Source organism: Mustela lutreola, chromosome 10 (assembly GCF_030435805.1).
Source record: "Mustela lutreola isolate mMusLut2 chromosome 10, mMusLut2.pri, whole genome shotgun sequence".
Lineage (NCBI taxonomy): Eukaryota > Metazoa > Chordata > Mammalia > Carnivora > Mustelidae > Mustela > Mustela lutreola.
In genome coordinates this window covers 1,391,270-1,889,685 of record NC_081299.1, presented here as the reverse complement: position 1 = coordinate 1,889,685, position 498,416 = coordinate 1,391,270, and the positions used below count along the sequence as shown (strand labels likewise).

General features: G+C 61.8%; 3 protein-coding genes and 1 long non-coding RNA gene across 9 annotated transcripts; 1 reads left to right on the top strand and 3 right to left on the bottom strand.

Annotated features, from left to right (window-relative positions):
• Positions 1-11,999: 11,999 nt before the first annotated feature.
• PRDM16 (PR/SET domain 16) lies at positions 12,000-309,725 on the bottom strand. Of its 5 annotated transcripts, none has more exons than XM_059135646.1 (17): positions 309,311-309,725; positions 212,488-212,837; positions 165,070-165,120; positions 58,240-58,374; positions 48,568-48,670; positions 42,404-42,617; positions 40,428-40,575; positions 39,844-39,997; positions 33,637-35,053; positions 31,632-31,719; positions 29,020-29,189; positions 28,373-28,450; positions 23,255-23,424; positions 22,783-22,957; positions 18,452-18,688; positions 17,434-17,608; positions 12,000-16,291 (listed from the first exon to the last, which is right to left on the bottom strand). In XM_059135646.1, the coding sequence occupies exons 1-17, from the start codon at positions 309,345-309,347 to the stop codon at positions 16,157-16,159; spliced, it is 3,837 nt and encodes a 1,278-aa protein (XP_058991629.1). In that variant the 5' UTR covers positions 309,348-309,725; the 3' UTR covers positions 12,000-16,156. The 5 variants fall into 5 exon arrangements, with proteins under 5 accessions (XP_058991629.1, XP_058991628.1, XP_058991627.1 ...); XM_059135645.1 differs by lacking the exon at positions 309,311-309,725 and adding an exon at positions 283,820-283,991 and having other exon boundaries at positions 31,632-31,716; XM_059135644.1 differs by lacking the exon at positions 309,311-309,725 and adding an exon at positions 283,820-283,990.
• LOC131809086 (uncharacterized) lies at positions 102,299-112,051 on the top strand. 2 transcript variants are annotated; one of them, XR_009345053.1, is made up of 4 exons: positions 102,299-102,373; positions 110,661-110,938; positions 111,400-111,556; positions 111,689-112,051. It is a non-coding gene; the product is annotated as an uncharacterized LOC131809086 (long non-coding RNA). The 2 variants fall into 2 exon arrangements; XR_009345054.1 differs by lacking the exon at positions 102,299-102,373 and adding an exon at positions 110,376-110,487.
• A 41,618-nt stretch (positions 309,726-351,343) lies between the features above and the next one.
• ACTRT2 (actin related protein T2) lies at positions 351,344-352,779 on the bottom strand. The gene has a single exon (XM_059136610.1). It carries the CDS (start codon positions 352,558-352,560, stop codon positions 351,427-351,429), a length of 1,134 nt encoding a protein of 377 aa, XP_058992593.1. The 5' UTR covers positions 352,561-352,779; the 3' UTR covers positions 351,344-351,426.
• Positions 352,780-407,183: 54,404 nt separating this feature from the next.
• LOC131809873 (collagen alpha-1(III) chain-like) lies at positions 407,184-428,788 on the bottom strand. The gene is made up of 9 exons (XM_059137306.1): positions 428,749-428,788; positions 427,908-428,050; positions 426,159-426,420; positions 425,080-425,170; positions 424,623-424,916; positions 424,210-424,358; positions 415,014-415,266; positions 414,695-414,911; positions 407,184-407,342 (listed from the first exon to the last, which is right to left on the bottom strand). The coding sequence occupies exons 1-9, from the start codon at positions 428,786-428,788 to the stop codon at positions 407,184-407,186; spliced, it is 1,608 nt and encodes a 535-aa protein (XP_058993289.1).
• Positions 428,789-498,416: the final 69,628 nt, after the last annotated feature.

The following is a 498,416-nucleotide window of genomic DNA, read 5'->3' as shown; positions in this document are numbered from 1 at the left end:
ATAAGCACATTTTTTTAAAAAAGGAAAAGTTCCTTTACTACTGGCTGGTGAACCCTCAGTGGTGAGAGGCTGCAGGTGTGTGCCAGTGGGCCACAGGCCTGGGGATGGTTGCTAACACGGACCTTGGGGAGGAGGGCAGAGAGGAATTTGTACAGGATCCTGGAGGTCAGGCTAATGTCAAGCTAAGGTTACTGTCTGCCTCTCGCAAAGTATCAGCCTCGAGACAGCTAAACTCCCGGAGGAGGGTCACTGTGCCCGTTCCAAGGGTTTGTCAATGGACTGCAAAGGCAATTTAATTTTTTGTAGATTTTTGTAGATGTCTTTTGTCTCCTTTGTTCTGAGCCTCAGCTGTTAGCACCATCTCCTGAGGCTTGGAAAGGAAGGTGCCTGCTGGCCCGTACAAGGTCCAGTGGACTCCAAGCCTGGCCTGTCCAGGTCTTGTCCGTGTGGAGTTTTGCCCTGAGCAGAGGCTGCCACTGCCCCGCCCCCGGGGAGTCCAGGAATCAGGGTCCTTGCGCAGGAGATGCCAGGGGCTGGGACAGGTTGGCTTCTGTCCTGTGTCAACCTGCCCTTCTGCCAGGCAGGGTCCTCCTCGTCATCCTGCCCAGAACTCAGCATCCCCCACTCCTAGCCCCACACCAGCCCCGGTGGCAACAGCAGTGTGCACTCACCGTGTGCCCCTGCTTGGGGACCGTCCATGGCTCCTAGAGGCCTCTTCCGCCAAGGGCAGCGGCCTCAGCTCTGGCATGAAGCTGGCCCCTCCCACTCCCACTCTACCTGTGCGGCCACTGACCTTACCAGGTGGAAGCCCGCAGGATGGCTTCCCAGGATCCTCCTGCACCGGAGAACGCGCCCCACTCGGGAGACCTGAGCCCTCCTGGGAGAGACGCAGCCTCTTGGCCCGCTGAGCTGGGGATGAGCTGCCTGCGGAGGCTCCGAGAGTGTGTTTGCCCCAAGTCACTGGGTCCCGGCCTCCAAGACAGTGACGTGTCCTGGCTCCACTCCTTCAGCCAGAGTCCCAGGACAGGAAGGCTCGGGAGCCTAGCCACCACTGCCCAGAAGCCCCCGGCACAGGGACGTGTTTGTTACATGGGCACGTCCTGGTGAGAGCTGACAATGTCACCTCTCTTCTTCCGGACGTCCAGCCCTTCGTCTGGGGCCAGCCCAGCCTCCTTCTGTAGCAAGGCTTCTCCTCTTTCCTTCCTCCTTTCCCTCACGTGCATCCACTGAGCCCCTACTGTGTGCCGACCCGTGTGCAGGCCTTGGAGATACAGCTCTGAGCAAATCAGACGGTCTCTGTCCTCCGGGCACTCCCTGCTTTCTGGGGTGAGGAGGTGGGGCGCCAGCCCCTCTGTTCTGCCCCTGAGACGGCCAGAAGACCTGAGACCTAGGGGCTGAGCAGGAGTTCGCTTGAGGAAAGGGGGCGTGTCAGGCCGGGTGGCACTGGTGCAGAGGCTCGGGGTGGGAGGGAGTGTGCTCAGAATGACCGCTCAGGGCAGTGGGGCTGCGGTAGAGGGAGCAGAATGGGGGAGACTCGCATGGCTTCGCCATCTGGGGACGGCAAAGAGCGGCAAGGAGCCCCTCGGGGTTGAAGCAAAGAGACAGAATGATCGGGTCTGGCGGAAAGACCCCTCTGGCACCTGAGGAGAGGGCAGGGTGGAGGGCCGACACAGGCGCCCTGAGCCCGACCCACACCAAAGAAGCTAATGTCCTGCCTCTGCTTGAATACTTTCAGGATGGGGAGCTCCCCATCTGCCAGTACAAGTCAACACGTTGTCTGCTTCAATCACATTCTTTGTTAAGATTTTAGTTTTATTTATATGACAGAGAGAGTGAGTGAGCACAAGCAGGGGGAGCCGAGGGGGAGGGAGAAGCTGACGCCCCACGGAGCAGGGAGCCCCATGTGGGACTTGATCCCAGGACCCCGGCATCACAACCCGAGCCAAAGGCAGATGCCCAACCACCCGAGCCACCTAGGCGCCCTTTAATCACATGCTGTAGACCTTCTTGACAGGACATGGAATCCAGATTGTTCATCGTCTTGACATGTTCCCCCAAGAGACTTCAGAATGTGCCAAAATCCTTCTCAAAATGTGGTCTTCCAAACAGAACCCAGTACCATGCCAGGATAAGAAAATGGGGAAACGTTCACCTCCTCTCTTTTGGATATTATGCCTTTGTTGATATAGCCTCTTTTTGCTGCAGCTCTTACATGTGACCATCCCACAGCACAGAGCCCTGGGCCTTGCATGCAGCAGGTGCTCAGCTAGTGCCGGGTGAGTCACTGATGTGATCTGAGATCCCAGGGCTCAGCCCCAGAGATGCTGGGTGATCCGTCTCTGGGCCAGCCAGCTGGATTCTACTGGAACCCACTGATGGGGCTGTGCATTTGAGTGAGCTTTCAGACCACCTTGGTCCCTTTCCTGACCCCAGGGCTTGGTGCAGTGGGCAGGTGCAGGGGTGTGGCAGCCCGCAGGGCACTGTCTAGCCTGGGGCCTGTCTCACCTCCCCTCCTCCCCCCCGCACCTACCTCTCCAGGGCTGGCGGCCGTGTTGGTTTGCAGCTCTGTGCCAGCAAGGAGGGGTCACAGCCTTGCGGGGTCAGCCTGGCATTTTCTTGGGCGTTGTGGTTGGAAGGGGCGGTCCTGCCCAGTACGCCTATGGCCTACCCCATCCTTGCCCAGCGTGGGTGCCCTCAGTCCCCGGCGTCCACCCTGCAACAGGGTGTCAGGTAGCACATGCCCGTGTGCAGTGGCCACCTGGGCAGGGTTCACCTTGGCCACAGGAAGGTGCCCGGTAGGGCGGTCAGTGTAACCTGTGAGTGTGTGTTGTTGGCAGGGGGGTGGGAGGGTGGGGCGGTGGGGGGGTGAGGGGTTGGGGGGGGTGAGGGGGTGGGGGGGCTGGCCCTAATGGCGAAGCTGGTGGGCAGAGGCCTGGGCCCTGGACTCCCCACGTGTAGGAGAGCCTCTGGGCGGCTCCTGCAAAAGGTGGGGAGCTGCTGCCCTCCAGAGGCCATCCTGGGTTCTGCACCCACAAGGCCCAGCCTGGGTTGGGGGTGGGGTGGAGCAGCGGGACAGGACACCCTTGAAGAGAGCAAGCTCGGTTGGTGCCCGACCCCCACTCAGTGCTTTCCTATAAAACCCGCTTTCAGAACTCGGCCTGGTCACTGCAGGGTTGGTCCCCTCCCCACCCCTTCCGGCCCTGGTTGGCTGGCTCCTGTTTGACCCCTCCAGCACCCTGAGACTGACTCTGCCGCCAAACTGGGGGGTTCTGGGGGGGCGTCTCCCTGAGTGGAGCTGGCTCAGCATCTGATCGGAGCTGGGGGACCCAGAGCGAGTGGCTCGGCGTCTCAGACCCTGCTGTCCCAGCTCTCAGTGTTGGGGGGCGTTGATGTTGACCATGGAGCTGGCGCAGAGCTGCCTGGGAGGAAACGGCCCCCCCCCCCGGGTCACAGGCAGTGGCGAGCAGGACCCCAGGGCTGCCGGCAGGGGTGAGTCTCTGAACTCTCTGCACCCTGTGGCTGAGACCCTGAGTGTGTGCGACCAGGTTAGGACAGAGACGGTGGCCCTCCTTCTCTGCTTTGGGCCTCTGGGCTGGCCCTGACCCTGGCGGAGAGAGAGGGCTCCCCTTCAGAGGGTTTGCACGGAGCCCCCCCCCCCCCCCCGCCCCTGCAAATATAATCCTAGCCCCAGCACCTGTGATGTGCTCGTATTTGGAAATAAGGTCTGTGTGGATGTAAGGAAGACAAGGTTCTACTGGGTTGGGCCGGGCCCTAAATCCTGTGGCCAGGGTCCTTATAAAAAGAGGGAAATTTAGAACCAGAAGGCCAAGTGACCACAGAGGCGGAGGCTGGGGTGATGTGGAGTGACCGCCAAGGGACGCAAGGTCGACCAGCAGCACCAGAGGCTGCAAGAGACCAGCCAGGACCCTGCGCTCCAGCCGCTCGTGACCCTGCGGCCACCCTGCTCTCAGACCTCCAGCCTCCGGACACACCACGATCCTGTTCTGTGGGTTGAAGCTGCCCAGGGAGCCTACACAGCGGCCCTGTCCCTTCTCATTGTCCCTCAGACCTCCTCTGCCCTCTGCCGAGTCCGCTGCTTCCTCGGGGACACACGCTCATGAGGGGGCTGGGGGTGACTTGCAGGATGGTGACCGGCATGCCGGGTCTCACGGAGCTCCATGCGGAGGGCCTGGAGGGGCCTGGGGGCCACCAAGAAGACATCCACCTGTGTAGCCGGCCAGGGCTCGTCCTGCGTCCCCCAGAGCCTCCCTCCCAGCCCGAGGAGATTTCTGGCCTTGAGAACCGAAAGGCAGAGGCAGGCAAGAGTGGCTGCTGTGGCCCCTGTTCCCCCGCCCCGGACCTCAAGAACCTTGGGGTGACACCACTATGCTATCCCTGGACCCCAGACCTGGGCCATGGCCAGAGGCTGCAGGCTGGCTTAGCTCCTAGAGCCAGGGTCCCGGGACTGGAGCCTACACAGCCACATTCACCTTACGGGGTAAGATGGGGCCAGCCGCGTGCTTGGCGCATGGGAAATGAGGGTCCCTTCGCATGCAGCGTCCCCAGCAGGGGGAAGCTGTGACCCGCCCACGCCATAGCTGTCTAGCACTTGCTCTGAGAAGCGAGTGCCCGCCATCCGCAGGAGCCCTTTCCCGTGGCTGGAGGGGATCCTGTGCACTGGCTCGGCCTGCGCATAGTCTTCCGGACACTTCTGGAAGACACTTCTGGCTGCTTCTCCGGCCCACTCCTGGACCGCAGCCTGGAGAGAGCGTGCCCTGGGGCCAGCAGTCCTCTAGGACGCCTGCTGGCTGGAACATCCTGGTGTCCAGGGCTGAGGACGAGGCTGCAGGGTGTGTCCCTCTCCCTTTCCAGGGCTGCATGGACAGGGCCCGTTGCCCGCTCCCCTCCTTCCCTGGGGGCCGCAGGGAATGTGCTGGGTGGAGGGAAGGGGCACAACCGCCTCCTTTCTTCTCAGGGTCTGGCACTGGGCTGACCTCTCACTCACTGCAGGGTCCCACGGGTGCCTCATCCAGCCGGCGGGCATCTGGGAAAGGTCTCTTTGGTCTCGGATGATGCTGTGGCTGTGAGTGGGCCTGAGGACAGAGGCTCCTCTGTGCTGGGCAAGTGCAGGCCAGGGCTGGAAGGGGTCCACAGATGGGTGCGGGGGCGGTGCAGGGCCCGGGTTGCCGGGGAGGAGCTTGGCTGCTTCTCTGGCCCACCAGCGTGGCCCTTGCTGAGCAGTTCAGCCCAGGGGACACACGGTCACTCCTTGCACCTTAAAGAGCAGATGGTCATTACTTTCTATTAAGCACCTACTGTGTGCATGATTTTATTGGATTCTTACTGAATTCTTACCGAAATTCCCCAAGGTGTGTGTGTCATCATCCCCGCATGACCGAGAGGTAACGGCTTACCCACTGTCACCTTGCTCGTGAGGAAAGAGCCCAGGCCCGTCTGACTCCAGAGCCCTGGCCCCAGTGTCGTAATCAGGGATTACTTCAGGTTTCCAAAGAAGTCGGGAGCTAAAACAAAATGTGTGTATTTGACTTCAGTTGAGAATTTAAAACATCACAGACATTTTGGCTGTGATGAGGCAGCTCCCACCATCATCAAGGAGAAAACGGAACAGAAAGTGCAAGAAGTGTCTATTTTCAGATGTTGGACAAGGGGAGGGGGGACATTGGCTCTCAGGCAAAAGAGGCAAATCAGGAGAGCCCCATGGCTGCCTGACTTTTTTCCAAGGGGTGAAGCATGGTGGTCTCACTGAGTTGGGAGGGCAGATGTGGGGTTCAGGAAGGCAGGGGGGATGGGGGTCTGTGGGCAGCAGTGCAGAGCTGGAGCTCCAGAGACCCTCGGAAATGCTACTCTGTGCATGTGCAGTGTGAGGTCTCAGGGAGCGAAGCAAAGTGCAGCCACCAGGGTGAACAGCTCCCCGTGTCCATGCAGGCCCAGGGACACTTAAATGCCAGGCACCCAGAATGCAGGGACCTGGCGGTCACCCAGGGTATTTGATGGGGACCAAAGGCAGTGTCTCAGGTGAGGGGCTAAGCTCACCCCAAAGCATAAGGTGAAGGTTGCTCTGTGCCTGCCCGATGAGCTTTGCAGCAAGACTTGCAGAGGCCAGGATGATCTCCACCACCCCTTAACCCCATTGGCACAAAACTCAATGTGCTTAAAAACAAGAATCTATGATCACAACAGGTTAGCATTTATAACCTCCAGCACCCGATAAAATATGACAGGACATGTGAAGAAGCCAGAGCATGTCACCTGTAATGAAGGGAAAAAGCAGTCAATAGACACAGAACCCAAAGTGACATGATGACAGAATGAGCAGGGAAGGCGATTAAAACTGGGACAAACTGTAGCCAAGGAGTTAAAGGAAGCTGTGCGCAAAACCAAAACAGAAATGCATGGTGAATATCATCAAAAGAGAGCGTATGGTACTGAATCAAATGAAAATTCTAAACTTAAATTATATGACATACAAAATGAAAAAAAAAGTATTAGCTGGAATTAGCAGCAGGTTAGACGCTAGAGAAGAGAAGACCCTTGAACTTGAAGGCAGGATGATAGGAGTTATCCAAAACGAAGCACGGAGAGAGCAAAGCCTGGAAAAAGTAAGAACTCTACTGATTTGAGGCTGATACCATACAGTCTAATAAGATGTGGCCCCAAGCGGGTGAAGGGAACATTTGTTTAACAAGGTAATGGCCCAGAATGTTCCCAGTGTGAGAAAACCTACAGCCCCCAGATTGAAGAGCTCAATGACCTCAGAGCGGCGTGAATACAAAGAAAGGCCAGCACGGCATCTCCGGGTCTGACTGCTCGTCGGGAAGTGCGCGAGCCCGCGGAGCCGAAAAGCCCTCTCTCACGGGTTAGATCCGTCCATCAAGATGTCCAGTTCTGGTGAAGAACCAGAAACTTCTGGTGAAAATCATACTGCAAGTGAAATCAAGAAATCTTATGATGAAAGTTGGGAGAATTCATCACCAACAGGTTTGCGGTGTAAGACACGTCAAAGGAAGTGTTTTGGGCCAAGAGGAAATGATAGAGGAAGTAAATTCGGGTCTTCACAAGTCACAGAAGCCCACTGGAGACTGTAAACATGGGAATACACCTGACTTTCTTCTCCTTTGTATTTAAACAAGTTCTTGAGGCTCTTTCAAGCAAGAGGAGCCCCGGCCCGTTATGGAGTCCACGTCACGTGTGGAAGAGCAGCAGGAGAGACGGGAGCACGAACAGAATTACACTTTTGCAAGGGCCAGATCGTTTACACCAAGTGGTATATTGTCACCTAAAGATGGACACTCATAAATTCAAGATAAGACATTGGACCCCACGCAGTACTTGATAAAGGTCTGGGCCCTGCAGGGACAGTAGGAAACGTTGTCATCTGGGTACAGGCACCTGCCGCTGGCATCGCGCCCCGTGGTGAGAAATGGCCGGCGTTCTCCCGGGTTCTGGACCAAGGCAGAGGTGTCTGCCCTTCCTGCTTCTGTTCCCTGTTGGTCCTCGCTGAGGCAGTAGGACAAGGAAAAGCCAGAAAATCATGCCTTTTGGAAAGGAAGAAGAGCTGTTTCCCTCTCCTTATCTCTTTTCTACATGACCTGATGCCCTTAAATGACCCCAAAGTGTCTACGGGTCATTGTAGATGAGATGGGAACCCCTCCCCAGCCTCCCCCCCAACTATCTCCGCTGAGGCTGGCAAGTACCCCCCTCAGGTGCGTTTTTATTCTCTTCCTGCACACGGACACTGTCCTAAGTGGCCTGCAGGGCTGCTCTGGGCATTTTTAAACTCTGCGCGGAGGCTTTCTGCTGGGAGTCTGCGCTTGTAAGCTCTGCACTGGGTGGTCCGGGGAGGGGAGCTTGGGCACCTAAGGGGTGAAGGATGGGCTCACCCTGATGCCTGTGGCTGAGCAAGGCTGCGAACCCCCGAGCTGGCCTTCGCTGAGCCAGGGGCCCCTCTGCTCCAGCTGGGTGCGGTGGGGGGTGCACCCCTCCAGGGTGCACGGAATGGCATGGGACCGGCCCTTGCCAGCCTGAGCAGAAGCACCATGAGGCTGGTCTATGGACTTGGAGCTTCTTGATGGACCCAGGCCTGAAGGCAGGGTGGGCGGGACACATGGTTTTCAAAAGTGAAGTTAATTGACCACCTGTAGCAAGGCGTGCTCCTTCCTGCAGATGTGGCCGGACGCACCCGCCTGTTTCCGGGACTGAACCCCCGGGCCACGCGCAGACCAGACCAGGGAATAGGACTCTGACCTCTGACCCACGGTCTGTGAGAGCCAAACTGGAAAGTCGAGCGACAGCCCGGGATGGTGGGACTTGATCCATCACCGGCCGCTTCTCTATGTTTTGCTCCTGCCCCCAGCTCCGGAGCGGCCTGAGGACGCCACGCAGCCCAGCACCAGTCACGTGGATGCCTGTTCTCCTCACCGCCCCGGGTCCCAGGTGCCCCCCTCCCGGGCTCACCTGGAACCTTCCCTTTTTCCACCACGATGCTCCCCCCTGCCCCGCCTACATGTGAGTCTCCCCAAATCAGGGGCCGGTGGCGGACTCCCTGCTGCCCCGAGCTCGAGGAAGCGGCCTTCACCTGCGCGGGGCTGTGGGCGCGGCCGCCCTTTGTGTCCACGCTCGGTGCTTCCACTGCCCAGTGGCTGGACGGTCCGGTTCTTGCCAGTTTGGGACTGTTGTGGCGAAGCCGCGCGAACGCACACGTCCTTGTGCGGTGGCTGGTCTTCAGCTCACTGTGTTCTAGAAGATGCCGCCTGCTCTCGCCAGCTCAAGGGCTTCCTGGAACCCCCAACCAGGGACGGATGGGACGGCTCCCCCCCTCGGGGTTTTGGGTGGGCCCCAGTCCCCTCGGTGGGGTCTCAGCTGGTGCCCAGGCTTCCCCTTCCTGGGACCTTGGAGATCCAACCTCTTCTGTTGTGGACCCTACAGCAGACTCCGCTTCCCTTTCTCGAATCGGGAAAGACCCGCGCAGAACATGGGGCGCACATGGGAAGCACGCGCTTCCCTTGGCAGAGTTGGCCAACCTGCCTCGGGACAGGCAGTCCCCTCATCCCCCGCTCTGGCTCCTCTGGCCCCATGAAAGCCACCTTAGGTCTGGCCGTTTGACCCCAAATTAGAACATGTCTTGATTTTTGGAAGACATTTGCTGTCACGAGAAATAAGGTTAACCATTCTCAAAATAGCTCCTCTGCAAAAAACCGAGAGGCTCACTTGGCCCAGAATGAATCTGAGGAGGGATTCAAAAGCATCTCTTTTCCCAGAAAACAGATTCCTCATTGACACATTTTTCTCTAGTTGATTTCCACCCCCCCATTTCCAAAACGGAGCCTTTTTCTCAGTCCTTTATGCAGGGAGCTGGGCTCCAGAAAGACAGGGTTCCCTTGTCGGCAGGGTTCTGTTTGTCTCTGTTCTCCCCTTGCTCTGGGGTCCCCCCGACAATAGGGGTATTATCAGACAGCGCCCTGGCGGCAGACTCCCCTCTCCCCTTGGGGCTAAGGAGGAGAAAAGCTGCCCGGCCGAACGAGGGTGGGAGGGAGTGCGGCTCCAGCAACGGAGCCTCTGTTGGGGGGCGACTCCAGGGAGGGCTATGTGTGGGGGGTGGGGGGGCTGGACCCCGTCACTCCTTCATTCGGAATGACCTGGGAGCGAGGCCATTCATCAGATTCGTGATTCACATAATCTGTCCTCTGAGAGCAGAAATGTATTTCCCAGAGAGGAGCCTCTCACGCTGCCTCAGTGCCGGGAGCCCTGGGTGTCCCACCTCTGACCATCAGGGGCGTGATCTCAATGACACATCACCGAAGCTTCGCCAATCACATCTGGGAGAAAAACAACTTGAAGACATTTAAACGCTTCCCCCAACCAACACCTCACTGGGGAAATTGTTTCTTTCCTTTGGTGGCTACAGAACTGCTGCTGCAGGGACCCCCGGGCCCTGCCTCCCCATTACCCCCATGGGAGCGGGTTCAGGCCCCTCAGAGGCACTGGGGTTCCCAGAGTCTGTGTGGAAACTTGCCTGGAGTGAGGGACCTGATAGCAAGCCATCCATCCATCCGTCCATCCACCCACAGTCTGTCTGTCCATCCATCCACCCATCCATCCATCCATCCATCCACCCACAGTCTGTCTATCCATCCATCCACCCATCCGTCCATCCATCCATCCACAGTCCGTCTGTCCATCCATCCACCCATCCATCCATCCGTCCATCCACGCACAGTCCGTCTGTCCATCCATCCACCCATCTGTCCATCCATCTGTCCATCCACAGTCCGTCCATCCGTCCATCCACAGTCCGTCTGTCCATCCATCCACCCATCCATCCATCCGTCCATCCACGCACAGTCCGTCTGTCCATCCATCCACCCATCTGTCCATCCATCCGTCCATCCACAGTCCGTCCATCCGTCCATCCACAGTCCGTCTGTCCATCCATCCACCCACAGTCCGTCTGTCCATCCATCCACCCATCCATCCGTCCATCCATCCATCCATCCATCCACCCACCCATCCATCCGTCCATCCGTCCATCCACAGTCTGTCCATCCGTCCATCCATCCATCCATCTGCTTGCGTAACCCACCTGCTGAGGTGTTTGAGGCCAGGTCTTGGGGACAGAGAGGTAAGACCTGGCACTTTCCATACCTACATTCCTAAATTCAGTGTAGGTGGTGATTTCTGACCAGGAAGCAGAGGCTCAGGGGCCCCTGCATGTTCTGGGGGTCGAAAAGGTGGTCTTCGGAGAGACTCTGGACCAGGCACTATACAGCTTGGGGAGGAAGGCATAGCCACCCAGTTTCTCTGCTGGACACCGTAGTCTATCTTCTTCCTGCCTCACACACCCAGGGGGGGGCCTCGTTCCGTCTTGGTGAGGGTGGGGGTTCTGTCAGAAAGACCCCGCTTGGTGCAAGTCCGCCACCTCGCCTCCGTGCTCTGGTGGAAGGAGTGGGGCCCAGGGAAGACTCTGGGGGGTAAGTCCCCAGGACTCAGGCTCGTCCCCCGCACTCTGTGCATTTGCTCAGGGTCTGTGTGTCTGGCTGCGGCCTGGCAGGCGGCTCAGGTCCTGGCTGGGGACAGTGCATGGACAGCCAGAGTGGAGGGCGGGCGGTGAGGAGGGCTGGCCAGCCGGGGGGTCCGCCCTTACGAAGAGGTGCATTCGGGATCGGCCTTGCAAGGTGGGGTCCTGCACCACAAAGAAGTCCCGGGCAGGAGTTCATGGGGGCCTGCTCTGGGCCCAGGTGCACCTGGAGGCAACATCCTGAAAAAATCCCCACCTGGAGGACACACCTGGAGGCCGACATGCGGGGCGGATGCACTTAGGGGAGCGCGCCTGGGGCTCACACTCACTGCGGAGCCGTCCAGGCTCGTGTGGGCTTTCGCTGAGCTTGTTTAATCTGGACAACGTGGACAGCAAGGGTCCCTGGCCTGGGGAAGTTTTGGGGTGATGGCTAGGCACGTCTCACAGCCTGTCCCTGGGGACCCTCGACCCACGCTGCCGAGCCTTGCCGCTGGCCGCGCTCCGAGCCCAGGCCCTTCCCTCGGCCCTGGGGGGCCTCTGTTCTCCCTCAGTGATGCTCGGAGCGGGGGCGAGACGTAGAAAAGCACACAGATTTATTGCATACCGATCTCATGTATAAACTCACTGTCGCATCGGAAAGGTTACATTTGGTGTACAGTCCACCCTACAGTGCTCGCCTCCAATCAGCTGCCCCAGGCTTTGTCTTACAGAGCTCCTCTGCACAGGCACGTCTGTCTTTATCACGGGATCAAAGCAGTCTGCGGAGTCACGTGGGTGACGTCCTACCCCGGGCAGCTCGCCCTGCTCCTTCCCTTCGGCGATGCCCACGTCGCTCCCGGGCCGCGCTTGTTGCCCTAGCAGCTCCGAGCTCCTTGTCTGGAGGGCATAGACCCTAGTCACATATTTGACAGGTGCCTCTACTGAATTTTCCTTTTCATAAAAATCTCACGAACAGACACGATAATGACCGCTAAACACGAGTCATGCACAGTTTACTTAGAACAGAAGCAATTTACAATTGGGGGGGGGACGTGGGACATACACCGGCCTCCTTCTCAATGGTTTTTTTTTTAAACATTATATGAAAACCTGACATTTACATTTGATTTCTTTTTCAACACTATACAGTTCTAAAACAAAAACAAAAACAAAACCAAAACAAACCCAAACAATGAAAACAAACTGAACCAAGTCTGTCCTGCAACATTGGCAAGAGGGCGACGCGGCCGCACAGGCGCGGGCTCTCACCGGCAGGGGGACGCCTGGCGTGACGCGCGGCGCCACGGGGCTCAGCCTCCCTCGCGGCGGGAGCGTCCACGATATAAGACACACCGATAGAAACCTCCGGAATCACGTTGCTCACAAGTGAATTGCACATTTGGAAAAACTCAAGCTGCCTTTTGTTTTTATTTAGTTTTTTCCAAAAGCGGCGTTCCGTCCGAATCGGCGGGAAGGAAGCACGGAACGGCCCGGACCGCGAGCAGGAGAGGGCGCTCCTGCAGTCACGCAGGAATGTCTCGTCACAGTATCGCTCGCTGCTGCGGGGAAGGTTCATGGCTTCTGAAACCCGGCTGACCTCCACCGACCGGGAGCGGCCGCGGCCTCGCGAACCCAGCCGGAGGGGGACGCAAGGTGCCCGGCTCTCCTGGGTGGTGCCGCGCCCTCGCCCCTCCCCCAGGACAACACAGTGAATACAGCTCAGTAGATCTCAGTCACGTGGGCAGGGGGACGGGGCTGAGGGGCAGGGGATCTGGGAAGGGGGCCTGGGGGCCACAATCCAGTGCTTTGAGGCTGCAAGGCTCCCGACGGTGACATGTGTCCGGGTGGGCGCTCAGTGAAGCAGCAGCTAGGACAGGGGAGGCCGAGGGCCTGCGAGTTTCTGGGGTCAGTCTTGGGCCACGGAGGTGCTGGGCTTCAACAGGAAGGTCACGTGGGCTCAGCCTGTCCACTGATCCACATGCAGGGTCCCAGGCCAGCTGGAGGAACACGCACCCCTCGGTTCAAAACAGGGGATCTCTGGGTCCCACTCACGGAGGGTCTGGCTGGCCAGAGGGTCGGCAGCTCCGTGCGTCCTACCCAGTCGTCCCAGGAAAGAGAGCAGCAGGGGGGATGGTGTCAGTCCGCCGGGGGTCGGGCTCTGAGGGGGAGGGGAGGGGAGAGCTGGGAGCCTTCCATTTGAGTTTCCATTTGGGGAGGTCAAAGGTCCAAAGGAGGAACACCGTTGACGCCGGATGGAAGGACCCTGGCCCAGGGGGGCCCCCAGTTGACAGGTCTGACCCTGGCCACCACCCACGCACACAGGGGTCAGCCAGGCTGTCGCCCTGCTGCAGCCGAGCTCCAGAATTCTCAGAATTCTGGCCGCCCAGCCCCCGGGCCCCCACGGTCCAGGCTGGTGCAGAAGCCCCGGGACAGAGAAGAGTAGGGAGGGCGGCTCACTGTCGTCGGGGGCAGGGCGAGGCACCAGGGTGGGGACGAAGTGCTCCCTTTGTCAGGGGTCCAAGGACAGACCTCCCCAAGTCTGCCGAGTGCTGGAGGGCCCGAGGGGCTGAACTTTTAGGAGAAACGGGGCAGACTCTCATCGCTTCCGGGAGGACAGGATTAAGGGCTGGAGACGAGCAGGTGGGGCTCTGGGAAGCAGGGACAGAGAAGATGCGGCCACGGCTGGCCACCTGTGATGGATGGCCAGAGCCTGCAGAGCAGACCAGAGGGGGTGGCCACGGCCACGTCTCGGATCTGGGACCGCGGAGAACAGACACTCGGGTCTCCACCCGACCAGAGTTCCTATTTCAGGCAGAGACCGTCAAATCGCAAAAAAAAGCACACGCCTTATTCTTTAGCAGAAGAAATATAATTTGGGTTTACAGAAATGGGCATTGGTATCTGAGGTTGACTCTGCAAAGGGGTCCCACCTGGAGGGAGGGGTCGTGGAACTCCCACACCGCGCCTGGCGAGCCAGGCAGAGGTGATGCATGTGGGGGGGGGGGGTGCGGGTGTGTTTTCCAAGCCGCGGCCCCAGGGCTCGTCCGCCCTTCCTCGCGCAGGGCACCCCGCCGGCCTGCGGGCGCGGTCTCGCCGCCTCCCGTGGGCCGGGAGCAGGTGGACCCCTTCCCCGGGGGCCTGCGGCCGTGCGGCGGCCTCAGGGACCACGCCCCCCCCCCAAGGCCCCCCAGCGCGGAAGCACACGACTGTCGCGGGCCTGGGGCGGCCGGGCCGGGCACACAGCGGCTCCGACCCGGCGGCCGCCCCGGGGCCAGCGCCCAGGGCTCGCGCGCCGACCCAGCCTGGCCCCCGCTGCCCCGCGCCCCGCACCCCTACCGCCTGCATCTACATTCTTTTTTAAGGGCAACTTGGACGACCTTTTTCTCCTCCTGTTGGGACACTCCTTGTTTTTCCTTCCAAACAATAAAAGAAATAAATAGAACACTTGTCTTAAATGTGAACGTAACTGAAACTCTAATTCAACAAAAACACGTGATTGTCTGGAAACGGGCAGCAGGATCCGTTGGGGGCGCGGGGGTATTTGGCACAGTAAAAACCTCCCCACTCCCTGGTTCTCGATCACACGACACACGACCTTATACACGGTTTTGGTCCCTCACTAGATACTTATATTAACATCATTTCTTCACAATAAGAATGTCTAATGCCAAAATACTGTTAAGGAAGAAATAAAATAAGAAAAGAAATGAATTAGAAAAAATTACAAGTTATATACAGATTAAGATGAATTCCATCAGGGAAAAAAAAATTATGATTTGAAATTGGCCCCTATGGGAATAATTTAAAGCCCATCCGCACGGAGAGTCAGACCCGGCCCGAGCAGGTGCCGTCCGGCTGGGCCCTGCGGTCTGGAGCTGGTCTGGTCCGCCAAGGAGTGGAGGTGGCCCTCGTGTCCCTGAGCCGGGGTCTCACACAGGCAGACAGCCTGGCAGCCTGGGGCAGGGGAGCCGCAGTGCACACGCCACGGAGGCCACGGGTTGGAGGGGGACACCCGCTTCCTTCCCCTTGTCCGTCTGACGGGGGTGGGTGGTGGGGGCTGGAGACCCAGAGCGGCCGTGGTGGGCCGCAGGGGTGTGGCTGATGTGCGGACCCTGCTGGGAGAAGCATCGGGAGCCCGGGCCATCTCTGCTCGGGGGACCCGAGTCAGCGCTCTCACATCTCCCCCATAAAATTGGGGGGTCTTGGCGGGGGCCACAAGCATGAATCCCATGCCGCACACATGGGACACGGGCGACAGGCCTCTCTCACAGCCTTGGGCCAGCCCAGGACACCGTGTCTAAGAATTCCACCGGACAGTTTGAAACTGCTCACAGGCGGGGGCCCCAGGCCCCACCGTTCTGTGCGGGGACACCCAGGATCCCGTTGGCTTTACAAATATGGTCAGGGATAGAAAACGTCTCCGTTACCTACAGTATAAAGAACACGCCCGGACACAGTACAGTTTCTGGGCAGGTTCAGGTTTGCAAAGAAGCGGAGATTTCAAAGCAATGCAAAATTACTTTTAAAAAACAATTTGCAAGTCATCTTTCGATCTTTTTTTTTTTTTTTTTTTTTTAAAAATACTGTCTATTTTTAAAACCACATGCTTAAATAGACTCTGTCGTCAATAAGATTACCAAAAGGGTTACTCCTGTAATTCTCATTATAAAAAAATCGTCTGGGCGATCTCCCTTTGAAGAGCACATCCGCGTCTGTCTGGTCCTTCCTGAGACACCGCGCGGGTGCCCTCGGGGCCGCTGTCTTCGTTCAGTCTGGGGTTCAAACCCTGCCCTCACCCACGGGGTCGGTCCTGCGAGGCCGCTGCCGGGCTGGCCTTGCGCTGTACCCTTCCGGAACGCTGTTCTTAAGACCAATTCTTGGACGGTGGGCCTCCAGGACGGCTCAGGGACTCCTGGGTTCTGAGTTTTCATTGGAAAAGTTAGAGCTGAGCCATGGTGTGTGTAGGGGGGACGGACACTGAGGACTGGTCGACGCAGGTGACGGGGAGGGGTTCTCTCTGGCCCAGGCCATGCTGCTCCCCGAGGCTCCCTTCTCCATTGTCCACAGCTGGGATGTCTGTGGGGACGATGGGGCCCTGAGGTCGCCCTTCCTGGACTCTGACCCCGGGCCCTCCTGGGCCCGTCAGAGGTGGTTGATGGGGTTAAAGGCTCCAGACTCCGGCGTGGCTCCTGTGATGTTCAACCAAGCATCCAGAGGGCTCTGGGAGGAGGCGTGGAGAGGAGCGTCCTCGGAAAGGGACAGCATCATTGCATACGCCTGGCCGGGGAGAAGACACACACACACACACACACACACACACACACACACACACGACAGACAGGTGAGCTGGGGTTCTGAGATCCTAGGCTGGCCCTTCCTGGCCCTCCACTGCCTCAGGCTGGGCTCAGTCTTGCCCAGATCCAGACTGGGAGGGGAAAGGCCAGAGTCTCCCCTAGGGCCCAGAAGAGGAAGATGTGGTAGGTGCTGGGGCTGGGGACTGTGCGCAGGTCAGCTGGGCTCCCGTGCAGAGGGACGAGGTGCTGTGGTCCTGGCCTCCGTGCACGGGGTCTGCCCTGCTGCTTCCCTTGCATTCACCTCTCTGCCCCTCCCCCACTTTTGCAAGGGCCCCAGGAATCCTGGTCGTCTGTAAGAGGCCGTCCCTGTCTGGTGGGCCTGGGGGCTGCCCGTCTGGACAGCTGTGGGGACAGCACACAGCTACCCGGGGAAGCGGATGCATGGCCCGTCTGAGCTGGGCCCAGAGGAGGGAGCACGGCTTCTCCGTGGAGCCACAGGGCACGAGGCCACGGGACCTGGGGCTCCACTCAGAGCAGAGCGGGGTGCGGGAAAGGCCAACCCTCCTCCCACTCAGGCTTACACTCGGGACAGGGTTAGTAAAAGACAAAGACAGACACGCAGACGGTTTTCGCTGAGACTTGGGGTGGGCTGACCTGAGACCCTGCCCCTCCAAATGGATGGAAGCCGGAAGCAGGGCCATGTGGCCACTTGCTCTAAGGAATGGGGTCGAGGCCCGCCTGTGCTCTCGCTGACCTTGTCACAGCTCCAGGTGGGAATTAGTGACCGCGGGAGGACAGCTGCCTTTAAGAGAAGCCTGGGCCACTGCCAGGCCTGCTCGAATCAGAGAGGGAGGGAGGTCCGCACAGCTTCCAGGCTGGACAGCTGCCCATGGACGCCTGCCACGGGGGACGAGAGCACAGTGACCCACGCCCGTGAGCACCCGGCTCACATTCGCCGACCTGTCTCTCCCTGCCCCACCCCTGCTTGCAGGGGAGTAGCGGTCACTTGGTTGTCTCTCTAGCTGATGCAATGGGCCCGGGGACCGTGGTCCTTCTGTGCCCCAGGCACCAGCCACCACCACCAGCCTGGGGGTGCCGGGGCGGGGGGCTCTGCTGGGTACCTACCTGGTTCTTAGCCTGCCTGTACAGTGTCTGCTTTAGGGCCTCAGAACCTAGTGTGGCATTAAGCACATCTTTAACTTCAAATGCTTCCTCAGCTGCTCTGCGGAGGTCCAGCCCCTTCCCAAAAGTCGGCATCGGCTCCAAAGCCAACAGACCGCCTGGCCGCTCCTGGGCACACCTGCGCCAATGACCAGGGAGAGGGGCCTGGTGTCAGCCGGTCGGGCCTCTGACGCCCCACGGCGGGCTCCGTGCCGGCATGCACGCCCCGGCATCTCCACGAGCCACATGCACAAGGACACGGACACACAGACACATGGACACCTGGACGGAAGCCACACGGATGCAAGAGAGGGACGGACAGAGGGGCGTGGAGGGTGGTGAGTACGTGCACACACGTCGCAAGCAGCAGGCGGGGCGCCCAGGTCTCAGGGAGCGGAGGACGGGTCTGGAGGGGCCGGGACTCCCAGGAACCCGGGGCCAAGGGTGATTGGCCTCCCTGGAGCTCAGGCCTCCTGGATCTGCAGGGCTCTCCCCAGGAGGGTCTGGAACGCGGGGCACCCCTTGGTGCCAGATGTAGGCGGGAGGGGGGGGGCAGTCGGGCCGTGCGGGTAAGGGCCCCAGCTGGCCGCATCCAAGCTGTGCTCAGCCCCTGCTCTGCACAGCCCGGCTTGGGGCCGGACGTCACTGCCCGGGCCCACCACCAGAGACAGTGGGGCGGCCAGACCCGCCCCCTCGCAGCGCCCGCCTCTCCCTCCCACACTCTGCCTCCAGGCCTCGGCTAGTGAGGGAGCCTCTGGGAGGTGGGCAGGGCCCTGACCCCCTTCCTCAGGCCGGGGCTCACCTGGGCCTGCGTGCGGAGGGCCCCCCTCCCGTGGTGGAGATGCCGGCTGGGAATGGGGGTGAGCGCGCGCGGGGGATGGTGGGGTCCTGGGTGGCTTGAGGGTGAGGCCGCCCTCCGGACGCTGGGGCGCCAGCCCGTGAGGCTGCCCAGGCCCCGCCCCCACGGAGGGCCGGTCCCCACCTTCGTGTGTGCTCGAAGCCCACGGCCAGGGAGGTGGGCGGCTCCTCGTCCTCCTCGTCCTCGTAGGCGCCCTGGGGCTCCGGCGTGGGGGACGCGGGGTCACCCTGGGACTTCCCCGCCAGACTGTCATCGTCCTCCGCCTCCTCCTCCTCCTCCTCCTCCTCCTCCGCGTCCTCCGGCTTCCCGCTGGCCAGGCCTGGGCATTGGGAGCCGCCGTCCAGGTCCTGGGCCTCCGGCCTAAGCGACAGGGGAGGGAGTTGGTCTCGGACCCCGAAAGGCCTCGACCGCGCTCCAGCCGGCTCCTCCCGCCCCCTCTGTGAAGAGAGTCTGCGCTCCTGGTCACGGCCTTGGCCGCCGCCCCGTGAAGCGGGCCGAGGAGAGAAGGGTGTCCCTGAGGGCGTGGCAGGGAGGCGCCTCAGCAGCAGGCCTCCTGTGATGCCAGAGGGGACACTGGCCACCAGGGATCCCGGGTGTGTGTGTTGGGGAGGAAGCCAATGCCAGTCAGGTAGGGAGGGGTTCTTAGGAGCTGGAGCTGGGGTTGGGCACTGCACAAGGGGTGTCCTTTGGGGAGGTTTGCTGATTGACCCTTGCTCACTCCTCCTGTCCAGCCAAGAAGATGTAGGGACGCTGGCCACCCAGAGTGACGGGTCCCTTCTCTAGCTGGAAGGTCTGGCACCCTGGGCCGCTGTCAGCTGGGGGAGGGCCTGCCCAGAAGGGTCTGCTTCAGAGACTGGTGGCTTCTGTCCTGTAGGCCAGGCCCCACCTCATTTCCCTCGGGGTCACCCCAGCTGGCCAAGACTTTTCCACTCTGGATCCTTGTTTTTAAAAGGCAAGAGTCCAGGCTGAGCGAGGGCGAGCCTTCTTGTTCCTCCAGGAAATGCCGCTCGCCCGAGGGCCACCTGGCAGGTGTGCAGGAGTGCAGCACGCAGGAGGGGGACAGGGAGGGCGGGCGCACACCTCCTGAGCCCACATCTGGGCACCCGTTCTCCTAACCTCGCACGGCCCACAGACATCTGTCCGCGGCTGTCGGGGGAGACAGGAGTCCTGCTCTCGGCGTCGAGGCAGAGCGGGGAGCCTTTCCGAGTGAGCTCTGGCCTCCAGATCTAGTGGCTGGGCAGACGGGCCACCCACGGACGCCCCTGGGGGCCAGGCCCTCAGCCATCCTGGTCTTCCCTCCTTGCCTTTTGCAGAGCAAATACAAGACATGGACAGGTGACCTGCCGTCCCAGATGGGCAGAGCCCCGCCCGACGCTTCCCTCCTCAGGGGTCCCCTGTGCTGTCGCTGGAGCATGTCTGTCCACCACCAAGGGCCCTGGAGCCCAGTGGCTCGGGCCGGGACCAGGGAGCTGCCCCTCTCTGGCTTTCCTCTGGGTGACTTGCAGGCCAGGGCCCGTGCCCTCATGGTGACATGGGGACACCCCTGTGTCGCAGATGAGATGAACAGCACAGGTGGGTGACTTGGGGGCCAGGACACGGGTTATGTTCCCCAGGCAGCCCCCTGCAGGTTTAATCGAACCCAAGGGCACTGTGCGGATCTACGTACGAGCCCTTCCGGGAGCAGGGAGCACGGCCCCCACAGCCCATCTCCCATAGGCAGGAGGCCTGCATCAAGCAGGGGTGCCGGGGGAGGGGCGGCAGGGCCGGGGTGGGGGTGCTGGGCAGGCTGGCGGCAGCTTCAGGCAGAGAGAGCACTTGCACTGCTGTCCTCCGAACAGCCTCCTACAGCACGTGATGTCCTGGGGTCACTGGGACCCCGCACCGGGCCGGAGTATCAACCCCAGGAACCCGTCTCTTCCTGAATCGGGATCTGGAGGCTGGAGTCCGAGACCCAGGCGCCGGCGGGCCTGCTTCCTCCAGAGGCCGCAGCCGCTGGCCCGGGCTGGTGGTCCTCGGCGCCCCTCAGGACAGGCTTCTCCCATGGCCCCAGCTCTGTGTCACCTTTCCGTGCTTCCCTGCATGTGCTCGGTGTCCTGCTCTCCCCTTAGGACACCGTGTGGGGTTGAGGGCCTCCCCGATGACCTCGTCCTAACCAACTACATCCCTAAAGACCCTTTTTTCAAATAAGGCCCTGTTCTGATGTACTAGGGATTAGGATTTGGTGGGGGACAAAATTCAGCCCAGACATTAAAGGGGTTATAGGACCAGGAAGCCTGCCTGTCCCTAAATTGTCCTTGATGGTCGACAGAAGGAAACTGATTGAGAGGGAAACTGAATAAGGTCGGCATTGGCCCCAAACGTCTCACCGCTTCACGCAGACTGATGGATCTGTGTCACCTGTGACCATGGTTCTCACTCCTGACCGCAGCGTGGGGCATCTCCTGGAGGCTCCCCAGCACCCAGGACAAGGCCTCAGCGGGACAGGCCATCCGAGGGCCTGGGTTTGTGGCCAGCTCTGCCCTGGGGCTTCCGGAGGGATCTGGGACCAGTCTCCTGTCTGAACCACCACCAGGGACTGTGGGGAAAGCCCCAGTGAGATGCTCCGCGGCGAAGGTCAGGTGGGGCCGTCTCCTCTTCCCTCTGTCCTAGCGGGTTTCCTGGAGAGGCCTCCTCTTCCTCACAGCTGAGAGCTGGGCCTGCCATCTGGGTATGAGCGTGAGGGCCTCGCTGGTGCTCCAGGAGGATCGTGCTCCCCGGGGGGGACACCGTTTGCAAATGCTTATAGGTTCTTCACTGGCCTCTATCCTGGATGCAGAGTCTCAGTTCAAAGGATGGTGTTCAACAGCCTGGTTGTGTCTCGTGGCCCGTCTGCAGGGCTCTGATAAGGCCTGGCACCCGGGTCTTCACATCTGTGACTTTCTCTGAACACAGGCTCCATGCCTCCCCTGAGGGGCAGGGATCTAGGTTCCCGTGACACCATCGCATGCATGCCGGCAGCTTCAGACGGACGAGGTGCTCTGTCCACAGCAGAGCAGGCAAGGTGGCACCCGGACTGGAATCCCCACTGCTGAGCGGGGCTCAGGCTCTGGGAAGTAGCCCACAGCCAGCCTCTCCCACCACACCCTCCTTGCAGCCCACCCCAGGCCCTACCTGGCCGGCAGGTAAGATCACCTTCCGGGGTGGGGGGGGCATGACATAGGATGTGACGGTCTCAGACAAAGTCCAAGAGCTACGTTCATTTATAAATTCAACAAGCCTTCCCCGTGCCCCTGCCCTATCCCCTAGGAGTACCGAAGACACGGTCTGTCCTGGAGGGAGCTGGGAGTGCTGAGACCCCTGTTCCCTCGCTGGAGGTGGGTGGGCATGGAGCTGGCCGGGCAGGGCTGGGGGGCGGGGCGCAGTGCACAGACCTGTGTAAGGGCTGGGCTCTGGCTGTTAGGTTCTGGGCCTGGCTTGATGGCTGGAGCCGGGCCCACCACCTTCTCTGGGCTCAGTTTCTGCTGCAGAATTAGGCGATTGCTCCCCAAGGCTTCTTGCTGTTTGGAGAGCCTCTGGTTTTCTGCCGGCCGGCCTGGCACCCGTGCTCGCCCAAGAGAATGTCTTCCTGAGGGGTCTGAGGCACCCTCCCCCACGGGACCCCAGAGGAAATGCCCCTCCCTGGCTGAGCCCTGGGATCCAGGGTTGTGCAGGATACCTTCTACGTCCTGAATGTGAATTCTGCCATTTTCATGTCTCCGTGTGTGTGTCAGTGTGCGTGTGTGTACGTGCGTGTGTGTGCATTGTGAGTGCTCATGCACACACTGTATACGCAGGCGCGGTTTCATGTGTATACGTGTGCGTGCGTGTGCACACGTGTGGATTTGCACACACGCATGCACCAGTGTACACCTGTGTGCACACGTGTGGTTTTGTGCACACACGTGTGTGAGTGCAGGTGCGTGTGCGCACATGTGTGCGTGCCTGTGGCTTCTCGCACACGTGCATGTGTGTACACGTGTGCATGCCTGTGCGGTCTCGTGTGCACCTGTGTGTGTGACACTCCTGTTGGGACACCTTCAGTGCCTCGGGTTAAATGAACATTGTCTGGACTCTCAGACCGCAGCAGGGTTCACAGCGGGAGCCCTCACCCGGTCCACACATTGCCACCCACACCGCTGACGCCCGCGCCAAACCAGGCCAACACACTGGTGCGGCACCGAGCGCACCACACATTTACTCTGCTCACCCGTCCAGACCCAGACTCCAAGGGGGGGTGGGGGGGTCGTCCCCCGGGCCACTTGCAGGTGGCAGAGCAGGGGACAGAATGGATGCCCATCAGTCTCCCCCCTGCCGTGGCCCCGGTCCCGTCTGGGGGCATCCTGGGGGCCGGTGCTGGCAGAGGTGCCCCTCTGGGTGTGGCCACACAGGTGGGCTCTGGATCTAGGCCTTCTCAGGGTCTGGAATCGATTTCTTACCGTTTGTCGGTTCGTGTTGATGCTTGGTTCATCTCACTGTTGGCAATAAAGTTTCTGATTTCAGAGAAATAGGAGTCTTCTTTCTCGTCTAAAAGTGCGTGGTTGTCGGACTCGGAGGTGGGGGAGGAGGCACTGGTCCCTAGGTGGTTCGTGAGGACCCCGGAGTGCTGGCTCACTGTGGGGGGGGGAGGGGAGCATCAGAGCAGAGGCATTCCCCGTTTCCCTCTTCCCCCTCCCCTCCCCTGGGTCCCCCCCCCCCCCCCCCCCCCGTCTCCCCCCTTCCCCCTCACCCCCCCTTCCCCCTCCCCCCTTCCTTCCCCCTTGCCTCCCCTGGCTTCCCCTACAGTCCCCTGTCTCCCCATCCCTGCCCATCTTCCCCCTCCCCGTCTCTGGTCCCCTCTCCTGTGTCTCTTCCCGACTAGCTCCTGGTCTCCCCCCCACCCCCATCGCAGCGTCTGGCTGCCGGCCGCACCTGGGGCGTGCTCGTGCTCGTGCTTCTTGAGGTGCCGGTCGAGGTTGGTCTGCTGCCCGAAGCAGCGGTTGCACAGGTGGCACCGGAAGGGCTTCTCCTTGTTGTGAATGTTGCGCACGTGCCGCTGGAGGTTGGAGGAGATGCTGAAGGAGCGGTCACAGTACTTACACCTAGAGAACACACGCGTCTCAGAGCAGCCCGGACCCTGCCCTGAGGGCTGAGCCCCCACTCGCAGCCTGGCAGAGACCCCGGTGCCTCCCACCCTGTTTTCCCGGGCGCTGCTGTCCCAGGGCGGCAGGCTGAGCCCACCAAGCCCCGCAGCAGCAGGAAGAAGCGCCCTCCGCCCACTGACGTGAAGGAGGCCCGTGGTGCTGCAGGGGACCCTCCCGGGCCTGCAGTCTCCCACCTCTGCGTCTGGGTCCCCCTCCGAGGCCCTGTCCGAAGACACATGCCCCCAGCGGCCTCAAGGGGGCGGCCATGCACCATGGAAAGACCCTCGGGAGCGTCCCCGCGCCCACCGCCCCCAAGGAGGGGACCTGCTCCCGGTCATGTTCCTCCTTGACCCTGCTTGGGGGCAGCTGCCTGGGACCTTTCAGCGGGTCCTCCAGCCGCAGCTGGCCAACTCATGGGGGGGCTCGGGGGCTGCCCAGGCCGGCTTCAGCGCCGGAACTCCCTGGAAGGTGGTGCGGGGCTCCCGCCTGGCCACCCATCAGGCCGCGGCTGTTCCAAGGACGACGGATGACCACAGCCCGCGCGCCTGGAGCCCGTCGTTCCTGCGCTCCGTCTGGAAGGTGACCGCCAGCCCGCGCGCTCGGGGAATTTGAAGACGCTTGTTCCGCCAGCGGCTTGGGTCGTGTCCACGGAACAGCTGCGACGCCAGCCGCGCCGCTGGGGGTGGGCCTCGCGGGGGTGCGGCCCTCACGGCAGCCCCGCGGGACAGGGAGGCCGGCCTCCGTGCGGGGACCCAGCCGCACCAAGAAGCCAGAGCCGGAGAGCGCGGGTCTGCGGCGGGGGGCGGGGAGCCCCAGCCCGGGTCTGCGCAGCCCGGGGCCCGAGGGGCCTCGCCGGGCGCCAGCGCCTCCTGGTGGCGGAACTCGGAGCCCAGGCCCCGCGGCCTCCCGGAGCGGCTCCCGGGGCTCCTGCGGTGGTCTCCGCTGTGCCAGGGGCACACAGGTGTGCTGATGTGCGCATGCGCGCGCGTGTTGTGCGCGTATCTGGGCTTCAGCCCTCGCCCGCGCCTTCACCGGCCGTCAGGGGCCCAAACACGCTCCTGCAACCGGACAGGAGGCTAGAGCAGGTCCCCGCACGGCGCACGCGTCGGGGTGCGGCTTGGAAGGTGCCAGGGACCGGTCCTGACCTGGTGGAGGGGAGTCTCCACCCGAGGCCCCGGCCCGATCACTGCAGTGCAGAACCCAGGCCTCACGCCCTGGGTCCCCAGCCGTGCTGGAGGGCAGAGTCCGGCCGGGCCAGCAGGCCTGTGTGAGGCGGGCCTTCCTGGCGCTGCCCTGTGACCCCTGCGAGGGCAGTCTGGACAGTCACGGTGCACCCCGGGGCCACCGAGGCAGGAAGAGGTAGGTCTCCACAGGCGCGGAGCCTCCAGGGCTGTAAGCGCTGGGCCGGGAGCTGAGCTTTCTCATCCCCCAGAGGCAGCTTTGTGAAACTGTCGGGGGAGGGGGACGTCTGGCCTCATTCCCCCCGGGGGGCTGAGGATGGGCCCACAGAGAACAGAGAGGCCCCTGCTGGAGGGGCCCCGGGTCTCCCACGCTCTCATTCGGTTTCCGGAGCTCCTTGGCTGCAGCCTCGCTGACTCCGGCTTCCTCCCAGGAGCGTCTGGGATCTTGTCAGAAGTGGCCTGGGCCGGCGCCCCCATCCTCCTCCGAGCGACCCTCTGCCTTCTGTGTGCTCAGCCCCTGCACACCTGTGCTCGGCCCCGCTCCGAGTGGGCCTGGTTAAGCTGCTTCCAGCCCCTGGAGCCTGGGGCTTTGGTCACAGCCTCTCTTCCCACGTCTCCTGACGTTCTCAGACCCAGCGAGCACCGCCGTCCAGGAAGCCTCCATGCGGTGGGGTCAGCGGTGTCGGGCTAACCTGGCAGCCGGTGCTCCCCCACACGAGGGGCCAGAAAGAAGGGCTGTCAGGCCCCAGGACGCACCGTCTCGCTCCGTCATGGACGGATCCTTGCCCCCCGTGGTGTCAGGCTCCCAGATGACCGTCCTGCCCCTCACGGCGATCGCTCAGGAAGGACCAAGTGCAAGGCCAAGCCGGTCTGGGTGCTCGCCCCTTGTCCAGGGAATGGGCCTCCCCAGGGCCCGTCCACACGTGGGCTCAGGCCCACCGGCGCACAGCAGCCCCTGCCATGTTTCTTCGGGAAGCCAGCAGGGTTTTGATAGGTTCCCCCTAACAGTGCTGCACGGTCCCTGAACGGTCGGAGGCCCGAGTAGAAGACGGGGTTGCACAGGGTTGTTTCCTGTGACCAGAAACAGGGTTCTCTTTCCAATCTCCGTGGGGCTGGAGGGGGCAGGGGGAGCCGCACGTTCAATTTGCTCCCACAGAGACGGGAGTGTGGCCCTCTCCCGGTTCTGATCTAAATCAATGGTCCAGACCAAGAAGCCCATTTGAGACTTAGGGGAGCAGTGAGCCCGGGCTTCCGGGAGCCGAGTTCTCAGAGCAGCTGGGATTTGCGTCGTAAATACGCTGACAGGCGGCCAGGGAAATTCATGGCCTCGCTGCGAGAAACGGCACAGCACTGCGGTCTCTGCGACGGGGAGTGGCCAGCCGCGCTGGCAGCTGAGGGCCTTGAGAAGACCTTGTAGTGACCGAGGCACCCCCCGCACCCCTAGGAAAGCCAGCAAAGGGGGGGTGGCCAGCACTGGGCGGGGGAGGGCGCAGCGTCCTCCCCGGGACCCAGCCGGGCCACACCAGCTGTCCCAGGGAGTGCGAGGCAAGGGAAGAAAAGACATTTTTGAGATCCAGCCCTGAAAAACAGAGCTAGAAAAGCAGGGGGACAGGTTTGGGCCACCAGAGGAAGGGGAATGGGGCCTCGCTCACGGGGAGGAAACGAGCTGCAGAGGGAGAGTCGTGTGTCCCCAAAGTCAGAACCTCACGTCCCGCAGGAGCACGGATGCCAGCCCACAAAGGCACGTGTCCAGAGCGTGGCCACAGCCCTGCCAAGGAGCGTCCCGGAGGGATCCCGGGCGTGGCCTCCAGGAAGGAGGCGGGAAGCCGCCCCCTCATTGCCGAGGCCAGTCTTCTGTCCGTCCAGCTCACATCGTAACAAGCCCTCCCTGCCCCCGCGTTAGGGACTGAGTGTTCAGCCACACCGTGTCTCTCAGCCTGAGGCCAGGATCTTTAAGCTGGAGAAGCCGATAGCCGAGGACACTGGGCCTGGCAGGAGAGTCGACCTTCTCTCCAGCAAGCAAACCATCGGTCACATGGGTCTTTCTCGCCTGGAATCGGGGCTTTGGAAGACATTTTAAGCGATTTCAGACAATCTCAGGCAAGGAGGAAAAGGAAGAGTGTCCCGGGTTGTCCGGTCTGTCACCCTACAGCCCGCTCGCGAGGGGCCTCAGGTGCACGTGGTGGCGGGCACAGGTGGGGCCGGCCTGGAGCCGAGCTCAGAGGCCGGCAGCAGGTGGCGAATCGGCCTCCCCGGGGCTGGGGGCTTTCCCCTTTGGTGGGGCCTGTCCCTGGGATGGCCCGTTTCTGTGGACGGATGGGCAGATGACGGGCGAACTTTCTTCTTCCAATCTAAATTCTTCCAATGACCCAAGTGAGCCGGATGGCAGAAGTCGCAAGCACCACACTCCCCATCTCAGGGCCGCCCCGAGCCAGATAAAGTCAGGATTTGCAACGCAAACTTTCAAAGCAATTATTGTTACGCAAGCCGAAACTCACAGATTGGAGAGAGCGAAAGAAATCAATGGTAATTAAATTCTTCTATAAACACAGCCCGACCCTCTGGGGGCTCCCACGCGCAACACTGTGCAGAAGGAGGTTCTCATTTCAGGCAGGAGGCCAGACCAAGTCCATCGTTCCTCTGCGAGCCTTTGTGGAGTTATAAGCCACTTTTAGGGGTGGGGGCGGGGGGCCCGCGGGGGGCGTCCAGATCTGTAGAGGATGCGGCCCTGTGGCGGTTGGGGCGCCTGTTACATCTGGGGGGGCATGGGACCGCAGCTCCGGCGGGCTCCCCACGTGGCCGGCCTCCCCAGGGACAGGGACGCACACTGAGTGTGGGGCTAGTGGGGGACTCCATATGGCCTGACCGAAGGAGTCTCCTGCTGCCAACCTAAAGCCTTGGCAAGCTCCTTCTTCCCAGCAATGGCCGCTCACCGGACCGGACACACCCTGGGGTGAGGTCGTGGCATCTAAACCAGCACCTTCCCTGATTTGCCCCCTGGTCACCAACAGCTGGGGCTCTCATTTAAAATGCCAACTCTTGGGCCCCTCCCTGGGTGGGGTCCCTGTCACCCCAGCCTTCTGCCTGGGAAAGGCCCTCAGACCAAGGAGCAGGATCTGCTCCTGACTCTGCACTGACTCTGCTCCAGTCATGGTCTGAGCCTCTGACTCCCCGCTTGGGAACAGGAAAGGCGGACAGCTCCCACGTGGACTTGCGGTCTGGTCTGGCTGTATCTCTGAGGGCAGAAGCCCAGCGTGGAGGGGACAGGAGGGGGCAGACACGCAGCTTCTGTCCAGGGCTGGCAAGTGAGCCTCTCAGGACACCCCACCCTGGGCTGGGACCCGAATTTGCATGCATCTCCTTTTCCACTGCCCGTAGGCACTCGCCCTGGCCCACTGGCCATGATTGGGGCATTGAGCAGGGAGGGGTGGAGTGAGGCTTCCCCAACAGCCCACCCTGGGCCCTGGCTTTGGCCCGTGCTGCTCTGAATGCTGTGTGCCCCAGGCGACAGCGGCAGGTGGGCAGGCGCTCCTGGGAACCCCACTCTGGGAGCAGCCAAGACTCTTCCGGAAGCCCACTTGGGCACCTCTTGCCTAATCTTCAGAAGGCCCCAGGGCCCAGATGGCGGTGGGGTCAGGAGGGGGGCCAGGGAGCCGCATGACACAAGGCTGCCGGCTCCCACCCACCCTCCCTGTCTCACGGGACGCAGGGCTGCCGGCTCCTACCTGTATGGCTGCTCCCCGGTGTGTGTCCTCAGGTGTCTCGTGAGGTTTGCTGATCGGGGGAAGATCTTGCCACAGTACCTGGGGTGGAGGGGCAGGGGGTTCGTGAGGCTGTTGTACTGCTAGACTCCAGCACCCGTATGCTTTCCTGATGTGGTTCCTCTGACTTGGGGTCTAGGCCCGAGGCCCCATACCGGGGGTGGGGGGCAGTTGGGCTCTACCGACTCTGGCCTGCTGGGGCTGTGCCTCTTCCTTGAGTGGCGGGAGGGCGGCTGAGCAGGCTTGCCCCCGCTAGGACAGGCTCGTGCAGCTGGGGATGGACGCGTGCAAGCTTCTCCCCAATACCAGGCTTTCACCTGACTCTGGGGCCTTGGTTAAATGGGGACCAGCCCCCCTCGGCCTCAGGCCCTCCGGGTTCTAACTGGCTAGGCTAAGGCTGCGTGTCCTGGTGCTCACGGGAACACAGCCCGCTGGGACGGGGGATGTCGGGCCCACACACACACGTGGGCCACAAATGACTGCCATTGGTGGACAGACTGGTGACTGCCACCACGCTGTGCTGTGGCTGTCGTGGTTCTCCCAGGAAGCCCGAGTGTGACCCCGGTGACCGCCTGGCCGGGGCCGCCCGCCAGCCCCCACGCCTGCCTCACCTGCAGGTGTAGCGCTCCTTGCCCTTTCGGAGGATGGGGTCCGAGAGCGTGGGGGGCGGGGACCGGAAGTTGAAGGGGTGGTGGGGGAGGGGCTGCAGGGAGCTGCCCGAGTCTGCCTTCATGGCCGCGAAGCTCTCCAGCTTGTCTGTCATGGTCTCGATGGCGGACATCTGCCGGCAGGAGAGTGGGAGAGATGGTGGGTCCTCCTGAGCAGACTGGCCTCACCCCCCAGACCCCCCCACGGGGTACCCTGGGGCCAGGCACGTCCCCTACTGGGCCAGGGCCAGAAGCTCGTGCAGGCTCCGGGCTGGGGGTGCAACCAGCCCTCTCTGGGGCTTCTTGGCCTGCGGGCAGACACTCTCGCTTCCTGTGTCCAGCCCTGCCCTGTCCTTCCGTGGAAGCCCCGTGTCAGCCCAGGGCCCAGGCCGGGGGAGCTGGAACCAGCCTTCGCCAGCTCGCCTCTCTGCCTGTCCCGGGGCATGTGGGGCAGGGGCAGACGGCAGCTTCGCGGTGGCAGTCCCCAGATTTGGAAACCCCCCAGCACCATCCTGCTGGCCTGACACTCCCGGACAGAATCACATTCTGCTCTTGTCTTCTCTGTCTGTCTGTCTGTCTCTCTTGGAATAAGGCAGCTCCCTGCCTCCCGGGTTAAAAGTGTCCGCGGGTCTGGGCTGTGATTGCCAGCAGAGTTCTCCAGAGGTCCCGCAGCCCAGGGCCAGATGCTGCCAGCTGAACTGCCAGAGCAGGAGGCTCACGGGACGCAGCACGGGATGTGGTGACAAGGACCAGAGGAGCCACCTTTCCAGGCCTTGGAGACGCCGAGGGCTTGCTTGGGGAGCACTCGGGGGTGCGGCCCTGGCCATCTCCACCTGGCGGGCAGAGCTGTGATCAGAGCTCCAGATGGCGCCTGTCCCTGAGGGCTCGGGGTTTGGGACCAGGACAGGGCAGGGGCTGCTCTTCCACTCTGTCCCCTCGGGTGTGCCTGTGCCATCCTCAGACACACGCCGCCTGCCTGCGCTGCCCGCCCTGTCCCTGCTGATGGGCTGAAGGCAGCTGTCTTGCACCTTGGCATTGGCTCCTCCACGGCCAGGACGATGGGGACCCCAGGTGTGTCAGCGCCACTGCCCACCTGGCTCTGTCTCAGTCTTAGCCACAGCCTTAGAAGGTTCTGGAACTCTCCACACAGAGACTGCCTGGAGCTCCACAAGTGCTGAGGGGCCAGGCCTGCCCTGTCCCCCGGGGCTGCGCACGCGTGTCAGGCCTCCCAAACCAAAGGCCCCAGCGAAGTCCTGCCTGGCACCTGCTGGCCACCGTGTGCTGACGTCACGAGGAGCGGCCCCGTGCTCCGTAGAGCCCATCGGTCTTTGTGCCCAAGTGACGGCCTGACCTCAGACCACTTAATTGGGTGACCTCCTAGTCTTCCTCCCCTCCCCCCGCCCGTGCTCAGTCTCAGGGGCAGGCAGTAGGGGCAGCAGGGCCAGGGGACTGGGCAGGAGGGACAATGGGCCGCCGGCCCCCTGCCAGGCCTCCCCTCCTTAGGCCTGGGTGGGTCTCCCTGCGGCCGCCCAGGTCCGGCCACCCAGCCCGCTCTGCCCAGCTGATATCCCCAGGACTCCCGGCCCGGCTCCCGCACAAACACAAACACAGGATGTGCCTAGTGGCCTTGTCGGCTTTTTCCAGCCTGACCCGAGGAAAATCGGGGGAAGTTATTAAGCAAAGCCCACGGCCCCAGCGAAACAATGGGAGGCACTAAGTTTAGCTGTGAACCCAGGCAGGGACAGGTTTCACAGCCTGGGGATGCGTGTCCGAGGTGGGAAACACCGAGAACAATGGCCTGGTCCGGAGGCGTCCCACAGGTCGGCTCCCAGGATCCCCGAGTGGGGTGGGGGAGACTGTGGTTTGGGGAGGAGGCGGGGTCCCGAGGAGGGGGCACAGCTGGACCCTCAGGCAGGACCAGGGAGCCTCTGCCCGGCTCTGCGGCCCATCCCCGTGTCTGCGGCATCTCGGTGCCTACGCTCTGTGGGGACAAGGCGGGGGGCTGGACACGGGTGCCTATAGGTGGGGTGTGTGGCCGCGGCCCAGACCTGGGGGTTCTCTTTCCCAGAGCCCCATCTTTAGTCTTAGTGGTCAGCCTCCCTGCCCCGTAGCCGTGGGGGAGGGGGGCCTCCTGCCCGCCACCTCCTGAGACCCTTTGTCCTTGGGGCCAACCATCTGCTTCTGTCCTGTTCCCCACCCCCGTGCCCCCTCCCGTGCCTGCTGCGCTCAGGTCCCTGTGCTCCCGGTCCTTTGTGAGCGCTGTGGTTGGTGAGCACCCCATGGTCTGGGGTCTTGGGCCACCTCCGAGGGACCCCTGGGCCTGCCCCGCAGAGTACTACCCTCCGTCGTCACACCTCCTGGCCCTTCTCACCCTCTTCAGCCTCGAGGTGACCCATAAGGGCTGCGGGGGGAATCCCCGTGGGCCTCTGATGGGCAGGGAGGCTGAGGTCTGCCTGGATGGGCGCTCGGGGCCAGCCGCCCGCAGAGACCTGCCTGCCTGGGCGGCCTGAGTGGACGGACCCAGCACTGGGGTCCCAAGGTGCAGCCTCCCAGCAGGCGTGGCGCCGGGGCCTTACCTGGGGGTGGAAGAGAAGCGGAGACGGCCGCAGGTACTTCTCCTTCAGGACTCCCACGGGGTCCGCCACCTTCCGCTTCTCCACCCTGCTGGACAACACCACCGAGGGTTACGGACCTCACCGAGCCGCCCGGGGCTAAGCAGGGACAGCGGCTCCTGAGCCCCCCGGTCAGGGGGCAGGGGCCCCTGCTTCCGTGGCCCCCGATTCCCGTGTCTCACCTGACACGTCCCACGTGACCGTGATGGAGCCCACCTGCCGGCCCCACGGCCTGCGAGCCTGTCCCTGCCTGATTGTGCTTTCTGCGACCTGCACGTGCTCCCCGTCACCTCACCCGGGCCTGGACCCCCGCGAGCCTCCCCAGACTCCCCCAGCCACCCCAGCTGTCATCCCCAGGGGGTCGCTGGGGCCTCCCTGTGGTGGCTAAGTAGGGTCTCCCTAAACCCTCGCGAGGGCAGCTGGAGAGGATGATTCTAGAATGTTTCCCAAATGCTGGCGACAACTCCGCCCGTCACAGAGCAAGGGGAGAAAGTGGCCGGGGTGGGTCCTGAGATCCCTCCCGGCAACGCCAGCCTCAGTCTCCTCACAGAGGCAGAGAGTCACATAGCACTGTCTGGGGACACCGGCCATGTCCCCGCACACAGACACGGTCCCTCTGAGCACGCCCTACACCAGCCGCTCCCTTTGGGCCGCTCCAGGGCCTCGCTCTAACACGGCCTCCCCCTAGGGCCTGGCTGGACGGAGTGTGAGGGGGATGGAATGGAGCGTGAGCCACAAGAAGACCGCACAGCCCGCGGGGAGGAGCCCTGTAGGACCCCCAGCCTGGCTGGAGGGAGAGGGAGAGGGGAGGTTGGGAGGGGTCCTCTCCTGGGGAGGCAGCGTTGGTTGTGCAGAAGGCTGGCTTGGCGGGCATCTTGCTCTGAAGCCTGGCGGTGTTGGGTTCCCTAAACCGGGGTGATGAGGACGGTGGGTCATGTGTGCGAAGGGAATGGGATCTGGGGGCTGGCCCGTGGGCACGGTGCGGGGCTCCCCGGGAGTCCCCCGGGAGTAGGGAGGGTCCCCAGGCCTAGCTCCAGAGGCCAGCCTGTTTCCAGATAGCTTTGCCTGGGGAGAGCCCTCCAAATGCCACCCATTCTTGTTTATCTTGATGGGCTTGGTGTGCAGGGGGACGATGTGAGGCGACCCTGCCCTCGCACATCTTGCAGGTGTCTACGGGCAAAGCTGGGGCCCAGGCATCGCCTCCTCAGCCCATGGCCCCTAGACCCACTGCTGAGTGCAGTGGGCAGGACCTGGCCTGGCCTCTCCTCCGCCCACCCCACACCCGGCGGCTGTCTTGCTGGTATCGTTCTGTCCCATGTGCATCTTCGTGGATCCGGGCTCCCCACCTGCGCGCCCACCACCAGGCTGCTGCTGGCCCCTTGGGAACGCAGGCCTCGTGCTCCCGCGCTCCCTGAACACGGGGTGTACACGCACATGTGTCTGCATGCAGGCCCCTGTCCCAGCCGGGCACGGTTCCCACCCCACCAGGCCTCCCTCCCAAGGCCCACCACGGGCACAGCCCTCTCTCCTCAAGGCTCAGCCCGAGGCATAGCACCCGTAGGACCTACGTGATGGGGAGGTGAGACCCCTCCCACCTAATACACCCACCTGATCTAAGCCACCCAGAGATGGGGGAGGGGAGGGCTCCCACAGGGCTGGGGCTGATGTCTGCAAACCCTCCAGAGCCCCACCTCCTCCCCCTTGTCCTCCCCCCGGAGACTCTGCTCTCTGCTGGGCCTTCGGAAACCCCCTCCGTGGCTCCAGGGGCCTGTGGGGCCCCCCAGGGTGGCCTTGGGGACGTGCAGGCGCTGGGAACGGAGGAAAGGTTTGTCCGGAGAAGGCGGCGGCAGACAGAGGGGTCCCGGGTGGGGTCGGAGGGGAGGCTGGGAGGCCCAGCAGCTGTCAGCGCTGCCACCGGGCCGGCTCGAGGGCCCTCGGGAGAGCAGGTGAAGGCGGGGCGTGTTAATACCTGTAGATCGGGTCCATGAAGAAAGGCGATGGCTTGGCGTAGTGCAGGGCTGGCTGCTGCGGCAGCTGCGCCGGGCACGCCCTGGGCAGCCCGGCCGCGGCCCCCAGCTTGCGCTCCCCGTAGATATGGTTCTTGCGCGGCTCTCGACCCCCTCCGTCCTGGCCGGCTCGGGCGCGGCCGCCGATGCTCAGGTCCAGCGGCTCCTCCTCCCCGGACGCCGGGGCCGGGGGCGCCTTGGGCACGGGCAGCACGGGCTTGGCTTCTTTGGGTTTGGTGGTGAGGTCGAAGGGGGACTCGGCACTGGGGCCGCCCACCTTGAGGGCGTCCCGGGGTGACCTCGGCTCGGCCTTGACCAGCAAGTTGTGGGCAAGGGAGCGGTCCGTGAAGGGGCAGAGGGCCGGGGGGAAGTTGGGCAGGAACTGGAAGGGGAAGACGGAGTGGTAGGGCAGCGAGCCCAGCTTCTTCTCCTGCATGCCCACGAAGCCGGGGCCGAAGTACTTCTCCGCGATGGAGGCGATGGCCTTGATGGAGTCGCCCGCGGCGCCGGGGGCCGCCAGCAGCTGCTCGTCGGGTGGCGGGAAGAAGGCGTGCTGGGAGTAGAAGACGGGCACCTCGCCCGCGCTGTTCGGCGCCCCCGGGGGCGCCGCGCCGCCCCCGCACTCGGGCTTGCCCTCCGCTGCCTCGCTCTTAGCCTTGGCCTTATCCGGGTCGCTGTCCACGTCGCTGTCCAGGTCCGAGCCCGTGCCTGTGGTTGTGTCCAGGTCGGTCCCTGTCGTGGTGTTGACGTCCTCAAAGTCACTGCCGTCCGACACGTCGCTGCCTCTTGCCTTGAGCTTCTCAGCATAGGAGTCCTCTAGGCGATGCTCGAGCTTGTCCTCGGGTCCCATGGCAGCCGTGGTGCCCTGGCCGCTGTTGCCGACGGCGGAGACGAGGGGCAGCGCCGGGTTCCCCAGGGGGCTGGGGAGCTTGGCGTCCTGGGTGTGGTTCAGCGGGCTCTTGAGCAGTGGCGTGGGAGGTAGCAAGGGTGGCCGGGGATACAGGGACGGGGGGAAGATGCCCGGGAAGCCCGGAGCGAGGGCGGGGAAGGCGGGGGGCGCCGCCGAGAAGGGCAGGCTGCCTGGGTGCGGCCTGGACGGGAAGTACTCGCTGAAGCCCAGGCCGGCGTGGTTGAGGCCGGGAGGGGGCTTCGCCTTGTCCATCATGGGGCTGGGGTTCAAGGGCAGGCCCGGGGCAAAGACGCCGCCCGGTGTGTAGTGGTTCTTGCCCTCACAGAAGCGCCGGTGTTTGTTGAGGGAGGAGGTGGTGCTGAACATCTGTCCGCAGTCTTTGCACCTGATCTGCGTGCGGCAGTCGGCATGCATCCGCTTGTGCCGGCACAGGTTGGAGAACTGGGTGTAGGATTTGTGGCAGACCTCACCTAAAGCATCAGCAGGAAGCAAACACAAACACGGTATGAAATTACCGGGAAACCTCGCAGGGGGAGGGGGGCTGGGCGCTGCGGGCCCGCGATCGAAGGCGTCTGCATATGTGTACATGTGTGTGCATGCGTGGCACAAGGTATTGTGTAAGACGGTGTGCATGTGTGTGCACGGGGGGTATGCGCATGTATGTCTGCATGCACACTTGCACGAGTGTACGTGTACTGTGGGCACACATGTGCACGCACACAAGTGCCTGCACGCATGTTTGCATGCGTGTGCATGTACCTGTGGGCTCATGGGTGTAGGTGTGCACACATATGCATCTGCACAAGTCTTGGGTGTGTGCATGTGCACCTATGGGTGTGGGTGTGCTCACATATGTGTCCATGTGTGTGCTCACACACCTGTGTGTAGTGCACACAAGGCACATGTACATATGCATGTCATGAATGTGCGTGCACATGCATTTCATGTGTGTGCTGTGTGCACATGTGCCTGCATGCGTGTGCACACCCTTCCCTGGGGCTGGCCTCCAGGGGTCAGCAGATTAGTGAAGGTCACCCGTGCCTTCCCACCTGGACCGACCTCAGGCTCCTCAACCTTCCGCACCAGAAGCCGGGGCACATCTGCTCTTTGTGCCGTCCTCCCAGCACTGTTTGTGACGTGGGGGCCCAGGTCTTCTGAGATGGCTCCCCAGGGGGATGGAGCCACAGCGTGCAGCCGTGTGTGCACCTGCTGCAGCTCCCCCGGAGGTCCCTGCCACACCCTGACCCCTCCGTGGCGCTGTCCCAGTGGGGAGAGGAGACACCAACCACCAGAACTGTCCTGCTTTCTGTCCTGGGAGAGGGGCCTCAGGAGTGACCGGCTCGCTCAGGGATTCTTAGTCAGGGCGTCTGGGCCTGGGAGCATGGCTCCCGGTGGTGTGCGCTGCTTATTGTTTGGGCCTGGCTAGAAGCTGGGGGCATGTTTGAGGGAAGTGCAGCCCCGAGATTGGGACACAGAAGTGAGCCGGGCTCAGGCTGATGGGCACCGGCCTCTGCCCTTGACGGGAGGGGCGGGCAGTGCCAGCCAGAGCTGAACACCAGGCCCCAGCGGCCTCGGGGACCCCACCTGGCCGTGTCCCCCATGGCCGGCGAGTTCAAGGTTGTCAGTGAATCACCAGCTTTTCTTTCTTTCTCCTCTTGTTTTTCTAACCAGAAAGGGAGGACCACACGCACACTCACGCTCACACACTTGCACACATCTTTCCGCAGCACAACTAGCTTCCTAAGTGCAGCCCGTGGGAACGGCGGCTCGCTCCCGTCTCTTGTCCATCACCGGTCCCGACTGCCCGCTGTCCCACTCTTTGCGCCGGCGCTCCGGCCCACATCACCCGCTTCTTTCGGCGCAGTATCTACGCATGTTAAGGGCCCTGCCTCTCCATCGTCCAGTGGTGGGACATTCTCAAGGCTGAGGGGGACAAGTGCGGCCTTCTCAGATCAAACCTACCCTCTTCGGGAGGCGGCTGACCCAGGGGAGCTGAGCCCCATGGCTGGTCTAGAAATAGACTCAGGTCGCCCACTGGGTCTCGGGGCAGCCAGGCCCTTCCTCGGCTCAGGCCTCACTGGCCAAACACGTGACCCCTCACTGTACCCCTGGCCCAGCTCACCAGGGCTTGGTTCATGGCTGCGGCCAGCTTGAGCTTGGAAACTGTCCCCGACCAGGGCCCCTGCCTGGGGCAGCTCCCAGAAGGGCCCCTGGGCCAGCACTGCGCCTTGTGGTGGGGAGCCTGGGACCCTCAGGGCCTAGCCCTTTGCTCACAGGATGGAGGGGTCTGGCAGAAGTGCTGGGGCTACAGCAAGATCAGGCAGGTCCTGGACCCGGGACACCAGCAGCTCACAGGCAAAGAGACGTTGGCTGCCCATGGGGGCCTACAAAAGCCTGGGCAGCCAGCCCAGGGCCCTGGACGCAAGGGCAGCACCTGGCAGAGGGGCCCTACCCACAGCCCCCAGCAGTTCCTGTCCTCGTGGGGCCAGCGGCTGGATGCACACACACTCACTCTAGAGGGTGTCCTTCTGTGGAGAGAGCCCACAAGCAGGCTGACCACCCACATGCTTCCCACGCGCCCCGGCGCACACCCGGCCCCCAGTGTGAGAGGCGCTGCTGGGAGAGAGCGCGACCTTGGCTGTGCGCTCGGTGAGGGGCGGGCTCGGGCTTCTAGCTGGGCTGTAGTGCAGATCTGAGGGGGCTGCCGTCTGTGTGCACTAGCGACAGTGTCACCATGGGCCCGCGGCCTCTGAGCCACCCGTTTGTCCTGCAAGGGGCCACGCACGGGTGTGCAGAGCTGCGTTCCCAAGCCCAGCATGGCCTTGACCATGGCCCAAAGCACACTCAGTCGTGGCCTGCAGGACGTGCCCATCACATCTCACAGGCCCACTTTCGGAAATCTGTGCCACCCTATCCGAATGACATGTCCTGCAGGCCACCTGGCCACGCCTGTGGTTCTCTCTGTAGCTTCACCTGTTAGCCAAAAGCTGAGACACTCTGGTGAGTGTGCCACACGGCCGGGGCGGGGCTGTGCCCCCGTGCTCTGCTCGTCCGCGTGCAGTGTCTGCACAGGCCGTGGAAACAGTGGGCTCGGGGCCTGGCAGAGCACCATGGTTCCTGGAACTTCCGTTATTAAACACCCTCCAAGGAGACTTCACTCCAAGGAGACCACAGGACTTTGTGTCTAGGTGCCCGGCGAGGCAGTGACCGTTGAACCTGTTTGTATAATTTCCTGCTCCTGAGCTCACTTCAAAACCTCAGGCTGCCATCTGAGGCCCCATAGTGGGACTTCCGGGGACCCTCAGCACAGAAAGCAGGACACACATCTCTGGTCCCCATCACAGCCCCCAGCTCCCACGCCTCGCTAGGTTGCCGCTTCCTGACCCCCTCCCCGAGGGACCAGGCCCTGTGGCACTACTGCTCACCCTCTCCCTCTAGAACCTGCTGCTGACCAGGGACCGGGCTGGTGACCCAGGAACACTGGGGTCTCGGTCATCTCCAGCAGGGCACTGGAAGCTTGGGCTGGAGACAGGGGTTGGGAGGAGGGCACGCAACAAAGGCCGGACCGGCCGGTCGGCATGTGGTCTCTGCGGCAGGCGTCCTACAGCTGAATGGCAGCGGGAGACCACCCCAAGCCCGGCCCCAAGTGTCCACTGATGCCACAGGCTCCGAGGGCTCCCAGCCCCTCATCCAGGCCCTGGGGCCAGGGTTGGGCTAGAGTCCCTGCTCCGCAGCGTGGCACGAACACCTGGTCACTTCATGCCTGTGACCTCAGTCCCCTCCGTCAGGTGGAGACCGTGCGGCCCCTCCTTGGTCGGATTCTGAAGTCCGCTGTGAGACGGTGTGTGGGACAACCCCCATGACCCAGGTGACCGACCTGCACAAGCTCCTGGGAGGTGATGACTCAGTAGAATTTGTGTGATGGCCCCGTGCGACCTAGGGATGGTGACCCACATGACCTTGTGGGGACGGTGACCCCATGCGACCTCGTGGGGATGGTGACCCATGTTACCTTGCAGGGGTGGTGACCCCATGTGACCGCAAATGGATGGTGACCCTGCATGACCTCATGTGGACAATGACCCCATGTGACCTCATGTGGATGACGACCCTGTGCGACCTTGTGGGCATGGTGACCCTGTGTGACCTCCTGTGGGTGGTGACCCCACGTGACCTTGTAGGGATGATGACCCTGAATGACCTTGAGTGGATGGTGACCCTGAGTGACCTCATGAGGAGGATGACCTTGCGTGACCTCGTGGGGAGGATGACCCTGCAAATCATATGAGATTCTGGCTCAGAGCAGTTTCGTGTGGCTGTCAGCCGCCGGGTAGAAAAGACTTCTGTGGCTTCCAGACCCACCGAGAATAAGGTTCACGCCCCTGCCCTGGCTCCCATGGCCCCCAAGCCTGGGTCCCTGCCGCCTCTGTCCACTCTTCTACTGTCCCCCTCACGTGTTCCCCCAAATATGCCGGCCTCAAGCCCCCTCTGTTCCTGTCCCCACCCGAGCGCCCCCGTCCCGCAGGCGCCCCCTCGGCTCCCATCTGCGCTTCCTCCAGGTCTCCGCGGGACTGCCACTCCTTTGACAAGCCGTCCTGGCTCCTGCCCTGCTCACGGGGCGGGACCCCCCGGCTGACCCGGGTGCTCAGAGAACCTTCGAACCTTGCGGCACCGCCTCCGGGCTGACAGGCAGAGCCCGTGCGCGTGACTGTGCTTGCGGCTTAGCCTGTCTCCTGCGCTGTACGTAGGTGCCGGGGCCACAGGGTGTTTACAGCTGGCACCTGCTGCCCGGGCCGTGCAGGGGGAACACAGGCGCCCTGAAGGCTGCCGTGGAGATGCACAGGGCTCAGCGGTGTCGCCGGGATTCCTATGCCTCGCAGAGCTCAGGCTGGGGTGTGAGTGCAGGGGAGCGGAGACGGAACAGGGCGGGGTGGACTGTGGGCTCCTTCCACAGGACCCAGGAGGCTGAAATGGTCCTTCCCCACCTCCTACCTCTGGCCATTGTGGAGGTAAGCGACGGGGAGGAGACAGGTGAAGCAGGAGGAGAAGAGGAGGCACCAGCAAGAGAGAGATGGGTGACCAGGAGAGCAGGTGCGGCAGAGCAGGGTGGGGAAGAGGCGGTACCGGGGGGCGGTCTGGACGCTGGGCCCTACTTGGCAGAGGTTTTTGAGCAAGGAGGGGTCCAGCAGAGGGGAGACCCCGGGGACTCCCCACGGAGGCTGATGGGTCAGGGAGGCCGGTGGGGGTGGGGACCACTTACATATGAAAGGTTTGACTGTGCTGTGGATGTGTTTGTGCTGCTTGAGGCCCGAAGAGGTGGCGAACGTCTTCCCGCAGTCAGGGCAGGCGTGGGCGCGGGCTCCCACGTGCTGGGAGCGGATGTGGCGCTGCAGGTTGCTGGGGTCGGTAAACACCTGCGGGGACAGACGTCAGGTTCACTCCCCTGTCGGCCCAGTCCCGCTGGGTGGGGCTCTCACTGCTGCTGAGCCTGGCAGGGAAGGGTCTCTGCTGTCAGGGTGACCCCCGCCCCATGACCTCAGGGAAGCTGCCAAGCCTCCCACAGACTCTGTGTCTCCGACAATGACTCCTAGGGGAGCTGCGGCTGTCAAAGCGGGAGCCCAGAACGCATTTTTAGGTGGACGAGCTCGGACACACAGGTCGGGGCAGAGAAGACAATGTCTGGTCTCGCTGACCTCCTCCTGAGCTGTTTGACCTGTGCTGCTTCCTCCTTCCCAGGCAAACCCGAGACCCAAAGGGCTTCCGGCCTCCTACAGGCTCTGCCCACTTCGCCTGCGTGTCCGCGGGGTGAGACCCAGGCCGAGCCGCAGGTGCAGGGCCGGTTACCTTCACGCAGTTCTCACATTCGAAGCGCTTGCCGCTGTCATGGGACATCTGGTGGCGGATGAGGTTGGACTTCCAGTTGAAGGCCTTGGGGCACTGGTCACACTTGTACTCCCGTTCCTCTGTGTGCACAACCATGTGCTGCTCCAAGCTGCGCGTGGGCCGGGACAGGAATCACTGGGCGCCCGCCTGCCTCACTGCCTAGCAGCCCCCCGGCCCCCCGCCTGCTTGGAGAGGAGCGGGAGTCCTGGCAGCGGGTCTGGCCACCTCCTCTCTAGACAGGCCGGCGGGACGGAGGGGCAGAGACAGCCCTCCCACCGCACAGGGGGCGGAAGCTGGGCCCTCCTCCAAGACCACTCCTCCAGGCAGCCAGAAGCCAGGCAGGACCCCAGCTCACAATGCCCGGCTGCTCTTCAAGATGCTCTTAACCTTGAGGCTGACCTTGGGCCTTGGAAAAGGGGCACTGAAGCTGCGGACATTGCCCTGAGCCCCAGAGTGGGGGCAAGGCGCAGGAAACCCAAGGCCAGCCCTGGCCCCCACACCGCATACACACCAGGGAGGTGGGCCGGGGGCGAGCGGGTGGGTCTCCCACTGGGGCCCGATGAGGTGGGGAGAGCCCAGCTGCTGGGCAGGGACGGCTGCACCTGGATGAAGGAGCAGCTCCTGACCCCCTCCTCTTGGGGGACGTCCTGTTCCCCCTCCTGTCCCAGGTGTGACCGTTAATCTCCGGGAGCAAAGCAGCAATACATCATGGCCCGTTAATTACGGGCCCAGCCATCCGTTCCCATCAGAAGCGCTCGGTTCTGGAGCACTGCCGGACTGAATCTTTCTCCCTGTTGCTAATTGTGATTTATGTGTTTATGTAAAGAAAACACGGACCCCTTGAGCTGCGCTTACCGCAGAGGGCCTCAGCCGGGATCCGCCCAAATGCTCATGTTCTCTGTCATCTGTTCGGGGTGCAGGGTTTCCCATCCCCGGGGAGGCCACGGTGGGATTGGCGTCCGGTTCCCGGTGACACCAGAGCCACTTAGTGACCGGATGGGGTTTTACTCTGACCTTGCCAGGCCGTCCGAGAGACATTCTCAGAGGCTGGAGGAGGGGCCCACACGGAAAAGCCTTCAGACTTGCCTGGAGCTGGGACCCCAGTCCTGGCTATCTCCCCACAAAGCCCAGAAGGTTCATCCTTCCTTCGGGTTCCCACGGGTCCTCGGGGTCCTCACTTCCCAGGGGAGAGCCAGCTCATGCCTGTTCTAGGCTGACCATATGCAGCCAACACAGCAGGCCTGGCTCACCGTGCGTGTGTCTGTGAAGCCTCCCCGGGCAGCGGGGGTCCATCTGTGGGGGGCAGAGGCCGGTGCCTGGGGTAGGGGATCAGGGACCCTTGGGAGGCTCTTGCCAGCTCCTGCACACTGTGTGAGAAGGAGTCCTGTGTGTCCAGAGGGTCAGGTCACTCCAAGGGTCCCCAGGCAGCAGGGTGCTGCCACCGCCCCCCCCCCATGCTGGTCTCAGACCCTGCTTCGGGAGTCTCCTTGGGGCTGGACCCCGCACATCCCGGGGTGTGGCCTGCATCTCTCACTCTCTTCCTAGCCTGTCTCCACGGAGACACCCCTGCCTGCAGAATGGCTGGGCCGGCGATATCTCTGCCAGCCCCTGGGGATCTTCTAGGGGTGGGGGCTCGGACCAGGGGCCTGGCCTTCGCAGCCAGAGCCGGGATCCCCTGTGCCCTGCAGCTCCGGGGACTACTGGGTCCCTGATGTCGAATGAGTCATCTAGAGGTTCCTGGCCCTGAGGTGTGCCACACGGGAGGGGACCCTGTCTCCACCTGTCCCTGGAGTTCCTCGCGTGTCAGTGTGGACAGGGCTGAGGGACAGGGACAGACCCCTTTCTTTCCCAGCTTTCCCTCTGCGCCACCAGGGCTGAGTGAGTCTTGGGGGCCGCTCCTGGGGGGACGGGAGGCTGGGGGCGGGGCAGGGCGGCACCTGTACTTGTTGGGGAACATCCGCTCGCAGTCCTTGCACTCGTGGGCCTGCCCGTCCGCCCCACCGCTGAGCCCCTCCGGCTTGAGCTCGTCGGCCAGGCCCTCGTAGAGCGGGGCTCCCACCGAGCCGCACGCGTACTTCTTGTGGCGCCGCAGGTCTGTCTTGGACTGGAGGAGCTCGTCACAGGCGCCACAGCGGAAAGGGGGCTCCTCCGCTAGGAAGAGAGGAGGGGGGGTGGGTGGGGAGCACGAGATGGACCCGGACCCCCCGGCCCGCGGGAGGGGCAGGGAGACTGCGCTGTTCCACTCCTGCTTCCCTCCTGTCCCCGCTTCCCGGACCTTGGCGTGGCTGCCCCGGGTCCCGTGTCTGGGCGGGGTCCCGTGTCTGGGCGGGGTCCCGTGTCTGGGTGGGGTCCCGTGTCTGGGCCCTCAGAATGCGGAGAAGGCCTGGGCCCCACCCTGCATGGCAGGAGGCCACTCCGGGCTTGAGAAGGCCCCGCACCGGGGAGTGGAGAAGGAAGCTGGCGAGCTTTGTTTATGAATTAGGAGAAAACACGCGGCGGAGCCCTAATGTGCCTCATAAATTACTGTCGTCAAGGTCAAACAAATTAAAAGGGGGGGCAGCTATTATTAAGTTTACGAGGCAAGATCCTGACCACTGTGCCAAACCAAACAGTCAGCTCCAAGCCGTAAATTTACCCGGGGAGACGACCTCTGGGCCCATCCCCAGGCCCCACCCCAGGCGACGGCCAGTAGCAGCTCCTCTGCGGAGCGGATGCCCTCTCCCTGCCCCAGACAGGGAGAGAACACGTGTTTAGAAGGTCTTGCACAGATGCATGGAAAGGTGTGCATGTGTGTGCTGGTAGTGAGCGTGGGAATGCACGTGTGCTCGGGCGCAGGTGTGTACCTCGGGGTGTGAGTGTGTGTGTGAGCAGGAGTGTGCAGCTGTGACACAGGGGGTGCGTGAGTGTTTGCATCCGAACATACCTGCGTCCACGTCTGTGCATCTCTGCAAGAGTGTGAGGAATATTTGTGCCTCCATGCTTGTTTGTGAGTGTGTGCGTGTGCATGTGCCTCTGCATGTGGCTGCACATGTGGAAAGTCGTCTTGGCATGTGTTCGTGTGTTCATGCATGTGCAAGTGCGTGCGAGGACGGGTGTGCATTCTGTGTCAGCGCACACACATTGCACATCTGAATTACGCTTCAGTGCACATGTGTGGGCATTTGTGCATCACATGCACATGGGTGCACGTGCTGTGCACACACGTGTGTGAGGCTGATCACACGTCATGTGTGTAGAGTGTGAGCGCATCGGTGCATGTGTGTGTGTGCACGAATGTGCAGGTGTGTGTGCACCTGTGTGCGTGTGTGCGCATATGTGTGTTTTCGTGCGTGTGTGTCTCTGTGAACATGTGAGTACATGTTTGAGAACGTGTCTGAGTGTGAATGTGTGTGTGAGCACATGTGCACGTGCAGAGCTGAGCCTTGGTGACCTTGGGCTGACTGTTCATCGAAATGGCCTAACCCAGAGGGACGTCAAAGCCAAGGAGGCAGGGAGACGGGGGGTGGGCAGAAGGGGGCTGTCCCCGCCTCCTCCCCTGTCAGAGAGACCACCATAACCTTCTGGATGCTGAGGAGGGGGGCGCGGATCTTTGCAGCCCAGGCAGGGGTTGGGGGGAGCTGGGGGGAGTGAGGGTCTCCTGCTCACGACTAGGCTGGGACTAAGGCTGGAGGTGTGGCTCCCGATGTCTGGTCACACCCGGCGTCTCCACCGGACCCCAACCCCCCGCCCCCCGCATCATGAGGCAGACGCTGTGGGAGCTGGAACTGGCCTGCCCCTGGCTGGGGCCCCAGGGCTTGGATGACACCGTTGGAGGCACAGTGTGACTTCTGTTCACATCTGTGTGAGGGAGTAGCTCTCTGGGTCCCAGGGAAGGGCCTCAGGGACAGGCCGGGTGGGCTCCAGGGCAGGTCCAGGCATCCTGGCGGGCTCACAACGGACAGCCTGCTGTCGAGGAAGTGTTTGTTTGGAGGAATTCAACACAAATGTGCAACAGCAGCTCGCGCTGAGTCTGGCAGTCTGGGACTGAGAGCATGGGTTTGAGCCTCTGGGCTTGGAAGTCTCTGCCCCAAACATCTCCTAGCAAGGCTGCCCCTGGCACTTGCCTGGACAGATGCTGAGCTGCAAAACGCACGGAAAGGAGGCAAGGCCTGGCAGTCCACGCAGACCCCAGACCCTGGGCCGGGGGACACAGGGAGGGTATGTTTGCCAACACCGAGGCCAGCGGCACCCACGCACAGCCAGGGCCAGAGGCACAGTAGCCGTGGGGCCTGCACCCACGCACAGCCAGGGCCAGAGGCACGGTAGCCGTGGGGCCTGGGGCTGCCTGGAGCGCAAGGACAGAGACGGTTCTCGAACAAAACCCATCCAAGCAGCAGCCTGTCCCCAGGGAGCAGCCAGCACTGCTGGCCACTAAGCCTGCAGACGACATTCATCACAACACAGCACCCCCCCGCCCCCGCCAAGTCTACACAGCGTTGCCTCCAAAGTCGAATTCACATGCGTGAACTCTTTCGGAGAAACACCTCCTGGGAAAAGAACGTGTCCGGCAGTGGGGACGCCCGAGGCCTGGAGGCCGCCGCACAGCAGGCCCCGCTAGGAGCTTCCTGCTGTTGGCGCACAGACGCCATCCACGCGCCCAGGGGCAGACTCTATGCCCGCCTGGCGAACAGTAAACGGAGGCCGGGACACCCAGAGAGCGGGCGGCAGGGCTGTGTAACCCGAGCCGAGCCGCCGGGCGGGGCCCGGGAAGCGCGGTGGCAGCATCCCAGCTTCCCGCGAGGGGCCCAGCGCAGCGCCAGACGTGGCGTGTGCACTCGGAACGGCCTGGCATTGCCCCCGCGGGCCCTCGTTGTCTTTAGAAATGTGGATTTCCTCCCCATTTGAGGACCGAGAACACCATTTCAGAACGGAGCCGGATGCCTCGACCTCACAGAGCTGCCCCTGTGGGTTTGTTCTGACTTCCTGGGGCCCTCCCACTGCCACCGGTGCCGTGAGTCAGTTCGAAATGCCCGTTGGTAGTTGACTCTTTCTGGACCCAACTGAGAACAGTCACAGAAGTTGAAATTTGAAAACAAAGACAAGAAGAAAGGCCAACCCCACACATCCATGCCACCAACCACCTCCACTTTCTCAGTTTCGATCTGGAATTTGGACTTAAAACGAAAACTGAGCCCGATTGCCACGGTGACAGCATGTGAGGACGTCCTGAGGCCGTTAAACAGGTGGGGTGGGGGGGTTAAAAGGCGCCCTCCTCGCCCTCATCCCGCCACGGACCCCAGTTTGCGAGGGTGAAGGATGGAGCTGGGGGCTGGCGGTGGGTGAGCCTCGCCACCCGCCCCTCACCCCGTGCTATGGTGTGGACAGGGGTCCCAGCTTCCCTCACGCAGGTAAGGCGGGCACAAGCGTCCACACTCAGGGCTTGCTAGATGCCCAAGGAAGGGTGGGCCCTGCCCGTGTGGTCCAACTGCCCGGCATGATAATTCCATGTTAAAAAAAATACTAAGAGCGACCGATCTCCTCTGGCTATATCGTGTTACATTGTATCATAGGCTACTGTAGCCGGCCGTGTTGTCGCGTATGTTATGTTGTGTTATATTGTATTATAATCTGTCTCGTGTGCTTTATAGGCAATTCACTGTATCCTCTTGACTTTCTATGGTGGGGGGAGTTAACAATTTTGAGCCTTTCTCAAAAGAAAAGCATATTTGAATGGAAATGATTTTCTTTATTTTCTCCTAAGAGCAAGAAGCTTTCCCGAAAGAGAAATCTTTCCCTCCTCCACTGAACGTAAAAACAAAATAGGAAGTCGCTGGAACTAATGAATGCGAAAGCGCTTCCCTCTGCTCTGAGTCACTTGCCGGGGACCTGGAGGCGCGCTCCTTTACAAAGCTGTGGCTGGGGAAGAGCCTTCCGGGGCTCAGAGCTGCAGGCCCCATGCGCTCTACCCCTCTCTGCCCGCCGTGGGCCGGGGACCCGGGACGCTGTTTCTTCGGCGTGTACCTGAACCTTGCTCCTCGGCAAAGGCCCCTGCCCCCGACGGCAGCATGCAAAAATCGTAATTCAAAACTGAACTCCTTTCATCTGAACCCGCTGGGAGTCTGTGGGGTCCGCGAGCTGGGGAAGCCCCATGTCCTCCCAACGCGGACTGGACCCGGGTACGCCCGCCCGTCCAGGCATGTGTCAGGTGTGCGCCTGGTGGTCTCTCTGTTCGATCAGCAACTTCTCATGGCTGAGCAGGAATGTAACAGAAAAATAAGTCAGTGCCTAATGGCTTCAGAGAGCCGAGGGGGACACAATTATGTGGCATCTACATGCTAATCTGCCAGACTGAGCCTCAAAAGCGCTGGAGGGCCCACTCCAAGTTCCTGCCGTGATAAGGGGCCTCCGCATTTAGCTGGGGCCGGGATAAAAGATTTTTTATGATAATTATCTTAGTGAGGAACATTTTTGCATTTTCTTTCTGTGCGATTCCGAGTTTAGCTAGGGAGGGGGCGGCAGTTGGGGGGCAAGGGGGTGACCGCCGCAGCAGAGAGTATGAAAAGTCAGACATTTGATTCTGGACTATTGTGTGTGGAAAGCAATTAGCCCGCAAATGTTTGATGAATTATTAGGGAAATGTGGACCCAGCTTATTTGAGATCGGGAGCCGGGGTTGGGGGGAGAGGGGCGGTTGGTGGTGGTGGATAGCAATCAAGGTTTTTTGAAAACCTTTTGGAAGAAAGAAGTTTCATTACACAAACGAGATCTCGCCGGGCGCTCCCCTGAGGTAAGTGGGTTTATCTTTCTACGTCCTCCTGTGCTACCTGAGCTCTACAGGTCTTTCCAACAATTATTTTAAGGAAAATGAGACTATCCCCTCACGACCCAGACCTCGGCCATTTATTTTTCTTTTCTCCATGGCCTAATTGGAACCAAACTTCAGAGGCGCGTACAGACAGGACCCGGCTCCGTGGCCTCTGGAGCGGGAGCTTAGAGACATGGGCTGCGTGGAGCGAGGACCCTCAGTGCTGGGCCACGCTTGGGGATCGAAAGGGTGAATTAAGGCAGAGATCTCTGCATCGGCTCTAGCCCCAGCCAGCGCCACTCCCTCGTGTGGTAGTATTAGAGGAACTTGTGGTCAGTGGCGTTAGTCATTACGCCGCTGTGCCTTCGGACGGGAGGGAAAGAGAGGCAGGAAGGGGAAACCGGCCTCCCCCTGCTCCAGCGTGAACGGAGTCACCAGCCCCCGCCAGGAGCGGAGGCTGCTTCTCTGTTCACTTGTGGGGTCTCGTTCCAAGAAAAGATACCGTGTGCCGGCGGCGGCACACAGGGAGCTGACGGGCAGTGCTCTGCTGCCAACACAGCGTTCCTCGAATGGACTGAGAAGTGGTTCCAGAACCCCAAGGTGAATGGTACATTGCTCCACGATGTGGATGAAGGAAAATAATTTCTGCATTTCAGAAATCCTAGCCTCTTGGCAGCAGGAATTTTTCGAACGTCCTCTGAGATGCACTAGGGCGAGGTTGAGGGAGGAGGCAAGGGCGGCCCCGATGAGCACGGACCGACGAGTCAGGAGCGACGGGCAGGGTCCGTGGGAAGAACTCAGCCGTCACCCCTGCCCCTGTGGGACCCCCGGAGCCCCCCGGGTTGCCTCTCACAAAATCAGTTTTCCCTTAACGTTTCTCTTAGACTTTTTGCTGTTAAGCGCACCCAGGCACAGCTTTCGACACACACGCGCCGTCATCACCCTCTCCTCAGTGAGCCCCAAATGCCTCCCAGGGCTCTGGAGGGTGACGGTTTCCAAGTCCTAAAATGTTGTGTGTTTTTGTTTGTTCTTGTTTTTTTAAGTACTGGGGCTGATAATAATAATAGAGATAAAAAAAAAATCCCCCAGGAGTCTACCACCACAAAGATACGGTGCCACACGACACCCACTCACGCGTGCTGTCCGGAGTGCCGTCTGGAATGCGGCATGTGGCCCGTGTAACCCAAAGACGGGAGAGAACGATGCTTTGGCTGAGCGCTTGGGAGGGGGGCCCGGGGCAGGAGCCCAGGAGGGCGGCCCCCGTCACGCGGTGTGATGCGACGGGAGGCCTCGAGCTCCTGCCGGGCGGGGGGCTTACCATCCAGACTGGAGGGCACCGTCCCCAGGGAGTACGCGCCTTCCTTCACGTGCACGAGCAGCTCCTCCCCAGGCTCAATGTCCTTGATGACTTTATAATAAATCTAGGACGGAAAGGCAGAGAGAAGGGGTAAGCGTGGCTGTCCTTGCCCAGGGAGCCACGCCGGGCACAGGCAGGCCACGCTGCTCCTCGCAGGGCCCGGCCGGCTGGCCCCTTGACCTGCCTACTAACTCCTGCTCCAAGGTTCCCCTCCGGAACTTTGCAGAAATACTCAGAAGGACCACATCCCTTGGAATTTGTTTCATGCGGTTGTTGGGTGTTGGTGAAGGGGTTGAAGCCGGTGAGAAGCCGCCTGGAAGTTCCCAGGCGGGGCACGTCCCAGCGGGAACACCAGGGAGGGCGGCTCTTGCCAACCAGGAGCAGGGCCTGGCGTGGTTCTCAGGTCCTTGTCCCAGTGTGTAGGCCAGACCCGCGTTGCTGCTGGGGGGTCGAGAGTGAATCTGCATGTTTTGAACATGGCCATGTGTGCAGACAGAGGCCCCGCGGGCCAGGGCAGCAGGCTGGGACTCTCCCACGAGTGTGGACACCGTTTCCAAGGGGAGGCAGAGGGGTGCATGTGCCTGCAGCAAGCTCTGTGCCCAGCAGCCATCCCAGGCTAGACGGGCGTGCACTGAAAACTGGGAGGGTGCAGGGGGTCAGGGCAGATGCCGCGGCCTGGAGAAGCAGACTTAGGTCGAGGGGAGGTGAGTCTGGAATATCTAACATCAGTCAACGCTCCAAGGAGCCCTGTGGCTTGCCCACACAAGTCTGGAAAAGGGGCTGTCTGCCCTGGAGCTGTGGTCAAGATCTGGAAAACCCCACGGCTCAGAAGGGCACCAGGGCAGGCCCGTTTGGGACGGCACCCAGGAATCAGGTTCTATTGGCCTGGGCTGTGGGAGAGGACTGGGGTCTTTCCTCTTGGGGACCCCCTACCCTCTCTGGAGAGCAGTGACACAGGTCCTGGGCAGGGGACAGGTCCCAGCTCTTCTCACGAGTGAGGCTGACACCAGGGATCTTGCATCTCAAGTCCAGAAATGTCAAACTGCCTACCACCCGGGTCTCTATCCAGATAACAGGGGTTAAAGTGCTTCCGGGAGCCCGGAGGCTGGCTGCAGGACTGACCCGGAGGCCAGAGAAAGACCAAGGTGATTGCACCTGCCTTGGGAAACACAGGGGTCCCAGCTTCTCCAGACTGATCCCCCGAGAGGCCCTCCAGCACTGTGGCTCTGCGGGCCATACACTGCTCCTGCCTCTCCTCTGACCCCCAGGCCCCGGGAGGCATCTGAGCTTCCTCCTCCCTCACCGGACCCCTTTCCCCCTCCACAGGCCACGTCCGTGTGGGCTCCCGCTCAAACCACTGGTCCTGACTCGCCCCGGGACAACAGCAGGTGCTCCCGAGAGGGCACGCAGAGCCCTCCTGGGTCCCCAGCGCGCCGGGACGCGCTCCGAGAGCACCCAGACAGCGGTAGCGATACGGCGGGCAAACTTCCTCTCCCTGCACTAATTTCCTTCGGCTGCTGCTCTCGGCTGCAACACGGAATCGGTGACGAGACTGTAAAACGGAGACTAGACTCTGGGCCTTACTCACTTTTGTAATTAAGCCCATTGTTGTGACCCCAGTTCTGTGTCCTTTTATCTAAAGAATGACAGTGACCAAATAACTGTTTCAAAAAAATCACACTCAAGCTACTGCATTTCAAAACAGGGTCCAAGGTCTGTGGCACGCGCACTCCAGCAATGCCAGGGCGGCCCCGACAGGGTGGGCCGTTCCGCCGGCACAGCGTGCTCCCATCTGCCGGCCATCGCACCGGCGGGGCACAAAGACAGGGACTGGCTGGGGACAGAGGAGGGTCCACGGACCAGCTTCCCCTGGGGCCCGTTAGAGGGCAGTGTGGGCCTGCCCCCCGCCAGGTCCCTCCCCGAGGCCCCGCTCTGACCTGGTGTCCCGCTCCCGCTCCGTGCGAAGGGCTCCTGGGGCCACGTCCTCCCTTCGACCTCCCTCCGGCCGGCTGCTAGGCTCCTACTCTGGGCTCGAGGGGGCTAAGTGTGGCCCGCCTCCCCTCTCCGCCTCCCTGTCCGACCCCCTCGGAGGGCCACCCTGCCTCCTGAGACCCCCTCCCTCCTCACCCCCCTCTCCCAGTGCCGCTGGCTCTCCTGGGATGCCCCCCCACCTCGGAGCTGGACCTCCTGGAATCCCCTACGTCCTCCAGGCCCCGGCCGAGGTCCCCGCCCCCACACCCTCCCAGCTTCCAGGGCTGCCCCACCTTGCCGGGACCCCTCTGCAGCCCCCAGCCCCCACGCTCCCTCCGCCGGCACAGCCCCAGCAGGAGCCTCAGAGCCCAGGGAGGGTCTAGAGCTCTTGGCCGTGGGGAGCAGTCCCAGGCACAGTCGGCACCTTGTCCCCAGCCCTGGATGGTCCTCTGGGCACCTGGTGGGGCTGGAGAGTAGGACACGAAGGCAGTGGCCCTCAGCCGTGGCTGCCTGGACTTTGAGCAGCAGATGCAATTAGTTGCTATTAGTGCTAATTGCAGGGCTGGGCCGGGTGGGGGGCGGGGGTGTCCCCAACCTGCCTCCACCTGGAAGGGGAGCCGGAGGTGGACAGGAATCGGCGCGAACTTTCCTCAAACTCCGCGGGTGCTGCCTCCGCCGGGGACATGGAGGTATGAGGGTGACTGGGGTGCGCACAAAAGCCGGGGGTTCTCACTGTCGGTTTCCGCAGGCACAAAGGCCTTATCAGCCAGAACCGTGGAGAAAGCCACAGCTCCAGGTCCACGGGCTTTGCCGACTTCCTGGGACAAAGGCCAGCTGCGGTGGGAGAGAGGTCTGGGCGGCTCCCGGCCTCTGGGGTGTTGCAAACAGCGCGTGGACAGAGCCGAGACTATAACATGATTCCTGAGGCCCCTTCAAAGTTCTGGACGTGGGCTGGTAAGGTCCCCTCCACTGTACGCCCGGCAGCGGGTCGGGTTCAGACCTGAGGGCAGGTGGGCGTCACGGAGGGGCCGAGGGCTCCCGTTTCCATGGGGTGGGGTTGAGGGTCGGTTCCTCCAGGAAACAGAGCCCCTCCCCACCCTGATGCCAGGCCGGCAGCCACGGGGATAGGAGCCAGGTCCCTGGAGGTGACAGCACCGAGGAGGACATGTGCCCCCCACCCCCCAGCAGCTGCAGCGCCCAGGCCCCCCCAAACCCTGTCTCCAGGCTCCTGGCATGTGGCGGGGCAGGCCTCGCTGGAGCCTCCCCCCTCCCCACCGGGTTCACGATCTGAGAGCGAGGGAAGCCGCAGCAGCTCACGGACGTTCGCGGGAGCCCATGCACGTCTGCCCGTACAGAGCTTTCAGAGGAACGAAGCCAAGCAGAGGGGTCTGAAGTCAGGCCCTTGTTTCAGCCTCTTGGGCTCTCCACGAGGACCGCGGATCCACACCAAACCCTGGTCCTCTGAGCGACAGCTGTGCTCTCTCCCCCTCTGTCCCTCTCCCTATGCAGGGACTCGGCTCCCAGAGCTCGGGGACAAACGAACGGCTATGTTCTACACCGGGTGGCGAAATGGCCTGAGAAAGGTTGGATTTCACCCAAGCTGTGCTCGGGTACCGGCCCTTCCGTGGAAACCATCACTGGCCCCTGAACAACATTCTCTGAGATAAAATATTTCAAATTTTAAAAAAATGGCTCTCCATTTTGGCCACTTTCTCGAGTTTGTTTTTTAACTATCAAACGAACTCCCAGGGATAGGTGCTGTGAATATGAGGGTTTACGTTCCACAATTTTCATTCCTGGTCCATCTTAGAATCTTACACGTTAAATTGTGAGGAAATCCACCCAAACTGCCCCGGGTGCCACGAGGAGGTGGGGGCCCGGCCACACTCCCCCCCACCCCCCACCGCCCCGGAGCAGACGCGTTTTGTAGGAACACAGAGGTGGTCAAGGGAAACGTTCGGGGAGGGTTTCGGTCACATGTGGGAAATCTTGTGTTTCTCAGTCCGCCCTGGACTTGGGAATGGGGCTGGAGTCGTGGGGGCCTCTGGGGTGCTACTTGAGGGTCTCTTTGTGAGAGACAGGCGCCCAGAGAGGGGAATCAGAGTGGCCTGGCTGCCTGTGGCACGTCCGGAGGGAGGATGCTGGTCTTTGGGCATCTTTGTCTCTCTAGACCTCTGGGGAGCCAGTGGGGGGGCTCCTGTGCTGTCTCATCGCTTCCAGGACCTACAGATGCTACATGTGTCTTCACGACTTGCAGTCCCCAAACTGTGGGCCGTCTGTGCCTGGGAAAGTCTTGGACACCGGGCCCGGGGGCTGCCTGACGGCTCGAGCATTTGGAGTTTACAGAACCACGGAGACCTGAGCAGGGACGTGCAGACAGTCTCTTCCTCTGGGCGACAGAGAAGACACTCGCCACGCTCCTGTCTGCCCCTGCGGGGCTGAAGCAATTGTGTCCACATCCTCACAGTCTCGCTGCTCTGCCCCGTCACCTTCCCAGCCACACACACATGGGGAAAAATCCGGCACATTTCTTTGCGGTGTGTTTGGACCTGGAGAGTGCAACTGTGTCTACACAGACACTCCTGGCTGCAGCTAGAGAGAGACGGTCTTCGACCTCCGGAGGGACATCTCTTGATAACATATCCCCTTCCATGAATCCGGACGCGAGAGGGCCGCTGGGAGCTCCAGGGCGTGCTTGAATCTGCATCTTATTCTTTGCCGAAGAGAGAGGATCGGTTTGCTCTGAATTCAGCAGCTTTCGGACTCCAAGGCATTTGATATATACCTTAAGTCTTCTGTAAACCCGCCAAGAAACGCTACAATGAATCCCCTGCCCTTCCCGTTTCAAAAGGGGAAATTGTATCTAATTGTTTGCGAGCTACAATGTTTAATTTAGAAAATGGTGGGGGTTGAGAGCAGAGGGAGAAGGAACCGGGCGCCGGACGCCATCCTGTGAGTTCCAGCCCCCGCGGATCGTTCACAGGCCGTGCCGGGCGACGGGCGACAGGCCGAGGGGTCCGCGTGGAGGGAGGGTAGCGAAAGCGAAAGAGAAGCAGCCTGGGCCGCGCGCTGGGCCGGGAGCACCGGGTTTTCATTAGAGCTGAGCGAGCGAGCGCGGGAGCGCACGCACACGGCTGCGTGCTTATCGGTCGGCTCATCGGCAACGAAATGCCTTTCTTTAACACGCCCGTCTGCTTCCACTTTGGGGAGCCCCGGCCGGAGGCTGAGCCCGGGTCTCTGCCCGGGGGGGAACGTGCCGGTGGTGTTGGGGATCCCCCGCCACCCAGCCGGACCTGGGGGTGCGGTGGGGGCCTCGCGGCCTCTTCTCAGTGTGCCGGGGGGTCTGGAGCCCCCGAGTCATGCTCCCCGACGTCTGTTTGTGACCCCAGCACCATAGCACGCCGTCCTCAGCCCCGCTGGCCGTGTGAGGTCGGGCGCCGGCATCCTTGCCCCGGAGGGGTGAGGCGGAGCGGGAGAGAGCCACGCGGGGGTCAGGCCTGCGCGCGCCTGACTCCCAAGCTCTTGTTTTCCTTCTGAACATGGACACCGATCCAGGGACAGAGCCTGTCCGTCTCCTGAAACATTTCAAACGAATTTGTTTGCTCATAATTGCGGGAGAAAGAACCACCCAGGGGTGATCTGAGCGTCTCAGATTTTCCAAGAGGAAAAGCAGGAGCTGGTGGGCGGCAGGGGAGAGGGAGGTGAGGTCGCCCGGGGCCGGAGGCGGGCTCACGCCACCCAGAGTGAACTGAGGGGCCCGTGGGCTTTCCTTTGCCTTCCGGTGATGCTGAGTGGGAAAGGCAAATCAAAGCACCCCAGCATCTTCGGCTGTGATCTGACCACTCCCAAAAGTCCCGGAGAAAAGCTCCGTCCGTCCGGCTGTCTGCTGCGGACGCTCTGTTCCCAGTGGCCCGGCCACCTCCCTGTGGGCTCTGTGTGGGTAGCAAGCCACAAGTCCCTGTTGAGTTGATGCGGCCGAGTCCGGGAGGAAGTTCACGGCCTGGCGTGGCCTCTGCTCATGGGGCTCCCCAGCCCGGAGCTGCAGAGAGGACAGAGCAGAGCGACTGGCGGGTCACCCGTCCTGGAGGCCCCTGGGGCTGGGACCTCTCAGAGCCCCGGGGTGCCTGGGGGGGAGTCTCGGGGCATAAATGAGAAGCTGGAGGCAGGGTCAGGCTCACGGCTATGGGTGCCACAGTCCACGGAGGAGATGCATGGCTCCCTCGAGAGGACACGTGTCCGGTCCAGAGCTGCCTCCTCCTCAGCCACCAGATCATTTCTTCTGGGAGCCGCGACTCCAGAGACTTTTTCTTCAGGACCCCGAGACCCACTCCTGACCCGTCTCCTTCATCCTCTCAAAACCAGGGCCGAGGTCATGTGACTTGAGCTTCTGAAGACCGACTGGCAAACCCCACCCTGCGTCGTGGGTCTTCGATTTTCAGTCTGGACGCTGTCCCTTCCGTGTCTGTGCCGTCGGAGCGGGTGTGTGTGTGCGAGATGGAGACAGAGAAAGGAGGATTGTTCGCGTCCGTGTGTTTGCCTGTGTGCGCGGCACGGGTTGTCCGTAAGTGCAGGAAATCCTGGTAGAAACCCTTGGGATTATAGAAATCTGAGAAATCCCATTAATATCGCGTAATGTTTCCTTCTCAAAGAGAAGCCTGTCTCCAAAAAATCTTTGTTTTATTATTAATATTTCAGGGACATTTTTAGTCCGCTTTGTAGCAACCCGTGTTTCCAACAGTCAGGATGGGAACGGAGACACTTTCCGCAGCGGCCACGTGGCCATCCCACCGAGAGAGCTAGTCAGCCTCCGGGAGACTGTTGAAAAACTCGTTCTGTAATTAAAAGCAGTCCATTAGATCCCTTTCAAAGAGACATTTTGAGGAGCACCTGGGTGGCTCAGTCGGTGGAATGTCCGACTCTTGATTTCAGCTCTTGTCACGATCGCCCAGTCGGGGGCTCCAGCCCTGCGTCAGGCTCTGTGCTCAGCCTGGAGCTCACTTGGGATTCTCTCTCTCCCTGTCCCTCTGCCCCTTTCCCTGCTCTCGCGCGCGCTCTCTCTCAACATAAATAAATGATTTTTTTAAAAAAGAGGCATTTCCTAAAATTCGCTTTATTCAAGCAATGATTACCGAGGCCTGTGCGGTTGGATCGAAGTGCGGTTCCTTACACTGTTAGAGTCTGAAATCATTAGGATTATTTTACAAAGGAAAATATGCCCCACAATTTGCTCATTTTCCTCTGATAACTGAAGTGCAAAGGTAAGACTTTGAGATGAAAATCGGGGCAGCTGACAGCCTTCTGAGCACCTCCCGACCTGGTGCCCATCCGGGGTCCTGCCTCCCCCTGCTCTTGCTTCCCTGTGTGACCTGAAGGCCCCTCCCCACGGCTGGTGAAGCGTGCAGGTGCACCTCCTCGGGAGGGACGCTGGCGGGCATCCTGTTGCTCAGTAACACCGGGAGCAACCGCCTGGTCCTCGGAGGCGCTCCAAGGGTGGGGGCTCCACACTCCCTCAGAGGCTGGGGATCTGAGATGTCCCAGGTAGAGCAATGTCGACGCTCTGGGTCATGACAGTGTGGCATATGCTTAAATGGACACCCCAAGTTCCCTCGGAGCTTGCAAGCTGAAATGGGGGTGGTTAATCCCCCAAGGCCATGTCGGAGAGAAACACCCAGCAGGTGGGGAGGGGCCTGAAGGAATTTCGGTGTCATAGTGGGTTGAGTAAAAGAGCCAGGAGTGTTTCGGCCCCTAAGCCTGATCCTTGGGAAAGGTAAGCACGAGGCGGGGCGGGGGGGTACCAAAGTGGGTTTAAGGGAACCAGTAAGAGTTAAGGACCATCACTCCTGCCCAGCAGAAAGGGTTCTGTCCCCTGGTGGAAAGAGAAGGAAAGACGTTGCTGCAAAGCTGTTCATTCTGCCGCGTGGAATGGACGCACACACTCCCCCGAAATATTAATACCAAGACAAAGAAAGATGTTTGAGGACAGGCCCCTCGTTGAGAAGCTCCCACACCTGCTGGCTTTTCCAGAACTTGGTCACAAAAAGGTACCTACTTTGCTACTTAAGTTTGGTTCAAACACTCGAACAAATGTCTTTCGTAAATAAAGAACACAGACTTCCATCACTCTATTCTGCACGTCCCAGAAATGCCCTCCTGGGCCTGGCCCCGCGGGGCTCCTTCTGCTGCCCCCCGGATTCCGGACACACGGCCAAGGACACCGCGGTCCACAAAGGAAGGGGCATTGGAAAGCGCATCTCTCCACGTGCCTACCTCCGATTCTCCGCCACTTACACTGCACCTTCATTTGGAGGAAGGAAAAGTGTTGCTGTTTTTTTTAAGGTCTGGTTTTTTGTGGATCTTCTTTTGCTTTAATTTCCACAATATGCTTTTGTGATTTTCCAAACGCTGGGTTCTACGTACAAACTGCATCATCCTAGGTGCAGGGGCGCGTTCTAACTTCGCCAGCTTGTGAAGCAAGGACCCGCTCGTGCCCAGCAAGGAACGGCTCAATCCAGGCTGAGCCCCGGGGCCGAGAAGGAGCCTGAGCAGAAGAGGGAGAGCTGGGGGGCAGCTCACGGGGGTCCTAGGGACCTCCCTGGTGTTGCTCTCTGTTTCTTCATGCAAAACTGTTTCTCTGAAGTCAAGAGCCTCGAACTGCTTTTAATGGTTTGCACAGGCGATGGGAGAATGTGCCCTTTGTTATGTGGTCTCTGAAAACATCTTTGAAAGCAGCGGAATCCCTTTTGCAGATGAAATCTCATGTGTAACCCCAAGATATTATAGGCAAAAGCCAACGGCTCTGATGGGAGGGGCTGGGCCCCCCAGCGTCGCGAGGAGCCCGGCGCTCTGGGAGATCAGCAGAAATGTGCCTGAGGGGTCTGGCTCTGGAGCGTGGAGGCTCCAGGGGCCACTTTCAGATTTGTAATTAAAGTCATAAACTGAGAGCTCCCAGCACTGGGGATGCGTGGCCTTCCTGGTCAAAAGAAACTCTGCCTGGCATCTTCTGGCCTGTACCGCTCACGGGCCTAGAGGGCCACCACGAGCAGTTGTGGTCCGAGGGCGGCACGGACCATGGCTAGCATGGACCCAGCACGCTGAGCGAGGTCCTAGGCCTCCGGAGGGTTGGTGGCAGAAGTCAGGTGTCCCTTGGTGCTGAAGGGGCCAGGGGCTGAAGTCAGGGCCACTGAGCTCAGGAAGGCTCAGGTGGCTGTGAGCGGGGCCAGGATTTTTTGCCCAAACAAGTCTGGTTCCCTCCGCAGCCTGGCCCGGACGCCATAGGGACGGCTGTCCGCTCCCGGAGGGCAGTGCTGACCCTTTTGGAGGGAGCCTGGCCAGACCGAGCCCTGGAGATGACGGCACGTAAGTGGATGGGCCGGGCTCTGTGCTTCCCTCCTGGGGCAGCACAGCAGGGACGGGGACCCCTGTGGTTTCAGGACCTGCCGCTCCCACGGCTTTCCATCATGGAAACCACCGTCTTTGGGTTCTCGAGCCCCGGCCAGCTGCCTGGCCCTCTGACAAATCGCTACCCCGCCACGGGACAGGACCGGGCAGGAGTCCCGGCAGAGGTGGCGCCAGCCCTTCGCTCGCGGGTCCCTCTCGTCGATCTGGGGGCTGAGCCCCTCACCCAGGGCCACTTCGAGGCCCACACGAACGGCCCGCACCCACCTGCTCATTGATCTGGCACATGGTGAGATTCTGGTCGTCGCAGGAACACGCCACCCGGATGTACTTGAGCCAGCTGCCCGAGCCTGCCTGCCCCGCGTCCGTGCACAGCTTCTCCGTGCTCAGGTCTTCGGAGATCTGCCGGGGAGGGGGGTAGGTAGAGAACCAGGGAGCGTCAGAGGTATCCTGTGCACGAGAGTTTGCACGATGCGCGTTTGCCCAATGAAGGACCAGCTGCTCGGGCCCCGGAGGAAGGGGGTCCAGCCTCTGGGTCTCGGCAGAACCCCCGGCGATGGTGAGGTCCTCATGCCACCCAGCTGCCCGTCCCAGGAGCCTCTGAGAGCCCAGTCGAGGGGCGGGAGGCTGGCCCTTTTGCTCACCGAGCAGCCGGCCGCCCTGGCCCGGCCACGACGAAGGCCCCCGGGGTTGCAGGAAGCCCCAGCCGTCCCACATGTGAGAAAGCAGAGGCCGCCGCATTTGAGAACAGAGCCCTCTGTTGAGGGGCGCTGGGGCGCCCGGCTGCAGGAAAACATTCTAGAAGGTAGAGGTGTTGCTGGGGTGTGTGGCTGCGTCTGAGCCGGTGTGAGTGTGCGTGTGCACGTGTGCATTTCCCCACCAGGACTCACGTCACCCCGAACGTAAGAAAAGCATTCCGTATTCTTAAAGGAAGTTTCCATGTGACACCTGGGACCTGGCCTCTGGCTCACCCTCCGAAGCCGGCGCACCCACAACGGGCTCGGTGACTTTGTCGGTGCCACGGGGCTCTGAACGTGCATCTCAGGGTGCACATCTCTGAGCGCGTCATTTACCATTCCCGGCGGAGGGAGGGGCGCCCCTGGACCTCGGGAGCCTGCGGTGAAACGGCAGCAGAGGCCCCTCCCATCCCCACCCCTGCTCCGTTCCGTCCCTGCTCCAGGATCTGAATCCAGAGCCTGGGGGCCAGCAGCCTCTTGGGCCAACTTCCTGGGAGGTCCAGCCCCAGCTCTTAGAGGGTCAGAGGGAGGGGCTGAAGCCTAAGAGGAACGGGTGTCCGGGTGAGCAGGGCGTCAGAATGACCCGATACATTCAGGAAGGGCAGGTAGTGACCTGTCCCAGCAAAGACCAAGGAGACTGATTCCAGGCACCGTGGCCTCTGGTCCCTGGAGTGCGTCCCGAGCCCCTGCTCTGAATGATAGGGACCCAGGAAGGGCAAGAAGCTGTCCCCCCAAGGCCCGGAGAGGCTGCTTCTGACCAGCAACTCAGGATGCTTTGCAACAGTACAGCTGCTCCCCAAATGTCCACAGGATGGCCAAGGGTTGTGCCTGGCCTCCCAGGGACAAGGAAGCACAGTTTTGGGGGCAAGGGTATTGCTGCCGGAGGCACAGAAACTGCCTGTGCCCCGACTGCGCACACACAGCGCAGGGCTCCTGGAAACCCCTCCTGGAGCCAACGCAGCCCTCTGTGCCCCCCTCCCATGCCCGACAAGTGTCAGGGCTGACAGGCTTGGGCCCAGCTTTGTTGGAGTCCCCGGAGGCTGACTCGGAAGGGATAAACCCGGGAGCCTCGGGTCTGTGATTCTCCTCTCTGGGGGGCTTTTCCCAGATGGGAAAAAGCCCCTCTAATTCTGAGAGAGGGGAGAGGGGCCAGGAGTCCTAGCCAGGGTGGGAGGTGAGAGACGGACAGGCAGGGGTGGAGGGACAGCGAGGCACAGAGAAGCTGTCTGTCCAGCCCCCTGCCCTCTGCTGCCTGTGTCCAGACCCTCGGGGCACCTGGGGGGCACGGGGGGCATCAGGAGGCCACCACAGGCTGGCCAGCAGGGGGAGGAGCGCAGGCCCACATGGGAGAGGCCCCTGTCCGGCACCCACACCTCTCACGCCTCCTCACGCCTCCCGCCCCAACTGCAGGAAACCCGCAGAGGACCCACAAAGCAAAACCTGGGGTTTGCGGCTGTCAGCTGATAGGTCGGCGCCGCTGCTTCCTCTGCCACAGGGAGGACGGGGGGGCGGGTGGCCAGGACCCATGCACCCCTCCCCTCCCCGCGCCGGGGCCTGGCTCTGTGGGGTGCCCACCCCACAACCTCTGTCTCTGTCCAGCCCCGCCCGTGGCACAGGCTGGGGCCGGGGAAGGGGGCGCTGGCTGCCGGGACCGTCACGGCCGCGTCCTGTGCCCGCACCCCTGCTGCCGCAGCTGCTGTCCCTTGGGGCCCCTTTGATGCCTCAGGCGTGTGGCTTCACCCTGACGGGCGTGGGCCCGTCTCCCCACTTGGCCGCTGGCAGAAGAGTTATCCCTAACGGACCAGCCAACCCCCGCTCTGAGCGCTTGGAAGCCCCGTCCTGTTTGCGCACATATGTGCACGCATGTGTACATGTGAGCACGCGTGTGAGGGGCATTCACGTGGGGGTGGGGGCGGTCTGTTGTGTTTCTGGGAAAAGAGAAAGCCGTCCCAGGGAGGACATGGCCGAAGGCAGCCTGCAGGCCCCCCACCCTGAGCAGAGACCCCGGGCTCCCCGCACTTGCCCCTCCCTGGGGGGGGGTGTCTGCCCCTCCAAGTCCTTCTGCGCCCGCTGCCATGCCCCGCTCTCCCGTCTGTCCTCCCCACACTGCCCCGCATGGGAAGGTCCTGGGATGCGGGTCTCAAACACAGATTTGGGGGCCCCAAGCCAGGACCCAACCCCGGGTGGGGACTCGAGGTCCTGCAGGCTAATTCCCCAAGAGGCTTGCCTACCAAGCCCTGCACGGACTGGACTCCTCGCTGCCCCCCATCTCTGTCACCCTGGAGAGGGTGCGTGACCCTTTGGCTGCTCCAGGAACTTGTCCCGGGGGAGATGAGGCAGAGCAGAGGAACCCCAGCTGCCCACGGCGCTTAGGCTCCTTTGGGGTCCTGTCCCGCCCCTGCCCGCCCCTGTCCCCGGCAGCCTGGCCTGCCAACCGTGAGCCAGCGTTCCCCGCTGTGTGCATCCTGCGGGCCCAAGAGCCCACCACACTGCCGTCCGCCTGGTCGGTCCCCCCACCGCCCCCCACCCGGCACCACGGGGAGTGCCTTCTGGGTGGGCAAACCCGGCCTTCCGGTGAGCTTGCCGGTCCTCGTCTGACCAGCCTCTCTCTCTTCTCTAGGTTGGCCCCTGTCCTGACCCTTCCCTGTGCTGGGGCAACCACCCCAGGTCCATCAAGCCTGTGTGAAGGGCTGGTCACTCAGCCACACGGACACCAGTCTGTCTCTGTCCCCATCTGGGGGCAGCTCCCCAGCCAGCACCTTCCCTCCTGGTGACTCCCGGGAAACGCCCTTCCCCTCTGGCCCAGAAGACCTGGTCTCCCAGCCCCTGACAGTTTGGCTGGTCACGGGGTGGGAGTTACCTCCAGGCGGGCGCTGAGGGCTGGAGGGAACCTCCTTCTCCCTGGAACCCTCCCTCTGAGCAGCAGCAGGGGGGCTGTGGGCCTTTCCTCCCGAGAAGGCAGAAGTCCCAGTCTGGGGGCCCCTGAGCCAGTCGGGCACACGGGGGGAGAGGGCCCAGGCCTGTGTCCGCCATCGTGGCTAGGCATCGGGCGTCACCTGGGCGCACTGGGTCCACCTGAATGATGGAGCGGGAGGAGAGCCTGGAGCCTGGGCGCCGCTGCTCCTCTCTGACCGGGAAAGCGCTCCCGGGACGCAGCCCCCGCGCCTCTGGCTCTGCGGAGGGACACCACAGGCCCGTGCCCTCTCGGACTCCAGGAAGGCAGAAATGGGGCACAGACGTTTGAGTTCCCTTCCTCTCCTCTGTCCCTGCTCCCCGGGGACTCTGCAGAGGCTGAGCTGGGCCGCCGGGAGCGCGGTTCTCTCTCTGTGCCTGCGCCAGCCTTCCTTGGTCACCGCAGGCCCCTGAGGCCCGGACGGGTATTGTCCTGTTTCCTGTAAGAGGAGATAGAGGCCCCAGCAGTGGGGTCGGGAGCTGTGGGGGGCCAGAGGGGGGGTCTCTGCACCTACTCCAAGACCTGTGGGGTCCCGGGGTTGGGAACGCAGGCCTGGACACCACACATCCCTCTCTTGCCTCTTCCACAGTGAGACACTCCAGCGCCGGTGGGGCAGGTGAAGACCACCCTTCCTCGCAAACACCGCCCCAGCTTGGCAGCACGGCTGAGATCTGCTCTGGCCCCAGGAAACCAAGACAGTCACGAGCGGATGGGAAGGATGGGTGCCAAGCCCCAAGGCAGCGGGTGCCTGAGGAGGAAGGGGGGCATGGACCAGCCCTTTGGGCACCCCCTCTGGGCCCCTGGCCCCTTTAGCCAGCAGTGGCCTCCAGGGCCTTGGGGCTAAGTCTCTTCCCAGATTTGAAAACTGGCTCCCTGGTCCGATCCCATTCCAAAGCCTTGCTCCGGGTATTTGGGGCTGAGCCTCAGGAATCCCAGAGCCTCCAAAGGAAGCCGCCCTCCTGCCCGTTCTCCCCACTTGGCCTCACAGGCCTCCCCAGCCCTGGTCCCCCTGCCAGGTCCCCCAGCTCATAAATCACCCCCATCAGCAATGCTGAGTTATGAAGCAAAAGGATGGGGGAAAAGTCTCGTAACCTTGACAATGTTTTTGCACATCATTTGAGGTTTCCTGCACTTCTAATCTGTGGGCTGTGTGCTAGGCTAGTGCTCTCACATCTCCTACGCCCAGCCGGCCGCCGGCCCTGCTCAGGGTGTGTGCGCAGGCTGGGCCGCCAGGCGCCCATCGTCCCCTCTCCTAATGGATTCTGAGCACACAGGGAGGCGCGGGCCTGGGAGTGTGGCCTCCTGCCCCCCCGGCCTGGGGCGGTCCGGCCGCTTGCTGGAAGGCTGGGCATGGCGTGTGCCCGCGGCAGCGGCCTCCGTCTCCTACCCCAACCCCTTCTCGAAGGCCCACAAAGCCGCGTGGCTCTCGTTTCCACGCACAGGCACACACACACGCACTCACACCGTGCTTGGGGCCGATGCATCCACGAGCGGCTACAACAGAAAGTCCGTCTTGCGATGGAAGGAGGCGCGGACCAGGCCTTCCGGAAACAGCGCCGTCCGGGTGCAGACCCGGAGCCTGGAGGAGCTCATACATCCCGTCCTGACTCTCACCATGGGGCTTGGTGGGAACGTGACCAGGCACGAAGCGGCAATACGGCGGGCAGCGCGGGGTCACACTGCGGCTGGGCAGGCAGCAGGGGTCCCGGCAGGCAGGTCATGGGGCCTGGCCCCACACCTGCTCTGGCTGTGAATGGGGGGTCGGGGGCACGGGAGGGAAGGGGGCGGCGCAGAAGGAGGCCGCTTCCAGGAAACACGGGGGCTCCTGGAGGCCCTTTCTCGAAGACGAGGCCAGCCCGGCTCCTGAGCTCACGGGGAGAGGGGCTGGAAAGCCTGTGTTTTCTGGGGTTTTGCCTCGAAGAAGCCTGGCGGGGCTCCCAGACGCGGTGGCTCTTGTGCGTCCAGGAGCAGGTGACAAGGGTCAAGGTCTTTGGTCTCAGAGACCCAAGAGCAGGGCCCAGATGAGGCTGGTGCAGGAGGCAGCCGGGGTCCCGCCTGGGGCTCTGACGGTCCGGGGGCCACGCTGTCGTGCCCGTGTGGCACGCAGCCTCTCTGCGTAGAGCCGGAGCCCGGAGCATTGTGGAGCCCTGATGCCTTCAGAGATCTGAGAGAACCCGCAGCCCAGCAGCTCCTCAGGCCGCCAGGCGCCACGCAGGGCTGGCATACTGCCTCCCGCTAGGTGTGCAGACGCGCAGGGCCTGCGGCTCTCCCGGGCTGTGGGGAGTGTGGCCGGTGTCCGAGCTGCTCCCCCTGCCCCTGGGTTTCCTCTCAGCCCTCCCTGCCTCCCGCCTCACCCCTCCCTGCCTCCCGGGAGACTCAGCCCTTCACCCCCCTTCTGCCTGGGCGGGGGCTGCAGCGACGGGGAGACCCCCCAGCAGCGGGGTTCACAGAAAGCTGGAGGTGAAGCAGGGTTTCAGCCCCGCGTGGCGCAGAGCCCGAGCCCTCCCCGGGTGTCCCGGAGCGGGACTCACTCCCCGAGCATCGGTAGCACAGGGGAGAAGGAGAGGGGCCGGGCAGGGCTCTGTGGAGTCATCTGGGGCAGAACCCCGCTCTCCGGCCCTTGGTTTGAGCTGACCACGACCCTGCTCCAAGGGCTCCCCCACGCGCTGCGGGCAGAGGGCATGCCTCGGGCCTGGGCTTCCCCCCGAACGCGTGTCTCATCCGTCAGCCGTGGGCTGTGGCCCTGACCCAAGACAGACACACGGGCAAAACGGTGATCAGACAAGCACGTTCACGCGTCCAAGTAAATAAAGGAACGAAGAACGCCTCAGGAGGGTCAGTGACAGTCGTGGTCTGTGTAGACCTCGGGCCACAAACAGCCTATGAGGTGGGCAGGGAGCCTTGCAGAGGGGCAAGCACCCGTCACTAGGGGAATTCAAGGAGGTCTTGGTGGCCGTCCCTCTAGGGTGCTCAGGGGGGAGGCTGGACTTTCTGAACTCCATGTGCTTTCCCGCCCCGAAATTGCATAATTCTTCACTTGACAACCCCAGGGAAGTTGTCGGGGGTCCTGCCTCCGTTTCTCCTTTGGAACTAGAGAGCCCTCTCCTGATTCCTGGCCTTGGGGAGGCCTGTGTCTCCACGCGGGGCCACACTATTACGAGGAATCGGTTTCTCACTGGGAGCTTGCAGAAGACCCCCAGGACGGAGCCCCGGGCCCACACTGCGCCTGGCACCCAGAGTGTTCTAGGGTGCATGTGCCGTGGGGCCGTATTTCCGGCCCCTGGTGGCTGCAGGGACAGCAAGTGTCCTAGCTGGCGGCACCTGCTCGTGAGCTCTTCAGAGACCGGCTGGTGGGCTCTGCTACCACAGGGTGATGAGGGCAGTGGCCAGAAGCAGGCTCCTTCCCTGGGCTTTCTGGGTTGTCAGGAAGTAGTCAGGGGGCCACCAGGAATCCTGAGGGGGTCCCCAAAGGGGACAAGCCAGCTCTGGCTGAGAGTCGGAGAGGGGCACCCAGCAAAGAGACTCTGTCCTCTCTGTCTCCCCTCAAGACCCTGCCGGCCACCTGTGTGTGGGACTCTCGACAGTTTTCGGCGGTGTTTCCCAAGAGAAAGCCCCTGGTCACTGAGGGGAGCCCTGGGCCCAGCCTCGGCCCCCAGCAGGGGAGGGCCCTTGTCACAGCCCGGGGCCAGTGTCCCAGTGGCCTCCTGAGCAGGAGGCCGAACAGTGGGAGTCCCCAGGACCCTCTCCCCTTGCCCCGCCCCAGGGGTGGCAGGCTGCTCTAGCCACTCCCAGGGGGCCGCTGTGACCATAGGCTGCGTTCTCCGCCGTCGCTGATGGGGACACATGATGACATGAGCTTCTCGCCTATGATGTTGTCTATAAACCGAATTTTGGCAGCGGGGGCCCGTGTACAGGGGCATCCTCCTTAAAGGTGTCCTGCCCTGTGGTCAGACGGAGAGTTCTTCCGGAAGGTGAGCGCCCTGTGTGTGACAGCCTGGTTTCCGCGGGGAGCAGGGCGGAGAGGAGGCAGGAGGGAACATCGAGGCATGCGCAGGGGTGAGGAACTGGCCCAGCCCCTTCCCAGGACCCAGCTGAGGACCAGTGGAGGGGCCCCATGCGGACATTCTCCAGGGAGGCTCCTGTGTCCCCAGGGGCCGCCTCCGTCCACAGTGCGGTCCCTCCCTCCCAGCCAACCCCGGAAGGACACTGGAGTGTGTCAGAGGCTACCGACACTTCCCAGGAAAAGCAACCGGGTTGACTTGTTGATACCAGCCCCTGGGGTGCTCAGGCCGGGGTCCACTCTGTCCTCTGCTTGTGGATGGTCCCGAGCACAGCCCCGTAGGACTGGCCTCATGTCCCCGTGGGGACACACACCTGGCAGTTGGCGCTATAGCCTCTACCACCCCTGTCACTGCTGGATGGAGGGCGATCTCCAGCTGCTCTAACCCCCCGGGTGCCAGCTCCTGCTGCTGAGGAGGGAGTGGGGCCCCCACCATGGGGCTTGAACCTGCCCAAGAAAGCAGGCAACCTCGGACCCCGGGCCTCCCTTCCTTCTGACACCCTGAGGGGACGGCTGGTGTCACAAGGGTGGTGCTTGGCCGAGCGGGACTTGCAGAGGTTTCTGACCTTAGATAATCCAGGTATAATCTGGGTACAAATGCTCTCTGCCTGTGTGCACCCCCACCCCGAGCTGGGACAGCGGGGTGTGTGTGTGTGTGTGTGTGTGTGCCAAGAGCCGTTTTGTGGGTGCTCACGTGCAGAGGCACGGCCCCGCCAGGACCCCCAGCAAGCCCCAGTGCGGAGGGTCCCAGCCCTACTCTGCAGCGGCTCACGGGGTTCCTGCTCCTGGCAGGACAGAAACATCCCCTCGGCTACTGGGGGCTGGGCCTGGAGGCTGATCGGGGGTTTGAGGCCCAGGGCAGTGCAGAGCCGCGAAGAGCCACCAACTTGCCAACACACGGCACGTTTGGGCAGGAGAGGGCTACCAGCACCAACAAGCCCCCCAAATCCTGGCCCGGCTTGTGAAGTCCCCCAGCGGGCAGGTTCCACACAGGCACCCCTCCCGGGCCCCTGCCGGCCCGCCCCGCCCCTCGGGCCCCTGTGGTTAACAGCTACCAGCCCAGATGTTTTTTCCAACCCTAATTTCATTTGAAGCTGGGTCAGGAGCAGAAGCCTCCGAGCCTAGGGCTGCTATGACCACAGACTCAGCTGTGACATTCTAAAGTGAGACACTGTTGTTTTGTTCTTGATCATGAAAAAGATTGGAAAAAAAAAAAACCCAAGCCACCAAACCCAAACGCTTGTGGCAGGGCCTCTGCCCGGGGGCAGGTGGGAGCCCGGGCTCTGCCTGCAGGAAGCGGCCCCGCTGTCAAGCTGATGCGAGGCCCTAAAAGGTGTCACACTCGTGACCGTTCTCTGGCCACAGAGATGGGGACGCACTGCAGAACCTGTGAACGGCCCCGCTCACGCCCGGCAGGTGCAGGAGGAATTCTCACAGCGGCTGAGCTGCTCCAGACGGGGGCTGGAGGCTTCCCAGCACGGCCGCATGCGCCCCGGGACCTTCCTCCTGCTGGATGAAAGCCCCAAGTGTGGAAGCCAGGCTGAGAGGTCGCCAAGGCTCCCCTCGCCCAGCTCTGTTGCCTCAGCGGGGACGTCTGCGTCCTCCAGCCCACGAGCTCGGGGGGTGCTCGCAAGTCCCGGGCCTTGTCCTCACGCCCTCCCGTCCTCCCTGTCTCTGGGGACCACGACTGTGCAGGCTGCACTCAGGGCTGGCTTCCGACGGGCCACTCAGAGAACCAGACGCGGCCGGTGGAGAGAGGTTCGGTGTCCGCACCTCTCCTCTCCGGACCCTGTCCACGGGGCGGCCCACTGGGCTCTTCCCCACACTTGGTCATGAGGAGGCGACGTGTTCCTCCGGCCACCACCCCGTGCGGATGACAGACACTGTCGTCATCACTGCTCTAGCCGCTAGCCACTGCTGAACCTCCCCAGCAAGTCCGGAGAGTCACACCGAGTCACACATCACCCCGCTCCCCAAGGGGCAGCCACTGTTGCAGTCACCTTTGTAGATGATGAAAGTTTACACAGAGGAGCTCGGGAACCAGCCCAACATTGCACAGCAAGAAAGGGGCAGTCAGGCTGGGTGAAGGGAACTGGTGGCCGGGCGCACCCTCCTGTGATGCGTGCAGACAAGAGCTTCACGTCCGGCCGGTCTCGGTCTTCTCACGTCTCTTCCACCTGAGGCTGCTGGCCAAGAACGGCTTCCCCAGAGCCTTGCCAAGGACTAGGGTTCAGCTGGGGCTCACTGAATGTCTCCACAGATGGACGGCCGGACGGTGGGTGCGTGGGTGGATGGACGGATGACTGGGTTATTGGAGGGACAGACGGAGGGACGGATGGATGGACGGATGGATGGCTAAGTGGACGGACGGATGAGTGGGTAGACAGATGGATGGACGGATGGACAGACAGTTGGATGAACGGATGGTTGGTTGGATGGACGGATGGACAGATGGACAGATGGTGGATGGATGGGTGGATGAGGCACAGTTTTCCAGACCTGCCCTGACACTTTTGGCTTCCTACACTTCCCAAATGAGATAGAAGGGAACATCCTTCCAGGAGTTGTAAAGGCGGCAGCACACAAGGACACCTCTCCCGCGTCAGGGTGGGCCCCTCTGCGGGCTCTCACAGTCCCTGCCCCTCACAGGACAGACTGCAGGGGCCGTCTCGTCCCCGTCACTCCTTCTCTGCCCATGGATGACAACGGCGTTCACGGGTTCATCTGGCTGCTTCCCAGATGCCGGCAGACAACGCATGCTCAGTGACTAACAGAGACAAAGGGGTGAGGTGCTTCCGGACACCTGAGGGCCCCCCCCGCCCCGTTCCATAGGCTTCGTGCTCTGCCCAGCGGCTCTTTCCTCCCTCGTCCCCCTTTGTCACACTCTGGACCCCTTCCTTCTCGTTCCCCCGTGGGCTCTGCTCGAGGAAGCACACAGCCTCCTTCCAGCTGCCCTGCCTTGTTGGAGACCAGAGCTGCGATTCCTCTAGGGTCCAGCACGACAGTAGGACTCCTCCCGGGGCCAGGTGACAGCATCTCATTTCCCAGGACAGAGGCCATGCTGGCTTGTCCATCTCAGCATCCTTTGGGACTCGGCACACAGTAGGTGCTCGGCGAGGCTCTGGCGACGGCCAGGATGGAGCTGGCCGGGTATATTTAGTGCCTCTCCTGCCATCAGCCCCGTCTCTCTGAGCCCATCCTTCTTCCTCCTTGGGGACGCGTCGGTCTAGAGAAGCTTTGACGCATTGCCTTCCATACCGGGCCTCGTGTTTTGAGATCAGCTCCTGCAAATAGCTCAGAGCCGAAGCTGAGCAAACACCTGCCCATCCCCAGAAGGAGGGCCCGCCGCTCCCTGACATACAAAAATGGTCATTGGCAGAGGGCTTCCGGGGCCGACGCTGTTGTCTCTGGATGCCCTGCAAATGGGCAGTGCTGGTTCCTTCCCCAGAAGGCCCAGGTCTGTGCACATTAACATGTGGGCCTGGGGCTGCCTGCGCCTGCCCCTTCGTTCTGGTTCCAGAGAGATCGGAGGTGCGCTTTTCCTCCAAACAGCTTGTAATGACCCTGCTTCCTGGGTTTTTCTCCCCAGGACGTGCAGAGCTTCCTGCTGTCTACTTGGTTAAGTGAGGTGAGGCTCAGGTCCTGTAACTATGATCCAGTGGGCCCTTCCTTCCTCCCATACCCCACCCTCCCCAAGGACCAGACGTGGAAGACCGATGGGGAGGAGCGGGGCCCTCTTTCTGGAAGTCATGGGCTTCTCGCGAGCTGTCACCCCGGCCAGAGGCCACCTGGGTTCTCAGGCATGGACCCCGGGACGCTCCCCAGGCCTGCCCTTGGATGTGAGCTCAGCGTGAGGTGTCCCCCATGGAGCCCGAAACCGGCTTCCTTCCCAAGCTGGGGGCGCCCTCGGTCCAATCAGCAGGTCTGAAAACTATTCATGGACAGAAGTGGGCAGAGTCAGTCTGGGATGACAGATGGGACCAGTCAAGTTCAGCGGCCCTCCTCCTCCCCACGGTTCCAGTCCTGCTCCTACAGCCGGTCACCTCCGACGAGACACGCCACAGGAATCGGAAGTGTGTCCCCCACGATGATGGTACCTGGATCCCTTTCAGGTCCACACCAGCCAATTCCAAACATCTATTCAGACCCGGGAAACAGAATCGAAACGGTTTATTAAAAACCTAATCACGAGCCTTTATACGACACAAATGGTTCTGAACGGCACCCACCACCCCACGGCCCCTCCTGGGGGCAGCACAATACAGCCGATTACCCAGAATTTAAATGGGGGTGTTTGAGAGCCTGGGAACATTTTAATGGGGATCTTTCTTTGTGGATTCTGCTATTGTATTTTTTTTTTTTTTCCCACTTGAAAAAGGCAAAGGATGGGAGGGCACATTCACTTTCCTCCCTTGAGTGATAGGAGAATATATGACTTGCTCGGGCGGCTCTGCTTCTATTGATGCTGTCAGGGTGTGAATACCAGCCCATGAGAAGAGGCAGCACCCTGCCTGCTTGGTGGGAGTGTACGGCGTGGCTTAGGGCGACTCCCTCTCAGCTGTCCGGAGCCAGGCCGCCGGCAGGTGAGGGGACTGGAGGTCTCTCGGGAGGGGAACACGCGAGGGCAGACGGCTCCATCCCTCCTCCGGGCCCCGGCTCTGGGGGCAGCGCTGGGTGGCGGCCACCGTTCTGCCTTGGCTTCCTGGACCGTGGGCTCCCCACGGACAGTGAGAACAGCTCTGGGCGGGAGGGTTTCCTTTGAGGTCTTCCCAGCTGGTGGTGGCCGCCAGGGCTTGCTCACGAGGCCCCACTCCGGGGGCCGGGACCCCCACAGATGTCCTCCAGATGGAGGTGCTGGAGACCTGGTCTCTGGGGTAGCTCCTGGGTTCCCAGCCCCACGCCAGACAAGCAGGTCCCCAGCGATCCCTCGAAGGTCGGGAGCGGGTGGTTCCCCCTCCTTTCTCTTTTCTAGAAGGTTCTCTGTCTCTTGAAACAACGTAGCGCTTTACTTGTATTTTCAATTATTTTTGTTCAGTCCTCATCTCGAGATGATCATTTTGAGATTATTTCTTCAGTGAAAATAGTCTCCAGGTTGATTCTTTCCCAAGTGCCTTGTGTTGAAGACGAGGAGTCCTGGTTTTACCACCCAATCTAGTGTTTTAACAACGTAATGACAAACACAGCAGAATCGAAATATTTAAAATTAAGTACACGCCCCGTCCCGGTGATTCATTTGTGTATCAACTACAGATCGTGAAAGCCGGCTTCGGAAGTGTAATTACTTGAAAATACACGACTACCTCACTCCGGTCAATATTTCCCATTTATGCGAATATTCTACAGTGAAGCAGAAAGGCTCTCCGGAAACATCATGTCCCTAAAATCCTGGGGCGCGTGTCACGGCTACGGGCGCTCGGTGTCTGGCACTCTGCCAGGATGAGGCCCCAACCCCGCGTTGGACCGTGAGTCCCCGGCTGTGTGTGTGGCCTCCCCCAATGCTGTCCGGCCACTCCTTTAGATGAAAACCGGACGCCTGGTGCAGGTGGGGGCCAGTCCTAGACAGGGCCTGCTGTGGCTCCCTGTGGTCAAGAGTATTTCTGCCAAGTCTCAGAGCCTGGGGGTGACGGAGGACCCCAGGCTGGGTTGTGCCAGGGCCCCGCGGAAGGCTGCTGTCTGGGGACTCGGTCAAGGCCCCCAGGGACACCGCATGTTGGCACGTAGCATTATCCCTGGGGAAGGAGCCCCGTCCTAGGTCCTGGCCTCAGGCTCTTCGTGCCCTGGGGAGGGGAGGGGCAGGGACCTCGGCAGGGGGAGATGACCCAGAGGATGACCGCTGGCTGGCCAGGCTGTGACCGAGTAGGGTGTCACCGAGTAGGCTGTGACCGCACCGCGGCGGATGCCCGAGACCGCGTGCTCCACAGACACACCAGGGGTCCTTGCGCCGTAACCACCCAGGAGAAGATCCTCCGTCCTCGGCTCTGCGCGGCTGGTGGGGACACGGCCGGACTGGCAGGGACTTCAGATCCCGGGATGTTCCCGTGAGCAGCTCACAGGCAGACGGCGGCTGGAGTCGTTTGCGGGGAGAGGGGAGTGGAACGTGAGTGAGAACCCCCTCCCGCTCAGCCAGGACACCTCCTTCCCGATGTGGGCTCGTCGTCCCCCCAGCGACCCGCCTCCGAGGGGCTCTTTGTCTTCTCACATTTGGGTGGAAGAGGATTCAAATTTAGGATTGAGATTTTTGTCATGTTGTGGCTTCTGGAGGGATGTCCTTTCACGGGGACCTTCGGGGAGCTGGTAAGTCCAGGCACAGCCACGAAACTGGAGAACCGTAGCACTGCACGCACATTTTGGACAACAGACAGACACTTGGGCCGAGCGTTTCCGGAGAGCTCCGGGCCCTCCTGTGTCCTAGCGACTCTCGACAAGCCATCTGGCTGTCTGTGTGCTGGACGTGAAGGTCACCTGGAAGGTGGCTCCTCTCCGGTCCCCACCTCACCAGCAAAGCTTGCCTTTAACCTTTCTCCGGGCTGGAGGAGACCCCCCAAGCCTCAGGCCACACCTGCCGTGCCGTCCACACGCACGACCTCCTGTCAGTGGACATGGGGGAGGGGGTGACCCCTGTCCTGGGCCGACCTGATCCCTCTCCCCCCACCCCCGCCACAAACACCCCTTTTGCTTGTCGGAGCATAAACGCTGCGAGCCACGCGGTCAACATCCTGAATGCAAAGCAGAGCAAAAGAAAATGGCGGAGCGGCCCCCGACAGCCCCCCACGGCCCCCCACGGCCCCCCACGGCCCCCCATGGCGCAGAGTTCCCTCTGTGCGCACCAGCCGGGGTGGACCAGGCTCAGGGTCCGAGGACGCGGTGACGGCCCCGTGTGATGCGGTAGGATGTCAACCGCACGTTCTAGTAATGAACTAAAGTAAATACTAATAAACACTCGGCCTCGCGCAAAGATCCTTCACGAGACACCCTGGTCGTTCTGCCCCCGCTTCAGTTTTCTCTGGAAGGGCTCCAGCGAGCCCAGGGTGGCGCAGCGGCCTTTTTCTCGGAGGGAACAAAAGGTCTTTCTTAGTTGTAAGGGCCGTCAAGTTTATCCAAATATTCTCAGCTTACTACTAGCCCCTTTCTGAATTGATATTTCCAATAAAAGGACACTTTGTATCTTTAAGCCACACGGGCTCCCCCCTCCCCCCCCAGCGAGCATGCGGAGGGCAGGGAAGCCCGCTGGGCGGCGCGGTTGCCTCTTCCTCGGGGACGGGAGGGGGCAGCCGCGGGCTGAGCAGCGCGGTCGAGGCTGAATGCAGAGCGAAGGGGTCGGAACCCACGGGGGGTGCCCACCCCGCACCACACCACCGACCACGTAGCATCGGCTCTCATTTTGTGCAAAGCCCGTCCAGGCCCGCCAGGCCCGTTAGGAGCCGAGCGCACCCAGAGGCGGGCAGAGAATTCCTTCCAGCCGGGCTGTGAGGCCTGTGTTCTCGCCTGGAGGAAGCCTGCCTCTCCTCTCCGGACGCGGCATCCGTTCCTCGCCCTCTGCCCAGACCCCCTCCCGCCAGCCCGCCCCTGCGCCCAGACCCGTGTGTGCACGTGCGTGCCCCTGCCCGGCAGAGCGGCCCCCACGCCCCACAAAGGGATTTCCTTCCCCCCAGCCCTCCTCCAAACGGCTCTGATTAGCGTTAATGATAATTCTCATTAATCACCGTCAGCGGCTACAGAATGGAAGTCAGGCGTCAGCGAGGTGACAGGAACCACTTAGACGGTATTTATGACTTGTGCGCGCCGTGGTGGCTCTGGGCCCTGACCCCTCTGGCCTGTGGCTGACATCGCGGCCAACATCTGGGCTGTGGCTGCAGCACGGAGCCCTTGGTGTTTCTCCTCCTCGCCTGACCTCGGGGATGCCACCAGCCCCGGGGATCCTCCTTGTGCTCGGCTGAGCAGAGCGAGGCGAGGGGGCCTTGGGTCGTGGGACGAGGAAGACGCAAGACGGGCTCTTGTGTTGCCAGCAACACCTTCCTTCCCAGAAGCCCCCAACGCCCCTTCCTCATCCTTACCTCCGGGGAGGGTCGTCTGTCCTTGTGGAGCCCAGCACAGACCGACCCAGCTCAGAGGGGGGACCGTGTTTGATCTCCCCGCGACCCGGTTGCCACGCGCACAGTAGGGGCTCAGGGGAGGCCCGTGGCTCAGCACAGGCTGTGCGTGGGGCCCAGGGGAGCTGCAGGCCAGCGGAGCCCGTGGGAGTCCAGCGGGAGCCCCCAGTGGCCAGACAAGGTCTTGGGGTCATCGCTGACTCTGCCGCCCGACTCACACGTCCATGCCGCACGGACCGCACGGGACCCACAGCGGCCCGCTCTGGGCTGCTTCGGGGGCCCCTCCTCCCGCAGGCCTGGCCCACTGGCCTAGCGGCTCCCTGGCCGGTCACCCCCTGCTCGTCTCCTCCCTTTGGCTCCCACATGCAGCCACGCGCCGGGGCCGGCCCACGCGGTCCAGAGCGGCGTGCTCGGCTGTGGGAAGAACAAGTCACCTGAAAACACGGTGTCTCGACAAGCAATCATAGAAGCCTTGGGCTGGGGTGGGCCCCTACGTCGGGCTTCCATCCGCCCGGTTGGACCATGATACTAAAGGCCGTGCTCTGGTCCTGGTCTCCAGGAGGCCCCTGTCCCCCTAGGGCAGCGGGGTGGGGAAGGGGGTCGCTGCTCTGGCGGCGAGGAACTGTGTGGCCGTCAGCCTGGTTTCATTTTACCCTCACGCCGGGGGCCGCGTGCAGGGGTGCAAGGTCATTACAAGGCTGTTGCCAGGGCGAGGGGGGTCGGCGGGGGTGGCTCGGGCAGTGGCTGGTCTGGATGTAGAGGCTCCAGTAACCTGGGCTGAACTGGAAAGGCCCACGGGACGTGGGCTGCCAGCCTCACCCAGAGGCGCCCTGGCCGGGGAGCTGCGTCCCTGTGTGATCACCGCTGGGGCATGGCCCGGCCCCTCTGCGCTCCCGGGCGGCGGTGTCGGGGTGAGCGCTCCGGTGGCTGCTCTCGGGGACCCACATGATGGCAAACCAGGAACCCCGAAGAACCCCATGAAACCGCCTGCAGTACAGACCTGCGCCCCAGACCTCACCCCGGGAGGAGAAACATCTTAAGCAGTGGAAGCCCCGTGCCACGGCGGAGCGGGACGGGGGTCTGGGCTTAGGCTGGTCTGAGCACGGTGCCCTTCCGGAAGCCCCCTGTGGCCCTGGCGGTGGGAGCCCCTGTGGCCGCCACGAGGGAGCAGCCCTTGGACTCCTTCTACGAGTTCCCGTGTTCGACCCCCCGGAGCCTCAGTCGCGGCCCAGCCCCAGCAAAGACGCAGCTGCCCAGGCTTCCCAGGAGCCCCAGCTACTCAAGGGGGGCTGCCAGCATGGATGCCCCTGGTCCGGGATCTGGAGGCATGTGTTCCCCGTGTATCTCACAGGAATAGGGCCTGCAAGGGTCTGGGTTTGGCTTGTCCGGGTCCTCCTCCTACTCCTGCCTTCCTTCTTCAAAAGGACTTTCGTCCTGACAGGCAGCTTCGGGCGCATTCCCGTGGGGCAGCAGGCATTCCTCTGGACACGACCATGAGGTGGCAGCAGGGCCGGCGTTGGGCCTTTTTGTGGAGTCGCGGGGAGCTTACACAGGACGTTCTGCCTCTGTGAGTGTAGACTCTGGCCCCCGCTCCCCCAGACGCAGATGTCCGTGAGTGTAGACGCTGCCCCCCGCTCCCCCAGAGGCAGACGTCCGTGAGTGTAGACGCTGCCCCCCCCCCCCAGAGGCAGACGTCTGAGAGTGGTGCGCAGGCGCAGCTGGACGTCTCGGCTCGCCCGTGCTCACCTGGACTCCTCCCCGAGACAGACCCCCGGCCTGTCCGCCGGCGACTCCCTCCACAGGGGGTGGAATCCCCCAGAAATAACTATCTTCCTGTGGAACGTTTCATTAGGGATGGTGGCGTCCATTTCCCCCCGATGGTTAGTCCAGTTGTCGAAGGACAATGACAGCCGCGGACAGCAATCTCGGAGACATCGGCCGCGGGGCATGTGGGGCATGTGGGCCCTCCAACACAGCCTTTGTCGGGGGAGGATGGCGGCCGCTGGCTCCTGGCCCGCTGAGATGCAGGTGTCCCCTGGGGTCCGCTCTGCGCACGCCTGGATCTGCCAGGTGGGACGGCCCGTGGGCTGCACCCAGCCTCTAGGTTCTGGTCTCTACCTCTCCTCCTGGGGGAGACATCCCGGGGGGGGGGGTCCTTCACCACCTTTTATGTAGTGAGGCTGCCTGTGGCAGTGCCTTCAGATCCCTGCCCTTTGGAGAGTTCTGGAGAGACACGCTCGTTCTTCTGAAGGAGATGGAGCCCTTAAATCAAGCCCCCAGTAGAGCCCCGTGACCACCAACCACCTCTGAGCTGGTCATCTCATGCCCGTCCAGCCTCCACCCTGCTGGCCCCACCTGCCCTCACGCCCGCAGCTCCTCCCCTCCCGGGAACCTCCTGCTTCCGTGGGTCTCCTGCTGGATCCCTTCTTCTCGCAGGAACCGTGGTGTGTGGCTGCCCACCTGTGCTTCTCGACATCCCCTTGGTTCTCAGCGGAGGACCTCCTGGCCATCCTGTGCAGAGCGGCCGAGCCCCATGTCACCATGTCCCCTCTGTCATAGAGTTTTCCGTGGGATTTGAGATTCGTACTATAAATGCCGAGAGGGGAATGGGCATCTGTGGGTGCAGGGTCGTGGTCCCCAGATGGGTGTCTGCCCCGGGCTCCTGGCAGAGGAGTCTTGCTGGGAGCTGGGGCCGAGCCAGGAGGGGGTGCTTTCCCTCACCTTCCGCATGGACATCCCGGGGCTGGTTGGCCACCAGCAGATGCCCGCACAGGCCTGTGGTCTTTCGGGCTGTGTCATTTCCTGCCTGCCCAAACTCCTTCCAGTTCATTCTTCTCCCTGGCCTGTTTGGGGCCTTTCTGCAAAGTCTGAGACACCTTCCATCGTATTCTGCAACTGCTCCTTCCCCAGAGGAAGTCAGCGTTGGCCGGTTGTTGTGCCCTAAATGGACCTTGGGTTCCAGCTGGGTGACGATTCCTATACCACGGACAGATCCCGTGGCTGCGTCGGACAAACTGCTGTCTGTGAGCTTTTCTCCCCCTGAACCAAACAGTGATCATCCTGGACTCCACACGGGCTTGAGGGGGTTCCCAAGTGCCGGGAGCATTGGAGAAGGTTCTAGATAATCCCTGCTGCCGTGTTGGCTCTGGATCCTGCGTGGCTTCCTCTCCGCTGGGACCCTATCTCCATCTGGGCTGCGCAGGGCCACGGGGAAGGGGTCCCAGGAAGGCCCCCCCCCCATAGGCACTTGCTGTGCAGACGTGGCTGTGGCTGTTGAGCCGGTGTCTTCACTCAGTCTTGCTGAGGCAGGTCCGCTACAGAAAAGGAGACGTGCGGAACCGCGGGCCACGGCCCATTCCCCGCCTCCTGTGGCGGGACAGGGTCTGCCGTCGCTGCTGTGACTTCCCAGGGTTGTTCCACGTGCGGCGTGGGGCAGGACAGCCCGGTGGCTCCTGCCATCCCTACCGTTAGCCAGGACAGGCTCGGCTACCACCGTGGTCCTGGTGGCCCTCCTGGGCACAGCACTCGGCCTGCCAAGGTCTCCCCTCTTCCCAAGGACCGCAGCGTCCGGCTCTGGAAACTGGCGCTTCATCCTCATCAGAGACAAGGCCAGCAACCCTGCAGCCACACTGCGCCGGGTGTCCTCGCCCCCCCAGAGCTCGACACGCTCCACCGCTGCGGCCAGGGGCTCGTCCCCAGGAGAGAAGCCAGGCCATCCAGGGCACATTTGGCCCACCCCCGACGGGAGAGGCACACCCCTCACACAGCTTCTCGACCTCCAGGCCAGCAGACAGGACCTTCTGTCCGAAAACAGCAGTGCGGTTCTGGAAGAATCTGGCTGCGCGCAGCAGGAGACCGGCCCCTGGCCGGAAGTCTCTGGCCTAACACGCGGGTTCTGCACATACGGTCAGCATTAACGCGCCGTGTCCCCGGTGACGGGATGAAAGAAGCATTGGATTCGTTTCCAGAGCTTCCAAGTAGGTGACAATTGGGGACAAGGGACTGCGGCCGGCTGAGGGGACACGTGGAGTGTATTAGTTTGCCTGGTGCTTCTAGCCAGAGCTGAGCGGCTGCAGCGGCCCTCCGACGGCGGTGTCTATGTTTGGGGGTGTCTGTCTGCACATGGGGGCCAGTGGCGCCCTTACAAAGCTGACGTCCCGGCCTCCGTCTCCGTGTGAGCTTGGCGGCCGCTGCCCTACTGTCCTACAGACGACACACAGCTTTGTTTCTTCCACGGGGAAGGAAGGTGCGATGGCCCATGGTCTTCTAGAGACTCTAAAGGCCCGTAGGATGGGGTGTGGAGGGCTGTGAGGATAAACTGGGGTGACCAGGGCCAGGAAGGGAAGCCCGAGCCCAAGTCCCTGGAGAGCCACGTCCTGCAGACGGCAGGCGGCCGTTGGTCCTGCTCTGGGCCCTGTTCCCAGAACCCTGGCCTCGAGCCCCGGACGGCGGACACTTCCTCGCGGCCTCAAGTATAAGGCTCAGGAAGGGCTGCCGTAATGTCCTTTCGTGCCCGGCGGGGGGTTCCACTGAGAGCCTGGCAAGATTCCCCCAGGGCACTGTTTTGCCCCAGTGTGGACACAGGTCCACCGTCCGGCTCTTCTGAGATGGCTGCCTTGGCTTGGGTTCCTCCGTCTCCCCACTGCGGACCGTGCTCCGCCGCTGGGGGCCGTCTGGGTGCCACCGGGTGGCACGCGGTGTCACTGGGCTCCAGTCCGCGGTGCCTGTCACACGTGTCTGCGGGCCTTGCCCGTGAGTCCTGGAGGGCGGTGTGGCCCATGTTGAGAACCACTGGTCTCTCTCCTGTGTCACCAGCAGGCCCTGGGAGCACACGAGCCGCTCTGCAGGAAAGTGGGGTAACGGTCTGAGCAGGATCCAGACAAAGGCCTTGGCCTCTCTCCTGGGGTGCTTGTCAGGGGCCGGTGGGGAAAACTGTGCTTTCTGCGTCCAGGGGAGGGAGGAAGAGAACCAGGCAGGGGCCGAGGCTCTTGGAAACGCTGACGCGGAGGGCTTCTGCCCAGGTGGCTTGATGGGGCTTCTCAGCTCCAGGACCGGATGGCACCGCGGGCCCCCGGCCGAGGCTGCACGGCCAGGGATGGGCAGAGGCTGTGGGAGCCTCTCCAGCCCGGCCAGGGCGGGCTTCTCCAGGCGAGACAAGCCCCTGCCGGGCGCACACAGCCGCACGGGCGCTGAGAGGAAGGTGTCCTGCTCGCTTAGAAAGGGCGTCGTGAATGGAGTGGCGCTCCAGGGTGGAGAGAACACAGGTCCCCGGGGAGGCGGGTGTCTTCTCTCTCCAGGGTGGCTCCCAGCAGGCTTGACCATGAGCCCTCCCTTCACAGCTTCTGTGGGGACACGAGGGCTTTGGGGAGGGACAGGATCCATGTCCTGGGCATCGGGTCCTCTGTCCGGGGTTGGGGACCGTTGGCCGCGCAGAAGCTGCGTGTCTGCACCCGGCTGTGGACCACTGCGGCTCCCGCCGGGCTGGGGAGAGGACCTGGGGACCCCCCCTGCGTCTGTGTGGGCCCGGCATCTGGGCAGGGCACTGGCCGGCATGTTTACTCTGAGCAAAGCCGCCCTGTCTGTTTGCAGACCCGGCATACCAGCCACTGGACGGCAGGTGATTTGGTTCCCTGACGGTTATGTAGTTTGGGATGTTCTCACGGTGGGGGGGGGGGGGTGGCCAGGTTCCAGGACCCGCTGCTGACTTTGTCCACCCCCAGCACCTTGCCCAGCTGCTTGCTCCCCAACTCTAGCTGCTGGACCTCGACCTGCCCCCGACATCACTTCCCTAGCCTTGCCCTTGCTCATCTGTGAAATGGAGGCAGTGCCTGCGTGGTGGGGCTTAAGCAGGACCTGGGACGTCTGCAGCCACAGGGGCTCCGTGGCCACAGGGGCTCCGCGGCACGGGCTCTGTTCCCCGGTGCTCTGCAAACAGGCGACGGGTCCGAGGACGGCAGTGATGCTGTTCGTCTGGAGGACGAGGCTCTTGGCCACTGGCCTCCCCTGCCGCGGAGATCGGGCGTGCACACTCACGCCGAGCTCGGCTCTGCAGGTGAGGCTGGGGTTGGCACAGGGCTGCCGTGGTCATCCGTCCGCCCATCGGGCGCTGGTGGAGGTGGGGGTTATTTGCTTCAGATTCAGGAAGTTCTGCTCACACTGGCATGAAAGTCATGGGCAGGCAAGCGGCACCGTCTCGGCAAGAACCCGGAGGAACGTGGAGCCTTCAAGCTGCACCCGATTCAAGGCGTGGGTGGCCGCTCTCACCTCATCACCGAAGGGCCACTTGTTTGTCAGGAAGTGTGCCGGGGGCTGGTGCCGAGCGTCTTCGCCTACGGTCCTCCCTGATCTCATGACGGGGGGGTTGGGGCGGAGAGTGCGGGATCAGAGGGCACCCCGATTTCTGCCTGGCGGCACGAGTGGTGAGCAGCCACACCCGGCTCCCCCGTCTGGCTGCTTCCCTGGGGCCGCGGCTCGGCTTCCTCCGCTCTACCTCTCATCCACGTGACCCCAGAGTGCTGAGTGTCCCCCCAGAGGCGGGTCGTGAGGGTCGTAGGAGCAAACATGTGGGCCACACTCAGCCCCGCGCTCACGGGGAGTGGCTGTGTCCTTGTTCTCACTGTCACTGACGCACAAACCAGGGCTTCTCCAAACCACACTCCTCACAGCAAGAGTCAGGAAAGCCTCTGACACCACCTCCTGGGGACATCGGTGAGCGACGGGGCCACAGCCTCTCTCCCAGGACCCTGCCTCATCCTGGCTGCGGAGACGTAGTCCGTGTGTCCTTGGGCACAGGGCCCGGCACACAGACGTCGCCCATGCTGTCAGAGAGCTCAGCTAACTGTTGGCCTCAACCCTTGTCGGCTCACGGGGAAACTGAGGCCACGCTGCTCCCCCAGCACTGACAAAATGGACAGCAAATTGTGGGTGGGGGGGCCCGGCCATGGGGACCCAACTGGAAGGCAAGGGGATGAGACGAGGGGCAGAAGCGACCGAGGAGAGGAAGGGACTCAGCCCCATGGCTTTGTGACCAGCTCCCGGTGGCCTCCCCTGACCCTCCAGCCTCGGCCCCTCCCCTGCCACGGCACCAGGGCCCACGGCACCAGGGCCCACGGCACCGGGGCGCACATGCAACACCCAGAGTCCATGCGCCCCTCGCACACCCCCGGGTCGGGGCTCCCGGGCCCGTCACTCCCACCGCCCCCCAGCTGGCCTCCGAGGCTGCCGCTACTGTCATGGTTTGCTTTCTGTGACAGTCCCGGCACACTGCCTCCCTTCCGGCCCGCCCACGGTGACGCTGGGCCTGCGAGTCGTGCCCCTGCCTGCCCTCGGTGCCCTTCTGCCACCAGCCCTGCCTCCTGTGGAATGCCTGGCCAGGCACACACGGCGCTCCCCTCCCTGAGCCCTGCCCAAGCTCTGCATGCACGACCTTCCGCATCCGGACACCCCGCCTGTGCCCACGTGGTTGCATATCAGACACACGGCCTCTTGGCTTCTCTGACCTGCCAAGACTTGCTGGAAGCTAGGCTAGGATTTCACGTGTCTGCGTCCCAGGTCGCACGGCCCCGGGCCTTGGAGCTGCCCTCTCCGGGAGGAGGCCGCTCTGCTGCCCAGTGAGAATGGGCTTCTGCAAACAGCCCACCCCACCCCCCCCCAGCCAGAGCTCTCCTCCAGGGGCCTCTGGGCCCCTGCCTTCCTGTGCATTGCTGTGGTCGGCACCTCCGAAGTGTCTGTCCTTGAGGGCACCCCAGACAAGGAGCGTCGTGGAGAATCACGTGCCAAGGCCAGGCCACATCCCCCATCTGCCCCGTATTGCCCTGCCAATGCCCAGATTTCGGGATCCCTGGCCACCGTACCTGGAATGCTATTTCACTCGCTAATGGTGATCCGCTCAGGCTCCCCCCGGACCAGTGTCTCGAGCAAGGACAGGCATGTCCTTCCACAGGCGTGGAGAACCTCCAAGAGCCTGGAAGTCCATCATTCCCCTTCTCTTGGGTCCTGTGGCCGGGCCTGTGTGCTCCAGGCAGCTCAGGGCTCAGCTGTGTGCACATCCCTAGGCCTGGGTTGGCCTCTGGAGAGACCCCTGCAGGTTTGCAGAGCAGCTCCTGGCCCAGCTGGGAACCAGTACGATCTCTGGGGAGGGGGGCTCTGCAGCTCCAGGCAGCCCAGGAGGACAGGGGCCGGCCTGAGCCTTCTTGGGGTCCATCTGCCGATCTCACGGGAGGCAGTACGAATGAAATGTGGGCGGACGGTGCGTGTCACTGGCCTGTGGCCAACACGGCACGAACGTGGGTTACAGGTGGATGACAGTGGGGACCAGCCTCCAGAGCAGCGTCCCGGGATGACCCGCGACAGCACGGGGGGGGCGGCCACTGGATGGAGCCAGGTCTGCCTCTACCGGGCAAGCAGAGGTGCCCTGGGCCTCCCCCTACCCCAGCGAGCCGTGGGGACCTGGGAAGCCGCGCCAGGTGAGCGGCGGAGCCCCTGCTCCACGCAGGTTGGGGCGGATTATCCTCCGTCATAAACTTTTACCACATTTCACACCCGGTTAACTTTTATGACAGCCTCTGGGAGGAAGTGGCGGCAGCTGGGGAGCCCGGGGAAGCAGGCCAGTCCCGGCCATGGGGGCGACCCCCAGGGGCACAGGGGCCTGGCTGGGGTCCAGCGTGGGAACTCCCCCCGCCTCGCCCCTGCAGCGGGGCCCGGGGGGCTCAGCACGGCACCGGGAGCCAGCTCGGGGTGCTGCCCAAAAATGGCCTCCGCCTGGCCCCCCGCCCACTCTGCACGGTAGCCCCAGCCCCTCTTGGGGACAAGCCCACAGGGCAAGCACCCCCAAGCGCCCCTTCTCTCTTGCACCGAGCCCCCCCGCCCCGGACGAAGCCGCAGCTCCCGCTTCTGTGTCACTTCTGCACACGACACGGAACTTTGACGAGGACCACATGTGGCCTGGCCCACGCCCCGAGCCCCCTATTGTTCATGAGACAGGCCGAGGCCGGTGGGGACCCTGAGACCGGTGGGGGGGGCGAGGCCGGGGCGGGGGCTAATGTCTGTTTTCAATATGTGGCCAATCGCGGCCTCTTTCCCCTGTTTCGTATAATTTTATACTGGGTGGATGTATTTAGGGCCTGAATGGCCTGACAGTCGTGATTGATACCGTGCATTAGGAGGCCTCCAGCGCCGGCCCTGGGACGAGCTGCGCCAGTCCGCCCTCATCAGATGGCCGGGCCGCAGGCCTATTAAAAGCCGCGGGAGACCTTGAGGCTTAATCACAGAGGCTGGGCTGCGCGGAGGGAGAAGAAAGGCCGGGGCCGGAGAACAAACGCGCTGATAGAGCGCAGAGGCGGAAACGCTCCTGGGATCCCCCCACGCGCAGTCAGCCCCGGGGGCGGCGCAGCCGAGGGGAACAGGACGGGGAGGCCTTCAGGGAGGAAACAATCAGGAACCCGCAGCCCCGGCCGGAGGCCACAGCGCCACCGGGCGGTCTGCAAGGGGCAGGGGCTCGGGGCCGGGGGCCGAGCTCAGCCAGCCCCCCCGACGATGCACCGTGGGGTGAGGCAGGGTCCCCCGCCCTGACTCGCCGGGCACCCCCAGAGGACGGCCGCTGGCACCTGGTCTCCCAAGAGTGTCCTCTTCGGACGTCCAGGGTGTGGCCGTCCTGCTCTCTGGGGGTCTGGGGGTGGGTCCCCAGGCGAGGTGGACAGAGACAGACAGAGAAGCAGAGAAAGAGATAGAGACAGAGACAAAAAGGGAGACAGAGACAGAGAGAGACAGAGAGACAGACAGAGATAGAGCAAGAGAGAGAGGCAGAGACAGAGGGAGAGAGAAAGCCATCAAACTTGTGGCTACAATGCCAAGTGAGACGCTCTGTGGCCCGGGCACAGGAAGGGGGGGCGGTCCAGGAAAGAGAGGGACGGTCCCCGTGGCCCTCCCCGGCCCGGGCACCTGGGCGCTGCTGAGGCCCTGGCGTGGTTTGGACCTGTGTGCGTCCTCCGGGAGGAAGGTGTTCCTGATGGTAAAAGGAGCGGTTGTGGGGAGGGAGGCTTGGTTTCGTCTGAAAACGAGGCTGAAAATTTCTCAGAGCCCCTCTGTTTGGGGGGAAGGGGGAAAAACAGGTTTGGAGCCAGCAGAGCTCTGGCTCCAGGGGCCTCGCTGTGCACCCCCGGCTTCCTTCTCCCACAGGCGGGCGCAGACCTCCCAGAGCCGCTGTGGCCATCATTATGCCGGAAGGGTGGAAATGAATGAAAGGCAAAAACTCCCTCGAATTTTTACATAGAAAATATAAAAACCACCCGGAGGTCCAGGTGCTCCTCGTTCCTGCGAGGACCCAGCTGTCACCGTCGCCGGGGAGGGCCAGGCAGTGGCTCTGGACCTGGTTGAGGCCTTTGGGCCTGCAGGGTCGCAGGCACCCAGCTGCAGGACCGGGCAGGGCGGGTGGCCTCGTGGGGAGAAGAGCCCCTGCTCTGGAGAGCCCTGGCACCTGTTGCCTGGCGTCCCTCCCCCTCACGTCCTGGTGGCGACGGCTCTGCGGGGCTCCTGGGTCCCAGCACAGAGTTATCTTCTAAACACAGCCAGGGGAACATGGGTTCCCACGTCTGAAATCTCTCAGTGGCTTCAGAACACCTGCGCTGAACAGGGCCTTTTCTACCTGAAAGGTTGGAGGGGGACCCACCTTGTGCGAATCCCGCGGGGTTCCCGCTGTCTGCCCCAGTGCCCAGTGGGTGAGGGTGTGGCAGGATGCAGCAGGTACTGGGCATGGCCTGGGTGTACCCTGGGGGGCTCAGCTCTGCTCAGACAACCCCAAGCCAGCGGCCACACCCTCTGCAATGCCGCGTCCGCCCCGGCCAACCGACAGCCTCTCCTGGGAGGCAGGGCCCGCTGGGGGCTGCGCAGGAGCCTGGTCTTCCTGAGTCTGGGGGACTGCTTGTGCCAGCCCCGCCGTCCCCAGCAGGCCAGCAGGCAGTGGGCAAAGACCCAGATGGTCCCCTCTCTCTGCTGGCTATTTTTGGAAATGGTTTGCTGATTTTTTTTTTTTTTTTCCCCGCAAGGTCCAGAATAAAAAGATCCGAAGTGTAGGTGGGACACCTCCTTCAGGGTGGGCTCGGGAAGGGCAGGGCCATGCGGCCCGGGACAGCTAGGACTGGCCAGGTGCCACCACTCTGAGCACGAAAATGAAGCCTGGAAACAGGAAAGCACTGGCCATTGCCTCGGGGAGCGGGGGCTGCCTCACAGACTCAGAGCTCTGGCCTGCGGAGGGAGCTGCTTGCTGGGACACATGGCTCTGCTTCTGAGCTGAAGGAGGCCCCTGGGACCCGCGATCTGGGTGCCGCCTGGGAAGCCACCTGTGCCGTGGGTCCTACTTGCCAGGCACTCCCAGGCCGAGCCACGCCGAGCCCTTCAGTGAGGCCAAGCTGCACCCCAGATCGACCAGCGAGGAGCTGGCCCCTGCCTCCTCAGCCTTCCCTCCGCCTGGCAGACACTCCGTCCACAGCCCTGGCGCGAGGGGCCCCAAACCGCAGGGGCTGCCAGCATCGTGTGGGCCGCGCCGCACATCTCAGGTGGGGGGCGCTTCCCGCCTGCCCGCTTACCTACCCAGTCCCCGAGCGCAGCCCCAGGCCACCCAGGGGTGGAGATGGGGACAGGGGGTCCTCTCCAAGGGCGCTCAGCTCTTACGGGAACAGGCTTCCCAGGGACGGGTGCGCCTCTGACTCCCGCTTCCCCCAGCTTGTGCTCGGTGCTGGGGCTGGGGCTGGGGTTGGAGGCGAAGGAACAGAGCGATCGCGATGGGGGGGCCCTGAGCGATCCTAGAGCCCTGCCAGCCGGGCCCCTGATTCCCCACGCCTGGCAAGGGGTCAGACCAGGCCTTGGCGCCGTATGCAGCCTGCCCCAGCGATCCCGCAGGGACCTCCAGCCGTGCAGACGTCCAGGCCCCCAGAGCTGACCCTCGACCTGGCCGGCAGGAGAAGGCGTGGCGTGAGATGGCTTTGACGCCCCCCCGCCCCCGAGCCCCTGGCTGACCGCTGCCCTGGGCTTGCTGCTCTTTGCCCCAGCGCCCTAGCCAGGGTCCTCTGGGCCGTCCTGGGACAGGGGTGCCCGCTGCGTTTCGGAGGACCGCTTGAAACAAGTGGACGCTGGGCTTGGACGGCGGCGGCTCTTCCTGCCCTGCCACTTGGTGGGCGCCTGACCCCCGGGTTATCGGGGCGGCCGCTTGCACGGTGACCTCATTAAATGCGGTGGCCACGTCAGCACCTTTCTGAAGCCCCTTTTATCACTCACAGCGTGCCGGTGCGCCCCGTCGGCACCTCCTCCCCGACACGGCTCTATCTTATCTCCCTCGGGGTGGGGACCCTCACTGGGAGCCAGAGACCAGGTCTGGGAATGCCTCCTCCAGACAGCCCTGCCGTTAGCTGCTGACACGGCCGGGGTGGGGGCAGGGCGAGCGGACCGCGGATTCTTGCTGACAAAACCGTGCAGACACGAGTCGCCTTCTGGCTCCTGAATTTAATAATGCTCGGCGACTGCGCGGGAAGCCTGTCCGGCCACCGCTGCGCGCACGTCCCCGGCCCCGCCAGCCTGAGCTCACCGGGCCCCAGCCCCTGTGGGGGGAGGACGCCTGTCCTCTGCAGAACCCAGTGGCTGGTGTCGGGAGCCCTGCGTGTGGCTGGGGGGCACCTAGCATTCAAGGTCACCCAGCAAGAGGAGCTGGAAGAGAGGCCCGGAGACGCCTGCCTGCACCGCTGCGCCCTGGCCGCCGGCTCAGTCCCCTTCGTGAATGGCAGGCTGTGCCTGCCGCTCCTATGAAGACGGCTCTTTGTCCCCTGCCCTTGGCCCATGATTTTGGGAATGGTGCTGAACAGCTGCCCTCCTGCTCTGCTTCTCCCAGGCCTGCACACGAATACTAACAAGGGTGCTGCCCAACCAGGCACTGAATGTCTGCTCCAGAGAGCTCGGGGCCCAGGCCCAGGGTCGGGGGACAGTGGGGTCGCGACAGTTCCCGGAGCCCCTGCAGAGCCGCAGGCCTCAGGCTCACAGTCAGACCTGCAGAGAAACACCCAGGGCCCGAGGTCGAGGCCAGTGGGCTGGAGCCTGAGGCCGGCCACTCCTGCCCTGTCTGAGTGCCGTCCCGAGCTCCCCGTGCCCCTCTCCTGGCCCTTCTCTGCTGCTCTCCCGTCCTCTCCCTGCTGCGAGCAAAGCCCTGCTTCTGGCGCCAAACGCATTCTCCGTGTCCAGTGGCCTGACTGGCAGCTTCTGGCCGAGGCGGGACGAGCCCCTGAGACACACAGCTGGGGTCCAAGTCCTCAGGAGGACCCAGGGCCCAGCACCCGTCGTGGGGATGTCAGGAGGGGCCTGTGGCCACATGGGAAAGGCCAGGAGGGACATAGGTGTTGCCCCGCCTCCGCCAGGGCCCCCATGGCCAGGGCTTGTCTAGGGAAAGAGCCAGGGGGCTGGAGGTGGGGACCAGGGCAGTCTGCAGCTTGCTCTCACTGCAGCCCCGAGCTCCAGCCTCCTCCTCCCTCAGGGCCTGGCTGTCCACGGTGCCGGCGCCGCAGCTCTGAAGTCAGAGAGGTGCCCGTGGCGGGCGCAAGATCCATCGGCCACCCTTCCCCATGACTCTGGCTCGGCTGCCCCGAACAGGAGTTGACCCTGCGCTGCTGGGGCCGGGATGCTCTGCCTCTCCCTGCCGCTCTGCCCTCCGCTGGCCCCTGGCTGCTCCCTGAGCGCCCACTGGGTGCGGAGCTCTGTCTCGGGTGCAGAAAGGATGGGGGCGGGCCTGGCAGAGGCGGACAGACAGCATTTACCCACGGGACTTAAGTCACCCCCTTGGGAGGTCGAAGTGACCCCAGACCCCTTCTGGGATGGAAGCTAGGGGCCAGAGGACTCACCCTCCCTCGGCCGGATCCCTACCCAGAACCGAGCCTCAGTCCTGCTCAGCGTCGCGGCCTGCTCTAGGCCGCCGAGCTGCCTCTCAGCTCGTCTGCCTCACACAGAACCTCCCATGAAATTGAGCCTGGCATGAGGGGCCTGGGAGGGGCCGTCCCAACCCCTCCTGCATTCCCAGGGCCATGCACCATTCAGGACTCTTCCTACCCTCTTGGGGCAAGACTCTACAGCTGGGTCTTCTGAGGTCCTCTAGGAGCTCGCAGGGAGGCTGTGAGATGTCTTCTGGGCTTCCCTGAGCCTGGCTGGCCCCCATGCCAGCAGTGAATGCTCCTGGTTGCAGTTTGAGCCCCCTGAGATGGAGGAGGTCATGGGCTGTCTTGGAGGAGAACACGGACACTGGGGGAGAGGGAAGGCAGAGCCTCGGGGACACGGTCGGCAGGCCCTGTCCCGAGCCAGTTCAAGGGACTGGTCAGACGTCCAGTCTGTTCAGCCCCTCCATGGACACCGGCCACGCACTGGTCAGACTCCAGGGATAGGTGTGCAGCTGCAGCAGGTCCTTCCCCCGTGCAGCTCCTGGCCCGTTCAAAGTGGAGTGTGTGAATCCAAAGGGAATGGACGCTGAATTAAGGGTACTTGGAGCCCAAAGGCCCGGGGCCTGGGTCACCATCAGGACACGTCTCGCGGGGAGGCAGATTTTGCGAGGCCGCTGGGAGACTGGGGCAAGTGGAGCTGAGGGAAAGGGGCCCCCGGGACAGAATGGAGGGAGGCAGGACGAAGCCTTGCTTGTCCTGGGGGGACCACAGGGCATCCAAAGAGGAATGATGGGGACTCAAGCTGGGGGCATGGTAGGGACAGGCGGGTCAGACTCAGCCACTCAGATGGACGCGACCTCCGGTCAGGCGGCCTCCCCCCCAACTAAGCCACAACAGCCACATCAGCAGCCGGAGATTCAGCTTCTGGGAAACCACCGACTGCTTTGTACGGACCGCACGGCGCAGACACGTCTGCCGACCTGCCGGGGGAGGGCACTGCCGCTCGCCACCATGGGGCAAAGCCAACGGGAGAAACAAAAAAGGAAACCTGATAAACAGTTTCCATATCCAACATTTTCCACATTCAATTATTTTTAAATTAAATAATCTCTCCCTAGAAGAAAAAGGAAAGTTCCCGCTCAGCTCAGCCCAGCCTCACAAAGCCCACATTGTGGGGCCCTGATGGAGAGCGAGTCTCCTTGGAGCCCGCCCCTCAATGTCCCCTTTTATGCTCGTGCTCCCAGGCAGCTCCTCAACCGCTCCCACGTGGTGGAGGCCCTGGCCCACGGCCACACGGCCTCTGTGGGGCTCTGTCGGTCCCCGGGAACCCGGGCGGGGGCATCAGGCAGCCTGGGCAGGGCGAGAAGACCGCCAAGAAAAACTGAGCTACGGAAGGCAGCATGGAGGGTCTGAGGGGTGACCGGGATGGCGGTCCACGGAGACCGGGTGACACATTCAGAACCACCAGCTGGGAAGGTGTGAGGCTCGTATCTGCCCCCCGGGGTCCGACACCCAAGTCCTCGTCCTACTAGTTCGGTGTTCTCCAGTGAGGGGCTGAGCCAGTTCGAACCCCGCCATCGCTTGCAGCGTGGTGACAACACTGCCCGTGCCAGCCACCTCCCTCCTGCAGCAGGGGTGACAGGGCGAGCACGCAGACGTGTCCACGGAACCCTAAAGGCTGGTAGCACCAGGGGCTCGGATCCCAGAGTTACCCCAGCAGAGTGGTTGACGCTGGACTCCTCCTTCCGCAGAGGACGACTCTATACTACAGACAAAATACACACATGAAACATGGTCGGCGTTAGGGAGTGAATAAAAGCAGGTGGAAACATCAGGGAACCAACCCTTGAAAGAAAGAGCTGTACTGGTGAGGGTCCCCCATTGTCTGGCTTTCTGGAAGAGGCCACTGCCCTCTCTACCTGCGGTGGGGCCGCTGGAACTCTGGGAGAAAGCCCCAGTCTTAACAGACAGACGGGCCAGACAGTGGGGTTGGAGGCTGCCAGGGTAGCTATAAGTGGAAGGAGGAAATCCTGGAGGGGAGAGGGCCACACACAGGGGATCCCCGGTCTGCACTGAACACCTCCCACCCCGGCTGACCCCTGCACTGGGAGAGCACGAGGGACCCAGCCACAGGCAACAGCGGGAAGGTTCTGAGAGCGGAGCAGCTCTTCCAGCTGTTGTCCATCACAGCTGGTGCGAGACCATCTAGAATTAGAGTCCTGTCAACTCAGAGGGGCTTGGAGAACGCCTTTGACGTTCCAATAAAGCCTAGAGGGGCCAAGCCTTAAGAGCAAGCCTGATTCCCGAGAGTGAGCGCAAGGCCGAGACAGGCACACGCTGGCTGAGAATCAGCTCAGCTTCTGCAGGTGAGCTCCTGGCCAACAGCTGGGGACCCAAAGATCTGCTTTAGGACAAAAACCAGCACTCTACAGAGGAAAGCTGAGACTCTAGGGTTTCTAAAATGTGTTGCGTCCAAAGCAATAAAATAAAAAGCAAGTGCCAAGTGTATAAGGAAATAGGAAAATGTGACCCATAGTCAGAGGAAAACTCAGTCAAGACACGCCAACTCTGATATGACCCCGATGTCGGGATTAGCAACAAAAACGTTAAAGCAGCTACTGCAAATGCATCCAAAGATATAAATAAAAAGGTCATCATGGGGAGTGAACAGATAGGAAATGCCAGCAGAGAAATGGAAAACGTCGTGACGAACCAGACAGGATTTCTAGGACTGAAAAGGACCTGGTGGGAAATGGACGTGTCCTCGGATGGGCCTGGAAACCAGCTGAAGGTTGTGGGAGGGAGCGCACATGAACCTGGGGATGGAGTCATGGAAATTGTCCAGCGAAAATAATAAAAAAATATTGAACCAAAAATGAACAGAGCCATAGTGACCTAGGGGCACTATTTGGTGTATGTGTAACCAAAGTCCCAGAAGAAAAGAAGAGAGAGAAAATGGAACAGAAGAAGTTTAGAAGAAAAAGAAAAAAGGCTAAAAAAGAGCACTTATTGCAAAGCATTCAAAAGTACCCTCTAATCAAAGGACTCAGTTAAGGACGTGAAGAGGCAAGGGTGCCCTGGGAGGAGCTATTTGCCGTACGTACGGATGACGGGCGGTGTCTTCAGATCTCCTAAAAATCAACCGACACAGGGACGGACAATCCACTAAAAAAAAGTGAACACAAGTTTCACAAAAGCAGTTACGCGCAAGACTACTAAGCACACGACGTGAAAGTGGGCTTGCGTCACGAGTCATCGGGGGACGCAGCCTGAAAGCACGCGGAGACGCCGATCCACGCCCGCTGGAGCAGCTAGAATGTGAGGACGGATGCCAGTAACTGTCACGGGGGAAGGAGCTGCTGGGACAGTCGTCCACGACCGGCAAGGATGCGGAACGACTCCTTCCTTTGGAAAGCAACGGGGTGGTGTCTTAGCAACCCGGACAGACCCGCACCAGAGGACTCGGTGACTTTACTCCTAGAGGACTTACTCAAGAGAAGTGAAAACTTCGGTCCACAAAGGCCTGTCTATGACTGTTGGTAGTCTGCCCCGAGCCAGAAATAACCCCACACACTGCGCCCCCAGGACAACAGACCAACAACCCACGGTCTGCCGACGCCCTGGGTGCCGCTCGGTGACAACAGAGAGGGCGCTGCCGGCAGATGCAGCGGCGTGGCCGCGTTACAAACGTCGCTAGGTTGGGCAGAAGCAGGTGCACAGGGGTGCAGACCGCATGGGCCTCCTGGTATGAATCTCAGAGGCGAGGCCCGGGAGACAAACCGGCAAAGAGCCAGGAATCAGAGCGGGGCTGCCCGTCTGCCCTGGGGAGCGCCGGCTGGCCAGCCTGGGGGCCACACAAAGGCTCTGAGGTCGGTTCAGGTGGTGTTACCTCCGTCCTGAGCCATCTGGGTGCACGCTCACGGTCTGCCCCGTGTACCATCTCTGTGACGTATCGTGCACAGGAGACTCCGAGGCCATGCACCCCCGGCTCGATCTTGGCTGCACACCCCTGGCTGGATGGGAGGCTGCGTGACTCTCCCACGGTTTCAGGGCCTCAGGTCTCTGATCCTTGTGGATCGCGGTGACGGCTGAGTGAGAGGACGCCCGTAAGCCCGCAGACCAGAGCTGGAGCAGAACCAAAGCCTCGGCCCTTGTAAGCTCTTGCTGCGTTTCCTGGAAGTGGGCTAGAGGCCCGCTGGGCACAGTCCCACACTGTGACCACTTTGTCCAGCAGCCACCTTCCCAGCAGGCAGAGGGTATGTGAGCCGGCGCCTGACGCTGAGTCCCCGGTGGCCCTGTGGCCCCGTGGCTGCCCCGGACACGTGGGCGTTCATTTCTGTCTCCTGGAACATCTCACAAGCACCTGGAGGTCCTGCAGGAGGGGGGAGGGGTTTCTCTCTGGAAACACCCCTGAACTCCCACAAGGACCCCGTGTGGACTGTGGGCTTGGCGGTTCCTTCTAGGGTTTGGAGGGAAGAGCTGCCCTCAGAAGCCTGTGCACGTGGCTCTCCGGCGGCCCCTTCAGCCGAGCGAACCGGGCCTGGGGAGATTACTTGACCCTTCGGCCGGAATCAGGCCTCACTCCAGTTTTGAATTTTATTTCTCATCTCGGAACTAAGAAGGGGACTGTGAGCCCCGGTTTCCCGGCTTCCCCGTTTCTGTCGGCTCCTCACGGCGGGCCACACCGGCCGGCCCGACACAGATGGAGCCTGGGGGACGTCCCCGGTTCCTCACGTCAGGAGATGGTTACAAGGCACGCCGCTCGTTTGCACCGGAGGCTTCCCTCCACAGACTGGAAGCTTCCAGAGGGAATGGCGATCCGCACACGCTCCACCCCAACCCCTGGCACATGGCCCGGCCCCTGCTGGGAGTGAAGGAGGCTGGCGGAGCTCCGGTCACGGCCTCTATGACCTCCCCATGAGAGCTGGGGCGGGAGCCTGGCTGGGGCGGGGCGGGTGTCCCGTGCGCCCCGCCGGTGTCGGTCCCTGTCTGAGGGCTTTGCTCCGGGAGCTCAGGCCATCCTTCCCGCTTCCTCCTGGCCCAGGGGGGCTCTTCCCATCACAGCCAGCCACTGGACTAACCGGAGCGTGGGGTGTCCTCCCCGGCCCGGACCTCTGGCCCCACACTGCCCAGCGTGAGGGTGCCCTGGGCTGAGTCTTGCCGGACCTGTGCTCTGCCTCCTCCAGGAGGCTCCCAGCTGCTCTGTCATCCGGAAGCACCCCCTGGCCAAGCGCCCCTCTCTGCGCCTCTCTCCTCCCCGTGCGGAGGGGTCCGGGGGCACCTTCCTTCGGTCACTCTGCGACGCCTGCTCCCCGTGGTCGCCGGTCCCTTTGCCTGCTAATTTCATAAAGAGGCCATTGTTCATCTAGATGGTCTTTACAGAAGCCTGTCCCCAGCGAGTGGAAACATTTAGTTAATAATTTAACACTGTGCTGTCTGCTGAGTTTTCAGGCCCCCAAATAAGATCGATGGGGCTAACAATTGGCTTATTGAGTTTCCTGGCTCCATTTCCTGAAGACACAGACGAGCAGAGCACGGGCGGCCGTGGGGTGGGGGAGGGGAACGCTGCGCAGGGAAGAAAAATGTAGATGGTATTGATGCAAGTTGTCAAAAATAATTGTTTTATTTTCGCTGGGAATGTTCCAGACACCCCCGGACGCACTGATCCGTGACGCCGGTTCTCCAGAAGCAGGAGTTCGGCATTTATGGCAATTCTGCGGCCTCTCCCGAGACGTCCCTCTGGTGAACGCTTCTGCCCATGGCGCTCATGGCGTGACCGCCTAACCTGGAACCGTCTCAGGAGGGAGGGGGTGGGAAGGGGAGGGGGGGACCTGCGGGGTTAGAGAGGTCCGCGTCTGTGCGGGCTGTCGGGGATGTGCCGGGGTCCGGGCCGTCCGCAGCCTGGAGAATCAAGGGAGGGTAGGGCCCAGCAGCCGGGCGAGACCCCAGCACGACCTTGGCCGGTGCTGCCGAGGACCCAGGGAGAACCCCAGACCTGGAGCCCCCACGTGCAGACCCTTTACAGGAAGTGAACAGTGATCCAGCTCCGTTGTGAGGCCCCTGATGGTGATCCCAGGTGGGGGCAGTGCGTGACCATCCATCCTGGGGCTCGTGTCAGAAATTCTGCCGCAGCTCCGCAGAGCGGCAGGGGTCGGGTGGGGCACGCCGTCCCCAGGCCCCGTGCCGGCCTGTCTGAGGGTTTTCCCAGACTCACCTGCTGCCAGGAAGAGGAGCGGGAGGTCACCTGCTCGAGGTCCGCGGCCCCTGGCGGGCGGGTTCGCTCTTCCCCCTGAGTAGGTGACTCTCTGCTGAGTAGCCAGTTGGGGAATGTACGGGACAGGGGAGGGGGTCACCTCCAGTGTCGCTGCTGGCGTTGGGGTCTTGTGAGACCACGGTGCACGTCTGTCCAAAGCCCTTCCACGCCTGGCCAGGCTCCCTGCCTGTGTCCCTCTGCGAGAGGAAGCCTCGAGGCCACCGAGTTCCGGACCAGGCAGCGCCTTCTCCAGGGAGGTAGGTGCCCTTCCCACTGTGCTCTGAGCACCTGCCAGGGCTGCCTGCTCAGGATTGTCATCACTCTCCGTCCGTCTGTCCATCCGTCCGTACACAATTCCACACACTGGTGCACGGAGGCCTGCCTGTGCCCCACTCCGGCAACCACCAGGGCTGTAGAGATGCCTTCTAACCCTGGAGGGCTGTTTCCACTGGGGCTGTGTCCCACGTGACACAGTCCAGCTATTGGGGTTTGGAGGACAGTGTGTCCCAGAAACTGCTTCAGGAGGTGAGTGATCAGGGGGCGCCTGAGGACCAGGAAGGCGGGGCTGGGGGAGGACAGAGCAGAATGAAGGTTTCCAAAGTTCCCAATTCATGGCCTGAAGAGGAAACTGCCGCGAGAGGTCCCAGGGCTGCTGGCCACCCTGAGAACTGGATCCTTCCTGCCGGCCGAGGCTTGGGGATTTCAGCACAGTCCCGCCGGAGGGCTGCTCACGGTCTGGTGGCCACTGTCACACAGGGGTCCCTCAGCGGCCCATTCACAAGGGTTCTGTCAGCATCAACTCCAAATGCACCCCTGCTCCCAGCTTGGCACCGGGAAGACGGGGCCGGTATGCTGCCCAGAGAGGCCCCTGCCTCGTCCACACAGAGAGACCTTCTATTCTGCTCACATCTGGAGCCCCCAGAGGGCACGGTGGCCAGGACACTCTGGGTTCCAGGCGTCTCCCTAGCGAGCCGAGGGCCTGGCCTGGCATCAGACCTGGGGGACCAGCTCTGGATCCAAGCCCTGGAGATACTCATCACCCCCCACCCTGTCGGCACACGGGGCAGGACAAGCAGCACCCCCAGTTTGGAAGGAGCCTCTGAAGTCAGCGAGTTGCGTTCTCGTTTCTTGGTTGGTTGCTCAGATAATGAGGAGTAGATGGTCCATCCAGGTCCAACAGTACATTTCTGGAAAGCCCACGACCAAGCGTTCAGGGGGCCTCTCCCGCCCTGCCCAGAGGAGGGAGAGGCCCCTGGCTCCTGAGGGGACGTTGTATCTGAGGATGGTGGAGGGTTTCTGGAGGCGCCGGGAAGCCTTCGCATCACCGCGGGGGGCTTGTTCCGTTCCCCCCTCACTGTCAGATCCGCTTCCTCCCTGGCGGAGTCTCCCTCGGAGATGCCAAGGAAGCCTGCCTGCAGCCCCCAGAGCGGTTCGCCTTGTTTCCCTAGAACTGGACAAATGACTCCTGACGTGTGTGTGCGTGCGTGTGTGTGAGTGTGTGTGTGCGTGATTGTGCGTGTGTGCATGCAGGGTGTGTGCGCGTGTGTGCATGCGTGAGTGTGAGTGTATGTGTGCATGTGTGAGTGTGTGCATGCGTGAGTGTGCGTGTGTGCGTGAGTGTGGGTGTGGGCATGCGTGTGTGTGCGTGTGTGCATGCCTGGTACGTGTGGACACGTGTGTGCATGTGCGTGCGTGTGTCTGTGTGCGCGTTTGTGCGTGTGTCTGTGTGCGTGTGTGCATGCGTGAGTGTGCGTGTGTGCATGCATGTGTGTGTGCGTGTGTGCATGCATGTGTGTGTGCGTGCGTGAGTGTGCGTGTGTGCATGCATGAGTGTGGGTGTGTGCATGTGTGTATGTGCGTGTGTGCATGCCTGGTACGGTGGACATGTGTGTGCATATGTGTGTGTCTATGTGCGCGTGTGTCTGTGTGCGTGTACGCATGCGTGAGTGTGCGTGTGTGCGCCTGAGTGTGCGTGTGTGCATGCGTGTGTGAGTGTGCACGTGTGTGCATGCGTGAGTGTGTGTCTGTGCGTGCGTGAGTGTGCGTGTGTGCATGCCTGTTACGTGTGGACACGTGTGTGCATGTGCGTGCGTGTGTCTGTGTGCGTGCGCACGCGTGCATGTGTCTGCACGTATGTGCGTGTGTCTCTGTGTGCACGTGTGTGCGTGTGTCTGTGAGTGTGTGCATGCGTGAGTGTGCGTGTGTACATGCCTGGTACGTGTGAACACGTGTGTGCATGTGCGTGTGTCTGTGTGCGCGTGTGTGCGTGTGTGCATGCATGTGTGCGCGTGTGTGTGCATGCCTGAGTGTGCGTGTGTGCATGCGTGAGTGTGCGTGTGTGAGTGTGCGTGTACGCATGCGTGAGTGTGCGTGTGTGCATGCCTGTTACGTGTGGACACGTGTGTGCATGTGCGTGCGTGTGTCTGTGCGCGCACACGCGTGCATGTGTCTTCACGTATGTGCGTGTGTCTCTGTGTGCACGTGTGTGCGTGTGTCTGTGCGTGTGTGCATGCGTGAGTGTGCGTGTGTACATGCTGGTACGTGTGGACACGTGTGTGCATGTGCGTGCGTGTGTCTGTGCGCGCGCTCACGTGTGCAGGTGTCTGCACGTGTGTGCGTGTGTCTCTGTGTGCATGTGTCTGCGCGTGGGCGCGTGCGTGTGTCTGCGCGTGGGCCTGGTGTGTGGGTGTGTCTCTCCCCCACCGTCTCTCTTTCCAGCACCAAAGCTCAGGGGCTTTGGCTCCGGATCACCAGGTGAGGGGGGGGCTGAGAAAGTGAATCAGGAAGAAATCTTTCCTCCTGTGCCACTTGGGTGCCCCAAGGAGAGAGAACAAATCGAAAACTGTCCCAAATCCTGCAGGGGGAAGGCGGCCAGCTCGGAGCTGTGGCGGCTGTATGGCGGGCACCCCAGCAGCCCCTCGCTGGCCCGGCAGTGCCCAGGCCGAAGTCCAGGAGCAGAGCCGGGGTGTAGCACCGTGGGCTGCCCTCAGGGCACAGCCCTCCTCCCGCAGCTCCACGGGCAGGTCTTGAGCAGAGAGGTCCCTGCAGGCAGCAACCACAACTCGGCCGGTGACGCTCTGGGAACCCAGCCGGGTCCTGGGTGCTGCCCCCCACGCCCCCACTGCAGCTTATCCCAACTCACACAAGGGCTATTCTCTCCGACAGGAGGGAGGTGCCGGCTTGGAGAGGCAGCTGCTGGACGCTTCTAGTGCAGGAAATGTCCGGGAGGCTCAGATCGGGAGAAAAACCCGTCCACCCTCGCGCCGCTCCCCGCTCCCTCCCTCCCGGTTTACCTTTCCGCGGTGGCGAGCAAGCGCGTAGACGCGCACCGACACACACGCTCACACGCCGAGGGGACCGACACACGCTCACACGCCCAGGGGTCCGTCTCCATGCACGCATGCACACACCCCGTGATCTGGGGGTCTGAGAGGCACACACATTGCATCGGCCCAGCAGGCCCTACGCTCTCCCTTCGGCTCCACAGTCCTCCGGAGACAGCTTCTGGGGCGGGGGTGGCACATCCTGGGGGCGGTGTCTGTCCAGGGCCCGTCACGGCTTCCTCTCTCTGCGGCGCGCTGGGCGCGAGTCTGGAATTCCGCGAGGGAGATCTGCAGGAATGCCGGCTTCCGACACCCGGAGAGTGAGAGGCCCGGGGCCCAGGCCGGGGGGGGGCCCCCGTGGCCCCTGTGACCCTGGCTGGGGCTGCCGGGGTGCGCCCGAGGGAGCGGGCCGCCAGGGGCTCCGACCCGCCCGACCGCGGCTGCCTCCTCCAGGGCCAGGTGGCGCTTTCTCCCAGGACTTGGGACTGGTCGCAGAAGAAGGGTGGGTTCTGAAAGAAGTAGATGTTTTCCTTTGGAAAGTTTATTTGCAGATTTATGTCCGAGGCTGTGTTTTTTTTAAGCCTCAGCCTCTGGGGTTAGATCTCAGATGTTCTTCTCCCCACTCAGCTTCTTTGAAGTCCTGTGTATCTGTTTGGGCTGGCCGGTCAAGAGTCAAAACACACCAGCTCGGCTCCGCAAGCCACACTCGCGGATGCACGCCATGTGGTCGGGTCGGACGAGAGCGCGCTCTCTGTGGGTGCCCGCGGCAGGGGCCTCCTGGTGTCCTCCGAGGTTTTCACACTGTCCCTCGCTCTAAGTCAATAATATTCTTTCATTCACTTTCCAGAGCGGAAAGGCCGAGGAAGGGCTGCCTGCGAGGCCAGCTTCCTTGTGCCGGGGCCTGGCCGGGGCAGCCGCCCGACCTCAGCCCGCCTTCACGCAGGAGGCCCGGATCCCAGAACACAGACTCCGCGAAGCCTTCTGTCCAGAGCACCGGGGACGGTGCGCACGGTGACAGATTCTGGGTCGGGCCAGAGCCTTGCCGTGAGTCCGCGGTCCTCTCTGGGAGACCAGGTGTGTCCCGTTTCCCCCCGTGCCCGTGTCGAGGCGGGGCCGGGGCCTCTGGCTCTGAGCACAAAGGGGGCTGTTTTGTGGGCGGGGGTGGCGGATGGCAGTCAGTCCAGGGCAGGTCCCCGATGCTCTTGGAAGCCACCTTCCTTCGTTACCTGGGTTTGGTTGCCGGAGCTAAATCTGCTGAGACAGGCGCCGTCCGGCCCCTTCCCCATGGGCTCCAGACGGCTGCTGAGGGCAGTATGCAGACCAAGCCAGGACTCCGGTGCGGCTGGTGGTGACCAGGGTGGCAGTGGAGACATCCGGGGAACCGTGTCCAGGTGGTTTCTGGGTGGGTGCCCCAGGGCCAGCTCCCACTATCTTTTCTGTGGCCTCGGCACCTGGATGCCATGTCCTGCTTTCTTGTCCAGTGATAGGACTTGCTGGGCAGCTCCAGCAAGTAGGAGGAGTGAGGCTGGTGGTCTTGTGTCTGGCCATGAACCCGGGAAACTCCGAGACACCACAGTGACCGCCTGTGGAGGATCGACTACGAGAATGACCTGAGCGCCACGGAAGACGCCCGTCGGAGGGTGGGGGCTTGGGGCTCCTTTGCGACCACAGCATCTCTCTCGACTTCACGGCCTGGCTGATGGCAACTCCTGGACCCTGGGCTGGGGTCCGGGTCTCTGGCTCTTCCCGTGGAAGCTTCCGGGCTGCACCATGGTCTGTGTCTGCTATCCTCACTGTTTTCTGAAGATGACGTTGTGCCGGGTGTGGGGTCAAGCAGACTCTCGTCCCCAGGTGCGGGGCAGCTCTGTGAACCCGTCTTTGTTTGACAAAGACCACAGAGCAACCGCGATCACGCAGCTTCTGAGTAAGATGGGCACCAGGCGAGATGGACCCCGCATCCACAGCGGGACCACGATGGCTTCCGACAGAGAGAGGATTCCGGAGGAGTCTGGAGGAAGGCACCTTAGCCTAAGAGGAGAGGCCTCCCTGGCACATTCTGGGGACGCCTGTCTCTGCTTTTATGCTGCGCTCTAGTCTGGGGATCATGGAGGGTTTCTGGAGGCTCACGGAAGCCCACGACGCTGAAGCGAGATGCGGAAGTGAGGAAATGCTCCGGCACAGGCGCAGCCCGGGACCCCACGTTCCTCACCCAGACCGTCGGCCCCGGCCCTGTGGGCCCTCCTCCTGCGGTCACCAGCGCCCCTGCTGTGCCCACCGAGCACAGAAGGGCTTGTATTTCCCTGGCCAGACCCCTTCCCTGACACCATGGCCACACCTGCTCTAGCCCCCAGTTCGGGGCTCTCCCAGTGTCCCCAGAAGGACGGACACCCACCTCCTCAGGGCACCTTAGTCCCTCTTCCCCTCACCTCTGCTGCCCAAATGCAGATGCTCTGTCCCTATCGGATTGGCAGGTAGACCAGACGACCCAGCAGTGCCTCGCCCAGACCCCTCTGCCCCAGGTCCCCGAAATCCAAGCAGAACCTGGGACACAAGTGTTCGCGGCACCACTCACAATAACCAGCTTCTGGAAAGGCCCAGATGTCCATCAGCAGAGGACCAGTCCTCTCCCTACAACGGACTGCTGCTCAGCCCTGAATAAGGAATCCAGGGCGGAGCCCGGCTGCTTCGTGGTGAGCCACCGAACAGTCCGGGGAGGGCGGCCCAACGCAGGGCTGTTCACAGCGGGATCCTTTCCACGATGAGTCCAGAACAGGGCGAAACAGAGCGGCAGAGAGCAGACGGGTGGTTCCCGGGGCCGCATGCGCTCGGGGACGACGGAGTTCTGGGACAGCAGGGACACAAGAGCCATGACGGTGGCACCAACCGTGCATGTCCCAGAGGCTGCGGAACTGCACTTTAAAAAGCTAAACCGGTAATTTATGTATTTTACCACAATAAAATAAAATTAATCCTTGATACTTCAGACAGATTTGGGGAAAGAAACCCCCGAAAGCCAAAAGAAAGCAAACCGGGCCTCACGACCGCTTCGGGACCTGACCCTCCCCACCCGGCGATTCCCGGTTCCCTGAGGACATTTCCAGCGGCGGCACCGCAAGCGGGGCCTGTTTTCCTGGGGGCTGAAACCGCCGTCCCCCTAGGACGGAAGGCGCGTGAGGCCCCGGCTGCTCCCTTGCATGCGCCGGAGGCCCCAAAGCCCCTTAAAGACAAGACAGGGCTCCGCGCTCCGCAGAGCCGCGGGAGCCGAGGGCCGGCCTTGGCCGAGTGCAGGGCCGTCGCCCCTCGGCAGAGCTCCTCCGGCAGCCCCTGCCATCAGAGGCGTGACGGCTGCTTGTCTAACGGGAGCTCCCGCCGGGAACAACGGGGCCGCCTAATTGAAATGTATGAGAAACAATTAAGAGTAATTGGAATCAATTAATAGATGATTTTCTTGGGAACTAGTACACAACGTGAGGCAGGATCTAATTACAATTTCCAAGCGCACACACGTCCCCACTCAGGAGTGAGCGTGAGCCGCCGGCGCGGCCTCCTGAGCTCCAGGATGGGCTGTGGCGACGGGGAGAGGCCGAGCGGTGGTGGCACAGGGGCAGCGCGGGCTGGCACACCACGGTGGGCGGCTCTGCCTGGGACACGGCCCTCGGGCTCCCCCAGTCCTTGTGCCTGGCCCACGGGCTACCCTTCCAGCCCCAGGGCCAGGCTTTCTTTAGTTTTTAAAAGATCTTATCTGCTTGTTTATTAGAGAGAGACTGAGTGAGCACAGAGCAGGGGGGAGCAGAGGGAGGGGCCGGGAGGGCGAGGGTCTCGCGCAGGCTCCCTGCTGGCCGCAGAGCCGCACCTGGGACTCGATCCCGAGACCCTGAGAGCGTGGCCTGAGCTGCCGTGAAATCGACGTCTAAGGGACTGAGCCCCCTAAGTGCCCCGGGCTTTGCTCCTCAACGTGGTTGAGCCACGGACACGCAGGTCACCCCCCCTCATCCTTAGAGACTTGGGGACATCTGTGTCCAGTGGAAAAAGACCCCACGCTGCAGCCCCCGAGCCCCTCGGGCTGTGCACAGAGCGGGTGGAAGGGGGGTCCGGGCGACCGCGCGCGGCCGTTCTCCCCGAGGAGAGGAGCCTGCTAACGAGGCCCGTTAGCCCAGGACAGAGCCGCCAAGAGCCCAGGACAGGGGACCCAGGGGTGACGGCGGCGCAGCCTCTTGCCAAAGCCTCGGCCGGGTGCCGGGCAACAGAGAGGAAGGCCGCCTCCGCCTGTTCCCACTGGAGGGGCTGTCGGTGTCCCAGGCACCAGGAACCTGCTCAGCTGCTAATTAGAGGTTTTGGACAAACATGTTTTTCCTCCAGGATTTGGCTTAATTTTGAAAGAACAGGCCGAGCGAGGCCCCGCCCTGCGCTGCCCCCACCCCCACGCCCGCCAAGTTTCTGCCACCATCTCAGCGGCTGCTTCTCCTGGAAACAGAGCCCGGGACATCTGCTCCTCCGTCCGTCCCTCCGTCCCCTTCCTGCGCTCCTGCGGCGAGGGTGTTCTGAGCGCCCTCCGTGGGGGGGTCTCCATGAGTCCTAATCGAGGGACCCCGGGATAAAGAGGGGCCCTGCAAAGCCTGGAGGGTGGGGGGAGAGGTGGGAAGCAGCCCCCAGACTCAGAATTCTGGTCGTTCTCCAAGGAACGTGCCCATCAGGTGTGCGAGGGGTAGGGGACCAGGAGAAGCTGCCGTCGGCCAGGGCCAAGCCCGCAAGGTAAGGGGCCCGGAGGCCAAGGCCCCCCCGGCCCCCACGGAAGGCTCTGCAGGTGGCCGTTCCGGGCTGGCGGGCAGGAGCCCCCTGGGGCTGCAAGGGGCTGCGGTGGGCAGGGGCCTGTCATTGTGGCTTTAGTGTCCTTCCTTATCAGATGGAATCCGGCTGCTGTGTGACTGTCCCCCTGAGCACGGCTCTCTGGCATTCAGGCCCACTTCCTGTGCACTGAAAGCCAAGCTCTCCGCACAAAGGGCCGGCTCTTATCTCCGCCCCCTCTGACCCGGGGCCTGCACAGGAGGCCGGCTCTGATTTCTGCCCCTGAGCAGCAGGTGAGAAAGTCTCGGGCTGGGGAGCATGGGGCAGGGAGAGCGGGGGCTCCCCTGGGGCTGGGGGCTCCCCGAGGAGGGGGCTGCAGGCTCAGCCGCTTCCTCTTCAGCTGGAGTAAGCCAAGGCGGGCTCCCTCCTTCTGCCCGAAGATCCCGGGGTCCTGCAGGGTCCGGGCTTCCTCAGGAGCGTCTCTAAACACCCAGCCTCGCCCCCCTCCCTGGGCTTGTTTTCTCCCGTGGGACCGTGGGGTGGCTGCCGACAGAAAGGGCTGCGCAGCTTGCTGGCAAGGAGCCGGGGCCGGGTGGGCTGGTGGGGCAGGAGGCAGGGGACGCAGCGGGACGCAGCGGGCGCGGAGTACAGGAGAGCAGGGGTTCTCTGCAGCCCTGCAGCTGGGCCCGGGGCTCAAGGTCAGGCAGCGGCGGGCAGCTCCAGCCAGGCAAGGGTTAAACGTGCCGTGTGACTTGACAAGTCCAAGGTGAAGTGGGTGGCCAGAAGTCTCAGAGGCGTCCTTAACCCCTCTTGGCTGAGAATTCCAGCTGTTGTTCTCCAGATAGCCCCGTCATCACTTGTCACGGAATCGGAGACGCGGCAAGACGGGCTGGAGCTCTTAAAGGGGCCGAGAGTCCGAAACCTTCCTCCCCTGGGGACAGGCTGCTTTCCCCAGCTGGCACCTGGGTGCGTCTCTTCCCAGCTGGAAGAGCTCAGCTCAGCCCCACACAAACCGGCTCTGCAGGCCAGCAAGGACTCAGGGTCAAGGCAATGACAAGGCCTGCATTACCCGCGGGAACCTGGGGCCCTCCTTAAGGACGTGCCTTCTGGAGCCTTCAGACTAGAAGTGCCCCTCTTCCCACGACCCACTCCTGACCCGCTGGGCTTGGCCGCTGGGAGGGGAAGGCTGGCGTCCCTGGGAGCTCAGCCACAGGGAGTCCTGCTCTGCCTCCTGTGCCAGCACGTGGGGCTCCTAGAAGGGCCACTTCCCGCTGGGCTTAAGGCTCCTTCCTCACTCTGGGTTGCTTTTACGCTGCGGTCAGAAAGGTTCTAAATGGTGAGTCGAGTGCCTCGGCCGCGCGAAGTCCTCCAACGTCCGTGGTCACCCCGCTCTGCTCTCTGCCAGGCCCCGCGGGGAGGTGTGGCCCCAGTGAGCTGGCAGCAGCCCCAAAGAGCCGGCCGCGGTCCCAGCTCCGGGCTCCCCGAACTCTGTTCTTGCAAACCTGGACGCCCAGATCCAGACCATGGGGTGCTGGGGGTGGTGAGTGGGAAGGGCCCCATGCCAATGCTTAACCTTTTAGATAAAGAAACCAGAGGAGAGCACTCCCTACCCAGACTCACAACACAACCCCCGCCCACCCTAGAGCTCTGAGCCCAGGGTGCCTCCCCAACTTCCCCTTGCACAGGGTAGTTAGAGCCCCCCGGTCCCGGTGGCTGCAGCCCTGCCCCCAGCACAGACCCTGAGATGCCACATTGTCCAGTATAGGGCCCCTGGGTGGGAGGAACAGGTGTGCACTGTCCTAAGCTGTGTGCTACAAGCTTCACAGAGCCGAGGTCAAGGCCTTGCTCCGGGGGTGTGTCCTGTCCCCTTCAGGGCACAGTTCCTGCGTCCAGTCTGGGCTCCCCCCACCGTGTTGGCTCCCCCCAAGACTGTGCCCACACCCGGCTTTAACAGAACACGTCGGATGGCTTTGGGGACAGCCTGGGGACATGCTGAGCTCCACTGCTTCACGCGCACCGGAGGAGAAGCCGGCTCTGTGCTTCTTGCCTGTTTATGACAGGGAAACTGAGGCATTCAGGACCCTAGCCGGCTGCAGAGATGCAGCACCAGCTCTCGGTGGCCCCAAGTCCTTGCCACTCGAGACACCTGAGCCCGGTTCTGTAGGAGGGAGGGAGGGTTGTCCCAGGGTCTCAAAGAACTCACTCCCAGGACAAAAACGTGTCTGCATGGGACCCCGTCTGTCCCGGAGGAGGGACAGCATCCTGGTGACATGGGGGTCCATGGCGTCCCGTCGGCCCCAAGCAGGATGTGCAGCCACTGCCCTTAGACGAGGAAGGTCTCTGCACGTTTCCTACTGCCTTTGCGAGAACCCCCATGGCCCTCGAGTGAGAAACCCGCCCCCACCCCAGGACGCTGGACTGACACAGCGGGTGGCCATCTTGGCCAGGAGGTGCCCCCTCCACCAACCGCGACGCCGGCAGCGGTCCCCATCATCTAGTCAGTGGAGGCCGGATGCTGCAAACAGCCCACCGTGCCCAGGACAGCCCCCACAGCAGGCCGAGCTGAACCCAAACAGCAGCAGTTCGGAGGTCAGGAAACTCTGATAACAGAACACTCAGGACCCCGTAGCCACAGCAGCTGGAAGTCAGAACCCCTCCTGGCCCCGCCGCCGGCACACCACACGGCCCAGGAGAGGCCTTGCTCTCTGGGACTCTGTGCCCAGATGCACAGTGCTTGGAGGCCAGAGATGTGGACCCAAAGACGCGTCTGACAGCTTGTGCACCAAGAGAGCCCTCCAGGGTCACCGTGCAGTCCCCAGAGACCCTGCTCCTGAACCCTGGGTGCCTGGGGCCCCCCACGCTCCACCAGAGCACCGGCCCTCCAGGGCGCTGTCCGGGCCCCATGTTGGGAGTGGCCACCCAGGAAGGAAGTGAGCTTCACCTCTGAAGCTCTGAGACACCTCCCCCCCGACGTGAGGCTTCCCCGACCCTCCTGCTGTCCCTCCCTCCTGGACAAGTGAACCGGATGTCCGGGGAGGGTACGTCGGGGGACTGTGGTGCCACCCTCGGCCCTTTGCATGTCCCCCTGCCACCGTGACACGGCCTCCCAAGGGAGGCCCAGCTCGTCGCCTCCGACGCCGCGAGAAGCGGCTGTGAGCGGCAGGAAGCCCCCGGCCGGCGGAGGCCGGTTATCCCAGTAGCCAGAGCAGCGTCGGGCCACACAACTTACTGCTGGGGTAAGCAGAATTCTGGCCCGGGCCCCGCCGTGTTTGCTGTTCCCGACTGTGCGGACGGGGGTATCGAGAGAGCCTCCGGGTGTGTCATCGGGGAGGGTGGGGTGAGGGGACCGGGGGCCCGTGTCTGTGGAGATGGGGAGACAGGCGGGTGGCAGAGGGGTCCCAGCCAGAGGCCGTGGGCTGAGCTGTGGTCCCGCAGGTGGACCCAGCGCCTCAGAACCCACCCCTGTGGCGGCCCGAGGTGCTGCTTCCCCCTGAAGCAGGCATCTCAAGTGCGGAGTCTGGCGGGGAGAGGGACGCTGGAGTTCTCACGAGGGTGCGGCTGGGGGCTCTGAGGGGACTCGATGCTGAGGGACAATTCAGGAAAAGAAGGGAGGTGTTGAAACAAAAGATTTGAACCACTGAATATTAGATTCAGGCACCTGCCTGTCCGCCTTCAGGATGGGGTCTTCCTGCTGGCCCCAGAGACTTTGGGGTCCCTGGCCCACCCACGGTGTGCGCGGCCCTTTTGTCCCAGGAGGGTGGTCTGTGGTGGTCCGCGGTGGCCTGGAGGCTCTGAGAGCTCTTGTCTCTCTCAGACGGGGAGACTCGGTGCCAGTGAGGCAGCAGGAGACCCTCTCCTGTGCCCCAGCCCTAGCCCCAGCCCCGCTGTGGCCTCCTCTCCTGTCAGGGCTGGGGCAGCTTGTGGCGGCACAGAGCCAGAGGGCCAGGAGCCTGAGAGCTTCTGCGGGTCGGCGCCGGTGGGGACAGATGGCCGCGTCCCGGCCCCATCCTGCGCCCTGGGCTCTGGCTCCCATGCAGGGCAGGGCCCCTTCCTTCTGCTCTTAGGATTAGCCCTTGGCGGGAGCTGCCGACACATGCAGGGGTGAGGCTCAGCGTGGGAGGGAAGTCATCACCTGGGCCATGGCCCTTGCCCGACCGGCCTCCAACCCCTTTTAGACCGCTCCATGGTCCCTACAGTGGGTTTCGCAGGGCTCCCCTAAGGTGTACGTCCGCCCAGAACCTCGGGACTCTCCTTCTTTGGAAGAAGGGTCTTTGTAGACACACGGGGAGAAGCCATGTGACCCCAGAGGCAGAGGTCGGAGTGTGGGGTCCACACCAGGACAGAGTCCCCTCAGGGTCCCCAGAAGGAACCGGCCCCGTGACACCTTGATTTCAGCTTTCCGACTGCAGCCCCAAGAGGAGACAAGAGCTCTGATCTAGGCCTCTCTGTGCGTCGTTACAGCGGCCCTGGGACGCTAAGCCCGTCCCAGAGTGCTGTCCCAGGCTCAGGTGCCCCTGCGGGAAAGTCCCCGAGGCCAGTGGTCAGGGTCACAGAAGGGACTGCCCCGCTGTGTGTCCTACACGCACGTCAGCCGAGGTGAATCCCCACCCCATGGGGACTTAAACTGCTTTGGGTTCCCAAAGGAGTGCTGACCACCAGGACAGTGCCCGCCCTGACACTATGTCTCCCTGGGGAGGGGGGCGCCTGACGTCACGCTGAGAGCCCTCTCGCTCTGCTCTGTGGGGCTGGTCACCCCACGGGGGGCTTTGGGCTTTGCGCCTTGCAGGCAGCCAGAGCGCTCCTGGGAGCTACTCTCTGTGTCCCTCAGAGAGGGTCTGGGGGTTTGGGGTAGCCACCTTAAGAAAGCGTTTTCCTGAAGTCAGAACACAGAGAGCAGGGCCCCAGAAGGGGTGGGCTGGTGGGGCGCCCCGTCCGAGGGGCTGTGGCTCCCTCTGTGTGTGGCCCCCCCAGAGTGAGACGTGGACCCCTCCCCGGTAGCTGGGGACTGCGCCCAGACCCTGGGGGCATCCTTCCACAGAGCCAGTGGCACTCCCCTGGTGCGGGCCCCGGGCCTAGGGCCCAGGCTGTCCGGCTCCCAGCCCAGGCGATGAGGACCGTGGAGCCGTTCCTCAGGGAAGGGAGGAGTGAAGGGGTCTGTCGCATCTGTGTCTTAGGATGGCCTCCCAGCCCGGCAGCAGTGTGGCGCCTGCACGGCGAGGCTGCCTGGAGGCTGCTGGGGGCTTCTGACAGAACAGGGAAGGGCAGCGCCCAGGACAGCCAGGACGAGCTCCGGGGAGGAGTGCGGCAGGTCCGGAGGGGCCCGCCCCGCAAAGCCCCTTCCCTGGAGCACCCAGTGCCCCCCACCCGGCTGGGAGACTCCTGCCCTGGACCACCCCACCCCCCTGCAACCATGGCGTGGCCGGGGAGGGGGGACAGGTCGCCAGAGACACGGTGCTCTGTCCAGGCTGCGCCAAGCCAGCTCCAGGCTGTTTCTCTGGCCGGAAGGTGAATGTCCAGGAGCGGCCAGCCACCCTGCCTGCGAGGCCTGCCCCCCGGGGCTCCCAGGCCAGAGTCCTTCAGCCTAGGCCTCCCTTCCATCCCGAGACTAGGCAGAGCGTGAGCGCCCCCTCGCCCCCTTTCCCAGGACGCTGTCCCGGCTTCCCGGCCTGCCTGCGGCCCCAGAGCCACAGGGAGGTTCTGCACACGCTGAGCTGGGTCCGTCCACAGCTCTTGAAGCTGGAAAGGCCTATTGATGTCATTACCTAAGCTGTCGCGTTGTACCTGCCTTGCCAGAAGCTGCAAATACTCAGGGAAAACGTGCTCTTTGCTGACGAGGTTCAGGATGGGGTCTCCCAGCTTTACTGCCCCGGACGAAGGGCCGTCAGACCTGCTGGGAAGCCTGCGCCCCGGGGCCCCTGCACGCCCTCCAAGGGGCTCTCCCTGGTTCTGCACCTTTGGTCCCCAGCCCCTGGGTCGGGGGCAGGCATTCCCTGGCTGGGGCTGGTGGGGTGCCCCCTGGTCCTCACGAACTGCCCCCCAGGGGTCCCAGGGCAGAAGCCCCTCCTGAGAGCAGGAAGGAGATGTTCTCCCATGTCGGTGAGCCAGAGACGGCCCGTCAGCCTGCAGAGCGGGATATGGGCTCGGGCTGTGCAGTGGCACGAAGGTCAGACTCAGACCCTGCCCGCTGCAGCCTGAGCCTTCTACCTTCCTTCCAACCTGTCCTGAGCCCCGGTGGCCGGACTCACAAAGATCCCTTGGGGGTGGCGGGTATCTTGTCACTTTCGGGCTCACGGTGGCCCCAACCGACACCATGAAGGAACAGGGCGCTTGTGCCGGGGCTCCCCAGGGCTCCTGGGTGCTAAGTGCCAAGAGAGACCCCTGGCCCAGGGATCCCAGACCAAGAAGGTGACAGCAGCACCTCATTTCTGCACCCAACGCACACAATGTGCACCAGCAGGAGGCCCACAGATACCCCCGGACCACTCCCTGTGGGATGCTGGGTTGCCCCAGGCCTGTGGGCCAGCTCCACCCCGCTGCTCCCCACAGCCATACGGGACCCAGAACCCAGTCGGGGGGCATTTCCTGGGAGCCAGTGGCTGCCTGGAATGCTGCCCCACAGCCCCCCGCCCCCTGCCCACACCGGCCAGCACCTTGCTCTTAGCACCCAGGGGCCCGGACACCCGACAGCCTGGAAGCTGAGCCCCATCTCGGCAGAGTCTGAGCTGTGGGAGTGCCACCAAAGTGAGCCACACGCCAGAAGTCCAGAGCACCGTAAGCCCCCACTCTCAGAAATAAGGCGGAATTTTCTTTCATTTCTGTCCCGGGATCGGCAGGGATGGCGGGTCCCCAGCAGCGAGGAGGTCTGTGTGGAAGAAGGTCTGTGTGCACGGGGTGAAAGAGGCCGGGTTCCGGGGGACAGGTTGCTCTGCCGGGTCCTGGGCGGCGTCTGGGGAGAGGCTAGGACCTCAAGGGTGGGGGTTCCTACGTGCATGGCCTGCCTGAGACGTCTGGCCGCCCCGGGTCTCTGAGGACAGAGGGGCTCACAGACCATCAGGACGCCCCAACCGCTAGCCTCAGAGTGCGTCCAGGGCCAGGACTGGCCAGCAAGAGCTCACTGCCCTGTCCACAGGCCGCAGGGGCTGGGCTTGGCCAGGAGTCTCGACTGTTTTTAAATTCTGCTTTTACAAGGAGCGGGAGCTTTACAGGCTCTTGAGGGGAAGAGAATGAGGCAACTTGAGTCCGTCGTCGATGGCTGATCCCAGGCCCCCACTTCCTCTCTCTCTGGGCCCCAGGGGCAGCCTGGTGAGCACCCGGCCTTCACAGACAAGCACTCACCCGCATGCACACACACACGCCCTACCCCATGCGGCACACGCGTGTGCACCCTCGGAGGGCGCCCCGCTCCGGTCGGCCCCGCTCTGGCTTCACAGAGGGATGCGGTGCTCCCACACGCCTCCAGCCTCATGCCCGTCCCGCTTCTGGCCTCCCTGCATTCTGGTCCCTTGGTGAAGAGCCCGTGGGGTTGTACACATGGTCTGGGGCCACCCCCCACCGTGCTGTGTGACAGACCCCCGCATCCGGCCTCTGTCCCTCTGAGACTGTGACAAAGTGTGTCTGGGGACTGGGGCCGTGCTTCCTAGCTGTGGTCGCAGACGAAGCTGACGGGGAGACGTGCGGGCAATGTCCCCTCTCGACGGTGCCCCCCGCACACCCCCGCCCTGGGCCTGGCCTCCCCCGGCTCCTCGAGGGCCCGACTGGACCCGGCGGAGCAGGTGTAGCTCGGAAGCTCTTGCTGTCACGGCGGTGGCGGGGTGTGGAGGGCGGGTTTCTGAGTCACCTGGGCTGGGGGAGAAGCCTGTAGAGGGATGGATGGCGATCAAAGAACTTCGTCTTATCTCGGGAGGACCTTTGTGCGGTGCTGGGAAGGTGGCTTCCGCACGAGGTGCTGCTTTAGGAAGGCACGTCTGCGTTATCGAACCTGCCTGCCTGCTCGCGGTCAAGGTGGACAGAGGCAGACTTTGCGCCCTGGGCTGGTGATAACGATGGCCCCGGGGCCCTACGCCGCACCTCCTGTCGGGCGCCCTGTGGGCAGCCCTGCCTCAGCCTCTCCAGGCCACCCCGCACAGATTCTCAGACGCGGGCACACGCGGGACGCTCACAGACACGCGGGCACACTCAGGGCACCGCCCCGCATTCAAATTCCCGGGGACCTGTAGGATCAGGTCCTTAACACACAGCAATTTACTCTCCTGTCTTGGCCGGATTTACGTGTTGCCTTAAATTCTGTGTGCCACGGCCCCGCAGTACCGCCTACCGACCGTAGAGGGCGCGGCGCACACCCGCGCAGCTCAGCCTGCAGGAAAGAGGAAGCAGGTCTCTGCTGAGACCGTACCTGGCCACTGCGCGTGTGAGTCCTGAGCACCTTCCCCGCACGGGCAGCCTCTACTCTCCCCCTTCCTGGCCCCCTGCCACGTGTAGGCAGGGTCGCGCTGAGTAGGACGGTGGCGGCCCTGAGTCACTCAGCTGTGCCTGCCAGAGGGGGGAAGCCCCGCTTGTCTGACCCCGCGGCGCCTGTCTCAGCTTCCCTCCAGTGCGGGCGGAGGAGGCCAGAGCTCTGGGGAGAGTCGTCTGAAAGCCGCGGGACGAGCGCAGGCCTGCACGCGGACAACGGCTCCTGGGGACGTCAGACGGGTGCTCAGCCGTGCCCCCACCCGCCGCCCACTCTATCCCTGGAGCCGGGGACCGGCCAGCAAGACGCCCACGCTGGGAGGCTTCTCTCCCCGTCTGTCTGGCTCCCACGCTCTCTGCACCTGCGTCGATGGCCTCGGACTTGTGCCTCGGCTCTGCTGGAGCAGGAGGTGAGCCACTGCCCACATCATTCCCCACTGTTCCCCCCTGTCCCCAAGGCCAAGGCTCCGGAGCCAGAGAAGGCAGGACTCTTTGGAATAAGTGTCCAAGCACTGGGCTCCGGGGCGGCTCGGTTGGTGAAGGGTCTGTCCACACTGGGCTCCTGGCTCAGCGGGGAGCCTGCTTCTCCTCCGTCTCTACCCCTCCCCCCCACTGCCCCTGCCCCCTCTGTCTGTCTGTCTGTCTCTCTCCCAAGCAGACAGACTCACCCTTCAAATATCGAGTCTTATTGCCAGCTTCTAATCTCGCCTTTGACCTTCAGAGGGAGCAGGAGGACCCCATGCAGAGCCACGTGTCCACGACCTCCTCCCAGCGGACCTGCTTGTTCCTCTACCCCTGCTGGGCTGCAGGGGGGACAGGGAGGTGGCCTTTGGAGCTGCCGGACCCCTGACCACAACATCCTCGTTCGCAGATCCTGCAGAAATGCTCCTGGAGGAACGTTCTCCCAGCTTCTCCGGCAGACGGCGGAAGCGGGGCACGCCTGGGTCGGGATTGCTGGGTGTCACGGCAGACGCGACGCCACGTTAGCAGCCACTCGTGGCCTTAAAATTGTGCATGAATTTTAAAATGTAAGTGAATTAATTATGGAGCTCAGGGGCTGCCCTTTCTCATCCCCAGCTGTGTTTTTCCAGGGGGAGTGGGCAGCGTGCTGGCCGCAGGCACAAACCCCTCGGCGTTTCGATTACTTTTTATTATCACAGATCTTTCAAGGAGCAGGCAGGAAAGACACCCTCTATCGCTCCCCGGCGTGTTTTCAGCATCCGGACGGTACGCAGAGCTTACCCATCTGCTCTGGGTACTGGCGCTTTGGAAATGTGGTTTTTGGGATTCCCCACCCTACAAGGACGTTCCAGGCCACGTGGGATTGCTGGCAAGGATGGAGGGAAGAACCCCAGGTTGGGAAGGAAGCGATCTGCCTGGGAGTGCGTGTGGACGCGGGAGCGTGTGTGTGAGTGTGTGTGCGCGTGTGTGCGCGCGACGGGCCGAGGCTTCCTCTCCCACACTGTCCGGTGGACATTGGAGAAGCAGCAGCAGCAGCAGCACGGCACGAGGAAAGAGGAAACCGTGACGATGAAAAAAATCTGAAGGAGATAATTTTCTCCAAAACCACGCACAAGCTCGCACAACACCCCGCAGCCTCGAGACCCGGAACAAGTCTGAGAAAGCGGTAGGTTCGCAACCTGACGAGAGGGAGCAGAAGGGAGCTCGCGAGATGCTCTCCATACAGTTATTAAAAGTCCTATACGTGTCTTCCCTTGTAATTGAATTTCACCGCATAATTGAAGAAAAGCCACACAAAAAAAACTTGCAGTAAAAAACCGGGGTATAATTTTCTTCAATCAACTTCGGTTCATGACTGCAATTACCCCGAACCCTTTGCGAGTCTCGCTGCGGCGCTCGGGGCCGGGCTGGGGCCGCCGTGGGTGGCGCCTTTCATGTGCTTCTCAAACCTTTCTTTATTGTAAGGTTTCAAATTAGCGCTAGCAGCAATGAGCAAATTTGATAATTCGATCTCAAATTAGTTAATGTAACGTGCCAGTAACCACTAACTAGTGCATTACAAAGAGGAAAATGTATCTTTTTGGGGTTGGGATATAAAGTTAACCAGCCTGTCATTTTGCCTTTGGAAACTTTTTTGGTCTTTATTAAAAGGAAATAATCCTATCAGGAGCGAGCATCCCTCGCGGACCGGTGGGGCTGGGGTGAGGAGGCCGGGCTGCGTGGCAGGCTGGGCGCCCGGGACGCTGGCCCCGCCAGGCCTGCCCTCCGAGAGCGTCCCTGAGCCGCCGGCCCGGAGGCCAGGCCCGGTGAGGAGCCGGGAGGCCCGGGGGACCCGCCCCTGGGGCGGCTGTGCAGGGGGAAGCTGGTTCCTGACGGAGAAGTCGGATCTGGGCAGAAGTGAGAGGCTGCGGGAGCCCCCGACACCCTCCCTGGGGACGTCTGTGGTCTGTGCCTTCACCCGAGGACCCTGGCCCCGAGGGCCTGCACCCAGCTTAGTGGCGGAGCCCGTGGCAAGAGACCGGCGCCCAGAGAGACGGCGCACCTGGCTGTCCCCTGCCCCACCCCATCGGTGGGGATCCTCGGCAGGGTCAGGGCCGGCCCGGAACGTCCTCCTCAGCTCATCACTGTTGCTCCCCCGCAAGTGCCAGCGGGTCCCCAGGGATGCTGTCATAGGAGCAGAGCCACGGCGGCAAACATCCCCGCGTCCCGCCGCACGGCACCCCTGCACCTGGCCACTCTGCGTCCCGCCACACAGCACCCCTGCTTCCCACCTCACTGCACCTCTGCATCCGGCTGCACTACACCCCCTGCGTCTCGCCACACTGCACCCCTGCATCCCGCCACACAGCTCCCCTGCATCACACCGCATGGCACCCCTGAGTCCTGCCTCACTGCCCACCGCGTCCCGCCGTACTGCACCCTGCATCCTGCCGCGCCGCACCCCTGCATCCTGCCGTGCCGCACCCCTCCTCTCCGCCACACTGCACCCCTGCCTCCAGCCCTGCGCTCTTCACTCCCTTTCTCTTCCCCGCCCCTCACCTTTCTGGTTTCCTCCCCACGTTTGGTGGACACTGTGGTTGTGTATCGGGCACCCATTCTTCCTGGCAGCTGGACGCTGGGACCTGGGAAACCTGGAGCTCTTTCCGGATGGACCTGACCTGCGTGTCTTGGAAAAGGACGGTTTCCTCCGGAACGCAAGCCCGGCGGCCCTGTCCCCCGTGGCGTGGGGCAAACGCCCCCCGTAAAGCTGTGAAGAGGGCTGGAAAGACTTTCGATAGCTTCCCCGTGGCCCTGAACTTGCTCCTCTAATCAGAGCTGAAAGGTCCCTCCCCGCCCCCACCCAGCCTCCGTCAGTGACAGACGACCCTGCCTGAAACGGTTTAGAAGGAACAGGAGAAGCTCTTTATCTGTGTGGCCCGGACCCATTCGCTCCGGCAGAAAGCCCCGGCCCCTGTCCGGCTGAAAGCCGTGGCTTGTTCTCTCATCTGATGGATGAAAGGAATTTGGAAGCCTGATACCGTCCCCTGAGATGTCATTCCAGCCCTCAGATACCTTCTCCAGGCCGGGCCACCGCCGCTGGCAGCATCCTCTCTGCCCCCGTCGCCGCGGGCCCTCACCTCGGAGCCGTGCTCTAATCAATAGAAACCAGAGTGACCCGGGGGGGTCTCCAATTGGTCGACCAGGAAAGTAAAAACATGATTAGAAATGAAGTCGCTGGGGATGCTCTAAATTGGAAGCCTTTGAAACCGGCCCAGGCAGATCGGCTTTCCTTCATGGGGGGGGGTTCTTGTCAGTTTTCATGTAAATGAAAAAGATGAAAAATATAAAAGACAAAGCCTGTGACCCCTCCTCTCTGGGCTGTGCGGAGACAGGGCAATGTTCTCTTGGCTCATTAAAAAAGTACAACAAAGAACAACAAATTGTTAAGTGTTTCCTCTTAAAAAGAACAAAGAGAAAGCCGCAGGTCTTAGTGCTTCTTATTGATGGCTCCTAGATGTGCCCATGTCCTTCAGCTAGACGCGCCTCCTTGGCCAGTCCTCTTGGTTTTATTCCAAACCCCCTTCCACCAGGCACCAGCCCACCCCCCCCATAATAACTCAAACAAACTTTAAAATCTATAGATGCGTTCCAGGGTGATGGATTTGCCCCTCTTCCTGAAACTCAAATATAAATCCCCAGCCTTCTGCAAAGTAACCACGGCAGCTTGATTTATCTGGACGGCTGCGCCATTGCCCTGCAGACTCGCAGAAACTTGGAAAGCCAAAGAATGCAGGGGGGGGGGAGGGAGGGAGAGGGCTAGAGCGAGCATCTCCCAGGCCCTGTTGGGGTTCCCGCCAGCACCCCAGGGGCTTTCCCCAGAGCGGGGAGGGAGGGGCCGCTCAGGGCAGGCTCAGGAGCTCAGTCAATCCGTCGCTGCCCGGATGTCACTAATCTGCACGTTCCTCTTCTCGTGTGATGTTACCATCGCTTTATCATAAATGGGCTATGAAGACATTTGGAGCTGCTACTGTTGTAATCGATCCAAGATGAATAGGGGCGCAGCCTGAAAGAAACTCCCCGCTTCCTGTCCCATCTGTCTGCCAGACCGCGGCCGAGGGTCAGGGACACCCTCCCTCCAGGCTGGTAAGTGCAGAAAACGAAGCAGCTGAACCCGAACCAGAAGATCAAAGCCCAGGAGAGGAGGAGGAGGGTCGAGTCTTCTGAGAACAAACGGCCCGGGGGCCACGGCGGTCAGGGGGAACACCACAAAGCCCCAACCGTCCTCCATCCACAGAGAGAGAGAAGAGCCGGCAGGTGACGTCGGCTCCAGCGCTGTGTGGACACAAGGAGGTCGGGGGCTTCGCCAGGTGGGGGCTCAGATGCTGGAGGTCCTTGTCCTTGTGGCTCTGTGACCGGCGGGCTCTGGGTCATGGGCTCAGGCTCTGGAGACAGACACGCTCCCGCCCCGCCCCCCCCCCCCCCGCCCCCCGCTCTCCTCTCCAAGGCCAATTTAAAAACAGTCTTGGCCATGACAGAGTCGAGAAGCACCAGGAGGAGTGGTGCTGAGCGGCTGAACTCACACTCTCGGCAGCCTCGGCCCGCGGCGCCCGGCTCCCAGGCATCTTCCTCTCCCACTGCGTAAAGTGTCCTGTCACCCTCCTGAGAACCCCCGCGCCCAAAGCTTCCCGGGCCACCCCAAGACTCAGGCTTTCCTTTCCTAGATTGGAGGGACGGTGAGGTGGCTGGTCTGTCTCTCGACGCCCATCCCCTGCGGGGAGGAGGGAGTGTTCCCGGGAGCCGGGTCCACGCCTCCGAAAACCAAGTAGGTGGACCCGTTTCCCGGTGCCCCACACTCGATGACTCATTGATTACATTTTATATTCAAATGGACGAAACCAGCACCCCGGCCGCGTCTCGCCGGGAAGGCAATAAATCGCAGCCAGGAGCGCTAACAGTGCTCACATTTACTCCTGTTAATTCTTCCTGTTTCTGGAGGCTGGGCCGGGTCCAGCCTCGCGGCGTTACAAGCTTTCCTGCTGGAGAGCGAGGCCCCAGGCTGCGCTCCAGTTCCAGCTGGCAGCTAATACCTTCACACATTCACAGATCCCAGGCCCGGGCAGCGGGGAGCCCAAGGTTTGCTGGGGTCAGCCCGTGGCAGGGCCCGGGCCCCGGGAAGCCCTGCCATCCCGGGGGGCGCCCAGGGTGGGAGCCTTAGCGGCCGCACCAGCCCACTCTTTCTCCTTCGGGGAAAAAGTTTCCGTCCACGTTTGATTCGTCTTTCCGCTTGGTTTTTGTGCTCCGGACACTGGTGGGCAGGGCCGCGAGCATTTTCTTGGGCTGACCTTGACCTCCTGGAGCGGTGGCCAGGTTTGCAAGCACGGAGCTCCTTCCTCTCTAAGGCTTCTGGTAAATTCCGTTGGTGGTGGCTGGCTGCTGTGCTCTCCCTTTCTGACTCACAGCTTCGGGGCTGACTAATCCTGAAGGCCAGCGTGGGTCCGGCTTCAGGGGTCCCCAGGGCAGAGCGGAGTGGTGAGTGTCCCAGGAACAGCGCAGGGGACATTCCTTTCCGAGGACTGCTCTGGCCTCACTGTGCAACCCCTTGTGGGCAGGAGGCCGCGGATGAGGCCACGGAAACCCCATCCCCTTCAGCATCACCGCGTGGGGAAGGGCACTGACCACGGCAGGACGGGGTGGCCCAGGTCCCCCCGCTGGCTTGGGAGACTCCATGTGGAACGTGGCCCCGGCTCGGTCCTGGGCCGCCATGGGGGAACACGGCTCCTTCCGCGGGGCCGCTCAGCCCTCCAAGAGTCCTTCTGTGCACACGCGCATGCTGCACTTTCCACGGTGTCCGCCCGAGCCACACGCGGCGTGTGTGTGAGTGTACACGGCTGTGTGTGTGTGACTTGAAAGCCTCTCTCCCTGCATGTCAGGATCACACGTGTTCAAAATCCAGGCACACTTTTCAGAAGTTATTTCTGGAAAAATGTTGAATCTCATAACAGCAATAAAAGGAAAACACTGGCTCAGCCAACATAAATGTCTCTTTGGAACCCGTTTGAAAAGCCCTGGAATATTTGTGTGGGGTTGAAATTCCAGCCTTCGGAGCAGAGCAGGGCGGCCGTCGGCGGGCTTCGTGGCAAGGACGGACAGTCTCTCTCTGAAGGGCCCTCACTGAGGTTATCCGTTGGGGGGAACCTGCTGGCCTCGGGCTCCTGGATGGGCTCAGGATGCCTTCCACCAAGGGAAAGATGCGGACGTCAGACACAGCTCGGGGTGGGGGTTGTTGGGACCCAGTGGGCAAGGGCGGGTGGCCAGCCTCCAGGACCAGCCATGGCAGAGGGTTGGGGGCGGCCTCCTGCCTCACAGGGTCCTACGACCCCACACCCCAGGGCCCGTGCTGCCGAGCATCTCACGGCCTCGTCAGCAGCTCACCTGCTCCCAGCGTGGCCAGAGTGTGGACTCTGGGGCTCAGCTCGCTCATGGGACCCTGCAGCCACCCTAGGTGCTGGTGCAGGGGGAGCCTGGTCATCGCAGAGAAGAACCCGGTGGGGGGGAGCGGGCACAGGGCATCGCCACTGCCTGCGAGGGCCTGACGTGGCCGGCCAGGCTGAGCCCGGGCCTTTCCCTGCAGTGCCTCTTCTGATCCCCCAGCACCAAGAGTCCTGACTGCCAGGCTGACTCACATGGGGGTGAGGTGGGAGACAGAAAGTCCGGGTCCGAGCCTGGGGTGTCTGTCCCTCCAGGGACAGGCAAGCGGGGGTTTGAACCTGCCGTCAGCCCGCCAGGCCTGGGCACTGCTGGCCAGGAGATGACCCGGGACTTCCGGCGGGACTGAGCAGACCATGCTGGCTTGGCAGTCCCTCAGGACCCCGGGGCAAGGGGGCGACGGGGTGTGTGGGCGCTCTGACTGTAGTGGCTTGTTAGGAAGATGGTGACTCTAGGCTTCCTGGGCAGGAGGTGGGGTGGCCCCGGCTCGTTCTCTTGGGATGAGAGACAAGGGGCTCTCTTTGGGGCCAGGAAGACCGGGCCTCCTACTCCTGCCCTTCCTGGCTGGGCCACCTGGGAGAGCTTCCAGACCTCTCTGTGCCTCTGTTTCCCCTCAGCTGGACCATCGCGGGAGGCTTCCATGAAGACACATCTGTGCTGTGTTCGGCCTGGTCCCTGGGCGCCGCGACCCTGGACAGTGTCTTCTTTTTAGTGCCCTGCATCTCCGACCTCTCCGAGACCTGCCCGCCGGGCCCGGACCTGTCTGACCAGGACGGTTCCCTGGAGCCAGGATTTGCCTCCGGCTGGTGGGCACAGGACGGAGGGAGGCACGCACCGTGCAGGGCAGGTTTCTAGGCGATTTGGGGAAGAAATAAAGAATCTCTCTCTCTCCCTTTCTCTGGACTTGGCTTCTCCTGTTTGTTTCCAAAAGCAAAAGAAAGCAACGCAGCAAGCGCAGATGCACCGAGCCCCCTTTCTGGGACTAAGAACAAAGATGTGGCCTGGGAGCAGCGGTTAACACTGTAGGGATTGCTGCGGGAGGGTCTGGTTTCCATTAGCAGGAAGGGACCCCGCGCCCGCCCAGGCCAGTTAACCCTCTCCCCGCCTCGCTGCCGTCACCCACACACGACGGGAGCCCGAGCTGGGCGGTCCCGACCCAGGCCCAGGCCAGGACCGTCGGTACCTGCCACCAAGGACAAGTCGTGCCGGGGCTCGCACACGCGTGTGTACGCGGGCACACGCACGCACACACACACACACGCACAGGGATAGACCTCCCTGGGGCGATGTCACCTGAGATCACCAGAGAGTCACCGAAATAACGAACAGGCAGGAGTGTGGCAGGGAAGGGCAGCAGTCGGGGGGAGCCTGGGCCTAGGGCCCCACAACCGGGTCCCCTCAGGGGATGAGGTCTTGCTGGCTGAGCCTGGGGGCGTGGGGCGGCCGTGGCAGGGGAAGGGCCCAGCTGGTTCACGGCTCTGACTCTGGAGAGCCTGACTTTACCCCGGGCCGAGGCCTTCCTGGGGCAGGAAGCCAGAAAGGGGCAGAGCTGGGGGCGCGCAGGCTGGGCCTGACGCCCCAACAGCTGATGTGCCCTACTTAGCAGAGGAGAGGGTGAGCGGCCGTGGCAGGGCCCTAGTGGCAGCCCCCTAGGGGCTCAGGGGCAGGGGACACTGAAGCTGGGGGCTGAGGGAATAAGCGGGCTCTCGCTCACGGCGGGCTTGGGCTCACCCCTGAGGAGTGCTGCCTGCGTCTCCTCTATGAGCCTCGGGACGTGTCTGGATCGCCCACGTTCACCGAGGGGCAATGAGTCATCCCGGGAGTGGGGGTGACCTGTCCTGGGCCCAGGCAAGGGCAGAGCCTGCGTGTCCGGGCTCCCCACGTGGCCGTGTCGATGTGCCCGGATCCCGGCTCTGTGTTTAAAATGCACTTTCCACGCGGACAGCGATTAACGCCAAGTGCCATCCACGGGACGCACATACGTGTGAGCACACCAGCGGGGGCGGGGGTCAGGCCCGGGGCCCCTCTCTCTGGGGGCCGGACTTGCTCCGACCCCTGCCAGGACCCCGGGGCCAGCGGGGCAAGGGTGGTTTTGGGCTTTCCTCGGGTCTGGGGTCTGAATGTGGCCCCCGCAGCTTCGCTCCGACCTCCACCTTTTTGTTCCCCCCAGGCCCTCTGCCCACCCTGTCCCTGAGAGCCGGGGTCACCAAGGAGAAGCGTGGGCTTCCGGAAGGCTCTCCTGCTCCAGCCCAGGATGGCCTCAGCCTCCAGCGTCGCAGCAAACATGCCCCAGGCATGCCCCAGGCGCGCAGGCTCGGGAGGGCTACGGGAAGAGGCATGATCGTTGTCCCACAGCCTCGGCCTGCACCCCGAGCCGCTGCCAGGCCGGCTACAGCCATCGTCCTTTTTCTCCCGGTCCCCGTTATTTGCTGCGATATTTCGCAGATAAGAAACGCAGCACAGAGAGGCCCAGAACGTTGCCGAAGACTGTGGAGCTGGGGGGGGGGTCTACGAAGTCAGGTAAGTGCTCCCTACACTGAGTACTCGGGGCCCGGACCCCCCTGCACCCCAGTTCTGGGGACGTGCCAGGCTCGGATCGAGAGCCCTGAGTGCAACGACACACCCAAGTTGCCGTGAATGATCCGCTGTGACCCTCCTGCCATCATTGTTCTGAGGACGCAGACGGCACAGGCGCCGCGGACAGAGGAAGCCGGGCCTGGGGGCCACCGAAAGGGGAGCTGGAAGGCCCTCCGGAATGGGAACCAGGTACTGGGGAGGGGGAGAGAGAGGGAGGGAAGAAGCGCCGAAGCCTGGGGTGTGCGGGTTCTCCCCGTGCCGAGGAGAGATCCCAGGAGATGGCACAGACCGGTTTGGGGAAGCGCGTTTGGTGTTTCTCAGGCAGGAGCCAGGGACAACCAAAGCCCTCGAGATCGTTCCGCTTTGCCAGGGACCAGCCCGTTTTTGGACCCCACTGCCACCCTCATCAGTAACGTACGTGTCCCAGCAGCATGTCCCCCGGACGCTGCCAGCGCCATCTCCGACAGGGGAAACTGAGGCACGGAGATGTGGTGTCACCTACCAGGGCTACCCAGCCAGGAGGTGACAAAGGCACAGCATGTGCCTGTGGTCTGGCTGGACCTCCGCTCTGCGGTGACCCCTCACTGGGCAGCATCTGGGCCCGAGTTCAATTCCTTCCCAGAGCAGCAGGAGATTTGGAAAGCGGCATCTGAACTGGGGCTTTGGGGTTACAGGTGCCCTGCTCTGCAAGGAACCCAGGCACAGGGACACACGTCCCAAAGCCAAACGGCCGCGGTGATGAGTACAACACACCGAGTCCCTCCCCAGCTGAACGGGCCGGGGGGCAAACTGCTCCCCATCGCAACATGCACTTATCTTCCCAGTTGCTGATCTCCTGGGTGTGGGGGGAGCATGGCACCCCCAGCCATGGTCAGAGTCTGGTCTATAAATCCTACCCATCCTGGTTTGCGGGAGCCCGAGAGGTGTCCTGGGACGTGGGCATTCAGTGCTGAAACTGGGAAAGTCACGGGCGAACCAGGACGGTTGGCCACCCCAGCCCAGGCCGCTCACAGTGGCGTGTGGTCTGCCCATCACTCAGTGGGAAGGCACACGCGACACTCGATGTGGCTCCAGGACCCCAGGTGAGTGGGGCTCAGGTAGGGGAGGTCGGAGCCCTGAGAGAGGCTGGGGATGGTGCGGAAGCCCCGCAGGGCTGAGCTCCCTGCCCAGGGAGGCCGTCGCCGGTGACCCTGTCCTTGGAGAAGACCGGCGCACAGAAACTGTTGTCCGCAGCCGAGAGACAGCGACAGCAGACGCAGAGTGTGCGTGTCGATTGGGTGAGTTGTCTGGGTGTGAATTACATCTCACAAGGCACCTTAAAAGCACACTTTTTAGCATTCATATTTTCCCGTGGAATACTTACAACTTCTCCCATACATCGGCCCCTGTGAGCACAAGAGACCAGTGCGGCAAACTCTCCGGAGCGATGTCTGTCCGCACAGCCCTCACTTGTCGCCACGCCGCTACAACTGGGGGTGAAGGAAGTTCGGCCTTCCAGAACCCTCCGCGCCCGCCTTGTTCTGACCACGAGGTTCTCCAAGGCAGCGAGGATATGACCCTGGCAACCGCTCGGCCCTCTTCTAGGGAAGATCACTACGGTCTCTGAAGCGCGGGCCCTGGTCCCTGGCCTTCCCTGTGGATCTCTGCCTCGATGAGGCACAGTGTAGTGGGATCCACGAAGCCTACGGGAGCCACGGGGACAGGCCCAAGGATCCCGCCCACTCTGCACCCTCCTTACGAACCCTGGGGTGGCGCCATCTCCCTGATGTGGCTCTCGGACCCGTGGTCTCGCCGCGTTGCGGCCGTGACAGTCAGCCACACCGACGGGTTGTACCGACCAATGAACTTCAGCCAAAATCGTGAGCGACACGGACAGGGCACGAGTAGGAACGCAAAGAGACAGAAGAGAAGGAGAATCCAGTTCTACCCACTCTGGGGCTGGGTGGCCCTGCGGGTGGGCTGGCGGGCGGATCCGGCCGGTGTTGAAGGACAGCCGGCAGCCGGAGCAGTGCGGACAGCCGGCAGGACCGCTCCGAGAGCCCGCGCCACTGGAGGCTCAAGTCCCGGCCCCCCGGCTGCCTTCTCGCCACCCAGCATGCGGCCCGTGCCCTGAGCGATGCACACGGGTCAGCAGCCCCTCTGCCCCTCGGCCCAGGTCTCCCTCCCTCGGAGCGTCCGTGGCAACCCCGTGCGGAGTTCATCCTTTGTGAGCGTGAGTGGAAAAGTTCTCGCCCAAAATCACCACAATACGGGTCTGCGACTTGAAGGCAGGCGGCCGTCCTGAGTCGCGCTCTTTCTGTCCACAGGGCCTCTCGGGGACACGGGGGTGGACAGCCCTTCGTCCACACCATCCATCTGGGGGAGCGGAGGACAGAGGTGGGCCTGCCCTGTGCCGGCCAGGCCATGAGGCCTGCGTGGTCTCCTAGGTTCCCCGACAGCGGCCGTGGTGCCGCGGCTGGGGACAAGGGACCTGGGAGGTGACCCTGCACTCTGGGCCACCCCGTGGCCTCTGTGGAGGGTCTGGGGGCAGTAGGACCCCTGGAGGTCGGAGGGGGCAGCGAGCGTGAGTGGGATGCCTTCCGACGGCTCCCCAGGTCCCCGTCTGTTCCTGCCATCGTGACAGCACATGGCCCATCCCCCTCCCCGGAGCTGCCGCACGTAACGGGCCCCATCCTGTGCCCGCTCCGAGGGCCGGTCGAGGCCAGCGGCTCGGCAGAGCTGAGGCCGGAGTACAGACTGTCTTTGTTGCACACTGTGGGGCGGGCATTTGTCTTGGGCTACAAATCTGGTTTCAGGGGACTAAGACCTGTCAAGAGAAAGTTCCCCAGAAAATGGCTTCTTTTCTCCCTCCTGTTTCAGAGACGGCACTGTTCCCAGATGGGACTAACCCCCGTAAACCCGTGGCTGGACTCCGGCCTCCCTGGCCCCGGCTCTTGGGCTCCCTGGAGCTTCCTCTACAAAACCGGCATGCGCAGGGGAGGCACGTCACAGCGGCCCGGATGCCGCCATCGGACAAGACCGACGGTGCCGAGCGTGGGGAAGGATGTGGGGGTCAGACTCTAGGACGCTGCGGGGGCAGGAAGCGGCGGACGGACTCGTCGTACAACCCGGCAAGCCCCCTCCTCAGCCCGTGCCCAGGAGACGTGAACACACACCCACGCAAAGATGCGGACACGAACCTTCACGGCAGCACATTCATAGTAGCCCAACTGTGGGGACAGCCCACGTGTCCCCCTCCACAGTGGACCGCTATCCGGTCCGAACGAGGAGCAGGGCAGCGACGTGCTCCACAGCCTGGGGGGCCTCGGGCATGTCACGCTCAGCGGAGAGAGCCGGGTGCGAAAGGACACGTGTCCACAGTCCTGTGGGTAGGAACGTCCACAACAGCCAATCCACGGACACAGAGAGCGGGTTCGTGTTTTCTGGGGGCCGGGTGGGGACAGCCGAGGTCTTCCTCTCTGGGGTGAGGAGAAGCTCTGAGACCAGGGAACGGTGACGGCCCCAGCACCGTGGGAACATACAGAAACCCCCAGACTGTCCCTCTGCGGGGGTCCCACGGACGGGGCACGAGTCGTGTCTCCACAGCTGAGGCACGTTCTGCCGTGTTCGACGCAGCAGACCCTCATCTGCAGATCCCATGCTTGTGAGCTCACCTACTTGCTCCGACGTGTTTGTGATCCCCAGACCAGCGGCCGTACCTCTGCTGTGGCTCGTGGACGCGCATGCTGCCCGCAGAGGCTGGCGGGGCCACACCCTCTCCTCACCGCAGCCCAGGCTGCCATCAAGCATCCTTTTTGCCGGACACCTAATGCTCGTATTTTGCATATTTTTTGTTTTGTGTGTGTGTGTGTGTGTGTGTGTGTGTGTGTGATTTCATTATCTGAAATGGCTGAAGGGCTGTCCAGCGTCCGAAGCACAAGAAGCTGCGGCGTGGCTCTGGGAGGTGCTTTGTGCAGCTGTGACTCACGGCACTGCTGTCCGGGAGCTCGACGCGCGTGAACCAGCCGTGCCCACGAGCGCGGCTGTAGGCAGAAGCACGTGCGAAACAGGGCTGTGTCCTGGCCGGCTGATAAAAGTGTGATCGGAGCCTGGCAGGGACCTTGCCTTCTGCATCCTAGGAACAGTGTGCAAAGTTCAGGGTCCCGGGAACTTGATAGAGCTTAACTTCCACAAAGAGGACAGGTCCTGTGTCTGTAGATAAAGGGGAAGGACCCGGGTTCTCATTTAGGTTAGGGGGTCTCCAAATCTGGCCCGAGCTAAGCGCGGGCAAGGGGTGGGTGGCTCAGTGCCTGCTGGCCAGCCCTGTGGCTCTGAGGGTACCGGGCGCTGTGGCTGATCTGGGAACGGCTCCGGGACAAGGTCTCAGGGCTGCTCAGGAGTCTGGCTAAGAAGGTAGCCCTGGGAACGGAGTGTGGCTCGGGCATGAGCACAGAGGTCGGGGAGCACTCTGGATACCAGGCCCCCTTGGGTCCATGGCTTGGCTCAGCGAAATAATAACCCACCAGACAAAGAGCAAAACTTGTTCTCTGGCCTGACCGCCTGTGCATCCCGGCGGGTCGGCAAGCGTGCCCATCCTGACCAGCTTCAGGTCCTGGGAGCCTTGGTCGCAGTCTGTGGCTGGGACTTAGAAAACACTCGTCACGTGACGGAGACCCGACGTCCCCCTGTGTCTGACACAGGGGCCCCCGTCTGCAAAAGCACCGGCTCCTTTCCCGTGGGTGCATTCGCGGGCAGCTATCTCGTCCCTGAGACGCTCGCTCGGGGGAGCGGAGGAGGGCCAGAGGCCGCGGCGGGTGTGCGCGATGAGCACGGAAAGCCAACAGCCGGCACATGAAGCGGCTCTGGGGAAGACGGCCGTCTGGGTAGACAGAGGTGTCTGCTCACACGTGCTCATCGCTCGCTCGATGGAGACAGACACATGTCACACACGTCTGTGGAGGGGACGGCAGAAGATGAAAACCAATATTAACCAGAAAAGAAACTGGAGGACGGGCTAGACGGCACACAGACCTGGGCAGGGCCAGACTGGACGTGGGTTCCCAAGATCGTGTGCCACGATCCACGCACCCCAACCATGACCATTCCGGACACCTGGGCGTCAGGCGACCGAACATGTCCCCAAAACGGAGAAGACGGGAGACGTGGAATCTGGAGCAGACACTCCCGGCATCTCCCAGTGGCAGAGGCCACGGCTCGGCGGAGGCGGGCTCCAGAGCAGGACGGTCGGAAGGACGGCACGCAGCCCTGGCTGGACTGGCCACTGACACACGTGGCTCGTCGTGGTGGTCAGGGCGCGCTGCTGGGGACACACACCCTGAAGCCAAAGGAAAGGCCCGTAGCAAAGCAGACGTCCAACTGGAAAGAATGACCCTTTGCCCAAAAGTAACCTGAGCAGCATGACACTGCCCTCCTCCGAGGCTGGAACCCCGGCTTCCAGGCAGGGGCCCAGACCTCCACCGACAGGACAGCAGGATCATAAAAACACGAGAAGCCCCGTGGGCTGATCTCACCCAGAGGGCCCTCGGGACAGGGCTTCCGGCCGCCTCTCGAGACACCAGACAGGAAGGGTCCAGGCCGTGGCCACTGTCACTCACACCCTTGGGGACCCTCAGGGCACTCCTGGAAGCAGAGACCCATGATCTAAGAGAATGAGACTTAGGGAAATGAAGCCTTTGGTGCCTCTCGTGTCCTGACCTCATCTCCGGACTCAGTGGTCACGTCAGCTTGTGGCTCCCGCACCAGCCAGAGTGGCTCTGTGCCGTGTCCTTCATCCTGGCTGTGCCCTCAGGGAGGCGGGATTGGGGCGCCAGGGTCTGCGGCAGGAACTGGCTCCGGCACTCAGGGTCTGAGCAACACCTGATTGGAACCCACTTTAGGGGACGGCAGAGTCAGCCGCTCTACGCCCATCCGGCCCCCAAGGTTTGGCTCTCAGGGACCTTCTCTACCGGCTCTGCCCCTGTCTTCCAGCTCCTGGGGCCTCCCTCCCGTGGGGGACTCAGGGGGCACTCTCGGGGAGGCTGTGAAAACCCACCCAGTGTCGGCCGCTGCGTTCCCTGCCTCCTCTGAACGCCTGGGCCCCCTTCTCCTGCCTCCTTCCTGCCCTGGGGGACCTTTCTCTGACTCCCTTCAGATCCCTGCCATTCCCCAGAGCCCAGCACGAGGGCAGGGGTCCACCGCGTGCGGCTCCGTTTGACGTGAGAGCCTGGCTCCTCTTCTCCATCCTTCCCGCCTCGCTGCTCTCCCACCACCTCCAGTCAGCCGCTTCTCACCCATGTGCCCCCGGGTCCCCGAGCCCAGGAGCCACAAAGAGGGGCCAGACACCCCGCAGACCCCAGCAGCCACAGCAGGGCGGTCCTGATGGGTGACGAGGCTCGCGAGCACGGACCAGAGACGCTGCCCCCGCAGACCCGCCGTCCAGATCGTGGCCAGGACAGGGCCGGGGTGCGGGACGGGAAGCCGCGGTCATTAGTCCGAGTCCCCAGCGCTTCCTTCCTTTCCTGTCCTTAAACGCGGTGCACAAGCCCACATCTCCCAGCGGCCTGAGCAGCTCCCCGCCAGCTGCTGGAACAAGCCCCCGGCCTGGGCAGGGCCTGAGCTGGACGCCTCTCCTGGCCGGCCCCCTGGGCACAGAGAAGGAGAAGGCGAGGCAGGAAGTCAGCTTTCCTGCGTCTCTCCCGATTCTCTTCGATTCCTCGAAGGCAGGGCTGTTCCGTAAGCAGATTCCCACCTCTGCCTCCCTGAGCCCAGAACTCTGCGTGGGGCGGGGACCCAGTCTACGGCAGGTGACGGGGTGGGTTCACCCCTTCAGGGGGCGCTGAGCCTGGAGACGGACGCCACCTCCACGACCGCAGCGGCTTGGAGCATGTCCTTTCCGGGAGGAAAGTGGGGATCCCGGGTCCCTGCGAGGGGTGGGGCTGGTGTCACCCCCACGGGGGATCCGGGCAAGAATCTTCATGCCCCTAACGCCGGTCAGTTGAGCCAAGAATGGTCCCTCTGGCGGTCCCCCGCCGCCCCCACACGGGTGCTGCTCTGAGCTGGGATCCAGGGCAGTGAGGCCACTGCGCTGGGATTTGAGCCGACGGACGGGTTTGGAGGTCCTGGGGGCAGTCCCGAGTTTAGGATGGCAGAGCAGCTGCCTGAGCCCTTCCCCCTGCTCCGGGCTTGGGAACCCCGTCCCCCGCACGCGAGGCCTTCCGCTGGGGTGTGGGGGTGTCGCGCTTCAGCCGCCCCGTGCCCCGGCAAGCGCGCGCCCTCAGGAGAGACCGGAACTGCCACACGGAGGATGGTCGTTGACTCTTTCCCGGGGCTGCTTGAGTGGTGTCTTCAGCCCACAGAATTTGGGAAGAATTTGGAGGAAAAAAGAGCCCGACGCTCAGAAACCCAGACTAAACAAAGCGTGTAGTGGGCGAGCTGCGGCGTGCGGCCCCGGGAGCCGGACGGCGCGGCGGGAGGGGGCCAGCGTGTGGCTGCTGGCTCACGGGGGGGCCGGCCCCTGGGGAGGTGACCGTGAAGGGGCCTTTTGTTCCGCCGGCACACGTGCAGGCCTCCCCAACAGGGGGGCGCGCGCACCTGTATCTGAGGCTGCGTCTTCCCGTCCCCCACGGCGCTGACACTCCCGGGGGCCGGAGCTGGGGGCATGAGGGCCAGTGAGGGGCCTGGACACGGTGTCGCCTGCAAGAACTCATCGCAGGCCGTCCAGAGGCACGGGTGGCACCGGGAGCCTGAGGGACACCTCCTGCCCTACGTTCAGACCAGCCCACCCTCCTGCAGAGGGGAAACTGAGACCAGAGGGGTAAGCCCCCGAGCCAGCCCTCTGCCCGTAGCAGCCTGGTCTTTCCTGCATCAGCAGCTCCCATAAATGTGGGCAGTCGGACTTAGGACCACTGAGGGGGTCGGCCAGAGCTCGGGTCCTTGGGGGAACAGCTTTTTAAGGGCCAGTCCAGACCCCACAGACGGGAGAGCACCTCAAATGCATGCTGGTGGGCCGAGAGCCCTCCACACGCCCCTCCCAGCACGTCCCTAGTCTGATGTTCTTAAAACAGGTGGGCGGGCCCTGTTTGAGGGTGCACGTTGGCCTGCCCTCGGCGGGGACGCCCGGCAGGTTGTGTGGGCCGTCCTTGGAGGACGGTCACCAACTCCGTTCATTCAGAACTCAACATGGCCCAACAAGGAGCAGCCGGGGGCCTCCAGTCTGCCAAGGGGCTTCGGGGGGAGATGTCTCTGCCCTCCAGGTTCCCCGGGGTCTGGTAGGCTGTGAGGTACTGCTCCCGGGGGAGAAGGTGCATGAGGGGGAGACGGGGGCACATGGGTGCCCCAGGTGGGAGGGGCTGTGCCTACAGATATCAGGGCAGGGGGCCTGGGTGCTGATGTCACAGGCTTCAAGGACTCTGGGGATGGCCCAGAGGCCCCTATTCGGGGGAGGCTGTGGCCAAGCTGGGAGGGAAAAGCTCCGTTATAGGCTGGAAGGTCTGGAAATGCTCCCGAAGCAAGAAGGCTGAGCACAGACGGGGACGGAGAGAGGCTCGACCTGTCAGCTGCTCCTCACACAGAAGAGCCCCGTGGGGAGGCTTCAGAGAGCTGGCCCAGGGGACACGCAGCCCTCTCCGCCCTGGGTCCACCCCCACCACGGGGCCGCTGAGCTGGGAAGCTCTTTGCACCTGACAGCACCTCACACTCTCCTAGGTCTTGCTCTTCCTGTCCTGCTGCCTCCCTCGGCAGGGCACAGAGGGGGGCGCCCCCGGTCCCGAATGAAATGGGGAGAAACGGCCCCGCCGAGGCTCTGGTACCCAAATCCCATCACCGTGCACGCCCACACCCGCCGCTGGAGCTCCTGCAAGGAGCGGGGCTAGAGCTCTGGCTGCGCCCTTCAGAGATCCCAGCCCCTGCGGGGCCGGAGGGGAGCCAGCCCGTTCCCGAGGGGGGCCGCTCACCAGGAGGCGGTAGGAAACCCACTAGGGACGGAGCCACGTCAGGGCCGACTCCCCATCTCCCGGGAACCGCCGGGCATCGGCACAAACAGCCGTGCGGGGTTCTTCCATAAATCCCGCTCAACAAGCTCTTAACGATGAAATACCCTACTATTAGCCGAGACAACCACTTACTCAAAACAAATACTAGTTTCGAGCCCAGCAAAGGCACCGTCCCCTGTGATCGTCGGTTCCTGGCCTGGGCACTTCAATCTCTCTATTTATGAAACAATAATGGAATTCTATTTAACGGCGCAGCGCCCGAGTTCGCCGCCTCTGATGAGCTCGCGCTGCAGCTTCGCCCCGGGCGGTCGGCTCCGTCCTATTTACCGCCTGGTCCTGCTTCACAGACGGATGAGCCACCGTGCAGAGAGCAGCACAACCTTTACCGCGCACTATTATCAAAACCAGTGTCCGTGGCGATTTTCAAAGGTTTCGTTCCGACACAGCGAACGGGGCTGGGATGGAGATGCAGATGCGGGTCCCGGTCACCATAATTCCATCCCTGCGGTCCCGCCAGCGCGACACCGTGTTTCTCGGGTTGGGAGGGACGGGTCCGGGCCGCCTGACCTTCTGGAGGGCTCTGCTGCGGCCCCTCGCTCCCTCCCAGACAAGACCCTTGCCTTCTCCTCCGGGGGCTGTTCAAGAGCGTAGGGTGTTTGTTCAAACGCCTGGGAGCCCGAGCCCCATGTCCGGCCCTGCGTGGGGGGGGGGGGGGTCACGGGGTCAGTAGGGTCCCGCCCCGTCCTCGTGGGTCATATGGTTCTTGTGCAATGCTCCATGCGGGCACGTCCCCTGGCCTGGGAGTTAGCTGTGGACAGACAGTAGAACCGCGGCTGAGCCCAAGTCCAAGTTCACGGGACAGACGCCCCCGTTAGCGGCAATTCCAGCAAGATGAGCAGGAGAGCCTCTCTGTCTCCCCTGCAGAGCTCGCCACACCCCTCAGCCGCTGGGGACCCACAGAAGCCATTCCGAAGGCCCTCCGGGGGTCGGTTTTTCCGTTGGACCCCCCACCCCTCCAGCCAAGTTTCGGGTCAAGGATGTTTAGGCTGAGCTCCGTCTCTGCCTCTGGAGCACTCCCCTGAGTCCCGCGCCCCGAGGGAGCCCGCGGCCTGCCCCTGCCCTCCGTTTCATCCTCCCTCTGGGGAGGCGGGCGTACTGTCTCTCCTTTCCTTCCCCGTCCTGACACCCCCAAGCTCTTATCTGCCGCCAGACAGTGCGGTCAAGGGCGAAGGTTACGTGTGTGCTACTCGCCAAGAGAGCGCTTGTCAACACGCAGGGCGGCAGGGAGAGGCGCCCCGGGGCCCCTGCGGCTCTCGGGGGCTGTTTATCTCTCCACGCTCTCGGTCAGCCCCGAGGTGGGGCCGTGGCGGGCTGCGGCGGAGGATCAAAGTCTCCCTGGACAGAGCCGGACGCTACTGTGATTCACAGCAGCTAAAAACGCACAGGCCTGGGGAGGCCGCGCCCCCTCCCCCCCGCGTTATGGCTCCCCGCTCCCTCTCCTCGAACTCAGCCATAATAATGCAAGTGTTGAGTAATGGGCTTGAGGCCTGCCCAGGTGATGCCATTGGACTAAACAACTCAACGTGTTTTCCCCTCAATAAATTCATCCTGTCCAGAAGGTCGTCGGCACGACCTTGAAAGGCAAGCATCTTGCCAAGGCCTTTCAGAACAGATCCCGTGTCTTCCCGCGGGGCTTTCTCTCCCAGGAGTGGCTCTGGCAGGCCCCGAGGGAGCCTGTGGAGGAAGCCCTGGGGGAATTTGCCCAGACAGGCCCAGGACAAGTGCCCAGACCTTCCCAGGGGACGTGCCCAGCCGTGGAGGGCCCTCTGTTTCCTCCGCGTGGAGAACAGCAGCGGGGCCCACGCGTGTCCCCGTGTTCTCAGCAGTCGCTTCCACCTGGAATCAGCTCTGGTGGCTCTAGGACTCGACGTGAATGGGCCGGACCACTCACCACAGCCTGGAAGCCCGTCGCAGAAGGGCTGGGCCGGGCCCTGAGAATCTGCATTCCTCATGAGTTCCCAGGCGATGCTGAGAGCGGCTACCGTTGTCTCTCACAGGCAGGACGCTTCTCTCGCACCTGTGGCTTTTAGAACTTCTATAAAATGGGTGCTGCTTCCATCAGCCGGCCACAGGCTGGGGAGGCCTGGCCCACGGTGGCCGGCAGCAGTCCACGTGACACACGGCACCATGGAGGCTTGTAGACCCCGGGGCCGGCCCTCCACACTTCCGGTGCCGGGATAAGCACGAAGATGTTTCCTGAGCGTCTTACAGGTCAGCTGCCTTCTGGGCTAGGTCCTTGCTCCTAACTCTGGGGCAGTCGCGTTGCTGTCTGTCCGCAGCGCCCGCACCCCGCGGCTCCCCGGCCCCGGGGTTTTTCTCCCTCGCATCTCCCTGGTGTGGAGGACGAGACGGTCGCTCCCAGGCCCTTCCGTCAGGCGGCCGGCTGCCCTCTCACGCCACAGGACAGTTAATAAGGCCCCGATGAATGATGGGGATGGATTTCTGCACCACTAATTTCCGTAACTATCGCTCTTTGAAAGATAGCTCGGGTCCCCCGTGCTCCCGGACCTTCCCAGACAGAGCTGTATTATGTGCCCAAGTTCAGGGCGCGTATCCTGTTTCACGGATCGAATAGGGCCTGCCTCGGAAAATCTTGCAATATTTTGCGATCCGCAGCCCCCCGCCCCCGTCTTGAGTTTCTTCCCCTGCGAGGCCCCCTGGAGCCCCCTCGTCCCCGGAGAAGGGGCAGCAGCTCTTCACACGGCACCCCGAAGGCTCAGGCCCGGCGGCCTGTCAGCGGCAGGGACGGTACTCCGGGAAAAGGTGTGGGAGCCCCACGCCTGCTTGGCCCTCGTGGCCCTGGCCGTGTCCTGAGCTTGTCCCTCTGTCCCCATCTGAGCTGGACTCAGCTGGGCCTGGGCTCAGAGGAGTACGGAGAGCAGGAGGCAGAGCTCCCCTGAGCTCCTTTGGGAATGCTGGCCTCCTGGCCATCTGTGACTCACCCCCTCCATGGGGCTGGAGGAGGCTCCGTCCCGTGTGCCCCGGTCTCCACGTCGGGCCGTGGGGATGCTGAGACCCTCTCCGCTGCCAGGTCAGGGGAAGGTGGAAGGAGCCGACACTTTAGGAAGCTCAGAGCCACGCCGGGCAGGTGGACATGAGCTGTGATGTGCTCCCATTCTCCACTCCCAGAGGCCAGGACCTGCCCTCTCAGGGAGCCCCGCACAGGAGACCAGAGCCCTGGTCAGCACTATCGGGATGCAGACAAGGGCCGGGCTGCGGAGGCCGGGAGAGGCTTCCGGGGCTCCAGCCCCCACCCCGGCGCGGTGTGGGCCCCGGCGAGTGGCAGGAAGGCGGGTCGAGTTCAGGAAGCAGCTGGCAGAGGGACAGCACCGCGTGTGGAGGGATGCGCTGTCGACAAACAGCTGTGAACTTGGCCGTCAGCCCCTGCACGGTGCCCGCGTGGCTGGGAACACAGGCATCAGCCCTGCCGCGAGGTAGGTGCCCCGTCTCGCAGGGGGCTCCCACGAGGCCCCAGAGCCGCACGACTAAGCCAGGTCTCCTGCGGGTCCGTTGTCATGGCCGGGCCCGTTGTCACGGCCGGGCCCTCAGACTGTGGCGGCATCAGGACCCCCTGGGCCCTGCACCGGCCGCTCGCCCACCCCACCCCCACACAAGCATGCGCGGCATGTACTGCGGGGTCTGCGGCGAGGGGCCTGGGACCACACTCCTATGGTCCTGACTCTCTCCATCTTGTGGTCCCCCCATTCGTGTGCCTGTCCTGGGACCACACAGACAACCACCCTACCCCGGGGGCTGTTCCCCCCAAGGCCAGTAGCATCTGCTCAGACCCTGAGGCAGAAGGCAGGGTCCCAGAGATAGACCCGCTGCACGGCGGGGGACCCCAGCCAGAGACAGATGGTGTCCAGGCCGGGGGCTGGCTGAACCCCTGCCCCAAGGCCCCGTAAGGACGGGGCTCCAGGGATCACAGACCAATCTCCCCCAGCAGGTGCTCCCCACTCTGGAAATTTTGAAGCCTCCAAAACCCTGAAGGCCTTCGCCAAATGCAGGGAGAGGACCCCTGCCTTTCCTCAGATGGCATCGGCAGGGGAGGGGTGTCCTGGAACCGCCCCCCCTAGGACGCGTGCTGGGAGCAGGAGGGAGGCGGAAGGGCAGACCGTACTTCTCCAGTCCTAGTGCCTGCACCAGGCTGGGGTCTCTCACTGCACCGCGAAGGCTCCGGGTTCAAGTCCCTGGAGCAGGAGCCTCTGCCAGACGCAGGGGAGGAGGTGGCGGGTGGGACCATCCTGCCAGCTCCCCCCGCTGGGCACTGGCTCCTGCTCCAGCCAGGGCTGAACGGGGGACCTGTGCTCTCACCCTTGACTTTCCCAGTGACGATCCCGGGGACCCCCACGGGGGTGGGCTTTCCCGGCCAACGGGGGTTGAAGAGCCTGGAACATGCTTTCTTCTGGAGGCCAGCAAGGTGAAGAAAGGGGGTCCCGGCTGTGCCCTGGCCTGACCCAGGGCCTTGTTCCGCAGAGGATGTCGGGGGTCTGCCCGGAGCTGACCCCTGTCCAAGCAAGGGGTTGGGCATGAGGGTCATAGGTCAGCACTTGGCAGCCGAGGCCTGAAACGCTGGGAAGTTGGTCTCAGTGTCCTTGAGGCGGGGAAGGGCTGGTGTCTCGGGGACGCAGGCTGTCGGGCCCCCAGACAGGACACCGAGGTCTCTGGGGCAGCCCCTTCTGGCAGAGAAGCTTGGCCTCCTCACTCTGTGGCTTGCATGGCCCTGAGCAGACCAGCCTTGAGTTCCAGCTCCTTCCCACTGAAGCATGTGAGCAGGGGGGGCCCCTTGCCCTCCGTGCCTCTGTTTCCCTCTTTGGAGATAGGCCCTGAAGGAGTGACGTGTGCAGCACATGGACGCCTGTGGGTACGGGAGCAGGTTGGGCAGCTGGCCCGGCGCTGCTGGCGTGGGAAGTAGACGCGTGCTCCTGAGACGCCCAGCCCCTTGGGGGGGAGGTCAATGCTCAGAACCCTCCGCCCGGTGCCCGACGCCCTGCCCCTTGGGATGGTCCAGCAGCCCCACACTGTCCCCCCCCCCCCCCAGCCTCAGGGGAGCCCACTGTCCTCCTCGGGAACCCGGAGGGCGCGGCTGGACCGTGTGGGCGGGGAGGCCTGCCGAGAGGAGGGAGGGGGCGTGGCCGGGGCTGACATTCAGGGAGGCCTGGGAGCTCCCCCAGCCCCGTTCTGCCTCTGTCGGGGAACCCGTGGGGCCCATGGGTCGGGCCGGCCGCCCCCTTTATCAGCTTGTGCTTTCCACCGCTCACAAGACATGGACATTTTGGGGTCTGTGCGGGCTTGATTTGATGCCTGGGACCACTTGGAGGGGGCGTTCCCTGCAGGGACCCCGGCAAGCGCTCCGGTGCCCACAGACGCCGGGGAGGGGTGGCTGGTGGGAAGAGAGCCCGGAGAATGCTGACTTCATTGCTTCAAAACACCCGTAATTGACTTTTTAAAAAATGACATTAGCATTTAAATAGTCCCGTCGTTATGAGGGTGAAGGTTCACTGGGATATGATCAATTTATTGAGCTCCTCAAACGTTCTTTTGATATTTAGTTTTGTTGTCTCCCGCCGCAGGGCCTCTCAGCCCTGCTCTCTGATTAGGCTCCACGGTCACAGAGAGAGACGCCTGCCGGCCGCCCATCAAGGGGCCTCAGCCTCCCCCACCCCGAGGAAGCACGTCTGCCTGTGGGTGCCACGGGGAAGACCCCCTCCCCCTCCCCTGCATGGTTCCCCACCTCCCCGGAGCAGGTGTCCGAGGCCCCGGGGAGCCCCGGGCTGGGCAGGCCATGACCACAGCCGACGCGGACCCAGGGCTGCGGTGGAGGACAGGGAGCTGGGACGCACGTCAGTCCTATCCTGGGGGCCGCAGACCTGCCCGTGCCCAGGACCAGCGCCAGAATGGAGAGAAACTTCGAGCTGAGCTCGGCAAGCAGGCGTGAGACGCCAGCTGCCATGGGGTCGCCTTGTGGCCTGGGAACGTTTTCCAGAATTACAGGGATCAGGTGAAAATGTAAAATGACCTAAAAGAGAGCCCGTGGAACAATGAGGCGCAGGCAGGAGGCTCCTTTCCCAGCGACACCTGGAGAGGTAATGAGAACGTCCAGGTGGCCCATGGGAGGGGAGAGGCGCTCGCCCACTGCGGGGCTGGGGCAGAGGCACAGAGTGTCCCCAGCCAGACTTGGCTTGATGGCTGGGGTTCACACGTCCCACATCTGCCTGGACGCCCCCCGTGTGCCCAGTGGGCCCTGAAAACCTCAGCAAGGGTTGGTGGGAGAGGCTCCCGCTGGAGCTGGGACCACACAGGGCCAGGCTGCCTCCCTCCTAGGCTGATCCCCGCAGCCTCGAACACCCCAGGCCTCCAGCTCTGCGCTCAAGGACTCTGCTGGCTGGCAGGACTGGCCGGCATCTTCCTCCCACAGCTCCCCAGCTACCCCTGAGCACATCACCCTGGGGCTCACAGTGGGGGAAGGGGCCAGGGTGGCAAGGTTCACGTGCCCCCGGGTGACAGAGCCTGACGCGTCCATCACCCATGACCGCAGAGCACCGGTCTGCACGTGCTGGGCTCCGCTCTGGTCCCTCCTCGCTCTGCTCGGGGCCTGGCCAGGTCACTGCGCATTTCTGTGGCTCTGGTGTGCCGGCTCGGCCGTGCTCTCTGAAGTTCCCTAGATGAAAGGCCTTTTTGAGAAGCCAAACAGACCCGACTGCTCAGGGCTGCAACGCTCTCTTCCTGGTCCAGGGTGAGATTTCCCACCCTGAGGTTACACGTTCTGTCTGCAGACATGTGTGTGCACGGAGCCCACATCGCAGGGTGGGGCGTTAGGGCGCGGGGCTCTCCGTGGGACCCACACGGTGCACGGAACAAGCCGCTCGTCCCGACCGCCTGACACCAGATGGGGAGAGGAACCTAGTCACCCACCAAGTGTGGGACCACACGCACTACTTTCAGGAGCCCCAGCAGACCCTCCTGGGCGCACAAGGGGACGTTCTCTCTGACGGGGTTACGCCCTCCCCCAGCAGCACAGCTGCTGGGTCTCCATCAGTTAGTCCTGAGCGCGGGGCTCCCGAAATCTCAGCCAGCAGCGCTGAGCCCTCGAGCCTTGGAAGCGTCGCTAGTGCTGTCAGCGACCCATGCAGTGCGTTGTGTGCGGCCAGGGTTTCCGGAGCCCAGGCCTCGTTCTGGTCTGGCCTAGAGGTCAGCATGGTCCTGGATTTAAAAGGAGGTCCCGGGCTGCTCAGAGGGGACCCACAACTGTGGAGCTTGACTAATAACATCCTTAGGTGCTGGAAGGTCTCGGCTCCTCTCTCCAGAGCCCAGTGGAGAACTTCAGGGAAGGCTCAGGTTACAGGGATGCCAGGTGGGGTTATGAAGGTGACCCCTCCTCCCTGTCCCTCCTGCTCTGTCCTGCCGGTGAAGGATCTCTGTGCCCCCCCACCCCTCGGGAATGGGGTCTCTTCTCCGGGAGCCCCGGGGATCCCAGGGATGCCCACAGAGCTCGTCCCGGTGAGACCCATGTGGAGGGCTGGCATCCACGTGTTGGGTCTGGAAAGCCAGACGGACACGCGAGAGCGTAAGTGTTCCCACAGCAAGTCACTAGGAGGATACACAAATCACCGGAGAGGAAGGAAAAAACATCATTCATCTGCCCCCGGGTAGAAAACCGACATTTTTAGACACCGAAGAGATACACACAAACACCTCCCCAAACAACCCCCCCCCCATAAAACATTTAAAGATGCTTATTAAAACCAATGTTGAATACGCGTGGAGGATTTGGAGCCTGCGGAGGAAGAGCTTTCTCCTGAAGCTGAGACACGCGGAGGAAAACCGTGAAGACAGAGCCTGGCACCGCCGCCCACCAGACGCCCAGTAGCTCCGCGGCCCGTCCCATCTGCTCCCGCCAGCTCCCGGTGGCCCTGAGGACCCCAGCCTGGCTCTCAACGCCTCACTGGACGGCACAAGGGAGAGGCAGCACGGGGAAGGTGTGCCCCACTCTGATTCCGGAGCCTTCTGGAATGCTTTTGCTCGGCACAGAATGCTGGGCCACCGGGAAACGAGTTCAGCATTTTGGCTGTATCTTCGATTGCTTTTCTACGAACACGGACTTAACAGGAGAATGTCCGTCCCCCACACCCCCCCACCCCCGGCCGCCCTGTCCCCTCCCAAGATACGCACCGCCACTTAAATGCTTTAAAACTTCTCACGCTTCAAGAAGCACGCTGTTTATATTGTCAGACGGGAGCTGGAAAGGCTTGACTCTGTTTTAAAGGTTCCCAAAAGGCAGATAATGTCTGGGGAAGCTGGGGCGTTTGATGTCGGTCTGCAAAGGCGTCCAGGCTCCCGGGGTGCTCTGGAGGAAAGGCGCGTCCCCCAAGCAGGCGACAGAGGGCGCCTTCGCCCCAGCCTCCGGGCAGCCTGGTGGCAGCCCCTGCCCGGGCCGGACCGCAGGACGCAAACTCACTGGCCGCTCGGGGCCCTGCAGGCTGCCGGCCGCCTGGCACACGGGAGCACCGGCTGGGCCCGTGAGCTCTGCATCTCCAGATGCTTCTGCATCTCCAGATGCTCCTGCATCTCCCGGGTGGGAGCCAGGGCCCTCCCCCCCAACCCCCAGAGCTTGAGGCACACGTCTCCCACTGCCCTGGCGGCTCTCCTGCAGATCACTGAGCAGTGGCCTTCACATTCAGGATTTTGCTGGGAGGTTCAGGAGGAAATAGGTGGGCGACATGCTCCTGCTTCTCCCTCAGAACAGGGAGGCCGCCCGGCCTCAGGGCATCCCACCAGGACCCTCTGCCACCTCACCCTCTGTCCGCAGGTGTCTGCCCTGGACTTCAGGGCCCCTTGCTTGAAGAGCAGGGCCCCACCACCGCGCCAGATTCCTCCAAAATACAGCGTCGGCAGAAACAGTAAAACCAAACCCACCCGCGCTGACGAGCGTTCTCCCGGAGCTCCCCAGTTCTCTGCTGAGAAGCGCTCCGGGGCCCTGGGCCGAGCCGGCGAGGAGGAAATGATATGGAGGGAAATACAGGAGAGAAAGAGATGTCAGAGCTGCTCTGGCGGCCACCCCCTCCTGGGCCTTCAGGGGAGGGCTCCCTTGGTCCCGCAGCACGCGGCCCTGTGGCCTCTGCCCCGACATGCTACAGGGGAGAACGTGAGCCCCCCCTAGGAAGGGACTGAGGCCAGGTTTCCCGAGGATGACGCACCGCGATGGAACAGGGTGGGCCAATGCCAGGTGACCAAGTGCACTGGCCAGCTCCAGACACACGCTGGGCTGCTTGCTTTCTCTGCACCTATTTTCCAAGATCGGGGTCCAGGGGGACCTGGGTGGCTTTGGTCATTACGATGCTTCTGAGCTACTCAGTCCTAAGCCCTCCTCTGTCTTAGCGGAAGGTGGCCTTCCTCGCCGTGGGCTGATGCTCAAGACCCTCAGCCTGGAGTTCAGCACGGACGAGGCAGGTGGGGGAAGGCCTTCTCAAACCAGAGGCCCCAGCAGAGCTGGACTCTGCTCCCAAGGTGTCCCAGGGCCAAGACTACCAGAGGAGGCAGGCAGTGGCCCCCGGGCCGGAGGAGGGGCACGGTCTCTGAGTCAAGGGCGAGTGTCGGCTCAGCAAGAGCCCAGAGCCTCCGCCCGGCTCCCGGACAGCTCCTGGGCTGACCCAGCCAGCCTGCGTCTCCAGGGCGAGTGCCAGAGCCTGGCACTTACCGACCTCTCCATGGAGATGTGTGCGTGCCAAGGCCAGCCCCAAGCACATTCCTCTTCTAGAACATTCTGAGAACTCACGAATTGGGCCTGTTCATAGGTGGGCGGGTGGAGCCATGTTGGATGCCAGATTCAGATGCTTTTCATTTGCAAGTCCAAGGGGGTTTCGTTGGCAAAGCTGCGGGCTGGCGGCTGCACCCTGGGGGCGGACCGGGACGGGTCAGAATGCGGGGTTGGTGGAGTGCACGAGAGGACCCCTCAGCTTCAGCAGGGCACCTGGGTGGCCTCTGAGGGGCTGTGGCCTCACAGAAGGCGTAGCCCCGTGGGAAGCCCAGACCTGCATCCCGTGGGGCCTTCGGAACCTCTGGGGAACGTTCTGCCACAGAACTTGCTCCAGGACTATCTTCCCTCGGCGCCCGCCCCCCACCCCCTGCCTCCCGCCTCTGTTCAGAAAACACTGCGGCACGCCCACTACGTGCTGAGTCTGGGGGCCAAGAATCCGCGCGAGAGACAGGTCCTGCCATCGGGGGGCTCATGTCAGGATCCCTAGGCCCTGGGGGTCCCCGCACTTGCCCCTCTACCCCAGGGCGCACGGCCGGTGCCCAGAGCCTGAGATCCCACTGTCTACACCAGCCAGTCCTTTTCGCTGGGCAACCGTGTGCACAGGCCCCTCTGCCGGCCCAGGCAGCGGGAACAAGACGCAGGGCGATGGACATCTGGGCACCTTGCAGCGTTGTGGGCGAGGGCATCTGGGCACCTTGCGGCGTTGCCTTGGACGCCTAGACAAGGCTCCAGGACCCCAACCTCCGCCCCCCAGCCAGGGCCCTGGGCATGCCCACGGCATCTCACTCCGCCTGCTCCGCAGCCACGGGGCAGACAGTATCGAAGCCCCTCGCAGATGGGGTCGGGGACCTGCCCGGACAAGGCTGCCCAGGGCGGAGGGATGTCCTGGCTGATTCTGAGCGGCCTCCCCAGCAGAATCACCCTCGCTCCCTGTTGCCGAGGGGACCTGATCCTGACTTCCTGTGGCCTCGTGTCCAACCTTCCCAGGAATGGGTCTTGCCCAGTGGTTCCTCTTATTGGTATGTTTTCCCCAAAGCTGAATACATCTTTTCAGACGGAGGATTTCAGTGGGTGCCGATGTGTTTCTGAAGCCACAGCCCTTGGTGGAGGCCAGGGTGACTGTGGGGATACCCCAGGGACCTGCAGCCTGGACATGCACAGGGATGATGGGAGCCCGAGGTCCGAAGGTGGATACTCCCTGATGTGGGGGTGACGACCTCTGAAAACCTCGGCCTCTGAAAACCACGACCTCTGACCTCTGCGGGCAGGAGACGGGCCTGGAACAGGGAACTTCCCACCCGGGCAGACCCCTGCCCAGGGGCTGGGGACAGGGAGCCTCAGGGTGCCGAATGACCGCTTGCCCCTGGTCCGGCCGCCGACGCTACACCATTGTCACGCCCACCACGCAGAAGCCACAGGCTGCGACCCTGGGGAGACGTCCCCCGTGAGGGGCATCCGTGCCGTGGTGGCTGGTGTGATCATGCTGGACTCACACATGTGCGTGTGCACCACCCGCAAACACACGTGTGCACAGGCGGCCCAGCCAGACGTGCCCTCGCAAGGTCCGCGTCCCTGGAACGTGGACCTCACGCAGCCGCCGAGGAAACACGCGATGGGGATTTTCTCATTTCAGGAGCACACACTGCTGCCACGAGTGGGTGGTCATCGGAGACTCGGGGCTCCAGGGGCTCCAGGGGCTTCTGTCCTTACCCGCTCAGGCTCTTTGGAGACAGGAAGGAAAGCGGCCGCAGCCACAGCGGAGGCGCTGGGCTTCTGGGGGACGTCGCTGCTCCGGGCTGCAGGGGGGCCTCTGGGTCGGCTCCCCGCCGTGGGGGCCCGGGCAGAAGCCCTTGGTTCTGTCCACCCCTCCTGTCTCAGCCTTCTTCCCTCTGTGGCCCCTGTCTCTGCTCTGGACGCCCCAGGGGGACCCCTCCAAGCCCCCAGAGTGTGGGGCTCCTGGGGCAGCGGCTCCCCCACCGTCGGTCTCCCTGGGAGGGAAGCGCTCAGCCTCTGTCTCAGAAGTTCTCACTGTGTCCCTCTCCCTCCAGCCGGCTGGAGCAGGACAGAGCCCCGAACCAGAGGTCAGGCCGGTGTCACAGGAGGCCAGCCCAGTGGGCGGTCTCATGAGGCTACAGGTAGGGCAGCTCCGGCCGGCGAGGCCCTCTGAGGCACCCCCCCCGCCCGTCTTTAAGGATCTGAAATGAGCTCGTTCATCCCCAGGTCCAGCTGTGTCCTGGGCCGCAAGAGGCCTCTCCTGGCTCCCCTCGCCCGGCGCCTGGCAGGGTCTTCCCCCTGTGGAGATGCTCCCAGGCCTCTGGGTGGACGGCGGGGCTGCGGGGCCCTGGCCATCCTCTGCCGTCTGGTAGAGGAGGTTCCCAGGGCACGCCCCGCGCTCTGGGGACCCAGGTCTGCTCTGGTGGCCGCGTGATGAGGCTTCCGCTCCTGCTCTCTTTGCGAAGGCCGCACAGAGAGAACATGGAGCCGGCCGGGTTCCGGGGGCCTGACTGTAGGACGGTGTGGCATAGCTCGGCCCTCCGGAGAGCCAACGCACACGCAGCGTCCCTCCGACACCGTGGGGGCTGCACACGCTGGGGGAGCTGCATCAGGAGACGCCTCAGAAGTCCCAGCCGGTGCCGGGGGAGCTGCCCAGGGTCCACACCACCGTCCCCGCCAACGGGTCTGTTGGCCTCCGCGGCTGCCTGCCAAGGCGCGTCTGCGCACGCGTCGGGAGAGGGTCACTGTGGCGCTTGGGGCGCCCCGGGTGCACGCTGCCCGGGGCCGGCGCTCCGTCCCCACCTTCGAGCGGGCCGGCGCGTGCAGACATACCCACTTGCCCCAGACGCCCCAGCGGCCCCTCCAGCCGCCCGGCCCCAGCCCGGTTCCTGTCTGTCTGCCGGTCATCGTGCGCAGTGACCACAGGGCAGGTGACGAATGGCTGGCGTCAAGACCTGTCATGCCAGTGGGGTCCTGAGGGACACGGGAGAGGCTCTCAGAATGGTTCTATTACCAACCTGTGGCCACAGAGATGATCAATCAAACGGATTGGCAAAGGCAAACCCCGGGAGACGAGAGGCAGACGCCAGCCCGAGGGGCCGAGGGTCAGGGTGGGGGCGGGGGCGTTAAATTCTGAACTTGACTGCGGTCCAGGCCCCGTTCATGTGCCGTTCTCCTGCCGTGGCCACGGGTGGGAGGCCCCCTGGGGACGGGAAGTGCCAGATTGGCCGGACGGGGTCCGTCCGTGGGGGAAGGGGCCGCGTCCTTCGCCAGGCAGAAATGAGGACCGGGGTCTTTCAGGAAACGGGGGCCTCATCTGCCGCGGCCTTGTCTGCAGACCGGAGCGGGCGGGGCCGAAGGGGGCCGGCCCGGCGGACATGGCCTGCGGCTTCTCTGGGACTGAGCCCCGACCTTCCCGGAGGCCAGGGCCCGGGGACGGCTCCCTGCTCATGCTGCCCAGGGCAGGATGAATCAGACCTTTCTTGGGGAAGTGCCTCCCGCACAAGGACGTTTTAGTCAGACATAATTGCAAGGAAAAATAAACCTGCCTTAACAGAAAACAGCGTTCCAGTTGTTTTTTCCCAGCCTTGAAGCCCCTTCAACTCCAGGCTTCGGCAAGTCGGGCCTGTGGGTAATTGTCAACATGGTGCTGTGTCCAGAGACCAAAGCCAGCGGCACGGAAGTGGCACCCGCAGCGGAGAGGGGCCGGGACAGGGCCCTGCAGGCACGCGTCGCCGCTCCTGCGCACACACCCTCGCGGGCGTGGTGACCACAGGCAGGGGGGACTTTGTCTTGGCCACGGTGCAGATGGCTCAGCCGCCCCGCGGAGGCTCGGGGCCCGAGCACGGGGAAGGCGGGCCTTGCGGGGAGCGGCCGGAAACCAGGCACCGCCGCGGGGATCTCCTGGTTTGGGGCAACCCCCTGGCGCCTCCTGGGCTCCGCCTCCTGATTCTCCGGTCGCCCCTGGAGAAAGGTCACCCAGAGTGCTAGGGAGGCCCATGGGGCCCCCCAGCGCGGACTTCGCCTCCCTTGGGGTTCCCAGCCCTCCGAGTGCCGGTTTCCAGCCCAGGCCACGAGGGGCAGACCCACGGCGTCCCGACCGTGGGCCCGGCGGCCGGCTTCCCGAGGCCCGGGGACCCAGGCCGCGATGTGCCTTTTCGCTCCCGGCCCTCCCCGCCCCCCAGGCCCCTAAAAACACAAAGGAGAAGCACGTAACGGGAAAGCCGGGGCTGCGGCAGCAAAACGAGGCCTTCGTAATGGCCCCGAACTTGCCGGGTGTCAGTCTCGCTATTGGTGCAGACTCTGTAATAATCACGCAGCTCGGAGACAAGGCCTCTCTCCGGCAGGAGCCACTGTGACAGGGCCTGCGAGGCAGGTGTGACTGTAATTAGCTATTGTTTGACTATCAAAAGTCAGGGCTGATTAAAGCCACTAAGCACAAGTGCACTATTTTATTTCAAAGAATATTATGAACTGCACGCTGCGTCCTTTCAGAGGAGAGCCTTCCTTCCGCAGCGGCTAAGAGCCCATGCCAGCAGTAATCAAACGCGAAATCTGCATAAAGCTTCAGGGTTTAATTCAAGCAGAGACCTTTCATTAGAAATATGTTACTTTATGAAATCTGGTCGCCAGCAAGGGGAGAAAAATGTGACTTCTTAAGAAAAGTGAATGGCACCTCTTTAGTGATTAACCCGGGATTAATGGAGGTCCCCACTGCTCGGTGTAAGTCCGTTTTATTGCTAATTCATTTAGGTACCATTTCAGATGTGCCTGATGAAAGTTACCTGCCAGGGAGCCAGGTTTTGGCAAGCGAGGATAGCCATTACGCTCAAATCCCCGGCACACTTTTTATTAGAGAAGCTTTGAAAAGTGTCTCGTGTGAGTCTTTCTTTCCTTTTCTTTTTCAGGGACTTTTTATTTAATGTGCTCAATTAGTTAAAGGTTCGGATCCCGAGTCATTATTCGGAGGCCGCAGTGGTGGGCTCACCTTCGGGGGCTCTCTCCTCGCTCCTCACGCCCCACCACGGGCCGGCGCTCGGGCACCGTGTACAGACCTGGCACCTTCACTCGCCACGGCGCCATGGCCTTGGTCCTTCCAGGCTCTGGGGCCCCGGGACGCAGCCCTCTGGCCCCCAGGGGGCCCCACACATGTTCTGAGAAATTGGGGTTTGGGTGGGAGGGAGGTGGGTTGGGACGGGTGGAGCCGTCTCACCCCACCCCTGTCCAGCTCTGGGACCTCTTTCTGCGTCTGGGAGGGGCTTGCCTCACCTTCCCGTTCTAAAGGCGTCCCCTCCCTCGCAGGCCCTGGTCGTGCTCCTGGCAGCCCCGGCCCCACGCAGTTCGGGTGCCAGGCGGCTCCTTCCTTCACATCCGGGCTGGGGGGGGGCGTCCCTGCCCTACTCCCCGGGGCTGCAGAGGGGGAGCTGTAGCCCAAAGGAAGGGGGTGGGCCAGTGTCCACAGCTTCTCAGTCCCTCATCTTTTCCCAAAATTGTATCGGAGTCTTCGTTTGTCTTGGGGGATTCGAACAAAGCGGCAAAGCACATGCGATAATGCGAAACATGACTGTTGACAATTCGGGACATTCTATCCCGTTTGCTGTGAGCTGTTCCTTTCTCATGGAAGGAACAGATCCCCAGTTAGGGGAGTCCTGCTTTGGCTGGACTCTGCCAGTCTATGTGGTCCCACGCGGCCAGAACAGCGAGGGTCCCCAGCGTTCCCAGACGGGTGCCCTCTCCACCCCTGTGGCCGGCTCGCCACCCAGGCTCTGGCGGAGAGTCCTTCACGGACACTCGGATGGCCTGATGCGCCCCGGAAACTCTGGCCAGGTCCTGGCCACGCCCCAGCCACGCGAAGGACCCACCGGTAACGAACTGACCAGCTTCCTTCCTTCCTCTCTTCCTCTCTCTTTCAGATTCATTTATCCATTTTAGAAAGAGAGGGCGGGGGAGGGACGGGAGAGAGAATCCCAAGCAGACTCGGTGCTGAGTACAGAGCCCAACGCAGGGCTCAGTCCCACGATCCTGAAACCACCCGCAACCTGAGCCGAAACTAAGAGTCAGAGGCTCAAACGACAGAGCCACCCGGGTGCCCCACGACCCACAGCTTTGTCAATGCTGTTCCCCATGTTATTCCGTGCCCCTGGGCCTTTGCACATTCTGTTTCAGTTTAGGAATGTCCTCTCTGGGACAATCACTGATCGCTTACTGCTCTGCCTCTTAGGTCCTGCCCACTGGGCAAAGCTTCTGCACCCCTGCCACCTCCCCCGCAGACGGCCTGGGGGTTCTTTCTTTGCCCTCCAGGACCTGTGAGCCCCACGTCAACTGAGTTCGTATGAACCCCTAGATGGGAAGGGCAGGGCCACGTGGGCCATGCAGGCCTCGTGGCAGGCATGGTCAAGGAACAGTGGATGAAGTTGTGGGTACGGGAAGACCCTGCCCTGCGGGGGACTCGGTCTAGACGGCGGGGGTGCAAGGCTCTTCCCAGGAAGGCCCACAGTCAGCAAGAGACCGCAGTCCTCTCAGAGGAACACAGGCGTCGGCCCCCCGCCACGTCTGTGGGCCATGACTGGTCTGTGGGCCCTGACCCTGTCCGGCTCAGTCCTCGGCACAAGCCCACAAGGATGACGCAGCCCCAGGACCACAGTTGCTTCTGTGCAGCAGGCGAGAGACCCCTCTCGTGGCGGAGCCCTGAGGCTTTGAGGGTGACAAGCCAAGGTCAGAGGGCCTGGGGGTGATGGAGCTGGAGACCCGCATCTCTCCCACGACCACTGCCATTCCTCGCCCTCGGGGGTCGGCGCAGGGCAGGGAACCTTGGCCTTGTTCCAGACCCGGAACGCCAGCCCTCACCCCGCACTGAGGCAGCAGCCGAGGGGTCCCACTTGGGGCCTCCCAAAGATCCAGGCCTCACAACAGGAGCGCTGGGTCTCCCTCAACACGTGCCCAACAGAGAACTTGGCGCCAGCGTGTCTGTAGTCGTAAACCCACTCTGTTGCAGGGTGAACCGTGAGTGTTGCCGGCCACAGGGAGCTGAGCCCCAGGACGTGGGGTGTCCTGAGAACTGGCCACAAGCCCAGTGCCCTGCCAGATCGAGGGCCAGATCGGGACGTGCGGAGCAGCGGGAGACCAGCAGCCTGCGCCAGAGGAACCGGCCTCGCCACTCGCTCCACTCGCCCTGGCGTCCATTCCTCTGTGTCCTGACAACTGCGAGCGAGAACACATCCAGGCCCGCCCAGTGGAGCCCCCACCTCTGCAGGAGGGACCTCTTGCTCCTGCCTCCAGCCTGGCTGCCCGAGCACAGCACACACAGGGTGACAACAGCATCTGGGGACTCAAGCTCTCAGGCCTGGTAGGACTCACCCTGAATGAAGGTGACGGCCAGAGCCCCTTGGGTTTAAGCACTTCCTGGGCTCTGGCCATCTGCAGAAGCTTCTGGGAGCTTCCAGAATGTGCCAGCCTCCTGCAAACCATAGGGGTACTGTGGCCCAGCGTGGGTAGCCCCTGGTCAGACAGCTGTTCCCCTGAAAAAGCAAACCCACAAGCAGAGGTGCTGGTGGCACTGGGAGGGTTTGTCTTGTTGTGCAGGGGTGGGGCCAGGCGCCGGAAGAGGATCCTCGACTGTCCATCTGCAGCACGGGCAGCTGAAGGTGGCTTGGCTTTGGAGAGGTCTGAGAGAGCGGGGGTCTGGGTGGATCCAGGGAAGCAGAGGAGAGAAGGGGACACTGGTGCCCTGGGGCTCCCGAGGGATGGTGGCCATGGTGGCCTCTTGTGCCCGAGGGGCAGAGATGGGCTGACCCTGGCCAAGGTGAAGCCAGAGTTGTCCTTGGCCTGTCCTGCCTTATGGGTCTACCTCCAGCTGACCTTGGGGTGCAGCCTGGCCTTGGCCCAGAACCAGAGTTGAGAGGCAAAGCCCAGCTCTGTGCAGGCCGAGACAGGTGTCCCCTGTAATCTGCCGGCTTGGTCACCAGGCCCTGGGGCAGTTCTGAGCTGAGCCTTCAGTATCCCCTGGGACCGGGCCTGGAGCTGGTCAGCAGCAACTCTGGAGTGAATTCTTTACCCCAAACTTCCCTTTGTCACTTTTCTCTGCAACGAGAGACCCCTGGGGGCTCCGCCAGGAAGGGAAGGGCCTTCCCTGAGTAGCCAGGCAGCCACCAGGGACTCTGCTGGCCACAAGCGACCCCAGAGACCTGGCTGGGGTCGGCGGATTCAGGAAGGCCCCCGGCCCTGACCCCGGGGCTCTGTTTCGCTGTTGTGGGGTGGGCAACCTCTGCGACTTACTGTTCCTTCCGCGGGAACCCGATGTAAAGGGATAGGCCTTATTAATTCTGACTCCAGACCTGCAGGTCCCCACGTGGCCCTGGGGGCCCTGCCAGGGCCTGAGAAACTAGGACTGCTTCCCCTGCCCTCCCCGACCTCCGCCCTAGCTCCCTGCTCCCTGGGGGCCGGCACTAAGGCCACCATAGCCTCCCCAGGCCTGACCATCCGGGCCTGCTGCTGCCTTACCTGCTCCACAGTCTGAAGGTCAGCCTTGACCTTCTCGAGTCCTAGGAGAAGCTTCTCCCTTCCCTTTTGCTTATCCCAAACCCCACCTGAAACCTGTACTGGGGTCTTCTGTTCTCTGCCTTGAAATCGAGAGGTCAACAGAGCAGCGGGTTTGGCCGGTGTGGACGGCAGAGCCTGTGCCCCATCTCCCGTCCGCTAGAGGCAGGTTGGAGGGGCAGGTCCAGGTCATCGGTAATGGCCCTGCCCCTCTAACATTCTAGGGATATTAGGCTATCCCAGCAACCCCAGTGGACTCGGGTGGGGGTGAGGGGCCCAGCTCGGCCGCTGGTGTCCCAGTTGTCACCAGCCAGGTAAGTGCCCCGGAGGCATGGTTTCTGTGGACGACCATGGAGATTTCTGTGCCCTGAGCTGACCTGTGCTTTCTGGGACCTGCCCAGGGAGGGGGGGCCACAGTGCCTGCCCACCGCACAGCACCAGCCTTGTGCCGCACGTGTCTCCGGCAGGGCCCCCTCAGCTCCACGGCCTGCCCCGCACAGCCCGGACCCCTGTCCCCATAGCCCGTCTGACAGTCGCTTGTGAACGTGTGTGTTCATTATCTCGCCACTGCTGTAGCGTCTCCCTGTAGCCCACTAATTAAGGGGGTCACAGTCGAGAGCATGTTTACCCAATATGCTTTATTTTTAATTATCTTAATTGCTCGGAGACTGACAAAGGCTCTGCTCTTCTCCTTCCCTCTGTGGTGAGTGGACGACACACACACTTGCACACGCCCCACCCGGTGCTCCCTGAGGGGCTGGGTCTATGTCCATAGCAGGGTCGCGTGGCCCGTGCTGGGGGTCGGGTGCTTATGGGGGCAGCTGGGTGTACACCCAGGGTCTGGTCCCTGTGTGTTCACACACGTGTGCAAACGGGAGCCACAGTCTGTCAGTCTGAGGGCCACGGGCCCAGGCGGGAAGGAGGGTGGACACCTGCTTGCCGAATCCTGAGGTCAGTGTGAGTCACCTCGCGGACACTCGTGTCATCTGTAAAGGGCGGGCAATCCCAGCCCTAGCCTAAACGGGACCTAAGACCAGTCTGGTCTCCTTATAGGGACGTTCACTTCTGGCTTAGCCAAGAACCAATGTCAAGGTCCTTCATGCTGGGTCTCTGCCTCCATGCCCACTCCCCACTGATGGATGGGTGGTGACCTGCTCTATCCCCGTTTGTAGGAGGAACAGAAGCTCAGGTCCCCCAGGGGCCAGTGGGGGCCAACCCTTTGGCCAGTCTCTGAAGCCCACTCTTGTTTTTGAGCAATTCTGAGTCAAAAGAGCACAGACACTTGGGGAGGCGACACTGGGCAGTTGTCGGGGGGAGCAGTCTGCTGGGGAGAACAGGCCGCCGGGGGAGGGGATGGTCTGACGGTGGGGGAACAGCCCGCCGGGGGAACAGTCTGACGGCCTCTCAGAAAGTTAGAGTCAGTGTCCCCTTAGGACCCAGCAGGGCCGCAGCTGGGGGTCTGTCCTGGAGAGCTGCAAGCAGGGGCTTCCGCTGACCCATGAACACGTTCGGGGCAGAGCTGCTCGCCAATCAGAAGGTGGCAAGGGTTCCAGTGGGCACCGGCGGACGACCGGGGGAAGGCATGGGGGCAGGTCCCCACGGCGGGCTGGGGAGAGGCCCTGACAGGTGCCGCGGGATGCAAGAGCCTGGACGGCAGCCCGGACGCCCAGACCCCAGAGGCCACGTGCCAGGGGTCCACCTGTGGAGCTGCCCGGGGAGGCGAAGCCGCAGAGAGAACGCGCGGGACGGCAGCTGCCTGGGGCTGGCACGGAGCGGCCGCGGGCGGTCAGGGGCCCCGTGGGGCCGGGCGGAGGGGCGTCTGCCCAGCAGCCCAGAGGCACGAACGGCTCCGAGCTGTTCCCGTGAACTCGGTTAATTGTACGTTTGTGCATCTCACCTCCGTGAGAAAGGAGACCCGAGGAGAAGACGCGTCCCCAGGGCCTGCGGCCCCCACCGCCCCCGCCGCACGTGCCCGCAGCTTCTCGCCGGCTCCGGGAGGGACCAGGAGCGCGTCCGCTGAGGTGAGCCGGCCGGGAGGCCCCCCGTGCATTGTTCTGCGGGGATTAGGGCCGCGGCGTCCCCCGGCCTCTTCCCGCTGGCTCCCCCGGCATCCGGCTGTGTCGGGCAGGCCTGCCCGTTCCGTGCAAGTTTCTGTCTCTTTAATAAAGATTAAGATGTCAGAGGGCCAGCGTTGCACAAAATCCCACTTTTATTAACTTCTCATTACCAGCTGAAGGGCAAAGCCCATTCCCGAGCTTCTGGAGCGGCGCGGGGAAAGCGCTTATTAAATACGCGTTTCTGACGACTGGGGCCTCGGGCAGCACGCTGACTCAGCACCCGGGCCGCAGGCCTCCCCGGTGGACGCAAGACAACGGGGACCTTGAGCCAAGAGTGACCGCGCAGCCGGGCCCAGGCCGGAGGGGACGGCCCAGAGCACACTGCGGAGGGAAGGAAGGGTCTCAGCTGCCTGGGCGGTGGGCGCAGTGGGAGGGTGGGGGTCCCCACTGTGGTGAGGGCGTCAGGGCGAGGGAGGGTCCCAGGCCCACACTGGGGACTGACCGCCACGTGGACTGTGCTGGCCCGATGGCGCTCCATATCCTCCCACAGCCCCCAGCCTCGGCCTCCCAGGATGGACCCCACCGTCGACATGCTCTGGGCCTCGGGAAGGGCCTCTGGTCAGCGTCACCCCTCCCCCCTTCCCGGAAGCCCCAGATGGGTCCCCTGAACCCCAGGTCATCATGTGCCCCTCACAGAGAGGCCTGCCGTCCCCGCTGCCCGGCCGCCTCCTTCCACGCCCGCCCACGCCACGGTCCCACCGCCCCACCCGAGGGCTGCGGGGGATGTCCTCCCGCCTCTCCACCCGAGCGGTCTCAGTCCCTGGAGCTGCTCGGGCTTGGGCCTGGCGCCAGGGGCTCCCGAGCTTGTGAATCCACATCCATCCCTTACCCGATGCCCTTCTGGGACATCTAAGGGGCATGTCACTAGTAAGATGTACCGAGCTGACGCGGCCGTTTCTGCCTGTCCCACTGCCCACTCCCTCCTCCGGGCTCCCCCTGCAGAGACCGATGGCTCCCCCCGGTCCCCAGAGCTGTCCTCTGGCCCCTCGTCTTCCATCGCCTGAAGCCTCTCTCTCCGGAGTACCCCTGATACAGCCCTCTCCCCGCCCCAGCCCTGGACTTCCCACACCCCCGCTCCCCACGGGGCACCCAGTGACTGGCCGGTACACAGGACCCACAAGCCCCTCCACGGTGCCCCTCCCCACCCACTCCTGCACTCGGGGCCTCAGCCGCATGCCCTCTGCCTGTGATGCTCTGGGCCTGGTCCCACTAGGTCTCGCTCCCCTAGGCCTTGGGGAGCTCCTCCAATGCCCCCAGAGATGCCCTGGGGACACCTGCCTGTGTCCTTGTCCTGCAGCCCAGGTCTGCCCGCCTGCTGGTTGCTTGCAGCCGCTCCCGCGCCGACGGCTCTGTATTTGAGCTTTAATCGCCTCTTTGGTGAGTTACAGAATGAATGTTTCTGTCTGCCGTCCAGGTCGTGGGTTGAGACCCTAACCCCCAGGGTGACGGTGTTTGGAGGTGGGGCCTCTGGGAGCGGATGAGGTTTAGACGAGGTCTGGGAGGGGGCCCATGACGGGAACAGAACCCTCGTAAGACAAGACGCTAGAGGGATTCCTCCTCTGCCCGTCTCTCCTTCCCACCGCGAGGAGACCACCGTCTGTAAACCGGGCAGAGGGTCCTCTCCAGACACGGAATCTTCTGGGGTCTTGCTCTTGAACGTGTAGCCCCCAGAACCACACGAGAGAAAGTTCTGGGTTTAGGCAGCCCCTTCCGTGGCCGGGCCCACCATGGGCCCTCTGTTCCCAGCCGCGGCTTGGAGCCCGTCACCCCCGACCTACAGTACGCAGTGGGTCAGTGCAGGTGCGCACGGGTGCCTCCAGCCCGCGGCAACGCTGGGCGGCAGCGTGGCCGAGTTCTCCCTGAGCGCCCCATCTCGGCCACTGTTGTCGCCCCGGCATCACTCGTGGGGGCCTCACAGGACACCCTGTGAGGGGGTCCCTGGCAGTGCTGAGCCAGACTCCCCCATGCTAACAGAACGGCGCTGAGCATCTATGAGGAAGAGGGGAGCCCTGGGCCTCCTCGGAGCAAACACACATTCATTGAGCAAAAGGACACTTGTCGAGGGCATCACGTCCTACTCCTCGGGATACAGAACCAGATGACCCGGCTCCAGGCCCTGGCTCTACCTCTCCCAGCTGTGTGACTCTGGTAGGTTACTTAACCTCTCTGTGCCAGTCTTTCGCAGCAAGGGTAAGCGCCCAAGGCAACATCAGCCACTTGCACAGGCAGACCCCACGCTCAGTCTGACCCCCAGAAAACACCCTGTAGTGCGGGGCCTTCGATTCAGCTGTGGGGCAGGGGGTAGACGGCTCGGAAAGGAAAGGGAAGGAGACAGCGGGCTCTCTTGCACTGGCCCTTCCCGACCGGCTGCCTCCTGGCCCAGGATGGCAGCAGGACAGGCCCCCTTTGGCCAAGGACGCCAAACAGGCTGCAGCCCAGCCCCCCGGGGGACATTTCTGGACCGGGTCCTGGGAGGGTGACACTGGCTTTGAAGGAAACGCCCCGTCCACGGGGCTGGCCGTGCTGTCGCAGGCCTGAGTCCCCGGCTGTCGGTGGAGGGGCGCCCAGGCAGGCCTGCCCGGGAGCCCGGCTGGTGCGGAGTGCGGGCCTCACCCGGCCCGGGGCTCAGCCGCCTGTGCTCGGCCTGTTTACCCAGGGAGTGAAAAGGCTCCTGTGTAAATAGACTTCGCAAAGGCCTGTGCTTTCTCACCACTACGGCTTTCTGAACGCACATTATGAACTGGCGGGCTTATCGGGAGGGCCGTCTGGCAGTTAAAAGATGTTTCCCCGCATTGTGAGGCTGCGTGGAAACCGAGTCATGTCAGCCCCAAGGACAAAGGAACTCAAGTGTTTGAAATGCAAAAATATTTTGACCCGACTACATCATTTTTCAAAGGAAAAAAGTAATTCACGGCTCACAATTCACCTGCTATCTTGCAGGAAGTCCTGTATTTCTTATTAACTCCCCAAGGCCCGCTTCTCTGTGCGAGAGGTCATCTCGGAGGGCCAGTGTGTGAGGGACGCTTATGACTTTCCTTTCCGTCTCTTCCTGTTGTTTTTTCTTCTAGCGCTGGCTCGTGTTTGTGAGTGCCCGCCAGTGCCCGGCTCCGGGCCTTATCTCTGGGCTCCTCCCAGACCAGAAGCTCAAGTGGGGTACAGAGTGTCTGCCCTGGGTGGCCGGGCCGGAAACCAAGGTCCTGAGAGGTTAAGTGACCCTCCCCGGGTCACACCGATTGATGGTAAAACTGGAGTGTCTGGGGTCTTCTGACCCCTCGTGGGTGTCCTCTCCTGGCCTCTCCCCCATGTAATAACTGTGTCTGAGTGGGACCTCAGAGGCTCACCATCATTGTCAGCACCACCACCACCATCAGCATCACTACCACCACCACCACCATCAGCATCACCACCTCCCCACCTTGCTTTCTCCTCTGGGCCATAAGCACGCACCAGACACTATTTCAGGTGGGCTTTGGGCTCAGCATCTCAGGTCCTCGCTCGCCACAACTCTGAGGCAAGAGCTGTGATCACCTCCACTGCACAGATGAGGAAAGCGGAAAAAGCAAGCCTTGGACAACCTTTTGCCTGCTCGGAAGATCTTCCACCCCCAAGCCCTTAGAAAGTACCAAGGACACTTCATGGTGGCTGCTTAGCAGTTCCGTGGCAGCTGAACAAAAAGAACCTGTGGGGTTAGCTGAGCAAACCCCAAATGTCCCTGAAGCTGAGTCTGAGGGTCTGGCCCCCAAAGCCGCAGGAACCAGAACAGCTCTGGAGGTGCTCCCCGTGGGGCGGCAGGGCAGGGGCCCTCGCCGGGTGCGCATGCCTGAGGCCATGTTGTCCGTCCTGCCGGCAGGGCAGAGAGGTTCCCCCGAGAGCGAGGTGGCAGCCATGGGGCCAGGCGGGAGGCGCGGGGAGGCAAGAGCTCTCCTTGTGTGGCATTGTTGGTGGGGGGGTCTCCGACGGGGAGGAGGCTGGGAAACCCGAGCGGGGAGGGCTTTGAGGGATATCACAGTGACACTTCAGGGGCCAAACGGTGATTATGAAGAATCCTGGGTGTTTAATAGGGTGGCCGGGGTGCTGGGCGTTTGTTACACTAGTGGGAGGAGGGATGGGGAACAGCGTGCGGCGCTGACACCGGCCAGGAGAGGAAACGGGCAGCAGCCCGGGGGACGTCCCCGAATTAGCACCTGCTTCTGGGGAACACGCACTTCCCACTCAGACAGCGGGGAAGTGGACGATCCCAGGGGTGAAAACGCCTGGCTGCACCCTCCCCCCCCCCCCCCCGGGGCAGAGCCTCGTTTCAGGGTCTGGGTTTGGGAGCACTTCTGCAGGGGCCAAGGTTGCCGCTGCCTACGCGACCTCGGGTGGGCGAGTACAGCCGTCTGAACCCCAGGGAAAGAGAACCTGTTCCCCGGGGCTGTCCGGAGTCAGCCAGTGCGCTCCAGATGTGGCCCACACCCCTCGCCTCGGCCGGCGCGGGAGCCCAGCGGAGGTGGCGTCTGCTTTGCCGTGTCCTGGCCACAGCACAACCTGACGCCACACACAGAAAGACGCCACGGTAGCGCCCCGGGCCCGGGAGCTGTCCTACAAACTCGACACTGTCCCGTCTCTGAGGGCCTTGCCTCTCCTCCTGGGTGGGCGCGCGGGGACAGACACAGACACAGGCCTCCCCGCCGGCTGGTTCTCCCTCCCGGAGGACGGCACATGGGCAGACACGGGACAAAGGAGCCCCTCGCCCCCCCAGCTCTCCGTCCTTCCCGACCCAGGACAGCCCCCGCCAAGCCAGACCTTCCTGGAGGCTAATTCCATGTTTTTCTGTACCTCACAGGTTCCCCTTCTCTCCTGCCTCTGCGTTTCTCGTCCGAAACAGAAATACAAAGGGAGGAAATCTATTCAAAATTCCTCCTCCTCACTTTATTCCTGCTTCTCTCGGGGGTGCCCACGCTTCAGAATCTCTTCTGATAATTATCTGCCCTTTCGGGGCCTTGGTAAGCCAGAGCCTCGGGCCAGGGAGGCTCCGGAAGGGCCCGCCTGCCCGCGGCGGGCAGGACACCCTCAAGTCCCCTCTGAACGGGCACCCGCTTGCCCGTCCCCGTCCCGCCGGTGCGGGGGCTGGGGAAGACCGCTTTTATGATTATTTTTGTTTGTTTGTGAGTCGCTCCTTCCTCTCAGCTGATCCGTGATGAATACCACATCAGACCCTCTTTATGTGATAATTTTCCATCCCCGGCAATGCAAACATTTCTGCGGCTAATGCTCTGAGTCTTGGCCATTGCTCAGGAATAACAGAGGCAAGGTTCCAATAGAAAATAATAAGTCTTGCCTTTTATTACTTAATTTATCAACAGAGTAGTGGAGAAACATCTTGTTATCTGGGTAAGAAGAAACCGTTCGCCCACACGGCCTTGGCTGATGGAAGGGGGTGTCAGGCGGAATGATGAATCCCGTTAGCATACAGAGAGGCCGGGGCTGAAGCAGGGTGTTATTCAAAGAAGGAAATATTATTAAGTAAGAAAACGGTGCACTCACCCTGAATCTGTTAAATTAAGAATCCCACTCTTCCCGGCCAAAGCCAATTTGTTATCCTCACGACCTCCCCCGTATATAACAGGGGATAAAAAGGAAAAATGGCCCAGAGAAATGAGTGCTTCGAATCACCCACCTGCCGAGACACGGCCCAGCCAGCACGGCAAGGTGGGGTCACTTCCGCCCGATGTGGGCAGAGCAAACCGCACGAGAGGCTCCTGGAAGCGTGCCCCACCACGAAGAGCCGTGTCTGATTTGGAACTGTGCAGGGGGGTGGCCCCCAGGGGCCAGGACCCCAAGAACATGGGCTGCTGAGGCCCCTCGCCACAGGTGACTGGGGTCTCAGGAGGACGGGGACACGGGTCGAACAGAGACCTCGAGGAATCCAGTTTGTGTCTCCAGCACCGGAGCAGACGTGGTGTCCGTCACTGCTGGCACATGTGTACGTGACAAGGTCAGACTAAAACCCAGAAGCCCAAAGAAACAGCTCACGGCTGAGTTTCTCCCGCACGCCTCACGTGACCCGCAAGACGGCTCTGCCTATGGTAATTGCTGGATCTCCCGAACGTTCTGGCCACAGTGTTGGAGGGCAGAGAGAGCTGGGGGCTGTCGCGCTGGCCAGTGGCTGCGGGTCCAGAGAGGCCCATGGGCCGGGCGGTTCATCCAATGACACGCGGTCCCAGAAGGCAGAGGCTCAGATGGGGAACGGCCCACACATGCGCAGGACGGGGGATCCTGACCACGGGGGCTTATGGACCAGCAGACCGGAACGGTGCCCACATCTGGCCGTCACCAACCACCACGACCTTCGCCATCTGGTGTTGCCATGGGCCAGGCCCGGGGTAAGCTCCCGGATGCCAGCGAATTTCACAAGCAAAACACCCCGTGCGGGGTTCACTTGATGAAACGTGAGACGTCATGTCACAGCGAAGCGTGACGTTCCCGCTTCCGCTGACTCCCAGGCAGCTTCCTCCCCCGCGCCCGCCCTTAGGCACATGTGACGCTTCACAGAAGACGTGTATGCGTGCGACTCGCCACTTTTCCGAAACCTGTTCTTGAAAAACTAAGCGTTTCAGTTTCCTAGGAAAGTGGACATCAAGTCCGGCGTGCCCATCTCCACGTCCCCCGCGTCCCCGTGATGGACGTCGTACGGTCGCGCGGTCATTTCTTACAACGGATGGGCCAGTTGTGACCGTCAGCAAGTAGCACCCGTGAGGAACGTCAGGCTTTGTGGTGGGGCCCGGCTGTGTTTCTGTGGGTCCGGATAAATGTGAGGGTCGTGCGGACGCTGCTGGGGTCGTGTGGACGCTGCCGTGGGACCTCACAGAACAGCTCTCCTGACCCCCGATCTACCTGCCCCACAGGCTTGCCCCCTCTCCCCACCCCCGGGAACCCGAATCTCTTCACCATCTCTGGGCTTTGTCTTCTCCGGAACGTGGTGGAGCTGGGGTCACACAGAACGCGGCCTTCTCAGATCTGCTCCTGTCCCTTGATCCACCGACTTATGGCTCTTCACAAGGCCGGACAGCGAAGCCCTCCATTCAGCAGGAGGTTGTCCAAATGCCTCTTTTGGGGCCCAGGGCTGGTTTGTGGTGGTTTACCCTCCGTCATCCTATGGGGTCTCCTGAGTCCCTCCCAGCAAAGGGACCTGGGACAACCCTGAAGGCGGCCAGACACCGCTTTCCCCTGGTGGCCCCGGATCATGGATCAGAGCCCTTCCGGGGAAAGGGGGTCGCCCCTCAGTGCCGTGTGTGTCCAAGAGGCCGCAGAAGCCGGGGAGGCAGGGGCCTGTGCCAGCGAGGCGTGCCCATCTTTTCCTGTGTGTCCACCTCATTCTCTATCTGCACCCCTGAAGGGACTCTGCCCATGTTAGCTGGCACCAGGGAACTGGTCATGGGTCAGCTCCGGTGCCACCTCCTCCAGGAAGCCCACCATAGCAGAATGCACTGGGGTCCCTCCTCCGTGCCCTCTGCCGTGGGCCCACACCCCCGCCAGGACGGGCTCCTCCCCCCGCCCCGTGCTGTGGGCTGTGGCGGTGCCCCCTCTCCTTCGGCCGTCACCGTGACAGCCGCATGCCCCGCGCAGCCCACGGTCTAAGAACGCCGACCGACGTGAGCAAACCACGCCGGCCACGCCCAGCCTGCGCCGGCCACCGTCACGCGTGTACGTGAGAACCGGCGAGGACTGCCTTGAGCCCCCGAGTTTGGGGACAGTTTGTCACATCATGGCGGCAAGAGCCCCGTGACCCGCCTCCTTACAGGGTGCACCGCCCGCTCTGCGTCTGCTCTCCCTGGGCTCGGCCGCGGCCGCAGCCTCGCGCCGCCTGGACTCCGACGGGCGCGGACTCTGGGAGCAGAGCAGAGGACTGCTCAGGGCACAGGCTAGACACGGTCCCCGGGGACGCTCGCTCCAGGGTCTCGTGGGCGGACACTGGAAACTGGCCTCTGCGTTGACTCGAGCGGCCGGTCAAGTGACTTACGCTCCTGTGCCTTCGATTCCTACTCAGTAAAGTGGGGACCAGAACCCGTCTGGGGTGACGGCGGGCAAGCGAGCCGACGGGCATCGGGCAGCTGGTTAACGGTGACTGACGGCGACAGAGGACCCCTAGCTGGACAAGGTCAGCCCTGCCCTGCCCGCCTGTCACTCGGAGAGGACGGTGAACCAGCTAGCCAGGACGCTGGGGGCCCGTCCCCTCTACACGGCCGGTGCAGACGCCCACGTGCTTGGATGGCAGGTGGCCTCGCCGGTGGGGTGCCTGGGACACAACCTCCCCCGGCTTCCACCCCTGGGCAGGACACAGAGGCTCCCCCCAACTCATGGGCCCTGTCGTCCTATATCAGGTCGAGAGGCTTCCCCAAGGCCTCCCACAGGCCTGTGCCTGGAAGGGAGGGGGACTTCCGGGCTCTGCGAAGGACACCCACGTCGCCTGGCCCCGCGGCCTCCCCAGCAAATGCATCTGAGGGGACTCGGGAGCCAGGCCTCCCTCAGGCCTGGGGTGTTCGGCGCGAGAGAGAAGGGGCCGGACGGAGAGGGGTCGCAAGTGCTCACGGCATCTCTCGCCGCTTTTGCCCCGGGAGGGACGGCCACCCGGGTATCTCTGTGGAAAACCAGAAGTCTGCCTTGCACCCAGAGTGGTCCCACGAAGGGACAGGGCAGGGCTTCTCCTCGACGGCAGCCGCCCCAGGCCAGTGACTCTGACTTCGCGGAGGGTGTGTCTGTGCGTTTAGAGCAGAAGACGCCACGCAGGCCTTCGAGCGGATACATTTTTCTCTCCCAACAGTGAGGCACAATTTAATTAACTCACTTCTGCACCCACCTGAAGATTACGGAGTTTATCGACACCGCCATCTGCCTCCCATAAAGCCGTAATGTAGATAATAAATCCGATTCATTACCCGGTGCGAGAGCGTCCTGCTCCAGACAGTCGGCCCAGCACCCCTCCCCTGAGCACCGCCTCAGACGCCCCGAGCTTCCGCGCGGTCTCCTGGAGGACCCTGCCACGGACACCCCCAGGCCTCTGCGCTCTGACCCGCTGCAGCTGTCCCCGGAGGCCCCCGACACTCTCTGTCCATGGCCAGCGTCCTTCAAGGCTTCCCCTGCCCCCCGTCCCCACTCAGACCGCAGAAGCCGCACCCCCAGCCTCCACGGAGCAGGACCCGGTGCCCAGAGCTGTGCCCAGAGCTGTGCCCGACCGCCGTCTTGTTATCCAGCTGGACGCCTCGGGCCAGGTCGGGCGCTGGAGACGGACTGTCTCTCCAGCTTGCAGACAAGAAGCCGGAAACGCAGGAGGCCAAGCTCAAGGACAAGAGCCAGGTTTAGAGGGTTGGGGCGGGTTGGGAGTGGCCCCGGACCTGCCCAGCCTCCCTGGGTCTCCCGCCAAAAGGAGAGATTCCTTTGTTGACCTTCGGGGGAAGGCGTCTTTCCCGTTTCTGAGTCTGTCCTGTGACACTGATGATCTTTTCTCTGCCTTCGAGATTTAAGTTTGGGCACAAAGCGTCAGCTGGGTGGCTGGGGGGGAGGGCCTGGCCCCAGAGAAGGTCACCTGCTCTCTCAGCCCTGCCCACGGCTGCTGGTGGACCCCGAGGGGGCTTCTGCTGTCCCTCCTCGGGGACCCCAAGCCACAGCCCAGCAGCCTTTCGGAGGCTGATTCTCGGGTGTTCGGAGAGAGAAAAGCTTGCTCTTTGCTTTCTCAGGTGCAAAAGAGAGACGAAACTAAAGTGTCTGCCCGGCCCCCGGGTGCGGCTCTCGGGCTCGGGCCGTTCTGGGAGAGCAGCGTGCCCTCCACGGCCCTCTGGGGGCCACTGCTCCCCCCGCCCCTGGGCCCAGGCCTTCCCGACCGCCCCCCCCCCAGGGCCGGCAGGTGACAAACCCCGCACCTCACCTGGGGAATCTGAGCCTTTCAGCTGGTTTTGGGGACCCTCGGATGAGGCAGGGAAAATGGGATCAAGAGTCTAAGGGCCTGAAACTGCAGAAAGGTGAGGTTTCTGACGTCCTTCCCCTGGCTGCAGCTGCCCCAACCTCACCACAGCCGCCACTGTGGACCCATTAATCACCCTTATCAGAGCGGGAAGGGGCCCCTGCCCGCCACCCCCCCTCCCCAGGGACAAGTTCAGGTGCTTCAAGGTGGCCAGAGGTCAGAGTCCACCCTCGAGCGCGCAGAGCTTTTCTGTCCGTGGGGAACTGAGCCACCGAAATCACACCTAAGCCGCCTCCTCAGATAAGCGTGGCGGTTGTGCAATCAGAGGCCTCCGGGAGGGGCAGGAAGTGGCCTCGAGACCCGGGCTGAGGCTTGCACCTCCTCGGGAAGGGGAGCTCGGAGGCGGCGCTCTCTGGCATTCTGGTCGCGGCCCCTACACCTCTCCGCTTTGCAGCCTTTGATTCAGCAAAATCAGGGATGCAAACTTCTTAGGAGTACTTAGTTTCCATGGCAACCGAAGCTGACCTCAACATTATTGTTCTCAAGAGGCACTGACTTTACTATATGTTCATTCACTGAATTAATGGACTCCTGGCTCTTTTATCAGCAGCCCCCGAACAAAGGAGAGGGAGACGAGCCGTCAGAGGGCTTTCAGCCAGTGCCCAGCCTTTTGTCCGGGCTGACTGCGTCCGAGCAAGTCTATTCAGCCCCAGATTATCAAAACCAACTCAGGGCTGTCTCCGTGGCAGCTAAACACACTTTGATTTCATAAAGACATAACCGATCCCACATGCAAATTATTAATTGTGGTTGCAGGATTCTGAGTGCTGGGGTCTCCCATGTGATTGAGGGGTAAGACGGCGTCTTTGCAGGTAAAATGCGGGTGAGTTATGGGGTGCTGGTGGCTCCCGAGGGTCGCTGGCTGGGAGCGGAAGAGGAAAGGAAAGGACTGCTAAGGCCATCCTCGCTGGCTCAGGCAAAGCGTGAGAAGGACCCAGCAAGGCTTCCCGCCGACAGAGACCAGGGGCACCCCACGTGCGCCCACCAGCACTTTTTGCAGGGGGGGGGGGCTTCTACATTTTCAGACCTCCCCTTCTTAAGAGGTGCAGAGCCACATCCCTTGTCTCTCCACCACCCTCCCCGGGGACCCCAGACACCTCCAGAGCATGCCAGAGCCCCAGACCCCAGGACGTAGCAGCACACGTATGGTGGGACCTGGCTCTGGGTCTCTGGGCAGAGTTTCCACAGCCCAGCAGCAGCACGCTTACACCTTGGGGCGTGCGAGCACAAAACACACTTAGCAGCTGCCTGTGGTCTCCACTCCGGCCTTCTTGTCACTTGAAGAGCCGTCTTCCTGGACTCCCTGGCCGGAGCCCAGCCCCCAGCCTCCCCACCTCCCAGGAGGGATCCCGGAGAGCAGAGGCATCTCCCGGAGCGGGTGAGGGGTGGGCAGGCCGCGGAGCACATGCGCACAACAGCCAGCGGTGCAGACCGCGGTCCTAACATCCAAATAATCATTTCACAAATTATAATAATTATCAATCAATCACCCTGTGTGGACAGTGCCAGCCTGGGCTATCAGATGGCTTTTATGACCTGTAGCATTTTGCACGTAATGATGGGAGGGAGATTTATGGAGCCATCGGGCTCCCTCTTCCAGCACCGGACTCCATTAGCTTTCTTTCCTTTGGACCCCGACTCCCCAGGCACCCCTCGTGCACTCCGCGCCGCCCGGCCCCCGGCCCCCAGAGCGCCGGCCAGGTGGCACCTTTCTTCTTCTGGTCCTGGTTCCACCGATGCAAATTCCCGATTTTTGGCCGGCTGGGGGCAGACAGAGGAGGGGAGGAGAAGGAAAAATAAAAGTAAAAAAAGGAAAAGGTCACTTCCTTTTGTTTGCTTTTCCCCCCAGTTGTACCGTATCAACGCGTCCTTCCTTCTCGAGATGGTCAAAGAAAACAAGATAAAGTGGGACAAAGGGAAGGCGGCCGGGGCTAGCCTGTCCCCTTTTCATATCGCCAGAGATTAAATCAAAATTCTTTTAGCTGATACCATCTCCCCGGGTGGACTACACTCTTGTTAACGGATAAATTCAAGCCCTCCAGAAAGTCAAAGAATAAATTTAAGCCTTTTGCCAAATGTCTATCCTATCGGATTTTGATAAGACGGCCATTGAGCCTTAATAATGTCTTCCATCCATTTTCAGCGGGCCCTTAACACGGCTCTTTATTCGTCCCCAAAGCCTCTTCGCTGGGTCTTTTTATTACAGGCCCCCGCGGGCTCTCCAGGGAGCCGGGCGACCCGAGTGATGGATGGACAACTCGCTAGATTATCTCCCGCAGATGTTTGCTCTGCGGGAGCCCCGGGCTTTCCCTCTAAGTAAACAGGCGAAATAGAGTCCACGGGAGGGAACAGTCCCAGAGGTCCAGGCGCCCGGGGCCGGGAGAGGCGACGCAGCACGACCGGGAGGCCGCAGTCCCAGCGACTTCGTGGGCAGCGCGGGCTCCGCGCCCAGGGCGCACCCCGGGGCGGGCGCAGGAGGGGAGGCGGCGGCGAGCGCGGGCCCCGAGGCCCCTCAGCACCAAAGCGGGGCTGCGGCCTGGCCTGGCGCGCGGTGGGAGAAGGCGGGCGCAGGGGATGGAGAGGCTGCGGGGCCGCGGGAGGTGAGGGCCTGCGCGATGCGGGATGGGGATGCGGGCGAGCCCTGCGAGGGGCACCGCTGCGGCAGCGGCGGCGGCGGCGGCGGCGGCGGGTCCCGGGGCCCGAGGGGCGGGGCCGAGCCTGGCTCAGCTCACAGACCGCGGCGGCCGCTGTCACTCACACGGGAGCCCCGCCCCGCCCGCCGCTCGGTAACCCCAGGTACGAATCCCGCCTCCGCGGGAGCATGGGCGCGCCCAGCCTCCCTGGGCCTGAGCTTCTGTGCAGAGCCGGACAGGGATTCCACGGCGGGCCCAGCAGCCTCGCTCTCTAATGCTCAGAATTACCGCCGGGGTGTCCCACAAAGTATCTGTTTTTCTGTCCCTGCGTCCAGCCACTGGCTGCGTCAGTCACCATCCGTGAGGAAGCACCATCACCCTGGGAAGGGGATACTGGAGCTGGAGATGTTCGCGGACCTACCCGAGTCCCCCCCACCTCGGGCCCACCGTGTTTTAAGGCCCCCAAACGTGTGGGGGCGGAGAGGCCACGTCCAACCAGATGTAAAACTCCCAAACCACAAAACTCATAAATGGGGTCTAGCTCCTCCTGCCGAGGAATGGACTCCACGTGTCCTTAAAACAGTGCCGAGGCACGTGTGGTCCTCGACGGAAGCAGCGCGTGTGCCCGTAGATGTGCGCGGCTCTGAGGACCGCCGTGATCCGTGAGGCGAGACCCACTTCGGAGGGAAGCTAAAGGCGCTCACTTCCCAGCCTCCGTGCTTGAACCCGATCGGCGTTTCCATTCCCGTCTCCCCCCCTCCCCTCCCTCCCGGATGGTCTGGGCGTGGAACCCACCCAGGTGCGTCCAGAGCTAAGCCCCAGGGTCAGGTTTTGACCCTCCCACCAGCCTGACCCTGGGCACCCACCCCGTCACACTCGAATGGCCCAAATGCTGAGAGTGTCCAAGTTCAGCACGTGCCGGAAAAATCCCCGATTTCAGAGGACAACGGATGTTGTGAGGCGGCTCCTTCATGTGGGGAAGGGTGTGTGGGGGTAGCTGGGCAGAGCCCCCTTCCTGGCAGCAGCCAACCCCCACCACCGCCCCCCGCAGCAGGGACCTGCGGAGTGATAGGAGGCAGAGGGGCTGGGCAGGGAGTCAGGAGGCCTCGTTCCAAACGGACAGCCACCGGGATCCCCTTTGCTCCGGTGCCCGGGCCCCCTGCTTGTCCGGCTGCTGTGAGCGTCAGGTCAGTTGGGATTCTGGGCACAGAGGGCACCTCAGAGCCCTCCACCGGGCCTTCCAAGGCCCTGTGTTCGAGCGGGTGCCTGGGCCAGGCAGTGTGACCGGCGCTGTGTGCGTGGCACCTTCCACCCGTCCCTTTCTCAGGAAAGCCCTCCAACCAGGTCAGCCCGGGCCCGATGGGCTGATGCTTTAGGAAAGGAAAAGCCGTGGTGCTCCAGGAGCAGAGGGGCCGTGCCGGCGGGGGTTCTCCCGGGGAAAATCGGGTCCTGGCTCAGAAGCATCCAGCCCTGGCCTGCTCACCATCTTCACATTTAGACTTGACCTTTTGGCCTACTGCCTCGACCCTGGTGCGCACACCGGACAGGCTACGCCCATCCCTCCTGAAGGCGTCCCCTCTAAGCTCCCGCCAGTCCACCCCACTGCCGGGGCAAGCCCGCTGTGCCACCTGCTGCTTGCTGGTGGTGAGAGAAGAGGATTTCGTGTTCTCTCTGGAGGTCAAGACCCTGGACCCAACTGCAGGGCTTTTTTCGGGGGACAGGAAAGACTTCAGTTCTTTGAAACACAGGAAAGCTCTTTACAATCTTTTGCTACCTTTCACCTTTTAGGGAAATCCGACCTTGTTCCCAGAGGCAGAAAAAGAGGGAAAGGGGGCTGTTGGGAGGGATGTCGTGTTTCAAGGAAGACAGACCTCAGGCCACCCTCTGGACGGACACAGACCCTGGGTTATTAGGCGAGAATTGGCTACAAGATCACCCCTGCCAGAGCTCCTTCGGGAAGTCACTGCAGGGTCAGAAAATGCTTCCCTTCACAGGGTTTTCTGCAAAATCAGTATTTGTGGGGTTGGACCTGGTGAGAAGGGTCAGGTCTCCCCCACCCCCTTATGGAAGCTGAGCCCAGAGTCCTCAGCTCAGACCATCAAGCCGGGCACGGGGACACCTGGGACATTGGACGTCCCTTTGCGGCGCACCTCGGGCTCCCCCCAGCAGAGGCCGACCGTCCCTGTAAACACACATCCCGCAACGCAGACGGTGGGACAACCCCAGGCCTGGGCACCCTCGGCGGGCCCACTCCCCTCCTCTCCTGGGTGGTGTTTTGAGGGCAGCGTGACGAGAGAGACCGCCGTCCTCATTCTACTGGAACACGCAGAAGTGTGGGTTGGCTACCGCGCTGGGTGTGAGTGCGTGTGTCCTGTGTTTGTGTGTGTGCGGGGGTGACCCAGACTGGGTGGGCCCTGAGCCCTGTCTGATGAATGGCTTCTGGGTTTCTTGGTGTTTTTCTGGGCCAGTTTACTCTCTGCATCTTGCCGAGCTAACATCTGCCACCCGGGGAACCGCCATCAGCCCCCGAGAGCGCAGGAGACGCTCCCCCCGTGGATGCCTTTCCTTTTTCACCTGATCGGCTGCTTTCCGACGCCCCGCCCGGGCACAGGCTTTGTGCGATTCGCGGCCGACTGTGGTCTTTCCCCGTCTGTTTTCTTCTCACTGAGCATCCAGTGGAGGTGGTCACACCAACGTGACCCGTGTTTATTTACTTCTGCGTCTGAGCAGCCTGAGCATTCCCACGGGGGCGGCTCTCCTGGTTGTCAGGAGCCAGGGCCCCACTGCCTGCCCACACCGCGCAGACCACAACCGTCCTACCGTCCCCGGAACCCCTGTCCCGCGCTTGCCTTCCGACACACGACGCATCGCCCACAAGCGGCAGGTGGCCCCACGGACCCGGCTGCGCGCACACGAGCTGGGGGTCGCACGCGGGCCACGGCGAGGGAGAGGCGTGGAACCAGCTCTCCTACCTTTTGGATGCAGCCCTCCTGGGACGACACCTCCGCATCCACCAGCATGTGCTGAAAAACAAGTTAGAGACAGACGTTAGTGTCTGGGGACCGGGATGCTGTCCTCAAGCTGCCGCCAGCGGCAGGCCGTGGGGATAGATCCTAAGTTCTCAGAAATGACAAGGCAATACCTCGTCGCTTCCCTGTAATATGGAAGACGGTGCTTGTTGGGAAGTCATGTCCTTTACACCAACGGTGTTTCCTTGTTTGCTGAGAACACCAAGGACACCCCACTCCTCGGACATCGGCTCCCGGGGAAGGCAGCTGGCTCCTTGTAGGGAAGGAGCCTCTCTGGGCAGCTCCCCCTGGTCCTTAAGGGATGACACACATGCTACCAACCACCGTTGAAGGGGTCAGGAAAGCATTCCGAGACGCACCACGGTCTGTCCCTGTGCCCTCTGACCCCGCCTGCGAGCAGCGCCAACGCACAGGGTCAGCGGGAGGGCGTGGGGCACCGTATGGCCCTCGTGGGGCTTGCAGGCCACCCGGGGAGGCAGAGCCTGGCTGAGTGGCCCGATCCGCCCCCCAGGGGGCCAGGGTGGAGGAGGCGACAGGGCAGGTGGCGGAGGCGGGCTGGCGGGGCTGCGATCGGACGCCATCTCCCTGCCACTGTCCTGCCCGCAGGTGGGGGGTCAGGCAGCGCATTCATGGGCCCTTTATCCCAGACCCCTGGGAAGTGGATGTGGTTTTTGGAGGAAGCTTCTCAGCGGAGATCAGGCAAAGGCAGGACACAGCAGCACCCACAGCAGGGCTCGGAAGCCCCCTCCAGGGGCGGTGAGCGGCTCCTCCAGCATGGGCCGCGGGCAGCGCCGGGAGCTCTGGCCTTCCCTGTGCCGCTGCCGCAGGCTCAGGTCAGTTGGCAGAGAAAGTACAGCCGTTCTGGGTCTCTCTTCCACCGACAGTTCTGACGTGGAGCTTTTCTTGGCTCGGCGTGGAGAGCCGTATACCTGCCTGAAACCCCCGTGCTCCACTCCAGGGGACAGCGTTTCAGGAACGGGTCCCAGAGAACTTTCGAAGCTGGGCAAACCGACAAATTAGCTGTATAAACGCGCTTTTCCCTCTTCTGGATCACAAACGCGGGCACGGATGCGTCTATAAATCGTAACATCCTTTCCATAAGAACAGAAACCGAGACTGAGACTAATATTTGAAAACCAACACAAGAAACGGTGTCAAACCCAGAGGTTTTATTTACCATCCCCTTAAAATTACACCACACTCTCCCCCATGACAAGCCGGGAGCGCAGCGCGCCCACCGGTGCCCACGCAGGCCGGGTGAGGGGCTCAGCTGTAATAACAGTAAGTCATATTTTTAAATGCTGAGAATTCTAAGCAGCTGGGGATTTTATGTTTCTTTTAATAGACTCTGAAATTGTGGTTTGGAAGGTTACAGGCGCACAGGGAGCGAGTTGGAGAAGGTGAGCACCACGGAGGCTGGCGAGGCCCCCGGGGCGTCCGCAAGGGGCCAGGTCGCTAGGTGCCGGCCCGGGGGCTGTGGTAGATGGGCTTGTGGGAGGTTGGCCCTGGATACTGGGGGCCGAGTCCGGCCAACAAGCGGGCCCTGTGTTTCTACTCTTTAGGGCATCTGTTCTTTATTCAAATCGTGACCCAGGAAGGCTGGTTGGTGGCTCGGTCACCTGGGAAAGGGGAAGACAGAGGAAGCGACTGCCCGAAACTCAGTAGAGCTGTGGCTTCCAGAAAGGGGTCGTGCTCACCGACGCTCAAAGGCCAGGGACGGGGTCCACACACCTGTGAGGTGCCGCCTAGGCCGGCACCCTAACACGGCCACCAGCAGGATGAAAGCCTCTGTCTGCGTCACACGGCATGGGGGGCTCCATGGGGGTTACGGGGTCTCTGGAACAGGGTGGACCTGCCTCCTGCAGAGGGGGGCACTCGATCCAGGAGGAGAACACCCTGCTTTAATCTCCTGGGGAGTGTAGTCCCTGGGGCATCGCACAGGCCATGGGAAGCAATCGTGGGAGGAGAGTGCCCCACTCCTGGGAACTCCTGAGGCCTGAGTCATGGCCCCTCGGGACACCACGCAGTCACCCCACAATGCCCAGAAGAGTGTGCTCCCCAGGTCAAGGCCAGCACGTGATCGCTGAGTGCCCATCTGTGAGCGGAGCCCCTGCACGCTTCCAACCTGTTGTGCGAGAGCTGACCCCAGCCGTCCAGAGCTGCCATGAACGGAGGGGGACAGAGGCTTGAAGGGCTGTGGCCTGCCCAGGGTACGGCCCCGGGCCTGGTGAGAGGATGCCCGCACCCCATGGTGGCCCTGGGGCTCCCCAGAGTACGAAAGGAAGTTGGGTGCTTCCCGTGGCTCATGCGGCAGCCGAGCCTCAAGCAAAGTCCGTCTCTGAGATAAAGGCTGAGCTGAAACCAGGCCTGGCCCTCCTGTGCAGCCTGCCTCTCGGGGCGCCTCTGAGCGGAGAGGTCCCTGCCACCGGCACGGCCCCGTCTGCCACGCAGTGCTCCTAGGCCGACACCTGCTCACAGGGCACCCCTCCGCGGCCCGTCCTGGGCCCAGAGGCACCGGGTTGGGCTGCAGGCGGGGGTCTGCTGCCCTCTGCTCCGACGTCAGCACAAGACACCGTCCGCTTCCTGGTAGGAAAGAGGGCGTATAGCGGGGAGCACTAGCCTGACCCCAGCTCTCTTCTCCCAGCGGCCGGGTCACGGAGAGCTCTGGAGAGGACAAGGGCACGTCTCCCTCAGGGCACAGGAGGACCATCCGGGTCCTGTCAGCCCCCTGGCCGCACACGGACCCCTCTGGGCTCAAACCCGCTCCGTCCTGGGCTCAGGGTGGGAACAACCCTCCGCCTGCCCGTCGGGCCCTCTGTCGGCCTGGGCGCCCACCCTGCCAAGTTTCACTTGGATTTTTGGTGGCCCTGACTGACCTTCCTTCCTACCCACTCCCCAGCACAGAGAGTTTGGGGCGGGAGCCCCAGCCTGCAGCTCTGCAGGGCAGCCTCTATCTTTGAAGGTGGCACCTGCCGTGTCCCCGCAGTGCAGGCGCCTTGGTCCCATGGGCTCGCTGACTGGCCTCTGGGGCACCCGCAGGGGCCATTCCCGGTTCAAGCAGAAACACTTGGTCGGGCACCAGCAGGAGAGACTTTCGGAGGAGCGCCAGCCCCCTCCCCATCACCCCGAGCAGACAGGGCAGAGCACGGTGCAGCCTTGCTCCCAGGGCTCTGCTGTCCCTTACACAGCCGGCCTCTGTCCAGACCCACCCGGGGCCCACAAGCCTTGGGCTGAGGGTGGCCAGAGGCCCTGCCTTTCATCTGAGGCCAAGGGCAGCCAAGCAGAATGGAACCTCCCCGGAAATCACCCATCACGAGGCCTCGAGGCTCTTTTCTGCCCCTCAGGTCTGCGCACCAGCTCAGGGACAGTGGCCCCCCATCCGGGAGTCCATGGTCAGATGGGGACATGCGATAGGCATTCAGACCACCCTGTCCCTAGCTGGGCAGGTGGTAGCACCACCCACGGAGTGAGGGCCCGGACGGACGGGAGTGCAGCCGTGCCGAGCCGCGTCCGACAGGGCTGGGCTGTCACCCGCTGCTGAGGTGGGCCTCGAGCCCTTCCCGGTGCGGTGTGGCTGCTGGGAGCCCAGAGGTAGGACTGCGGGTGACCCGGAGGAGGCCGCCCCCGTGGCGTGACACAGAAGGGAGAGGCCCCGACTCTGAAGACAGGACGCCCCTCCCAGAGCCGGGTCTGTCTGGTTTGGGAAGGCCTGTTCCGGCAGCTGCTCCCGGCCTGTGACGCTCAGCCTCGCAGGGTCGCTCCTCATCCTCCGTCGCGGCTTTCACCCGCCGCCGACCTCGGGCGAGAACCACCGGACGCGCCCCTCCTGGAGCCTCGCAGGCCGGCCTCCTCGCCAAGGCTGCTGCTTTGCTGAAAAACCTCTTTATTTTGCTAGCTGAGCCTCCGCACGCGTGCCGCTGGCCGCTCCCAACCCCACCTCCACAGCCGGCAGAAGTATTAGGTGTGTTTTGATTAAGCATTTTAGCCAAAAAAGGGAGGTTTGACCTCCAGCATTTCTCTTCTCTCCTGGGTCTCGGTGCCAGGATTGAGCTAAGTGGGGTTGGTCAAAACATCTTTTTTGACTCTTAAAATAAATACCCTCTGTTCTCCAGAAAGTCAGCCCAGAGCAGACACACACACACAGACATCTCATACGCTCACAGCTCTGGAGTTCTGGCGGGTCCCCCGAGGGGGGCTAAGCTTTCTGGTCGGTGTCACAAACGGATCCCAGAAGGCTTCTTTCTCTTTAAAATACTCCGTTATTAAAGCATCTGAAACCATGCCCATAGGAGGGACCCCAGACGGAGCCCCGGCCTCCAAAACCAGAAGGAACTCGGGGAAGCCCCGCCCCCCCGTCTGGCCTGGGGCCCGAGACGACCCCCAACGCTCCCGTTTCCTGGCCTCCCACTCCCGGCCTTCAAGCCATTCGCCCTCCAACCTGTTTCTCCCTCGTTGGTGATGGCCTTCTCCCCCCAAGGGTGTGGGCTGGAAGCGGGTTCCCAGGCCCCTCCCCGGAAGGAGCTGCCGTGGGTGGGGACTCAGGATGGTCCCGAGAGGGTGGCCCCGGGCCGGGTGGTTGGTGGAGGCCATCCCTCTGATGGCCTCTTGGGGACCAGGGGTCAGGCTCCTGCTAGAGACACAGACTGGGCAGACAAGTCAAGACGCAGGCTGGTGACCCCTTCGTGGCCAGCGGCCGTGGACTCTGTGTGGCCTGCCCTCTCGGGAGGGTTTCTGCCCCAAGCAACAGAGCCCTCGGACGGGCCTGAGAAGCCGAGGGTCCGAGCTCACAGGACCGCCGTGTTTCACGCTCATCCCTTTCTTGGCCTGGGAGGCCCACGGCCTCACCTGTGCGGCCGCCCCTCCTGGTGTGACCGGCGTTTTAAAGGACAGCGCTCATCCTTGGGTTTCTGTCCTCGTCGAAGTCCTACCGCGAACACCGCTCTCTGGGCATACACACGACACGGAGTCCGGGTCCCAGAGGCCACCTTGGCGGGGACGCAGAGATGAGACCACAGGTGTGGCAGCCCGACCCCCCCCAACTCTCTACAGCCCCATAGGGTGAACATGGCCGGTGCCCGGCCGCACGGGGGGCACCCTGCAGCTCAGGCTGGGGGAGGCGCTACGTCCACGTCCCTGGTCCCGACCCCAGCTTCTGCGCAGGCCTATGGGAGGCTCTGCAGGCGTCCCCGCCAACCAGAACCCCCGCCTCCGTCCCCTGCCGCCATGGGCAAGGGCGCCACCCACAGGGGTCAGCGGGACGGGCTTGCGCCGAGGGCGGGGAAGGGCCCCGCGTCCCCAGCCACCGGCCTGGCTCCCAGCACGGAGGCTCCGGTGGTGTTGACACAAACTCTTGAGCTCTCGACCGGGAGTGGGGTAATATTTATTTATTTTTTGCATTAAAAAAAAAAATCGGCTTGGCTGTGGTTGAGCTACAAAAATGATTCTTTTTGAAAGGCGCCTTGGACACTGTTTTCAGCTTTTATGCCTAAACAGATACTTCTCAGTTCTTTCGAGCGAGGCCCAACCCATGAGTGCGGGCTCTCTCTTCACTCCTAAGAAAAATATTTACACAGTCAAGTGCGGCACGAGAAAGGACGCAGGCTCCTTCAGAAGACCCAGCCCCGGAGGCGCACGGGTCCCACACGGCTGTGGACACTGCCGGCCCCCGGCTCGGCCCCGGGGGCTCCTCCCCAGCCTCCGTGGGGACCCCGGCGCAGGGGCCGGCCCACGACGCCCCCAGAGCCCACCCCGACATCCGGCAAGAGGAAGCAGTGTGCGGACAATGGCAGGGTCCTACCTTCCAAGCCCTTCTGGGGGCTAAGGGAACCTGGCTCCTCTGCCCCCGGAGCCCCAGGCGAGGAGCCCTCATCTGGACCCAACCCGCCTGCTTTTCCCGCGGGCCCCGCCCGGAGCTCGGCTCGGGGCACAAGGCCTTCTCTCCTGACCCCCCTGGAGTGTGGCTGGGCCCGCAGCCTGCTCTGTCCCCGGAGCGAGCGGTGGGCGGACCCCTGCTCCTGGCCAGCGCGGCCTCGCGCAGACCCAGAACCTCCGGGCACGGCTTGCCTGCTGTCAGCCATGCCGGGAACACTCTGTTCGCTGGCGGCTCCCCGCCGGGGGCACGTGCCCTCTGCCTGCGCCCCCCACCTGCCTGCACCTTCCTTCCTGCAGGGTGGAGGCATTCCCACTCTGGAGTTCCTCCTCGTCATGTTCGGGGCCCTTGTCCAGCCCCCTGAGGTCCCCTGAGGACAGGACTTCATGGCCTCATGTCATGACGAACACCTATTGTCTTCACCACCCACAAAAGACGCCTTGGAGACAAAATCTTGAAAGGCACCAGGTCCAGGATCAGCTACTTTGGGGCAACGGACAAAAGTGACCCCAGCCTCAACCTGAGCCCTGGTGTTCGGAAAACGGGAGCCCCCCAGCCTCCTGCTGAGAAGCCCCTGTGGTGAGGGGCACACGGGCCCTTCTGGGAGCAGGGACTCCTGAAGCAGGAGGTGGTGTGTGGGGCTGGCAGAGGGCAGGGAAGAACCCCGCGGGCTCCATCCTGGGTGTCCTGGAGGGCAGGCAGCCTTCTGATTTGCATCTGAAGGCAGAGGCGAATCTGGATGCAGGTGGTGGCCAGGGCGGATGGATGGGCTGTGCTGAGCAGCAGGTGCCCATGAACTCAGGCACACTTAGAACAGGCCTCCTGAAGGGCCGTGGGCTCTCTGTGGGAGTCAGAAGAAGCCCAGAGAGGCCGAGCGGCCCTCCTGCACGTGCACAGAGGGATCTGAGCCCCGGCTGCACGGCCTGCGAGGGTGGACTGGGGCCTGTGGGACGGGGGCACAGTGGGAGGGCAGGGCTGGGCCAGGAGAGACAGAGGTTCCACGCGGGGTGGGGGTGGGGCTCCCTGGCCTCTGATCCCAGGTCACCCAGACCTCGACAGGGCAGGGCTCCCATCACAACCATGTGTCTTCCAGGTAAAAGGCCCAGAGATAAAGGTGATGTCACCCACCGAGGGGCTCCCCGCTCCCTCCCAGAGTCACCCTGTTACCAGCCCAGCTCCCCAGCTGGCCTCAGTGCAAATGCTCCCTGTGTGCACAGTCGGTCCGTGACCCAGAATCAGAGGCCACTCGGAGGCTGTGGCTGCCTGGAGGCCCCGGGGTGACAGGCCCTGCCTCTCACTCCTGCCGGCCTCTGGTCTGGGCAGAGGCCCGCTCTGCCCTCCCCAGGGCCTCCTCCTCAGGGCGGCATTGCAGGACACAGGCACGCACAGCAGCGGCCCACTCGGCCTGCCCCGGCCGGGACTTTGCCTCTCCCCTGCATCTGACACCATGGCAACGTGCACAGAGTGGAGGACAGGCCCTGGACTGACCACCTTCCCCGGGGCTGTGATTGCAAGGATTCCCTCTCTCTCTGGACTGCCCCCCAGAGCTCCCTTTCCAGAGAGGGGAGAGTGCAGGTTACCCCCAGCTTAGCACATGCAATCTCTGGGGGGCTTGGGCTGTTCCTACCGAGGCTCTGAATTCTCCACACGGCCAGACACAGGGCTCCTTCCAGGGGTACACTGGGTGGCTCCTGATCTCAGGACCCCCCCATGCCACCCCACAGAGGCTGCTCAGCTTGGAGTAGGACAGGTCTCCAGGGTCCTAGACCATGGGGACCCCTGCCCTTCTTCCTTGGCTGTAGCTCCATGCCAGGCTGAGTTCCAGGGCTGGTGGTCCAGACCAGCAAGGGAGCCCGGGCAGGGGTCCCGACTGGGCAGAGCTGCCCAGAGAAGGCTGCTGGTTCCACGCGGACATCAGCAGCCAAGGCCCGGGTTCTGAGCCGCTGCTCTGCCAGGCTAGGACAAGAGGGCAGGGCCCAGGATGGCCTCCACAGGCCCTGGTCTTAAGGAGAGGCCTGCCCAGGGCTGCACCTGGCCCTTGCTGGACAGCTTCCTCCTCCTGCTTCCGGAAGATTGATGTCTGCAGAGGAAGAGCGTGTAAATCATGAGGGCTGGGTGACGTGTGGCACTTCCAATCAATGACTCACGACAAGCCATAACTTTCAGCACTAGAAAGGGAAGCTCGGGTGCGTCCAGGAGCCCTGTAGAAGCCAGCTCCGGGAGCAGGACACACGCGCCCCCGAAACGGGGAGAAAGTTCTGCAGGGCTGTCGTTTCCTAGGTCTGTGGCTGGGGCTTCCTTCTGACGGCCTGGGCTCCAGAGGAGAAGAGCCAGGAGCTGAGGGGCTCTGTGGATTCGGGGGGAATCCCAGGCCCTGTGGGGGCAGGGTGCGGGGCTGATGGGGGAGACCTAGTACAGAACGTGGGTGGTTCTGGTGAGACCCTGTGACCTTAGCCGCCATCCTGTTGCTTCTGTCCTGTATCGCTCTGAATGTTTCCGGGGCCTGCTGTGCACGCCTGGGAGGGAATGTGTTGTCTCAATGTTCTCCTCACCCTGCTGGCCAGTGGGCCTGCTCCCACCGGGTCAGGTGCCTCCTCGGGCAAGAGCAGGGGTGAGGCCCCACCATGGTTGTCTGGGAGCAGGAACAGCCGTATGCTGCAGACGACCCTGACCCAATAACTAGGGTCAGTGGATACGGGAGCCCTCTGTGCACGGATCACCGAGATGCTGTCCTGGGCAGCCCCACCCCCGGCAGCCCCACAGTGGGGAGGGGACGGCAGAGGTCAGAGTGGGGTGGATCAGCCTGGCCAGACCCTGTGCCCAGAGCAGCTCTGTGCAATCGTGGGGGCTGGAGTATCCACTGCTGCTCCCCTCGAGCCTGGGCTTGGAGCTCCTGCCCGGGCCCCACGGGATGAGGCATCTCTCCTTGCTCGGCTGGGCACCTAGGCAGGGTGGGGATCGGACACCAAGGTCTGGGGTTACAAAGTCCAGCACCTTCTGTGTCCTGTGGCCTAGGGGAGGACAGACTGGGACCCCCAGGAGGATCGGAACCATTGCGGGGTGAAGGCGGGGCTCCCAACCCCGACACCAGGAGGCCAGGCTCAGTGTATGTCAGCCCAGGCTGCAGGGGGACAGGCACCCTGCCCCCGGCTGGAGCGCCGGCAGCCGGCTGTCGTAGGAGCCCTTCAGCTGGGTCACTGCAGGAGGCCGCCGTGCCAGGAGGCGGCTCTGTGTTAGGGGTAAGACCCCTGACGAGGACGCGACGCAACAGTCACACACAGCCTAGTGTCTATGTCTCCCGGTCACATGCCTCCGGGACAGTGGGACCAAGTAATGCCAATGCCAGGCCCGGCAGCCCGATGGGGCTTTTGTGAGCGCTTCAAAGAGCCGAGGGCACCAGGCTCTGCCAGGACAAATGAAGGGGGCCCTGACGGCTACCTGTCTCCATTCTCTAGCAGTCACCCAGAGGCTGGAGAGAGCACAGTCTTCACAGAGCCTGGCCAGATGTTCTAGAACCTTCTTTCACATTCCGAGGCCCCGGTGTCTCCAGGCAGACCCGGGACATTGTTTGTCCCTCCTGAGTGTTAGCCGCACACAAGGCACACCTCGGCTTTGGCGCCCATCCCCCCACTTCCTGGCATCAACAGGGCACTGCGGGTGGCACGGCGGAGGAGGGGGCTCTCCCGACATGGGTCTGAACACCACGTCCCCCGCCCCTGGGCACGGGCTGGCCGCCCCTCGCTTTGCTCCTGCAGCACGTCTGGAGAGCATGCTGGGTGCCGTCAGCCCGGGGAGGAGGCACGGCTGCCCCATGGACGCTCGGTGACAGCCCATCCAGGGAAGCCACCTCGGAGACCCCAGGGGCACTGTGCACCTTGGTGTCCCCCAAGAGGGAGCATAAATCACGGGTCAGTTATTGGTTCTATGTGCACATTTGTCCTATGCTCAACCCTTTTCAGTTATGGAAACAACCCGGGTATCGACAGAATCATATTAATGCGCTTCAACTTGACCCTGCCTATTGATAACGTGTTTGTTAAGATTATCCTTAATAATCATAAGTGGATAAGAAGGGGTCATAGATCTCCAGCCCATGGGTACCCTGACACTCCAGCTGCAAACCCCCGAGACCCGAGGTCGGGGATGCCAGAGTTCCCCTCAGCTGCCGCGTGTCCCCCAGGTTTTGGGTTGTGGGTTCCCACCCGTCTCACGGGGGTTCGCAGTGACCTGGAATCGTTGGGAGAGTCCGTTGGAGAGTGAGGACCACCACTCCGCGTCTCAGAGGAGGATTGAATTTTAGTTCCCTTAAAAACGTCGGGCAGCACTTTCCGGGTTTGAGGCGGGGAGGGACGTGAAATTGTAGCCCCCCGCGTGTTACCCTCCCCGCGGGGCAATGACCCGGAGGACGGAAGCCCCCCCCCCCCCCGCTCCCATCAAATTCTGGCCGCACCAGCTTGGTCTTTGATCCCATTTATTCATTCAGCAAACATCTGTGGACTCTCTCTCACGGGGTTCGGCGCACGCGTGAGTCAGAGAAACCTAAAAGACAGCCGTTTCCACGCCCGGTTGCAGGGACACTCCCTGGGGCTCCTCAGAGGGCCGTGTTGATGGCCTCGTCCCTGGGAATGCTGAGCTCCGAGAGCCCGAGTGCCCTGCGCAGCGTCACAGAGCGTCCTGGGCCTACAGGCTCCGAGCCATCGGCTGGCCGGGCCTGCACGGCTCTGGTACCATCCAGAGACCTGGTGGGGGCAGCGGCGGGGAGGGCGGGCCATGAGGGGAAGGACCCCGGCTTCCTCGCCCACAATGTTTCCCATCTGTGGGGAGGAGACAGCACGGCCGCCCGAGTGCCCGGGGCTTCAGTTACAGTTGCTGCGCTAACCCGAGACCGGGCAGGGGAGGCAGTGAGCCGCCGACCACGACCGCACACTGTCTTAATGGGACCCGATTACAGCACCAGCTGTGGCGGGAATTCCGAGCTGATCCGCCATGAAAAACAGGGAGCCCTCGGAATCCGGCAGCATCACCCCACCACCGCCGAGCTGGGCACCCCGAGGCCGGCCTCGCCCCTGGAGGGCAGCCGCACCAGCCGGGTTTGGCCGCACCCCCCACACTACACCCCTGATGTGCCCAGCTCAGGAGGGGGGTCGGGTGCCTCAAGCTGTGCTTGGGGACTTCCAGAAGACTTCCCGGACTGGGCCAGACCCAGGGCTCCGGCCGCCTGCCCTTCTGGAGGCTTTCAGGGGCTTCCAGGCTCACAGCAGCACGAGCCCCACCCTCGCCCCTCTGGTGCCTTCCCAGAGCGCGGAGCAGCCGTGGGCACACACAGGGAACCCAGGCTCAGCGCCAGCCCTTGCTCCGAGCCCCGCAGCCCATCTCAGGACCCGGAGCTCTTGCTAACCCAACGGTTCCAACTTCCCCATCTCTAAAATGGGTTCAAATGCCCCAGCCAGTGTCATCTGTGCCGTCCATGGCCACCCCAGCGATGAGAACCGCGCACGGCGACGGGGCCAGCCCGTCTTCCTTTACTTTCCGACAAGCACGCAGGTGAAGGTTCTGCTTACGGCGGAATGGCTCTGCCTCCCGGCGGTCACCCGCCACAGGCCATCGAGGAGCCGCCCAGGCTAAGTTGCATCATGAGAGGGTTGTAAAAATAAACTAAGAAGAGTATAAGACAGAGACCCATGGGGCCCCAACAGCCTGATGAGTTTACTCTCCGGCCCTTCACAGAAGCAGTGTGTCGACTGCGGCCCACGGCAGACGCGGCTGGCCAGCGGACGGGGCGGGAGCGGGTCTCCATGTCCTGGAGCCTCTGGTCCAGCCGCGGGCTTCCTGAGAGTTCCGTGGGAACAGGGGCCTCGGGTGGACAGAGACGGCTCTGCGGCCCCCGGGCGGCTTGGCCCGCTCTCTCTCTGCCAGCGTCCAGCCGCTGAGGCAGGACCCGGAAGAGATGCCGGTGGTTTGTCACCAGGGACGCCCGAGGCCTGCGGCCGCCGTGGGATGACCGTTCAGGCAGGTGGGAGAGTGGGGCCGGCGCGCTGCGCGGGCAGCGTTCCCAAGGTCACCGGATCCTGCCAACAGCTGCAGCCGAGGCCCGCGGGGGGCACGTTCCCAGCTGCAGCCTCCCGCCGGGGAAGGAGGCTGTGAAATCGGACGCAGTTGGAAACCTCCCTGCTCGGGTTCCTTTCCTCCACGGTGCCCCTGTCTGCTTTCCAGCAAGGACAGGGCTCGGAATGGGCCCCGAGGACGTCCCCACCCGCCGTCGGGAACGTCTACCTCCAACCACCAGGCTTCCCTGGGATGGGGCGGGGTCTCTTCCCCGGGCGGGGCTGGTGGCCTGGACCTTGGGGTGGGGACGTATCCTCACTATGAATTCCTCCACGGGGCACACATGTGTCTCGGGGGTCTGGACCGCCATACTCGTTGGGCCCTGGCAGGCCCTCCGGGGAGCCGCCTGGAGCGCCAGAACGGGGATGCAGACCCCCGGCTGCAGAGCTCCGTGCCCGGAGTGGTCCTCCAGCGATTTGACTTAATGGTGGGGGTGGGGCCCCTGGGAACCAGACAGCCCCACGTCCCACCGCGGCCACGGGGACACCTCGAAGCACGTGCCACGTACCCAAGCGCCTGTGTGTGCCTCTCGCTCCCTCCTCGCCTCACCCCACCCTGCAGAGGTGGCTGGTGCACGCGCGGGTCCTGGGGTCTTGTCGCTGCTCTAGGGAAGAGAACAGCGTCCTCCCCCACCCCGAGATCTGAGAATGGGGTCTGAACCCCACCGCCGACCGGGGGCCCGCATCTAGCCGCAGTCAAAAGCCTCAGGAAAAGTGTGCACCGGGACACCTCCTCCCTCCTCTGTCCTGGTAGCCCTGCTTTTCTTGCCACTGGAAAGAACCACTGAGCTCACAGACCCTGGCGGCGTCTGGATGGGAAAGCGCTCGGATTAGCCTCGAGACCACAGCAAGGGCGGCCTGTGGCTTGGACAAGATTCCCTGGGGTGGGAGCCCTGCGGGGGGGGGGGGGGCGGTGAGGAGCTCCTTGGCTGTGTGCGTGCCTGTCCGTGGCATGTGACAAGGTCACTGTCTGTCCGGGGGGGTGCACTCAGGAAGATGACTCCCACTAGCTCAGGAGGGACACACAGAGGCACAGAGAGGAGGGGCTCCCCTGGGCCGTTGGGGGTGTGGGAAGACCGCCAGGGAGCCCGAGGGTCACATGCGTCTCCCCAAGGACCCCGTGAGCTGGTCGGTGGGGAAGCCCCTTCCAAGGAGCTTGTCTGCACGTGGGCTCTAGCCCCAAGCATGGGTAACAAGAGGCTCGGGAAAACATCGACCACATTTTCAGGAATTTTCTTGGACACATTTGGATTTTTAAAACTCTATTCTTAGAGCTGGGGGATTGGGGTCGGCTGCGTAATTTATTGGTTCTTTCCAGACTGACAAGAGAGCTGTGGTCTGCCAGGTGGGTGTGGGGGGCCCAGCTTGTGCCCCACTCCAGAGAGAGAGAGCAGGGACAGGGGAGCGGGAGGGGTGTGCGCCTGAGTCCCCTGCCTGGGGAGGACCCTGGACGGCTGGGGTAGACGCGGCGGGACTGTGTCCTGGGGGCTTGGCTGGGCTCCTGGTCAAGGACACCGCTCTCCTTGGACACCTGGCCGGCCTCTACGTGGCCTGCCTTCCCTCTGCAGGCCAGCTTCTGTTTCCGAGCCCTCGGGATGGGGAGCACGGTGAAAGCCCCGGTCCAGTCAGTCTTTGGCCCGTTCTAGACTCTGGTCTCAGCTGGGCCATGAGCTCTCTTCGGGGCGGGGGGGGGGGGCACAGGCTCCTTGCTGGGCACCGAAACGGGCAGCAGTCCCGGGAGATGCGAAGCGCTTTGTCCGTACGGCCTCCAGGTGGGTTATCTGTTCGGCTAATGGTCCTCATGGACGCACATTCGTGTACTTAACACAGTTCAGCCCTGAAAAACACGGCAGTTGGGAGTACCGACCCCCTGAAACTCTGAGTGTCACTGTTGTCTCCCCCCGAACGTGACTACTCGCGGCGTGTGCTGGCGGGAAGCCTCACCGGGAGCACGAGCCGGCGGCTCACACCGTGTTCTGCGTGTCGCAGGCCTTACAGTCTGAAATCGCACCGTACAGTCAGCGAGAGGAAAGACCGCGCTCTGGAGAAAAGCAGAAGGAACAATAAATAGGTTTACGGTGCGGTGCCGTATTTACGGAGAACAACCCACGTCTGCGTGGACACGCGCAGCTCAAGCCCCCTTGGTCAAGGGTCAGCGTGGGCCGCATGAGTGGGGCGTGCAGGCGGAGGCAGGGACCTCGGTGTCCTTCGTCCTCTCCTCACTCCACGCTGGAGACGCTTCCCTTCCCAAAGCAGACGAATTGGGCGGCCTTCATCCGTCCGCCTCCCTCCCCCGGAAACCGCATGCTCCTGTGCCCCGGGGGGCGCCAGCCGATGGGGACGGAGCCTCCCTCTGGCTCTCCTTGGAGGACATCCCGCAGGCCGAACCAGCCTTGCCGGGATGGGGGCAGCCTCCTGGCCAGTGATTCTCTTTTCTCTCATTTCCCGAAAGGAGGGTTTTCTTGAATCAAACTGTAAAACTTGAATGTAGCAAAGAGGCCGCATCTCGAACCCCAGAGCTGGATGGGGAATGAACGGGGCCGCCTGGGTGCGAGTTCCTGCAGGCCGGCCCCCGTGGGTGCGGAGCGCCACCGGCGAGCGGGTTGTGCCGCGGTCCACAGCCGGCGAGGGCGCTTGGCCTCCGGCCGCCACCAAGCTGCTCCCAGAGTCGGGGCCGAGTCCAGGTGCCAGGGTCCGATTGTGGGCGCCCAGGTCCTGCTTTCCTTGCCTCGGCGAGAGCGGGCGGCGGATGCTGGTCACGCTCCCGTCCCTGAGCTCCGGGCTGTCTCAGTTGTGCCGCTCCGAGCACCTCTGCTCAGCGGCGCACGCCTGAACGACACCACAATCTTTTTACCCAATTTTCCAGCTGAGTTGACTGGGGCCTGCGAAGGTCAAGGAGCTTGCCCGGGGTCACTGAGTAAAACAGCCAAGCCTCTGGCCTCGGGACCAGGACGCGGGACTCTGGTTCCTGCTCCCGGCTGCCTAACCAGAGGCTCCTTCATAAATAATGGAAATAACAGGCTTCACTTTCTCCTTCCAGGGCTGACTCCCGCGGCAGTCAGCGGGCACCGGAGGCGCAGGCTGCGGGGCCTCTCGGGCGGCTCTGTCGGCTCCGGCAAAGGGACTTGTAACAGTCGGCGGAGGACCTGGAGAGCGCGTCCGCTGGCCGGCCGGTCGCTGGCGGTCATTAGCCTATTATTACAGTATGAATTGCCTCTTTCATACCCCATCCCTACCCTTAAAGTGCCTTATTAACTAACATTAACCAATCCAATTAGCAAAAGACACTGTATTTGAGTAATTAGTCATCTGAGGCTTTGTCCTGTCTTGGTCTTGGAGAGAAAGGCGTCGGCCTGTGATCGGCCGCACAATTGGGTGAAGGACCCGCCTGTCAGCAGGGAACGTTCTGGATCGCGGGGGTCCCGTGCAGGGACGGACGGCTGTGCGAGGCCGCGCCGGGGTTCACGGTGCGGGCGCCTTCGTGCGTCCGAGCTCCTGGCTGCGGTCGGCACGGCCTTCTGCATCAGGAAGGGGAAATATTTATTTTTATTATAAATTTGGAGGCCGAGCAGTAAGGAGCCTTGTTATTAAATGCTCGGAGCCCAATTCTGCAGAAAATCAAAAAATCCAACTTCGAGTATGGATTGCAAGTTTTTTTTTCTCATCGGATGCCAAGAGGAACATTGTGGGGAAGGATGGCTCAGGGCGGCCCTTCAGCAGGCAGCGTCTCTGTTTATGTCTCCGACGGAGCAGTTTGGTCTCGGAGACACGAAGACGGCCTTCCCGGGCCAGATGCTGCAGATAAGAGCTCCGGGCCGCAGGCCGCGTGTGCGCACGGCCCGCTCACCCCAAGAACCGGGCTGGCGTCCACCTGAGCGACCGGGCCGCGGAGGTTCAGCACGAGCGCCCCGTGTTGGGAGCGGCGGCAGGGCGATGTGCCTGGGGCCCTTCCGGGTCTCCCGTGGACGCCCCGCGTCTCGGCAGCTCATGAAAGTGCGGAGTAGCCTCTGGGAATCCGAGTGACCTCCCGGAACTTCCTGGGTCTGCGGAACGGAAGGGCTCTTCTTTTATTTGTATGTATTTTAGGTAGTAGGAGGCTCAGCAAACTTGTTCCCAGGGGTTCCTTGGAGGACCCCACACTAGCCAGCTGTCCCCTGGTTCTGGACCAGAAGGAAGTCCTAAGTCCCGGCTCCTGAGCTGCTGCCACATGTCCTTGGACCTGGCCGACTGCGCAGACCAAGCCCCGTCCCGGAAGTGGCCACCCGGAGGGTCCCGGCTGGCTGCCACTATACCCCGCGGCACGGACACAGGAAAACCATCCCCACCGAATCCGCTCGGTTCCTATGGAGGGAAAGAAGACCACGATGAGTGCCAGGCCAGCGGCGGAGGGCGGATGTCCACGACGGTGCGGGGCCACACGTCTGGCTGTCCCCGAGGGCTTGTCTGTCCTCCAGGAGCTTGTCCTTCGGCTCGGACCTTCCGGGGACGGAGCTGGACCTCCCACCGTCGATCCAGATGTTCCAGCAGCGAGTGGACAGTGCGGAGTTCCTGCCAGGGCCCATTTTAGATGGAGCCTTTTCTTGTCTCCTTCAAGTAGAATTCTCATTGGGGTTTTTTGTTTTTTTTTTTTTAATTTTTTTCCATTCCATGTCAAGACCAAGTTAAAAATCTGTAAGTCCAAAAGCACGCCTCTTTCCCCATCTCCCTTGCTTCTGTCTCCCTGGGTGCGCACGTGCACACACACACACACACACACACGCACACGCACGCACACCCGCCCGGCCGCCGGGGGCCGACGGGGGCCGACGGGGAGGAGCCCACCCGGGGCTCACGGAAGGCAGGACGGGCGAGCAGACCTGGCTGCAAACATTTCAGAAACCTCTTCAAAATATTTGGGTTTGTCAGATTCCCAAACCGCGTTCGCCAGGCGCTTTTCCCGCTAGTGTTTGAGCCCGCGGGTATTTTAAAGGAAATGAAATCCGTGTGTTTCTGATTTATTTATACTTAACTCATCAAAATGCTGTTTTAAAGAGCTATTTTGTGTCCAAAATGCCCTTTATGCCTCTTTCTCTTCCAAACTAAAAGCCGCATTTTGCCAAGTGTATGTGACCTTAAACGCTAACATTTTCAAGGCTCTTTGGAAAATCAGGTTCCCGAAGCCCACGCAGACCTTTGCTGGAACGAATGGGCCCCCCCCACCCCCCACTACGGTGACCGGCTGGAGAGGCGACGCCCCTTGGCCCTACAGGCTTTTTGCTCTGAGACGAGCGTGGTGTCTGCCCAGCGCAGCCCGCGGCCAGAGGCCCTGAGATGCTCTTCCAACGGGAAGGAGCAAATTTTCCAGGGTCAAGAATCCCCAGATGCTGATTTTCAAGCCTCTTCCAGAACCCATGCTGGACCAGCTCAGGGTCACCTTGCGGGCAGGGACCCCGATGGCCCTGCGGTGAGGGCCTCTCTCCCCAGGGCGTGTGGCGGGGCTCACTGTCTGGTCCTGCGGAGCCCACGGAGCCTCACAGGCCACCGGTTGGTCAGCGGAACTCCTCTGCTTTCTGGTCCCTCAAGCAGGAGCCGGGGGAAGCGCGCACGGCAGGGGGGAGCACACTCGGCAGAGGCCAGGGCAAGCCAGCTTGGACAGGGAAAGCGCCTTCTCTCCGGCGAGCCTGGGCAGGTTGGGAGGGAGACTGTGGGCCACTCGCAGGCTGGGGCGCCCGGGGAAGGGGCAGGCGAAGGCCTCCAGGGGGATAAGGAAATGAAGTGTCGGCAACACCACTGCCTGACCTCTCACACGGGGCTCAAGTGATACGCTTTGGGGGGGCTGTATTTATTTCTGCCCGATTTCATGCAATGGAGTTCAATTATGAATTTGATTGCTTTTTGGTGCACGATATAAAATCCTTTACCTTCCGGCATTTAATTGCGTCCCCTGGCAGATTTGGTATTCATCACGGCCCGGCTGTCCCCAGCCCCAAAGATAAACCATCCGAGGGGCAATAAATGTCCACTCTGATTATTGATGCTTTCAGGGAAATTGATTATCTATTTGAGGGGCCGGGCCGGGTGATGTATGGTTGCCTTTCTCCCTGACACGAGAGCTTCCCCAAAAGACGAGTCTCTTGACGGGCGGACTGGTGAAATGGATTTTCTATTATATTTTAAATTTTCGAAAGTGATTCCCGTTTATCTTAATATTGGAGACGGGGGACGGAGCTGGAAAGCCAGCATCCTGCTTCATCCATGCGCACTGTCGAGAAAAGACGCGGGACGGAAAGCCAGAGCCGGGCGGCCGGGCGGCTCCTCCTTCTGGGCGCACGTCTGCGCCCAGGGCCGCGTGTCTGTGAGAGAAATTCGCTGCGGAGGTTGCGGTTATTAGTATGTGGTCCAGACAGCCGAACCGACTGGTATTTCCCTGCGACCCGTGAGACGAAAAGCAGGCTGTGCGTGAGTTTAATTTGATCTAAAGAAGAAAATAAACAAAAAAACAAGCACTTTTACCCAGGTTTAGTACCGCCAAGTCTGATGCCAGAAAGACCTTCCCCTTCCTCTTTCGAGCAGAAGGAGTGAGGTGTTGGCCCAGCGGTGGGGGGACGTGCCACGCCGGGGCTGGGGACGGCGCGGAGACAAAGGGTGGACTTCGGCTCACCAGTGGCTCTGGTCTCAGGCGGGAGGCAATGGGAGCTCCCGCTCGGGAAGTGTTTGCTCACCGCCAGGATCGATAGGACTCTGTAAGCCGCGCCCTGATTAGCTGTCCCCCGGCTGTGCCCGGGTGGGGACTCCCTAACTGTAGAAAGAGGCCTTCGGTCTGGCAGAGGCAGAGACGGGAAGGGTCATCCAGGCTTCATCCGGTCACTCAGGGGACACGGCGCACTCCTGGCTTCATCCGGTCACTCAGGGGACACGGCGCACTCCTGGGCTGGGGACCGAGGCAGCCGTCCGGCACACGCCTGCTCTTGGGAGCCCCTGGGGTAGTATCTTCGATGGCCCGTCCGAATGTCCCCCATGCTGAGAGCGGTCGTCCCTGGGCGGCCGGGGCAGGGCGAGCTGGCTGCACACTTTTTCCAGGCCCCTTTGGAGACAGAATGCCCCCAATTCCAGATGTGGAAACTGTCCGCCAAGCGGTTGCTGGCCGGTGCAGAAAAGGCAGAGGACAGAGTGTGGCCACGGTGCTGGGGCTGGGGGACTCCGGGTCCCGACCCCTGCTCTGGCTACAGACAGGAAACACCCAGGGGCCGTGTAAAATGTCCATATCCAGGCCCACCACCCATCGTGGATTTGGGCCAGGGCCCCAGCTTCAATGTTGGTGACGTCTCCCAGTGACTCTGGAGGTCAGCCGGGGCAGAGAGCGGACTCTGCCCCGCATAGTAGCCAGGGAGCAAGGCCTACTTGCCGAGGAACCTGAGGTCCCAGGACTAACTCTAAGCAGATAGCCCACGCCCCCTGAAGCCCTCCCACCAAGGACAGAGGGACTGCTGACACGGGGCTGAGAACCTCAACCCTCATGCGGGCGGGGGGTAGGGAGATGCTTTCTGCAGGGAAAAGAGGGACCTGAGAACCCGGGCTTGCCTGGAGCTGGGGACACGCCCTCAGGCCCGAGAGTGGGGGCAGCGGGCCTCCCTCCGGCAGACGGTCTCTTCCTCTGGGCTGCTTGTTCTGTGGGGGGATGGGCCCAACGGGACCTGAGCTCAAGGTCCCAGGACCTGCCCCTGAAGCCCAGCCCCGGGGGTTACCGGTGACAACCCAGGGCCAGCGCCGTGTCCGCAGGCTTCCGTCGGGGAGCAGCGGGTGTCCTGAAGTCCTGGGAACAGAAGTGTGGCAAGCCACCTTCCAGAGAGTTCCTGTGTCGCTTTCTGTCCTGTCAGGCACGTCCTGCCCGCGCTTCTCCACACCTGGCCGACTCCGGGAGGGGCTCCCAGGTCCTGGGACTCGGAATGAGAGGAGAGGGAATTTGCACATCACACCTGCTCAGGCCCGCCTGTGTGTGTGGGAGCAAATGTGCACGCTCGCCTGCGTCCGTGCCGGTGCCCGTGCGTGTGCGTGTGCGTGCCTGTGCGTGGGCCCCACGGTGCTCGGGCTCTACCAGCTCAGAGCTGAGCAGGAAGGGGACTGACGCCAAGCACCTGTCTTGCCCCCGAGCCTCGGGAGCAGCGCGGGGAGCACCGTGCGTCTGAGGCCAGACTTTTCCGTGAGTGATGGCCTGGCAGTGACTCTTCATTGTTACTGAGGAAAATACAGTGTTCTTAGACCGGGTCCACTCGGGACAAAGGGTTCCCCATGATGCAGACTCTGCATTCTTCCCTTATTTTCACAAAGACAACGCGTCCAGACAGCACTTCGCATCGTGCACGGAAGTCGCACATCCATCATCCGGGTGGGTCATCTCCCTCGCGCTCGGAGGCCGGCACTCAGAGGGGCTGAGGGACTTACTGAGGCCGTGTGCGCCGGGGCCTGGAGGGTCTGCGTCCACGCCTCCGCGTCCTGAGTGTCGACACTGTCCGCCTACAGCTCCGAGCATGACCGAGGCCGCGGGCCTGGAGTTTTCTCTGATGTCTCCTTCACTCTAGAGTTGTGGGTCTAACGCAGACATTGGCTGTGGCCCGCGGGCACTCCAGGGCTGGACCTGCCCGCTGACCACTGGCCCCACTACGGTGGGAAGTGCGGTCTGCTCCCCAGATGGGCTCTGCCTGACTTGACTCTGCCCGTCGAGCGTCCTGGCACTGAGCGCTGGCCGCTGCTGGCTTTGCTGGGAGCCGGTGTTCCCCCCAAGCCAGCCGCCCTTTCCTGCCCAGCAGCCTGTCTCTCAGAGATGACAGCAAGGCTCTGGCCCACAGAGGTGGGGGTGTTGGCCTCTGTGCCTCCATGTCACATCTGTCCCAGCATCGCTGTCTGCCCGGCCTCCCAGGAGCTCTATCCACCACTGGGACAGCAGAGCTGCCCTGGTCCTGGACACCCTGGGAGCCCCCAGGGGACTGAGCAACCTCCTTGCCCAGCACCAACAGGAAATGCTTCTGAGGCTGGGCCCTTCCAGACCATTCCAGAGGTCACCCTTGCCTCTCAGGCGGCCAAGAGCCAGCCCGGGTGGGCAGCAGGACCCAAGCGTGGTGAGGTCGGGTGTTCCTAAGGCCTGGGCCCCGGCACCTGCCGCCGGCCCCAGCTCTCTCAACCCCTCTGCCACTCCCTGCGCTGGTCCAGGCCATGCACGAGCTAGTCTAATGCCCACTGAGCTGACCGGGCGCAGAGCGCACAGAGGACGGGAGCAGAGACCTTCGGAGGTGGCCCGTGTGCCGCTGAGCTCGGCAGACGCCAACGACGGTTCTGGTGCCCACGCGGTGGAGACACATCTCAGGAGGGGCCCGGTCTGAACCAGCTGGGAGGGCTGGCAGGACCCGGCACCACGGAGACCCATGGAGGGAGGCCCTGCAGACGGAAAGCCGCGTGGGCCGCGCTTGGAGAACGGCACACTTGCAGGCCAGTTCCCGTGGGCTCGAGTGAGGCTGCGTCCGGAGAAGCAGGCGAGCCTGTCTTCCAAGAGCGACCCGGGGGCTTTCATTGTCTGAGGTTACGTGGTCAGTGGTTTTCAGGAGAGGCTCATTATTACCTCTGCGCCAAACATCTGTGGCCAGCACAACCGCCCCCTTATTCCCCCAAGGAGCCCCCAACAGCGGGATCCGCATTCTACCCTGACCCTGTGTGTCCTGGGGTTCTTAAGCCCAGAGGACAGCTGGCTTTCCTGGGGGACTACGGAAGGCTCACGCATGGTGGGGAGGTGATGCCCGCCAACACGCAGACGAGACGCGCACACGCGTGCACACGTGTGCACACGCGCACACACGCTCACACATGCACATCGCCTGCCTGGGGGCACCGTCCTGGAACGGGTGACGGCGGTTGGGGATGGTTGCCTTGAAAAGCTGTGTCAGAGCCGGCCCCTCTCCCGGGCCTGTTCAGTTATTAACTCTGGTAGGACATTATCTCGCCCGAATCTGCTGGGTGCAAAGCCACGGCCGGGCTCTGGGAGAATTTTATCATCCTGTTCCTGAACTCCGCAGACAGCCCTGGCTAATAATTAACTGGGCTCCTGCCTCTCTCGGTTCCCGAAGATGATCCTTCCCCTTTGCAAAGGCACGCCAGCCCCTGCCTTCTCCTCCCACGCTCGGACCCCTTCCCCCGCCCCCCGCTCGGAGTGGAAAGAAAGAGAAAGCAGGTCCTCCGGGAGCTGGCACGGCAGACAATGTGTGTCTTGTGTGAGTAATTTAGCGCTGTGGCCAGTCAATCTGGTTTCTGGGCCCGCTGCCCTGACCCTCTTTAGAGAGGCTCGCTCTCGCCGGCACAGTGTGAAACGCTCTCTTTCACTGCCTGACACTCCGCAGATTGAGACGTCGGCCTAGCCCAACTGCAGCAAATTAGCAATTTTTCTTTTGCTAATTGGAAATAAAAATGTTTGCCGAGGGAGCCGTTTGTCGGCATGCGGTTTTCGGTTTCTGTGCGCCTGGAGGCTGCGTGGAAAATGTGTCCGGAGGCGCTGCCCACCCTGGGGTGCCCCTCGCCACAGATTCGAAGGGGCTTCCTGGTGGCTTGTGCCGGGCACACCCCTCCCCTGCGGCTCACCCTCCGGTCCCGGGACCCCGGAGCCACCGCGCACCTTTCGAAGACCCTGAGGAGGGGGCGGTACCAAGCCGTCTGGGGGAGCCGGTGAGACGGCCATTTGCCAGGAGGAGGGAGGCAGAAGGTCGGGGGTTAATGGCGGGGGTCAGCCCACACCTCCCCTGAGCACAAAGCGCTGTCGGAACAGGCCAGCTGGGTTATCTGGTTCCTGGAGCTGCGTGCTGAGGACGGCCCAGCCTCGTCCCTGTGCGTGTGTCCGGGGAGGGGTGAGGCGGCTTCTGGTTTCAGGGGACCCTCTGCTCCAAGGGTGTGAGAGACCCCTGCGCCCGGGGAGCGGGGGGAATGTTAGAGACCCTGCCGGGGCGGGGAAGGGAATGGGCATCTTCTGCTGATTGGAACAAAGAAAGAACCACGTGGAGGGCCCAGAGCGTCCCTCCCTGAGGAAGGTGGGCCAGGACCTTCAGACGCAGCGCAGCGATTTGGAAATCTGCTGGTAAACAGAGCCGTGCACGCCCACCTGTGCATGCACGTGCACACGCCTGCTTGCGCCCACGTGTGTGTGTGCAAGTCCCGGGGCGGGCGTGGGCACGCGAGCGTGCTGCTGACCGGCTGCTCCGCGGTGGCCTCGGCTCCCCCATGGGACGCCCGGGGTCTCTCAGGAGCCAGGCCCGTCGGGCCAGCGCGGAAAGGGTTACCCTGCTCCCCCTCCCTGTTCTCCTGATAAAGCATTTGACAGCCCTGCCTAATAATTCTTTCTGCTGGGGTTTTTTCTTGATGTCTTTATGTGAATATGAAGCCGGAATGAAAGGCTTTGGGGGACCCCCACGAGAGAGGAAAAGTATGAACCAGGGAGGAAGAAAGAGTGTGCTGTAGGCTCCCTGCCGGGATCCAGGCGTCTCCTCCGGCGTCCACAACTTGGCTTCCGAGGCCCTTTGTAAGTGGGAACGAGTCTTCTTCACTCCCCACGACAATAGGTGTTTTGTCAGAGGGGGCCCGGGGGTGGGGGGACCGGCCGCGGCCAGGGGCGAGCCCCGGGCCCTGCAGATGTTGGCCCAGGGATGATTTATTGCTGCAGTGTCCTCGCTGGCATTTGGCCACCTTCCCAGACCCAAACGTCGGTGGCAGAGGAGGGCGGGAAATGGGGGGGGTGGGCAGGGCTGCGTCGCTGAGGGGCCCTGACACCTTGTTCGGGGTGGGGGGGTGGCGGTGGGGGCAGGGCAGCGAACAGGCAGCGCCCCTGACGGGCTTGGGCAGAAGACGGGGCCTGGCAGCCAGTCGGAGCTGGGACGCATGGGGAACTTGAGGGACGGGGCCGAGCCCCTCGAGACCGCCCCCCAGGTTTGAAATCCAACCACAAAGGAAGAAGCAGGATGGGCTGCACGGGGTGGGGGTGCCAGTGACGACGGTTGGATTTTGGAAGTCATGGTCCGGCCGCAGCGCCCGGAGACCCGTGTCGTCTCCTGCCCTGCCTCGCAGTGCGTGCTGGCTGTCCACGTCCATGCCAAGCTCCCCGGAGGCTCACTCTGCTCCTGGCCAGTCCAGGGACGCCTTGTCCTCCCGAGTCAGGCGCAGACAGGGGCGGTGCTCCTCCAGGTCCCTGACCTGGCCCAGACCCAGAGAGGCCGTAACCCCACGCAGGGGGCCTGTTCCCCGACGGCCCACCCCAGCCCCCCAGACCCACTTAGGAGCCGCACATGGGTGCAGGGAGCCTGATGCCCGGCCCAGCTGTCGGAAGCGGAGGCCTCGCCATCACCACGCACACCAAATCACCGATTTGGGGGCCTTGCCGACAGTCTGGCCCACCTGCCACCGCACCGAGGTGATTCCGGGTCCTTTCCAGGGAAAAGAAGTCATGGCCGGACGACCCACACGCTCGGACAACCACAGCTTCCTGGTGAATCCCACACGGGAGCAGGTTCCACTTTGGGCCTCTTCAGCCCATCTCGGAACGAGCTTTGAAAACACCAAAACTTGGACTGGGAGGCGCGGGAGGGAGGGTGTTACATAAAGGCACCGTCTCCGCCTTGGGTCGGCGCCCCCTCGCCCCTCCATTCTGGAAACCGTGCAGCCGGGAGCAGAGCTGGACACCGAGTGGGAGCCCCGGGGGTGCTGGGAAGGACCCCGGCAGCTGCTTGGAGCTGGGGCGTGGGGAGGGCGGCGGGCCCGCGGGTGGAAGTGCACACGCCCCGGGACTGACTGCGAGCCCTCCCCCGGCTCCAGCGGGCAGCCCACAGCGGCTGGCCACGGTCCGGCCCTCGGTGATATCTGGGGTGACTTACAGGTCTCTGACCCCAGGTTTGGGCCTGGACCTTCGCTTCACGGGGCTGGACACGGCCTGAGGACAGAACGGCGGAGGCTCCTCCTCCGGGCTTGGAGGTCTGCCCGTCCCGCCAGGGTCCGGGGGCCGACAGCCACCCAGGAACCCCGGTGCAGGGGGTGGGGGTCGGAGCGCAGCCGCGCGTGGCCCTCCCTCCCCGGCGGACCGTCACGTGGATGGCAGAGGGGCTGGGTCCGCACGGGCCGCACGCATGCTCCCTGCGGCCCTGGGCGCCCCGGCCCCCCGTCCTGACGTGTCGCCGCGCTGACACAGACGTGAGAACCACTGTGTGCTTTTTGTTCATCGGACACTATTTGGACACAGCCTGTCCAGCGTCTTGAGGGCCCAGCAACTGCCACATCAGCACAAACCCCACCCCCCCGACTTCTCACTGGGATATGCGGAAACATTTTTCCCATGGAAAGAGAGTGTGGCCTTTGTGAGGGGGGCACGGCCGGCCCGGATTACAGTAAAGATTAATCCCAAACAACAGACAAGAAAAATAGACAAAGAGCATCATACACTTCACTTTTCAATGGCTGTTTTCATAAATGTATGAATAATTTAAATTATCATTGCCGAGTATTTATTCGAGTGTTTCAGGGGGAAAAATGCCTCCTCTTTTTTCTCCGCGATTCTTTTCATTTTTGTCTCATCTCTTTTATGTGCTGTATGGGCTGTTTTCTTGCCGTCTGAATCGGCCCGGAACAATGGGATGTATGAGGCCGAGCGGCCGCGGAAGAATGCGGCCCTTGTTGCCGATGCCATGCTTGACATTGATTAATGAGGGAGCAGACACGGGCAGAATCTGTGAGAGCCGAGGGGAAATCAGAGGGCCCGAGGGCACCCCGAGGCGGAGGGCAGGGGACGGCAGGAGCAGGCCACCGCCAGCTCTCCACGCCCAGTGGGAAAGGGCAGGGGGGAAGCGCAGCGCGGCCGCCACGGGCGCGGAGGGACAGGCCGCCGACGGGTCCTCCGAGAACAGGGCACCGGGAGGGGGTCCGCGTCCCCCGTTGGCTCGGTGTAGAGACAGTGAGCGCCCGCCACGCTGCTGGGGGCCCCGCAGGGCAGCCCACCTGCCCGCTCCTACCCTGCCACACACGCGCGCGCGGTGGCCGGGGGCTGGCCCAGGACGGCCACCGGAAGGCGGCACGGCGGACCCTGCCGATGGCTCCGCTCCACGCCGTCGGCCTCACGTGGCCCGATGTTACTGGCCAGGCCAGGGCAGGGTCCGGTTCCCCCCCCCACCCCCCCGTCCATCCTGTCCCCCTCGGCTTACACCCCTCCTCACTTCTTGTTGGGAGCAGGAGAGAGCACCGTCGCACGTTCCTGTGGCTGCGCGGGGACTCTCCCCCAGGGCTCAGGCCTGACCATCAGGGTGGATCAGGGAAGGTGAGCACGCGGGTTGGCGTCTCCCATGGTCCCGGGAGGACAGCCCGGCCGAGGAGAACGGAAGCAGCCCTGCACAGCCAGTGGCTTCCCCTACACAGTCCCCCTCCGTGTCAGGCCCGCTGCTGCAGACTCCAAGCTCAGAGGCCCCCGAGAGAGAGCTGGGAGGCGTGGAGGCCTGGTGCACCCGTGAGGGGTGCGTCCGCCAGCAGAGCACACTCTGGCCATGGGCTCCTTGGCCGAGGCCGAGGATGTTGCCGTAGAGGGTGTATCTTGTCTGAGGTGGACGCTGCCAGTCCCGGGGGAGTGGGGGTGTGCTCCTGCCCCAGGCCTAGGGCGCCCGGACCAGCGCCACTTTGGAAGCCAGCGACTCGAAGCTGTCCTCGCGCGAGGCTCCCAGGGCCATGTGGATGGAAAAGGGCCCGTTTTTCTCAGAAGGAGAGGTGGGGTTGGAGGCTGGCAGGTTTGTCAGGAACCGGCAGTTTCTGGTTTGTGTCCAACGGGAGAAGGCGGAGGCACGAATCTGAGCAGGGGCCGTGGTCTCTCCCTTATTTCTGCCCCTTTTGCAGTAAACTGTGGAGAAACATTTTCGCCCCGCAGGGCTGAACGCCTTCTCCCAGCTCTGTGCCCCGCAGTGGGAGGGTGATGCGGCAGGAGCCAGGGGTTCGAGACCAGTCGGACCGAGAGGCCCCACGAGGTGTGGGCACGTGCCCAGGCCGCTCGCCGGCCACTCCCTTGGCCCCGCGTGCTTCTGGAGTAATGTCCCCAGCTCTGCAGCCTCGGTAAGGATCTGTAGGGGCAGGATTCATGGGGGCAGGAAGGCCTCGTGGAGCGCACCCTGTGGCCTTGCCCATCGCCGGTTCTAGCCCTAGCCTGTGACCTTGTCTGTGGGTGACCCCGGGGGGACGTGGGGTCCCGGAAAGCCTGCTTCCTCACCTGGAGGGGGCGGGACCTCCGAGGCGCTGCCCGGCCCCCTGGCACCCGGAGGACACGGGGCTCTGCCAGGTCATGCTCCGACGGCACAGGCCCTCCTCAGAGGACTGGTGCCCTCCACGACCACGCTTGGGCCGCTGTGCCCCGAGGGAGGGAAAGTCAGACCACCCCACGCCACCCTTGTGACATCCGGGCCAGTGACAAGCCTGAGGGACAGCTGACGATCTTATAATGACAATGGCTGAGCAGGAACACCTGGGGTCGCGTCATCCTGCCCAGGACCACCCTCTCCCCGACAAAACAGGTGGGGCTATTCAGCGGGTGGAAACGGTTGTCACCTCCGACCCCACCCCGACCTCCCGTCTGTAGCTCGACAAGGTTTGGGAAGGGGAGCCCCCTTCTGCCTCCCTCCCACGGGGCAAGCCGTGCTCGTCGGCTCACTTGGGGACCCGGGGTCTGTGTGCTGTGCTACTGGGGACGGAGACTCCTTTCCGGCACACGAAGGGGCTGCCCGTGCCCAGGACGGGATGTGCAGCCCCGCCGAACACGGAGGCCTTCCGGGGAAGCAGGTGGCTGGCCAAGGAGGGGGGTGTCCTTCTTCCCCAGGTGACGCGCGTCCTGTTGCCGGGACGCTCCCTGCACCGGCCCTGATGGGAGGGGGCCTTTTACAATAGGCCTTGGGGTGGGGGCTCCCCAAGAAGCGAAATAGGGGAAAATGAGGACCCTCGACTCAGGAATGAGGACGAGGAGGGACAGGCCCTACCAGGCGGGGGACTCAAAACCCGAGCTCCTCTGATACTGGGCTCCGGGAGAGGCCAGATTGCGGGGGGTGGGTGGGGGGAACACAGCCCGCAAATGTTGGGTGGGAGCCAAAGGGACACTGCCTCGTTAATTTTAATTTGTGGCGCCCATATATCGTGGCCAGTAAGGCAGCAGCGAGGTGCGGAAGCAGGGGACAGGCCGGGGCGGACGCGGCCGCCTTCAAGACCCCGGAAGCACGGGGATCTCCAGCTGGGACCTCCGCGAGGCCCGAGCCCCGGGGCGGACGCAGGGATGAGCCTCAGGCCGCCTCTGGTGCCCCCAGGCAGGCGCGGGACGCCGCGAGTGCCCATGGGGCCCCCGCCTCGGGCCGCCCTGCGCCCCCTCCCCCAGCCGGCCCAGGGAGCACCGAGATCACCTGAAAGGCAGCCCTGAGGGTGACCTGAGCCCCGAGCCCCTGGCGGGGACAAATGAGGAGCTTAACTAGTGCAGGACCACATAAAAGGGGAAGGGAAAAAGGAGGAACAAAGCTTCCGCCAATTTGCTCTTTTGGGCATTGTGGAAACTGGCCCCTTTCCCACCAAATCGCGCCCCCATTGAATGAGGCCGGGCGCTGCGCAGGCCCGCGCAGCTCTGACGGGTTTTCACGGGAGGGTGAATGGAGAGCAAATTAGCGGGGCCCTCGGGAGGCTCGTTACTGTCACTCCCAAACTGGCGTGCAAAGGCCGCGTGAGGACTGATCAATGTAAAGAGTGCGGCCGTGATCAGAGCAAGGTAGGAAGCCATTCATTGTCGCCGCTTTCATGTCCGTCCTGCTGCCCGCGGCCGTGAGGCTCTCCCGGCGGCAGCGCGCCGTGTGCACACAGGGCCCCGGCGCCAGACGTGCGCGCACACACGCACGCGCTCCCCTGGGCCGTGCGCCCCAGATGAGCCCCAGGTTCTTTCCTGCACGTCTGCTGCTCTCTGGGACCCAACATCGGAGGCCACGGGTGGCGGGGCGGGCCGCGGCCGGTGGCCTCACGGGGCTCCCCGGAGACCGCGCAGAGTGCCACAGCCGCGGAGCGGGAGGAGGCGGCCCCACTGGCCACAAGTACACACGCAGCCGGTTCAAGAATGCGCCGCCCCGGCCGCGCGCAGCAGGCCGCTAGCTGTCTTCAAGTCTGACCCCTTCGCCGTAGACCACGGGTCCGGCTCTGGAGAGGATGTCCCGGAAAGTGCTCCGTGGGCCCGGGCATGTGGCCTGAGCCGTGGGAGCCGGAGCTGGAGCGGGAGGTTCATGGGCGCGGCTCAGAGTCCCCTCCGCCGCCGTGACCGTGAGCCCGCCCGGGGCCCTTCCAGAGACTGCGGGACGCATCGGTCTTCCCACGTCCGTCGCTGGAAGAACAGGCCTCGCCACGACAGCTCGGGCCTGCATGGGCCGCGCGGAGGATGCCGAGGCCTCGAGGAGCCGCCCGGAAGCCAGTGCAGCCTCACCAAGGGCCGGACGCCCCATGACCGCATGATGGTGAAGTGTCACTGTGGGAGCGTGTCCAGCCTCTGGGAAACTCTTTCCCACAGAGAGATTTCGAGCGCAGGCGATCTCTTCGGTTTGTCCGCAGTTTAGACCTCGTACCTGGGCTATTTCTCAAAATCAGGACAGACAGTCACTGGTTTTCTGCAGCTGAGACATGGCCCACGGGGTCACGTGTCTTCTTAGAGGGTCTCTAGAAGGTACCGCGGGGCCTTCCACGTGGAGAGGATCCCGTGTATGGACGTACCTGAGAAGAGATGGAAGTGAGCCTTCCGGAAAGCCCCCCTTCAACTGTGGAGGCCAGAGTGCGGCCGTTCACGGAGTGTTCCAGAATGTCAGCCTCGGCAGGTGCTCTCATTCCACTGGCTTGGAAAGTTCTGGAGACAGTCGTTGGCAGCCGTGCCAGGAGGCCGCAAGACACAGCCCAGAACTCAGGGAGGCCCCTGGGCGGTGACGCTCTGCTGCTGAAGCTCAGGCACCCGTCGCCAGGACAACGCCCCAGAGCAGGGCCACGGCTGTACTAGGGGTCTCCAAAGGCCCCCACCTTGGGGTTCCACGACATTCTGCTTGGATGCCTCCCCACGTGCACCTGCATTGCTCCCCCCAGAGAGGGCAGGAGGTGAGCGGGGGCCCCCAGCTCGGGCCGTCCTAAGGGGAGCACGTGCGCACCGGTGACCTTCACGCACCTTGGCAGGAAACGGGCCCGGCGGCTCCAGTGGGTCTGAGGTCACGTCAGGGCAGGCGCAGAGCTCGGGATGGCCCTCTTGGGGCCAGGGCGCCTGCAGAGCGGGCATCCTCTGCTCCCTAACTCGGGACATTTTCTGGACTCCCCTGAGTTTCAAGCGTGACCGTGTTTGGGAAGTTCCGGTGTGAGACTGATTTCACGTCCTTATCTTGCGGCTTCCTGCTCAGGCGGGAAACTTCAGGGGATCAATGATGAATTTTTCTTCTCACTGGAACCAGAATTTTCCCATATTTCTGACAAAGACATTCAAAGGCTGCCTGGCATCGCCTACCCCACTCGCAGGCATGGCACAGAGGGCTCCCTTCCGAGTTCATCGAGAATTGGCAAGACGGCCTCGTCGGCGTGAGCTCCCGGACAGGCCCATCCACTGCCACGGCCCCCCCGCCCCCCGAAACCCGGGCAGACGGTGGCTGGAATACATTTCCACACCAGCCGCGGAGATGATGACCTTCGCGTTAAATAGCCGACGAATACCAGGAACCAGGACGTCAGGTGGGCAGTGTCCCATCGCCCCTCTGCTCACTGAGACTTGCCGCCTCTGTGCGGGGGCCGGCGGCGAGCCACAGGGGGCTCGGCTGACCCTGGCCTGTCGTGCCCACTGCGACCTAGTCCTCGGCTCCGCTGGCCTCATGGCACCCCCCGGCTCATCACGAGGGCCTGCCGGCTGCTGCCATCCAGAGGCTGGGTGGCGGGTTCGTCCCTGCTCAGGGCTGCGCAGGATGTCCGTCTGCTATCTCCGGTCCCCCTGGGTCTCGTACACACCCGCATGGCAACTGGAGGCACGAGGAGGAAGAACCCACCTTCTCTAGACCTGGGGGAGCCCCACTCAGGGACTAGGTCACATCCCTTGAAAAGGAGCAAGTGGTGCCCGGGCCAGAGGCCGTGTGCAGAGACGGGCGGCCTGGTGCCAAGCCCAGCGGTAGCAAGCGGCACGGGCAGCAGAGCAGCCACGAGCCAGGCACAGAACACAGTCAGGGGAGAACCGGGCTCTGCTGACCCCTCGGTGCATGGGTGCCTGTGGGTGCCCTGTGGGTACCCAGTTCTGGCCAACAGCAAAGGCACCTGCAGAGCGGAGCAGAAGCTGCTCCAAGGGAGGAAGCTGGAAAAGGCCAGGATGGACGCCTCCCTAGCTTCCCCGGGTGTTGGCGGAGGGCAGGTCTGCTGCCCAGAGGACATCTGGAATGTCTGCAGAGTTTGGTCGTTAGGACTTTGTGGGGCAGGGGGGCTGCTGGCACGCAGGGTGCTGAGCGCCGGAGCCGAGATGCCCGGGCCTGGGCGCTGGCAGAGGCAGCGAGAGGAACCAGCTTTGAACAGAGTGTGAGACGCCACTATACGGGACACCCCACCTGCCCTCCTGTCATTCCCCCTAGAACCACCCCGAGCTCCCCTCACAGGCCCGGCACGTTCTCAGGCTACCCAGGGACCCACGGTCTGAACGTAGAATACACTGGGCCGTCCCCACTGTCTCCACGGCTGGGGAGCCTGGGACCACTTCACAGGCGGGTGCACGGAGGCCCCACGGGGAGGGCCACCACCGTGACAGGCTGCAGAGCTGCAATCCGAATCTGGGCGGTCGCAGTGGGTCTTGGGGCCGCAAAACCAGGCAAAGGGACTTTAGCTGCTGCCACCCACAAGCACGACTTCAAAATATCCCTTAAAGCAAAGCCATCTCCTGCACCAGCGACTCCACGTCCCAGATGCACCGGCAGCTTCGAAACCCACATGCTGGTCTCCCCGGGAAGCCGGACCTCACGCATCTTCGCCACACGCGGAGGGGTTCTGAGGCCGTAAAGTCTGCTGTTAGGAAGGGACCCGGTCGACCACACGGCTGGGGAGCCCGCAGCCTGGGGCGCCACGAGACGTGGAGTTAAATGACCTTGTGAATTTCTCTCCAAATCACAGAAAAGGGAGAAACAGTGCTAAGCTAGAACTCTTCCTTGGGTGTTCGTTTGGAGACAGAGGATGCCCAGAGGGCAAGCTGCTCCCTTGGGGACATGTCCGCCTGCCTGGCAGCCCCCACCCCAGGACTGTCCTGCAAGGTCTGGCTCTGGTCTCTGGCAGGGTCCTTTCCTCTGCTGCCTTCTTCCTCTTCCCCGTGACCAGGGTGCGCATGCGAGACCAGTGTGTGTCTCGGACTCCCTCACGGGCGGCAGTCCCCAGAGACCTTCGCCAAGGCATGCCCCTCTGACCAGCCCAGGACCTCGCCCCTGATGCCCATCACTTCAGTTCCCTGGGAGTGATTCGATTCCTTCACTGCTGCTCAGGAGAGAGATGTGGTCTGCACAAAGAGGAGAACATTCTCCTGCCATTTCAAAAAACATCCGCCCCCCCCACGGGCTCCTGAAGCCCCCACCATCTGCCACGCCATCCCAGGGACCCCCAGGTGCTCGAAAGGGACTCCTTGTTGCAAATCAACGTGGATTTGATCAACCCCAAAGATGTGGACCCATGCCCCCCCCCAGCCTGGGGCACACACAGCACTCCTCTCCCTCCAACACCTGAATAAACCTCTCCGGGAAAATCAGACACCATCAAAGACCCTGGGAGCGGGGCCGTCCCATGCTGCTGAGGAGTTCACGAAGGGCTCTGAGTTCGGACAGTGACTCTCAGCTCCTGGACATCTCTCTACGACCGAGGAGTTGCCACTATGCAGGCTGTGCTCCCGCCTGGGCCCTGGCCCGTGTGGGTAAGGGGGACATGAAGCCCAGGCACGGGCAAAGCCAGGCTCCCCGGTGAGTCCCAGAAGCGGAGCCACAGCGCCAGTAAAGCCCTCAGAGGCTTTGACACCAGCCCCCAGACAGGCTCACAACTGTCCTATGGAGTCGCTGGCAGGAGAGGGAAGACTGGGCCTAGGTCTGGGTGGGTCAGCGGGGCCCGAGAAGTTCTGCCACCCAAACCAGGTCTGTGGCCCTGGACAAGGGCCTTGCTAAGCAAAACAGGACAAGGGTGCCCCTTGGGGCCGCTGGCAAAGGGGAACGGCGTGCAGAGGTCGACGGGTCCACGGCTCTGATGAACCAACAAGGAAACCACTGGTCAGGGCGAGCGGGACCCGCTGGGGTTCGGAGGGGTCATGGCTGCTCTGGAGTGGGGCCTCTGGATTGCCGTGACGTCCAGATTCACATGAGACGGCGGCAGGGGTGCAGACATGCCCACGATTCAGGCTGGCACACGCCGCACGCGGTCAGAGGCACGGGTGAGCCAAGAGGCGCCGACCCCCGCCGTGGGGGCTTCTGGCAGCAAATCAGTGTCTGGAGGGCGCGCCCGCACCCCCGAGCCCCAGGCCAGCCTCGTGGCCAGCCTCGTGCTTAATCCTTACTTTCTTTAAAAATGGATTAGGAAAATCTCACGTGGAAAATTAATTAATGTGCGAATTCAACAAATATTTACAGAGCAGAGCACTTTGTCAGGAATCCCGCGAGTGCGGGGCCTGCGCACCCCACCCCCACTCTGCCCGTGCGTTGGGGGACGACGTCCCGAAGCATCCGTGTGAGTCAGCTCGCGAGACACAAACCCGCCACGTGAGCGCGCCGTGAACCTGCATGCCGGGTGCGGACGGAGGGCGGGGGTCCGTGGCCTCCGCCAACGGGCTCCGCGGACGCCGCCACCCGGCCCACGGCCTCCCGGGACACGTGCGGGAGAGGAGGCGAGGCGGGAGCTCGTCGGAAGGTCCCCGATGGGGCCTGCGATTGTGTCCGCCGTCACGCCTCCGCGGGCGCTGGGGATTACTCTCAGTGCCCCTTTCCCGCGCGCGGCCTGTCACTGGCTGTAGGTAAGTATATCCTCCAGGAGCGGCCCCTGCCCCCAGCCAGACAAAAGTGAGCTCGCCGCCCCTTTCCCCAAGAAAAGAAGCCAGAGCCTTTTCATGGGCAGTGAATGGGGCCCCTCATTTAGGCCGCATTCTACCGGGCGCTTCATTTCCCCTTTCCTGCTTTGCCTCATTCAGGGGGGCTCTGACTTCAACTAATTCGATAACAATCCCGCCGGGCCTTCCCAGCCCCCGGCTCGGGAGGACATTGTCTGTGTGCGCGGCCTTCCCCCCGCGCCGGTCCCGCTCTCCAATTAGCCAACCGCTGGGCCTCTGTCCGTCTCCACGGCTTTCCTGCCACCCGCCCACTTTTAACCATTTCTCATTGAACGGGACTCCCGAGGGCCTTCGGGGCCGCACGCCCCCGGTGCCTGGGTCAGCGGACCTGGGGTCGGGCAGAGCGAAGACACGCGCCCGCATGGCCTCTCGGAGGCTGGTGTGCACCCCCTCCCGGGGCCTGCGCGGCCTTCGCGGGAGACCTGAGACACGACACAAACAGCTGTGCCTTGGCCCCCAGCCTTGCCTGGCGCCGGTTCGGGAGCAGCCCAGAGAGTCCCCGGGACGGGGGGTGCCGGGGGATCCAGGTGACCTCGCCGGCTGGCCCTGGGGGGGGTCTGTCTCCTCACGGTCAGTTTCCAGGGTGGGGTCTCGCGTGGCTCTCGTCCGGACGAGCGCGTCCCTCTCAGGTGCTGACGTCCCATCACTTTGTCCCGAAAATCGGCTTCTCCGGCTTGAGGAAGATGTTCCAGAGCCCGCAGGGAGCACTGCCGGCCGGTGGGGGCGTGCGCGTGCAGACCGGTGTGGGGGTGTGTCTGCAGGTGCCCACGTAGGTCCCCCCTGCTACCCCCACAGGGAGAATGTGGAGATTGGCTACAAACGTGAGTCCTTAAAAAGCACTTTACCGTCCTGATCTGTGCTGATTCCCCAAACCCGTCCTGGGTCTCTGGGCACCACGGTCTGTGATGGCCCGTCAGGCACGGTCCCCCCCAACCCCCGCCGGGGGCCCCAGGCACGACATTTATGGGTGGGGCCCCCAGCACCACCTCGCGTCCCCGTGCTACCTGGAAACGACCCGGCCCTGGTGTTCAATATCCTAGGGGTCTGTACGGGGTGAATTCTGTCCCCCCAAATTCACACGTCCCAATCCTAACCCCAGGACCTCAGAACACGGCCTGATGTGGAAACAGGTTCATTGCAGAAGTAACGAGTGGAGATGAGGTCCCACGGGGGTGGGGTGGGTCCGAGTCCAACGTGACAGGCGCCCCCAGAGAAGGGACACCGTGCACACCCCCGATGGCACGCACGAATGAAGCCGGAGATCGTGCGGCGGTGACTCTACACACCAAGAGGTCCTAGGCAGCCACCGCGCTCTGGGGGGTGTGGGGCAGGTCCCACAGAGAAGGGCCCGGGAACAGGGCAGACCCCTCACTGGGGGCGGGAGCCACTCTCCTCGCTGTCTGTCCGCTGTACCGTGTTCCAGAACCTTCCGTCACAGGCTCCTTTCCCCTCAGGTGTTCCGTTCAGAAAGCACCGCAGTAGGGAGGCTCACCAAGACCGTTTGGGCAGCGAAGTCATTTTCACGGACTCAGTCCGGCGCCGGGCCGGGGGCTTGGAACCGTCTGAGGGTCCGCGGCAGGTGTCCTTCTACACAGAGGTCCGGAGAAATGCAGGAAGCAGCCAGGCGCTCGGCTCCAGGGAGGCCGGAGGAGGCTCATGGGAACCTCGGGGTCAGTTGGCCCATCTGGGACAGGATGCGCGCACGGAGAGAGACCACAGCCCCGAGTTCAGCAGTGCACACCCGCGTGGCCTCCGTCCGTCAGAGAAAACTCTCCCCAGATCTTCCGTCCCTGCCTCGCCTCCAAAAGGTTGGCCCATTCAGATGACGGGCCGTGGACGCTTTCGGGGTGACTGGTGTTCAGCCTCTTGCTTTACACACGGGGGACTAAGCCGAATGGGGAACAGCTCGGGTCTCGGCAGCAATCGGAGTCCCAGCCACCGGCCTCTCTCTCCCACGCCGTCTCGGAAAACCCCACAAACTCTCTGATGCTGATGAGGCACAAAGTAGGTTGGTCCCTCGCCTGCTGGGCAGGGTGGCAGCCACAGGGAAGCGCTGTCCTCCTCGACCTCAGCCCCGGAGAGCACCCGGCACGGCTGGACGTGTGGCGTCTGCGTTTATGAACAGGGGCCGCCCGAGCAAGGAGGCTGGAGGGCCTGGGGGTGCCCGTGAGAAGCGAGGACGCAGAGCTGCCGCCTCGGGTTGGGGAGCCAGAGCCCGGTGCCATGGAGGCCACGGGGTCTGAAGGGCCTCCTGCTTCGGGGATCCCAGTCCTTCGTGTATGTTCAGTCCTGAGTAGGAGTCAACAAAGACAAGACAATCCAAGACAGACAGGCAGGGGGTCAGTCCGGACAGACGGACCCTAAGGGGCCGGGAGTTCTGGGTTCCTTTCTGAGGCTGTGCGCGCCTCGCTCCTGCAGCCGGCGATGGCTCTGGGCTTCAGCTGGTGGCCTGGCCGGAGGGCTCCTGGAGTGACACACATTTGGCCGACGCGAGGGGCCTGGGGCCTGTGACGGGGCTGGAGGGATAAGAGCAGAGACCACTACCCTCGGGTCTTGCAAGGCACCCAGAGCCTCTGCGCCCCATGGCCAGCCAGCCCACGCTGCCACAGTTGGTGTGGATGCCCTGGGCCTGAGCGGTGGAGTGCAGACCTCGTTGGGGACTGTCCCACGGGCCACATGACTCCTGGGAGAGCAGGAGATGCCCTTGGGGCCATGGGCAGGCTGGTGCCTAGACCGGCGGAGGTTGGTCTGCACAGACCGGAGATGCCCCCTTGGCTGCCGAGCGGCACGTCACTGTCCCTGGATGGCCTTCTGGGTCGGCTCGGTGACAGTCACCCCGTACCCCACAACAGTGGCGACCGCGCAGACGAGGGAAACCGTGCCTCCTTCCACGGGGCAGCTCCAGTGATGATGACAATGGAGCCGGATGCCGTTGTCAAGTGCAGAACACATCTCTCTTCCACCCCCTCCGGCCCGCGTGAGGGCACAGCGCCCCAGGGCCCCCCTCCACAGAGGGACACGAGTCACCGAGGGCGGCTGCCTTCCCAGGGGTCGTCACCCAGGCTGGGATGTGACCCTGCATCTTCTTGCAGGCCCGACCCCACGCTTCTCTCCCCGACGCCGCTGTCTCTCCCCGCACAGGTCTCCTGGCACGGGGCTTGAGGTCGGTGCCACGTGCGGTGGTGGCCCTTCCTGGGAGGATAGTCAGAGAAACGGAGGTTCAGCGGGTCCTGCAGGATTTCCCGCCCGGACCTCCTGACCAGGCTGGCAGGGCCAACGCACGGCCCCTCAGCTCCCCTGCATGTTTAGGAGCCCTAAGCTCCTGCTTCAGTTCTGAGGTCTCATACTGTCCTTGAGTCTAAAGGGCCACATCCATAGCTGTGTCCCACCACAGGCCAGACCTCGGTGCCGTAAAGAGCTGACCGAGGCTCCCCTTCCCTGAAGCCAGCCCTCACCAGGGACGTCGGTTGTGCGGCTGCGCGACAGAGGGTCCCTGGAAGCCTGGGCCGTCGCCACCGCGAGCTCTCCCTGCTGGAAGGACGAAGACAGAGGTCCCTCGTCAGCTCGGCGGGCAGTCTGACATCACCGCCTACTGCGGGCGCCCCAGAGACGGAGGCCGGAGACTTGCAGCTTCCCCGGGGACAGAAAAAGAGGCGGACAGACGGTGGGGCCGCAGCCCTGAGCCCGCCGGGGGGCCCGAGCTACCTTGGAAAGCTCAGATTGGAGAAGGGGTCACCCAGGGCTCCCCAGGACTGTATGGGGGGGCAGCCTGGGCAGCAGTCGGGGTCCCCAAGGGTGTGACCTCTGGCCTCTCTCCCAGGCGTGAGCCGGGCATGCCACCTCTGGAGCTCTGGGGCTCGGCCCGCTCACGGGACCAAGCGAAACGCCCAGCCAGGCCGGGGAGCGCCCTCTGGGGTTCTTTACACACACGAGGCTTCTTACAAGCTCATCTGGTGGGGTGCTTTTGTGGGAACCAAGTAGCAGGGGCCGGAGCAGCCAGAACCTTCTAGAAAGGGGAAGCACACAGCTCAAAGCGCTGTCTGCGCGTGCTGTCCGCCTGGCCCGACAGGAGGCAGGACGGAGCAGTTGCCGTCCTCCTGGACCTCAGGGGCTAATCCTGGGGGTGCCAGGCCTGGAAGCCGTCCACGCCTTTACTGCTGCTTGCAGTCCGGGTCCCCTCTGGCCCAGAGTGGTGAGGGGAGGCGGCGGAGCCACCCACGGGCCCCGCCCTCTTCCGCAAACACCTGGCCTCGTCTCCCAGGCCAGTCCCTGTGCTCCCCACGGCCATTTCCTGCTTTGGCCCGGACCCGAAGGTGCCCTCAGAAGATGAGGACCGCCAGGCATCCTCCCCCACCCCCCCACCCCCGTCCCCCTCCTGGCAGCCGCCTCCGGGGCCTCCGCCGAGGGCCTGGCTGAAAGGCAGGCTGATGAATTAGTCTAGAGGGAAACAAGGCCGCTCCTACTTGTAAAAGGTCACGGCGACTTTGTTCTGGGTGAGGGTTTATCTCGGCTGCTGCAGGGACAGACAATGCCGCGGGGCTAAACGGCAGAAATCTTAGCTCCTCGTGAAATGACGGTGCTGATAAGCCCGGGGCCGTAGAAAGATCTAAATGGGCAAGGAGTGATGTGGTATCTGGAACACGACCGAGCAGAGATGGCATGTGCAATTAAACTGGGCATCGGCCCAGACGGGGGACGCGCTGTCCGTGAGCCAGACCCAGGTGGCTCCCGCAGAGGGAGGACACGCGGGCTGGACTGCAAAGGCGCCAGGGCACGGCCGCTGGAGCGCTTCCCTGGGACATGGTGACACGCGTGGTGGCTGTCGGGGCCCTGGCAACCCGGAGGACACCCCTGGACACCCGACTCTCCACACCTTTCTTCTGGAGGAGGAGACGCCCCCAGAAACACCGGCGTGAATCCTGAGGACCCACGTTAAAAATCCCTTTTAGGCTGTTTTATTCGCCGTGTTCTGCAGGGTGTGAAAGGCCCAGTGGGCACCGCGTGCAGCACGGCCCCGTGGCTTGCAGATCTGACGCCCGCCCCCACCAAGCTGCGCCCACACTGACCGCCCCCCCAGCCGAGAGCCCATCCTGGGCTGACCGGACCCTTGACTAGGCGAACACAGCCGTGTCGTCATGCGCGGCACCCGGAGGGACGGATGACGCCCGCGCCGCCCTGCGCCAGCCCGAGCGGAGCAGAGTGGGTGCCTACGGGGTCCCTCGGTGGTGTGAGCCTCTGTGCTGACCGCGGTTTGGGCTGAGGCCGAGGTGGCCAGTGACGTGCTGAGAACACATTCCTAACCCAGGGGTGACCGGTCACAGAAATTCTCAACTGGAGAGAAGCTCTGATAAGCAGAGGCCAGGCCTGGCTGGGAGGTTCACGCCCTGGTCCCATGACCCAGGGAGACCTTTTATGGCCTGCGGCGCCTGGGACTGTCGTCCGACCCAGAGGGAGGGAGGCCCCCCGAGGGGCTGGACCCCGGACGGCCAAGGCCACGCTGGGGTTTCCAGGGAGCCCCCCATCCGGCGGCTGTGCACACTGCTCCCTGGGGCCCTGCTGCTGGGGACTGTCTACTGTCTACATATCACTGCTGCCGGTGGCTCCCTGGCAGGTGCATCTCCACCACGGCCTCCTACCCAGGGGTCAGCCCACAGGGGACCACCAGCACCACCTGCGGGCCTGAGTTCTGCCATGGGGGGGCAGGCGAAGGAACTCAACCTCACTGCACATCCCCCTTGGATGGGGGAGCCGTGGCCAGGCCGCCACCCGCTGGGCATGGAGTGTCCACGCGGGCCAGGGGCACAGGGAGGACTTGGCTGAGCCCCCGCTCCTGGGAGGAGCTGGCTACGTGATCTGCGGGGGCACTCGGCAGGGTCCTGAGTCTGACTGCTGACCCCCGTGCCCCGCTACTGTGTGACCCTGTGTGACCTGCCCTGCCAGGGCTTCGGGCTCCCGGCTCCCGTCCATACCGTGAGAGCAAGCACAGTGTTGTCCCCCGTGCTTTCCACACATGGAGCGGTGACTACTGCAGCCACGGGAGGGGTCACGGCCACAGGAGGGGCCCACATGCAGGTGTGAGAGTCCCCGGGAGCCCCTTGCTCATGCTGGTGATGCTGGGCTGGCCAGGTCCCCTGTCTGTCCCCTGCCCCCTTGGTTACCCCACCCCCACTCGGGCCTGACAAGCTCTGTGATTCAGACAGCTTCGGTGCCCCGCTGGCCTCAGGCCTGCAGGAAAGTGTCTGACTGGGGTCCTGGGGGTGAGGAGAGGGAGGCACCTGGAGGCGGGGGCAGGAAATTCAAGGTAAGCCCCCCTTGCCCCAGGACTCGGGTCCAGAAGGGACTTGCCTGAGTGTCTGGGCTGCCATGGTTAGGGTTAGGTTAGGTTAGGTTAACGACCCCATAGGTAGTTAGGGACGCGCTCCTGGGGACTCCCACCAGAATGCTAGCAGATTCACCCCAAATCTGCATTTTGAAAGCTCTGGAGGCTGTTCAGCCCAACACTTTGGGACCCAAGCCCGAGGTGAGCAGGCGAAGCTTGTGCCCCTCTCTGGCCTCTTCCAAACGAGGCCTGGTGTGCAGAGAGGTCCAGGCTGTGCCCCAGAGGCCGACCGGCCGGGCAGGCCCTGCCTTGCAGCTCTGGCCCGGACATGCCTCAGCCCCAGCCGGGCCCCGGGCGCTCGGGGGCCACGGCCGAATCCTGACTCCAAGGTTTCCTCTGGGCTCTGGAGAATGCCCCGTCGTCGGCAGCAGGGCCCTGAGGGGGCCGGCTAACACCGCGCCAGGCCCCCGGCCGCCCACGGAGCTGGGACATGGGATCCCTTTACGAGCGGCAGAATGAGGACGGATGCGTGGACCGCGTGGGCACAGCGCGGGTGCCAGGGACTGTGAGCCGCCCCTGCGCGGTAAGCCTGGGCTGGCCTCCCCGTCCTGCCCAGCACAGAGGCACTGGGGGCTTTGTCACCTTCTCTCCACATACCGTCCCCTATTTTCCTGGAGGAGAGACAGACAGGAGGGGGTGACCACGCTCAGCTCTCCGGTCGGGGCCTTCCGAGCCGGCGGGAAAGGGCTGAGCCAGGGCCCCCTGGGAACGGGCTGCTGAGCAGAGCAGAGGGGAAGCTGGCCTGTCCCCCGCACCGTCTTCCGACGGTGCATCAGGCTTTTCCACGGCGCTGCCTCCCAAGCGGGCCTGTCCAGAGCAGGGATGGGGCTGGTTGTCGCTGTGTGTGAGCGAGAGAGATGCACAGGGTAAAATACCATTTAAGAAGTTGGTATTCGGGACGTCTCTCAAATATGAAAAGAAAATATTTATTTCCTTTTTCGCTTGTGAATCAGAATGCTCTATTTAAAGAAAGTACCCTCTGCGGGTCCTGTGGCTGAGTTATTACCCCTTAAGGAAGTAAGGAGAGCGCTATCAGGGAGGTATTCTGAGTCACTCTCTCCCCTTTCTTCTGAGATTCCTTCTATACCCGCGCCGCGGAGCTGGGCCTAAGATAGTGCAGGATCCCATGGCATTCTTGGGCTGGAAACGTCTGGACCCGATGTTACGGTGCTCGGGTGACGGCAGGGGGTGTGGGCTGAGCGGCTCCCAGAGAGCAGGGAGTCCGTGAGTGGGGTTCTGGGCGCACACCAAGGCCAGCCCCGTTCCCACGGGGTGTGGTCCCTCGGATCCAGACACCCATTGGCCCAGGGACGTGCACCGAAGGCATGGCTGTCTGGGTGCTGTTTGCGAGCGTCGACAGAGCCACAGGCTTATGACTTCCAGGGCATACGGTGTGTCTCCTAAGCACATTCAGAAAGTCATCAGGGGGAACGTCACCCCGCATGTAACCCTGCCCAAAATAAAACTCCAGGCCGCCCAGACGTCGAGTAGAAAGCAGCAGGGGTGAGTCGGTGCCCAACAGAGGACAGCACAGCAGGGAGTTTCTGACACTCCTGGGACCGGGGGCGGGGTGCTGTGCCCAGCGGTCCCCAGTGCGCTGAGAGAAAGGACGGCCAAGACTCGGGGCCGAGAATACCAGGATCAAATACTTAACCCGTGAGCTGTCAGAGCGGCAGGAAGCCACAGAGCAGAGCCCGCACCATGTGGGCAGCCACCCCCCTTCCGGGGCCCACGCGGCCATGGCTCTTACCCCATGGCCCGGATGACAAGAGAAACACGCAGTGGGACGGTCTGCAAGCCATCCCAGCACAGCACGAGAGCCGCTCAGCGGAGGTTCAGGCACGGGGGCCCGTGTGGGCCGCAGGGAGCCTGGATGCCTCCCCTGGTGGGTGGGGGTGGCCCCGAAGGAGAGCCTATCTCGGGGCAGCAGCGGGCGGCGTCCGCTCAGTACCTACGCGCCCTCAACGGCCCGTGCTCAGTGTCACGTCCCACACCTTTCCAGACCCCCACAGACTGAGCACGCTGGGTGACGGGGAGGCGGTTTCTGGAGACCCTCTGTCTGCCAGAGCCGCCAGCTCCAGGCGGGGTGGACCGCATACCTCCTGCCCGCGGAGGCCGGAAGCCCAGTCCAGGGTTTTCAGCAAAATCCAAAGGTGTGTGTGCGTGCGCATGTGGGTGTGGATGTGTGTGCGTGAGTGTGTACATGTGTGTCTGTGTGCGTGTGTGTCTGTGTGCATTTGTGTCTGTCTGAAGGTGCACATGCTCAGGCACTTGTGTGCGTGTGCAAGTATGCATGTGTGTGCATACGTACACGTGTGTGCGTGTGTATCTGCAGCCGCATACGCGTGTCTATGTGCATGTGTCTGTGCGTGTGTGTCTGTGTGTGTGTGCATATGCAGTGGGGGTGCACATGCACACCCACACGTGACCACGCGGACGCAGGTCTGCGTTGGTAGCTGAGCGTGCAGCGGTGAGGCAAAGGTGTCTGAGACGAAGGGGTGCCCGGGAAGGAGAAGGAAGAGAGGTTCCCGCTGAGACCCTGGATCAGAGGAGGAAGAGGAGGCCACAGGTCGGGGCCAGATGGCTGTAGCCCTGGAGGGTCTGTGTGACATCCCAGCATGCCTGGCTGGATGAGTGAGAAGCCAGGGCGTGGAGGTCGGGTACCCCAGGACTCCTAGCCCCCAGCCTGGGCGGCCGGGGGAGCTTCCCGAGTCCTGGGAGAAACTAGTTCTCTGCTCTAGTGTGTGCCCCTAGCGCCTTGGAGAGACTCCATCCTGGCAATGTGAGAGGCTGGACGGTCACCACCGTGGACAGCCCGGCGCACCAGGCTTCATCGCCAGCCTGCACCCTGAACCACAGTCAGCCTCCAAACTTCTCATCTGAAGGATGCTCAGCGGCTACCTCGGAAAAGAAAGCGTTGCTTTTCTAAAATGCATGTCGGTGGACAAGCATGGATAGACAGAGAGGCAGCTTCCTCAGAGCCCCAGTCCTGTCTCCAAGGGTGCGTGTTCTGGACCATAACATACCCTTAAATGTACAGAAGTTTCTCAGCATCCAAGAGTGCAGAGCTGGGCCATAGGTAGCCTGGCATCTCTGGGTGTCCCGGCAGCCCTTCGTCCGCGGGGCCTGGGGGTTCTTGGAGGAAGGGTCTCGCTCTGCGATGGAACAGCAGCAGTCACGGCAGCCTGAGGCTTTGGGGCTGATCCCGCCTGTGACCCCAGACCTTCCTCTATGGCCTGGCCCAGAAACAGCCCGTTTGTTGATTGAACAAACGAACACACACATTATTATTCAGACATGAAAGCCAAGGAATGAGGTCATCTACTTGAGTGAACTCTGCAGATAAATGAAACCCCATCGAGTCACGTGAGCCTCTCAAACAGGGGCAGACCATTCACTCAGCAGCCGATATCAGAAGACCCGGTCCAGGCCAGGCCACGTTCTGGGCGCCGGAGAAGCTGCCCTCAGCCGTCTCTCCGGGGCAGACGCACCCTCGAGGAGGAGGCACACCGAGTGCGGGCACTGTTGGCGCGAAAAGGCTCCTCCCCGCCTGGTCCCGCACGATGTTGCCCACCTGCCGCGGCACGGAGCCCGGTCTGGTGGCGTGACGGAGGAGCCCGCTCTTAATTAGCAAAATAAGCAGCACGATGAAAAATGTCATGATTTATTCAACAAATGATCAAAATCATTGTTTTTTCAGACCCTGAGGCAATCAAACGCAATCACGGGGTGATTTATTCTGGGCAGAGCGAGCGGTGGCCGCGTCAGCCAGCAGCTGCATCTGAGCAGAGAGAGGCCGGGAGCTCGGGTACCTCCCCAGGCGGGGCTCAGACCGCCACGCTCTGAGATGGGTCCTGGGGGGCCGTGGCTCACAGCCCACTCTCCCCCACCGGCTGCAGGGCTGGCCAGTCTGGGGCGCAGGGGACCCGCCCGATGTGGGAGTCACCTCCTGGCATGCCGCGAAGCCCGGAGGAGAAGGGAGGTTCAGAGTCACACGCTGTCTGACGCACACGTGGGAGGGAGAAGCCGCGTGCGGACGGTGGGAAAGACACACGACGAGCAAACAACACTACGAAACGAGAAGAGAAAACTGGACAGTTTTCCGGACGGGTCCAGAACAAGAATTTTGCTCCCAGGGTAGAAAGAAAATTGTGTCCAGGGTGTCCCCCAGTGACGGTGAGAATAGTCCATTAGACTTTGATTTTAAGCCAGCGTCTGGCTTCTCCCTCCCACGCTGCGCCCCCAGACCCAGCCCTCCCCGCCGCACACCTGCCCTCCCGGCCACGGCCCCGCCGCCGCCCGCCCTCGGGGTGCAGACCGTCCCCGGCTCTCCGCGGTCTCCTCTGCCATCCTTGTTAAGTGTCATCACCATCAATCTTTCTCAGCAAATGAATACTCCGTCAACTGCGGTGAAATCAAATAGCCCTGATTTATACTTAATTAGCAGTGTGAGTGTGACCAGTTAGACATCCGACGCGCGGTGGGTCCCAAGATGACGTGTGCTCCCGCGCTGACCCTGGGCCCCGCCTCCGACGGTCCGGGGCCCGTCCCCTGCTGATGCGACGCTTCAGCACCAAGGTTCTCCACCTCCCAGTGCCTTGCGAGTGCACCATGAGCCCAAGGGGGCATCTCCACGGGACGGCAGCCCCGGCGTCTGCCGCAGTCCGAGCGCCTTGTTAGCATTCATGACTCGAGGCTCCCCGGAGGCCTCTTTCCTGTCTAGAGTCACAGAAAGACCCAGGATTCCCCGCCCCAGGCTCAGACCCTGTTTGCAAAGGCAAGGACAGAGCCTTACTGAAGGGGCAGCTGAGCCACCGGTCCGACGGAGGAAGGCACAAAACAACGGGAAATCACAGTCACATGGGGACACATGGGAAATCCATCAGGATGCTCCCTTATGAGGGACAAACAGTTGGTTTTCCCGCCCCAAAGACCCAAACTGAGGTCCGAGGGATCCAGAAGAAACCGCCTGGACGTATTTATTTCAGGCACGAGTGGGTCTGCTCTGAGTTTTCAGGGTGCGCGCCTCCTCCCCTCTCTCCTGCATCTGGGGAGGCAGAGGGTTCCCGAAAATTCCGCCATCCGTCCTAGGTCGCCAGGACAACCCACACGGCTGCTGGGACCCCGCGTGACGGAAGGCCACAAAGCCCCAGGCGGGTCCCAGAGGCAGGTCACCGGCGCCCGAGCTTGCACGGAAAACAAGGTCAGCCGAGATAGCTTCGGGGTGTGTCAGGAACACTGTTTGAGGACGTGGGGTTGTGGGCAAATAGTCCTAAGTGCCAGCATGAAAGGCGGCTGTCGGGGCACAGGCACGGAACAAAGCCGGCTGCGGACCGGGCAGCAGGAGAAGGCTCCCTCCCGCAGAGAACGAAGCGGAAGTCAACAGGCAGACCCTCACGGCAGCGGTACCAGGCCACGCACGGAGCGAGCAGAAGCGATACGGGCCGTTTCTTTAGCAAAAGAGCAAACAGAAACGTGTACCAGAGCAGACAAGGGCGAAATGGCTTCACGGTCACCCGGAGCGCCCCCTGCGGGGTTCAGGTGCCCTGTGCCCTCCACAGGCCGCCTGCCAGTTAAGCCGGGCACGTCTCTCCAAGCCGCTCCGACAAACCCCGAAGCCCGGCTCCCAAGCAGCCAGGTGGGGAGGACAGAGCAGGCCGAGTCTGCAAATGTCTCCTTGTACCCTGGGGGGTGACCCCGGGAGCGGCGAAAGAGCCACGTGCCCACAGAGACATGGGATCTCCAACTCCCTCGCTACCTACCACACCCTGCTCCCAGGCCCCTGGCTGGTCTGCTCTGAAGGGGAGCCCGACCTTGAGCGGCACACCCCTATGTGCTGCCTCCAGACAGCAGGGGCGCCCTGGCCTTCACCCCTGGGGTGTGGGGTGTCCCATCCCTTCATCCATATGGTCAAGCCACTTCTCATTTAAACCTTCAAAACCCTGGACTTTCGGCGGGTGCCCCCTGTCGCCGGCGTCCACACCCTGTGTGCCACCAGGGCCACACCCGCCCGCCACACCGGGCCCTCTTCCCTCCGTGGACTCTTCCTAGTGCTTTCCTAGAGCAGAACTCCGGCAAGTGCTTTTGGAAGCTGTGAAACCCCCAGGAGGAATCGGGGTTTCTGCCTTTTCCGCCCGGGCAGGGCACCTGCCAGAAACACCACGGAGCACGGGCTGTGCAAGGCCGGCAGAGCAGCCCGGGCTGGCGGGGAGAACACTTCATGGGGCCTGTGGTCCCCATGACGATGGCTCGCAAGACCCCCAAGCCCTCGAGGGATGCTTCTGGGGATGGCGGCACCCCTCACCTAATAGGCCCCTCTCCTGACCGCACACGGGCTCCAGAGCCGTCCCCAGGCCAGGCTGGCAGGGAGCTCTCAGCCACAGGAGGCCTGCCTGGGCAGCAGGAGACTCGTTCTCCTACTTCTGGGAAGGGGCTTCCTCTTAGAGAGCTGGCTGACCGGGGTCCGGGGGGGCAGGGGCCACCGGGCATGTTCTACGAGCCCCCCCCCCCCCATCTGCAGGAGCGTTCCCTAGAGTAGAGACTCTGGTTCGGGGACATTCCATTAATCTGCGCGGTTCTGCAGACTACAGTCTGAGCACCTAAGACCCAGACGGGGAGCACGGGTGTTTCAAGACATGAGCTCATTAAAGACACATTTCCGGAAGGAGAGCAGACCGAGCCTATGGGAGCTGCCGGGCGCCCACGAGGACCGCCGATGTCTGCCGAGTCGCGTCATACAAGCTGCAGGACCAAATAAGCCTGGGAAATGTGACATTCGAGCGCTCTCTCCGAGCGAGCCTCCTGCCTCGGGCGGCCCTGCTCAGCCCGGCTTTATAAATAGACGGACCACAAGACAAATGGCCGTGATCAATCACGTCCACACGGGAATGCTCACCTCCCATCCAAAGTCCGCTTCCTTCCACGTGGCCCGGGGTGCCCCCATGTAAGGGCCAAACCTCGCCCCGATCTCCATCCTCTTCTTGGCCCAGATCCCCAGGCCGGCCCCTGGGATGGAGGACTCGCGGAGCTCCACGTCTGGCGGGATGGGGATGTCCTCGGGAATGTAGACGGGGGCTTCGTACGGTGAGCCCTCCTTGGGGGTGAAGTCCTCGCTGGTGGGGAAGGGAGACGGCGGCCCCATGGGGATGGGGGACACCACGCTGTCCTCCGTCTCGTACTCCGCGCTCTCGCCGGCCAGCAGGTCCGGGTCGGGCTCATGCATGTTATTTACAATGTCGCCGTCACCTGAAGGAGACAAGGCAGCGTCAAGCTCTGCGGCTCGCCCTCCCCCGTGCGTGACCCGCAGGGACCATCTGGGACACGGGTCAGGATGGGGACTGAGGGTGCCGACCGCCACCCCCCACCCAGGAGACATCCCTTTGCTCCGTGCTCCAGGGACCTGGGGAAGCGGGTTCAGAAAGCCCACAGAGTTGTGCCGCTCTGCGAGCCTCACGCAGCCCCCGAGGACCCGTCCGCCCCGTCTGCCGTGCGTCCGGGAACAGTGGGGAAGGCCACTGCCGAGGGCGCCCAACCTAGAGCTGCTAGTGAACACGTCTTTCCAGAACATTCCAGTTTGTGTCTGGCCCTGAACATGAGGGGTCGGGGACCTGTCTCGGGTTCTTGGGAGGACTCAGAATTTGGATCCGCATGAAATCTGCTCCAACACCTGGGCAGCTCGGGGTGTCTTGGTGGGGCCAGGGGCCCTGGGGATGGGTTCCTGGGCTCCTGATGACCTAAAGCCAGTCAAGGCAGAGGTCAGCTGGGGTCACAAATGTGGGGCTCATGGGGATGCAGTTCCCTAGGTCTGACGTCTGGTGCGGGCCTCTCTTTGGGGTCTGTCCTAGGAGACAGTTGGTGCTGAGATGCTGCTCCCCGGACGTGCACCAGGCCTGCGGCACCGAGACCGCGAGCTGTGGGCCGAGGAAGGAATAGGGACAGCGAGGAGTGGCCGGTTCGCCGGGAAAGCAGCTCTGCCCGAGGGAGGGGGAGCAGGGCTCCGACGGCTGAGGGTCTGTAGCAGTATGTCTGGAGGCCCCAAGCGCACGATGAGCCCGTGTCCATCCGCAAACAGATAAACGGACATGTCTGTCCACACGGTCGATGGCTACTCGCCACAGAAGGGACAGAGTGCCGACACCCCCTTTCCCTCGCTGTGGCATGGAAGCACTTGGAAAACATGACGTTCCATGAAGGGCCCCAGCACGGAGGCCCACGCGGCACACTCCGTTCACAGGAAGTGTCCAGAGAGGGCACATGCATGAGATGGACCTCATGGCAGTGGCTGCCGGGGCCTGGGAGGCAGGGGCCCTGGGAGCGACTGAGTATCGGGCACGGGGTCTCCTTTGGGGAAGGAAAAGTTCCAGATGGAGAGGGAGGTGCTGCTCGCCCACGCGGGTGACCGCGCGATGAGCGGTCTGTTCAAAAGCCGAACTTGAATATCACAGGAACGTGGATTGTCCCTCACAGATGTGGGGAGGTCTGCAGAGGGTGCGCACCGACCGGCCTGGACCTTTCTGCCCAAGTCCCTTGTGCGCTGGCCTGAGACCCTGGGAGTCCCAGGCTCCCTGCCTGGAGCCCCTCACCAACCCCCCCAAGCACGGCTGCGGAACAGAAGTCCCCTGGGACCGGGCACACTCGAGCACAGGACAAGTGACTTCAGAGTCCTCACGCCTGTGGCAAACAGATCCGCTAAGAAGTAAAATGTTTTCTTTCAAAAGATACCAAAGTCTTAAAAACAAACAAACAAACAAAAAAAACAATCCTGGGGCTAAGACTCTTGAATGCAGCCGCTTTCACAGAAGCGGTGACTATGTTTCAAGAGGCCAACGGTTCCCTTCTCGTGGACTCGCAAGTCCCTTTCAAAAATGCAGCAACCGAAGGGCTGCTACGGCTCCCTCTGCCAGGAAGACCCAACTCGTGAGGTTTGAAAGGGGCCCCCATGTACCTCCCCGGCGACTGTGCGGAGCATGGAGGCCAACTGGGGGGTCGTTAACGTGCCGCCTCCTGACCTGGGAGCAGTGAGTGCACGAGGCTCACACCCAGAATCCGGCGCGGAGCCCCCCTTCCCGTGCACCTGGCAGGGGGATGCCTTGGCCTCCCAGGACAAGGAGGGTCCGCCAGGGCAGAAAATGCGGAGCGGCCCCTCCTCTGCGTATTCCTCTCAGGGCTCTTCGGGCTCCTTCCCCCGCCCCCGCGTTTGAATTTTACTTCCCAAAACTCCTCACCTACTGGAGGAAAACCAAGGCTTTAAGGGCATGTTTAATTTACTGGCCGAGCAAACAGTATAGGAGAGAAAGGTGGTGTTTCCTGCCGATTAAAGGCAGGCCGCGCACGGCTGGCCTCCCACCCCCGGCGGGCACGGGGGTTAAGTGATTGCCCGAAGCCTCCCGGAGAAGCCAGGTCTCCATTCACGGCCCCTACCGTTGGGGGGGTTTCTTCCTTCACAGGTGGGGCTCGGAGACCTCATCAGTGTGCGGCAGGCACTGGAGAAAATGAGGTACAGCCAACAGCCCCAGGCCTGGGGAAAGCCCCAAGCTGCTCGGGGCTGCCCGAGCCTTCCCGGCGGACCCGCACACATCCCCGGCTCCCACGGCCCCTGAGCCACTGCAGAGGTGGGACCGAAAGCGCTGAGCTCCAGCCGGGAGCCCCTGTGCCCTGGCGAGGTGGGTGTGGACAGGAAGTGGACACCAGCTCCCCCAGGCCCGCAGGGCCGCCGGCACGCTCTCGGAAGTCGGGGTGCAGAGCCAAAAACGGGAGCTTTTATGACTTTGGAAACAGATGCTGTGCAGTCGCGTTGTTTACGTGTTGGAGAGCTGAAGTCCTTTGTTTGGGTTTTGCAGTAATTTCAGGCTAAGAGTTCATGACTGAGTCCATCTTCCCAAAAAATTCTCTTGGGAGACTTACTAAAAAAATCATAAAAGCAGGGAGGCGAGGGGAGGGAGCCTGGAGCCGGTTAGCCCGCAGAGCCTTCCCAAGCCGTGGCCACGGGGCACCTGCTGCAGGTCAGGGTCCCCACCAGGTCGCTGAGCTCCTGGGAACGTCATGCTGAAACCCCGTCCGGAAGCCGATCACGAGCCAGACATTCTGTCTCGGGAAATGGGTCAGAGAAGTGAAGAAACCCAGCCGCTCCCTGGGTCTGGACCACACCAGCCGGGAGCTAGCCTACCCTCCATCCCAACCTGTCCTTGGTCCCACCCCGAACCCTGAGTTTGCGACTTGGTGTCTTCCAGCCCCACAGTGGGAGCTGTGTCCCCCTCCTGTCCGAATGGTAGCGAAGAACCCCGGCTCGGAAGCACCTCCCCATCTAAACATCAAAGCAGCAGCTGGCTGTTGGTTTCTGGAGAGAGAGACGACCCCATCAGGACCGTACGCAGCCGGCCAGTCCCTCCCAGGCTGTCCCTGGCCTTGGCAGCAGAAGCAGCACCTGGGGGTGGGCAGCGATCAGCCGTATGAAGACCACCGGCCCCGGAAGCCGCGGCTCCTCCTGCTCTTACACGGGGTGGGTGTGACGAGGAGGACCCTGGAGCCCTGCCCTGGGCTGGCGGGGGCGGAGGCACTTCCTCTGGGTCTGTATGTGGTTGGCTCCAGTCCCCCCTGTCCTGTGTCCCCAGGAGAAGGCCTGAAACCTGCGGGAACCTCGGGCAGAGGCACTGCGCCGGATGGGGGTCAGCGGGGCCGAGGTCTGGTGGGGGAGTGCGGTGGGCGGCTCTGTCAGGGAGCACGTCTGGCCTCTGCGTGGACACCCCTGAGAGGTGAAAGCCTCCGTGCACGGCTTGGGAGCCAAGGAACCAGGGCTGCTTGGCCCTTCCTCCCTTGACCAGAGCGGTGGTGCTCAGGCCCTGTGCTGCCCCAAAAGAACCTCGTTTTGGCATCCTGATGCCGGCCTGTGACGTCACTGTCACCTTGGGAATGGTGACACTGCCCATCTGCCCGGTGAGGGGCAATGGAGAGCCCTGCTTGCCCCCTGTCCAGGACTAGCTCTGCCCCAGGGCCTTGGGTCACTCTCCTTGGGCTCGCTGCCCTCCAGAAGGCCCCCTCTTTGCCTCTGGACCTGACGTGGGCTGCCCAGCCCACGGGCTGTGCTTTCACACTGCCGCCTGTCCCCTATGCCCGGGGTCCCAAGCCTCCAAGCTCCGGTTCCTCTGCCTAGAGAGCCACCGGCCCAGCCTCTACAGGCCCATCCCACCGGGCTCGCTGGCTCCTCGGACATGGGGAGGCGCACCGAGGGAGGGGGCTGCCGGCCGCACCTCAGCCACATCCAAGTGGGCTCCAGTGGCTTCTGGCCACTTCTCTGAGCTCCTAGAAACCGTGGGGCCAATGGAGCCCCGCGTCCCCACAGAGCCCTGCCCAGGGCGGCTCCGGGAGGAGGAAGTTGAGGGAGGACTCCTGACAGGCACACTGAGGGGGCCCCGGGGCCCGGCAGAGACCGGAGCTCATGGGCGGGGGCTGTGGGGAGGCATCTCTGGGTCCGGGGCCCCCGCGACCCTGCCTCGTGGCCGTGGGGTGGGCCGCACAGGCCTCCCCAGTTTGTAGAGCTACATACACAGGTCCACACCTGGGGGGTCGCCGTGTCAGTACCCCAACCTGTGTCCCTGTCAGGGTATCGGCGGCCGTGCCCGGGGCCACAGGGTGCAGGGCTCCCTGCCCCTCTCTGCGTTGGTTCTTACGAGTGCGGTGAGTCTACACGAAGGGGCACCTCCTTAGAAAACACCTGTTCTTTATCCCGCCTGAGTGCGCAGTGACAGAGCCTTTGGCTCCGGCGTTTTCCGCAAGAACACGTTTAATTTCTCTCTTCTGTCTCCCCGGGGTGGGGGGCTTTACAATCACAGAACCAGCCTCTGAGGCTAACAACCGGTGTCCCCAGTAAACTCGGGAAATACCAGGAACCTCACGCTTACGAGGGCACAAACAGTGGAGCCTGGTGGCAGCTCGTGTCCCAAACCACGGGGAGGGTCCCCGAGAGCAGGGAGGTGGTGTGGACGGCGCAGCAGCCTGGGCCCGGGTCTCCCGCTTGCCTTGAACTCTCTGGGCTCCGGAAGAACGCAGAAAATGTAGTGTGATCGCCCGGGACCCGAGAGCCCCATTACTCACACTTGGTGCGGACGGCGGTGCCATGCGGGGCTGGGATGGGGAGGCCCACGAGGTGCCCAGCACCCGGCCCTACGCGTGAGACCCGGAAAGCTGCCCCTTCTCCCCTGTGGTCCAGCACCCTTTGCACTAATGCCCCCAACAAACTCTCGGGGGCAGACCCTCCTGGAAGCCCATGCCCGACGGGACGTCCGTCCCCCTGCTCCCTGGGGTAGAGATAGACGCGGTTCCACGTGTGTCTCAGAAGACGGGGCCTTATCAGAACGCGGAGCCACGGTGATTTGGAAATGTTAATTCTTACAAACCCGCGTGAACCCACCGTTCCCGACCAGGTCAGGGGTATGGACCCCACTTCAGGAGGTACCCGGGGGGTGGCAGCTGGGTGGTGAGTGGGGGCTGAAGGCGGTTCCCGGAGCCACCCCCAATCTGAGCGCTCCTGGGAGGCATCCAGTCAGACCCCTTGGACCCCGAGATTCCAATGGAAGTGCCCCATGGCCTCTCTGGAGGGCCCCAAGGGTGGACCCACACCCAGTGGCCTGGATGGAGGCGTGGGCAGAGCTTGGGGGACGTAAAAGGAACCACTGCCCGACCCTGAAGTCAGTGCCCTGAGGGTGGGCCTGCTCGGCGACCCCGCGGGCCCCGTCAGCAGGGGACGAGGGGCAACCGCCCATGGGTACCACTTTCTTGACCTGGAGCGGCCTGCTTTACAGATGGGGACAGGCACACGAAGGTGAGGCCAGGCAGAGCTCACGCCTGAACTGCTTGGGGTCGAACGGAAGCTCATCCCTGTCTGGTTTTCTTTTCTGCTTCATGGCTTCTCACCCCATCGTCCAGGGTCAGAGACGGAACTGGACGTCCTGTCCTTTGAAGAGGGTAAAATGCCCCAAGGAGGGCCTGACGGGACAACAGGCCGGCTGGGGGCCTGGGTGGGTCCAGCCTTGGGACCGGCGGCTCGACCCACAGACCCCCGCCCAGGGAGAGCCCATCCGGCCATCACCTGGGGGTCTGTAGGTCAAAAGCAAAGTGTCCTCCACGACTTGATGATGACCCTCTGGTGGGCACCCCTGCCCCAGTCGGGGAGGAGAGATCACAGGGAGAGAGGGGAGAGGTTGCCCCGACCCCCAGGAGCCGAGCGCCTGAGGACCGCGCTTCATGTGCTGACCTCCTCTGACGGCCTGGGTGGCCTTCAGCGAACCCCATCCAGGCCTGCAGAGTCAGCCTGTCGTCTGCCTGGCAGATCTGTGGTAGATGGAACCACCCAGCCTCACACAGGGCCCACCACTTCCTGGCTGCTGCCCGGGGCCTACCCCACACTCTGCAGCCGCCCCACGGAGCCCACGGAGCCCACGGAGCCCACGAAGGGAAGTATCCCGGTCACCCCACAGAGGCCCCGTCACGTGCTTGGCCCTCGGAGCCAGTGGGACAGCCTCCTGTGCTCATCCTCAGGGGAGGGCCCCCTCGGCCTGGCTGGGGCAGCCCCTCGCTCCTAAGCAGGCCCCCAGGCCGAGGTACACGATGGGACAAACACGGCCCCCCCGCCCCAGCAAGAGACCACGACACTCGAGGTGAGACGTGGCCTGGACCCGGCCTGCTCCCCGCAGCCCCAGGCCACCCAGTTGTCTCCTCCAGAACCCATCTGGGGCTGCACGTGGGGACAGACGTCCGTCCCGGCTGGACGCACCAACTGGATCTGGGCACTCTGGAACACTCGCGAGCCCCGCGGGGTACGGCCGAGGGCCCTGGGCCGGGAGCCCCGCCCCAGCAAGTCTGGACCCAGACATTTGTGGCTGTCCGCTCAGAGGGGCAGTGGCCTCTCATGGCCGGAGGGACCGGGCCTCCCGGCAAAGCCACGCGCGACTCTGGGTCTGACGGTGCCAGACACGAGGACACGGCAGGGCCAGGGCTGAGGGGACCCGTGACTGACACGAACCAGATCAACACTGAACTGCAGGGAACTGAAACCGGCCGGAGCCCTCGGGCCTGGTCTGAAGAAGCCCTTGTTGGGGACAGGCCTGGAGTGAGGAGCGAGGGCGCCTACGGCTCGGGCGAGGGGGGCCGAGCCCAGAAGGCCTGACACGAGAGGGCACACGTGGGCAAAGGGGGCGTCACAGCTCCTTAAAACCTCCAGAAAGTTTCTGGAGATCCGGACCAGCGTCGGTCCACGTGGCCCTGACCACTCACCCCTGACCCGCTTCCACAAGCCCACAAACTCGCCACATGGGTTCGGGAGGTCCTGGCACATCTGGTAACCTGAGGGATACGGTGCCCTTGGAGACACGCAGGGGAGAAGCGACCGCTGACGGAGCCCCCGCGTCCCCACACAGCCCCGCCCGGGGAGGCTCCGAGGCACCGGCCGCCACAGGTGGGCTCCTCACAGCGCTGTCCTCTGGGCTCTGCGGCCTGCGGGCAGCGGCGGGCTCCGGAGGCGGCCTGCCCTGCGGGGTCGCGCCGCAGCTCAGTGACGGGGCCCGGGGAGTGCGCAGCCAGCACGGCCCCGACTTAGGGACGGCGGAATCGGAACATCGCCCGCTTTGTACCTCAGGACAGGGAAATTCAGGAAGCGGGAACTTGCTCCAGCCACACTGGCAACCGGGGTCCCATGGGGGCCGCCCCGGGACACCAGACTCCCCGGCCCCAAGGTGCCAACTGCCGTGAGGACACATCCGAGAGTGTCCCGGCACTCGGTGATGACCTTCCCCGTGTGCCGTGGAAGATACACCAGAAACGCGCGGATGAACGGCTGGAGGGCGGCGTGAGCCGGTGGGCGCACGGGTAGATGGTTGGACGAACCATGTATGGGTGGACGGTGGGTGGGTTTGTGGGTGGGTTTGTGGGTGGACGGACGGGTGGACGGATGGACCATGGATGCATGTCTCAAGGACGTCTCAAGGACGATGCTTAGCAGGGAAGGGAGAAGGCGGGAATGCCCGCTGCTCCTGTCCCCGAGGACGGACCCCATTCACATGACTCCAGCTCTGCTGTCCCCGCCTTGACCGATCCGGTAACCCGGGGCCAGTACCTGGTTCGCCCCACCCAGCCCCCACCTTGGGAAGGGGGTCGGTTCTCTCTTGTCCTTCAGGGCTGCCCCCCTCGCCCCACACGAAGCAGCCTGCCTTGTCCGGCATTCCAGGGCCGGGACGACCGTCCCGTGGCTCTGGGGCGCTCTGGGCCTGGCCCTCCCACCGAGCTGCGCGGCCCACCCGAGACTTTCCGGAGGACTAAGCTGAGGCCTCAGTTCTCATCTTCTCTGACGGAGCGGGGAGGAGTACTACGCCCCGGGCCCTTCAGAGACCCCAGAAACTCCCCCGGGTCTGGTCGCCCGCCTTCCCGCCCGCTGCTCGGGGAGGTGGAGTGGGGGAGAGATGCGCCCTGGGTCAGGCTGGTTCACGGGAGCTTGAGGCGAAAGGGGATGATGGGGTGACTTCCTGCTGGCAGGTTTGTCTCTGGGGACGGCAGCCGCCTGGGGAGATGCCCCTCCTCCACGGAAGGGCATGGGCCGGGACACCCACTTCCAGAAAGGGAGCGGGACCCGGGGGCCTGTCTGGCCAGCGTTGCGGGCTGTCCCTGCAGCTCTGGCCGCGGCGTTAGGAGGACAGCAAAGCCGCCTCCAGGAAGCCTCCTGCCTCCAGCGGCCTCCGCCCTGGGCCGCCTCCCGTCCAGGCCTCCGGCCGCCACCGCTTCGGGCCTGCGGCTCATTGGCATTCTGCTCCCCGCACGGCCGAGCCCGAGCAGGAGCGCGGCGGCTGTTGCCGCGGCAGATTAATAGCAGGGAGAAAACACGTTTCTGCAAACACGCTAAATATTAATAATCATCAATTGTCATTTATTTTCTCAAACCCACACCCGGGACCTCGCCCACAGGGAGCGGAGGGCGGCGAGCCCAGCTGCAGGACGGACGGCGGAATCGTCACGAGGCGCCCCCGAAAGCCGGGACGGCGCCAGGCTCACCGCTGCCCAGGAACCTCCTCACGAAGCTGGGGCTTCCTCCCCCATCTCCCCATCCAGAGGCATGGAGACCTCCTGACCAGACCCCCTTCTCCCAGGCTCCGCTTCCATCTCAAACGCTGAGCGAGCCGGGGAAGGCCCACGGGGCTGCCCCCTCTTAGCACGGAGGTGGGAACCGCCCAGCGGCTGGTCCAGCGCCCACGGTGGCCGGCCCAGGCCGGCTGACTCTGGCTGGAGCAGTCCGCACTGCCTCCCACCTCTCACCCAGGACGGCCAAACAGGACGTCACAAGACTGGGGCAGCTCCTGACTGTGTGGCTTGACATGGGCCTCCCCGAAGATATGTTTGGTCCTGACCCGGGCCCGTGAAAGGGGCCTCCTCTGGAGATGGGGTCTGTGACATCAGGGGGGCTCTCATCCAATGTGACTGGTGTCCTTAAAGAAGAGACACGGTGACACGGGGGGAGGCGGCCGTGGGCCCCCAGAGGCCCCCGGGATATGGTACTCTTTACAACTGTCCCGGAGAGTGGCCTGGGGGCCACCGTCCTCCCTCTCAGGTCCCCTGCGTCCTGCCTCTGCCACCACTCTGTGAAAAGGCTGTAGCCTGCCCGTACCGCAGGTGAAGACATGGACGCTCCGGGGGCCACAGGGCCCAGTGGAGCCCCTTTGCCAGGGGCGGGGCTTGAGCCACAGCCCAGGACATCCCGCGAGCGGGTCTCCGAGCTGCGGCCCAGCTCAGACCCTCTTCCCCAGGGGCTGGCCTGTGGCTTCCAGAGGGCCTCGTGGATCCAGAAGGGGAGCAAAAGGGGTCCTCCTGCCTCGCCGCCCCACCACGCAGGTGAACAGATGGACACACGTGAACAGACGGACGCACATGAACAGACGTGCCCTGCACCCGCATCGCCCACCGCCCCACCTGCCACCTCCCGGGCCCTGGTCACCAGGCCTGGGCGCCCAGGGCCCGTCCGCCCTTCGGAACACCGGGAGCCCGCCTCCCACCACGCCCCTCCCTGGCCCCCAAGCCCCGGGTCCATCCGGTGGAGCTGACACCGGGCCACGGGGGGCTCCGCCCGCAGCCCAGACCACCTGGCCCCGGCTGGAGGCGAGTGCGTTTTCCTAAGACGATTATGAATCCGTGCAATGCTCCGGGGACCGCGCTGCGCCCGGTTCGCGCCCCCACCCCTATTTCCTCCCTGCCTCCGTCGCCCCGGGCAGCCGCTGAATGGCTCGCAACACGACTGTAATTTCTATCAAGGCTCGTTGCTGGTACGAAGCCTCTTTGTTTCAGAGAGATGTGATTTGGCCTTTTTTCTTCCTCTCCTTTATTCTTTGGTTAATACACCACTTCCCCGAGCCCTGGGGGCAGCGAGGTAGCCCACGGATTGCTCAAATCTGTCTGTTTTTCTTCTAAATCACAGCCAGCTCTGCCCGGCCCCCCGCGCTAAGCACCGTGTGAGCCGGCGGCCGAGCAAGGCCGTTCCCCAAACCCTCACGTCCGCACTGCTTATGCCCCTGGGGGGACCGCGGCCCAAAGACCCCCTCAGATACCAAGGGAGGCTGACCCCAGATGCGGGCTCCCTGGGTCACCCGACCTCTGGCCGTGGCAGAGCGCGCTTTCTAAAAATCGTGGTAAAAGACGCAGAACATCGGAACCATTTTAAGTGCACAGTTCAGGGGCGTAAATACGTCCGCGTCATCATGCAACCATCTCTCCTGTCTGTTTCTAGAAATTTTCCGTCTTCCCAACCCAGCCGAGACTCTGTCCCCGCAAAACACTCGCTGCCCCCCACCCAGCCGTCCACTTTCTCCTTTCTGTCCCCGAATGTGACTTCTGTAGGGCCCTCCAGTAAGAAGAGTCCTGTAGGGTTTTCCCTCTGTTTCTGGCGTGTTTCACTGAACGTTGTCGGGTCCCTGCACTGGAGCAGGCGCCAGCGTCCCCCCCTTCAGGAGGCTGAGGACGGACCACGTGTGGACCTCGTGCCGTGTGCTGCCGGACACCTGGGCTGCGCCCCATCAGCTCCCGGGGGTAGCACTGCTGCGAATGTGGGTGCTCCAGCCTCTGAGACCGCAGGCCACCTTCGGCACCAGCAAAACACCTACGGCCTCTTCCACCAAAGGGACCGTGGTCCCACCGACAGCCCCCCAGCCCGGGGCCGGCGCGCTCTCCCTCCTCGGCCCCGCTGGTTCTCCAGCCCCGGACACATGGCAGGCCCGTCTGTGTGCCCACGGAGGCCGTCTGGACTTGGTCCCTCTCTGAGCAACAGGGGTGCACCCACCCTGTCGGGGTTCCCAGACAACAACGTGGCTACGCAGCAAACAAGGCAGCACCGGCCACTGGCAGGACGCACGGCACCCTGCGGCTCCCTCCTCAGCGAGCACCCTGCTGGACTGGGCTCTGGGTGGCCAGGCTGGAGGCAGGACCCCGAGGCTCAGCCGAGGCGAGGCCCAGACTGAGGGCACTGCGGAGTCCTGGACCCCCAGACGGAGGAAGCAGAGGAACCCAGGCCCAGGTCAGCCCGGGGCTCCCAGTGCTCCCAAACACTTGGGATCTTGCAGGCCCACAAGTCGTAGCAGGGTGCCGAGGGGACAGGCCAAGCTGGGGACGGCTACACCTGCTGGCGGGAGGCAGCCCCGTGTGGAGGGTTTGGGGGTGCGCAGCTGAGCTCCCCGTGGGGGCTTCTGAGGGCCGGGCTCTGCAGGGGATGCCCACGGACACGCCGCAGGCAGAGCACAAGTCCTGCCCCTTCTGGTCTCTGCTCTGCTCTCCCTCCCCGCGCGGGCACCGCTGAGGAGGAAGAACGGGTTAACGCGGAGCAAACAGCCCGGCAACCACCACCGAACTATTTATAGACGCATTTGTCTCTCCAGGTCCTACCAACTGGGCCTGTAGCTGCCAGTCACAGGCCAAAGCGAGTCACGCCACAAGTCAACAAATGCTGCCCAGGAAGAAAAATCACAAGAGGAAGAAAACGCTCCAGGCGTCTGCCCTGCACCCGGGAGGCCGCAGAGGCACGGGCGCTGGTGGGCCTGCTTGCGGGCACCGACAGCCACAGCTTTGGGAGGCCGAGCGCCGCCTTCCGGGCCTCCAGGCCAGCAGCGCGGGTCCATACCCCAGCCATGGCTGCTCGGAATGACAAGTGCTGTCTGCACGCGGCGGCAGGGGCTCCGCCCCGGCCCCTCAGCCCCAGTCCTCAAGACGGGTGGTCAGTGGCGTCATACTGCCAGCGGCAGGCGTGGGTCTGCCCGGCTCCTTCCCCTCCCTTGAGGGTCCCTCGGCTCCCTGGGCCGCCCTGGTCACCAGCAAAAGCTGGGGTGAGGGAGGCACAGCCTGGGACCCTCAGAGGCAGGTCCCCCAATTTGGGAAGACAGAGCCACCTGCTGCCTCACGGGGCAGGGCTGCCTTCTGGAGCCTCAGCTGTCACGGGGCCAGGGCACCCCACACTCCACGCCAGAAATCCAGGGGCGGCCTCACCCCCGCAGACGCGGGGGAGCCTCTCACCAGCCCCCGCCCCAGAGCAGCCCCCAGTGTCGACCACTGGTGGCCGACACCCAGCCTGGCCCTCGGGCTGCATTTTGCCCTAATAAAGACGTTTCTAGCTTTAACCGTCAAATAAAGTGCCGTGTTCCGCCGAGCCAGCCCGGCTCACCCGCTCTGCAGCTTCATTTGGCAGTCCAGTGGCGAGGAAAAAAAAGAAAGAAAGAAAAAAAATTCATTAATTTTTATTAACAGGGAGAGCCATTTGCTCCCTGTGACAATATTTGACTTGTCGAAATGATTTTCACCTCTGCCACGAGGTGGGCGCTCCCCACATACATCACCCGATTACTCGGAGCGCGCGGGCCGCAGTCATTAGGCAGTGAATTAACGACAGCCCCCAGACTATTAATCACCCTGACAAAGGCGTTAGCTCGCTGCTGACCCGAGCGCGGCCAGCCTGGGACCGGGAGCCAGAGGAGAGGCCCGCTGCTCCGAGAGGCGCCGGCGGCTGGAGCCGACGCCGGTCCCTGCCCTTCCTTCCCCCCAAGACCTGAAGCCAGCCAGAGGGCGCCAAGAGCTGGCGCAGTTGCACGGGGGCTGCCGGGGCTGGGCACGGTGGGCACAGTGCGCCCTGAGGCTCGCTTTCCAGCTTGTCTGGTTCGTTGTCCCTCCTCCGGCCCAGGTGGTGACCAGCATCCACGGGCCGGCCAGGAAGGAGCCGCCAACGACCTTACCAATGACCCCAGGAGCAAGGCCCAATGTCACCCCTGCAGCACGGATCAGGAAACTGAGGCACAGACAGGCCCCGGCCTGCCTGGAATCCGGTCTACAGGCCCCTACTCTGGGCTCTGAGCCCCCTGGAAACGTCTCCCGGGCCCGACATCCCCTAGAGAGCCGCTGGTGCATCAGCTCCGGTGAAGTAAACGGGGCGCTTGCTTCCTGACCGGCTTCGTGGGAGTGTTTTCTAGCCGCACGTACACGGAACGCAAGGCCTGAGTGGGCAGATGTGAGAGTCTGAAGTCACGAAGCTCCGCTTCTCTCGAGGTCCCAGATCTGTGGGTTTTGTTGAGAGGGCGAGTGGAAAATCCACACACGGAGCCGGAGACGGGCCCGCCGCGTAGCATGGGGATGCCCGAGGACGCGGTGGTCGCACCCACTGTGGGGGCCTGGGCGCTGCCGGCCATCGGGGTCTCCGTGTCTCCGGAACAGCTCATGGGTTTAGGCTGGGGAGCCCCGGGCAGCCCCCTCACGGTCCCGCAGGCTGTTTCATCGCTGGTCCTGGAACCCGGGGGCTCCGTCCCCAGGAGGGCTTCCCGGCGCAGCTTCTCCATGGAGAGGAGCCATGGGGCCCCCACCAGGTCCTTGTGGAGACCAGTGACGGGACGTCCACAGAGGGGCAGGGCCAGCGGCAGGTGCCCTCCGGGGTCCCCTCCGTGCCTGGACACCACCATCAGCACGTCAGCATATTAATCCAATTAATTGTCTCTACATTTTCAACCAATTTCATCCCATTAACCCAGCCTTGGGATCTGCATCTCAGTCGGTCTAAACGCAGCCTGGACGTGTGGGGCGGGGGCTCCACGCCTGCTCGTCTCCCCCCGCGTCTGGTCGTCTAGGCCTCAGCACATCTCCTTGCTTCCTCGTTAGCAACTAATTTATAAGTCTCCCCGGTCCGCACACCTGTTCCTGCTCCGCGGCCGTGGGGGGACTGGAAATGGCCACTTGTGAGGCTGGTGCCGTGGCCCGTGGCGGGTGGGCAGGGGTGCGGGGGGAGGGCAGAGGCAGGTCCCCCTCCCTGCCTCCATCACAGTGGGGAGCCTGTCCTTCCGGCCGTGAGCGTTCACATGTCCCTGGTGACATGAAGGGAGCCCACCTCCTCCTGCCTGCAGCCGGGGCCTGTCCCGAGCCCTGCTTCCTCACACGGGCCTCCGGCCCGGACCCGCGGCCCCGGCACTTGGCGCCCAGAGACCCGGGAGAACTCGTGTTCTACCGACTCCCCGTCGGCGGGCCGGCGTCGGATGGGGTCAGTTTTAGAACTCCCTCTCGCATCGCAGCTTCTCGCGCGGAATGCAGCCCAAGGACAGAGCCTCACCTGGCTCTCAAGAGACGGCTTCATCTCTTCCTTCCTTTCTCCCATGACGCCCATGAGCACCACCGCGCTGGTACCGCCGCGCTGACAGGCCCTCGCTGGCTGCCAGCCGCTCGCGCCGAGTCTCTAGGTTCCGACGGGGGAGGCAGGAGAGGGGCAGGACTGAGCGGTGGTTTGCAGGACAGCTTTCAACCTGGCTTGACGATGTCCAGCTGTGTGTTCCCAGGCAAGCACCTGAGGTCTCTGGGCCTCTTGGAGGCCTCCCCACAGCAGGGGGACAAAGGCACCTGCTTTGTAGGGCTGCGAGGAGCTAACACAGACATGGGCTTCTAAGCACCCTGGGTTCATAGTTAGCACCCAAAGTGTGTGGCCTGGTAACCGTCCCACGTCACAGCTGAGACCCGAGCTCTCACACAGAGGCCAAGCACACGGCCCCTCACGGGCACCCCCTCCGGCCGACCGCCAGGAGGCTCTGCTCAGGGCCCGGTATGAGCAGAGCCACTAGGTCCTCGCCACGCACAAGGGGCTTCACTCCCAAGGCACTTCCTCACTTCGGGAGGCCGTGGCCATCCGTGAAACGCTGTTGGAGGGCTGTACCCCACAAAGTCCCCCATTTACCAAGAGCTCCGAGTCACGAGAAGCTTACGAGGGAAGTCAGGTGCCTGGCAACCCACCGGGCCTGCCAGGGGCCTGGGGGAGCACAGCCTCCTTTTCAGAGGCGTCCAGGGTGTTCCTGCACAAGGCGGGCGTGCGCGCACCGCAGTCAGACACCGTGGCAGCCGGCGTGGCTTTGCACGGTGTCGGCCACGGGCCACGGTGGGAGAGCCAGCCGCCCGGCTTCCGAGTGGAGTGCTCTGGGAGCTGTTTCTCGTTACTTACTTGCATCAATTTGATTTTCTCTGCTTAAATGGAAGGCTATGGGAAAGCTAGGCTTGGAAATCCATGATTTCCGGCAGTTAATGAATTTCAGCCAAACGGAAAGCAAGGTGAGGTTCTACTGTAGCCCTCAGACCAGACGCAGGAAGGGCCAGGGGCTACGGGGCTCTGCCCTGCCGTCCCGACACCCCCCGCCGTGCCCACAAAAGCCCCTCTCTGAGGCCCTTCTCGACTTGCGTGTTGCTAAGCATTCAGTAATGTGGACGGTGCAGCCGCGGGGAAGGAGGCTGTATCCCCGCCCCTGAGTTCCGGTGAACCCCTACTCCTGTGTCCAGGTGGGCCCCCATCCCTGAGCCTAGGGACACCCCATCCCTGAACCCGGGTGGGAGCTCACACTGGGAGACTGTGACCTGTGACAGCAGTCCCCTCGGGGAGAGTCCAGCTAGGGGACAGCCCTGGAGCTCCTGCCGTCAGCTGCACAGGCCTGGAGCCCCGTCTGAGCGATTCCTCCTGCACCGGCCACCAGGCACAGAGGCACGAGCCCTCCCCATGATATCCCAGACACAAGGGCCAACCCAGCGATCAAAGACACCTGAACTGGGGGTGGGGGAAGGTTCCGGGAGGCAGGAGCCCTGCCCTGAATGGCTGGGGCCCAGGCAAGGGCTCCAAAGCACTAGGGGGTGGGGGACGGGGTGCACCGGGCTCCCGACATGGCGGCGAACCAGGCGTTCATCAGGGGCAGCCCCTCCCCACACAGCCTGTTTCCCGGGGGCCCCAAACAGCCCCACCCTGCAGCCCCCTCCCCAGTGTCTCGTCCCATCAGTGCGGCAAGGCCTGTCGGCACCCGCGACCCCGCTGAGATCTCATTCTGGAGCAGGTGACCTCGATCACCCATGTCCCCTGAGGCCACCGGCTGCCGTGGGCACTTAGGTACTAATTCCTCACGCTTCTGCCCTGGCCCTCCCAGACACGCACAGCCCAGGACACGGCCAAGTTTCCCGTCCAGTCAGCAGATTGCTGACGGGACCACGCGGCGGCTTGCGGGGGGCACGGGGGCCTCCGCACAAGGCCCCGGGCCGGCTGCGTGTGAGCAAACGGCTGCGGGAGGCTGTCATCCGAGCTTGCCGCTGACACTGATCATGTTTCTAGAAATTAGAAACAAGGAAGCAAAATGCTTCCATTCAAGAACTTTGTCTTCTCAAATTGCCTATCACACCGTCTGCCAACCCGGGACAACCTAAAATTATTGCAAATCACTTCTCAAACCTTAGAAAACCACGGGAAGAGCGTGATCTCCTGTGCACGCCACACGGTCCCCTCAAGCTGGGGGCCGACCGTCTGAGCGGCAAGGAACTCACGGGGCAGAGGCCCCTGGGGTCAGCGGCAGACACGGGTCTTGGGGTGGGGGGACCAGTATCACAAGCACAGATGACCTGCGTCCCACGACTGTTTTGAGGGCATGCCCAGGCCTGCCAGACAGAGAGGGAGCCTGTCCCTGCACCCTGGGTTAGCCAGAGCCAGGACGGGGCAGCCAGAAGCCCTCCCAGAGGCCCCTTGGAAAGACGGTGTCGTGTGGGATGAAATGAGCAAATATTCGTTGTTGTGGGTTGAACTGCGTTTCCTTAAATTCCCGTGTTGGGCCCCAGGACCCCAGAATGTGGCCTTACTTGGAAATAGGCCATTGTGGAGGTGACCAGGTGATATGAGGTCTTTAAGGTGGGTCTCGATTCCACGTGACCCGCGTCCTCGTGATGGGGGAGACCCGGGCACAGACACACACAGGTGGAGGCGGCGTGCGGACGAGGCGGCGTGCCAGCAGACCTGCAGGGGCTGTGGGCCGGGTCTGGGGTGGCGCTGCCCTGGCCTCCGCAGGAAGCAACCCACCCACGGCCACGCTGACCTCAGACCACTGGCCTCCGGCACAGAGAGAGAGCGCACCCCTGCTGCGGAAGCCCCGGCCTCCGGGAGCACGTTGTGTCAGTGCTGGCAGGCCACGTCGGCTGGTAATGCCATCGACAGACTTTGCAGTTTCCATGGAGCACCAACAACACATAGACAGTCCAAGGAGCTCATTCCCACCCTCGGTCGGACGCTCGGTTTGGACGTGGGCAGAACATCACTGGGGTCTTCCCCCGCACCCCGCTCCTAAAGCCTTCTGGAAGCTGGGGTCTTGAACTGCAGCCACACTGACCCTTGACCTCGGACCTCCTGCTGCTGGGGCATCAGAGGCCATAAAATAGGGACCATCTAGTCCCTATGTCGTCCAAGACTCTTAAGGTTCAAAACAAGATAGCTCAGGCCTGCGCCAGACACCCCCGGCCCATCCCGTGGCCCTGCCTTCCTCCCCAGCCCGCGGTCTGGTCTTCCCCGCCCATCAGGGAGCAGTGTCTCCACGGCAGGCCCACGTCTCCCCACCGTCAGCCCCCGATTATTCACTTGCAGGGCAGGGTCATTTCTGTCCCAACAAAACCAGGGTAAACGGGTGATTAATGAAGGTGTGCGGAGGACGACCCGGCGAGGGAGACCCGGGCACGCGGATCCGGGAGGAGCTTAGGTGATCTCTGCTTCCCCGGGATAAGCTGTTCCATGTTAAAAAGATAAACCCGCAAATCCAGAAAGACAGAAGCGCTGAGGTTGACGGGGGCGGGCGGGAGGGCGCCGGGCTCGGGGCTGAATGGAGACGGAGATTTTGTTGGAGAGGATGGACAAGTCTGGGGTAGAGGCTGGCGACGGCCATGCCCTGCGCGAGCTGATCTCTGATTCTGCGCTGTCTCAGCTCCGACTGGGTAACGATCACTGGCTCTACCGCAGACGGGGCGGGCGGGCGCTCTCGGACAGACGGCTCTCCTGGCCACCTCTGCCGCACTGCTCACCGGCATCTCCTTCGGAAGAAACCCCGTTTCTACTCGGACACGTGTGGCCCCTCTTCCAGACCCAGCTACCCTCGTGGGTGGCCACGACGCCAGCACTGCGTGGGTCTGTGCGGGCCGGGGCCGGGCTGCCATGTGGGAGTGCGGGGACTGGGGGTCCCGGCCGGTGGGGGGAGTGCGGAGCGGCTCCAACAGCCCCCGAGGAAATCTGCCCTGCGGAGACGCTTGGGGACAAGGTACTGTGTCACTGTGTCCCCCGCGAGCGCGGGGACCGGGCCGTGTCACGCGGAACACAGAGGGCATGGCCCAGGAAGTGATGTTCAAGCTAATTGTTCCAATTTCTTTTGTCCGCCATCTTCGGGGGAGCCTGGGAGACCTGCCCGCGCTGCCTCCGGTACGAAACCACAGGGACGGCGGAGCGCGGGGTTTTGCCCCTGGAGCCGCCTCCCGACGGCCCTCGCCTCGCCCTTCCGCAGGGCGAGCTGGTGGCGTTCCTGCGCCAGTGAAATCCCCGCACAGATGTCTGCCGCCTCAAGAACACAGCAGATTTGACAGTCCCTCTGTGCGGGCGGGCTGGGGTTGGGGCCATCTTTCCTGACCGGCTCCTCTGGCAGCCGGGCGAGCAGGGGACACTTAATTGTGGAGCCCGTTTGCTGGCAGAAAGCCCTGCCTCGTCCAGCGGGCAGCCAGCATGATAATGAGACAGTTTCTATGGAAATGAGCTTACAACTATTCATTTTCTCCCCATTCCCGACCCATCCACAAAGAGGTTTTCCAAAATGACCCCCGTTTTCCTTCCCCCAACATGTCCTCACGCCACTGCCCGACCCGCTAATCAGCCCGCGGAGACAGGAGGGAGGAAATGCGGTCCTTTGACAAGATGTGGGAAAGCACCTCCTTGCGCTTGGTGTGGCTGTGACCGGCAAACAAAGAACCCTCCCCGGCTCCAGGGGCCAAGTTTCCAACAAACTTCTCCCTGACCGCTTTCCGGAGCCGCGCCGCGTGTTTCCCGGGGAGGTCTGAGGCCGTCCTCGGCCATCTTTCGAGAAACTTGGAAAACCATCTTTTTCTCCTGGGACGTTGCTGGCAGGCCTCCCGCGCGGGCCCCCCCTCACCTGTTGGCGGCTCCCTGGGACCTCCTGTCTTTCGTGGGACAGAGAAGCACCGGGAGGCAGGAGGGTGTCCCCTCCCGCTCGTCCGCGATGGGGAGAAGCGTCCGCAAGCCAGTTTCACTGCATTTTTTTGGTCTCCCGTTAGCATCTCGGGACGCTAGAGGGACAACATCATCGTGGGGACAGGGAGAAAGGGGACATCTGGCTGAGAGGCGGCACAGGGGCTTGGACCTGGGCTGGGCCTCCACGGGGGCATCGGGCCGAGAGGCGGCACAGGGGCTTGGACCTGGGCTGGGCCTCCACGGGGGCATCGGGCCGAGAGGCGGCACAGGGGCTTGGACCTGGGCTGGGCCTCCACGGGGGCATCGGGCCGAGAGGCGGCACAGGGGCTTGGACCTGGGCTGGGCCTCCTTGCAGCTGTGTGGCCTCAGGCAGGGCACTTGACGTCTCTGCGCCTCCACTACCCCACCCAGAGGTGCTGTGAGGGAAATGACTGGGACTGTTCCTGCCGGCCTCCCAGCGAGGCGTCTGCAGCGACTGTCTTGTTGTTCTCAGCACGGGCACGGCTCTGGGACCCTGGCTCGGGGGCAGCCTGACCCAGGGGACGCATGGGAGGGGGGGACCCTGTTTGCCCTATGGGCCTGGGGAGGCTCTGTATCCCGGGGACCCCTCCTTCCCCCAGGGTCCTGCCCCTTCCTGCCCTCTGTGACGCCAAGCAGGCCCTATGAGCAGGTCATTTGGAGGTGGGCCGCACCAGGGGGCCCAGACCTCAAATCCCCTCGGTCGCTCTGCACCTTCCCAGCCCACCCGGCCAGCCAAGGGCAGGGCCTGCCATCTCCTCACGGCGTCCCCAGGGTGGGTCCCTATCGGACCCCCAGCTCCGTGGGCTGTGCTGAGACCCCTGGCCGCAGAGCTCCCGATGCCCGACGCTCGGCTGCCGCGACCAGCGCCCTCCGAGCGTCCCACGCGGGGCCGAGAGTGTGAACGCTCCAGGCCGGGGCGGGCTGAGCCAGGACGCCGGACCAGTCTGCACTGTCGGAGACACGGACGGTGAACTTGGAGTCTAAGTCTGTGCCACACCTGAAAGCCTCTCACCTGCCTGCTTGTTGTGGGCTGGGACCCGTTCCTGTAGACCCACATCTAACATCCCACACTTTATAAAGAAAAATATTTAACAAACCCTTAAGCTCAGACGCCCCCCCCCCCCAACAAAGGCATCTCATGCCCGTTACAATCAGACTGTGACGTCCGAGCTTCCCCAGGCCTCAGGAGAGGGGAAGGCGCCTTCTTAGCGTGTAAAGAAAACACCGGTTTTAAATTTTAACCGACTCAGCAAAACCCCCAAAACATCAGCTTAGGTACAGGTTTTAAAAAAATGTTTTTTCAATGAACGCCTCCCACTTCAATAATCATAGTACGTTGTTGACAGAAAACAAGTTTTAAAGCCCAGTTCCCGGGTCTAGAAAGGAAGCCCCATGAGGACAAGCCCCGCGCGGTCCTCCTGCGCCCTCGGGGCGCCTCCTGGGATGTGGCAGAGCTCGCGGGACGCAGGACACAGGAGTTCACTCGGCCGGGATCTGGGACCCTGCCTGGCGTGCGGCACGCACTGACTGGCAGCTCGCTCACGCCAACCGCCGAGCGCCGGCGTCATCTCCCATCACGCGCCGCGCACAGGAGGCAATGGACGGGCAGAATGACGGAGTCTCCGGCTCACGTAATTACAGACACGCGTCAGTGCACGGACGGTAAACACGGGGGACCGAAAACATACCAGGCGTTATCTCTGGATGATGGGGCATGAGATTTTAATGTAAAAACGGGGTTTCCGTACTTTCTACACTTAGCCAGCGTTGTCCGTGTGACCGGATACTTCTTATAAAATGTGCTGTCATTTACGTGGGGAGTTTAGGTGGGAAAGGCATCCCGGACGTGGAGGCCAGGACGGGCGGGCCCAGAGGGAGGGCGTTGCACCCCCGGGGACCCTGGGGCATCCGGCGGCATCACCGTCTCCGTGGACGCCTCGTCCAGCGGCCAGATCGGAGCCACGTGCGCTCGGCCCGACCTAACACAGGAGCCGACGCCCCCACCCCCATCCCCAGCGCAGTCCGGTCGCCCCACTTCTCCGGAGACGTGCGTTCAGGCCATGGTCCCTGTCCACAAGCCACTCCTTCCCTGCAGTCCACCATCTTCCCCCACAGTGCAGGGTCTTTCCTGACAGGTGACCCCTCCCCGCGAGCCACCGGCTCCAGCAGACTCTGGTTCTGACGCGGCGCGGGGCTGCCGGCTGAGATACACTGAAGGTGGCAGAGCAACGCCAGTGCGGTACCTGGATGAGACCCACCGTTCAGGGAGGACCTGCCACTGGAGGAGGACGTGGCAGCTATCAGAATTCTGGTTGAACGGGGTGTCCTGGCTCCCACCTGCAGCCTCCCCGGGGCTCTGAACCTTCGCTGGGTCTCCAAGTGCCAGAGCCCAGGGACCCCCCTTTTGCCCTTCAGGCCTTGTGAGCCAAGCAGGTGGCCAGGTAGGTGCTGAGCCCCCGTCCTGGGACCTCAGCCCGGGAGACCGGGTGGCCATGGCCGTGCCGCGCCGATGTGGGCTGCTGCCGTGCTCACCCAGCCACTGCCCACAGACCTGCCAACCTACGACCTCATGCAAACTGCCCAGTGCCACAGACCCAGTCTCCTGGGTCCCCCTCTGGACACTCCGGGAAGTGGCAGCCCACACCGAGGCAGCTGATGGCCACCCTCGGAGCTGACCCCCAGCCCCGGGTGTACAGAGGACACACTTGGCACCTCTGCTTTCCACCCTGGGAGGGAACTGCCTTGACACCGAGGAGGGAGCGGGCCTGGGGTTCTGACATGTAGTTCCTGCCTGCTCCCCCTGGACTGGGAGGAGCCCCGGTGGGGGGGATCCTGCCAACGCGACAGTGGGGAGCACAGAGGTGCCTCCAAATGGATCCAACCCTGCCTGGAGCGGACTGACATCTCCCAAAGCAGATTTCTTCCCGATGTCCCAATTCCTGTCCATTAAGACCCCTCCCCAGAAAAAGCCTCCAAGCGTGTGACTCGTGTCCTCCTGGAGGAGGGAGACATCGGCAAACGAAATCCTTCCAAACCAGGGAAACATTCTGTGCCCCTTTCGGGGGGCACTGGCTTGAGTTCGGGCCGATTCTTCCTTTAAATTCTGGTCACCGACCTCATGAAGCCCAGCCGCCGACACCGGACCCGCGGCCCGTTCCTGTCCTTCCGCTGCTTCCCTCCGAGAAGAGCCCCCGAAAGCCTCCCCAAATCCGGCCGATCCCAAGGAAGCCCGCCCTAGCCCTGCGCAGGGCGTCTGGGGCTCCGAGCAGCCGCGGCCCCGTCTGTGGCCGGGGCTGCCCACCGCCTCATTCTATCACGGCACAAGTAGGTCATCTGAGCACACGGGCAGGGACCCCACGAGATATATTAGTGCTGCCGGGTGTTTGTCATCCCTCTGTCTCCCTTCTCCCGGAATATCGGTGATGAATTTGCAAACGGCCCCGGATTATGACAGAGCGTTTCTCCCCGCACTATTTATCCCTTCCCTGGGCTCCTCGATTAGAGGCCACAGTGACAAACGCATGAATAAAGGCAGAGACAATATTTTAGCGACGTGTTGTAAATCTCCTCCTGCGCATTATTAATTTAAGGAAGCCTATTACACAGAGCAGCTCTGGAGAGGAAGACGGGGTGGGGGCGGAAGGGCAGGCCCCAGCACGGGAGGGTCAGACGGAGGGAAACGCCAGCTCGGCCCTGAGTGGAGGTCGGGCTGCGCGCTCGCCAAACGCTGCCCTTCCCGCCCCCGACGTTCCCTTAAAATAAAAGGCGACACCTTGGCTTCTTCCAAACGCTTCACAGAGGGGACAGATGGGGCCCGCAGAGATGTCCGGCCTCAGGGGCGGCGCAGGTGAGAGGCCCGAGCGGTCCCAGACGCTGGGCCCGAAGTCAAGGGCAGCGACCTGCCGCGGTGCTGAAGCCGGTGCGAGCGTGGCGCGGCCCGAGGCCAGCCCCGCGGCCTCGTCGACTTTCCGTTTTCATTTTCTTTTGAAATGCTCCAAGAAAGGAGCCCCAGATCCAGGGGCTGCCCGGTGACCCGCCTCCTCCGTGGAGGAGCCCGCATGGGGTCCTGGCAGGGGCAACAGCAGCCCCTGGATCTGGGGGGCCCTGGGGAAGGGGCGGGGGGCCAGGACCCCACCGGACCCAGAGGGGTCCCGACAAGGGGAAGGAGCCTAGTTTATCCCCACGAGGGGTGAGGGGCCTGCCACGTAGACCCGCCGTTCACCCGCACCGGCTTGTTTGCAGCGTCTGTCTCTAACTACGCAATCCAGGTTCTTTTTTTTTTTTTTGCTTAGGCTCCTTCCAGTCATTTTCCCACGTGCTGCTCACTCCCCGGGCCTGTGCTGCTGGCCTCGCCTACGCTGGACACCGGGGGCTCGGACGTGGGGGCTGGTGCTGGCCTGTGGGGTCAGTAGGGGAGGCGGGGTCCTAGCCAGAGCTCCGTGCCTTCCTCAGCCACAACAGAAGCCGAGATCTTCCCATGCGGGGAGGAGACGAGCCCCAGGGGTCAGCACAAGTCTGCAGCTGGTGTGGCCTTGCTGGGGACACAGAGAAACGGGGAGCCAGCGGGGCCGTGGGGGAGACAGAGGTGGCCAGGGGGGCAGGGCCTCTGCAAGCCACGTGAAGCTGGGCCCCGAGGTCTGGGGTACGGGAGGCTCAGGCCCGTCCTGACAACGCCCCGGGCGGCATCCTTCTCCCCGAAGCTTTTAGCCGTCCTCATACAATGCAAAGGCCTCGGTGGTGGCACAGACAGCTCTGTCCCCTCCTGCAACTGCCCTCCCGGCTGGGGCGAGAGCCCCCGCTGCAAAGTGCCCCCCGCCCAGGAGAGTGCTCTGGCCTGCGGTGACAGCCCTCATCAGCCCATTTAGGGAGCCCGTGGTGGACCCCGCGGCAGACCCTAATGACTCATCACAGGCGAGGGCCTGGCGGGTCCCCGTGACAGAGGCAGCGGCTCGCGGGGGAGGCGGCAGCAGAGCCCAGTGGGGCATGGAGGCTCTAAAATCAGGAACTCCCAGAGGAGCGCGCGGAACAGGAGACCAGCGGCGGGGGCGGGGGCGGGGTTGGACTTTCTGTTGTGTTCATCAGCCTAATGGCTGCGGAAGCTGCAACTGTGTCTCAAGGCAATCTCCCCCCCGGCCACGCATCCCATCGGGTCTCCGAGCGGGGCCGTGTGTGCGGGTGTGCACCGGCGCGACTGTTCGGGCGGTGGAGGTTGTTAATGCAATTGCCGGCCACGGAGACGGTGCGTTCACGGAGGGCTCCAGAGAGCCGCGCGCTCCCTGCCCCTCCGCCGTGCGAGTTTGATATTCAGCTGGTGTTTACTTAGCATATGACTGTTAATCAGCGTAAATTAAATGTGTACTTGAAACCCCTACTTAAAGCCCTGCTAATTACTTTTTGATCCAAACAGGCCTGCCTTTTCCGGAAGGGTGAACCGGGGCTCTCCGGGACCCGGTATCAGGGAGGGAAACTGTTGCCAGACTCCAGGCTCGACCTCCAGAGACACGCCACCGTACTTCCTACGACGGACCGCGGGCCGTGTCCACGGGAGCCACACTCTGCTCCAGCCCGCGGACCGTCCCTCCAGGAGCCAGCCGGTGGTCAAGGGCCCTGCCGTGCGTCCGGGAGAGCCAGCTGCCCCCGGGGTGGGTGTCAGCTGTGCGCGCTTGTCCGCCGAACGCGGGCCACGTTCCTCGGGCCACAAACGGGGGGAGCCTCCACACGTGCACACGTGCGCACACACAGTCCAGAACCCCCAAATCGCTGTGGGCCTCACGTGGGTCCCTACCCTATCTCTGGCCCCACTCCCGACCCACACTCCGCACTCCCTTCTCTAGGCCCCGCACCCCCCACCCGCAGCATCTGCCCTCCTCGTGCTACCCGCCCGCCCCCTGAAGTTGCCCAGGAGCACAGAGAGGGGCAGGCAGGCAGGGAGGCTGCAGAGCAGATCTGGAGAGGGGAAGAGAAGGTGGCAGGGCAGGCCCCGCAGGGAAGACCGTCTCCCACTCGGAGCAGAGGGAGCAGACAAGAGTGTGAGGAACCAGGTCTGGCCTGGCCTGGCCGTCAGCCTCACGCCATCTGGTTAACTCCTCTGGCCGGGCACTTTCTGGACGCCTCCTGACCACGGGCCCCTTGGAAGCGGCCAGTGTTCCGGGGTCCTTCCGGGGGCACTTCCTAGTTGCTATATTTTAGCCCAGCGCTCAGTCAAGGAGAGAAAGAACACACAGGAAGAGGGACCTGGAGGAGGCCAGGCCTGAGCCTCTGGGCAAAGCCTGTGCAGCCGGAGATGGCCCATCCTGCTGAGAACGTGAGCAAGGCAGAGTCCAAAGAGGGCCTGGCAGGGGAGGGCACCCAGGACCTCGCGGCAGATAAACGGATGGACGGACAGATGAACGTGGGTATGGAGGGTGGATGTTTGTGGGGACGGACAGACGGAAGGACCAGTAGGTGGGTGGACGGACGGACGGACGGACGAGTGGACGGACAGCTGAGGGGTGGAGGCAGATGGGTGAGTGGGTGGGTAGGTGGGTGTGGGATGGACCGATGGGTGAGTCATTGGAGGGATGGGTGGACGGATGGACGGGTGGACGGATGTTCGGGTGGTGGGTGGATAAACTGCCTGTAATTCGGGCTCCATGTGCTAAGTTTCGAGTGGGGCCTGAGGCGGCCTTGCCCTCCCCCCGCCGTTCCGAGTCAAGGGTCGTCCGAGACCCTTCACCTTGCCCGCACATGCCAGCACAAGAACAGCCGGGTACAGGGCAACGGCAGCCGTGCTGCTGGACGGTGGCTCAGAGCACGAGGCTGGAGGTGGCGGCGCACCGGGGGCAGCGCAGCTGAGACCTCTGCCCTTGGTCTCCCACATCCCCACACACCCCAGGGGTTAAAGGGCAAGTTCCAGCCTCAGCTAAAATGTCACAGTTGTGAACTGGCCTCCCCCAGAAGCCTTTTCTTTCTCCTGTTCGTTTGAAGGTCAGGTACAGAGATGGGGTGACACCCGATTCCTTGGGGCAGAGGGCGAGGGTGCAGACGTGCTCTTCTGAGGGGGAGGGCATGCTTGCGGTGCTGGAAGGTGAGCCGTGCAGGGCCAGGGGGTATAAGCCTCCCCTCACAGACTGCCTGGGGCCATGTGCCCACATCCACAGCCTCACCTTACAGGCTTGGAGAGGTTTTATGGCCCAAAGCCCCTTCCCTGATGAGCGGACCTCTGGGACCCTGTGCTTGTGCTTAGAGCCTGGATGGTGCAGATCTGGGGTGGGGGGGGGGGTGTCTATACTCAGTCTGGTGGTCCGAGCTGTTTTCTTCTTTTAGGAGCTGCCCAGCCCTTGAGAGGGACCAGGTTGGGGGCTCCCCAGCACTGAGCCTCAAGAGTTGGCCCATCCCAGCCATGGCGGTCACTCAGCTGGGTCTCGCGTCCATCGGTGGCAGAGCCGAGAAAGCCCCTGGGCTCTGGCTCCCTACACGGCTGGATGCCGACATCTAGGATTGCCGCCAGCCGGTCCCCACGGGGGAGCCCGACCCTGGCCCAGGGGCGACTGGAACTGGCTTCTGGGATGGCTGCAGGCCTGAGCCCATCTTAGAAAACTCAACTCCCCACCCAGACCTAGATGGTCAGCCCTGCTGTCCGGGCCAGGCCCTCCCTCTTGAGCAACTAAGTTGAATGCAGAAGTTAATAGAAACGTGCCAGTGTCTCTCTTTCTGGTGAAACAAGATCCACGGTCTCCTGGGGGGCTCAGTCTGTCGAGCATCTGACCCTTGATTTCAGCTCAGGTCACCATCTCAGGGTCATGAGATCGAGCTCCGTATCAGTCTCTGTGCTCAGGGGGGAATCTGCTGGATCCCCCTCACCTCCTACTGTCTCTAAGTAAATAAAATCAGAAGGAAGGAAAGAGAGGACGGAGGGAGGGAGGAGGAGACTGGCGTCGGTGTAACTGGTCCTGCGCCAGTGGGCAGGGGCCTCTTGAGGCCCCACAACCACCAGCTTGGCCGGCGGAGCAAACCCCAGACCTCACGGCCTCACCCTCCCGGCTCCCCACTGCCCCCGCAACACAGAATCACAGCCGCAGACAAGGGGTCCCTGTCCAGCCAAGCCCCAGGCTGGACAGGACTTCATAGGTTATGGGGTTTGATGCCCAAGGGCCTGGAGGAACCCCGGAGGCGATGTTCACGGGACCCTCCGGGACCCACAGAGCTCCTCCCATCACTGTCCTTCCTTACCGGCCTGAGCCGACACGGTCCCTGTACTGATTAAGAGGCAGTAACGAGGAGCTTCTGATCCCTTGAATGAGGAGAGGTAAAGGGAATGGATTTGAAGGTGTCCCCAAGGGCCAGCTGGTGTCTCAGGGAAGCAGGGCAGGGGCGAGGGGCCACGGAGTCCTGGGAGCGGCCGGCCCCCAGACCTAGACGCCCCTGTGTGCCAGCGCAGGACGAGGCCAGCTGGACAGACAGTTGCTGCCGGGCTCAGGGGGTACAGGTGCTCGGTCCTGGCTGTGGCCCCCAGCACACCTGGGCCCTGCAGACTCTGCTCTGCCGCTGCGCAGCGGTGCTGGACAACCTGCTGTCGAGGTGTTTTCCACTCTGGTGCTCAAGTTGGGTCGAGGGGAGCTGACCACACACAGACAGGAACCGAGGCCACTGGGGCCACTGGAGCCTGGCCCCGGAGAACACCCCCCACCGCGCCTGGAGGAGAACCTGCCAATAACACTCAGGTGCCCCCACCGGTGTGCCCACCGGCATGTCCCGGGGCCCATCCCTAACTAGCTTTCACTCCTCATCTCTGTGGCCACACGTCTGGGGAATGGTGTGGAGACCCCCTTCCTACCCTGATCTTCTATTAGGGGACCACCTCTTCCTGCTGCAAAAGTCAGAACCTCTCACGGATGCACCTAGGCATGGCCACATGAGAGCCGGACGGTCCAATGCCCTGTTCCAGGTTCATCTTACAGACACTGCATTAAGTACAATCTCCTCAAAGTGCCCCAATCCCACAGGAAACAGGACTCCGCAGACTCAGGACTAGGTTTGGAGGCAGGAGGAACCTAGAGCAATGGGTAGCTAAGGTCAGGAAGCCGCGGTGTGCAGCCCGGGGCAGGGCCAAGCTTGACCGAGTAGGGAACAGGCACGCCTGGGTGCCCTCCAGACCCTCGGCACTGTGTTCTGGAAGCCCGCTCCGCTGCCCGTGAAGGACGCCCTCAACATTCTCTGGGCAAATTCCATCTCACGAGTGATGTCTTCGACCTAGATAGAATGACCGTCCCACTGAAGCCCAGCCCTTTCAAGGTCATTCAAAGTCATGGCCCTCAGCGGCCCCACCACAAGCCAGACCTGCTGTCCTGCGGGAAAGAGTCTGCTGTCCCTTCCGGCTCTCAACCGCCCCGGACACCTCGGGAAGCCGGATTCTGGGACCACCTCTGAACAGAGGAGTCCCTGGATGTGACCCCGATGCTTAAACCATGAACTTGGCACGATTCTGGCTAGAGCAGGTCACCCCCACTGCCTGGGCGACTCCGAAGCCCACTGTCCAGGCCCCCGGCTTGTGCATGAGAAGCATGGATGTTGCTTACTCGGGACAATGCCCCAGAGAGCCCACAAGGTCCTCAGCACTGCAGACGCCACACTGGTGCTGGGCTGGGCTCAGCCGCGCAGGGACATGGTCCTTCCCCCGGACCTCATTTTTCAAGGAAAAGAACGAGAAATTGTGTCAAGTGTTGCAGTGGTTGCGTCTTTAAGAAGAAAAGCAGCAAGAGAGAGAAACAGGAAGACGGGGCTCACACAGGCTCAGCACGAGGGCAGCCCGCGGGGTCCTGCTGCCCCGTGGCCACACGCCTCGCTGGAACGGCGGAAAACCCCAGCTCAGGGCCTGGGGCGGGGGGCAGGGAACGGAGCTGGAGACCAGACACTGCCCGGTGAGGCTCCCGTTTCGAAGTAGGCTCTGCCTTCTTGTTTTTATTAGAAATGACGGAGACCGGGGAGACAGAGTGCAGGCTTCTGTGTGTGCGGGCACGCGTGTGCACCGGCCCTGCGTGATCTAAGGAGAAACACGACAGTGGCCTGCGTCCAAGGAAGCGCTGAGGACGCCATCACAGAAAGTAGCTACTGACCGGGCCATGTCCCGCCTCGGGGCGCTGCCCGGGGAGACGGGAGCTGGGGTCCCCGCAGCCACCGTGACCCACACCCTGGGCGAACCTTCCCGGCAGATGCCTGGACCCAGGTGTGGCGACAGCTTCTCTCACTGCCCGGGCGGCAGACGGTCCCGGAAGCGGCCCGTCCTCCTGCTCCTCGGGGCGAACGTCCGGTCTGCAGACAGCGGGAGGCTCCCGAGCCCCAGGCGGGCGCACACCCCACCCTGGGAGGCCACGTCCTGACGCCTGCAGCTACCTGGTGCCCCACAGGGACCCACGTGCAGCCTTCAGCCCCGGCGTCTGCACCCGCTGGGCATGGTCCCAGCTTCTGCGCGTCCCCGACGGAGACACCTGCCCGGGGGACCTGCAGCAGCTTTGAAAGCGAGATGAAGGCTTCCCCGGGGCGGCATGAGGACGTGGGCGGCAGGGGCACACGCAGGACCCTGGCCGGAGCCAGGAAGGCCACCCCGTCCCCCCCACCGGCACCCGGGGCGGGGCTCCCTCCTCTCAGCCAGGCAGCGCGTCGGCAGCGCGTTCACAGATGTTTCCACTCGACCTTGCAAATGTGCTCCAGGCCGAAGACATCACTGTTTGTTCTAGAAATCAAAAGGTCTTGCCTGGCTGTGAAAGATGCCTGACCACCACCGCCCTGAGTCCCCCCCACCCCCAGCCCCGCCTGCAGGACCGGACCCCGGTGGACGTGCCTGGGGGAGGGGCCGCTCGGGCTGCTTTCGGTTTCTTAGGAGCTGAGTCTCAGAGGCCGCTCCCCACTCCCGCGGCCAAAGCTTCCGTGCGGCTGCACCGCCGCATCTGCTCGGGGGGGGCGGGGGCAGCCCGCGTGGGGACGTTGAATGTCGACGAAGCATCGTGCGTGGGGCTCGCTGCCGGGCCAGGGGAGCTGGAGCATGGTGGGCTCCCGAGGATCTGGAGAAAACGCCCCCATCTGCCGTGTACACGCTCCTGTCTCAGGACACGCGGGCCCACCCTGCACCGTGGCTCCACGTCCGCGCCTGGTTTCCAAGGGCTGCCGGCACTCCCCAAGCGCCGAGGGCACGAAGGGACCCCCAGTGACAGGAAAGTTCTGATTCCGTTCCTCGTCTCTGTCTCCCTGCCTATTTCTCTCTGGTCCCCTGTAGTTCTCGAAAATCAGGACTAGCAAAGCACGACCAAATAAGGGCCATTGATTTCCACAAAATTTATCAGCCTCTTAACGGGCTGCCGGTACCAGCATATTATTTACACAACGGTGGGCCCCCTCTGCCACCCGGACTCCCATTCTCAGCCGCTGGGGTGGCTGGGAGGGTCCCGGCAGAGGCCAGGCTCAGCTTTGATACCTCACTGATAACGTATTGTACAATTAGATCAATTTGACAATTTCCATTATGGCTGATAAAATATTTATCGAGCCTTGGAGATGATGTCTGATCTCTGCATCATTTGTTCTGCTAATGGGGGGGGAGGGCTGCCGAGGCCACAGACGGCGCAGACAGAGCCGAGAGCCCACACCTCACCCCCTGCTCCCCATTAGGGTTGCAAATTGCCGGCCCCAGTCATAAATTACCGCCCAGCCCGGTGAGATTGATGCCGAGCTGACAGGGCAGGTAGGTGACTTGTGATGACATTGTTCCGTGGGAGCATTAATCACGGCAGAAAGAGAAAATACCCTCAGATCGCCCCATAAGTCTAAATATTAAGGAACGAGAAGCAGGCAGCTAGAGGACGGTTTGAGCAAGAGCTGGACATTGGGAAATGAAAACCATTTTCTACTATTTAACAAATCATCTTAATAATTTCCAGTGTTTCTGCTCACAGTTCTGGGGAGCCCAGACTGCCGTGCCCTCCTGCCGCCTGGGATGTTCTGTGGGGCCAGGCCGGAGACACGGAGGCTGCCTCCATCCGGGGCTGGGAGCCGCGGGCTCGGCCTCCCCGTCGGGCCGTAGCAGGCGCGGCCGCTGTCCTCTGACGCGGGGACAGAGGTCCCTGTGCAGACTGGCTCGGGCCGAAGCCCGCGGCGCAGCCACACACACGCTCTGAAACCGAGGTGGGGACCCGGGGGGGGGGGGGCTGCAGGGGTCTCTGGGGTGCGGGGAGGGGCCGCTCAGCTGCCCCCCCCACGGCCCGGCACACGGGGGCAGCGCACGTGCCCAGGCCCTGTCTCAGAGCCCCCGAGCATCCGCAGCCCCTGAGCTGGGCTGTGCGGGGGAAACATCGCCGCAAAAGACAAATGGCCCTTAATGAATCACCCCTGAGTTAGAGAAGCCCACGTGCTTTTAATGGCAAATGGAGAATGAGCGCCCGGCGAGTGAGTGGGCGCCGCGGTCTGGGGCCTGCTTCTCGGCAGAGATGCGCGTCGGCAGGGGAGGGCGGCGACCTGAGCTCGGCCCCGTGGCCTGGGCCCTCCCGAGGCTGCTGGGCTTATCCCGAACGGGGGCCTGGGGGGGCCCCGGTAGCCGCGTTTCTCCTCGGAAGGCTGCAGTGCAGAGTAATTAAATTAAATTGATGCTGTCCCTGCTTTGAGGCCACCCTTGATTTAAGGCCAGAAAAGGAAGCAATTAAATTTAATAAAAACCAGGTTCCTAAACAAAGATATACGGCCGGCGCGGCCATCCGGAGACGGCATCGCCCCGTGAGAGACCCCACTCTGGGTGCTGCCGACGTCAGGTTTAAAATAAAAGAAATAATCACCTCCCAGAGCCCTCTCTTCTGACGCGCCGCTCGGAGACGCTGTCTCGCTAATGACTCTGTCAAGAAGCAGAGGCCGACAGTCCCCCTCAGAGGGAGAGCCGTGGCCACCGCTGACCGGGGGACGGACGCGGAGCCGGCGTGCTCGTCTGGCAGGGCCGATCAAAGGTGGGCTGCCGGGGCTCGAGGTCAGGGTGCAGGGTGACGGCTCATGAGGAATGGGAGGTGGCCGGCGTCCCAGCGCGCTTCCTGCCGAGGCCACGGCGGAGTCCCTGCGCCCACCCCTGCCCCCAGGTCACTCTCAGCCCTGAGCTCTTCCGCCCGTGACAGGAGCGGCCCCTCTCTCGTTAACAGGACGGTGCGCGGCTTCCAAGGCGGGCCCCTCGCATCCTGAGACCCGTCTCTGCTCTTGGCGGGGAGGAGATGTGAGGCAGCCCAGGCACGGAGACCGCCGGGCACGGCAGGACGCAGCCAGGGACGCTGCCGGTTCCTCCCGCTGTGGCTGACGACAGCGAGCCGGACGTCCCTGGCCTGCGCCTGAGGCACGGTGCTGCGGGAGCCCCCGCGGCATCCCCATCCGCCCCGCTACCGGCTGGGTCCCCTCGCTCTCATGGCGGGGTGACCGGCCTCCTGGAAACAAGTTATCTGCGACCGATCTGCTCCCGCTTCGGGCAAAAGGGCACGTGATTCATTATTTAAACACCAGCCCCTGCCCCCACCAGGTCACCAAAGGCAGCTGGGCCCTGCTTCTCCCGGGGTCCTCCTCCTGCGAATGCTGGCTGTGCCGGATGGGGGCGGGGAGTGTGCCCTGGGGAAGGGGGGTCCGGGCAGCCATGGTGCCAGGCAGGGCAGGAGTGCGGGCCAGCCAGCCGCCCCTCCGAGGCAAGAGAACAGAAAATGCAAACGTGTCGGTGCTCCGATTTGCTGGGAGAAGTCCCGGAGACCACGGGAGCTCTGAGCACCAGGGCCAGAGCCTGTCCGAGAACAGAAACCTCATTCTCTCCTCCCAAAGGTCAGGGTTGACCGCCCACAGCACCCAGCAAAACCAGCTGGGGGGTGGTAAGAGGGCAGCGTAGGGAACGGTCTTCATTCCTCCTCCTTCCTACCAAAGGATCATGAAAACAGCAACCAAGCTAGCGAGATCTCGAATCCACCAACCAGCCCCAAACCTGGGGACGAGGCTCATTCCCCGAGATCCTCGGAGACTGTGCGGTGACCGTGAGGCCACGCCCTTCCCCAACATGGCAGGGAGGCCCGTGCCCTGACAGGGGTTAGGCCAGAGCAGGGAAGCCTTCTGGACCGTTCTGGAGCTTTCCAGAACTTTCTGGGCCACAGGTCCCAAACCTCCTCATGTGCCGGCCCCTGCGCAGAAAGGAAGGGTCTGTGAGACGCGGTCGGGCCTCGCGCTCGCCTTCCAGGCAGACTTTGTCCACCACTCCCGGGGCTGGCCGCAGAGCAGGAGGGAGATCCGGCCCCGGGTGGTCTGTCGGCTGGTTGGGATCCAGGCACTTCCAGGGACAGCAAAGGATGCTGCACCCACCGGACGCCCACACGGGGACATGGGAAGGCGGTGCTCCAGGACACGGACACAGGCATGGGGCCACAGGACACGGGGGAGACACGGGCCCTGGACAGCACCGAGCACAGCCTGTACCCACAAGCACCCCGCTGCGTGGCCTGAGACCCAGCCCCCGGCAGTGGGTCCCACCCAGCACCCCGGGTCCTGCCACTGGGTTTTGCTCTCAGCTCCCCAGGAGGCAGACACAGCTCCCATGTCAGCGGTGGCAGAACCTAGAACAGACCCTTCAGGGTCTGTCCAGAGCTTTGCTGAGTTATCGGGTCAGGATGGAGGTGACCCACACCCCTTCCCCTCCAGCTGCTAACATTACGCAAGGTTGGGGGCCGGGATGTGGTTATTGGAAGACGGGTCTGGGGTCCCGTTCCTGAGAATGTGAACCCACGGTGAGCGGCATCCCAGACGAGGTCAGTGCGGCTCTGGCCCTCCTGTCCCCCGCCGCTGCAGCCCATGCCCTGGCCCCCAAGGCCCTGGGGGGGGGGGCACTGACCCCGGAGGAGAGGGGCAGGCCGGGCAGTCCTGGGCATGTGGAGTCCAAGCAGCCGGTGCTGTGGTGCCGAGGGCAGGCGGCTGGCTCTGCTCCTTGGCAGGAGCACTGGAGAGGCACCCCCAGGGAGCACGGTTTTCCTCTGCTGTCAGGAGTGCTGCCCACGAGCCCAGTTTGTAGGAAACCTGACTCCCAGCTGCTGAGTGGGGGCGAGAAGCCACCTCGGGCTTTATGCACCCGAGAAGGAAGCCTCCTCAAGCCTTTCTTTGTTTATCTCGGGGAAATCTTCACCCTCCTCCGTCCACACAAAAGACACCTCCTCCAGAGAGCCCTCCAGGATGGCCCCTCCAGACCCAGGCACATCTGGTCTGACCTGCAGGACCGGGTCTCTCTAGGGAGGGGTGCTGCGGCCACAGCATTCTGGGATCTTGGAGAGAAGTGTCCTACAGACATTGCCTGGGTGGCTTGGGACAGCCCTGGTGGCGTCCTCCTGGCAGCTACCCTGTCCCCAGAACTTTTATCTCTCACACATGATGGGGCTTTGCAGGAAGGAGGAGGCAGCTCTGCATTCCTTCTCCCTGTGCGACAGGCACACATCTTAATCTGCGCCGCGTGACCGGCCTCACATGCCGGCTCTCGACGGACGGCTGTGAGGTCAGAGAGAGGGGAGAGGGGCCAGGGGGCCGCCCGAGGGTGCCGCTGAAGAAGTCGCCGGGGCTCGGTCCCCGGGACACCCGGGCCCGGAGCAGGCCGTCAGGGAGAGGGTTGAGAGCTGGGGCGGTGTCCAGGGCTGGCCCAGACGCCCACCTGCCGCTGCGGCCTTGCTCTGACTCAGTTTCCTCATCTGTAAAATGGGGTGAGACTCCTGTCCACCCCATTTGTCTGATGACTCAGCCCTGGGGATGAGCCCCCCGCGCTGAGACCACCCTACAGGGCAGCCCCTCCGCAGCCCAAAGCCAGGGGGTGGGGGAGCCAGTGTGTCCCGCCCCCGCGGCAGCCCACTATTCATGCCTTTGAGCGCTATAACCCAGTCCCCGACGTGCCCGGCCCTGGGCCTACACCCAGCATGGGGCAAGATGGGGCTGCCCCACGGAGGGGGCTCGCGTGCTGAGAGTGGGGGCCTCTGATCACCTACAAGCTACGTGCTCTCCAGAGCCCAGAGGCGGGGCGCTGGGGGCCCATCCCAGGAGCCCACTCCTCTGGTCATCCCCGTGTCCTGCGCCGGAAGCTGCCAGCCAGAGAAACTGGTCTCTGTCCCCCAGAAAACTCAGGGGTCCTCAGAGCTGGCCCACTGGGGCTTGGGGACGCAGGTGTGGGAGGGTCACTGTGCCCCAAACCAGGGACTGGCTTCTCCGTGCCCTGTCACTCAGCAAGACCAGGATAACAGAACAGTGGGGCCAGGTCCACCAGACACGGCCGGGGCTGGGTTCAAATTCTGGCCTCACTACATCCGAGACCACCAACCTAGGAGAAGCGACCCTGCTTCCCCCACGGGTCACACCAGAGCCAGCCTCTCTGGCACATGGTGCGGACTCAGCGGCGGGGCCAGGGCACCCTCTCCTCAAAGCCTCACCGTTCCCTCCACCGGCAGCCCCTTGCCTGGGGCGACGGCGGCTCCAGCTTTCAGGGTTCCCACCCCCGTCCCTGTGCCCCCAACCCAACAGCAGCACCAGGGCGACACCCGTGGGCCCCGGGATCAGCACGCGGGCACTGTGCTGGAACCCTCGGTCCCGCCCTGGCCCCCGCCCGCAGTCCTGTGGTTTGGGACAAAGCTGAGCACGACACTGGCTGCACCTGGATGTTCAGTTTCCAACTCCTGGATAAAGAAAAGGAGGCGCCCCACGCTCAGTCTCTCCGCTCACCACCCGGCCCCTCCCCAGCCTCACTCTCCCCGGGCGGGCAAAGGACACAGAGGAGGGGTCCCGGAGGACGGCGCTGTGGGGGGGGGGACCGGTCCAGAGACCAGAGGCTGGACGAGCGGGGGAGCCGGGGTCCAGCACTGGACTAAACAATGCCGGTACCTGTTTCTCGGGGTAACCCGACCCTATAATTATGCCTAAGCCCTGGGGGGGTGCCCGGGGCCACAATGCCAGTGCTCAGAAGGAAGCCGGTGAAGAGACCCTTCCATTGTCATTGCCGTGCATTGCGTCAGGCGGGCTCCGGTTACGGGGCTCACAGCTGGCGCGTCACCTGCCGTCTCCAAGGGGGAGGGCACGCACCGCGGTGGCGCGCAGAGCCCGCCGGGCTGGCCTGCTGCCTTGGCAGGGGCTGCCTGGGGCCCCCGTCCACTGGACTCGCTGAGAAAGCCCCTTCCTGGGCCGGCAGCAATCTCATTGTTTGCCCTCAGATAAGAAACGTGGGCTCATGTGTTTTCTTTTCTTGAGAAAATGTCGGGCCTAAGGACGGTGTCTGCAGGACAGGAAGAGCCGGGCACAGGGGAAAGGGCTCCCTGGGCCCACCCTTCCTGCCCACGCCCATGTCCACATCCACGCGGGGGACCACAGGCACCCCCGGACCCCCCTTGCCCTGACACCGGGCTCCCGGGCTGACCCTGGCTCTGGGGCAGCTCCCTGGTGGCCGGGGTGCTCTGCGGCCCCTCACGTGGAAGGCGGACCCAGCTCTGCCAGGAAGACACCTGCCCTGGATGCCCCCTGACCTGGCAGGCGGCCCGAATATGAACACGGGAGCCCAGGCCCTGGCCCGTGGGTGGCCGACAGCTCCCCTGCCCCCCGGCAGCCCGGCCGGCTAATCCCGGCTAATGCGCGCCCGTTCCCGCCGCTGGTGTGCGGGGAGGTGGGCTCCCGGGTGCCCCACGCAAGCTCCGCGGGCAGCCCCTCCGCCAAACAAAAGGCGGCCTGTTCGCTGCCTCTGCCTCAACGCGGCTTAAGGACATTTTTGTCATTTTTGACCAGCTAATGTCTTGAAAAAGAAAATAAGTTGTCTAATCGCTTTAAGATTAATCTTCACTGTTTTTGAACACTCTGGGTGCTGACGCTGACCTTCCTGGACCAAGAAGGTCACGGCCCCTGCTGTTCCCAGGGCTTTTCCGACCCCCGCCCTCCCTGCGGGCAGGTGGCCAGTGGCACGGGCTCCAGACGGCCTTGTGGGCGGTCACAGCCGCGGGCTCTGATGCCCCCGAGGCTGCGTGGAGGGGGTGGCCGGCCGCATACAGTACAGTCCCTCTAGGCCCTGACGGGAACGCATCTTCGGCCCCCCAGCTGCCTCCCGGGCCGCGTCCTCTGCCTGGCGGTCCCTCCACCGCCATCAGCCCCATCAGCCCCTCGGCCAGCCGACTCCTTGTCTCTAAGGGTCCAGACGCGTGCCGTGTTCCAGGGACATTTGGGGACGCCCACACTCCTCTACCCTCCACAGCCTCCCTGGCCCTTTCCATACAATCCCCATTATCTGGGGTTTCTCTCCCACCGGCCGCCAGCTCTGAGGGGCCCGGCCTGGGACACGCTCATCTCCAGTCCCCAGCACAGACCCAGCCCAACATGAGCCCAAGGTTCTGGCTTCCCGGATGCTGGATCACTGAGCGAGCCGTTCGCTTCTCTGCGGACAGGCCAACGGCCCCGTGCTGTGGGCTTCCAACGAAGTCAGATGAGATGCCCAGCCGTGGCTGGGGGGCCGGCCGGCTGCATCCTGCTAAGGGCAGCCAGTGACAGGCCGGGGGAAGAGCAGCTCCGAGCGTCCTGCCCTGCGTGACCACGTCCAAATTGAGCGAAGCCTTCCTCTGGGGAAGACCCAGCTGCCCCTCCCCAAGGCCAGGTTGCCGCAGCTGCTGAAAGTCGGCCCTGTGAAGAACTCCAGTGGTCTCCTCTCCGTCGCCCAGCCAAGGCCGTCCCTCTGGTCTGTGGCCATCCTGCTGGATGCACGGAGGCCTCGGAAGGCCAGTGTAGACGCCCAATGTTGAAGCTTCCCGGAGGCTTGCTGTGGTGTCTTCTGTAAACACCGCTCGGGCCTTGTATGGGGCTTGGTGTTAATGACAAGCCTGTTTTTCCATAATTGGGGGCAGAAGCCAAGTACTTGAGTTTGTAAGGGGCATGTGGACGTGGCCGGGCATCCCTGGGACCTTTGTCTCCGAGCCCCCACGGCAGGGTCCCTCCAGGAAGGAGAGAATGCCTATCCAGATGTGCCCGTAGCTCCTCTGGCGACTCCTCAGGACACACTGGTCCGAAGTCAGGGTCGCTTTGCTTCAAAGATAAGCTCTGTGTAAAGTGAGTCATGCTCTCGTAGGAAGCAGAGGTGTTGATTCATCGAGGCAAGAGAATGGACAGGACAGTTCTAGAACATTCCAGGCCCACGTTGGAGGAGGGAGAGCACGACGGAGGCCGATGGAGAAGCTTCCTCCACGTGTACCCAGCACCAGGTCTGAGGTGTGAACTTTGCGTGCTGCAGACTATCTGCCTTCTGGGGCACGCGTGCACCTCTGGAAGGTTCTGGAAAGTTCTAGACGGTTCTATGTGGATGGGACGCTCAGGGGCCCAAGGCACAGCTCTGACTGGGCCAGGGTCTGCTGTCCAGACTCCGGGCCGCCCCTTCTCCTTTGCCTGCTGGGCAGAGAGTGATCGGGCAGAGAGCAGGGCATGTGTCCAGGTTCTAACACTTCGGAAACGTTGTCGACATAACAAGACGGTCTAACGGCCACTCGGTTTTCTGCCGCTCGGCCACACTGCCCTTCATCCTGGCCCCGATCCGCCCTCCCGGCACCGCCATCGCTGCACAGACCCAACCCCAAACTCAGATAAATAAGTTCAAACCTTTAAAAAGTGCCCTTAATGCCCCATTGTGCTCTTGATTACCCATTTCCCAGCTATGTAATTAGCACATAAAGAACGCTCTCCTCCGAATTAAACGGCAGTAATTGGGTTTTTAAAAAACTAATTTAAATCCTAAACCCTTTGGAAAAAAAAATTGTCATTGTTTACATATTAAACGGACTAGCATTTTAAGTATTATGGGGCTAATTTAACAGGCTTATCTAGGATGTGGGCCACAGGGGCAGGGCGGGGAGGGAGGGGCCTTCTCCAGAGCGGCTGGAGGAAAGGGCCTGGCGCCCGCGGCCCGCTCACGGGGGAGGGAAGCGGGACCCCCTGGCAGCCCAGAGCTCTGGGACGGAGCTCAGGGCCACAGCCACCTTGCGTCCCTTGCTGACCGGGGACCCTGACCGGGGCTCACATCGGGGGCAGCGTCCCGTCCTCGCGGAGAGGAAGACCACCGCCTTTCCGACCGCGCACTGAGGTTCGCCTGTGGTTTCAGGGCCGTCTCTCTCCTGCCGTGTTCCGCCGTGGGTGCAGGAAAGGGTCTGAGAGTCCGAGTTCCTTCCAACTTGACATTTCTTTCACGCCAAAAGAACCCTCACACGTAAAGCAAACATGCGGGGCCGTCTGGGAGCCGAGCTGTGGAAGTTGGGCGGAAACCATTTTGGTGAAACCTTGGCTGATCGGAGGTGCCGCGCCCCTTCCTACCGGGAAGCCTGGAACCCCGGGAGCCTCCCGGACCCTGGCCCCCACCTCGGGACGGAACACGGTTGCAGAATAAACCTTTTTTTTTTTTTTTTTTTAAACGTGAGAAATGACTCAGACCTTTCCTCGAATGGGAGACGGCCGGTGGACGCTGACGAGGACTAGGACCGCTGGAGACCGGGGCGGCCCTTGCGTCTCCGTGGCTGACATGCCTGCAGCCGGGCGCCCCAGCAGACAGGGCGCCCTCACGGCCCCCAGCAGGGCCACGGAACACACTCCCCTCTCCGCACGGGCTCCCGGGAGTGGGTCCCCAACATCCAAGAAGCCCAGAAAATGGCTGGAAAGAAGCAGACACGTATTTCCATCATCCCTGGGAATACAACAGCCGACAGCTCGGGGCAGGACCAAGGGGGACCGGCCCCTGACACGCGGCACAGGTGCGGACAGTGCGCGGAGCGATCTCCCCTCCTGAGGACCGGGGTGTGCCAGCCCGCGGTGACCCGGCCTGGGGGGAGCGGCGATGGGGGCTCTGCTGCGGGCTGGCAACCGATACAGTTTTAGAAGGCCATAGGCAAGGTTTCCAAGCCCCAGGAAGCGGGGCCCCAGGGGCCCTGCCGCCTCAGTACTGCCCAGGACGGAGCGGTGGGCGGGGCCATCACCCAGGCTCTGGCGCCCTGGGGGCTGCGCACACTACCGGCACTGCCCGCACTAGCCCTCACATCTCAGGGCTCTCGGTGCCTTAAATCTTCCTTCGACTCCTTCTGTAAGAACATCTGGGCCAGAGCGGGTCTCTTGCACCCCGCTCCCCCTGCAAGGCTCTGCAGCGACGGCTACCTCCACAGATAGAACGGGTGTGAACTCCCGGGGCCGGGCCAGGGGCTCCTAGCAGCTCCCGGGGCCTCGGGCTTCCTGCTCGCCCCTCCAGCTTTCCTCTTGGCCTCGCTGACTGCCTTCGCGAGGGGGATCTGTCTCCCCACGAAGAGAGAATGACCGGAAACGACCACGGACGTCAGCTTCTGTTACGTAAGTGCTACATAGGCTGGAACAAGTGACACGCACGCACACCTGCTGCAGGGTACCCGCGTGTGCGCGGAACACGCGTGTGCATGGAACAGAGCGGGGACAGGGCGAGAACCAGACTGGTCAAGCGGAGCGGGAGGACGTCCACACCGAGCCCTGCTTCGTCCTCCGGGAGCGTCTGCTCTCCTCTCCGTGGTCTCCCTGCCCCTGGGGCTGTCGCGCGGCGCCTGGAAGAGCCTGGAGAAGCCGCCGCCGGCCTGGCCTGCCTGAGCTCTGGGATGGTTCTACTCACGGCTCCAGCGCGCAGGCCCCCCCGGCCGCCCACGCGGCCCCTCCCTCACACGTGGGCTACGAGCAGCTGCACGTACTCGCACACACGAGCTCCCCCCGGTTCCCTCGAGGCTGTGGTGCCCAGACGGCCCTCCTGTTGCGGCAGCCGCAGCGTGGAGAAGGAAGTACGAAGGGGCGCGGACACCCCACCCGGGCCCGGGGTCACCCGTCCTCGGCCAGGCCAGGGGACAACGGTCACTCTGGGAACCAGAGCACGAGGCTGTCCCTCCGTCTTGGGCCCTCGGCTTCAGAATCAGATAGCGACGCTGCCCACGTCCGCTCCTGGGGTGCAGACCACTCTGGACGCCTGGGCTGGCACAGGCCGGCGGTGAGGGACTCAGGACGGAACCCCACTAGCGAGAAGTCAGCCGTGCTCAGGAGACAGGCCGAGCCGGGGAGAGGGGCCAGGCGGGGTGAGCCACTGCCGTGGGCAAGCGAGATACTGGGGTTCAGCCTATACGTCTGAGCCCACGCGGGCCTGCGTCGCACACACACTCGTGCACCCGGGCACACACCACGCCTGGTGTCATATCCGCCCTGGGGTTTAACCCACGTGTTGCTAAACATAAGCACGTCCCCCGCCCCAGGACACCTTCTCTCTCGGCTGCCGGCCCACTCTGCGCGCTGGGTTACACGTTCGAGGCCTGCGTGTCCCGGCTGGACGGCGCGGGCCTGCAGGCCACTGCTGCGCAAGAGGAAGCCCCCGGGCCGGCTGCCCACACCCAGGCCCAGGGGCATCGGCTCTGATTTCTGGACAGGCTTCTATCTCCCCGAGCTGTGCATGTGACATCACGATCACCGCGGGACACTCGGACGTCCGCTTTACCTGGGATTAAAGAGAAGTCCAGGTGGGCTGGAGCCCCCCGAGATCTCCGAGACCAGGGCAGGCGCAGTCACGTGATTCATATCACTGCCTGTCGCCCCTGCCGCAGCTGGCTTCCCTCTTTCTGAAGATGTTGCACCCACCAGGACGACGAACACGGACGGAACACAGAGCCGGAGCTGCCTCTCCGTTTTAGAGACCGGGGAAGGGCTCCTTGTCCGCGGCAACAAGCAGCGGCTGAGCCGGGAGACAGGGGTTTCCATTCAAGCATGGTCTGCAGGGGAAGCGTGCTGACCCTTTTCTCAGGAATTAGCAATTTAGGCAGGAAGTGTCCTGGATGCCGGGAGCCTTCCAGGGAGGCTGTGCAAAGCTCAGCCCAGAGCCCCTCCCCGCGACCGCCCCAGGCAGCTGGGCTCCTGGGTAAGCAGCCGGCCGGCCTCCTTCCCCGCTGCTGCCCTGCGCCAAGCGTGTCCTGCTTCCACTCCCAGAGGCACCAGGCCTCGGCCCCGTGGGCCCCAAGCTGGGCCCTACCGTCCCCAGGGTCTCAGGGGCAGCGGGAGCGCGGCAGCCCAGAGCGTCAGCCTCGTCTTACAGGGCAGGAAGGATCTGTTTAGCAGCAAGTCTTCCAAAATGAAACCAGAAACCAGGTCTAATCATTTGAGCTCGATAAAGACTTCCCGAGTGCCCGGGAACACCGGGCATAACCAGAGTTGGTCCTCCGCAGGCACGGAGGCGGGGGAGTGTCACGACGGGCAGCGGGCTGCACCCCGATGTTGAGGGGTGGGGCTCTATCTCGCGAGGGCTCGTCTGGGTAAGATGATATCTGATGTAGCAAACAAGAAAAGCAAAGTTCAAGAAACCAGCGCGGACCAGCTTTTGGCAAGGTCCGTGCACCGCTGTTGTGCATTTTAAATCGCTCGGTGCCAAATCGTCACAGGCTCCCGTTGCCAGAAACCAGGAGAGGTCAAGCCAGGATCGCAGTGGAGAGCAGAGACTCGTCTTTAAAAAGCACGGCGCTGAAATCTATTTTGAGTTTTGCAAAACAAGAGGCCGTCTGGGCCTCGCTCTCTCTCCCTTTCGATCTTCCCTCTCTGACCTCTCCCTTTCGTCTGAAAACCAGCCTCCCAGCCTCGTTCCCACCGCCCCTGGCCTCCAGCTCCAGGCCCTGGTGGGACTGAGCCCAGGAGACCTCAGCACACGCGGGAACTCCCTGACCCGCCAGCTCCGGGGATGAGGTGCACCCAGCTGTGCTGTCTCCCGGCTCTCCCGTGAAGGCACCTCCTAGCCCTCCACGGTTTTTCCAGAATGCACGGCGAGGGCATCTGGGGTCCCCGAGCAAGCACGGGGCCTAACATCAGGGATCCCAGGCCCCACAGGACCCTGTGCATCAGTCACGCCAAATTAGGAGGCTTTCTCCATCTCTAGGTGTACCCTCGTGTCCCTGCCTGGCTGGGACCTGTGCCCCCTTCCCTCCCTCCAGAAGCACTGGCCCTGCAGAGTCCTGCACAGGGGTCCCCGGTCCAGCCCCACCAGCCCCCCTCTCCCTGCAGGCTCACAAACTGGAGGAGGCTGTTGCCTGGCAGTGTCCAGCGCCCCGAAGGCTTCCAGAGCCCACCTGGCAGTTTCCAGGTGCCGGTTCTGCTTGTTCCTGAAGGGGCCGGGCACACGGTCAGAACGTCCCCTGGACAAGTGTGAGAGAACCCAGACGCTGCCCACAGGCAGCCAAGCTGGAACATGCTGCGCAGCCGCCCCAGGGCCCTCCAGCCTCTCAGTATCTGTCTGTACAATGGGTGTGCCCGCCAACAGCCTCGTCGCGCAGGGAGGGACCCGGCCCCCCGGGAGCTGGGGGAGCCTGCGGAGGAGGAGGCCCACGGGCAGCTGGGGCCCGGCCCCACGGACATTGTTCCCAGGCACAGCCGGGCTGGCCGGGCGAGGGCCTGGGGGACCAGCTGCCGCCCCCGCCCGGCCAGAGGAGCCGGGCCGGGGACGGGAGGCCGGCGGCACCCGTGCCCACAATGGGCCCCTTTCTCCCCTTGCTGATTGAGACAGTTGAGTTCGGAATATTTAAACAGTTGTATATTCACAGACCTCGGGGAGGGGAGGGATGACCTAAGGGGGCGAGGCCCGCGATCAATGCTTAATCAGATAACTGCCCGCTCTCGACAAGGCTTCACGGAAGATCAGCCACTCAAACGCTAATTCCTCTTGCTAATTAAGCAGCCTGTTAATTGCTCCCGGGCTCTAATGCCCGTCATTATGCCTGTAACAGCCCGCCTGACAGCGCTGGGCCCAGGGCTCGGGGCCCACAAAGGAGCGGCCGTAATGAATCGGCCAGCGCCGGGACCCCCGACGCCATCAGCCAGCTCCGCGACCGCGCCGCTCCAGGGTCCAGGCACGCCGGGGTCAGCGCCCCTCACGCCAACCAAATGCGTCACAAACGCCGGAACTCGCCAGGACCCACCAACAGCAAAGGAGAGGTGCCAGGAGACGCTGTTCTTTCTTCCTTTCAGAAAAACCCTGCCTGGCCCAGGGACTGCACGGTCGCTCCCTAGGACTCTCCGCCTCCCCAAGCCCTTGTCCAGCGCCAGCCGCCAGCCGCACTCAGGGCTGTGCCCGAGTTCCCCGGTGTGCACCTGCTGAGCCGGGCACAGCGCCCTTCAGAGCCACTGGGCAGCAGCTCCATGGCCTGGAGCAGAGTGCCTGGGCTCTGGGGCCTCAGTTTACCTGTGTGGCTGGTGCCAACAGTGCCTACATCAGGGTGTCACAGCAGACATGAGGGGTGAAGTGGACCCAGCCAGGCACGAGGAAGATTGTGGCCCTCCCGGGAACTGTCCTGTCCTCCTGTCCTCGCGGTGGGCACAGGCCCAGCACCCTGGTCCACGCAGGGGCCTCTCAGGCCCGGGCTGTGCAGTCAGAGCCTGGCCTCCTGGGAGCGAGGTGCGGGGCCCGATGCCTGCTGGTTAGCAGGCCTGAGTGAGGCAGAGCCGTCGGGTTCCAGACACCCAAAAAGAGCCGCAGGGAACACCTGCAGGCCAGGGGTCCAGGGGAGGCAGTGCCGGCCAGAACCTTCGCACGGACAGGGCAGGCACCGCATAGGCGGCCAGACTGCCCTGCCTCCTCCTCGCGCCCCCAGACCCTGCCAGGTCCTACCGATTCCTGACATGGCTGGGCCAGCCACGGAGGTCAGCATACTGCCACCAGCTCCCCTGAGGCTGATACGTCGGTGCCACGGGCTGAGCGGGGTCGCCGGCCTGGGTCACAAGCCTGGGTCTGTCCGAGCCTCAGGCCTTCCCGCCCGGGGGCCTGGTGGGACGGCGTAGGGGCCGGGCTGGGCCTGGGCTAAGGCTGGAGGCTGCAGAGACCGCAGGCGGCTCGTCCCCAGATCCGGGGGTCGGCCTCTGCCCACAGGCGGCCACTTCCATCTCTCCAGGTCCACTGCCCGTCCCTGGACAGCTGGTGATGTTGGCGACAGGGCGCAGCAGCCCTCAATAAAGGCTGCAGCCATCCCAGCCAGGCCAGCCGCAGCGCAGAGAAGCCCGCAGGGCCCAGAGAAATGGGACCTCCCCTGGGTCCCCCAGCCAGCCCCCAGCCCTGGCCCAAGCACCCAGCCATCCCTAGGGAGACAGAAGTGCTGCCCTGCGGGGAGGGGTCTCCACACGTGCTCCCCCCTCCTGCTTCAGGACGGAAACAACCCCTGCCATATCCGCCGTGGCTCTGACCCACACCTGCCCTCCGGGGACCACACACCTCGTCCTTCTCCATGAGGACACAGGTTTCCTTCCCAGAGGAGGAGGGACAGACCGACCACCCAGGTAGGATGTCTGACTACCTGAGAAGCAGGCAGAATGAGCCTGCTTCCGGCTTCACGTCCCAGATCCCTGTGGGACGGGAACCGCGGTTCCAAACCCCCCACAAGAAGGCACAGAAGGGGCTGAGCTGGGCTGCCCCAGGTCCAGCCGCACCCACATCACCTGGGAACACTCTGGGCTTCCTTCACCTGCGAACAGGCTTCTACTCTCTGGCCCGAGAGCCAGTACGAGGATGGGAGCGCTCGCGTCACCGTGTGGTGCCTCCTCCGGGAAGCCCCTATGGGTTCCCAGCGCTCTCCAGCCGCACCTGGGGAAAGCATTTTTATCTCGGCCTCCCACACCTCGCTGTGGGTTTGCAGGGTTGACAGACACCTCGAGATACGCCGTTCCCACTCCGTCGGCGATGGTGCCTGCGGCCGGTCACATCTGCCTGCCAGCTCCCCAGCAGGGGCGGACAGATGCATTCCCCGGCGGCCAGCAGAGCCCGGTCCCACCCGCAGCAGGCGCCCCGGGGTCTGGGGTGGGCCATCGGAAAGTGGGGTTCTGGTCACAGGGGAGGCCCCGAGAAGCAGGGGAACCCCGACTCTGCCGGTTACCACCACACGGGCGCACACGAGGCCTGCATGTCCATCAACACCCTGCACAGGGCGCCCAGGCACACGGTGGCCAGGAGGACTGAGTTCTCCTTCCCGAGACCTTGCTGAAACCTGGGGTCTTGGCCTCCGGCACCTCACTGCCCAGAGTGCCAGCCCCCACCGCGCACTGCCCGCAATGCCACCCTCCGGCCCGGCTCGGCGGGGGCTCGCGTCCCCCGCCTCCGTCCTGCGGGCCCCATGGTCCCCCCTGGCCTGGGACGCGGCCGTGCTGGTTTGAATTTGTGGGGCCGGGGCTGGTTTCCATTCCCAGCCGCCGCCAGCCCAGGGCGCTGCAGGAAGACGCAGCCTGCTGGAGACAGACGTGAAGGCCAGGACGACGGCGTCGCCAACCCGGCCGGTAAGGGAAACCCCTAAATTTGATTTCTTTTCCTGGGCTGGCTTTGGAGGCAGGGGCTGGTTCCTCGGGTAGGAGCCGGACTGTGGTCTTGTGGGGTCCAGAAACGTCATTTCTCCCCCTCTTACAAGGATCCTTTCTTCCCCCACAGGCACCCGAGCCCCGTCTGTCCTGCCCAACCTGTACCCCACTGCAGGGTGGCTCGGAACCGCTAGGGGGCTGGGGTGGGGGGGCCCTGGCCTTGGTGGCAGAGCCTGGAGAAGACGAGGATTCGGATCTGTGACAAACGGAAGAGAGTGGCGAGCCGGGACGGCTCCCCGATCGAGAGCTGAGACTTCCGAAGAAACCCGCGGACGCTGGGTTTTGGGGGGTCGGTCCGTGTGGGGCTTGCCCAGCCCAGTGGCCGCACTCGACTGCCCACACGCGACTGGGCCACGGGGCCGCACGACCAGACAAAGGATTGTCTGCAAAGAGAGTGTCGGGGCCAAGCTGTCTCTGGAATCGGACGCAGGAGATGGCGGGTTTCACAGGCCCCATAGCGAATAGGAGGGTGCGGCCAGGCCCCGTCGCCCGCTGCCGTGTGGCTGCGCTGCGTCCCCCGACCCCCTGAGACACCGTGTGCAGGGAAGGGGCTTGCGGTGAGCGCGGCCCACTAATAGGACCCATATTCTACCGGGTGCACATTTAATACAAAAGATCTGGCGAGATACCCGCCGCCCGCCCTGCTCTAGCCCGACTGAAAGGCCTTTGTTCGGGGAGATTAGAGCAGGATTTGCTTTCATTTTTCACGACGTTTCACTCACTACATCACCGAGGTTATTGACGTGGCCGCGGCGCCTCCTCCCCACCGCGGCCCCCCAGCCCCCACACCCCAGGGTCGCCGGCCGCCGCAGGGCGGGCTTCGGGGACGCCTGCCCGGGCTGGCTGTCTAGGCCATCTAGGCCCCAGGCCCTGTCCCCGTGGCCGGTGGGTGCCCGTTGGTCCGGCCGCAGGTCCCCTCATGGGCCCCGTCCTTCCTGCGCCGTCCCAGACCCACATCGGTTTCTCTGGGCTTGGAGGCCTCGGTTATTTCTCGAGGCCGCCCTCTGTCCCGCACCTCCCGGTCCTGGCTGGGGCCCGTGGCCACGATGGCGGTCACGACGGCAGGCTGGTGGGCCTGAGGCCACCCGTCTCCTGCTACCCTCGACAGAAACGGTTTTGTTCTGGTCGGGGCCTCTGGGCTAGGACCTGATCTCACTGTGTTTTGTTTTAATTAAGAGCTGATCTTTTTTGAGCCATTCCTGAAAATAGCTCCATGTTGCTTTCCTCCAGGACGTAAGGCTTTTAAAATAAAAGCCCTTTTGAGAAACAAGTAATGTTTTGCACCCCCCCGCCCCGCCGGACCCCCAGCCAGGGGTCGTGTTCGTGGGCCGATGATGCCCTTGCTGGAGCTAACGTGGCCCCAGGCGTGGCCCGGAGGAAGGGCTCCTGGGACGCCTGGGCCAGGCCCGCGGCCACGGGCTTCCAGGGAAGCGGGGCCGGGCGGCCTTCTGCGCACAGCCTCTACCGCCTCCCCCGGCCCGGCCTCAACAGCCAGGCACTAATTGCGGCGTTTTCCTGCACAACAGAAAGAAAAGAGGAGAAAACACCCACTTATGTTGTCCCAACACAAGATTCTGACATGTTAACAAGTTTATTATATCCTGTTTCTAATCTAAACACAGAACGAGTTCTCTGCAGAAGTGGGAAGTCAGCCTCCAACGGTCCTCTCTGGGGCCAGCGGCTTCCCTTTACCCCTGGCCTGGGCTCAGCTGCCGCCCCTGGTCCCCTGGTCCCACCTACCCGCGGCCCCTCCCAGCGGCCCGTCGTCCCCAGACATCCCCCGCCCCCAGGGTCTACCCTGGCTTTTACCCCTGAACGCTGCAGAAGCCCCAGCCTGGTGCCGGAGGGAGGCCCCCTCACCCCCATGACCTCCCCTCCCCCGGGGTCTCAGAGCACCAGGAACAGGGGCTGTTGGTCGAGGCTTCCTGAGTCCACGCCGGGCTGCCGGCACGCCACGGCCAGGGGACAGCCCGCGGGGCTTTGACGTTTGGGGCAGATTCTTTGGGGCCATTAAAAATAAAAGGCTGAGTGTGCCATTGGGTTGACCTTGAACAAAGCCACCCTTCAGCTCCTGTCCGTCCCCGTCCGTCCTCCGGCCACGCCCGGAGCAGCGTGGGCGCCTTTTGTGGCCGTGGGGCTTTGCACCACTCCTCTGCCGCCTGGAAGCCTCGACCTTTTCCTGGCAATCAGGGTGGATGGGCACAGCGGGGCCCAGGTGGAGAGGCAGCCCCGGACCTTCCCGTGCCTGGGGAGGGGCAGCCGCCAGACTGGGAGGGATACATGATCTTTGTGGAACAACATGATACGGGGCCAGGAGGAGACATCCTACAGATTTAATCCGTCCCCTTAATTACTTGGATTTCAAGCTGTGGACTGAGAACTCTGCCGGGCGGCAGCGGCTCAAGGAGCCACCTGTGGGCTCGGGCCAAGGACGCACAGTGGACAGCCAGGACCCTCCCCGCGCAGGGGGCCGCGTCCTGGTCTCTCCCTGGATCCCTCAGCCAGGGAGGGACGGACAGCACCCACGGCCTGGCGGGGCTCAAGCAGAGCAGGTGGGCAGGTCAGGAAGGTGGGCTCCCCCACTCCTTCCCCCAAGATGATACGGGAGTTGCAGCCTGCCAGCAGGGGCAGGGGCTCCTGCCTTCCCGCAGGTCTGGGGCCCCAGGATCGGATTGGGGTGTTGCCCTGCCCCTAGCCCCAGCCCTCCCCCGCGCTCTGCAGATGGGCCTGTCAGCTGCTAAGTAAGAGACAATCCAGCGTGACCAGAAGGGCAGGCCTTTCTCAGCTCCTGGAACCATTTTCAAACCCTTAACTCCATGGCTTACATTAAGAAAAAGGATCAGTCATCAGATCTCACTGTGCGGCACAAAGACGCGGCACCCCCCACTCTCCCACGTTCCCCAGCCCCAGCCTCGGTTTCCTGCCGGCCTGGCGACACCGCCCCGGGCTTCCAGAACCCTCTTCCCAACACGCTTCCCAGCCCCGACCCTCAGGCCGACTCAGAGAACACGCAGCCTCCCCCTTCCTGGGAAGCCCGAGGAAACCAGCCCCCACCCCCCACCCCCCACCCCCGCCACCGAAGCCGAGGCCTTGGGGCCACCAGGGGGCACCAAGAAGACTCGCCCACGTCCCCAGCCTGGCAAGGCCATGGGGGACGCTGAGGCCGGCCTGAGAGCCTCCTCACCGTGCCCTTTCAGGAAAATGACTTTCCACGCCGGGGTCCAGAGGAAGGTAATTAACCGGACCCCGGAGGCCACCCCTGCGTCGACTCACCCGCCTGGTCGCACAAAGAGCCGCCGCCGAGCCGGCCTGGCCCCCGTGCTCCCTCGAGGACGAGAGGTGGGTCTCGCTCTCCCCCACCCGTGCCTCGGGAGGAAGCCCCCTACAGCCCTGAGAGGCGCCTGGCCACTCAGGAGAGGGAAGAGCCGGGCAGGGGGCATCCCCGCGAGCCCCGTGGATCGAAGGGCGTCTGGGAAGAAGTCACAGGCTGGCGAGCTTGCCCGCAGGGCCCTCGGTCTGAGTGGAGGGAGCAGTGCACCGGGAGCAGTGTGGAGGTGGGCCAGGGCGGAGGCGGATTGTCCCGGGCCCAAGCTCTCCCCACCTTGCTGGACCCTCCAAGGCATGCAGCCGAGCCCTGGTCCCACGGACGGGCTGCCCACATCCCAGCACCTGAGATGGCTGGGCGGGCGCCTCTCTGGGGCTTTCTTCTGCGGCCACCCTGAGTTCTCACCCCCCCCCCACCCCCTGACCACAGACACATTGCACATTGCTGGAGCCCCGTGTGCACATGCATTCACACACACGCACGCACACACACACGTGTGTGCACCCCTCCTAGAGCCCTGCCCTGTGTGCCTGGTTCTCCCCATGCCCCGTTCCCTCCTCAAAGTCCACCCTGGGCTGAGCTCATGTGGACCCTGGGGGGCCCCAGGACCCCGTTTCCTGCCCCACCATTGGCCTTGGCCAACATCACCCATGGGCCAAAAGCCACGCTGGGGCAAGAGCCCAGTCAAACCGGAGGCCACCTCCCTGACCGCCCCACCGTCAGCACGAGGCCCACTGAGGCCGGGCCCCAAATGGCACATGTGGTCAGGAGCCCCCAGACCCCAGCCCCGCTCCTGACGCCGGAGACAGACCGCACCAACCCGAAGGGTCCTTCTCCGATCTGGACGGCTCCACGCCCACGGAGGGGAGGCGGGGTCATCCAAGAGCGCAGAGCCCACCGCGAGCACGGCGGCACGTGCCCGCTGGCACTGAGGGCCCCGCACCCGACCGCGCCTCCAGGCTCCTCCCCAGACCCGAAGCTCCCGCTCCTGTCCCGGGAGGACCGGCCACACTGGAGCGAGGGGGCGCGTGTGCAGCCCCGCCCCGCCGGCGGGCTTCCGGCCGACCCCGCACACGCTCTCTGAACCCCTGGTTTCAATCGGCAGAACTCCACACGGTCTAATCCGATTTCCTGCCTCTGAAGAAGGCCGAGCCCATATTTGTATTTGAAATGCCCTTGAACTTGGGCTGGCCTAGGGCAGCGCTCGCAGAGGTGGGCATGGAGATGGGAAAGCCAGGAATGAATTATTCTAAATGGATGTGAGCAGAGGAAACAGCGGCTGGAAACCGCGGGGCAGGAGAGTATGTGGGGGTGCGAGGGGTTGCCTCACAGAGGACGGAGCTTGCCCGGCTGAGCCACTGGCCGGCACGGGGCCCAGACCCCCGGGAGAGCTCTGCGGGACAGCGGCCCCTCACCTGCAGACTCGCAGGCCATCAGGACCCCACGCATCGGCTGGGGCAACCCCGTGAAGGGCTGCTGGCCACACTGTACCACTCCTGGGCAAGTCTCTTCCAAGCGTGGGGGCCGACAGCCGGGCGCTGCGGTGTAAGACCCATCAGAAGCCACAGCGGCCTCTCCAGAGGCTGAGGAGCACAGGCCCTGGAAGGCCCTCAGCCCCGACGGAGTCGCCCACGAGGGCTGGGTCCACCGGGCAGAACTGACCTGGGTCCCCCAGCCCAGATGCCCAGGCCAGCAGGGAGCAATCTCCCCTGCCTCTCGCCCCACCTCAGGTCAGCCTCATGGCCATAGAGGCCCTCTCCATGCCTGGCCTCGGCCAGGCAGACTCAGGGCAAGCGGGTCCCATGGTGTCTGTGACTGGACCTGGGGTCCTCTGGGCAGAGGCCTGATGCATCCGCACAGCCGGAGAAACAGGAAGGTCCGCATCCCCGAGTGACCAAGCGCAGACCAGGGCTCCGCCCTCCTGGGAGACAGTCAGTGCCAATCAGGCCCAGACACCTCGAAATTCCGAAGGAAACAGGGAAATGGACCAGAACCAGCCCCAGCGCCACCTCCCTGCACCGTTTCAGCACACTCTGCTTTTCTAAGCAGTGGGCATTCGCATGGGACGGAGTGACCACAGCAGGGAACGGGCGCGGGGGCTTGCCTCTCGTCGGCACCGCGCTGGAAGACAGGGCGTCCTGGGGTCTGGGACGGTCCCTTAGGGCCCAAGAAGGACGTGGCCACACACAAGAAGGACGTGGACACAGTGCCTGCCCCCAAATCAGCCTCTGCGGGGACAGAGCGGAAAGGCCGCGGTGCCGGCCCCACGATGCCCAAGACTGCAGCACGGCCGCTGGGGAGGCCAGAGAAGAGCCAGGTGGAGTCCCACTCCCTGAAACTGGGCACCACACGAGCGCCCCCTCCATGCCCACCCGTGACTGTGGGCGACGCCACCTTGCTCCCGCAGGGGAGGCCCTGCCCCCACTAGCCTGTACACAGCTCACAGTGAAGGCAGCACCGTGGGCAGGGCGTATGCAAGACGGTCGCCGGGTCCCCCTTTGTCCTCGGGAGCCCGGCTCCCAGGCCTGCCTGATGGAATATTGATCCTGGGAGTGCAAAGTCCAGCGAGCCATTAGTCCAACCTGCTCTCGAGCTGGCGGGGTCCCATCATTTGTCACCCGCCCTGTCCCGCTGGGTTTGTTTAGGAGTGGGGGTATGTGCTCTATCGGCCACTTTCCAAGCCTCCCCACCGCACTCCTTCCCTGTCAGGCATTTATGGAGCCGCCGAGTTCCCACAGGCCCCCGCCCCCACCGCCAGGACAGCCGTCTGCGCTCGGACACCTGTGCGCCAAGTCTCATGAGTGCTGACCCGGCACGGCCCACGTCCTTCCACGGCAAGCATCTCCCCGGCCACGCCGAGAGGCCAGTGCCATCATGCCCCTCGACCACCCGACCATGGGGAGGGGCAGCCCCTGGTTCAGGGTCACATGGCCAGTAAGGACCCAGCTGAGGTTCAGAACAGATTTCTGTGGATGCCAAAGGCCACATCCTCGGTCACAGGAGACGGCGTCACCAAGCAGGGGCGGGTGTGGGTTGGGTGTGACCAGGGAGTCGGGACGGGGCCAGCTCTGGAGAAAGGGGCTCCGCCCTCACCCCATCTTCCGGTGGGCATCTTGGCATCTGTAGAAGCCTCTGCTCTCCCCGCCCCCGACATCTGGAATTCTGCCGGTCACCCCCCAGGGCCACCCACCGGGTTCATTCAGCAGCAGGAGTGGCACCTAGTTGGGGAAGCTCCGGGAATGGACAAAAAGGATACAACTGCCACGGTCCTTGTCGGCTGCCGGCTGCCACCTGGCAGCAGAGGTGCTTCCCAAGCACGCGTATGTGAACACATGTGAGCGGCGTGAGCGCTGATGGGTGCGAGTGTGTTAGAAAGCCTGGTAGCGTGAGTGTGCACGAGTGTGAGCGTGTGTGTTTGTGTGCGTGCACGAGTGTGCATCATGAGCACAAGTGAGTGTGTGATGAACGTGGGTGTTGGCGTGTGTGCAAACGTGTGAGCACATGAGAGTACTGGCATTACATGCAAGTGTGCAATCACATGTGCACGTGTTAGCATCGTGTGTGAGTGTGAGCACACGGGAGTGTTCGTATCTATGTGCAAGTGTGTAGTGATGTGTGCTATGTGTGTACATGCAAGTGTATGGTGCCATGAGCATGAGTGAGTAAAGATGTGATCATACGTGTGTGCTACCGTGGGCATGGGAATGTTAGCATGTGCACAAACGTGTGTGAGCATGTTTGACTGTTACACACATATAAGTGTGTGATCGTTATGGGTGTGTCCGCATGTACATAAAAGTGTGGTCACGTATGTGCATGTTACATGTGAGCACATGTGAGTGTGCCAGCATATATGTGCGAGCGTGTGACCATCTGTCGGTGTGTCAGCACGTACATACAGATGTGGGCACGTGTGTCACTGTGAGCCACGTGAGTGTCTTAGCATGAATGTGCAAGCATGTGATCACACGTGTGCATGTTAAGTGTGAGCACAAGCAAGTATGTCTGCATGGACGTGCGAGGGTGTGCTGGCGTGCACACACAGCGTGGGCAAGTGTGGGTGTATGTGAGCTTGTGTGAGCAAGTGCAAGCGCGCGTGTGTGCTGGAGGGAGCCGTGAGAAAGGGTGAGTGCGTGTGAACATGCATGAGTGTGTGCAGGGGAAATGCCGCTGTCTCACGACCCGTGACGGCGTTGCAAACGAACGTCCCAGCCAGTCCACAGCCCAGAGCTGGCACCTTCACCGTGGACACTCCTCCTCGCGATACCCGTCGGTGTAAAAACAAAACAAAACAAAACGGTGGCAGGAGACAGAAATGTCTCCAGCGTTTGTCCCTTCACATCCCGAGTGTTCAGAATGAAAGTGAGAAACAGGCTCTGTTCTCAAGTCCAAGTCCGGCTCCTGCGTTCCAGGGTGGGGGCTCGGGGCTGCGGCACCTCTGGCAGACCCCGCCCCTCGCAAGCCGGCAGCAATGCCAGGGGACATCACGTAGTGCCAACGCCGTGGGTGCTCTTGGGGGCAGAGGCCAGGAGCGCGGCCCCCAGACTAGGAGGGCCCGGTGCAGTCTCCCGGCCCCTCCCCAACAGGCTCCCTGCCTTGTCCGTGAGGCGTCCGCGCAGACCCTCCTCACTCCCTGCTGCTTTCCTTCTGCCCTGCACACCTTCGCTGAGCCCCAGCCGTAAGCTGGGGACTGGGTATCTCTCTGGCTGGGACCTGGCTGGAGGCTGGCGGAGCGCACAGGGACGCCAGCCCCCAGCCCTGCCCCCAGCCCTGCACTCAGCTCTCCTGCGCCTCCTCTCCCTCCTCCTCCTGCCACGTGAGGGCCACGAAGGACAGAGCTCAGAAGAGCTCCCTTGGCTTCTACCTCCTGTGGAGCTCAGACACCCGGACCCTCTCCTGGGAGGTTCCTGGCCTTGGGTAGGAGTGGGTCCAAGCGGCCCTGAGTCAGTTCTGGGATGGGCCCCGGGTCCCAGTGACCGGGTGGGTGCTGTCCTGTTTGGAAAGGCCCTCCTGGCACTGGGGGCGCGTGCTGAGCCTCCTAACGGTTTACAGCGTCTGGAGCGGGCTGGGTCCTGGACTCAGCTCCTTATACGTTTGACCTTCTTCCCCCCAGGAGACCCCGCCGGCCACCCTGGTCAGCGTGCGTGAGCCGGCAGTCAGGGTGTCGCAGACCTCAGATCCATCTGTCAGTAACATGTGACCTCTTCAGCCCGCAGGAGCCCCGCCTCAACCAGGGCCAAGGCCCAGACGCAGGGGCAGGGGTCAGCAGCACAGGCAGACCCTGCCCCGGGGATGTGGCTGTGGGGGCTGCCGGAGGACAGTCCTGGTCCAGGCTGCACGGCCCGGGGTTTGAGCCGTGGGTTACCCCAGTCGCCAGGAGCCCACATAAACCCCCAAAGGTACGGCGGCCTGCGGGCTGGTAACGGGGTCCCCTGCGCCCCCCGAGCCCCACGCACCCTCGGGCAGACCCTGCCAGCGCCCGTCTGCACGCGTGGGTTTGGTGTTGCTTGGTGAGAGGAAAGTGCGTCCTGCAGCAAGGTGACCCTGGCGACCGAGGGCAGCGCCAGGAGGCCGGAGGGCTGACCCCGGGACAGCACTGGCGCTCACCTCCGGAAAGCTCAGCGTCTGCCGAGCAGGGAGTTTGGAGACAACGCGGCTCCTGGTTCTGCTTCCTCTGCCTTCGTCCCCAGCGAGAAACGCCTGGGCTTCTCCAAGGCCTGTCACCTCCCTCCAAGTGATGCCCCGGGCCCAACTTTTCCCTTCACTGAGACCGTTCGGCAGGGGGTGCGTCCCCCCCAAAACGCAGGGAGGACTTGGGGAGAACACGAGCGTCCTGAGTCGGAGGCCGGGCCGGGCCGGAGTTTGATTAAAGTCGCTTCTATTTAGTTCTCACCTAGATAAGATCTTAATCACAGCCCCCAAATTATCAGCCCTGACATTTATCAACGCCGTCCGCCGCCCCCGCCCGCGCCGGCCATCAGCCTTTCTTCCCGCCCTGCCTTTCAATGGAGGTTAATTTCGAGTACATGATTTATCTTGCTGGGCGAGCAGCTCCGAGGCGCCCACCTTTTCAAAGGGCGGGCTGGGGAGTGAATTATAGCGGCGCTGCCCAGTGATTGGGTTCCGGGGGGAAGGAGAATAGGCGGCCGTGTGATGCCTGATGTGACGCTGGGCCTTTTCAGCCCGCGAAGAAGAAAAGATTAGGCCTCTGACAGCGGGGCTGACAGGCGAGCTCAGGGCAGCAGACAAAAGGCCGGTACCTGAAAGCCGGACCCGCGCCCCGTCCCCCGAGGGGGTGTGTGCGCCCCGACCCGCCTCCTTTGCATGTGCTCAGGCGATGCGGTGCCCACACCCCACCTGGCCCCCGCCCTCCCCTCCCCCGTCCTGCTCTCTCCCCTGCCCGTCCCCAGCGGAAACCCGTCGGGTCCCGGGTCCTGCACTGGGGTCGCTGTCTGGCTCCCAGCCCTTTGACAAGAATCCCGTCTCCGCATGCGGATGCCTCCGGCCAGCAGCCCCTCTGAGAGGGGGAGGCCTGTCCATCACACCCCCCCAGCTCAGAGAACACACAGAGGCCTGTGCAGATCCGCCCGACGCCAGGGGTCTGGCAGGGCGGGCCAAGGCCGTGGGCGCAGGGCTTCAGCTGGGCCAGCCCGGACGGGGTGCGGCGGCCCGTGTCCCAGTCGCTTGGATGGTAGAACTCCTTCCCCCATCCCGCGAGCCCCAGGAGGCAAGGACACCCCCTCCCCAGCCCGGGGGCCCAGACCTCCCAGCCATAGTGACGCTGCAGCATTTTTGTGTTCAGAAGCTTCTCTCCAGGACGGCAGGGAGCCCACAGCTCGACCACGCCACACGGGGAAAGGGACCCCACACCAAAGTGAGCCACCCGTGTGGACGTCGCAGCAGGATGGGAAAATCACTCACATGTAATGCTCATTCGGATGTTAGGGAGTTGGGACAGGTCCCCAGGTAGGACACACAGAGGAGCTCCTGGCAGAAGACCCCAGGCCCCAGCTGCCCTCAGTACAGAGGTGGCCGAGCAGGTGGGCCTGGGGCCTTGAAGAGGCCGCCTCCCAGGCCCCCGGCAAAGACCATCCCCCGAGAGGCTGGGGGGCTGCCTGGGGAAGCCGCCAAGAAGCAGGACCAGGGAGGTGGTCCCCTCTCTGCCCAGCACGGACAGACAGAGGGACAACACCAGATTTAAATGGAAATGGGTCCTGCCCCACAAGGCTGCCAGACCCCACCCAGGCCTTCCAGGGGGCCATCCCCGCACCGTGAGGGGCAGGCACGGAGCTGGGCTCACCTCCCGGCTCCCAGAGCCCGTTGCAGCCGCCGATTTGGGGGTGTGGGCCCCTCCCTCCCCTGTTCTGGCCCCTTTCACCAGGCCGCCTGGCCTGCAGGGCAGCCCGAGGGAGAGCGTGGAGGAGACCCGACAGAAGCAGGTGTCCACGGGAGCGTCTGCGGGCCCAGGCGTGACCCCAGCGTCAACCTGGGACAGACGGAGTTCACCACGGCCTCGGCGCCACCCGAGGTGTGTACACACCCTCCGCCAGCTCTCCCTGCACCGTCCCGTGGGCTGGGTGGAGGGTGAGTAGACACGTCCGGGGAGCATCCTGGCGTGACCCCCTTCCTGCCCTCTACATGGAGAGCAAGGAGCACGGACAGCAGTCGCCGGCCCTGCAGGCCTCACCACTGCCCCCTGCCCCAGGAAACACCAGCCCGGCACGTCGCCAGCCTCCCAAAGCCATGATGCCTCCCTGAGCTGGGGATTCCCCAGCCTCCCCCCAAATCACACAGATCACACAGCCCTGGTTGCCCCTCGGGGGTTTGGGGGAAATCTGGCTTCTGACCCCCCAGATAACCTCAGAGCTCTGGGACATCACCTTTGCCCGGATACACAGATACACGGACCAGCCCCAAGAAAACTGTGGGTGCTCACAGATGACCCTCCCTCCCGGCCCGGCTGCGGAGCCCTTCGGTCGCGCACGGGGAGCCCTTGAATGAAACGCTGGTCTGACGGCTGCCGAGGCTTTACCAGGCCCCGGAGCATTAGCTGCCAGACAGCTACGGAAAGATCGTTGACTTCTGGCAGCCGAGGGCCCTGGGGTCCCCTGAGCACCAGTCCCGAGAGCGCCAGAGCACACTCTGTGTCCCTGGGGCTGTGGGTGCGGCTGCCCCCCGGACAGGGCCATCTCTTGGCTAATGGTAATAATGATAATAATAGCAACAATAATAATAATAATAATGGTTGGTGTCCATCCGGCTCAGACCCAGTAGCACCCGCGCAGCCCCATCCCCACCGCCCCGCAGCAGCTGACCAGCTGAGCCGCAGGACTGGGAACGCCCACAGCACGCAGAGAAAACCAACCTCACGCACAGCCTTCCGAGGCCATGCACAGCGCGCTTGTATCTTTCACACAGGTGACTTCGTTATCTCTTTTTCCAGTTGACAACACCTTTTGGAACAATCCACAGCCATCTGGGAGTTCCCGGTGGTGGGGGTCACAGACACCACCACCCCCCGAGGCCCCAGGGCTTCCAGATCTGTGCTCAGCCAGGTGCAGGTTCGAGCCCGGCCTCCCTGCCCTCAGGGCGGCATGGCACCTGCCACCATGCAGACTCCTGCCAGCGACGTGCCCGCCAGTCCTTCCCCATGGTTGTGACAGTTCCATAGGACGCCAAGCACCAGCCCAGGCCTGCAGCGACCGACCCCTGGGGACAGACCCTCCCACGTGTGGAGTTCTGACCCCCCACAGGGCGAGGTTGCCGCTTATCTGGGGGCATCCAGGGCCACAGAGACCAACATGGCCCCTCTGCCTGCCAGGCTGGGACAGCGGCTCCCGGGGGGGCCCATGACTAACCTTACATCCCTACCTCACACCATAGACAACTCCCACCAGGAGGATGGAGGGACTTAAATACGGAAAAGCAAAACTCCAAAACGTCAAGAAGGAAGTAGAGGAGAATCCGACCTGGGGACAGGGAAGGAGTCATTAACAGAGACACACAAGGCAACGCTGATGGCACCAAGCTGCCCGCACTCCCTCCCTCAGCCCACAGACGGAGGAGTGCAACCCCTGTGTGCCGTGGACATGTTCCCAAGCTGGGAAATTGGTTGGTCCTGAGCGAGGAGAGAGCTTGGCAGGGCCCAGTGTGCGGCAGGGCTCCATAGGACGAGACCACGGAGGGGCAGCTGCCAGGGCAGCCTCTTCCCCTTGGTGATCCCAACCACCCACCTCCCCCCGGGGGTCTGACACCTGGCTGATGGTGGAGGCAGGAGGTGAGCGAGGACCTTTGGGGGCCATGCCTTGGGGAGCTGTCTGGGATTGGCCCACCGAGCCGGGATCATGTGTGCCCTCGACCAGAGAAGGTGGCTCTGAGGTGTGTCCGCCCAGCGGGGCGGACAATGGGAGTGCAAATCCGCTGGGGCCGATTCCCATAATTACTGTGATACTCTAGCAGGGATTAGCCCATCGGGGAAATGGGCTGGGAGCACAGAAGCTACCTGGCAGGTATTTTGAGCAGGCTGGTGTTAAGAAGATCTGTGGGCTCCCCGTTGAGCATTAAATGGTGTATACTTAAAGGATTGGTCTATTTACATTAGAATTAGTGGAGCAGCCGGACAGCAAGGAGCTGCCGCTTCCAAGTCCGTAATCCATCCGGGAGCCCACAGCACCTGGGTGCAGAACCGTGCTCCCCTGCCAGCCGCCAGCTCCCGGCCGGCCTCCGCCCTGCTGGGGGGCAGGGCAGGGATGAAGTCTGCAATCTCCCCCAGACCTGCGGAGCAAGGACTCTCCCAAGGGTGGGGCTCAGGAGCCCCGCAGGAGCCCCTGCTCCCAGAACAGCTTTGTTCTTGGACATGAGGCATGGGCTCCAGGCTCTGCCCACAGCCCAGCTCCCTGGGCCCTTCCTGCACAGCAGGGCTCTGTGGCTACTACCATCCTGCTCTGAGGAGACCTGAGCTGCCCACCCAAAGCCACACCACCAGTCTTGACCCCAAGCAACCCGACCCCAGGTCCCACCACCAATGGCCACTGATCCTCCTGTGCTTCTGGCCAGGCCGGAGCCCGGGGTGGGAGGTCTCGCAGCAGCAGCTGGGGAGGGCAGGGCTCCCCTGGGGCTGGGAACCCGTTCCCAGCAGACATGTGAAGCCAGTGGAGCCAGAGGCTAGCCCCCACTTCCGATGCGGCTGCACCTGCTGCCCCGGCCCCGCCCCTCACCCCACCCAAGCAGGTTCCCCTCGAGGCCACACTCTGTTCCGGAGCTCAGTGACCTTGGACGAAGGGGACGGGGCTCAGGTTCCTGTCCTGCCAAAAGCCATTCGGTGGCAAAGCCCACTGGCCTTGTGCGGGCCACAGGCAGGCCTCCGGGTGCGCTCCCCTCTCTGGCCTCTTTCGCACCCCCGTGGCCAGCTGAGCCTCGCGGCTGAGCGTTCCTTGTCCCCTCTGCTGGGCAGTTTTCCGCCCTCTCTGGGCCTTCTGGACCATACTCTGCGTCCTGTTTCACGAAAAGGTAGCAGTTCTCTGCACAGGCTGCATCCCTGTCCACGGTCGGCGGCTCTGAGGCTGCCTGCCCCAGGAGAGCTCCGTCCACGGGTGCTGCGGTCCTATCCCAGCCCCGCCCTGTAGGAAACTGGGGACAGCGGCTCCCGGGGACTGGGGCTGAGCCAGTCTTGCAGGACACACACCCCACAGGGGGACAGAGGTGGACCCCAGGGGCCACGTAGGATGGCCCAGGCAAGGGAGAGGACTTTGGAGCCCATTTTCTGTCCTCCCTCTCCTCCCGGACCTTTGGTGGCCGGCTTGGCTGCCCGGGCACCTCACCAGTTTCTGTCCCATCTGAGGAAGAGGAGGGGAAGGGGCAGGCCGTCAACAGAAGCCTCCTCCAGCCCGTTTCTCAGGAACCAGAGCCCCCTCTCCGGGCTAATTAGCATGCTGTCTGTGGGCCCAGCTAGGAATGTAATTACCGAGGGGGCCAGCCTGCCCCAGGAATGCATTGGGAAGGTTACCATAGGAATCGGCTAGTCTATTCATCCTGCAGTACGGTGCTAATCACGGTCATGAGGAAGGGATTGGGGGCTCTGCAGGTTAGCTGGGGAGCCGCCGGAACAAAGCCCCCGCACTCACTCCTTAACCCTTTGGGGTCCAGACTGGGGGCTGCGGGAGGGCCCGCTCCCTCCGAGCCAGGGTTAAGCATCCTGTGCTTGGACGTGGCCCCTGATGGCCGCTGGCCTGGAGGGTACCCTGTGTTCCAGGATGCACCACCCCAAAGAAGTCCTACCCCCCGCCGAACGGGGAGTTTAGACTGGAGGTGAGCAGACAGGCCCCGGCTCTGGGCCTGGCCGTGGGGGAGCCTGGACAGGCAGGAGAGCGCGGACAGGTGGATGGGACAGGGCGGACATGGGCCCTCAGCACACAGAGGCACGTGGACCTGGTTGACGCCCCGGGGTGGGGCAGGCAGGCCTGGAGGCTGCGCTGGGGAGGCCGGCAGGCAGGAGGGTGGCCTTCTCCAGGGAGGAACCTCCAGGACACTGGCCACGAGAGCCCCCACAATGGCCTTCCCGGCTGTGCAGGGGGGCGGGGGGCGGGGGGAGGCAGCCTTGCCTGTGTCCCCCCAACACCCGGGCCACTCCTGAACCACAGCGCGAGTTCCCGCCCCTTCAGAGCAACCCAGAGCCTCTGCCCCCACATAATCGGTGCCTTCCCTTCCACGGACCCCCCCCCCCCATTGCTCATCCACACTTTCTGTGTACGTTCATCCAGTGCTTACTGGGTCCCAGGCCTGTCCGGGAGCTGGCAGGAACAGAAAGACTGTGTGCCCTGGGGTCAGGGCCTTCGGAGAGCATGGCCACGCCTGGAAAGACACTGCCCGGTCGCAGCGATGCCACCCCAGGGCAGCCGTGTGAGCTCTGGGGCAGGCTCACGTGGGAGCAGGGGCCGTGAGAACTGGCAGGGGAGAGCCCCGACCGCAAGCTCAGGGACAGAGGCAAGAGCGGAGTCTGGGCCGAGGCCGGAGGGCTCTGTGTGCAAGAAGCGACTGCAGGGCCAGCTCCAGGGACCCTGAAGGCCACACGGGGCAGCTGTCACCTGCCTGGCTCAGTGCCTCTTCCCCTTCTGGACCCCTGAGTGGTGCACGTAGCCGGGGACAGGTGACTCCGCACAGGAGAGAAGGGGGCTCTCCCGGGCTGTGCGCAGTGCCGCGTCCCCGGACCCCACCTCAGGGCTCCCGCCTGCCCCAGCCCCTCCGGAGCTGCCCATCGGACCCCCTCCCGGTCCTGGGGTGGGTTTCGTTCACTGGCAGCTCACGTGCTTCCAGAACAGCAAAGTCCTGAAGCACGGAGGACCGCACTTTCCAGCACTTTCCAGAAAGCACAGGCCTTCCGGGGGCCGCCTCCTGGGTCCCCAGGCCACCGCTTGTTAGCTGGTATTCTGAAAAGCCTGGAAGGGGAGAGCCTGCGCTGCGGTCCCCAAGCCATGCTGTTCTCAGCAGACCCTGGGGGACCTTGTCTCCGTGGGATCGGCCATTCAGCAGTGACCCAAGGAGCTGTGTGTTGTCAACACGCCTTCCCCCAGCCCAGGAGCAGACCTGACGGGAGGAAGCAATTTGTTTGTGAATTTTGCCCTTTGTTATGGAAAGCTGCTGGGTTTTACAAAATTGTAAAGGTTTGAACCGTTAACTCCCAGGGTAGTCCGCCCTGTGGATGGGGAACTTTTGAGGAGGTGTTTATTCCTTCTTTAAAAAAAAAAAAACAACACAGAATTGATGTTAAGTAGCCGTATGCAAATTTCCTGGGGCCTGTTGATTTTACTCTCTTGAAATCTTATTGAAAAGGCTCAACCCCACAAAAATGAGAAAAATTGTCCTCTCCAGTCAAGCCTTGATTTTCACGGACGTTTCTCAGGTTCAAGGCCCCTCTTTCAAGCTCATTTGGCTTTTCAGAAAAGAGCTTGTCCTAATTGCAGATTTCCTGCCCCTCCCGGTGCATCTGGGGTGGGGGGGTCGGGACCCCACCAGCCTCCGGCACCCTGCTCAGGATGCCCCCACATGAGGTGTTTCTGCTCGCCCCCCAAAGGCCTGGGTGTTCCCGCCCCCCCCCCCGTGGTCTGGTTTCCGGCGGGCGTGGGAATATCGTCGCGGTCATTGTGCAGCTCCAGGTGGACACAGATGGTGGCAAAGGCTTCGTCTGGGGGAGAATCGTGTCCTCAAAATGTACACGTTGGAATTCTGACCCCCAGGTCCTCAGAATGGGACTGCATTTGGAAGCGGGACATTTACAGAAGTGACTGAGCTCAAATGAGGTCCCTGAGGTGGGCCCTCATGCCATGGGACTGGGGACCTTCTAAGAAGTGGAGATGAGGACACACGCGCACCAAGGGACGAGCTCGCGAGGACGCCGGGAGAGGACAGCCGTCCACACTCCAGGGAGAGAGGCCTTGCGAGGAACTGGCCTGGAGCCCCCAGATCTTGGACCTACAGCCTCTAGGACGGAGGGTCCCTGCCGCGGTGGCGCCGGGCACCTGCTGAGCCTCACAGTGACCGTCCCCAAGCCACAAACCAGCGCCAGCCGCCCCACTGCCATCCTGAGGTGGCGGGGTCAGGAGCATGTGTTGAGCCTGCTCGGGCCCTGATGGGGATGAGCCTGACTTCGTGTCCCCACCACACGGACACGATGGCCGGCGTCTGGTCTGAGCCCAAGAAGGTCCAAAGGAAGTCACGGGTTCCGCACACACACCCTTTACAGCCCCATGATGTTCAGAATCACAGTTTGTTTCTCACGTCCAAGACCGCGCCGTCGCCCCGGCTCCTCTGAATAAGGGGAAGGGGAGGAGCCGGGCCGGAAGCTGCAGGCTCTAGACCCGTCCGTGTCCGCGTGGGCCCCGGGCCTCACCTGCCCGCAGCTTCTCTGCTCATGCTCAGCTCATGAACGTCACGGCGGGGCCAAGCCTGCTCGCTCAGCAGTGGCCAGGGTCTTCCTTCCAAGGGAGAGAGGGGCGGGGGGCACAGCCAGGAACTTCGACAAAGGAGCCTCAGCACCCATGAACCAGGGAAACTTGGCACGAAGCACAGAAAGCCCCGGGCGGCATTTCCTAAAGACAGAGATGCAGGTGCACGGGGAGAGGTGCCTGCGGTTCCTTGGCCCGCGGCTCAGAGCTGGGGACGGAGCCCTGAGGACTGAATGCCAACACCGCACCCGGTGTCCCAACCCCGCGGCACCCCAGCAGCCCCGCCAGGGACAGCTTCAGTCCACCTGCCTGTCGCGCCCGCGTTCCTTCCCCAGACACATCCGTGTGTGCCGGCCTGGGCCCACACTCCCAGCGAGGTGGAGGGCAGGGGCAGCTCGGGGCCTCCGCCGGCAAGCTCTCACTCCGGGACCCCCGCCCTGCCCCGAGGGAAGACGGCCAGCTGGCCCGGATGTTCCGCTCCCCTTCTCTGCACGTGGGCTCGCCCTAGGATGGGGGCTGTAGCAAGCAGCGAGGCATTGCTGCGGCCTGGGGGAGCCCGAGAGCTCTGGGGTCCCAAGGAAGGTCTCCCACGTCTCCCCAAACTGCCTGGTTTATCGATTACAGTCCTGCATGGGGTCTAGGAGAACTGTGCCCGGAGCCTGCCTCCTGCCTGAGGGGGTGCTGCTGGCCAAGGGGCGGTGGCCACGGGAGGCTGTGCTTCACAGGGGGCACCCAGCCAGGTAGGACCCCAGTCCGGCCCAGGCCTCGCCCAGTGCGTCTGTCCAGACTGTGGGAGCTTACAAGGGACAGGCAGTGGGTGGTTTCTCTGGACGGTTCCGGATCAGTTGGGCCACTGCCTTCTCAGGCTCCAGTGGCTCCGAGGAACCCCCCCACCCCGCTCCCTCCTCTCCTGGCACCGGCTCACCCTCAGACCGGGTGGCTCAGGTGGCTCTTCCGGGGACCCCCACGGGCTCGCTGCTCCCTCGGCAGAGCCCGGGCTCCCGGCCACGACAGGTGCCACCCCTCACATTCAGCGTCCCCTCCCCAGATGGCTCAGGCTACAGAGGTGCCCAGGACGGTGGCTCGCAAACACGTCTGCCCACGCTGCCGTGCGGCCGCCCATTCAGCACAGATAAGCCCCTTCAGAAACGAGGAGGGATTTAATTCAGCGTCTGAGTGACAGCACCGAGATTTATCCCCGGCCCAGACAATGCCGCGCTGGGCTTTAATCTCCCCCAGACAATGAGCTGCCTCTCGGCCCTCATCTTGGGCCGTTCCCACGATGGCTGGTGATTAGCGGGGAAGCACTGGATGGGAGCCACTATCTCCCAAGGAAGAGTGCACGTCTGCCGGGGTCTGGGAGGGGGAAGGAAGTGGAGCCCATCTCCTCGGCCCCGCAAAGGGGCACCGCCAGGAGGCGTCCCGCGATGGCCCTCCAGGTGCCTGTGCCAGGTGGGCACGCACCATGCGTTCCCATCCCCCGCGGACGGCGCAGCCCCTTCCTCAGAAGGACACCTGCCCGGGTCTCAGCCCTGTCGAGGGACCCCTTGGCCGATGCTTCTCCCTCCTCCTCCTGGAGGCTCAGAGCCAGAATGTCAGCACGTGACCAAGTGACAGAGGTCACCTTGAGGAACTCCTCCCTTTCCGGTGGCCCAGTCTGGCTCTCTCCCTCTTGGAGGGGCCCCAGCCCAATGCCTGGCGCACTTGTCACATCTCCTCTTTCCCTCTGAGAACACATTTATCGATGACTTCCACCCCCCAGAAAGCCTGAGCCCAGGCAGGACGACCCTCAGACGCACAGAACCAGCCAAGATCCCCTCCCTGCCCACTCACGGGCCCGAGACAGCCCAGGGACCCTCATGTCGACCCCAACCAGCCTTCTCTCTCCCTTGAAGGACGGAAGCACACAGAGTGAACAGGGCTCCGGGAGAGCTGGCCCGACTCGCTCCTGCACACCTTGAGAAGCCAGCCAGAGGCGCCGGTGAAGGGCGTGGTCCATCCAAAGAGGGTGGGGCTCTGTGTCATCGTGTTTGGACCCTCGGAAGGGTCGCCTGCCCATCACCCTCGTCACAAAGCTGAGGCAGGGTGCAGAGCGAGCCTCTCCTGACGGCGCATTGTTGCAGGGCCTGCTGTGTGCCAAGTGGGACTCTGGCTCCCTTGGCCACCACCACCTCTGCCCACCCCCCTCAGGCAGGAGACCCCAGGCCTGGGCCCCAGGAACCAGTCTAACCCACACACCCCACAAAGCCTGGGATCTCTGAGAACCAGAACCCCGAGGTTCACACAGAGCCTTCTCCCTGTCCCTCCTAACCTCTTTCTTCTCCCAAAGGAGAGGGCTTTTCTAGACTGCCTTTGCCGAGCCGGGCCTCAGGCCCGTGGCTCGCTGTCACCCCACCCCCGCTACCACTTCTGCCCCTTGGCCCACCCAGCACGCGCACTAGGCTCCCACGGTCTGACACCGCACTTGGCCTGTTTCTACCACCTGGACACGGACACACGGCCCTCCCTGCCTACGACCCAGGACCACGGACGGGGTGGGGGGTGCTCCAGCCCAGGGTCCTGCAAGACGGCCTCCGGACACAGCATTCCAGGCAGTAACAGAAGCAGCCGACTGCTTGCTCTCAGGCAGCACCCCGTGTGTTGGGCGACCCCAAGCACGGTTAGGGACCCAGGGCCCTTCTCGCAGACGCTGCTGGTGGAGGACGTCCCCCGCAACCATGGCAGCCCCTGGAGCTCACTTGATACGCACGCAGCTCCAGCCCGGCCCGCGTCCCCTTCTTTCCAACCCTCGCTGCACGTGGACTGAGCGCCACCCCGTAGGGCGCTCCAGCTCAGGGTGTCTGACGAGGGCTGAGCCGGGCTCCCACCTACCCCACTGCCCCGGGACATGGAGGGGAAGTCAGCGCGGGTCACCCGGTGGGAGCTGGGGAGAGCCACACGGCGTCCCTGCTGTCCCGCCCGGCACCTGCGCGTGGGGGTCTCAAGCAAACATGGAAAACGGAGATCAGCAGGAGTGCGGGGTAGTAGCTCTGTCTGGGGAGCGTAGATTTTAGAGAAACGGGAGCTTCTTCTTTGGTGAGGTTACATGTTTTAAAGGGACAGAATCAAGAAAGCACTGATGGTGACCGGTGGGGACCTGGCTAGGACTAGTTTTCTGTGCGGGAGGGACGGCAGTGAATGTGGCCAAGGCAGGGCCAGGATCACGGGCTCGCCAGCTGCCCAGCTGCACCCCAACACCCTCCTGTCCCTGGCCCCGCGAGTGGACATCTGGGCCTCGTCTGTCCCCACCACGTGTCCACTGCCCAGGCCGGGGACGCCCTAGCTCATGCCCAGCCACGTGAGCCCACAAAAGCCAGCGGGGGGCTGACCTTCAGTTCATCCAGGCAGGAGGAAGGGGGGGCGAAGCCAGCCATCCCGAGCAAGGCCAGCTGTTCCTGCAGAGCCAGCCCTGCCCAGCCCTGGGCCCCGGACTGGAGGGTCCTCCGGTCGTTTGGGAGGTGAGAGCCACGCAGGAAGAGACAGAGGCCGGCTCCCACCGTCACCCAAGCCTGAGCCAGTTCTTGGAATTTCCCTGAGAAGGTGGTCAGACCGAAAAGCCTGCTGAGCAGATCCGCAGGCCCCTTCCTCCCAGAGCAAGTGCGGGGACCACGTTACAGAGCAGTAGAGGTCCCTCTGCACCGCGAAGCCCCCACGATGCCAGGCCTTCCTCCACATGCCCTAAACAAAGGTGACCCAGCCCCAGGGTAGGGCATGGCCACGGAGCCGTGGTACTTCCCAGACGGGGTAGCCGGGGGCAGGGCGTGGGGTGGCAATGGCGCCGGCCAGAGACGGAGATGTCTGGGGTCCATGCAGGGGTGGTTCATGGGGGGGGGCGTTGATGCCCCACAGGCTGGATCCCCTCCCCAAACAGCAGGGTCTCGAAAAGAAGGAAGAAAAGTTACCCTGTGGCCCTCCTCCTGCCCACTGACATCAGGGGAAGATGCTTGGCCAACGTGGGAGACGAGACGGGACAGAACTTAAGAGACCAGCACCCTAAGCCTCCCCGGGGACTCCTGTGGCCTCCATGGCCTCTGAGCCTCATGGGCCTCCACCGGTGGTCTCCGCCCGATCTGCCTCCAGGACAGGACACACTCTGCGCCCCCAGTGCCCCCACGCTGAGCCATGTTCCCACTGGATTTCAGGGGAACTTCGGGCTCCTTGACTTCTGACTTGGAAGGAGATGGATGAGGCCAGCTCCCCTTTGGCCGTTCCCTCCTTACCCGCTGTCTTACCTCCCGTTCGGAGGGCAGTGGCACTGCTCCCTTCTAAACAGTCTCCGACGCCCATCTTCCGACGCGCCTGCTGCACGCAGTGGCCCCAGGGCTCACTCCAGAATGCGGAACCAAACGTGCCCCCAAGTTCTGGAGGGATTCTGGTGATGACCTCTGCGCCTCAGCTACACGCATGGGGCTCTAGCTGAGCCAGGGCTTGGGGAGCACCTCTCTCTGTGCTGCTCGGGGAATACCTCCCAGCAGCCCCAAGACCCCACGGGAAGAGGGACAAGCAGAAGGGCAGCAAAGGCGCCCACATGGGCCACAGTGCCCAGACCCACGTGCCGCCCCTCGGCCCCCCTGTGGCTAGCGCCCACCTGCGATCCCGATGGCCCGGTGCCAGGCAGACGGGGCTCCAGGGGCCTGCATCTGCACCGAGGACACCAGGGACCACCCCAGCCCTGCCGAGATGGGGTTCTGATGTCCCTGAAGTTCCATGCCTTCTCCCAGGCAGCGGGGGCTCCTCCATGTCCCCAGTGCCCACGGCCAGTCTGGGAACTCGGCAGCTGCCCTCTGCGGCCCTCACTGGTCAGGTCCTGGTTACTCAAGCATGTGCTGAGCGCCACTCGACAGGCCCCAATGGGAAGCCGGCAGGTGGGCACTGGTGGGCACGGCCCCGTCTAGGGCCGCAGGGCCAGTGGGGCAGGTTTTCCGGACAGGGAGGCTCTGCCGGGCCAGGGGCTTTGGGAGCAGCCCCGGTGCACCCCAGGGACAGAGAACCCCGGACTCCCAGCCTGCCTGTCCCTTTGGCAGCTCCCGGGGCCCCTCCCTCACTGGCGCGGAGACCCCTCTCTTCGGTGGAGGCTGTCACCTTTCCCGCAGGAGTCCCCGTGGGGCCCTGCTCTACCCCGCCGCTTTCCCGGGAGGCTCCTCATCCTTCTAGGACAGCGGCACCCGCCTGTAGACATGGCTGCTGGTCTCTGTTGGGGACAGAGCTCTCCCGCGGGCTCAGCCCATGCCCCGCAGCCAGGGGCGAGCCAGAGCAGGACCTGGTATTTGATCCTGGGTGAAGTTGTGGCTGATGGAGAGCTTGTGGGTGCTCTCGGCTCCCGGGAAACCTCTCGGCTCCCGGGAAACCTCTCTCCCACGATCTGACTCCTCTCCTGCTCCTGGCAAATCCCTTCTTTCCTGCCACAAGGGGGTTTGGTGGGGGCTCAGGGGCTGCACCTTCCATGGTCAGGGGAAGTAGGCCTGACTCAGGGCGGAATAACCCTCCCCCCCCCCCCCGCCGTGACCACACCCTGGGCTCATGGAGGGGGGTTGACGCCTAGCGTCTATCTCTTCCTGCGTGGCCCTCACCTCCCGAGAACGAGCAGAGGACCCTCCCGTGCAGGGCCCAGGGCTGGGCAGGGCTGGCCTGTGAAGGACCCCGAGTTTCGGGAAGACCCTTCCTTCCCATCAGACGGGCGTGGGCTGTGAAGGAGGCAGGGGTGGGGTCATCACCCAGAGCCTGCCCCTGTGAAGACCAGATCGACCCCCTGCCTGGAGCTCCTGGGTCGTGGGTGGTGCTGCCTGGACCCCAGGCAGGGCTGGGGGTTGGGGGAGGCAGGGACACGGAGGCGGGCCGGGACGCTCGCACTGTGCAGGTCACCTGCGTGTCACAGGGACAGCCACCCGGCCGCGGTGGCTGAACCGCTCCCCATCCCATTCACCCCCCACGCCGGTCTGCTCACACCGCGGACTGTGGCTATGGCAGTCCCCCGGAGTGGCCTCCCCTCCCGGTGTCTGCACTGCCCCCACCCCCGTCTCCAGCCTCCTGCCCCGCACAGGCCGCGTCAGGCCGCCCCAGGCATCTTGGCTCGGGCACGAGCTCGGGGTGGCGAACCCCACCAGCTCCCCGGCTCCATGCGATGGGTCTTCTCCAACCCTCCCAGCAGGGCCTGCGGCCGCTCCCTAACCCCCCCCCCCCCCGGCCCCCGGGAGCCCCGGAAGTTCTTCTAGCCAGAGCCGGGACAGCGGCCCCAGGAGGCGGGCCGGGAGCTGAGTGCCGGGGGGGGGGGGGGGGGGGCGCGGGCGGGCGGGCTGGGACGCTCGCACTGTGCACTCGGGGAGACGCCGGGACACGGGCCGGCGGGCTGGCCGCTCTGGTCGCTACTCACCGGCCGCAGACGGGGCATGCCGGGCTGCAGGAAGCACACGGGAGGGGCCGGCCGAGGCCTCCCTGCGGGGTGAGCGCCTCACACACACCCTGTCCAGAGGACACCGGCCCGAGAGGGAATCGGCCCCCAGCCCCACAGTGAAGCACCCGGCGGAATCGAGATTTTCCAGCAGAGCCAGAACTTGTCTTTTGTCAAGAGGCTCCGTACTCTGCCCTTGACCTTCTCATGACCCCAGCGGCCACAACACAGGCAGCTTCTCTGAAGGGCCAGGTTGTCGCCTGGGGAGGGGCACGGCGGCTCTGACCCCAGCCCCAGCCTCGTGGGCCCCCGGGACACGCACAGCGCAGGAGTCCAGGGCAGGCCCGCTGCACAGGGGCTGAGACGCACCCGGAGGTGGCAGTGGGGAAGGGGGGCGGGGGGCAGGGGTGTGGCGGGGAGAACGACGCGTCGGAGGAGCACCAAGCCGTCAGCAAATGGCCCCACCGGTCCTGCCGAGGGTGGTGGCGGCCTCGTGGGCCGGCTGGGTGGGCGACCCTACTGGCTGCGCCAAGGCCAGGCCGGCGCGGGGGACCGAGGCAGACCAAGGCCTGAGCCCCACACTGTCCACTCCCCCGGCAGGGGTTACAGCTTACTCACCCTTGCTCAGAGGCCAAACTGCCTTCTCTAGGAGCCTCCTACGCATGCCAGTCCTGGGCCCACGCCGCCCTCCTCGCTCGTCCAGGAGCAGGAGAGGGAGGCCCTGACGCCCGGCTCCCACGACGAGGCAGCCCCGGGACGGAGGGCGGCCTCGGGCCCGCAGGGACGTGCTGGCAAAAGAGGAAGAGTGAGCCAGCAGGGGAAGCGTGGGCTCAGCGTGGCTTCTGGGCTCGGCTGTGAGGTGTGGGCTCTAAAAACAGACCCTCTCCTTCCTAAGCACGTGACCCCTCCCCACCCATGACCTCAATCCTTGGCCACTGGAGGCCCAAGCTGGGCAGGGAGGGGGTCGGGGCTTCGAGCAGGAGAAAGGACAGGAGCCCTGGGGGCCTGGGGCCGGACCCGCGGGAGGGAACACCCGACCCGTGTGGGTCCAGAGGAAGAGCGGCCGGGAGCCGGGAGGCTGGGGAGGAGAGGGGTCAAAGGGCCTTCCCTCTGAGGCCTGCCCTGCATCGGGGGTGCCGTGAGCCTGGGGCCAGCCACGACCCTGCCCAGGGCACGGCTTGCAGCCCGCGCTAGCCCAGGCTGAGCGGGACCCCAGGACAGAGATGGCTGGGCTGTCTGGAGGAAGCAAGGGCGACTGTTCCCCCGATCTGGGTTCCACTCTGACAGCTAGTGCCAGTCATTAAGCCCACTCTGCGGCGTGAAATGGACCTTCGAGGTTAGATCAGGGACCAGCTGCACAGGCGAGAAATGGTATGAGGCGGTCTCCACCCCACGGGCACCCTAAGGCCAGCCCTGAGCACCCCTACACGGCACCCCTGTCCCCCCGGGGATGCCCCACGCTGACCCCTCCGCACCTCAGCCCCTGCCCTCCCAGCCCCAGCCCAGGGCTGCCCACAGACCCACAGGGCCAGCCACGTCTCCAATGGGCACACTGTCTCCCAAAGCTGGGTGGACAAGGAGGCTGAAGCCGGGCGCTGTCCACACTCCAATCCCCCTGCTGACCTAGAATCCCAACAGTCAACCCCACCGGCCTGTGACTAGGGCAGTGGCTGCTCCCAGGCGGCCCCCGGCAGGACGGGAACCCTGGCCTCGCTGCCCACGGCTCGCTGCCTAGCCTCGGGGCCTCAGTCCATTTTCCAGAGCTATCCTTCGCGACCCCTCCCCTCCCCAGCAGTGGGGGGCCGTGCCCACTCGTACGCATCCTGCTGGCTCAGGGTCCTCCGGCTGAGAAAGGCCAACCCCCTCCAGCCCTGGGAGGTGGACAGCATTATTGTTACGGTAATGGTGGGGAAACCGAGGCACGGAGACTGGTCTGGCCTCAGCTGCACCCACTGACACACCCCAAACTGCTACAAACACGTAGCTCGTTCTGCTTTCCTCCCAAACCCCAGAAGGTGAGCCGAGGCCTCTTCCAGGAGGGACGCACCTTCCCCCGCAATCATGCTTCTCCTCTTGCAGGCAGCCAGGGCAGCGGGAGACCCTGCCCGCCCACCAGCCCCACTCCCACACCCCATTCACCATGCCTCCTCCCCAGAGCTGCCGGTGGTAGGGTGGGAACGTTGAGGGGACCTAGGGCAGCGCAGGGGTCCCAGTGGCCATGGCCCCCAGCCCCACGCCCACCTGGCGCTCCCTGCTGGACACCAACAATCCCCCATAAAGGAGGTCAGTGCCGGGCTGCCCAGGCCCCGGCTTCCGCAGCAGCAGCAGCCGCGGAAGGGAACAGCGGGAGGGAAGCCCCCAGCCCCTTCCAGGCCCTCAGGATTCTCCCAGGGGCAGGAGCATTACGTGGTGACTCCATTAGGGCAGGGCCCCCAGGTCCCTGATCACATCAGCAAGACAGCGGGAACCCCCGGCTGGCCATGTCCATGCTCGGCGGATGCCCGCGTTCTCCACAAAACCGAGAAGTACCACCTGCTTGGAAGTCGGCTCGCCGTCACTGCTCCCCAGAGCCCAGTGGAAGTGGCAGCCGCGCTCTGCAGGGTCCCCTGCCTGACACAGAGCCTCGAAGGGGCTCAGAAGCTCTGCTGTCCTGGCCAGGACTGCTCCCACCTGCCCAAAGTGCCCTTTGACCCATGGTTCTAATCCCGGAGTGGGGGGCACCATCGACGGGATGCGAGTGTATGTCCCTGACTTCTGAGAAGCCCCCGCCTCCCTGCAGATGCTCAGAAGCCACGCGGAGAGGAGAGGCAGGCTGGGGGCCTCGGCTGTCCTCTGCCTCCTGCCCCCCTCCCAGGGTCCTGAGCCCCAGCAGTCCCCGCCCTGGTGCCCCGAGTCCCCCTTCCCTCCCCGTGTTACTGCCGTGGCTGCCTGGTCCCTGCCCTGAGCATATAGGCATGGGTTTCTAGGTCACCAGCAGCCACAGACCACACAGACAGCAACCACTGCTTTCCCCAGACCGAGGTGACTGGACAGAGTCACCACTTCTGTTTCGTACTTCCTGGAACAGGGCAGACCGACCGCAAAGTCACAGAAGTCCAGATGCCCCGGCGGCTCCGAAAAATTCTCCGTGACTGGGGGAATGTGCCAGAACTCCTTCCTTGTCCACCCACTGTCTGTTTAGGCATGTTAGGGGTGCACAGGCCTGATCCCATAACAGCACACATACCCCCCCAAACATTTTCCATGTACAGGGCCCATCTGGAGCCCATGGAGCCATGGAGCCCATCTACACGGCCACTGCTAGGCTGTGGCTCAGGTGGGAGCTGAGAGTTGCCTACAACAGACATATAATGTTGTCTGCCTGTGACACTGGGCTAGCCTGGGCCCTGCCAGTGTCACTGGGCTAGTGTGGGCCCTGCCAGTGAAATGGGGCTCACCTGACCCTTCCTCTGACACTGGGCTAGCCTGGGCCCTGGGAGGGGGTTTTGGCGAGGAAGAATTGGGAGTCTCTGTGGACTCAGAGAAGTCACCATGAGGTCACCAGTGACCGACGCTTCTTGTCGATCGCAGAGCTGGGCAGGGGTTTCCAGAAGTGAGAACATCGCTCCTACAGTCCGCAGAGACCCAACCAGCCAGTTCTTCCCGCAGGAGCCCTCGTCCTGCTCACCTGCTGCAAAGACGTGGGCAAGCGCCGGCCACGAGCTTTCCTGTCTTCCCGATTTTACAGCTTTTTTCTTGAGATGTCACAGCCCCTTGAGACAAGAGGAGACGCATCCCCAGCGCCGGTCCCCAGCCCTGGAGCAGCCCTCCTGCACGCCCGCCTCTCGGGACGGACTGTCCAGCAAAGGAAGGAGGACCCCGAGGTCGGCGCCACCAGCGCAGGGTGGCAGGGAACCACCCCGACACCCCCGACCTGCATGCACCCTCCGTCTCCAGCTCACTGACCGCAGGTGGGGAGTGTCGGCCTTTTGTGAGTAAACGGCGGCTTTATCACAGAATGGAAAGGTCACCCTGCCCGGCACGCCCATTCCCACCGTCCTCCGACGGGCCCTGGACCCAAAACTGCAAGGCCCTCTCCCTGGACCCCATCGGGGTCACCTCAAGGGCACGTAGGGTGTGAGGAAGCAAGATGAGAAACAGGCGAGATGGACGCCCTGAATCCTGGCGGCTGAAGGCCTCCGTCGCTGCAGGAGTCACTGCGGAGAACTCGGGCCCCCTCACTGCAGAGCCACCTCCCCTGACCCCTTGGGGAGTGGGCCCAGCTGCAGAGCCACAGTTCAGAGGCCTGGACCTGCGGTGGCTGTGGGCTGTGCCCTCTGGGCCTGCATCCCCTCTGGGCCCCGTGTGGTCCCCACTCATCGACCTGCGGGGCTCGGCCTGGTCCGCTCACTGAAAGCCGCTCTGCCCACCCTTCCTCCCGTGACTGTCCCGGCCGTCCTCACATCGGAGTCATCCTATCCTCACCACGTGTCTGCACCACCTTGGAAGGGAGGCCCCGAGCTCAGGCCTCACCCTGTTCATGGCCTTGACTCTGGGGCTCACTTGGCGGTGGCACCTCGTGGCCTCTCCATAAACCCATGTCCACTGAAAGCAAGTGGCCTGCCCCAGGCCTGGCCCTCTGTGTCCACGGGGACATGAGACTGGCCCCCTTCTCCTGGGACTGTGGGACGACAGCAGGGGAACCCAGCAGGACTCCAGGGACTCTGCCTGCTCAAGGAGGGTCCACGGCAGGCGCGGCCCCTGGGCCCTCCTGGGGCTGCCTCTGTCGGGGGCGTGGGGCTGTGCTCCCTACCCCCCGGCCGGGACAGCCCGCTCCGTGCTGCAGGATGGAATGTCGGGAGGGCTGGGCCATCACCCGGGGTGTGGGGGGGGACAAACAGGGGCACGAATGGCCTTAGCCCTAACTGCAGCTTCCTCACCAACACCCCCCGCAGGGACCTGAGCGTTTCTGGCAGGTCCGGGTTCTCCGGCTCCTGGAGGAGAGAGAGGAGAGAGGAGGCAGAGAAGCTGCCATCTTGGTTGGGCTCCTTCATGCGGGGTTCTGGTCCCGCAGCATCCCCGGGTGACCTCTGCTTCCTACCATCGTCCCCGGCTCTCAGTTTCCCCACGCAAACAGCACGGGCTTTGGAGAGTGCAACCGCCCTTTGCCCCTGGGTTCCGGCTGCTCTAAAGTCCCGGGCAGGCGTTGTAACCTTCTGCAGCAGCCATTTCTCTCTGCTCCTCGAACTTCCTCTTCCTCGTGGCATCTGGGCTTTTGAAGAGAAAAAGCCCCATCCTGACCCCAAGTTCATGACTGTGGTGCAGGCTTTGGGCGGGGAGCCAAGACCCTCTTGCCCATGGCCAGACTCTGCTCCACTCTCCGGCACCTGCAGACAAGAAGGGGCTGCCTGGTGCCAGCGTGGACATTGGTCAGCCAGGAGATCCCCTGGGGACATCTCAGGAGCCAGGGAGGCTGACCTTCAGGTCCTCGGGGCCCAGCACGGACCACATGCAGGACACGGAAACAGAGAGACGGGCACCCCCAACCCCGCGACGCTTGGAGTCCATCCTGATGATTCTGCCGTCCCACGGTCCCCGGGTCCAGCAAGAACACGGCCACCGCTCCAGGGAACCGGAGTCAGATACCGTGCGTGCTCTCCGGGGCACACAGCTGCAGAGGGAGATGCTCTCATCTGAAATCAGGGTGCCTCGGCCAGAGGCCAAAGGTGGGGAGGCACTGGGGTTCCAATGGGAGCAGGCCATGGCCAGGCTGTGTCTAGCGTGTCCCTCTGGAACCAGAGTCACCAAAAGCCATTCTCTGGCACAGCCCGGGAGGAGGGTCATGGGTGCAGGAAGCCCACCGGCGAGGAGGCGCACACAGCCGGCCTCTGGAGGGGACACATGCTCGGAAGGGGCACCGGGGCCACACAGCTGGTCTCTGGAGGGGACACATGCCCAGAAGGGGCACCGGGGCCAGCCCAGCTGCTTTGGGCAAGAACAGCCCCTTGGTTGCTGGCGAGTCTACACCGGATTCAGCTGCCTCACGGAAAGCAGGGACCCCCGCCCGGGGCAGGTGAGCAGGCCGGCCCACGAAGCGCTGCTCTGCGGCAGGCACCGCCCTCCTCCCTCAGGACCGGGCAGGTGCACCGCAGCGTCTCCTGGCAGGGAGAGACGGCAGCTCCTGGGGAGGCAGAGTCACCCCTCCCTGCCTGGCACTCCCTGCAGTCTAGAGCCCCGAGCTTCCTTTGTGACAGTGACCTCTCTAGGCTGCTTCCTAGACCCTGCCCTCCAGCCCACAGGAGTCCCGCAGGATGGGACTTACGATCCACACTTGAGCCCGGGGCCAGGTGGTGTGAGGTCCGGGTCCTAACCGCCCACCACGCGCGCGGGAGCCAGTCCTCACATCCGCCGATTCCGGGCCTCACTGGGGGTTGTTGAGACCATGAACCCCGGGTGGGGCCCAGGCAGAGCTCCTCAGGGGTCTGGGAGAGGGGAGGGGGCAACCCACCCGCTAGAGCCGCTGAACCCAGAGTGGGTGTGTGGATGCGAGTGAATGAAGGGCTTCAGAGGAGACCGGCCTCCTGTGCACGCAGGACAGGTCGACCTGTGCGGGGCCCCGCTTCCGTGGAACCAGAAGACACAGCCACGCGGAGGAGACTGGGGCCTGGGATCCGCGTCCCGGCAGTAGGCTGGGCCCGGGGGAGACGCAGTAAAAGGGGAACCTGCAAGCCAGACACGCGGCCCCTTGAATTTTCCCAGGAAGGACTCGGGGAGCAAATGCGCCCCGAGAAAGCCGTGTTTGGCCCCATGCCTGGCAGGGGCACGGCTGTTTCAGTGAGTAAACTCTGTCCCATAAAAAGGCCAGTTGAACAATGTGCGTTTTACGGCCTGGGGATGTTTTATTTTTCCTGTGCAGGAACATGAGCAGGCTGCTGGGCGCAGAGCCCTCCGTCCCCTCCAGCGGCCTGAGATGAGTTCACAGACCCCCTTGAGCTCCAAGTAGGTGAACGGGCTACTCTCTGTCCGGTTCCGTGGGGAATGCAGGCCCAGGCGGAGACGGCTTTCGGGGGCAGGAACTGAGGGCTGGATGGGGGAGGCCCAGGGCCCCACACCTTTCAGAAGGCAATGCCCGGCTCAACTCTGAGCGGGTCCCGCTGTGCGGGCAGGTGGGGTGTGGAGACCTGGGGGAGACCCCACATCTTCTCCAGGCAGGGGCGGTGCTGATGCAGGTCGCCCCAACATCACCGTGGCCGGGCCACGCCTACGGAATTCCCTCGGGTCACGGCATCCCCCAGGGGAAGACGGATGGGGTGTAAGTGGCCGGGTACCAGTCAGCCCTAGAAACACCTCCATCTTCCGAGCACACAAGGGGAGGGGCTCCTAGTCCCTCCAAAGCAGGAGTGGGTTCTGAACTGAAAACTGATCCCACACCAATGGGAAAAGGCAGAGACAACTGCCCAGCTGGGGGGGGGGGGGCAGCCAGGGCTTCCAAACAAACCCCTCATGGTGAGTCACGTGGGAAACGGCACTGGGACAACCACCTCCGTGTCCCACAGACGACGCTGCCCCGTGTCCGCTCCGACCCAGAGCAGAGGCACCCCAGGAAGCGTGGGGCGTGAGGTGTGCAGGTGAGGCGTGGGGGACGTTCTGGGCATGCATCGCTCCCACCGCAGCCGGGGGCCGGCCTGACGTTCCCTGCAGCCCATCAGAACACACACGGGGAAAAGGCTGGAGAGGTGGGGGGGGGGGGGGGGACTGGTTTCCAGACTGTTCCAGGGGCGCGGCCCCCTCGCTCCCTGATTGAGCGCAGCCAGCGCCCCAGGGCCTGGCACCTCCCCCCGGCCGCACGGAAGCCCAGCGCGCATCTCACATGGGCAGCGGCGGCCAAGGTCACACGGCTGGGGTGCCGCGGAGATTATAGGAAAGAGACAATCCTGTTGGAGGTTCAGGACTCGTAAATCCCGGCCGCACTGCCCGAGGCTCGGAAGGTGAGAGAAACAACATTACAAAGCGAAATGAGGAGAGGAAGATTGTAGCAGGAGCCGGAGAGCAGGGGGGGCGCAGGGGAGGGGAGACGCCGCTCGCCAGGAAATGCAGCGCGAGCTTTGCTCAACCGCGCGGCAGGCCGACCCGGTGCCACCGAGAGAAACGCTCTCCCTCCCTGGAAAATTGATTTGTCAACAACCAGAGACTCGTCCAAAGGCATCTGAAGGTTGCTGTTGTTTTTTTAAGGAAAGACAAAACACTCCAGAAACACTTTTGGAGAACAGGGGTCTTGAAATTTCGAGGGCTGCCGGGCAGGCCCTCTGGGCTCACAGTCTGGAAACGTGGGATTGCAACGTCCAAGGGAACGGTGCACTGTGGGCATTTTTGGCGAAGAATTCATTTGGGGAAAAAAAAAAATCAAAGTTGATTTAAATCTCTGATGAGCTAAAAACTCCCTCCCACAAACCCAAGAAATGTGAATTTCCTCATTTGGGGTTGGGTTGCCTGCCAAGCACAAGGAAGGGCCCTTGACCTGACCCCGATGTGGACAGTGGTTCCCTGGAGGGGCCCCAGGCTGGGGGTGGCGGGTTGGCTGCGTCCTGGGCGAGGTGAGCGCCGCCAGGAGCTACAACCCAACGGGCCCCTTCTGCTCTAACTGGACGCGCAGGCGCGAAGCCCCCATCCCCTCCGGCCGCCGCCGGCCTCCCCTGCCCCACTCTCGCAGGTGGGATGTGTGACGTCCCCTTCCAGAAGCAAGCCCAGCCTCACCTTTCACCTCCAGAGGGACTGGCACTTCCAGGGGAGGCTCAGGCTCACAGAGGGTCTGGTGGCCATGGCCGTGGCTGTGGCCACGGCGGGCCCCACGGCCACTACAGACACGAGGCCTGGGCTGAGAGCGGCCGTCACTTATACGTCAGTGTCTCTCCTTCCTTTTTGCTTTTTTTAGACTCTCGCTGGAGGTGAACGATACTGTGTGTCAACTGCCAAATTCCAACACTTAATTGCTTCGCTTCTGGAAATTTCATGGTGGGGGGGGGGCGTGGGTTCTCATTTTTCACAGAAAACTCCAGGCACAGGCTCATTTCTACAGATCTTTGGCCTAATAGCGTAGCCCGTAGAAACAAATAAATAAATAGGGCAGGCACGGGCAGGTGAGGCCAGATATCCTTCCTCAGCTCGGAAAGGAAGCCTCCGCAGCAGCAGGAGAGAGGTCACAGTCAGGGAGCTCCGGGGAGGAGGGTGTGCTCTGCCCAGGCGCCAGGTGGCATGGCCGCGGCTCGGCCAGAGAAGCCCCCCAGGGCTCTGTCTTGGCTCTGCTGCTCCCAGACGGGACCAGGATCCAGACGGAAGTGCACCCTGGGTAGGAGGTCAGGCTGGGGGCTGCCGGAAGGAAACTCAGGCCAGGCTCCAGCTCGAGGCATCTCTGCGCTTGGGGTGTGCAGGGCAGGGGGCATGGGGATTCGTGTCATCAGAGCAGACGGAGGCCTGACCGTGGAGAGCCGGAGCCCGTCGTGCTGGACAGCAAGTACAGAGCTCACCGAGCCAGGTGGTCAGAACCCGTGACCGGGGGTGCAAGTCGCCTGGCCTAGGGGGAACCTGCACGTGGGCCTTGCCAGGCAAACACCATCAGTTTATAAAGACCTTCTCGTTCACCTATGTGCCCCGAGCCTGCCTCAGTTTCCCATTCTCTCCTCCTCCCTGAAAGGGAGGATCTGAGATGCAGAAATAGAGATACCCAGTGGGAGGCGACTGTGCAGCCACCCAGACCACGATGGCCTTCAGTGGCGCCCCGGGACACACAGGAAGGTTCCAGGCCCATGCCCAGCCAGCCGGTGCGTGCTCAGGAGCAGACAGCCTCAGAGCTCCAGAGAACCTACCCTATCAGCCGGCCCACATAGACCGAGCGCCAGCCCTCCAGACGGGACACAGTCCTGGGCTTCAAGAAGCTCGTGGCGGGCAAAGCCCTCCAGTAGCCCCTGAAGACCTGGGCAGGAGAGCCTAACTGGGGACCTCCTGCCTGCCCTAGGAACCAGGAAGTTCAGCCCAGGCCCCCAGAGAGGACCAGCCATGGCTTCCTTCCACAGTTCCGGGAAGCCAGTTGGCCTGGGAGTAGGCTGCTGGTTTCCAGGAGGGCAGGTGAGTCCCTTCTGGGTTCAGTCACAAGCCTGCAAGGTACAGATCCCCTGTTTCTCAAAAGCACTGACAGCAGCCGGTTACAGAACTCGCCCGCGGTGGGTGCAGGGTCCCAAGGGGGTCTGTCTGAGCACAAAGCCTATCCCACCAACCACTACCAGCCAGGCTGTGAGCACAGATATCACCCCTGCCTGGAGGGAGCATCAGAACACCTCCGCTTCCCTGGGAGGACTGTCCGGCTCTCGCCCTGGGGCAGCGTCCCCTTCGTCCCCCATCCCAGAGCAAAGCAGTTCGGAACCGTGTTCAGGGAGCTGAGCCTGATGCATCACCGTCTCCCCCAGACTCAGATGGGTAGTAAGAGGAAGCTTCGTCCTTGGGCTGCAGGATGGTTCTGACCCCGTGGGGCAGCCCACCCCATCTCCGCGGCTCTTGAAGGCCCTCAGGCCCCCGAAGCACCGCAGAGACGGCACGTGGCCCGATACCGTCCATGTGTCCTCAAGGCTGCGATGCCACCCACACATGCATGTTCTACCGGGACCGCAAGAGGGTCAAGGGTGGGTCCTGGGCACCAGCCCCAGCCCCTAGAGCACTTAGATATGCCTGCGTCCACTGGCAAAAATGAGAAGGAATTGGGACAGAGGGGGCAGGACAGAAACAAACCATATGCTCCGAAGCCCGGGGCAGCTGCAGCCCACGGGCCTGGGCGCACCTGGGCTCCCCGCCTGCAGCTCACAGACGGCCTCCGGGGCCGTCAGCCTCCCCGCCTGACCTCTGCACTGCCACTGCAACCCACCAGGACACCCCCCTCCCCAAACAGCCCGGTCTGCTCAGTATCTCCAGACTCTGTGTTCTCCAAGCAGGAGCCCTGGGGCTCCGCACGGGCAGACGCAAGCTGGACTCAAATTCTCCAGGGCGCAGGCAGAGCGGACGGTGCCTCCGGGGCTCAAATGTCCCGGGCCAGCGGCCTCCGCTCTGGGCCCGCACCTCAAATTTCGGCGACAGAGCGGCCGCAGAAAGCATCTCTCTTTATCGGTGGCCTGCGTGAGCTCCATATCGCCGTGGCCTCTTACCCCCAGCATTCCACGCCTCCCAGGGGGGGCAGATAATCCCACAGAGGGCCTCATGCCAGAGTCCCCGCGCTTTCTCCAGGGCTGAGAGCTTTGACTCCGTCAGTGCTGGTTCGCTGGAACCTCCGTACTGGGCCCCAGGGTTCAGATCGAATGTCCCTTTGAAAGGGCCAGAGGGGACCCTGTGCCCTTTCTCCTGCGTCTGCGTGACACCAGATCCCGCCCGTCCTGCCGTGCTCTTGGAGGCAGTCCCCTGCCCCACCCTAGAGGGACGGGCCCCTGACACCCCCGGGCCCCAAGGACTGCCGCTCCCAACAAGAGAGGAGGGGAAGGCCTGTCCTCCAGCCCTGCAGGTGCCACGATCCTTTCTCCTGCTGGGCCCATGGGCTAGTGCTTGGACTTGGCCTCCCAGCCTTCCTCTCCTTGTTTCGGGGCCAGGGAACCCCGAGTCAGCTCCCAGCAGGAGCCCCTTCACCACCAAACTTGCTCTGCTCTGATCTCTGCCCGTGGCTCCCCCGAACCGTCCAGGACAACGCCCAGGTCTGGCTTATGTAGTCACGTGTGTGCGTGCGTGTGCACGCACAGAGCCGTCTGCACACAGGCACACATGTGTGTGATGTGTGTTCACACTGTATTGAGTAAGTTGTCCTAGTGTATGCCTGCACATGGGTTGCTGTGTGTGCCGTGTGGGCGTGCCTACATACGCATACATGTAAGCACGTGTGAGCTCATGTAGGCTCATGCGAGCCTACACATGCATGTGTGTGTGCGCTGTGGGCGTGTCCCCATGTGTACATGTGTGAGCTTACACACTGGTGGGGGCCCTCCTGTGTGCACATGTGCTTGTATGTGCACGGCAGTGCATACGAGAATGGATTACAGGAAAATCCCACTGTCCCACGGATCTCAGAGCAAGTCCTAAACTCGACCCTCCGGATGTGTCGATGCGCTCTCAGAAGCCAGAATGTCCCCGGACAGCAGCAGAGAGAGGGCAAGAGCTTCCCCTCTTCCAGGTTTGGGACCTGCCACCCAGTATCCCCAAATCCTCTGGCACAAAGTTAAGCAAAAGACCCCAGAAGACAGGGTTCACCACGGACTCTAAGTCCCTACCCAGCTGCGGGTCCCAGGTCTGGCAGGACAGCTTTGCCACGGTCCCAGGCGCTTCTTCTCCGGGAAGCCTGGGGAACAGAGTCCAAACCCAGTGCAGACACGGACGGCACGGCGGCCCAAGGCCCCCCAGACCATCACCAGCTGTCTGCACGATGGTGGGCGCCGCCTCTTGGTTCGGGATGGCTCACACCCGCACGGCCGCCTGACCCCATGTCCCTGCTTCATTCACACGCCATGTCACATCCTTTCAGGGGAGATTTTCGATCTGTGGGCCACAGGGCACAGATGCAGAGGCAGCCCTGGCCAGACTCCTTCACCCCAAACACTTGCACACGAACCTGCCTTCCCCAGGGGCAAGAAAGTTCCAGAAACCCAAAATAGCTGCTGACAAGACAGCCTGGACCCTGCAGGCATCACAGCAATGATAAAACCACATTCACGTGCCGTCGGCCTCGCGTCCATCCGAGCAGGGGAGAGACGTCAGGCGAGGGGCCGCCGGGAGCAGCTGCCCCGGAGAGGAGGAAGGAGGTGTGGGGCTCACCCGCATGGGACACACGGATGGAGTCTCACCTTTCCAAGCCGGCCAGCCCTTCTCGGCTGGGAAGGGACAGAGGCAGAACTGGACGCCCGCGTCTGCCTCGCAGGATCTAGAGAAACGCCCCCAGCACTGCGTGGCAGGCTGAAGGTACCGGGGAAGGAAGGCACAGGACACCGGCCCCCGGCCCCTGTTCTGTCCTAACCCAGCAGGGATGGGATAGGTCAGCGAGCCCAGGAGCTGACCTGTGCTGACAAGGGCACCATGAGTGTGGCCCGCGTGTGTGTCCCCCATGGTAAGGACAAAGGTAAGGGCCCCACCTCTGCTTCTCTGAAACTAAACTCACCCTCAGCTGGGGTTTCCTTGGGGGAATGTCCTTGGAGCTGGCAGGTTGGGGTCCCTCAGCCTGAGCCAAGGGTGACTCCAGATGGAGGCATAGGCCGGCCTGGAGGTGCTCGTGCTGGACCTACAGGGGTCCTGCTTGCCCCTGAAGATCACAAGCGGCAGGAGGTCTCCTCTGGGGCACGGCCTGAGACCACCCCGCCTGCCTTCCCTTCGCTGGGGGCGAGCCTCCCCCCGGGGCAGCAGGTGGACCATTGCTGTTCTCTGCTGCATCGGAGATGAGCTAAGATGATGGAGCGGCTTCTCCCCTCTGGAATTCGGGAAGTGAAGACCACACGCCAACTCCGAGGCCTGGAGCTGGCCGCCCTCTGACCTGAGGGGCCTCAGGAACTAGGGGGACAGTCATCCGCCCCTGCCGATGGCCCACGGGTGACGCTCACGGCGGCGCTCACCATCATCACCCCTGGCCTGCCTGCCGGCCCAGGGTCTGGGGGCCTCTGCCTCTGGGCCGGCCAGGGAGGGGAGGGCTCGGCTTGGTTTTGCCTTTACAGATTCAGGGTGTGTCAGTGGCTTGGAGGGGAGATGTCACCATGGCCTCTAGGTGCCCCTCCTGGGCGCCCTGTGGCCAGAATGTGCCCCTTTGCCAGCGACCACCACCCCGTGACGGGGACCAGCACCACGAGCACGGCTTCTCAGGAGGTTCGCCTCCAGCCTGGGGGTCCGATGTCCTGCAGAGCCTGCTGCCGGCCTCCCGGAGCTGTCGTGGCCCACTTCCCAGCACCCCCCACCTCCCCACCAGCCACAGGCCCTGCACAGGAGGCCAAGGATTACTCCAGGGCCCAGTGAATAAAGAGTCAGGGCTCTTTGTCAGAAAAGACACGGCTGCTTTCCTCCCCAGCCCCTCCCTCACAGTGCCGGGGGGGGTCTGTGGGTCAGGGAGGGGTCCCCAGGGGCTTACGGGACCCTGCCGAGGCGCTGGGCTTCTCCCCCTCATGGCCGCGGCCTCTCCGGAATGAGGGCAGTCCGTCAGCATCATCGGGAGGCAACCTAAAACCCCGGCCGGGGAGCACTGGGGTTACAGCAAAGAAGGACCCCTGTGTGGGCCGCCGGCCGTGGGGGCCAGCCGTGGGGGCCAGGCGGGGTGGCCAGGCTGGGCCTCGGACCAAGTCCACAGCCATAATTAGCAGATGAGATTCAATAACAAACAGCTTTGAGCGGCTTTATCTAACCCTTGGAAGGGAAGATTAACACCTTCGATGGAGAGAGAGTTAAGACTCAGGGGCCCCTCTGCTCTGCAGCTCCGGCTTCGGCCGAGAAACAAGAGCCCCTCTTGGGCCTGCGCTCGGCTCCCCCCGGGGTTCCAGGGACTTGCTTTCCAGCGGCCTATGCAGTCCTTTTGTTCGGCTGCGAATGTGCAGCCCGTCACACGCGCAAACGCGCACACACCCTGGCTCCCTGACCACAGCCGGAGCGCCCCGAGTCGAGGCGGGAGGGCCCCATCTCACCGGCTCATTATCGGAGGCGCGGGGGACATACGCAGCGTCTCCCCTTGTCCCCGAATGACTTGTTGCTGCTCGGATCCCATCGGCCCGGAAGAAGAGATGACACTGAGCACCCTCTTCCGAACAGGAGCCCGAGGGGAGTCCTCCTGGTGGGAAAGCGCGCTGGCCTCGCCGAGGCTCACGGTCCACGCCGGCCGCCGGCCCGTGTGTGAAAGCCCGGGCTGTCGGCACAGTGGCGGAACGAACTTCGGGAGGTCTGAGGCCAGCACCCGGCCCAGCTCGGCGGCCCTATTGCTAGTAACGTCAAATCACTTCCGGGGAAAAATCGATCTGTCCCTGACAGGTTTTCCTCCCGCTAACGTGATAAATAAATAATTAGCCATGTCGTCGGGCTGTTTCGTGAAAGCCAAGGACGGCTGGACTGGACCGCGACGGAGGAGCCGATCGCTGAGCCGCAGTCCGGCCGCAGCCGCACGTTTCCCGGTACCATTTGTGTCCTGTCAGTCACGAGCTGTGTGCCCAGCCCGAGCTGGGAGCTGAATGCCGTATTCAGAGAGGTGCTCACAGGCGTGTTACTGCAATTTAATATTTTCACACACAGACACATCATTATCTTGCAACCTGACACTGCAGCATAATTCTGTAATTTTTCAAGAGGCCCTAATTTTTCTCAGTGTGAGCACGAGGGCCCAGGATTCTCCGAACAGCTCCGTCTCCTCTTTGTCTCTCCGGGGGCACAAACGTGCAGGGAGGTCCACACGGGTCGCCCGCTCTCTACCTGTGAGCTTCCCTGCCGCCTTCTCCCTCGACCACCCGCCGCAGACGGCTCTGGGCCCCACAGCCACGGTTCCAGACACCACAGAGAACCGAGCTGCGTGGGGGGCTCGGGGCAGAGCCCGAGGGGGCAGGGTTGGGGCAGCAAGGAGTCCGGCCTGAGGGTGAATCTCGGGCAGACGCAGCCCCACGCTTGCCCACGGCGCACGGCTGCAGCCGCGTGGACGGGTCTGCGCCCCGACACCATCTCTGCACACAGACCGGAGGCAGGGGCTGTGCCAGGGGCCGCGTCTCCCTCCAGCAGCGGCGGCTCTGGCCCACAGAAAGGCCCCCCAGCTTTCAGGCGGCTCAAGAATGCACTGGCTTTGGCAGGAGTGAGAGGAGGAAGTTTGCAAGGGAGGCCAGACCCCCAGGAAAGCCTCCTGGGATGAGCAAATGACAGCCTCGAGGACGCTGGCCCGGCCCGTGCGCACGCCGCACCCCGCACCCCGCACTCCCCGCCACGGCCCACGCAGCTCCGTAGAAACTGACACTGTAGACGTCGTCACAAGCTCCCCTCCCAAAGGGACTTGGGGCCTTCCGGCCGTACGGTGCCCTCCTCCGCACCGAAGCCCCAGAACCAGTGCCCAGGACCACTCGGGATCTGACCCCTTCGCTGCTCGGGGAGCTGGGCCAGCGGGGGATCAACAGCCACTGCTGAACGGGGTGGTGGTGGGGGTGGGGGGGGCAACACAAGCCAGAGACACTGATTCCCAACACAGTCAGGACCTGAGCATGTCACTTCCCTGGGACTGGGGGGGCGGGGGGGCGGGGAAGCCGGGCTGCCCGGCCATCACAGGAATGCTGGGAAACAGCCCGAGTCCGGACCTTCACCTGACCTGCCGCAGGAGTGCCGTCGGCGGGCCCTCTGCGCCAGGGGTGGCAGAGGTTCTACAGCGGGACGGAGGAGGTGTGGGGACCTGCCAGGGTGGACACCGCACGCTTGCCCGGGGCCAGCAGGGCTCTCCCGCGGTCACCATTTGGGTTCCTCCGGTGAGCGTAATTTCTAGTCTTTGTTTAAGTGTTTTATGGACTGATGCGGCCCGGCCTCTCTGAAGACGCTGTCACAGCCCATTGAGCAGATACAAATGTCTGAATGCTTTTCCATGCGCGCCCCTTTCCCTCGGAGACGCAACCAGAAGGAGCAATGGAAGTCTATTATGGAAATCCATATTGCAGCATAATATTGACTACCGGCTTCTGAATGCAGATACGGGGATTAAACCGCGTCTCGGGAAAGAGCTCCAGCCACAGCGAGTCCCTGTTCAGCGCGCGTCGACCCAGGCATCTCGTCCCAGTGCCGAAGTGCTGGAGATGCCCGGCCTACGCCAGGTGCCAGAGACGCGCACATGTTTCAAGGGAGCCACTGAATTTAAAACACGGAGACGCACAGAAGCAGACAAATGGGCCAAGCTCCCGTCCGAGCATCCCTCCCTCTCGGCCCCTCCTTCTGGCCTTCCTGATTTGAAACAGACCCACTCGCTGGGGGTCCAGCCACCCCCCCAGCAGAGACGCCCAAGAGGGAGCTGCCCCCAGAAGCAATGAGGTTGGGGGTGGCCCGCTGGTCTCATCTGGCTTTCTCCTCAATCAAACAGCTTGGACACAGAAGTCCAGATCCCAGGGCAAGGACCTGTGGCCCCAGACTTGTCATGCTGCCCAGAGTGTGGTGGCGTGACCAGGCCTGTCCCTGGGGGTCCGACCCACAGCCAGGCGGCCTTCGGGGGCCTCAGGCACGCCTCAGAGCCCTGCACACAGTAGGCCCAAGGACGGCGTGCTCTGCTCCAGGGGCAGGAAGGAACAGACAGACGGCACAGAGCCCCCAGAACAAACAGAAGACCCTGACACCCCCAGGAGCTGGAGGGGGGCTCTGGGAGGGGAGAAGAGTGAACACGTGCCACGGGCTGTTGAACCCCCGGAGGTGGACGGACGGAGAAGGGAGGTGGATGGCGAGGCGGCAGGGGCGCGGCTGGGTGCATGCGGGCGAGCACACGGGCTGCCCATCAGAGGGACCGAGTCAGACATGGGCACCCGTCCTCCTCGGTTTGAAAATAAAACCGCGCACCGAGGCTGTGGTGTGCGTGGTTTCCTCCGAGGATGAGCTGCACAGCCAGAACCAACGCAGGGCAGAGCGGCTGAGCCGGAGGGCTTCACGGCGGGCGCGGCTGGGATGCACAGAGCAGGGCCACGTGTCGGGGGCCGCACCCCACACCCTCGGGCGGGCAGGTGCACACCGGCAGCCTGGCACACCCTCCCTATGGCCACCCCTTGCCGGGAGAGCCCAGGATGGTTCAGGAGGCTGAGGGCCCGCACAGCATCTCCCCAGGCAGACCAAGGGAATAAACTGCAAACTCACTGCCTGTCTGGCGTGGGAACTCGGTCCCACCCTGACCCAGGCCCAGGACCCCAGCCAGCAGCACACCAGACCCTTCTAGGACATTCCGTGCCGTCTCACCTGCTGGAGGCTGGGGGCAAGCAAGATGCAGACGCACGTGGGTATCTGGGGTGCTGGTGGGAGGGCGCGCTGGCAGCAGGGGTGGGACGTGGGACCCAGGGCTGCGGGGCACACAGTAGGGAGCCAGAGTGAAGCGGGTGCTGGGGCTCTGGAGCAGGACCAGGCCTGTCTCGCAGGAGGTCTGGAGAGGGGCGCCCAGGTCCGGGGCTCCCCATCCACACCCGGCCTTTGGCTTTCTTCTCTCAGACGTGAGGAAGCAGACAAAGGCCTCACGTCTGGACTCTTGACTCAGAATCAGGTTGACTGGAAAGCAAACCACAGGCCTGAGGGCCCAGCCTGGACCCGTGAGTCAGGGGTCTGGGTCCCCGACTCAGCACCACGGGTCACAGTCCTGGTGAGCAGGCCTTCAGAGCTAAGGACACGGAGCCCACGTCCCCCCGATGCCCCCACCTTGCCCCGCACTGGAATCCATTAGAGACTACCAAGTCCACCTGAATGCATGGGCGGGGGGGCGGGGGTCGGGGAGGCCGAGGGCAAGGCTAGGGGTCAGCCCTCAGTCCGGCCAGAAGTGCCTGAACATGTCTCCCCCAGCCCCAGGAATCCCCTGCTGGGACCCGGGAAGCCCTTGCAGAGGCCCCAGCCCCATCCCCGGCTAAAACCAGGCTGACCGAGGTCTCTTCTTCCTCCTAACCCCCGGGGAGCTACCTGGGGTGGGAGGGACGAAACCCTGGAGGAAGCCCAAGGCCAGGCTGAGCCCCAGTGCCTCTGCCCCTTGGCAGCAGCCCCCTCCCGGTCCACCCCCGCACTAGGAAGAGCCAGCACTCAGCACTCAGCTGCGGGCTTCAAGTCACCTCCAAGTGCCCCCAAGAGCCCAGAGCCCTCCCCCAGCTCCCTGCTCCTCCATGGATGGAACCCTCCCATCCCGATGCGGATCCAGATCCCTTGTGAGCCCCTCTAGGCGCTGGACCTCTGGAGGGAGGGAGGGGCGGGCGGGCACCGGCAGTCCCCTGCGTCACCTGCAGGGTCCGCCCAGGCTGGGTGCGAACTCCCGCCGAGATTGCTGGCCGCCCCTGCCCCGCCTTCCCCAAGGGGTGAGGGGTGCGGACTGAAGGCTCACGCCCTTCCCGGAAGTGTGCTGTCACCGAACAGCAGCCTGAGTCTGGGGAGTTTTGCAGAGAATGATCCCGCCAGCTTCAGAAAGCCAGTGCCTAAGGGTCTCCGCTTCTCTCCCTTCCTGAGCAGGGTTTTGGGAGTGAGCAGAGCTAACGCTGTTCCTAACTTCCCCAAGTGTGAGCGGGGAACACGGGCCCTGGGATGTTTCTGCCCCGACGCCAATGAAGCCCTAAATCCCGCTTCCGGATCCCTCAGGCCACCACGGTCGGGGCGGGGCAGGTGGAGGTTCGGTGGCGGCGGTGGCGGCGACTGCACAGCATCCCGGCTCCCCTCCGGTCCCTCTAGCTCCAGGCACATTTTAGACCGGGATCGGGTCAGACCAGAACGAAAAGGTGACCCACCTTATCACGTCTGCTTAAGGACAGGGTCCACCGTCTCCACCCTGAAACACGCATGTTTGGGGCTGGGCGTGGCGCAGACATCCGTATGTAAAGTGGGCAGGGGGGGGGGACGCAGAGCCGACTTAGAGGAGGTAAAATATTCACCAGGACCCAGCCATGTTTTAAAATGATTATAAATTATTTTAACAGTGCATTTGCAAAGGGTTATAAAAACAGCCATAATATATTTTTTTCCTTAGATTCTAGAATTACCAGTGTGACAGCTAATGCAATAATGATTTGTTTCAAATGCCAGTGTTTAAGCTGTATAAAGCTGATTTTATACATTTTTCCAGTAGGCCGCATTGTAGTTAATGAAATTAAACACACCAATCGCATTTGTCCCCAGGGGACGAGGAACTGAACACACCACTGGTTTATTTTTTTATTAAAATAAATTGCAGCCAGCAAGATGGACTAATTGCATACAGAATTGAAAAAGAAACATTCCATTGATATAATTAAGCCAATTTTCATGGACAGAAATAGTTATAGTGGATATAAAATAAGCAAAGCCTTCACCAGATTCTGACTTCCCTCCTTTTTTGCACAGAATGTTAACTATTAAACAAACATGTATCTCAGGGCCGAGGCACGGCTCTCTGCGAGCTCCAGGGCATTGTTCCTGAGTCTCAGGAGAGGCTGGCCGGGCGGGCCAGCCAAGGATTTGATGGCAGAAGCCCCGAGAGAGAGTGGTAGGGCAGGAAGAAGCCCTCCCCATCGCCCTGGCCACCCCCCTTGCCCCCGCCGTGAGCTCAGGGGTACTGGCCAGCCCGGACGGAGAAGCACAGCCCCGTGGTCGGGAGTCCGAGGTCCCGGGAGCAGCAGCGGTTCAGGGCTGGACCTGGAACTACAGCCTTGAGCTCCTTCCTCCCGGTGGCTCAGGTCCGCACAGCAGCGGCTCCACCTCTCCCTCACTGCCTGGGGGGGGAGGGGCGGTGATTATTTCCCTCCAGATTTGGGGTGTGGGTGGGCAGGCAGGCCGGCCCTCCACCTCCTGCCTTTGCTCGGGCGAAAGGCAGTGCATGGTGGGGGTATGCTGATGAGGCTGCCCCTGGTCTGCACCTGCCCTTGGGAGGGGACACCCAGAGCCAGGGATCGGGGCATGGAAAACCCCGGCAAAGCTTCCTGCCCGGCCTGGGGAGTCCGGACCCTGGCAAAGAACAGCCAGTCTGGGGGAGGCTGAGGACACAGTTCGCGGGTTGTGTGCACAACCTGTAGGGACACGGACATCTCATTTGCTTTTAAAAACCAGACCGGTTTCAAGCTAAGCACTGTCCTTGGGAAAATGCTTAAACCTTGACACATAAAAAGAGAAAATCCGCTGGCATTAAGTACAGCGTAGAGCACCCTGAGGAAGGGGGCAGAGGAGGGTGTTCGAATAAGAAAGCTTGGGAGCTTTACCTATGTGGCATTCCGGTTCATCCTTAACTTGCTGTGTGACCTCGAAGAGCTACTTGACCTCTCTGTGTTTGGGACTTTTTTTTACCCCTAAAAGTGGTGCCCCCAAGGCCAAATCCCCTCCTCAAGGTCAGTGAAAAGGAGTGGGGTCGTGTCTAGTAAGTGGACCAAGTGTGCCTCTGCGGGTCCCAGACCCCCTCCTGCCTCCCGGAGGAGGATCGGGCACTGACAGGGACAGGGGCAGCCGCTAGGGCTGCAGCCCATTCCGGCCTCTCAGTGGGCAGGTGCATGGGGTGAGTGCTCGGGGCCAGTGCACCCCCTTGGGCGAAGCTGGGCCAGGAAGAAGGCAGAGTTGCTCTCGAGAAGCCCGACCTCCACCCTGCGCTTCGGTTCCCCTCACCATCTCCCTCCTCCCCACAGCACCCTGACTTTGATCCAGGAGCTGGGCGAGCTCTCTCCACTCTCTGTGCCCAGATCCCCAAAGCAACAGCAATGGGACACAGGCTGCGGCCCCAGAGTCTGGGTCAGGGTCAGGAGTCGGGGAGTGGAGAGCTGGGAGCCCGCCCTTCTCCGACCTGGAAGCCAAAAGGCGGAGACCCTTGGGGCCCCATCACCGGCCCCTGAGGAGGAGGGGGAGGGGGAGGGAGAGGGGGAGGAGGGCGCCGACCGCTGGCTGAGCTGGGGTGAAGGGAGCCCGGGGCGGCAGGCACTGCTTCGCTTAAACGGCCTGCAGAGCCGTTCCTGTGGCGCGGTAGTTACGGGACTTTGTGCGTGCGGAGAACAGGGGGCTGCAGCAACGCTGGCTCAGCCCCGGGTCCCCGAGCCCCTTCACCGGGCCGGCCTGCGCTGTCTACAGCCCTGGGCAGCCCGCGTCTGTGCGCGACCGCCACCGTACCGCGCAGCAAGGCCCGGCTGCTCTGTCCCCTCGCCAAGTTTCCTTCCCGCAGGGGGACAGTGCTCAGGCTGTCCTTGTCCTCCCGGGCCCGCTACGCGAGCTGTCGCGTCCAAGACTTGTTACACGGGTTTGATTCAAAACCTGATAAATTGTCTTTAACGCTATTTGAAATTTTTAAACGAAATTATTCAAAAGATTTTTAATCCTGGATAATTTTTGTTGAGACTCTAATTATACGTCACCTTAATTACCAGCCCCAGCCCCCCAAGGATCCCTAATTGCCTCCTAATTGAATAAAACAGGGGGCTAATCGAGCCTACAGCGGCCCTGTGAGCTGGCGGCCTCCCCCTAGGGGCCCGGGGAAGGGGGGAGACTCCGGCTGGTCCCACCGCCAGCACCGGGCCTCCCAACAGAAACGGCAGGACCAGGTCCCCTGCCCCGTGCTGTGCCCAGAAGTGGAACTCGGGGTTCTGGGGAGCCATGGGGGCCCGCAGGGTCCAGCGGTCCAGCTCGCACCTGCTCCCTGCCAGGGCCAACAGGAGGTGCAGAGTGACCTGGTGGGTGTCCAGTGGTAGAGACCTGAGGACACAACTGGTGCCCTTCCCCTGGGAGCCCGCTCTGAGGTCACCCGACGGACACGACTTGGCATCCGCCCCCGCCCACAGACCTGGGCGCCCAGGCACACCCGCAGGACCAATGGCGGGGCCAGAGCCCTCAGGCACTCAGTGCACGGCCGCGGGGCACCTGGCCTTGGCCGCCAGCCCTGCACCCCGTCCCTCCCCCGCAGCCTCGGTGTTTTCGCCCGAAGCGGGGTGAGACGCTCGACTCCTGCCGGACATTTCCTGGCACTGCTGCCCTCCCAGGCGTCCAGAAAGGAGGCTGCCATCCCGGCTGTGGGGAGCCGGGGCAAACGTCCCCTGGTGGGCGGCACAAGGGCAGGGCCCCGCAGAGCCAGAGCCCGGCTGGTTTCGGCCCGGGAGAAGGAGCCGCCTGAAAGCTCAGCCTCCAGCCGGGTTCCCAGCCTGTCCCACACAGCCCTCCTCACCCACATCACGCTCCATCGCACACACCAGACGCCCAAGTCCTGCCTGGACCAGAGATAGCAGCCACCCACCTCCACCCCAGAGGCAAGGTGGCAGCTGTCCTGGGGACACTGTCCCCAGGCCTGGAATATATCCTGTCTGGTTGTCAACCACGTCCATGGTGAGCAGGTCTCAGGGGCGGCTCGAATGGGGGCCAGGACTGGACTCTGTCTCTGGGAACACACCCTCCCCTACACAGCCCCCCCCCCCACAGCCGTGGGACGAGCAGGTCAGGAGGCTGCCTTGGCTGAGCTGAACCCCCCACCTGGCTCTCGATGGTGACGGACACACAAAGCTTTTGTTAGGCACTTTGCTGGGAAGTGTAGGGGAGGGCTGGCCCCAATTCCCCACAGGCCAGCAGCCCCCTGGCCAGTGTGAAGGACCCCGGGCCCACCTGTCTTCATCCTGCCCCCCCAGCTCCTAGGTTCCCATTGAGGAGGTGCTCAGCACGGCAGCAGCCTCTGCCCTCGGGAAACTGAACTCAGAGCCCCCCGTGTGGGCCCAAAGGTGATGCTAGCTCGGCCAGCATGCAGGCCCAGCCCCAGAGACCCCCGGGGGCGGGGTCCTAGGGAAATACATACGATATTCCAGCCCCAGATGCGCCCTCTGGGGCAACCCTCGAGCTCTGACACAGGGGGTGACCCTCACGGACTAGGCTGTCCTTCCGGGTGGGCCTGACACATGGCATTAGGTACAGCCCAGCCCCACATTCTGGCTTATAACCGTGACCTCTCCTTCCTCCCCCAGCCCCCCGGACCCTGGCCGTGAGGTTCTCTGGGTGGCCCTGGGGCTGCCCGGCTGCCTCAGCTCCAGGTAATGGAGTCAGGTCCCCAGGGACATCCACATCTGCTTAAAATATTGTCCAGTGAAATGAAATTCCCCGCCGGATCCTGGGCTCTGTCAGGCAGCGTGGCCGGTGGCTGCCTGGGCCACCTTCCTGGGGAGGGCTGGGGGGTGCCAGCCGGGCTCTGAGGGCTTTCCAGGGCGTGCTCAGTGCAGGCTCCGCAGTGTCTACCCCGACACACTTGCTCTCTGCTTTGGCATTTTCTCCCCAAGGACTCCTAGGAAGGGGAGACCTGTGCTCCGCCCCACCTCGGGTCTGGTTCTCTGGCTTCAGGGCAAGGCTGTGGGATGCCGCCAGCTGGCTTCTAGGTCCAGAGAAGAGCCCCGGGGGGCCACCTTCCCCACCTGTCAGGACGGAGCAGACAGGGAGGGAGCCGAGGGCCACACGGAGGGCCCACTGGGCGCGGGCCGCTCCCCGGTATCCTGGGCTGTTTCCCGGGCTGCGCTGGGGGCACTGAGCCGGCCTCTCGCTTGCAGCGAAGGCCCAGCGGCAGGAGCGCGGCACTTTCCACCTTCTCCCAGCTCTGGGCCCTTCCCTGGCCACAGCCTGACCCTGCAGCTTGCGGCCCACGGGCAAGACTCAGAGGAACTGCTGTGCTCACACAGACAGAACATGCACAGGAACCCCCACATGCCGCCGCCATGGGCGCACAGGTAGCGGGCCCACAGCCCTGGCGCACCAGCCACAAGACACTAGGGCTTTGTTCGCACCAAGAGGGGCTAGAGGTCACGGGAGACGGAGGAGGCCGAGGCCCTGACGACGGGGCAGAGGACACAGGCTGGAAAGGGGTGTCTCAGGGAGGAGCCCAACACAGCGGCGGGGAACTCCAGCGGGGACCCGCAGAAGCGGGGAGCTGCTTTTCCCCGGTGCTCCGCGGCGGCTGCAACCCCTACCACCGAGGGGCCGCTGTCGACGGAGCCGGCCCACCCAGCCAAGGGAGCAGAACTTCTTCGGAAAAGTGTCGGGAGTTTCTGCCCACCAGGCTCATGCTTAGGGGCTCAGCCCTGGCGCGGTGGGGCTCGGCCGGGCCGCGTCAGGCCGAAGAGGAGCGAGCTGCACGGCCCGGTGGTCGGGCAGGGATCCCAGGGGGAGCGGGCGCCGGCGCCCCTGCCGCGGGTGGGCAGGCGGCCGGCGGAGGAGGGGGCGGCGAGAGCGGGCGGCTCGGGTTCCTTCCCGCGCGGCGCTCGGCGCTTCGCTGCAGCCGGGCCTCGGCGGGGCTTCGGGAGCCGCGCTCGCCCGGCCGCGGCGCCGCCGCTCCCACCTGCCCTCTCCCCGGGCCGCGCTCCCGGGCCCGCGGGCCTCTCGGCCGATGGCGCCGGCGGTCGGAGCGCGGAGGGCGCGCGGGTGGCCCCGAGGCGCGGCGGCGGGCGGCAGGGCGGGCGGCGGGCGCTCCGGGGCCGGCGGCGAGGACCCGGCCGGCGGCGGGCTGGGCGCGCGGAGCGTGGGGCTCGGCCCGAGACGGAGCGAAAGAGAAAGTAAGACCGGGGACCGGGCAGCCTCGCCGGGGACAGCTGTGTCCCCGCCGGGCCTCGAGTCTGTGCGGGCGACCAGGGGCAGGAGGGTCCGAGCGGGGTCCGAGCGGGGCCGAGGGCGGCGGCGGCGGCGGCGGGCGGCGGGCGGCGGGCGTCCGGGCGGGGACCCTCCCGCGGGAGGCGCCGCGCGGGGCTGCCCGAGTCGCCGGAGCCGCGGAGGAGCGCCCGCCGCCGCGCAGGGCACCAGTCAGGAATGAACTTCCCCGCCGCGGTCCCGAGCCTGGGGAAACGTCTCCATTTTGCTGCCCGAGCGGCCGAGGCCGTCCTGCCGCCGCCACCCTTGCCCCTGCGCCCGCGGAGCGGGGTGGACGCCGGCCCGCGCCCCCTCCTCCGCCCCCTCCCCGGCTCGGGGTCTCCCTCCTCTGCGCCCAGCTGGCGGACGCCAAAGGCGGTGCTCTAGCGCCCACTATTTCAAAAGCCCGGAATATGATTTGACCAGGACTGAGAGCCACTGCGAGAGAGAGAGGGAGAGAGCGAGCGAGGAGGAAAAAGTTGCTCTCCCCTTTCGTCAACTTTTCGCTAACTTTCGCTTTTCGCTCCCCTCCACCCCCAGCCCTCCCCCTCCGCCCCCCTCCCCGGCCCCCACCGCGCGCCTCGGGTTCCCGGGCCCGAGCGCCTGACACTGGGGGTGGGGGGGGAGGGGGTTCGCGAGGAGGGGGCCGGCGCCTTCGGGGAGCGCGCGGCCCGGGCGCCCCGAGCCTCTGCGCCGAGCCCGGCCGCCCCGGAGCGCGGGAGGCGGAGCAGCCCCCGGGCCGCGCGGCCGATCCGAGGGCCGGGAGCCCGAGGCGCGCCGGCCGCGCCCCGACGCGCACCCCTGGCCCGGGCGCCCCGGCCCCGCGGCCCCGACCCGGCGGCGCGGCGCGGCCGAGCGCGGGAGACTTACTTTTGGCTAGCTTCCGCGCCCTCGCCTTGGATCGCATGGTGTCGGCTCGCGGAATCTCTCTCCTCCTCCTCGAGTCCAGAAGCAGCCACACACTATCTTCATCTCCCCAGCATTGTCAGTTTGGACACCTTCGCACATGCGCACAGAGCACTCAATCTGACACCCCTCGCCGGGGCCAAAAAAACTTTGCAATGTATTCATCATCCTCATCGTCGCGCCGCCGTCGCCGCCGCCGCCTCGGCGCGGGATTGGGGGGCTCTCCTCGGCCTTCCCGGTCTCCGTCGCACTTAGCGCGGCCCCCCCCCCGCCCCCGCGCCCCCCCTCCCCTTTCCAGCGCAGCTCGGAACTGGCCCTTTAAGAAAACATTCCGTGCTCGGCGCGCCCGCCCGGGGCCCGCACCCCGGACACTTTAAAAGGACCCAGGTGGCCCCGGAGGCGAGGTGACTATCCCCCCGCCCTTCCCCCGCGCCGCGCCGCGCCGCTGCTCCCGCCCCGGCCCCGGCCGCAGGCGGAGCGGCGGCGGCGCGGGTCCCCGCGACTTCCTAGCCCGGGGGGGACGCGCCGACAGTTCGGACGCGGGTCTGGCCGGGTTGGCTTCGTTCTGCCGCATTTATGACTCATTAAAAAGCTTTGCGTTCGCCGTCGCCCAGCCTGCTTCTCTCCGCGTCTCCCCCGCGGCCCCCAGCCCCGGCCCGCCACCGCGCGAGGGGGTGTCCCGGCCCGCGCGCCGAACCCGGCTCCTCCGAAGCCCCCTCCGGCCCCGCCGCCCCCCTCGGGCCTACCCGGCTCCCGCCCCTCCCCTTCGCCCCCACCCCAGCGCCGCTGCTCCGGGCTTCGCCGCTCGAAGACAACAGCCCCGGCGCCGCCAGCTCCGCCACAGCCCCGGCGGGCGGGTGAAGCTCGGACCCGCCGCCCTCGGTCCGCGCCGAGCCGCGGAGAGCCGCGCGCCGGGCACCGGGGAGGCAGCGCGGGGAGCGCCGTCCGAACCCCGGGCGCCGGGAACCTCGCCGGCCTCGGGGCAGGCCCGCGCACTCCTGCCTCCGTGGGCCCCAGGTGAGTACGCGGCGGCGCGAGCGCCGGAGCTGGGCCACCTTCGGGGAAGGGGCCTCCCGCGGCCCAGGTGAGTCGGCGGGCGGGGAAGGCCGGCGGAGCAGGTGGCAGAGCGCGCGGGCGGGAGCCCATAGGCTGCTTCTGCCGCGCAGCCCTCCGACGCAGAGCGGTAGGCAGGATGTCCGGGCAGGGGCCTGGTGTGGGCAGCGAGAATTCCTCCTTCGACTGTGTCTGGGATTCGAGAATGAAATGTGCAGAAGCAGGCGCTGACCCAGGCCCTTCCTGGTACCAGGATTCAGACAGGCTCCGGGGACCTGGAGCTGCCCCAGAGTCAGCCTGAGCAGGGCAGAGGTCGAGCCTTTGGTGCGGGTCTCTGGTGCCCCCGGTGGGCTCTTGGCTGTGCCCCTCCCCATCTGTATGCCCTGAGACCGGTGGTGCCGGCACCCAGACCTGCATTCGCCAACCCCCAGCCTTTGAGCGGAGGAGGTGGACCGGGAAGGGCGGAAGGCTAAGGCGGAGACCCGGGGTCCTAGTAGAGGCGTCCTGGATGGGGAGGGGCGCCTGCCATGCGGGACCGATGCTACCCCAGAGGAAAGGCTCCACAGAGCAGGGCTTCGCAGGCGCAGAGGCCCGGCGTGCTGGGCCTTCCCTCCGCAGTTCACAGCTGCTTCCCTGAGTTCCAGCGCCCGAGGAGCTCCCACGGCTTCGGGGCTGCCCAGCCTTGCTCTGCTCGCAGCCCTGGACGGAGAAGGTACTCTCTGCCCTGCTCTGTTTCTCAGTGAGCTGGACGCAGCCTCCAGCTTTTAGGGCCCTAGGTGAGTGTTGACGTTGACCAACAGGGGCAGGGGCAGATCCGGGACAGCTAAGTCGCACTGCCTGCAGCCCTTCGGAGGGCCTGTCCCCCAGCCCCACACTCGGTCCCCATGGGCTTGGTGGAGAACTGTGGGGTCCAGAGGGGCCTTGAGCCTTGCTGTCAGGCTCTGGGTGTTCGGGTGGGTGGTCCTCAAGGGGGTCTAGGGACTGACTGCAGGTTCAGAACCCACGTGGTCCCCAGGTGGGGGGTCGCTGGGAGAGGAAGGAAGGGACGGGGAGCTCAGAGCTGGGAGCCATTCCGGTCACCCAGCCAGAGCAGGCTCCAGGCCAGGGAACTAACCTGGTCGGCACCATGGCCAGAGAGAATACAAGGTCACTGTCATACACCAGCATCCAGGACCCTCTTGCCTGGAGCCTCCTAGCAAGGGTAGGAGGCCTGGGGAGAATATAGTGGTAGATGCAAAACCCTCCCACCTGCACAGAAGGTCCTTCCCCAGCCCCCAGCCCCCACCTACCCCGCCCCAACCAGCTCAGGCTTCCTTTTCCCCTGCACTGGAGGCAGCTGGTAGGCTCCAAGGTTACTAAGGCCCAGTCTTCTTCCAGGGGTGCCCCAGCTCGCTCTGGCCCCCTCCCTCAGCCGAGAAGGTGATTAAAATCTTCTGAATCCCGGCCAAGCTGGGCCAGGACACTCTCTGGACTCTGGGACTGTACCCTTGCCAGGGCTTGGGGGAAGATGGCAGGAGGCTGCACTGTCTCTTCCCTGCCCTCTGCTCGGGCTCTGGGGTGGGCCTGGGGGGCTGCCACTCAGGGCCACCTGGGGCGAAAGAACCTGGGGTCAGGAATGACCAGGAGACAGCCTCCGTGCTGACATTCCCAGGCAAAGCGCTCGTTCCCATCAGCCCCAGTCAGTTCCAGGAGCCTGGGCGGACTGTCCCCAAGGCCATGGCCCTGGCCTGGCCTGGCTGGGCCCTGCCCCCGCGTGGCCGGATTTAGAATGGAGATCAGGTCAGGCTTTGCAGAGCAGAGGGAAAGTCGAAGAAGGGGGAATCAAAGCGGGTCCGACCCTGGCCCAGACGTGCAACATCTGGGGACGGGGAGATGGGGGAACAGTTTTGGGTGGGTGGGAGCCAAACAGGAGGAGAGGGGCAGTTTTCATGTTCTTGACAATGAAATGTTGAAGGGCAGTTTTCAAACCAAGCCAAGCTTCCGGGAGTCTTGTGGCCCGATGCTGGGCTTCGGGACCGGCTGTGGAACGCAGAAGTGCTGCGGCCAACCTTGGCTTCCTACCGGCGGCTGAATGGGCCATGGTGTGGTGTGGGCTCCTCGGGCACATCGTTCAGGCCACTGGGTTTTGGAACAGTCTTTGTTGCTGGAGTCCAGGGTACAGGATAGAGGACTTTTCCTGTCAACTGTGGCCACAGCCTGGAGTCCCACTTCAGCCAGGAGCTCTGCATGCCCCAGTCCCCCAGCCTTTCCAGCAGGCTGGGAGGTGCCCCTGGAGACAGCATCACTTGAACTCTTTTGGGAAAGGGCTCTGTTTGGGAGGGTGAGCAAGGGGTCCTTGGTGCTCCAGGAAGCCTCGTAGTGGGCAGGCAGGAAGGGGGACTCCAACTCCGGATGCCCTGAGAACCTCATAAATGACAAAACCACTTAGAGCTCACTGTGCACCCCAGAGTTTACTGTCTTGGACCAGAGGGTCCTTTGGTTTGGCTAGGACGCGTGCCCCATGCCATCTCGCAAGGCCTGGCCCCAGGAGAGGTCTGCGCCTTGGCCTGTGTGTGCTCAGAGATGCAGGGTCCTAGCCAGTCCAGCCACCTGCACAGGCCTCTGGCCCCAGGGAGCCCCACTTAGGCCCGTGCAGTGGGAGGTAAGAACGGGCAGGCCTTTGCCAGTTCTCATGGCTCCCCTTCCCCCTCCCCCCCATTCTTATCTGTGCCCCTGAAACTTGGCCATGGGCTGAAAGGCACTCTGTCTCTGGCTCAATATGAGTCCAGGTTAGGTTTTGCTCAGCCCCCACCCCCCCTGCGCCTGTGCCTGCTCAGAGAAACTGCTCAGAGTAGCTAAAAGAATAAAAGTGCATCTCCCTTAGTTTACATATGGGCTCTCCTCGGAGATCTGAAACTGCCCCAAGGGTCCAGACCACAAATCCTTGCACCACCCCCATCACAGGAGCATTGATTCCCACTGAGGTGGAAGTGGGGGGGTGGGGCTGTCTGTCTCCCTCTCTGGGCACTATATTAGGTGGAAATGTCTCCCAGATTTGAGCAACAGAAAGGCTTGGAGACCATCAGGGATGGTTGGGGACAATCTGGTTTGGTTCCCACTACACAGAGAAAACAGAGGTGGTCTTGGCACCCAGAAGGGGACTCTGTGGGGGTTGAATGTGAAGGCCTTTCAACCCTGGGGCCAAAAGCTAGCTTGAGTGTTCCTTCTAGAATGGGGGTGGGGTGGGGCACGACAGCCTTCAAGGCATTCGGCTTCCCCAGGAGGGTTCCATGCTCTTCCAGCGTGGGCTCTTCCTCTGGGGCGTCCTCCAAGACTCTGTGGGTAATATTCCAGGCCCCCTTTGGCCCTTTTTCCTACCTGGAGCCCAGGGAAACTGGCCGTGACCCAGCTAACTTCAGAGGACAGAGCACAGAGGTCCTGATTTCTGGCCCAGCAAGTTCACCAAGCCAGTGGCAAAGCTGTTTGTCCCCTGTGCTGCTCACAACCAAGGTCTCTGAGGGCCCGCAAGCAGTCCCTGCTCTGGACTGGGCCCTGGGAGTGCTGGGGACCTCTCAACCAAGACTTCCAGGAATGTGAACCATGTTGTCGATTTCGGAACAAACCCCAGATGTTTGGAAACCTACTTCCTTCACAAGCGGGAGGACTTGGTGCCTAGCAGATGGGCAGCCTCTTGGGAGGGTCCCCAAGAGACTTCTTTGCCCTAATCTGCATCGCGGGGTCCTGGCACCGGGCAGCTACCTCTCAGGAGCGCAGATGCGCGGTGCAGGGGCACCTGGGGTCCGCCACATGCATTTGGGGAGCGTAATCAGGGATATTTTGTTTGGTTTGTTTTTAAATTAAGAGATGGAAGCTGTGGGCCTGAGCTCCCCATCTGAATTCCCTAGGAGGGAGTTGGCTTCAGGATCCCGGGCCCAAACCGGCTCTCCAGGAAGCGCAGGAAGCCCCCAGGATCCTGCTTCCCCCTGGCGCGCAAGGTGGGCCCGGCCGGTGCGGCAGCTCCGCGGCGGGGCTCCCGCAGCTGCGCGCAGGCTCTGGCTACTGCTGCGAGAGTAACGAACGGCGTCGCCCCCACACGTTTGCTCTCTACCTCCGACCTTTAAAAATCTGCCAACAAACGCCGTTGCTGGTTCGCGCCGATCCCGAGCCCTGCGCTTGTCGGGCACCTCCGGGAGCGGGGACTGGGCGCCGCGCTCAGCCTCGGGGCTTCCGCCTGCGCGCCGGGACCGACTTCGTCCCCGCCCCGAGCGCCCCGGCCCAGCAGCGCCGCAGAACTTCGCTCGCCGAGGTGGCACCGTGGCCCCGCCGGACGCTGCCCGCGTGGACGCTTTGGCTCCTGCTCCCGGTTCCGGCTGCGCTCCGGCAGGGACCTGGTGGCAACGAAAACGGGAGGCCGAGTCGCTTTCCCGGGGCCCGAGTCCCGGGGGCCGCTGAATGGGAGTCCGCCCTCCGCTTCCCCAAACGCCCGCAGCCAGGCCGGTGTAACTTAGACTCCCCAAGTCAGCTTGCGCCCCGGGTCACATCCCGCGGTTGCAAAGCCCCTTCCTTTCTCCTCTCTCGGCCGTGGTCCCTGACCCCATACCTAAGACCTTCTTCGTTTGGAAACGGAATTTCGCCTCCGGTCCTGCGGACTCGACACCCCGCAGACGTAATCCTGGGAACGCGGGAGGGACTGCTTCCCGCCTCAGCAGCCCCATCTCGGCTGCGGCGCCCAGCCTCCCTGGGCCTCTCTCACAGGTGTAGGTGGGAAGGTGGGAGACCGCACGGACTGACGGACAACCCCAGAGGTGGGAGCGCAGCGCACCTCCTGGGGCCACGTTCATGCGGGGAGGCCCAGAGGTGGTGCCGAGCCTGGGAGAGGCCCGCGGCTGCTCCGCAGCAACCTGGCCTGCGCCGCCGTTTGTGCCCCGCGTCCACAGCGCGGTGCTGTCCTCTGCCGGCTCCGTGGAGGGGGTGTTGGTGTGAGGGTCCGGCTCCGCGGCCACACGCCTCCTCTCCGCCCCTGCACAGTGCTCTGCTGGCTCGCGGAGTGACTCCCGGTTCCTATCGAGGCCAAAAAGCAAGGAGGCTTAACACCCCAGCCTCCCACTCGCAGGGCGGTACCACCCCAAACCCCACAGACGGCAGGTCCTGGGCTGCGGGATCGGGGACCCAGGGTGATATGGGGGGGCGGGGGGGGGCGGGGGGCCTGAGGTTGGGGGAGAACAGCGGGGGCAGGGCCTGACCTCACACCACTCTGGGTAGTTCCGGCTGATGAGGGAGGGGGAGGGAATGGGTTGGCCCAGGAGATGCCCAGCTGAGGGCTCTCCCCTGCCCCCTTTGCTGCTTCTGAACTGGTAATGGTGGGGGTGGGGGATAGGTGGCTGCCGAGGACCAGGATAGCTTCTGGGGAAGGGAAACATTTACCCCTCCTGCTGAGTCCCTGGAAGGTAACAGAATCAGTCAGAGGCCTCCGTGCCAGGCCTGGGCCTCTGCTTCTGCCCCGGGGGCCAGTTCCCATGACCTGGGGCTCCGGGAAGGGAGCAGGGCCCGTGCCTCTCCTGTTCTGGTGCCTGATGCCCGGGGCTTCAACACCTGGGGGGCCCCTGAGTGTCCAGCTCCATCTCCCCCTCACCTCCTGCCCCTGATAAATCTCCAACGAAGGGCCCCGGCCCCAGTGGCAGGAACACCCCTGCACGCAGCCCCAGGACCCCTGCAGCCCAGGCCTGTCAAGAGGCCTCACGGAGGACCCACTGTGTGCCAGCCTGGGCTGGGCTGAAGATGGCAGGGTCCTGGCCTTGAGCAGCTCTTCCTTCGGGGGACACGCCCCTGCAGCAGAATTAGGATGGGAGAGCAGGGTGGGGAGCTGCAGAGGGATAAGGTCCCGGCCTTCCCTGTTCCCCTCCCTGCCCAGGTCAGGAGACAGTGGGGCTGGGGGCAAGACAGAACTTCTGAGTCAGACCCAGCTTCTTCCTGGCTCCCTCCCTAGTAGCCTTCCCTCCTCTCAGCCCCCAGCTTCCTGGGCACCCCAGTCTCCCGTGTCCTATGGGGGAAACGAGCCAGGGGCCCTTGGCGACAGCTGCTTGCGGGTCAGGGCTGGCACTTCTTGGGGGCTCTGGGTTGGAGCTGTCCTTAGTAGGGATCCCAGTGCTCTTGGACCCCTCCTCATCCAGAACCCAGGTCTGCCTCTAGGAGCTCTGAGCTGGAGCCCTGGAGAGCAGCTTCTCACTCCCTGGCTGGACATGGAGGGCAATCAGACTGGGAAGGACAGGGCTCCTGGGGGCTTCGGGTCCCGCTCACCCATAAGGATCTTAATGGGCTCCCAGAGCCAGTCCCCACCCTGTCGACCTTGGCCTGCCCTAGACTTGCTGGTCTCTTGGCCCTTGGGATCAGTGTTTCCACCACGTTTGCTCCTGCTTCAGGGAGGCTGAGGCTCTGGGGTCATTCCTGCATTCGCTGACCTAGGGCCAGAGGTCCCTGCAAGGTGGCTGCTTCTGGAATGCTCTGTCCCACAGTGCGGCCTCGTATAAGGGCTGTCTGCCTCCACACACCTGCAGCTTCCAGGGCATCTAGTGTCCTACAAAGCCCGGGGCTGGCCCTAGTCTGGGAGTGAAGGAAAGAAGGAGTCACTCACGAATGAAGGGCACTGAGTGAGAAGAAAGCGATCCGCGTCTGATTTCAGCTGGGAAGACCGAAGGCGGCGGGGGCGGGGGGCAGCCTTCCCAGACATGGCTGTGGAGACAGCAGCCCTGCACTGAGCGCCCGAGGCTGACTGGCCCATCCTTCACCTGTCCCACCTCGTGAAGGGCTGCCCTATGCTCAGCAGCCCGTGCCCGTCCCCCGTGACGGGGACACAGCAGTGACCAAGCACCCAGGTCCCCTGCTGATGGCACATGATTTGAAAAAGGAAGCCCGGAGGCTCAGGGGGGCCTCGGTGGGGTGATGGGGTCCGCGGGAGGCGGCAGAAGGAGGGAAACTTGGTCTATCTGTGGGGTTCCCCGCAGTAACTTGGGGGGTGCTGCGGCTCCGGAGCCAAGCAGGGGGCTGGCCTCTGCCCCTGGGCTGCATCACGACTCCCTGTGACCCTCACAACAGTCCCACGCAATCGGAAGTGCGGCTGCTCGCACCCTGCACCCGGGAAACTGGAACTTGGAGGTACAAGGCCTTGTCCTAGAGGCGGGAGAGTGGGACGTGTCCGCCAGCCCCAAAGCCCTCCCCCTGGTGACGGGTGCAGCTGAGGGATGGTGTCCAGGCTGCAGGCAGGACCCAGGCTGCAGAGGGCTCTGTGTCTGGACCCCCTTCCTGGGGTGCTTGCGGTGCCCAGCCTGGGCGCCCCCAAGGGTGTGGGGGCCTTGCACGCACCGCTCGCTCCCACAAGGACCAGGACATTCGTCTGCGGATGTCCAGCACGACAGAGCCATTCATGATACGTATCTCCTCCAGGTACGGCTCTCACTGGGGAGCCGGGGTCCCCTTTCCTCTCTGACACCCCAGCCTGTGGCTTTGTGGGCTCAGTTTGGGGCTAACATGCCGAGCAAGTGACACGCAGCATCTGGGCTTCTGCGAAGGGATTTGCGATCATTAAAAAGAAAAAAAAAAAAAAAAGTGTGTCAGTGAAGTGTGCATTGAGCCTGGACCACACGGGACAGAGTTGTTCTAATAAACACGAGTAAGCCCGTTTTCACATTAGAGAAATAACAGTTTCTACCTGAAATGTGGTGCTTTAAGAGGGGTTAATAAACAGCAGGCAATGGTTCGTGGCACACTGTGGCAGAGAGCAATTTCCATTCCAGAGGAAGGAAGGCCCAGTAGCCCTCCCCGCGCGGCAGTTCCGTGTGATAACCGCCGTGGCTTCACCTCTGCCTTTAATTTTACATCTGGAGCTGGAGACCGTCTTCCAACTTCCACTAACACGGAAAACCATCCCAACAAAGCCATGGAGGACTCTGCATCGCATGTGGATTTCTTAACAGAAATAAATCATACGAACCAAGATTTACGTTCTCCAAATGATGTCATTCGTTCAGGGCCGCCTTCCCAATCCAGTCAGGCTTTGGTGATGTCCTCGCGTGCGCGTGCATGGTTTCCGGGCGTGCCGTGCACTCCCTGCGCTGCAAGGGAAGCGGGTCTGCCCCCCTTTCTCTGCTCCGCCCAGGACATCAGCGACGCCCCTGAGAACCTGTCCCAGTGCGGACAGCACTTTCAACCCCACAGGCTGCCTTAAAGCTTTGCTCTTGAACCATAAGTCCTGAGGTTGAGAGACTGTCGCGGCTTCCCGAGGGATTTGCGTGGACCCGGCGGACGCTGGAAGTCCTTTGGGTCTTTCGGAGCCTCCAGTGATGCTGGCTGCAGCATAATCACTTTGAGATGAGTGAGGAACAGAAAAATCGCTGTTAATGGGTAAATGAGATGTGCCTTACCCAGACGGTGGAGGAGCATTTGGTCACAAAAGGAACCGAGTACGGACACACGCGACATGAATGAACTCCCATTATGCTTGGTGACAGAAGCTGGTCACAAAAGGCCATGTGTTGTACGAGTCCATTTACACAAAGTGTCCAGGATGGGCAAATCCCTAGAGATGGAAGTTAGGTGAGTGTTTGCCCGAGGCTGGGGGGTCGTGACGGCTGATAGGGCTCTCCTTCCGCAGTGTGCTGGTTTTCTGGAACGAGCTGGCTGGAGGGTTGCACAGCATCGCGAATGTCTAAATGCTACTGAACTGTTCCCTTTAAAATGGTCGGTGTTATGATACGTGAATTGTATCTCAATACATCTGTCATTAAAAAATCGCCCCCGAGCGTACAGGTTTAGAAGCTTCATGCACATCTTTAAACCCTTATTAAATCTGGAACTGAGCATAGAGCAGGAGGGGTGCGGGAGGGGTGCACACAGACCCCGGGAAGGGGGTCACGTGAGCGCTAGCCCAGCCCCTTGGGGAGCCCCAACACGTGACTGTTTTCGCAGCCGTCCTCCCGCACGGCTTCCCCTTCCCACCAGTGCAGGGTGACTCTCCGTGGCTCCTTGTGTTGACCTTCTCCTTGACTTGGTTGAAGTTTCATCATCGGACACAGATCCCCGAAAACGTGAGTCTGGCTACAGAGTTTAATCGGCCTAAAATGAGCGAGAAGCACCAAGAGCACGACAGAGGGAAGGGGCGATGGGTCCGTCCCCACCACAGGTGACCATTGCCCACTGGAAGGAATGACACGTCTACAAACATGAGGCCCAGCGAGAGAAGCCAGTGAAGAGGCCACGTATTTGACGACGCTATCAGCAAATCCGGAGAAAGGGCAAGCAGGTTGCTGGTTGCCTCGCTGTGCACAGAGAGGCGGTGGTGTCCTGGGCAGGTGAAGGTTTCTAAGGGACGAGCCAGACCAGAGTCTGGGTGCAGCCCCTGGACATTACCAGAAGACCCTCGGGGAATGTAGGGCTGACCCATTATAGCCTGGACCTTTTTTTTTTTTTAACATCATAATTTTATTTTATTTTTTCAGTGTCCCAAGATTTATTGTTTATGCACCACACCTAGTGCTCCGTGCAACCGTGCCCTCCATAATACCCACCACCAGGCTCACCAACCTCCTGAGTTTGTTTCTCAGAGTCCAAAGTCTCTCATGGTTCATCTCCCCCTCCGATTTCCCTCAACTCCCTCTTCCTCTTCATCTCCCAGTGTCCTCTGTGTTATTCCTTATGCTCCACAAGTAAGTGGAACCATATGATAAATGAGTCTCTCTTTTGTTGATACAAAAGTTGGGTATTCGTCCTTTCTGATGGAGGCATAATACTCCATAGTGTATATGAACCACATCTTCCTTCTCCATTCGTCCGTTGAAAGGCATCTTGGTTCTTTCCACAGTTTGGCGACCGTGGCCATTGCTGCTATGAACACTGGGGTGCACGTGGCCCTTCTTTTTCACATCTGTATCTTTGGGGTAAATACCCAGTAGTGCAATTGCAGAGTCCTAGGGTAGCTCTATTTTTAATTTTTTGAGGAATCTCCACAGTGTTCTCCGAAGTCATAGCCTGGAGCTTTTGTTAAGTCAAGCAGCACACATTCCCTGCACACCTTGTTTGGGCCAGCATGGCCAGAGGCCCCATGGATGTGGCTGTGACCGAAACAGACAAAGGCATCTTCCCCTGCAGAAGTCAAGTTCTCGTGAGGAAGGCAGCAGTAAGCCGGAGGTACGCAGGATCCTTAAGAACCTTGTAGGGCAGGTTCAAAGTCTCTGTGTGCTGTAGGAGTCGCTCAGCAGGGAAAGAGGTGAGGGGCACGACAAGTGAGTCCTCCCTGGGGTGGAGGCCTTTGAGCAGAGACGGGACAGAGTGAGAAGGAGTGTTGTGCATGTCTAGGGAGCAGCATTTGGGCGGAGGTCGGGAGGTTGTGCTGCACCGTGCTGGTGGGCTCAGGGTAGTCACAAGGGACATTAAATATTAGAGGGAGGCAGGAAGATTCAACTGCCTCTGAATTTGGACGTCAGTCCTGAGCCAAGGAATGCAGGTGGCCTTCTGAAGCTGGAAAAGACAAGACAATGTGTTCTGGACCCTCCACAAAGGGAGCCGGCCCTGCCAATACCTCAGCTCTTGCCCGGTGTGACCCGTTTCAGACTTCCCACCTGCAGAATTTCCAAATGATAAAGGGGGGCTGTTCTAGGCCACTGGGTTCGTGGGAATTTGTCACAGCGGCCACAAGAAACTCACACGGGGCGGGAGGGGAAGCAGGAGGTTCATCTAAGCATGGTCAGGACACACCGAGGGACACTCACTGTAGGGATGTTGGCAGTGACTATCCTCAGGTCTTGCTCCTTAGTCACTCTGCTCCCATGTGGACTGGCTGTCTTCCGCCTCCCGCCTGTGGCCATCCCTCCAGGAGCCACAGGGGCCACCCCTCGGCTCCCTCACTCTCCAGCCCCCGCACTGTCATGGCTTGCTCTCTCATCTCTGTGGAGCGCATCCTCTAGTAACTTCCGATAGCCTGGGAGATACATTTTCTAGGATCAGGTATGTCTGAAATGCATTTGTCCTTCCAACACACCAGAATGATAGTTTGGCTGGGTGTGGAATTCATGACTGGAGATGTTTTCATCTAGAATCTTTAGAACACTGCCCCTTGTCTTCTTGCTTCCAGAGCGGCTGTTGGAAAGTGAGGGGAACCTGTTTCCTTGTGCCACCTGCATCCTCATCTTGGGCACTGCCTGGAATCCTCTCAGTCCCACATGCTCCACTGTGTCACGGTGACGCACTCGGGAGTGTGTCTGATTTCCTCTGCTGTGCGTTCCTTCGGTCTGGGCGCTCATGTCGCTCAGTTCTGGGAGTTCTGAAGTTCTCATTCAGAAATACTTTGTTACAGATTTCCTGCCCTGTTTCCTCTGCTCTTTGTTGTTGGAAACTGATGGTTACTATGACGTTTTCTTCTGCCCACATCGTCTGTCTATCTTCCGAATGGCTTTTTTCTGCTCCTTTTACTCTCCGGTGTTGATCCTCCGTGACCCAATCATGATCTGAGGTGGGGAGGGCAGAGCTGGTTGGAAGACCTGAGGTAAGGGAGGGCTTGTTGACTCTGACATCTGTCAGAGGGTGATCCTGACAGTGCTTGATGTCAGCATCTTTTAGATGACATCAGCATCATCTGACACCCAGGCAGGTTCCCCAGGGACGAGGGTGCACCTGACTGCCAGTACCCTGGGATCCAAGTTGGGGTGTCCATATGATAAATGAGTCTCTTTTTTGTTGATACAAAAGTTGGGTATTCGTCCTTTCTGATGGAGGCATAATACTCCATAGTGTATATAGTGTATATGGACCACATCTTCCTTCTCCATTCGTCCGTTGAAAGGCATCTTAGTTCTTTCCACAGTTTGGTCACGGCTGCCTGCATTCCTGGGAATAGGCCTTTGGACATTCCATGAGCTGGAGAGGGGTGGGGGGTGGGGGCTGGGGGAGCATCTAGGAATCTGTCTCCCTCATGATCACCTTTCATGGTCATGAGGGAGACATGGCCTCTCTGATGGCAGCCAACCCTGCACCCCTCATCTCGGGCTTGTTTTTACGGCCAGTCCTGAGTTTGGGATGCTCTTTGTATTATTATTATTATTATTATTATTATTATCATCATCATTTTATTTATTTGACAGAGAGAGAGAGTGAGAGAGGGGACACAAGCAGGGGCAGAGGGAGAGGGAGAAGCAGGCTTCCCACCGAGCGGGGAGCCCGATGCGGGGCTCGATCCCAGGACCCTGGCACCATGACCTGAGCCTAAGGCAGAGCCTTAATGACTGAGCCAGCCAGGCGCCCCTGCTCTTTGAATTCCAGTAAAAGCTCACCTCCTGCAGAACTGTCTCTCTTTCTGGTCTGTGGGCCAGTCACTGTGGGTCTCTTTGCAAGTGAGCTTTCCGAAATTTGCAGCTTCCCTGCCCTTCCCTGTGCTCTCCACCCTCATGGGCAGATGTCTCTTAAGATCTCTTTTCTGTGGTTGAAGTGGGTTTTGGAGACGGGTTTATTCAGTGTCTTTTTAATCCGCCGTCTGAACCCGGCAACGTTTGGGGTCACTGTATCATTCCAACTCCTTTCATTAGTTCCTGTGCAGCCACTTTAGAAGGCTGTGTCCACGCGCTGTGCAGGGTCCAGGGGCTCGGAGGGGACTTTTCTGGGTCCTGGCCAGCGGATTCCCTGGAGCTCCCCCCACCGTGGCACATTCCAGCCATAAAGAGCTGAGCCGTGTCTGTTGGGTCCGTGCACGGACTGCTGTGTGGACAATGACATGATGGTGTAGACGCAAGAGTGTTCCCTGTACTGGTATGTCCTTGAAGCACGGGATGGGGACGACCCTTAGGAATACAAGTAGAAATACATGCACAGTGGTCTAAACCGAGTGATGAGATTTCAGGGTATTATAATTTTTTTCTTTGTGATGCCATGCCTGCCAGTTTTTCTTCAGTGACTATACATTAGTCATGAAATTGTTACCATGTTTGAAATGAAGAACAAAGTGCTACCTGTCCTTCAAGAGCTGGCTCAGATGTCATTATCTCCCAGAAGCTTCTCCTGAACTCTTGTTGGCAATGCCAACACCACACATTGGGATTTGGGATGGGCTTTAAATAAAACTTAATTTTCCAAATATTGATTTAAGTTCTGAGTTGAAGCCTCTTTTCGCCCAGGGTTTGGGAGACTGGGGGCCTGCTCCGAGCTTCGGACTCAGTTTCCCAACTTGTTCTGATGAGGGAGGGGCATCTGGCCCTGGACTTCAACCCGAGGTAGAAGGGTGCATGGGAATGCGGGCCCTGGAAAGAGCCGCCTACCATGGCCGGTCCTCCGAAGCCTCCCTGTGCCCTGGAGCAGGTCACACCTGTTTGGGCCCTTGTCGCCCCACTGCAGTTGTGAGAAACGCACATGCCTCTGGGCTGCTCTGCCCGAAGGTCCTGATGCTCAGGGAAGATGGGAGCTGGGTGCAGGGGACTGAGCCCAGCCACTGCCAGGCTGGGCTTTTTGTCAGTTGCATTTGCAATTATGGTACAATACACGTAGAAGTGACCTTCTGACCCTCTTTACACGTCCGGTTCGGGGCCATTAGGCACACTCAACTGCCGTGCAGCCACCATCACCGTCCATCCACAGAACTTCTCATCTTCCCAGACCACAGCTCTAAACACTAAGTTGCCTGCCCCCTCCCCAGTCCCTGGTTTCCACCTTTCCACTTCTTGTCTCTATGGATCTGACTCCCCTGGGGACCTCCAGGGACTGGGATCACACGGTGTTTGTCCTTCTGTGTCTGGCTCTTTCTCTCAGCACACTGTCCCTGAGGTCTTCCCACAGGGTGGTCTTCTTCCTTCCTTCTTCAGGCTGACTGCTATGCCAGTGTGTGAACAGACCCCGCTCTGTGCGTCCATCCATCCACAGATGGGTACCCGGTTGTTTCCGCCTTGCCAGGTTGTCCCAGTGGTGTTGCCAGTGGTGCTTCCCATGCCTCGCTGGGGACATAGGATTGCGTTCGCTCCTCTGCAGAGGGCTGTGGACTTCTTCAGAGGGGGGCCTCCTTGGAGATCTTCTTTGGGGGGACAGGTTCTCCCTCTCATACCTCTGCCTCCTCCCTCCTGGCTCTGACCTCCCTGAAGCCACATGGGTCTGATCGGATCCCCTCCACACACCCCGTGGCAAGGGCATGGGTATCTCCTCAGAAGACCCTGCTCATCACGTGAACAAATTGCTTTATATTTGAGTTTTGCTCACTTTTCCCAGCGGCTTCAGCCTGAGGGGTCCTGAGGGCTCCTGTTCTTCCCAGGTCCTTGACTTCCCTGTGTCCCCAATCCCAGGAGTGCACAGGGAATGTTGCAGAACCCTATCCAAGTGGGAAAACTGGGGGCCCTTTGTTGAAGGCTTGAAGGCAGAGACTAGCTTCCCCCCACACCCTTAGAATTGGGTCTGCTCCCCCGAAGATGGCCAGGCTGGGACACCCAAGCATTCCCAGCAGTTCCTCCCAGGGAGACCCTGAGGCAGCAGGAACCCCACACCTGCCCCGGCCCTCAACCCTAGACCAACCTCGGACAGGTTCCAGGGAAGGAACCCAGCCCTCCCTAGAAAGAAAACCTCCTTGAAGAAGGCGCCCTCCTGACCCCGGGATCACACTGCTTAGAAGCGACAGGATGAGCTCCGGGAGCCTGTGCTCTGCTCTCAGGGGATGTAGCTGCCGGACATTGCTGGTGCAGGCTTCACACACAAACCGCAGGAGTGCATGCCCACTGGGATAAAGGGGGGCTTGTGGATACAGGCAGGAGAGCACCTAGAGAGGGGCCCTTCCTGTAGAAGCGGCCCAGGCTTCAAAGGCATCACTTAGCCATTGGGTACCCACAAATCCACCACTCGGGGCTCTACACAAACCCAACCAACGGTCCAGATTTTCTGTTCCACCAGCGGAACCCACCCTGCACACAGACACAGAGGGTGCAGCCCTGTGAGCTCTAAAGAAACGGAGTTTACCAGAGCTGCAAGGCCGTCTCCTCCAGGAAGCCCTCCGATCCAGGAGGATCGTCTCTCATTCCCTGTGTCTCCCAGAACCTGCAAGGACTGTGGCTATATGCCCAGGCACAACTGGGTTCCCACCAGAGGAAACCACAGGCTGACAGCCACCCTCCATTGGCGCAGAGCAGGGTGTGGGGCTCTGGGTTTAGGAGGCATCTGTAGAGAGAAGTCCTGGGTTGGGAGGCATCTGTGGACAGAAGGACCTGAAGGCAGACTGCCTCCTGCCCAGCCCCCTCTGGAAGTGGGGTTGGGGCACAATGGCCTGAGAGGCTGAATGAGTTTTCTACACCTTTCCCCTCCCTGCGGCAGGGCTAAGGTCATCCCGGCTCTTCCTTGCAAGCACAGCCTGGGATGAACCTCATCTTCCTTCCTGCCCCCACATGCAGGTTCTCCAGGGCAGGGGTCCAGGGGCTCCCTAGGGCCCAACTACTCCCTGGTTCCCTCCAGGTCTGGGGCAGCCGTGGTAGCCATCGCTTCCTCCTCCTGAGCCACCTGCGTGGGGCTTCTTTTGCCCCCATGCCCCTGCTTATGAGTCTTTGAGGACCTTGGGGTCTGCCCAGAAGTAGCCAGGCAAGAGAGGGTTATGGCCAGGACACAAGGGGTGGTCTGGTGGGGCCCCAGCCTGGCCCAGAACACAGATTGACTCCCCACCAATGAGGGCAGCTGTTTTCTACTGCTGGGCCCTGGCTGCTCCCGGGGCCCTCTGCCACCAGCCTCTTCAGGCCACCTCCATCTCTTGCACTCTTACTGCAGAGGCTTCCTAGCTAGTCCCCGGCCCATGGTCTATCCCCCCATGCAACCCTCAGGGCCAAGAGGGTGAACTTCTTGCCCATTTTGTTTCCTTTTATTCTCCGGGGTCTAGCAGAGCATGGCACACGGGAGATGAACAACGGTTTTGGGTGGATGGATGGATGGACGGACGGATGGACGGACGGATGGACGGATGGACGAATGGATGGACGGACGGACGGACGGATGGACGGACGGATGGACGAATGGGTGGACGGACGGACGGACGGATGGAAGGACGGATGGACGGATGGACAGATGGATGGAGGGATGGATGGACGGATGATTAGACAGGGAGGTGGATGGACAGGTAGATAAATGAACTCCCTGCCCAGTGAACCAAGGAAACTGAGTTTCACGACGAAACTGGAAATGAACTGGGAAACTGAGACCTACAAGAGAGCAGGGGTAGAATTTCCTCAAGATCAGAGCCCACATTAGCAACAGGGATGACTCAACCCAGGCCCCTGTTCTTCCCCTCTAGCTGTCCGAAGTGTAAGTTCTACCGTGACATCAGTCAGGACACACGCCCTGTATCGGTTACTGGTTCCAAGCTCTCGGGGCTCCGATCTGCTCCCCCTCACCTCTGCTCAGGTGCACCTGTAGGGAACACAGTACCTGTGTCTGTCCTTCAGAGCTGTGAGACCCTGGGCTCAGGACCCAGGAAAGGAAACCTGATAAGATGAGCCCACCTCTCAGGGCTGCTTCTCAGAACAAATAAAATGATAAGTTTGAAGGGACAAGGTGAGTGGCAGTCATGGGACCTCCGTAACCTGCTCCTGCCAGTCTGTTTTTATCCCTCCTTCTGCTGAAGTTACTCGCAAGTTCCTCAGAGATATCTGAATGGACTTTGCCCCGTCTTTGTCTTTCTTGTGTCCCTGCAGCATTGCACATGCCCCTCCAACTAATTCCTAAAAATTCCTAAAAACCCACCTCCTCCCATGACCATGCTCAGACTCCTCCCTGGGAAAGGGTCTTACCAGACTCCTGTGTCAGGATAAACCTCAAATCCAGGATGTTTCAAGGAAAGCCCAGGGGAGGTTCCCTGGAGCATAGGATTCTTCCATCTTCAGCTTTCCTGTACACCCTCTCCTGCCCCAACCTGCGCACTGCCTCATTTTATATGACTGAGGGCATGCCAGATCCCAGCTCTTCCCAGCCCCAAGGGGGCATATTCTGCCTTGGGTGGGTCCCTGAAGCTGACCCAGCAGGGTCGGGCTGAGCCTCTAACCTCACCCTGAAGAGCAAGTAGTGTAGGTCCTTCCTGGACCACCCCTGGCTTAGGGTCTTGGAACCATTCTTGAGAGACAACCATGTAGGGTCCTTACTGGATCACCTTTGGGTTCTGGTCTTGGGACCACACTTGAGGGACAACCAGGTAGGGTCCTTCCTGGACCATTCCTGGGGTAGGGTCTTAGGACCACCCTTGAGGAACAACCCATAGACTAGCATTCCAGTTGGGTGTAAACAGACACCTTGGTGTGGGCTGGAGCTGCCCTTACCTGTGATCTGCTGAGCATAGCACTGCCTCCCTCAGGGTCTTAGACCTTATGTAGGGGACCCTGTGACCCATCAAGCTCCCCTGTGGGGCAGCTCTGAGCTCTATGTAAATGAGGCACTACAGGAACAGCTGCCCTGAGCTCCAGGGTTTTTATGGGTTTGCCTTAAAGATTTTATTTCCAGAAAAAACCAAAAGCAATTAATCCAAATTACAGAGTAGTCATTTGCAATAATATTTGCTTTAAATATATGTATTTTTTTAAAACCCCTAAGCTGTGAGCCTCCAGTGAGTTCGAGGTGAAGGACACCTTGAAGTAATTACATTGTTTTGCTCATTTTATGTTGTGAAAACGGCTCGGTCGATTTGGGGGAAAATTGTAAAATAGTCAGCTGACTCCCTTATAAAGGCTACATTATTTTTTTTTCCTCCAAATTCTGCCAGAATAACTACATCATGATCATTTACCCTCATGCCTTGAAGGTGGATTTCTTCCAAAGGTGCCTCAGGCGCTTGTCCAGCTGCCCCTCACCCCAGCCTGGGCCAGCAAGGGGAACAATACGTCTCCCAGAGACACAAATGATGGGTGACATTTTGCAACGTTCAGCCAAGAGGACAAGTGTCCAGAATGATAGGGGACCACAGGCTGACAGACAATCTGACCACGCAACTTGGGTGGGTGGGAGGGAGGGGACTCAGGTTCACCTGCCCTCTTTGTCTCAGTGATGATTAGGGACTTTGCCAACCATGATGAGTGTAGCACAAAGAGAGGGCAGCCTAGCCCAGGTAGGACTCCCTTCGCCCTTGTGAGTGCCTGAGGAGAGGCTTGGCTGCTTGGAAAATGAAAATTCACTGGAAGATTCAACGGCACTGAGTATAACATCAAAATACTCAACCGTGCTGGGTCAGGACCCCTGGTTGTGGTGCCAGGGTGCCAGATGCTGGGTCCTTCCCTACCGTTCCCCAGACATTTTATCATCCAATGTCTTCTCCCCAGATCTAAGATTGGTAGATATGTTCTCCCAGTATTTGACTTTTCTTTGCATTTTCTTGAGTGTCTTTTGAAGAAGAAACTTTAAAATTTTAGTAATACACTGGGTTTTCTTCCAGTTTATTTATAGTGAAAGTTTGGTTTACTTATACAGTTTATTTATAATTAGTGCTTTTGTTTCTGTCCTCTTTAGCCTAACCCAAGGTCACCAAGATTTTCTACCATATTTTCTCTTAAAGTTTTATGGTTTTAGTTCTTATATTTGGATTTAGGATCTATTTTGAGTTTGTTGCTTTTGTCATGTGAAGTAAGTGTTGAAATTTATTTTTTAGCATGTGAATGTCCAATTTTTCCTGCATCATTTGTTGAAAAGTCGATGATTCCCCCCCTTGAATTGTCTTGGCAACCGTGTCAAAAATTAATTGACCAAATATGTGTGGATCTATTTGTGGATTCTGTTCTGTTGATCTATGTATGTATTATTTCACCAATACTACAGTCTTGATTATTCTAGCTTTATGATAAACTTTGAGGTACAGTATGCCTCCCAAACTTTTTCTTCATTTTCAAAATCGGTTAGGGCTTTTATTTTTCCACATAAACATTAAGACTAACTTGTCAATTTCTATAAGAAGGCATTCTGGGATTTTTGTGCTGTTAATTGCATTGGATCTATAGATTAATTTCGAAGAGTTTTCATTCTAACACTACTGAAACTTCCATGAACATGGTATATATTTTTACTCATTTATTCATTTATTTATCTATTTAAGCAGGAAGGGGGGCAGAGGGAGAGAGAGAATCTCAAGCAGACTCCCACCTGAGCACAGGGCCTGACTCGGGCTTGGTCTCACAACTTTGAGATCACAACTGAGCCGAAACCAAGAGTTCCAGGCTTAACGGACTGAGCCACCCAGGTGCCCTACCTCCATTTAGTTAGGTCTTTAATTTGTTTCAGCAATATTTGGATGTTTTCAGTTTATGAGCACTACACCATTTTGATTAAATTGATTTCTAAGTATATCATAAATTTATTCTATTGTTAATTTCTTAAAATTTCAATGTTCAATTATTCAGTATTAGCATGTAAAATCCATGCTTGACCTTGACCTTTTGTATGTTGCGCTCTTGCTAAACTCATATATGAGCTCTTACAGCTTTTTTGCAGTTTCCCTTGTATTTTCCACATAGACAAACATGTTATCTGTACCTATTTCTTCCCAAAGTGAATGTTGATATTTTGTGGTTTTCAAGAAACTGATACCTTTCATCTCAGTTTTCAAATGATTAGCATTAAGCTGTTTGTAGCATTCCCTTATTACCCCTTTATTGTCTATAGGCTTGGTAGTGATGGTCTTTCATTTCTTACTTTGATAATTTTGTGTCTTCTGTCTTCCTGATCAATCTGGCTAGAGGTTTATCAATAAATCTGTTCAAGAACAGGTTTTGGTTTTATTGATTCTTCTCTATTATTTTTCTTCTTTCTATTTCACTTATTTTTTTCTCATTATTATTTCTTTCTTCTGACTTTGGGTTTCACCTTTTCTTCATTTTATAGTTATTTCAAAAGGGAGCACAGGTTTTCTAATCTGAAATATTTCATCTTTTCTAACATAAGAATTTAATGTCGAAGGTTTTCCTCTAAGCAATGCCTCACTGCACCCCTCAAATTTCAAAGTATTGTGTCTTTTTATTTTTATTCAGTTCAAAATCTTTCCTAACTTCTTTGTGATTTATTTTTTGGCCCATGAATTATTCAGAAATGTGTTAGTTTCCAAATATTTGGGGATTTCTGGCTGCTCTCTGTTATTGATTTCTAGTTTAATTCTATTGTCACCAGAAAATGTACTCTGTATGATTTTGGTCCTTTTAAATATGCTGGAACTTGTTTTATGGCCATATTGCAATCTCTCTTGGTGACTCTTGTGTGCACATGGAAAGGAAGTGTATTTCATTATTGTCAAGTGCATACATATTTAGGGCCACTGTGTCCTCTTAAAGAATTGACTCCTTTATCATTGAAATTTTTTCCTCATCCATAGTGATATTTCTTATTCTTTATTGATATTAATATCACAGCTCCTGCTTTCTTTTGACTGGTGTTTATGTGGTGTGTCTTTTCTATTCTTTTATTTTTGATTTATCTATGCTATTTGCATTTAAACCAGGTTTCTTGTGAATACCATATATTTGGGTCTTGATTTTTTTTAATTCAATCTGAAATTTTCTGCTTTTAAATTGGAATGTTTAGACCATTTATATTTAATGTGATTATATAAATGTTTGGGGTTAAATATAGCATCTTACATTTTATTTCCCTTTTGTCTCATTTGTTTGCTGTTCTTGTTTTTCTGTCCTCTTGAATTAAATGAATGTTATCAAATATCCATTTTTACCTCCACTGTGGGTTTATTAGCTGTCTCATTCCACATTAGTGATTGTTCTAGTTTACAATAAACATCTTTAATTTATCAAAGTACTTTCAAATAATGCCATTTCCCTTCACATATAATTCAAAAACTTACAGTAATGTGCTTCCATTTCTCTCCTCTTCTGTCTTCTTGTCATAGATTTTGCATCTTCACCTTATAAACCTTGGCTCAATATACTCAATATATTGTTATTTTCAAAAACTCAATATATTGTTATTTTCCTTTGAGAAGTTAATTATGTGTTAAATTTAAACATTACTTTAAATGTTGTTATATTTACCCACATATCTAACTCTTCCAGTATTCTTCATTTCCCTGTGTAAGTCTATATTTCCATCTGATGTAATTTTCCTTCTGTGTGAAAAATGTTATGTAATACTTATTATAGTGTTAGTCTGCTGACCATAAAGTCTCTCAGGTTTGATTTTGACTTAAAAGTTATCTATTTTGCCTTCATTTTGAAACATATTTTTGCCGAGTATAGAATTCTAGGTTGACTATTTTCTTCCTTCAGTACCTTAAAGCAGCCTCTCCATTGTCTTCTGCCTTGTGTGGTTTCTTCTTTCTTTTTTAAGAGATTTTATTTATTTATTTGACAGAGAGAGATCACAAGCAGGCAGAGAGGCAGGCAGAGAGAGAGGGGGAAGCAGACTCCCTGCTGAGCAGAGTGCCCCATGTGGGGCTCAATCCCAGGACCCTGAGATCATGACCTGAGTCAAAGGCAGAGGCTTAACCCACTGAGCCACCCAGGAGCCCCACCTCATGTGGTTTCTGATGAGAATTTTATTCATATACTTTCTTCCTTCATCTGTACATAATATGTCTTATATTCTCTGGCCACTTGTCCGATTTTTCCCTTTATCACCTTATCAATTTGAATATGATGTACTTTGTGATGAATTTCTTCTTGTCTTTTTTTCTATTTGGAGTTCATTGACATAGTGGACCTTTGAGCTTATAGCATTTTTTTAATGGAATTTTGAATATTTTCAGCAACTATGTCTTCAGATACTTCTCTGTCCTTCATCTCTTGCCCCCATCAGAGATCTCAGCAATAGGTCTGTTAGGTTGCTTCCTGATCACTGTTGCTCTGTTGATTTTTTTCAGTCATTTTTCTTTGCACATCATTTTGGAAACTGTCTACTGCTCTCTTAAAATATCCCACTGATCATTGAAAAATGGTTCTGCTGTATCTAATCCACTGTTGATCCCATTCTGTGTGCTTTCCCACCTCCGATTATGCATTTTCTCATCTCTGGTTCATTTTGGCTCTTTTCTGTATCTTCTGTTTTCTCCCCCATCCTATTTATGTTTTCTTCTACCTTTTTGATAATACACGTTTGACTTGTAAGAGTTCTTCCAACATTCATTTCTTGTGTTTTAATTATTTCATTTCTGGGTCTATTTCTTTTCTTTTCTAAGATTTATTTATTTGCTTGAGACAGTGAGTGAGCAGCAGGGAGGAGCCGAGGGAGAGGCCGAGGAAGTCTTAAGTGGACTCCACCATGGTGTGGAGCCTGGTGCAGGGCTCGATCTCAAGCCCCTTATATCATAACCTGAGCCGAAACCAGGAGTCGGAGACTTAAGCCACCCAGGCGCACCAGGTCTATTTCTAATTACTGGTTAGTTGTGGTCATGGGACATATATTCCCGGTTTCCCACGCCTAGTCATTAAAACAGCTATTTGTGTTATGATTTTACTCTTGGAACAGCTGCAGAGGAGCACACAGAGGTCTGATATACCTTCTGCTCGACTTGTCCTGAGGCCAGCATCTTACATAATCCAGTACGATTATGGAAGCCCCAAGATTCACCCTGATATAAGACTATCAACGTATCACAGGTCTCATTTGAATCTCACCAACGGCAAACATCTGGGAGGCTCTGAATTCATCTCTCTTCATCTCGCCAAGAACCTCAGCTTAGGTTTCTGACCCTGCACATGGCCTGGAAACTTGGATAGCAAGCTGGGACCCATTGTGGGCAGGAGGGGGTCATGCACTGATGGCATGCTCTGAGGGACACATGGCTTCACACTTGCCTGGGGCAGGTGGCACACTGGTGTGGTTTTGAAGAGCACCAAGAAGCTTCCAGGGACCTCTGGCTCAGGATCTCATGGCCTCAAATTCAGAGACTTTAAAAAGAAGAAAGCAAGCCTTCAGAACCTTACTCCTGTGGTATTTCCTGAGAGGAAGACAGGAAACAAATGTGAGGAAATACACATGTGCCGTGGGTTGTTTTTCACCTACTTCCCAATGAATTGACCCGGTCCTAGTATATACCTGAGGCAGACACCACAGTCCCCCTGTCTCCTGTGCAGGCCTGGGGCAGGTGTCCCAATCCACGTGATCCTCTGCACACACCTGAGGCAGGTGTCACTGCACCCATTCCCCAGGGGAGGCCCCTGAGGAGTCTTCAGAAGTTCCTACAGACTTGAGCGATTCCAAGTGCATCTTTCTGGTCCCCTTTATATATCATCAGGTCCTCTAGGGTTGGGAGGAGGGGGATGTCTGGAAGGTCTGGAGCTCAGAGCCCACCCCAGGACTCACCTCCTCCTGGAAGCCTCCATCTGTCACTGCACCACTCTGGCCTCAGGGACCAGCTCCTTCCCAGCTCCTGGCCCCTGCAGGTTCCCAGATCTCTCCTTACGCTCAGCTAAGATGGAGGCAAAGATATTGAAGGAAGACGCTGAGATCAAATGAATGTATTTTCTGGGAAAAGATGAGGTGCCAAGCCTGGCCCACGAAGAAACAAAAAAACTTAGATTTAAAGTGGGAATCAAAGTGTTCACCTCTCTCAGAAAAAGCAACTTATGCCAAAACAGCTAACAGCCTCTTTCCAGGGACAGATAATTCTTATCTTATGTAAACTTTTCCAGAAAACCGTAATAGAGTTAAAAAAACCAGCATGTTTCATTTTAAGAGGCTGGCAACCATCTTGTCCCAAATCTGGATAAGGGCAATACGGGATCCGCTGTCCTGATACACACGGGTATGAAAGTCTTGAATTAAATATTAGCTAACTGGATCCCACAGCACGTTTTAAAATACACTCGCAGGAACGGCTGTAGTTGAAAAGATGGGGAAGTCCAAATGTTGCCAGAGTGTGGGGCTGCTGGAGCTCCCACAGGGCGCCGATGGGGCGTTTGGGGGAAAGTTTGGCAGTTCCTTATACATCGAAGCGCGCAGCTGCCCCACGACCTGGCAGTCCTGCCCTGAGACCTTTACCAAGAGAAATGAAAGCGTATGTCTACAAAATGACCGGTACAAGGACACTCACAGCAATTTTATTCATCATATCTGAGAAACAGAAACACCCGCGGGTCCATCTGCGGGAGGATGGGTCAGCAAGCTGGTGTGTGGGGGGACGGAGCACTCTTCAGCCGTGGCACCGGAGGGACCGCAGATCTCACAACCTGTGTTCGTTTCTTTGTGTGTTTTACGATCTATTTATTTATTTCAGGGAGAGAGAGAGAGGAGGAGCAGGGAGGGAGAGAGAATCTGAAGCCGATTCCATACTCAGCACGGAGCCCCAGGCAGGGCTCGATCCCATGACCCCAAGATCACGACCTGAGCCAGAACCAGGACTTGGATACTTAACCGACTGAGCCACCCAGGTTCCCTCTTTTGAAAGAAGCCAGACACAAAGGGTACATACCATGTCATCCAGTTTATATGAGGTTCTAGAACAGGCAAAACCAGTATATGGTGGGGAAAATCAGAGCTACTTTTGTCTCTGGGTGGGGGTGGGGGCTGGGAGAAACAGGGGGAGGCTTTCTGGGGCGATTGTCCTGGATCTCCATTGGGGTTTGGGTCACACAAGGGTGTGCATTTGGCAAAGTTGTTGTAAATAGTGAACTCTAGTGAATGACGCTTGTGCCAAGCACTTCAGGGAAAACGAGCCTACCTTGATGTGCATCAGGAAGAAATAAAATGTGCACAAAACAATGATTGTGCACAACAATCCTCATCACATAACTCAGGGTCACTAAGAGATGAGGTACTCATTGCTGTCACCACAAACATCAAACAATAGTTGGGTGAGACGCCGGCCAGTCCCGCCACAGCACACACCGTCAAGCCGACGTGTGGTACTGACCTCAGACGCAGTGTTGTGTGGCTTGGGACCAATAAGTTAATTACCTTTAACAAATTAAACTTTATCGTAATAAAATGTTGGAAAAGATACAGTGTGATCAAAAATGGTTTATCCCGGGGCATCTGGGGGGCTCAGTGGGTGAAGCCTCTGCCTTGGGCTCAGGTCATGATCTCAGGGTCCTGGGATCGAGCCCCGCATCGGGCTCTCTGCTCAGTGGGGAGCCTGCTTCCCACTCTCTCTGCCTGCCTCTCTGCCTGCTTGTGATCTCTCTCTGTCAAATAAATAAATAAAATCTTTAAAAAAGTGGTTTACCCCAGGAATGCAAAGGTGGTTTCCATTCAGAAATGGTCGTTATGTTAGTGGACTACGGGAAAAATGACCGTGCCAAGTGCGTGTTTGCCAGAGGTCAGCGTGTCCTGGCTCTCTAAAGACTCTCAGAGAACTAAAGGCACAAGCTTTGTTGACTTGATAAAGTTGGTCTTCAAAACAGCAAGAGCGGGTTTCTCATTCAGTGGGAGGGTTTGGACGCATTCTCTCCGTGATCGGGGACACAGCAAGGACACCTGCCCTCCCCACCGGTCAGTGGGGCTGGACGGTCCTGCCTCCTCAGTCAGACACAGACAGGACGTAAGACATCTAAGAGCTGGAGGGAAAGGATGGACCCATCCCTACTCATAGGAATAAAAATACAGAAGGAATAAAGTGGGAATGAAGACGAAAACAAGAATGCCGTCTCTCTAGCGGTCAACTCTGCAGAAATGCTAAGTGACTAACAGACGAACAGCATCAACAGCCACACAATAAGAAAGTCCAGCGAGCTTCTGCATTGAAGAGAGGTCAGCCCCACACTGACCAGCAGCGACGCAGAGAGACGCGGCAGGAAGGGCGGTGCTTCTCCCGCTCGCCGCGGGGAGGACATGGGGGCGCCCGGGGCAGAGCGGCGCCGCGGCCACTGGGCTCAGAGGTCCGGCTCACGCCGTTTCGTCCTGCAGAGAAGATGGGGAGTCCCGTGGACGTGTGCGGAAAACAACGCGCGGGGGAGGAAATCAGTTCTTCCCCAGGCGCCCGCGCGGCAGGACGACTCCAGGTGTGAGAGAGGCAAGTAGGGCTTCGGCCACGCGAGAAAATGACGGGATCATTGTCCCCTTGGGGCGGTAAATGCTTCGTCCATTAGCCCTGACGTCTTCGCGTGCGGCTGGGAGTCGAGGGGTTTGGCTGTGTCCGAATTAAAAGCAGGAACAGGCATAAGAGCACTGGAGGAGATAACGGTGCCCGTGGCGTGAGGGACACCGCGGCCGGTGAACAGCGCGGAGACAGCGCGAGCCAGACGCCCGGGCACCGGGAGGTGGTGTCCGATCAGGGCCACGGAGCAGCTGCACGCCCGGGGGGGACCGCGTCACCGGCCCACGCGCACAGAGACTGCTACCTCGACGGCGGTCAGAGCGATGGCAGGGAGAAGGAGATGACCTTCCACCGCGCGCCCCGCGAGTACGCAGGAGTGAGGAAGGAGCCCGAGCTGGGTGAGTGCGTGGGGACAGGAGCCTCGTCCTGGAGGGGACGGGGACGTGTCCACAGTTCCGGCACCGGCGTGGAATCTGGCCGCGGTGAGTTTCGTTCTGCGGACGCCTGCTTCCCGCTCCCCGTCGGCTTCCTCGAGCAGGTGGACGGTGTGCCCTCCTGCGGGGGTGGGGGACAGGGGGGAGCGTGCTGGGAAAACCGCACAACCACAAGAGGCAGTGGCCCGGGTGTCCACGCTGTGGTCTGGACAGAACCTTAAAAACAGTCACGCGGGAAACACCCGAAGCCTGAGAAGCCAAGTGCAACAGGCGTGTACGCGTGACACACATACACACGACATGCAGTCCAGAGCCCTGAGGGCAGCTGCAGCCTCCAGCCCCAAAGCTGCCAGGACTGGGGCCAGGGGCCAAGGCCCGGGAGCTGCGGACAGGGTTGCCTCTCAGGGGCCCCGGAGTTTAGCAGCCAGTACGAGACCAGAAGGACAAGCTGAGCCCCAGGGTGTGGCCACCGGTGCCCCCTGGGGTCACAGGCCCTGGGCTTTCCCTTGGCTCTCCTGTCCCCATGGCAGCCCTGACTCCCCAAGAGCCCCCAGGTCCTGGCTGCTGACGTGCCACAGGCTCCAGGCAGGAGGAGACCGGGCTGCTGCGCGGCATGGACGCGGCCACGCTGTGGCGGCAGACAGTCTGGGCAGCGGAAGGCAGGCGAGCCCGTCGCGCTCCCTGGCCATCGGCTCTCGCTTTCATCCCCACCAGCCTGACCCCTTCCTCGGGCTCTCAGCTGCTTTCCTACACTTCCTAGGTTTTTCACATTTTCTACAGCTTTCACATGAGGAAACTGAGTCACAGAGTGACCGGATGACACTCCCGTGGTCACAAAGCGGTGAGTGCTGAACCACATTTCAAAGCAGGCCGGCAGCTACCCCAGACCCACGGCCACCTGGGACAGGCGAAGACAGAGAGGTCGTCGGAGAACATGGGGGCAGGCCCGCCCGCGTAGCTGTCGTGTCCCCCCACGAGCCTATCGCGTGACCGAGACCCCGCTGACCGCTGGCGCCCCACCAGACTGCCCCAGCGAGCGCCGCCCCCAGGTCCAACATCTCTGGGACATGCTCTGGGAAAAATCCTGGCCGGACCGAGCACAGCCAGCCCAGCCCCCACCGGCCCTTCCACTTCCACCTGCCGGGCGTTGCCGAAGGGGCCCACGGCACGCGGTGCCGCTTGGAATCCGTTCTCCGCAGGGGACACACGTCCTGCCGTTCACCTGCAGGCAGATAGCCCACTCCCTTACCATGACCCCGCTCTGCTCACGGAGACACACTGTCCCCTGCCTCCCAGCGCCCCGTGCCCAGAGGGGAGGCCCGACTCGGGAGATCGGCCCGTGAAGGGACCAGGTCCTCATCAGCCCCCTCGGCCTCGTCCGGGAAAAGAGCCCCTGTCCTCTGGCCAAAGGTTTGGAGCAGAAAGTTTCACAGCCCATCACCAGGACAGAGAAGGAAATGCACAAAAGAAAGGTGACTGTGTCATCCTACGGAAAGAGTGATCCTGGTTTCGTGTAACCCGGGCAGAGGTGCAGGGGTCGTTGCCGACCGAGCCGCACGCCCGTGTCCGTCAGGGAAGGCAGGAGAGGGCTCCTCGTGACACAGTCAGGCCTCAGGACCCTCCCCTCCATTCCCTCCTGGGGGCCCACCCTGTGGGGTCCTGCTGCCTGGACGTCCCTGGCCCGTTGCCCCTCAGGACCCACTCGGCTCCAGATTGGGGGGGCACACACGTGCACTGGGCGGGGGACATGACGGGCTGCTGTGATGAAACAGGGCTCGCGGCCCCCGCCGGCCTGGGCTTGTCCAGGAGACCCAGCCTCTGCAGGACCATCGGGCCAAGGAGGCCATGTCACATACTAGTCTCTGGCACTTCCTCCGCAGAGCCGGGAATGGCTGTCACAGGGCTGGCATGGAACTGGGGCCAACTTGGACACGGAGCTGGTTGTTGCTGTGGCGTCTCTCTCTGTTCATGCATGTGTGTGTGTGTGTCTCTGTGCATCTGTACGTGTGTGTCCTCACAGCCTACGGGGCTCACCCGCCCCTCTGGGGTTCCCTGAGGTGCAGGAGGCTGACGCAGGTGGGGCCGGGAGCCTGCTTCGTCTTCAAGTCGTGCCTCGGGGGCGGGGGGCACAGCCCAGCGACTGGAGCACGGAAGACGCGCCGGTGGACGGTCTCTCAGCAACTCTATGCACGGCTCTCGGGCTCACCGCCACGGCGTCTTGTGCGCTGGTTGCAACATTACACTGATTTTCCCCCTAAATCTGGGCTTTGCTGTGGTTTTGTTTCAGAAATTGTAGGTTTGTATTTATCCGGGAAGCTTGGCCCCTCCGGTTTATTCACCTGTTCTCAGAGAAGGGAGCTGGTTTTCTAACACCCCACGGGGGGACTGAGCCACGGCGTGTGGCACCTGCCGCCAGCGTCACCGGGAGCTCAGTGTGTCGGGGCGTGGAGACGGACGTGTGTTGCCATCGGTCTCGCCTGCGGTCCAGGCTCTTGGCTCCTCTGCTCTGCACGTTTGGGTCCAGGTGTCTCTGGAGCCCGCACAGATCGGTGTGCAAATGGGCAGAATGTGGCCGGTGCAGGGAACCAGGCCAGATGCCCGAAAGGCCCCCAGCAAAGATGTGACCCCAGAGGGCCGAGGGAAACCGAGCCCCAGGGCGAGGCGTCTGTCTGGCAGGGGGCAGCGTGCGGGGAGTGGCTTTGAGCAAAGGGACCCCAGCTGATGATGGCCTTCCACCTCCCAGCCCGGCTCTACCCAGCTCGCGCCTCACGGCTCCCCGAGCTTGTCCCTGGCCTCCTGCACGCGGGAAGTGCTGGACGGCAAGGGCTACTTGCAGTGGAGAGCATCCCGTGTGGTGAACACTGTCCCTCGCGATCTGGCCAGGGCCCTTCGGAGGAGCACGAGCAGTAGGATGTTGTGTTGGATGCATGCGTGAGCGTGCACATGTGTGTGTGTGAGAGCGTGTACACGTGTGCGCACATGTATGTGCACGCGGCGGTGTGTGCACGTGTGCGTGTGTGGGTGCGTGGGCATGTGTGTGCGCACGCGTGCATGTAAGCACACACGGGGGCACCCAGCGAACGGAAGCAGTGGGAGCCGGAAGTCTGTGGGCCACGGAGCTCCGCCCCCTCGGCTGGGACCCAGTCTGTTCCGGTCAGGCCTTCACCGGATCGGATGGGGCCACCGCCGCACGCAGGTGGCTTCCCTCGAAATCTACAGACCCAAACACTCACCTCGTCTAAAAACGCCTTCACAGCCACGGTGAGACCGGGCTTGGACCCAGCATCTGGTCCTGTGTCCTGGGCAAGCTGGCCCCGAGCCTGGCCGTCACACGCCCCTTGCTGACTTGCCCGATGGTGCCAGGGAGCCCGGCCCTGACCCCACGGCGAGGGACTGGTGGTTCTGGCCGCGGCTGAGGCTGAGGAAGGGAAGGTGTCCCTTGCAGGCTGGCCGGCCCGCCATTTCCGTGAGGGTGACGTCAGCACGGAGTTATCAGGGCGAGCGCGGGCAGGACTTGAACGCAGGAGGTGAGGGCTCATTCCCACGCGCTGCCCGGGCCTCGGAAGCCCAGCGAGCTGCCTGGACGTGAGGGCGCGAGCGTGACCCAGCGGGGAGCGGACGGGAGGACCCCGACGCCTGCTCCTGGGCTCCCCTGTGTCCCCTCCTCCCGGGAGTCCCCCCGGAGTTACCCGCAACGGTTTGAGTCCCACAGGGAGGTTCGTGCCCCGAGTCGGAGGCCACAGAAATGGCGGGCACGTTTATCACCCTCGCGTGATAGCTCAGCTTTCTGCTGACGGCCGAGCAGCCCGGCCCTGCCCCCGCGGCCTCCACCTCACGGTACTTCCCGCTCCAGGCTCCTGCCACGGGAAGCAGAGACTCCTGGTTGGCTGCCCAGGGACAGAGGGGTTGGGAGCCGGGCCTGGGAGGGACGTCCCCCTGCTCCCAGTTCACAGGTGGCCCCGGCACTCAAAGGGGTCCTCCCGGCATGGCTGAAGCCCTAGGGATAGCCGAGGTGTCGCCCGTTGCCTTGCAGGGAGAGGGGCAAGTCCCTGGACCGAGGCATGTGGGCAGCCTTTGTGATGGGAGCTGGACCCGGGGGCGGGCCTCTCCATCAGAGGACATGCCTGGACCGAAAGAGGACCGCTGGCCTAGCCTGGTCAGGTCCATGCTCCCCCCCAGTGGCGGGCCCACCCTCCCAACCCAGGAGCCAGTCCCCGCTGCGGGAAGCTTCTGGGCTGGGCTCTGGGTGCCCGGACGTGGGGTGTGGGGTACCCGTGTCCCCACTGCCCCCAGTCTGCCCTGCAGAAGAGAAAGGAAGGGGAAGTGTTGGCACGAGCACCGCGGAGGGAGACGGCTGGCTGTGGCCATTCCTCGGTGGTCAAGCCGGCTGCAGAGACGCCCGCCCAGGCGGGGGCCCTGCCAGGAGGGCCGATGTGAGGGCGCTGCCCCCTGGTTGCTGGGGGCTCTGACGGGCGCGGCTGCTGCTCCGCCCAGGTCTCCCTCCAAAGCCCGTCCCTCCCGCCGCGTGTCCGACCTCAGGGTGCGGAGCCCCAGGGCCCCCTCATGGGCCGGCGTGGGCCGGACAGCCGGCGCTGAGGGTGTCTGCAGGGGACGCTGCTCCCGCTTCGCACGGAGCTCTGGAAACGTGCCTTTCCGGCACCCACAGGTTTTTCTGGTTACGAGCTTTACCTCCCACGTGCATCGGCGGAAGCCAATATTTTCAGGCCTTTGCAGAGTCTGACGTCCACATCTGATTGATGGTCCTGCGGATGAGTTTCATGTGAAACATGTTCTGAGCTCCCGTGAGATAAAAGCCGCCCCCCCCCCCCACGCCGGGGACAGGGCCCCTTCTCCCTCAGCTCGTACGTCTTCCTCACGCTGCCCTCCTGGCCCTGCCGGCCTCCTGCGTGGGTGCGGGGTGGGCTCTGCTCACTGCCGGGGCCTCCCCGTCCTGCTCTGCCAGGCCTCCAACCCCGGGGCAGAGAAAAGAGGCCACAGAGCTCCCCCTCTGCCCGCTGACTGGCAGGGGTGCAGCCACCCACCGCGGGCAACACCTGCCCTAGACGTGTGGTCCTTGCTGCATTATTGTTGGGTCCAGAGACCTGTCAGCGGGGCAGGGTGGGGGGCACTGCCTCTGCACTAGTGGGGTCCCCGCACAAACTGACCTATCTGTCCCTCTTCCCTGGGTCAGGCACCCCCCGCCCTGTGCACCTGCTGTGCCCCCACCTGAGCCCTCCATTTGGTCCACTTTGGGGGCATCCCTGAGCTCCAGGCTCTTTCCAGACTCCATAGCACCCTGGTGCAGGGGTTGGCAGGACTGGGGTGTTTTCTGAGCTTTGGGAGCACCCGGCATGGCGCACGGCAGATTTCCGGTGTCCGCCAGGCCACGAGCCGGCTCCTGCCAGACGGCCCCAGGTCCGCCGGCCGGACACAGAGCTACTGCGCGACGAGCACGGGTCTGTGGGCAGACTGGCCCTCAGGGGCTGGGTCGGCTGCCCCCGTCCAGACCCAGACGCGGGGTTGGGGCACGAGACGCGCAGGTCTAGCTGGGGGAAAGGGGAGCAGAGGCTGGAAGCACCCCCCGCTCCCCTGGGGTCAGGAGCCGGCCGAGCCCACAGCCCGCGCCCCCTTCCCTCAGCCGCACGGCTTCTCCCTCCGGAGCCACGGTGCTTGCTTTGGCTGCGGGCAGCGGCCATCCCCGCGGCCCCGGCTTGCGTAACCGCGAGGAATCCGCTTTCTCCGCTGACGCCTTTCGGCGAGGCCTGGGATGGCTCTGGGCGGGCCTCCAGTGCTCCCTCGCCCGGACTCAGGGTGGGCCTCTCGCCGTGGCTCCGGACCACAGGCGGGCTGGCCGTGGCAGGAGGAGCCCCCGGCCTCTAGGAGCCAGGAGCAGCCGCCTCTGACCAAGCCGGCCAGCACGGGCCAGAGCTGCCTCCACCCTCTGACTGCATCTGTCCTGGAGTCATGGCAGCCCTGCCAGCACTCTGGGCCTCGGGTCAAGAGACAACTGTCGGGGGCAGTGCTCTGCTGGACGTCCTTGTCGCTGGCCAGGCCCCCTCGAGGGCAGCGTCCAGCGCCCTGGCCATGGCCCGTGGGCCCTTGATGTGGCCGGATGCCCGTGAGTGAAGACGCCCGTGGCCCTGTGCCTTTACGGCCTACGCCTCCCCCTCTTCAGCTGGTGCCGCCAGAAGGTGGGGCGAGGGAAACAGGCGATCCGAATCATGGGTGAGAATTACTACGTGTTCGTGTGAGCTGGAGCCCAGCCCCGTTCCCTGCGGGTACGGGGGGCTCAGCGGCTCCCATTTCCGCGCTCCGAGCCCGGGCGGCTGTGACAATGAGCACGTTGTTCCCAGGGCCGGGCGTCGCCCCCGGGCCACGGAACCCAGACACACGGACTGGCTCGCACCAGGAGCCCGGGACGGCGAGGCCCTGGACGTTCACCGGGGAGGGGCAAGGGACTCACCACCGGCTGCGGGCACCGCGCACACGCGACCGAGGGACAGGCCCACCCACCGCGGGGGCAGGCTCCCGTGGGCGGGGTCACGGGCACCCTCATGAGGGGCAGAGGCTTTGTTAAAGCAGAACTGGGAGGCTGGAAACTGCGCTGGCTTCCTTGTCTGGGAGCGGGTGAGGGTCCAGGAGCTTTGGACACGCCATAGGAAGTCACCTCTCGGGAAAGGAGCCAGCACACTCGAGGTCCTGCACCAAGGAACCAAGAATAACACTGTCGCAGGAACTCAGGGTTTTACCTTCCCCCGGGGCTGGGCGGGGATCAGGGGGCGCCTCCAGGAACCTTCCAGGAACAGTGGAAAGTGGTCAGGACAAACCCAAGTCTCCCCCACCCTTGCCCTGCCTCCCTCTGTTCCCTGTTTCAGGTCTGGTGGGCAAAGGGGAGGCGGCATGGGAGCCCGTGTCTCTCTCCTTGCCAGGCCCACCCTGAGCCCTGGCGCTGAGACACACCCACTCATCCAGGGACAGGGGCCTACTCTGCCCAGGGGCATGCCCTGCAGAGGGGTGGGCCACCCCCGAGACCACCGCTCCTCGGGGCACAGTGCCTCCGGGCTGCACTCGACATTTGAGAGAAGAAACAGGCCTGACCCCTGATGCGGGTCCAAGCCAGGCTGGACCCAACCTCCTGGTCCGCGGCCCACCTCTGACCCTAGACCTCAGGCTCTGATGTCACCTTGCTAACGTACCAGGTTTGTGCAGTCTCTGTCCTGTGCCCCAGGAGACACATCGACTCCGCGATCGCCCCCGCTGCACCCCTCCACACGCTGTCTCCTTGGGCCTGGGTAGCTGAGGTCAGGTGCACGGGCCTACGCTGCCAGGCAGTGGCCCGCAGACAGGGGCACGGGTGTCCAGAAGCTGGGGCAGCCCCCGGTCCTTCTCCATGGGACCATCAGGGGACCCAAGAGTCAGATGCCTCCCTTTTGGGGGTCGAGGCCTTCCGTCTGCTTTGCTGACAGGTGCCTGACCCACCCCTCTCTGCGCTCAGGGGAGCCAGGCCCTCCAGAGAACAGCCCAGCTCGCATGTCTTCGGAGGGGACGGCAGCCCCTCTGAGTCAGCGTGGAGGGGGCAGCCAGGCCGGGCTCCCCACCCCAGGGAGGGTGTTGGCCCCAGGGCCCCTCCCCGGGGGCCGCCGGCTCCACCAGCCGCTCCTGGTGCTCAGGTCATCTGCGTGGGTTCCTGGAGTCCAAGCCCTTACAGGTCCCTAACGCCCTGTCACATGGTCCCGAGCCTTGTAATACCGGAACCGTCCACAGTCGTGCCTCATCCGTTTCCACGTTCTCCGCGCCGGCCCCAGGGCCTCGGATGCCTAAGTCAGGTTTCCCCGCAGCCCCCTAAGCCCCAGCCCTGGGGGCAGAGGAGCCCCAGCCTCACTCGCCCGGAGGGCCTAGACGGCAGGCTCATGGGGGAGGCGGGTTTAGGGTCTGGGGCGTCTCCTGCCCACCGACTCCAAGGTGGGGGGAGGCAGGCAGACCCGCACGGGGCCCTTGGCTCTGTCTGCGGAAGGACAGTGCGGCCGCTCGGCTGGTCCGGTGCTCGTGTTCACCTCTGTCCTGGGCAGGGAGTCGGCTCCCCTCGCACGCAGCCCCGTATGCCAGAGACCCTGTGGCACGTGGGTGCGGCGGGAGGGCCGTGCCAGGCCCGGGGCCTCCTGCCGAGCTGCTGTGTGCGGACTGCTGCAGGCGCAGTGGCTCGCAGCTCTGGTGTCACCCCTGTGTCACAGTGTCCACGTGCAGAGCCTGCGCGGGTGCATGCTGGGAGTTCCCGCCCTGTCCTTTCTGGGGTCCCCTGCTGTCCCCCGGGGAGTGCGTGGGCGCTCACCACACGCAGTGGGGCTGTCACTTCCATCCACAGCATGCCTCTTGGCTCACTGTCCCTTCCCTTTGCCGGACAACCCCATGGGCCCATGGGGGGACGGAGCAGCACCTTGTGCTCCCTGCACGGAGTGGCCCCTGGAGTCGAGAGGGCTCCCACGAGCACCTGTGGCAGGAATGAATGAGTGAGGGAGTGAGGGTGCACGGTCACAGCCACGTCGGGCTGCAGCTGCTCTCGGGGGACGGCGGCTCCCCCGTGGGTCTGCGTGACGGCGGCTCCCCTGCATCCTGCCTGACGTTGTGGCGGGGGGGCCCACCCCCGGAACCTGGGGCTGCGATGACGGGGTCTCAGGAGGCCATGGGGATGGCAGACATGGGTGGAACCAGACATGGAGCCACGTGGAAACCAAGGGCCCTGTCAGGCCTCCCTCTCCCCCAGGGGCAGGGCGACCCTGCCTCTGGAAGCAGGACCTCCCACGCCACCCCTGCTAGGACCGGCCGCACCCTGGGACCCCTCCCATGGCCCCCACCTTCCCCATGTTAAGGCCAACCCAGGAGGACAGCTGGGACTGCCAGGAGAAGGTCCTCACCCCATTACGGACGGGCGCCCTGAGGCTCTGAGCAGCCCCGTGGCTCTCTCGGGGCCACACAAAGTCAGCTCGCCCGTGGCAGCCAGGCGAGAGGCAGGAGGTGAGAGGTGGGAGGCGGGACGTGCTGTGGCCCCGAGCTACGCTCCGGCCTCCCGGGCCCCGGACATTGATTGAGGGTCAGCACTGTGCCTGGACACTGACGTGGGGAGGGCTGGCGTCCAGACCACACCTTTAGAAGGCTACAGAACGTCTCTAGGTGAGCCCATGACTGGCTGACAGCCTGTGGTCCCCATGGGGGTGTCCGGACCTTGGAGACCCCACCACAGAGATCAGGGTCCAGGAGACGTGTGGATGGCAGGAGCACAAAGGTTTTTGCTGTGACTGTTCAGTCGCCCTGCCCGAGGTCCACCTCCCCCTGGTACAGACTCTCTGTGTCTAGATCCCATCACGAGACATGGCTTTGGGGGTACCTCATGATCACGGCCAGGGTCTCTCGTGGGACTCTGCCAAAACCTGCACTGTGACCTGGAGGGCAGCTGAGATGTAGGGACAGTGGAGCGAGCATCGTGGCAGGGACACTGCTGTGCACTGTCCACCCTCAGAACAGGAAGGAGCCTGGACCCCGAAGTCACCTGGGCTGAGCTTCTGAACATGAGCCACGAGTATGGTGGGGCCGTCAGAGGCCCTTAGCCGGGAGTGGGGGGAGCGGACATCGTCTGGGCTCTGCCAAGGGCACGGCAGGCCAGAATAAGGGCCACGCTTGGGCACGCGTGGCCTCTGTGTTCCACGGCCTCCCCTCCAGCAGAGCTGGCTCGTCTGCCACATTTCCATTTCATCTTGCACCCAAATATTGCTTCAAAGAAGGGTTTTGTTTGAGGCCAAAGGCTGGGGATGGGTGGGGATGGGAGGGAAGGGGAGGGAAGAGTCCTCTGTCAAGATGTAGGGAGCGGGAGCTGCATCTCTGAAATAGGAAAGCTGGCTCAGAGCTGCTCCTTGGTCTCCTGGCAGGCAGGGGCTGAGGAGCTCCGAGTCTGGGAAGGTTTCTCTCCCCTCTTCCAGGATCTAGGCCGCCCCCAGCCGCAAGCCCTGATCTTTTGCCCTGGACAACTACAGGCTGACACAAGGGTCAAACTGCAAATGGGAAGGCTGAACCCACAGCTGGTCCCACTCCACTTCCCTTACCAGCAGCCAAGCCTGCCTGACGCTCCCCTGCGGCCTCGCCCCCTCAGGGAAGCAAGAGTTAGAAGGCAGACCTGGTACAGAGCGCCTGCTGTGCATCGTCGCCATCCCCAACACCGTCATCATCACGGTCTCCTTCCTCACCATCACCACGGAATCACCACCACCTCCACCATCACCATCAAACCATCTTCACCAGCATCACCACAGTCGCCATCACCATCACCACCACCTCCACCATCACCATCAAACCATCTTCACCAGCATCACCACAGTCGCCATCACCACCACCACCACCACCACCATCATACCATCTTCACCAGCATCACCACCGTCACCATCACCACCACCACCACCATCAAACCATCTTCACCAGCATCACCACAGTCACCACCACCATCACCACCATCAAACCATCTTCACCAGCATCACCACAGTCACCACCACCATCACCACCACCACCATCATACCATCTTCACCAGCATCACCACAGTCACCACCACCATCACCACCACCACCATCATACCATCTTCACCAGCATCACCACAGTCGCCATCACCGTCACCACCACCACCATCAAACCATCTTCACCAGCATCACCACAGTCACCACCACTGTCACCGTCACCATCGTCATCATGATACCACCATGGCCTCCACCGTCACCATCTCCACCACAGTCGCCATCCCCCCCAGCAGCAGCAGCAGCACATCATCACCATCATGGCCGTCACTATCACCACCGTCACCACCACCATCACCAACTTAGCAGCAGCAGCAGCAGTAGAGGCCACCATAAGAGAAGCAAAACATCTTGAATAGAAGAAAGGGGGCTTTGTTTCAGTTCTTTTAGATGCGGTTTGGTAACAGGAGGACAGTCTCGGGCAGAGCAGGGCGGGGAAGAGACCTGGAGTCTGGGCTGATGGGCTGAGCCTTACTGTCAACTTCTTACGTGGCTTTGGAAAGTCACAGCTTCCGCGCCTGCATTCTCACTGACAGAGCAGTGACCCTGACGACAGCAAGGAACAGTGACGCTCTTTAAGTTCTCCTGTGACTTGTAGGTGTGATGGGAAGACATAAAAACACTGACTTTCTCCCAGACTCTCCCACCCACCACGAAAAGCCCGGCTGTAAGGCAATAAGCAGATATCGGGGTGTCTGGAAGGCGGGAAGAAGACGGCTTGCGAAACGCCCCTCGGCTTCCTCGTGGCCTCCCATACGGTCCCCAGCAGCTGCTGCGAAGCCTCCGACACAAACCCTTAGAGGGCACAGACTAAGAAATCTCCGGGGTAAGTCTGTTCCCAGGGAGAAAGGAATGACCTAAAGACAAAGGAACTTTTGGAGAGTGTCCTCGGTCCTCCAGCCAGACACCACCGGCAAGCCACGTGGCCACGTCCGTGGTTCCACCCGGCAGAGCAGGAGCTGATCAGGGATCCCATCGCGCGCCGGCCCCACCCCACCCCTCCCGACTCCTCACCTCCCGGCTCTCCACCCCCGCCAGGGCCGTATTGGCTTCCGGAGGTGAGCCGAGCCCCCAGCCCCACTGGCATTAACAAGAGGGTGGAAGGAAGTGTGGGGCGCAGGCTAGCTGACTCTCTGGTCCCCCTTCCCTGCTGTCTGTGGCACTCGGCGGGGAGCTAAGCCGCCCCCCCCCCCCCCAGCGATGAAGATGAAGCAGTGTTGGTCAGTCAGCGCCTGCTTCCCCGGAAGGTGTGGGCGGCTGGGGAGGGAGCCGAACCTGCGCCCCACCTGCCTGCCCCGAGGCCGTGTGAGTCAGGGCCCCCATTTCCGGGGTGCTCAGAAGCTCAACACGCGCCTGTCAGCCCTCACGCTACACCCCCCGGGGCTGCCTACTGCCAAAACAGATGAGCTGGTGTCCAGAGTCTCCGGACATTCAAAACACCCAGAGCGCCGTAGAAAATCACTCGCCACGCCAAGAGCCAGGAAGCCATCGGCCGAACGAGAGAGGACAAGGCCCAGGGCCGAGCGCCGCCGCGGCCGAATCAGGTGCTGGAGTTCTCTGCCGGCGGTGCGTGAGCAGCCGTTACCGAAATGGCTCAGGAGGCCATTGTGAATTCCCTTGAAACAAGTGCAAAAATGGAAAATCCCAGCAAAGTATGAGGATTTACGAAGCAAAGAACAAATGATCACACGGAAAAATAGATCTGAAATAAAAAATGTGCTGGAGGGCCCCGCGGGCGGAAACCGGTGGATTTCAGGAGAGGCGCGTGGAATGTGCCCGACCTGAGCAACAGAGAAAGCCGAGCAACTAATGAGCGGAGTCCCAGGGGGCTGGGACAGGGATAGGGCCGCTGACTTGTGCGTCCTCAGAGATGCGGACGGAGGGAAGAGTGGGACTTGGAAAAGTGTTACAAGGCGGCAGCTGGCTGGCTCAGAAGATTACGCGTCCGACTCTGGATTCCGGCTCGGGTCATGACGTCAGGGTCCCGGGATCGAGCCCCGCATCGGGCTCCTGCCCAGTGGGAGTCTGCTTCTCCCTCTGCCTCTGCCCCTGCCCACACTCTCTCTCTTCTTCTCTCTCTGAAATCAATAGATCTTTTCTTTTTAAGTTCTACCAGAAATAATAGCACAAATTCCCAAATTTGGCAAAAAAACATAAATCTACAAGATTCAAGAGATGCCTAAATCCCAAAGGATCAACCTGTAAAAACCCACAGCAAGACACACCATAATGGGGACTGCAGACCACGAAAACCCCCAAGGGCGGCCAGAGAGAAATGGTGCGTGACCGACAGGGGCCGTGATCAAATAATTGGGGGTCTCTGGTCTGCAGCCACAGGCCACGGAGAAGGGCCACGGAGAAGGCGCTCATACCACGTTGCCCAGGTGCGGGAAGGGAACAGTTAGCCGCGGACTCCATGTCCGGAGGAAACGTCCTTCAGGGACGGAGCAGAAAGACGGCGTCCTCAGATGACAGAAAAGGGAGAGACTTGGTCACTAGAAGCACCTCTTAAGGGAAGACCACAGGAAGTTCTCTAAAAGGAAATGATCGTGGGAACGTGGAACCTCAGAAGCACAAAAGAACATCAGGTTGGGTTAAAATGTGGGTAACCGTATTGTAGGGTGCTCTAACGAACTCCTAAATCATTTGAGGGCAGGAGGAAAAATCGTCTTACATCGGAGGTTGTTCTCAGACGTGTGTAGCAGCAGCAGGACATCCTCTTGTAAAATCTGGGAGGCTACAGGGGCCTACACAGAAGTAAGCTTTCGGCGTCTCGCTCTGAGTGGGACAATGTCCCAACGGGTAGATTGTGGTGTTCCCCTGGCGCAGTCACCAAGAAATCAATACGGCACAATTTGCTGAAAATCCTTATCAATAAATGAAGACGGAATCCCCAAAAACCTCCAGTCAGCCGTGCGAGGGGACGAGAAGGGGACCAGGAGACAAAAGAACGCGGCAGCGGGCTGAGGGCGAAGGTGTGGCTTCGCGCGCGAAACCTCCACACGCGCCCGCTGAAAGGCGGAGACTGGCCCCACGGACTGAGCAGTGACCCGGCCACCTGCTGCCTGACGGGCACTCTGCGCTCGCGTCAAAGACGACCCTGGCGGCCTGACAGCGGGGGACGAGCAGCACACACGCATCCGTAGAGGGGTGTGTCCCACACATGCTGACCCCCCCAGCCCCGCAGCCCTCCCCATGCCCTCGGCCCCACCAACCGGCCCCACCAACCCAAGGTGTCTGTCCTGTCCTTTTTCTGTGTGCTCATAATCCCATTAAAAGCCGCATGTTCGCTTCCACGAAGCGTGCAGAGACGTGCGTGGGGAGTGCCACTGTCTTCTTTACCAGACGGGAAGGGGACACCCTTCTGGAAAGACTTCTCGGTACTTTCGTTCTGTCCCAGGATTATTTTGGGAGAACTCCACCCAATCTATGTGGGAAACTCCCTTTCTTCAATTACTCAACCATGACGCTTTGATGGCCGTTAACTTGGTCTCCGGGATTTTACTCCAGAACCAGGCTTTCAGCATCTTTGCAAGAATCACAGTAATCTGGCAGGGGGTGTCGACGCTCCGTGACCCTCCGAGCGGCGGGGGCGGGGCTGCTGGCGGGTCTCGAACAGAGGACAGCTGCACCCCTGCCCGGCTCCGTCGGCTCAGGCTGCGGGCTCCGGCCTGCTTCGGGCTCCGGCCTCGTAAAAGCCACAAAAGCCGGACCATACTGAAGACCCACCGCCAGCTCTCTTGGCCCCCAGAGCAGGGAGCGCTCCTGTCGGTTCCTGTCCCTGACCAGGGCTGACTGTCCCAGACCACCCCAGACCCACGTTTTTTTAAACGGAGAGCCCAGGGCCCTGCGGGATCAAACTCAGGCCCCTGCTTTTGGGACCAACTCTGCAGATGGAAACAGCCTCGACTCCTAACCCAGGGCTTTCTAGGGACCAGGGGGTGGGGAAGCCCCTTAAAGGGGGTTCATGACCACGGTGGGAAATTCCTCCGGGGCCACCTAGAATAAAGAGCCCGACGTCATGACCAGAGGCTAAACACGATTTTGTCCTTTATTGAACACCCTGTCGGCACCGAGGGGCAAGCTCGCTGCCCACACCCACCCCTCGCCCTCAGCCCCTCAGAAGCACCTTCTCTGAACCACGGATGCCCCGAACTCTTTGAAATCGGCGGAGGTGACCCACATCTGCTTGAAGCTGCTCAGGGAGGTGACGATGGAGGCCCCGATCCACGTGGAGAACCACCTGTCCGGGGGGGCCGTGATCTTGATGGGGGTCCCTTTGGAAGCGAGCTGCTCCAGCTCCCTCAGAAGACGGTCGTCGAGGCCCTGGAACAGAGTGGTGCCCCCGGACAACACGATTTCCCCAAAAAGGGTCTTCTGGATGTCCGCATCACACTTGGTGATGCTGCAGGAGACCATCTTCGAGAGGCCCGGGTTCTGGACGCCCAGCTGCTCGGGCGCGAACAGGGCCTCGGGGGCCTGGTGCAGCTGGTCCCCGACGTAGATGACGTTCCCGTCCGGCAGCTTGTACTCTCTGAGGACCTCCTCCGGCCTCCGCGACATCTCCTTCTCGGGCTCCAGGGCCACGTAGCACAGCTTCTCCTTGATGTCGTCCACCAGGGCCTTGTCCAGCACGCACGGGAAGGGCCGCCCGCTCGCCAGCAGCAGCCGCGTGAGGTGCTCTGTGATGTCCCTTCCCGCCACGTAGAGCTTGGTGACGGCGTGAGGCAGGGAGTAGCCTTCGAAGATGGGGACGGTGCAAGTGACCCCGTCCCCGCTGTCCACCACCAGGCCCGTGACGCAGGCGGAGGCGTAGAGGGCCAGCACGGCCTGGTCCGACAGGTAGAAGGCGGGCACGTTGAAGTTCTCAAACATCATCGTGGCCATCTTCTCCCGGGCCTCCCTGGGGTTCAGGGAGGGCTCCGTCATGAGCACGGGCCGGTCGCCGGCCTTCACCCCTAGCTCCCACTCGAACAGGTGTTTGCAGAGCCTCTCCACGTCCTCCCAACGGGTGATCAGGCCCCGCTCGATGGGGTAGCGCAGCTGCAGGACCTCCCGCTTGTGCACGGCCTCTTCCCCCACGAAGTACTTCTTCTGGCTGGCCCCAGCCGAGGACATCTTGAACTTGGGGTACCCCACCACGGAGCTGATGACGTGGCGGGGCCCGATCTCTCCAGAGAGGCCCGCTTTGCAGAGCCCGGAGCCGTTGTCAAAAATCACAGCGGGAGACTCCAGCGCGTGCGGATTAAACATGCCTGCAGCGCCCTCGTCCTCTTCGGGCTTCCCCCAAACGCAGGCAGAACGCCGTCGGCCCACTTTGTGACGCAAGAGGCCTCTCTGGAAGCCCGGAGGGCGCAGGGTTCCGCTGCTCTGCGGCGACTCCCCGGCAGGCTAGCAGGCGGCCGGTCCGCGGGGGCCCTCCATCCTCGCCGCAGGTCTGCCCTGCTCTCAGGCAGCCCGGGGGGGGGGGGCGGCCACGGCCCTTTCAGGGGTGATGGTCCCACATGTAACAATCCAGCCAAGCAACAATTGTCCTCAGCCAGTGGCAGAGGGCCTTTGGGGCAGGGGGGCTCTGGGGCCCCGTCCTCCTTCCCAGGGGAGACTCCAAACGGCCCAGGGCAAACCAGGCCCACGGGCACTCTTGCGGGGCCTGGGGACTGAGGAGGGGCTTGGAACCCGGGGAAGCAGCCCGGCCCAGGCCCGCACGGAGGACTGGAGTCTGCTGAGTGTGGCGTCCCTTTGCTAAGAAGAGGGCCCGAGCCAGACACGGGTGCGGGTTGGAGGAACGTGTCCGCGAGCCACCACGGCAGGCGTCAGGATGTGTGGCCTCCCCCAGGTAGCCCTTGGGGATTTGTCTTCCCTGCACCCCACGAGCCCAGGCTCCCGTCCCACAGGACAGACGCAAAGCAGCATGCTCTCGGCCCGCAGGCTTCCCTCCAGGAAGGCCTGGCCCTGCTCTGGCTTGAGGTCAGAGCCCCTCGCTGCTCTCCCCAGCCTGGACGCGTTGGCACAGAGCGACAGGCAGTGATGCGTGGGGTGGAGGGCATGACCTCCGACGACGGGATCTGAGGTTCCCAGAGCGGGTCACCCCGTGTCTGTGGACCGTCACACGGTCAGCCACACGTACTGACACGGACTCAGAAATGACCAGGTCAAGGCGGAGCCCAGCAGCAAGGCGGCTCAGGCGCAAGGCTGCGGGTCAAGCCCAAGGAGCCAGGCAGAGGGCCACGCGGTGGGGCTCCCAGAGGCCCGGGCCAGCAGCCCTGAGCCCTGGAGGGAGGGGGTGGGCCTGGGGAACCCACGTTTACCTGATGACCCTCCCCTCCCGGCACATCCAGAATCCCCCTCGGGTCCAGCTCTGTCCCATCCCGAGAACCCAGAGAACCCCCACCTCCAGAACCCCCAGCCTCGTCCGCCGGGGTGTGTCCTGCTGACCGGTCTAAACCCAGCGGATAAAACAGCAGTGTTAGTAGTGTGGTGTGGACCCCCGGTGTAGGTGTGATCTGTACGTGCACTGTAGACAAGTGGCGGGTATGTGAGTTCATGGGCACATTCAGGGCTAAGCCCTGGGTAAGAATCAATAAAAACTTGGCCTTGGGGCGCCTGGGTGGCTCAGTGGGTTAAAGCCTCTGCCTTCAGCTCAGGTCATGATCCCAGGGTCTTGGGGTCGAGCCCCACATAGGGCTCTCTGCTCGGCAAGGGAGCCTGCTTCCTCCTCTCTCTCTGCCTGCCTCTCTGCCTGCTCGTGATCTCTGTCTGTCAAATAAATAAAATCTTTAAAAAATAAAAACTTGGCCTCGTTGGACATTTTCCTTGAAAGGACACCTCCAGGTGGATACTGAGTCCTGTGTGGGGCGGGATGAACCCCTGACGGAGTTGGCGCCGCCCCCAACGGTCGTCAGTGGGCCCCGTAGGGGATCCAGGATCTGGGGGCCCCGACATCCAGGGGATTGTGTCCCTGGCAGGCTGCTGACCAGGCGCTCAGTGGAAGGCGGTGTCTCGGGGTTCCAGCCTGCTGACATCACAAAAGGCCTGTGAATCTGGGGTCTCGGGAATTGCTAGAATTTTCTGATTGTCGCCAGACACTCCAGGCGGAACCAGGAGGAACACGCTCTCGGGATTTCTCAATGTTGGCCCCAACAGGGCCCACACGTCAGCTTCAGACCCCGGGTCACCACACATCAGTGGCACGTGGGTGTGTCCCCGTGGGCCGGGGCCGGCTGGGGGCATTGGGCGTTTTCAGGAGGGGCAGGGGAGGAGAAAAGGACCGAGGGTGAGGCACAGCTTAGATGGACCCGTGGGCGCGGGCGCCTTCTGTGGCCGCCGGGCTCCCTGTCGCTCTGACAACACACAATCGCCGCATCCTCCAAACCAGCAGCCTCTGACCCACTCACGCGCAGGTCACACAAGCACACGCCCACCCCCCGGCCCCTCCCTGAGCTCCCCAGACCACCTCCCCGGTCAGCCCCCCCGTTAGGTCCGGGACAGGTCTACCTGTGGCCAAACCTGGGTGGCTCTCCGTTCTGTGACCCCCGCCGGCCCCACACAAGCTGAGACCCTCAAGGACACAGCTGGGCCGGTGTCAGGCCAGTGGTTCCAGTAAAGCCACCTGAGCGTTTCCGGGACCACTTTCCCAAATGGGTTCCCTGTCCTCGCTGAGTCTGAGAGATGTGCTGCCCCTTGTCCAGGGCCTGGCACCGCCCAGCCCTGCCCACGACCCCGGGCGCTTATGGCTGTTGGGTGCTGTGTGCCGGTGGGGGCGGTGGTGGCCGGGGAGCCGCCCTCACTCTGCTCTTCTCTGCGCACTTCGAGACCCCCAGCCCGGAAGCGCCTTCCGCACCGCCTACGTGAGGTGGTGCTGGTTTCCAGCTCCCAGCCGGGGGCAGAGATTCCAGCCCGTGCTGCTCCGGCGCCTGGGAACCTCCTCTCTAGGCTGGTCTCCTCCTCACGTCTGAGGCCATCGTGGAAACAACCCCCCTCCCCGCCCGCCGTCCCTCCCACCGCCTGGGTCTGCAGGTCTGAGAGGCACAGCACGCCTCCTGCGCAGGTGTCCGCGGTGGGGCCCACAGCACCCTGGCCACGTCAGTCGAGGCGCTGCTCCACGTGGCTGAGCGTTGGCTGCAAGGTCGCGTTTGCTGTTAGCACAAGGACATCACCCCTCCTCAGGCTCCGGCTAGAAGCCCGTCAGAGGCTGCCCTGCCCCCACCCGGGGTCAGCCATGCCTCATAAATCGCTTGAATGAGTTTATGGGCGAACTAGCTGTAACTCCATCTCCCTCCGCAGGGCAAGCCTCGCCACCGCGGTGGTTCTGGAGGGCACTCGTTTCCGTCTGACACAGGAAGGCTCGCTCTTATTTCTGGTCCAGCAGTCATGCCCAACGGCAGCCCTCCCCAGCCCCCGCACGACCCCCGCCTGCCGTGCCCTTGGAGGAGCCCCAGCCCTTGGTGGGAGGTGCACAGCCCCTGGGCAGTCTCGGAAAGCTGCCAGGCATTTAGACGGGAGTAGGCAGCCGCGGACCTGCCGGGGACCCCTGCTGCCTACTGCCTGGGTGCAGCGTGACTGGGCCACCCAAGCCCTGGGCTGGGGCCGCCCTGGCTGTCCCGTCGGCCCTGGTTCCATCTGCCCCTGGCGCCCAGAGCCTCAGCCAATTAGTGACCTACAGACTGGGCTCATTAGTTGGGGCTGACATCTGGCGCCCAGACTCTTTTGTGAGGATCTGGTCTGGTGTCGGCCGGCAGCCTGAAGGAGCAGGCCAGCTCTGCAGGTGACAGCACGGGCACCGCTCCTGCACGAGAGAGCGAGGGTCTGTGGGAGTCCGGGGGCCACAGGGGCTTGTAGTGTGCCCCCAAGTATCTTCCCTTTCACCTCTTTGTCCCAGTCATCCTCAGGGACCTCAAAGCTCTGAGGGCTCTTCCTGGTGCCCTGGCCCTTTCGAAGCTCTGGGATGGAGCTTGTGTCACATACCCACTCATCCATTTTTCCATCCACCATCCAGACATCCAGACATCCGCCCACCTGCCATCCATCCACAGTCCAACCGGCCAGCCGTCTGTCTGTCCGTCCATCCGCCTGTCTGTCTGTCCGTCCATCCGTCCGTCTGTCCGTCCGTCCATCCGTCCGTCTGTCCGTCCATCCGCCTGTCTGTCCGTCCGTCCATCCGTCCGTCTGTCCGTCCATCCGCCTGTCTGTCCGTCCGTCCATCCGTCCGTCTGTCCGTCCATCCGCCTGTCTGTCTGTCCGTCCATCCGTCTGTCTGTCCGTCCATCCGCCTGTCTGTCTGTCCGTCCATCCGTCCGTCTGTCCGTCCATCCGCCTGTCTGTCCGTCTGTCCGCCATCCAGCCATCCCTCCACCCACCGTCCACCATCCATCCAGATACCCAGACCTCCGCCCACCACCATCCATCTGTCCGCCCGTCTGCCCCGCCCACCCCTCCCCCGCTCACCTACCCCCGCCCTCCTGTCCACTGACCCTACCTCCCTTCCATCCCCCTTCTCTTCGTGGCTGAAGTGAACATCCTCACTTGTCTTTGTCCACCTCCTTCCCCGGTGACCTTCAGGCTTCACCTAGCCGAGGGGTCTCCACAGCCGACGGCATGGCCCCCGCGAGGTGCCCCCTTCTGGCCAGCTGGGTCAGAACGCCCCCCCCCCTCCGGTGGCTCCTCTCTCCGCCCCCCATGAGTGTGACACACTAAACTGGGCTGCATGGGCAGAACTGGCTCACCGCAGCCAGCACGACCTCCACAAGCCAGAGTCCACGGGGCAGGAGGAAAGAATTGGTGCTGAGCTGACAGGCTCTGGGGAGCGCCCGGCAGAGCCTTCCGTGGTTCAGTGCGGAGACACTGCGGGGTGGGAAGGCGAGGCAGACCAGGTCGGGGGAGAGGCAGTCTGGCGGGGGACACAGACAGTCAGCCCACACCGTGGCTGTCCTGTCCATCCCCTGGCAGCAGGAACCCACAGGCAAGGTCGCCGAGGGCCAGGCGAGCAGTGGCTCGGCAATCACTGTCCGTGGGCTGGTCTCAGAGCCTCCCCCGCCCCCGCAGCGGCTGGGCAGGTGGAGGATGCGTCCAACCCAGGCCACGGAGGAAGGGGAGAGAGCCCGGACTTGAGCTGCCAGGAGGCAGGAGAGCGGATGGGGGTATAGGCAGAGGACAGGACAATCGGCGCTGGCCCAGGCTCCACCCACCCCCAAGGAACAAGGGACAGGCTTGTGAACAGCAGCATCCTCCAACCCTAGAATGATAAATCTCCGGGTCCCACGCTTCTCCCTTCACAGGACAGTGCCTGCGTGTGTTGGGGGGTGTGGGGTCGGGTCCGTCCTGTACCCGACGGAGGTCGGAGAGGCTTCAGCCCCCGCGGGACTGAGTGGAGGTGAACGGAGACAAGAGACAGCTCTGGACGTGGCACCTGGGGTCCTCTGGGTCAGAGCAAGCGAGCCCGAGATGCCCCGCCCTCCCCCACAGGACAGCGGCAGCCCCGGGCAGCTGGGACCCCCTCTAGCGTCCCCGGCTTTGCTCTTCTCGCTTCCGGAGGCGGCCAGCTTCAGATCTGAAGAGTTATGGCAGCGAACACAGTAGACAAAGTACCTGAGAAGTCCCTCCCCGTCGCCTGAGGCTCATCCATGCAGCCCCTGTGAACACTCCGTCTGAACCTTCCAGATGCTTCCAGCCACAAGTACATACAGAAACACCAGAACTAGGCTTTCCTCTGCACACAGCCCTGCCCACGGTTCTGCCCTTCCCGCCTGCATGCACGGCGCGCTCCTGTGCTGGGGGCAGCAGGCGCAGACCTGGCCTCCAAAGCGCCCGCCCGGGGACCGGCTTGTGCTTTACCAGACTCACTGACCTTCTATCTCTCTCCAGGTCTTGCACTGAACACTGTTCCCAGGGCTTTGGGTGTTTTAGACGCTCACACACAAGGCCCGAGTTGGTATCCGGGCTTGTCCACATCTGCGTGCTTGGTGTGTCCCTCCGGGGCTAGATTCTGACTCAGAGACCCCCTACGGCCGAAGGCAGGCACGTTCACGGTGAGGACTGAAGCTGCCAGGGTCGGAGTCTCCACTTTTGAAGGATGAGGGTCCCATCCATTCTGGGTTTCATAAAGCCTCCGCATGGGAAGGCAGAGTAGGGCTGGTTGACATTGAGCTGCCCACTGTACGCATGACCGGAGCCCACAGGCCAGGCGGCTTGACCCATAGATGTGCATCAGCCCAGCCCTGGAGGCCGCACTCCCTCTGAGGGCTCCAGGGAGGGACACCCCAGGCCTCCATCCAGGCTCCTGACAGCAGCAGAGATCCAACCCCTTCTGGCACTGACCCTGCCTGCATGTGTCTATGGCCAAACATCACCGTCTTACAAAAAGCTCTAATAGTGGATTAGGGCCCCCCCAACGGCCTTGTGTTAATTCTGTCATCTGCAAAGACCTTCCTTCCCAGAGAGGCCACATTCAGAGCTCTGGGGTTAGGGCTTCAGGCTCAGAACTTGCACCTGCCCGCTGAGGACTGCACGAGCCGGTGAGGAGGCGGGGCCCAGCAGGCATTGGGCCAGGGCGGGGAGGCTGCGCCCTGGTACAGACAGGGACCAGAGTAGTCACCTGTTGCCGCACAGCAAGTTAACATGAAACACAGCAGCTGAAAACAGCCAGTGGCTCCTACCCTGAGGCCTGCGGGTCTGGAATCTGGGCCCCACTCAGCGCGGTGCCAGAGGCTGGGGTCCTCTCGAGGCTTGGCGGGGAGGACCAGGTGGGGGTCAGCTTCCAAGCTCCCACGCGAGGCTGCGGGCAGGCCTCCGTCCCTCACCATGCGGGGCCTCTCGATAGAGCCGCTAGCTTCCCTTAGAGAGAGAGCGCGTGTGAGCGAGCACGTCCTGGCCGGCCGCCTCAGCCCTTTTATACCGAATCCTATTCCCACTGCTGTTCTCTGTGGTTCGGGAGCCCGGGATTGGGCGGCATGCAGGGGCGTGGGCCAGGGGGCAGAAGTATCGGGGGCTACGTTGGAGGCTTCCCACACGGGGGCCATGGACCAGAGCGCTGGGACATCACCAAGCACGGCCTGTCCGGCCTCAGTTTCCTGAGCCGTCCGCAGGCACGCTGTGTTCTGGGGCTGCGGGAGTCCACGGAGAAGGGGGAAGCATGGCTGGGGCCAGCTGGCTGGCTGGGCACCACCTCTCTTGGGTCCCCGAGGCATTGGCCGGGGCTTCCGACGGCCACGGCTGCTTGTGCTCCATGCTTCGAAATGTCACATCCGGACCTGAGACGTCGTCCCCCACACACCCCGATGAGCCATCTTGGGCCCCTTGCCACCGAGCATCTGTGTGGACACTCACCCCACCTGCCCAGACCCGCGGCCTGGCCAGCGGTAGCTCCCGCGGTGTGGCCCTCAAAACAAGAGGGTCTCCTGCCCCCTGCTGGCGCCCAGCAGAAGTGTCAGAAGACCCGGGTGTCTGGGGGGTGTCCCTGGAACAAAAGGAGGCTTGTTAGCTTCGGACCAGGCAGGACACTAGGGGAGGAAAAAAAAATCAATGTTTGCTAAATAGGGAAAAAAAATCACCCTGCCTCAGTGGGGAAAAGGCTTATTTTCAAGTGTATTAAAGTGATTACCCAGAGGACAAGCCGAAGCAAATGAACAGGCGTGTGCAGTGGACAGCCATCGGTTTGCCCAGAGAGCTTCCGAGGGGCAGGGCGCGCGCCCGCCCTCCAGCCGGACACGGCCCGGCTCTCGGCTTTAAATAGTTGATCACATTTTGGGGCAGCGTCTCGGTGAGGGCCGTCCCTGGAGACGCTCGGCCGACGTGTACATTTAGTCGGTGATAAATAACCGGGGAAAGCACGAGGCCCGGAAGGTCCCAGATTTAATTCAAATAATTTAAAATCTAACGTTGAAAGAGCTCTTTGCATTCATGCGCCGTCCGTGTTTCCAGCGGGAGAGAGAAAAGGCTTTGTGCTCCGGCTGGGGGCAGGGTGACGGCGGGAGCCCGCGGGCGGGGACTAACCTCTTTACCATGTGCTGCGCGGCCGCCGGGAGGGGCGGGCGGCCTTTCGGGAAGCCGGACATGGGGGGAGGAAGATCACGCTTGTCTGTGGACTCCCCTCCGGGTGAAAGGAGTTTTGTCCACGGCGGGGCCGCCAGGGGGGCAGAGGGGGCCGCCCCTCTCCACGGAGGCCCAGGCTCCCCCCAGCCCAGGGGACACCCGCTCGCCTCGGGATGAGGGTCTCCGTGTGGCGTGCCGGGCGCCCCCACGGGGTGGGCGGGGCAGGAGGGCAGGTCCCACGGTGCTCCCCGCACAGCCACGGCCCTTCCAGGGAGGGAGCCCCCCAGGCAGCCACAGAGGAGGAAAGTGGCTGGGGGCCACCCGGAGCCGGTCCCCGCAGACTGGGGTTGTGGGCAGTGCGGGCCTGAGGGTCTGTGTTTGGTTTTAAGGGATTTGCAGAGCTGTGTGCCCGGGGATGATGGGGTGTCCCCCAAAGACGCAAGGCCCCCTGGAACCTCAGATCTGGGCCTTACTTGGGAATGCACGTGATATGAGCCGGTCATCTTGCCTTCGGATGGGCCCAATCCAGTGACCGGAGGACTCAGAAGGACAAGCGGATGAGAGGGTAAGGCCGCCAGATGGCACGGGCCCAGGTCACCGTGGGGCCTCTGTCGCGAGGACCGCTGGCCATGATGGGAGCGTGCGACGCGTGACGGGGGTCTCCCTCGGAGCCCCCAAAGGAGCCAGCCCCCACATCATAGACCACCTTGCTGGGTCTGGAAGCCCCACACTCGTGATGTCCAGCGGGACGGCCCAGGAGGGCTCACGGAGCCACGGTCCGCCATGCGAGTCGGGCGGGCCGGGACATGCATTCACCTGTACCACGACAGAGAGCGACGTCTTCCCTCGGCGCAGCTTTGCGGGGGCCCCGGCGCTCTGAGTCCCCAGACACACCCCTGCGGCAGCTTTCCCGGCAGCCTCTGACCATCCCAACTCACCTGTCAAAAACGACCCACTTTCCCTTTTCCTAGACGGTCACCTTTTCTGTTTAAGAGACCCCACGGGACCTTTGCGGGACGGCAGCCATAAGGCTACATCTGGCTGTGGAGTTTGTTCCTGGCTTGGACGGCGGAGGCCTTGGAGTGTCCTCGGCGAGGAGCGGAGGCCAGAGAAGCGCTTGGCAGAGGGAGGCTGCTCCCGCCCCCACCCTGGGTCTGGGCTCCAGGCCGCCTGTCCGTGACCCCTGGGCATCTCAGGCCGCCCCTGTGCATGCCTCGCCTGAGTCAGACGCGCCATCCGGTTCTGGGCAGCTGGACACAGATCCGGGCTGTGAGGGGTGGGCAAGGCCTCGCTAGAAACAAGTGGTGTCCACCCTTAACCTCAAGAGCGGCGGCGTGACGCGCTCGTGGCGTTCTGGGTGGGGCGGGGATGGTGGGTCTGGGGTCTGGGTGGTGCATGTGGACGGGTCGGTGCACCTGAGCCCAGACCCCAGCTCCTGGAGCCCCCACGGGGGTTTCCTGACCCGGCGAGGAAAAAACCACAGCGGGGGCCTTGGTCCCTCGTCCTGTCCCCTGAGCGGCTTGGCGCAGCTCCCTGGGGTTGACAGCCGTCATCTGGCTCGGCACAGGTGCCCGGTGTCCACCTGCTGCCCCAGGGAGGAGGAGCCCGAACGGTCTAGAAGGCCTGCGAGTCTCCTGGCGTCACCAGCCAGGTGCCACCGCTCCCATCCTGCGGGCTGAATGAGCTGCGTCCAGCCTGCCCAGGGGCCCGAGGCGAGCTGTCCAGTCCCAACGCCCTCCTCTCTGCCCTAGCCACTCTGCTCCCCGATACTGGCTTCTCCCCAGTTCCTCAGGATTCAGAGGCTCGTCCCTCTGCACAGAGAGATTTTCCCCCAAATCTCCAGATGTCAGCGCCTTCCCCACAGCTGGTGCCCAGCATGGTGACCGTGGACGTCGGAGTGTGTGAGAAGGAGCTCGGGCCCCGGGGGCACCGGACAGCAGCCGCGTGTGGCTGGCAGCTCCCACACCGGCCATGCAGGGGCAGGTCACCCCCAGCCCTGCCGGGGCCCAGTGCTCAGGGACATACTGGGCCCCCCACGGAATCACCATCACCTCCCCCCCCCCATCCTGGCAAATCGGGCTCACGTCCAGCTGTGATCCCCACCCGTGACCGGGCCTGTCTGTCCCATCAGAGCTCATGCTCCCCAGGGGCCGGGGCTCTGTTCTGGGGGGAGCACCATGTCCCTGAGCCACCCAGCCTAGCACCTGACCAGACAGCAACGTTGGGAAGAATGAGTGAGTGAGTGAGCAGGAAGCCCCTGACCCTGACCCCGACCCTGACCCGACCCTGACCCTTCCCAGAGCCCAGCTTCCAGCCCCTGAGGGGGAGGTGGGTCCCCAGGCCTGGGAGCAGGGATCTCATGGCAAGAGTGCCCGCAGGGGGAGGGGTGCCGTGGTGGGAGGGGTGCTGCCCCGAGGAAGGACCCCCAGCTGAACCAGTCCTTCCCTGGGTCCCACTGGCTCAGCCCCCCGGGCCTCCCGTGAGAGCAGTGACTTCCTTTCTTTGTTCGTTTCTTCTCGGGGTGGGGGGCCTTTGGCCAAGGACAAGGGTCGAGCGGCCGGCCGGGACTCCCATCACCCACTCAAAGTGGCATGGGGAGGCTGGGCCCAGCTCTGGGCAGTGGCAGCCCGGGGACACTCCTCAGCACCCGAGGCTGCAGGCTCAGCTCCACATAGACCCCTGGGACCCAGGGCGGCCGGGAGCCTCCACGCTGTCCATGTGTCATCTGTCCACGTGATGAGAGAAAGGCCAGGGCCACGCGTGGGTGGCTCAGAGCCTCTGCCTGGCAGGACGCCTGTCACCTCCGCTCACGTCCCACATGTTTCATGGCCCCGCCCCCCCGCAGGGGCCCCCGACATGGCCAGGCAGTCAGGCGGGGTGCGTGCGTTCTTCGAGGGTCTCCACGGCTCTGCATGTGCGGGGTTGCCAACTCCCGGAGCACAGGCCCTTCCTAAACTTTCGTCCGGTTTATCTGAAAGTCGGACATGGCTGGCTGTCCTGTGCTTGTGGTTGCAAAGCCTCCCTACCACTGCGGGCCAGGCTCACAGCCACGGGATTCGTGTCTGAAGCCCCGTGGCGGGGGAGGCATGCGTGGTGGGGGTTTCCACGTGGGAACCTTAAACGCGGAGAAAGACTTGCCCTGAGGCACCAGAGCGCAGCCCTGTTCCTAGGGCCCCAGAGGAAGGAGATCCGCCAGGAAGGGAACGTGAGCCAGAGCGCTCTGCCCTCGGGCATCTGTGCCAAAGACATGCCTGGAGCTTTCCAAAAGGAATTCAGCCTAAGAATAGAAGCTGCCCCCTTCTCCCCGCGCCCCCGCCGGTCTGCCCAGACTCCCAAGAGAGGGGCGCCGGGACTCGGCCAGCAGAAACCTGGAACACCCACCCTGCTCCTGGACGAGTCTCACGAGATCCAGGAGGTAACTGTGACCCGCTCGGGTCTTACCACCAGCTTCCCAAGATAACCGCGAGATCCGTTAGCCAGAAGCGGCCAAACCCAAGAGGAATGGGAGCTTGACTGATGCCGGCAACTGAAGCCGGGGGTCTGCCGCGCTGGCAGGGAGAGCTCCCCGTGCCCACAGCATGGGGCGGACAAAGGCCTTGGAGCGTTTGTTCGGCACCAAAGGAGCAAAGTGCAGAAGGGCCTTCCCTGTCCATCCCCCTCCAGTGACCCTCTGGGGACATCATGGATGTAGTTCAGTGTGGATGAGGCCGAGGCTCTGCCTTGTACCAAGCACCCCTGCACCCTGCCCCCCGCCGCCCGCCCTCTGTGGGAGCTGCCATCCCCCGCTCCCCCATGCACCTGCTTCGGACCCTCCGAGGGGCTGGGCGTGCTGGGACGGCCCTGCCTCCCGGAGCTGCAGTCTGGAGGCGGGGGGGTGGGGCAGAGTGAGTTAACAAACACGCTCCAGATGGTGTCAGAGGGGGATGTACGCTGGGAAGAAAACAACACGAAACGGGGTCCGGGACAGGCTGGGCTGAGGGACAAGTTAAACCAGGTGGTCAGGAGTGTCCACACCGAGCTGAGACCCCAAAGCCAGGGCCAAGAGTGCATGGGAGACCTGGGAAGAGACCATTACAGCATGGCCAGGGAACAGCATGGGGTGGGCAAAGGCCCTGGGGCAGCAATCACGTCGCCCTCCCTGGTTCTTCACTCATCCCAAGTTTAGAGTTCTTCCCGACCACCCCTGACCTGGCATATTAAAGAGGTCCCTGCTAGGGACCGGCTCCTACCCAGCCAGGCTTGGTGTCCAGGCTCTGCGGGCAGGACTGGGCTGGGTTTGACATAGCCAGGGCTCAGGTGCCCTGGTTGTCAACCCCTTTCTGTGCTCCCTGTAAATGCAGCCACAGTCCGGTCCTCCCCCAGGACATAGTCACATGGCTTCTGGGGACAGACACTCCCAGGGAAAGCCATAATCCCCACCTGTGCTAGTTGACCACCTGCAATCAAATGGTCCACCACCCTGGCTCGGGCTGCCCACACCCCTGCGCAGGGAGCAGGGCTTGCGGACCTGCCAGAGCTCCTCTCCCAGACCGGGGTCCGTCGCTGCTGGTGGGGAGCAGGGGGCCGCCCCACGTGGACTCTCGCCTGATCCACTGCGGAACCCCCGGGAGCCCTCGGCTTCGCTACAGAAGGACGGGCAGCCGTGCGGGGTTCCGCGTCGTCCTGGCTTGTCAGAGCAGGTGTCCTGCCACAGTGACGAGCAGAGCGGTGGCGGACACCCTCGTGCGTGCTCCTGGACTGGGGCATCTTTGGCTCCCTTGGGTCAAATCCTAGAGGTGGGATTTGGGGGGCCGCTCGGGCTGCTGAAACGGAACACCCCAGACGGGGGTCTGGAAGTGCGTTCACTTCTCACCGCTCCGGAGGCTGGAAGCCCACGGTCAAGCCTCCAGCACGTTCCATTTCTGGGCTGAGCTCTTACTTGGTGGCCAGTGGTCGCCTGAGACCGTTTCTGGGCTGGAATGAGCAAGGGTTCGTCCTGCTGGGCTGGTTTTTCCTGCACGGGGATCCTCCCGCAGCACCACCCATGGAACTTAGAGTCCAAGTCACTAAGAAAGGGCGCCCGGCCGTGGAGCAGCAGCAGCTGACCCGGGAGGAGGCCAGGCCAGGCTCCTGCAGACGCAGCGTGGAAAGGCTGTTTCTCCGGGGCCACTCCTCCGGCGGAGCCACGCTCCTGAGCCAGCAACGGGGACAGGGCGTGCTCGCCACAACTCGTGGAATCCAGGGACCGGGGCACAGAGCGGGGAAGCAGGTGGTCCCATTCTGCACTGTCTGGAGAGACTCACGTCAGGAATGGGGGCTTCCTGTTCTTACAGCATCGGCCATGTGAGCTTAGAGGGTCTGGTTCCCGGAGGACGCGTTTCCCCCAGGCTCACGGTGGGAAGAGTCCCGGTGAACCGCCGACCGTTCCAGCCGTGGACCGTACCCACAGACCAGCAGGCACCAAAGGAGCCATGGCTCTGGCAGGACGAGGGATCCCGAGGAGGGGCCTGGGGAGGTGAGCCTGCCCTCACGCTAGCCACCCCGGCGGCCCCGGCTGGCCCTCCAGGGCCCGGTTTTGACTGGAAATGGGCGAGCTCTGGATTTGCAGCCTAAAAAGGCCCAGCAGCCAGAACTCAGACTGTCAGGTCAGCTAGACCAGGAGGTGTCCCGGCCCACGGTGTGGTGTGGGGGCCTGGAGGAAGGGCCATGCTGAGTGCTTGTCATGGCCCCAAGACCTGCCGTGGCTACGGGGCTGGCATCTGTCCCACTAGCCCCCTTTCTGTAGGAGTCCCCAGAACCGAGATCGCAGATGCGCCAGGACCCACGGCCAGGAAGGTGAGACAAGCCCGTGGCCGAGCCTGCAATGTTGAGGTCACTGGGCCCCCCCACCTGGATCTGCGGCTCCGTCTCCCCCTTGCTTGAGCGTGGGACTTGCTGTCAATGGGCGTGGCTTGCCTTACCCTGGGAAGGCACATGGCCATGACCGATGGTGACAGACCCCATCTCTGTGATGCGGCTCATGCTGGCTGGGAGGGACGGTCTCTGAGGCCAGGGGGCCAGGGGACACCGGGCTTGAGGAAGGGCCAGTGGCGGAGTCTCGCGGAGTGACCGGCGCGCCCCCTTCAAAGGAGAAGTGCTCCAGGAGACACTATGATAATGACCACACACCCTCCAGAGCGAGAAAACCCTGGTGCTAATGCCAGGTCTTCAACCCAGAGGCTCTGGGGTCCTGAGCAGGCAGCTCCCCTGCCCTCCCTGCCCTTCACCCCTGCAGAGGGCTGAGAGGGCTACGTGACATGGGGCCGTGCGTGCTCGGGGAGCAGTGGCCCCTGCGGGCAGCAGTGCTGAGGAGGACGGTGTGAGCCCCCCGGCTCGGGCCTCAACCCTCACGCGTCTTCTGACAATCGCCGAAGCAGAAACAAGGCCCCGGTCACCTCGGAGCCTGTAGCTCGATCCCAGACACGCTGTTGCTTTCTAAATTTAGAGCTTATAAAATCACTAAATGGTTGGAAAGCAGGGAAAAGAGAAGTGGAATTGTGTGACCATATTTGTACGTACATCCAAGGGCTGGGGTGAGGGAGATGTGGTATTTATATCCCAGTGACTGGGATCTCCCCAAACACTTCTGAGAAAACATCAGCCGTCTGAGCGACTCCACCACCTGCTCTGTCCTTGGTCTGTGCGGCTCTCCGGGCTGGATCTGAACCCCATAAAACAGACGCATTCTTCTCACGTCGCTGGGAGTCCTCGGCCACCCCTCCCGTCATCCCCGTCCCCCGCTCGGAAAGTTTCCTTCTACAAATGGGGCGACTTGAGGAGCTCCCACTGCATCCAGCTCCTCCCAGGACGTGCCCTGTGTCGGCGGGGGCTGCCCAGCCAAGCACCACAGATGGGGGCTTATAGGCAACAGACATTTGTCCCTCAAGGTCCAGAGGCTGGAAGTCCAGGGTGAAGGCAGGGGAAGAGTCAAGTTCCAGTGAAGACCCTCCTCCTGGTTCGTGGAGAACATCTTCTCTCCGTGTCCTCCCACAGAGGAAGGGCCAAGGGAGTTCTCTGCGGTCTCCCACGAGGTCACTAACCCCATCGTGGGGCCCCACCCTTCACACCCAATCCCCTCCAAAGGCCCTGTCTCCTAACACCATCACCTTGGGGGTTAGGATTTCCACATATGAATTGGGGAGAAGGGGTACACAACATTCAGTCCATAACCTTTCCCTTCTAATACCTCCTGGCACCTGCCGGGGTGGGCTGACACACTCTCCATTGAACTTGGGGTCAGTGGATCTTTCACTAACTCTGAATGCTGGCAGGGAGGCCCCAACTCTAGTCCCGGGGCCTCCAGGCTGCTGCTTCAGGGGAGGTGGGTGGAAGCCCTGGGTCTCCAGGAACCCTGGCTGTCTACACGCCCTAGAAACCCCATTCCCCTCACATTAAACACCCCTGGCAAAAGCCAGGGAGTACTGAAGACCCCTGGACCCTGGTCCAGACTCTCTTACCTGTCTGCATGCGGGAGAATCACATGGCTTGGTGTTTCTGGCTTCTGCTTGTGGCGTTTTGGTAGTTGTGTATATGTACGTTGGTGTGAGTGTTCAAAGAGAGAGACAGAGCTCTCCTTTCCAGGAATATTCCCATCAAGATAACCCAAGAACACTCATGCTTACAAAATAGCTTAGACTTGCCAGGTAAAACAGGATACATGTCCCTTCAAAGGAGAGCTGAGCTTGCAAAAGAGTAATGGAATTTTCCAGGGGCCCAAAAATGAATAACATGACCCAAAATAGGGATTGAGGTGAGCTAATGCTGTGGCTGCCTGGGGCCTGGCTCCCAGATGCTGATTGTGATAGGAAGGGGCTTGAGATGTGCTCCTCAGACGGGGCACAAGGCCATTCGACACCAAGGGGCAAGCAAAGGAAGCAGCTTCTGCACAAAGCCACAGTCCCTGCTCCAGCCTCAGTGGGAGGAACGCTGTTAGCAAAACCCACCCACCGGCACATGCATACCTCAAGGAAGGTGGTCAATCTTTACCTGGACTGAGAGAGGAAGTTTAAAAGCAAAGCCAGAACAATGCTCCTGCATAAAAGCAAAGGGAACACACAAAAATGATCAAAATCAACTTTTTAAAGCTCAAGAAATTCCTCCAAGACCTCCAACAATTAGGAGAGTTTCTAGACCTCCAACAATTAGAAGAGCTTCTGTCCATAAAATGGTTGAATCCAAGTGAGAACAGGGAGTTTTGCGGCATTTCACTCACCCTCTCCTCAAGAGTGTCGCGGTCTGAAGACCAGCATCATGCTGGCCACCATGGCCATGAGCAAGAGTAGCCTACAGACTGGAGGGCGGGGGTGTCTCAGCCCGTTCCTGAGAAGCTAGAAAGTCACGTGGATGTGCAGGGACATGCCCATGCCTGGAAGGACTCAAGAGGGCCCAAATCTCTCACCCCCGGCTGACCTTGAGACACTGCACCGGGAGGAATCGGAGTTGAAGGCCGAGCCGTATCCTGCCTGCTGGGGCCTTGACATCCTCAAGCCAAGTCTGCAGCCCTCATTGGCTCAAGGTGTTGGAGGAAATCCATTTCCACACATAAGACGACTGCTAAGCAAACCGAGCAGAAATCTCTGTGGCCACCATGACAAAGACAATGAAGTCTGACTTACAGACTTGGTTGAGGAAAGTAACTACATAAATAGCAGTAACAGAGCTCAGAGAGGGGGGTCTGATTTCCAGAGTCACCGTGCTATACTCCCTAAAATGTCCATTTCTCAACAAAAAGGATCACACACACACACAAAACAGGACAATATGGCTCATACCATGAAACAAAGCAGGTCAATAGGAACTGCCCCCAAGGCAGCCCAAGTGTTACACTACTAGACAAAGATTTAGATCAGCTGTTATATTGTGTCAACAATGCTCAAATTTTAAAAAATTAATAAATAAATCAGCTATTCTAAATATATTCAAAGAACTAAAGAAAGTCATATCTAAAGAACTAAAGGATAGCATGAGAATGTTGTCTCACCAAATAGAGAGTGTCAATAGAGAGACAAAAATTATTTTTAAAAAAATCAAATAGAGGGACTCCTGGGTGGTACAATGGGCTAAGCATCTGAGTCTTGGTTTTGGCTCAGCTCATGATCCCAGGGCCATGAGACTGAGTCCCACGTTGGACTCCCACACTGGGTGTGGAGCCTGCTCGATAGTCTCTCTCTCCCTCTGCCCCCTCACTCATGCTCTCTCCCTCACTTTCTTTTTCTAAAATAAGCTTAAAAAATAATCAAATAGAAATTCTGGGGTTGAAAATTACAATAACTGAAATGAAAATAACTCACCAGATGGGTTTAATAGCAGATTTAAGCTGGATGAAGAAAGAATCAGTGAACTTGAAGCTAGGCAAATTGAGATCATCTATTCTGAGAAACAGAAAGAAATGAGAATGAAAAGAATGAATAAGGCCTCAGAAATCTGTAGGACAGCACACATACAATGGGAATCTGAGAATGATAGGGATAAAAAGGCAGAAATAAGTGATGACCAAAACCTTCCAAATTTGATGAAAACCATCAATCTCCTCATCAAAGAGGATCAATGGACTCCAAGTAGAATAAACCCTAAGAGATCCGTAGCTAGACAAACCATCAAAAGATAAACACAAAGGGATAGTATTAAAGTGGCAACAGAAAAACAACTCACCCTGTAAATGAGATTACACCTGAGTTTTCATCATAAATCTCATCAGTCCAAAGTCAGCAAAGAAATGAAAAGCACCTATAGAAAGAACTACAAAGGTAAATATACAAGATGGTATAAGTGTGTTTATTTGTTTGTAACTCTTTCCTGTCTTATTTGATATGAAATACAATTGTACACAACAATATTTATAAAACTGTCGCTAGGCTTAGAATGTGTAAAGATATAATTTGTATGACCACATAGCACAAAGGTGGGGAGAATGGAGCTATATGGAGAGCAAATTTTGTGTATATTATTGAAATTAAGTGGGTATTAATCCTAACTGGTTTGTAATCATTTAACATGTCAACTGTAGTCCCCAGAGCAACCACAAAGAAAATAGAGGGAAAGAAACAATAGAATTTAATTGGCACCCTAGGAAATAACTATTTTACACAAAATAGTGGAAATGGAGGAACATAAGAACAAAAAAAAGACACAAGATATGTAGGGAAAAAAAACATCAAAATTGCAGTCATAAATCTTTCCTTATCAATGATTACATTAAATGTAAATGAATTAACCCCTCCTATCAAAAAGCAGAGATTGGTAGAGTAAATTTTTAAAATCATGCTCTGCACAGAAGACACATTTTATTCTATTTTTTAAATATTTTATTTATTTATTTGACAGAGAGAGACAGAGAGTACAAGCACGGAGAGCACAAGCAGAGGGAAAGGGAGAGGCAGGCTCCCTGCAAGCAGGGAGCCCAACATGGGACTCAATCCCAGGACCCCAGGATCATGACCTGAGCTGAAGGCAAGTTTAACCGATGGAGCCACCCAGGCACCCTGCAGACACAGTTTAGATTCAAACACAAATAGTTTGAAAGTAAAAGGATGGAAAAATGTACCATAAAACAGAGACCAGAAGTTGAATTGGCTATATTAATATCAGATAAAATAAATTTTAAGACAAAAATTGTATGAGAAACAAAGAACATTTTCTTTTTTTTTTTTTAAGATTTTATTTATTTATTTGACAGAGAGCACAAGTAGGCAGAGAGGCAGGCAGAGAGAGAGAGAGAAGCAGGCTCCCGGGATCATGACCTGAGCTGAAGGCAGAGGCTTTAACCCACTGAGCCACCCAGGTGCCCCCAAAGAACATTTTCTAATGATAAAAGTGTCAATCCATCAAGAAGACATAACAATTATAAATAGGTAAGTATCTAACAGTAGAGCCCCAAACTACATGAAGCAAAAACTGATTGAGTTTAAAAAAGAAATAGGCAATTTATAATAGTTGGAGTCTCCAATATCCCATATTCTCATATTCTCATAATGAATAGAACAACTGGGAAGAAGATCATAAAGGGAATGGAAGATTTTGAAAGTAGAGTGAGCCAACTACACCTGACAGACAGCTGGAGAACGCTCCCCCACCAACAACAGCAGGGTCCATGCTGTGTCAGCAGACACACAGAACATTCTCCCACACAGATCAGATGTTAGACCGTAACAAAAACCTCGAAAAACAAAAGGACAGAAGTTATACAAACTGTGTTCTCTGACCACAATGGGATAAAAGTAAAGAAAGAAAATTTGGGAAATCCATAAATGTGTGGAAATTAAATAGCCCATCATCAATAACTGATGGACCGATGAAGAAATCTCAAGGGAAATTAGAAGGTACTTTGAGATGAGTGAAAATGGAAGCACAACATGCTAAGACTGAACAGGAGGCAGCTAATACAGTGCTCAGCAAGAACGCTATAGCAGCAAATAACCACATGATTAAAGAACAAAGGTCTCAAATCAATACCATAATCTTCCATCTTAAAACACTGGGAAGAAGAGGAGCAAACTAACCTTAATATAAACAGAAGGAAGGTGTGATGGTTACCTTTACATTAGCCTGACTGGGCTGTAGGGTGCTAAGAGATTCTGTGAAACATTATTTGGGTGTGTCAATGAGAGTGTTTCTGGATGGCATCGACACTGTAATCAGTAGACTCAGTGAAGGACTGCCCTCCCTAATGTAGGTGGGCCTCATTCCATCAGTTGAAGGCCTGCCTGGCTAGAACAAAAAGGTTAACCCTCCCTTGAGTAAGTAAGAACTCCTCCTGCCTGACTGCCCAAGCTGGGGCATAGGTATTCTCCTACCTTTAGGCTTGAATTGAAACAATCAGCTCTTCCTGGGTCTTGAGTCTGTCAGTTTGGGACTGAAACTATTCTTCTGGTTCTCCTGGTTCTCCAGTTTCTACTGAACATTTCAAAAATAAAATTCAGGTGCTTGGATGGCTCAGTCAGTTAGTGTCCAACCCTTGATATTGGGTCAGGTGGTGATCTCAGGGTCACGAGATTGAGCACCACATTGGGTTCTGTGCTGGGCGTGGAGTTTGCTTGAGATTCTCTTCCTCTCCCTCTGCCTCTCTCTCTCTCTTTCTCTCAAAATAAATAAATAAATAAATAAACCCAATCTTCCACAAGAGCTTACAAAAAAAATTGAAAAAAGGAGTATTTTCCTCTTTTTGTTTTTAAAGATTTTTTATTTACTTACTCGACAGACAAAGATCACAAGTAGGCAGACAGGCAGGCAGAGTGAGAGGAGGAAGCAGGCTCCCCACTGAGTAGAGAGCCCGACACAGGGCTCAATCCCAGGACCCCGAGATCAGGACCTGAGCCAAAGGGAGAGGCTTTAACCCACTGAGCCACCCAGGTGTCCCCCAAAAAAGGAATATTTTCTAATTCATTCTGTGAAGTCAGTGATGTCCTGATAATAAAGCCAGACAAAGACATCTGAAGAAAAGAAAAACTACCATCTAGAAAGATGATCAGAATCCCTCATGAATATTGATGTAAAAATCATTTTTTTAAAACCCTAGGAATTTGAATCTAAGGACATTTAAAAAGCTTATATACCATGATCAAGTGGAATTTATGCCAAGAAAGCAAAGCTGGTTTAACATATGAAAATCAGTTAATCTAATTTACCAAATTATAATTGAATAAGGACATAAGGCAACATGATCATTTTAATAAATGCATAAAAAAGCATTTGACAATCACCAAAGGCAAAGGAAACAAGGTCAAAATGAACTACTGGGGCTTCATCAACATCAAAAGCTTTTGCACAGCAAAGAAAACAGTCAACAAAACCAAAAGACAACCAAGAGAATGGGAGAAGATGTTTGCAAACGACATATCAGATAAAGGGCCAGTATCCAAAATCTATAAATAACTGGTCAAACTCAACAGCCAGAGAACAAATAATCCAATCAAGAAATGGGCAGAGGACATGAACAGGCATTTCTGCAAAGAAGACATCCAGATGGCCAACAGACACATGGAAAAGTGCTCAACATCACTCGGCATCAGGGAAATACACATCAAAACCACAGTGAGATACTACTCCACACCAGTCAGAATGGCTAAAATTAACAAGTCAGGAAATGGCAGGTGCTGGCGAGGGTGCGGAGAAAGGGGAGCCTCCTACACTGTCGGTGGGAATGCAAGCTGGTGCAGCCACTCTGGAAAACAGCATGGAGGCTCCTCAAAAAGTTGAAAATAGAGCTACCCTATAACCCAGCAATCGCACTACTGGGTATTTACCAAAAAACCCTAAAGACACAAATGTAATGATCCGAAGGGGCACGTGCACCCGAATGTTTATAGCAGCAATGTCCACAATAGCCACGCTGTGGAAAGAACCTAGATGTCCATTGACAGATGACTGGATAAAGAAGATGCGTTACACATATATACAATGGAATACTATGCAGCCATCAAAAAACCAAAATCTTACCATTTGCAATGACGTGGATAGAACTACAGGGTATTATGCTGAATGAAATAAGTCAATCAGAGAAAGACAATTATCACATGATCTCCCTGATATGAGGAATTTGAGAGGCATGGTGAGGGGTTGTAGGGGGTAGGGAGGGAAAAAATGAAACAAGATGGGATCAGGAGGGAGACAAACCAAACCACTAAAAAAACCGAGGGTTGCTGAATGGTAGGGGTAGGTATAGGGTGACTAGGTTATGGACATTGGGAAGGGTATGTGCTAAGGTGAGTTCTGTGAATTGTGTAGGAATTGATGATTCACAGACCCATACCCCTGGGGCTAATGATACATTATATGTTAATTTAGAAAAGTATTTGACAAAATCCAATACTCTTTTATGGTGAAAACACTCAGCATATTAGGAATACAAGGGAAATTCCCCACCGGATTTGACATCTGTGAATAATCCAGAGGTAGTGTCATATGTAATGGAAAGCACTGAACATGTTCCCTTTAGCATTAAGAATAAGACAAGGATGTTCACTCTCATCATTTCTATTCAACATTGTACTGGATGGTCTAGGCAGGGAAAATAAACAAGAAAAAGAAATAAAAGGCTCAGGTTGGAGGAGAAACAAAACTACATTTGTTCACAGGTAACATAACCTTGTATATAAACTATCCTAAGAAAGAGAAACCTATAATCTAGGAACACTGTCAACATACAAAAAATGATTCTATTTCTGTATACCATAAGTGAACTATCTGAAAATGAAATTAAGAAAACCATTTGTTTATAATGGCTTCAAAAAGAATGAAATCCTCAGGAATAAATGCAACAAAAGATGTTTATTACTTACACACTGAGAATTATAAAACACCAGGATGAAATGGAAAAAATTAAGGACATAAATAAATGGAAAGACACCCATGCTCATGGGTCAGAAGACTTAGTCCTGCAAACAGCACTATTCCCTAATTGATCTGCAGATCCCATGAAATCCCCACCAAATCCTCAGTTGCCTTTTTTTAAAAAAGGAACTGATCATTGATGCTGAAAGTTATATGGAAATGGAAAGGGCCCAGAATAGTCTAAACGATCTTGGGGGGAAAAAAAAAGAACAAATCTGAGGAAGGCATATCTCAAAGACACAAGAACCCATCAAAAACAGCTCTCAATGGCCAAAGCTGAAACAATCTGAGTAATATAATAAATAATAATAGTGTTAGACTAAAACCCAGAGGGAAAAATATCTACAAGTCCATAAACAAACAATGAATACATAAATACATAAATGTGGGGAACAGACAACTCTTCCTCATCATAACAATTCAATTAATACATGCAAAATGGTCGGGTGGATGGAAATTTTAAAATCACCTTTATAAAACCATATTAATAATGACTGCAGCCAAGATCTACCCATGGAAGCTAAAATTAGTGACTAAAATTTAAGAAGAAAGGGGATATTTTAATGTACAACATTAAAATATTTCCCCTCAAATATGAATGGAGAGTAGTAATTCTGCAGTGTAAACCCTGACAAAGAGAACATTACCCAAAAGATCAAGGTGAACCTCATCATTCTAAGACATAGTGAGTGACGTCTCATGCTTCCTGACATAAGGCACTAGGGGCATATCATCCTTTCCCTCAAATCCACAACCTCCATGTAATCGTGAGAAAACAAAACAAACCTGTTTATGGATATTTTTCAAATTATCTGACCTGAGGTCTTCACGGGTGTCAAGGTCCACAAGTAGTAGGAAACACAGCAGTCCAGGCTGGAAGAGACCAGAATATGGGAAAGCTAAACGCAATGTGGGATCTGAGACTGGGCCCTGGCTCACAAAAAGGACCTTAGTGGGAAAACTGGTGAAAACCAAGTGAAGTCCATAATTTAGTTTAAAAAAAAAAAAAAAAGAAGAAGAAGAAGACAAAAAAGAAACACAAATGTCTGGAAGAAGATCTTTGCCCATTAAAAATAATTCAAAATATCTACCTAAAATATACCATCAGAATCCAAGCACTTTTGAGGGTAGTCTCCAAAATGTTTGATAATGATAAAATTGCAATTGTAAATTAACTGTTTCAGAAAAATAGAAACAAGAAATACCCTTCCCAAATTATTTAGGGAAGCTAAAATCACTTTGATATCCAGGATCAAGAAAGGACACTATAAGAAGGGGGCGGTTATATGCTAAATTCAATCATGAACATAGTTTTTTTTTTTTTTTGAAACCCATAAATAAAAATCTAAACATTAAGTCCAGCATGCAAAATATGCAAACAAACGAACGGAAAACCAAGTATTATGACCACAGTAGATTTGAGAGGGGAATGCAAGGCTGGTTTAACATGAGAAAGTCTGATTCAGGTCAGTTGCAATGAGTATTCACTAGGCTCAGGTCTGAAAGCATTTGAGAGGATAAAAGTTCAGTACACACATAAAGTTTCATTCTCCCTCACTTGGAAAGCTGGAGAGAGGCCATCCGCAGGCTGCACAGCAACTTCCTTCCAGGAGGTTATCTTTCTACTTGATCTTCATTGCCTCTAGGGTGTGATACTCAGCTGTCTGGGCCAAAAAGATTCAGATCAGAACCACCTGTCTACATAGAGCAAAGGTTGCAAGAAAGATCAAGTGTTCTTAAGCGTACAACCCTGAAACGTGTCCTTACGTTCTTACTAGTGACATTGTTAGCATGGCCATGACTTCCGACAAGAGAGGTTGGGTTGTAGGGCTTATCCCCGGCCATTGTGCTGAGTCGTGATGAGCACACAACCAGCAATCCCACTGCTGTGAGAGCAAATGCGTTCCCATATCTTTATACCTCACCTCCGGTCTCCAGCTCTCTTGGCCAAGTGTGTTCTTCTCCCCCACATCTGGCTGTGGCTCCCCACAGAGCACTAAAAGACACACCATGTGCCCCCAACACATCCACCTACAACACAGTGGTGGGAGCAGAAATTTAATCTGCAGATGTGATTAAGTGCAAAATCAGCTGATAGGGGGATGTTCCTTGGTGGGCTTCACCTAATCAGATGATCCCTTAAAGGGAGCAGAGCTATTCCAGCAGAAGAGTTTTGAAGCATGAGAGGGATAGTCTTTGCTGCTGGCTTTGAGGATAAAGGGAGCTGCATGGGAGAACTCGAGAGTGGCAACTAGGAGGTGAGAACAGACCAGCAGCGAGAAAACAAGGACTCTGAACTGATTTCTGCCCACAACCACACGAGCTTGAAAGAGAATCCCTAATAGAAGGGAACACAGTCCGACTGACACCTTGGTGCAGTCCTGTGAGTTGTTGAGCAGGAGATCAGCCATGCTATACCCTGACTCCTGACCCACAGATTCCAGAGTTAGGCACTTTCCCTAACTCTGAGATTATGAATAGGGGTGCTGTAAGCCACTAAGTGTGTGGTATTGTGCAGCACAGACTATTCATACACTTGCTGTCTCTACAACTGCCTGACTCTGCTCAGATTTTGTCCACATCCTTACACTCACAGGGCAGGAGAGTCTGGAAGCAGAGGCGATCTGCGGACACTCGCTTCTGACGAAGGTAGCAGCACAAATGAGCAGGGAGAGGGAGACATTTTTAATCAGTTGTACTGAGTCAATCATATAGTCACACGGGAAAAAAAAAAAAAAAAAGAAGTGGTCCCTACCTCACACCATGCAAAAACTATATATTCTAGGTGGGGTGTGGCTCTAAATGCAAAAGGAAAAATTACGAAGCTTCCAGAGGATGTCATGGAATGTGTTCATGACCGTGGGCAGGCCGGAACTGGAAGTAGCACTCAGAGTATGAGCCACAAGGAAAAGAGTCATACATGGAGTATGTCGAACTGAGGAACTGCGTTCATCACAACACACTGCTCTGAGAGCAAATAGCAAGCCAGCGCACCTTTGTCAGTACGACTGGAATACACAGAGTACACACACACACACACACACACACACGCACACATCCAGTGAGCAACCTTACACAAAAGTGGGCAAAAGTCTTGAACAGGCCCTTCATGAGGGAGGGACACCACAGGTCGGTCAACATGAAATAGCTCCCAGCCTTCTTGGTCATCAGTAAAATGCAAGTGAAGGCCACGGTGAGCAGGCAAGTGACGGCGGGACAGGGGAATGACAGGCACTCTCGCCCAGGGCCAGAGGGCCGTGGTAGAGTGAACACTGCAAAAGTCTGGAAGTACCGCTAAAGCCAGAACATCGCCCCCACCCAGGGGCTCATGCCCAGCAGAAATGGTGCACGGGCGTGTCCAAAGGCATTTACAAGATTGATGAGACGTCAATCAAAGTGTCATAAGACTGGAAACAACTCCATCAACATCAGAACAGATCAACCAATCACGCAATTAAACAAGGGGGCGCTAGGAAGGAACAGGAAGGCACCAGTGATTACTCTCAGCCACAAACCCGTGTACCCCCCACACAACATGGTGAGAAGAAGCCGGGCACGACGGAGCAGGGCTGCGTGATTCCACTCACACAGAATTCAGAATTAGCAACCCGGGTCCCCAGCAGCACAAGTCGGGGCAGTCACTACCTTTGGTGTGAAGGTGGGTCGTGACAGGAAAAACTCGGAGGGCTTCTGGGGTTCTGGAATGTTCTGTTTCTCAATCTGGGTGCCGAGTGCATGCGCGTGCCCACTTGGTAAATCCATTCCATCACACACTTACGACTTCTGCATTTTTCTGTATGATGCTGTCTTTTAATAAAATGTTCATTTAAAAAATCAAGAATAGACAGAAGAGATAAAACATTCGGTGAAGGCTCTGAGGGCAGTTTTACAGAAGCAAAAACAAATGTCTGAACAACGGGGCAGCAATGCTCCGAGTCCGCCGTCAGGAGGGAGATGCCAACCAACGCAGTAACGAGGGGTCACCCCCAGAAGCCAGAGGGGCACCAACTTGGGGTCGGAGGCACCGGACGTGGGTAACCTCACCTACACTGCTGGAGCCAGAGACCCCCAAGTTGGTGCAACCACCTCCCGTGTCATTTGGCAAGTTTTGTCGGCAAAAGGCACACAGTCTGCCAGCAATTCCACAATTAGGCACCTTCCCTAAACAAAGCTCACTGGTGTGCACACAGGAAGAGTGTGCGAGAATGCCCGTTTCAGCATGGGCCCCAGATGTCATCACCAGGAAAGCGGGTGAGCACTGCGGGGCGGGCGCTCATGACTCCAACAGAGGCCCCGTCGGGCAGGGCATCATGCAGAAAACTGCTGCCATCCCGTTCAGACCACATGCAAAGCGTGTACTGCCAACGGAGGGGTACAAACTGGGCCTGGCAATGATAAACACCAAGTCTGAGAGCTTCCGGGTGGGAACAGAACAGAATCAAGGGCTGTCCAATGAGACAAATCTGACAAAGGTGGGTGTGAGTGTGAGTGGGGCGCTCGCCCATTATTCTCTGTACTTTTCTCTACGCTCGAAAGATTCCGTGACTGAAAAATCCTGCAAAGAAGCCAACAGAAATGGGAACTAAGCCTGACTCCCTTCTCCTGAGAGCGGCCCCCTGCCCGCCCGTCCTTCTCAGTCTGTCAGAGGTTGGCTCTCGTTTCCCCCGGGGGGCATGGGGCAGTGTGTCTTCCTAAGGGTCCTGAGAACAGGCCTGGGTGTTGGCCTCAGCTCCCTGGCCCCAATGATGTCCCCACTCCCTCTCACTGTCCCCACCCGGAGGACACCATGAAGGAAGCGTACAGAACGCATGCTGGCGCAGGGAAGCTATCCCCGGGCTGCTGATTCCCTCAGCTGGCCACCCCACCAGAGGGGTGACAGTCTGAAGGGCTAAGATCTCACTCAACCAGACCGAGGGTCAGGCCGCCTGGGCCATGGTCATGGCTGATGCTGACCATCCCCATTGTGACCAGAGGCAAGTGCTCTGCTGCCATTCAAAGGAGGCTCTGGCAGCAGGATCGGAAGCTTGTGGGACACTGGGCCCAGGTTTCCACACAAGACCACTGGCGGGGGTCACAGGAGGGCCATTACCCCACTTGGCCTGCATTTCTCTGGCCTGGGCACTGTAAAGGGCAGGAGAGGAAGGCTGTGGAAACTGGGTCACCCCTGGTTAATGGCCCCTGACTCTCACTTCCCCGGTGTTAAGCCCCACTCCTCTCTGCCTACTAATTATCTGGAGGTTTTCCAGAGCCTGGGTCCAAAAAGGGATTTTGGGGGGGATTTGGGCTGGACAGGGAGAGCCTTTCCTGTAGGAAGGGCCTCCAGGTGCCAGGCCCCAGACCAAGACAGAGGACTCATTCTTCATCTTGCCTCTGCACACAAGTGAAGTTTATTCACTGACTTCCTAGTTCTAATGGCCTCCACTGAACCACCAGCCACTGGTGCACCCCCAGCCTACCCCATAGCATAGAAAGAGTGGGCCATCGCATGCACACTAGGAGGGAGGGAATACATGCATCAGCTGGACACTTAGTAGAGCCCAAGTAAGTACCTCTTGGATGGATGGATGGTTGGATGGATGGTTGGATGGATGGTTGGATGGTTGGGTGAGTGGATGGTTGGATGGTTGGATGGTTGGTTGGATGGATGGTTGGATGGATGGTTGGATGGTTGGGTGAGTGGATGGTGGGTGGATGGTGGATGGACGAATTAGTGGGTGTGTGGGCAGTAGACAGTTGAGTGAATGTGTGGATGGATGGTGGGCAGATGAGCGCATGAATGGATGAGTGAGTGGGTGGAGTGGATAGGCGGGCAGGTGGACACATGGTGGGTGGGTGGATGGAGGGATAGAAGGATAGATGGCTGAATGAATGAGTAAAGGGTGAATATATGAATCAAGTGATGGTAGCCTCTGCAGCTTTGGGCTCTACCTGAAGCCGAGATTCCCTCCTGGGGCATTTGTTCAGAAAAATCCCTCTAACAGCTCCCTTGGGGGTCTCAGGAGTAACAACCCTCACTAGCCAGGAATCCACACTCATTTCAGCTTCGACCACAGAAACCATGTTGTAAGGAATCTAATGCAGTTTCTAGACCTTGCTAAGAGGCTCAGGAGGTGGTGGCTTCAGTTGTCTGAGTGGAAGCATGCTTTGGATTGGGCTTCTAAGACCCCAAGCTCAGGCTCACTTGCAGGAAGATTCTGAGTCCACCATGGACAGAATGGGGCAGGCAAGGAGAGGCCCCTTTCAGAACACAAGAAGACAGGCTCTTCCTAAGTCCCAAGGAGAATCTGGAGCTTTAGGATTTGCATCTTCTTCTGAAAAAAGTGGGAGTCATGAAAACTGAAGCCCATTCTGCTCAGCAAGGTCTGGGAAGCTGTGTATAAACTGTAAGCAGCCCCTGGCTTCAGGGACTGTCCTTAGAGATGTCCTTAGAGACTGGGCTAACATACACTAAAAACAGGAGCACTCTGTCCAAGAGCTACAGCTTTAGGGTAAATCTGGATGTTGGCAGGTCAAGGGTGTATCAATAGGAAAGAGCTTGGTGGATGTCAGGAGGGCAGGAGGCTCCCTAGCAAAGGGGAAGCCACATCTGCGAGGACCTCTGAGGTCTTTGGGAAGGTCTGATGGATGCACCAGGAGAGGGAGGTTAGTCCTGAGGACAAATGTCCTAGGGGCTGCAGTGGTCTAGAAAGACCCAAAATCTTGGCCCAGGGAAGACAAGAAGCCAGGGTCCACAGATCATAGCTGGCCAAATGGTACGGGGTCTTTACTGTAACCCACACAATGGCAACCAAGGTCTGAGGGGACCTTACCTGGGGAGATTTTCTAAGAGACTGTTGCTAGTCTGTTGTGCAAAGTATTAGTGAGTTTTGCATATGCCAATAAAAAAAATAAAAGCCACTATTAAAATGAACCCCTGGCACATACCTGGTTTAGATCACATAGGAGCTGGCCTTTGGCACTGGAATTTGCAGCATCTGTTCCAATTAAGCCTTGCTTTTTAGCTTAAAGATATTAGCCCGATCACTAGTGTTCTGTTTGGACATGAATAGCGCATTGTTCTGCCCTGAGCAGCCCTGCAGCCTCGCAGACACCATTAAACAGCTTTGCGGCCCAATTAGAAGTGGAGGTGGGCTGGCGGTGGGGGCGGGGACTGACCACCAGGGCCAGGCGCTACATGGACACAAGTCAGGGGAGGCAGCTAACATGGACCATGTGTGGGAGAGCGGGCCCCAGCACGCACACCAGGCTCCATGACAAGCAAGAACGTGTACCAGGCCTGATAGCTGGAGCAGGGAGCGGGCAGCTCCCTGGGGCCTGAGGACTGGACGTCTGGGCTGACGGTAGGGCTGATGGAGCTGTCGTGGGAGAGCCAAGCAGAATCCACACCATACCCACCAGCCACATCCTCCGAGGCCCCTTCCTCCCTGTGCGGGCATACGCACACACCTGCATACACTGCAACACACACACTTGTGTTCACATCCTCACACACACACTCATGCACTCACACGTACAGTCACACATACACACCCTCCTACTCATACGAACAAAACAAGGTATCACACCATCACCACTCCTACCCCCACACCTCCTATGACCAACACATTGTTTTAGGACTTGTTTTTTTCTCCATAAATGCTGAATCTAGGAAATAAGTCTGGTAAATTGAGGGGGTGTGTCAAAAAGAAAGGAAGTTTGAAAAGATGAAGGATGGATGGATGGATGGATGGTTGGATGTGTGGGTGGGTGGATGGTGGATGGATGAATTAGTGGGTGTGTGGGTGGTAGATGGTTGAGTGAATGTGTGGATGGATAGATGGATGGATGGTTGGGTGGGTGGTTGGGTGGGTGGGTGGTTGGGTGGGTGGGTGGTTGGGTGGATGGATTGTTGGGTGGATGGATGGATGGATGGGTGGATGGTTGGGTGGGTGGTTGGGTGGGTGGGTGGATGGGTGGATGGGTTGGTGGGTGGATGGATGGATGGGTGGGTAGATGTGTGCGTGAGTGAATGCTTAGATGGGTGATTAGTAGTAGGTCAGTAAGAAGTAAAGCCATACGATGGAAAACGGTAGAAGGCAGTGTAATGGAGTGACATTCTAAATACTATCTATTTCTTCCTCTTGCTTCTTAGATCGCCCAAGTCCTCTGCAGTGACCAGCCGTTGCTTCCATGACCTGAAAAGAAGATTACAGAGCTAGCCCTCCCCTTCTTGAAGCCATGCGGGGAAGGATCATGAGGCATTGGAAAGCTAGCCTGTCCTGGCCCTTAGTTTGAAGAAGAGGGGCCTCTTTCTTCTCTGGCTTCGGCTGGCAGCCGCTATGACATCATCCCTGCGGCGTGTAACTCGAGAAGCATGTTGGGAAGCGTTGGGGCTGATTGATCACGCGCGCTGGTGTCCTCTCCCGGGGGCCCTGGGGCCAGGCTTGGCGGGCAGCTTGTTGTGTCTCTCACCAGCGATCGGGGCTGGAAGCTGCATCTTCATTCCACAGGGCATACACGCAGGCTCCCCTGCCAGATGCCCACACCTCTCTCCTTTCAAGCTCCCACTGCCCGCCCTGCTGCATCGGCTCCCTGGGTGGGCTGTGGGCGGTGCCCCTTCCCCGGGCAAGGGAAGACAGAGACAGAGAGGCCTGGGGGAGGCTGCCTGGGCATCTGAGGGAGCTGCGGCTGGGCAGCTGGTTCAGGAGGGCGTGGACAGGGTCCAGGCAGCTGACCAGTACCTTAGAACAGGGGTAGCAGTTCTGTCAGAGGCTTATGTCAGAGGCTGTACCCCACGCAGGTGCACAGGAGAGGCCCAGGGAACCGTGGGCTCTGGCTTTGAATCTCCTTGAAGCCTCCAGGCTGAGGCATAAAATGGGGAGATGGAGTCCACCCCAAATCGTAGCAGAGACGCCACAGGCCTTCGGCTCGATAGCTGGACCCACCGAGTCACTGGCCAGTGGTTCTACGTGGGCGCCTCTGGTGGGTTTTGAGGATCCTGAGGATGGGCCACCCTGGCCACCGGCCCCCAGCAGGACGTCTGCACTGGGACAACCTGCCCTCCTACCTCCCATGTCCTCTCTGGCTCCCCATGGGGGAGGGTTGGTGTCTGGCTCACGCCCAGGAAAGGGGCATCTTGTGATGTGGGAAGGGTCGCTCCTGAGGTCCCCTTTTATTTCTTATTAGGTGAACACTCGGGACAGGGGTCGCTGGACACACGGCAGAGACCCCACACCCAGGAGCGCTCGAGATGGCACTCGGCAAACATGTGGCGTGGAATCATCCTGAGGCTGACCCCTGGGCCGGACCCCGACTTTATCCTCCTCGGGGTCCCCCAGGTGACAGGCTGGCTGAGTCCGGGAGGCAGCCCCTGCTTTCACGGGGAGGATGGAGGGTCTGCCACGGAGCCCTGGGCACACCTTCTGGAGACTCAGAGCCAAGCCCCACAACCAACCCCAAGTCTGTCTGACCGCCCAGCAGAAGGGCCCGAGGGCACTAGACTCGGTTTCTAACCCTTACAGCAACACCTCGGGCCAGCGATGGTCCTTGTTTCTGTCCCTGCTTTTCCTGTTGGGGCCTGGGGCTCAGGGAGGTGGCAGAGAGCAGGCCTGGCTCCGCGCGCAGGCCCAGCTTCTTCCCAGAACACAGCGTTTCCGACGTCAGGCCGGGAGCCTGGGACCAGGGCGCCCGCGGCCCCTGCACCCCCAGGGGCCGGCCTGTCTCACCACATTAGCTGACACAGAGCACAAAGGGACGTTAAAGAAAAGAATCAATTTATAGTAAAACCGGCCATCTATTTTGGGGCAAAAACAATTACCTTTATGTTCGAGAGAAGCAGGGAGAAAGCACTTATTTAAATTGCTGTCATAGAACAGCGTAAGGAGCTATTTTCAGAAACCATTCAAGTGTTTTTTTCTTCTTTTCCTGGAGAAATCCACCTTCCTTCTGCCCCAAGCGTGGCAGGCTCGGACCGGGACGGTGCGTGTCTGCAGAGCTCGGCGGACCCGCGCCCCGCGCCGTTGGTTCCGTCCGGGCTCCCTCCCGGGGCCGGGGCGAGCAGGGATTGGGGGTCCCGGGCTCCTTCCCGAAGCCGTTAGAAAGGGGACCTCTGGAGGCTGCAGAGCGCACATTGCATCTTCTCCACGGTGGGGGGACCCGGGTCAGGCCCCCTCGCTGAGGCAGTTAAAAAGTAAACAGCCCCCAAATCGCATTAAATATGTTAAGCAAACACACACGGGCGGGTGGATATTAGGTCATTTCTCATAAATATTAATACCGGAGTTTTCCAACGGGCAAAATTAATGAAACAAAGATGCCTCTTCACTCCTGTGTGTGCAGCTCTGGAAAGGGCCCAGCAGAGAGGGGGAAACCTAGGCAATTCGGCCCAAAAAAAGATTTGTGGGGCGCTCGCACGGAGGCTGCCAGTGGAGGGTGGCAAGGGCCAGACTCTCTCTGGACCCTGGAGCCTGCCTGCCGAGGTCAGCGATCCGTGGGCAACAGAGGGCCAGAGGACGCCAGGGCTCCCCCAGCCCCGGGCTTGCACCTTGTCCTGACCTCTGAGCTGCAGGGTCTCCTTTGGAGCTCAGCTGCCAGGCTCCTCGGAACACCCCTCTGGGCTCAGACCCCGTGTGTCCCCCAGACTGGGGCTGACTGGCCCAAAGCCCCTGGTGGGGGCCTTCACAGCTCCCCCGTCATCCCAGCAGTACCGAGGGTCCGCTCGCTGCCGCCCGTCCACAGGAGCACGGGGGTGCCTGAGAGGTGAGCGCTCAGCCGGGGGTGCAGGCCGGAGGGTAGAGCTGGGCACGCTGCACCCATGGGCTCCCCGGAACCCCCACACCCTCCTCTCCCGGGAGCATGGTGGTCAGCTCACTCTTCAGCCCACAGGAGGCTGGGAAGGGGCCCAGGAGGGAGCCTGGGTCTGGGGGCCTTGCTGCCCGGAGACGGGATGAACCTTGAGGCTCTGAAAGCTCGCACGCCATGCCAGCGGCTGGGGCTTGGGCGCTGGAATCAGGAGGATGTGACCCAGACTCCGTGCTGCCCAGGCGCCGGCCGGACGACCCGGGAAGGGTCACCTCACTTCCTCCCCGTGTGGATGTATTTTGCACCTGGAAGGATGGTTGCAAAGTTCAGTAATTTTGCACACGTAGAGAGGCTATGTGCACAGTCAGCCTCTCAGACCAGCAGCACGGAGACATGGTAGAAGCAGCCATGTGGCACACGGGAACCCCACAGAAATCGGGCGATAGCAGAGCTCTCCCTGGGAGCAAGGCAGGCAGGAAGGGTCAGGTCCCGCAAGAAAGAAGACGTGAACATTTTTAAAGCCCTGTGGACTCAGAATTCCACACCCAGTGAAAACGTCTTCTCGAGGACAAAGTGAAACTTGGACTTTTCCAGACGCGGAAAAGCTGAAAGAATCTGGCCCCCGCCAGCAGCATAACGGGGACACGGCTATTGACGGACGGACGCGGCAGCAGGTGACTCTCGGGAGGGCCTGTCCTGTGGGACTGTGTGCGTGCAACGCCCTGGGACCCGCCCACCGCCGCCCCTGTCGGGACAGGAAGCAGGTCCACCACGGTGCCCGGCGCCAGGGCTGGAAGGGGCACGGGGCGTCTTTGGGGGACGGTGGACATGCTCACCATTTCCAATACGGTGACGGCTTCACAGGCGTATCCCTGTGGGCCGACACGGTTCAAACTGCAGGACGTACGCAGAGAAGTTTCTGGTGTCCAACTAGCCCCCAAGAAAGTTGCCTGGGATGGTGCCTGCCGTCCAGTCGCACGCGGCCAGGAAACACCACCGTTGTCCAAACAGACAAATGAGCCACCTGTCCTCCGGTGGATGTCCTGCTGCCCATTGTGCAGATGAAGCCCGGGCAAGCTGAGGCACTCACCCTCTGCAGGGCCCAGGGCACTGGCTGGAGCCCAGCCCACCCCCGAGGCCCGCCCCACCCCCGCCCGCCACACTCCATTACAGGTGCGCCCCCCATCCAAGCTCCACTGCCCGCAGGAGCCCCCTGGGAAGCTCACTCTTGCCGGGTTATTTTGGGAAGCTGTTAATGATTCTGTTTGCCTTTCCAATGACCTCAAACGTTCCACTGCCACGGACCCTGCCACCATATGCCCAGCTGCCCCCCTCCGTCCCTCTCCAGGTGGAGGGGGCTCCCCTGCACACCCACCCCAGTGATGCCTCCAATAACAGGAACGGGCCCGCAGCCCAGCGGTGAGGACGGCCCCGCGGCTCCCGGCTCCGCCAGCCTGGTCAGCTCCCGCCTTGGTTTCCTGTCCTGGGCGGCAGGAATGGTCACAGCACCCGTGCCCGTGGCCGTGGGTCTGCTGCCCGGGGGGCTAGAAGTTGGGGCCAGAGCTCGCTGACCTCACATGCACAGCCTGGGGGCACTGGGCTCCGAGGACCTGTCAGCCAACGTCCCCCAACACTTGCGGGGAAAACGCACAAGGCATTTCATTAGCCCAGAGCTGCGTCTCCCTTGATTTTCAGACCCACGTGTATTTATAAAGGAAATTTAACCGGGTTGTTTTTAATTCTCTCACACTTAACTCATCAAAATGCTATTGGTAAGAGCAAGACCAGGCCGACGGTGCCCTTGTGGAGCCCACGCTCGGAGGGGCTGCTTGGGGCTCACCAAACACAGCCAGCCGCCCTGCGAGGACACTTGCTCCACTCAGCTCCTCCTCCCCTGCGTCCTGGGCGCATTCCCAAGGGGCTGGCATCGACCTTGCCCAGCAAGCACGAGTTCCCCTCCTGGCGAGTCCCGCACCCCAGGTGCAGTCCAGGGCCATCCCGGCCCCCAGCTCGGAGCCAGACGACCCAGGGACACAGAGTGGATGTGGCGGGGGCCGTGCAGTGTGTCCAACAGCCCCCACAGCCATCCCTTAGACAGGAGACATCCCCAGGAAGGAGGGGAGGTGGTGTCCCCAGGAGTCCAATGTGGCCCTGGCCTCTGGATCCAGTAGCCTGAGGCCAGCAGGCAGACATCTGTGCTGTGTACAGAGCCATCATTACTAGGGCAACCCGCCTCCCCAGCCGTGCGCCCAGGACACAGCATCCCTCCATGGACGTGCTCTCCACGTGAGAATCCTGCCCAGCCTGACCTTGCCTCTGCAGAGAGAGGTCCAGCTGCTCTTGCTGGGATGGGGAGGAGACAGCAGGGGACCCTGTGAATGGCCGAGAAGCAGCAGCCCAAGCCAGCAGGCAGCAACACGCCCCCACCCGAAGAGGCTGCAAAGCTGCTAGCAATGGGGCATGACGCACTGGCCCACCGGCCGGGCAGCCAGGGTGGGACTGGGTGGCTCCCGGGACGCTGTGTGGCTTCGGGGGCTCAGAGCCGGACCCCAGCCAAGCGGCTGTGGGGAGGCAGAAGCAGCACCATCTCTCCTCCCGCTGGCCTGGCCGGACACCCAGACCCCGTGGGGACCAGGCCCAAGCAGAAGTGGACACCGCCGGGCTGTAAACAGCCGCTCACAGACTTCACACTCCAACAGTCAACACGCTCCCCCACCGCGTGCGGCCGGGATGTCCTGGCACCGGCCTCCCTCCCCACGGCCAGCTTGGACAGGTACACAATGCGGGGGAGGGGCGGTGGGTCCATCTCCCAAAGCTCTCAGCCCCTTCGCCACCCCCTGCCCATTCCCAGGCCATCGTCCCTGCCGTCCTTGTGCAGCACAAGGGGACTCAAGTGCACGCGGGAGGAAGCATGTCTTCACCACCCAGCCCACTGACCCCTCGGGCTCCCGGAGCTCTTCTCCACCACCATGGGCTGAACCCCAACTCAGGGGCTCTCCCGAGTAGGGTCCAGGGCCCAAGGGCATCTTGACTTGGTCCTGCCTGGAGATGGGGTCTCAGTCCTGCAGGGGGGTGACCGGTGGCCCATGCTGGGATAGGGACAGACCCAGACGGCCTGGGAGGAAGAGGCATCCCCACCTGCACCAGGATAGGGTCTGGCAGAGGAAAAAGGAGCCAGGAGGGGTGAGTGGCCTGGCCGCCCCTGCACTGTGTGCCATCCAGCCAGGAGACCGACACGAACAGAGCCGGAGGGGACAGGAGTGTCCCAGGTGAGGAGGCCTTGCCTGGGGCCAAGCAGAAGGGCCTGCATGACAGCCGCCACCTGAAAGCAGTGGCGGCCTTTGAGCTGGAGGTGGGGTCTAAGAGGGGCGGTGAGAGCCCAGGGGGCCCTGAAGCCCCTCGGAACCCCAGGGCCTCAGAGCAGAGGGCTAGCCCGTCCAGTGGCCCTTGGCAGGCCAGCCTCCGGGTGTCTTACCATGTAATCATCTGGCTCAAGGGAGGCCCTTTGGGAGGAAGGCCAGCGCCCCAGGGATAATCCAGAAGGGCTGTGCTCTGGGGACAGCAGAGGCTCCATGGGACCGCGCGGTGCTGGCAGGGAGGACAGGGAAGCCGTAGCAGACCCTCTCGGCTGCCCACCCTAGACCCCACACAGCTGCAGGTGGACAGCCAAGCCCCAGGGGCCTTGCTGCCCGGAGACCCAGAGGCTCCTCCTCACGGAGACAAGTGTCCCAGGTCACCCCCAGGAGCTGTTCCACCTTGGCCACCGCACAGCTGACCTTGGTCCAGCCTCCAGGTCGAGTCTGGCCCTCGGAGAGGGACCATGGACCGCTCTGGCCAGGGCACCTGGCAGCCAGGGCCCAGTGGGCTGCAGTCCGTGGCTGGCCGGCCATGGCTAGCCTGTCCCGAGGGGAGAGGGCGGGAGGTGCCCGAGGACCCCACAGTCAATGGCCTTTTCATTCCGTCTGATTTCACCTCCTCCAAGTGCCGGCCCCTCCCTCCGTAATAGAATTACTCTTATCTGCAAGTGATTTAAACTCTAAGGTTTACTGAAGATTTAAAGAGTGTGAACACAGTTGGAATGTTTTAAACTAACAGTACAAGTTGCATTTTAAGAAAATAATTAACTCCCAGGGGAGGTGTGGGTTTTGGAGCAGTGACAGACTTCCAAGGCTGCCTTCCCTATATGGGGTCTCCAAATAATAAAATATCTTTGATTCCCTGCTGATGTCAGATGAGAACCTGCTAGTGTGCAAGCAAACTGTCATTTTTTTTTTTAAGAGGGCCCATTAGCGTCTTAAAGACGCAGGCTGGGCCCTTCCAGGAGGGCAAAGGGTGGGTCTGCTCCCAGCCAGGCTCACCTGCGGCCTGTCCCACAGGACTGCCGGCCCCTCTGCGGGGCATACAGAGGGCTGTGCCCCCGCCCGGGAGCCCAGGCCTCATCTGCTGGATCTGGATGTCCTGTCGGCGGCAGCACCCACGCCTCCAGGCACCGCGGCAGTGCCCACCGTCCAGGCCCCGAGGGGCTTCCCCGGAGGGCCGGCCCTGGGGGACTCAGCTGTGGCTCTGGGACCCAAAGGCTGGAGTTGCCCTCGGGGATTCGCGCCGGGCTCAGCCCATGCCCTGTTAGGACGCCAGGGGAGGCAGTTCATTCCGTCTCATTTCTGCTCACAAAACCTCAAGGTGGGCGTCTTCCCACTTCCCGGACAGGACAAGGCTTAGTGCCAGCTGAGGGCCTGAAGCCGGGTCTGCGGAGCCCAGCCTGTGTTCCCTCTGTGGCCGCCCCGTCCCGTGCCCACGGTGACCTCCTGCCCCAAGTCGGTCACCGCTATTTCCCATCTCAGGGCATGGAAGTCAGAACTCACCACGGAGCCCAGGCAGGAAACCTAACGCTGGGGTTTCTGGACAGCTGGGTTCTCCAATGGTAGGGGCGGGTGGATGACAGGGAGGGGCTCCCTGTGACCGTGTGTGCTGGCCTGGGGCTGGTGACCATTTCCAGACTGCATTCCGGGGCAGCTCACCCGGCTGGCCACCAGCCACGCCCAGGGCCACGGTGTGGGGAGGTTCAGTGGACGGGGTTTGCTGTGCCGGCCTTGCGCTGGGCTCCGTGCCCCACCAAGAGCCTCTGCATGGGGTCCTGCTTAGATCACGGCTGAAAGGCCCCACCCCCGCTGAGTCGTCCCCTCTACCTGGGGGCAAAGCTTTGTCCAGCACCTCCAAGGATAGGATGGCCTGGGAGACGCAGCCCTTTGCCCCGCGGCCGGAGGTGGGGGACACCCCTGTTCTCCTTTATACAAGGAGACGCTAAGATGTAGTCAGAGCACAAACCGTGGGCAGGTGGAAGGCCAGTCCCCCCACCCCCACCCCTGCGCCCTGACTGTGCCTGGACCACAGGCACAGCGCCCAGAGGACAGAGGCCCCCCGATGCTCGCTGCAGTCCCTCCCTCGGCAGGAATGGCCCCGGGGGCGTCGGTCTGGAGGGGTTCACGGTCTTCACACCCCCGCCTCCCACCAAGCCTCCGAAGCAGGCCCGCCTGGCCCTCTGCCTGGAAGGAGTGGCCCTTTGTCTAGTGTCCTGACCCCTTCCTACAAGCCTCGGCCCCCCTCAGGAATAGCTCTTTCTGGTGATTTACTTGCAAAACATTTGGCCGTTAACACCGAGGCAAGGGTGGACGGCAGGTCGCAGACCATTAAACTTCCCGCACCTGGGTCCTCCGTCCGCCTGTACTGCTGCCCCGTGGGGGGGCCGGCAAAGGCGGTATGAGCTCCGTCAGCTGGGCCCGGGGAAGGCGGGGGTCCCCACCTGAGCTGCCCCCCGCTCACCCTCATGCCGCCCTCCTCCCGGCCAGCGACGCGGCCTCGTCCTACGAGGGGTGGGCGTGGCGACCCCTCCCTCCCTTTGTGGGGGACTCGGGGGTCCGGTGGTGAGGCATGGCACAGGCTGGTCCTTCTGGAAGGATGGTGGTCGTGGACGCGGGGAGCGTCTGGGAACGGCTTCCCGTGAGCTCCTCCGTGATGAGACACGACACGGCAGCGCCCCCGCCCAGCACCTGTGAGCCCTCCTGCTCACGGGGTCGCCAGCGAGCGTCCGTCACGGGTCTTTGGGGACTTGTGGGGTCCTTCATGTCCAGGCGTCTGAGGGCTGAGAATGTGCGGACGCGCAGGCGAGTGTGTGTCCCATGCGGGGCGCGGCCCCACCTCGGCGAACATGGCTTCATACAGAGAGATGACTAGATCCCGTTGGCGACGGGGGGGCGGGGGGGAGGCCCGGGAGCCCTAGGGGTGGGGCGTGCCCTGATGGACAGAGGGGCTGAGGCGCACCCCAGCCCCCCACCCCGTGCCAGCCCGGCACCAGGACCCTGGGGGAACATTGGGCACTGAGCACCCAGTGGGGCCCCTTCCTGTTCCCATGAACCCTGAACACAGAGCCATGGAGTGACCCGCTCACAGTCACACAGCTGCGGGCAGGACCGGAGTGAGCCCACGTGTCCTACGCTGCGGCCACATGGCCTCCTGCTAAGGCCAAGGCCGGGCCCCACACAGTCACCACCAGGGGACACAGGGACTCCAAGGGCTGCTCTGGGTGAGGCTGTTGGTGCAACCCCGGCCCTGTCCTCAGGGAGCTCGGGGTCAGCAGGGCAGGAGTCTCGCCCCCAGAAAGGCTTGACCTGGCCAGGCCAGCCCTCTGGTGCTGTCTCTGCTTGGGAAGATGGGGGAACGGAGGCTCAGAGAGCCTTAACGGAGGCCCTTGGGGTTGACCGCACGCGACAGAGACTCCGGCCCCAGCTGGCCTTCCAGAGCAGGCTGAGGCGGCCGGCCCCGTTCCTGGGCTCGGGCGAGGGCAGCTGGGGGCAGTGGGACGGCGGCCTTCCCGTGCCCTGCCTCCGCCCAGGTGTCAGGCCTGAAGGGAGGCCGGAGGCCGGTGGGCGTCCCTGCAGACCTGGGAAGACGGGGGTGGCTCAGGTCACGGCGGTGCCCGGGGGCAGGGCGGCTGCGGCGGGGACTCCTCGTCATCCTCCCTTTTCTCCTCCTCCCCCTCCTCCCCTTCCGCCTCCAGAGCTCCTGGGGCCTGTCACCAGATGGGGAAGGACGCCAGGGGAGGCCAAGGGCGCGCCCTGAGCCCCCAAGCCTTCCAGCGCCCAGGCCAGGAGCCTAGCCCAGAGCCCTCCCACGGCCCGGCCGCCTGCACACCCAAACAGCCCTAGAGCCAGGACGGCCGGACAGCGGAGGAGCGATGGCGGGCTCTCTGCGTGCCCAGCCCAAGGACGTCTGCTGAGGAGGCCGCGAGAGACGGGCCCACGACCGAAGCCGGCCCACCACATGAGCTGGCGAGGAACACCGCCGCCGACAGAGGCAGCCTGGCAGGGACCCCGGAGAAGGGGCAGGAGGTGGTGGGGACGGGTCAGGGTCCCAGGCCTCGGCCTCCAGAAGAGGCCCTGCCCCCCTACCCCGCCGTCCCCCCAACCCCCCGCCTCGCCAAAGGGGTTTATAAAGACCTGTGCCGTGCACCAGAGAAACTACCGCTATCATTAAGGGATTTAACGACAGCTTTGCCCAATATTGGGGATTTGTTATGTCTCTCATTACACGTTTTAACAAGCGCATTTCTCCGCGACACAGCCCCACGTGAGGGCTGTCCTCTGCTTCTGCCGTGTGTGACTTTCATTAGCAGGCGCTTTATGAAGCCGCGGACCGCAGATGCGTGCCCAGCCCGGGCTGGCGGGGCCCGGTGTCCTGTGCTGGGTGGCCGGGCTGTGCCTGCGGATCTGCCCGCCGCCCCCCTGCAGGCAGCCCCACACGCCCTGGCCCTCTCGGCGCGGCTGTGGCTCAGGGACAGACCCCTCGCTGGAGCTGGGGTTCCCGGATCCCAGATGAGCCTCCGTGTCCCCACATGTGGCTCAGGCATCTGAGCAGAGGAATGACTCTCAGCCACGTTAGCGGTGCCATTCTGCCCGCCCGCGAACCTCCAAATAGTGTAAAGAAACAAATGAAAAAGGCAGAAACAAAGCTGATTCTGAAGAAGCAGAACTGTCTGCTTTGTGACTGAGCCCCAGGAGGCCCCCGGATGGCCCCCGAGGTCCTGCTGTCCGTGAGCTGGACGTCATGGGGCGGCCGTGGCCTATGATGCCCCCGGGCCCAGGACCCAAGCCCCGAGCCCCGAGCAGTGCGGTGACCATGCCTGCGGGACGGCAGCCCCACCCTGAGAGCCAGAGAGCAGGACCAGCCAGCTCGGCTCGCTGGGGCCCACTCCCCAGGTAGGTCGTGCGGTGGGGTTGGGGGTGCCCAGGAAAAGTAGCTAATTCCAGAGCCCAGCCCCCATTTCCGAGACGCACATCCTTCCCCGCCCTGAAATGTCTGCCCAGCTCTGCTCCAAGCTGCCCTCCGCCATCGCAGCAGCCTGGGAAGCTGCCTGGGGAGCTCGAGTTCACAAACGGGCAAGGACCGGCCTCCCGGGGGCCTCCAGCTGGAGGTGAAGCACACATGTAGCCGGGACGAATTCCTGCCAAGAAGCTTCTGGACAAGCACGATTTGCAGTCCAAGGGCGTCAGGTGAAGGGGCCACTGGTGGACAGGGAGACCCCCACCCTCTGCTTCCATGCCCAGACCCCCCTTGGACACAGACGGCGGCTTGTCAGTTGTGCAGACTGGCCACCCAAGCCCAGGATGGCAGCGGCCTCCGGGACCCAGAGGCCTCCACAACCTCCACAGGCCACACCACAACTGAGGGGCTGGAGCAGGGTCCGCGGGTCTCTGACTCCCTGTGCCTAGCGCAGGGCTGGTTCTGTTCGTAAACAGTTGTTTCTACAGAAGCGCCCAGAAGTCCGTGGCGGGGCCCAGGCAAGGGCTAAAGCTGGTGTGGGTGCAGAGGCGCCCTGACCTCCCGAGACCGGGGGCGTGCGGGGTAGAGAGCACACGGCTTGGACCCTTATTCTGGAAGGATCCCTGGGTATGCAAACCTTCCCCGAGGTCAGCAGGGTCCTCCCTCCCTCGCCCAGACAAATGCCTCAGAGACAGGAGCCCGCAGAGGCCGGGACAGAGGGGGGACACAGCCCCCGCTGCCACAAGCTCCCCCCACCCCCAGAAGTGCGCGACGGAATGAATAAATAATGAGCCGGCCGACCCGGCGGCCTCCCCGATAGGGCTGGGCACGGCCGGCGATTCCGTCCACAATACCTCGCATTCATCATGCTCCTGGAAAGCGGGGTGCGGTGTCTGGAAAACAGGAAGTGGCCGTAAGTCTCCCGTGTAAAAGCCATCTGAAGCCCGTGGACCAGGCATGTTCTCAATCAGGAAGCAGGCAGTAAATAAACACGGGCCTCCCGCGGCCGTGCGCACCCGCCTGCCCCCGGGCTACAGAGGGGCACGGAGAGCGGAAATTTGTTTAGTCCTATAAAAGCACAGGCCGTATATCAATAGATGATTAAAAATGGAAACGTGGCCGGCTAATGGACGGTATTGATTTTAATAAGCGTTAAGTACACGGAGCTCGCAGATAAGGGCCGCCGGGCCATCTCTCCGTGCGCTGGGAAAGTGACTCATGCAGAGAGAAAAAAAAAACCTCTTTTCCAAATTGAAACTTTCACCCGGCAGATGAGGGTCTGGGGGAGTGGTTTCCAAGCCAGCCTCCGTTCTGGAACGTCGAGTGTGACGCGGGTGACATCGTGAAGCATTACGGCCGTGAGGTCAAGCACATCACCCTCCGCCAGGAGCAGCGCATACTCGGGGCATCCCAGCAGCCGGGGGCTGGGCTGGGCCCCGCGGGGAGACTGCGCCTGCTCTGGGGCTGCAGGGATGCCCCAGCGAGCCCCGTGTTGCCCCGTGTGTTAGGAAACCCCCTGGTTCCAGGGATGAAGGCCCGTTGGGGCAGCCCAGGCCTAACACCGCACTGACCTCAATCCCACCCAAGAGCGGTCTGGACCCCCGAGGCTCTACAGGTTGCACTGATTCTTGTACAGAGGGCAGTTGTGACTGGGCTGCGGTCAGGCGGCGGAGGCAGCGGAGGAAAGCCCCAGAGGAGGGCCGCTGCTCCCTGCTGTGGTCACAACACTGCTTCGCGTTGGCGGACCCTGTGCCCTCCAGCAGCCTCGGCTGCACGGCCGGTCAGCGAGTACAGGCGAGCCTGGGGCCGGGGTCAGGACACAGCCTGCACGGGAGGGGCCCGCTCCCCTGGCCACGCAGTGCCTGAGGGCCTGGCCGAGGACTGCACGGAGGTCAACCCACTGCCCTGCTCCTGATGTCGCCAGGACTTGCCCCAAACTCCAGGCTTCCCTGCCAGGCCTTGAGGAAGGGGGCTTGCTTCACCCATAAGCCTGTTTTTCACCGGGTCACGCTGGGCTCCCCACCTCCCAGGCACCCCCAGTCCACGGACCCTGAGAGACGGGACCATGGAGCCAGATGTCCAGCCGGGACATCAGATGTCGGCTTGGGAACAATGCTCCCACTGGAGAGGGAGTCACGGCTCCGTGACAGTGACCAGACCGTCCTTCACCAAAGCGGGAGCTGGTAGCAGCCTGGTGGGGTCAGGCAGGAGGGTCAGGTTGCAGGAGCAGGGTCAGTGCCATTCCCGGCCTGGGAAGGGCTAGGCCGCGTGGCCGAAGGCCCTCACAGATAGCCACCTGGAATGTTCTGGTGAATGATTTTGTTCATCATCTGCTTTCCTGGGGACGAGTTTGGCCTCCAAGCCTCTTACAAAGCCTTTCTCCTGAAGCAGAAAACCTGATTCTACCCCCATCTCAGCTCCCAAGTGGGGGAGTTTCTTTGTTGAAGAATGTCTCCGCTTTACAGACACTGAGGGACAACCTACGTCAGACTCCACCACTTGGTCCGATGAAGCCACGAAGGCAGAGCTCAAGGTTTAGGATGGGGACAGGCTCAGGGGGCTGTGGCCCCTTGGAGCAGGTTTTCTTAGACAATCAGAACTTGGGAGCGTAGGCATCGTGACAGGAAATGAGGTAACAAGGTGTGGACATGTGGCTCGCCACAGCACAGGTGAGAGGGCGGGGAGATGGGGACAGGCCTGTCAGCAATGGCCGGCGCGGCTGCCGTGCCCTGAGCAAGGAACGCAAAACACAGTTGTGAGAAAGACCTGAAGCTCGAAAGGGGAGTGCCTAGTTTGGATGGGGGCTCCCGGCCCACCCTAACAAACACCACAAACTAGAAATCTCTTCTCTTGTTATTCTGGAGGCCAGAAGTCCAAAATCAAGTGTCCGAGAGGACCCATTCCCTCCAAAGATGCCAGGGGAAAATCCCTCTGCCTTTACGTGTGGTCCTATACATGTCTCCTCTGTGGGTATGAATCTCCCTCTATACAAACACCAGTCACTGGATTAAGCCACCTGTCCTAAGCTAGTGTGGCCTCATCGCAAGTAGGTTACACATGCAAAGACCCTATTTCCAAGTAAGGAAGCATTCTTGGCTTCCAGTGGACATGACTTTGGGGGGACACCAGTCAACCCGTTACAGGGGATTGACACAGTCTCCTTTGGGAATGACTCTTTCCACCTTTCATTCCCCAGACGGGCAGGTCCCTGACCGCCACCCCCCCCGCCCCCCGGGCTCCTCCACTCACTTTGGCCCTCCCCACGCCCCTAGGAGCATCTTAGCCTAGCCTCAGGCCTCCTATCCTTGAAATACCCTCTTTCTCCTCAACCACAAGCCTTAGCTTAATGTCACCTCTCAGAAGAGGCCTCCTCCAGTGCCCCCTCCAGAACCTCCTGCTGATTGTCTCTATTTCTCTCATCACAATTTGTTGTGATAAATTAGGTTTTTCCTCTTCCTGCAACACATGAGCTCCACAAAGGTGTGGGCTTATCTCTCTGTTCACCACCATATCCCTGAGTCAACATGGCAGTCAGTAAATAGTCAGTTGGGAAATAATCACCAGATGAATGTGTGAATGTGTGGTGGACGGATAGTTGGATGGATGGATGGATGGATGGTTGGATGGACGGATGGATGGTTGGATGGATGGACAGATGGACGGATGGATGGACGGATGGACAGACGGATGGATGGACAGATGGATGGACGGATGGTGGGATGGACAGATAGTTGAGTAGATGGATGGTGGGATGCATGAGTGGATGGTTGAATGGGTAGATGAATGGATGGACGGCTGGATGGTGGGATGGACAGACGGATGAGTGCATGGACGGAGAGATAGGTATATGAGTGAACAAATACCTTATTCAATGTTCTATCTCCCGGTCCAGCACAGGTCACTGCACAAGGAAGGTGTTCGGGGGTAACAGATAGAAAGAAGGAAGAAACAAAAGAAAGTAGGAAAGGTTTGCACCCTCAAGTCAAAGTTACAGAAGTAAGCACGCGGTACCATGCCCCCACACCTGCTTCCTCACTCTGGTGCGGGCCTGCTGTCGCAGACCTGGGTACATCACAGGCCTCGAGCACTGGCTGCCCGAGCAAGTTTGTGGAAGATGCCCGTAGGCCTGTTTTCACTCTGCTCCAGGGTCACAGTGCGGCTGTGCTCCCCAGTATGTAAGCTGACACTTTTTGGGTTTTGCCCTAAGACTTCCTCTTCTCCAGGAGTCAGTGCAGTTTTCCTGTGAAAGGGAACAGTGTGGGCTTCCTGGGCCCGAACCACTCACCCTGCAGCTGGAACTTGAAAACAGCTGTGGATAGCACATAATGAGTGAGTGTGGCTCTATTCCAATAAAGCTTTATTTATGGACACTGAAGCATGGATTTCAGGTAAAGTGCTCACATCATGAAATATTACTCTTTGATTTTTCATTTCCAGCCGTTTAAAACTGTGAAAACCATTCTCAGATCACATCCCCTCTGAAGCAGATGGCCAGCCAGAGCCGTGCCGAGGGTAGAGCTGGCCGACCCCTGTCCCGAAGGGAGGTCTCTGGCTTTCCCCCAGCGTTCTGCCGTCTGCTGAATAAGTGTGTACTCGCGCCGCTGCTCCTGTCTGCACTGGCAACGGTCTATGTGTGGGGTTCAGCCAGTAGACACCCCATGTCACCGTGCCCCCCCAGAGCCGGGCTCTCCCAGCAGCAGGCCCTCGCCCTCCCGGCCGCAGTCAGGGGGCCAGTGTGGGCCGGCTGCCTGGGGCGCCTCTGCTGAGCTTGCTCCCGGGCCTGGCGCAAGGCAGCGTGGCCTCTGGGCGAGTCCTCGTCTGGGCGTGTGACACCGTATCACCCCCCCTCCGCCACCGAAGTCACCGGGACCCCCCCAAAGTTCACAGCGGGCCGCCACCCCACCCGCCCCGAACGGGGGTGTTTGCTGTGTCCAAACTATCACATATGTTCTTGTTAGTCTCTCTAAGTGACTATTAATTCCATTAATAGCTTGTGGGCTCTGCTGTTGGCCTCCAGAAAGCACTGAGCAAATATTTGTTTGACAAGAGAGTGACACCCAGATGTCTGTGATCCCGTTTACATGATATTATTGCAGCGCCCCGTTTCTCCCTGGGTCCCCCCAGCAGCTGTGCTGGAGGACTGACCACCGTCCCATCCGGCCAACCGTGGCCACCTGTGCCAGAGCACTGGGCCCGGGGGACTCAACGGAGTCATTCACTGTCTCCCAGTCCCTGAGACTGCATGTCCGGGGTGAAGCCGTGGCCGGGGTGGGCTCCCCCAGAGGCCTCTCAGCCTGGTGTGCGGACAGCCTCCTCTCCTCGTGTCCTGGCCCGCTCGTCCCTCTGTGTGTGTCCCCATCTCTGCTTCGGGGGGCACCGGTCCCATCAGATGAGGGCCACCCTGTGGTCTCACGTCACCTCAATCACCTCTCTAAGGATCCCGTATCCAAATAGAGTCACCTTCAGAGGTCCTGGGGGTTAGGACTCCAACGGATGAATTTGCCCAGCCAACGGCAGGGCGGCTTGCTCAAGAGCTGAGCTCCGTCCTCAGGATGGAGCTAGGGGAGGTCTGCAGGATCCCATGGCCACACGAGGGTCTGCCAGGCCCTCTCAGCCCCGGGAAGAAAGTGTTCTCGCCGTCCGGTGAGACTCGGGGACGAGCTGGGGACCGAACGGGCTGCGTTCTGCCCGCCGCTGTAATGTCGCGCGATCTTCAAAATGCCCCCCACCCCCACCCCGTGCCCCTGGTATTGATTATTTGCATTTCTGGGCCAGCACGTTGCTTGGAAGAAACAAACACACACCAGCGTCCGCAAGCCCAGTCATCCTTCCGAGTTCAGAGGCAGGTGGAAATGTCCTTAAAGACCCGCCGGGTCCAGGAGGGCACCCGCGGCCCCGCCCTCCACGGGGAGTGTTGCCCAGAAACAGGGATCAGGAAGAGCACACGGGTCCCAGATCGGACCCTCCGGACGCCCTGTGGCAGGAAAGCTCCTGGCACAAAGGCTCCGCTGGGGCCTTCCGCCCTGAGCTGATGGGGCCTTGGTTCATGCTCAGTCCAGGAAGGAAGATTCGAGGCTTTACATTTGTAGGTCTAAAATTCAATCGCGTTCCTTGATGTTTCTAGCTGAATACTTTGGTTAACTGAATATATTTTGGCTCGATGTTATGTAATAAAATGTCCCATCTGGTGTCTGTAGCTTAGACCAAAATCCAAAGGAATGAAAATGTCCACGTATGAGGTCCACGCCTCCCCGTGTGGGTGGTCAGAGCTCATCCGTGCCAGCCATGCTGAAGGCTGGTGTCGCCGCGCCGCCGCACAGCTGCGTCCGTGCCAGTCGGCATCCTCGTGGCCCTTCCTCTTCATCCAGGGTGGGGCCGTGACACACGGGCCATCCAGGACTCTCCAGTCACTGCTTCCTGCCCCTCACTGTGTGTCCCCAAGACCCCTCTCAACCCAACATCCCTCACAAAAACCACCGTAGGGCGGAAGGTGGCCAGTGACCCTGCTTAGCTATTTCTTCTGAATGTCCTGCCCTCCCAGGGTGAGACGATCCTTCCCCTGCCCTCCTAGCTGGGGGAAAACTCTTGGGGGCACCACACACATCCTGGTCATCAGACCTGGTGCTCATGGCAGGGCTCTGGTCAGCAGCGGTCATGAGCTCAGCATGAAGCACCTGTGTGTGTCCAGCCCCGTCTCCTCCCACCGTCTCTAAATGCTGCCTTGGGGAACATGGGCTCTGTCCCCATCCAGTGTGATAGACCAGAGTCTCTCTCCTGAGCAGGGCCCAGGCACAAGGGCTGCACGCTGCACGAATGTCCTTATGTTGGTGGCCGTGTGTCTTCCCTGACATGTCTCCGCCCCACACCCATAGCACACTGTTCGTGCAGCTTTGTAAGACTTACCTGTGGAGCAAGAACACCCTCTTTTCTTCGAGAATGATTTGGCTCTTGCAAACTCATTGGTTTTACATAAACACGTTTAAAAATTAGCCTGTAATTTTCTAGGATTTTGATTAGGCTTGAGTTAAATCTACAGATCGCTCTGCAGAAACCGACATCTTAACCTAACTGGGTTTTCCAATCAACAGACACGGTGTGCCCCTAATTTATTCATGTTTTCTCTCATTTTCCTGAAGGCTCACAGTCTTCTGTGATGAGGTTTGCATACCTTTCACTAGATTCGTTACTCTGCATTTGATAGTATTGATGCTATTAGATCAATTTCAATTTTCTAATTTTCTGTTCGTTGCCTATATACAGAGAAATATCTGCTAAAATTGGATTTTCTATTGACATGATCCTATCACCTGCAAATTATGACGACAGTGTGTCTTGTTTTCTAATAGTTACGATTTTTATTACTTTTACTTTAAAAGTTACAATTTTTACTACTTTTTCATGCATTATTGCACTGGCTAGGATCTCTAGTCCAAGGTTTAATAGAACTTATGGTAACAGGCATTCTTTTTTTTTTTTTTTTTTTTAAGATTTTATTTATTTATTTGACAGAGAGAAATCACAAGTAGATGGAGAGGCAGGCAGAGAGAGAGCGAGAGAGGGAAGCAGGCTCTCTGCTGAGCAGAGAGCCCGATGCGGGACTCGATCCTAGGACCCTAAGATCATGACCTGAGCCGAAGGCAGCGGCTTAACCCACTGAGCCACCCAGGCGCCCCGGTAACAGGCATTCTTATCGTGTTCATAATCTTGGAGAGATTTTGATAATTCACTGTCACGAAAGATATCTGCTGTAGGTTTTTTTATATTTACTTTTTCATATTAAGAAATCTGCTTTCTATTCTTAGTTTGCTAAATTTTGTAAAAATTATGAATTAATATTAGATTTTATCAAATGTTTGTGCTGAATCTATTGAGATTATCATATAATTTTCTATTCTATTCCATTTACATACTTAATTACATTGATTAATTTTAAGACTATTAACCCAAACTTCCATTCCTAGAATGAACCTAATGTAGGTTTATATATCGGTGACTTTGAGTTTATTAAAACCTGTTTAGGGTCTTTGCCTGTAAGCTCAGAAGTGGTGGACCGATTGGTCTGCATGGCGTTTCCTGGGATGCCTACATCAGGTTTTGGCATCCGGACTATGTTGGTTTTGCAAACAAGCTGAGGAGAGTGGCCTTTTTTCTAATTTCTGGAAGGGTTTGTGTAAGATTGATATAACTTCTTAACTGTTGATAGAATCAAACAGGGACGTTACCCTGGAGCTAGAGTTTTCTTCACGGGAAGAATTTTAATTCCAGAGCCGATTTCCTTAACAGTTGTGCAATCGTTTAGATTTTTTTTTTTCTGTTTGCCCTTGCCATGGTGTTAACTTACATTTGTCAAGAAATAGGTCCATTTTGTCCTCATTTCCTAAGTAATCAGTACAGTCATCGTTCAGGGCCTTCAGGATCCAGGAGCTCCTCCCTGCCTCGGCCATGTGCATTCTCTGTGCGCTTTCTCCCGTTTTCTTCTTTTTATCATCTTTAGAGTTTCTTAAATGATGTCTTAAAATGGCTTATGCAGTGGATTTTTCCATTTTTCTTCTGTCCTTCTTTAATATATTTAACAATATAAATGCAGCTTCAAAGAAGATTTTCACTTCGCACCACACATTTTGATGTATTTTTGTCATTGTTAAATTTTAAATATTTTTATTTCCAAAGTGATTATCTGCTTTTACTTATATGTTATCTTAAAATACCTCTCTTAATTCCCATACTGGCAAGATTTTCATTGTTGGTATTTGTTTTTATTTCTTATTTAATTCTAAATGATTTTGATCCCCTGAAGTTTTTTGAAACTTGATTTATGGCACTGTATGAATTTAATTTTTAAATGTTCTACATGTAATTTATAAAATATTAATAAAATAGTAAAACAATGTTTTGCCATGGGGGGGCGAGGAGGTACATGTTTATCTCTGTCCATCAGGTTAACTTGTCAGTCATGTTGTTTAAATCTTCTATACCCTTAATGATATTTTGTCTGTCTCATCAGTTACTGAAAAATCTGTGTTAAAATCTCCCACTCTGTTATAGGATCTGTCAACTTTTCCTTTATATTCTGCTTTTTTTTTTTCAAGACTGCGTATTTGGTGGAAATGCACTTTATCTTCACGGGAATTGAATACTTCATCAGCATGAAGTGTCCGTCTTTCTCTCCTGGTGATGCTTTCTGCCTTGAACTTTATTTGCCATAAGTTTATTTATAAGAAGATCTCAATATTTATCTGATATCCACTTTCTAATTTTAATCTTTCTTTCCACACCTTTTTCCTGTGTCCTTATATTCAGACTGCAGTTCTTATAAACCACATGTGCTTGGATTTTGTGTACATTTTATAAACAAAATGTATTCGGATTTTGCTTTTAGTGAGCTAGTCAATCTCTGTCTTTTCACTAGAGCATTTAACTCATTCGCACTTAATAAAATTAACGATACACTTGAACTTACATATGTCTTCCCATTTACTCTCTATCTGGCCTGTGTACTCTACACTCCTCTGCTTCTCCTTTCTTGCTACGTTTGAATCGGTTCGGTTTTTTCTTATTACACCATCCCCGTCCTCAGGTACACAGATATTTCTATGTATCCAATGATTACTCTAGAGATGACGGCATCCATCATTGACGTACCAACGTGTAAAGGCCCATGGTACTGTTGTGGCCTTCTAGGACAATGCAAGGACTTTAATTCCACTTTATGCCCTATAATATGACTCATTATTAGGTATCATATATATATGTGTGTGTGTATATATATGTATGTTTAGACACAAATAATCCCATGGCAAGGAACAGTAGAGGAAGGAAACACTCACGTCTGTCCCTCCACAGCTGACACTCCAACTACCCTTCCTAGCCTGCTACCACCCCAGCTCAGCTGGCTGGGCACGGCCACCTGCTCATGGTCCCTGGCCACCTACCCTACCTACCCTGGACACCCTCAGACCAAACCTCATGGCAAATGGGAGAGACATCAGGAAGGGGCCGGTGGAGGGAGAGGGAGAGAGTCAGGGAAGACAGAGGAAACACACGAAGACACCGGAGCGAAGGGAGGGGAGGAGGCAGGCGGGCGAGGCGGGCGGCAGGCTGGGCAGACTAGGAGAGGTGTGGCCAGAGGCAGGAGGGCCGGAGCGGGGAAGGGCTGAGGGATGGAGAAAGGCCACATGTGCCCGCTGCGCTGGGGCTGGGCTCACGGCCCCCTGCCCACTTCCCCACGTCCACTCGTGTCTCCTGTCTTCCTGCTCCTGTCGCCGGCCTCACAGCCTGGGAGCTCCTCCCCTCAGCCCGGGTCTCCGCCCAGGTGCCGCGGGGGCTCCTGCCAGGCCTCTCCTTCCCCGCAGCGCCCTTCCCGGCTCCCTTCCCCGCTGCCTCCCACACCCTCGGCCCCACAGCCTGTCACCTTGGACACTCGAGTCCCAAACGAGCCTCCTTGGAGCCAGCAACGATCCCCAAGAGGCGTTTGACCAGCTGCCGTCCTTACTGCAAACTGCCCCCACTCCTCAGCTACTTTTGACACTCTGACCATGGAGAACATTCCAGATGCTTGGGACTGGGTGGGGGAGCGGGAGGATCCTGGGAGCTCTGGGAGGGGCCCAGAAGCTCTTCCTCCTGGTCGGTGGGTGCAGCTCAGGGCTACAAGCAGCCCCGGCCAGACACCAGCTCCTTGCACTTCCACGGCCCGGTGTCTGGTGAAGGCCCGGCTCCGGCCCCTCCCATGCCCTCGGGTTCGATCTTGGCAGAAGCAGGCAGCAGGCAGCCTCGAGGAGCAAAAACCAGCCAAGCACACTTGTTCCCGGCTGCCGGTGACTTCCTGGGCAAGTCGCTAACCCTGGGTGACACTTTGGAACCGTGGGCTTCCTACAGGCAGGAATTCCAGCCCACAGAGCTGCTCAAGCAGTCTTCCTCCCCCCAGCGGAGGTCCGTGATCACACCAACCCAGCACCTGCGCCCGCCTCGTCCTGGGCCAGGGGTCCTGTTTCTGCCCCAAGGCCGCCTTTGAAGGGAGCGTTCCACGTGTCGCCAAGAGGCTTGTTCCGTCCCACAGGTAGCTGTCCCCGGCCCTCGGTCCCGCCTTCCCTCCCCATCCCTGCACGACTGAGCTCTGCCCCCGGACAAGCTCACACCGCCCTCCTGCTGACTAGTCCGACCCGGATGGAGCCTGTCCCCCAAACCCCAAGCCCTGTGCGTTACATGAGGCAGTGGAAGCTCTTCTACCCCACGGGCACCCCACGGACACCCTTCCCAACTCGGTCGCTTGTGGGCATCTTGCATTTCTCCACCGCACCCCCCCACACGTCCAGTGAGAGGACAGGGGCTAGCCACGCGGGGTTTGGGGCCAAGGCTCTCTGGGCCCCCACAATGTGCCAAGCCCCACCTCAAGTGTCCTCGTATCCAGTGTTCCCAGCAGCCTGGGGAGTGGTCCCTCAGCTGAGATCTAGGGGGACAGCAGGCTGTGTCTGAGGCAGAAGCTATAGCTAGGGTTTGAGCCCAGCCAGGCCAGCAGAGGAGAACCAACTGGTCACGAATGTCCCACAGCCCAGGCAGCACCGACCACACGGCAAGAGGCGAGAGCACCGAGGAATCACAGAACAGAGATGGCGGCCCCTCCCCCTGGAGGCCCAGGACACCGCCCACTTCTCTTCCACCATAAAACAGATTTATGAGGGCGCGACCCAGGAACGGAAGCTACCGGCAGAGCCTGTTGGGGGCCGTGGTTGTGTCCTGTTGCTGCTAGAAAAACGGGCCACAAACTGAGTGACGGGAAACAGCAGAAATTTGTCCTCCCACGGTCTGCTAGCAAGAAGCCCCAAATCAAAGAACCTGTGGGGCCGGGCTCCCTCGGAGGCTCGGGGGGCTCCCCCACATGCCCGCCCCACGCCGCCCCCATGGCTGCGGCGAGCCGGTGCAGTCCCTGGCTTGCAGCCATGAGACTCCAGACCCTGTCTCGTTGCCACAGCGTCGTCTCTCCCTTGGGTCTCTCTGTGACCTCTCTTCTCATTAGGAGGACATGGACTCCCCAAGCCAACACCATGTCATCTTAACTAATTACACATGCACACACTTGCTTTCCAAGTAAAATAAGGTCGCATTCTAATGTCGCGGGTGGACATGAATTCTGGGAGGGAGACCCTGTTCACCCCGAGACAGGCGCTCTCTGCTCTGACCCAGGCTCGGCCCCCTCCACGGGCGGCACTCCCTCGCTGCTCCTGTGCCACTAGGAGGTCGGGGGGTCCTTGATACCACTGGGCTCCTGCCCAGAGTAGAGACAGCCTAACTGCGGGCCCAATCGGGAGGGGGCTTCCCGGCTCGCAGGTGACTGGGTCACTGGCCCAGGGTGCCTGGAGGGGACACGGAACCGGGGCACCCCTCTTTCCTCGGGGCCTCCGGGCTCCTAGCTGGCCAGGACAGGAATATGGCACCGGAAGACGGCCTCTGCCTGGACGGAGCTCTGGGAGAGCCCCGCTGGCGCCGGGGGGCCCTCTCCTGTGCCCGCCAGTGCCAGCCCCTGCAGCGATTCCGCCTCGTCCTGCCGCCGCTGCAGAGCCCGGCGCACGGCCACGGCCGCACAAAGATGGCCTCGTTGCTGCAGATTAAATGCGCAGATGTCACCCCGGCTGAGCTGAGAGGGTCTGGACAGAGCCCAGCGAAACCCTGCAGAGAGACTCGAGCCCCAGAGGTCACTCTGCTCCGGCTCCTGAGAGCCCCGCCCACCGGTTCACGCTCTGCGCGGCGGGCTGGTGGGCACACGGCTGGGAAGGGGGGCTCCTTGGAAACCTTGATGGCTGGAGACTATGAGGACGATTGCCTCCATAACGGCCGGCTCTCGGCTGGGGGGAGCGGAGGCCCCGGGCTGGCCCCATCGCCCAGGGACCCTGAAGAGTGAGCAGATGCTCTCCGGAGCAGCCTATCCGCTAACGTGGTCGTCCACCTGGCATGAGGTCCCGGTGGGCCCTGTGCCACCTGCCCTGGAGACTCTCCTGCTGCCCCAGGAGGGGACCGGGCCATCAGCCCAAAGGGAGATCCTGACCGGCTCCCCCGGCCACCGCCACTCGTCGCGCACCTGCCTCCTGGCCAGCTCTTCACACGCACCTGCCCGCAGCCTGGACGCCTCCTGCCCGGGCCAGCCATGGGGTCCCAGCAGAAATGCTCCTTCACCGGAGGCACCCGGCCCCTCTGGGCCAGGGCCCCCCACAGCCCCCCACCGCTGCCCTGTTGGTTTCCTTCCTCCCGATTAACCACAGGCTGTGCTCGGCCACCCCACAAGGGAGGGTCCCCGGCCGATCAAGCTGGTGCAGGACTAGGCTGGTGCAGGATGGCTTCCAGGAGAGCCGAGGCACAGGTGGGCAGCCTGCGGTTTTCCCCTCCCAGGGCAGCCGCCGGGGCCCTGGGTTCGGCTCTCAACCTTCCTGCAGCCCCTCCCAGACACACCGGGACCCATACAGGCCAATGGCGCGGTGCGACAGACGGGCCGGGAGGGACCCAGGCCCAGAAGGGCCACAACCCAACAGGGCCCCACAGTCGCGGCTCGACGCTCCCGCGATGCGGTCTTTGCGCTCCTGGGGAACAGCGCCCGAAGCGGTAGCGGATCCCTGGAGCCCCGCCGTGATCCCCAAGGGGGCTCGGCCTCGCCCCCTCCCTGTGTCCCAGGCTGGATTTCCCCAAGCTCCAGTCTCCTGAGCAGGCGCGTCGTGGGGCCTGCATACCTGCGGGGCAGCCGCTCCAAGAAAAGAACACGTGTCCCAGAGGAACAGGGGACACACAGTGGCCCACAGCAGAGCAGACGGGACGGAACCCGCGTTCCTGGCCCCAGGGGGAGGTGGGCTGAGGAGTCAGTCCCACGTAGGGACCTTGGGGGGTCGCGGGACTGCGGGCCAATGCAGAAGCCTCCGGGGGCCAGTGGGAGCCGGGAAGGCACAGGGCTGCGGCGGGCACAGGTCACCCTTTGGTTTCCATAAAGTCACTTAAGCGGCAACTGGCCTTGAAATGGATCCCTGATCGGAGTCGCGTTGGGAGCCACGTTGAATCAGCGACGCAGCTGTGGGCCACGGCTCCCCGAGTGGGGTCACCGGGGCCGCAGGCCGCAGGGCCGGCTCCAAATAAAAGAGCCTCTCATCCCTGTTACATTTCTCTAATATTTGAATTTTACCTAAGATTACTTTTTCCCCTCTATTTAATATATTGTTTTAAATAAAAATTCCTAATAAATCTTGAGACAAATATGTCATAGAAGAGCTTAAAAACCATGGTGCAATATCTAACAGTCCATAAAATACTCTCCCCAAACAGCCAGAACTGTGGGGCGTTTGGACCAGAAGCAGTTAACTCCAGGAACGGCATGTTATTAGCTCCTAAAATTAAGAAAGGGCAGTGCTGTTTCACGGCCAGATAATTAAGTACCGTTTTCTCTTTTTTAATTCTATAAAATTAAACTTCCTGTTTTAAAGGTCTGGAGGGGCCTTGGGCAAAGGGTCCGCGGATGAGCCCTGAGGGCAAAGCCAGGCAAACAACAAAGGCCTTATGTGCCCAAACCTTAAAACGCAGGGCTTGGAAAAAACACGCCGCAGTCAGCAAAAAATTGCAGGTCATAAATCAGAGATCCATTTTTTCACATCATTTTAACTAATCCATTAAATCGTGGTGCCCAGGGCTCTATCAGAAACAGAAGCCGTGGCTGCCCCACACCTCCACCTCCCGGTGTCATTCAAACACCCAGAGCCGTGACCCAGGTCGGTTCCAGCCTGTCCAGGGCGGGTGGCCCCCCTGCTCCTCCTGCTCCCTCGGCCACGCTCATCCCCGTGCGGGGGGCCCAGGAGCTGGGCCCTGAGGCTGAGCCCTCGGCCGGGACCACTGGCTCCCAGCTCCGGCGGATTCTTCCGCGCCGCGCCGAGGAAAGAGGGGGCCCCAGGCACCTGAAGGAGGCAGACCCCGTCCGCGGGGTGGGCCCAGGGCGGGCGGGCCGGTGCTGAACGCAGCCAGGGGAGCCGGTAAGGAAGGAGGGAACCGGCTGAGTTCCCAAAGCGTTGCAACCAACACCCACGACGCTGCCGGGGTGGCCGCGCAAACTCACCCAGGCGGGCTCCCCCGGGTCACCGTTTTCTGTTGTTTAATTTTATTTCACTTTGGTTGTCGGGGTCCTGCTGCTTGTGTGTGTAGACGGATTCTTAATGAATTCAAGGCTTTCTGGCAACACAGCCGGCGGGGCCGCCTTATGGCAGACAAGACGAAGAGGCTGCTGGGGGCATTGTCGCTCCCTCCTGCGGTGTCGGCCCTGCTGACAGGGGCGCCCACCGCCAGCCCGACCGCAGGGCCCCCGAGGCGGCTGAGGCCAGCACCATGACTCCTGCCTGCCACCCTGAGGGGCAGCAGACCCGCCTGTGCTTCTCCCTCTCCGCAGAGAACGGGCTCCGAAGTTCCGGGCATGGGCTACAATTCTCCCTGTGCTTCTGGGGGTGACTCCTCTGGGATGACCCGCCTCCTCCACGAGAGCCCCGAATCCCAACCTGGAGCCAGGCTGGGTGGGGCCGAGGGGCTGAAAGTCACCGTGAAGTCCGACGCTGCCGCACCGCAAAGAGGTCTGGGCTGGGGGCTCTTGGGGCCACAGTGGAGCTGGGCTCTGGGGCGTCTCCCACTTCGACGCTAGAGGAGCGCCAGCCAGAGCTCCCAGATGCCCAGAGGAGGCCACCACGCCCGGCCGGCCAGTCCCAGAGGCCCCTCGCCGGCCTTGCCCACGGCTCCCGGGCACCGCAGGCTCCCGCCTCCCAGTGCGTTTGTGGAAATGAGGGAGCACATTTTCATAACAAAATACTAGCTCAGTCTTAGGAGAAAATTAAGAAGTGTTTTGTGGCTATTGAGATTTGAGCCGAGTCATCAGATGGGAGACACCTGTCAGCAAGGACTCTTACCCCAGATGGCCTCAGAGGTGAACCTCGGCTCCTCTGTCCCCGCAGAGCGCCCTTGGTGACGCCCATCCGGCCGGACTGCACCAGGAGGGGGCCCCGGGAAGCCAAGTGCTCCCCCTCACACACATGCACACGCACGTGTTCACTCGCACCCATACCTGCACGCTGACGTCTGTGCACACCGACACAGGCTCACACATGCTCACACATGGGCTGACGTGGGTGCACACGCTCACATACGCTCACACATGCTCAGATGTACAAAACTGACACCCACATCCGTGCTCATGCACACTAACACACACACACTTGTTGTCTTCACGTGGAGACGTGTGTCATCCCGTCCTGCAGACCAAGGGCCACACGGAGCTCTGACTCAGCACCCCCGCGCTCCCAGCCCTCAGCCGCCTGGTGGGTGGGCAGCCCTGCCGACGGCACACTCACACTCTGGCACAACCCTCGGGGCTGCTGCTCAGGCGAGGGGCAGAGGGAACAGCATGGGGTCTGCTCCCCTCCAGGGGCTAATAGAGGATGAACCACCAGAGCAGGAGTCCCCGAGGGACAAAGGACTGCATGGAAACCTGCCGTTTCCATGACACTGGACAGCAAGAAAAGGGCCAGAGAGAGGTGAGCGGGCGGGACCCTGGGTCCTTTGCACTCTGCAGGAGGGACCCCTCTCCCGAAGGAGTGGAGTGATGTGGCAACGGACAAGCCCTGGGGCCTCTGCCCTGGACACCGGTCCCACACTGTGGGCCTCTCCGAAGGGGCCGACCATCAGCCGGAGGGGACACACCCCTGATGGGCGGTTCCCCATAGGCAGGTTTATTAACATGAAACGTCGCATAGATTTTCTTTTCTTTTTTTTTTTTTTTTGCATAGATTTTCTCATAGCAAGCTTCTGTGTATTTCACGGGTCACTTAGTTTTAAAGGCACGTTTGTGGGTGCATCAGACGGCGTGGGAGGTCTGCGGTGTGTCTGTGGCCGCCGGCGCTGGCCGGGAGGGGCTGCGTGGCACCTGCCGCGGGGTGCTGAGGGCTCCGGTGTGTGGGGACCGTGGCCACAGGCCCAGCCACGGCTTGGAGTCAGCGTGGCTGCGCAGAGACGCTGTGTGCCCTGCCCCCCACATCCGTGATCGCATTTTCTCTCCAGACTTGGAACTGTGCCACCAAATCAAACTCAGTGCCTCCCGCCAGTGGTGCCTGGAGGGCCGTGGAAGTGGGTATCCAGAGAGAGGAGGGCCCTCCGGGACTCCGCCCAGGCCCATGAGCCCCTGTTGGCGGCACAGGTCAGCTGCAGACCACTGGGGCTCCCTTATAGGGTCTGGGTCAGCCCATGACCACAGCCCCCTGCAGTGGGTGGTCCCACCGAGGGGCCCTGGGGCTCAACGTCCCCCAGGGATCCCTGCAGGGGCCACCCAGTGCCCGTGGCAGAACCGGTCCCAGACCATAGGGAGGGAGACCAGTCCGGCAAGCAGGCCAGTGCCCTCCAGCACTTTATCTGTCAACAGCCAGCAGACGTTGCCACATCTGTGGGTCGTTTCAAAGACGATCAATCAGGAACCTTCCAGACTGGCGCCCTGCCAAGGCGGAGAGAGAGGCTGAGGACCACAGGAGCCGCGGCGGCCCCATGTCCAAGGTGGCCTGGGAACCGGTGGAGGTGGGGCAAGGGGAGAAATAGATTAGATTTGTCTCCAACGAGAATTTGTGGTCAGCTCGGAGCGGGAAGTCTGTGGTGTAGGAATGTGCCGTTGGTGACGGGCGTGTCTACGTTAAGGTCAGCTGGGTTGGAGGGTCCCTTGGCTGCGAACGCAGCTCAGAGGGGACCCGATCCAGAGGGCCGAGTGAGAGGAGCCGAAGGGGTCAGCAGGTCTGGGCCTTTCTGGTTACGCACGGGGGAAACCGAGGCCAATCAGGAGGTGACACGAATGTGACGGGGCAGCCCCAGGACTGGGACTCACATGTCCCCACCAGGGATCCTGGACAGAGGCCTACCCAGGCATAGGACGCAGACAGACGCCGCCACCCAGCATGACCACGAGGTCGCAGGTCACGGCCACGTGGCTGGGGTGTACCCCTGGGGATGGGACGAGACTGAACAACCCTGCCAGTCTGGCACCACACGCTCTGTGAGGCCCAGTGGCCTGCTGGGACAGTGACACAGAAGCTCCGAGCCCACCCGTCTTCCCAGAGCATCTCTCTCCCTTGCAGTCTTAAATTCTGAAGCCCCCGATGTGTCTGCTTTAAAGGAGCTGAACTTCCATTATCATCACCGCCATGAACCAGCCCCATGTAAGCCCCAAGCACTCTGTGAAGGAAGACCACTGGCTGAGCCCATTTTTTACAGATAAGGAAACTGAGGCAGAGAAACTTGTCAAACACCACACAGTTCAGTCAGCGGCAGGACTCACATCACACCTGGGAGCCCACCTCTCCCCGGGGCTGCTGCTCAGCCTTCTCTGAGAGAAGGGACATGGGGCTACAATCAGAAGAGGGACCAGGAAGAGGAACAAAGAGAAGCAAGAACCCAGGAGTGAGAATTTACCCCCCAGATGTAGGATCAGCAGCCCCACCCCTGGGAGACAAGCAGTTCACACACAAAGGACGAGGGATCAAATGGCATCAAACCTCATGGCACCTGGAGATGAGAGGGCAGACAGGGGAGCAGCCCTTTCTGAATTCTGCAGGGAGGTGGTTGGCACTTGGAGCTGGTGTGCAGGCAAACCCACAATCAAGGGTGTTGGGAGAATACAGATAATTTCAAAAATCAGAAGAGTTTACTTCCACCAACCCTTTCTAGAAAGCTGTGTAAGGATGTGCTCCAGGAAACCAAGGGCATAAACAAACAAACAAACAAAAATTTTTTTAATTAAAGTAAATGAGGTGGGGGGGCACGTGGGTGGCTCAGTCGGTTAAGTCTCTGCCTTCAGCTCAGGTCATGATGCCAGTGTCCTAGGATGGAGCCCCGCATCGGGCTCTCTGCTCAGCAGGGAGCCTGCTTCTTCCTTTCCCTCTGCTGCTCCCCCTGCTTGTGTGCACGCTCTCTCTCTCTCTCTCTCTGTTAAATAAAGAAATAAAATCGTTCATAAATAAATAAATAAATAAGGTGAGCCATCCAGGAAACAAGGAATGCAAAACAGAAGAGAAGCAGAGCCGTTCCCAAGACAGCCGCTGCACGGGGGGCCGAAAGTCAGGAGAGGTTACTCGCTGGGAATCCGGACCGCCCTGCTTTGCATCACTCCCACTGGAATTATGACTAACACTCGCCTTCTCTCCCAAATGTGTCCTTAGTAGGAAAACACCTAATGAGCAGCCAAAACAGTGTGGAGCGGAACAAGGAGGGATCGAACAGGACAGCCCCAAGGAAACTAAGGAAATGAACAGAAGGCAGACGCATTTGGCCCTTTTTAGAGAAATGTTAGCTCTTCAGGATACTGAAGGCTCAATTAGCGACAGCTGCGTGGAAACTGAGGCAAATGAAAACAGGAGGCAGCTGTCAGTGCTGGTGAAATCAGGAGTTGTTTCAGGAAAGAAATGGAATCCTGGTTCTTCCATGGCCTGGCTGCCAACATTACCCACACGTCCGCAAGAAAGCAAACCTGAGAACAGACACGCTAACAAGTGACTGAGCTGACAGGTGAGCATCTAGAGGGTTCAGACTCCCCCTCCAGCAGCGCCGAGTGGAGAGGAACGCTTTAAAACCGGAGAGCTCTCTTCGCAATGAATGCTATAAAGCTGCTGTGAGCTACGAAGACGACGGACACGGAGAAAACTGAAAGAGGCAGAGGAGCTGTTTCTGGGGAGTCGATGGGAAGTGGGGGGTGTTGCCTGTCGTCCGCATTAGCCTCCTACTCTATGCCTGCGTCTCTTCAATAGAACATTTCCCGTGTAAGTCTGAGGCAGCACGAACAGTCCCCGCCCGCCTGGGATCCCACCCTTGGACGCGCAGAGACGTCCCCACGCTCTGCGGCCCACAGAGGCCCCCAGGCGGGAAGCTGAAGAGGTGGAAAACCAAGCCAGGTCGCTGGGAGGTCGGACGGAGCATCTGAACAGCACCCCAGCAGCCGGCCTCGCAGGAACACGGCGGAGGTGAGGCTGCCTCTCCCGGGCCTGTCGTCTGCTGCACTGAGCGGGGCACACGGGCCCATCTCAGACCATAGACCTCCGCCACCTGCCCCGCACCCTGCTTGTCCTGCTGCACCCTCTCCCCCTGGACCAAGGAGCCGTGGTCCGTCGCTGCGCTTGTCCTGCTGTGGATTCCAGCTCTGGAAAAAGGAGGGGTGGTGATGCTCTTCCTGGGACGCCGGAGGCCAGGCCAGCCGGCCAGTCAGGGCCAGCCTCCGTTTAACCCGTTCCTGGAAGCCACTGAGCTCCGCCGGCGACAGGCGACAGCTGCTCTGTGCGTGCAGGTGTGCGCTTCTCCACATCCAGTGGCCGTCCTGGGTTCTGTGGGAACCGACGGGACCGTGGGTCCCTGCCCAGTCTGTAGGGTCCAGCACAGACCCTTCCCCTCCAGTAGCCCAGTGCTCCCTCCAGCCCTGTGTGTGAAGGGGCCACACAGCCACGGCCTGCAATGGGGCCTGGGCTTCCTGAGCGGGGCCCAGGGCCAAGACACAAATGTCAGAGCCCCACACAATCGCAGCCCCGCACCGTCCTCACTTGGGGCAGGGCTTGCGGTGAGGACAGGTCTGTGCGGACCGCAGGTGGCCTCAGAGCTGAGCCTTTGGTCCTGGTGTCCACAAAGACCCTCTAGTAGCTCATGGCGACCAGACCACCAGCTCCCACTCCTGAGATTGCCACTGGTTTCGCACCCTCCTTAGCAATGCGGTTCTCTCCAGGAAAGGCCAGGGCTCTTGCTGACGTGTGTTTGTGTGTGTGTGCACAGGTGCGTGTGTGTGGCTGCGCGTGCCTCCCAATGTGTGCTTGTGCGTGTGCCTGCAGGCCCGCGTGCTCAGCGAGGTGTCAGGAAGCAGTGCGCAGTGAGGGGCAGACAGGACTGGTTCACTCGTCACCTTCTGATCAGGCTCCATCACAGAGCGCTCAAGTCCGTGAGAGCCGACGGTGAGCCGGGAACCCTCCTGCGTCCACGAGCCTCCCTCATAGGGGGTTCCCCCCGGACGTCCTGCCTCTCCCCAGAGGCCAGGGTCCTCCGCCGCCTCCAGAAGCGGGCATCCTGCAGGGTGGGCCACTTCTTCATGCACATCTGATGACAGTGGGGAATTCTGACTTCTTAAACCAAAACAATGGACACACTCAAGCGGAGGAGACACCCCATCGCCAGGCCGCCGTGGTGTGACCGGCACCGGCCAGGAGGACAGCGACGTCACTCACCTGGAAACTCTCGCCTGTGGGTCTTGGCCCTGAGACCTGGGAATCTGACGGGGGCTCTCGGAGGCCCCTCCTCCCTGGCGCCACCTTGTCCTCCGCAAGCCAGGCTCCCCCACGACGGGTGGGCTCGGAGGGGACCCACACTGCAGCCCAGCCCTGGGGGAAGGGCAGCCGCGCGTCTGCCTTGCTCTCCCCATCCCGGCTCGCTGCAGGAACGCTCTGGGCAGGCCCACATGCCAGCACTGCTCGCCGCGGCCTGGCGTTGAAAGATGGCACAAATGATAAGTTAAATGAGAGGAAACGGCTGAGGGCCCCATTCATAACCCAGAGGCCAGGGCGCCGGGCCCAGAAATCTCCCCGGCGAGTGCTACAACGCTCATAAAGGTCCAATTCACACCACGTGCCGAGCCTCCCACCGGCCCGCTCGGGAGGCGCCCCACAGCTGGGGGTGGGCCGCTGAGAGAGGCTGGGGTTGGGGCTGGGGGCTGGGGGCTGGGGCTGGGGCTGGGGGACAGGCTGGGGGACAAGGCTGGGGCCGCATATGGACTTGCCTTCGCCCTAATGCCCCACAGGGGCGCTTCTGTCGTTCTCCCCACGTCCTTATCCAACCAGGAGGTGCATGGTCGCCCCGCGGGACCCCCACCTCTGTCCTGGTCTCCTGGCCTCTCTGGAACCCCGGCCCAGGTGCGCACTGAAGGGCTGATTAAAGCATGTGACGGGGGCAGGCCGCTCCTCAGTGGCACATTTCGGCGAGAATGGCGTCAGGCACACAGGAGATGCCGGCACCGCGCCGGGGCGGGGGGAGCGGAGGGCTCCGTGCCCCTCCCGGACACACTCTGGGCCTCTTTATCGTCTTCCTGGGTCCACGGCCCAGGACACGGCTCTGCTCAGACTCAGAGATCACAGCTGTGCCCCTGCTCTCCCCCACCAGAAAACACAGCTAGGCCGTGGGGTGCGAGACCCTGAGGCCACCAAACGCCGCATGGGTGGCCAGCAGGCCAGACGGGGCTGAGCGCGGGCAGGGCGGGGACAGAGACGGTGAGCCAGACGGCGTGGGCAGAGCGTGGGCCGAGCCCTGCCTGAGCCTCTCGGTCACACCATGTGTGTTTTCCTCTGTCCCTTCTGAACGATAGTGTCGGGGTCGGGGTAGGTCTGTCAGGGCCCCCCTCCCTGCCATGCCCAGGTGACGTCTGGATCCCAGGATGTCCCAGAACCACAGAGGAGAGGGGGCAGGGGACAGCTCTGGCCTCAGGTGGGTGCCTGCGGACGCCTGGGTTCCTGCTTTGAGGTCCACTCACGGGCGACCCCCCGGCCCGTCGGCCAGCTCCCCACTCTGAGCAGTGGCCGAGCCACCCCCACCCCATCGCTTCAGGCTTCTGGCATTCGGGGGATGGCCTCGGGCATGCTCCACCCCACCTCCCTCTGCCCTCTGTCCCGCCTGCCCCACAGCGGGCCGGATGACATGGGGCAGACTGACCAGGGAGGGTCCAGCTCCGTCAGACTCCCTGCACCCACGACTCCTCGACCCCACAAGCACCTCACCAGCCGTGTCCAGGGCAGCAGAGGTGGGTCGGCAGCCCCCACACCATCGGCCCCAACACAGAGGCGAGACCCCCCACCTCGAGCATCCTTGGTTCTCCAGGCTCACCCTGGTCCATCTCCTCGGCTGTGGGCTGCTCACATCCTACCAGCCAGTTCTCAGGCTGAGAACATCCCTGCTCCCTGGGCTGGGCAATCCCATCACCCCAACTGTAGGCACAGTTCCCCCGGATGGGGCCCCCACAAGCCCAAATGTCTGCCGGGCTTGAGCAACCGGGCGGGGCCGTGGGCACCAGCCTTGACGGTGCACTGAGCTCTGAGCTGCACCGGCTGCCGCGTGATATCCCAGGACCACTGGGACCCCGCACCGGGCTGGAGCGTCAACCCCAGGAACTTGTCTCTTTCTGAATCAGGATCTGGAGGCTGGAGTCCGAGACCCAGGTGCCGGCGGGCCTGCTTCCTCCAGAGGCCGCAGCCGCTGGCCCGGGCTGGTGGTCCTCGGCGCCCCTCAGGACAGGCTTCTCCCATGGCCCCAGCTCTGTGTCACCTTCCCGTACTTCCCTGCATGTGCCCGGTGTCCTGCTCTCCCCTTAGGACACCGTGTGGGGTTGAGGGCCTCCCCGATGACCTCGTCCTAACCAACTACATCCCTAAAGACCCTCTTCCCAACAGATGCTGGGGCTCCTCGGGCTCAGAGGGCCGTTGGGGGTGCGGCCTTCTAGGTAGCAGCGAGCCAGACAAGCTGCCGGCCAAGCTCCCCGTCGAAGGGTCTCAGCGCGGAGGCAGCCCCCCACCCCCACGCCGTCACAAGGCTCCTGCCATGAGGATAGCAGGAGAGCTTCTGCGCGCACGGGGCCCTGGCCACTGGGCCCGCCAAGGGTCCACGCCACGGCTCTTCCCGTCAAGGCCAACGTGGGCCCAGCGGCTCCGTGCGATAACGACCCAGTCATCTGGACTTCCCATTTCCCGACCAGGGGCGTTGGGTTACAGTCGCAAACTCAGACTTCAAGAGCAGCCATAAAACAGAGCCGCTGAGCATGGTTCCTGCTTGTTTTCCAACATTAGCAGCTCATCCGATACGTGCTCTAGGGTTCCGGTTTCCCAGCCGTCAGGGGCACGCGGAGCCCCAGCCGGCCGGCCCCCGTGTGATCGCGTGTGCGGCTCCGGCCCCGGAGATCACAGACGCAGATGTGTGCGCGCTCGCGGCTTTCATTATCCGCCGTATTGGGTTTATCCGCCTTTTCTGCCCGAAAATCCTCCCGCATGAAAGATGAAGAGTGGGTTCCCGGCGGGCTTGCCGTGGCTTAACCTCGCGGCGGAGGGTCAAAGGCACAGCAGACCCTGCTGCACACTGGGGCCCATCCGCGGGGACCAGCCCCGGCGCGGCCCAGGACGGAGGTGCTGTGCCCGCTCCGACTCCGCGTCATTCATCGCGTCCCACGGGCCCCGCCTCGGCACCATCGGCAGCTCCTGCAGCGTCCCCGGCCTCGCGTTGCCTGCTGCCCCTCACCCCGGGTTCCCGGCGGGCGCGGACAGGCGTGTGCCACAGCAGAGCCGGCACGGCGGGTCCCCAGTGCTCCCCTCCAGGTCACAGGGCCACCATTCCAAGCCTGGGGACTCGACTCTGCGCCAGGCTCTCCGGGGTGGCAGCGGGGGCTGCTGGAGCCCCTGCGTTTAGGGGCTGAGACGGTGCTGCCCGATGCCGTGGTGCCAGTACATGGACGGACGTTGGTCCAGACCCACTGCCTGCAACGGCGGAGTGGCCGGCACATAACTGGCTCAGGTGACCGAGAGGCATGGGCTGTCCACCTGGGGTGGGGACCGCAGCCCACTGTGCAGGGCATTTCCCACAACATGCAAACCTGCCTGCTCAGCCCCTGTCCGCAGGCTCAGGGCCGGGGTCCACATGCCTGAGTCTCCCGCGCCCGCAGAGCTGTCCTGGGCCACCACCCTGCCCTTGAGGAGCCCACGCCAGGCCCCGCATGCCGCCTCTCAAGGGCACCAGCCCCTCTATCCCGCACTGTCTCTAGAGCACACGACATGTCTGGGGTCCCCTTTGTCCCCAGCCTGGGACGCTGTCCCCAACCACCCTGGCAGGGGCCGCCTCACACCTGCCTGGGCCTCCTTCTCATGGCACAGGTCACCCCTCCTGTTACCTTGCGCCCCAGCCTCAACTCAGCCCTGCCTGAAACACAGCCCCTGCCAGACTTCTCTCGTCCCCCAGTCCCTGCCCTGTGTCCCCAACCCTTGTCCCATGGCCTCAACCCCTGTCTGGGTCCTGGGTTCCTGTCCCGTGTCCCCCAGTCCCTGTCCTAGGATGACACTCACAGCCTCTGGCCACATCAAACATAGTGAGGTCTGGGCCTTCCCTACAGACCAGCAGGGACACACAGAGGACAGGCCTGTGAAGACCAGGAGACATCTCGTGCGTGCCAGAGGGAGACCTCGGGGGCACCAAGCCTGCTAACACCCTGACATTGGGCTCCTGGCCTCCAGAACTTTCAGCCCCGCTTCCCAGTGGACGGTCTTGAATTTTGGTTCAGAAAACCTAGTGCGCCCAGCTCTGGAAAGGAGGCACTGGGAAGCAGGGAGGAGCCGCAGAGGCCAGGCCTGCGTGTGCCGGCGGGAGGAGCGCAGCAGAGCCTGCCGTGCGCCCCGGGCCCTGCATCCACGCAGGGACGTGGAGAGAGGAAGCTGTGCTCGCTGGGGTAGAGGTCTCTAGCCCCACGGGGTTGGCCGTTTTAGAAACCGGGGGCTTGAACGCCGCTAGCCCAGCACACTGTTGATCACAGACGATCCCAGCACCCCACGGCCTGTGTGAGCCCCTGCACGCATTCACGTCGACCCGCTGGCCCGGGGAGGGTTTTCTCCGACACAGAAGGGTTAATGACCAATTTGTTCCTCTTTTCCTCCTGTACATAATCAATATTTCTTTTTGAATATATTTGCCCCCATCAGCAGGTATGATCGCTAAGCACTAGGGATGCTGGGTAAAAACTGTATCCCTTGGGGCGCCTGGGGGGCTCCGTGGGTTAAAGCCTCTGCCTTCAGCTCAGGTCATGATCCCAGGGTCCTGGGATCGAGCCCTACATCGGGCTCTCTGCTCTCGCTCTGCCTGCCGCTCGGCCTTCTTGTGATCTCTCTCTGTCAAATAAATAAATAAAATCTTTCAAAACAAAACAAAAACGCATCCCTGTTCTCTGGGAAGGTGAGTGTGGCAATAAAGACGGCCGTCCCCTGAGAAATGACACGGGGACCAGCCCCAAGAGCCCAGAGCCACTGCTTGCCAGCCCACACCGCAGCCTGCTGACTCCTCGGTCACAGACGTCCCAGAATAAAGTGGCTTCAGCGTCCCCTCTCCAAACAACCCAGAAGGGACCTGCCTGCTCGCCTTCTTGCCTCCTCGCCCGGACAGTCGGGCCTCAGCGGGGCCCTGAGCTTCCGGTCCCTCCCACACCCCCATGCTGGGCATCTCGGGACAATGTCTACCTGCTCTTCTGATCCCAGCCTGCTGGGCACTCCCCACACTGGTCTGGAGTCCCGGAGGGCCGGGCAGCCTGTGCTCAGCATCCCCCGGAGGAAGGCAGGAGCAGGTGTGGCTGCCCCGCCGGCCTGGCCCTACTTCTAGTGAAGGTCTCCCTCCGGCCAGAGCCGAGGGTTGTGTGAGTGACGGACTTCCCAGCCGCACGCTGGCAGCAGGCAGAGGGAGGGACCCACCTCTGCCCCCACAAAAGCCTGCCGTGGACCCTGCAAGGAAGCCGTCAGGCCACACGAGCGTGGGGCATCCCTCCTGCACGGGGACCACCAGCTGCGGGGTCCGTGTCCTGGCCGTCCGGCTCACGGCCGTCGTGGGCTCCTGCGCTCCGCGGCCGCCCCACGCCTGCAGCCAGAGCCCCCCCCACAGCTGTCCTTCGGAAGCCGCATCTGCGAGCCGCATGTGGGCCGCCGATGAGCAGGAGCAGGCCCAGGGGAGGGAAGGCCCGGTGGGCGGCAGTAAAGACCCTCCCCCCTGGACACGTTCACAAGAGAATCCTTATTGGGTATCATAAAAATATCACGCCTGCCCTCCAGAGATTTATAATGTCATAAAATGTAAACTTTAGATCAAAGTTGCATGAATAACAGACGCGTGAGCTTCTGAACCAAGTTAATAGATCGGAGGTTCCTCGGCTGAAACTGTTCCGGCATCGGCCCTTCCCAACCTCCGGGCTGAGACCGGGGAGCGGCTCCCCAGGCTGCGGCTAGGGGTGCAGCCTGGCCTTCGGGAACCCCGGGGGCCACCCGGCCCCCACCCAGCCACGGGGCCATGCTGAGGGGCCCGCGTCTTAATTGCCCCCAAGTCTACGCCGGGCTGGCGGCCCCGGGAGGAGCATCCGGACACGGAGCCAAACTGTGAACCACCTTCGTTGTCCTGCCTTTTGACCTGGAGACTCGCCCTGTGTTTTTCCTAAACTGTAACCAGAGGCCGTCCGGGCCCTCGCTCCCCTTCATCAACCATCCAAAATCCAATCTCCTTAGGGCTGCAGAGCAGCTCATCAGCGCCCAGGGAACCTCCTGTGCGTCCCCAGGGCTGTGTCCACCCAGCGAGAAGGGCAGGGTGCGCACGTGCTCTTGGGCACTCAGGGACGGGACTACAGAACCCACGGCTCTCGCCGTCCACCTACAGCTCCTCCCGGACGCGGGGCGCACACACCCCCTGAGGAACGCCAGTGTCGGCCCGGCGGGCCGCAGGGGTTTCCGGGTCCGAGCCCTCCGTCCCCTCGGGACCTGATCTGCGTCTGGGGGTGGTTGCTGACGGCAGTGAGGGCCGTGGCCAGACTTCGCAGAGCAGAACAGAGTGCACAATTGTGCTTACAGTTTAGACAAGCAACAAACAACTTTTTAGCTTGAGATGCCCAAAATGTCGCACAGGACGCATTGTAACAGATTGAATTATTCCCCCCAAAAAGCTAGCAGGAGATCGAGCCACCAGGACCCCAGAGTGTGACTAACTGGGAAGTAGGGTCCCTACGGGGTCCCCGAGTGAAAGTGAGGTTGTTGGAACGGGCTCTGAGCCCGTCTGACCCGAGTCCTATGAGAAAGGGGAATGGGGCCATGCACAGAGGGACGCCCACGTGAGGACACGGCGCAAGGACCACTGTCCACGGCCAGGGAAAGAGGCCTCCGAGGGAACCAGCCCTGTGCGTGCCGGACCTCGGACCCCAGAGTCCAGGACGGAGAGAACATGGACTGGTGGTTAAGCTGCGCGTCTGTGGGGTCTGTGAGGCCCCCAGCAAACTAACCCGCGTGGTTATGTGACACGGTTCATGGCTCACACTTCACCAGCACGCACAGCCTACCCGTCCCTCTCCCTCACTAGAGAGTAGCATCAAGAGTCACGCTGCAGCTCTGGTGAGAGACCCGCCCCCGGGGCCAGCTCAAGCCTCGGGCCCTTCCTGGGCCACTGCTTGGCTCTGGGGACAGCGGCTCCCACACGGTCTGTCCCTCCGCCGGCCGTGGCCCACCCCAGCCACCTTATCAGGATATGAGGCCGAGCCCAGCACTTTGCCTTGGGCTCTCGGTGATATTCTAGGCTTCCCTGAGCCGGGGAAACAGATGCTGGCTGGCCGTGGGCTCCCGGGCTGGGAGCATCTCGAGTCTGGACAAGAGACACCTGCTCTGAACCACAGCCCAGCCCACAAAGACGCTGCAGCTGCTGTTCTCCCGCACAGCGTGAGGACAGACAGCCGTGTGAGGGGTGCTGGGGAGCCCACAGAGAACTCGGAACAGCACCTCCTCCCCAGCACCCCCACGCGGAGTAGCGCAGGCCCCCGACCTCCACTATGGGGCTCCAGTGAGCCCCCGGCAGTGCAGACAGCTGCGGTTCTGGGAACACACCTCCGGGATCTGCATTTCTGCCCTCACGCTGATCTGCATCTCACGTTTGTTCCGAGGAATAGAAATGCCGCCTGTCTCCCCCCGGGGGTCTGCAAGCCTGGGCCCCCACCCCAACCCAGCCTGAGCAAGAGGGCGGTCCCGAGTCAGGAGGCCTGGCCACGCACCGCATGGATGCAGACGGGCCCCCCGTGCACCCCCAGACTCTGTGTGCAGACACGCAGCCCGGCTCCCGACTCGGCACACAGGCAGCACGTGCATGGCAGCCGCACACACCGGGAAGCCTGTCTCCCAAACCCTGCGGCCGGGGAGGTCACTGCGTCCACACGGGAGTGGACCAGCTACGGGCGCACCTTCCCGCACGTCCGGGCTCAGAGCCCCGGGGAGTGGCGTGGCTGCGTCTTCCACGGGGGCCGCCATGGGTGACCATATTCCCAACGTGCTCGTCTAAAAATACCCGCTTTCCGAGGATTTCGAATCCCTGCCTGAGAACACAAACGCGTTTCCTTAGGGCGGGGACATGAAACCCAGAAACATGTTGGAGTGATCTGGGGGATTCCTCCGCGGGACATTCTCCGGCCCTAGCACGACGGCGTTCCTCTGGAATTTCAAACAGCGGCTGGGCGGACGCAAGCAGGGTCTTTGGTCTCCCAGACCGTGAAGACCGGAGACCATAAACTGTTGTTTCTTAAATGTTTCAAAGCAGAACACTGACACCGACCTTAGCTGTAAAACAATCTGGGAAACGTCGCGGTGTTTAGAGCGTTTATGCGGCGTGGCGAATCGCGGCTGACACCGGGCGCAGGGGCCCTCCGTGCCGCGCCGCCAAGGGTCCCAGCCCTCGCCGGGAAGGCCCGCTGGGCTGTGGGTGCTCCGGGCCCCCAGATGGCGTGTGGCGTCTCCCTGGGAGTCCACGTTCCTAAATCCGGTGGCTGATCCGTGCTGGTTTGGCACAGACGGGGCGGCGGTTACGGAACCGTGGACACCCGTGTCCCGAGGACCGCGCGGTACCTTGTGGCGTGTGGGAATGTGCTCTGCGCCCGCGGGCTCGTCTCTGTCTCCCGTTTGCCACCAACGGAGACGCTTCCCTCACTTCCCGCTCTTGCCTAGACGAGCTGTCATCCTAATACAGTAAGAGAGACCCGCGACTTTCCTCCCCACGGCAAGCACCACCTGTCCCCAGGACGTGCACCTGCCCCCGGGAGGAAGGGGCTGCTCTGAGCCCCGCTTCTGCCTAATTCTTCCCAGCAGAGAAAATGCCCAAAAGACACGCCCGCCCACTGTCTGAGACCCACCCTGGTGAGCGCATCTCGGACATCCAAGAGGCTCCAGCTCCAGGGAAGTGGCTGTGGAAAATCTTAGGACAGACTCTCCTGCCTCAGACCCCAGCCCCTCCCCCGCCCTGGCCGCCAAGAGGGGGCTCGGTCTCCGTTTCCCGCACCCAAGAGAGATGCGTCCAGCCCCCCTTCCTGCAGCCGCATGGGGTCCCCCGGGAGCGGCAGTCGGACGGTGGCACGAAGTCCCTCCCTCAGTGATGGGGGTGTGCGTCTGCCCGGGGGTGGCGGGTCCAGGGCAAGGACACGCAGCTCCTCATGCCTGCCCCGTTAACGGGGAACACGTGGGAGATGTAGTTCCACAGGAGCGGTTCAAAGTGGAGACGACCCAGACTGCCGTTTGCTCCATGTCCAGCCGCTCTTCCAGAGCAAAGAAGCAAATGAACGATCCTGTAAAAGGTACGACCCGCGCGGACGCAGCACGTACAGACGCCCCGGGGAACTTCTCTTACCTGACCCACGCGGGCTCCTGGCTGCAGCGAAGGACCCGGGGCCTCGGACGTCTTGTCCCTCTTCCGCTGAGGTGGGGACAACAGCCACCTTGTTTGCAGGTGTGGCACGAAGCCCAGAGGAGAGAATCGTGGGGCCTGGGGCCGTGTCACTGTGGGAAGGTGGGCCAGGACTCACCTGATGCCGAGGCCCCTCAACTGGGCCAGGGGCTGGTTCCCGCGGTGGGACCTCCTGAGCTCCTTCCAGAGGCTCTGAGGGAACACGTGGCTTTGCCGTCCCCAGGGTCCAGAGGTGCCTGCGCTCCCTGGCTTGTGCCCTCATCCCTCTGACCCCTGCTCCCATGGCCCCACCACCCCTGACCCGCAGCTCCCTCTTCAGGGATGATAACGGGCCCACCTGGGTCCCCAGGACCCACCACGCATCTAGCACAGCCCCATCGGCGGAGTCCCTTCTGCCGTGAAGCTCCGTGCTCACACCGCTGAGTGACGGGTCACTCTCCTCAGACCACGGTCCTCTTGCCACAGGTTCAGGGCCTCTGCCCCTGGGTCCCCTCCATGGGCACCCAGGTGGGGTGGGGTTTGAGCTTCGAACCTTGGAAGGGACACGTTTCCTTCTGGTCGGCTGTGTGTGTTGGGGGATGGTGTCCAGGAACGCTGCCCAGCAGGGACACGCCTCAGCCAGGCATGGTGGACACGTGCGGTGTGAGGGGCTGGGGCAGGGGTCACAGGGAAGGTCAGTCCTGAGTGGTGCTGGCCCCTGGGTAGGGGGTGCGAAGGCTCCCCACATGCACACCTTTGGGTCCCCGTGGCCCCCACCACCCTCGTCCAGCTGCTGAGCCGCCGGCAGATAGAGGAGAGAAAAGGAGCCGGTACCTGAGGACAGTGCTGAGCCCCGGGAGCCTCACATTCGGCCACCGCCGACGAGGGGCCTGACTGGAGTCCTCCAAGCCCGGCTCACGGGGGCCTGCGGCAGAGAGGACAATATGGGACCAACTCTGTCATTCCCCCCACGGACGGTCCCGTCGTCCCCCGTGTTCAGGTGAGCCCAGCGCCCCAGCCCTGGACCGCGTGCTGCTGACCGCTGCCGGCGGTCCCACTCAGCACCGCGTTCCAGAGACTCAGCGGCGGCCCTGATCGCCAGCCACCGCAGGGACACGGGACGCCATGGCCCTCGGACCCCAGAGCCAGGACCGGCGACGCACCTCAGAGAAGCCTCGGCCGGGCAGCCATCCCGGGGGTTGGGCAAGGCGTGGGGGGATGAGGGGGACTCCCCGGGAGACCACAGCCAACACCCCCACAGCCCCGTGACCAGGCTGGAGACGGGACCTGAGGGGAAGTCGATGGTGTTCCGGGGAGCCCCCGGGGGTCCGGCTCCCCACAGACGCGGGGGCGGCGCCCATCAGGACGACAGAGCGGCTCGGGTCTGTCCCTCTGGAGGCACAGCTGCACGCATGCCGCACCCCTGCCCGGAGAACCCCGACCGGCGCCCCCGCGGGCGCACACCTGCTCCGCGGCAGACGGCCGGCTCCCTGCCCCAGCCCGGGCCTCCATCCGGAGGATGGCTCTGGGTCGGGCCAGGGTCTCCGGCGCCGTCCCGGACTCTGCGTCTGTTCTCTCTGCACACCCTCCGCGCCGCGGTCAGCCGCCGCCCAGGACGGCCTGTCACTGGGGCCCCCGCCAGCCGCGCCGCGTTCCTGTGTCCGTCCCCGCACGGCCTGGGACGACTCAGCCTGACCCGCTATTCCTCGTCCGGCGGTCACACGTCGCCGGTTTCCCAGGTTCGTTTCCTGACTCCGACCCTCCTGCCCGGAGCCTCGTGGGCCACAGGCTCGGGTCCGCAGACATCAGAGAGGCCGACCCCAGAGGTCAGAGGCGGGGGGGGGGGGGGGGGGGGGGGGGACCCGGGCCTGGGGTCCCGCCCAGCACCACCCGCTGCAGTGGCGGCCACTCACCACCAGGGGGCTCCGGGCATGAGGCTTCCTGGGCGCGGGATCCAGCCGGGTGCGGGGCTGGGCGCAGAGCTGGCTCTTCTCCCGCGTTTGCCCCCGGGCCGGCAGCTGGGAGGTCCGCTCCACTCTCCCGGAGGCCCAGGAGCAGGGCTGTGCAGGGGCGTCCCCGGGCCGCCTCCTGCCCTGTTCCTGTCTTCCACCTGACCTCTCTTCCTAGGGGGTCTCCGCTGTTGCTGCCCCCAGGAACGCAGGGACGGCGGCACGCCTACGGGCGTCCTGCAGAACTGTCCCTCGGAGCCTCCGTCTCTCAGGACACAGCTCTGCTCCCCTCACCCCTGCCTGGATGCCACACTAGCCTGCTCCCGGCTCAGCTCAGCAGAAAAACCCGTTGTCCTCCACTCTCCAGGCCGTGTTGGGGCCCAGGGGGCGGGGGTCCAGCTGCCTTGCGGCCACCTCCCCCTTGTCACCTTGGAGAGACCTCACCTTGCCCACAGTGAGCTCGAAAGCATGGCCTCCAGGGACCTACAAAAAAATGTCCTGGAACTCTGGACCGACAGGAGGGGGACCAGGGACAGGGACACAGGAGTCTTCACGTGTTGGGGTCTCTGGCTGCAGCTCTGGCAGGGAAGACACAAGGGGAGGGCTGTGGTCCTATGGGGGTGGGGTCTCCGAGGCTGTGCCCAGGGCATCCACGGCCAGGAGGCGGGTGCGCGGGGCCGATGGGAGGGGAGCCTGGAGCCCCGGACGAGGCTGTGGGTGTGGGGGGCTCTGCCCAGGCAGCCATGTGGCTGGTCCCCCCTGGCCGAGGAATGAGCAGAGCCGGGGACAGAGATGGGCATCATGGGCTCCGAAGCATCCAGCTGGCAGGAGACCAGGGCACCACACTTGCAGCTGCGCCCCCCACCCTAGCCGAGACCCCTGCAGGAGCCGTAGTCGTGAAGCCTGGCGTGGTCCTGAAGCAGGGGTGGCCAGAGAGGAGGGACCTAGGGGTCCGGAGCCAGGCGTCCCCCACTTCCCGGCTGTGTGAACCTAGGCAGGTTGCCTAACATCTCTGTGCCCACTTCCCAAGTGGGGCAGCTGTGGCGCGGGGATGAGTTAGCTAATGTGCACACAGGTGCCGTGAGAGGGACAGACCGTCCTGCTCTGAGCAGGGCCCACTGGGGAACACCCACCCTGCCCGGCGGGTCCAGCTTGAAGGGGGCTTGGCTGGGAAGGGCTCGCCAGGAGGAGTATGTGGTTGGGGTCAAGTAGGGGCAGCTAGGAGGGGAGGCTGGGCGGGACGACCCCCAGGTGTGGGTCCAGAGAGGGGCAGCCCCTAGGAGGGCGGACACAGCCTGGAGGCAGAGCTGAGGCCAGCGGGGTGGGCGTGGCAGGTGCTCAGCGTGGGGGAGGGGAAGGGGCACCGCTCTGCCTCCCAGGCCCCCTGGAAAGTCCCGGCCGCAGCGGCTCCCACTGAGCAGGCTGCCACATGGCTTTGCTGCGGGTTCCCCCTCCCAACCTCTGATATCCAGGGGCCCACTTTTCTATTTTAATGCATGTTTTTATGGAAATATTTATGGTGCACATGTAGCACGTAAAACACCATTGTAAAGCCATTCTGCCACGATGCTGCTGAAAGAAATGATGTTGTTAGTGTTAGAATTTCACGGGCTTCTATCCGGCCGTAATGAGAACGGGCCGCGGCCGCCGTCCCAGAAGCCTTCCGTCTGTCTGCACGCAGAGCCGCGGAGGAGCGGCAGACTCGTGGCCCACCAGCGAGGACGGGGGCCTCCGCAGACGCCCCTCCTGACCCCCGGGCACTTGTGAAAGGAAGCCACACCTCAGCACCTCAGCTTCCCCACGGGTGACCTGGCCCCTGCCGGCTCGTGGGCTCTCCGCACCGAGCTCCGGGGGTACTAGGAACAAACGCGATACGCTCCGGCCTGTGGGGCGCTCCCCCTCTAGCTGGCCGGTGTGCTTACGGCTCTGGAACCTTCTTCCCCCGGGAGCCCAGAGGCCAGCTCTGTCCCAGGGACCTCCGGGACCGTCCTCTCTCAAAGACTCAAGAGCACACAGTCCCTCGGGCTTGACCTTCCCGATACCTGAAAGGGGAGTTTAAAATTTAATGTACCGACGCCAGAAAGCCCTCGGCAGCCGGGGGGCCGTCCGGCCGCCTCTCTGTCCCGGGGGGGAGAGGCGATGAATAATTGACCGGTGACTCTGAGCGCTCCCAGGTGGGTGAGCAGAAGGAATTATCATTAAAGCACTAGTGGGTTTCCGAGATTGCGGGGTAATGGAGCAGAGCGGATTGCCAGGTAACTGGGCCCTGCTGAGCCCGGGCACAGACCTGGGCCCGGCCGGCTCTCCGTCCTGGCTCTGCCCTCCTGCCCGGTCTCACGGGGCCACTTCCTGTTCTGCGGGACGGGCACGTGCCAGGGAATCACAGAAGCCCGAAACGCCGGCGTCCACAGGGAAGCTGCTTATCGGGCAACGAGATTCTCACTCTCCTCAGGGCCCCCAAACACACCACTTCCTTCTTAAACCTTTAGGAACTTCTGCAGAGGACCTGACAAAGCACACGTGGGTTCCGTCTGCCCGCCCGCTCTCCCTTTACCCAAGGACGTGGCCGCTGGCGTGCTGGGGCGTGGGGCCATGGCCACGGGATGAGGAAAGGGCAGGTGGCTGGCGCGGGGACCCAGCGGGCCAAGCCCTCCCAGAAGGGCTTCCAGCCCGGCCCGCGGTCCCTCCCGGCACCCACGCCTGTCCTGGGCGCCACGAAGAGCAGGTGTGGAGAGGAGCCACCACGGTCCCCGTGCTCTGAAGTGCTCGCAGCCGGTGGCAGGGCCCTCACGTCCCACCCGCTGAACGTGGCCGACGCACTCCAGGGCCCAACAGCGTTTTGAGAACTGGGTCCCGAGTGTCCTCAGATTCGGAGCTGCGGAACGCCCGGTGTCCGAGGGACGGCGAATGCCAGTTGATTCCAGAGGCTCTGCAGCTGATGAGGGCAGGGAGGTGGAGGCCCGGGCATCCCCAGCAGAACCCCACGGAGGGCGTCAGCCCAGGCACAGGCAGAGGGACCCGGCCCAGAAAAGGTCCTGGGAAGCTCCACGGTGCACCAGAGCTGTGGGTCCTCAGCCCAGGTACCTGGGACCGGGGCCTCATGTGGGGATAGAGTCTTTGGGACGGTGGCATCCGAGCACGAGGTGGGCCTTCATCCAGCCGCCGGGGTCCTGGAGGAGGAGGAGACACGGGAAGCAGACAGCTGTGTGACCACAGAGCAGAGGTCGGGGGTCACCTGGACACCCTGGGAGCCGGCAGAGGCGGGAGGGGCCTCCCTGAGTCCCCGGAGGGACTGGCACCGGGGTTTCGGACTTCCGGCCTGCAGACCAAGAGGGGCCCACTTCGGCTGTAGGAGGCCCCTGGTTGGTGGGACTTTGTCCTTTTGTCCCTGTTTTGGCGTCCCGGGAACGATGTGGCCTCGGGGCCCAGCGGCCACCCAACCAGGGGTGAGGTCTTCACGGAACGAGGGACGTCCCAAGAGAGGCAGGATGGGCACGTGTCCGGGGCAGCGGCCCAGCAGACCGTGCACAGGGGACACGGAGACCGGGGTTCAGGGAGCGGCCGGCGGGCACAGCACGGACGCCGGGGCCAGTGCGTGCCAGGAGGCCCGTCCCCAGAGCCGCGCCCGCCGTCCGCACCGAAGATGCTGCGCTCTGCGTTCCCGCCTCAGCCCACCGTCCTTCACTTACGTGTTTGGGGAGTTAAATAAGTGTTTCCCTCCACTCCCAGCAAATGCGTCTTCCAGAGTTTTGCATGTTTTAAATATTCACGCATGTAAACGAGTGGGAATGCGTAGTTTATTTATTATTTAAGGCACTTTTTCTCCGATAAAACAGAAACCCCACACTTGAAGGCGAGTTTTACATTTTATTTCCATTATGGCCACTCGTTAAAGTTTAAAGGCAGCTTTGTCCCGGTACCTGGGGTCTGATATTTCCGTCTGTCAGGGAACACGGCTGCGCTTGTCGACCCGTCAGGGAGAAGAAAGAGCACACAGGAAGGGAAATGCCAGCCTGTCAGTTGAGACGGGCCTGCGGGGGCGGCGCGGCCCTCGGGTCAGGACCCGCCGTGGGGCCAGGCCCCCGACCCCCCCATTCTGGGGCAGCCAGAGCAGAGCCAGGGGGTGGCCGGGGAGGCCGCCCACATCCTGGGTGGCTCTGAACTGGGGCGGGTGGGGGGAGCTCACGGAGGGCCCCAGGCAGCTGTCCCCCAGCCGTGAGTGGCCCCTGGCCTTGGCCCCACACCCGGGCACCTGAGCACAAGTCCCAATGAGGCCGTGTGTAAGTGACCCAGCAGGAGCGAGCACGCCCCTAGCGGCAGTGCGATACAGACACACGCGGGTGTGGCTCTCCCTGCGCCTGCATTCACACACACGTGTGCACCGGCACACACACCCATGCACACACACGGCTGGCCCCGGGCAGCGTCTTCCCGCTGTGCGACTGTGGCACCTGGCGCCCGGAGAGCCCCATGCCCACACTCTGTCGGACGCTGGAGGGGCTGGATGGGCCCTGGGTCCCAGGTGAGGACTTCACGAGTGTGCGTGTGTGCACATGTGGTCACGTGTGTATCTTTGGCCTGTGCAAGCACACATCTCCATGTTGTGTGTTTAAGTGCACGTGTGCATGGACACGTCCATGTGTGTGTGCACTCTCACATCTGAGTGTGTGCTTGCACACGTGCGGGCACGTGAATCTGCGGGCACCAGCCTCCGAGCCACTGCCCCTTAGGCCCCGGGGCTATGACTGAGCGGGAGGGCATCCCAGGTTGCCAGCAGCGCTGAGCCAGTGGTGGGGCCCGGCTGGCCCACAGGACCTCTCAGGCCAGAGGGCTCGGGTCATTTGAATATGACGCACACGATGTCGAGATTGCCTTGGGGGCGTGGGGTCAGAACTCCTTAGGAGGCCAGAGCAAAATCAGGTTTTTCTTTAAGAAGAACAAACCGGTACTCGGAGCCCGACTCCCGCCCGCGCCCCCACCCCGAGTGGCCGGAACATCGCCTTCGTCGCTCACGTGCTCCTGAGCATTGCCGAACTCCGCACCAGGCCTGGGCCCAGAGACCGAGCTGTCCGAGGAGCCAGCGTGACCGTGAGTGCTGCCGGCATCCGTGACCCTCGTCGTCGCCTGAAGAAAGAGCTGGGGTGCCCCTTCCAGCGCTTCCGGAACCGCGACCCTGGCGGCGGAGGCATCCCAGGACAGACCCGGCACTTGCCACCCCCCCGTGCGTGCAGCTGCCCTCTCGGGAGCTTGGGGACCAGAAAGTAATCGAGGACGACGGCGCGTTCTGTTTCTGCCACACGGTCCCCACCTACCCCGCTGGCTCCAGGCTGCCCCAGGCCCTCATGTGGTCTGGCGTGGCTGCAGGCCCTCCTGGAAAGGCTGCTCACCTGGGACCTGCCACGGCCACACCCAGGACGCCACAGGCCCCACAGCACCCCCCCCCAGTACCGACAGCAGCAGTGCCTTGCTGTCCCGAGGGGCCGGGCCGGCCCCGGGGCCTTCATGGAGGAGTGGGGTGCTGCGCCTGAGCCTTGGTCTTTCTGCTCCCAGCAGAGCTCTCTGGAGGGTCGTGCCAGCGGGCTGCTCTCTGCCCGGCCGTGGGCAGGGCAGGAGGGGGCCAGGTCTCATCGGGAATCACTGCCCGTGGCCCAGCCTCTCCATCCGGCTCAGAGCCAGGCCCAGGTCCTCCCCTGGAATGAATCTCAGGCCAGATCAAGGGCGTGGCCGCATCCCACTGCCCAGTCCGGCCACTCCAGGGACCACTCAGGGGCTCAGCAGAAGTGGGCGTCCGTGGACAAGAGCAGGACAGGAGGCTTTGCTGACCCAGGAGGACAGTTTCCTGGGCAGGGGTCCAGAAGGAGATCATCCTGGGGGCAGAAGGAGGCCCACAGTCCCTCAGGAGCAGCTGGGCCGGACTCCAGGGGTCACCCCCACCGTGGACCACATCTGCCCTCTGCCCCTCAGACCTGGGCTCTGGCAGCCCCTGCTCCCTGCCTTGGTGTGGACAGCAGCAATGGCACCTGCATCCTTTGGCTTCTGGAGGATTCCATCCAGTGGGAGCCCTTGAAGGTGACAGGAGGGCCCAGGAGAGTTGTACCTCCCCCAGCTGGAGGTACCCCTCGTCCGGGTCAACTGATGGCTCAGGCACACCCTGTAGCCCCACCCTCAGGGCAGGGCCAGCCAGGTCGTATTAATCATCGTATTAAATCCTGTTCCTGGGAACCCTGCAGCCACGTCCGTCCTGCAGCCCCGTCCGTCCTGCAGCCTGGCTTGAGGAGGGTGGTGGGGTCCCAGGAGCTGGGGAGTCAGGGGTCCCCAAGAGCTGGCTCTGGAGCCAGAGAACCAGGGGTCAGGCAGCCCGGCGCTTCTCACCCCGGCAAGCCTGGAGAAGCTGCCCTGCCCTGGGGTCCTCCAAGTGGATCCCGACTACCGCGCACCCCATTCCCACTGGTGGCGGAGAATGAGCCTGGAGCCGCTCTGAAAACAGGCTGCTGAGAGCCGCTGACACAGGACGTCGGAGACAGAAGTCGGTGTCCATGCAGGGGTGACCGGCGACGCCTGCCCACCCTCCAGGATCTCAGAGGAGGAGGAGGTCAGAAAGGCTATCACCGGGTCCCTTGTCACTGGGCCTCAGCACACAGTCACCAGCGCAAGCCATGTGACCCGAGCAAGGCCCGCCGTGGGGGAAGAGGTCACATCTCCAGGGGTGGGGCCCATGGGGGTCCAGCAAGACGTGGCACCGCCATAAGCCAGGAAGCGAGCCGTGTGGGCATTCTGGGGGTTGCACAGCAAGGTTTGGGTCTGATAGTGCGGCACGCCTGCCCAGGGGAGACCCAGGGCCTGGGCGGGCAGAGGCGGCAGAGCTGGGCACGAAGCCTGGGCTTCTGCAGGAGTCTGGGCCGCCCCAGCGTCAGGACAGCAAGCACAGTCCCTGGCAGGGAGCCGCCCCAGAGAAACTTCATCCTGGAGCAGCGACCCAAGTGGCTCTTGCGAGAGAACACGCCGCTGCATTTCATTTGTGACGTCTGCCTGGGCCACAAGAAGGCACGGGCACGTTCTGAGCTCCACCTCCTGGTCTCTCCTGCCCTGGCTGAGAAGTCCTGCGTGGGACGGTTTGCTGGGAGGTCACTTTTGCTGGGTCCTCTCCCTGCGGGGCCGTGAGCGCAGCGGGGACCCTGACCTGGTCGGAGACATCAGCTCCCTGGTCTGCCGCACGAATGGGGGAAACTTCCTGTCCGTGGTATGTGGGGCGGCAGCAGAGCACCCCAGCAGCCCCGTCCCCCTTCCCCGTTGGCTCGGCCAGTGGAGGTCCAGCCAGTGCTGGGGGTGCAGGCAGAGTGACCTGGGGAACAAGGGGTCGGATACCCCCCGGCTCTCGGCCCTGAGAAACTGGACAAGCTGGGGCAGGAGGAGCAGAGCTGTGAGGACGCCCCTGCCCACGCTGGTCTTCCCGTGCAGGCGGAAGGCGGAGCTCTCCCCCAGGAAGACCAGGGAGGGTCCAAGCACGGACTCGGGGCTGTTCCAGCGCGAAGGACAGAGGCGTGCCGCCCAGAGACACAGGTGCGCCTCCTGTCTGCCTGCAGCCTGGGCCAGAGGCCGGCACCGGCGTCTCACACTTGAGCTCGCTGGGGGGCACCGGAAGCCGGGCTCCGACGACTGCGTCTCACAATCAGTCATTTTGGGTCTCTGTACAGAACTGATGGTGGCAAGGATCCAAAGGGGGATCCCTGAGTCCCCCCCGAAGGCTCTACTGGACTCAGGCCTGGGCCCGAGCACCCCGCCCTGCCCACCGCCCAGCAGAGGCAGCAGGCGTCAGGACTCGGGTGCTGGGGAGAGTCAGAGGCCCCGCCTGCCCCCAGACACTCCAGGAACCAGGTCCAGACGCAAAGCCCAGTGGGGCACAGCCTTGGGGACGGGCATCTGGAAGAAGGGCAGACAGCAGGCTGCGTGTGCCCAGGGCCACCCTGAGCAGGGTCGGTGGGAGGGGCTACACCATCCACATGGTCTCCTTTGGAGGCGCAGTCTGGAAGCTGCTGCTGCAAGAGCCTCCCAGGAGCACCGCGAACCCCGGGAACGCCCGCAGGGTCTGTCGTCGAGCAGCAGGGTCTGTCGGACAGCAGCCACCACCCGAGGCTCCTCTTGGAGCAGGTGGGCTGAGGGTTGTCGTCCACACGGTCACGGAAAACAGGAACGGGAGGTGACAGCCTGGGGAAGATGGCTGGAGAGCCACACAAAACCTGAGATGGCTCAGCCCTCACGCGTGCGCACCCACACACGCAAACACCACTCGCACACGCAAACACCACTCGCACCCTCACACGCACGCGGACCCCCAGGTAAGGCACACTCACCGTGCCCACTCGGGTGTACGCGTGCACACAGCCCCCCTGCCCAGGCCTCTGACGTACGCGGCCCCACAACCCCCCACAGAAGAGTCCGGCGAGGACGGCAGACACGGCGTGCCCCCGGCTCCACCACGGGCCCTAAATGCCACCGGCCTGCGGAGCCTCTGTCCGTCGCCAGCAGCCGGCGCCTGACAGGTGGGTAAGGAACGCCTTGGTGGCAAGATTTATTGAAGGGCGAGGCGGGCGGACGGTGGCGGGTCCTCCCGTGCTGAATTATCTCCAGCAGAAATAAAAATCAGCTGAGCGCTGGGCTCCGCGAGGCTACAATCTGTTAGCAGAAAATTGGACTGTCAGCAGCGCGCCGCGCTCATTCTGGCTGATTAAAGAGACAGGGATCTACTGTCAGTGCCGCGACGCTGGCGGCTGGGCTAACAGGCCAGGAGGCAGGGCCGCGCGGGAACAGCGGCACGCGGAGGGGACGCGGCGTCTCAGCTGTGGCGCCTTGGCTGCTCCAAGGCCACCCGTGCAGGGCTGTCGCCCACCTTCCTGGGCCTGAGGGCACAGAGTGAGCTCTGCGGATCCCGGGCCCATCGGCCTGTCTCCGTGGGGGGAGCCCGTCCCCGCCGGCTGCCACGCCCACCCCCACCCCCTTCCCTCATCCCCACACACAGAGCCGCAGACCCGTGTCCACACTGGCCACCGTGACCGGGGCAGAGCCAACCTCAGGGCCGTCTGGCAGGAGTGGATTTGTGGGCGCTTGGGGCTCAGACCGCCTCAGAGACCCTCACACGCAGCGCCCCCACGCCTGCGAGCCTCAGGACGGGCCCTCCAAGACCCAAGTCAAAGGCTGCCACACGCGGCCGCCGCCTGAACACTTCCGCACTGACTGCCCCGGGTCCAGAACACTCTGGAGAGGCCCACCCGGACCCCGGGGAGGGCCGCCTGAGGTCAAGCATCCCCAGGCCCAGGGGACATGTCCCTCTCGGGTTTTCCAGGGGGTGAGGTCGGGCAGCGAAGGGGTGCATAGGCAGAACTGACGGGCCCCGCAAGTGGTTTGGGAGTCTGGGGCCAGCTGTCCCTCCCTGACCGGATCAGTGCTTCTCCAGCCCATGTCCCACAGCAAGGGGCAGGGTCTCGCTTGCCCACATCAACAGCCCAAGCCCGGTAGGAGCTGCGGACAGGCCTGGGGAGCTGCGGACACCACCTGGGGCTACCCTGGAACAACGTGCGGGGCCAGGGTCTGCTCTGCCCACCAGAGGCCCTCGGGCATCCCTCCTTTCCCACCCCCAAGCAGCCAGAGTCCGCTCAGAGGGGCCCACTAGTCAGGGGGTGCCCTGCCCCTGAGCTGGGAGCTCTTCAGCCCCACGCCAGCCACGTGGGCAAAGAACTCACGAAGACCTGCTGCCGGAAAGGCTGACTACACAAAGAACACAATGTCTGGCACGACCCCCACCCACGGGCCTGCACCGCCGGCACCGACCTCTGAGCTGACATGTGGCCCGCGGTGCCGACCACGTTTGGGTGCTACCCAGGGCCTCTGAGCTTGGTGGGGACTCCAGCAGTGAGCGTATGAGCAAACCGCTCATGGCCAGGGGACCTGTGTGCACCGCAGTGTGGGGCCTGACCTCGGGCCCAGGTCCTAGGACCTTCTAGAAAATCACCAAGCTCAACTGACTACACTGCAATCTCCCAGTCCCTGGGCTCCGGGTCCACGGCACGGCAGCCTCCACGGACCATAGCGGGACCCTCCTCAGGGCAAAGCCCAGGTCCACGGGGCCAGGTTGGCAGCTGGTCCTACACAGGGGCCGGATCAAGGCAGACTCACACGCCAGGCCCCAGAGAGGCCCTAGACAGGCATATCCAGGCCCTACCCCTCCCGGCCAGACCCACTCCCAGACCACGGACCAAGCTGAAGATGCCCAGAGCAACCACCCCAGCAGAAGCACACTTGCTGCACCAGGCCCAGTGCTGCATGTGGTGAGGGTGACGAGGAGCCCAAGGTTCCCAGTGGACCCAAGCCACACAAGTGGGAGCAGGGATGGAGGGGGTCATGGTTCAGAACAGACATGCCTGACATGAGCTCTGGTTTTCTACCTTCCTGGGGCCACACGTTGTCCCCAGACACCTGGGAACCATGCTGGGGAGAGACCGGAACGGAAACCCTGGGTCTCTCCACCGATCCCCAGGGGCAAACCTCCCCGGCACCATGGGCCACCGTGGTGGCAGCAAGCTCCCCCGTGCTGGGCCAGGGCCTGGTCTCCTGGTCAGCCTGGTCTCCAGGAGGGAGGGACAGAGACCACACCCGGCTCAGCCATCACAGACAGTGCACGGTCAGGGCAGGGGCATGCCCCGCCGCTTCCTGTGTCCGTGTGCGGGGCCGGCCACAGCACTGCAGACCCCTCGGCTCCCACGTCACATGTTCACACTGTCCTGGAGCCCGAGAGTCTAAGATGCGGGAGAGGGCAGGGTCAGGTCTCCTGAGGGCTCCGTGCTGCCCCGGGGTCCTCACGCTGCCGTGCCTCGGAGTGCGTCTGTGCCCTGAACTCCGCGCCCAGTCGGAAGGAACCAGAGCCCCCCGCAACGTGTGCCTTAATCACCTCCTAACGAACAGATACCACATCCGGGGGTCCTGGCCGTCAGGGCTTCCACATCTAGATCTCGGGGCACAAACCCCCAAATACCTCATTTTCATCAAACCTCCGTCTCCCCTCCAAGCAGCGGTGGTTTACAGAGGTGACGCCCACGCCTCCAGAGGGTCATCTCCTGGGCGCCACGCAGATGCCAGCGGGGTCCCAGGTACGTGGAGGGGACACGCGCCCGCCCCCCACCGCGACCGCAGCTGCTAGTGGGGGTTTGGGGGATGTTTGCCTCGAGTCCGTCTGCCGCAGCTGTTCCATCAACATCCAGGCCAAGCTCCGTGGTGCGCGGGCAGCATGAAATATTCAAGAGAGTTCTATTATTGAATTAACTATTTATCGATTTATAATTTAAAAGATGTATGTCCAAGCCGCTAACAAAGATTCCACACCGGCTCCCGGTTCCGAGAGCTGCCAAGTGCCGTGGCCCCTGGGGACTGCATTCTGCAGCCTGTCACCCTGGCGCAGAGCATGGCGGGGAGGGGACGAGCCTCGCGGGGGACTGTGCACCCCTCCCCGCCCCCACCCTCCCCACCACGGGGTCCCGGCATCCCCACTGGCCCTGAGACTGGCCTCTTGCTCAGTGGCACGCGTCTCCGTCTTGAAGATGTTTGGATGTTGCCATCCCACAGCCTGGGGCCAGAAAAGCAGCCCAGCGATGGTGACCCATGGGGCCCGGACGCAGCCATCACGGACCCCCGCATTGATGCCCTGCCGCCCATGGCCTTGGGGGGAAGCCGGCACACAGCCGCCCTGGCCAGCCGGACACAGCTCTGCCTCAGGCAGCTGGGCTCAGGCTGCTTGGACCCGGCCTCTCCCAGCCGAGGCCCAACCCCCTGCTTCCCGGCCACTCCTCGGAGCTCCAACAGACCCGAAATCCGCCGCGGGCCCCACGCGCACGCCCAGACCCAGCGCGACTGAAGTCAGGCTTGCTCAAGGTACAACGGCGCGCGCTATAAATAATCACTATTTTAAGACTCTCACGTTGAGCCCCTAATGGCATTATTAGGGCACAGGATGATGCCTAGGAAGATAATTGCCAGAATATCAGACTCCAAACCATAATAACATCTATTAAAAACGGCACACCAGGAAAATCCCCGATTACGGCCCTGGGGGCTGTACCCTAGAAGAGCCCTCCACGGGGACAGACACTCCCACACGCCACGGCCTGCCCTCCCCAAAGATGGCGAGCGTGCAGGGGGCGTTGGCTCTGACAGCGGGGAGTACACCGTGCACACGGGCCCACCGTCTGCAGAGAGAGAGGTGTCCCCAAGCAGGCTGCTGGGCTGCAGGTGGGGGCCACTGCCCCACGCCCACCCACGGGGGTCCTCACAGAGCCCGGGGCAGCCCCCCCGCTGCCTCGCCTTTGAGCGGCCGTGGAGAGAAGAGAGTGCCCCCCCCCCCCAGGCCTTGAAGGGTCATCCACGGCCCCGGTGCGATCGTGAAACCATCCTGATGAGTCAGGGTCCTGGCAAGAAAGAGAAGGTCCAGGCATGCGGGAGGCGCAGGGGTGAGCGTCCCTCGCAGAGGCAGGGCAAGGTTGGGGAATGAGGACCCGGCGAGCGTGGCACCCCCCCAACCCGGGCCTCTGACCTGCTTCTGACCGCCTGCTGGGGCCTCTCCCTGGCCAGTCCCCGTGGGACACTGGGGCAGGACAGCCAAGAGTGTCCCTCCAAGGCCGCCTCCTCAGGACAGGGCCAGGCAGGAGGAGGAGAGCCAGGGCGAGGCCAGAGGCCGTCTGTCCGCGGGCCGTCTGTCCGCAGCGGCTGGGGCCCTGCTGCCGGCCCTCCACGGGGCTCTGGGAAGTGGAAGTGGCGGCTGCTCCCGGCACCCCTGCCCCGCCCAGCACAGCAGGTTCCCGTCGGAGCAGTCGCTGGCACCCAGGAAGGTTCTGCGTTTCCTGGCTGGACGCTGGCGGCTACCTCAGCACCGGGGGCTCTCCGAGGATCCAAACCATCAGAGCGGGGACCCCGGATCTCTTGCACACGTCCTTGCCTGGGAAACATGGGCTGTTCGCCTCCTGTGCCACGCGGTGGCCTTGCAGGGACAGAGTCGTCTCCCGTGCTTGAGGGTCACGAAGCTCCCCGTGAAGGACGTGGCTCAGGGACTGCGTGGCGGCCACACCTGCCGGTGGCGTGGGAGTGGGGACTGCGGGAAGTGTCCCTGAGGACTCTACACACCCCGGGTTCTCCGGGGACCTGGGGACTTGCATCAGCACCAAAGTCCTCTCGTTTCCTTCAGCCGGGGACGGCCTTCCTGAGCGCCACAGCGTCAAGATCGGGCGCTGCTGAGGGCGTGTAGGGGCGTCGGAGTGACGCGGGGACAGCTATGGCCACAGGCAGAGACGAACGTGCTGGGGCGCCACACGTCTGGACCTCTGACCGGGAAGGGAAGCCACCGCCTTCCCCCATGGGGGACCCCAAGGCAACCTCATCTGGGGAGCGGCTTCAGGGCACAATTCCCAGACACCCCAAGGTCGGCCACAAGCCATCTTGCCTCTGGCTCCCATCTCAGCAAGCACGAGGGACGGGGACATCTGACCAGGAGGACGCAGCTGACGCGCCCGAAGAAGCGTACGGCTTTGCTACAGAGACTTAGGGGAAATCTTGGGGAGCTGGTTTCAGAGCACTTCTGCCAGGATGGGGTGGGGTGTGGACGCCCCACAGGCCCCCAGACGGGGTTTACCTACCAGATGGGGGTTCCGGCGGGAGGGCCACAGCAGCCGCGCGGGCTGTCCGGCTGTTCGACGGGTCTGCACCCAGCGGCCGCCCGCAGCTGAGGGAGACGTCAGAACCTCCCTGCCCGGCAGGAAGACGGATGGAGGAGGAACGCCTGCACTCACCACGCATCCCGCACCCCAAGTCCGCGGGAGGGCCCGGAGCCATGCCCTTGGGCATGAGAGAGACACACATCCATGAGGGAGCCCCGCACAGCTGCTGACCCCTGCAGGCCAGGACACAGGGACCGGCCACCCTGAGTTGGTCTCCAGGGGCCACTGTAATGTGGGATCCCTCCCTGGCTGCCTAGAGCAACAGACGTCTCCTCTCTCCCAGTTCTGGAGGCCAGGAGTCCGAAATCGGGGCCACTGGGCCACAGCCAAGACATCGATGGGGCCACCGTCCCTCCAAAGGCCCGAGAGGAGAGTCCCTTCCGTGCCCCAGCCCCCGGGAGCTGTGGGCATCCCCATGGCTTGTGGCCACGTCACCCAGCCTTGAAACCAGCATCTTCCCATATCTACTCTGCGTCCCCCTCTTACAAGACACGTGGTGGCCGTTGGGGCTCCCCTGGGGAATCCAGCCTATCCCCATCTCACACTCCTGCATTTAATCCTTCCATAAAGACCGAGCCACAGAAGGTCCCATCGCGGCGGCACGGGGCTTGGGAGTCTGGGGGAGGGGCCACTCAGTCACACGCTCTGCTGCGGCAGTGGTTCCCGATCCAGTGAAGGAGCCGTGACCGGGCCACGGACCAGCAGAGGAGCTGCCCGGGCCGCAGATGGAGGGACAGCTGACCAGTGAGTGCCCTCGTCAGGGCCGGTCGATGACCGTGTCTCTGGGCATAAAAGGATGGCAAGCAGGACGTGACCCACAGTGGACACCACAGGGTCCCTATCTGCTGGCCATCACCATCGGCAGCCCCACCCGTCTCTTGGGTCCCTGGGGCCGTTCACAGTCTGAGCCCCAGCCTCAGGGGAGGAGGGCGCCCTGCGGAAGGGCCCTGAGACATGGTCCCCAGTCACCCTCCAAAGGGCGCCCGGCCCCTGCCCAGAGACGAAAGACCACAGGCTCTGGGACTTCCCGCAGCCGCCAGTGTGGACTGGGAGCAACCTCACAGGCAGGGAGCAAAGACCGTGGGGCAGACCGGTCTGCTAGAGAGGGGTCCCTGCGGCCGGGCGTGCAGAAGGACAGGCGTCCCCATGCACATGCGGGGCTGTTTTCTGTGGCAGGGGCTGGGCCGTGTACTGTGGGGACTTCAGCCGCATCCGGGCCCCAACCCCCCTCAGTGTCAATGTCACCCCCTCCCCCGACAACAGAAAATGTGTCCAGACGCCACCAGCTCTGCGCTTGCAGGGGCGTCATTCCCAGTCGGGGGCCACGGCCCCGGATTATCGACCCCAGGCCAGGGACTTTCCCCATGCCCGGAGCTCGACAGGGAAAACCCACGAAACCCCAGTGGATGGCCCAGGACCTGGACGCGGCCAGGGTGCTCTCGTCTGTCTGTGCGGAGACCACGCTCTCGCCCAGGGGACGCGCCGCCCGCCTCGCCGTCCTGCCCGGACCCACGTGAACACCCACCGGCTGCTGTGAGCTCAGCGGCAGACGTCTGCCGCCCGAGGCCCCTGTGGCGTGGCCAGCTTAGCCAACCATGACAAGCGGAGGGCCGCTGATGGCTGGGATCCCACCGATGTCTTGGAGGGCTTAGTAAGACCCACGTGCACCAGAGGCGGCGGTAAACCCACAAAAGCCCAGACTCACAAGTGAGGTTCCTCGAGGCCCAGGGTCTGGCGCACAGACCCTCCGACGTGGGAGAGGGATCGGGGCTCTGTGCTCGGCCAGAGCCCCAAGAGAGGAGACGCGCCGCACTCTGGGGTTGGCCCCCCACACGCCCAGGCCCACCGCTTGGAGGCTGCTGGTCCAGGGGCTGTCGCTGGGGGACACATCCCTGCTCCCCTGAATCAAGACAGACCACTGGCCTCTGGTGGCTCTGTGTGCCACGAAGCCAGCATGTCCCAGCAGGAGCGACCGATGCCACATCCCAAAGGGGACAGCAGGCTGCGGCTGCAGGGGAGGTGAGGCTGGAGCCCGGAACTCGCCGTGGGCTGGCAGGGGCTGTGTGGCAGGGAGACCACAGCAGCCAACAGGAGACAAAGGAGGCCCGCTGAGGACCCAGACCCGTCAGCATGCTAGTTCGGAGCGTCCCACCACGAGAGGACGGGGCATGGCGGAGGGAGCGAGTGAGTAGTGAGACCACAGGGGACGGCCGGTGTCGGGAGGAGGACATTTGTGTGCTGGTCCTGTTACCTTTGCGTAGGCAGAGGGTCTGTCCTGGAGGCTGTAGTTGATTCCGGGCCCTAGTTTCACTGGTGCTCCCAGAACCCGGCCCAGGTGCCCTCTTGGAGGGAGCAGCACTCCTGCTCAGGAGAGAGGTGCCCCTGGGGTCCATCATGACTTCCTGAGCGCCCTGCACCTGCCACCCCAGGCTGCCTGGCCCCCAGGGCCCTTCCGGCCCTCCAGCACTCCTGAAGCTCCCCCCTCACCTGGAGGGCCGGTGACCCCCAGCTCCTGGCAGGACCCCATCCCAAGTGCTGAGGAACCAGGTCCTTGCCCAGACCAGCTGCATCCGTCACCCTCTGGGGGAGGACTGTCTCCCCGGACACAGCCGTCCGGAGCCATGCTAACGCCGAGGGCTGGACCGCTCACAGCCAAGCCTGCCACGCCCCTGCCCTGTCTGGGCAGCGGCTCTGTTCACCCCCAGACACACGCCAGTTCACTTCACCCCCCACAGCCCATGGGAACCTCATCGGAGGCGGAGTCGCGTCGCTGAGCCCACACGATCAAGTCCCGACCTCCAGGTCAGGAATAGGGTCCTGGCTGATGTCATTACCTAAGATAAGGTCACCCTGGGGTTGGGGGCGCCTCACCCCTTATCGCCGGTGTCCTTCTCAAAAGAGGACATGTGGACAGACAGACGCGTGGGGAGAGCACCGAGTGGTGAGGCCGAGGTGAGAGACCCGTCTCCAGCCGAGAACCGCCGCGGACGGCAGGGGACCACCGCCGTCTCCTTCCGAGCCTCCAGGGAGAACCGGATCTGCCCATGCCTGACCCTCGCACCACGGCCTCCAGGATGGGAGAGAGATGCTGGGTGGCCCCAGGAAGCCACGCAGGAAGCAGGCCTCAGGTCTGGGCATCCTGGGAGGCTGGCGGCTGCCCCGTGCCCTGGAGTGCGCCACCCACCTGCCAGTCACCCGCGTGCCGCACCTCCCGGGGTCCCTGCTTATGACACCCCCACGCCTGACGGACAGACACTCCCAGCAGCAGCCCCTGGGGACACACAGACAGGGCAGCCCCCCACCCCCGAGGCCATGACACATGCAGTGGGAGCAACACAGGGGCCCAGGATGCAGACTCTGAACCGATGTCCTCTGGTCACCCACTGGGTCTTGACACTTGAAAACTTGAAAAGACAGTTATTAACAGGCCTGTGAACGGTCGCTCGAGAGGGACACTGCTGAGCCGCCACTATGGCTCGAGAACAAGGGAGCCGCGGTCGGAGACTCACGTCTGCGTCCGCGGGCAGTGAGCAGGGACAGCTCTGCTGGGCGCCCGGAGCTGAAGCCGGGCGAGCAGACCCGGCCGTGGGCCAGGCTGGGCTGGGACCCCCTCCCCAAAGCCGGGTTGCCCGGGCGGCCAGCAGGAGTCTGGGATGAGCGAGAAGAGAAGTTTTCAACCTCCTTCCCCGCCTCCTCCCCCACCCCATGGACCTGCCTCCCCACCTGTGGCCCACCGGGCTCCAGGCAGGCCTGGGGCTCTCCAACAGAGCGGAGCATCATCCCTACAGGTCCCTTGCAAACCTCGGGGTGTCCAGGAGCCCAGAACTCGACACGTGTTGGGTGGAACGGGCTGTCTCCTCTCTCCTCTTGGATCTGCCCCTCGGCCTGTGCTCCGAATCACCCCACAAGCCTCCGCAGAGATCCACAGTCAGCCGGGCCCAGCACCCAAGGCCAGGCAAAACCACAGCTCTGGGACACACACTGGTGCTGGCAGAGAGGGACAGAGGGGTGGTCCCGTGTGACCTGGGGGAACTCGGGCGCTTGCTTGTGCCTCAGCTCCCCCATCTCTTACTGAGGAGCGGGCTGGGTCGTCACGGCCCTCCCAGGGCAAGGGTCCAGTGGCAGCGTCCCCCCGAAGCCAGTGGGCAGAGAGCTGGGTCCCGTGCGGTGGGGCACAGAGTGGATGTCCTGAAGGCCTGGCCGTGGGCAGCCCCCCACTCCGGCCCACCCCCTCCCGAGCTCCCGCCGCCGGGGTCTCCCCACCCCCTCCTGGTGCCTTCTCCCACTTTCTTTGGCTGTAGCTCTCAGCCTAATTATCTCTAACCTTCTGTTCGAAGACCGCTGTCCTTGCCTGATAAAAACCAGTAACTTTGGAAGCAAACTAGGTCTTAATTTTCCCTGACAGCCTTGCTTGAAGCATGCCGGCCGGGCTGGGCTTTAATTAAATACACATTCGTATTCCAAACAAATTAAGTACAATTAAGGACCCTGAGTTATGGGTATCTATCACTCCGTGATGTTTTTGTAAAAATTACCCCATCGAGATCAAAGTCGGAGGATCCTTGCCTTAATTGCTTCATTAGGGCGCCGTGGACCAGGCCTCGAAAGGACCGGCCCTGGTGTCTCTCTGGGAATTACTCAAACAACGGCTCTCAGAGTAATCGCTTCCACATTGCTCTCCCGGAGACGGTCCGGCCTCCACCCATCAGCGGCCGAGGCTCAGGAACCAGCTCGGTGCGGGGCCTGGGCGGCAGGCGAGGCGTTTGCCTGGCGCCTGCAAGGAGGCCCTGCCTGGCCGGCCGCGGGGGGCTGCCCTGTCCTGCCCACGCGGGGCTCTGGGCCGGGACAGCGGGGCCCAGGCGAGCCCACGGGTCCACCGGACAAGCAGGCAGGCATCAGCCCAACCTTGACGGGTTCGGTCCGCTCGGCCCAGCTGTGGCCCCGGAGCTCTGGCTCGGAGCCTTGGGAGGGGAGAAGCAGCCCCACCTGAAGCCCCGGGCCTGTGGGAGCCAGAGGAGGGGCGGAGCGGGGTCAGGAGCCCATCCGAGCCCCTGTGTAAGGCAGAAGGTCCGAAGCCACCAGAGGAAAGACAGACATCGGCGCACGCAACTGTCACAGAAACCCTGATGCGGAGCGTGAGTGTCCCGTGCGACGCTGGGTGTCCTTACGCTAAGGAAATCCATGCGCACCTGGGCCGCCTGCACTGTCGTTCCCAGGACCACCCCCTCGGCCCACGTGTCTGGAAGGCGGTGAGCACAGGAGCCCCAGATGCTGCTGGAGAGCTGGTTCTCCTCTGCCGTCCGGGACCCGGGCAGACAAGGGCAGGTCAGGCTGTCTCCACCTGCAGAAAAGAGTCAGGGCTGTGCCTATTTCCACAGACGCCCCGAGGCTGGGAGTCCTGGGCACCCCTCCTGCTGTCCAGTCTCCTCCAGTGCTCCCTCAGGGACACTCTGCCCCCAAATGGCCCCCATTTCTTCCCCCTCCTTCAGGGGACCCCTTCCCTGGGGCCCCTCGTGGAGCGGGTGGTCGGGGGCTCAGCAAACACCCCACTGTGGGTTGAATTGTGCCTCCTGGAAGGACACACAGAGGCCCTCCCTCCAGTACCTGTGGACGTGGCCTGCTGGGGAAACAGTCGGTGTGGTCACGTGCAGGGGGCCTCCCTGCGTCAGGGCCCTCCCTGGCCCAATGCTCACGAAAGGGGACGCACAGACACGGGGAGACAGAGGCAGAGCCTGGGGCCCTGCGGTGCAAGCCCAGGAGCACCTGGGACCCTCAGAAGCCGGGAGACCCTGCCCCAGAGCCTCAAGTCATGGGGGGCTGCCCACACCCCGATGTCAGGCTGCTGACCTCCCGGCCGTGAGCCAATAAATGTGTAACTGTCTAAGCCACAGGTTGGCGGCACTGGGTTAGGGCAGCCCTGAGACGGGCTGGGAGCAGGGCAGGGGAGGGGCCGTCCGGGGAGGTCTGGGGGGCAGCAGCCTCACTGGGCTGACGTCACTCCCTGTTCGGGGTAGGTTCAGATGGCCCCCAGCCCCAGGACCCACAGGCAGGAAGCCTGGACCCCAGGGCAAAGCTCTGAGCCATCAGCGTCAGACCCTCCCCAGCTCCCCACCACCACAGCAGCAGGGAGCCGTCACAGGTCATCTCAGGCCATCCCAGCGTGGGGGTCACTGTGCCCAGAGTCCACAGGAGAGGGGAACAGAGAGGAATGGGAAGAGCGTGGGGCTCCTGAACCCCCTTGGCAGCACCTGGTGCCTGCCCAGCACCCGCCCCTCCGCCCTGGGCTCTGGGGAGCCTGCAGCTCCTGGGGCCCCGGCACCGCCATCCCCGGTCAGCAGACGTCCTCTGCGGCGGCTCGTGGCTCGCTGCATGACCCGGGCAGGGCCGGGCCAGCCTCCCTCTGCAGGCCCAGTTCCTCCCTGTGCAGGAAGAGCCTGGACCAGGTGGCCCGGGGCTCTCCCTGGATCCCAAACTGTAAGGTTCCTGGGCTAAAAGAAGACAGAGAAAGCCCCCCCATCCCAGGACCTGCTGGATCCCGTCCCTCAGACTCACCCTTGCACCCACCCCTCGAGCACTGGCCAGGTGCGGTGGGGGCAAGAGGGCAGCTGCAGGGCACGGCCCTGGGCTCAGGTGCCGGCCGGGAGGAGCCCAGAGCCGCGTGGCCACTGCTGGACCCAGACCCTATTGGGGACAGACACCTGGCCACAAACCATCCCCGCTCAGGGCCCCCCTAACCCTGGCCCCCCCCGTGCGGCCAGCCCTAGTGATCCTAGTGCACTAATCCGACCCACAGCACCTCCTCGCACGAGGACCCTGGACACGGAGGGCAAGGTGTTTGCTGGGAATAGAAATGGGGGGTCCTGGGGGGGTGGACGCGGGCAGACCCTGAGGACTTCACTCTAAAACCACAGGACCCTCTGCTGGGGCCGGAAGGGCAGACGCTGCTCGGTGGAGGCAGGGCAGACCCCAAGGGGACTCGCTGCCCTTGGCTGAAGACCATGGGGCTCCCGAGTACCGACCAGAGCAGCACTGATGGCCCCAGGACAGCCTGGACGGAGGCTCAGCCAGACCCAGCGCAGGACCCTTCCCACCGAACAGCCCCTCAGCCAGGGCCCCTGCTGCCCCTACTCTGGCCCGTGGCACTCTTGGGCGCAGGATAGACCTGACCCTCCTCTGAGAAGACGCTCCCAGACTGTCCGGGGAGACCGTCCACGCCGCAGGGAAGGGCCGGCCAGAACCTGCTTCCGCCGGGAGCCTTTGGGAGCTCCCCAGGTGCACAGAGGCCAGTCCTGCCAGGGTCCACAGACACTGCTGGCCACACGCGCCTGCGGCTCCAGGCCCACTGACCAGGGAGGCCGTTTCTTCTCTGCTTTGCAGGGAATCATGTATTTGGACAGTGCTTCTCAAACCGTGTTCCATGGTACACTAGGGGGTTCTGCATGTGGTAAAAACAGCACCTTTCGCCCTCCACTGGGTGTTAGGGCTGCACTAAGGCTGGATGCAGAGTCTCTGGTTTTCTCCTCACCATGAGGCCAGAAGACAGGTGCGATTCAAGGTCCTGTAGCAGAGCTCAGGGCGGGGAGGCTCAGAGAGGTGGAGTGGTTGTACCAGAGTCACACAGCCTTGGAGGGCTGCGTTGGGAGCCGAATCAGGTGGGCTTCCAGGACCAAGGCCCTTCCCAGCAGCCATCCGGGGGGCTGAGCCCTCTCCCTTCTGGGAGCCAGTGCACCTACAGGCCTCCTCCGGGGGGGTGCCTCTGAACTCCGGGGGGCCGCAGCATCCCGGCCAAGCTGGACAGTGACGGAGCAGGGCAGCCTAGGACCCCCGTGGGGCTCACTGCCGCCCGCCAGCCAGCCAGGGAACCACCTCCAGCCTCACGCTGACATGCTCATGGGACATGTGTAGCTCTATGAGCGTGGAGGGGGTGGCCCCCCAGAGACTCTACACCAGCAAACTTTAAGCAGAAATCAAAGCCTGTTCTGAGAGTGACCCACAGGGACAGGGTTGGGCTGGACTGGCTGCTGGGGGCTCAACCAAGAGCCAGAAGTCCCTGCCGAGGGCTGCCCTGCTGTTGCCCTGAAGTCCCCGTGGAGGGCACGGTCCAGGAGAGTAGGCTGGGGTCCTGGATAGGCCCCTCCATCTCCCTGTGCCTGGGACTTTGTGGGCCCCTGGGCCCCATGAGGTCTTGTTATCAGGCACCCCACCACCCCCAGAAGATACCACGAGGCACTCCTGGTCTTTGGGGACCCAGGCCCTTGGCCCCTAAGTCCTGCTGGGTCAGCGGGGGCCTCCACACACCAATCCAGGGTCCATTTCTCCTTGGCCACCTCACGGTGACATCTGACCCGGGCCATGGCCTCCCTCAGCTTACCCCCGCCGCCCCCCGGGCCTGCGTTCTCATTTCCCTGACCCCTTCCTGTGGGGTCCCCAGGACCCAGAGTCATGCCATCTCTGTCCCCACGGACTCACCCAGGCCCAGCTCCAGAGCCCGTCCACAGGCATGATTCTCAGTTTTGGGGGCTAAGCCACTCCCCTGAGCCCTGATAGCCAGTGTAGCTTCAGCGCTGGGTACCTGATAGGCTGGTGTCAGGCTCCCGCCTCCGTCACTCACACTAGCCAGGGTTCACCCAACGCAGTCTTCAGGGCAGGGACAGGGGTGGAGGAGCTCCTCCACTGTCTGCCTGGCTTTGGGCTCCCAGAGGAGTCTGCCCACCATGCCTTCCTCTCTACCTGTGCTCCCAAAGGACCCTCTGGACCTGAGCCCTCAGCCCTCGGAGCCCCCATGGGGCCTAACCCCACCTATTCCGGGTCTGTAGCCCCAGGAAGTGGCTGGGACCAGAGAGAGAAGCTGAGGTGAGAACAGGGAGTCCCCCCCGATGCGGGGCACAGCCGGGCCCCCGAACACTTCCCATCCTGCCTCGGAGTGTGGAGGCCAAGAGAACATTCTAGCTGTATTCTAGAATATTCTGTCTGCAGAATCCAGGCCTTGACACGCTGCTGGCCACATCGGGGACTGTGCCTCAGGGCGCCATGGCTGTTCCACCTGGAAAATCTGCACGTGGGGATGACGTCCTGCTCTGCCCTTGGGCACTGGCCCGCCTCAGAGGAGGTGGCATCTGGGGGGAGGCAGGAGTGTGGGAGCAGCTCCCCTGTCTCTGTCCCCTAAGTCACTGCTCTTTCCAGGCCTCCCTCTGTCTAGACCCTCACCCAAACCCCCACACCCAGCTCTGGGGCCGGCAGTGCTTCCCCAAGTCTGGGTATGGGGGTGCTTCTGCGTGTGGCTGACGTAGCTAAGGGGACCCCCTCCACGAGTGATGGCCTTAAGGGCTCCCTCTTGAATGCAAGCACAGCGAGTGCCTCGTGTCGGGACGACTGAGCACGGCCCAGCTGACAGCACGGCCACCGGCTCAGTCAGGTTCCGTCCAGTGAGGAAGACTCACGCGAGCCTGAGAGACGGACAGTCTCTGGTGGGCCTGGAGGAGGGAAGGAGGCACTGCGCTGGGAGAGGCCCACGGGGCAGGGGGCTTCAGGGGGCCTCCACGAGCTGACAGTGACCCCTGGTTTACAGCCAGCCAGAAAATGAGGACCTTTGTCCTATAACCACAAAGCAAGGAGTGCTGCCAGCGCCTCAGTGAGCTTGGAAGTAGAATCCTCCCCAGCCGAGTCCCAGATGAGAGCACAGCCCGGGGAGACAGTCACTGCAGCCCCTGGTGAGACAGTCACCACAGCCCAGTGAGGCCACTGCAGCCTGGTGAGACGATCACCGCAGCCTGTGAGGTCACCGCAGCCCGGTGAGACCATCACCGTGGCCCAGTGAGACGGTCGCCACAGCCCGGTGAGGCCCCTGCAGCCTGGTGAGACCGTCACTGTGGCCCGGTGAGAGCGCGGGAGCACAGGCCCCAGCTAAGCTACCCTGGAGCACCGACCTCTGGAAACCGTGAGAGACTGAATGCGCCCTGTGTCCGAGCCCAGCCCAGCTCACGTGCTCCGCAGAGCACCGCTGGGAAACCGCCCCGGAGGCCGAGGCCCGCCCGTTGCCTGCCTGCTGCCGGCCAGGCTGCCGCCCCCCACACCCCCGTCCCGTCGTCTGTCCCGTCCTCGTGTGGGCTGGCAGCCTCTGGCTTTGCTCCTTTTGTTCCTTCCTTGGGGACATCTGTCCTCCCACTGCCCCCAGCCAAGGGCCTCCCATCTTCCAAGAGCCCCTGTAGAGGCTGCCTCATCTCTAGAGCCTTCTCTGGCTGCCCAGGGAGACTGGGGGATCCCTGGGCCTGGGCCCCGGGGCCTCCCTCACGTACCCACGGCCGTGGCGGCTGGTGTACTCAGCACAGGACACGCAGCACCGACAGCCCGTGTGCACGGGGCTTGGCGTGTGCTTGCCAGTAGGTTAGTGCGAGGGTCAGAGCAGAGGGTGAACAGGCCGGTCCCACCCTTGGGGGAGGAGACCTGCTCCCACGTGGGCAGCAGGGGGGGGGCTGGGGGTTCGGGGCAACGTGGAATGAGACGGCAAGGCCAGACCGCTGGCTGAGCCCAGAGGGAGGACACGGGGGGCCACAGAGCCCTTTGGCAGGCGGGGCCCGCAGGCCTGGGAGACTACCATGAGGCTACAAGAGGACGTGGGCCACCCCCAGAGGCCCTGGTGGCCGGCCGACACCCGAGGTGTGTCCCTGGGTGCTGCCAGGGTCTGAGGACAGCTGAGTGGTCCGGCCGGGGCCGACAGCGCAGGGCTGACACGGGGAAGCCGGCTGGTCTGAGGGCGGCCGTGAGCTGGTCGGGGGAGCCACACGTGGCCTGCGGCAGGGACAGCAGGACGGGGGACCAGCAGCAGGGTGACATCACGACTCAGTCGCCAACCTGATGTGATGCAATGGGAGAGGAGCCATGACCACCGCCCACTCCGGGCTCCGGGAGGCTGGCGCGGGGAGGGGGGGCGGGCAGGAGGTCAGGGAGCTCAGGAGGGGCCTCCGGGGCAGCGATAAGTTCAGCGTGAGCAGTTGGGGGGGGCATTGGGAACACGGGAAGCTTGGGGGTGGCCCACAGGTCTCGGGCAGGGTCATGGTCAGGTGCTGGCACTTCTGGCAGAGAAATGTCACGGTCAGAGGCGGAAGGAGAGGCCAGGGAAGGCGAGCCCGGCTTCCCAGGGGTCATTCTCCTGCCCCCTCCATGGTCACCTCGTCCCCCAAGCAGAGGCGGTGTGCTGCCCTTCTCCCCGGGGCCCACAGTGCACCGGGGCGGTGCAGGAGGGTTCCCCATGGGCTGCCGCCATACCGCTTCCGTGGAAGGGACGGGCGGCACTTTTCAGACAGGACCTGAGCACCCTTGGGATGAGGCTGAGGCCCGGCCGTCCAGCTGGGAGAGGAAGGGCCCTCCCCAAGCGTCGCTCCTCAGACACGGTCCCCGCCTGCCCCCCCCCCCCGCCCTGGGCTGGCCCCGGCACGGGCAAGAGCGGGGCGGTGTGTCTGCGGACTTGCCAAAGCCCTGCGGGGACACGGGCAGAAGCTCTCCTGGACGGTGAGTCCTTCGGGGACTGAGGCCTGCGCTGGTCTCGGGACCACAGAGGTGGACTCCAGAGGGAAGCCAGGCCCCCGTCCGCCCAGGGCAGAGCGCCCTCGCCCCGGCACCCCTCCCTCCCCCGAGCTGGCCCTGGGGCCCTGCGAGTGACGTCGGAGCGGGAGCCTGGGGGACCGGGCTGCGGGGACCAGGCTGCGGGGAGCAGGCGTGGGTGGCGCAGGGCGGGGGCCGGGCTGTAGAGGTCACATCCGGGAAAGAGCAGACCGGGCGGACGTGAAGAGACCGGCCTTTTCCCCGCCCTTCCCCTCCCCCCCCTGCCCCCCCCCCCCGCAGCCCTACCCCAGGGCGAGGCCGACCAGGAAGGGCGGGGGGCTGGGGACACAGTGAGGTTCTGTGGGGCTGGAGACACGTCACACCCCGCACCCGGGCATGGGGAGAACACAGCGCTTGGGGGCATCTGAGGGGCAGGGGCCTCGGGGGGGCTCCAAGCCGCCAGCCCCAGCCTGAAGGCGAGAAGACAGCACGGGCGGACGGGCGACGGCTCAGCCGGCACTGGGCAGGGTCAGCAGGTGGCCGCACAGAAAATGAGTCCCCGGGGCGGCAGCAATTGTAAGTGTCAGGGAAAAGCCAAGGTCTCGCAGCCCTGGTCTGTGACAACTTCTGACCACAAACAAATATATATGGAAACGATCGCCCCGGGCGGCAGCCAGCACTGGTGCGTGAGGAGGCTTAACCCCCGAGTGTCCGGGCGGCCCGGGCAGCGGGGCCCAGAGCACCGGCCTTCCATGAGACAGCCACAGAGGCCGCCCCTTCCCGGGGCACACAAGCGCAGCCTCCCAAGTGCCCCCATGCCTATCTGGAGAGACCCCCGCCCTGCCAGGGCAGTGCCCGGCTCCCGGCCACAGTAGTCCTCTAGCCTCAGCTCCCAGGAGGGGCCAGGCCGGGCCAGCAGCTGGGGGTGTCGCTCGGGAGTCGCAAGTATGGGGCAGGCTCCCCGCGTGTGGAAACGCAGACCCCTACACCCAGTGAGACGCCCCGACGCGGCGAACAGACTCGGCTTCCCTGGAAAAATGCAGTCTCCGTGGGCGCTCACAGAGGTCACCTACCCGCGGCCTCACAGAGGTCACCTATCCACGGGCTCCGAGCCGCTGCCAGAGGAATGAGATCAAGGAGCCCCGGGCCGGCTGCCCCAGGATGGAAGACGGTGGCCGCCGTGCGTGCGCGCGTCTCGGTCATAGACGCGCAGACGCGAACCGCTGTGGAGGCCTGCGGCGTCCGGGGCGTCGCCCTTCTGCCCACCCGTGCTGCCCGCTTTTCTCTGGGGAAACCGTGGCGTCCCCATCCGTCACCCAGACGGCCTTCCTCGGCCGGCTTCTTGGGAAAACCAGGAAAGTACTTCGCACAGAGCAGCTTGACTGGGGTGACCCAAACTCGTGTCCACCCCAAACCCCAGAATGAGATCTTACTTGGGAACGGGGTCTTAGAGGGGTGATTCGTTAAGGATCTCAAGAAGAAATCATGCTCGATTTCAGGCAGGTCACACCCAGCCACCGCGGTCCTGGAGGAGGAGACACGGGAAGCAAGCAGCCACGTGACCACGGAGCAGAGGCTGGAGGGACGCCTGGCTGCCCAGAGCTGGCAGAGGCCGGAGGGGGCCTCCCTGAGCCTCCGGGGGGACCGACACCCGGGTTTCAGGCTTCCAGCCCATGAACTGGGAGGGGTCCACTTCTGCTGTTTGAAGCCGTGGTGTGTGGGACTCGGTACCCACGGTCATACCCATGGTTGCTCAGGACACCGTCCCAGGCCTCCCTGAGCACTGCTGCATGGCCAAGCCAGGCCCGTCCCTACCTGTGAATTCCCATGGGCATCGGGGTCCCCAAAAGCCCCCCACCACAGCCACAGAGCAGCCCCACCCTGCCCCCTCACCCAGAAGTCAGCAAAGACCCGTGGAATCATTTTCACTAAAAGCTGCCCACCGATGCAGAAAACAGATCCACATCCCTCCTGTTCCTGGAGCCCAGGACCTGCTCCCCAGGAAACAAGGCCCCCAAAGCCCGGTTTGTTGTCACTGCGTCCTGGGGGACCCCTCATGTGTCGGTGGCCGGGCAGACATGGCCTTCGGTGACAGAGGCCAAGACTGGGACATCCGCTGTCACAAGAGATGCACACAGGGGTGCCAGCAGCCCACAACGGGGCAGGAATCAGAGTCAGTCCCAAGTCCTAGAAGGGGACAGCGGCGTCTGCGCCTGAACCCACGAGTGCACGGCGTGCCCTAGCACAAAGACAGAAGCGTGTGGTTTCGCAGAGGGGCCCCAGTGCCCGCAGCGCAGCCGCCCTTCACGTCTCGGCAGCCGCCGACCATCACGCGTTCCTTAAGTCGCTTCTCCCGCAGGTGGACCTGAAGCTGCGGCCCCGCTCTGCCCCCCACAAGCGCGGTACCATCCAGGTCCTGTCTCTCGCTGGGGGACACTGATCGCAAGCGAAACCTGTGAGTCCGCGCTGAGCCCTGCTTGTTTTCTAGAACAGCCTCTTCTCAACCTTGAAACCACTTTCTGTTTTGAAAATTATCTGACATCTCAAAATAAGCCGTGTTTGAGGACGAACGCTGGCCAGTGCACCCAAGACTGAGGGACCGTGAGCAAGTAAGTGAGTTTTGGGTCTGCTGCCCCAGCTGTTGGGGAAGCTGGACTGATACGCCTGTCCAGGTGTGTTTGTGCACCAAGTCCCTGCTCAAACGCCCGCCATGGCTCCCACTGCCCCCACTTTGGCCGTGTGGACCAAGAAGTTATGTCTGGACCACTGACCTCCGGAAGCAAAGACGGACTCCCATAGACGGATGGCCCCAGATCCAGGAATCGGGCAGCAGGGGCTTCCTGAAGGCTGATATAAGTTGCCTGTGGTATGCACACATATGCACACCCAGACAGCTTGTGTCTAGGACACACAGGGCACATGCGCGTGCGTGCAGGTGTGGTCTCACACAAGTGCACACACGGGACACACAGACACGCATGTGGCTCCCACCTGAGTGGGTACACGAGGCATTGAATGCACAGACATGAACACACGTGCACATGTGCGCACACAGAGCTCCAAGATCAGCTCAAAGCTGCCTGATGAGCAGCCCCCACCACGGACCAGAATGCAAAGAGGGCAGCTAAAGCCTTCCGGACTCAGGGCTCACCGCGGAAGGGAGCAGCCTGAGCCTTAAAGATGCGGGACAGCAAAGCTGAGAGTTCACGGGTCTGTCCCGCCTCGACTCGGGCATCAGCCACACGGCTGGCCAAGGGGGCCTGTCCTGTCCTGTCTCACAAGGAGGGGCTCGGCTACCTGGGGCAGCCTGGTCCCTGCCTGAGAGGGCCCCTCAGGGATTCTGCTGATGGGTGAGGTCCTGACGACGATCAGACAGCACAGCCGGACACAGGGCTGACACCAGCACTACCATCGGCCCCAAGCTGGGAGCCCAGTACTGCCCACAACCCGGAACAGCCCAGGCAGTGCCCCGGCTCGGGAATGCAGGGACAGAGAGGCGCAAGAGTCCCCGCAGTGGCCAAGCCGAGCCGTGTCCCAGCTCCAGCCCTCCTGGGGCTGCCCCAGACCACGGGAGTAGCCCCGGGACAGCACAGAGAAGGGGAGGACCCCAGCGCCCGGGTTGGCGTTCCGACGGGGTCCCGACAGCACCATGCACGGGGCTGTGCTGGCAGCGGCCTGTGTCCGGCTGGCCGCGCAGACTGGGCAGCCCACTGGCTATTTGGAGGTGAGGGGCGCTGTGGCCGAGGCCCTCCGTGTCTCCAGGAGACGGGCGGGGGGAACAGGGCAGAACCTTCAGAACTAACGTCAATTTTCTGCATCAAATATTTTGATAATTAAACAAAGCTGATCAAGGGAGGCGAGCGGCACAGCTCCGGAGCTCAGGAAGCAGCCCATTAAACAGAGGCCCCGAGCGCCCGCGGCGGCAGCCCCAGATTAATGACTCGGCCGTAATAGATTTTCCCAGCTCCGCCGCACGGGGCAACTCCGGCCGGGGAGGGGCGCGCAGCCCGCGCCCAGAGGAGGCCGTTAAAGGGGCAGGGACAGTAAATCAAGGTGCCCACGGTGGACGACGGGTTGGACGGCCACAGGCTGTGACCCACCGCCCGGGACGGACCCGAGGTGTCCCTCTCTTCTGGTGTGACAGGGGTCTGCGACCCAGGCTCTCCGGGCAGCCCCCTCAGACCAGCGGGAGATGTAGTTGCAGCTCATGGACACAGAGCCAGAGAGATAGGCTCAAGGAACACAGCAGGGGGTGCCCTGGGCTGCCCCCCCGTCCCCCACGGCTGCCCTCTGCGGTGGCCGGAGGAGGGTCCGGCTGGACGGTGCTGCCTGCTTCTGTGTCCGGACCTCGTCCACCTGACTCCCCGGCGTCCACACAGCTGTGCGGTTTGGAAACCAGATGAAGGAAGCACGTGTTCAGCCCAGTACGGTCATACTGCAAGGAGGGGTTACATTTGGGATAGTTTCCGGGACTGGGGGACTCAGGAGTAATGAAACCCAGGGCTGCTGACCGGGGAGGACAGGATGTACGTTGGGGGCAGGCGCCCATGCCGCCCCGGTCCTCCACAGGGGGGCCCGCCCTCACCCCTGCAGGATGGAGCAGAGCTGGCGGGTCCCACGCAGCCCGCACAGGCTCTCAGGGCCCCTCGGGGAGATGGGGACCCACAGAGGCCGTCCCGTGCCCCCGGCACAGCTCTTGGGCACTGGCATGTCGAGGGAGCTCTGTGCTGTGGGACGTCCTGTCCCTGGAGACCCACAGCGTTCGCTCTGCTCTCCAGGACTTGGTGGGCTGTTCCTCACACAAGGGATGAAGATACGTTGTTCTCGGTGCTTTTGTTCAACAAACATTTCCTGGGCCACTGCGGTGGGCCAGGCTGGGAAGACAGTGGGGAGTTGGGGGGACCCTCTTCGGAGGCTTGTCCACTCCGGCTGGCCAAGAGAAGTCTGCCGCTGGTCAGCCCACCCGGTCCTGGGTACACCGTTGCAGCAGCAAGAAGGACTGGGGGGTGCCCCCCCGGCTCCTCACAGCCCCCCAGCGATGCGGTTTCAACACAGATCTCCCTTGAGGCTGGGTCCTCGCTGGGTGTCCTGGAGCCCCGGGGTCGCTGGGCTCATGCTCGGCCTCCCCAGGAATGTCCAATGAGCCCTCAGTCCCTGCCCAGCTGTGGCACCCAGGGTCTCTGCCCGAGGCTCTGCCTTCTTAGCTCAGGCGGTGGGACTGGCAGGGGTCCCTGGGCCTCTCCAGGTGGCCCGGCTACCCAGCCACCACCCCCCGCGGACCCCCTGCTCTCTCCCTCACCTACTTGCCCACCCTGCTCCCAGACGCAGGAGGGGAGGCCTGAGAGGGTGGTTGTCCTTGCTTCCTGCCAGGCCAGGCCCCTGCCCGCGTGACCCACACTCCGTCCTGGACACAAGGGCCGACCAAGTCATCAGGGTGGCGTTCCCACAGCCGCACCCCACGCAGGCTGTGGCCACCGGAGTAGCCTGATCTCTGTTTTCCACCCTCGAGGAGCAGAACTGCCCGGTTGCCCTCTGGAGGCGGTGTCTCCCCTTACAGACGCATGTCACTCCGTGATCTCTCCCGAATGTGCTCTCGGGCTTAGGCCGGCCACACCTGCTGGAGCCACGACAGGTGGCGGGCACCGCAAGACAGACACACCGGTGGGGGAGGGTACAAGGCTGCACGCGCCGAGGCCTCCTTGCGTTTGCACAGTGTGCGTGCACAGCTGTGTGCACTTCTAGATTGGGTGTGGGCACACACGTGGGGGGGCGTGCATGTGTGCAAGGGGGCACACACGATCATGTGTGCTGCGAGAGTGTGTGCACACACGGGAGCACGCATGTGTGCGAGCGGTGTGCGCATATGTGTGCTGCCTGAGCGTGCGTCCACGCACGTGTGCACGAGTGTACATGTGTGCGAGGGGCGTACATGGTCATATGTGCTGCCTGAGTGTGCGTGCACATGTGTGTATTGTGTACGCGTGTGAGGGGCGTGCGTGATGCGTGTTCACACGTGTTCATGTGCCTGTGCGTGTGTGCGTGTGTGCTCTCACAGCTGTATGTGCGTGTTCGTGTGCTCTCACAGCCGTATGAGTGTGCGTGCCCTCAGAAGTACTGCACACGCAGGCACAGTGACACGTGTGCCATGTGCACAGTTGTGTGTTCGTGAGAGCTCTGCTCACAGGCGTGTGAGCGTTCCCTGGTGTCTGTGCGTGAGTGTGTGTGCTCACGCGAGGGTATATGAGTGTGTGTGCCCTCATGGTCACGTGCAACAGAGGCATGAGGGTGCTATGTGCCCGGTGTGCGTGCGTCCGTGTTCACGTCCGCTGAGCCGGGACTGGGGCTTGGCACCCAGCGAGGTGCGGCTTCAGGAGCCTGCCCGGGACGCTGAGGAGGTCGCGCGGCCGCCAGGACAGCTGCCTCATCTCATCTCATTTGTGCCTCCGGAACAAGGCCTGCGGCACAAACTGTAGCCCCAGGATAACCCTGGTGAACACACACACCCCATCACTGCCTCTCTGCCCCCTCCCACCGGAGAGGGTCTCAGAGGCAAGAGGGGACCAGGTCAGAGCCACTAATCACGTGGCCGGTGTGAGCGTCGAGCCTCAAGGTCGACACCCTGCGCCCCTCCCCCAGCTCCCAGCTCCCAGCTCCGGGCGGCCCCCCAGCGGGCCGCCCCCAACCTCAGCCTGGCATCATGAGGCTGTGCGAGGAGGCCACTGTGTCTTTGCAGAGGTTGTCCCGTCTGCCCTGGACACCCTTCCCTGCCTGCTCCCCCCACCCAAGGCAGGTCCCGTTCGCCCTCAGAGCCTGGGAGGCGGCAGCTCTGCCGTGGGGTGCCTGGGCCCTGCGAGCTGCCCTGTGGCTCAGTCATCCTTCTGTGCCTGTGTCTCCCTGGACCTCAAGGCCATAGCAGGGGTCATTCCCCATCCCCCTGGAGCCATGGCAGGGGAGGAACGAGGGAGGCACGGCCTGGGCTCTCCCCCGTGAGTGTCAGGCCCCTCATTGCCCATGCTGCTCTGCGGACGAGGGGTCACTACATGTCCCCTGGCCACGCACCACTCCTGCTACCCACCCCCCGGCAGAGCTCAGGTGCCAGCCCCACAGCTCCCCTGGCAGGGCTCCCACCGGGGCCTGGACCCAACTCCGTAGTGTCGGCTTCCCCGCCTCTTCCCTCCCCAGCAGCCAGTGGGGACTCCGGAGCCTCTGTTTCCCTATCTGCCGCCAGGGAGGGGCTCCTGCTCCAGGCCACAGCTGGGTTAGCTCCCCCTAAGCCCCATGGGGGCACAGAAGGCACGGAGGAGCCTGCTGGGCGACGTGGGTCTTCTCCCGCACCCCTGAGTGCCCAGCCGAGCGCTCAGCCCAGCCCCCCGCGAGCTCAAACAACCTCGTTCCGGTGGCCTCCAGGGTCCCCAGGGTGGCCAGCTTCACTCAGGGTTTAGTCTGCAAATCGGGGCAGTTCCCCCCAGGGAGGCAGCTCGGAGAGACGACAAGAGGGCCAGGCTGCCCCTGCTGGAGCCCCAGCCTGGATGGGTGGGGGTCGAACATGTGATCAAAGATAATGAGCCAGAGGAACAGGGGGGCATCCCGGGGCAGGGAGCAGGACGGGGGAGCCTCTCTCTTGACTGAAACCCAGACCTTGGCCACCAGAAACCCAGGGACCCAGCTGAGTCCGATGCAGTTCCCATGACCAGGCTGCCACCTGGAGACCCCGTGTTCTAGCCACCCAGGGCCCGGATGCCCCACAGGTGTACCGCGAGGCAGCCCCCACCTGTGGGGGAGGACCTGACCCCCCCACCCGCCCTCAGAGCCCCTGCCATGGTCCCAGGCCGTTCAAGGTTGAGAGCAACCCCGTGTGGTCTGCCAAGTGGGGCCCATGGCGCGTCTGGCCACAGGAGTGTCAGCCCATACATCACGGGTGTTCCCATCGCAGCTGTCACGGTAACTACAGGGACTCGGGCAGGGTCGTATTTCTACCAGTCATGACAGCAGAGATAAATCCGCCCCGGCCATCCACCGCGGGCAGCAGGCCGTGTCGGGAAAGCTGGTGGCCCACTGAGGCGGGTGCCGTCAAGCCAAGACCCCGGAATGGGAGGCTATGGGGGCCTGACCTGGGGGCACTGTCACCGACAGGCCTCTTCCTCCCTGCTGCCTGTCGTGCCCCTGACAGCCGTGCCTGGGGTGGGACTTGGCCCCTGACCAGGGCACCTGAACCCTGGGACCCTGTCTCAGATGGTTCCTTTCCGGCTGTGTGACCCTGGGCCAGTCACTGACCCTCTCTGGACCTCCTTCTCCTCGGCATCACAGTGGGGTACCAACGCCCACACGGTGGCTGTCACACTGAGTGTGGGGACCTGTGCAAGCCAGGCTGGCCACACCCCAGGTGGGAACCCCAGAAATCCCTCTGAGGCCTCTTGAGCCCAGCCCCCGCTACTCATGCTGCCCCCACCTTGGGGTCCCCGGCACCCCCCCCCCCCGCCGCCCAGTTTCCTCTTACTGACCCTCCACGTCTGGACCCAACACCAGCATCCAGACCCAGCCAGCCCAGCGCAAAGATGGGCCAGATGGCCAGGCCACGCGGTCACCAATTGTCTTCAGCATGAAGGGGGCCGATCGGGGTCTGGGTTCCTTCTGCATCTCCAAGACTCCCCAGGCTCAGGGCGAGCGCTGAACAACCACAGGCCCTGAGAAGCAGCCACGCACCCCCCACCCAGCTGCCCAGTCCCGGGGCCACCCGGCATCTCGGTGAGCGGCAGACATCCCGCTGCCCCCGGCACCTCCCCCCGTCTCCCTCCCCGCCCAGCAGTCAGTAGAACCGGTGCTCAGGCCTTGGGCAGTGAGAACCCAGAGCCGACCCCAGGGCTGTGCCTGGCCAGCCTGTCTCTGTCCCCTCCACGTTTCCTGAGGTCTCTGTCCTCAGAACTTGCCCCTACGGCCTCAACACCACCACGCCTCCCTCCATCACCCGCGTCCCAGGACCCGTCTTCCCCGCCCACGCGCTCTGTCCTCCTGTGTGTCCCCCACACAGCCCTCTCCGTGTCACCGACTCTGCCTCTGGCCCAGTTAGCCTGACCATCCCGTCCACGTCACCCCTGGCCCCAGCTCAGGATAACCCCGGCTCCCATGAATGAGGATGGTGACACGCGGGGCAGGGGCCGTTCAGGCCATAGCTCGGGACACCTGACATGTGAGGACACCTAACATGTGCCCCGGGAGGACGGCCAGTGGCCTTCTGGTCAGCGGCCGAAGGACATGTCCACAGAGCCAGGACTGAGACTCATTTACCGAAAATCCTGCAGGGAATGCAGAGCTGACAGAAGAGCCACGCTTTCACGTGTGCTACGAAAGGAGAAGATGACACCGAACTCATCAGGCAGCTGGACATGGCAGCGGCCCTAGGAGGTGGGGCCGACCACCCACCTCTGGCTCTTAGGGAGCCAGGACCCCCGGGACAGAGCGAGGAGGCCACGGGAGGGCCGTCCCCCACCCTGGAGAGATGTGCCTGCAGCCAGGAAGGGGCCCAGGACTTTGGCCACATGGGCCCATCCACACAACGCGGACACTGCTGTCCCCCCAGACCAAGCACTCTGGGACCAAAGCCACAGGGAGCGGGAATGCCCTGTGTGCACCGGCATTTCAGCCATGGGCAGAGCCCCGAGGAAGCCCCAGCCATGGCAGGTGTGAGCCCTCGGCCCCAGGGCCATGAGGGCCTGGCCACGGCACCCGCCACACAGGCCCGGTCAGTCTTTCAGGTTTCCCTGACGGGAGCACCAAGGTCAGGGTCCTGTGAGCAGGAGCTCCGCGAGCACGGCGGTAACAGCCCCGCGCGGCGAGGAAGATGGCGAGCCTCCCCGGTGGCTGGCCAGGGCGGGTGCCAGCCCCCTTTCTTGTCCCCACGTTCTGGAGGAGCCGACCGGCTGACCCGCGCCCCCGAGCCCCCGCGCCCCCGCCCCCCCAGGAGCCAGGGCCGCCTCCACTTCCACGTGCCCCCGCCCGGGTCCACGGCACCCCCCGCCCATGATAGATAATGGTTTAATAAGCGATCTGTTTTTTATTTAAAGGGTCGGCAGTAAAACCCAGATCACATTTCTCACTTGGTGGGTCAAAAAACCGCTTACGCTCATTTCTGCAATGGAAAGCGACACTCTATCAAATCAAACATTTCCAGATGTGCCCAGCTTGCTCGGAGGAGCGGCGGCGGCGGCTGGAAAACAGGCCGGGAACACCACCTACTGGCCGCCGGGAGCCGGTCCCCGCACACTCGCTCCCGCGGCGCGGAGGCTCGCAGCCCAGCCCGGGCTGTTCTTGTGTGTTCAGAGCTGGAGGACCCTCGGCCCATCAACACGGCCCCCGGGCCAGGGCCGGGAGCACCCACGGTCTGTGGGGCCGGGCCCCCTCGCTGCTGCCGGCCGGCCTCTCTGGCCACCTTCAGCACCCCAGGCCATGGCAGCTGGGGGAGCAGCTAGAAGCTGTTCTCGGGGGATGGGGGCGCTCAGAGGCGGGCCGGTACCTGGAACAGACACAGTGTTCCGAAGTCACCCCAAGAAGCAGAAGGAAGGAGGAATCTGATCCGAAGGGCTCTGCACACCCTGGTCTGAGTCTGAGCCCCGTCCCGACGGCCAGCGTGCCCAGGGCCCGGGCCTGCGTGCCCAGCTTTGCTCTAGGGACACAGTGAGACCGTGAGGACGTCTCTGCCTGAGAGAGACAGACGCGCTCCCCAGCTAGCTTGGCTCACGTCCAGGGTGGGTATGGATGGAGCCCACCAGCCGTCCCTGTCCCCGGCCAGCCCGCCGTGACCGCCTCCCAGCTCCAGGCCACAGCACCGCGAACAGGGCAGCCCCCTTCAAAGCAAAGGAAAGCCGGCCGGGTCTGAGCTGGAGCCCCCCTGAGAGCGGCTGCTACCAGACTTGGGCTCAGAAAGTCTCCTGCTGCCTGGAGCAGCTCTGGGCAGGGGGCTCCGGAAGGCCCGTGGGCGGAGGCTCCTGGACCCACCTGGGCCGCCTCCAGGGGCGGGACCGCTGGAAACACACTTGCTGGCCGCCGCCCGAGATCGCATTCCGAGGGTCCCCCGTAGAATGCCGTTTTCACTCTGAATTAAAACCGCAGCCAACTTTAAATTTAATAATAGAGTTATAAACTCTTGAAGGTGTATGGATGGCTGACCGACCCCGGAGAGAAGAGGGAGGCTCAACACACAGAGGTCCTTGTAAGCAAATCTTGGGATTTGGTCCAGACCTTGTTGAATTACCTTTTGTGAGAACTCACGGCGTCTGTGCCGGTCACGGGTGGGGTTGGGTGACTTGGGGGGAGGGCAGCCTGGCCCCCCCGGGAGCAGCCCTGCCCTGCAGACCGGCCAAGCTGTTCCTCCCAAAGGGGTCCCCACTGCAGCATAGACACCCCTGGAGGCCCAGGGCCCACCCTGATCTCTGCACCGTGACAAAAGGCAGGGATGCAGACACAGGGAACAGGGCACAGACGACAGACAGGAGGCAGCTGGTCAGGAAAGCGCTGTCTGGTGTCCAGCAGCCTGGGGTGGACTCCAGGGGACCAGCCGGGGACGTCTGACCTGCCTGATCGCCGTCTGCCCCCAAGACCAGCCCCTTCCAGCCACCGCACGGCTGAATGTGAACCTGGGAGCAGCAAGTGTCCCCGTCCCCGGATGGCCCGAGCCCCGCCCCATGTCTGCAACGTGGAGTCTGCCGGACACAGGCTGGCAGCCAGCAGTCACTTGCCAGTCACTCCAAGACCAGCTGGAGGGGCCGAAACCACGATGTCACAGAACACTGAAGACTCAGGAACCCTCACCCAGTGCCTCCACTACCCACATCACTCACTCCAGCTGGACCTATGAACTGACCCGTGGGACTGCGGGCGTCCACAGGGCCCCGTCCTGGCACCTGCTCCACCAGGACGACCAGATGTGCGTCTCCCTTTGCCTTCCTCACCCGAGCTTTGCCCACACGGGTAGCAAAGGGCCCTGGGCCCTGGGCTCAAATGTCCTGAGGAAGGAGATGCAACAGACCACGCAGAAGTAAATATGTAGGCCGCTCCGGAGTTCAAATGCTGCCTCCTCCAAGAAGCCCCCCCGGTTTCATACCTCCAAGCCTGACCCCTCGTTCCTACTGTGAGCCACTCCATGCTTTTGTCACTTACTCCTCCTGTGGCCCCGCCACCATCACCCCCCACCCCCAGTCCCTGACACACAGAAGGTGCACCCCAAGGGGCCTGTCATCTTCCAAATGAAAGTATTTAATGCGTTTTTAGAATAAAATAACCAGGATGAAATATTTGTGCCTTCATCACACAGGAAGCTCTGCGCTGACTCATGTGAGTTCTGCCGGGCCGTAAGCCACCCTGCCACAGAGCAGATGTCGCCCCGTCCGGAGCTCGGGCCACACCAGCCTCCCGGGTCCCGACTCAGTGACTCTGGCAAACTCCCCGGGGCGGGTCACCGCTATTTCCATCTTCCGAGTTCTCCCAGTCTCCGTGGACTCTCAAGGCGCCCGCAGCAGCGCAGAGAAGGGCCTCCATGTCCCCATCGCAGAGAAGCTGGAGACGGCACGTGCCCGGCGGGCTCTTCGGGATTAAGCAGGGAGAGCTGGCTGTCGTGAGCCCCGTCGTAGGTGTGGGTGGGCTATCAGCCCAATGGCTGCCCCGTGAGCCCCACAGGCTCACGTGCCCCCAGTCGCCCCTCTACCTTCTTACCCAGGCCTGGGCGACTGCAAGGGAGTGACCACCCCTGTCCTCCCCATGTAGGCAGCCTGGGAGCAGCAGAGAGGGGGTCGGCCCTCACACCCAGGGGATTCGCAGCCCTGTGGGGACTCAGAGAGAAAGTCTGGTCCAGTCTCAAGGCTGCGGGGAGGGCTTCCTGGAGGGGGTGTCCTCACAGGGATAATCCTCCTAGAAGAGGAACCCTGAGCACCTCCCCTGACAACTCCAGGACACGAAGAGCCTCCAACCCCAAGGCTCTGCCCCAGACAGAGGGACTGGCAGACAGATGGACAGACAGACAGCAAGGATTGGTCCAGGGTTCAGCCGGGCCACCAGAGGGCGAGGCCAAGGCATGGGGGAGGGAGAATGGGAGCCTGGCGGAGAGGGAGGTTGGGGGCCGGGGGAGATGGGGGATGGGGAGGCGTTAGAGGGATAGGGAGGATACGCAGGGCATGGGGCGGCCCCTTGAGCTCCCCCCAGGGCAGAACGGAACGGCAGCCTAGAAGCCAAGTTCCCTATTGTCATGCCACCTTGGAAATAAAACTGAGATTTGGGACATTTTTCAGGACCAGAAACCTCCGCAGGGTGGTCAGCTGGGGGAATGTCCCCCGGAAATCGGCTGACGTTGAGGCGAGGTCTCAGCACCCGGGGGCGGGGGGTGGGGCGCAGGCGTGGCCCCTTGAACCTGCTTCCAGGGACCGACCCCCCCGCCTGGGAGGGGCCAAGAACACTTACAAAGCAAACACAAGTGTGGTCAGGCTTGACCTTGACCCCTCCCTCCAGACCAGAGGCTCTCCCAGGGCCTGAGAAGGAAGGCTGTGCCCCCGCCCCCACCGGGCGCCTCTCCATCCAGCAGAGGTCACCCTCCCTGAGACGAATGAGCTCAGTTAGGGAAACAGTGTGCAGGGCCAGCCGCCCTGCCAGTTTCACCCAGGGGAAGACACAGGCAGCATCAGGAACACCTTGGCCGCAGCATCCCTGATTTGCAGGTCGTGGCTCAAGAGGACCCTGTGCGGGGCCCTTTAGCCCCGCCCCAAATACCTGCCCCTCCCAGCCTGGCTGCCGGCGCCCCTGAGAGACTTCCCTGGGAGGACCCTCTGGGGACGGCTCCCCCGCCCGTCCTCCCTCTGGCTGCCCAGGCCTTGTCCCTAGGCACCTGTGACGCGCACGGAGGAAAGCATCCTTGGCTCACCCTCTCAGCACCTGGCCAGCCTCACAGAGGAACCCCAGGCCGTGACCAGGGTGGGAGCCCCCAAAAAGCTTGTCCAGGATGGGGATCTTCTAAGAGAGGTAGACCCTGTAATTTCTTGGAGAGGTCTCAGAACTAACGTAGCCTCATGGGAACAGGGAAGGCTTCTTGGAGGAAGAGGCATTTAAGCGGAGCAAGAGCACAGCTGACTGGGCGCACCACGCAAGGGAGGGAGGTGGGTGGCCAGCATCCAGAAGCCTGGAAAACCCAGGGAGGGCCGGCTCCAGAAACAGCTGACGGTGGGGGGCAAGTGGGGGACAGATGGGGGCCCACACAAGGCCCCACTGCCTCCTAGCAGGTGGGGGCCGGCTCTCGCCTCCCCTAGAAAGGGGGCCTCCCAGGATGGAGCAGAGTTGAGCCCGGCGTGGAGCAGAGTTGAGCCCGGCGTGCAGCAGACACACAGAGAATATTTGTTGGAGGGAAACAGGGATCTTCCTGAGTGAGAGCCGGGCTGGGGGGCTTCACACACACAGAGGGAAGGCTCCCGGCCCTGTTCCCTGGGCCTTGTTCCCAAGGCTCCTCATGCCACACGTTCCTCCCCACTCCCCCCAGGTCTGCGAGTCTTCCTGCTCAGCCCCACCCCGGGTCTGCCAGCTCCCGCCCCACCCCACCCCGTCCCCGGCCCAGGGTCTGCCCACCCTCAGCACAGCAGGTGGGCTCTCTGCACAGCCAGGTACACAAGGTGGGCTGAGCCCTCTGTGGGTTCCGAGGGAAGAGCCCCTGTGGCCCCCTGTGGCCCAGTCCTTGGACATCGTTTTTTGGCAGCAAGGAGAGGACCCTGCGACCCCTGCGTGATGGGCTCTGAGCCCTGATGGGCCCAGAGACCCCTGCTCTGCTAAACATCCCTCCCACAGCCCTTTTCCTGTGGTGAGGCACTAGGTGACAGCTAAGGTGACAACTTCTGGGAGGCTCTCGGCAGAGAGCTAATGAGCAGAAGGGGTTCCCGGCTCTTGCCTAGCGGGAGGCCTCTTGCCCCTCTGAGCAGGGGACAGCACGGCCCCCACGAGGCCAGCGTGGGCCCCCAGGAGCTCACCCTAGCCCATAGGAAGGGGGGGGCACGGTTTGAGCAGAGGGAGGCCCTCAGGCCCCAGGGAAAGCTCACGGCCCGTGACCAGCTCTTCCACACTCTGCACCAGGCCCAGCTCTCGGTGCTGAGAACTCGCAAAGAAGCCACAAAGCTGTCTTCGCGGGCACGGAGAAGACCCCCTTCGTGGGGGCACGGAGAAGCTCCGGGGGTCTAGGGACCACACCCGCCTCTGCTTGTCCCACTCCTGCTCCAGCTCTGCACGACGCCCCCACTTCTAGCCCCTTTGGCAACTCCCTGGGGCTCAGGCCCAGCTTCTCCACCTGCACCCAGACGCCCACCTCCCAGGGCTCGGGGACCCCCATACTCTTCCACTCACAGACCCCTACCCGGACCCAGCCTCCCCGCCCCACGCTCCCAGGATCCCCACCCTGTTTCTAGACTCAGGCCTTTGTCCACCCTGAGCCCCTGTCTGGGCCACCCTGCCTCCCTCAGCCCCGGGGAGAAGCAGGCTCCACTCCAGGCCCAACCCGGAGCAGCCGGCTGGACCACCGAGGCTGGTCCACGCAGACGCACAGAGCTGGAGACGCTCCGTGGCCACATCCGCTCCCACCCCTGCTCCCCACTCCACTCCCCAAGGCGCCTTCTCCCTGTGGCTGGGGGTTGGGCAACGTGCAGGCCCGTGTCCCCACCCAGGAGAGCCGGCCCGCGGGCCCGGGGTCCAGGCCTGGGTCCAGGGCAGGGGTCCGGGGCTTTGTCGATGAGCCGCTCTGTAAGCTCGGCAAGCTCTGTCAAAATATTTTTAGCATTTGTTCTGTTTAAAAACCCTGAGGTATTAGAGTGCACTAATCTTTAAAAAGGTTAATTTATTCATAGAGATTCTGACAGAGATGTATGGCGCGGTGCAGCCGTGCCCCTTCCCGGGGGGAGCAGCCCAGGAGCCGAGCGGGCGCAGGTAGCCGCCACCCCCCCCCCCCACTCAGCACCGCGCCCCCCCCACCCGCCCTGGCTCCACCCCGCTCGGGGGGAGGGGCTCGGTCTACATCCCCTCCTGTAAAGGCCAGGCCCTGTGGAGGCTCAGGCCCGGTGGCCTCCTCGTGGTTGAAGGGCTGCAAGCCCCCGCCCCTTCCTGTGATCCGAGGGCCCAGGGAGCCCCTTCCCCACAACAGTCCCCCATCAGCCCTCAGGGCCTGGGAGTGGGCACTGCTGCCGGGGCCCCACCAGGGTATGCACGGCTCGTGGAGGTAGCGAAGGCCCATCCTCCTGCCTGGCCAGACCCCTATGGGGGCACCAGGGTTCGGAGGGAGTCCCCCGGAGCCCCCCAGGCAGGCTGGACCCCGTCACCCGAGATGAACAGCAAGGTGGAGCGCCCCCCCCCCGCAATCAGGGCTGCGACTCCAGGTCTGGGAACATGTGGCTCTAGGCTTCGTGTGTTTTTAATACTTCGGGGAAACAAGGCTGTTCTCCTCCAGCACTAAGAAGAGTCCCGCCTAAGGCCTTTGTACCCTCCTGCCCAGACCTTCCCACGCACCAGTGCCACCTCCTCCAGGAAGCCCTTCTTGACTTCCACCCAACCCAGGCCCCAGCATTCCCTGTTGTGTTCCTTCCACCGCCCTCTGACAGGTGTGGGCCCACCCGTCATTCTCATGTCCGCGGTGTGCCTGGTCCTGTCGGCCCCCCGCAGAGGGCCAGCCTTGCGCCATGCCCGGCAGCGAGCCCAGCACCAGTGTCGAGTCCCCGGGCATAAACACACGTCCACACTGCTGCGCGGCCCCTGGAAGGCCCCTCTGATGCCCAGCGGACCCCGGCCCCGATGGCTTGCAGGGGAGTCACCGTGGCCCTCACGTGGGGCTACGGCGTGCTTGGGCTGTCTTTTTGCTTCCGGAATTGGGGCGCCTAGGCCCCAGGGTGCGGCCTCCTGCTGGCTCAGCTGCGCCATCTCTCACTGTCCCGCGCATCCCCTGCCCCCCGCGCCTCAGTGGCACCACGTCGCTGCATTGGCCGCGCCTTCGGAGCCATCTGGCCCGGGCCGGAATCCGGCTCTGGTGTGTGACTCTGAGGCACGGGCTCTCCTTCCTGCAGAAGCTGCTGACAACCACACACCCCTCAGCGCGTTCGGCCCAGAGCCCCGAGCACGGGGTACGCTCAGGGTAAGCTGCGGGGGGGGGGGCTGCTCTCACGGCCCCGGCCCGGCCCCCTCCTGCCGCTCTCCTTCCCTGCCAGGTGAGGCTGGGAGGCCGTGCGGGAGCCGAGCCCCCTCCTGCTGCTTGTGGGGCACCCGGAGGCCTGGCCGCACCCCACATCCAGAAGGGGGCCCGCATGGGCCTCCCCAGCTGAGCTCGGCCCCCAGTGTCCCCCCACCCCGCCGCCTCCCGCCCAGGAAACCCCCCTGCTGTCCTTGAACCGAGGGCCGCGGCGCTGCAGGAGACAGATGTGCGCGCGGCCCCGTAAACAAGGCGGGAGAGGGCGGGGATTGGGTTACGCCGGTGAAGTATCATAAAATAAATACAAGGACGGTTGGTATACTTCAGGTAAATTAGCCTGATTCAAGCTGTCAGCTTTAGGAAAAGTCTAAATAAACAGAGCTTGCCGCCTCTCCCCAGCATAGGAAGCGGCGAGGACACCGAGCCAGGCCAGGCAGCAATGCTGATCGGTCAACCTGCAGCCGGGCCCGCGGGCCAGCGGCCTTGACCCCAAGGACTAAGGGCACGGCAGCCCCCCGCCGCCACAGAGGCACCATCTCGGGGAGCCCACCCCCTGGGTGTGCGGCAGGCGGCTTCTGAGCGCATCCTGGGGCCTCTCCGAGCCACCACCTTCCCCCCGGGAGGCGGACTCCTGGAGCGCTGTGCAGCGGGGTGGCCTCGGTGTCCCCACTCCCAGCTCCGTGTCAGAGGACCAGTGTGATGCTGCCCCCCGGCCGGGCAGCCAGCAGGACTAGGCCTGGATGGGGCGGGGCTGGCCGAGGCCCCCAGACCACCCCCCACCTCACCACTGGCCCCCCGCAGTTAGATGTGAGGGTCTGCCCTCTCCCAGGGAAGCCCCAGCCGCAGCCCCCGACGAGGCGGGTGAACCCCAGGGCTGACGGAGGGTCTCAGAGCCGCTGTCCGGGCGGCCGCCTTCCCTACCCTTCCCTGTCTGCCTCCCCCGCAGACCGCACCGTGCTCCAGCTCGCACGCCCGTCAGCCGTGGGCACACCTGGGGGGAAGGTCAGCCTGGCATCACTCCCACGCGGTCTTGGGGTGTCACCTCTTTCCCCCGAGTCCCACATGAGCCAAGAGAAGGACCCCCTGCAGTGTCCCATGCACACAGCCCCTTCCGGGGCCAGTCAAGGAGCCCACTGTCCTCGTCCTGCTGGGTCCCCTGTGGGGGCTCTTCCCCCTCCCTCACCTCGGCCTGTCCCCAGGGCCCCCCCGGGCAGGAAACGCAAGCCTCTGCCCACCCTGACAACACGGGTCCAGGGGTGCCTCTTCGTCCTGCTCAGAACCCCAGGCCCCAGGGGTCGAGCAGCGGCAAGTGTCCACCACCCTGTCCCTGGAGCTCTGCATACAGAGGTGGGGCCTGGTTTGGCCAAGCTCACTAGGCCCAGGAGGAGACCTAGGAGCCCTCTGTCCTGGCTAAGGGAGGCATGTGAGTGGGTGGAGCGTCTTGGGTGGGGCCCACGCTCCCCTGGGACCCCGCAGCACCCTGCTCTGACTTGTGTCGGGGACGCCCTTACAACACGCGCATCCCCGGCGGCGTGTGCCTTCCACACTCCCCCCCCACTCGCCGGCTTTCAAACAGGGCCCTGACGGGCAACCGGAAGTACTCTGCCCTGCACGCCCGCAGGTGACGCGCATGTCCAGGAAGCAGACAAGATCCGAGTCCCCTGGCTTCGGATCCCTATGTGTCTGTGCGGGACGGCCCAGACCCCCGGGAGCCGCACGCCCAGGGACAGTGCCAGACCCCGCAGCGCCCGGTGCCGAGAGTGGGAACAGAGTTCCAGCCATGCTCGGCCGGGCCTGGTCTTCAGAAACCCCCACCCCTACGATGGACATGACCCTGGCTCCAGCCCACTCGCGGGGACCCCACACACTGGCCGTAGGAGAAAGGAGAGCTGGGCCTGCTCCCTTACCTACCCCCCGCACGCAGGGCTGAGAGGCTAGGGGCACGCAGGCTGGGGGCAGGGGCCAGTCGGAGGAGGCACGAGATCCTTGGGGCCAGCGGGAGGAAGTGGTTTGATCTTCGGGGAAGTTTGTTGATATCCATTTCCCTTCCTGGAGAAACTGCAGTCCCTCTGAATTCAGGGAAATAGGCTAGAATCAGCAGCCCGGCCCTCACCCCCCAAGTGGTTCAAAGCCAAGGTGGGGGGGCTTCGGGTGAGGAGCAGGAAGGCCCCTCCACGAGACCCCAGGGGCTTTGCCCACCTCGGCGGGTCCAATTAAGCTTTAGTGGGGCCGTGCCCTGCCCCCAGCCCCACCCACGCCCTCCTAAAACCCGGCACCTCCGGGCCCCCAACCCCTGAAATGGGGTACACACTCCTTGCCCCTATTAAGTTGGCATTTTATTTTCAGACCCATTGTCCCTGCTGATCCTGCTTTTTTCCAGTCCCAACCCTCCTGAAGGGAGCCACGTGTCCTCAGCTGGGTCCCGGTGGCCCACTTGTAGAAGGCAGGTCACAACCAGGGTGGCCTGGCCAGGGGCCACAGACCCGGCCTGGGCCAAGCCCCAGCTCGGGGAAGGGGCGTCCCCAAGGACGGGATACCCAAGGGCAGGCCCTCCATCAGTAGGAGCTGGCCTCCCGCAGCCGGTCTGGGCCCCAGCCCGATGGGAAACCACCTTGCAAAACACCCCGATGGGCATCCTGTCACCTAGGAAGTGGGCACATGGCACAGGGCCTCCAGAGCCATCTGGTCAGATGGGGAAGCAGCCATGTCCTCAGGCTACCGTTAACCAAGTGAGCATTGCTGCGTTGACTTTAAAGAATTCGAAACTCAAGGCCTGACACGCTCTTGTTTCAGCCTCCAACGAACAGAACCTTTAAAATCACTGATCGATTGCACCTGAGAGTTGACACTAAATTTAACAAATGAAATCGGCTCCAGTCCAGCGTGCCCGTGGACAGCGAGGGCCCTCTGGGCAGCAGTACTGGCGGGGCGCCACGATCAGACCCGGAGGTGTGCTGGGGTTAGTCCCGTGCTCAGACGTCTCCGGGTGCGAGTCCGGGCTCCGGCCGCAGCACCCACTGCCCGGGTGGGAGGCACTCGTATCTCGTTTCTACCTGATAAAGAAATCAATGTCCCTCCATTTGGATACTGGCTGGGGCTCACAGACAAGGCAGCTCCAGCCTCTCAAGCCCACATTTATGGAGAGTGAATGAACACAGGGTTGTTGCCCCAGAAAACATCTGTCCTGGAGGCTCTCTGCCCGCGTCCTCTGACCCGTGCGCGGATACGGGCAGGCCCCCCGCCGCTCCCAGCTGCCCACGCCCAGGCTGCACGTGGGGAGGGGCAGGTGGGTGGGTCTCCATCGGGACTCACCCCCTCTCCAGCTGGGCCCCAGCTCCAACAAGATGGACCGGGATGGTCCTAGGACAAGGGGTAGTGAGTGAAGCCTGGGCAGGCAAATCAGAGGACAGGCTCCATCTGCCGGGCAGCAAGGCTGGCCTTCGGGGGCGGGGAGCCGGCGTGCAGAGTCTAAGCGGCGGGCTCTGGACTGGCCTGCGCCCCCCCACCCCCGGCAGGACAGCCAGCAGACCCCAAAGCAGCTCCTTCTACCAGCTCCCCAGGAAGCCAGGGGAGTTTCTCATGCTGTCCGTCTCTTCAGGCACTACCTGACAGGAGTAAGTTGACTTTGGCCCAAGGAGGGTCTCCTGGGAGCCAGAGCCCCTGAGGGAGCCCCAGCATCCACCCAGGGAAGGGGTTTCCTGGGCCTGGCTGTGATTCCCAGAAGAAAGGGCCACTGTCACTAAGCATGGGGGGGAGGGGGTCCTAGACGTCACGGAGCCTATATCTGGAACCCCACACCTCCCTCCAGGGAGACCTCGCCCTGGACCAGGCCTGGCCTGCTGGAAGTTCCTTATTGGACCTCCTGGGTCACCGGCCTGTCCCCTGAGCTGGCCGCTCCCAAGGCCATGGTGGGCAGCCATGCCCGGGCTCTGTATCCCAATGTCAGCCTGCTCCCCATTCTCCCCAGGATGGGAAATAGCCCCGGGACAAGGGACACTGCCTGTGCCCGAATAAAAGAGAAAAGGAAAACCAAGCCTTTTGACACCCAGAGATGGTGACAACTCGGCAGCCACCCATGTCCCAAACACGGAGCGCACCAAGCACCTGGTTTGCTTTAACTGATTTTCAAGCTCTCTGAGAAAGGAGACTCCAAGACGGTCAGCTAGAAGAGGGCATGTTCCGGGGTCTCCGTCAGCCCGAGAAGCAGAGCCAGGTGTCCGTTCCCTGTTCCTGCCCGTCCTGGCCTCACCACCTGGAAGAACTCTGAGGGAGCCGTGTCCACCCTGGTTTGGGGAGGAAGACATGGTTCTGAAGGTTTCGCAGATAAGCAGAAAATGTGCAGCTAACTGTGATCTCACAGCGCCCCCTCTGCCCCCCACTCACCCTGGGCAAGACGCAGTCCATCGGGGGAGCGCTGGGGCTGAGGCGTAGTGCCTGCTCCCAGCTGTGTGGCTGCCACCTCTGGGACCTTCCCAGTGCTAGACAATGTGACCAGTGGGGACCGGGCTTTCCAGGACCCTGTCCCTGTGCAGACCTTCTCCTCTATCCCTGGACAGACAACGGTGGGACACGCCTTCACTCCCTTGGCAAAACTGCCATTGATTCTGTTACTTTGTGTCAACATGAGCACATGGCCATGTTCAAAGACCCCTGCCCCGGGCTCTGCCCTGCTGTGCCCCTGGCCACCTTGTGGGTTGGTGGGACCGGCAGCAGCGTGCCAGATGGATGAGGAAACCAGGCAAACACACGTCCCACAGCCCATCTGAGGTTGCCCGGGGAGCAAGGGGCCAAGCCAGGACCCTAGCTGAGACCCCCAACTCAGGACCGTACCCCCCAGCCCTGCATCCCTGGGCTCTGGAGGCACTAGTCACAGGCCAGACCCAGAATGACGGGGTGTCACCCTGCGCACAGGAAATCTGTGAGCCGCTGAAGGAAGGAGCCAGAGCCCTGTGGTCAGTGGCAGGTTGGGGCAGAGGGGCTACCAGACGACCTGCCGCGGTTGTCTCTGGGCTCTGCAGTGGTCCCCGCTGTGGCCTGGTGGCTGTGACGGCATGCGTCCGATGAGGCAGTGGCCCTGAGCGGTGCCTGCCGGGTGCTCAGTCTGGAAACCACTGCTGTCCCTGCTGGTGAGGGGAGAGGCGGGGGGTCCAGGCAGATGCCTGATGGGCTCTGAACACCACGGGAGGCCAACAGAAGTGAGCCTGCCGCCCCTTGACCCAAGGACCTGGCCCCCGACCTCCGGGCCCCTGTGGGCCAAGTCGAGGGCTCTCCTCCGCGGGAAGCCTGCTTCTTCCCCCCTGTTGTCCTGTCGGGCTAATGAGGAGCTTATGGCCAACCACCTCAGCCCCTCCCCCCCTCAGCAGCTCCCCCAGGACCAGGGCAGTGCCCAGCCTGGGACAGCAGTGAGCCTTCCTGAGCCGGGGTGTGCGCCCCCCCTACCCAGGCTTGAGCCGCATCTAGTTTGTGTCCCACAGCCGTCCACTCCCTGACCCCCCGATGGTCTTCCCGGTCCTGGCCCTCCCCCTTCCCAGACCCCCCATCATACTTGCCTCACCCCCCCCCCCACTCATCCCTGGAGGGTCCGCTTAAACCCGCCACCTGCCAAGTCACCACTGGCCCCCTGATGCCACAGGCCTCCCCACTCTGCACCCCGTCGTACGCGACAGTGTCTTTGCCCCCAGCGCCCTCGGGGAGGCCCAGCTCTCTCGTGGTCTCTCGTGGACCTTTTAAACCCCAGCCCTGCAGCCACAGGCATGTTGCGCATTTACGGGTTACGGTGCACACACCTACATACGCGGGTCCACACACAGATGTGTGCGCGGCCGGACCCACAGTTGCGCGTGTTAGCACACACATGCATGTGAACATGCACTCCGTGGAGGGATGGCTGATTCTGGGGCCCAGTGGGAAACACGAGGGGTGCCTGGAGCACCTCTGGGTGCCAGAGAGAGGGAAGGTGCTCTTAGCAAGGACAGGAGCATCCAAGGGACACAGGGGTCAGGCTGACAGCCAACTAGAGGTAACACAGTAGGGATCACAAGTCAGCGTGTGGAACAGACATGCATGAGTTCGCGCGGGTATCAAGGAGCCGTCAAGGGAAGGCTGGGTGGTAGGTGGGGAGGGAGGGACAGACTTTCTTGCTGAAAGACAGCCATATAGACACCACCGACAGGACGTGTCGCTCAATCTTCTCCACCCCCGAGGAGCCCCACAGAGGAGCAACTCCGGGATGCCACCTGAGCCAGGTGACCCAGCACAACATCCCTGCGATGTCACACAGACCCCAGCGGCCCCTGTACGATGTGACAGAGGGGAACCTCACCTCAAGGTGGTTCTTTCCCAAACCCACAGCCCGAATCGAACTATGAGAAAAACTTCAGACGAACCCGGAGTGGGGACGTTCTCCAGGACACCTGGCCATCCGCCCTCAAGACTGCCAAGGTCAGAAAAGCAAGGAACCCCAGAAGAGACCAGAGGCTTCATGTCACGTGGGCCCGAGATGGCATCCTGAGACAGAAGGACAGTAACAGGTGCGTCGGAACAGAGCGAGGCGTATGGGTCCCGTGGCAGGCCCTGCCGTGTCCTCTGGCATCTGCTCAAGGTCACGTTAACAAAGGAGGTGCTGGACACGGGGCATGAGGACGGTCTCCAGGAAGACTGATCAGGTGTCCTGGAGAAGGTCCCCAATCTGGGTTAGTCTGATGTTTCTCTCAAGATGACCCTGGAAGTACAGGCTTTGGGAAAGAATCCGGAGAAGCGGGGAGTAAGGGACACTCCGTTCTCTCTTTGCAGCTTTTCTGTTCATCTGAAAGTTTATTTTAAAAATCACCCTAACACAGTGCTTTAATATAGCCAATGTTCAAATCTAGAAGCTGGCTAATGGCCCGTCACTGATTCATTCCCTCTAATCTCGGAGCACCTACTATGTGCCAGACTGTGATCACCATGAGGCCGGGATCCACGCTGGCCCTGGATTCAAAGGACACCGAAGCCCCTGGCCACAAGTCGGGGAGCACCCCGCAGACACTAGGACAGTGAAGGCCTGTCCCCTGATAGGTAACCAGGTGTCCCCAGGACTACAATGTCCTGACTCCTGAGACAGAGGTGGCCCTCAGCTACCGGGGGGTGGGGGTGGGGGCAGAGGGTCTCTGAAAATCAGAGCCCCACACACACCCAAGCACAGTGACCTCGAGGTGCCCTATAGTTAGCTCAGCCCTTGGCCCCCAGCAAGGAGGCTCCCCAAGTATGGTGTAGAGATGAATGATGGGTCCCATTTCAAACGAATCCCGCTAATGACTGTTTAGCACGCCCATAACTTCCCCAACAAAACTCAGCCTGCGAATCCCCAACGAGGCCGGGTCCTTGATTAATGCTAATGGCTTTTCTCACCAGCTGTGAAAATGCATTTTCCATAATTTAGCTGTCATTACAATGGGAAGGATTTATAAAACACACGCACACACTACGTGCTTGAAGGGCCTGGAGGGGAACGGCCCAAGGAGCGGCCTGGAAGCAGCGGGCCCTGCCCCCCCAAGTGCAGGCGTGGGCTCGTGCTCACACCTGGACGCCGGCCTGGCTCCCAAACCTGGACGCAGTGCCGGCCGCCTTGCAGTCCAGAGCCTCCGCCTGGGGCCAGGCTGGAGTGGAGGGACCCACTGGCTGGGAACAGGATGTCCCCCCTCTCCCAGAAGGAAGGCAGGCAGGAAGGTAAGGGACACTCCTTGTTCTCAGTCCTGGTGCAGCACCCGTGCCCCCCCACACCTGGGGTCCAGGCCCCAGGAAGAAATGGAGGAGCCCAGGCCCGGCAGTGCCCAGATCCCCCTTTAAAGATGCAAGTGAGACCTCTCTGGGGCCTGGGCTGTGGGAGGGCTGGCACCGAAGCCAGAAAGTGACCCCAGCACGGTAGTCTGGGTCACACGGTGGCCCTGGCCAAGGACAAGAGCCCCGGATGAGGGGGCTGGCGACCGGCAAGGGCGAACCACTGACCACGGCCCCAACCCAGCCCCCCAAGCGCAAATCTAGAAAGGGCACGGGGGTCAGGGTGGCAGGGGAGGGCCCAAAGCAAAGGCAGCAACGAATCAATTAGTGCGCGGCCTTCCGAGCCCCCAGCACGCTTCGCTTCAGTGAGCGGATCCCGGCGGCCGCGGCAGGCCCGGATCCCACCGCCGGGGAGACTTTCTCCTTCTTGTTTTAATCTTGCGCCGAGCCCGGCCTTTCGCCTCCAGCCCGTCTAATTGAAACTAATCTTCGCGGGCAAGGCCTGTCTCTTCCCCCTAATCCTCCTCGGAGGAAGTTCACATGGTCCCAATTACAGCCACACCGGCCCCTTTTATTCCCGGCCGCGTCTCCCTCTGCCAGCCTCCTTTTTTGAAAGTCTGCATTATTAACTCCATGCTTGCGAGTTCCTGCCTGTCACAGGGCCGCGAGATGCTATCGCGGGCTGCCACGGATAAGGTTACCACGAAAGCATTTTATGGATTACATTTCGCACAAAGGCGATAGAGGGCATGATAGCGCAGAACCGGTGAGCTCCGCGGGCTGGTGGGGGCGGAGGCGGTTGGCTGGGGGCCCGGGCTCTCCCACTGGCAGCCCGAGGGCCAGAGTCGAGGGGGGATCGGGAAGCTTCTGGGGGGCAGAGAGGAACAGAAGGGGAGCAGCTGCGCGGCCTCAGCTGACCCCCGACGAGGGCGGCCCCGAGCGGGAGATGGGGGCCCCGGAGCCAGCCTCTGTAGGGCCACAAGCCAAACGGAAATCCTACATTTCCAGGCTGTCGAGAACGTCAAGTTTCCGTGCTCAGAGCAGGAAGCCCATTGCCGTGTGGGCACGCTGGTTATTGTGGCCCATCAGACCTCGGTCTGGCAGAAGGGATGTTGCTGATTTGGTTTTTTTTAAGAGAAACTGAAATAATCACTAGTTAAAGAAAGCAGTGTTGGGGGTTTTTGTTTTTGTTTTTGTTTTAAGTCTCCAAACCTGGAGACAGCAGGAGGGGGTTCAGGGACACAGGACAAGGCATCCCCAAGTTCTGCCCACTGCCTTGCAGGGTCTCTGGCAAGGGTCTGTCATCCTTGACCTCGACTTAGAGCCGGCTGCTAGTTTGGGGCTGAAAGCTAGAGACGCGTGAATCACTCCCCCACCTTCATCTCCATCCTGCACACTGGCCAGCAGCCACAGCTTTTCTAGAACAGTCCATGGACAGGGAAGGAACTCTCCGTGGGAAAGTCCCACCCAAGGCACCACTGGGTGGGACCCTCCCGGCACACATGTTCCCCGGAACCTCCACACGTCTCTGTCCCCTGAGGCGGGATGCAGAGGCCTGGGTTACAGGTGGCTGTGGGCCCATCCCTCAACGTTCTGGCTTGTGGGTTGAGCTGTGGGACAGCCACAAGGTGAGCCCCAGCCAGGCGGCACATCCAGAAGCAGAAACCTTTCTCGGTCTCAGGCACCCGCTGTGCGGCCGCCGTAGGCCCTGGACCCCAGCCCCAGCCAGCTGACTCTGCCCGATGTCACCTTCCTGCCCCCTCTTCTCCGGAAGTCCCCAGGCCTACCCAGACAGCAGCTCCAGGTCTGGCTTTCCCACCTGCGGTTTGAACTGTCCCTCTCAACCTTGAAAGGTGAGAGCAAGATCAGAGAGGGTCTGCCATGCCGCCGATCCCGGGGCCTGAGCCAGACGAGTGTTGTCCCAAAGAAGTCACTCCCCTCCTCCGATGTCTGTCAGAGACCTTTGCTGAGTTTGGGCTCAGCATCTTGCCTGCCTCCTCTGGACAGCCCCTCAAGAAGGAGTGGGAGTCCAGCCCCCAGCCAGGAGTGAGCCCCCAGCAGCCGGACCAGACCCCCAGCTCAGGCTGCATCTCAGGCCCCGGCCTTCGGCGTGGAGCGGACACTGCCCGGACTCAGCCCAGAGCCTCCCCGGGCCCGGAGGGGCGGGAGGGGGCGGGGAGGGTGGCGAGGAGGCCGGCGAGGAGGCGCAGGAAGCCACAGCGCTCCTGCTCAAAAGCAGAAGCACGAAGTAAAGGGACGCAACGTGACATCAGGACGACTGACGAGAAAGGCCGAGGACGCCGGCGCCGGCGAAGGTGAGGAGCGTCTGTGCTTCAGCGCGGCGGGGCAGCCTTTCTGGAAGATGCTCAGGGCTTTCCTTTAAAGTTAAACCTAAACGTACCACAGAGCCCGCCATTGCACTTGTAGGTGCTCCCCCAAGAAACGAACATGTGTGTCCACCCAGAGACATGTCAGTTAACGTCCCGAGCAACTGAGGTCATGTTACCCCACAGAGCAAGGCGCCCAGAAGCCCGTCCCCGGGGCACGAATCAGCGCCCCGCGTCCTACCCCTGCACAGCCGACCCTGAACGACGGGACGGTGAACTGTGCGGATCCGCTTAAATGCGGGGTTTTTCTGTAAATACAGTGCAGTCCTAGAATGTACTTTCTCTTCCTTGTGATTTTCTCAGTAACACTTTCTTTCCTCTAGCTTACTTGATCGTAAGATTACAGTAAATCACAAGCACTACATAGAAAACACGTGTTAACCGACTATGTTACCAGTAAGGCTTCTGGCAACAGTAGGCTGTAAGTTTTGGGGGGAGTCAAAAGTCATACACAGATCTCCAGCCATGCAGGAGGTATGTGCCCCCCCAACCCCTGCCTGGTTCAAGGGTCAACTGCATCGGATATAATGTATTAATATTCCCAGTGGACATGTGCAGTGGGTACAATGTAGTATTGTCTACAATGGGTATTGTGATAGATACGATGTATCAGTATTCACCGGATATGTGCAATGGATACAATGTAGTAATGTCTACAGTGGACACCTCTGGATACGATGCATGGATACATTCAGCCCCCAACTAGCCAGCAGAGCAAAGGGCGGACATGGGTCACAAAGTTAATAGGCCAAGGGAAACAAGCCAGATGGAAAAGGACGTGACTGTACTACACTGACCGATGGTGAGAGGAATCAGATCTTTGTTTGCCGTGGAGGCTGAGGGACGTTGTCTGTAAAGGACAGGAGAGAACTTTCGGGGGTGGCGCTGTGCTCTAAGGTGACCTGGCCAGGTGCTCATATTTGTCAAACATTTGTCAAAACTCATCTAACTGGACACCTCGACTGGGTACATTTCCTTTTCTTTTTAAGATTTACTTATTTATTTTGAGAGAGAGAACGTGTGCGTGTGTGTCCGCAGCGGTGGGGGACAGGGAGAGGGAGAATCTCAAGCAGATCCCTGGCCGAGCGCAGAGCCCAGTGTGGGGCTCGATCCCGCAACCCTGAGATCATGACCTGAGCTAAAACCCAGAGTTGGGCGCTTAACTGACTGAGGCCCCAGGCGCCCCTAACTGGGTACATTTTCTAATTGCGCTAAAATATACACATCTTAGAATCTACTATTCAAACCATTTTAAGCGTACAGTTGAGTGGCATTAAGCACATACAACTTAGGCGAACACCCCTGCAGTCCTATCCAGGACTTTCCACCTCCCCAAACGGAAACTCTGGCCCGTTAAACACTAACCTCCGTTCTCCTCCCCCAGCCCGTGGCACCCCTCTTCTACTGTCTGTTTCTATGAATTTGATGACTCCAGGGACCTTGTGAGAATAGAATCCTATAGGATTTGTCTTTTGGGGACTGGTTGGTTTCACTCAGTGTGATGTCCTCAAGGTTCACCCATGCTGTGCCCCGCGTCTGGGTTTCCTTCCCGCTGAGGGATAAGCTGCAGCCATGGTACGGGAAGCCCCCAGCGGGCTTAGCCGTTCGTCCGTCATGGAGCACTTCACTTGTTCCCCTGTTCCAACTCCCGCGGGCCACGCTGCTGTGAACACGGGTGTGCAAGCATCTGTCCCACTGTCTGCTTTTGGCCACGGAGTGTCCGCCCAGAAGTGGATGTGCTGGGCCACGTGGCAATCCCACCTCTAACGTCTTCGGAGGAGGCGCGACGCCGCCCCGACGGCTCTGTTCTACGTTCCCAGCGGCGCGAGCGCACGAGCCGTCCAGCTTCTCCACATCCCCACCGGCACTTGCTGTGCATCCTTCTAGAACAGCCATCCTAATAAAACGCACCGTGATGGGCTCGTTCTAGCAGACGCAAGCCACGCCTCATGATCTAAAGTTTGTAAAATGAAAGAGACGCGATGAAACCACTGTCTTCTGTCCCTGCGCACCAAGAGGTGGGTGGGTGTCTGAATGCGCAGGTCGCATGGGAAGCCCGGGACCCTCGGGACGCAGAGGAGCGGGGAAGTCTAGGCGCCACCGTGGGCATCTTCCTCAGAGAAGCTGGGCGGCCCAGCTGCCTCCTCTGGGTCCCCTTCCTCCTTTCAACACTCAGCCCTGCCGAGACTTTTCTCTGGGAACCACCCCCGCCAGTGCTCAGAGGAGACTTTCTAGTGGGACTGGGTAGGCAGCTGCAGAAATGAGGCTGGCGTGGCACTTTGTGCCCATCCGTGTCAGACCATGGGGCCCCACACCAAGCATTCAAGACCACTGCCAGGCACAGCTCAGCTCGGCGGATGGGGGTGGGGGTGGGGCTGCTCTGCTGGAGAGACCCCTCCTCTGCACCAGAGACATGGGGCAAAGGGCAGCACCTTGCGGGGATGGGGACAGCACCTTGGACCCCACAGCATTTGAAATAGAGGATTATGGAGTTCTCAAACCTATCTCCCCCTAAATTAACAATGAAGTTCCTGGGTTATGCGTACCCCACTGTGCGCCTACAAGGCTGCTGTTCTACAGAAGTGGTGAGCCGTGTCCTGAAGAAGCCTCACTCAGGCAGGTGTCCCAGGAGGGGACCAGCGCACTTGCAGGAGGTAAGACCACAGCAGCAAGTTGGCATCACGGCTCTGCCCCAGGGAAACACAGGGCCTGCGACCACCTGCCTGCTCCCTGTTTTTAAGAATGAAACTGTCCCAAGGGTTCAATGAAGCAAGTTTTGGGAGTGCCCAGTTCTGCGCAAGGCTGTGGAGGCTCCAGGCAGGAGACGGTGGGACCCAGGCGTCCCACCAGTGGGATCCCCAGTTTCCTGTGTTTAAGATCTCTTTCGTAATGAACAATGTCTATGGCTTTTTTTTTTTTTTTTCAGTTGTAGAACGGACAAAAGCGTGACATGCATTCCATAATGCTGCCGCTGAGATCAGGTACTCTGACGGCCGTCCCGCGTTCCTGGTGTGTGTCGTTAGTCTGCTAAGGCATCACAGCCAGATGGAGAGGTTTAGACAACAGACATTTCTTCTCTCACACTCGGGAGGCTGGACGTCCAAGACCCAGGTGTGGGCAGGGCTGGTCTCTCCTGAGGCCTCTCTCCTTGGCCTGTGGACGGCTGTCCCCTCTCTGTGTCCTCACACCACTGTCCCTCTGTATGTGCCTGTGTCCTGATCGCATCTCCTTTTTTCTTTTGAGAGAGAGAGACAGTGAGCACGTGGCAGAGGCAGAGCAGGCGGGGGCGGAGGGAAAGGGAGAGAGAGAACACCAAGCAGGCTCTTTGCCCAGCATGGAGCCCAGTGCAGGGTTCAGTCTCACGACCCTGAGATCATGACCTGAGCTGAAATCAAGAGTCGGACACGCAACCATCAGAGCCTCCAGGCGCCCCACCAATCCCTCCCGCTCATAAGGATGCCTGACCCATTGGATTTCGACCCACCCTAACGACCTCATTTTAACTTAATGACCCCTTGTAAAGACCCCGTCTCCAAACACAACCCCATAAAGAGCTGCTGGGGGTCAGGACTCCAACACAGGAGTGTTCAGCGCCCACCTCAATGATTATGGTTTTTCCCTTTCTTCCTGGAGCCTGGAAACATACTCTCTTGCCTCCTCTGCCCATCTGTATCATTGTAGCAGAGCAGCCCTTTCCCTGTTAAAAAGCCCAAAGCAAAAAGTGGCAGAAACCACCACCAAACCTCCCATCCTGGGACCGTCTCCCAGCCCACATGCCAAGCCTGTCACATGACTGGGTCGCTAGAAACCCAAAAGGCATGAGGTCATTGAGAGCCAGTGACATCTCTGCTGCCCTTCTCTGGACCATGCCTGGAAGCCATGGGCCTGGGTCGTGTGTTGCAGAAGGAAGCAGCCTGGGTCCCTGAGACACCCCCTGGGGACACCCATTAAGGAGCCCCCCCGCCCTCCAGATCTCATAAGACTGAGACATGAACGAGAAACAAACGTCGCCTGTGGTAAGCCATGAGAGTTTAGGGCTTACTTTGTTCATCTTCGATAGCCAGCTGGTCCAGAATGATACCCAAACTTAAACTTTACATGGAAAAAATAAATAAATAAAAGAAATATTAAGGGATTCTTCCCAACCAGCTCTGAGATTAGACCCTAGATGCCACTCCCCTGTCCCGGACGTTTCTGAAAGCATCGTGTAGAGAATCTGGGTATCGTCAGCTCAGGCTGAAAAGAAAGAAACTGGCCTATGTGAGCGAAAACCAAGCCCCACGCGGGACCCTCTCCGGGGATTCGGTTTCAGCTCTGTTCTCCATGATACAAATTCCCGACGGACCCTGATTAAGTCTATGTCTAGACCTTAAAGCTCTCGTGTGGTCGGAACTATTGCTAAGGTAGAAGTAAGTGAGAGGTGAAGTCATTCGTGGAGCAGGTGCAGAGGGGGGAGGCGGGGAGGGGTGGTCAGCCGGGGGCAGTTCAGCAAGAGCTGGTGGCGTGGAGCGCAGCCGGGCGCACGGGGGCTATTGCTGGGGTATGCCCAGCACGGCCTGGACGGAGGCACACCTCAGGGCCTTACAAGGTTTCCGTCTTTATTTCCACAAAATCAGAAATTTGTTTTCAGGCTGCCGGTCATCAGGATTGATAGTTGGTGGTTCTGAAGGAAAGTTCTGGATTTTCAGACAAAAAGAGGACCTCGAATTTTGCCAAAACTGCTGGCTAGCTTTTACAGGGCACTTCCCAAGTGTGGAAACCCTGTTCTACAAAGGTCTTGCATACACTCAGCTCCCACAAGAGCCCTGAGAAGCAGGACCGTTGTCATTCCCTGCTCAGAGCTGGGGAGGCGGATGCCCGGTCAGTCATGCAGGAGACGCCACGGCATCCAGACCCCGCGGCCCCACTGTGAGTGCCTGCATCTCACTGTGCGTGACGTGACGTTTCAAAGAGGCAGGCGACACCATTCCCAACTCTCCCTCCACCCCGAGGCTCTCAGCGTGTCTCTCCACGCACCGCCTCGGGTCATAGACGCGTCCATAAAACACGCCAGGGACCTGTTGTCAACTTAGTCCTCACACAACTGAAGATATCGGAGAAGATGGGCATTGTTTGTACCACAGCTCAGTTTTGTGAATGACTATTTCATACTCAGCATTAAAGTACATTTAATTTTGCTAGACTGTTACTGTGGTACATCCGCCTTCCCAGTAGCTTCAGCAGACCCATCCCCCTGACACAGAACTGAAAACTGCAGCGTGTATATTTGAGATGCCCAAGAAGGTGAGGCGTGGACGTGACCATGATCGGAGATTGGAGAGATGTAGCCACAGACCAAAGAAAGATGAAGGAAGCAGGGAAAGAAATCGCCCGGAGCCTCTGGAGAAATGTGCCCTGCCGACACCTTGGCTTGGGGCTTCTGAACCCCCAACAAAGGTTCTGCTCCCGTAAGCCCCAGTTCATGGTGATTTGTGACACTAAGACGTTAGGCCACCCAAAAGAGGAAAAATAAGCACAGACCATAGAAACAGACCCACCGAGGATCCCAACATCAGCGTTCTGAGGAAAGGCTAAACAAAGGCATATTTCAGAAAATAGAAAGTTTCGCCAGAAATTTGAAATCTGTGAAAAATAATCAATGGAAATTTCAGAACTGAAAAAAAAATGTCTTCAAAAGAGCAGTAATACGGACAATGCATTTCAGAATTCTCTGACGCAAGGGGAAAACTTCAAACTTAAAGACCAGTGGTTCCTCAAAGTGTGAAACACAGATCACGTACCTGACCAAAAATTCCACTCCTAGGTATACTCCCAAGAGAAATGAAAACATTTGTCCACGGGAGAATTTATACACAAATGTTTATAGCAGTTTTATACCCAAAAGCCAAAAAGAAGGGACAACCCAAATGTCCATCAACTGTTGAATGATGAATAAATGTGGTCTCTCTACACAGAGGAATATTAAGCCATAAAAGTGTCAGTTCATGCTACAAACGGATAAACCTCAAAAACCATATGGAAAAAAGCCAGACACAAAAGAACACATATCATTGTACAAAACGTTCAAAGGTCAAATGTATAGAGACACAACGTAGATTAGTAGTTGCCTAAGGCTGGGGTGGGGAAGGAGGAGAGGCTTTAAACAGGCAGGAGGTCTCTTTTTTGGGTGATGGAAATATTCTAAAATTAGGCTGTAGTGGTGGTGGAGGTTGTATAATCCTGCAAATATACCAAAACCCAGTCACACCATGAATTTAATAGTGTGTAAATAAAGCTTAATAAAGTTGTCTTTAATGAAGGCCAAAAAAAACCATTTGCAGACAAATAAAAACTGAGAAAACTGACATGGCAGCAACATACACCCACCACCGCACACACACAACACATCACACACCACGACACATAGCATCACACCCACACACATCACACACACAGTCATACAACTAACACACAACCACACACCATCACATACACACCAGCGTACATACACACACACACAGATATTAAAAAGAGTTCTGCAGCAGAAAGAAAATTGATCCAAACTGAAGAAATGAAATTAAGTAGAGAGAAGATTAAATACAGAGAAAAGATAACCAGGTGAATAAATATGCATGAATCTTGACTATATAAAACCACAATAGCATTTTATGGGGCTTTGTATATATGGTAGGATTAACATGTATCACAGCAAAAACACAAAACGCAAGAGAGGATAAATGGAATAAGATGTTTATTCTAAGATGTTTCCATGGTCTTAGGAGTGAGAAGTACTCAACTGTGGCAGATTTAACAAATCAAACATGCATGTTTTAATCTTTAGGGTAAAGACTGAAAGGAGAAGAAAACATCTATATCTAACAAGGTAATAGAGAGGAAAGAAGAAAACAATAGGAAATGAAAAGGAAAGAGAAAAACAGATTTGCTCCATAAAAAAACAACATAGTCACACGGTAGAATTTAAACCCCAAAATATAAGTAATTATGTGTAAAAGTAATTATAATTAAAAGATAAAGAATGTCATAATCTACTTAAAAAAAAAAAAGCTGCGTGCTGCTTGTGATACACTTTAACTATAAAGACGTGCAAATATTGAAACAAAAAGGATGGAAAAGGGGCGCCTGGGTGTCTCCGTGGATTAAAGCCTCTGCCTTCGGCTCAGGTCATGATCTCAGGGTCCTGGGATCGAGCCCCGCATCGGGCTCTCTGCTCAGCGGGGAGCCTGCTTCCTCCTCTCTCTCTCTGCCTGCCTCTCTGCCTACTTGTGATCTCCGTCTGTCAAATAAATAAATAAAATCTTTAAAAAAAAAAAAAAAAGCGGGTATGGATAAATCTGTGAACTTATAAAACTAGCCAAAAGTAAATTCGATTTTTGATACAATAATATCAAACAATGCAGCTCCGGAGAGAAGCAGCTGTGCTAGAAACCAAGGAGATGGTCAGTGAAGGTAAAACGGTCCCCCTTTCAGGAAAATACAATAATTTCAAATTTATATGCATCTAATAATATAACTTCAAAACATGTAAGGGAACACTGACATATATAAGGGAGAAATGAACAAAATTTTAATGATAATGGGAAATTTTTTACCTACCTCAGCCTGAAACTGAAAGAGCCAATAGGCAGAAATTCATGAGGAATATATGAGCCTGAAAATGTAATTAAAATGAGGCCTGTTTCACAGATCTACACCACCATACCCAAGAACTGCATGATACACATTCTTTTCAAGCACATAAAGAATATTAACCAAAGTTTATCATATTCAGAGAGAAAAGAGACCTCACGAGTATGGAGGCAGGACCAGGATGAGGATAACCAAGACAGGAAAGATGAGGAGACATCGACTCCCGGTTTCTTGCAAGAACAGAGTGAGCACTGGTCCATGGATTTAAGCTGGAAATCAATTTATTAAGATACTAGAATACAAGGAAAAAATTATCATAAGGAAAACATTCTCAGAAAATAACAGAAGGGACTTCCTTAGTCTGACAGAGAGCAATAAGCTTAGATCATGTGTTGGGGAAGCACTGGTGAGGCATTGAAAGTTCTCCCCCCGGGATTAGAAATGAAGCAAAGACATCTGCTCCTCCTGCCCTGCATGGAGATCCTAGCTAGTGTAATATGGCAAGAAAAAAAAAAATAAGATGCCTCTGATTGGAAATTTCCAGGAGGAAATAAAACGGCCATTATTTGCAGACAACATGACTTAATGTATAAAACATCTCTAAGAATCCACAGGGGGAAAAAAAACTATTTTAATGATCCAATAAATTCAGTCTGGTGTCTGGATACAAGGTCGATACATGAAAGTCGATCACATTCCCGTATGCTTGCGTTGTGGTCGGCACGCGATTCGAAACGAGACGGATCACCCCACCCCATGTAAAATCTTGTTCAGATGTCCATACTGGTTACCACCTGCGCACACACCCAAGAGAACAGGAGAAGGTGTACGACTCCCATAGTGAGGCTCTGCAGAGAGAGGTCCCGGCTCAGCTGTCTGAACACGGCTGAAGGGGCTTGGAAAGGAGATGGGTCCAGGTCTCTGTGGTGGTTCGGCAGCGGGGCGGGGGGAAGAGCTCCCACATACAGGCTGGCGGTCACATGGACAAAGAGCAGTTAGACAGTAAAACAACGAAAAGTGGAATGATATCAGGGACATTAAAAAAATCAAATATCTGGGGCGCCTGCGTGGCTCAGTGGGTTAAGCAGCTGCCTTCGGCTCAGGTCATGATCCCAGGGTCCTGGGATCGAGCCCCGCATCGGTCTCTCTGCTCAGCAGGGAACCTACCTCCACCTCTCTCTCTGCCTGCCTCTCTGCCTACTTGTGATCTCTGTCAAATAAATAAATAAAAATCTTTATTAAAAAATCAAATATCTAAGAGTAAGTTTAAAATGTGCACTACCTCTCACAGAAGGCTACAAGACCCTACTTGGCAAAGGTCACACGAACCTAAAGAAACAGGATTATGCCATGTTAGTGTGAAAATACAGCATCGTCAAGCGTCTCTGAATTAATCATGGATTCAATATTAATTTTTTATTTGCAACAGGCTTTTATTGGTGGAAGGTGACAAGCCAGGTTTTTTTAAGATTTTATTTATTTATTTGAGAGCGAGAGAGAACAAGCCGGAGGAGAGAGAGGCACAAGACTCCAAGCTGAGCGCAGAGCCTGGGGCGGGCCTCTGACCCACCACCCTGAGATATGACCTGAGCTAAAATCAAGAGTTGGGTGCTCAACCGAGTGAGCCCCCAGGTGCCCCGGCGACAAGCCAGATTTAAAGCGTACACGAAAACGGGCCAGGATCAGGAATAGCCAAGACAATCTTACAGGAAAACAAAGAAAAAGGAGCTGCCCCACCAGACACCAACGCTTCTTATGACGCTCCAGTAAGTCGGGGGCAGGGACATTGGCACAAGGACAGACAAACGGACCCATGAAATAGACAGACACACGAACAGTCACTTGGTGTAGGTCCAACGCCATATTGCAGGGCCGCAGGGGAATATGGCTCCTTGGAGGAATAGTGCTGGGTCATCTGGAGACGGAGAAGAAACCCGGACCTCCACATCACACCATCCGTAAGCATCGGTTCCTAGGACAACGCGAGCTCTAAATGTGAGAGGGAAAACAACCGAACTCCCAGGACGTCGTAACACAGGAGACAATCTGCATGCGTCCGAGGCAGGCTGGTATTTCCTAAACAGAATAGGCAAACACCAAGCATAAGGCAAAAGGTAAAAAGGCAAACCGTGGACTGCAAGCAAACATAGCAAGTAGCAGACTCATATCCGGAACGTACACGGGTCATCTACAAACCAGCAAGAGCCAAAGGCAGCCTAGTAATTAAATAATTAAAATGTGAGAAGGACTTGAACAGGTTTTTCATAAACTCCCCCGTGTTGGTGAGCACTCCGGCCTGCAGCGCCCCAGAAGGCGTGCACAGCAGCGTCCAAGTAGCACGACCAGCTGCAGCCCCGGGGCAGGGGGGTGGGGGTGGGGGACGCCATCCAAATGTCCATGGCAGTAAGTGCTAAGCCGCGGTCTAGAAACGACGGGGTACCGCGCAGCAGGAAGGGTGGCAGATTACAGCTCCGTGGGCTGCTGGTTTATGTCACAAACAGCGCTGAGCACAAGGGTCCAGGCACATACAGGCCACACCTGGGACTCCGTGTGTATCAGGTTCAGAAAGAGGCCGCTCCTGGGTGTGCCAGGGGAGGTCAAGTGGTGTCTGCTTTGGGGAGGAACGTGGAGAAGTGCCTGGGAGTGGATGCTGGCTGGGAGGTGGGGTGCTCCGTCTCCTGATTTGGGTGCTGGTGTCTCCAGTGAGACGATGACAGGGACAGTGGGCAGCTCTGGGCATGCGCCGGTGCCTCGGTTCACACGAACAGACGTGGGGACGAAAGCTGTTATTTTTCACCCTCATGAAAAGGTCCGCCGAGCCCCGTTCCAGGACCGTGGAAATCAGATTTGCGGACACAAGCGGCGTCACCTACTCCTGTCCCACCCTCCGTCCACACAGACCCCGCGGTTCCTCCCCGTGCGGGCGACTGCATGCCGTGTGCACCTTGTGTCTCCGAGGGTCCCACCGAGAAGGGACCCGCCTCACTGCCGCGCGTGGTCACATTTGGGTTTTTCAAATGCGTCTTCAACTCTGCAGAGAGGCCCGACGGGCCGCTGCCTCTCTCCTCCGCACACAAACCAACGTGTCCACCGGGTTCCAGGGCTGCCTCTGGCCTCTGCCCGGGGGCCCCCGAAACTGACGGGTCCAATAGCGGCATTTCGGACACCACAAGGAATAAGGGAACCCCCTCCCGCCGGCGACGCCAAGGCTTTAGCCACAAGAGCACAGACAGAGGGTAGGAAGTCTCCGGACAATGCTGGCCGGCACCAGTGCAGGGCGAGGCCCCCCCGGGGAGGCTCGTGCACGGGAGCCCCTCAGCACGTGCCTTGGACGGCGCTAAAGGAAGCTCTGGGCTTTGTCCTGTGACAAATAAGGCAGTGGACTTACTTTGTGCAGTTTTGATCTCTTCTGAGCTTTTAGCAACAAATACTTCCGCTTAAATCTGCAAAAGCTTTTTGCAGTTGTTCTAGGGCAAGAAGCACACACATACAGTTGGTTTTTTCCAGAGTCCCCGAGCTTTCTTTGGAAAAGGTGCAAAGACAGTAGGGCTCCGAGCCTGTATTTGACAAAGTCTCATAAAGATGATGCCCTGGGGGTTGCAGAGATGGATCTCTGGGCCCTGCAGTCCTCCAGGCCCCCATAGAAGAAAATGATTATTACTTGCATAATGGGGTTTCTGTGGAAATCATAATTAATCTTAAACTTCATATTAGCGAATGTTTGTGGACCGTTTGCGCCCCGCACTGTTCCGTGCAATGCCGCCTCGCCGCCTGCAGGCCCTTTGAGCGGGGGGACTCCGTGTGGCCCATGGCCAGTCCCCGGGAAGCCCCCAGAAGAGGTTGGTGGGGCCCAGAGAAGGGCGCCAGTGGTTTTTCCATGCAGGGCCCAGGTTGGCAGAACCCGCACCGGGGCTTCCGTGTGGCCCCGGCTGGCAGGGGGGCAGCCGGGCCAGGTGTGTGACCACAGCAGAAGGACCCGTGTTGGAGCGAGGACCTGGAAAGTACCTCTCCTGATATTTCACACCCTGAGGGAACATTTAAAGGGCTAAGGGAGCTGAACCCATCCTGGATGGGGCCACTTGATCTTTCCCAGATGACCTCACAGACGGGGACTCGCCAGGTCCACCACCTCTGCCGCGGTCCAGCTCCAGCTCCGTCCTCCCCCTCACCCAACAGTCAGGCCCCCTGGGGCTCAGCCCTAAAAGCTGGACTCCAAACCCTCAGGTTTGGAAATGGGAGCCCCCAGATCTCCCAGGCCACACATCCCAGTCACACAGCCCGGCTCTGGCCAGGAGGCCAAGCTTCTGGAAGGCTCCGGGTGGTGGAGTGCAGGGTAGGAGCCGCGTGCTGCCAGGGCGGTGCCTGGTTCGGGGAGAGGGCGGCGTGCACAAAGCCCCATTCTCCTCGCCCACTGCCCTCCCCAGCCAGAGAAGGGAGAGCCAGGCCGGATTTCCCGTGAAGGTTTTCTGTCGCTGCTCGGGCACCTCCCCCCAGCACAGCCTCTTTGTCCCACTGCTTCCTGGCCGGCCTCCATCTCTATAAACACCTCAAGCCCCCGAGGCCTGGGGTCCTTCCCCCCAGCCAGCACCAGCCTGCAGGCCTGGGGCGGGGCCGCCTCCTCCGCTCTCTCTGCCCAGGACAGGCGGGCATTTGGGGGAAGCAGAAACAAAGCAGGCTTGGGAGGGTGAGGCAGGGACCCTCCGTCCCTGCCCAGGGGCCTCGTCTCTAAGACAGAATCAAAGTGTCTCCCTGGAGGCCATCGGAGTGTCCCTGGGCTGTTCCCTGAGGCGTCCGGTTGGGGGAGGGGGGCTGACTGACTCTGCTGGACAACCGCCCCTCCCTGGTGCGTGCGTCCCGTCACCCACAGGCGGCGGCCACACTCGGCGCACAGGGGGCCGTCTGAACGCAGCGAACCACGGCAGAGAACCACATGGCGCTGAACGTTCCACAGCGGAGACCGCACCCGCCTCCTGAGCAGAAGCAGGCAACCCGTTCCCAGCCACCTGCTCGCTCCGAGCGCCCACGGAGCTCCACGAGTACTGGTTGGGGGCCACGGGAGCTGTCAGCAAGGAGGTGAACTCGCCCACAGAGCGCCCGTGGACAATGAGGGTCAGCTGCGCTAAAACCCACTGGCTCGTCCACTCGAAACGGCAGATTGTATCCGAGGAGACGTCCATCTTCATACAAGACAACAAAAGGAAAAGAAAGCCACGTCTGGGAGAAAGGAAACCTCCCCGTGGCAAGAATGCTGGCGGCACGGGTCCCACAGCGCCTGCCGGTCACCCCAGACCCACAGACTTCAGGGAGGGCCTCCTCCCGGACGGCCCCACGGACACGCACGATCCCAGCCAACGTCGAAAGGGGCCCTGCCCTGTCAGGACCGTCCCAGTCTGGACAAGCCGTTATCAGCACCCTCTCGTGTGGACAGCAGGTCACAGCCCAGCGTGGTGACGGTGCAGAGGGCATGGGCACAGGGTCTTTCCTCAGAAGGTGGACTTCGGCACAGACGCCAGCTCGCTCCGCACCAGAGGCCACTGCTGCGCTCACAAAGGCCGAGCTGTGCCACGCTGCTCGCCAAGCATCCGGCGGAAAGCCAGAAGGAGCTTGGTGCTGCGAGGGGAGACTGGGGCCAGGGTCGCCCATGGAGCTGTCCCTGGGCCCTGCCCCCACGCCCAGCCGGGCAGGGAGAGTGCGGAGGACGGTCACCCAGGGGCCATCTTCCCGCTGGCTCGCCGCAGCCTCGGCTGGCTCTATTAGGGAAAGTATGTTTTATTAATATTGGATATTAAAGTTTAATAGTGTGATTACAGCGGAAAAATGGGACTTCACCTTCGAGGAGTATTAGAGGATCCCGAGCAGAGCCTGCGTGTGAGAGGGACATCCGTCACGGCCTCGGAGGACGGCTGCCTCCATCCATCACGCCCCAGGCGCCCCTCCGCAGCTGGTCGGCTGGCCCCGCCGTGACTGCCCCGTGGTGCCAGCTTCCACCCCAGGGGCTCTGCGACTCCCAGGGATGGCCGGAGGGCGATGCGGGCTCCCCAAGGCCCCCGAAGAAGGGGGTCCTGCTCAGCACCCTGCTGCTCGCTGCCCACCCTGGCCACCCTCCCAGACACCCCCCCTCCGCTTTCTCTGTGAGGAAAAACCCGGCACAACACGGGGGCCTCTGGGACCCTTCAGGGCCCCTTGCACAGGTGCCAGGACCAGAGGGCAAGGGGAGCCCTGGGCCTGCTGACGGAGGATTCTGGGAAGTGGAGGGCACTGCTGAGCCCCAGGATCCCTCCTGCCCCCGCTCCCAGGGCAGAGGCGTCCGGACACGGACCCCAGGCCAGACTCAGAGGCTGGTCAACACAGCGCCGCCTGGACCCAGCAGCCCCCTTCTGCTTCCACGCTCTCCACACCTGCCGTGACACCTGCTGCTCTCCGCCTGGCACCGTGGCGGCCCCACACACCTGTCCCTCTCCTGGACTCCAGGCACCCAGCCCCCCCCCCACCCAACGCGTGCCCAGCTTCCTTCTGCACAAGATACTGCTGGACGCGTGTTGGGGGAGGAGGAAATCAATGAACACTTTGGGAAGACGCTGCAGGTGATCGACAGATCTGGTGGCTGGGGACTGGCCTGGAGGTCCCAGCAGCACCCACACTCGCCAGATGAACACACAAGGGCCGGGGGGGCTAGGAAATGGCCGCGTGGCAGAGGGCAGACCCCGGTCCCTGGTGCTCACTCTCCAGCCCACGCGGACATCACTAACTGACTGTCCGTCCCCAGCCGGCCCTGCTGCACCCACCCAGGCAACCGAGAGTGATCAGAGCGGCCCTTGAAGGAAATGCAGGCTGCAGCGCAGGGCAGGGGAGCCTGGACTCCCCGGGTCCCCCCAAAAAGGAGAGAATGCAGATTTCACTCACCGCCCTGCTCTTGGCTGAGCTCAGGGTTTAGCACGGGGCTGGCACAGAGCAAGGGTTTAATACATGATCTTGAAAGACCACTCTGAACCAGAAAGGCCTCTTTGGGCTCAGGACCCAAGAGAACAAAGAAAAGTGGCTCCAGGCCTCCCTGGAGAGCTGAGGTCCCCTCAGGGCAGAAGCAGCTCATCCCAGCTCCTCTGGGGAGGGCTGGACAGAGCTGCTGAGAAGCTGCCCAGTAGCCTTCCAGGCAGGAACCATTTGCACGGCTGCTGGGCCCTTCCTGGGAGGGAGTTAGTGTAAAAAGTGGCCGAAGCAGTGACTGCAAACAGATCCTCCTGGCGAAGTGCCCCACGGGCAGCGATCTCACCCAGAGGGGACCACTTGGCCACAGTGCATGGATAGGTGGAGACCTCACCAGGGCGCCCATCCTGTGCCCAGCTGGCAAGGGTCCTGAGAGCCTGGACCCTCGAGGGCAGAGCCAAGATGGGGCAGGGGAGGGGGCAAGTGTCAGGCTGGGAACAGCCGGCGTCACCTCCAAGGAGTCCGGGGCGGGCGTCGCAGGCTCACCCAGCAGCTTTCCACTACGGCAGCCCTGGGCCTCGGTCAGCCCGAGGGAACTCTGCAGCCCCGGAGCCCAGAGGCAGACAGAATGGGGGGCACATGCCCAGGAATGCCTGGAGAAACTCCGCGAGGCCGCAGACCGTGCCGCCGCTCCTGGGTGCACCCCACGGGAGGCAATAGGGTTGCACGGGAAGATGTTAGCTGATCTCGCGGTTCTTCTGCCACTGGGGGCTCCGCGACCGTAGTCCAGCAGGACTAGACCCATGGGCTTTGTGCCTCTTGGGGATTAAGGGGGACTCAGGGCTGGGGAGTGGCTGGCGGCCAGGCAGGGGGGACCTTGTCTCTTCCCAGATACTGTTGTACATTCTGAACTTCATATTAGGTTAAAATTTTCCAATCACATGTAAATATCTTCACATGTGTCTGACCATATCTGTCTCTTGCCCAAGAAACGCTGTTCTCCCCCAAAACGGAGGAGGGCATGTGCGTTGCAGAGACACGGGGGTGGGGGTTCCTCTCTGGGTTGGAAAATTGTATCAGACTCATGAGGATGTCACGAGAATTTCAAACACTGCAGTGCAACATGGTAGCCACCAGCCGGAAGGACGATTTGAATTTAAATAAATTAAAATAAATAAAATTTAGAATCCAGCTCCCAAGTCACACTAGTTACATCTCAAATGCTCAACATGCACACAGGCTACCCGCCGGACCACGCAGGTGTGGGACACTCCCGGCATCACAGAGCGCTCCGAGGCGGGGCTCCGGACACCCTCAGCCACTGAGGCAGGCTGTGCGCGCTGTGGCCTCCACCGGATCTCCTAGGGCTCTCCAACACACAGTAGGACTTCGATAAATGTTCAGAGAACTGCGTCTTCATTTGTACCCAGAGCTGGGCACAGTGGGATGTGGGAAGGAGGGGCTGGTCCGGGAGGGCTTCCTGGAAGAAGTGGAGCATCAGGCAGCAGGGTGAGCAGGGGACTTGAGGAAGGACTAGAGAGGACAGTGGAGGCACCGGGTCAGGGACCACAGCACAAACCTTGGAGGAGGTGGGAGCCCTCCTAGGGGACAGCACGGATGACGCTGGTGGGTGACACAGAGCCGGGGGGCGCGGGCGCTCAAGAGAGGTCTCCACGCCCCACGCTTCCCGGCCAGCAGCCTTCCTGAGGGTTCTGAAGAGCAGAAACCCTTTCTTCAGGGAAGCTTGGACCCCACGGAAGTTGGAGGGGAGGGGTCGGTGCCGGACACAGGGCAGTCCGGGCCTCGTGGGGCCGCGTGTGCAGCATGACCCTGGGAGGGGTGGGGTCTCGGGGCCTCTGGGTCTCGTGCTGCCACACTTCCTCCGCCCCGAGACCCCGGGCACAACCCCCACGGCCCGAGCCTAGTGACGGTTACTTAAAGCTCAAGGAGAAAATAATGCACCCAAAGAAACTCTTTTCCTCATGTTGTGTTTTTTATTTAATTTTCCAACGAACACCCTCTTTTATCATCCAAAACCGTGAAAGTAAATTAAGAAGAAATGGGTTTCTTTCAATTAGGCTCAGCGTTGCTTTGAGTAACTGCCTATAATTCTATTTAATGAAAAAATAAAATCATTATTCCACGTCTCCCCCTGCCCTGTCACAAGCCCACAGACGGGCTCCATTAGCGTGCACCGTAGATTTATTTAATTAGAAAAATATTTTGTTTTCTCTGATTCTTTGGGAAAAGAAAAAAAAAAACCCTCCAGGCACAAAATTAATCAAATCTGTTACCTGGTGGTTAATGGCCCCGGCGCGGCATCTCTCTGTCCACGCAGCAGCTCCCACCCCTGGATCTCCCCCCAACTCTGGCCGCGTACCACCCACGGGTCCCACCACGCCCGCCTGGCTGTGTCTGGCAAACTCCGACGCCAAGACCGTTGCTGCGGGGTAGGGAGCCCCCCCAACCACGGCAGTCACACGGGGAAAGGAGCCAAATTCTGCAGTCGCCGAACGCCAGTCCTCTGGGCGAGCGCGGCACGCAGGAAGCCGGAGCCCGGGCACACACGTGCTGCTCGTTAAACCAGGGCCCCTGTGACCGCCCCATCCCAGCCTGGCCCACCAGAGGCTCATCCGGTCCCCGGGGGCCCGCACGGCGTCCAGAGCCTCCAGAGGAGCGGGGACAGGGACCAGCCAACCATACACAAGAGCCTCCCACTCCAGGAGACTAATGACCCCACAGGGTGACCCCACCCACACCTCAGTGTGCTCGACTGCCCAGCAGGAGTGTATCCTGCGGGACATGTCCCTCTCCCCGAGGCAGGCCAGCACCTGTGTCCCTGAGGCCTCGGGGCCCCCTGACCTCTGTCTAGGCTCTCGTGCCCTCACAGGGCTCTAGCTTCTCATGACTCATGTGCTAAGTCCCCTGCCCAGCCTGTGGGGCCACCTCTTGGGCTCTGTCCATCCTGAGTGGACAGGAGGGGGCCTATTCACAGGTCGCGCAGTGGGGACCCGGACTATGGAGCACTGGTTCCTGCGGGAGGGACCTGTGTGATCAGAACAAGGCGGCACAGAAAACCCAGCTCTCTGCAGTTTGTAGCCAGACCCTCCCCAACCCAGCCCCCACACTTAGAACCTGCCAGCTCGGGCTCCTGTCCAAGGACGGTGGGAGCAGCAAGCTGTGTGGCCTTTTGCCCCGCCTACCTGCCTCAGTCTCCCCTCCCACACTACAGAGCAGCCTGAGGGGGCCCAAATACCTCGGTGTACATCGGCCCCCCGCCCAAGCTCGGGAGAACCAAGCGGAGATGCTGGGAAGGCGGCTAGCAGGGAAAGCAGGGCGGGCAGTCCATCACCCACAGCCCTCGCCCCTTCCACGATGACATTCTCAGAGCCCATGCCCAGGTCCCCACCTCCCAGGCCCTGCAGATGGCTGAGACCCTGCCACTGCGCGCCTGAGGGCTCCAGCCCCCCGCCCTCCTGGACACACCTGGGAGGGGGCCTCCCCTGCGGACGACCAGGCTGTGCGTGGAACGCGGCCTCCCTCTGCTGGCCGCTGCGTGCAATGACCGCAGGAGGTAATCCCGGGAGGCCACTCTCAGGACCGCTGGGGATCCCGGGGCCCACAGGCCCGGGAGGGGGAGCGCTGCCGGGGCTGCCACCCTCCCTACCAGGGCCGGTGCTGGCTGTGGCAGGCAGAGCCGGCACCCGCTGAGCAGGCAGGCCCTGGGCTGCCCCAGGGGACAGGCTCCCTGATCCCCACCAGCCCAAATCATTGGGAAGGAAACTGAGGCCCAGACAAGGTCAGTGATCTATAGGTGAGGTCATGCTCGGGGAAGAGCCCTGCCTCTCATAGGTCACCCCCCGCCCCCCGAACAGAGTCTTCCCCCACTGGCCAGACGGGGAAGCTAAGACGTGAAGAACCAGGGTCTCACTGGCCTTCCTGCCCGCTTTGCTCTGCAGGCTGCCTGGGGCCGGGCTGCCTTGACTGCAGTGCCCTAGAGGGCAGGGTCTGGCGATGGAAGGGGCCGAGGTGGACCTCAGACCCAGGGGCCCCGAGGCTGCCCTCGCAGCCCACGAGACCTCCTTCCAAAGCAGCTGGGGCAGGAGGCTGGGAGGGGTGGTGAGCGAGAGGCTCCAGGTCTGAGCATCTGGGGGTGGACCCGGCCCAGGGGTCCGCCTTCCTGCACCCTGCTGGGCGCCCCCCCCACCGGGTCCCAGCTCCCCACCCTGCCCACCCTTCATCAGCTCAAGGCCTGACTTCACCAGTGGCCAGCGTCCACACCCCCAACTTACACACTCCCACACCTGGCCTCTGGCCCCCAACAGCACCCCTTCCCTGGTACCCCAGGGCCTGGCCGTTCCTTCCTGGAGCTGAAGGCCAAGCCTGGCTCAGAGGTTACAGCTTCTGGGTCCCACGGCACTGCCCCCAATCTGCCGCCCCCACGCCCCCTCACCCCCCGCCCCGGGAAGCAGCCGGCAGGACCCAGAGCCCGGGCAGATGAAGGGCTTCTCTCATCACCACTGTGAGCGGCTCCCCCGCTCCAGGGCCCTGCCGTCTCGGCAGGAATAAACAGCAGCCCGACTGTTTATCTGTCCTGACGGCAAACGCTGGGACATTTCTGTCCACTGGGCCGTTGTTCCTGGGAGGCTGGGGGCTGTAGCAGGAAGCTGGCTGGAGCCGGGCCAGACTCCCAACCCAGGGCAGAGCTCACCGTGACCCCGCCCAGCTCGCTGGGAGCCTGGGGTCGCCAGCCCTGCAGGCCTCATGCCCGGACCCACAGCCCCGCAGGCCTCCTGCCCGGACCCACAGCCCCCAGTTCCGGCTGGGCGCACTCCGAGAGAGAAAGACCCTCAGGGAAGAGACAGCATCGGTCCCAGGCACCACCGACACCCCCAGGGAAAGCCGGGTGGGGCGGTGGCAGCACATGAGCCCGCCCTCCGGGGAGAGCGCGCAGCAGTCGGCGCAGAGCACGGCCTCTCCTGGTGACCCGCACCGCCCCGGACTCCCTGGCCTCAGCTCCGCAACTGTGAGGGGGGGGGGGGGG

Excerpts from the sequence above, each read along its gene's own strand:
- PRDM16 (XM_059135644.1), bottom strand. The coding sequence starts at position 283,865 with ATGCGTAGGAGGCTCCTAGAGAAGGCAGTTTGGCCTCTGAGCAAGG. Across the intron at positions 40,576-42,403 it reads ATGTTCCCCAACAAGTACAG|CTTGGAGCAGCACATGGTTG; the intron begins GTGCCGCCCTGC and ends GCCCACGCGCAG. Across the intron at positions 17,609-18,451 it reads GGCTTCGAGCACACACGAAG|GTGTGCCCAGGAGCGGCCAG; the intron begins GTGGGGACCGGC and ends TCATTGGCGCAG.
- ACTRT2 (XM_059136610.1), bottom strand. The coding sequence starts at position 352,560 with ATGTTTAATCCGCACGCGCTGGAGTCTCCCGCTGTGATTTTTGACAAC.
- LOC131809873 (XM_059137306.1), bottom strand. The coding sequence starts at position 428,788 with ATGGCCCCACGCCCCAGCACGCCAGCGGCCACGTCCTTGG. Across the intron at positions 426,421-427,907 it reads GGAGGCCCCCGTCCTCGCTG|GCGTGCCGCCGTCCCTGCGT; the intron begins GTGGGCCACGAG and ends GGACGCCCGTAG. Across the intron at positions 424,917-425,079 it reads GGGCTCAGCACTGTCCTCAG|CCCCTCACACCGCACGTGTC; the intron begins GTACCGGCTCCT and ends CCCCTGCCCCAG.